Here is a 576,716-nt window from a genome sequence, read left to right as displayed (position 1 = left end):
CTTTCCTGTTTGCCACTACCATGTCTTACCTTTATAATTAAAAATTATAAGTAAAAGTAAGTAAAAGAAAAATGTAATCAAAAAGTGTTTTAAAAATAATTAAAAACAAATATTTCACCAGTGTGAGTGATTCTGGATTTGACCTTTCCCTTTCATGCTAAATTTCATTAAGAATTTTAAGCTACAGTTTTGTAGTTGATTCAAACCCCTTTCCATTCAGGGAAATCCCAGCTGTGAAGTAATGCATGGGGGGTGACGTCAGAGGTGCCTACAACATGCCTGTGTCCACTAAGGTCAAGCCTGCAGCATAACTGAATTTCAGTCCAGATTTGCTCCTTTAAGAAAGTTTGTAAGTTCTTTTTTTTTCCATATTCAAGAAAGGTGAAATTGTAGAAGTTTTAGGGCAGATTATTTAATGAGACTTGTGTAAGGTTTAAAGATAATGAGAAAAAGGGAGAACCACAGTAACTCTTCTGTGATAAAATATCATTTCACAGAAAATATCATTTTGGAGAAACTGCTTTATGTCTGATACATGCTGTGATGACAGACTGAAGCATTTTAAAGGAAAACTAATGAAATGTTTATAAAAATATAAAGCAGATTTTTAAAACAAAAGATATTATGTACTCAGTTGACTTACCTCATAATTATTGACATTGAAGCTATTAACATTTCTTTATTTTCTTCCTTTTTATTTATTTAATTCCTGTTTTATTTCTTCCTTTTTCATTTTTATCTTTATCTACATTTGTGCCTTCTGAAGACAAGTCATATTATATGGCACTAGCAGTTTTCTCTCATATTTGTTATTTTGGTGATGGGACATTGGGGCTGGCTGGTGGCATTTCCAACCACCTTCTGAGACTGTCAGTGTTAGAGAGCAGAGGAGGCAGCCACACCCTATAACCAGTAGGTCTGCACAGGATAGGGATGGGGAACACAGAAGGACATGTGCCAGTCATTTCGCCCATGCACATTATGAGTGTAGTCCTACCAGAATGAAGAGTGGGCAACAGATTTGATATCCTCCATTCTTCTGTAATTTAGTAGTTTTCTGTCAGCTTTTGAAAAGACCAGCACTGGCATCTCTAGACCCATCTAAATTAGAGAAGGAAATCAGCATACCAAAGAAGAAAGGAGGTAGCAAACTATCATTCAGTTTAGATGAACTTGAAATGCAATCTAAGACCAATCCAAAACCATCTATGAAAATAACAGCACATCAATTCTTCAAATGTCATTGTCGAATCAAGAGTGTGTAATTTTTTCTAACAAGAGTATGTAGAAGAAAGACGGTGGCATGAGAGGTAAGACAGAGACCTCCTTCTAAAACCACATATAATACAAAAATATAATTAATACAACTAATCCTGAAAAAGCAACAGGAAAGAAGGCTGCACCAGACTGCATACACCTGGAGGAGAGAACAGACCTCACGGAACAGGGTAACATACCAAAGCTGTGACCTGGTGGGACCAAAGCCCTTCCTGCACCCCAGCTCACCAGTGGGAGGAAGAGAAACAGAGCAGGGAGGGAGTGGATGCTTGGCACTGCTAAACATCTAGCCCTGGAGATCTGCTCTGGAAACACTAACCTACATTGCATGGTGCTCTGGTGATTAGTGGGGTTGGAAAGCTAAGACAGGCAGAATACCTGGAGAGACAGAGATTCCAGCTGCTTGTGAAAAGCAGGAATTCATATACAGCTGATACAGGTGGGCAGTCTGAGAGACTTCCTAACAGTGAGAGGGCTGCTAAAGGGGAAAGGATTGCACAGAGCTTACTGCTCAGGAGAAAGGACAGGTAGACAAAATTGTCCAGGTGCACTCTGCCCAGCAGGTTGGGAACTTAAATGATCTTCAGGCACTCGAACCGCCTAGCTGGCTATGCAGTTCCAAGGCCACCCACCATGATATGCAGCCTGCTGTGTCTTTCTCCCAGCTAGGCTGTAGCTGGCTCACAAACCAGCAGCCCCTGCCCTGGCATCAGGCAAGTCGGAGGGAAGACCCAGCTACAACAGTTACAAACACAAAGCATAGAGGCTTACACCTGTGTTTGGCCCACTGGTTCTGGCAGTGGAGACAGGCATAACAGCCAAGAAGCAGGAAATAGCTCTTTCCTCCCGCCAGGCACTAGCACCACTTCCCTGCGACCCTGACATTGCTTCAGCGGCTGAGCAGCTCCAGAGAGTTCTGGGCACTAGAGGGTGCCACATACAAATATGAAACATCAAAGGAACCTGGTTCAAAGTAAAATCTCAACACCGGAGAAAGGACCGAGTGAGACTGAATTAATAAATCTTCCTGAAAGAAATTTCAAAATGAAAATAATAAACATGCTCATGGAGGGACAGAAAAATATTCAAGAACTCAGGAACGAATTTAGGATGGAAATCCAATCATTGAAGAGCACAATGGAGGGTATTAAAAGCAGATTACATACAGTGGAGGAGAAGATAAATGAAATAAAACTAGGGAAGAGGAACACAAAAAAGGTGAGGCACAGAGAGAATAAAAGGATCTCAAAGAATGAAAGAATACTGAGAGAACTGTGTGACCAATCCAAATGGGACAATATTCATATTATAGGGGTACCAGAAGAAGAAGGGAGAGAAAGGGTGATATAAAGTGTCTTTGAGGGAGTAATTGCTGAACACTTCCCCAGTCTGGGAAAGGAGATGTCTCAGTCTCTCAGGCCATGGACCTGCACAGATCTCCCAACACAAGGGACTCAAGGAAGACAACACCAAGGCATATAATAATTAAAATGCAAAGATCAAGGATAAGAACAGACTGTTAAAAGAAACCAGAGAGACAAATAAGATCACATACAAAGGAAAACCCATCAGGCTATCATCAGACTTCTCAGCAGAAACCTTACAGGCCAGAAGGGAGTGGCATAATATATTTAATGCAATGAAACAGAAGGGCCTCAAACCAAGAATAATTTATCTGGGAAGATTATCATTTAAATTTGAAGGAGGGATTAAACAATTTCCAGGTAAGCAAACACTGAGAGAATTTAGCTCCCACAAACCATCTGTACAGTGTATTTTGGAGGGACTGCTATAGATGGAAGTGTTCCTAAAGTTAAGTAGCTGTCACCAGAGGTAATAAAAAGGGATAGACAAAAAAGTACAGAATATGATACTTACTGTATAAAGAATGGAGAAGGGAAAAAGGAGGGGGGGAAGAACCTTGAGATTGTGTTTGTAATAGAATACTAAGTGAATTAGGTTAGACTCTTAGATAGTAAGGAAGTTACCCTTGAACCTTTGGTAACCATGAATCTGATGCCTGCAATGGCAATAAGTACATACCTATTGATAATCACCCTAAATGTAAATGGTCTGAATGCACCAAACAAAAGACACAGAGTCACTGAATAGATTTTAAAAAAATACCCATTTATATGCTGCCTACAAGACATTTCAAACCCAAAGACATGCCCAGACTAAAACTGAAGGGATGGAAAAAGATATTTCATGTGACTAATAGGGAGAAAAAAGCAGGAGTTTCAGTACTTGTATGTGAAAATAGACTTCAAAACAAAGAAAGTCACAAGAGACAAAGAAGGACATTACATAATGATAAAAATGTCAATCCAAGAAGAGGATATAACCATTACAAATATCTATGCACTCAGCACAAGAGCACATACATATGTGAAACAAATACTAACAAAATTAAAAGGTGAAATAGAATGCAATGCATTCATTCTAGGAGACTTCAATACTCCAGTCACTCCAAAGGACAGATAACCATACAGAAAATAAGTAAGGAGACAAAGGCACTGAACAACAAATTAGAACACATGGACCTAACAAACATCTACAGAACTCTCCACCCAAAAGCAGCAGGATACACATTCTTCTCAAGTGCACATGGAACATTTTCAAGAATAGATCATATACTAGGCCACAAAAAGAGCCTCAGTAAATTCAAAAAGACTGAAATTGTACCAACTAGCTTCCCAGGCCACAAGGGTATGAAACTAGATATAAATTACTCAAAGAAAATGAAAAAGCCTACAAACACATGAAGACATAACAACATGCTCCTAAACAACCAATGGATCAATGACCAAATAAAAACAGAGATCAAGCAATATATGGAGGCAAATAACAACAATGATTCAACAATGCAAAATCTGTGGGATGCAGCAAAGGTGGTGCTAAGAGGGAAGTATATTGCTATATAGGCCTATCTCAGGAAAGAAGAACAATCCCATATGAACAGTCTAAACTCACAATTAACAAAACTAGAAAAAGAAGAACAAATGAGGCCTTAAGTCAGTAGAAGGAGGGACATAATAAAGATTAGAGCAGAAATAAATAAAATTGAGAAGAATAAAACAATAGAAAGAATCAATGAAAGCAGGAGCTGGTTCTTCAAGAAAATAAAATAGATAAACCCCTAGCCAGACTTATCAAGAAAAAAAGAGTCTACACACATAAGCAGAATCAGAAATAAGAAAGGAAAAGTCACTACAGACACCACAGAAATACAAAGAATTATTAGAGAATACTATGAAAAATTACATGCTAAGAAACTAGATAACCTAGAAGAAATGGACAACTTTCTAGAAATATACAACCTTCCAAGGCTGACCCAGAAAGAAACAAAATCTGAACAGACCAATTACTAGCAAAAAAATTGAATTGGTAATCAAAAACTACCTAAGAACAAAACACCTGGACCAGATGGTTTCACTGCTGAATTTTATCAAACATTTAGTGAAGACCTAATACCCATCCTCCTTAAAGTTTCCCAAAGAATAGAAGAGAAGGGAATACTTCCAAACTCATTCTATGAGGCCAGCATCACCCTAACACCAAAACCAGGCACAGACACCACAAAAAAAGAAAATTAAAGATCAATATCCCTGATGAACGTAGATGCAAATATACTAAACAAAATACTACAGTACATCAAAAAGATCACCCATCATGATCAAGTGGGATTTATTCCAGGGATGCAAGGATGGTACAACATTCAAAAATCCATCAACATGATCCATCACATCAACAGAAAGAAGGACAAAAACCACATGATCATCTCCATAGATGCTGAAAAAGCATTCAACAAAATTCAACATCCATTCACGATAAAAACTCTCAACAAAATGGGTATAGACGGCAAGTAGCTCAATATAATAAAGGCCATCTATGACAAACCCACAGCCAACATCATACTTAAGAGCAAGAAGATGAAAGCCTTTCCTTTATGATTGGGAACAAGTTTTCCCACTCTGTCCACTTTTATTCAACATAGTTCTGGAGGTCCTTGCCATGGCAATCACATCAACACAAAGAAATAAAAGGCATCCAGATTGGTAAAGAAGAAGTAAAACTGTCAGTGTTCGCAGATGTCATACTATTGTACAAAAAAACCCCTAAAGAATCCACCCCAAAACTGCTAGATCTAATATCTGAATTCAGCAATGTTGCAGGATATAAAATTAATACACAGAAATCTGTGGCACTCCCATACACTAATTATGGACTAACAGAAAAAGAAATCAGGAAAACAATTCCATTCACAACTGCATCAAAAAGAATAAAATACCTAGGAATAAACCTAACAAAGGAAGTGAAAGACCTATACACTGAAAACTACAAGACATTCAGGAAAGAAATTAAAGAAGATACCAATAAATGGAAACACACCCCATGCTCATAGATAGGAAGAATTAAATTGTCAAAATGGCCATCCTGCCTAAAGCAATCTACATATTCAGTGCAATCCCTAACAAAATACCAACAGCATTCTTCAATGAACTAGAGAAAATAATTCTAAAATTCATATGGAACCACAAGATAACCCAAATAGGCAAATCAATCCTGAGAAGGAAGAATAAAGCTGGGGGATTATGCTCCCTGACTTCGAGCTCTACTACAATGCCACAGTAATCAAGACAATTTGGTACTGGCACAAGAACAGACCTATAGAGCAATGGAACATACTATAGAGCCCAGATATAAACCCAACCATATATGGTCAATTAATATATGATAAAGGAGCCATGGACATACAATGGGGGAAATGACAGCCTCCTCAGCAGTTGATGTGGCAAAACTGGACAGCTACATGTAAGAGAATGAAACTGGGTTGTTGTTTAACCCCATACACAAAAGTAAACTCAAAATGGATCAAAGACATGAATAAGTCATGAAACCATATAACCTTAGAAGGTAACATAGGCAAAAATCTCCTGAATATAAACATGAGCAACTTTTTTCTGAATTCATCTCCTCAAGCAAGAGAAACAAAAGCAAAAATGTAAACTTGGGACTACATCAAATTTTAAAGCTTCTGTACAGCAAAGGACACCATCAACAGAACAAAAAGTCATCCTACAGTATGGGAGAATATATTTGTAGACAACATATCCGACAAAGGGTTAACATCCAAAATATATAAAGAACTCACATGTCTCAACAACCAAAAAGCAAATAACCCAATTAAAAAATGGGTGGAAGATATGAACAGACACTTTTCCGAAGAAGACATTCAGATAGCCAACAGACATATGAAAAGATCCCCCACATCAGTAATTATCAGGGAAATGCACATAAAAACCACAATGAGATATCACCCCACACCAGTAAGGATGGCCAGTATCAAAAAGACTAAGAACAACAAATGCTGGCGAGGATGCGGAGAAAGGGGAACCCTCCTACACCGCTCGTGAGAATGTAAGCTAATTCAACCATTGTGGAAAGCAATATGGAGGTTCCTCAAAAAACTAAAAATTGAAATACCATTTCACCCTGGAATTCCACTCCTAGGAATTTACCCAAAGAATATAATTTCTCTGATTCAAAAAGACATATGCACCCCTATGTTTATTGCAGCATTATTTACAATAGCCAAGAAATGGAAGCAACCTAAGTGTCCATCAATAGATGGACAAAGAATGGATAAAGAAGAGGTGGTACATATACACAATGGAATACTACTCAGCCATAAGAAAGAACCAATTTCTGCAATTTACAACAACATGGATGGAGCTGGAGGATATTATGCTCAGTGAAATAAGCCAGGCAACGAAAGACAAGTACCAAATGATTTCCCTCATTTGTGGAGTATAACAACAAAGCAGGACTGAAGGAACAAAACAGCCACAGATTCTCAGACTCAAAGAAGGGACTAGTGGTTACAAAAGGGAAGGGGAGGGAGGGAGGGTCGTGTTGGGGTGATTAAGGGAAAGGCAGTGTAGCACAGAGAAGGCAAATAGTGCTCTGAGGCATCTTACTACACTGATGGGCAGTGACTGCAATGGGGTATTGGGGGGGACATGACAACAGGAGTGAATGTAGTAACCATATTGTTTTTTCATGTGAAACCTTCATAAGAGTGTATATCAATAATACCTTAATAAAAATAAATAAATTACTCACCAGATAAAAAGAGTATGTAGAAGAAGGGCAAAAATAATTTTAGATAACTATGTGGTTTCATAGATCAAAATTAACCTCTATTTCACTAAAATTTTAAAAATATAACATAAACAAACACACTGGGAATGTGTATTACGAGTTTTAATCTTTTTGCTGTGGAGGGTTCTGCTTCCATGTTGATGGCTGCTGACTGACTGATCAGCATGGTGGTTGGTGGAGGCTGAGGCGACTGTGGCAGTTTCTTAAAATAAGACATCAGTGAAGTTTGCACATCAATTGATGCTTCCTTTCACATAGGGTTTCTCTGTAGCATGTGATGCCATTTGATAGCATTTTGCCCAAAATAGGATTTTTTTCAAAATTGGAGTCAATCTTCTCAAATCTTCCCTCTGCTTTATCAAGTAAGTTTATGTAATATTCTAAATTTGTTGTCATTTTCAACAGTCTTCACTGGTAGTAGATTCCACCTCAAGAAACCACTTTGTTTGTTCATCTGTTAGAAGCAATTCCTCATCCAGTTAAAGTTTTGTCATGAGATTGTAGCATTTCAGTGTCAACTTCAGGAACCACTCTTAATTCTAGTTGTTTTGCTATTTCCACTACATCTGCAGAGGCTTCCTCCACTAAAGTCTTGAACCCTTCAAAGTCATCCATGAAGGCTGGAATCAACTTCTTCCACATTCCTGTTCATTTTGAAATTTTACCTCTTCCCATGAATCACAAATATTCTTAATGGTGTCTAGAATGATGAGTCCTTTCCAGAACATTTTTGATTTAATTTGCCCAGATCCATTAGAGGAATCCCTGTCTATGGCAGCATAGCTTTATGAAATGTATTTCTTAAGTAATAAGACTTGGAAGTAAAAATTACTCCTTGATCCATGGGCTGCACAGTGGATGATGTATTAGCAGGCATGAGACCAACATTAATCTTCTACATCCATCAGAGCCCCTGGGTGACCAGGTGCATTTTTAATGAACAGCAATATTTTGAAAGGAATCTTTTTTCTGAACAGGTCTCAACAGTAGGGTTAAAATATTCAGTAAACCATGTTGTAAACAGATGTGCTATGTAGATTTAGCATAATTTTTAAGGGCCCTGGGATTTTTGAATGATCAATGAGCATTGGCTTCAACTTAAAGTCATCACCTGTGTTAGCCTCTAGCAAGACAGTCTGTCTGTCCTTTGAAACTTGGAAGCCAGGCTTTGAGTTCTCTTCTTTAACTATGAAAAGTCCTAGATGGCATCTTCTTCCAATAGAAGTCTGCTTCATCTATACTGAAAATCTGTCATTGAGTATAACCATCTTCATTAATAACCTTAGCTAGATCTTCTGTATAACTTGCAGCCTCTACATCAGCACTTACTGTTCACCTTGCACTTTTATGCCATGGAGATGACCTATTTCCTTAAACCTCTGCTAGCCTCAAACTTTTCTTAGAAGCTTCTTCTCCTCTCTCAGTCTTCATAGAACTGAAGAGAGTTAGGGCCTTGCTCTGGATTAGGCTTTGAATTCAGGGAATGCTGTGGTTGCTTTGATCTTCTATCCAGATCACTAAAACTTTCCCCATATCAGCAATATGGCTGTTTTTTCTCTTATCATTAGTGTGTTCACTGGAGTAACATTTCAAATTTCTTTTTTTTTTTTGAGAGGGCATCTCTCATATTTATTGGTCAAATGGTTGTTAACAATAAAATTCTGTATAGGGGAGTCAATGCTCAATGCACAATCATTAATCCATCTCAAGCCTAATTCTCATCAGTCTCCAATCTTCTGAAGCATAACGAACAAGTTCTTACATGGTGAACGAATTCTTACATAGTGAATAAGTTCTTACATGGTGAACAGTACAAGGGCATTCATCACAGAAACTTTCGGTTTTGATCACGCATTATGAACTATAAACAATCAGGTCAAATATGAATATTCGTTTGATTTTTAGACTTGATTTATATGTTGATCCCACATTTCTCCTATTATTATTATTATTTTTATTTTTAATAAAATGCTGAAGTGGTAGGTAGATGCAAGATAAAGGTAGAAAACATAGTTTAGTGCTGTAAGAGGCAAATTTAGATGATCAGATGATCAGGTGTGTGCCTATGGACTAAGTATTAATCCAGGCTAGACAAGGGCAGCAAGACATCCACGGATGCAGAAGATTTCTCTCAAAGCAGGGGGGGTGAGGTTCTGAGCCTCACCTCTGTTGATCCCCAAATTCTCACCTGATGGCCCCCCTGCAACTGTGCCTGTCTTAGGTTGTTCCTCCCTTGAGGAATCTTACCCGTCTCTGGCTAACCAGTCATCTTCCGGGGCCATACAGGGAAATGTAAAGTTGGTAAGTGAGAGAGAAGCCATATTGTTTGCAAAGGTTGGCTTTTTACTTCTTTGCAGATTTATGCCCTGTGGCTTCTATGCCCAGCACTTGTCTCGAGGTATCTTTACCACCTGGAGGAATTATGATACTCAGTAAATTCGATATGAGGCACGAATTCTATTTAAGGGTTGTAATTAGGAAGGAAGAAGAAAAGCTATAGATGTAGCATATGAAGGAAACATGGGAGGATTGATTATTTCTTTGACATATCTTCTTGTATAGTACCTTAAGTATGCATAGGTTTTAAACTACTAACTAATTTGCACACACATATTAACATAATAGGAATACGGTGACATAAACAAAGCAAATCTATAATTACCATCCATCTCCAGTGAAGCCAAGAAAACCATTTAGGCACCCTAGGCATTTGTGAAAATTTGTCTATGATATGATGGATATTGTCCAACTGTACTTGAACCATCAGACAAATTAAAGCAGCCCATTTCTGGGATCTGTTCACATCCCATATGTTCTTTTAACCATAGATAGTCTATAGTCATGAGATTTTGGAGTGCTACAACTTGTACCCCTCCCAACTCCTGGTTGAGTTCCAACAGTACAGATCCTGTCAAATTCGTTGTCTCACTGTATGCACATGCCAGCCTAGACACCTCCCTCCTCATTCCAATGGCAAGTCCAGGAGACGGTGGGCTGGATGCAGCCACAACCACAGAATCGTCCGGATACCTGTGGAGGCTTTTTGATGATCATCCCCCGGCACAAGTCCTCCAGAGAGTGCTGATGCCGGAAGCTCCTCCTCATATCGTATCTTAGTTCATTTTCTGGGTAGCCAAGCTAGGCCTTGATCTTCTGCATAGAAACAAACAGACCCTTTGCCCACACTTTGACATGCCCTCTATACCACTGTGCAGAACTCACTGGAGGTCAGCACACAGTAACTGCTTTTTTTTTTTTAATTAAGAGAAAGGAATATTATCAGAAAAGAGTACCTCCATAGCTGATCGTCTGACATCCTTTAAGTGATCAACATTAAGGATATTTAAAGCATGCGTTGATCTTTGATTTACCAATAGTTTTATCCTGTCAAGGAGTAATCCCCCTTTTCTTTTTTCTTTCTTTCTTTTTTTTTTTTTTAATTTTTAATCTAAACTTACATGAAGAATACTATGTTTACTATGCTCTCCCCTATATCAGGTCCCCCCTAACAACCACATTACGGTTACTGTCCATCAGCTTAGCAAAATGTTGTAGAGTCACTACTTGTCCTCTCTGTGTTGTGCAGCCCACCCTCCCCTTTCTCCCTCCCCCCATGCATGCTAATCTTAATACCCCCCTTCTTCTTCCCCCCATCCCTCCCTGCCCACCCATCCTCCCCAGTTCCTTTCCCTTTGGTACCTGTTAGTCCATTTTTGGGTTCTGTAATTCTGCTGCTGTTTTGTTCCTTCAGTTTTTCCTTTGTTCCTATACTCCTCAGATGAGTGAAATCATTTGGTATTTCTCTTTCTCCGCTTGGCTTATTTCACTGAGCATAATACTCTCCAGCTCCATCCATGTTGCTGCAAATGGTTGGATTTTTCCACTTCTTATGGCTGAGTAGTATTCCATTGTGTATATGTACCACATCTTCTTTATCCATTCATCTACCGATGGACATTTAGGTTGCTTCCAATTCTTGGCTATTGTAAATAGTGCTGCGATAAACATAGGGGTGCATCTGTCTTTCTCAAACTTGATTGCTGCGTTCTTAGGGTAAATTCTTAGGAGTGGAATTCCTGGGTCAAATGGCAAGTCTGTTTTGAGCATTTTGATGAACCTCCATACTGCTTTCCACAATGGTTGAACTAATTTACATTCCCACCAGCAGTGTAGGAGGGTTCCCCTTTCTCCACAGCCTCACCAGCATTTGTTGTTCTTTGTCTTTTGGATGGCAGCTATCCTTACTGGTGTGAGGTGATACCTCATTGTAGTTTTAATTTGCATTTCTCTGATAATTAGCGATGTGGAGCATCTTTTCATGTGTCTCTTGGCCATCTGTATTTCTTTTTTGGAGAACTGTCTGTTCAGTTCCTCTGCCTATTTTTTAATTGGGTTATTTGTTTTTTGTTTGTTGAGGCGTGTGAGCTCTTTATATATTCTGGACGTCAAGCCGTTATCGGATGTGTCATTTTCAAATATATTCTCCCATACTGTAGGGTTGCTTTTTGTTCTATTGATGGTGTCTTTCGCTGTACAGAAGCTTTTCAGCTTAATGTAGTCCCACTTGCTCATTTTTGCTGTTGTTTTCCTTGCCCGGGGAGATATGTTCAAGAAGAGTCACTCATGTTTATGTCTAAGAGGTTTTTGCCTATGTTTTTTTCCAAGAGTTTAATGGTTTCATGACTTACATTCAGGTCTTTGATCCATTTTGAGTTTACCTTTGTATATGGGGTTAGACAATGGTCCAGTTTCATTCTCCTACATGTAGCTGTCCAGTTTTGCCAGCACCATCTGTTGAAGGACTGTCATTTTGCCATTGTATGTCCATGGCTCCTTTATCAAATATTAATTGACCATATATGTTTGGGTTAATTTGTGGGGTGTCTAATCTGTTCCACTGGTCTGTGGCTCTGTTCTTGTGCCAGTACCAAATTGTCTTGATTACTATCGCTTTGTAGTAGAGCTTGAAGTAGGGCAGTGAGATCCCCCCTACTTTATTCTTCTTTTTCAGGATTGCTTTGGCTATTCGGGGTCTTTGGTGTTTCCATATGAATTTTTGAATTATTTGTTCCAATTCCTTGAAGAATGTTGCTGGTAATTTGAGAGGGATTGCATCAAATCTGTATATTGCTTTGGGCAGGATGGCCATTATGACGATATTAATTCTTCCTAGCCATGAGCATGGGATGAGTTTCCATTTATTAGTGTCCCCTTTAATTTCTCTTAAGAGTGACTTGTAGTTTTCAGAATATAAGTCTTTCACTTCTTTGGTTAGGTTTATTCCTAGGTATTTTATTCTTTTTGATGCAATGGTGAATGGAATTGTTTTCCTGATTTATCTTTCTATTGATTCGTTGTTAGTGTATAGGAAAGCTACAGATTTCTGTGTGTTAATTTTTATCCTGCAACTTTGCTGTATTCCGATATCAGTTCTAGTAGTTTTGGAGTGGAGTCTTTAGGGTTTTTTATGTACAGTATCATATCATCTGCAAATAGTGACAGTTTAACTTCTTCTTTACCAATCTGGATTCCTTGTATTTCTTTGTTTTGTCTGATTGCCGTGGCTAGGACCTCCAGTACTATGTTAAATAACAGTGGGGAGAGTGGGCATCCCTGTCTGGTTCCCGATCTCAGAGAAAATGCTTTCAGCTTCTCGCTGTTCAGTATAATGCTGGCTGTGGGTTTATCATATATGGCCTTTATTATGTTGAGGTACTTGCCCTCTATTCCCATTTTGCTGAGAGTTTTTATCATGAATGGATGTTGAATTTTGTCAAATGCTTTTTCAGCATCTATGGAGATGATCATGTGGTTTTTGTCTTTCTGTTTGTTGATGTGGTGGATGATGTTGATGGATTTTCGAATGTTGTACCATCCTTGCATCCCTGGGATGAACCCCACTTGGTCATGGTGTATGATCCTTTTGATATACTGTTGAATTCTGTTTGCTAATATTTTATTGAGTATTTTTGCATGTACATTCATCAGGGATATTGGTCTGTAATTTTCTTTTTTGGTGGGGTCTTTGCCTGGTTTTGGTATTAGGGTGATGTTGGCCTCATAGAATGAGTTTGGGAGTATTCCCTCTTCTTCTATTTTGTGGAACACTTTAAGGAGAATGGGTATTATGTCTTCTCTGTGTGTCTGATAAAATTCCGACGTAAATCCGTCCGGCCCCGGGGTTTTGTTCTTGGGTAGTTTTTTGATTACCGTTTCAATTTCTTTGCTCGTAATTGGTTTGTTTAACTTTTGTGTTTCTTCCTTGGTCAGTCTTGGGAGGTTGTATTTTTCTAGGAAGTTGTCCATTTCTTCTAGGTTTTCCAGCTTGTTGGCATATAGGTTTTCATAGTAGTCTTTAATAATTCTTTGTATTTCTGTGGAGTCTGTCGTGATTTTTCCATTCTCATTTCTGATTATGTTGATTTGTGTTGACTCTCTTTTTCTCTTAATAAGTTGAGCTAGAGGCTTATCTATTTTGTTTATTTTCTCGAAGAACCAGCTCTTGGTTTCGTTGATTTTTGCTATTGTTTTATTCTTCTCAATTTTGTTTATTTCTTCTCTGATCTTTATTATGTCCCTCCTTCTGCTGACTTTAGGCCTGCTTTGTTCTTCGTTTTCCAGTTTTAATAATTGTGATGTTAGACTATTCATTTGGGATTGTTCTTCCTTCTTCCAGTTTGCCTGGATTGCTATATACTTTCCTCTTAAGACTGCTTTCGCTGCATCCCACAGAACTTGGGGCTTAGTCTTGTTGTTATTTGTTTCTCTATATTCCTTGATCTCTATTTTGATTTGTTCTTTGATCCATTGATTATTTAGTAGCATGTTGTTAAGCCTCCATGTGTTTGTGAGCCTTTTTGTTTTCTTTGTAGAATTTATTTCTACTTTCATACATTTGTGGTCTGAAAAATTGGTTGGTAGAATTTCAATATTTTGGAATTTACTGAGGCCCTTTTTGTGAGCTAGTATGTGGTCTATTCTGGAGAATGTTCCATGTACACTTGAGAAGAATGTATATCCTGTTGCTTTTGGATGTAGAGTTCTATAGATGTCTATTAGGTCCATCTGTTCTAGTGTGTTGTTCAGTGCCTGTGTGCCTTTACTTATTTTCTGCCTGGTGGATCTATCCTTTGGGGTGAGTGGTGTGTTGAAGTCTCCTACAATGAATGCATTGCAGTCTATTCCTCTCTTTAGTTCTGTTAGTATTTGCTTCACATATGCTGGTGCTCCTGTATTGGGTGCATATATATTTAGAATGGTTATATCCTCTTGTTGGAGTGAGCCCTTTATCATTATGTAGTATCCTTCTTTATCTCTTGTTACTTTCTTTGTTTTGAAGTCTATTTTGTCTGATATTAGTACCGCAATCCCTGCTTTCTTCTCACTGTTGTTTGCCTGAAATATGTTTTTCCATCCCTTGACTTTTAGTCTATGCTTATCTTTGGGTTTAAGGTGAGTTTCTTGTAAGCAGCATATAGATGGGTCTTGCTTTTTTATCCATTCTATTACTCTATGTCTTTTGATTGGTGCATTAAGTCCATTTACATTTAGGGTGACTATTGAGAGATATGTACTTATTGCCATTGCAGGCTTTAGATTCGTGGTTACCAAAGGTTCAAGGTTAGCTTCTTTAGTATCTTACTGCCTAACTTAGCTCGCTTATTGAGCTGTTATATACACTGTCTGGAGATTCTTTTCTTCTCTCCCTTCTTATTCCTCCTCCTCCATTCTTCATATGTTGTGTGTTTTGTTTTGTGCTCTTTTTAGGGGTGCTCCCATCTAGAGCAGTCCCTGTAGGATGCCCTGTAGAGGTGGTTTGTGGAAGCAAATTCCCTCAGCTTTTGCTTGTCTGGGAATTGTTTAATCCCACCATCATATTTAAATGATAGTCGTGCTGGATACAGTATCCTTGGTTCAAGGCCCTTCTGTTTCATTGCATTAAGTATATCATGCCATTCTCTTCTGGCTTGTAGGGTTTCTGTCGAGAAGTCTGATGTTAGCCTGATGGGTTTTCCTTTATAGGTGACCTTTTTCTCCCTAGCTGCCTTTAAATCTCCTTCCTTGTCCTTGATCCTTGCCATTTTAATTACTATGTGTCTTGGTGTTGTCCTCCTTGGATCCTTTCTGTTGGGAGTTCTGTGTAATTCCATGGTCTGTTCGATTATTTCCTCCCCCAGTTTGGGAAAGTTTTCAGCAATTATTTCTTCAAAGAGACTTTCTATCCCTTTTCCTCTTTCTTCTTCTCTGGTATCCCTATAATACGAATATTATTCCTTTTGGCTTGATCACATAGTTCTCTTAGTGTTGTTTCATTCCTGGATATCCTTTTATCTCTCTCTATGTCAGCTTCTATACGTTCCTGTTCTCTGGCTTCTATTCCTTCAATGGCCTCTTGCATCTTATCCATTCTGCTTATAAACCCTTCCAGGGATTGTTTCACTTCTGTGATCTCCTTCCTGACATCTGTGATCTCCTTCCGGACTTCATCCCATTGCTCTTGCATTTTTCTCTGCATCTCATCCCACTGCTCTTGCATTTTTCTCTGCATCTCATCCCATTGCTCTTGCATTTTTCTCTGCATCTCTGTCCGCATGTTCATGATTTTTATTTTGAATTCTTTTTCAGGAGGACTGGTTAGGTCTGTCTCCTTCTCAGGTGTTGTCTCTGTGATCTTTGTCTGCCTGTAGTTTTGCCTTTTCATGGTGATAGAGATAGTTCGCAGAGCTGGTACAAGTGACCGCTGTAAGAGCTTCCCTTCTTGTTGGTTTGTGGCCTTCTCTGGGAGACTAGCGACCTCTAGTGGCTTGTGCTGGGCAGCTGTGCGCAGACAGGGCTTCTGCTTCCTTCCCAGTTGCTATGGGGTTTATCTCCGCTGTTTCTGTGGGCTTGGCCTGGCTGGGGCTGTTCCTCCAAAATGGTGGAGCCCCGTTGGAGGGGGAGCGGCCGGGAGGCTATTTATCTCCTTAAGTGGCCTCTGTGCCCCCTGCTGCCCAGGGGGTTAGAGTGCCCAGAGACCCCCAGATTCCCTGCCTCTGGTCTAAGTGACCTGTCCTGCCCCTTTAAGACTTCCAAAAAGCACTCTCCAAACCAAAACAACAACAGAAACAATGAGAGAGGGAACAGAAAGAAAGAAAAAAAAAGGAAAAAACACGCGATTTTTTTTTTTTGTCCTCAGGTGCCGGTCCCAGGCACCCGCTCACTGGTCCTGCTGCCCTGTCTCCCTAGCACCAGGATCCCTGTCCTTTCAAGGTTTCCAAAAAGCACCCAACCACCAGTCCCGCAGGGAAAGAATGCTCGATATTCTTTGTCCTCAGGCGCTGGTCCCAGGCACCCGCTCACCAGTCCCGCTGCCCTGCCTCCCTAGCACTGGGGTCCCCGTCCCTTTAAGGCTTCCAAAAAGCACTTGCCAAAAAGAGAGAAAAAAAGGGGAAAAACGTGCAATTTCCTCCGTCCTCAGGTGCCGGTCTCAGGCACCCGCCCACCGGTCCCACAGGGAAAAACGCCGGATATTCTTTGTCCTCAGGTGCCGGGCCCAGGCACCCGCTCACCAGTCCTGCCGCCCTGCCTCCCTAGCACCGGGGTCCCTGTCCCTTTTAGTCTTCCAAAAAGCACTCGCAAAAAAGAGAAAAAAAAAGGGGAAATACGCGCAATTTCCTCTGTCCTCAAGTGCCAGTCTCAGGCACCCGTCCAACGGTCCCGCAGGGAAAAACGTTGGATATTCTTTGTCCTCAGGTGCCGGTCCCAGGCACCTGCTCACCAGTCCCACCGCCCTGCCTCCCTAGCACCGGGGTCCCTGTCCCTTTAAGGCTTCCAAAAAGCGCTCGCCAAAAAGAGAAATAAAAAGGGGGAAAACGCGCGATTTCCTCCGTCTTCAGGCGCCGGTCTCAGGCACCCGCCCACCAGTCCCGCAGGGAGAAACGCGGGATAATCTTTGTCCTCAGGCGCCGGTCCCAGGCGCCTGCTCACCGGTCCCGCCACCCTGCCTCCTTAGCAACGGGGGCCCGTCCCTTTAAGGCTTCCAAAAAGCACTCGCCAAAAAAAAAAAACCGCTCTGGTTTCTTTCCACCCGCCGGGAGCCGGGGGTAGGGGCGCTCGGGTCCCGCCGGGCCAGGGCTTGTATCTTACCCCCTTCGCAAGGCGCTGGGTTCTTGCAGGTGTGGATGTGGTCTGGATGTTGTCCTGTGTCCTGTGGTCTCTATTTTAGGAAGATTTTTCTTTGTTATATTTTCATAGCTCTATGTGTTTTTGGGAGGAGATTTCCACTGCTCTACTCATGTCGCCATCCTGGCTCCGCCCCCTGATCTGTCTATTCTATTCATAGGTGTATAAATCTCTCCTTTTTTCAGTATCAGTACTGTTTTGATTACTGCAGCTTTGTGTAGTTAGTTTTGAAATCATGAATGTCAAGTCCTTCAGCTTTATTCTTATTTTTCAAGATTGTTTTGACTATTTAACATCCCTTCAGATTCCATATGTGTTTAGTATTCCATATGTGTTCTATTTCCACAAAATCATCCTTGGGATTTTAATAGGGATTGAATTGACTCTGTAGACTACTTTAGATACTATTAACACCTTAACAATATTAAGTTTCCAATCCATGAACATTAGATGTCATTTCATTTATTTATCTCTTCTGTAATTTCTTTCAGCCATAGGATAGTTTTGAGGATAGTTTTCATTGTACAAATCATTCACCTTCTTGGTTGTTTATTCCTAAGTATTTTATTCTTTTTGACACTAGAGTAATGGAATTGTTTCTTTATTTCCTTTTGAATTTTCCATTTTCAGTGCATAGAAATGCAATGGATTTTGTGTATTGATTTTGTAGCCTGCTACTTTGCTCAATTTGTTTCTTAGTTCTAACAAATTTTTATGCAATATTTAAGCTTTTGTACACAAAAGATCATGTCATCTGTGAACAGAGATAATTTTACCTCTTCCTTTTCAATTTGGGTACCTTTATTTTTCTTACTTAATTACTTTGGCTAGAATTTCCACTAGTGTGTTGAATAGAGGTGGTGAAAGGCCCTTGCCTTGTTCTTGATCTTAGAAAAAATGCTTTCAATCTTTTACCATTGAGTATGTTTGCTATGATATTTTCATATACTGCTTTTATTATATGGAGGTAGTTTCCTTCTGTTCCTTATTTGTTGAGTATTTTTACCATGAAAGGCTGCTGAATTTTGTCAAATGCTTTTTCTGCATCAATTGAGATGATTATGTATTTTTAATTCTTTATTCTGTTAATGTGGTGTACTACATTGATTGATTTTCTTCTGTTGAGCCATCCTTGTATTCCAGGGAAAAATCCTATTCAGTCATGGGGTAAGAGTCTTTTAGTATGCTGCTAAATTCTGTTTGCTGTTTTGTATTTTGTTGAGGATATTTGCTTCAATGTTCATAAGGGATATTGGTCCATAGTTTCTTTCCTTTTGGTGTCTTTTCTGGCTTTAGTTTCAGGATAATGCTGCTTTTGTAGAATGAGTTATAAAATGTTCTCTCCTCTCTAATTTTTTTGAAAAGTTAGAGAAAGACTGAAGTTAGTTTTTCTTTAAATATTTGATAGTGCCATTTGTCCCAGGAAATCCACTTCTAGGAATTTACCCTAACAATGCAGCAGCCAAGTTTGAAAAAGACAGATGCACCCCTATGTTTATTGCAGCACTATTTACAATAGCCAAGAAATTGAAGCAACCTAAGTGTCCATCAGTAGATGAATGGATAAAGAAGATGTGGTACATATACACAGTGGAATATAATTCAGCCATAAGAAGAAAACAAATCCTACCATTTGCAACAACATGGATGGAGCTAGAGGGTATTACACTCAGTGAAATAAGCCAGGTGGAGAAAGACAAGTATCAAATGATTTCACTCATCTGTGGAGTATAAGAACAAAGAAAAAAACTGAAGGAGCAAAACAGCAGCAGACTCACAAAACCCAAGAATGGACTAACAGTTACCAAAGGGAAAGGGACTGGTGAGTATGGGTGGGAAGGGCAGGATAAGGTGGGGGGAAAGAAAGGGGACATTATGATTAGCATGTATAATGCATGGGTGGGGGCTCAGGGAGGGCTGTACAACACAGAGAAGACACGTAGTGATTCTACAGCATCTTATTATGCTGATGGACAGTGACTGCAATGGGGCATGTGGGGGGAACTTGATGATGAGGGGGAGTCTAGTAAACATAATGTTCCTCATGTAATTGTACATTAATGATACCTATATATATATTTGATAGTGAAGACATTATGCCCAAGGATTATCTTGGATGGGAGATTTTTGATTAGTGATTCTGTCTCCTTACCAGTTATAGATCCATTTCTATTCAGATTTTTTTCTCTTTGTGGTTTTGTCTTGGTAGGTTTTGTGTTTCTAGGAATTTTGTCCATTTCATCATGTTATCCAATTTGATGGCATACAATTGTTCATAGTACTCTCTTATAATCCTATTTCTGTAGCATTGGTAATAATGCACCTACTTTTATTTCTGATGTTAGTGATTTGAGTCTTCTCTCTTCTTAGTCCATCCAAGTAAAGGTTTGTCAATTTTGTTATCTTTTTGAAGAACAAATTTTTGGTTTCACTGATTTTTCTCTGTTGTTTTTCTATTCTCAATTTTGTTTATCTCTACTTTAATCTGTAATATTTCCTTCTTTCTTCTGGTAGCTTTGGAATTAGTTGGCATTTTTTTTCTGTTACCTGAAGTTTTAAAGATACCTTGCTTATTTGAGATATTCCTTTTTTAAATATAAATATTTATAGCTATAAATTTCTTCTTAGCACTGCTTTCACTGTGTCTCTCAGTTTTGAGATATGTTTTTGTTTTCATTCACCTCTACTTACTTTCTAATTTCCCTTGTGATTTATTATTTGATCCATTGGTTATTGAAATGTATTGCTTAATTCACAGTTTTTTAATTTTCCAGTTTCCTTTCGGCTATTGATTTCTAAATTCATCTAGTATGGTTGAAAAGATACTTTGTATATTATCTATCTTTTTAAGTCTATTGAGACTTAATTTGTGGCCCAACATATGGTTTATCCTGGAAAATGTCTCACTGATACTCATGTATTGATGTTCCATGTGCCTTTGAGAGAGATATGTGTCCTATTGTTGTTGGGCAGCATGTTCTCTATAGGTCTGTTAGATCTAGTTGGTTTGCTATGCTGTTTAAGTCCTCTATTTCCTTTTGTGTGTGGTGGTTCTATCCATTGAGAATGGAATATTGAAAACTCCAATAGTTATTTTAGAGCAGTGTGTTTTTCCCTTCAATTCTATCCATTTTTGCTTCGTGTATTTTGATGGTCTGTCATTAAGTGTAGAACTTTATATTTGTTATATCTCTTTGCTCTTTTGAAATTTTATGAATATATATAAGACCTTTTCTTAGTCTCTTGCAAGCTTTTTTATTTAAAATCTATTTTGTCTTGATATTACCATATCCACCCTTGCTCTCTTGTGATTACTATTTGCTTGGAATACCTTTTTCCATCCTCACACTCTGTGTCTTTGGATCTAAAGTGTCTTCTGTAGACAGTATATAGTTGGATCTTGTTTTCTTTTAATCCATTCTGACAATTTGTGTCTTTTGATTTATACTTAAAATAATTCCTACTAAAGGGATTTACTTCCATTATTGTGCCATTTGTTTTCTATATGGCTTATAGCTTTCTGTATCTCATTTCCTGCATTACTGTCTTCTTTTGTGTTGAGTTTATTTATTTATTTATTTTTACTGAAGTATCATTGATACACAATCTTATATTGGTACAACATGGTGGTTCAACAGTTACTCATATTATTAAATCCTCACCCCTGTAGTACAGTCACTATCTATGAATGTAGAAAGATGTTACATAATCATTGACTACATTCTCCATTCTGTACTACCATCCCCATGACCAACTTATATTGTGATTGTGAGTTACTGTGCCCCTTTATCCCCTTCACCCTGCCCCCCAATCTGCCTCAACCTCTCCCCCTTGGTAACCACTAGTCATTTCTCAGTGTCTATGAGTCTACTGCTGTTTTGTTCCATTTTGCTTTGTTTTTATACTCCACAAATAAGTGAAATCATTTGGTACTTGTCTTTCTCTGCCTGGTTTATTTTACTGAGTATTAATATACACTAGATCCATCCATGTCATTACAAATGGCAGGATTTGTTTTCTTTTTATGGCTGAATAATATTCCATTGTGTATATGTACCATATCTTCTTTATCCATTCATCTATTAATGGGCATTCAGGTGGCTTCCATATTTTGGCTATTATAAATAGTGTGGCAATGACCACAGGGGTGTGCATATCTTTATGAATTTAGTGATTTTATTTTCTTTAGGTAAATTCCTAGAAGTGGAATTTCTGAATGGAATGGTATTTCTATTTTTATTTTCTTGAGGAACCTCCATATTGTTTTCCACAGCAGTTACACCAATTTACATTCCCACCAACAGTGTAGCAGGGTTTCCATTTCTCCACTTCCTCACCAACATTTGTTATTTCTTGTCTTTTGGATAGTGGTCATTCTAACTGGTGTGAGGTGCTCTCTTATTATGGTTTTGACTTGCAGTTCCCTAGTGATTAGTGATGTGGAGCATCTTTTCATGTGCCTGTTGGCCATTTCTATTTCTTCTTTGGAGAAATGTCTGTTCAGGCCCTCCACCCATTTTTTAATTAGATTATTTGTTTTCTGGGTTTTGAAGCATATGAGTTCTTTATATATTTTGGATGTTAGCTCCTTTTCAGATCAGTTGTTTACAAATATATTCTCCCATACTGTAGGATGCCTTTTTGTTCTACTGATGGTGTCCTTTGCTGTACAGAAGCTTTTTAGTTTGATGTAGTCCCACTTGTTCATTTCTTACTTTGTTTCCCTTGCCTGAGGAGATGTGTTTAGTTTATTTTTTGTAGAGGAATATTTTCATTCCCTTCTGTATATATACAATAGCTTTTTCCTTTGTGGTTACCTTTGTGGGACTATGTCCAACAACTTAAAGTTTTAATACTCTAATTTGAATTTGTATCATCTTAACTTCACAACATACAAAAAAAATTCTTTTCCTTTATAGCTTTGTCCCCATTCCTTTTGGTTGCTGATGTTACCAAATTGCTTCTTTACATATTGTGTGTCCAAAACTATAAACATATTTTTGTTAGTTACGTTTCATTTGTTTTATTTAATGTGTTAGTCTTTTAAACTATGTAGAAAACAAGACATGTATTTTTAAACCAAAATTACAATTCTCTTAGTTTTATAAATGTTCATGCATTTGTGTGATTTTTATTTGTTCTTAAAGCTGTGAGTTGTTTTCTAATATCCTTACATTTAGATCTGTAAGACTCTCTTTAATATTTACTTCAGGGAACGTCCAGTGGTAATTAAATCCCTCAGCTTTCGTTTATCTGGAAATGTCTTAATCTCTCCCTCACTTTTGAAGGATAGTTTTGCCAGAATAGGATTCTTTATTGGTGGTTTTTCCCTTGAGCACTTTGTGTATATAAATCTATAAATATAAATATATCAGTCGACTATCTTCTGGCTTCCAATGTTTCTGATGAAAAATCTGTTCAAAATCTTATTGAGGATCCTGTATATGTGGCAATTTGCTTCTCTGTTGCTACTTTCAAGATTCTCCCTTTGTCTTTCAATAGTTTAACTGTAATGTGTCTCATTATGTGTCATTTTGAGTTCATCTTACTTTGATTTTGACTTGCAGTTCCCTAGTGATTAGTGATGTGGAGCATCTTTTCATGTGCCTGTTGGCCATTTCTATTTCTTCTTTGGAGAAATGTCTGTTCAGGCCCTCCACCCATTTTTTAATTAGATTATTTATTTTCTGGGTTTTGAAGCATATGAGTTCTTTATATATTTTGGATGTTAGCTCCTTTTCAGATCAGTTGTTTACAAATATATTCTCCCATACTATAGGATGCCTTTTTGTTCTACTGATGGTGTCCTTTGCTGTACAGAAGCTTTTTAGTTTAATGTAGTCCCACTTGTTCATTTCTTACTTTGTTTCCCTTGCCTGAGGAGATGTGTTTAGTTTATTTTTGTAGAGGATCTGAACTGTTGTGACCACATTCAGTTTCCTGTTATGGCCTTGGGTATGGCTGCACAGAGCCGACTGAATTAAATTCAACTTCCCTGATAACCATGACAGAGATTTGATTGAATGAGATTCTACTTATTTAACAGCCAGCCAAACAGGCCATAATTTAGAATTTTAGAAGCAAGCAAAAATCCTTTACAGAATACTTCCAGAGAATAGTAACAGAAAATATAAGTGGCTTGAAAATACCATGTCTTATGTTAAACCGGTTTAATGAACAATTGCTCAAAGATTGAAAGCTGCTGTTGGACAGATGGAATGACAAAACCACATTCATCTTCCCTTGTTTACCTCCTGTAGCAGGAAGGAACGAAGTCTGGCCCATCAATTTAGAAGTTGTATACAATATCTCTACTTAATGGTTTATCCTTTTTTATTCAACAACAGGCATTTTTCTGAGGGTCTTTCATGTACATAGAGAGCAGTTGAGTCAAATCCTGAGGATATTGCCTGCCTCCAGGAGTTGGTCAGTTGCAGAGATAAACCATACATGTGGTTCAGCCATAACTGAGTAGCAATTCAAGGAGGCACTCGATGAAGTGCCTGAAGGTAGGGGATGGACGGCAAACCCCAGGGAGATCGGGGTCCATGAGCCCAGTGTGTGTGCTGCAGATGGTCTGAACACTTGGGGAGCGACCCAGCATTTTTATAGGCCACATCCACAGGTGGGAGCACATTCTGAGAGTCAAGAAACAAAAGCAATGGCTTGGAGGCTGGGAGGGCAGATGAGGGACAGTGGGGGTCCAGTCCTGAGTTTATGTAAACAGCCAATGCCAAATAGTGGGGAAGGGTGGGCTGGGAGCAAACAGGAAGGCTTGGGTGACACTGTTAGGGAAGCTTAGATATTTTTGAGCATGAAAGTGACAGAAAAAGGCAGTCTGGCAATGACGACTATATCCCCTACTAACCTAATTCTTTTTCCATAGTACTTGCCATCTTTCAACATGTTCTGCAGAATACATTTTCATTATACTTTTGTTGATTACCTTTCTGGAATATTCTGCAGAGTCTTTAGTGCTGAGAACAGTGCCTGGCACATACAGGGGCTCCATCAATATTTACTGAGTAATTAACACCTCCAAATTTGTCTCAAGTGTCAAATACAAAAAAGAGGTATTGAAAGGGAAGAGTCAATTTCTCTCTATGGATACTCACATGCCTGACTAAAAAACAAATACCCTGACAGAGGAAAGGATGGTTTGGTTGGGAAAGTGGAGGTCACAGCACTGTGAGAGGGATCATTTTACAGTGAAAGAAAAATGGGAAAACATACGGGGATGGGAATGGGAGGAACTGGAAGTGGCCACGGGTTGGCTTCTATTCAGGAACCACTAATTGTTTTCCCCCCAAATAAAAGTTCAGTGCGGAATGGCCACTCAGCATCTTTAATTTAGCTGCAAACCTCGGTCATTCAACACAGTATAAAATAGCCTTAAAACATGTCTAAATACTAAAAATAATTGTGTCTTCTTATGTTTATACTCTGTGTGTGCGCACACGCTCACATAAGAGCACGCATCACTCCCTCTGAATGAAAACAGTCTGCCCAAGTGCCCATGCTGGTGCTCATCGCCACCCGTGCGGCTGTGCCGTGTTCAGCACAGGCAGTGGACGTCACAAATACCAGCCAGGTTTCTCGGCAGGTCCCTTTGTGACCCACTAAGGATTTTAAGAGGGCTGCCTCCACTCATCCCCTTGTCATCACCAGTTCCAAGCCCACCTTTCCTCACCGACTTCTCCCCGCCTGGTGTCATATATAATTTACTTATATGTATTTAAACACCAGCAGAGTGGCCTGGAATGTTACTTTCTACCCAGCATCCTATCAACTGGAAAGAGGCTGTGTGCACCTCAAATGAATGGTACAATTTAAGTTTTATAAACAACTAATGCAATAAAAGTCTTCCCAGGGATGATACTGAGGAGTTCAGGGTATATCACCCCCAAATATGACACTTTGGCATATTTTGAACTAAAGGTACTTGAGAAACGGCTGGTGCAAGAAGGTCACTCTGAGCCTCCTTTGTCCCCTGAAGGCAGGAGATAAATCTTCCATGTGAAAGGTCCCCTTGTTGCAGAGACATCCTCACCCCTGGAGATGGAATTTGGGTCTGAGAAGGCTGTGTATACAAGCTCTGTTCCTTCTTCACCATTTACTACCTCTTTGTCTTGTCAGTCTTCACAAATTTATTGTTTTGTTGTCTAAAAGCTCCCTGCTTTGGTCATTTCTTTGAGTCCCATATCTTTGTGGGGCTCTCATATGTACGTTTGTTCAACTGTAATTAAAGATATTTATTTTTCTCTTGTTAAATCTTTTATAATGGGGAGAGGGTTCCTCAGCCAAGAACCTAAAAGGGTAGGAAGATGTTTCCCACCCACAGTACTTTGAAAATCCCACATGATGGGCCAAGCTATCCTCATCAAGTATGAGGTGCCTGGCCCAAAGGTCTCTTAGCCCCTGAGGGCCCCTGGCCACCTTTCTTGGCAGGTCTCTCTTGGGTGGGCTGCCCTGCCCACACCGTGTCTGCAGGCTCCATTGCCCACTCCTCTGGGAGGGGTGGGGGTTGGCCTTAAGGACCCCCAGTAGGGCACTGGAGAATCAGCAAAAAGAGAGAATTCTGGTGAGATGATAGTGGCTTGCACAGGGTGGCAGTGAAGACAAGGAGCTGAAGTCAGGATATGGAGTAGAGTACGCAGGATTTGCTGACAATATTTGCATCTGGGCAAGGCAAGAGCAAGGGCTTTGCCCAGGTGTTTGGCCCGAGCAACTGGAAGGAGAGAGTGACATTAGTCAGAGGAGACATAAGAGGGGGAAGGATCAGATTGGGAAGGATGGCAGGAATTTTCTTTTAAACATAGTAAAGCCAAGATACTCCTTAGATGTCCAAATCCAGGCGGTTAGATGTTTAAGTCTCAAGTTCAGCTGAGATAAAAATTTGAGAATCTTCAGCATGTAGATGGTATTTTAAGCCAAGAAAATGAAGATGTTAAATGTTACATTTTAAAAATCTCTATCATTTCAAATACATATTGATAAATAAATACTAACTATTCTAAACCCTATTCCTAATTCAAAGTATCTGAAATCATTTGTAAATAGAAACACACACAAAACATGCTCAGTTTGGTCTACCTATGGCCTTGTACTATCTTTCTGGAGTCATTTCACCAAAGATAGTAGTTAATTTATGGTTACATTACAACTTGTTTCCAGGGCAACCTCATTAAGTCCAGACTTTTTCCCTAAATTGTTAATTTAATTGAAATTGTCGTGACATTCTTTTGCAATATGAATTCTCTTAAACCAAATTTGAAACTTTTCCTGTTCTTTTGAATGTAAGGAGGACACTATGCCCTGGCCCAAGAAAGAAATATGGAAAGCACAAGTAATTCCTGCCACTTACTGAACCACACTGAAACAATGAGAACATCAAATTGATTTAAACAAACGGGACCTTTCAGAACCTGATGGCTAGGCTTTGTGACACCCCCTATGGTTTAGGCATTAAACCGCTCTAAGGTAAAGTGTTCGGAGATGTGTCTCTCCCCCCTATTTCAAAAGAGTAATATGTTAACCATAGAAAATTTAGACTTTGCAAGCAAACAGAGGAAAATAGAAAGTCACCCAGAAATAACTGCTGCTAATATTTTGTAAATAGCCCTATACTCCTATCTTGCTATTCACGTACACATTTTCCTTCCTTTCAAATTGAGATTCTATAATGAAGCATGCACTACCACTGTGAAGATATGCCTAGTTAGCTGGAGAGAGAAAAACAAATCAAAGGTCACACAGACAATTGTATAGGGATTAAAAATACAGTGTAGTCAACAGTAACAAATCCTAAGGTCAATATTGTCTATTTAAAAAGCCAAGTGAACCATATAATGCTCTTTGGAAAGATTTCTTTCCCGTGTTTAAAAATAAAAAATGTTGGCATTTGAATGAGAGACAGTTATTTGGGAAGTTCACATAACTGGGACACTTCATTGCCTTACCACACCATATGAGGGTATTTTAGTAAATATGCAAATCAACAGTATCTGAACAAAACCACTCCAGCATCCACACAATAAACTGAATATGCTGGTAAGTTTTGTCAGCTTCTCTTAAGAAACACTATGGGATTAAATATATATATATGTAATATGTAATATCTATAAATTTATATCTTAAATTGTATGTTACATATAATAAACTGTATGTCAAAAATGAAGAAATATATATATACATACAATCAACAAAATATTGTTGAAATACTCAGGCACTGAATTTATCATCTTAGAAAAAATATTTTCAAAACATCTAAATGTAAACAGTCTCTATTCAATAACTGTAACCTATTTAGAATTTTAAATGGAATTACTACCAAAGGAAATAAAAGTTTCATCTTCATCTCTTCATTTTATCTGATTTATCTTCCTCTCAGAAAAAAAGGTATATTTCTGGAAACAGCAAGGATTTTTTTCCTCACAAGTATACCCAGTAGCAAAAGCCTTTAAAAAGCCACATAATTTCAAGGTCAAAGGAAACAAAAACAAGCCAGAAAGAAAGTTAAAGGGAGGAAATCATATTAAAAATTTTTATTTAGAAACTAGTCAGTAAATTAACATATTTATAAATTGATATTCTATTCTGCACTGTGTAATTGATATCCAAGACACTTAGATTTTGTAAAGAAAAGAGTATTAACTTACAAAAAAAAGTTAAACAGTCCCCTGTACTGGATGTTTTGATAGAAAGCTAGACATACTGAATTCTTGCTTAATGGGAATTCCCAGAAAGGTCTGAGGGGATGGAGGACTTCGGGGAGAGGGGGGTGGCAGGAAAGGTAAGTTGAAGGAGCATTTTACATCTGTGTCCTTTGAATTTTTTATGGTGAGTGTGTTCATCACTTATGTAATTAAATAATGTTTAAAGACAACATATAAAATTATATGTAAAATACAATGTCAATTTTATTTCAAAGATATTTATACATTTATATATGTTGAAAAAAATATTTGGGTAGAATCACACCAAAAAATCAACAGTTTTTTAATTTGGCTATAAGGCTTATGAATGATACTTTTTTCTTCTTTATATTCTCTTGTATATTCTAAATGTCTTATAATAAGTATGTATTGATTTCATAATTAGGAAAATATTCTATTTATTAATAAAAAGTTTCAAAAGCCTAGTAAAAGTTAGGTATATAACACTGTTTTCTTTCAATGAAAAGGATCTTGTTTCAATTACTAGTAACTTAATGTCTGTGTTTAGCAGTTGTTTAGGTAAGACTTTATTCCCTAAGATATACTGCAAAATATGGGAATTTGATATTCAAAATCTACCAAGTTGTATAAATAAAATAATTCAAAAAGTCATGCATAGAAGTTCCAAACTTATTTGTGTTGTTTAGAACTTGGAGCACTTCACCACACACATTATGCTCTAACTGTACTTCTTAAGTTGGGCCACAAAAGTCTATTTTATCCAAAGCATAGTTAAACTAATGTATTAATTGCAATAAAAAGTGGTAAACAATATTTTCAGTGAAGAATAATAAACAAGATTTATTTAATAATGGCATAACCCAAATGAGAGCTGGGACTCTTCGCCTGTGAGCTAAAATAAAGTTCCTCAAACCTCAGTACACTGATGTGGGAAGTCCAAGTCTGCAAATTTCTGTGAATTCATAGAGACTTATTCTCTTTTGGTTAATGTATTGGTGAATAATGTGAGTCTGACTCAAGATTCTGTAGAGGAGAGGAAGGAGTGCTTTTATTACTCATTTTAAAGATCCATATTAAATGTATAATTTAAATCCATTTGAATATATCAAAGGACTCTAGCAAGAAAGTAAAGGGACAACCCAAAGAATGGGAGAAAATACTTATAAATCATGCATCTGATAGTCTATTATCCAGAATTTAAAAAGCATTGTTACAGCTTAACAATAAAAAGATAAATACCCCAAATAAAAATGTGCACAGAATCTGAGTAGACATTTCTCCAAGGAAGACACAAATGACCGATAACCAGAAGAAAAGGTGCTTATCGCCGTCAGTTATTAGGGAAATGAAAATCAAAGCCACAATGAGATATGACTTCATACCTGCTAGGATGGCTATGGCAAGGATGTGGAGAAATTGGACCCTGCGTGCATTGCTGGTAATCGTGTAAAATGTGCGGCCACTGTGGAAAACAGTTTGGCGGTTTTTTATTAAGTCAAACAAAGAGCTACTATATGATCCAGCAATTTCACTCTTGGTCTACATCTGTGATGACTGGTTTTATGTGTTGATTCAACTGGGCCAGGAGGTGCTCAGATATTTGGTTAAACACCATTCTGAGTGTGTCTCTGAAGGTGTGTTTGGATGAGATCAACATTTATATTGGTAGTTTGAGTAAAGTAGACCACCCACCCCAATGTGGGTGTGTCACATCCAATACTTTGAAGGCAAGAATAGAACAAACAAACTCAACAAGAGAGAATTCATTCTCTCTGCCTGTCTGTTGGTAGCTTAGGACATCACACTCAAATCAGAATGAAATTTATACCCTCTACTGTGCTGGCCTCCAGTTTGCAGATCTTAGATTTTTCAGCTTCTGTAACTGCATGAGCCAATTTCTTATATAGGAAGTCATATATACAGCCTACAAGTTCTGTTTTTCTGGAGAACCCAGTGTAGCACAGTATTTAAGACACTGAAAGCATATCTTCATACAAAAACTTGTACACAAATGTTCATTACTGCATTATTCATAATAGCCAAAAAGTAGAAACAACCCGAAAGTACATTAAATAATGAAGGAGAAAGGGATCATGGTATAGAGAAGGCGGAAACAGAGGGTAGAATAGGAAGACAAGGCAGAAACCTCCCCTGCCACACATACCAAGGAAGCAACTACAGCAAATACAACTAACCCTGAAAATGACCTGAACACTGCAGAACAGACTAGCATCTGGTGAAGAACAGAAGACCGCACAGAAAAGGGTAAAGTGGCAGAGCCCCAAATAAGCAGGATGCAAGCCCTCCCATACCAGACCACTGTGGGAGGAAGAAAAACAGAGTGGGGAGGAGATAGGCAGTCAGGAACTCTGCCCTGGAGATCTGCTCTGGGAGCATGAGTCCACATGCATTGGGTTCTGCTCATTAGTGAGGCTGGTCACCAGGGACAGATGGAACACTCCTGGAGGCTGAGACTCCAGCCACTTGTGGAAGACAGGTATGCTCCACCATTCCTGAGACCTGAATCAGAAGTGGCAGTTTGAAACATTTACCAGCAGTGGGAGGGGTGCCAGAGGGGAGAGGGTTGGACTGAGCTCTCTCCATAGGAGAAGGGGCAGTCAGATGATACCTCCCACCACTCCCTTGGCCCAACAGTTTGGGCATTCTTGGGAGCCACAAAGCACCCATCCCCTTATAGCACCTCACCCCCAAGGCACTTCCCTGTGCTCCACTAGCACACCAGACCACCTGGCACAGCAGAGCCAAACTTTGCTGCCTGGCAGGTGGAGGGAGGCTTTCCCAGCTTTCTTACACTGTCTCAGCCCAATTGGAGAGGCACCTACAGGAGCGAGCTTTGAGTGCTCCTTCCCAGGGGCAGCAAAGGCCAGTGCTGTGAACCTTGCTGCCACTAGGGGCACCTGCATGCCTTGCTGCCTCGGAACCTATCGACTCACAGCGCCTGGGCCCCTGCCACCACAAAACACCTGGCCCTGCTGGCCTGCCCCAGAGCTGCAGGACCAACCCACCCACCCTTTTAGTCCTTCAGCCCTGCCGTGGCTGCAGGGTAGCAGAGGGCAACCCAGTCCACAACAATCTAGCAGAAGGTCAGCTCCTCAGCTCACAAAGGGCCAGCTGAGGCAAACTGCACTCTGCAGCAGACTGAGATAAACCATTGCCTGAAGACAGACAGAAAGGCAGCCCTGCCCATAGCCCACAACAACAACTGGATCTCCACAGCAAAGGAGAACCAGGCACTGGAGAGTAAAGGGTCTTGTGCTTCTGGGCACCACAGGATGCCTTCTTCATAAAGCCATTACTCTCTAGACCAGGAGGCATAGAGATTCATCTGATACAAAGGAAGAAACAAAGAAACCCTGACAAAACAAAGAGGTAGAGGAATATGTTCCAAACAAAACTACACAATAAGACACCAGAAACAGGGCTAAATGAAACAGAGATCACCAATCTTCTTGATAAAGATTTCAAAGTAAAAGTTATAAATATGCCCACTGATCTGCAGAAAAGTACTGAAGATTCAGGAAAGACTTCAATAAAGAGATACAAGAGCTGAAAAAGAGCCACCCAGAACTGAAGAATACAGTGACTGAATGAAATATGGAATGGAGGGAATGTATAATATATTGCTGCAAATAGAGGAGACAGTCAATGAGATAGAAATTAAGAGAACAGGAAAAAGAATTGCTGGGAATGACAGAAAGATAAGAGAGCTGTATGACCAATACAAATGAAACAATATTTACATAATATGGATACCAGAAGAATAAGAGAGACACAAAGGTATAGAAATCCTCTTTGAGGAAATAATTGCTGAAAACTTCCCCAATCTGGGGAAGGAAACAGAGGCTCAGATCGTGGAAGTACAGAGAGCCCCTAACAAAAGGAACCCCAGGAAGACAACACCAAGACATATAATAATTAAAATGGCAAATATCAAGGATAAGGAGAGAGTATTGAAAGCAGAAAGAGGAAAAAGGTTACTTATAGGGGAAACCCCGTCAGGTTATCAGCAGACTTCGAAGCAGAAACTTCACAGGCCAGAAGGTAGTGGCATGAAATATTAATGTTTTGGAACAGAAGGACCTTCAACCAACAAGACTCCACCCAGCAGGATTATCATTCAAATTCAAAGGATGGATTGAATATTTCCCAGATAAATGAGGCTCAAGGAATTTATAACTATTAAAGTGGCATTACAAGACATGAGAAAGGGACTACTGTAGATGGAAATGCTCCTGAGGCTAAATAGCTTTCACCAGTGAAAATAAACCCTGCTGTTGAAGGCAATAAGGAATTCCCTCAAAACACTAAAAATAAAAATACCATACAACCCAGTAATTCCACTTTTAGGAATTTACCCAAAGAAAACAAAATCCCTGATTTGAAAAGATATATGCACCCCTATGTTTATCACAGCACTATTTACAGTAGCCAAAATATGGAAGAAGCCTAAGCATCCTTCAACAGAAGAATGGATAGAAGATGATGTGGTACACAAACACAATGGAATATTTTTCAGCCATAAAGAAAAAGAAATCTGCCATATGTAACAACATGGATAGATCTAGAGGGTTTTATGCTCAGGGAATTAAGCCAGGCAGAGGAAGATAAATAGCATATGATTTCACTAATTTATAAAATTAGTGTATAAAAAAATGACCAAAAAGAGCAGTAGACTCACTGACTCTGAGAAAGGACTGTTGGTTACCATGGTGTAGGAGTTGGGGTTTCATGTGTGAGGAGGGTGAAGGTGATGGAGGGCCATGAAAACTATCAAACATAATATTAGTTGGCCATGGGGATAGTAGTACAGTATGCAGAATATAGTCACTGATTGTGTAACATCTTTCTATGTTGACAGAGAGTAACTGTTCATGGATGAGGATTTAGTAATGTGGGTAACTGTTGAAACCTGTATTTGAAACCAGTATTAGATTGTATATCAGCAATACTTCAATTTTAAAATATGGATGAAATTTCAAAGAAATCATGGTTTGTGGTATAATCCACAAATAGAGTATTATTTGGCAATAAAAATAGTAGACTACTAATATGTACTAAAGCTTGGATGAGCCGTGAAACATTAAGCTATGTGAAAGCAGCTGGGCACGTGAGGCCACATATTATATGGGTCCACTTATATGAAATGTTCAGAATGGGTGAATCCATAAAAACAAAGTAGATTAGATTTATAGTTGCCAGCGGTTGGGGACAAGGAGAAATGTTATATATAATCCCATGCACATTATACATATTTTATACTCATTAAGCCTGAGTAAGGGGATTTAAAAAGTGTAAACTTGTTGACCGCACAACTCTATGAATACACTGAAAAATATTGAATTATATATTTTAGATGGTCAATTTTATGATTTCTTAATTATAAAGTTAAAAGAGAGAGACACACAGAGACAAGACAGACAGGACAGTGCAGGACCCCTAATCATGTCCTTTTTCTTGTTGAAGGAATATGTGGAAATTGATGTTGTAGGGTAAGTACAATAAAAGGCCAATTAGCTGACCTATTCAATGAATAAGCTATTTTGGTTAATGTTCTTATTCCTAAGAACTAATGAGATTGCTCTTGTTTTGAAGAATTTTCTAAAAGTATTCCTGCCTTAATTACATAGTGAATATAATAAAATTTTAGTTTTAAGATTTCAGTGTTCTCCTAACAGTTACCAAAGGGAAAGGGACCAGGGAGGATGGGTCGGAAGGGAGAGATAAGGGCAGGGAAAAAGAAAGGGGGCATTACTATTAGCATGTATAGTGTGGGGGGCACAGGGAGGGCTGTGCAGCACAGAGAAGACAAGGAGTGATTTTACAGCATCTTACTACACTGATGGACAGTGACTGAAGGGGTTTATGGGGGGGACTTGGTGAAGGGGGGAGCCTAGTAAACATAATGTCTTTCATGTAATTGTAGATTAATGATACCAAAAAAATAAAAAATACAGGAAAAAATTTTTAAAAAAAGAATTCAGTGTTATCCTATGAGAAGGCCATTGGTCTTAAGTTTCCTTTGCAGAGAAAACTAAGTAAATGTAGAAGGGCTGGAGCCTGAGCTATTCTTTTACAAACTCCAGGACAGATCCTGGACATTTTCTGTTTAACAACCCTCTACCAGAAGGTAGCTCTTGCTTTTGTCTTTCTCTTAAAAGAGGAATGTGAAGTTCTGTTTTGGTTAAATAAGGAACTCTGATTGTTTGAATCCAGGAGGTATATAAAACTGAAGTTTTAGTTGACACTGACCCCCAAAGAAACAGCTTGGTACTCTTTAACTTCATCCTCATGTCTGTCTATTGGACAGATAGTCACTTTTATTCTCTAAAATATGCACTCAGGAAAATTTAAATGAACTTATTTTTGAATAGGAATTAAAAAAAAATTTTTATAAGCACGGGCCAGAGAGAATGGTTTAAATTTCATTTCCTTATTTCTATTTGCTCACAGTCTATTCTTGTGTGTGTACAAATTTCTCTCCCAAGGTGGAATAGCTCAGAAAGGATGGAGTGGCTTCCTCTATGGGTTTACAATGTCTCTGCACCTGTACCCAGAGCTCTGCATATCCAAAGAGCCCTTGCCATGATTGGAGTTCATCATGGCCAGTAAGCATCATCTACTCTATTTTTCAGGCAAGCAGGGCAAGTCGCTCCAGTGGTTGGGTGCCTGACCTGGAGCTTTCACCAGATGACCAATGGTGACTCTGGAGTAGATGTTGAGGGGGGAGAATCATTGGGCCCCAATTCATTCCTAATAGCAACATCTCTGCATATTCATTCTATTTTCTTTGCATCATTAGTGTACAATTACATGAACAACATTATGCTTACTAGACTCCCCCTATTATCAACTCCCCACCACATACCCCATTAAAGTCACTGACCATCAGCATAGTAAGATGCTATAGATTCACTACTTGTCTTCTCTGTGTTATACTGATTTCCCGTGTCCATCACCTACATTATACATGCTAATCATAATGCTCCTATTTTCCCTTATCCCTCCCTTCCCACCCATCCTTCCCAATCCCTTTCCCTTTGGTAACTGTTAGCCCATTCTTGGGTTCTGTGAGTCTGCTGCTGTTTTCTTCCTTCAGTTTTTGGTGTGTTCTTATACTCCACATATGAGTGAAATCATTTGATACTTGTCTTTCTCCACCTGGCTTATTTCACTGAGCATAATACCCTCTAGCTCCATCCATGTTGTTACAAATGGTAGGATTTGTTCTCTTCTTATGGCTGAATAATAGTCCATTGTGTATTTGTACCATGACTTCTTTATCCATTCATCTACTGATGGATACTTAGGTTGCTTCCATTTTTTGGCTATTGTAAATAGTGCAGCGATAAACATAGGGGTGCATATGTCTTTTTCAAACTGGGCTGCTGCATTCTTAGGGTAAATTCCTAGGAGTGGAATTCCTGGGTAAAATGGTATGTCTATTTTGAGTTTTTTGAGGAACCTCCATACTGCTTTCCACAATGGTTGAACTATTTTACATTCCCACCAGCAGTGTAGGAGGGTTCCTCTTTCTCCACTTCCTCGCCAACACGTGTTGTTGTTTGTCTTTTGGGTTTTGGCCAGCCTAATTGGTATGAGGTGATAACTAATTGTGGTTTTAATTTGCATTTCTCTGATGCTTAGGGATGTGGAGCATCTTTTCATGTGTCTGTTAGCCATCTGAATTTCATCTTTGGAGAACTGTCTGGTCAGCTCCTCTGCCCATTTTTTAATTGGATTATTTGCTTTTTGTTTGTTGAGGTGTGTGAGCTCTTTATATAATTTGGATGTCAACCCCTTATCGGGTATGTCATTTATGAATAAATTCTTCCATACTGTAAGATGTCTTTTTCTTCTACTGATGGTGTCCTTTGCTGTACAGAAGCTTTTTAGTTTGATATAGTCCCACTTGTTCATTTTTGCTTTTGTTTCCCTTGCCTGGGGAGATATGTTCATGAAGAAGTTGCTTATGTTCATGTCCAAAAGATTTTTGCCTATGTTTTTGTTGAAGCATTTTCTGGTTTCATGACTTACATTCAGGTCTTTGATCCATTTTGAGTTAACTTTTGTGTATGGGGTTAGACAGTAATCCAGTTTCATTCTCTTACATATAGCTGTCCAGTTTTGCCAACACCAGCTGCTGAAGAGACTGTAATTTCCCCCATTGTATATCCATGGCTCCTTTATCATATATTAATTGACCATATATGCTTGAGTTTATATCTGGGCTCTCTAGTCTGTTCCATAGTATTTGGGTCTGTTCTTATGCCAGTACCAAATTGTCTTGATTACTGTGGCTTTGTAGTAGACCTTGAAGTCATGGGCATAATTCCCCCTGCTTTATTCTTCCTTCTCAGGATTGCTTTGGCTATTTGAGGTCTTTTGTGGATCCATATGAATTTTAGAACTATTTGCTCTAGTTCATTGAAGAATGCTGTTGGTATTTTGATAGGGATTGCATTGAATCTGTAGATTGCTTTAGGCAGGATGGCCATTTTGGCTATATTAATTCTTCCTATCCATTAGCATGGGATGTATTTGCAGTTATTGATATCTACTTTAATTTCTCTCATGAGTGTCCTGTAGTTTTCAGAATATAGGTCTTTCACTTCCTTGGTTAGGTTTATTCCCAGGTATTTTATTCTTTTTGATGGAATTGTGAATGGAATTATTTTCCTGATTTCTCTTCCTGCTAGTTCATCATTAGTGTATAGGAAGGTAACAGATTTCTTTGTATTAATTTTGTATCCCACAACTCTGCTGAATTCAGATATTAGATCTAGTAGTTTTGGAGTGGATTCTTTGGGGGTTTTTATGTACAATATAATGTCATCTGAAAACAGGGACAGTTTAACTTCGTACTTGCCAATCTGGATGCCTTTTATTTCTTTGTGTTCTCTGATTGCCATAGCTAGGACCTCCAGTACTATATTGAGTAGAAGTGGGGAGAGTGGACATCCTTGTTTTGTTTCCAATCTTAAGGGAATAGCTTTCAGCTTCTCGCCATTAAGTGTAATCTTGGCTGTGGGTTTGTCATAGATGGCCTTTATTATGTTGAGGAACTTGCCCTCTATATTGGGAGTTTTTATCATGTACATATGTTGGGAGTTTTTATCATGAATGGATGTTGAATTTTCTCAAATGCTTTTTCAGCATCTATGGAGATGATCATATGGTTTTTGTCCTTCTGTTTGTTGATGTGGTGGATGATGTTGATGGATTTTCGAATGTTGTACCATCCTTGCATCCCTGGGATGAATTCCACTTGATCATGATGGATGATCTTTTTTATGTATTTTTTAATTTGGTTTGCTAATATTTTGTTGAGTATGTTTGCATCTATCTTCATCATGGGTATTGGTCTGTAATTTTCTTTTTTTGTGGTGTCTTTGCCTGATTTGGTATTAGAGTGATGTTGGCCTCATAGAATTACTTTGGGAGTATTCCCTTCTTTCTACTTTTTGGAAAACTTTAGGGAGGATGGGTGTTAGGTCTTCACTAAATGTTTGATAAAATTCAGCAGTGAAACCATCTGGACTAGGGTCTTGTTCTCAGGTAGGTATTTTATTACCAAGTTAATTTCCTTGCTTGTAATAAGTCTATTCATATTTTCTGTTTCTTCTTGGGTCAGCCTTGGAGGGTTATATTAATCCAGAAAGTTGTCCTTTTCTTCTAGTTTATCCAGTTTGTTAGTATATAATTTTTCATACTATTCTCTCATAATTCTTTGTATTTCTGTGGTGTCCATAGTGATGTTTCCTTTCTCATTTTTGACTCTGTTTATGTGTGTAGACTCTTTTTTCTCAATAAGTCTGGCTAGGGGTTTATCAATTTTGTTTATTTTCTTGAAGAACCACCTCCTAATTTCATTGATTCTCCCTATTGTTTTATTCTTCTCGATTTTATTTATTTATGCTTTAATCTTTATAATGTCCCTAGTTCTACTGACCTTGGGCCTCATTTGCTTTTCCCTTTCTAGTTTTGTTTATTGTGAGTTTAAACTGTTAATTTGGGATTGTTCTTCTTTCCTGAGGTAGGCCTGTATTGCAATATACTTCCCTCTTATCATGGCCTTCACTGCGTCCCACAGATTTTGTGGTGTTGAATTACTGTTGTTATTTGTCTCCATGTATTGCTTGATCTCTGTTTTTATTTAGTCATTGATTCATTGATTATTTAGGAGCATGTTATTAAGCCTCCATGTGATTGTGGGCTTTTCTGGGGTTTTTTTGTGTAATTTATTTCTAGTTTCATACCTTTGTGATCTGAGAAGCTGGTTGGTATGATTTCAAACTTTTAGAATTTACTGAGTCTCTTTTCGTGGCCTAGTATATGATCTATTCTTGAAAATGTTCCATGTGCCTGTTCCATGTGTATCCTGTTGCTTTAGGATGAAGTGTTCTGTAGATGTCCATTAGGTCCATCTGTTCTAATACATTGTTCAGTGCCTCTGTGTCCTTACTTATTTTCTGTCTGGTTGATCTGTCCTTTAAAGTGAGTGGTGTATTGAAGTCTCCTAAAATGAATGCATTGCATTCTATTTCCCCCTTTAATTCCATTAGTATTTGTTTCACATGTGTAGGTGATCCTGTGTTGGGTACATAGATATTTATAATAGTTTTATCCTCTTGTTGGACTGACCCCTTTACCATTATGTAATATCCTTTGTCTCTTGTTACTTTTTTTCTTTTGAAGTCTAATTTGTCTGATACAAGTACTGCAACTCCTGCTTTTTTCTCCCTATTGTTGCATGAAATATCCTTTTCCATACCTTTACTTTCAGTCTGTGTATGTCTTTGGGTTTGAAGTGAGTCTCTTGTAGGCAGCATATAGATGGGTCTTGTTGTTTAATCAATTCAGTGACTCTATGTCTTTTGATTGGTGCTTTCAGACCATTTACATTTAGTGTGATTATCGATAGGTATGTACTTATTGCCATTGCGGGCTTTAGATTCATGGTTACCATAGGTTCAAGGTTAATTCCCTTGCTATCTAACAGTCTAATTTAACTCACTTTGTATGCTATTACAAACACAACCTAATGGTTCTTTTTTTCCCTTCTTTTGTTCCTCCTCCATTCTTTATATGTTAGGTATCATATTTTGTACTCTTTGTATATCCCTGATTGACTCTGGGGGTACTTTGCATCTGCTTAGTAATTAATTGTTCTGCTTTGCTGTGTGGTTTTATTTCCCCTGGTGACATCTATTTAGCCTTAGGAACACTTACATCTATAATAGTCCCTCCAGAATGCACTGTAGAGGTGTTTTGTGGGAGATAAATTTTCTCAGCTTTTGCTTATCTGAAAATTGTTTAATCCCTCCCTCAAATTTAAATGATAGTGTTTCCAGGTAGAGTATTCTTGGTTGAAGGCCCTTCTGCTTCATTGCATTAAATATATCATACCACTCCCTTCTGGCCTGCAAGGTTTCTGTTGAGAAATCTGATGATAGCCTGCTGGGTTTTCCTTTGTATGTAATCTTTTTTCTCTCTCTAGCTGCTTTTAAAAGTCTGTCTTTATCCTTGATCTTTGCCATTTTAATTATTATATCTCTTGATGTTGTCTTCCTTGGGTCCCTTGTGTTGGGAGATCTGTGTACCTCCATGGCTTGAGATACTATCTCCTTTCCCAGACTGGGGAAGTTTTCAGCAATTACCTCCTCAATAACACTTTCTATCCCTTTTTCTCTCTCTTCTTCTTCTGGCACCCCTATAATGTGGATATTGTTCTATTTGGATTGGTCACACTGTTCTCTCAATATTCTTTCATTCTTTGAGATCCTTTTTTCTCTCTGTGCCTCAGCTTCTTTGTATTCTTCTTCTCTAATTTGTATTCCATTTACTATCTCTTCTACTACATCTTATCTGCTTTTAAATCCCTCCATTGTATGTTTCATTTCAGATATGGAATTTCTTAATGATTGAATCTCCATCTTAAATTTGTCCCTGAGGTCTTGAATATTTTTCTATACCTCCATGGACATGTTTATGATTTTTATTTTAAACTCTCTCAGGAAAATTGGTGAGTTCTATTTCATTTGGCCCTTTTTCTGGGGTTTGTGAGATTTTGGTCTGAACCAGGTTCCTTTGATGTTTCATAATTCTATGTGGCACCCTCTAGTGCACAGAAGCTCTAGTCTTTGGAGCTGTTCAGCCCCTAGAGTGATGTTGGGGATAATAGAGGAGCAGCACTGGTGCCTAGGGGCAGGAAAGAGCTGTTTCCTGATTCCCGGCTGCAGTCCCTGTCTCCAGTATCAGAGCCAGTTGGCCTGACACCAGTGCAGTGACTTCCAGTTTGCAAGCAGGTGCCGGCAAGCCAGGAGGAATGCACAGCAGGCTGCGTGTCATAGTGGGTGACCTCGGAGCTGCATACGCAGCCAGTGGGATGGAGAGCCTGAAGCTTCTCAAAGTTCCCAACCTGCCGGGCAGAGTGCACCCAGACAACCTTGTCCACCTATACCTTCTCCCACATAGTAAGCTCATTGAAACCCACCCCCTCAGCAGCCCTCTTGCTGCTAGGAAGCCTCTCAGACTGCCTGCCTTTCCTTTGTCCCAGAGCAGCAGGATGTGGATCCTGTTCTCCACAAAGGACCAGAATCTCAGTCTCTCAAGCACTCTGCCTGTCCCAGCTCTCCAACCCCAGCAACCTTCAGAGCACCACACAATGTAGGTTTGTGGTCCAAAGCTGACATCCAGGGCTGAGTGTTCAGCAGTTCTAGGCTTCCACCCTCTCCCAGCTCTGTTTCTCCAGCCTGTGAGCTGGGGTGGGGGAAGGGCTTGGATACTGTCAGATCAAGTCTTTTATACGTTACCCTGTTTTGTGAGGTCTGCTCTGTTCATGAGGTCTGTATGCAGTCTGGTGCAGCCTTCTTTCCTGTTGCTGTTTTAGGGCTAGTTGTATTAACTATATGTTCATGCTATATGTGGTTTTTGAAGGAATTTTCTGTCTCACCTCTCACGCCACCATCTTGAATCCCAAACTGCACATTTATTCCTTACCTTCTAATCCTATGAAAATTTACACAGGCCTGGGAAATTTGTCAACATTGGTACCAAATCAAGACTTTTGAGATGTGTTTGGATTGTTTGAGAACCAAAGATCTGAATGTATCAAATGCAGCTACCACGTGGAACTGAAAAACAAAAGGCTACCAAGATTTGTTTGCAGAGCCATAAGGGCAGCCAGGAGACAGAGGAGTTAATAGATGTATATGTGTATAATGTACAAGCCTGGGAAAAAAAGATCCAATTTAGATATTTCAGTCCTACCCACTGTGTCAGTTTGTATTCCTGAGCAGCACCAGCCACACAGCTCATATGTGTCCTCCCTTTTTCCTTAGTTACCTGCTTCAAGTGGTTTTTCCTATAATATGCAGAGCAATTTAGCTACTTTCACTTCTATTCCTGTAACTACCATTATCAAAAGAGCACATACTTGTGGTGATGTTTCCCCCAAATGCCCAAGATAGCCTGCACATTGTGACTTTTCACTGGGATCTCCCAGATGAAAATTCCTGCATACAATTGTTTATTCATTCAACAAACACTGGATGAGCAGATACTAGGTATTAGATGTTGGGATGCAAAGATAAACAGAAGAGTGGCAAGTAGGTGGAGAGAGTCTGCACTAATATCAGTCCACTGGCTGTTTTTTGGCTCACTGCCTTTGTGCAAGGTCTTCCTCCTGCTGGCTGTCACTTCCCCTCCCTCTGTATGATCAATTTTCACTCAACTCCAGCAACACTTCCTCATACCAGCCCAGCCAAGCTGGTTTGATACATTTCTTCACTGTTCCTATGATACAGTGTGTATATTTTCATCTTTACATCTGCCACAGAGAACTGAAAATAACTCCTAAAGAAAGGGGAAAAGAAAGCTCAGAATAGGCCATATATTTTTGGCATACTTTGAGATTCAAAAATTTGATTTGTTCTGATTTATCTTCTAAAAAGGAACAAAGTGGATTTTGGGGCAAGCTTGGAGCATTGCCCACTAGATGTGACCTGGACAGGCTATGAAGCCCTCAAGGGCTTGCCAGTTACCCTGCCTGCACAAGTCACTATTTGTACACTTGTCACAGCACAGCTGATGGCCTGTGGGAAGGACCTGGGCCAGAGGCCTGGAAAGGATTTCAGGCTTGTACCAAGCTTCACAGCATCAACCTGGTCAGAGCTGCTTCTCTTAGGGTCTTGGCACCTGGGGCAATGGAAGGAGAGAGAATGTGAAGTGGAAGTAGGGGCCCATACCTAAGCAGGCAGTCAGCTGGAGAAACAGAGGCAAGCAGGCTGGGCATGGGCTGACTAAATTTTGCACATGGTGGGCTCTCCATAGTGAAATTTTGCACATGGTGGGCTCTCCATAGTGGTGGGCCTTGCAGGGTGCTGCAAGTTGTCCTGGGACTACAGGGAAAATGCAGATCTCAATTTGTGGTCCCCATGAAATCTGGTGGCATATTTTCTGAGTGTTCCTGTGCCTTTCAACTTCTGTAGGGAATCTCATAGAAACTCAGCAACAGAAACATCATCTGAATATCTAACAAGAGGTCAAAATAAAGATAAGAAAATTAATATGCTGGAAAGGGAAACGCTTAGGTAAAAAAGAAGGTTTTCAATTAGATTATCCTGTGGTTCTCCACTTTTTTGTATTCTTAATGTTTTCTTTCAAGAGTTTGAGTGTGCAAACAGACATTTTTTTATACTCTACACCTTTTTTGAATTTTATTTTATGTGGTAAAAAGCTCATAATGAGAATTTACTCTGTTAACAATATCTAAGTAGACAGTATAGTATTGTTAACTACATGCACATTGTTGTACAACAGAACATTCGAGTTCTTTCACCTTGCATGACCAAATATGTATTTCTTATAACTCATTATATTGCAGTTGAAGAGACTATTGGTATCCTCATAAAGGTCATTTGGTCATAAATGTGTGGGTTTATTTCTGGGTTCTTTGTTCTGTTCCATTGATTTTTTTTTTTGTCTGACTTTATACCAGCACCATACTGTTTTGGTTATTGTAACTTTGTAATATGCTTTGAAATCAGGAAGTGTGAGATCTCCCACTTTGTTCTTGTTAAGATGGTGTTGATTATTTGAGGTCCTTTGAGATTCCATATGAATTTTAAAGGATTTAAATCTTCTGCAAAAAATGCTAATGGGATTTTGATAGGGATTGTCTTGAATCTGAAAATTGGTTTGGGTAGTATGAACATTTTGGTAATATTGTTTCAATCCATGAATACAGGATGTTTTTCCATTTATCTATTATATCTTTTAAAATTTATTTCAGCAATGTTTTATAGTTTTCAATGAACAAGTATTTTGTCTCCTTGGTTAAGTTATTACTAAATGTTTTATTCACTTTGGCATAATTGTAAATAGAATTTTTTGTTAATTTACTTGTCAGATTGTTATTTTTTAGTGTATAGAAATACAACTCATTTTTGAGGCTTTGTATCCTGCAACATTGTCAAATTCATTTAGTAGTTCTAACAGTCTTTGTGTGGGATCTTTTGAATTTTTTATATGTAAGATCATATCATCTGCTACCAGATACTTTTACTTATTCATTTCCAATTTCAATGCCTTTTATTTATTTTTTCTTGCCAATTGTTCTGGCTAGTACTTCCAGGACTATGTTGAATAAAGTGGTGGGAATGGACATCCTTGCCTTGTTTCTGATCTTAAAAGATAAGTTTCCAGCTTTTCACCTTTGAGAATGATGTTAGCTGTGGGCTTTCTGTATATGGCATTAATTTTATTAGGTAATTTCCTTTTATTCCTAGTTTCTTGAGCATTTTTATCATGAAAATATTTGAATTTTTTCAAAAGCTTTGTCTGCATCAGTTAAAATGATCATGTGATTTTTTTGTCTTTGTTGTTCATGTTAATTAATTGATTTTCTTATGTTGAACTATCCTGGTTTTCCAGGGTTAAATCCCAATTGTTCATGGTGTATAATCCTTTTAAAGTGCTGTTGAAGTTGGTTTACTAGTATTTTGTTGAGGATTTTTGCATTGATATTCATTAGGAATATTGGTCTGTAATTTTCCTGTTGTGTCTTTGGCTTTGGTATCAGAATAGTGCTGGATTGAATAGTGCTGGATTCATAAATTGTGTTAGGAATTATTCCCTCCTACTCAACTTTTAGGAAGAGTTTGAGAAGGATTGGTATTAACTCTGTAAATATTTGATAAAATACTACAATGAAGCCATCTGGTCCTGAGAGATTTTTGGCTACTGATTTAATCATAGTAGTTATAGATCTGTTCAGATTTTCTATTTCCTCATGATTCAGTCTTACTAGACTGTATGCTTCTAGGAATTTATCCATTTCTTCTAGGTTATCCAATTTATTGACATATAATTGTTCATAGTAGTCTAATAATTTATTTCATTTCTGTGGTATCAGTTGTAATGTCTCTTTTATTTCTGATTTTAGTTATTTGAGTCTTCTCTTTTACTTGGTCTATCTAAGGCTTTATCAATTTTATTGGTCCTCTCAAAAACCCAACTGTTACTTTCATTGATTTTTCTCTATTTTTCTATTCTTTTTATCTATTCTCTAATCTTTACTGTTTTCTTCTTTCTGTTAACTTTAAGTTGTTCTTTTCATAGCTCCTTGTGGTGCAATTAGGTTGTTGATTTGAGGTGTTTATTGCTATCCTCTTCCTTAGTACTGCCTTGCTGCATTCCATAAGTTTCGGTATGCTGTGCTTCCATTTCATTTGTCAGAAGATATTTTCTATTTTCACTTGTGAATTGTTCTTTGATCATTGGTTTTTTAATAGTATTGTTGAATTTCCACTTATTTGTGAATTTTCCAGTTTTTTTAAAGTTATTGATTTCTAGCTTCATTCCACAAAGGTATAAAAGATACTTAGTATGATTTCAATGTCCTTAAATTTGTTAAGACTTTTTTTGTGGCCTAACATGTTCTATCCTGGATAATGTTCCATGTGTGTTTGAGAAAAAAGTGTATTCTGCTGCTACTGCATACAGTGTTCTGTGACGTCCAGATGCATCTGTTAGGTCCAATAGGTCTATAGTGTTGTTGAAGTTCTCTGTTTCCTTATTGATCTTCTATCTGGTTGCTCTACCCATTAGTCTGTTTGGACTGATATAATAACAATACCATAAAGAAATGGCTTATAAACAAAAACATTTATTTGTCACAGCTCTGGAAGCTAGGAAATCCAAGATCATGGAGTTGGCAGATGTGATGTCTGTTGAGAGCCCACTTCCTCACACATGGTACCTTTTTGCTGTGTACTGACATGCATAAGGGGTAAGTTGACTCTCTGAGATCTCTTCTGTAAAGGCACTAATCACATTCATGACAACTCCAATCTCATGACCTAAGCACTTCAACAAGGCCCCACCTCCTAATATCATTACTTTCAGCATAAGGATTTCAGCACATTAATTTTGGAGTGACACAAGTAGTCAGACCATAACATGTGTTATTGCCACCTAGTTAATTGTTTCCTGTTGGTCGTTTTTTTTTTTTTTGGTCTGTCTTTTCTTCTTTTTGCCTTCCTTTGTGTTTCATTTATTATTTTATATTGACATGCTTCCCACCCCTCCTCATTTTCTTTCACATATTTTCTATAGGTGTTTACTTTCTGGTTACTATGGGCCTAACATAAGACACCCTATAGTTAAAACAATATTTTATGCTGATAAGAACTGAACTTCATACACAAAAACTTTTTTACATATCACCAACCTCACTTTGTTATTGATGCAAAAGTTACATCTTTATATATTATTTATCTGTAACATAATTTTAAAGTTTTAGCTTTTGTTTTTTAAATTCTATATCAGAATAAAAAGTGCTTTATATACCACCATTACAAACAAAGACAAATGAATCTATTTACCTCTACGAGACAGTTTTATATTTTTATATGATTTCATGTTGCTGTCTTACATTTATATTTCAACTTGTAGGACTCCTATTAGCATTTCCTGTAAGACACCCCTAGTGGTGATGAACTCCCTAAACTTTTTTTTTTCTTATCATTAATCTGCAATTACATGCAGAACATTATGTTTACTAGGCTCCACCCTTCACCAAGTCCCCCACACAATCCCCATTACAGTCATTGTCCATCAGCGTAGTAAGATGTCGTAGAATTACTACTTCTCTTCTGTGTTGTACAGCCCTCCCAATAGCCCCCACCACCACATTATACATGCTAATCATAATGCCCGCTTGCTTTTCCCCTGCCTTTATCCATCCCTTCATACCCATCCTCCACAGTCCCTTTCCCTTTGGTAACTGGTAGTCCATTCTTGGGTTCTGTGAGCCTGCTGCTATTATGTTCCTTCAGTTTTTCCTTGTTCTTATACTCCACATGTGAGTGAAATCATTTGATACTTGTCTTTCTCCACCTGGCTTATTTCACTGAGCATAATACCCTCTAGCTCCATCCATGTTGTTGCAAATGGTAGGATTTGTTTTCTTCTTATGGATGAATAATATTTCATTGTATATATGTACCACATCATCTTTATCCATTCATCTACTGATGGACACTTAGGTTGCTTCCATTTCTTGGCTATTGTAAATAGTGCTGCAATAAACAATGAGGTGCATCTGTCTTTTTCAAACTGGTCGGCTGCATTCTTAGGGTAAATTCCTAGGAGTGGAATTCCTGGGTTTAATAGTATTCATATTTTGAGTTTTTTGAGGAACCTCCATACTGCTTTCTACAATGCTTGAACTAATCTACATTCCCACCAGCAGTGTAGGAGGGTTCCCCTTTCTCCACAACCTCGATAACATTTGTTGTTGTTTGTCTTTTGGATGGTGATGATCCCTACTGGTGTGAGGTGATATCTCATTGCGGTTTTAATTTGCATTTCTCTGATGACTAGTGATGTGGAGCATCTTTTCATGTGTCTGTTGGCCATCTGAATTTCTTCTTTGGAGAAGTGTCTGTTCAGCTCCTCTGTCCATTTTTAATTGGATTATTTGCTTTTTATTTGCTGAGGTGTGTGAACTCTTTATATATTTTGGGTGTCAAACCCTTTATCAGATCTGTCATTTATGAATATATTCTCCCATACTGTAGGGTACCTTTTTGTTCTATTGATGGTTTCCTTTGCTGTACAGAATCTTTTCAGCTTGATATAGTCCCACCTTGTTCATTTTTGCTTTTGTTTCCCTTGCCTGGGGAGATGAATACCACTTGGTCATGGTGTATGATCGTTTTGGTGTATTTTTGAATTCAGTTTGCTAATATTTTGTTGAGTATTTTTGCATATACATTCATCAGGGATATTAGTCTGTAGTTTTCTTTTTTGGTGGGGTCTTTGCCTGGTTTTGGTATTAAGGTAATGTTGGCATTACAGAATGAGTTTGGGAGTATTCCCTCCTCTTCTGTTTTTTGGAAAACTTTAAGGAGAATGGGTATTATATCTTCTCTGTATGTCTGAAAAAATTCTGAGGTAAATCCATCTGGCCCAGGGATTTTGGTCTTGGGTAGTTTTTTGATTACCGATTCAATTTCTTTGCTGGTAATTAGTTTGTTTAGATTTTCTGTATGTTCCTTGGTCAGTCTTGGAAGGTTGCATTTTTGTAGGAAGTTGTCCATTTCTTCAAGGTTTTCCAGCTTGGTAGCATATAGGTTTTCATAGTATTCTCTAATAATTCTTTGTATTTCTGTAGGGCCCATCGTGATTTTTCCTTTCTCGTTTCTGATTCTGTTGATGTGTGTTCATTCTCTTTTTCTCTAAATAAGTCTGGCTAGGGGCTTATTGTTTTATTTATTTTTTCAAAGAACCAGCTCTTGTTTTCATTGATTTTTTCTATTGTTCTAGTCTTCTCAATTTTATTTATTTCTTCTCTGATCTTTCTTATGTCCCTCCTTCTGCCAACTTTAGGCATCATTTGTTCTTCTTTTTCCAATTTCGATAATTGTGATGTTAGACTATTCATTTGGGATTGTTCCTCCTTCTTTAAATGTGCCTGAATTGCTATATACTTTCCTCTTAAGACTGTTTTCACTGCATCACACAGAAGTTGGGGCTTTGTGTTGTTGTTGTCATTTGTTTCCATATATTGCTTGATCTCTATTTTGATTTGGTCATTGATCCATTGATTATTTAGGAGCGTGTTGTTAAGCCTCCATGTGTTTGTGAGCCTTTTTACTTTCTTTGTACAATTTATCTCTTGTTTTATACCTTTGTGTTCTGAAAAGTTGGTTGATAGAGTTTCAATCTTTTTGAATTTACTGAGGCTCTTTTTGTGGCCTAGTATGTGGTCTATTCTGGAGAATGTGCCATGTGCACTTGAGAAGAATGTGTATCATGTTGCTTTTGGATGTAGAGTTCTATAAATGTCTATTAGGTCCATCTGTTCTAGTGTGTTCTTCAGTGCCTGTGTGTCCTTACTTATTTTCTATCTGGTGGATCTATCCTTTGGAGTGAGTGGTGTGTTGAAGTCTCCTAAAATGAATGCATTGCATTCTATTTCCTCCTTTAATTCTGTTAGTATTTGTTTCACATATGCTGGTGTTCCTGTGTTGACTGCATATATATTTATAATGGTTATATCCTCTCGTTGGACTGACCCCCTTATCATTATGTAATGTCCTTCTATATCTCTTGTTACTTTCTTTGTTTTGAAGTCTATTTTGTCTGATACTAGTGCTGCAACACGTGCTTTTTTCTCCTTGTTGTTTGCATGAAATATCTTTTTCCATCCCTTGACTTTTAGTCTGTGCATATCTTTGGGTTTGAGGTGAGTCTCTTGTAAGCAGCATATAGATGGGTCTTGCTTTCTCATCCATTCTATTGTGTATGTCTTTTGATTGCTGCATTCAGTCCATTTACATTTAGGGTGATTATTGAAAGAGAGGTATTTATTGCCATTGCAGGCTTTAGATTTGTGGTTAACAAAGTTTCAAGGTTAGCTTCTTTAGTATCTTTCTGCCTAACTTATCTCAATTATTGAGCTATTATAGGCACTGTCTGATGATTCTTTATTTCTCTTGGGATACTCCCAAACTCATTCTATGAAGCTAACATCACCCTAATACCAAAACCAGGCAAAGACCCCACCAAAAGAGAAAACTACAGACCAATATCCCTGATGAACGTAGATGCAAAAATACTCAACAAAATATTAGCAAACCAAATTAAAAAATACATCAAAAGGATCGTACACCATGACCAAGTGGGATTCATCCCAGGGATGCAAGGATGGTACAACATTCGAAAGTCCATCAACATCATCAACCACATCAACAAAAAGAAAGGCAAAAACCACATGATCATCTCCATAGATGCTGAAAAAGCATTTGACAAAGTTCAACATCCATTCATGATAAAAACTCTCAGCAAAATGGGAGGATGAGTGGGTAGGGAGGGATAACAGGGGGGGGGAGAAGAAGAGGGGTACTAAGATTAGCATGCATGGGGGGTTGGGAGAAAGGGGAGGGCTGTACAACACAGAGAAGACAAGTAGTGATTCTACAAATTTTGCTATGCTGATGGACAGTGACTGTAAAGGGGTTTATAAGGGGGACCTGGTATAGTGGAGAGCCTAGTAAACATAATATTCATCATGTAAGTATAGATTAATGATAACAAAAAAAAAAGCAGTTCCTGTGTGGTGACCTCCAATGAGTTCTACACAATGGTATAAAGGGCATATAAAAGTCTAGGCAAAGGGTCTGTTTGTGTTTATACAGAGGATCAAAGCCTAATTTGGTTACCCAGAAAATGAACTAAGATATGATATGAAAAAGAACTTCCAACATCAGCACTCTCTGGAAGACTCATACCAGAAGATGATCATCAAAAAACCCCAACAAAGATCCACACGCTGCTACAGCTGTAGATGCACTCATCCCACCGGTTCCTGGACTTGCCATGGGAATGAAGAAGGAGATATCTAAGCTGGCCTGTGCATACAGTAAAACAACAAATTTGACTGGATCTATACTGTTGGAACTCAACCAAGAATTAGGAGAAGTGCAAGTTGTAGCACTCTAAAATCATACAACTACAGACTATCTACTGTTAAAAGAACATATGGGATGTGAACAGTTCTCAGGAATGGGTTGTTTTAATTTGATTTCTTTCAGACTGTTCAAGTTCAGGTGGACAATATCCACCATATCATAGATAAGTTTTCACAAATGCCTAAGGTGCCTAACTGGTTTTCTTGGTTTCACTGGAGATGGCTGGTAATTATAGGTCTGCTTGGTTATGTAACTGTACTCCTATTATGTTAATGTGTGTGTGCAATTTAATTAGTAGTTTAAAACCTATACATGCTGAAGTTACTCTACAAGAAGATATGTCAAAGAAATAATCAACTTTCCCATGTTTTCTTCCACCTGCTACTTCTATAGCTTTTCTACTTCCTTCCTATTTACAACCCTTAAATTGAATTCATGCCTCATATCGAATTTACCAAATATCATAATTCTTCCAAGTGGTAAAGATACCTCAAGACAAATGCTGGGCATAGAAGCCACAGGGCATAAATATGCAAAGAAGTAAAAAGCTAACCTTTTCAAACAATAAGGCTTCTCTCTCACTTACCAACTTTACATTTCCCTGTATGGCCCCGGAAGATGACTGGTTAGCCAGAGATGGGTAAGATTCCTCAAGGGAGGAACAACCTAAGACAGGCACAGTCGAGGGGGGCCATCAGGTGAGAAATTGGGGATCAACAGAGGTAAGGCTTAGAACCTCACCCCCCACCCCCTGGTCCGAGAGAAATCTTCTGCATCCGTGGATGTTTTATTGCCCTTGTCTAGCTTGGATTAACACATAGTGTACAGGCACACACCTGATCATCTACATTTGCTCTCTTACAACACTAAACTATGTTTTCTACCTTTATCTTGCATCTACCTACCACTTCAGCATTTTATTAAAAATAATAATAATAAAGAGAGAAATGTGGTATCCACATATAAATCAAGTATAAAAATCAAACGAATATTCATATTTTAACTGATTGTTTATAGTTCATAACGCATGAGAAAAACCAAAAGTTTCTGTGATGACTGCCCTTGTACTGTTCACCATGTAATTTATTCACTATGTAAGAATTTGTTCACCATGTAAGAACTTGTTCGTTATGCTTCAGAAGATTGGAGACTGACGAAAATTAGGCTTGGGGTGGATTAATGATTGTGCATTGAGCATTGACTCCCCTATACAGAATTTTATTGTTGTTAACAATAATTTGATCAATAAATATGAGAGATGCCCTCTCAAAAAAAAAAGTACACACATCCAATTGTAAAATAAATAAGTAACCGGGATGTAATGTATAGCATAAGGAATATAGTCAAAATATTGTAACAACTTTGTATGGTGATAGCTGGTAGCTAGAATTATCATGTATATAAATGTTGAATCACTGTGTTGTACACCTCACCTGAAACTAATGTAATACTGTGTGTCAACTACCCTTCAATAAAAAATAATTATCTACAAAAAAAATTTAACAGAAATAAAAACATTTTTAAAAGTGAGGAGATGCTAGTAGATCTCTATGACAACTTCTAATGAAACATTTGCATAATAAGGGCCCAAAAAGCAAAGAGAGAAAAAGGGGCAGAAATCCTATTTGAAGAAATAGCTAAAAAATTCCCTAAAATGGGGATGGAAAACAGACATTGAATTCTAGGAAGCAGAGAGTCCAAACTAAGATGAAGCCAAGGAGATCCACACCAAGATTCACAGTAATTTAAATGGCAAAGATTAAAGATAGAGAATCTTAAAAGACATTTAGAAGGAAAATAACATAAGACTATCAGTTGATTTTGCAGCAGAAACACTGCGGGCCAGAAGGAAGTGGCATGAGATCTTCAAAGTGCTGAAGGGAAGAAACCTATATCCAAGACTGTCATGGTGTAACTTCAAGGGGAAAATATTTTTCCAGCATGGGGCAAAATACCTTTGAACCAAAGTCAGTCAAAGGGAGGAATAAAGTGGGAGAAACGCATTTATTGCTTATAAGCCATCCACTTCTGCTCACCCATATCTCTCACAGCCCAGCTGTAAAAAGGGACTCCCACCCAACCTCTCTGGTCCAGACATGCCTTCACTCCCCCTTGTAATTGTCTATTGATATGGACATGGACTACTTCTCTCTACCCTTTGGAAACACCTATTGATAATGGAGATGCACTAAGACCAGGCAAGAAATTCTGGAAGCATTGTAATTTTTCCAACAGCCCACCCCTCCAGAAATCTCACCTCACAATCTACTTGTTCCCCATCTTCTACAATGGCCTCTGTGTGAGAAAACTGGAACATTGTAACCAGACTAATAAAATAGCAACAGCAATAAAATCATGATAATCCTCAAGCCAGAGGATTCTGCTAGGTTCAAAGTCCTAGGCAGATTAAGTCCATAGTTCACCCATTCCACTGGCGGTCAATTGCTGAACAGGTGGGAAGTTCAAAGCAATCATCAGGTGGCAGCTGCAGCCAGGGGGCTTGTCCAGGCCATGGGGATTGTAGAAGAAAATAACCTTACAGGTGATAAGATACATGTTTTAATGACACCAGTATAGGCAAATATTTTCCATCAGGTAGGATGCATGCAAGAGAGTGGTCCTGTGATAGGACAGTAGCAGGAATGGGATCTTGTCCTGGTCTGGTATACCAGACTTTCATGCCCCTCCCTGTGGGAATTACGGATGGGTCAATATATAGGGCTATGGGAGGTACATGCACAGGCCATAAAGATAAAACTTCCCCATGAGATGCTCTTACTTCCCAGATGTTTTGGGTACACTACTGTGATCTTTGGGGGTCACTCTGCTGTTACTCCTGGAACACACAGGAGGCCAGCTTCCAGGCCTTTTCCCCAATGTGCCAGAAGGGCCAGCCATCACAGGTCCATGTGTCAAAATGTCCAGGGCCACATCCACTAAACAGTCTCCAGGGCTTAATGCTATAGGGGCTGGCAGCAGGATGTTGCTCTGCTTGGCCATATCCTGGCTCTTTGGTTTGCACATACAGTTGTACAGGAGAGGCAGCAATGTATATTAGCATGTCTACAGGGCTCAAGGCTCCTTTTGGGGGCTTCTCATTCAAATGCTATATCACTGTCCATAAGCCAACTCACCAGCCCCGAAGACTGCCATATTTCAACAAAACATTGTACCTCTCTATCATGCCTACCCTGGTAAGGTTATATGGTACATGAAAATTCCACTTTATTACTAATTGCTGCATCTGTTGTTGTAACACATGTCCAGTAAAGTCGGTGCCTTGATCGCTCTCAGTTACCTGTGGCCAGCCATAAGCTGCAAAGAGACACTCTTGGCCCCCTTTGGTCATTTGCTGATCTGCATTATGTGCAGGAAAAGCAACCAATAGGCTAGTAGCCATGTCCACACAAGTCATGGCATTCTGAAATCCTTCTGATATGGGCAGAGGCCCAGTATAGTCTATCTGCTACCTGACAAGTAGTATCAGCCTCTTTACTGTTGTCCCATGTTGCATGGAACTTGATGTAAGTCCCTTTTAGAGCATACAAGGCACTCCTTCCAGGCTCTGCTGACTTCTTCAAAGGTCAATGGCAAGACTCACCAATGGGCTACAGCCCATGTTGTCTTTAGCCCCGCATGCAATAAATGCTGATGTAACCATTGGGCTTCATCAGAGGCAAGCTTTCCTTCTAGCCAATGCACCTGGGCCAATGTGTCTGCTTCATCATTCCCTGGGGATGCCAAAGGCAAATGGCCAGTCACATGATATATGGTAACAGTCTTAGTCTGACCAGATGCCCATAGGTCTTGCCACAACTCTTGGCCCCAAAGGGGCCAGTGACCAACTATCCAGTTCACATGGTAGCCACAGTGTCAAGCCCCAATAGATAGCCCAGCTGTCAGTGCAGACAACTATAATAAATGGCCCCTGGGTGATCATAAGCCATACTGCTCGCAACTCAGCCCATTAGCTGCTCTTCCCCTCTCTATCCTCTGTCCATATTTTCTCAGTCTTAGGGTGAAAAGCCACAGCCCTCCATTTCGGGAGCTGCCCACAACTGGAGCCATCTGTATACAAAATATGTTCAGGTACAGGGGCTTTTCCTTGCTGATAAGGACTCTCGGTTACCAATGGCTCAAAAGTAAGTTCTTCCTGCTTTCTGCTGGTGTATATCACTGGCCCCAATAAGTGCTGGAGTTCTCCACTTCAGGGACTAGTAGGGCACTATGCTCCTCTAAGTATGCATCCCATTTGGCCAGTGTAAGTATCTGTGCCATGCCACTCTGTGGCATTTGGGTCCAGTCTCGTACCCACCCCACATTGGGATAGGTGCTTATTACCTTGGTCAGAGCTGTTCCAGTGATGAGCTCAGTAGCCAGCAAGGCGTGGTACACAGCAGCCAGTTGCATCTGTGTCAAGGTGAACCAGACCTCTGCTCCTTTCCATAGTTGTGACCAGAATCTGGTAGGGTGGCATGTCTGTTCAAGCCTCTGCCAAAGGCCCATCTGTAACCATCTTGGGTTACATGAACATCTATCCTACAGGCCCTGTATGGACTTGACTGCTCACTTAGCAGCAGTAAAAGCAGCTGCACATGTCTCATCCCAGTCCCACTTGATGCCCTTTCATACCTAGTAGAAAGGTTTCAGAATTTGTTCCAAGTGTGGGATAAACACTCTTCAGCAGCCCAAAAGACTAAAAACTCCTGTAATACTGCCACAGTGGTGGGGGTAGGGAAAGCCTGGACCTTGTCTATGACTGCTTCTGGGATAACAAGTTTTACATGACCAGATAACCCCCAAGAACTTTACACACAAACAAGGTCCTTGAACCTTGGTGCCATTCACAGACCATCCTTTCTCCTTCAGATGTTGCCACATCCTAGGAACTGCCCCTTCTAAATCTGCAAGAGAATTAGACGTGAGCATGATATCATCAATATAGTGATACAGCCACACCATTTGCAGTTTCCTCCATATGGCCAAGTCCTGGGGTACAAATCCATGACAGATGGTGGGACTGTAGAGGTATCCTTGTGGAAGGACAATGAGTGCCCACTGCCAGCTTTCCCATATGAAGGCAAACTGTTCCTGACTCTCCTATGCTATGTCAAAAGAGAAGAAACCATTAGCAAGGTCTACAACATAATGATATGTCCATAGTTCATAACTGAGTGTGTTAGTAAGGGCAGCTATAGAGGGGACAGCAGCATGCAAAGGGGGTGCAACTTTATTCAATTCCCTGTAATCCATGGTCATATGCCAAGAACTGTCCACCTTTGTCACTGGCCACACCAGGGAATTAAAAGGACTATGAGTGGGCTTTCTGATGTCCAACTTCTCCAACTCCTGTAGAGTTTCTCCAGTTTCCTTGTGCCCCCAGGCAATTTATACTGCTTAGTACTTGTCACCCATTGAGGTATGAACAGAGCTACAGATGGGTGTTGAGCATGTCCCCTCAGATGTGCCTTTACCACACATACCCTCAATCTGAACTCGTCTGCAGTGGTCTGTAACCACAGGCCCTGCAGGATATCTACCCCCAAAATATATTCAGGGATGGGAGAAATGTACACAGTATACTCCTTTGGCAGTAAATGCCCTATCCCCTATGGGATTTGGGCTTTCTTCATTCTAATTGCCTTAACCCCATAGCTATCTGTCACAGCAGAGGTCCTGGGAAAACGTTGCCATAAATCAGAGAACATTCAGCCCCTGCATCCACCAGTGCCAGGACACATTGTACATTGACAGGGGACCAATGAATTGCTAACTCTACATGTGGACTCTGGTCCTCACCCCAAGGTTGATCCTCCCCTCCCCAGTTGAACCTCAATGCCCAGTCATCCTCCTGTGGGGGTGAGGGCCTAGGTAGGGCCTGAATATTGTCTCCCAGGAAGTTTTGAAGGGACACAGGCCATACGTGGGTTTGTGCCTCTGGCTTCTGTGTCCTGGACCTCAGTGGCAGCTGGAACTGCTGCTCTGGCTATAACTGGTGACACAGTTCTAACAAGATTCTATTGGACTGCCCATCAAGTTTTTCTTTCACTGCCCTAGTCTTTATCAAATAAAACCACATCTGGTACATGAGACCTTCATGAGGCCCTTTGCACCTCTCCTCTCAGTCGTGGCCCAACCTTCCTTCTGCACCCTTATTTTTTCAACCTCCTCCAGATCTGCTAAAATATGAGTAACCTCACTTATGGGTTGCCCTATGTGGAAGACAAGAATAGTCACTAGGGAACCAAAAAGCTGTATGGAACACCAGATTTCTCATTCCTATGGTGCATAACTCATTGGGGTCCTGGGGGTCTATATTATAGGTGATATTTTTCATGCCCAGCTCCCATAACACCTGCTAGAGCTCTACATACGTTTTCCAACTAGTGGGTAAGTATGGTAAATCACCCTGATTAAGCCAAACTGCTGTCAGCCAATCCAGAAGTGCCCGATTCCCTGCGGTGTGATGGGCACTTTGCAACTGCTGCCAGAGGGAAGGGTGAGTCATTGGGGAAGCCAGTCTACCCAGTTGAGAACCCGAAATAATGTTTTCTACCCCCATATCCCAGAGACAGAAAAGCCATGCAGGCAGAGGTTCTGATGGCTTCTGCCAAAACCGGATGCTCATGCCAACCAGCTTATCCTGGATATAGGGGTGCAGCATGAAGTGCTCCACAATCTGGGGAGGGAGCAGCCTCTCCCCCTGAGGAGCCCACAGTTGCATTTTTATTTTCTTAATTACAAACAGGCTGGCCTTTAATAAGGGAGTGGCTGGTGCCTCGGGCAATGGCTGTCCTCATCCTGTCCCAACATCTCCTCTACCAGCTCTGGGGCTGAAGGCACCGCTCTTTCCTCTCTCTCCCCCATGGCCTCCTGCAACGCAGATTCTCCTGCTGTCTCCTCCCGCACTACTAACATATCTTCCAGGGGCACAACCTGTCTTCTCAATAACTCTCTTCCTTAAAGGTCATCACCCAGCCCTTACAGGCGACGCCGAAGTGTGTCTCTCTCCTGCCGAAGTCTCTCTATCTCCTAAATGACCCTCTTTCTCTTCTCAATAACCCTCTCTCTCTCCTCAATAACACTTTTCACTATCTCAAAAAACAGACGTTACACAATCCCAGTTGCTACATGGACACTCAGAGCCTATAAGCAGTCTTCCATCTCATGGAGGGCTAATTCCACAGCTTCTGGTGTCTCCACCCTTCTCCAATGGGGAAGGGCTGCTGGATGAAGCTGCACCCTCTACTGCTGTAGCCACTGTAGCCTCCCCACCATCCACGGGGGGTGTTCTGGGTATCTCCCCACCATCTGTAGGGGCATCCTGCCCAAGGGTCATACCCATGAAGACAGATTTCTGGTTTAGAGGTCTTGCTCACTACCAACAGTTGTAACTTCGGGAGAAAATCTGGGGCAAAATACCTTTGAAACTGAAGTCAGTCAAAGGGAGAAATAAAGTGGGAGAAACCCATTTACTGCCTACAAGCAGTCGGCCAGCTCTGCTCTCCCCATATCTCTCATGACCCAGCTGCAGAAGAAGGGGCCCCACCCAACCTCTCTGGTCTAGATATGCCCTTGCTCTCCCTTGTAATTACCTATTGATAATGGAAATGCATTAAGGCCAGGCAAGAGATTCTGGAAATGTTGCAGTTTTACTTACAGGCATCTAATAAATTTTGGAGATAGGGGCCATGTTTAATTTAATCCCAATTGGAGAGCAGGAAACCTCATTGCTTCCCTAAGTCATATGTCATAAGTCAATATTCCAAAGATGGCTTGAGGACACTGATCATTCCTACTTGATCAACTACCATATATATGTTGTGGTTTTACCCTTGGCTAAGATACAAGGTCAAGTAAGAGTGCATGACAGCCTGTTGGGCTGAAGTAGCCAAATGAGAGCTGCTGCCTCAGTGTCATTGGATTCACATATTTACCATGTTCAGCCTTTAAAGACCATCAGGAAACTATGACAAATTTGCATCGATTAGAGAAGTTTCCTGTAAATTGTCCCAGGGAATCAAAAGGTCATCTGTCAGTGTTCAGCAGTTTAGAAGGGTTTCATCTGGATCCAAATGCAGTCCTACTCAAATAAAATTCTCTAAGTATGGAACTGAGTTTGAGCAACTGCAGCTTTTCTTCAGAGACCTTGTCTTTTTAAGGCAGGTGCTGCCTTCAAGTGAAGGGGAACAGAGAAGCGAATCATCTAGGTATTGTAGCAAAGTAGAGCCTGAAGAAAACTTTACATTAACCAAACCCATTTTTAAGGTTTGTGAGAAGAAAGAAGGGCTCTTTGTGAAACCCTGGTGCATTTACTATCTTCCCCAGTAAACGCAAAAAGTTATTGGCCATCCTTATCAAATGGAATTCTAAAAATGCATTACATGGTTCAATTACAGCAAAAAAAAATTGATTTCAGTGGGAATGGATGTCAGCAGCTTACTGTGTTAGGAAGAACAGGGTGCTGAGGAATAACAAAGCTGTTTACTGCTCGGAGGTGCTTGTCATACCTCCATCCTTAGCCATTGGGTTTTCTCAGGAAAAATAGGGATACTACAGTGACATGAGGCCCTGAGCCTTCTGATCTTCTATTTTTGGCATGTGCCTTTTATGGGCTTGTGGGTAAAATTGAGACAGGGACCATGGGCTTAGAGTAGGGTGAGGGCTTCCAGAAAAAGCAAGGCAAGATATTTACAGTCAAAGCAATGTAACCATGTAAAATCCCTATTGAAACTCTGCATTCAGCATTATGCAAAGTCAAGGTCACACTAATTTTCTAGGGTAAAAATACTAGACTAGGAAAATAGACATCTTTAGTGAGATCAATTAAAGGTCAAAAGGCCAGAAGCATTTGGCCTGGAATGTTTGAGTGTTCTGCAATGGTATCTCAGCATAACCAGTAACTTCACTGTAAACAGCCATAGCAAACCAGACAACAACCCAGCCCACCTTGAGGGCAGGGCAGGTGGGAAAATCCACACCCTAAGCCTTGAATTCCTCAAAATCCTCAACTGCCTATAAATCCCCTAGACAATGCACCACCCTGGGCTCTCTTGTCCCTTCCTGGCATGAGCCAGGAGCTCTGTCTGTCCTCTCACTGTATCTCTCAATAAAAGTTTCCCTGGCTCTCCTACCTTGACTGTTTGCTAAGTTCATTCTTCGACTCCACAAACAAGAACCACAGCATCAAAATGAGAGTTGCTGTGGCCAGGCTTCTCACCTGGCCCTGGTTGAATAGCTCACTGCACACCTGTGGGCAATACATGGCTGTTGACTCTATATAAAGAGCTCCACCCAGTGCTCTGGGCACGACATGGTGGTACAGCTGTAAGGCTGCAGGAGAGCAGAGGCTGGAGTGGTGGCAGCACTGAGGACAGAGGCCCAGAGGATGGCTGTGTAGGCTGGTTGGGCAGGCAGAGAGGCCCAGAGGATGGCTATGTGGGATGGCTGTGCAGGCAGAGAGGCCCAGAGGATGGCTGTGCAGACAGAGGGGCCCAGACAACGGCTGTGCAGACAGAGGAGCCCAGAGGTAGAGACTGGCTTGCTGCATGCAGACTCCCTCTGAATGAATGGGATTTTAGTGACTGACCCACCACCTGGAAATAAAGCTGGGTATAACCCTTTCACTCCAAGAATGATTTGCTGTCAATTTCTTTGATCACCTTGAATCCATAGTGAACTTGCCTGGGGATGAAACCCATTGGCAATACAGGGCTTCTTATAGTATGTCAATTTTGGGGAGATATTTTGTGGCATCTGTTTGAATCTGGATGGGAGAAGCACTATGAATTCTGCCAGTATCAGTTGAAAATTTTGCCCATAAAGAGGATGGTAGCTGATCAAGTAAGAATGATCAGTGTCTTCAAACTCAGCTATGGTATTGCCTGAGACAAAGCAAGTAAGAGCTGTTGAGGAGTCATTTAATTTCCTTGATTGGTTGGCTATTTTGATTACTAGTGTCAAATTCTAGAATTATTTCCAGAATCTTGCCTTGCTTTTTCTGGAGGCCCTCACCTTGCAAATAATTATATTCTATATTTCCAGTAATTGTTTCCAATTATTTAGGAGAAGGAAATTCTGGCATATATTTTTAAAAAGAAACCTCAGCTCAGTAAATAGATAGGGATGAAGGAACTAAGGAGAAAAGGATGTATACCTCTGAAGGTCATAAACAAAAGGGGATAGGTTCAGAGACCAGAACCTGTTGAGGTTTATTAGAGACCCCATTATTTGAACTGTTTTAGTGCTCCAAGGCTGGGGCTGCCTTATAGCACTGGGGCTGAGCAGAGAAAGTATAGCTCCAGTGTCAGTAAAGACAGAGAATATTTGGCATGGTTTCTCCCAGGGAGGATTGGAGACTTGTAGTTCCTTGGAGCTCTGTCACTGTGAATTAGGAGGACATTGGAAAGGCTGGCTTAGAGGGCTGAAGGTACCCGAAGTATTCAAATTTATAACAATCCTTTTTCCAATATCTGGGCTCTTGGCAATAATAGCAAAAACTAGGAGGTTTTTGGTTTTATTTAGGGGCCATCATTGTCAAAAATTTTAGCAGTCTCTCATTCAGGTGACCCATCTGGGTGTGGGCAAACTGGTTTGCCAAATTAGCTAAACCTGGAGTGGACCATAGTTTCCCATTCCATCCTGATCCTTGTAACTAAAAGAGAAAGACCTGATTCATCTCATTAATTGAGTTAAATGTTACATGGGTGGAGTCAACATATAATGAAAGACCAGAATTTTCTTGAAAATGATTGGATGTTGATTGTTAATTGTTATGAACAGGTTCATCAGGCTTCGTGTGCGAGCCTAATTTTGTTCCAATCAACAGGCTTAGGAAAAGCTACTGAAATTGCTTGGCAGATGGTTCTAGGTGAGTGTTACAGCTTGCAGCATCTCATCAAAAGTCAGGAGTCTGTTTAGCAAATCCCTTTCAGGATGTTCCCATCCTACTAATTTCATCCAGTGTTTGGCCTGGACCTCCCCAATAACATGTGGACAGATTGATGCAAATCTGAGAAACCAGATTAGTAAGTCTGAGTAAAAATTTAATTCTTCAGTTAAACTATGGGGTCCTCAGTCACTTTAGGAAACTGTAACTATGGCCTGCAATTCAGCCTTAGTACAGAGAACATAAGAAACTCAGGGTTTATTTGGCGTCTTGAAGATTTAACTTTAAAAGAGGTAGGTTTTAATAGGTTCAGAAGAGGAGGGAGAGATTTGGAGAAAAAGGGAAGATTGGCAAAAGGATTAGAACAAGAGCAGGTGTGTAGAGTAGCTGAGGGAGGCACAGAGGGAAAAAGTGAAAGTGGCACCGGGGGCAGGGCCTGAGTAACGGGGCCTGCCATGTGTGTGAGCCACGAGCCACATGTTTGGGGTTTTTTTGTCTTTAGCAATATTTATTGTAAAAAGCAGCATTTCCCACGTTTTTGGAGCCATGTCTTACATAATTTTTTTGTTATAATTAATCTACAATTACATGAAAGACATTATGTTCACTAGGGTCCCCCTTCACCAAGTACCACCCACAAACCCCATTACAGTCACTGTCCATCAGTGTAGTAAGATGCTGAAGAATCACTACTTGTCTTCTCTGTGTTGCACAGCACTCCCCATTCCTTCCCCTCACATTATACATGCTAATCATAATGCCCCCTTTCTTCTTCCCCACTCTTATCCCTCCTTTCCTCCCATTCTTCACAGTTCCTTTCCCTTTGGTAACTGTTAGTCCATTCTTGGGTTCTGTGATTCTGCTACTGTTTTGTTCCTTCACTTTTTCTTTGTTTTTATACTCCACATATGAGTGAAATCATTTGGTATTTGTCATTCCCCACTTGGCTTATTTCACTGAGCATAAAGCCCTCTAGCTCCATCCATGTTGTTGCAAATGGTAGGGTTTGTTGCTTCTTATGGCTGAATAATATTCCATTGTATATATGTAACACATCTTCTTTATCCATTCATCTACTGATGGACACTTATGTGGCTTCCATTTCTTGGCTATTGTAAATAGTGCTGTGATAAGCATAGGGGTGCATCCATCTTTTTTAAACTGGGCTGCTGCATTCTTAGGGTAAATTCCTAGAAGTGGAATTCCTGAGTCAAATGGTATATCTATTTTGAGCATTTTGAGGGACCTCCATACTGCTTTCCACAATGGTTGAACTAACTTACATTCCCACCAGCAGTGTAGGAGGGTTCCCCTTTCTCCACAACCTCACCAACATTTGTTGTTGTTTGAATTTTGGATGGTAGCCATCCTTACAGGTGTGAGGTGATATCTCATTGTGGTTTTAATTTGCATTTCTCTGATAACTAGTGATGTGGAGCAACTTTTCATGTGTCTGTTGGTCATCTGAATTTCTTCTTTAGAGAACTGTCTATTCAGTTCCTCTGCCCATTTTTTAATTGAATTATTTGTTTTTTGTTTCTTGAGATGCATGAGCTCTTTATATATTTTGGATGTCAAGACTTTATCGGATCAGTCATTTACGAATATATTCTCCCATACTGTAGGGTACCTTTTTGTTCTATTGATGGTGTCCTTTGCTGCACAGAAGCTTTTCAGCATGATGTAGTCCCACTTGTTCATTTTGACTTTTGTTTTCCTTGCCTGGGAAGATATGTTCATGAAGAAGTTGCTCATGTTTATGTCCAAGAGATTTTTGCCTATGTTTTTTTCTAAGAGTTTTATGGTTTCATGACTTACATTCAAGTCTTTGATCCATTTCAAATTTACTCTTGTGTATGGGGTTAGACAGTGATCCAGTTTCATTCTCTTACATGTAGCTGTCCAGTTTTGCCAGCACCATCTGTTGAAGAGACTGTCATTTCCCCATTACATGTCCATGGCTCCTTTATCGTATATTAATTGACCATATATGTTTGGGTTAATGTCTGGACTCTCTATTCTGTTCCACTCTTATGTGGGTCTGTTCTTGTGCCAGTACCAAACTGTCTTGATTATTATGGCTTTGTAGTAGAGCTTGAAGTTGGGGAGTGAGATCTCCCCCACTTTATTCTTCCTTCTCAGGATTGCTTTGGCTATTTGGGGTCTTTGTTGTTTCCATATGAATTTTTGAACTGTTTGTTCCAGTTCGTAGAAGAATGTTGTTGGTAATTTGATAGGGATTGCATCAAATCTGTACATTCTTTGGGCATCATGGCCATTTTGATGATATTAATTCTTCCTAGCCAAGAGAATGGGATGACTTTCCATTTGTTAGTGTCCTCTTTAATTTCTCTTAAGAGTGTATTATAGTTTTCAGGGTATAGGTCTTTCACTTATTTGGTTAGGTTTATTTCTAGGTATTTTATTCTTTTTGATGCAATTGTGAATGGAATTGTTTTCCTGATTTCTCTTACTATTGGTTCATTGTTAGTGTATAGGAAAGCCACAGATTTCTGTGTGTTAATTTTGTATCCTGCAACCTTACTGTATTCCAATATCAGTTCTAGTAGTTTTGGAGTGGAGTCTTTAGGGTTTTTTGTGTACAATATCATGTCATCTGCAAATAGTGACAGTTTAACTTCTACTTTACCAATCTGGATTCCTTGTATTTCTTTGTTTTGTCTAATTGCCAGGGCTAGGACCTCCAGTACTATGTTGAATAACAGTGGGGAGAGTGGTCATCCCTGTCTTCTTACCGATCTCAGAGGAAAAGCTTTCAGCTTCTCGCTGTTCAGTATGATGTCAACTGTGGTTTTCTCATATATGACCTTTATTATGTTGAGGTACTTGCCCTCTATACCCATTTTGTTGAGAGTTGTTATCATGAATGGATGTTGAATTTTGTCGAATGCTTTTTCACCATCAGTGGAGATGATCATGTGGTTTTGTGTCCTTCTTTTTGTTGATGTGGTGGATGATGTTGATGGACTTTTGAATGTTGTGCCATCCTTGCATCCTTGGGATGAATCCCATTTGGTCATGGTGTATAATCCTTTTGATATATTTTTGAATTCAGTTTGCTAATATTTTGTTGAGTATTTTTGTATCTGCATTCATTGGGGATATTGGTCTGTACTTTTCTTTTTTGGTGGGGTCTTTGCCTGGTTTTGGTATTAGGGTGATGTTGACTTCATAGAATGAGGTTGGGAGTATTCCCTCTTCTTCTATTTTTTGGAAACCTTTAAGGAGCATGGGTTTTATGTCTTCTCTGTATGTCTGATAAAATTCCGAGGTGAATCCATCTGGCCTGGGGCTTTTGTTCTTGGGTAGTTTTTTGATTACCATGTCAATTTCATTGCTGGTAATTGGTCTGTTTAGATTTTCTGTTTCTTTCTGGGTCAGTCTTGGAAGGTTGTGTTTTTCTAGGAAGTTGTCCATTTCTCCTAGGTTTTCCAGCTTGTTAGCATATAGGTTTTCATAATAGTCTCTAATAATTCTTTGTATTTCTGTGAGGTCTATCGTGATTTTTTCCTTTCTCATTTCTGATTCTGTTGATGTGTGTGATTCTCTTTTTCTCTTAATAAGTTTGGCTAGAAGCTTATCTATTTTGTTTATTTTCTCAAAGAACCAGCTCTGGGTTTCATTGATTTTTTTCTATTGTTTTATTCTTCTCAATTTTGTATATTTCTTCTCTGATCTTTATTATGTCCCTCCTTCTGCTGACTTTAGGCCTCATTTGTTCTTCTTTTTCCAATATCAATAATTGTGACGTTAGACTATTCATTTGGGATTGTTCTTCCTTCTTTAAGTATGCCTGGTTTGCTATATACTTTCCTCTTAAGACTACTTTTGCTGCGTCCCACAGAAGTTGGGGCTTTGTGTTGTTGTCATTTGTTTCTATATATTCCTTGATCTTTATTTTAATTTGTTCGTTGGTCCATTGGTTATTTAGGAGCATGTTGTTAAGCCTCCATGTGTTTGTGAGCTTTTTTGTTTTCTTTGTCCAATTTATTTCTAGTTTTATAGATTTGTGGTCTGAGAAGTTGGTTAGTAGAATTTCAATCTTTTGGAATTTACTGCGGCTCTTTTTGTGGCCTGGTATGTGGTCTATTCTGGAGAATGTTCCATGTGCACTTGAGAAGAATGTTTACCCTGTTGCTTTTGGATGTAGAGTTCTGTAGATGTCTATTAGGTCCATCTGTTCTAGTGTGTTGTTCAGTGCCTCCATGTCCTTACTTATTTTCTGTCCGGTGGATCTGTCCTTTGGTGTGAGTGGAGTGTTAAAGTCTCCTAAAATGAATGCATTGCATTCTATTTCCCTCTTTAGTTCTGTTAGTATTTGTTTCACATATGCTGGTGTTCCTCTATTGGGTGCATATATAATTATAATGGTTATATCCTCTTGTTGGACAGGCCCCTTTATCATTATGTAATGTCCTTCTTTATCTCTTCTTACATTCTTTGTTTTGAAGTCTAGTTTGTCTGATACAAGTACTGGAACACCTTCTTTTTTCTCCCTGTTTGCATGAAATATCTTTTTCCATCCCTTGACTTTTAGTCTGTGCATGTCTTTGGGTTTGAGGTGAGTTTCTTCTTACCAGCATATAGATGGGTCTTACTTTTTTTATCCATTCTATTACTCTGTGTCTTTTGATTGGTGCATTTAGTCCATTTACATTTAGGGTGATTATTGAAAGATATGTACTTATTGCCATTGCAGGCTTTAGATTCGTGGTTACCAAAAGTTCAAGGTTATCTTCTTTAGTATCTTACTGTCTAACTTAACTTGCTTATTGAGCTGTTGTAAACACTGTCTGGTGATTCTTTGTTTCTCTCCCTTCTTATTCCTCCTTCTCCATTCTTATATGTTGATTGTTTTCTTCTGTGCTCTTTTGTGTTTCCTTTAACTGCTTTTGTTGGTAGTTGATTTTATTTTTTGCCTTTAGTTAGTATTTGGTTGGTCTGCTTTCTTTGCTGTGATTTTATTTTCTCTGGTGACATCTTTTTAGTCTTAGAAGTGCTCCCATCTAGAGCAGTCCCTCTAAAATACCCTGTAGAGGTGTTTTTATGGGAGGCAAATTCCCTCAACTTTTGCTTGTCTGGGAATTGTTTAATCCCTCCTTCATATTTAAATGATAATCGTGCTGGATACAGTATTCTTGGTTCAAGGCCCTTCTGTTTCATTGCATTAAATATATCATGCCATTCTCTTCTGGCCTGTAAGGTTTCTGTTGAGTAGTCTGATGATATCCTCATGGGTTTTCCTTTCTAGGTGACCTTTTTACTCTCTCTGGCTGCCTTGAAAACTCTGTCCTTTTCCTTGATCTTTGCCATTTTAATTATTATGTGTCTTTGTGTTGTCCTTCTTGGGTCATTTCTGTTGGGGGTTTTGTGTATTTCCATGGTCTGATCGATTATTTCCTCCCCTAGTTTGGGGATGTTTTCAGCCATTATTTCTTCAAAGACACTTTCTATCCCTTTTTCTCTCTTCTTCTTCTTCTGGTACCCCTATAATGTGGATATTGTTCCTTTTGGATTGGTCACACAGTTCTCTTTATATTGTTTCATTCCTTGAGATCCTTTTATCTCTCTCTGCATCAGTTCCTATGCATTCCCGTTCTCTGGTTTCTATTCCATCAATGGCCTCTTGCAACTTATCCATTCTGCTTATAAATCCTTCCAGAGATTGTTTCATTTCTGTAATCTCCCTCTGAACATCATCCCTTAGCTCTTGCATATTTCTCTAATACTCCGTCAGCATAGTTATGACCTTTTTCTTGAATTCTTTTTCAGGAAGATTGGTTAGGTCTATCTCCTTCTCAGGGTTGACTCTGTGATTTTGTTCTGTATGAAATTCTTCTGCCTTTTCATGGCAACAGAGGTAGTTGTGCAGGGCTGGACTGTGTGTCAGCTAGGAGAATGTCCATTCTTCCTGGTTTGTAGCCTTCCTCTCCTGGGAGAACAGCGACCTCTAGTGTCTTGTTGTGGGCAGCTGGGTGCTGACGGGGCCTCTTGATTCTTCCCTGGCCACTGTGGAGTTAAACTCAGCATTTGCTGTGGAGTTAAGCTCCATGGTTGCTATGGGTGTGGACAGCCTCTGTTCCTCCAATATGGCAGAGCCATGTCAAAGGGGAGACAGGCAGGAGGCTGTTTATTGCCATAAGGGGCCTCCGAGCTGCACTACCACCCAGGGGGTTTGGGTGTCCAGTGTTCCTTGGGATTCCCAGCTGCTGGGCTAAGTGTCCTGGTACACTTCTGTCCAGCTTTGGGGTCCCTGTCCCTTTAAGACTTTCAAAAAGCACTTGCTTTTCTTTGTCCCAGGGGTACCAGCTGCAAGGACCTGTTCACAGGTCTTACTCTCCTGTTCCTCTAGTATCCTGCACACCACACGCTGTGTGTCTGTGCTCTGGTGCGGATGGCTAGGACTGGCTATTTAGCAGTCCTGGGTTCCCTCTCCCTCCCCACTCCAACTCCTCTCCTCCTGCCGTGAGCTGGGTTGAGGGGCACTCGGTTCCCACTGGGCCATGGCTTGTATCTTTCCCCCTTTGTGAGGCACTGGGTTCTCACAGGTTTGGATGTATTCTGGCTGTTGTCCTGTGTCTTCTGGTCTCTCTTTTAGGAATAGTTGTATTTGTTGTATTTTCAAAAATATATATGGTTTTGGGAGGAGATTTCCACTGCTCCACTCAAGCTGCCATCTTTGCTCCCTCCCATGTCTTATTTAATTTTGAGATAAACAAGGTTGAGGTGATCCACGGTTTCTCATAATGGCCATTTTTGTTGTAAATTACTTAAGTTGATCCATTTAGTTAGAAATGTCCATGAGTATGGACCAGAGTTTTGTAAACATAAATCAGCTGGGTTATCAGACAGGGGAGGTACATTCAAAGCATTTGATATATGGAATTCCATTTCTTAGAAGTTTTCCCCTAGAGAAAAAAGAAAAAAATTCCTAGACAGCACAGTTTCAACAGAAACAGCCTTGGTTCCAAAGGAATCAGACCAAAGGCCAGCCCAAGTTCCACTAGGAAGAGTTAAGTTCTGGAAAGGAATCAGACCAAAGGCCAAATGAGTACTACAATGACAAGACCTTAGAAGAGATCCTGAATAAAGCCTGGGGAGGAGAGCTCAGACACACAAAGACAGTGGAGCTTGAAATCCAGGGGAAAACTTACACTCAAACTCCAGGGTCAGCAAGAAAGCAGTGGCTCTGCTTGGCTCTGTGGGTACCAGCACCTGTTTGCTCACCAGCCTCAGAGCTGTTGGAGGTTATCTCTGGATTCCATTTCTGATCACCAAGTAATGCTAACCTTGAAAGTAAAAACTGTCAGTTATTCTACCGGCAAAAATGGGTTTATTCAGGAATAGCAGAGAATTGCAACTTGGGGCAAGCAATCTATGTCAAAGCCATAGGCAAGTCCTGAGAATAGAGAAGAATGCTGTTTCATAGAGGACAGGGCAGAGCTGGGAGCACTGCTACAAGCAAAAAGTCCACTGGAGTAAACTGGGAATTCCAAATACTGTGGCTTTTCATTGGCTGAGTTGTGAGAGTTTCATGGGCTGGACTGTCACCAGGGGAGGAAACCCTTTCTCCCTCCTGCTCTGCGGTAAAGTGGTACTTAAAGCATTATTTCCTTGCAAGTTTTTTTTGGGTTGGGTGTGACAGCTCCCCCTGCTGGCTTTGAACTGTAAATGAGATTTCCTTTATTAATTTTCACATCAAGGCTATTACTCAGATAAACTTTATCATAGGATCCTCTCAGTGGAGGATGTTGAAGTTACAGTAATCATCTTGACCAGGGAGAATCTTTATTCAGCATGCCTGGGATAGTCTTGGCTTCTGCAGTTTTTTCCCCCAGGTGATTCAAATATGCAGCCAAATTTGAAAAACTGATTTAGACCAGTGTTTAGGCTATCTCAGATAATCATGACTTAGGCTAGGGCTGCCATTAAAATAACAATGGACATGTTCTTTTTTCATCCACGTCTTATTCTTCCTTCAGCAGACATTTTTTGAGTAGTTATTGCATGACAGCCATCACACTGGGGGTTCATATCAAATTAATTTTGAAATGTAGCCTTATTGCAAATCAGAGTATGATAGAAAAAATTATAAATGTGAATCTGAGGTTTTCAGGGATCAGACATGGTGGGAGGGAAAAAAATCTGAATTGCATATTGTTAGGTTGAGAAAAATATTAATTATCCAGTTTTTTCATTCTTGCTTATTTCCAATGATATTCTTATGCAGAGTCCAGTTTTAAATTTAAACATTTATTTTGAAGATGATGTATGCCCATGGGATGAGTTTAAAAAGCAAACTTTTTTTTTCTTTTTTGAGAGGGCATCTCTCATATTTATTGATCAAATGGTTGTTAACAACAATAAAATTCAGTATAGGGGGGTCAATGCTCAATGTACAATCATTAATCCATCTCAAGTCTAACTCTCGTCAGTCTCCAATCTTCTGAAGCATAACGAACAAGTTCTTACATGGTGAACAAATTCTTACATAGTGAATAAATTCTTACATGGTGAACAGTACAAGGGTATTCATCACAGAAACTTTCGGTTTTGATCACGCATTATGACCTATAAACAATCAGGTCAAATATGAATATTCGTTTGATTTTTTTACTTGATTTATATGTTGATCCCACATTTCTCCCTTTATTATTATTATTATTTTATTTTTAATAAAATGCTGAAGTAGTAGGTAGATGCAAGATAAAGGTAGAAAACATAGTTTAGTGTTGCAAGAGAGCAATTGTAGATGATCAGGTGTGTGCCTGTAGACTATGTGTTAATCCAAGCTAGACAAGGGCAATAAACCATCCACAGATGCAGAAGATTTCTCTCAAAGCAGGGGGGGTGAGGTTCTGAGCCTCACCTCTGTTGATCCCCAATTTCTCACCTGATGGCCCCCCTCGACTGTGCCTGTCTTAGGTTGTTCCTCCCTTGAGGAATCTTACCTGTCTCTGGCTAACCAGTCATCTTCCGGGGCCATACAGGGAAATGTAAAGTTGGTAAGTGAGAGAGAAGCCATATTGTTTGAAAAGGTTAGCTTTTTACTTCTTTGCAGATTTATGTCCTGTGGCTTCTATGCCCAGCACTTGTCTCAAGGTATCTTTACCACCTGGAGGAATTATGATACTCGGTAACTTCGATATGAGGCACGAATTCTATTTAAGGGTTGTAATTAGGAAGGAAGAAGAAAAGCTATAGAGGTAGCATATGGAAGAAAACATGGGAGGATTGATTATTTCTTTGACATATCTTCTTGTAGAGTACCTTAAGTAAGTATAGGTTTTAAACTACTAACTAATTTGCACACACATATTAACATAATAGGAATACGGTGACATAAACAAAGCAAGTCTATAATTACCATCCATCTCCAGTGAAGCCAAGAAAACCATTTAGGCACCCTAGGCATTTCTGAAAATTTGTCTATGATATGATGGATATTGTCCAACTGTACTTGAACAGTCTGAGAAAAATCAGACAAATTAAAGCAGCCCATTTCTGGGATCTGTTCACCTCCCATATGTTCTTTTAACCGTAGATAGTCTATAGTCATAAGATTTTGGAGTGCTACAACTTGCACCCCTCCCAACTCCTGGTTGAGTTCCAACAGTACAGATCCTGTCAAATTCGTTGTCTCACTGTATGCACATGCCAGCCTAGACATCTCCCTCCTCATTCCATTGGCAAGTCCAGAAAACGGTGGGGTGGACGCAGCCACAACCGCAGCATTGCCCGGATCCCTGTGGAGGCTTTTTGATGATCATCCCCCAGCACAAGTCCTCCAGAGAGTGCTGATGCCGGAAGCTCCTCCTCATATCATATCTTAGTTCATTTTCTGGGTATCCAAGCTAGGCCTTGATCTTCTGCATAGAAACAAACAGACCCTTTGCCCACACTTTGACATGCCCTCTATACCACTGTGCAGAACTCATTGTAGGTCAGCACACAGGGACTGCTTTTTTTTTTTTATTATTAAGAAAAAGGAATATTATCAGAAAAGAGTACCTCCATAGCTGATCATCTGACAACCTTTAAGTGATCAACATTAAGGATATTTAAACATGCGTTGATCTTTGATTTACCAATAGTTTTATACTATCAAGGAGTAATCCCCTTTTCTTTCTTTCTTTCGTTTTTTTTTAATCTTTAATCTACACTCACATGAAGAATACTATCTTTACTATGCTCTCCCCTATATCAGGTCCCCCCTAACAACCACATTACGGTTACTGTCCATCAGCTTAGCAAAATGTTATAGAATCCCTACTTGTCCTCTCTGTGTTGTGCAGCCCACCCTCCCCTTTCTCCCTCCCCCATGCATGCTAATTTTAATACCCCCCTTCTTCTTCCCTCCCCCTTATCCCTCCCTGCCCACCCATCCTCCCCAGTTCCTTTCCCTTTGGTACCTGTTAGTCCATTTTTGGGTTCTGTAATTCTGCTGCTTTGTTCCTTCAGTTTTTCCTTTGTTCTTATATTCCTCAGATGAGTGAAATCATTTGGTATTTCTCTTTCTCACTTGGCTTATTTCACTGAGCATAATACTCTCCAGCTCCATCCATGTTGCTGCAAATGGTTGGATTTTTCCACTTCTTATGGCTGAGTAGTATTCCATTGTGTATATGTACCACATCTTCTTTGTCCATTCATCTACCGATGGACATTTAGGTTGCTTCCAATTCTTGGCTATTGTAAATAGTGCTGCGATAAACATAGGGGTGCATCTGTCTTTCTCAAACTTGATTGCTGTGTTCTTAGGGTAAATTCCTAGGAGTGGAATTCCTGGGTCAAATGGCAGGTCTGTTTTGAGCATTTTGATGAACCTCCAAACAGCTTTCCACAATGGTTGAACTAATTTACATTCCCACCAGCAGTTTAGGAGGGTTCCCCTTTCTCCACAGCCTCGCCAACATTTGTTGTTGTTTGTCTTTTGGATGGCAGCTATCCTTACTGGTGTGAGGTGATACCTCATTGTAGTTTTAATTTGCATTTCTCTGATAATTAGCGATGTGGAGCATCTTTTCATGTGTCTCTTGGCCATCTGTATTTCTTTTTTAGAGAACTGTTCAGTTCCTCTGCCCATTTTTTAATTGGGTTATTTGTTTTTTGTTTGTTGAGGCATGTGAGCTCTTTATATATTCTGGACGTCAAGCCTTTATCGGATCTGTCATTTTCAAATATATTCTCCCATACTGTAGGGTTCCTCTTTGTTCTATTGATGGTGTCTTTTGCTGTACAGAAGCTTTTCAGCTTAATGTAGTCCCACTTGCTCATTTTTGCTGTTGTTTTCCTTGCCCGGGGAGATATGTTCAAGAAGAGGTCACTCATGTTTATGTCTAAGAGGTTTTTGCCTATGTTTTTTTCTAAGAGTTTAATGGTTTCATGACTTACATTCAGGTCTTTGATCCATTTTGAGTTTACCTTTGTATATGGGGTTAGACAATGGTCCAGTTTCATTCTCCTACATGTAGCTGTCCAGTTTTGCCAGCACCATCTCTTGAAGATACTGTCATTTTGCCATTGTATGTCAATGGCTCCTTTATCAAATATTAATTGACCATATTTGTTTGGATTAATGTCTGGAGTCTCTAATCTGTTCCATTGGTCTGTGGCTCTGTTCTTGTGCCAGTACCAAATTGTCTTGATTACTATGGCTTTGTAGTAGAGAAAAAGCAAACTTTTTGACAAGAGGTAAATTTGGTACAAATACAGTAAAATACTCAAATTTATTATATCTAAGAGGCAATTATGAGCTGTAACTAGTTTCAAGAGATAAGAATAGTTTATGAATTTATTCAACAAACATTCATTGAGCATGCTGGGTGCTGAGACTGGGACAGGGAGTAAAACACAGGAATCGTGAGTTTCTGCCCTTAGAGCTTATACTATAATGTGTGATGTAAAACAGAGTGGGCTACAATAGAAGTGACATGAAAGAGAAGTACTCTCAGAGTAAGTGGTAGAACTGGTACAATGAGATCTTCGGGAGGAGCCAGGCAGGCATAAAAGAACAAGAGCAGTTGAGACTTCACAGCAGAACCTCAAAGCCCATGGGGTAGGGACACCTGAGGTGTTACAGGAATGAGCTGCAAGCAGGGGAGGAAGGCAGTGCACACCAGGAAGCCACCAAAGGGTTTTTACTGCAGAGGATCAAAGAAATGGGAGGCATGACCCAATTTAATCAAGCAGAACCTGAGAAATGTTTTATTGGAGAGAAGTGAGATGATAAAAAGAGGGAGGCAGCAAACACCAAGTCAGGCAAGAAATGCCAATCAGCAAGACCCGGTGCAGATAGAAGTTTGTGGATCAGGACAAGAGAGGTCTAGCCCTAAAGAGGTGACTTCCATAGGTCAGGTGTCTCCAGTTTGCAACTTGCAGCTATGCCTGATTCCTAGCTTAGGAAATGGTAAATGTTAAGAAGGCAGGGAAGATACTGAAGTAGAACTTGATCTAAGATCTCTATTTCCTTGGAGAGAGCACAAGGTTTTTTTTAAGTCATGAAGTATCACAATCGCTTCCTTCAGCTGCTGTTGCCTTTCTTCAGATTGATGGACTTGATTCTCTATTTCTATAATAAGAATAAATAAAATGATTTCAGATCATGAAATAGTTTTATAAATAATATACTATTTCTAGCCTCTTTCACTTGCAAGTAAATAGTACACAATGCTGAGCTTCAAATGAAAAGAATCTAGGGTCTTGTGAGCAGAAACTGGTTCTTTTATGCCTTTCTTTCCTCCTCCTAATTCAGAATATAATTCTAGTATTTATCTACATAAAGCTGGTCAGTAAATATTTAAGATTTTGTATACATTTACAGCAGAAAAAGTCCCTTTTGAGTATCTTTAAGAACTTGAAATCAGGAATACGTAACCTTTGGCCTACACTATATCCATTTGCTGAGAGATGATAATTGGAGAGAGGATGTGGTTAGAATATTAAGGATAAGGGCAAATTTTTCATAAAAAGATATCCAATTTTTGTGTCACATAAAAGCTTTTGGTTTTGTTTAGAAACAGGAAAGCTTTTATTGTGGAAGCTTGGGAGGAAGATACTTTAGTTAGACATATAAATAATGGTATTATTAGTGGCAATGTCATTTTTGAAAACTTCAAGATTTAAGAATATTATAATACACACACAGAATCTTTCTTCAGGATACCTGTATACCTGCAGTTAACTTTCTGGAACATTATGCTAAATTAAGCAAGAGAGTCTCTATCACTTGGGTTGTCAAAAGTTAAGCCTTTGAAATTAAGTTGGTTCTCATGCAGTTCCAAATAGTGTCTCTTCCTGGTGACCCACATCCCCCAAATACTACACTGCAATGTGTATACTCCCTACTAACCTACCCAAGTAGTGGTGACATATTCCAAACATGTAACATATGTGAAAAGAAAAATATATATATGAAAGTTCCCTGCAAAATAAAGCTTTTTAGAAAAGGATTTTAAAGACTGGATAAAAAATACAGATGCTCCCACTAGCAGTAAAGACATTCTCAAAAGACTGTTAAAAGATACACTCTTTTTGGTAAATTAAAAAAATATTTTTCTGACTATAAATGTAATACAAAGTTCAAATAGAAATGTGCAATACAAAAATAAAAATGAGAAACTTCTATGTATTGAGACAGGGATATGCACTAATATTCTCTCCATAGGGAAAATTTATTGTCCTAATTCCATTTGCTGGACAGACAAATACATGCATGGAAAGTAATGAGTGTAGGGCACTGTGTTTGTACAACTGCAGGGGGAGCCATTCAGTCACATTCCATGTGAATGTGCACCTCCCACCCCAGTCAGATCAGATGCAGAAGTGGAAATTTAGCCTTTGTTGAAGCATGTTAAGCAGTGGTGAAAAGACCTACTCAATATATGTTCGGTATTTTATAGAAAGGTTAAGTCTCTGTCCCCTCCAGATGTTCTTCTTTTTCAAAAATTTCTTGACTATTCTTGCTCTTTTTTTTAGTGAACTTTAGAATCAATCAGTTACAACCCTCCTTTGTGGGATTAATATATACATCAAGTACAGAAATCAAATGTATAGTCATATGTGACTTGATTATTTTTCCTGTAATTCCTGATAAGTGATCAGGAACAGAACCAACAAGACCAAAGCAGTTTCTGTGACCTAATTGCCCTTGCTATTGTTTCAATACCTTGTAAGACGGTGTGCCCCAGGAGACTGGAGACTGCCAAGGATTAAGTTTACAGTTAGTTAATGGTTGTCTATAAAGTCCCCCACATAGAATTCTATTGTTGTTAACATGTATTTGCTCAATAAATACGAAGGGTGCCCTTTCAGCACCACTCTTGCGCTATTATGCCTTGAGTCCCCTGGCTGGCCCTTTCAGATCTTCGATATCTCATCACATCTCCTCCCTTGTCTGCCAGTCAGAAGCAGGGAGGGGAATGACCAGTGGCGCCTGAACAGGGACCCTTGAAGCTCAGAGCGGGGAAGCTCCAAAGATCGTTGATCCGGTAAGACTCCCTGGAAAGCATACATAGGGACAGGATCGAGACATCAGGGACACTATAATGGGCCAACATGAAACTAAAGCAGATAAACCATAGGATTACTTAAAATTACTCCATGCCCTCCTAAAAACCTAAGGGGTGAAAACTTCTAAAAAAGACTTTGTTCAACTTCACAAATACATTAAAAATCATTGTTACTGGTTGCTGCCACAAGGAACCCTCAGACAAGCTGATTGGAATAATATATTAAGAGATTTCAAAAAGGCTCACAGACTGGAGAACATTATCCCTGTACCTGTTTGGGTGTATCAATGACCCCTCAATGAAGAAAAACTGGCAGCTTTACACATATTAATTCAACAACAGCTTCAGTTAGACAGATTAGAATTTTCCACAAGCCCATGGAATTCCCCTGTATTTGTTATAAAACAGAGTCTGGAAAATGGAAACTCTTACATTACTTAAGACAAATTAATGCAGTCCTTAAACTTATGGGTCCTTTATAAGAAGGCCTCCCTTCTCCAGCTGTGATTCCGAATGACTGGGACATGGTTATCATTGATCTTAAAGATTGTTTTTTACAATTCCTTTAGCCATGGCAGATAGGGAAAAGTTTGCTTTTACTGTACCCTCCTTAAATTTACAAGCTCCTTCAGAAGGATTCCAATAGAAAGTACTTCCTCAAGGAATGTTAAACAGCCCTACAATTTGTCAAAATCATGTGCACAGTGCTCTCTTGTCCCGCCAGGAGCTGTCTGTCCTCTCATTGTATCTTTAAATAAAAGCCTCCCCTTAGCTCTCCTACCTTGACTGTTTGCTAAGTTCATTTATCAGTTCCACAAACAAGAACCCCAGCATCATCTTTGGGGGCTCATCCGGGATTACTTCAGAGGTGAGTATTGGCATCCAAGCCTGCTTTTTCTCTCACTGTCCTTATAGAAGGAAGCCATCTATGGCACACAACATTGGGTGCCCATCAGCCACTTAAATGGGACTAGCCCGGCTGCCATTCTCAAAGATTCAAGTGACAGGTTCCCCTGTGTCTCCCTCAGTGGATCCCCCATCTCCCTTGGGAGCCAGGAATGTCACCTGAGTGGAGGCCAGGATTCCCTTTCAGAGGCATCTTCTTGGATGTGAGGGACTGAGGAAAGCTGTGGGCAACTGCGAGAGTCTAGGCTGAGGCTACACTTCAGTGGCTTCTCAAAGGTCTGAATGTCTGGAATCACACCCCAACAGCCCAACTGGATATCCATGAGAAGTGTCTCTCTTTCTGTCTCTCTGACTTCCGGCCTGCTTCTTAGGTTGCCCTGGCCTCTGAGTGAGGTAGGGGGCATTCCTAACTATCTCCTAACTTCATCAGTTTCACAGAACCTAATGCAAGGTGAGATATTGCTCTTATTCCTGACTAAATACTGTACTCTTTATCTCATAAAATGTGTCTAAGCACCCATTAGCCACTTAAAAGATGATTAGCATTGGCCACCAATCTTAAGTCTCTGATTAGAAAGGCTTGGCCCCTGAGAGGTGTATACAATATTATAAGGTTATGCAGCTAAATGTATTTTGCCACAAAGAAGGAAAATAGTCAAAAGTCCCATAGACTACTACAATATGGTATTCATCCTCTAAATTTTTTTTGGCGAAAATCTATTCTTATTGGGTTCATTATTATCTTCAAAAATTGGGAGATTTTTAAACTAGACTCCCTGAGATTTATTTTCTGCAGTACAGACTGATTTTAAATAACTGGTGCTAGAATTGTATTTGCATTTTATTTCCAGTTCCCTGGACACACACAGACCCTATCAGTTCAGAACCTTCATCAGCCCTGTTTGTCTGGGGCCATCTAAACCTTAACCCAGTGATTTAAACTGCTCACCTTTAGAGTGTATTCTTGAAAACTGAGATACTTTTAGTCAATGAGCTAAAAGTAAAGAAGGCAATTGGATATTAGTAACTCAAATCTTTGTATCAGTTTATCTGTCTGTGTATATGTTCTTTTATAAAAAGTGTTGCTAACTGTAGTCATTATGTCTCAATCTGTATGTTTGTGTGTCTAAGTGTGTAAATGAAAAATATTTTTCTACCTCTGGATGGTATTAATAAAAATTGACTTAAAGACAAGCGGTTGTAAAAATTGGGCATTCTAAAACTTCCAGAAAATTCTAATAAAAGCTATTAAGCATTAATGCTAATTTAAGTTAAACTGAAATGGACAAGTCCTTATGGTTATCAGCTGCCTAAGTTTACCTAAAGTCACTAAGGTTTATGTTATCTGTTAAATCTTTCAAGAAAAAATGCTTAAAGAGAGGCTTGACTTTGTCTATTGTTTGGTAAGAGTTTTGTGAGCATACTTGTTAGGAATAAGTAAACTAAATAAGTGTAGCAAATAAACATCTTAATAATAGTTTGTTAATGTATTACAGTGTGTTGCAGTGTGTATACCTACAAACAGCCTGAGAATCTTTGTAGTAATCTAAAATCTTAAAAGTTTTGCTAAAGTTAAGTAGACATATTTTGTGCTTAGTGGGAGATTGTGTTATAAAGCACACGGTTCCAGGAATTATAAAATGTGTTCATAAATTTGTCAATCTAAGAATGTTAGTGTAACAGTTTACAATAGCCCACCTCTCAGTGTTCACTGAAAATTAGAGTTCCTAATGGTTTTAAGTTCTAAATAAAACTACTTAAAGTAAGAAAGAAAATATCTCTGCTTGCTAGAAAAAATGTGTGTTTTAATAAGAGAAAGTATAAAGAATGGAAATTTGTTTTGTTGAGGGTAAAAGAGGGTAATTGTTTTAAAGTACAGCTATTTATTTAAAGAGGGAGAACACTGAATGTAAAAGGAAAGTTGTAGAAAGCTTGTGGAAAAATTGATATAGTCATGCTATGTGAAATTAAAGCAAATGAGTCTCAATATCAAGTACACAACAAAATTTGAATTTTGTTCTCAGATAAAAGGATGAAGTTCTCTTAAACTGTTAGTCTGCTCTTAATATTGAAAGATTGCAAAAGGTTTTCTAATTGTTTTATCAAAATAGTTTCTCATGCTTAGAGTCTCAATGAATTGACTGAATATTTAAGAAAATGAGATCTTAATATTAAAGGACTAAAAGTTAAACTTTGCTAACAACTGTGTAAACTGCATCTGCCTTTGAAGTATTTTGTTGTCATTCTAGTTAAATGGATAAGTATTGCTTCATGGCAACCTATAATCTTATCTAAGCAAATACCAAAGAAACTTTCTTCTGACAACTTTCCAAAATCAAATTCAAAAAAGTGCTTTTACCTCTAGTTAACTCTGATATTTTCCAGAGGGCCCCTGGAACATGTCAGAGGAAATTTTTCTCCTCATCGGGGAAAATATTTGGCTAATTTGGCTTATTTATCTGATATATATTTACCTGGAAAGCACTGTCAAAGGGAATGATGCTAAACAAAATTACTGAATGTTTTGTTACAGAAATATCCAAATTTTTTTATGTCAACTGTCTTGTAGTAAGCTCTCATCAGATCTTTAACCATTGTCATCTGTAAATCTGTCATTTATAGTTACTTTTTTATTACTCCCAAACTAGTAAAGAACTAGATTTCAACAGAACAGGTATTGGTTACATAAGATTAAGTAAACTAAGAGATATGATTTTGTGCCATTTTGTTTCAAATGTTGCTGATAAAGTGTTTTAAGTTTTTTCTCTTAAGCTGACTGACAAGTTTAGTAAATGACTGACAAATGCAGAATTGAAACATTTATCTTTCTCTCTACCTGACCCCTCCACAATTTAAAAACTTTCAGTATTTTTATATTTTATGGCAGTATGTTTGTTTGCATAACCTCAGTAAGAATCTGCTTTCCTTATAACAGGACCAATTAAAAACACTGGTTATATTACCAAGGATTTGACTGTAATGTCATACCTGAGAGACATGCGCATAAACTCAGATATGAACAGACAGCTTTAAGGAACTAGGGTTGACTTTATAGTGCCAACAAAGCCCCTTTGAAGAACTGGCCTGGTACCTTGCTTACAGGTTCCCAGCAGCCTTATCAGGTGAGTAAGGAAGGTCACTTCCTGGCAGGTGCAGGAACCCCAGGATGTCTTGGGGACCTCGAGAAGAGAGGAATTCACCCAAATCTACAGGTACTGCAGGCACAACCTGATGGCAAGTCTGGCTTGGCTGTCTGGCCTCCAGAGGCCTTTAAATGTCCAATCTGAAATTCCTTATAAAATGTTCCAGCAAAGCACATTTAAAAGATCCTATGTAATCAATTGCTCTTCTTTCTGCACTTATGCAAATAATCAAGTCAAGTGTTAATTATTTTCTTAATCTAGTTACTTCTAGTAAAAATGAGGGTGATTTTAAAGAAAAGTATTGTTTCAATAATGCTATACTAAAACCTAATACAAGCATTGGGACATAGACTAGATCCAGAATTCTAGTTTCCCCAAAATATCTAGCTATGACTTTCCAGATGTTTTAGTTTACTCTCATCATTTCAATTAAAATTTTACTGTTTCTAGTCCTCATAGATGGCCATGCATTCTTAATCTTGTCTAGTTGCTCCAGAAAGGAAAATCCAACTCCAGTTGTTGCTACTTAATCTAATAACATGATTTGTTCTATCTTGCCTAGAAGCCATAAAACTGCAAATAGTAATAGAAATGGAACCTGGAATAGAAGTGCCAATCTTCCAAGACTCTCTCACTGACCACTGATGGAGACCTAACTGGACCCTTTACTGTGCTCCTTCTCAGCACAAAGCAGCCAGAGTGGTCATCGCCCCCTTTCCCTAGCAGCAGCTAGGGTCTCTATCTATAGAGGGGGGATGAGACAGGGACCTTGAGCTTAGACAGAATAGAGTGAGGGCCTCCAGAAACAGCAAGGCAGGATATTTTCAGTCAGAGCAATGTAACTACATGCAAGGAAATCCCCTACCAAAACTCTGTGTTAAACATTAAGCTCTAGAGTCATTCTTCAGTGAGATCAGTTAAAGTACAAAAGGCCAGGAGCAACTTGGCCCTGAATGTTTGAGTGTCTCAAATAAAGAAGGGTATCTCAACATAACCCGTGACTTCACTGTAAACAGCCCTAGCAAACAGACAACCACCCAGCCCACATTACAGGCAGGGCAGGTGGTACAATTCCACACCCTAAGCCCTCTCTTCACATTATCAAAATATATGTGGTGTGGGATGCATCCTTCCTGCTCTAATGACTTTCCCAGAAATAGTCATGAAATATTTCTCCAAGCTCTGCCATCTGATTGTGACGACAACTTGAAGTTTTTAGATCCCACCTCTGTTGCAGTTGCAGCTGCATTCATCCTGCCAGTTCCTGGACTTGTCGGTGGAATGCGAAAAAGAGATATCTAAGCTGCCCTGTGTATACAATAAGACAACGAATTTGACTGCTTCTGTATTATCTGAATTCAATCAAGAACTAGGAGAAGTGCGAGATGCAGTGCTTCAGAATCATGCTACTATAGACTGTCTGCTGTTAAAAGAACATATGGGGGGGTGGAGCCAAGATGGCGGCGTGAGTAGAGCAGTGGAAATCTCCTCCCAAAAACACATAGAGCTATGAAAATATAACAAAGAAAAATCTTCCTAAAATAGAGACCACAGGACACAGGACAACATCCAGACCACATCCACACCTGCAAGAACCCAGCGACTTGTGAAGGGGGTAAGATACAAGCCCCAGCCCGGCGGGACCTGAGCGCCCCTCCCCCCGGCTCCCGGCGGGTGGAGAGAAACCGGAGCGGTTTTTTTTTTTTTTTTTTTTGGCGAGCGCTTTTTGGAAGCCTTAGAGGGACGGGCCCCCGTTGCTGGGGAGGCAGGGTGGCGGAACCGGTGAGGAGGTGCCTGGGAACGGCGCCGGAGGACAAAGAATATCCCGCGTTTCTCCCAGCGAGACCTGGGGGCGGGTGCCTGAGACCGGTGCCTGAGGACGGAGGAGGTCGCGCGTTTTTCCCCTTTTTTTTTTTCTCTTTTTGGCGAGCGCTTTTTGGAAGCCTTGAAGGGACGGGGACCCCAGTGCTAGGGAGGCACGGTGGGGGGACTGGTGAGCGGGTGGCTGGGACCGGCGCCTGAGGACAAAGAATATCCCCCGTTTTTCCCTGCGGGACCGGTGGGCGGGTGCCTGAGACCTGCACTTGAGGACAGAGGAAATCGCGCGTTTTTCCCCTTTTTTTTTTCTCTTTTCTGCGAGTGCTTTTTGGAAGCCTAAAAGGGACAGGGACCCCGGTGCTAGGGAGGCAGGGCGGCGGGACTGGTGAGCGGGTGCCTGGGACCGGCACCTGAGGACAAAGAATATCCCGCATTTTTCCCTGTGGGACCGGTGGGTGGGTGCCTGAGACCAGCACCTGAGGACGGAAGAAATCGCGCGTTTTTCCCCTTTTTTTTCTCTCTTTTTGCCGAGTGCTTTTTGGAAGCCTTGAAGGGACAGGGACCACGGTGCTAGGGAGGCAGGGCGGCGGGACTGGTGAGCGGGTGCGTGGGACCAGTGCCTGAGGACAAAGAATATTGAGTGTTCCTTCCCTGCGGGACCGGTGGGTGGGTGCTTTTTGGAAGCCTTGAAAGGACAGGGACCCTGGTGCTAGGGACACAGGGCAGCAGGACCAGTGAGCGGGTGCCTGGGACCGGCACCTGAGGACAAAAAAAAAAAAAAAATCGCTTGTTTTTTCCTTTTTTTTCCTTTTTTTTTTCTCTTTCTTTCTGTTCCCTCTCTCATTGTTGCTGCTGTTGTTTTGGTTTGGAGAGTGCTTTTTGGAAATCTTAAAGGGGCAGGACAGGTCACTTAGACCAGAAGCAGGGAATCTGGGGATCTCTGGGCACTCTAACCCCCTGGGCAGCAGGGAGCACAGAGGCCCCTTACGGAGATAAATAGTCTCCTGGCTGCTCCCCCTCCAATGGGGCTCCACCATTTTGGAGGAACAGCCCCAGCCAGGCCAAGCCCACAGCAACAGCGGAGATAAACCCCAAAGCAACTGGGCAGGAAGCAGAAGCCCTGTCTGCGCACAGCTGCCCAGCACAAGCCACTAGAGGTCGCTATTCTCCCAGGAAAAGGCTACAAACCAACAAGAAGGGAAGCTCTTCCAGCGGTCACTTGTACCAGCTCTGCAAACTATCTCTATCACCATGAAAAGGGAAAACTACAGGCAGACAAAGATCACAGAGACAACACCTGAGAAGGAGACAGACCTAACTAGTCCTCCTGAAAAAGAATTCAAAATAAAAATCATGAACATGCTGACAGAGATGCAGAAAAAAATGCAAGAGCAATGGGATGAGATGCAGAGAAAAATGCAAGAGCAGTGGGATGAAGTCCGGAAGGAGATCACAGATGTCAGGAAAGAGATCACAGAAGTGAAACAATCCCTGGAAGGATTTATAAGCAGAATGGATAAGATGCAAGAGGCCATTGAAGGAATAGAAGCCAGAGAACAGGAACGTATAGAAGCTGACATAGAGAGAGATAAAAGGATCTCCAGGAATGAAACAACACTAAGAGAAATATGTGACCAATACAAAAGGAAAAACATTCGTATTATAGGGATACCAGAAGAGGAAGAAAGAGGAAAAGGGATAGAAAGTGTCTTTGAAGAAATAATTGCTGAAAACATCCCCAAACTGGGGGAGGAAATAATCAAACAGACCATGGAATTATACAGAACCCCCAACAGAAAGGATCCAAGGAGGACAACACCAAGACACATAATAATTAAAATGGCAAGGATCAAGGACAAGGAAAGAGTTTTAAAGGCAGCTGGAGAGAAAAAGGTCACCTATAAAGGAAAACCAATCAGGCTAACATCAGACTTCTCAACAGAAACCCTACAGGCCAGAAGAGAATGGCATGATATACTTAATGCAATGAAACAGAAGGGCCTTGAACCAAGGATACTGTATCCAGCACGACTATCATTTAAATATGATGGTGGGATCAAACAATTCCCAGACAAGCAAAAGCTGAGGGAATTTGCTTCCCACAAACCACCTCTACAGGGCATCCTACAGGGACTGCTCTAGATGGGAGCACCCCTAAAAAGAGCACAGAACAAAACACACAACATATGAAGAATGGAGGAGGAGGAATAAGAAGGGAGAGAAGAAAAGACTCTCCAGACAGTGTATATAACAGCTCAATAAGCGAGCTAAGTTAGGCAGTAAGATACTAAAGAAGCTAACCTTGAACCTTTGGTAACCACGAATCTAAAGCCTGCAATGGCAATAAGTACATATCTTTCAATAGTCACCCTAAATGTAAATGGACTTAATGCACCAATCAAAAGACATAGAGTAATAGAATGGATAAAAAAGCAAGACCCATCTATATGCTGCTTACAAGAAACTCACCTTAAACCCAAAGATAAGCATAGACTAACAGTCAAGGGATGGAAAAACATATTTCAGGCAAACAACAGTGAGAAGAAAGCAGGGGTTGCAGTACTAATATCAGACAAAATAGACTTCAAAACAAAGAAAGTAACAAGAGATAAAGAAGGCCACTACATAATGATAAAGGGCTTAGTCCAACAAGAGGATATAACCATTCTAAATATATATGCACCCAATACAGGAGCACCAGCATATGTGAAGCAAATACTAACAGAACTAAAGAGGGAAATAGACTGCAATGCATTCATTGTAGGAGACTTCAACACACCACTCACCCCAAAGGATAGATACACCGGGCAGAAAATAAGTAAAGACACACAGGCACTGAACAACACACTAGAACAGATGGACCTAATAGACATCTATAGAACTTTACATCCAAAAGCAACAGGATATACATTCTTCTCAAGTGCACATGGAACATTCTCCAGAATAGACCACATACTAGCTCACAAAAAGAGCCTCAGTAAATTCCACAATATTGAAATTCTACCAACCAATTTTTCAGACCACAAAGGTATGAAAGTAGAAATAAATTCTACAAAGAAAACAAAAAGGCTCACAAACACATGGAGGCTTAACAACATGCTACTAAATAATCAATGGATCAATGAACAAATCAAAATAGAGATCAAGGAATATATAGAAACAAATGACAACAACAACACTAAGCCCCAACTTCTGTGGGATGCAGCGAAAGCAGTCTTAAGAGGAAAGTATATAGCAATCCAGGCACACTTGAAGAAGGAAGAACAATCCCAAATGAATAGTCTAACATCACAATTATTAAAACTGGAAAAAGAAGAACAAATGAGGCCTAAAGTCAGCAGAAGGAGGGACATAATAAAGATCAGAGAAGAAATAAACAAAATTGAGAAGAATAAAACAATAGCAAAAATCAACGAAACCAAGAGCTGGTTCTTTGAGAAAATAAACAAAATAGATAAGCCTCTAGCCCAACTTATTAAGAGAAAAAGAGAATCAACACAAATCAACATAATCAAAAATGAGAATGGAAAAATCACGACAGACTCCACAGAAATACAAAGAATTATTAAAGACTACTATGAAAACCTATATGCCAACAAGCTGGAAAACCTAGAAGAAATGGACAACTTCCTAGAAAAATACAACCTCCCAAGACTGACCAAGGAAGAAACACAAAAGTTAAACAAACCAATTACAAGCAAAGAAATTGAAACAGTAATCAAAAAACTACCCAAGAACAAAACCCCGGGGCCGGACGGATTTACCTCGGAATTTTATCAGACACACAGAGAAGACATAATACCCATTCTCCTTAAAGTGTTCCACAAAATAGAAGAAGAGGGAATACTCCCAAACTCATTCTATGAAGCCAACATCACCCTAATACCAAAACCAGGCAAAGAGCCCACCAAAAAAGAAAATTACAGACCAATATCCCTGATGAATGTAGATGCAAAAATACTCAATAAAATATTAGCAAACAGAATTCAACAGTATATCAAAAGGATCATACACCATGACCAAGTGGGGTTCATCCCAGGGATGCAAGGATGGTACAACATTCGAAAATCCATCAACATCATCCACCACATCAACAAAAAGAAAGACAAAAACCACATGATCATCTCCATAGATGCTGAAAAAGCATTTGACAAAATTCAACATCCATTCATGATAAAAACTCTCAGCAAAATGGGAATAGAGGGCAAGTACCTCAACATAATAAAGGCCATATATGATAAACCCACAGCCAGCATTATACTGAACAGCGAGAAGCTGAAAGCATTTCCACTGAGATCGGGAACCAGACAGGGATGCCCACTCTCCCCACTGTTATTTAACATAGTACTGGAGGTCCTAGCCACGGCAATCAGACAAAACAAAGAAATACAAGGAATCCAGATTGGTAAAGAAGAAGTTAAACTGTCACTATTTGCAGATGATATGATACTGTACATAAAAAACCCTAAAGACTCCACTCCAAAACTACTAGAACTGATATCGGAATACAGCAAAGTTGCAGGATACAAAATCAACACACACAAATCTGTAGCTTTCCTATACACTAACAACGAATCAATAGAAAGAGAAATCAGGAAAACAATTCCATTCACCATTGCATCAAAAAGAATAAAATACCTAGGAATAAACCTAACCAAGGAAGTGAAAGACTTATACTCTGAAAACTACAAGTCACTCTTAAGAGAAATTAAAGGGGACACTAATAAATGGAAACTCATCCCATGCTCATGGCTAGGAAGAATTAATATCGTCAAAATGGCCATCCTGCCGAAAGCAATATACAAATTTGATGCAATCCCTCTCAAATTACCAGCAACATTCTTCAATGAATTGGAACAAATAATTCAAAAATTCATATGGAAACACCAAAGACCCCGAATAGCCAAAGCAATCCTGAAAAAGAAGAATAAAGTAGGGGGGATCTCACTCCCCAACTTCAAGCTCTACTACAAAGCCATAGTAATCAAGACAATTTGGTACTGGCACAAGAACAGAGCCACAGACCAGTGGAACATATTAGAGACCCCAGAAATTAACCCAAACATATATGGTCAATTAATATTTGATAAAGGAGCCATGGACATACAATGGCAAAATGACAGTCTCTTCAACAGATGGTGCTGGCAAAACTGGACAGCTACATGTAGGAGAATGAAACTGGACCATTGTCTAACCCCATATACAAAGGTAAACTCAAAATGGATCAAAGACCTGAATGTAAGTCACGAAACCATTAAACTCTTGGAAAAAAACATAGGCAAAAACCTGTTAGACATAAACATGAGTGATCTCTTCTTGAACATATCTCCCCGGGCAAGGAAAACAACAGCAAAAATGAGCAAGTGGGACTACATTAAGCTGAAAAGCTTCTGTACAGCGAAAGACACCATCAATAGAACAAAAAGGAACCCTACAGTATGGGAGAATATATTTGAAAATGACAGATCTGATAAAGGCTTGACGTCCAGAATATATAAAGAGCTCACACGCCTCAACAAACAAAAAACAAATAACTCAATTAAAAAATGGGCAGAGGAACTGAACAGACAGTTCTCCAAAAAAGAAATACAGATGGCCAAGAGACACATGAAAAGATGCTCCACATCGCTAATTATCAGAGAAATGCAAATTAAAACTACAATGAGGTATCACCTCACACCAGTAAGGATAGCTGCCATCCAAAAGACAAACAACAACAAATGTTGGCGAGGCTGTGGAGAAAGGGGAACCCTCCTACACTGCTGGTGGGAATGTAAATTAGTTCAACCATTGTGGAAAGCAGTATGGAGGTGCATCAAAATGCTCAAAACAGACCTACCATTTGACCCAGGAATTCCACTCCTAGGAATTTACCCTAAGAACGCAGCAATCAAGTTTGAGAAAGACAGATGCACTCCTATGTTTATCGCAGCACTATTTACAATAGCCAAGAATTGGAAGCAACCTAAATGTCCATCTGTAGATGAATGGATAAAGAAGATGTGGTACATATACACAATGGAATACTACTCAGCCATAAGAAGTGGAAAAATCCAACCATTTGCAGCAACATGGATGGAGCTGGAGAGTATTATGCTCAGTGAAATAAGCCAAGGGGAGAAAGAGAAATACCAAATGATTTCACTCATCTGAGGAGTATAGGAACAAAGGAAAAACTGAAGTAACAAAACAGCAGCAGAATTACAGAACCCAAAAATGGACTAACAGGTACCAAAGGGAAAGGAACTGGGGAGGATGGGTGGGCAGGGAGGGATAAGGGGGGGGAAGAAGAAGGGGGTATTAAGATTAGCATGCATGGGGGGGAGGGAGAAAGGGGAGGGTGGGCTGCACAACACAGAGAGGACAAGTAGTGACTCTACCACATTTTGCTAAGCTGATGGACAGTAACCGTAATGTGGTTGTTAGGGGGGACCTGATATAGGGGAGAGCATAGTAAACATAGTATTCTTCAGGTAAGTGTAGATTAAAAATTTAAAAAAAAAAAGAAAGAAAGAAAGAAAAGGGGGATTACTCCTTAACAGGATAAAACTATTGGTAAATCAAAGATCAATGCATGCTTTAAATATCCTTAATGTTGATCACTTAAAGGGTGTCAGATGATCAGCTATGGAGGTACTCTTTTCTGATAATATTCCTTTCTCTTAATTAAAAAAAAAAAAAAAAAAAGCAGTTACTGTGTGCTGACCTCCAAGGAGTTCTGCACAGTGGTATAGAGGGCATGTCAAAGTGTGGGCAAAGGGTCTGTTTGTTTCTACGCAGAAGATCAAGGCCTAGCTTGGATACCCAGAAAATGAACTAAGATACGATATGAGGAGGAGCTTCCGGCATCAGCACTCTCTGGAGGACTCGTGCCGGGGGATGATCATCAAAAAGCCTCCACAGGGACCCGGACGATGCTGCGGTTGTGGCTGCATCCAGCCCACCGTCTCCTGGACTTGCCATAAGAAGGAGGAGGGAGATGTCTAGGCTGGCATGTGCATACAGTGAGACAACGAATTTGACTGGATCTGTACTGTTGGAACTCAACCAGGAGTTGGGAGGGGTGCAAGTTGTAGCACCCCAAAATCTCATGACTATAGACTATCTATGGTTAAAAGAACATATGGGATGTGAACAGATCCCAGAAATGGGCTGCTTTAAATTGTCTGATGGTTCAAGTACAGTTGGAAAATATCCATCATATCATAGATAAATTTTCACAAATGCCTAGGGTGCCTAAATGGTTTTCTTGGCTTCACTGGAGATGGCTGGTAATTATAGATTTGCTTTGTTTATGTCACCGTATTCCTATTATGTTAATATGTGTGTGCAAATTAGTTAGTAGTTTAAAACCTATACATACTTAAGGTACTATACAAGAAGATATGTCAAAGAAATAATCAATCCTCCCAAGTTTCCTTCATATGCTACATCTATAGCTTTTCTTCTTCCTTCCTAATTACAAACCTTAAATAGAATTCGTGCCTCATATCGAATTTACCGAGTATCATAATTCCTCCAGGTGGTAAAGATACCTCGAGACAAGTGCTGGGCATAGAAGCCACAGGGCATAAATCTGCAAAGAAGTAAAAAGCTAACCTTTGCAAACAATATGGCTTCTCTCTCACTTACCAACTTTACATTTCCCTGTATGGCCCCGGAAGATGACTGGTTAGCCAGAGACGGGTAAGATTCCTCAAGGGAGGAACAACCTAAGACAGGCACAGTCGCAGGGGGGCCATCAGGTGAGAATTTGGGGATCAACAGAGGTGAGGCTCAGAACCTCACCCCCCCTGCTTTGAGAGAAATCTTCTGCATCCGTGGATGTCTTGCTGCCCTTGTCTAGCCTGGATTAATACTTAGTCCATAGGCACACACCTGATCATCTGATCATCTACATTTGCCTTCTTACAGCACTAAACTATGTTTTCTACCTTTATCTTGCATCTACCTACCACTTCAGCATTTTATTAAAAATAAAAATAATAATAATAATAGGAGAAATGTGGGATCAACATATAAATCAAGTACAAAAATCAAATGAATATTCATATTTGACCTGATGGTTTATAGGTCATATTGCATGATCAAAACCGAAAGTTTCTGTGATGAATGCCCTTGTACTGTTCACCATGTAAGAATTTATTCACTCTGTAAGAATTCGTTCACCATGTAAGAACTTGTTCGTTATGCTTCAGAAGATTGGAGACTGACGAGAATTAGGCTTGAGATGGATTAATGATTGTACATTGAGCATTGACCCCCCTATACTGAATTTTATTGTTGTTAACAACCATTTGATCAATAAATATGAGAGATGCCCTCTCAAAAAAAAAAAAAAAAAAAGAACATATGGGATGTGAACAGTTTCCAGGAATGTGTTGTTTCAGTTTGTCTGATTTTTCTCAAACTATTCAAAATCCATTAGATAATATTTATCATATTATTAATAAGTTTTCACAAATGCCTGGGTTACCTAACCGGTTTTCTTGGTTTCATTAGATACGGCCAGTAATTGCAGGTCTACTTTTGCTATGTATCTGTATTCCTGTTCTGTTAATGTGTGTACGTAATTTAATTAGTAGTTTGTTAAAACCTATACATGCTTACATTACTTTATGAGAAGTTGTGTTAAAGAAATAATCTCTTATTTTCTTCCTTTGCTACTTCTATAGCTTTTCTTTTTCCTTCCTAAATACAGCCCTTTACTAGAATACGTGCTTCATACTTAAAATTGCTGTGTATCATAATCCTTCCAGCTGGTAAAGATACCTCAAGACATGTTGTGCTGGACATAGAAGCCATGGGGCATAAATCTGCAAAGAAATAAAAAGCTAACCCTTTCAAAGAATATTGCTTCTCTCTCACTTACCAATTTTACATTTCCCTGTATGACCCCAGAAGATGGCTGGTTAGCCAAAGATAGGTAAGATTCCTCAAGGGAGGAACAATCTAAGACAGGTACAGTCACAGGGGAGCCATCAGGTGAGAAATTGGGGGTCAACTGAGGTGAGGCTTAGAACCTCACCCTCCCTAGTTTTGAGAGAAATCTGCACCCATGGCTATTTTGTTGCCCTTGTCTAGCACGGATCAATACCTACTCTATAGGTACCTAACTGCCTACACTTGCTTTCCTACTGCACTAAACTCTACTTTCCATCTTTAAATTACATCACGATTTAAAAAATAGATTATTTTTTATGAAAAAGTAAACTGTGTTAAAAAAGCTTTCTATTAGAAACTAATCTTTATTACATTTACCCACTACTTCAGCATTTTATTTAAAAAATAAGGGGGAAATGTGGAATATAGAAATCAAGTATAGAAATCAAATGTATAGTCATATGTGACTTGATTATTTTTCCTGTAATTCCTGATAAGTGATCGAGAACAGAACAAACAAGACCAAAGCAGTTTCTGTGATCTAATTGCCCTTGCTATTGTTTCAATACCTTGTAAGACGTTGTGCCCCAGGAGACTGGAGACTGCCGAGGATTAAGTTTACAGTTAGTTAATGGTTGTCTATAAAGTCCCCCACATAGAATTCTATTGTTGTTAACATGTATTTGCTCAATAAATACGAAGGGTGCCCTTTCAGCACCACTCTTGCGCTATTATGCCTTGAGTCCCCTGGCTGGCCCTTTCAGATCTTCAATATCTCATTACATCTCCTCCCTTGTCTGCCAGTCAGAAGAAGGGAGGGGACCGATACTCCTTTCCCCATTAGATTTGAAGATTAATGTTGGGAGACTTGAAATTTATAAAAATCACACCAAGTGAGAGGGTGACAGGCACAACATGGTTTACCACAACCTAGCTGCCCAAGAGCAGAGGCTGTAAGAAGCCCACCAGTTCTGCTGATTCCCAACAAGGGAATTAATAGTATTGTGTGAATGTGGAAAATACAGTGAGCACTAAGGACAAAAGAAATCACTCTAATCCAGTCACCTACAGATAACTACTGTTTTCATTGAGTACAGTTTTTCAGTGTGCTTTTGTGCCTCTGTATTTATATATTTTTCTTCTGTGTGCAAGGAGTCATACTGTTTGGTAGGGCTTTTTCATTTAATAAGATGATGAACATTCTTCTAAAATATTTTTATCACCTCAATAGATATTATTTAATATATCTGATAAATATTTATGAACTGTATTGCCCAGTTATAACTCATATACCTGTTGAAAATTTACAAATGTGTCTTCAAAGAATCCACAGTCAAAAAGTGAAGTATCAAATTCTTCATACTCGGGAAGGAGAAAAACATTTTCAGTTTCAATTTAAATAATTCATACACAGGCAAAAACATCTCACAGAATAACCCAAAATAAGGAAAGTAAACAGAGCACTCAAGACCTATAGAACTCTGGTTGTTAGCAGCAGCAGGGCCTGGGAACTTGTTAGAAATGCAAATTCTTGGCACCTCTACTGAATCAGAACATCAAGGAATAAAGTTCAGCTATCTGTGTTTAACAAACCTCCTGGATGATTCTGAGGGGTATGCTCAAGTCTGAGAAGTGTTCAGTCTAAAGAAAAGAAGAAAAGGATAAGAAATGAATACAGGAATATAATTCATGAGCTTTTAGAAATGTTTGCTCTTAATTTCACTTTTTGGCTTTGTTCTATAGAAAGTAATCCCTTTCAAATAGTCATTAATTTCACATTGTTGCGTATAGCATACAGACTGTGAAGCTTTGCCTTGTAAAATAACTGTAATTAAAATTGTAAGTTTAATTAATACACAGAAATCTGTTGCACTCCTGTACACTAATGATGAAATAACAGAAAGAGAAATCAGGAAAACAATTCCATTTACAATTGCATCAAACAAATAAAATACCTAGGAATAAACCTAATGAAGGAAGTGAAAGACCTATACATTGAAAACTACAAGAGACACTCATGAGAGAAATTAAAGAAGATACCAATAAATGGAAACACATCCCATGCTCATGAACAGGAAAAATTAATATTGTCAAAATGGCCATTGTGCCTAAAGCAATCTACAGATTCAATGCAATCCCTATCAAAATATCAACAGTATAATTCAACAGACTAGAGAAAATAATTCTAAACTTCATATGGAACCACAAAGACTGTGAATAGTCAAAGCAATCCAGAGAAGGAAGAAAAAAGCTGGTGGGATTACACTCCCCGACTTCAAGCCCTACTACAAAGTCACAGTAATCAAGACAATTTGGTACTGGCACAAGAACAGACTCATAGACCAATGGAACAGACTAGAGAGCCCAGATATTAACCCAAGTATATATGGTAAATTAATATATGATAAAGGAGCCATGGACATACAGTGGGGAAATGATAGCCTCTTCAACAACTGGTGTCACTAAAACTGGACAGCTACATGCAAGAGAATGAAACAGAATTATTGCCTATCTGCATGCACAAAAGTAAACTCAAAATGGATCAAAGACCTGAATGTAAGTCATGAAACCATAAAACTCTTAGAAGATAAGATAGGCAAAATCTCCTGAATATAAACATGAGCAAATTATTTCTGAATGTGTCTCCTCAAGCAAGGGAAACAAAAGCACAAATGAATACATGGAACTACATCAAACTTAAAAGCTTCTGTACAGCAAAGGACACCATCAAGAGAACAAAAAGGCATCCTACAGTATGGGAGAATATATTTGTAAATGACATACCTGACAAGGGGTTGGCATCCAAAATATATAAAGAACTCACATACCTCAAAACCCCAAAACCAAATAATCTGATTAAAAAATGGGTGGAGGATATGACCAGACACTTTTCCAAAGGAGAAATTCAGATGGCCAATAGGCACATGAAAAGATGCTCCACATCACTAATCATCAGGGAAATGTAATGGCCAGTATCAAAAAGACTAAGAACAGAGAGGAGCCAAGATGGCAGTGTGAGTAGGGCAGCAGAAATCTCCTCCCAAAACCATATATATTTTGGAAAATACAACAAATACAGCTATTCCTAAAAGAGAGACCAGTGGATACAGTACAGCAGCCAGGCTACATCTACATTTGCGAGAGCTCAGCACCTCATGAAGGGTGTAAGATACAAGCCGTGGCCCAGTGGAAACTGAATGCTCCCCACCCCCTGGCTCCCCAGCAGGAGGAAAGGAGTTGGAGTGGGGAGGGAGTGGAAGCCCAGGACGGCTAAAAAACCAGCTCTAGTAATCCGCACCAGGAATGCAGACACACATTGCATGGTGTGCTGGATATTAGAGAAATGGAAAAGTAAAATGCAAGTGGGTCCCTGCAGCCAGGTCCCCTGGGAAAAAAGAAAAGTGAGTGCTTTCTGAAAGTCTAAGGTACAGGGGCCCCAAAGCTGGACAGAAGCATCCAGGCACACTCAACCCAGAAGCCTGGGAATTCTGAGGAACTTCAGGTGCCCAGCCCCCTGGGTGGCAATGCACCCCTGAAGACCCTCATGGTGATAAGCAGCCTACCAGTAATTCCCCCAGCTGGCATAGCCATGACACAGTGGCAGAGCACCCTTAGAATGGCTGCACATGCCCATGGTGGTGGAGCAGCCAGAGAGAAGCCATGTCCACCCATAGAGATGGAGCAGCCAGAGAGCAGCTATGCCCACAGCAACTACACAGAATGTCCTCCCGGCACACAGCCACACAGACGAGATGCAGAGGCTGCCACTGGTGTGCAGCTGCCTGGTGCAGGCAGGGGAAACTGGGGTAAGGCATAAAGGGATGCCATTCTTACAAGAGAGCAAACCTGGTGTGCCTGCCACACACAGCAGGGCTCTGGGCTACACTGACAGCAACCCCGTCCAGACCAACTTAAGGGATTAATCCAGAGGCTGCTCCAGGTGTGTGGGTAACTAACCAGGAAGCAGTGAAAGGCAAGGTGACCAGCAAGCAGGAAGGACTTTCTTATCCCAGCTGAAACACACACTACCTGCCTACAGCTACCTCTATCACCATGAAAGGCAGAGGAATTTGGTCCAGTCCAGAATTACCCAGATAACTCCCGAGAGAGGGCCTGGGGGGAGAGATTTAACCAATCTTCCTTGAAAAGAATTCAAAATAAAGGTCATAACCATGCTAACGGACCTGCAGAGAAATATACGAGAGCTAAAGGATCAAGTTGGGAGGGAGAATACAGAAATAAAACAATCTCTGGAAGGACTTAAGAGAAGACTGGATGAGGTGCAAGAGGCCGTTAATGGAATAGAAACCAGAGAACAGGAACACAAAGAAGCTGAGGCATGGAGAGATAAAAGGATCTCCAGGAATGAAAAAAATATTAAGAGACCTGTGTGACCAAACCAAATGGAACAATATTTGCATTATAGGGGTACCAGAAGAAGAAGAAGAGAGAAAAGGGGATAAAAAGTGTATTTGAAAAAATAATTGCTGAAAACTTCCCCAAGCTGGGGGATGAAATAGTCTCTCAGACCATGCCAGCCCACAGAACAAGGGACCCAACGAGAACAACACCAAGACATATAATAATTAAAATGGCAAAGATCAAAAACAAGGACAGAGTATTAAAGGCAGCCAGAGAGGGAAAAAAGGTCACCTACAAAGGAAAACCCATCAGGCTTTCATCAGGCTTCTCAACAGAAACCTTACAGGCCAGACGAGAATGGCATGATATATTTAATGCAATGAAACAGAAGGGCCTTGAACCGAGAAGAGTACATCCAGCATGATTATCACTTAAATATGAAGGAGGGATTAAACAGTTCTCAGACAAGCAAAAGTTGAGGGAATTTGCCTCCCACAAACCACCTGTACAGGATATTTTTAAAAGACTTCTATAGATGGAAGCATTCCTAAGGATAAATAGATGTCAACAGAGAAAATAAGGTCACAACAAAGAAAGCAGACCAACCAAACACTAAATAAGGCAAAAAGTAAATCAACTACTCACAAAACCAGTCAAAGGAAACACAAAAGAGTACAGAATAAAACACCTGACATATAAAGAATGGAGGAGGAGGAATAAAAAGGGAGAGAAATAAAGAATCATCGGACGGTTTATAATAGCTTAATAAGAGAGGTAAGTTAGATGGTTAGATAGTAAAGAAGCTACCCTTGAACCTTTGGTAACCATGAATCTAAAGCCTCCAATGGCAATAAGTACATATCTTTCAATAATCACACCAAATGTAAATGGACTGAATGCACCAATCAAAAGACAGAGAGTAATAGAATGGATAAAAGAGCAGGACCCATCTATATGCTGCTTACAAGAGACCTCAAACCCAAAAACATAAACAGACTAAAAGTCAAGGGATGGAAAAAAAGATATTTCAATAGGGAGAAAAAAGCAAGTGTTGCTGGACTTGTTTCAGACAAAATAGACTTCAAAACAAAGAAATAAGAGACAAAGAAGGACGTTACATAATGGTAAAGGGCTCAGTCCAACAAGAGGATATAACCATTATAAATATATTTACACCCAATACATGAGCACCAACATATGTGAAACAAATACTAATGGAATTAAAAGAGGAAATAGAAGTCAATGCATTTGTTCTAGGAGACTTCAACACACCACTCACTCCAAAGGATAGATCCACCAGACAGAAAATAAGTAAGGACACAGAGGTACTGAACAGCACACTAAAATAGATGGACTTATCAGATATCTACAGAACTCTACACCCAAAAGCAGCAGGATCCACATTCTTCTCAAGTGCACATGGAACATTTTCCAGAATATACCACCTACTAGGCCACAAAAGGAGCCTCAGTAAATTCAAAAGATTGAAATTATACCAACCAACTTCTCAGACCACAAAGGCATAAAACTAGAAATAAATTGTACAAAGAAAAAAAAGGCTCACAAATGGAGGCTTAACAACATGCTCCTAAATAATCAATGGATCAATGACCAAATAAAAATAGAGATCAAGCAATATATTGGGACATATGACAAAAACAGCACAAAGCCCCAACTTCTGTGGGATGCAGTGAAGGCAGTCCTAAGAGGAAAGTATACAGCAATCCAGGTCTATTTAAAGAAGGAAGAAGAACAATCCCAAATTAATAGTCTAATGTCACAATTATTGAAATTGGAAAAATAAGAACAAATGAGGCCCAAAGTCAGCAGAAGGAGGGACATTATAAAGATCAGAGAAGAAATAAATAAAACTGATAATAATAAATCAATAGAAAAAATCAATGAAACGAAGAGCTGGTTCTTTGAGAAAATGAACAAAATAGATAAGTCCCTAGCCAGACTTATTAAGAGAAAAAGAGAATCTACACACATCAAAAGAATCAGAAATGAGAAAGGAAAAATCATGACGGAACCTACAGAAATACAAAAAGTTATTACAGAATAGTATGAAAATCTATATGCTGACAAACTTGAAAACCTACAAGAAATGGACAACTTCCTAGAAAAATACAACCTTCCAAGACTGACCAAGGAAGAAACAGAAAATCTAAACAGACCAATTAGCAGCAACAAAATTGAATCACTAATCAAAAAACTACCCAAGAACAAAACCTCTGGGCCAGAGGGATTTATCACTGAATTTTATCAGCTATATAGAAAAGACATAACACCCATTCTCCTAAAAGTTTTCCAAAAATTAGAAGAGGGGGGTGCACATCCAAACTCATTCTATGAAGCCAGCATCTCTCTAATATCAAAACCAGGCAAAGACCCTATGAAAAAAGAAAATTACAGACCAATATCCCTGATGAACATAGATGCAAAAACACTCATCAAAATATTAGCAAACAAAACTAAAAAATACAATACATCAAGAGGATCATACACCATGATCAAGTGCGATTCATCTCACATATGCAAGGATGGTACAACATTCGAAAATCCATCAACATCATCCAACACATCAAAAAAAGAACAAAAACCATATGATCATTTCCATAGATGTTGAAAAAGCATTCGACAAAATTCAACATCCATTCATGATAGACACTTAAAAAATGGGTGTAGAGGGCAAGTACCTCAACATAATAAAGCCCATATATGACAAACCCACATCCAACATCATACTTAACAGCGGGAAGCTAAAAGTATTTCCTCTGAGATCGGGAACAAAACAGGGATGCCCACTCTCCCCACTGTTATTCAACATAGTACTGGAGGTCCTGGCCACAGCACTCAGAAATAACAAAGAAATACAAGGCGTCCAGATTGGTAAAGAAGAAGTCAAACTGTCACTATTTGCAGATGACAGGATATTGTACATAAAAAACCCTAAAGACTCCACTCCAAAACTAGTAGAACTAATATCTGAATTCAGCAGAGCTGCAGGATACAAAATTAATACACAGAAATCTGTGACATTCCTATACACTAATGATGAACTAGCAGAAACAGAAATCAGGAAAACAATTCCATTCACTATTGCATAAAAAAAATAGAATATGTAGGAATGAACCTAACCAAGGAAGTGAAAGACCTATACCCTGAAAACTATAAGACACTCTTAAGAGAAATTAAAGAGGACACTAACGAATGGAAACTCATCCCATGCTCTTAGTTAGGAAGAATTAATATTGTTAAAAATAGCCATCCTGCTGAAAGCAATCTACAGATTCAATGCAATTCCTATCGAAATGCCAACAGCATTCTTCAACAAACTGGAACAAATAGTTTAAAAATTCATAGGGAACCACAAAAGACCCTGAATAACCAAAGCAATCCTGAGAAGGAAGAATAAAACAGGGAAGATCTTGCTACCCAACTTCAAGCCAGAGTAATCAAGACAATTTGGTACTGACACAAGAACACAGCCACAGACCAGTGGAACAGAATAGAGTCTCCAGACATTAACCCAAACATATACGGTCAATTAATATACAATAAAGGAGCCATGGACATACAATGGGGAAATGACAGCCTCTTCAAACAGCTGGTGTTGGCAAAACTGGACAGCTACATGTAAGAGAATGAAACCAGATCAATGTCTAACACCATACACAAAAGTAAACTTCAAATGGATCAAAGACCTGAATGTAAGTCATGAAACCATAAAACTCTTAGGAAAAAACATAGGCAAACATTTCTTGCACATAAACATGGTCAACTTCTTCATGACATATCTCCCCGGGCAAGGGAAACAAAAGCAAAAATGAACAAGTGGGACTAGATCAAGCTGAAAATCTTCTGTACAGCAAAGGGCATCACCAGGAGTACAAAAAGGCATCCTACAGTATGGGAGAATATATTCATAAATGACAGATCCAATAAAGGGTTGATATCCAAATTATATAAAGAGCTCATGCACCTCAACAAACAAAAAGGAAATAATCCAATCAAAAAATAGTCAGAGAAGCTAACACACAGTTCTCCAAAGAAGAAATTCAGATGGTCAACAGACACATGAAATGATGCACCACATGGCTAGTCATCAGAGAAATGCAAACTAAAACCACAATGAGATATCACCTCACAGCAGTAAGGTCACCACCATCCAAAAGGCAAACAGCAACAAATGTTGGTGAGGTTGTGGAGAAAGGGGAACCCTCCTACAGTGCTGTTGGGGATGTAAATTAGTTCAACCATTGTGGAGAGCAGTATGGAGATTTCTCAAAAACCTCAAAATAGAAATACCATTTGACCCAGGAATTCCACTCCTAGGAATTAACCCTAAGAATGTAGGAGTCCAGTATGAAAAAGATATATGCACCCCTATGTTTATCACAGCACTATTTACAGTAGCCAAGAAATGGAAGCAACCTAAGTGTCCATCAGTAGATGAATGGATAAAGAAAATGTGGTATATATACACAATGGAATATTATTCAGCCATAAGAAGAAAACAAATCCTACCACTTGCAGCAATATGGATGAAGCTAGAGGGTATTATGCTCAGTGAAATAAACCAGGCAGAGAAAGACAAGTATCAAATAATTCCACTCATCTGTGAAGTATAAGAACAAAGATAAAACTGAAGGAACAAAACAGCAGAAGACTCACAGAACCCAAGAATGGATTAACAGTTACCAAAGGGAAAGAGACTGAGGAGGATGGGTGGGGAAGGATAACTGGGGTGGAAAAGAAAGGGGGCATTATGATTAGCATGTATAATGTGGGGAGGGGCCACATGGACGGCTGTACAACACACAGAAGTCATGTAGTGATTCTACGTCTTATTACGCTGATGGACAGTGATTGTAATGGGGTATGTGGGAGGAGCTTGGTGATGAGGGGAGTCTAGTAAACATAATGTTCCTCATGTAATTGTAGATTAATGATACCAAAATTTAGAAAAAAGACTAAGAAAAACAAAAGCTGGTGAGGATGTGGAGTAAGGGGAAATCTCCTCCACTGCTGGTGGGAATGTAAGCTAATTCAAGCATTGTGGAAAGCAATATGGAGGTTCCTCAAAAAAACTAAAAATAGAAATATCATTTGACCTGGGAATTCCACTCCTATGAATTTACACAAAGAATATAATTTCTCAGATTCAGAAAGACATATGCACCCCTATGTTTATTGTAGCACTATTTACAATAGCTAAGATATGTAAGCAACCTAACTGTCCATCAGTAGATGAATGGATAAAGAAGATGTGGTATGTATACACAATGGAATACTATTCAGTCATAAGAAACAAATCCTACAATTTACATCATCACGGCTGGAGCTGGAGGATATTATGCTCAGTGAAATAAGCCAGGTGGAAAAAGACAAGTACCAAATGATTTCCCTCATTTATGGAGTATAACAATGAATCAAAAATGAAGGAACAAAACATCAACAGACTCACAGACTCCAAGAGGGGACTAGCAGTTACCAAAGGGTAGGGGTGGGGGAGAGAGAGAGAAGGGGATTGAGGGGGTATTATGATTGGCACACATGGTGTGGGGGATATCTGAGGGAAGAATGCAGCACAGAGAAGGCAAATAGGGACTCTGTGGCATCTTACTACACTGATGGGCAGTGACTGCAATGGGGCATGGGGGTGACACGATAACAGGGGTGAATGTAGTAACCATATTGTTTTTTCATGTGAAACCTTCATAAGAGTGTATATCAATAATACCTTAATAAAATAAATTAATAAAAAATGAAAATTGCAAGTTCATAGTATAGGTTATAATTAGGCTATGTAGCTATACATCTGCATCTACAAATGGCATTCGGCTTCCCAAAAAGCTCTATATCAGAGGTCACATTAATTAAACCAAAAATCAATACATAGTTACTTCCTTCTTCTATACTTTAAACTTTGAGTTAACATTATATAAAAAACATACTTGAGTTATTAAAGAATAGAATTTGAGCTAAAACAAAACTAACAAAATGCCATTTTCAGATCTTAGTAACAAATATGCCCAGCGGTGGCAGGGTAGATATGTGACTGAATATGGTTCTGAATGGGTCAATTATCTTGGTGGTCACTCTCAGTTAAGTATCCCTGGAAAGTACATCAAAACTAGGGCATCAGGGTACTTTGCACTAAATTACAGAGTTTTTGAATTACCTACGTCTTGTTGACTTTTAAAAGATGAGATCTGGAACAATAAATTTTACCAAAAGAAAGATAAAGAAGGAAAAGAAAAAAGAAATAGCATGGAAAGGGGGATTGATATAGTTTTACATGCAAGTCTGTGAGAAATTTCTACATGTAGAAATTTTACTATTTCAGTACCTGATTCTGAAGTAGTCTCATCCATAAGTCTTTCCCAAATCAAATGAAGTTTGTCTAATATTTCTTCAAATAAATCATTAAGAAGCCCTGCTTCCTCACATTTCTTAAGAAAAGCAACTTATGCAATTGCATCTAAGAATAAGGAACGTATTTCAGTCTGTCGTCGTCTGTCTTAGGTCAGCTATCATAAATCACCTTGTGGTCACTTCAGATCTTCCCACCTGGTAGATGAGCATAAGCTGTATGATAACATATACTGCACCTTTGGTTTTTCTATTAATTGTAATTTCATCATATCTTACTTCTCTAGCTGAAATAATGAAGAAATGTTTTGAAAAGTGAAATTAAAAACTTTGCTTAGAATAATAATTCAAGAGGATTTTCTAAAATTTAGCTTCAAATCTTTGAGAACAGCCTCCATCATTTTTTCTGTCACAGTTACTGTGTGACATATTGAAATGTCTATTTCCTAAAAAACCAAAAGATACAGACTGGCTTTAGCTCCCTGGGTGAGTAGGGGCCCACCGTGTAAGGGGTGGCATATCACTGGAATATGAACTCAGGCAACCTGACTCCTATATCAAGAATTGTATCCATTGTTAATACTGAATAGCAATAGACCATCCTGATCTAAGTTATTTGATCTGCTGTAATTATGACAGAGTAGTTAGTTATAATAAAATATTTCTATTCTTACAATTAATTACTTCAAGTCTAGAGGAATAAAGTGGGATACTAACTTTGAAATACATAGGTCATCATTTTTGTAAGTACTGTAGGTCACATTTGTTGGACAAAACTTATAGCAAACCTGTATGTCTGCCATCCTTTGCCTTCATTTGTTTTATTAATCTATTGAATGCCATTGCTTCAGGTGGCTAGGAGAGAAAAATCAAGATTACTTTACATTGATTTTACTATTCGTGTCTAATATTGCATAAAATGAGGACCAATCTTGTTTAATTCAAGGATAGGCCTATGGTGAAAATCATGCCCCACGTTCATCTGTAGTAAATATCAGATGTATTTTTGTGCCATATAACAAAACATCAAGAGGTGTAACAAGCACTTATATAAAAAGCAAGAGGTGAAGGCCTCTGGCTCATATGTAGGTTATGTGAATCATGTAGATAACTGTTTTAAATCCCTTATACATAATAATCCATGAAATAATGAGTTGCAAAATTAAGTGTGGTTCACAAGCTGGGAAATAGGTTAGGTAAGGATGCTCAACGGCACCTCTGCCCATTTAAAGTCCATGAACATCCTAAGGGCTCAGATCCTTTCACAATTTGGTACCCAGGGGATTAGGAGCCATGAAATTGTCACCTCCTGAATGTTATGTGCTTAGATACTTAAGACATGTCCAACTTCTCTTTAATGTTCATCTCTTTATGGTTCTATCATTTCACCTGAAATTCAGAATTGTTCATATAAGGACTTTGTATGAAGAACTTAAAACTACAATAAAGTCAAATTACCTGTATGGGAGTGCCTGTTGTGAGATATTTCTTCTTCCTCTTCTTCTTTTCACTCCTGAAAAATCAGTTGAAAATATAAATCTTGTAGAAACCAGAATCTATAAAGGAAAAGATTGAGGCTTGACTACATAAATTCTATGTCAAAAGTTGCTACCAAGTCAAAAGGTATGGCAAACTTAGACTAAATGTTTGCAACACAAATGGTAAAGGGCCAACTTTTTAAATATAGAAAGATTTTATAAGCCAATACAAAGAAAGGTAATTAAGTAGAAAAATTGTCAATCGGAGAACCCTTGGGAAAAAAGAAACAGATTGATTATCGAGAAAACAAATACAATTGATGAAAAGATAAGGGAATACACTCAATTTCACTCATAAGTTATACAAAGTACAATAGAGAATCTTTCACCTTCAGATTGGCAAAGATGAAGATGTTTAATAAAAAATGTTTTCAAGGACTTAGTAATTGTGTACTTCTACTGTATCCTCTTTGGAAGAGAGTCGATAGTCATCCAAAGTTTCATTGTTTAAACTATTTGACCCTGAAAGGTACTTATAAGTTATGTTTTCCTAATATTATAGTTGCATAAAGGCACAAAGATGGAGAAAATGTTAACTATACTATTAAACATGATAGGAAAAAAATGGAAATAACCTAAATGTCTATTATGCTGAGACCAGTTCACTTGTTCAGCTGTACAATTGAGTGATATGCACAATGGGATATTATGCAGTCTTTTTAAAATGAGGTAGGTCCACCCGTGCTAATATGGAAGGATATCTAAGATATTAAGTGAAAAACAAAATGTAATAGCTATATTTGTATGCATAGAATATTTTTGGAAGAAGTCAAAAGAAACTATCGTTTGCCCTGGGGAGAGGATTCAAGACAGTATTATAATATTTTTTAAACAAATAAATTATTGTCATCTTCCCATGTCAATGAACACTGATTGACAGTGATAATTATATAGCATTTCCTGTAAGTTAAAAGGCTAATGGATGAAAAAATGAGGGTGCTGATATTATTTAGAGAGTGTTGTTTACCACTACAAAATGCCATTGGGGGACATGGAAATAAGCTTTTTCCAAACAGGTCCTGACTTCAATCTGCACTGAGTATTCCTAATTTACTGCTGGTAAGACATTACTGTTCTGGCAGTATATGGAGGCCATTCGTGAATGAATGTACATCCCATTAACTCCAGTTACCCAGGATCCAATTTTCCTTAATTAAAACTGAAATGTTAATCATGCATTCTTAGCAAAATTTCATTCAGGGAACACAGAACTTGATCACTTTTTTTTTTGAGAGGGCATCTATCATATTTATTGATCAAATGGTTGTTAACAACAATAAAATTCTGTATAGGGGAGTCAATGCTCAATGCACAATCATTAACCCACCCCCAGCCTAATTCTCGTCAGTCTCCAATCTTCTGAAGCATAATGAAAAAGTTCTTACATGGTGAACAAATTTTTACATAGTGAATAAGTTCTTACATGGTGAACAGTACAAGGGCAGTCATCACAAAAAACTTTCGGTTTTGATCACTCATTATGAACTATAAACAATCAGGTCAAGTATGAATATTCGCTTGATATTTATACTTGATTTATATGTGAATCCCACATTTCTCTCTTTATTATTATTATTTTTTTTAAATAAAATGCTGAAGTGGTAGGTAGATGCAAGATAAAGGTAGAAAACATAGTTTAGTGTTGTAAGAGAGCAAATGTAGATGATCAGGTGTGTGCCTGTAGACTATGTGTTAATCCAAGCTAGACAAGGGCAATAATACATCCACGGATGAAGAAGATTTCTCTCAAAACAGGGGGGGGGGGTGAGAGAACTTTATCACTTTTATCTACTGAAACTTCTGGTATTCTTTTAGAAGAGGAGCAGTCACAAAAGTCAAAGCATTTTGTCTTCTGATTGTAGTAAGAATGAAAGACACCAGACAAACACTTTATTGAGAGTAGGTCTAATTAATAAAGAAGAAAAGTTAATCCATTATATTTGCACACTGTACAAAGAAACTGAAAAATTTATATGTAAAATTTTAACCAAAAAAATTTCTATTTTAATTCTGAGGCTAGTAAATCAAACTATTTTTCTTTAAACTCGCAATACTAAATTTTAGAGACTTACCATTTTGAGTGTCCCTCAGTGGAGCATGTTGGCAAAACACTCTGAAAATATACAATTTCAAAGTATTACTAAATTTTAATTTACTTTTCAAATATGATGCCTCTTTTCTTGTGATTTTAAAAAGGAACTAACCTAATCCGGAGTGGAGCCAATATGACGGCGTGAGAAAGGCAGTGGAAATCTCCTCCCAAAACCATTTATATTTTTGCAAATACAACAAATACAACTATTCCTAAAAAAGAGACCAGAAGATAGAGTACAACAGCCAGGCTACATCTACACCTGCAAGAACCTAGTGCCTCACAAAGGGGGTAAGATACAAGCCACTAACTGGTGGGATCCGAGCATGGCCCCCCACCCCAGCCCCCTGGCAGAAGGAGAGGAATCAGAGCAGGGAGGGAGTGTGAGCCCAGGACTGCTAAAGCCCTAGAGATCCTCACCAGGAGCACAGTGTGCGGTGTGCTGGATGTTAGGGAAATAGAACAGTAAAACCTGTGAGTGGGTCCCTGCAGCCGATGCCCCTGGGACAAAAGAAAAGTGAGCACTTTTTGAAAGTCTTAAAGGGACAGGAACATCACATCTGGACGGAAGCATCCTGACATACTCAGCCCAGCATCTGGGAATCCCAGGGATCTCCAGGTGCCCTAAACCCCTGGGCAGCAGCAGAGCACTGAGGCCCCTCACAGTGATAAACAGCCTCCCTCCCATTCCCTTTATGGCATGGCACTGCCATAGTGGAGCAGCAGCCTGAGACCAGCTACATGCACAGCAGAAATGCAGATTCTCTTCCGCAGCCACCCAGGCAAGACCTACACACCCTGTCAGCATGCAGCTGTCCAGCACAAGCCACTAGGGATTGCCATTCTCGCAGAAGAGGAAGGTGAAGAGCAAGCAGGAAGGGACTCAGTTCTCCCTGCTGAAACATGCACCAACTGCCCATGACTACCTCTATTGCCATGAAAAGGCATAAAAAGTTGATGCAGACCAGAATCACACAGATGTCCCCTGAGAGGGAACGTGGAGAGATAGATTTAACTAATCTTCTTGAAAATAATTCAAAATAAAGTTCATAACCATGCTGATGGAGCTGCAGAGAAAAATGCAAGAGCTAACAGATAAAGTTGGGAGGGAGAATACAGAAGTAAAACAATCTCTGGAAGGACTTAAGAGCAGAATGGATGAGATGCAAGAGGCTGTTAATGTAATAGAAATGAGACAACAGGAACGCAGAGAAGCTGATGCAGAGAGAGATAAAAGGACCTCCAGAAATGAAAGAATATTAAGAGAACTGTGTGACCAATCCAAAAGGAACAATATCTACATTATAGAGGTATCAGAAGAAAAAGAAGAGAGAAAAAGGGATAGAAAGTGTATTTGAAGAAATAATTGCTGAAAACTTCCCCAAACCATAGGAGGAAATAGTTGCTGAGACCACAGAAGCATGCAGAACTCCCAACAGAAAGGACCCAAGGAGGACAACACCAAGACATATAATAATTAAAATGGCCAAGATCAAAGACAAGGGCAGAATATTAAAGGCAGCCAGAGAGAGTAAAATGGTCATCTACAAAGGAAAACCCATTAGGCTTTGATCAGACTTCTCAACAGAAACCTTACAGGCCAGAAGAGAATGGCATGATATATTTAATGTAATGACACAGAAAGGCCTTGAACCAAGAATACCGTATCCAGCATGGTTATCATTTAAATATGAAGGAGGGATTAAACAATTCCCAGACAAGCAAAAGTTAAGGGAATTTGCCTCCCACAAACCACTTCTACAGGGTATTTTAGAGGGACTGCTCTAGATGGAAGCAATCCTAAGGCTAAATAGATGTCATCAGAGAAAATAAAATCACAGCAAAGAAAGCAGACCAACCAAACTAAAGGCAAAAAATAAAATCAACTACACAAAAAAGCAGTCAAAAGAATCACAAAAGAGCACAAAATAAAAAACACCTACCATATAAAGAATGGAGGAGGAGGAATAAGAAGGGACAGAAATAAATAATCATCAGACTGTGTTTATAATAGCTCAATAAGCAAGTTAAGTTAGATGGTAAGACAGTAAAGAAGCTAATCTTGAACCTTTGGTAACCACAAATCTAAACTCTGCAATGGCAATAAGTACATATCTTTCAATAATCACACCAAATGTAAATGGACTGAATACACCAATCAAAATACACAGAGTAAGAAAATGATTAAAAAAGCAAGAACCATCTATATGCTGCTTACAAGAGACTCACCTCAAACCCAAGGACATGCACAGACTAAAATTCAAGGGATGGAAAAAAATATTTCATGCAAACAACAAAGAGAAAAAAGCAGGTGTTGCAGTATTAGTATCAGACAAAGTAGACTTCAAAATAAAGAAAGTAAGAAGAGATAAAGAAGGACATTACATAATGATAAAGGGGTCAGTCCAACAAAAGGATATAACCATTATAAATATATATGCACCTAATACAGAAGCACCACCATATGTGAAACAAATACTAACAGAATTAAAGGAGAAAATAGAATGCAACGCATTCATTTTAGGAGACTTCAACACACCACTCCAAAGGACAGATCCACCAGACAGAAAATAAGCAAGGACACAGAGGTACTGAACAACACACTAGAACAGATGGACCTAATAGAAGTCTATAGAACTCTAAACCCAAAAGCAGCAGGATACACATTCTTCTCAAGTGCACATATAACATTCTCCAGAATAGACCACATACAAGGCTGCAAAAAGAGCCTCAGTAAATTCAGAGATTGAAATTCTACCAACCAACTTCTCAGACCACAAAGGTATACAACTAGAAATAAATTGTAGAAAGAAAGCAAAAAGGCTCACAAACACATGGAGGCTTAACAACATGCTCCTAAAGAATCAATGGATCAATGACCAAATTAAAATAGAGATCAAGCAATATATGGAAACAAATGACAACAACAAAAAGCCCCAACTTCTGTGGGACACAGTGAATGCAGTTTTAAGAGGAAAGTATATACCAATACAGGCATATTTAAGAAAGGAAAAACAATCCCAAATGAATACTCTAAAGTCACAATTACTGAAATTGGAAAAATAAGAACAAATGAGGCCTAAAGTCAGCAGAAGGGGGGACATAATAAATATTAGACTAGAAATAAATAAAACTGAGAATAAAACAATTGAAAAAATCAATGAAACCAAGAGCTGGTTCTTTGAGAAAATAAACAAAACATATAAGCCTCTAGCCAGACTTATTAAGAGAAAAAGAGAATCAACACACATCAACAGAATCAGAAGCAAGAAATGAAAAATCATGACAGACCCCACAGAAATACAAAAAATTATTAGAGAATACTATGAAAACCTATACGCCAACAAGCTGGAAAACTTAGAAGAAATGAACAACTTCCTAGAAAAATACAACCTTCCAAGACTGACCAAGGAAGAAACAGAAAATCTAAACAGAACAATTATCAGTAACGAAATTGAAGTAGTAATCAAAAAATCATCCAAGAGCAAAACCATAGACCAGGTGGATTTACTGTGGAATTTTATAAGACATACAGAGAAGAGATAATACCCATTCTCCTTAAAGTTTTCCAAAAAATAGAAGAGGATGGATTACTTCCAAACTCTATGAGGCCAGCATCACCCTAATGCCAAAATCAGGCAAAGACCCCACCAAAAAAGAAAATTATAGACCACTATCCCAGATGAACATAGATACAAAAATACTCAACAAAATATTAGCAAACCAAATTCAAAAATACATCAAGAGGATCATACACCATGACGAAGTGGGATTCATCTCAGGGATGCAATGATGGTACAACATTTGAAAATCCATCAACAACATCCACCACATCAACAAAAAGGACAAAAATCACATGATCATTTCCATAGATGCTGAAAAAACATTCAATGAAATTCAACATTTAGTCATGATTAAAAACTCTCAATAAAGTGGGTATAGAGGGCAAGTATCTCAACATAATAAAAGCCATATATGATAAACCCACAGCCAACATCATAATGAACAGTGAGAAACTGAAAGCTTTTCACCTAAAATTGGGAACAAGACAGGGATGCCCACTCTTCCCACTGTTATTCAATATAGTACTGGAGGTCCTAGCCATGGCAATTAGACAAAACAAATACAGGTAATCCAGATTGGTAAAGAAGAAGTTAGACTGTCACTATTTGCAGATGACATGATATTGTACATAAAAAAACCCTTAAGACTCCACTCCAAAACTACTAGAACTAATATCGGAATTCATCAAAGTTGCAGGATACAAAATTATCGCACAGGAATCTCTGGCTTTCCTATACACTAACAATGAATGAACAGAAAGAAATCAGGAAAACAATTCCATTCAGAATTACACCATAAAGAATAAAATACCTAGGAATAAACCTAACCAAGGAAGTAAAAGACCTATACCATGAAAACTACAAGACACTCTTAAGAGAAATTAAAGAGGACACTAACAAATGGAAACTCATCCCATCCTCTTGGGTAGGAAGAATTAATATCAAATGGCCATCATGCCCAAAGCAATATACAGATTCAATGCAATCCGTATCGAATTACCAATAACATTCTTCAACGAACTGGAACAAATACTTCAAAAACTCATATGGAGCCAGCAAAGACCCCAAATAGCCAAAGCAATCCTGAGAAGGAAGAATAAAGTGGGAGTGAGGGGGATCTCACTCCCCAACTTCAAGCTCTACTACAAAGCCAGAGTAATCAAGACAATTTGGTACTTGCACAGGAACAGACCCAGAGACCAGTGGAACAGAATAGAGACTCCAGACATTAACCCAAACATATATGGTCAATTAATATATGATAATGGAGTCATGGACATACAATGGGGAAATGGCAGCCTCTTCAACAGTTGGTGTTGGAAAAACTGGACAGCTACATGTAAGAGAATGAAACTGGATCATTGTCCAACCCCATACATAAAAGTAAAATCTAAATGGATCAAAGACGTGAATGTAAGTCATGAAACCATGAAACTTTTAGAAAAAAACATAGGCAAAAATCTCTTGGACATAAACATAAGCGACTTCTTCATGAACATATCTCCCCAGGCAAGGAAAACAAAAGCAAAAATGAACAAGTGGGACTGTATCAAGCTGAAGAGTTCTGTATAGCAAAGAACACCACCAATAGAACAAAAAGGCATCCTACAGTATGGAACAATATTTTCATAAATGACTGATCTGATAAAGGGTTGACCTCTAAAATATATAAAGAGCTCACACACCTCAACAAACAAAAAGCAAATAATCCAATTAAAAAATGAGCAGAGGAGCTGAACAGACAGTTCTCCAAAGAAGAAATGGCCAACAGACACATGAAAAGATGCTCCACATCGCTTGTCATCAGAGAAATGCAAATTAAAACCACAATGAGATATCACCTCACACCAGTAAGGATCGCCACCATCTGAAAGACAAACAACAAATGTTGGTGAGGTTGTGGAGAAAGGGGAACCCTCGTACCCTGCTGGTGGGAATGTAAATTAGTTCAACCATTGTGGAAAGCAGTATGGAGGTTCCTCTAAAAGCTCAAAATAGAAATACCATTTGACCCAGGAATTCCACTTCTAGGAATTTTCCCTAAGAATGCAGCAGCCCAGTTTGAAAAAGACATATGCACCCATATGTTTATCATAGCACTATTTACAATAGCCAAGAAATGGAAGCAACCTAAATGTCCATCAGGAGATGAATGGATAAAGAAGATGTGGTACATATACACAATGGAATATTATTCAGCCGTAAGAAGAAAACAAATCCTACCATTTGCAACAACATGGATGGAACTAGAGGGTATTATGCTCAGTGAAATAAGCCTGGTGGAGAAAGACAAGTACTAAATTATTTCACTCATGTGTGGAGTATAAGAACAAAGAAAAACTGAAGGAACCAAACAGCAGCAGGCTCACAGAACCCATGAATGGACTAACAGTTACCAAAGGGAAAGGGACTGGGGAGGATGGGTGCGAAGGGAGGGATAAGGTGGGGAAAAAAGGTGGCATTATGATTAGCATGTATAATGTGGGGGGAGGCACGGGCAGGGCTGTGCAATACAGAGAAGACAAGTAGTGATTCTACAGCATCTTATGCTGATGGACAGTGACTGTGATGGCATATGTGGGGGGGGGGACTTGGTGATGGGGAGAGTGTAGTATACATAATGTTCCTCATGTAATTGTAGATTAATGATGCCAAAATTTTAAAAAATGAAAAACAAGCAAACAAAAAATATCAATAGTGTGTATTTACCAAAAAAGGTCATTTAAAAAATGTATTAGGCAAAAGTATCAAACATCCCAAAACCAAAGTTCTAGACTTCTATAGCAAATAATTATTGAGCACTTTTGACATTCATAAAATCCCTGAATTATAGTGGAGGCAGACCCTTTTAATGGATAGAAAGACTCGTGTATAATGAGGGTGTCTGTTTTTACCCAAATTCATCTATAAAGTCAGTGGAATTCCAGGTAAAACTCCAGTAGGAATTTTTGTGAAACCTGATAAGCTGATCCCAAAATTCAAAGTACTGAAAAAATAACCAAGGCTTATAATTAAGACAGAATTGCACCAGCTCAGGGACATAGTTCCCAGTGGAACAGGACAGAGAACCAGAAACAGATCTGTGCATGTGTGATACAGGCACACTAGACAAGCATGAGGGTCCTAGTGCTACAGAAAATACTGGAAAATCCCGTACTGGATCACTGATGGAAGAACCAAGCAGCACTTGGATAGGTCTTGGAGTGTTGAGGCTTTATTTCACACTGGCGGGCCCAGAGGGGAGGAATCTTCCAAGATCTGAGCCCCAAACAAAGGCAAAGGGAGCAATATATATCTTTCTGCTTCTGTATCTGGAACATTCCTATGTGCACAGCAATCGAGCAAGCAAAGGGGAGTATAGGGAATAAGTGCCTGGCAGAGCGGGGAGTGAAGGGGAGGGGGAAGTTAACGGAGTTTTTGTTGTCTTTGCTAAGAAGTGCAGCAGAAGGGAGTCACCTGGACTAGACTGCTGTCCTTGTAAGTTTCTCCCTATCACTCCCCTTCTGATGCCCCTTTAAACACTGTATTTTAGGAGGCATCATCTCCTCGGTTTATGATAGGGTCATAACGGCTCTGCATATACATGAACTGTACGGAGGAAATGTGTTCCCTGATAAAGTTAATGAGCTAGTTAAAGATGCAGTGTTTCACTAATAATTCAAGGAATAACAGTACCACTGGCCCAACAAGGCCAGTTAAAAGAGTTGTTAGCCATGGATTCTATTTTAAAATTTGCAGCTCGGAAGGCGCAGATGTCAGACGGAGTGCTGTGCAATTGAAGGGGAAAAGGCACTTTTTTCAAGGGCCGATTAAAATTGGAAAGGAGCAGGAGGGGCACGTGCCCCCACCGCCCCAGTCCTCCTTGGCGTCCTTATTTAGCACAGCCTTCTACCAACTTTGTGCAGTGGGAGCTGAGGACACTCAAGGGACTGAAGGCAGACCCCATGGTAATACTAAACTGCTTGATCTGTTTTGGAAAAACTTGAGAGGTCAATATTTTGCAGTAAACTGGCTCTTTAGTTAGTTTCATTAGGGCCTGGTCGACCTTTCCATCCCTGTCCCTTCATGCTTTGTTCTGGACTCCCCCCATCAGACATTCCAATGTGCAATGTGTGTGAGGGAGGTCCAGCAGACAGTGGATCTTTTTCTTCCGCTAATTGCACAGTCTGAGTCTCATTTATTTATTGTTTTAGTTCAGTACATTTCCCAACGCAAAGGGTGGCGTTGTTCTTATAATAACATTTGGCAGGTATGTAGGTGTAGGCACTGAACCTGGTTCCCCATTTGTCTGACTTTATACAACTACACTGAGGTTCCCCGGGAGTGAGGGGGAGGAAGGGAAGGGAAAGAAGGTATAAAAATAACATTACAGAGTGGTAATGGGGACATGTAGGCTGAGGCTTGAGTATAGTTTAGGAGAAACAGGTAAGCACAGCAAAACAACCTACAATTACCCAATAGATAATAGAAAGGACTTTTTGAGGAATAGTGCAGTTCAGGTGTGGGGAGGAACAGCAGAGAGTTCAATGCCAAGGATGAAAGATACAACTCCAGCCAGGGCCAGGATCCACAACGTGCAGGTGTTTATTAGTCAGGGTAATTGTTGGATGCGGAGGCGGAGAGGATTCTGGAGGTCTGGCTGGTTCTTCCACTGATGTATTTTTCCATCTGGATTATAGGCCTTTTCCACTCTGGAATGATGGACCCACGGAGTGATGCCTGTAACTTTGAAGGCAGTAAGAGTGCTTAGAGCAACAATATGGGGGCCAGTTCACTGAGGTTTGAAGGGTTCCCTTTTATAAATCTTTGAACTGGAATGAGTCCCAAACCTGGAAGGAATGTACTGGGGTCCCTAAGGAGATCAAGGCTCTTTCTATCCTATACTGCTGCAGCTTATTTAGGTTGGCACCCAAGGCTTGGAGCTGTTCTCTTACTCCCTTATTTCCTGTGTGGTGTAGGTTCCCTGGGAGGCTTCCTAGACACAGGGGATGTTATCTATACACTAATTCAAAAGGGGAAAAGCCTTGAGTTCCAGGTGTGCAGTGAGCATGCAGGAGAGCTACCGGCAGTAGGTCTCGCCATGGGAGGCTAGTTTATTGGCAAAACTTAGCCAGGGTTCCTTTGAGGTTGTGACTCATTCGCTTGACTTTCCCTGAACTTTGTTGCCTGTATGCAGTGTGGAGTTTTTCAGGAAATGTCGAGAGTTACTGCATATGCTACAAAGGCAGGTCCATTGTCACTGTGAATTGTAGATGGTAGGCTAAACTGGGGCACAATTTTTCTCAGGAGGACTTAGGCTACCTCCTGGCTTCATTCTGTCCTGGTTGGGAAGGCTTTGACCCACCCCGAGAATGTACACACTATTACTAGGCAGTATATAAGCCTTCTGCTTGGCAAAACATCTGTGAAGTCTATCTCAAGGTCTCCAAAGGGGGCATCTCCTGCTCTTTGGACACTGGGAGGGCGTCGTGGTGCAGATCAAGCGTTATTTCTGGCACAAGTCATGCACTTACTGCTCAGCATAATGCTGGCAACTGGTTGATGTAGTATTGCTTTTTTCCCCCCCTTAGTTCCTGTGACTGCTTCAGCTATGGCTCAGTCATTTTCTTTTTTAGTGTGCTTGGGTGGAGGGGCCTCCACTGGGGATGTTAGGACCATAGTGAGGGAAGGAGCTTCATCTGTTTTATATTGGCTGCTGTTTTGGCTGCTTTATCTGCTAGCTGGTTCCCCTGCATTACAGGTTTTTTTTTTCCTTTTGATGTTCTTTGCAATGCAGAATTGCTACTTTTTCATATACCAAGAGATTGAAGGGCCTTTTTATATCTGGCAGGCATTGGGTTGGTGCCTGTTCTGAAGCAGCTTTTATTTCCAGGAAGGTGGCTCTTGCCTCTTTTGTCCAGACAGGGGCCTTTCAGTCTGGCCTCCCAAAGAAGGCTGAAGAGGGGTCTTGCCATTGCTGAGAATCTGGGAATCCAGATTCTGCAGAACCCAGCAGCCCCCAGGAATTCTTGTATGCCCTTCTTCATTTGGGACTGGGGTAAGGAATTAATGACCTTTTTCCTCTTTGGCCCTAGTGCCCTTTCTCCCTGGGTGAGGAGGAAGCCCAAGTACCAGACTCACTGTTGGTGGATTTGTGCTTTTTTTTCTATGAGGCCCAGTATCCAGAGTCTGACAGGAGTTTCAGGAGGGCCTTTGTGCCTTTTGCACAATTTTCCTAGGTGTCACTGACAAGGAGGAGGTCATCTACGTACTACAGGAGGGCTCAGCATGTGGCATCCCTCGGAAACCTGGCAAGGTCTGCAGCCAATGCCTCTCCAAAGACTCCAAAGAGAGTGGGTGGGTGGGTTCTTGAACTCTTGTGGAAGCTGCCTCCATGTTAAATGCATCTGCTGCCCTGCATCCAGTTCAGTCCATTCAAAGGCAAACAAGAGCTGGCTTTGGAGTCCAGCCAGAGGCAGAAAAAGGCATCTTTAAGTCTAGGCAAGTGAACCATTTAGTGGACTCTGGGATCTGGCTGAGGAGGGTGTATGGGTTTGGAACCACTGGGTATAAAGAAACAGTCACTTTGTTAATGACTCACAGGTCTTGAACAGGCCGGTACTCTCCTGGATTTTTGACTGTTAGAAGCAGGGTGTTCCAAGGTGACTGACACTCAGAATTCCTGCCTCTCTGAGCATGATCAGGTGTTCATGGATGCCTGCTCTTGCCTCTTGTGAGAGGGGATACTGCTGCTGTCTTTGCTGCTCTGAGAATAGTTGCAGCCTTTTTCATTGAAGGGACCTACAGGGAGCATGACCACATAGTGTTCTGCACCTGTGTCAACCATAAAAGTCATGTTTTGGGCCCCCACTTTCATTTTGACCATGGGCTCATGGGGACCAAGAGTGAGAGAGCCTGGTCCTTGTCAATCTGAGTCTTCTAGCCAGGCCAGTGAGCCTTTCCCTATGGGGCTCTTTCTGGTAACAACTGGGCTTCAGGGCTTTGCCTCAGTTTGGGCATTCATTATTCTAATGCCCCTTAACTTTACCGTAAGAACACTGGTACCTGACTAGGGGTGTGGCCCTAGGCCTCCCCCCTATTGGCAGTTGGCTTCTCTCTGCCTTTTGGTCATCTCTTTCTTTTAGGGTGGCTGCCAGGAGGCTGGCCTTTTTCTTCATTTCTCTTTCAGCCTCTCTGTCAGCCTGAAATTCTCTGTTTAGATATACTTGTGGGCAATTTTAATCAGCTGAGTGATATTCATCCTGGAAAAGCCTTTAAATTCTTGGACCTTTCTTCTGATGTCTGGGGTGGTGTGAGCTATGAATAATGTGTTGACCATTTATTGGCTCCCCAGTGACTCAGGATTGAAGGGTATGTAAATCTGATGAGCATCACACAGTCTTTCATAATGGTCCCTAGGAGACTCTCCTAGTTGTTGAGTGACTGAAGAAACTTTGGTCATGTTCATAGGCTTTTTGGACCTGGCTTTGATCACCTGGAGGAGGGCATCCTGATATAGATGGATCTGGTGCTGTTCCTCAGGAGTGGTGAAGTCCCATTTGGGGTGCTCCTCAGGGACAGTAATTTCAGCCCATGCACCCTGACCAAGGACCCTGGCTGTCTCCAATCTTCTGTTATGAACAGGGTGTGGAGAAGCTGTTGACAGTTATTTTTAGGTCATCTGATGGATTTGCAAGAGGGATTACATGAGATCAACCACGGCTTGTGACTTTTCTGACAGGGTGTCAGTTGTGGAGAAGGGTTGATAGTACAACATGGATTAGCTGGGCTGGATGGTCCCATATTTACTTTGTTTTTCAGGCTCCCACATCTCTTGCACTGGCATCTGAAGGACACCTGCTCCTAGCCAATGGTGTAGTCTGGCAGCTGGTCTGAGGAAGAGTGGGTTCACTCATTCTGGAGTCAACAGGGAGGCTGATGGTGGTGGGGTATCAGGGACCAGGGGCTGGGTGCTGACAGCCTTGGAGGCTCATAAGGTGGGGGCAATATTAGCTCTTCTTCTAGGCCACCAGCAATAATCTGGGGAGGCTCAGGCTTCTGTTGATTCTTTGTAGGCTTCTTTGTTGAGGCGACTAAGACCCTACCCTGTCCCTGCCTGTTGCAGGGGAATCACACCCAAGGGGGAAGACTCTGGGTGATTTCTAACCATTAATATAAGAACTGGTCAGGATAGCCTGGACCTCCAGTGATCACCCACCAGACCTGGCAGACGATTGGGACATCTAGGGCCCCTTCTGGAAGTCATCCTATACTAAAGGTAGGCTATTCAGATTCACACAGGGTTTTTAACTTCCTGGGAGTTAATTTTATTCCATAGTCTTTTGAAAATCCCTTCCTCAAATTTTTTATCATAGTGTCAAGAACTGTGGGCTTGAGGATGGCTCAAGATGGTGGCCTGAGTAGGGCGGTGGAAATCTCCCCAAACCGTATATATATTTGAAAATTCAATAAACACAACTATTACTAAAAGAGAGACCAGAAGATACAGTACAACAGCCAGGATACATTTACATCTGTGAGAACTCAGGATCTCACGAAAAGGGTAAGATACAAAGATGTGACCTGGTGGACCCAAGGACTCCCCACACTCCAGCTCACCAGTGGGAGGAAAAGAATCAGAATGGGGAGGGAGTGGAAGCAGAGGACTGCTAAATAACCAGCCCTCCTAATCTGCAGCAGGAGCACAGATACACATTGTATGGTGTACTTGATATTAGAGAAACAGGAAAGTAAAATTTGAGATGGAGACTATAAGTAGGTCTCCACAGGTGGCTCCCCTGGCGCAAAAGAAAAGTGGGCACTTTTAAAAGTCTTAAAGGCACAAGGGCTTAACAGCTGGACTAAATCATCTTGCACACCTAGCCCAGCAGGCTGGGAATCCTAAGGAATTGTGGGTGCCTTAACCCCCTGGTGGCAACGCAGTTCCAAAGGCCCTCATGATGATAAGCAGTCTGACATTCATTCCCTGCCCCCACCAGCGCTGCAAGCAAACTGGCTGATGGGCCACAGCTGCACACCAGACAGGGAGCAGCCCCACTCACAGCAACGACACAGTCTTCTCCCAGCATGCAGTTAACCAGGACAGATGCAGAGGCTGTTGCCAGCACACAGCTGCCTGGTACAGACAAAGGGAGCTGGAGCAAGGTCCAGAGGGCATGAAGGGGTGTCATTCTCACAGAAGAACACACTCAGCATGTCTCAAACACCCCCACAGTGCCCTGGGCACACGGGAGCTCAGGAGATTATCTGAGCAACTGCTCCCAGTGCGCAGGAAACTGGCACAGGCAGCAGAGAATGACAAGGCGACCAGCAAGCAGGAAGGTGCTTGATTCTCCCAAATGACACATGTGCCACCAGCCAGCAATCACTTCTATCACCATGAAAAGGCAGACGAACCTGGTCCAGTCAAAAATCAGTCAGGCAACCCCAGAGAGAGGGCCACGTGAGATAGATATAACCAATATTCCTGAAAAAGAATTCAAAGTAAAAGTCATAACCATGCTGATGGACCTGAAGAGAAATATGCAAGAGCTAAGGGATCAAGTCAGCAAGGAGACTACAGAAATGAAACAATCAATGGAAGGACTTAAGAGAAAACAGGATGAGGTGCAAGAGACTGTTAATGGAATAGAAATCAGAGAATAGGAATACAGAGAAGCTGAGGCAGAGAGAGATAAAAGTATCTCCAGGAATGAAAGAATATTAAGAGAACTGTGTGACCAATCCAAACAAAACTAAATTTACAAAATAAGGGTACCATAAGAGGAAGAGAGAGAAGAAGGGAGAGAAAGTGTCTTTGAAGAGATGATTGCTGAAAACTTCCCAAGCTGGGGAAGGAAATAGCCTCTCAGATCACGGAAATGCACAGATCTCCCAACACATGTCCCAAGAAGGACAACCAAGAAATATAATAATTAAAATGGTAAAGATCAAAGACAAGGACAGAGTATTAAAGGCAGTCAGAGAGAGAGAAAAGATCACCTACAAAAGAAAACCCATCAGGTTACCATCAGACTTCTTAACAGAAACATTACAGTCCAGAAGAGAATGGCATGATGTATTTAATGCAATGACACAGAAGGGCCTTGAACCAAGAATACTGTATCCAGCATGATTATCATTTAAATTTGAAGGAGGGATTAAACAATTTTCAAATAAGCTAAGGTTCACTGGATTTGCCTCCCACAAACCACCTCTACAGGATATTTTAAAGGGGCCACTCCAGATGGAAGTACTCCTAAGGCTAAATAGATACAAACAGAGAAAATAAAATCACAGCAAAGAAAGCAGATCAACCAAATACTAAGAGCAAAAAATAAAATCAACTATTCACAAAGCAGTCAAAGGATACAGAAAAGAGTAGAGACTAAAACATCTAACATATAAAGAATGGAGGAGGAAGAATAAGAAGGGAGTGAAATAAAGAATCATCAGACTGTGTTCATAATAGCATAATGAGAAAGATAAAGTTAGACAGTTAGATAGTAAAGAAGCCAACTTTGAACCTTTGGTAACCACAAATCCGAAGCCTGCAATGGCAATAAGTACATATCTATGAATAATCACTCTAAAAGCAAATGGACTGAAGGGACCAATCAAAAGACACAGAGTAATAGAATGGATAAAATATCAAGACCCATCTATATGCTGCTTACAAGAGACGCACCTCAAACCCAAGGACATACGTAGACTAAAAGTGAAGGGATGGGAAAAGTTATTTCATGCAAACAATAGGGAGAAAAAAGCAGGTGTTGCAGTACTTGTATCAGACAAAATGACTTCAAAACAACGAAAGTAAAAATAAATAAAGAAAGACATTACATAATGATAAAGGGGTCAGTCCAACAAGAGAATATAACCATTATAAATATCTGTGCACGCAACACAGGAGCAGGGACATATGTAAACTAAATACTAATGGAATTGAAGGAGGAAATACAATGCAATGCATTCATTTTAGGAGACTTCAACACACCACTCACTCCAAAGAACAGATCAGCCAGATGGAAAATAAGTAAGGACACAGAAGCATGGAACACCACACTAGAATAGATGGACCTAACAGACATATACAGAACTTTGCACTCAAAAGCAGCAGGATGCACATTCTTTTCAAGTGCACATGGAACATTCTCAAGAATAGACCACTTGCTAGGCCAAAAAAGAGCCTTAGTAAATTCAAAAAGATTGAAATACTGCCAACCAACTTCTCAGATCACAAAGGTATAAAACTAGAAATAAATTGTATAAAGAAAAAAAAAGGCTCACAAGTACATGGAGGCTTAATAACATGCTCCTAAATAATCAATGGATCTATGACCAAATTAAAACAGAAATCTACCCATATATATGGAGACAAATGACAACAACAGCACAATGTCCCAACTTCTGTGGGATGCAGTGAAGGCAGTTCTAAGAGGAAAGTATATAGTAATCTCGGCCTATTTAAAGAAGGAGAAGCAATCCCAAATGAATAGTTTATATTGAAATTGGAAAAAGAAGAACAAATGAGGCCAAAGTCAGCAGAAGGAGGGACATAATAGAAATCAGAGAAGATATAAATAAAATTGAGAAGAATAAAACAAAAGAAAAAAAATCAATGAAACCAAGAGCTGGAACTTTGAGAAAATAAACAAAATAGATAAACCCCTAGCCAGACATATTAAGAGAAAAAGAGAATCTACACAAATAAATGGAATCATAAATAAGAAAGGAAATATCATGATGGACACCACAGAAATACACAGAATTATAAGAGAATACTATAAAAACCTATATGCTAACAAGCTGGATAACTTAGAAGAAATGGACAACTTTCAAGAAAAATACAACCTTCCAAGACTGACCAAGGAAGAAACAGAAAATCTAAACAGACCAATTACCACCAAGGAAATTGAATTGGTAATCAAAAAATTACCCAAGAACAAAGCTCCCAGGGCAGATGGATTCACCACTGAATTTTATCAGACATATAGAGAAGACATAATACCCATTCTCCTTAAAGTTTTCCAAAAAATAGATGAGGAGGGAATACTTCCAAACATTATATGAAGCATCACTCTAACACCAAAACCAGGCAAAGACCCCACCAAAAAAGAAAATTACAGACCAATATCCCTGATGAACATAGATACAAAATTACTCAATAAAATATTAGCAAACTGAATACAAAAATACATCAAGAGGATCATACACCATGATCAAGTGGGATTCATTTCAGGGATGCAAGGATGGTACAACATTTGAAAATCCATCAACATAATGCAAAATATCAATAAGGTAGAAGGAAAAAAAGCACATAATCATCTCCATAGATGCTGAAAAAGCATTTGACAAAATTTAATATCCATTCATGATAAAAACTCTCCACAAAATGGGTGTAGACAGCAAGTACCTCAACATATTAAAGGCCATACATGGCAAACCCACAGCCAGCATCATAATTAATAGCAAGAAGCTGAAAAATTTTCACATAAAATTGGGACCAAGACAGGGATGCCCACTCTCCCCACTGTTATTCAACATAGTACTGGAGGTCCTAGCCACTGCAATCAGACAAAACAAAGAAATACATGGCACCTAGATTGGTAAAGAAGAAGTCAAGCTGTCACTATCTGCAGATGACATAATATTGTACATAAAAAACCCTAAAGACTCAACTCCAAAACTACTAGAACTAATATTTGAATTCAGCAAAGTTGTAGGATACAAAATTAATACACAGAAATCTGTTGCTTTCCTACACACTAATGATGATCTAGCAGAAAGAGAAATCAGGAAAACAATTCCATTCACAATTGCATCAGAAGTAATAAAATACCTAGGAATAAAACTAACCAAGGAAGTGAAAGACCTATACCATGAAAACTACAAGACACTCTGAAGAGAAATTAAGGTGGGCACTAATAAATGGAAACTCATCCAATGCTCTTGGCTAGGAAAAATTAATATTGTCAAAATAGCCATCCTGCCTCAAGCAGTCTACAGATTCAATGCAATTCCTATCAAAATACCAACAGCATTCTTCAACAAACTGGAACAAATAGCTTTAAAATTCATATGGAACCAGAAAAGACCCTGAAGAGCCAAAGCAATCCTAAGAAGGAAGAATAAAGTGGGGGGGGGGGATCTCACTTACCAACTTCAAGCACTACTACAAAGCCACAGTAATCAAGACAATTTGATACTGTCACAAGAACAGACCCACAGACAAGTGGAACAGAATAGACAGTCCAGATATTAACCCAAACATATATGGTCAATTAATATATGATAAAGGAGCCATGGATATACAATGGGGAAATGATAGCCTCTTCAACAGCTGGTGCTGGCAGAACTGGACAGCTACATGGAAGAGAATGAAACTGGATCTTTGTCTAACCCATACACAAAAGTAAATTTGAAATGGCATAAAGATCTGAATGTAAGTCATTAAACCATAAAACTCTTAGGAAAAAACATAGGCAAACATTTCTTGCACATAAACATGATCAACTTCTTCATGACATATCTCCCCAGGCAAGAGAAACAAAAGCAAAAATGAACAAGTGGGACTATATCAAGCTGAAAAGCTTCTGTACAGCAAAGGACACAATCAATAGAAAAAAAATGGCATCCTGCAGTATGGGAGAATATACTTATAAATGACATATCCAATAAATGGTTGACATCCAAAATACATAAAGAACTCATGTACCTCAACATACAAAAAGCAAATACTCCAATTAAAAAAAAGGGGAGAGGAGCTGAACAGACACTTCTCCAAAGAAGAAATTCAGATGGCCAACAGGCATATGAAAAGATGCTCCACATTGCTAATCATCAGAGAAATGCAAATTAAAGCCACAATGAGATATCACTTCACACTATTAGGATGTCCAACCTCCAAAAGACAAACAACAACAAATGTTGGTGAGGTTGTGGAGAAAGGGGAACCCTCTTACCTTGCTGGTGGGAGCATAAATTAGTTCAACCATTGTGGAAAGCAGTTTGGAGGTTCCTCCAAAACTAAATATAGAAATACCATTTGACCCAGGAATTCTACTCTTAGGAATTTACCCTAAGAATGAAGGAGCCCAGTTTGAAAAAGACATGTGCACCCCTATGTTTATCACAACACTATTTACAATAGCCAAGAAATGGAAGCAACCTAAGTGTGCAACAACAGATGAATGGGTAAAGAAGATGTGACACATATACACAATGGAATATTATTCAGTCATAAGAAGAAAATAAATCCTACCATTTGCAACAACATGGATGGAGTTAGAGGGTATTATGCATAGCAAAATAAACTAGACAAGTATCAAATGATTTTACTCATATGGCGAGTATAAGAACAAAGGAAAAACTGAAGGAACAAAACAGCAGCAGATTCCCAGAACCCAAGAATGGACTAACAGTTACTAGGGGGAAAGGGACTGGGGAGGATCAGTGGGAAGGGAGGCATAGGGGGAAAAGAGGCATTACAATTAGCATACATAATGTAGTTGGGGCTCGGGGAAGGCTGTACAACACAGAGAATACAAGTAGTGATTCTACAGCAACTTACTACACTGATGGACAGTGACTGTAATGGCGTATATGGTGGGAACTTGATCATGGGAGGAGTCTAGTAACCATAATGTTGTTCATGTAATTGTAGATTAATGATACCAAAATAAAAAACAAAAAACAAAAAAAAACCTGTGGGTTTGCTGTGCCCTGTCCCCTGACGTGTCCATGTAATGGTGCCACATCAACAGACAAGGGATGGTTGACTCCTCTAGAGGGAAGACCAATCAGATGTCTGTCTTTATGTGCTCCTCTCGGGTACTTTGATCAGCTTTGACAAAGTTGTACCCGTTTTAGTCCCAGGCCAGGTCCGCCGAAGCTGCGTTACCTTTATATCATGGTGGCTGACCGCGAATGTGCATGAGGTCCCACTCAGATTTCATAGTTCAGGTTGTGGAATCATGGATTCAGTGCAGACTTATTGGCTTCAGCTGCCCTGCACACTCACTCACACAGTAATGATGCTGGGGTTCTTGTTCACAAAGTTGAATAATGAGCTTCACAAACACCCAAGGTAGGAGAGTAAGATACAGGGTTTTATTTAGAAATAAAGTGAGAGAATAGAGCTCCTAGCTCATGCCAGGAGGAGACAAGAGAGCCCTAGTGGTGCATTGTCTAGAGGGTTTATAGGCAGTTTAGGATTTTTCAAGAACATGAAAAAAACTTAGGGGTGTGGACTTGCATCACCTGCCCTGTCCTCAAGGTGGGCTGGGTCATAGTCTGATTGCTAGGGCTGACAGCGGGGTCAGGGGATATGCTGATACCCTTGCAGAACACTCAAACATTCCAGGCCAAATTGCTCCTGGCCTTTTGACCTTTAACTGATCTCACTGAAGATGTCTATATTCTTAGGTATCTTTCCCTAGAGAATTAGTGTGACCTTACTTTGCATAATGCTTAACAGTTTCAATGGGGACTTCTTTGCCCATTCTTACATTGCTCTGACTGTAAATATTCCACCCTGCTTTTCCCAGAGGCCCTCACCCTACTCCAATTACACCCACAGCCCCTGTCTCAGTAAGACCAGAGTTTAAACATCCCCCCCCCTCCCCCCGGGAATGTCTACCTGTGAGACTTCTAAGTCTCTGGGAGGTGATCATGCTCCCCTTCCATCCCAATGGGTGGGAACTGGCTGGGTCAGGGGCCTCGGAACCTTACTGGATTCAACATTGGAACCAGGTCCTCACCTGCCAAGCCTCCGTGAGTTGGGCAGGAACAGTGGAACGGGGCTGGTCCAAGGCAACCTGGCAGGAGATTGCCAAAACATCAGGCAGTGTGTGCCTTCCCCACTGTGATCTCTCCTTCCATCACTGCTCCACTGTTGCCCCAAACCGATGGCAACAAAGGGCCAGCGCGGTTGGGTTTCCTGGTCAGGGAACCAAATGTTACAGAAAATACTGGAGAAACCTGGACTCTATCACTGATGGAAGAACCAAGCAGCACTCAGAAGTCTTAGAGTGTTGAGGGTTTATTTTACACTGTCGGGCTCAGAGGGGAGTAATCTCCCAAAGTCTGAGCCCTGAACAATGGCAAAGGGAGCAATATATATCTTTCTGCTTCTGTATCTGTAACATTCCTATGTGCACAGCAAAAGAGAAGTTTAGGGAATAAGTGCCTGGCAGACTGGGGAGTGAAGGGGAAGGGGAAGTTAAGAGAGTTTTTGTCATCTTTGCCAAGAAGAGCATCAGAAGGGAGCCATCTGGACTAGGCTGCTGTCCTTGTAAATTTTTTCCCTATAACTAGAACTAGACAGCATGGCTAAGAATCCTGGCTCAGTCACTTACAGCCCTGTGGCATTGGGTAAGTGCCTCTGTGCCTCTGTTTCATCTTTAGTTTGGGTATAATAATAATAATACCTATCTTAGGTTGTTGTGAGGACTAAATAGTTTAATATAAGTGAAGCTCCCAGAACATCTATAGAACATTAAGTATAGTGATTAAACACTGAATAATAATATTATCATTATTATCACTATAAATTGATGAAGAAATGATAGGTTTTTAATAAAGAGTGCTGGAAAAAGTGGTTAATATATATACTTATGTGTGTGTTAGGTGCCTACTTGGCAGCGTAGTCCAAATACACTTCAACAGTTTTAAGAAACTAAATGAGAAGAGCAAAATTTTAAAACTTTTGGGAAAAAATATAGAACCTTAGTGTGGAAAAGCACTTCTTAGGGAAAAAAAATCCCATAAATTATAAAGGAAAATAATGATGAACTTAGAAGCTTCTGTCTGACAGAAAACAAAATAACATTTAAAGTCAAACATTCAAATATATTTATATATACATATGAGGAAATAAAAAACATTTCAAAGATAAATATAGTCTCTGAATATGTTACAGAAGGGAAAAACAACTGTGTATAAGCACAGCAAATGAAGTGCAACTCCACTAGAAATCTCAGAACTGCAAATGAAAATGAGAGCCTATTTCACACCCATCAGAGGAAAAAATTAAAATTTCACAATATCGAGTGTTGACAAGGAAGAAGAGAAACAGACTCTAAAACAGGTGGAAGCCAAACTTAGTGCAATCCCTTCAGAGAAAAATTTGGCTTGTTTAGTGAGGTGCAAAACCTTTCCTGCCTGTGCCGAGCAGTTCTGCTTTTAGCTCTGTGCTCCTGACTGATAGGGAAATATTTACAAGGACAGCAATTTACAAGAACAGCAGTCTAGTCCAGGTAGCTCCCTTCTCTCTCTTTCTCCTCAACACAAACAAACAAAAACACTCCTTTGATTTCTATCTCTGTCAAGCACCCACTATAAGAAAATAGTAATTCATCCTCCATTTGCCCCATGGTCCCAAGCACTTAAGCCGGTGAATTATGCTGGGGCTTGCCTGGGCTTACCCCGCCTTATCTCTAAACTTCCCCCAAGGAAACAGGCCAAGCGGACCCACCACAATAAAAGGCACAACGCTCTGCACCATACTGCTGCCCTCTCTCTGTCTCACTGCTCTCTCTGTCTCTTTGTCCTCTCTGCTCTCTCTGCTGCTACCTCTCTTTCTCTCACTCTCTTCCCCCCTCCCTCTGGGGTAGCCACTTTCTCTTTCAGATAATAAAATCTCTTGCGTGGGGCCGTGTCTCCTGAGTCATTCTGTGTAAGGAGGGTCGTGGCGAGATACCCTTTCATTGGTGCCGTGACTTGGATGAGGCTCTCCCATTGACTTTGCTCTTCCTCTGGGAACCTGAGCTGCTCTGGGAACCCTCACTGTCAGATCCTCCTCCACAGGCTCACCGTCCATTTCCCCAGATGCTTGTCTTCTGATTCAACACCAGCCTTCTGTTTGGTGAGTCTCCCATTCATGGTAGACTTAAATGTCCCTTTGGAACCTGGGAAGTGACCGCTGAGTGTCTGGCACCCCCAAGGGATCCTCTGGGATGGGGCACCCCCAACCATGACTTTCAGAGTCACAGTTGATCCCCATAGTCAACCCTTCTCTGCCTCCCCATGGTGAGAATCTTCATTCACTGAGGACTGGTCTCTCTTTATCTACATATCTACTCTACTTGTAAACTCCTGGTACCAGGAACCGAGCCTCCCTGGTGATTTCACCTTGACCCCACAGTTAGAGGTGGTGATGACTCCCTAACTGCCTCCATGACCTTTTCAATCACTCAGGGATGCCTCAGCAACTTCTGAACGGACTCATTCTCACCATGGGATCTGGCCCCTCCATTTCTGAAGATTCACAACTAGGGTGCTTACTCAATAATATAAAGCCCCCTCCACCTCACTCCAGACCTCAAACATTTTCTGCTTGTTCACTTCTGTAATGAGATCTGGCCACAATATCCCCTGGACAATCAGTGTAAATGGACTCCCAATGGCTCCTTAGATCCTAAAATTCTCTGTGACTTATACAACTTCTGTGAGGATACAGGCAAATGGAAAGAGATCCCATATATCCAGGCTTTCTCCTACCTCTGAACCAAGCTCTCTCTCTCTGTCTCCCCTGCAATCCTAAACACCTTCTACTTGCCTTAAAGTCCTCATCCCTAAGCTTTTTTCACATTCCCAAAAATCATCAACTGCCTATAAAATCCCTAGGCAATGCATCACCATGGGCTCCTTGTCCCCTCCTAGCTCATGCAAAGAACTCTGTCTGTCCTCTCACTGTATCATTACATCTCAATCTGTATGTTTGTGTCTAAGTGTGTAAATGAAAAATATATTTCTACCTCCAGATGGTATTAATAAAAATTGATTTAAAGACAAGCGCTTGTAAAAACTGGGCATTCTAAAACTTCCAGAAAATTCTAATAGAAGATATTAACCATTAATGCTAATTTAAGTTGAACTGAATAGACATGTCCTTATAGTTATCAGCTGCCTAAGTTTACCTAAAGTCACTTAAGTTGATGGTATCTGTTAAATCTTTCAAAGAAAAATGCTTAAAGTGAAGTGTAGCTTTGTCTAATGTGAGTAACTATTTAAGCAAGTGCCTTAAAACTTTTAACAGCTTCCCAAAATCAAATTCAAAAAAGTGTTTTTTACCTCTAGTTCTCTCTGATATTTTCCAGAGGGCCCCTGGAACATGTCAGAGGAATTTTTTCTCACTGGAGAAAATATTTGGCTACTTTGGCTTATTTACCTGCTTAGTTACCTGGAAAGCACTATCAAAGGAAATGATGCTAAACTTTGTTACTGAATGTTTTGTGTTACAGAAATATCCGAATTTCCATATGTCAACTGTCTTACAGTAAGCTCCTATCGGATCTTTAACCATTGTCATTTGTAAGTCCTTTTGTCATCTATACTCACTGTTATATTACTTCCAAACCAGTAAAAAACTAGATTTCAGCAGTGCAGGTATTAGTTACATAGGATTAAGTAAACTAAGGAAGATAATTTTGTGGCTTTTTGTTTCAAATGTTGATAAAGTGTTTTAAGCTTTTTCTCTTAAGTTGACAACAGTGTAGTAAATGACTGCCTTTATAAGCAGAATTGAAACTTTATCTTTCCGCCTGATCCCGCCAGAATTTAAAAATTCTCAGTGACTATTTTTATATTTCATGGCAGCATGTTTATTTGCACAAGATCAGTAAGAATCTGCTTTCCTTGTAAGAGTACCAATTAAAAACACTGGTTATATTACCAAGGCTTTGACTGGAATGTCATACCTAAGAGACACGTATGTAAACTCAGATATGAACAGATAGCTTTAGGGAACTAAGGTTGACTTTATAAAGCCAACAAAGCCCCTTAGAAGAACTGGCCTGGTACCTTGCTTACAGAGTTTCCAACAGCCTTACCAGGTGAGTAAAGAAGGTCACTTCCTGACAAGTGCAGGAACCTCAGGAATGTCTTGGGAACCTCAAAAAGAGAGGAATTCACCCAAATCTACAGATACTGTAGGCACAACCTGATGGCAAGTCTGGCTTGGCTTTCTGGCCTCAAGAAGCCTTTAAAAGTCCAATCTGAAATTCCTTATAAAAAGTTCCGGCAAAGCTTATTTAAAAGAACCTATGTAATCAATTGCTCTTCTTGCTGCACTTATGCAAATAATCAAGCCAACTGTTAATTATTTTCTTAATCTGACTACTTCTAATAAAAATAAGGGTGATTTTAGAGAAAAGTATTGTTTCAATTGAAAGGAAAGGAGCGACACACAGCAGCAATTCACCGGAGAAATCCTCTTTATTAGGGAAAGGTGCTGGGTTATATAGGAAGGGGCATGGGGTGATTGTGGTGTTACTTCTATGGGGCTGGTGGCTATTGGCTAGGTGCTGGGATTGGGAGGGGGGCGAGAGGTGATTGGGCTTCAGGTGGCACCGGCGGGAACCGAGGACCCTGAAGAGAAGCCGGAAGTTTGCCATCTTACTGGTGGCGGCCCTTCATTCCCCCCTTTCTCCTCTATGGGGTTGTGGACGTTGCTGTTCTCTCTGACTGCTTCCTGCTGAACGGGGGTGGAGAAGGGAGTGAGGGCTTGAGGATTGGGAGGAAAGGGTTGATAGGACTCCCCACAGTAAGGATGAGTAGATGTGGACTTCTTCAGGTTGGAAATCAGTGAAGGTTCCCTGTAACCATAGGTCGAGGACCTGTTGATTCCAATGGTGCCAAGAGGATATGGGTGTCAGGAGCCAGGCATCTGCGGCCATTGTTTCCAGGAACAGTTTCCAGCAGAGAGAGGGGTCCATCTCAGCGTGTCGTGAGGAGGTTATGTGAGGGTGAGGGATCTTCTGTGGCCAGAAGCTGGTAGTTCCTGAGTAAAAGCTGGTTGAAAGCTTGATTAGAGATTTTTCCAACTTGGGATTTGATGAACTTTATTATACAGGGTGAGAAGAGACAGACGAGAAGAATGACTATTATGGGGCCTGCAATGGGCCAGACCCAGGTAAGGAGGGGGTTTGTTAGTATTGAAGAGAATGGGTTGGAATTGGAAGCAGAGTGGAGACTGGAGGCAAGGTCGGTGAGTTTGGTAATGTCAGTTTCTACAATGCCGGATTCGTTGATGTAATAGCAGCACTCTTCCCGGAGGAAGACGCAGGTGCTTCCCTTCTCGGCTGTAAGCAGATCTAAGGCCCGCCGGTTTTGAAGGGTGACCTTAGCTAGCAAAGTGACCTGTCTTTGGAGAGAGGCTAGGGAATCGGCAGTGGATGTCAGGGCTCCCTCAAGCTTGGTGTTGAGATCTCTAACTGCTCATAGAGAGTGACCCAAGGCTCCTCCCCAAAACCCTGCCCCAAAGGCTGAGGTGGTCAAAGAGATACCGACCATGATGGGAAGGAAAGCAGCCCTTTTTGTGTGGGAGGGCAAGGGAGATTGGAGCTCAAGAAATTCTGCCATGCTGTAAAGTGTAAACTGTGGGATTAGGGTGATGAGAATGCAGGGTGTATCAGAGTTGGGAGGCAGTGAGTTGAAAAGACTGCCATTACACCAAAAGAAGTGTCCCCGTTGCATAAAAGTCTTAGAGCCAGAGGTAGGGGTGTAGATAGAGAGGCAGTGAAGTGCGCTGGAGGGGGGTGGAGTTGGGCCTACACAGTGGTGGATGGTGAGATTATCTGCGTATTCTGGTTCCCATTGGGGTATGTCTGCCAGGGGGCGGAGGGGTTGTCCTTCTGCATGGAAGGAGTAGTTGGAAATATTAAGGGGCATGGCGGCCAGCAGTGGACGCTGTAATGATGTGCACAAGAAACAATTGGTGGTGTTGAGGGTGTGGTTGAGAAAGATGGTGGTGTCTTGAATGAGCTGTAACCAAGAGTAGGAGGAATAAGATGAAGAGGTGCCATCAAGAGTTTGGATAATGACTTTTTCGGAATGTCTGATATCTGATGCAACTTGAGAGATCTGGGAGTGAGAGGGAACATACTCTTGAGAGATATGAAGGGTACCGTGGGGGATTGAGGACCCCCCGTAGTACACTGAGGCTGTGACTCCGGCGGCCCACCGAGAGTCTCAGGGATCTGGGATTGATAAGGAGAATGAGCCATTGGGATATGTTATGAAACGATTGGAGGAGTAATACTGTGGGTACTGGAAGTTACCCATGTACTGAATGGCGCAAGACCAGTAGGGACATCCCCCCTAGGTGTCTTACCATCACCTGCAATAGGCTTGTCTTTGGTCATAGAGGAAGCAGAGGTAGGGAGAATAAAGGTAGCTGTTAGTGAACACTTCGGTGGAGGGAGGAAAGTGGAGGTATAAAGGCTCAGAGCAGCCTTTCAGAGGGCAATCTGATATGGCAATGAGGGCAGTAACTTTTGTTTGATGCTGTGTGTAAGTCTGTCTGACTTTGAATCGCCATACAAAGGAGGCTGGGGTGGCGGGGAAGACAATAGGAATGAGGAAAAAAAGCGAGAGAGCGGTAAAGGAGGAAAAAGTCATGATTCGGGTATGGATGGCAATGGAGGTGAATGGGAGATGCGGAGTTTCAAGGGATCAGAGGGATGAGGCGTGGTAGAGTAGACAGCATCTTGGGCTGTATCCGAAGGACTCTGGATTGTGACTGATGGGTCTTGGGTGTCCAGAGAAGGTGGGTCCTGGGTATTTGGTTTCAACCTGGAGATATGAATCCAAGGGGTGACAGAGTTATCAGGCAGTGAGAGCTTGGTGGCCAAGGGGTTGCAGAGAATAACTGGGTGCAGACCTTCCCATTTTGGGGTGAGAGAGGGCCGATCCTCTGGCAGCTTATAAAATACTAGTTGGCTGGGCTGTAAGACAGGAGGATTTTGGGAGGCGGATGGATCAGGAAGGAGCCAATCCTGATATTTCCACAATTCAGTGTGGAGGAGAGAGAGTAGTGGAAGGGCCATATTGGGAGGAATTGGTCCTTTGTGGGAAGGGAGCCCCGGGGGTAGAATTGGGCAGCTGTACATGATCTCAAAGGGCAACAAGAAGGAAGGTTTCTTTGGGAGGGCCCGAATGCGGAGTAGAGCTAAGGGAAGTAAGTGAACCCAGTCAAGGTGTAGTTCTAGAGATAGTTTGGTCAGGATGTCCTTTAAAGTCCTATTGGCTCTTTCTACTTTTCCTGAAGCTTGTGGTCGATAAGGACAATGTAAATGCCAGGGGAGTGAAAGCGACTTGGAGAGGTTCTGGATAATTTGGGCAGTGAACTCAGGGCCGTTATCTGATTGGAGGGAAGTGGGCATCCCGAACCTAGGAAAGATCTGGGTGAGGAGGATAGAGGCAACCGTGGACGCTCATTTGTTAGTGGTGGGGAAAACTTTGACCCATCCTGAAAATGTATCTACTAACACGAGTAGGTATCTGGTGCACCGTACAGGGGGCATGTTAGTGAAGTCTATTTGCCAATCTGCGGTGGGGACATTACCCCTTGCTTGATGAGCTGGGAAGGGTCGGGCCTTGAGGGGGGTATTAGGGTTAGTGCAATGGCAGATGGTGCACCTGCAGGTGATTTGGTTAAGTAGGGTTTTGTCTTCAGGAGAGAGAGAAAAAAGATTGTAAAAAATGGATCAAGGATTGGGGGCTGGGATGTAACAGATCATGTAAGAGGTGGAAGAGAGACTCTTTGTCCTGGAAACAGAGGGTGTCTTGTGATAAGGCTAAAACCGCAAGGGCAGATGGATTGTTGTCTGGTGTGTCTTCGATAGGGCAACTGACCGGGCTACTCTGTCGGCTTTGTTGTTACCTCTTGCAATGGGGGAGTCATCCTTTTGATATGATTTGCAGTGGACTATGCCTAGTCGGTGTGGGAGTTGTGAAGCCTCTAGAAGTTTAGTAATTAAGGCTGAATTGGTTATGGAATTTCCTTTTGTGGTGAGGAGGCCTCGTTCTTTCCATACTGCCGGGTGAGACAAGAGAATGTGGAATACGTACTTGGAGTCAGTGTACAATGTGAGAGACGTGTCCCGGGCCAGAGTGCAAGCTCTGGTGACTGCAATGAGTTCGGCCTGTTGATTGGTTGAACCAGGGGGTAGGGCTCGTGCCTCAATGACATCTTCGAGGGAGACTACTCCATATCCTGCATAGTGGGTGCCCTCATGCTTAAAGGAGGACCCATCAGTAAACCAGATGAGGTCAGAGTGTGAGAGGGCTCCTTCGGAGATCGTGGAGTGGCACGGAAGGAAGTTGTGAAGGGCTTCTAGGCAATCATGCAAGGGAGTATGAGGAGAGTAGGGTAGAGGAAGAAGAGTGGCCAGATTCAGGGGCTGGCAGGGGAGGAAAGAAATGTCTGGATTTTGGAGGAAAGAGGACAGTAAGGTCAGGAGTCTGGAGGGAGGGAGAGTCTGTAAACTTTTGTAGGTTAAGAGATCTTTTAGGTGATGTGGGGACAGAATGGTAAGGGGTGCCCCGAATGTTAGTTTATGAGCTTCTTTCTGCAAGAGCTGCCCAGCAGCTAATGCCCATAGGCAGGGGGCCCATCCCTGAACTGTGGGGTCCAATTGCTTGGAGAGATAAGCTACTGGGGCAAAGGATGGGCCATAATATTGGCCTAGCACTCCTAGAGCTTGACTGGACCTCTCATGAATGTATAATGAGAAGGGTTTCGACAAATCAGGGAGATGGCGAGCTGGAGCTTCCACAAAGGCTTGATGAAGCTTAATGAAGGAGTGTCCGGGTCAGGATGATAATGGTTCTTCAGGGGGGCCCTTGCTGAGGTCGTATAGGGATCTTGCCAATAGGGAGAAGTTAGGGATCCACACTCTAAAATACCCAGCCAGGCCTAGAAAGGAAAGGATTTCTGTCTTGGTTTTAGGAATGGACAGGTCAGAGAGGAGTCATTTTCTGTCTAAGGTAATGGACTTTTTTTGTTGAGACAGAAGGAATCCAAGGTAAGTGACAGAAGGGGAAGAGATTTGAGCTTTGACGGGGGATACCCAGTAACCTCTGGAAGCTAGAAGGCTTAATAGAGAGGCAGTGTCAAGTTGATACTGTTCCCATGAGGGACTGCAGAGTAGAAGATCGTCTACATATTGTAATCAAGTGGACTTGGAGTGATCATGATGAAACTGTTTGAGGTCCTGAGCTAGGACTTGTCCAAAAATATGGGGACTATATAGCAAAGCCTTGTGGCAAAACTGTCCAAGTGAGTTGTTCAGAATGTCTCATGCAGGGGTCCGACCAGGTGAAGGCAAAAAAATCTTGGGAGGAGGGGTCCAGAGGGATAGAGAAAAATGCGTCCTTGAGATCTAGGACTGAGAAGTGGGATGCCGAGGCAGGGATCTGCGATAAATGGGTGTACGGATTTGGAACTAAGGGATGGATAGGGACAATGGCCATGTTGATGAGGTGAAGGTCTTGGATGAGGCAGAAAAATCCATTGGTTTTTTTAACAGCTGATATGGGGGTATTAAATGGGGAGTGAGTGGATCTGAGGTAATTTTTGTTCAAGAGATCTTGGATGATGGGTTGGAGGCCTATGAGGGCTGAAGTGGTTAGGGGGTATTGGGCCTGACAGATATACTGAGAGAGGTCATGTAATTTGATAGAGGCAGGAGGACATAGAGCTATGGAGGGCCTTGTAATGTCCCAAACTTTGGGATTTACAGGGTGTATGAGGGTGAAACTGGAGCTTTCATTGGGTAGAGGGGAGTCGTCAGCTATGAGGGCCATCATAAAGGGAGTACTGGGAGCTGTGGGAGTGGATATAGTTATGGAAACGCGGAGGAGAGAAAGGATGTCCCATCCTAGTAAAGGAATGGGACACTGGGGCATAACCAGGAAGGAGTGGGAGAAAGGTATGGGATTGTCTTGGATTGTGCATAAAAGGGGGGGGGGTTTAATGGGAAAATCTGTTTACCTCCTACCCCGACTATAGGAGTAATGGCAGGTGTGGTAGGGCCCCGGTATTCTCACAAGACTGAGAAGGTGGCTCCTGTATCTAGGAGGAAGGAGATGGGGCGACTGTCTACTCTTAAAGTAACCCTGGGCTCCTGTTTGGTGATGGAAATGGTCGGGCGAGAAGCCCCTGGGCCCCATCAATCTTCTTCTGCTAGCCCCAATACTGCAGGCTTAGGATGGGGGTTGTTCATCCAGCCTCCTCTTCGGGTGGTTGGGCGATCAGAACCCCAGTGGCCCATTTTGTGGCATCTGGGGCATGGGGTGGTAGGAGATCTGGGGGAGGGGCATACCCTTGACCAATGTCCCTCTTTTCTGCACTTGAAACAAGCTCCTGGGGGGGGGGGCTTGTTTGTAGAGGGGTGCCCAGGTTGTGGTTTTATCACTTGGGCCAACATTTGGAAATTGGCCTGATCAGTCTTTTGTTTGCAGCATTCTTTCTCCTCCTCCCAGTTATGGAAAACTTTAAAGGCCACTGTTAGGATCTAAGTCTGTGGGGTAAGAGGGCCCTGTTCTAACTTTTTGAGTTTAGCTTTAATGTCAGGGTAGCTTTGAGCTAGGAAGTATGTCATAAGGACATGTCTTCCTTCAGGTGTTTCTGGGTCCAGGCTGATATACTGTAATAGGGTTTGAGTGAGTCTGTCTAGGAAGTCGGAGGGGGTTTCGTCTCTCTTTTGAATTATGTCTTGGAGCTTTTGAAAATTGACTACTTTACGAGCTGCCTTTTTCAGACCTGCTATTAAGCAGGAGGCAAAAGTATCTTGAGAGTGGAGACCCACGGCGGTGTTATAATCCCAGTGTGGGTCTTGTTCGGGGACAGCAGTGGGGCCAGGGGGATAGGTGGGGTCAGTCCTGTGGGTTTCGGTAGCATGCATTTGGGCGAAGTCCCAAACTCATCTACGCTCTTCAGGGAGGAGAGTATTGGCCAGGAGCATGAAAATGTCATGATGTGTGAGGCTGTAAGACTGGAGGGTCCATTGAAACTCCCTGATGTATGTCATGGGATCAGTAGAAAAGGAACCTAGGCATTTCTCTAGTTGGGCTAAATCTCCTAAGGAGAAAGGGACGTGAACACGCATGATGCCTTTGGATCTTGCTACCTCCCGGAGGGGAGCGATAATTTTGGGAGGCCCTCGGAACCAAGTCTGAGGGGGCAAAGATGGAGGAGGCTCCTGGAACTTAGAGGGGGGCTGAAAGGCTCAGGCTTGATCTGCGGGAGGGGGGGAGGTGAGGGGAATGGAGGAGGAGGCGGTGAGGTGGGGGAGGAGATGGTGGTGGAGGGAGGAGATGAGGGGGAAGGGAGAGGACGGGAGGCTTCTGCGGGGGAGGAGGCAGTGGCAACTGTGGTGGAGGGTGGAGTGGTTGTAGGAGGGGGAGGGGCCAAAGGGGGAAGCCTGTATGGCAGAGGCTGGTCAGCTGGGTCTAAGGTAATTGAAGAGGGACTGGGAGTGTGGGGAGGGGAGGGAGACGGCTTGCAGGCTAGGAGAACTTGGGGCAGGGAGCAGGTGGTTCAGAGGCTGGGATTTTGAGCTAGGAGGTGAAAAGCTTTGATATAGGGATCTCCTTCCATTTTTTCAGGCGCTGGCAGTAGTTAAAAAGATCGCGAGTGATGTTAGGATCAAGAGTCCCCCTGCGGGCCATTGATTGTTATTGTCTAGGGGGTATGTCGGCCAATCTTGGGAGCAATATTTATGGAGAAGTTTTGGTTTTATATCAGGCATCAGGGAGAGGGTAGCCAGATGCTTAAGCAGGCATGCAAGAGGTGAACTTTCAGGGAGGGATGAAGAGGCTCCCATGGCTAAAGGACAGAGAAGGAGAGAAACAGGGGAAGACGAACGGAGATCCTCGAACTGGAAGCAGACCGCAAGGAGACAAAGGGCATCCCCGATGATCCTTGGTGGTCTGCGGAAACTCGTATACGAGTAGGAATTTCTTAGGAAGTGTGGGTCATCACCCAGACTTCTCTAAGAAGGCAGAGTGCCGGAGTCACGAGGTACCTAGTACTAGGAATTTTCGGCAGACAGAACGGATTTCGGCGGACAGAACAGAAGGAGGAGGGGGGGAAAAGGGAGCGTTCTCATCTGCAAAGGAGTCACCTCGTTTATGGCTGTTGGAGGGGGGCCTGAGGGTCTGCCGAGCTGTGAAGGCCTGAGGCGGGGATTTATGGCTGTTGGAGGAGGGGCCTGAGTGTCCACCACAGCCGTGAAGGCCTGAGGTGGGGAGAGTTCCCTCCTTGTCCCCGAGCGTCAGGGCCTTGCCGGACGATCACGGTCAATGGCACTGCGATAGCTCAGGGGAGAGTGGCCCACTCCGGGGGAAAACTTACCTAAAGGCCAGAGAGGAGTGGTGAGTGTGATGAGCCAGCACTGGAAAAAGAGAACGAGGGCAAGCTGCTGCTGGTGTCGGGGGGAAGACGGTGCCCAGTTGGGGTGTCCCGTCTCCTGGGTTTTGGCACCAATGAAAGGAAAAGAGCAACACACAGCAGCAATTCACTGGAGAAATCCACTTTATTAGGGAAAGTTGCTGGGTTATATAGGAAGGGGCATGGGGTGATTGTGGTGTTACTTCTATGGGGCTGGTGGCTATTGGCTAAGTGCTGGGATTGGGAGGGGGGCGAGAGGTGATTGGGCTTCAGGTGGTGCCGGCGGGAACCGAGGATCCCGAAGAGAAGCCGGAAGTTCGCCATCTTACTGGTAGGGGCCCTTCATAAATAATGCAGTCTAGTCTTATCTATACTAAATGCTAATGCTAGTCATTGAGATGTAAACTCGATCCAGAATTCTAGTTTCCCCATGATACCTGGCTATAATTCTCAATTAGAGAACTTTTCATATTTCTAGTTCTCATATTCAGCCATGCATTCTTAATCTCATCAAGTTTGTCCTTCCAGAATGGAAAATCCAACTCCAGATGTTGCTGCTTAACCTAATAACAATTTGTTCTATCTTGCCTAGAAGCCACAAAACTGCAAATAGTAATAGAAATGAAGTCCAGAATAGAAGCGTCAACCTTCCAAGGCCCTCTCAACTGAACAGTGATGGAGACCTAGCTGCACCCTTTACTGCACCCCCTCTCAGCATGAAGCAGCCAGAGTGGTCATCACCCCCTTTCCCTAGTAGCAGGTAGGGTCTCCATCTGTAGAGGGGGAATGAACCAGGGACCATAGGCTTAGAATAAGATGAGAGCCTTTGGAGAAAGTAAGGTAGGATATTTGCAGTCAGAGCAATGTAAAACTACATGCTAAGAACCACCCCCCCACTAAAACTATGTTGAACATTAAGCTCTAGAATCATTCTTCAGTGAGATCAGTTAAAGTTCCCCAGATAAAGAAGAGTAGCACATGTTTTATTATGCTAATCATTTGTAATCGTGCATAAGATTCACTTTAGCATACTAAAAGGCCCAGGCTTATATGCTGTCTTTCCTCCTTCAGATCTGACTGAGGTAATTTTGCAAACTGAGCAACTAACTTGGCATGCAGACCCAGCTGTAGATGGCATAGTAAAAGGCAGGATTCTTTAGCAAATAGTCAATACCTCAGCCCACCTTGGGAGCTGAGCATGCAGCCTTTTGATATACTCCCAGACCAAGACACCAGTATCCCAGAGAAAAATCAAGGCAGGAAATTCCTTATGTTGTTAATTTTTAATATTCAGAGAACACAAGTCCTTCCCCAAGGCTTTAGGGACAGTCCCCTTCTTTTTGGATAGGCTGTAGCACAAGACCTTAAATCCCTTACTCTCTCGAGCTCCACCCTCCTTCAATATGTAGAATGATCCCCTCCTGTGTAGTCCCTTCCTACAAACCTGTCAACAGGATACTATTCTCCTTTTAAACTTTCTCTCAGAACACAGCTACCCGGTCTCACCCTCCAAAGTTCAGCTGTCTGCCACTCAAATCACGTACCTGGGAGTTCAGTTCTCCCTGCGCTACAAAGCCATTACCATAGACAGGAAAAACTTCTCCAAACCATGCCCATTACAAACACCAAGCAACACCATCCCTAACTCCCAAATGGCAAAGACCATACACAGTAATCCTTTCCACACCAACTGCAGTTAAACTTCAGGGTCTTCCCCAATGGATACACAACTCCCACCTTAAGCCATTTGTCTCACCTTATTCCCCTCCCACCAAATCTCCCACAGGTTCCTACTCCACCCTGATGAGACCTCTTACTCTCCACATTTCACGCTGCTCATTTCCACTTCCACTCATCACTGAAGTTTCTGTCAGCATGGAGTCCTAAGACCTCCCTTACAACCGCCATGTGTCATGCCTCAGGATTGTTAACGCTGGTCTCTGTAAGATAAATTTTAGCAGAAATAAGCAGGTGAAGAGAGGCAACAAAGGGCTAGGTAGTTTATTTGAGTGCAACTCCCAGGTGATGTTCCACAGTCTGGGTATTACAGGCCGGGGAAGTCACATCCAGTCAGGGAGGTGGGGCTTATAAGGGATTAGGAGGGGGAGAAGTGGACAAGCTATCCTAGTGGGGGTGGAGAGGTATGATTGCTAAAGGTGACAGAATAGACAACTAGAAACTTTTTTCCTTTCAAGAGGGAGGAGGCTGACATCTGGGTCTTAGTTGGCACATCAGAAGGATGGAATTCAGGAAGAGCTGTCCCCTTTCCATATAAGGAATGGACCTTGGTGTCTGGTCTGTTCTCCCCCTATGGCATCTCTCTGTTCTGTTTGCATGTCCTTGTTTTTCCTTCCTCCAGCCTAACATTCCAGCCTTTTGGTCATAATGGGTGACAACTCGATCTGGCTACTTCCGGCTGACAAGGGGCATCATGGGAGTTTGAGGCTGGTATTAGGCCGAAGGAGGGGGTTCAGTGGGAAGAGGTACATAATGGTGAAGTAACATCTGGTTGGTGTCGACCCGGGTCATCTGGGTTAGCCGCTGTTGGAGGAACCTGAGGACACAAGGAGCAACTAAGAGTAAATTACAAACTGTTATTAAGGGGCCCAGTAGGGGCATTAGCCAGGCCCTTATGGGGAACTGGAATTCTGGATCGTGTTTACATCTCAATGACTAGTATTAGAATTTAGTATAGATAAGACTGCATTATTGAAACAATACTTTTCTCTAAAATCACCCTTATTTTTATTAGAAGTAGTCAGATTAAGAAAATAATTAACAGTTGGCTTGATTATTTGCATAAGTGCAGCAAGAAGAGCAATTGATTACATAGGCTCTTTTAAATAAGCTTTGCCGGAACTTTTTATAAGGAATTTCAGATTGGACTTTTAAAGGCTGCTTGAGGCCAGAAAGCCAAGCCAGACTTGTCATCAGGTTGTGCCTGCAGTACCTGTAGATTTGAGTGAATTCCTCTCTTCTTGAGGTTCCCAAGACATTCCTGAGGTTCCTGCACTTGTCAGGAAGTGACCTTCTTTACTCACCTGGTAAGGCTGCTGGGAACTCTGTAAGCAAGGTACCAGGCCAGTTCATCTAAGGGTCTTTGTTGGCTTTATAAAGACAACCTGTTCCTTAAAGCTGTCTGTTCATATCTGAGTTTACACACGTGTCTCTCAGGTATGATGTTCCAGTCAAAGCCTTGGTAATATAACCAGTGTTTTTAATTGGTACTCTTACTAGGAAAGCAGATTCTTACTGAACTTGTGCAAATAAACATACTGCCATGAAGTATAAAAATAGTCACTGAGAGTTTTTAAATTCTGGAGGGAACAGGTAGAGAGAAAGACAAAGTTTCAATTCTGCTTATAAAGGCAGTCATTTACTAAACTGTTGTCAGCTTAAGAGAAAAAGCTTAAAACACTTTATCAGCAATATTTGAAACAAAAAGCTACAAAATCATCTTTAGTTTACTTAATCTTATGTAACTAATACTTGTTCTGCTGAAATCCAGTTCTTTTTAAGAGTAATAAAACAGTGACTATAAATAATAAAAGACTTACGAATGACAATGGTTAAATATCTGATGAGAGTTTACTGTGAAACAGTTGACATAAGGAAATTCTGATATTTCTTAACACAAAACATTCAGTAACAAAGTTTAGCATTGTTCTTTTTGACAGTGCTTTCTAGGTAATTGAGCAGGTATATATGTCAGATAAATAAGTTAAATTAGCCAAATACTTTCTCCAATGAGAAAAAGTTCTTCTGACATGTTCCAGGGGCTCTCTGGAAAATATCAGAGTTAATTAGAGGTAAAAGTACCTTTTTTAATTTGATTTTGGGAAGTTGTCAGAAGAAAGTTTATTTGGTACTTGCTTAAATAGTATTATAGGTTGATATGAAACAATACTTATCCATTTAACCAGAATGACAAAATACCTCAAAGGCAAAAAAAGAAAGTTACACAGTTGTTAGCAAACCTTAGCTTTTAGTCCTTTTAATATTAAGATCTCATTTTCTTAAATACTCCGACAACTCATTGAGACTTTAAGCATGAGAAACTGCTTTGATAAAACAATTAGAGAACTTTTTGCAATTTTTCAATATTAAAAGCAGAGTAACAGTTAAGAAAACTTTGTCTTTTTAACTGAAAACAAAATTCTAATTTTGCTGTGTACTTGATACCAAGACTCATTTGCTTTAATTTTATAAAGCATTATCATATTAAATTCTTCTACAAACTTTCTACAACTTTTTTATATTTAGAGTTCTTTCTCTAAACAGCTGTACTTTAGAACAAAGTTACTTTCTTTTATCAAGAGACATTCTTTAGTATGAAGAAATGTTTTCCTTATTACTTTAAGTAGTTTTAATTAGAACTTAAAACTATTAGGTACTTTAATTTTTAGTGAACACTGAGAGGCAGGCTATTGTAAACTGTTACACTAGCATTGTTTGGATTGACAAATTTGTGAACATTTTATAATTTCTGTTAACTATGAGCTTTACAACACAATCTCTCACTAAGCACAAAGTATATCTTTTTAACTTAGCAAAATTTTAAGGTTTTAGGTTACCACAAAGATTTCTAGGCTGTAGATAAGTATACACACTGTAACACACAATTAAAAGGTGTTCACTTGTCACACTTATTTAGTTCACTCATTCATAACAACTATGCTAGATTACTTACAAGACCTTCACTGAATATTAGACAAAGCCAAGACTTTAAGCATTTTATTCTTAAAAGATTTAGCAGATAACATCGACTTAAATGACCTTAGGTAAACTTAGGCAGCTGATAACCACAAGGACATGCCTGCCTCAGCCAAACCCAAATAAGCATTAATGCTTAACATTTTTTATCAGATTTTCTGGAAGTTTAGAATGCCCAATTTTTACAAGCGCTTGTTTTTTTTTATTATTATTCTATTTTCTTTATTTTAATTCTAATATTCTATTTTCTTTTCCAGAAAATAGACAAAGAGAGTACACCTTCCAATTCATTTTTTGAAGCTAGCATAACCTCAAAAACAAAACTCTAACAAGGATAATACAAAGAATGAAAAATCATTGATCATTCTCATTTATGAATATAGATGTAAAAAATCCCAAGCAAAACTTCAGAAACCAAATAATGCACCATCACCAAGTTGGTTTTATTCCAAGAATGGAAAATTAAATTAATATTGGAAAATCAAATCATATAATTCATCACATTTGAAAACTGAAAGACAATATAAACCATCTGACTATCTCAATAGATGTAGGAAAAACATAAAAACATCTATATTCACCTCTAGAAATTCTTTGCAATCTGAAAATGGAAATGAATCACTTAATCTGATAAAGAAAATCTATTAGATTGAGCTATATGCAATTACTATTTTTGTTCTATTCAAAATGGTAGAATATTAGCAATTTCAAATGGTTCATCCTAATTTTGAAACTATAGCAAATACCATACTCAATGGTGAAATACTGAAAGCTTTTGATCAGGACAATACAGTCTTGCTTGCATCACAACTACAACTCAATGTTTTATCAGAGATGATCAATCGCTTATTAAGTCACGAAGGGGATATAAAAGATATAAAGATTAGGAGAGCATACACTAAGCTGTTATTATTATTGTATTATATAATTATACATTAAGAAAGTCTAAAAGAATCTATACAAATTTTTTTTGAGAGGGTATCTCTCATATTTATTAATCAAATGGCTGTTAACAACAATAAAATTCTGTATAGGGGGGTCAATGCTCAGTGCACAATCATTAATCCATCTCAAGCCTAATTCTCATCAGTCTCCAATCTTCTGAAGCATAACGAACAAGTTCTTACATGGTGAACGAATTCTTACATAGTGAATAAGTTCTTACATGGTGAACAGTACAAGGGCATTCATCACAGAAACTTTCAGTTTTGATCACGCACTATGAACTATAAACAATCAGGTCAAATATGAATATTCGTTTGATTTTTTATACTTGATTTATATGTGGATCCCACATTTCTCCCTTTATTATTATTATTATTTTTATTTTTAATAGACTGCTGAAGTGGTAGGTAGATGCAAGATAAAGTTAGAAAACATAGTTTAGTGTTGTAAGAGAGCAATTGTAGATGATCAGGTGTGTGCCTGTAGACTATGTGCTAATCCGAGTTAGACAAGGGCAATAAAACATCCACGGATGCAGAAGCTTTCACTCAAACGCGAGCGTGGGGGGTAAGGTTCTAAGCTTCACCACTGTTGTTCCCCGATTTCTCACCTGATGGCCCCCCTGCGACTGTGCCTGTCTTAGGTTGTTCCTCCCTTGAGGAATCTTACCCGTCTCTGGCTAACCAGTCATCTTCCGGGGCCATACAGGGAAATGTAAAGTTGGTAAGTGAGAGAGAAGTCATATTGTTTGAAAAGGTTAGCTTTTTACTTCTTTGCAGATTTATGCCCTGTGGCTTCTATGTCCAGCACTTGTCTTGAGGTATCTTTATCACCTAGAGGAATTATGATACTCAGTAAATTCGATATGAGGCACAAATTCTATTTAAGGGTTGTAATTAGGAAGGAAGAAGAAAAGCTATAGAGGTAGCATATGGAAGAAAACATGGGAGGATTGATTATTTCTTTGACATATCTTCTTGTAGAGTACCTTAAGCATGTATAGGTTTTAAACTACTAACTAACTTGCGCACACATATTAACATAATAGGAATATGTTGACATAAACAAAGCAAATCTATAATTACCAGCCATCTCCAGGGAAGCCAAGAAAACCATTTAGGCACCCTAGGCATTTGTGAAAATTTGTCTATGATATGATGGATATTGTCCAACTGTACTTGAACAGTCTGAGAGAAATCAGACAAATTAAAGCAACCCATGTCTGGGATCTGTTCACATCCCAGATGTTCTTTTAACCGTAGATAGTCTATAGTCATAAGATTTTGGAGTGCTACAACTTGCACCCCTCCCAACTCCTGGTTGAGTTCCAACAGTACAGATCCTGTCAAATTCGTTGTCTCACTGTATGCACATGCCAGCCTAGGCATCTCCCTCCTCATTCCAATGACAAGTCCAGGAAACGGAGGGGTGGACGCAGCCACAACCACAGCATCGCCCGGATCCCTGTGGAGGCTTTTTGATGATCATCCCCCGGCACGAGTCCTCCAGAGAGTGCTGATGCCGGAAGCTCCTCCTCATATCGTATCTTAGTTCATTTTCTGGGTATCCAAGCTAGGCCTTGATCTTCTGCATAGAAACAAACAGACCCTTTGCCCACACTTTGACATGCCCTCTATACCACTGTGTAGAACTCATTGGAGGTCAGCACACAGGAGCTGCTTTTTTTTTTTTTATTAAGAGAAAGGCATATTATCAGAAAAGAGTACCTCCATAGCTGATCATCTGACACCCTTTAAGTGATCAACATCAAGGATATTTAAAGCATGTGTTAATCTTTGATTTATCAATAGTTTTATCCTATCAAGGAGTAATCCCCCTTTTCTTTCTTTTTTTTTTATCTTTAATCTACACTTACATGAAGAATACTATGTTTACTATGCTCTCCCTTATATCAGGTCACCCCTAAAAACCACATTACGGTTACTGTCCATCAGCATAGCAAAATGTTGTAGAATCACTACTTCTCATCTCTGTGTTGTATAGCCCTCCCTCCCCTTTCTCCCTCCCCACCATGCATACTAATCTTAATACCCCCCTTCTTCTTCCCCCCCCTTATCCCTCCCTGCCCACCCTTCCTCCCCAGCTCCTTTCCCTTTGGTACCTGTTAGTCCATTTTTGGGTTCTGTAATTCTGCTGCTGTTTTGTTCCTTCAGTTTTTCCTTTGTTCCTATACTCCTCAGATGCATGAAATCATTTGGTATTTCTCTTTCACTGCTTGGCTTATTTCACTGAGCATAATACTCTCCAGCTCCATCCATGTTGCTGTAAATGGTAGGATTTTTCCGCTTCTTATGGCTGAGTAGTATTCCATTGTGTATATGTACCACATCTTCTTTGTCCATTCATCTACCGATGGACATTTAGGTTGCTTCCAATTCTTGGCTATTGTAAATAGTGCTGCGATAAACATAGGGGTGCATCTGTCTTTCTCAAACTTGATTGTTGTGTTCTTAGGGTAAATTCTTAAGAGTGGAATTCCTGGGTCAAATGGTAGGTCTGTTTTGAGCATTTTGATGAACCTCCAAACTGCTTTCCACAATGGTTGAACTAATTTGCATTCCCACCAGCAGTGTAGAAGGGTTCCCCTTTCTCCATAGCCTTGCCAACATTTGTTGTTGTTTGTCTTTTGGATGGCAGCTATCCTTACTGGTGTGAGGTGATAACACATTGTAGTTTTAATTTGCATTTCTCTGATAATTAGCGATGTGGAACATGTTTTCGTGTATCTGTTGGCCATCTGTATTTCTTTTTTAGAGAACTGTTTGTTCAGTTCCTCTGCCCATTTTATAATTGGGTTATTTGTTTTTTGTTTGTTGAGGCGTGTGAGCTCTTTATATATTCTGGACGTCAAGCCTTTATCGGATCTGTCATTTTCAAATATATTCTCCCATACTGTAGGGTTCCTCTTTGTTCTATTGATGGTGTCTTTCACTGTACAGAAGCTTTTCAGCTTAATGTAGTCCCACTTGCTCATTTTTGCTGTTGTTTTCCTTGCCCGGGGAGATATGTTCAAGAAGAGGTCACTCATGTTTATGTCTAAGAGGTTTTTGCCTATGTTTTTTTCCAAGAGTTTAATGGTTTCATGACTTACATTCAGGTCTTTGATCCATTTTGAGTTTACCTTTGTATATGGGGTTAGACAATGGTCCAGTTTCATTCTCCTACATGTAGCTGTCCAGTTTTGCCAGCATCATATGTTGAAGAGACTGTCAATTTGCCATTGTATGTCCATGGTTCCTTTATCAAATATTAATTGACCACATATGTTTGGGTTAATTTCTGGAGTCTCTAATCTGTTCCACTGGTCTGTGGCTCTGTTCTTGTGCCAGTACCAAATTTTCTTGATTACTATGGCTTTGTAGTAGAGCTTGAAGTTGGAGAGTGAGATCCCCCCTACTTTATTCTTCTTTTTCAGGATTGCTTTGGCTATTCGGGGTCTTTGGTGTTTCCATATGAATTTTTGAATTATTTGTTCCAATTCATTGAAGAATGTTGCTGGTAATTTGAGAGGGATTACATCAAATCTGTATATTGCTTTGGGCAGGATGGCCATTTTGACCATATTGGCCATTTTGGCCATTTGGCCATATTAATTCTTCCTAGCCATGAGCATGGGATGAGTTTCCATTTATTAGTGTCCCCTTTAATTTATCTTAAGAGTGACTTGTAGTTTTCAGAGTATAAGTCTTTCACTTCTTTGGTTAGGTTTATTCCTAGGTATTTTATTCTTTTTGATGCAATGGTGAATGGAATTGTTTTCCTGATTTCTCTATTGGTTCATTGTTAGTGTATAGGAAAGCTACAGATTTCTGTGAGTTAATTTTGTATCCTGCAACTTTGCTGTATTCCAAAATCAGTTTTAGTAGTTTTGGAGTGGAGTCTTTAGGGTTTTTTATGTACAGTATCATATCATCTGCAAATAGTGACTGTTTAACTTCTTCTTTACCAATCTGGATTCCTTGTATTTCTTTGTTTTGTCTGATTGCCGTGGCTAGGACATCCAGTACTATGTTAAAAAGCAGTGGGGAGAGTGGGCATCCCTGTCTGGTTCCCGATCTCAAAGGAAATGCTTTCAGCTTCTCGCTGTTCAGTATAATGTTGGCTGTGGGTTTATCATGTATGGCATTTATTATGTTGAGGTACTTGTCCTCTATTCCCATTTTGCTGAGAGTTTTTATCATGAATGGATGTTGAATTTTGTCAAATGCTTTTTCAGCATCTATGGAGATGATCATGTGGTTTTGGCCTTTCTTTTTGTTGATGTGGAGGATGATGTTGATGGATTTTCGAATGTTGTACCATCCTTGCATCCCTGGGATGAATCCCACTTGGTCATGGTGTATGATCCTTTTGATATACTGTTGAATTCTGTTTGCTAATATTTTATTGAGTATTTTTGCATCTACATTCATCAGGGATATTGGTCTGTAATTTTCTTTTTTGGTGGGCTCTTTGCCTGGTTTTGGTATTAGGGTGATGTTGGCTTCATAGAATGAGTTTGGGAGTATTCCCTACTCTTCTATTTTTTGGAACACTTTAATGAGAATCGGTATTATGTCTTTTCTGTGTGTCTGATAAAATTCCGAGGTAAATACGTCCAGCCCCGGGGTTTTGTTCTTGGGTTCTTTTTTGATTACCATTTCAATTTCTTTGCTTGTAATTCGTTTGTTTAACTTTTGTGTTTCTTCCTTGGTCAGTCTTGGGAGGTTGTATTTTTCTAGGAAGTTCTCCATTTCTTCTAGGTCTTCCAGCTTGTTGGCATATAGGTTTTCATAGTAGTCTTTAATAATTCTTTGTATTTCTGTGGAGTCTGTCATGATTTTTCCATTCTCATTTCTGATTATGTTGATTTGTGTTGATTCTCTTTTTCTCTTAGTAAGTTTGGCTAGAAGCTTATCTATTTTGTTTATTTTCTCAAAGAACCAGCTCTTGGTTTCGTTGATTTTTGCTATTGTTTTATTCTTCTCAATTTTGTTTATTTCTTCTCTGATCTTTATTATGTCCCTCCTTCTGCTGACTTTAGGCCTCAATTGTTCTTCTTTTTCCAGTTTCAATAATTGTGATGTTAGACTATTCATTTGGGATTGTTCTTCCTTCTTCAAGTGTGCCTGGATTGCTATATACTTTCCTCTTAAGACTGCTTTCACTGCGTCCCACAGAAGTTGGGGCTTTGTGTTGTTGTCGTCATTTGTTTCTATATATTCCTTGATTTCTATTTTGATTTGTTCATTGATTCTTTGATTATTTAGAAGCATGTTGTTAAGCCTCCATGTGTCTGTGAGCCTTTTTGTTTTCTTTGTAGAATTTATTTCTACTTTTATTCCTTTGTGGTCTGAAAAATTGGTTGGTAGAATTTCAATATTTTGGAATTTACTGAGGCTCTTTTTGTGAGCTAGTATGTGGTCTATTCTGGAGAATATTCCATGTGCACTTGAGAAGAATGTATATCCTGTTGCTTTTGGATGTAGAGTTCTATAGATGTCTGTTAGGTCCATCTGTTCTAGTGTGTTGTTGAACGCCTGTGTGTCCTTACTTATTTTCTGCCCGGTGGATCTATCCTTTGGGGTGAGTGGTGTGTTGAAGTCTCCTAAAATTAATGCATTGCAGTCTATTTCCCTCTTTAGATCTGTTAGTATTTGTTTCACAAATGCTGGTGCTCCTGTGTTTGGTGCATATACATTTAGAATGGTTATATCCTCTTGTTGGACTGAGCCCTTTATCATTATGTAGTGGCCTTCTTTATCTCTTGTTACTTTCTTTGTTTTGAAGTTTATTTTGTCCGATATTAGTACTGCAACCCCTGCTTTCTTCTCACTGTTGTTTGCCTGAAATATGTTTTTCCATCCCTTGACTTTTAGTCTGTGCTTGTCTTTGGGTTTGAGTTGAGTTTCTTATAAGCAGCATATAGATGGGTCCTGCTTTTTTATCCATTCTATTACTCTGTGTCATTTGATTGGTGCATTAAGTCCGTTTACATTTAGGGTGACTATTGAGAGATATGTACTTATTGCCATTGCAGGCTTTAGATTCGTGGTTACCAAAGGTTCAAGGTTAGCTGCTTTAGTATCTTACTGTCTAACTTAGCTCACTTATTGAGCTATTATATACACTGTCTGGAGATTCCTTTCTTCTCTCCCTTCTTATTCCTCCTCCTCCATTCTTCATATGTTGTGTGTTTTGTTCTGTGCTCTTTTGAGTAGTGCTCCCATCTAGAGCAGTCCCTGTAAGATGCCCTGTAGAGGTGGTTTGTGGGAAGCAAATTCCCTCAGCTTTTGCTTCTCTGGGAATTGTTTAATCCCGCCATTATATTTAAATGATAGTTGTGCTGGATACAGTATCCTTGGTTCAAGGCCCTTCTGTTTCATTGCATTAAATATATCATGCCATTCTCTTCTGGCCTGTAGGGTTTCTGTCGAGAAGTCTGATGTTAGCCTGATGGATTTTCCTTTATAGGTGACCTTTTTCTCTCTAGCTGCCTTTAAAACTCTTTCCTTGTCCTTGATCCTTGCCATTTTAATTATTATGTGTCTTGGTGTTGTCTTCCTTGGATCCTTTCTGTTGGGGGTTCTGTGTATTTCTGTGGTCTGTTCGATTATTTACTCCCCCAGTTTGGAGAAGTTTTCAGCAATTATTTCTTCAAAGAGACTTTCTATCCCTTTTCCTCTTTCTTCTTCTTCTGGTACCCCTATAATACGAATATTATTCCTTTTGGATGGGTCACATAGTTCTCTTAGTGTTGTTTCATTCCTGGAGATCCTTTTATCTCTCTCTATGTCAGCTTCTATATGTTCCTGTTCTCTGGTTTCTATTCCTTCAATGGCCTCTTGCAGGTTATCCATTCTGTACAAGCACTAGTTTTTAAATCAATTTTTATTAATACCTTCCACAGGTAGGAAAATATTTTTCATCCATACATCTAGATGCACAAACATACAAACTGAGATACAACTACAGTTAACAACACTCCCCACACAAAAACATATACACAGACAGACAAACCGATATAAAGACTTGAGTAACTGATATCCAATTGCCTACCCTCTCTTCAGCTTCTTGTCCATGGTTTCTGGAACCAGAGTGCGGGAGGGGCATGTTCTGTTGTGGGAAGAGGGCAGTGAAGGTGGAAGGAGGGGGAAGGGGTGGTGCAGCCACTTGAAGAGGAGTGAAGCAGGGCAATGACATGATTGTGAATGTAGGACTTTAAGATGGTGGCAATATGTGTGAAGACAAAGGACTTAAAGATGGTGGTGGAGAGAGGGGAAGGGGATTGCAAGCTAAGGGAGGTGGGAGACTAATGTGGGATCTGAAAAGGAAGTACTGGGCAGAGTAAGAGGCTGACTATCTTTAACTGGAGATCAGGCCAGGAGAACCTGAGTCATTGAACACTTAACATAAAGGTCTGGGCGGGAGTGCAAAGTCCAAAAAGCCTGCACATATGGGATTTCACTCTACTTTCTGTTCCAGTGGCAATAATTAATCAAGCTGGTGAGCACGCTAAAATTGAAAGTTCCCTCAGGGGGCCAGTGAGATTGATTGTCCAAGGGATACTGAGGCCTGGCGTCAGAGCAAAGAAAGACTAGCTTCCATTTGTGAACTTCCTGGGACAAATATAGAGTAGCCGAATTAGAAATGAGACACCACAGTGGGGTCTGAGTCTCTGCTTTTGAGAGCTGGTTCCCCATGTCTGTGCCACATCCCAGCTAATCCCACTGAGAGGAGTGGCCAGTGTCCCAAGCGCACCAAGTCAGGCCAGATGTCCTGGGAGTTGGGGTGAGGGATGTCTCCCCCACCACAGGGCCAGGGGCAGGCCAGATGCCCACAGAGGGTGGGCCAAATGCCCTACCTGGATGTATGTATGATTTCGAGTGGACCAGGTGAAATGGGGAGGGAAACAGACCAGGGGAAACTGAGGGACTCACCAGAAAATAGTCTATTCAGCAGAGAGTAGGTGGAGGTCCTGGGTCAGGGAAGAAGGGGGTGGGGCCACTGGTGGCTGGTTGGGGCTCTGCGCTCATGCTTCTTCCCAGGATTTCAGCACCAAATGTAAGATAAAATTTAGCTGAAATAAGCAGGCAAAGAGAGGCAACAAAGGGCCAGGTAGTTTATTTGAGTGCAACTCCCAGGTGATGTTCCATGGTCTGGGTATTACAGGCTGGGGAAGTCACACCCAGTCAGGGAGGTGGGGCTTATAAGGGATTAGTAGGGGGAGGAGTGGGCAAGCTATCCTAGGGGGTGTGGAGAGGTATGATTGGCTAAAGGTGACAGAATAGACAACTAGAAACTTTTTTTCCTTCCAAGAGGGAGGAGGCTGACACCCGGGTCTTAGTTGGCACATCAGAAGGATGGAATTCAGGAAGAGCTGTCCCCTTTCCATATAAGGCATGGACCTTGGTGTCTGGTCTGTTCTCCCCCTATGGCATCTCTCTGTTCTGTTTGCATGTCCTTGTTTTTCCTTCCTCCAGCCTAACAGTCTCAACACTTATTCTCTCACCAGACCTATCTTCCTAACACCAGCCCTTTCTTCTCTTTCAGATTGTCCAAAAGATTGCACCATCAAGGATTCCCTTTGCCCTACAGGTCACTTTTCTGCCTGCATGTATGTCCCCCCAAAATGCTATTAATTCAGCCACCCTATCTAAACATAGCAATCGGCCCAAATGCAAAAAATTTCTACCCAAACCTTTAGCCAGCTTATATTACAGGATTACCAACCCCTCTCCAAAGACAATGATCCTTACTGAACCTGGAACATGCCATCACCACTGCAAACCAAGGGCTCATCTGAGGACCTCCCCCATCAATACAAAAATGAAATTCATTGCCCCTAATCAGCAGGAAGCAGTTACTGAAGACTAACTTTCACCGCTTCCCAAATCCTCTACCACTTATAAAACAGAAAATGGAGGAATATAAGAAAATAGTAATATATTCCATTTGCCCCATGGTCCCAAGCACATAAGCTGGTGAGAATTATGCTGGGACTTGCCTGGGCTTACCCCGCCTTATCTCAAAACACCCCAACCCTCCCCCAAGGCAACAGGTCTAGCGGATCTGCCACAATAAAAGGCACAATGCTCTGCACCACGCTGCTGCCCTCACTTTGTCTCTGTTTCTCTGTCCCCCTGCTCTCTCTCCCTCTCTCTCTCTCTCCTCCTCCCTCTGGGGCAGCCACTTTCTCTTTCAGATAATAAAATCTCTTGCATGGACCTATGTCTCCTGAGTCGTTCTGGGTAAGGAGGGTCGTGGCGAGATACCCTTTCACCAACTCCCTAAATTCACTCCTTAAACTCGATCCCCCTTGCCTGCTCACTTGCTGTGCACGTAGGAATGTTACAGATGCAGAAGCAGAAAGATATACATATCTCCCTTTGCCTTTGTTCAAGGCTCAGACCTTGAGAGATTACTCCCCTCTGAGCCCTCCAGTAGCAAATAAACCTCAAAACCACAAGACCTCTGAGTACTGCTTAGTTTTTCCATCAGTGATCCAGCCCAAGTTTTAGTATTTTATATAACAGGACCAGAGAAATTCTTGCATGATTTAGCAGACATCTATGTACGGATGTTCATGACAGCTGGTTAGCCACATAAAACTGTGGAATAAAGTTTCACATGAGAAGTTTAATAGTAAATTCTGTAACATTTAAAATTAAAAACTTAGCTACATTTACCAACATAGATAAATCTCAATAATTCACAAAGTTTGATAGAAATTCTATGAAGTCCAAGAACATTATCATATCTTATTTATAAATACTTAATATTGTAGTGGGAGCATAAAATTAAAATACAAGATAGTAATTGTGGGTAAAATTGTAACATTTCCAGAATATCTCACCTGGCTTTAGTACATCTACATATCAATAGGCATTCAGTGGTGGAAAGAAGTATGGCTTTAGTTCATTAGAGTCATTCCTCAGGGGTGGAGAGAAGTCATCTCCATATCAATGGGTAATTACCTGAGCAATGGAGGGCTTACCTGTACCTGAGAGGTGATGGGGAGGGCCAGTTTTGCTTCTGCTAGAGCAGGAAAGAGAGAAGGGCCTAGACTGCAGTTTGTGAGCAATAAATGGATTTTAAACCTTATTTCTCCCTTTGACTGATTTCAGTTTTTAGAGGTATTTTTGCCCCAGGATTTCCTCTCCCCAGACTTACAGTAATAAACACCAAATCTGTGATCGCGATTACCTCTTGGAAGGATGGAGAAAGGGGAACAGGGATAAATACAGAGTCCTTAACTGTTTTATTTCTTTAAAAAAAACAAGCTGAAGCAAATATCATATACAGCAATGATTTTACAAATCTGGGTGAAATGTTTATGGGTGTGTTAATATTGGAAAGATTTCACTAAAATATCTTTAGAGAACCTTCCTCATCATCATTCTTTGTGTCTTTGGTTAGTTACAAATAAAACTATAATTTTTATAAGGTAATCATATAAATTATATTAATCATATAAATCATATAAAGTAATCATAAGGTGGTAAGATCTGAAAAAGTTTAAAACATTTTAAAAATATGTTCACAAATCCCCACTTAAAAGTCCAAACCACGGCCAACTCATTGTTCTTTGTATCCACAGAACATTCATCTATTTTGGTATGTCCTTCCCTAAAGGAACTCGTGTTTTCAAGCAACTAACCAAACAGTTTTAATGAGCAGCTATATTCTCTCATCATGCAAAGTACATGACACTGCACTCAAGGCCTTTAGGGCAGAGTGCACATGTCCTTTTTTCCATCTTTTCTACAACCTGAAAGACACCTGTAAGTAACTTCCCTGAAATCGAAAAGCAGAATTTCTTGATCTCCAGAATTCCTCTATCAGTCTTAAAGTAGAATGCAGGGCACTTGTTTTTATGAATGATCCTCAACTCTCAGGGAGGAAAAAACCATCAGGACCCAAGTGGAAAAGCACCTTACTTTGTATTTTTCAAATGGCTTAATGAAAGAAAAGAGAAACTTAATGAATTCATTTAAGATTCCTTAACATGAGAAAACCTTTAGTCAAGAAATACAACCAAGAATTTAAATACAAGGCTATCCAAATATTAACTTGCCCTAGTAAGCTCTCAATAATAATTATTATTGTCATTACACATCAAGAAGAAAACAATGGTGTACTTAAGAAGCAGTGCTCTGGTTAACCACCTGAAAAAAAATTAGAACCCTATGTCATACTATATTCAGAAATAAATTTTGGGTGAGTTAAATGAGCAATGTACTTTATTTGTACCTTAATGTAGCACTTAAATAAGTTAAAAGAGAATCATATATAAAGGTGAGATTTTTTAAAAGAGGAATGGAAGAACATAAACAAATCTAAAAGGAGAGATAGAAAGAAAAGAGAAGATACAGAGTGACAGAAAAAAAGCCAGGTGTTCCCAGTATCCCACTGGGAGTGTCAATTAGAGGTAACCTCTAACCTCTAATTTCACCACATGCATCCACTTAGAATTTCTTTGCCCTTTCCAATGCTTACTGTAAGGCTGGAGGTACCAGAGGGAGGAAAGCAAGGACTTAACACTTATCCTCTTATATTCACTTGTTTTCCTATGTTAGAACACACTTTTATTTTTAATCTTCAAATTTTAGTTTTGAAACAAAGATTTATTTCACCACTTAATGGTCAAAGCTTTACATTTAGAGGAGGTTAAGTGCTTGAGCAGTACCTAAAAGTACTTTGTTGGGTGGGTGGAGCCAAGATGGCTGTGTGAGTAGGACAGTGGGAATCTCCTCCCAGAAACATATATATTTTTGAAAATACAACAAATACAACTATCCCTAAAAGAGAGACCAGAAGATACAGGACAACAGCCAGACCACATCCACACCCTGGAGAACCCAGCAACTGTCAAAGGGGATAAGATACAAGGCCCAGCCTGGCGGGACCCGAGCTCCCCTCACCCCAGCTCCCAGCGAGAGGAGAGGAGTCTGAGTGGGGAGGGACAGGGAGCCCAGGACTGCTAAATAGCCAGCCCTAGCCATCCACACCCAGGTGTGGGGTGCTGGATACTAGGGAAACAGGACAGTAAGACCTGTGCATGGGTCCCTGCAGGCAGCACCCTAGGGACAAAGAAAAGCAAGTGCTTTTTGAAAGTCTTAAAGGGAAGGGATCCCACAGCTGGACAGAAGTGTCCCAGGACACTTAGCCCAGCAGCTGGGAATCCCGGGGAACTCCAGGTACCCTGACCCCCTGGGCAGCAGCTCTGAGACCCCTGATGGCAATAAACAGCCTGTCCGTTCATCCTCCAGCAGCCCGCCATAGCAGAGCAGCAGCCTGAGGTTGGCCATGCCCACAGCAAGGGAGCTTCCTCCATAGAGGCTGGGCAAGAAACAGACCCAGTCTATGCACAATTTCCCAACACAAGCCACTAGGGGTCACCATTATCCCAGTAAAGAAAGGCCTGGAGCAAGTGAAAAGGTCTTGGCTCTCCCAGCTGACAGATGAGTCAATAGCATACCACTGCGTCTATCAACATGAAAAGGCAAAAAAATTTGATCCAGACCAGGCTAACCCAGACACTTTCTCATCCTCTCCTGAGAAGGAATCTGATGAGGTAGATTTAACCAATCTTCCTGAAAAAGAATTCAAAACAGAAGTCATAAACATGCTGATGGACTTGCAGAGAAATAAGAAAGAACTAAGGAGGGAGAATACAGAAATAAAACAATCTCTGGAAGGACTTCAAAGCAGAATGGACAAGATGAAAGAGACCATTAATGGACTAGAAATCAGAGAACAGGAACACAGAGAAGCTGATGCAGAGAGAGATAAGAGAATCTCCAGAAATGAAAGAATATTAAGAGAACTGTGTGACCAATCCAAAAGGAACAATATTCGCATCATAGGAGTACCAGAAAAAGAAGAGAGAGAAAAAGGGATAGAAAGTGTCTTCGACGAAATAATTGCTGAGAACTTCCCTAAACTCGGGGAGGAAATAGTTGCTAAGACTACAGAAGCACATAGAAATCCCAACAGAAGGCACCCAAGGAGGACAATACCAAGACACATAATAATTTAAATGGCAAAGATCAAGGACAAGGACAGAGTATTAAAGGCAACCAGAGAGAGAAAAAAGGTCACCCACAAAGGAAAACACATCAGGCTATCATCAGACTCCTCAACAGAAACCTTACAGGCCAGAAGAAAATGGCATGATATATTTAATGCAATGAAACAGAAGGGCCTTGACCCAAGAATACTGTATCCAGCACGATTATCATTTAAATACAAAGGAGGAATTAAACAATTCCCAGAAAAGCAAAAGTTGAGGGAATTTGCTTCCCACAAACCACCTCTACAGGGTAACTTAGAGGGACTCCTCTAGATGGGAACAATCCTAAAAAGAGCACAGAACAAAACACCCAACAAATGAAGAATGGAGGAGGAGGAATAAGAAGGGAGAGAAATAAAGAATCATCAGACAGTGTTTATAATAGCTCAATACGTGAGTTAAGTTAGACAGTAAAATAGTAAAGAAGCTAATCTTGAACCTTTGGTAACCACAAACTTAAAGGCTGCAATGGCAATAAGTATATATCTTTCAATAATCACCCTAAATGTAATGGACTGAATGCACCAATCAAAAGATACAGAGTAATAGAATGGATAAAAAAGCAAGACCGATCTATATGCTGCTTACAATAGACTCACCTCAAACCTAAAGACATGCACAGATTAAAAGTCAAGGGATGGAAAAAGATATTTCATGCAAACAACAGGGAAAAAAAAGCAAGTGTTGCAATACTAGTATCAGACAAAATAGACTTCAAAACAAAGAAAGTAACAAGAGATAAAGAAGGACATTACATAATGATAAAGGGCTCAGTACAACAAGAGGATATAACCATTATAAATACATATGCACCCAATATAGAAGCACCACCATATGTGAAACAAATACTAAAAGAATTAAAGGAGGAAATAGAATGCAATGCATTCATTCTGGAAGACTTCAACACACCACTCACTCCAAAGGACAGATCCACCAGGCAGAAAATCAGTAAGGACACAGAGGCACTGAACAACACACTAGAACACATGGACCTAATAGACATCTATAGAACTGTACATCCAAAAGCAACAGGATACACTTTCTTCTCAAGTGCACATGGAACATTCTCTAGAATAGACCACATACTAGGCCACAAAAAGAGCCTCAGTAAATTCCAAAAGATTGAAATCCTATCAACCAAATTTTCAGACCACAAAGGCATAAAACTAGAAATCAATTGTACAAAGAAAGCAAAAAGGCTTGCAAACACATGGAGGCTTAACAACATTCTCCTAAATAATCAATGGATCAATGACCAAATTAAAATGGAGATCCAGCAATATATGAAAATAAATGACAAGAACAACACAAAGCCCCAACTACTGTGGGAAGCAGCAAAATCAGTCTTAAGAGGAAAGTATATAGCAATCCAGGCATATTTAAAGAAGGAAGAACAATCCCAAATGAATAGTCTAATGTCACAATTATTGAAATTGGAAAAAGAAGAAGAAATGAGGCCTAACGTCAGCAGAAGGAGGGACATAATAAAGATCAGAGAAGAAATAAATAAAATTGAGAAGAATAAAACAATAGAAAAAATCAATGAAACCAAGAGCTAGTTCTTCGAGAGAATAAACAAAATAGATAAGCCTCTAGCCAGACTTATTGAGAGAAAAAGAGAATCAACACACACCAATAGAATCAGAAACGAGAAAAGAAAAATCACAACAGACCCCACAGAAACACAAATAATTATTAGAGAATACTATGAAAACCTATATGCTAACAAACTGGAAAACCTAGGAGAAATGGAAACTTCACTAGAAAAATAAAACCTTCCAAGACTGACCCAGAAAGAAACAGAAAATCTAAACAGACCAATTACCAGCAATAAAATTGAAGCAGTAATCAAAAACCACCCAAGAACAAAACCCCCAGGCCAGATGGATTTACCTCAGAATTTTATCAGACATACAGAAAAGACATAATACCCATTCTCCTGAAAGTTTTCCAAAAAACAGAGGAGGAGGGAATACTCCTAAACTCATTCTATGAAGCCAACATCAGCCTGATACCAAAACCAGGCAAAGACCCCACCAAAAAAGAAAACTACAGACCAATATCCCTGATGAACATAGATGAGAAAATACTCAACAAAATATTAGCAAAACGAATTCAAAAATACATCAAAAGGATCATACACCATGACTAAGTGGGATTCATCCCAGGGATGCAAGGATGGCACAACATTCGAAAATCCATCAACATCATCCACCACATCAACAAAAAGAAGGACAAAAACCACATGATCATATCCACAGATGCTGAAAAAGCATTTGACAAAATTCAACAGCCATTCATGATAAAAACTCTCAACAAAATGGGCATAGAGGGCAAGTACCTCAACGTAATAAATGCCATATATGACAAACCCACAGCCAACATTGTACTTAACAGGGAGAAGCTGAAAGCTTTTCCTTTAAGATCGGGAACAAGACAAGGATGCCCACTTTCCCCACTTCTATTCAACATAGTACTGGAGGTGCTACCCATGGCTAACAGACAACACAAAGAAATAAAAGGTATCCAGATTGGCAAGGAAGAAGTCAAACTGTCCCTCTTTGCAGATCACATGATATTGTACATATAAAATCCTAAAAATCCACTCCAAAACTACTAGATCTAATATCAGAATTCAGCAAAGTTGCAGGATACAAAACACACAGAAATCTGTGACTTTCCTATACACTAACAATGAACTAATAGAAAGAGAAATCATGAAAACAATTCCATTCACAATAGCATCAAAAAGAATAAAATACCTAAGAATAAACCTAACCAAGGAAGTGAAAGACCTATACCCTGAAAACTGTAAGACACTCTTAAGAGAAATTAAAGAGGTCACGAACAAATGGAAACCCATCCCATGCTCCTGGTTAGGAACAATTAATATCATCAAAACGGCCATCCTGCCCAAAACAATATACAAATTCAGTGCAATCCCTATCAAATTACCAACAGCATTCTTCAATGAACTGGAACAAATAGTTTAAAAATTCATATGGAAACAGCAAAGACCCCAAATAGTGAAAGCAATCTTGAGAAGGAAGAATAAAGCTCTACTACAAAGCCACAGTAATCAAGACAACTTGGTACTGGCACAAAAAAGAGCCACAGACCAATGGAACAGAATAGAGACTCCAAACATTAACCCAAACATATATGGTCAACTAATATTCGATAAAGGAGCCATGGACATACAATGGGGAAATGACAGTCTCTTCAACAGATTTTGCTGGCAAAACTGGACAGCTACATGTAAGAAAATGAAACTGGATCACTGTCTAACCCCATACACAAAAGTAAATTTGAAATGGATCAAAGACTTGAACATAAGTCATGAAACCATAAAACTCTTAGAAAAAAACATAGGCAAAAATCTCTTAGACATAAACATGAGTGACCTCTTCTTGAACATATCTCCCCGGGCAAGGGAAACCAAAGCAAAAATGAACAAGTGAGACTATATCAAGCTGAAAAGCTTCTGTACAGCAAAGGACACCATGAATAGAACAAAAAGGCATGGGAGAATATATTCATAAATGACAGATCCAATAAAGGGTTGACATCCAAAAAATATAAAGAGCTCACACACATCAACATACAAAAAGCAAATACTCCAATTAAAAAATGGGCAGAGGAGCTGAATAGACAGTTCTCTAAAGGAGAAATTCAGATGGCCAACAGACACATGCAAAGACGCTCCACATCGCTTGTCACCAGAGAAATGCAAATTAAAGCCACAATGAGATATCACCTCACACCAGTAAGGATGGCTGCCATCCAAAAGACAAACAACAACAAATGTTGGTGAGGTTGTGGAGAACGGGGAACACTCCTACACTGCTGGTGGGAATGTAAATTAGTTCAACCATTGTGGAAAGCAGTATGGAGGTTCCACAAAATGCTCAAAATAGAAATACCATTTGACCCAGGAATTCCACTTCTAGAAATTTACTCTAAGAATGCAGCACTCCAGGTTGAAAAATACATATGCACCCCTATGTTTATTGCTGCACTATTTACAATAGCTAAGATATGGATGTAACCTAAATGTCCATCAGTAGATGAATGGATAAAGAAGATGTGGTACATATATGCAATGGAATATTACTCAGCTATAAGAAAAAAACAGATCCTACCATTTGCAACAACATGGATGGAGCTAGAGGGTATTATGCTCAGTGAAATAAGCAGGCAGAGAAAGACAATTAACAAATGATTTCACTCATATGTGGAATATAAGAAAAAAGGGAAACTGAAGGAACAAAACAGCAGCAGAATCACAGAACCCAAGAATGGAATAACAGTTACCAAAGGGAAAGGAACTGGGGGGGGGGGGATGGGTGGGAAGGGAGGGATAAGGGTGGGGAAAAAGAAACGGAGCATTATGATTAGTATGTATAGTGTGGGGGCACAGGGAGGGCTGTGCAACACAGAGAAGACAAGTAGTGATTTTACAGCATCTTACTACGCTGATGGACAGTGACTATTAAGGCGTATGTGGGGGAGGGGGGACTTGGTAAAGGGGGGAGCCTAGTAAACATAATGTCTTTCATGTAATTGTAGATTAATGATACCAAAATAAAAAGTAAAAAATAAATATATATATTTTTAAAAAGTACTTTGTTATTCGAAAGTGTAAGATCGCTTGGTGCCTCTCAAATTCCATCTTGCATTTCAGTCAGAAGACTGGACTTCGAGTTAGCATTTATTTCACATTCAGATGAGTTCTTTAATTTCTGCTTCCTGGATTTGGATTCAGCCTAGTGAGGATACAAATTAGTAGTCTCCTTGTTCCCACCAACCATGAAGAAGTGGTAAGACTGAGAGAAAACCTCAGATGAAATGAAATGGGCTCAGCTATTTCTTTTCATTCATCTCAAACAATCACTGATTTGGGAGCATCTCTTGTAAGTGCTGGCTGTTCTAGACCAGCACTGTTCAATGGAAGCATAATGTGAGCCACAAAGGCGAACCACAGTTGAGGCTGAAAAAGTTCTATGCACCTCATGAAAAAAAAAGCAAGAAGAAACAAGTGAAATTAATTTTAATAATATACTTTATCCAACCAAATATATCTGAAATACTACGCTTTCAACATTTAATCAACATAAAAATTACCAGCTCATTCTTTTGTACTGTCTTTGCAACCCAGTGTCCTCTGCACTTACTGCACGTCTCAACTGAACCAGCCACGTTTTAGTGCTGCATAGCTGTATATGGTTAGTGGCTCTGTATGGAACAGCACAGCAGAAGATACAAAGGAACATGAGACAGACTTGGTGCCTGCAAGAAGCTTACAAAATAAACAAGGAAACTAAATAACACTTAGGAAAATAAAAAAATAAGTGCCACAAATTAATATAACTGCTGAGTGGGAAATACAATACCTAAGAGGAAGTGTTCCTTCTGGGATGGAGTGTTGTCAAGGATAGGGGCCTTGAGCTGGCACAACCTGCAGATGGAGAGAAAGGAGGTAGGGATGGAAAGGCCAAGTCTGACCAGGAGACAGAAAACCAGCCAGGCTGAAGAGGAGAGTTTGTGCCAAGGAAGCTGGTAGAGAAACTGAGAAAAAGATGGTGAAAGGCTGACAGGAAAGAATTCTGAGCAGGAGAATAACATAATGAAAGTGTTTTAAGTCAATCTCAACACATGGTGAGAAATACTATGCTCCTGAATAGGAATGCTGGAAGTTATAATGCTGTCAATTACTCCTCAAATAAATTTTAGGTTAATGTCATTAAAACTTCAATCCCAAGAAGGTTAAGGAACTTGAAAAAAATATTTGGAAGAATAAATGGGCATGGACAGTAAAGAAAACTTTGAAATGAAAATGACAGGATATCTGCCTACTCAATTTGTAAACATATTGTGAAGGTAGAGCTAGGAGAGAAGATGGCCACATCAAAAGAAAGAACACAAAGTGCGGAATGAAGTAGATCATGATCTATTCTGAGAAACACTCTCACTGGTCCAAATTCAATAAGTGGACATGCAGATAAAGAGAACAGAGGAGTGAGGCTTTAATGACAGTCTTGCAAGATTGGGGGTGTCTGGTGGGCAGGCAAACCTGGGGAGTTTAGCGCTGATAATTTATCTCCTAGTGCGTGAGTCCCTCCCCTAGTTCCTCATTGGCTGAGTACTACAGGGTTCACATTCTTTCCTGTATGTCACCTAAGCCAGTTATATATTTCCCTTACATTTGTCTTAATCTTATTGGTAGGTTTAAAAACTCAAACAGGTATAGCCAGGCCCTTATCAATTCCCACCCTGACTCTCAGCCTGAGCAGCTTCCACCATGTGGCCCTTTGTTAATACCTTCCTGTTAAAATGTTTTAAACCTCCTGGTGGGAATAAATCACATTTAGGTTTTATGCTGTTTTCTAACATCTATGATTACAAATTTAACATATCAGAAGGTAGCACTGGCATTTCTTCTCCAGCACTGATGTCGTTAGCTCGTTTTTCTATTGGGTTATTCCTTATTTGCTTACTGATTAAGCTTCTCAGGTATTCATGATAGTCATATATGTGGTCTTTTAACTTTGTTTATAAATTTTTTGATATACAGAATCTTTAGATGTTTTATTTGATGAAATATTAATCTTTCATTTTACAGTTTCTACTTTATTTTTTACATTAAAGTGTTAACATGAAATTAGTTTTATTGTAAAATATGAGATGGGGATCTAACTTATTTTCATAATGGTGACTCACTGATTTAAAATCTCCTTTTCATATGTTTGGGTTTGTTCCTGTACATTGTCTTGTTTCATTGACCTGTTACTTCTTCCACCAATATCACTTTGCAATTTTTGATGCTTTGGAATATGTTTTGAGGACACAAAGACCCTGTCCTAGAATGAAAATGGGGAAAAAATCCCAATATTTTAATTCACCCTGGCCCCCAAATCTATGTTCTTATTTAAAACAACAGTCAAACTGTATCTTAAAATTTGTAAAAAAAAAAAAAAAACAACAAAAAACAAAAAAAAAGGCTAAAAAAAGTGTCAGGCAATTAAATAACTAGTGCTAAAATTCCATAATAAAATTAGGGAATGTATGATTGTACATTCAAATGTATGATTAACATTTGATAGGCCATGCAGTACTTCTGATACAGGAGCTGGACATTTTGTACAGAGCCACCCTTTCCTGTGCAAAGTTGGACCCGCAGGCAGGTATGCTGCATCACACTGAGCTCTCAAGCTTCTGATACGTGAGTACAGCCCCGTACTTGTTCTGGTACAGCCTCTGTGCTTGTCTGAGTTACATTCACAAGTCCACAGCCTCCTAGGGTCTTGGCACTTGACAAAACAGTGGTGGTGGCAACATGGCTGAGATATGACTTTAGAGTTTGTTTCCTGTGCTGATGGACAGAAACCCAGGTTGGGCCACACAGACTCCCCCTAATGACTTTTTCCTGCTAAAACATCCCCTTACCAGTTTGCTTAAAAATCTTCTCTCCTCATTTTTCTTATTCTTCTAAAATGGTGGATACATGCAACTCTTGTTTGGGGAGTCACATTAGAGGCTTTTCCAGACAGGCATCCCTCATTATCTGATAATTTCAGATACATAATTATCTGAAACTCATGGACCAAATACATGTGGATAACTTGATGTTCCTCCCCACCTGAACTGAGGAGCTGTTTAGATTCAGTGAAGGACAGGAGCATGATGGGGGCTGGGCATTTCAGGAAACAGTCCACTGGTCAGCATCAATAGCTGGCACCACAAACACTGAGTGAAAGGGCAAGCTCCCAGATTCTATTTCAGCCAATCGGGACCCAGATCCTATTTCACCCAATCGGAGCTTGGTCTTTCCTCTCCAGTCAGCAAGGAGCTCACCCACCACCCTTAGATGCTGCCAATTGACCAGAGCCATGACCTACCACCCTACCAACTACCCCTAGATCCAGCCAATCAGCCAGAGCCATGACCATCACCCCACCAACTGCCCTAGAACCCCATAAAACCTTTGTGGCATTGAAACTCGCTCTCTTTCTCTGGCATCTTGCCACTGCGTTGGTGTAGATGAGAGATTGAGCTCGAGCTAGCTCGAATAAAGGCTCTTTGCTTTTGCATCGGTGTTGGCTCCTTGGTGGTCTTCTGGGATTAACGACTTTGGGCACAACACTGAGAATCACAGGGCTCCCCAGGGGCCTTATACCTCTAGCAGTCTTGAGGACTCACAGAGACTGACTGTCCCAACAAGAATTCTCAAAAATGAAATTGGTAGCTAATGAATGTTCTAAGAATGAAGTTTCAGAAAAACTACAAGCCAGGACCACATGAATTATAACTAACTTAAACCAATATAATGAATCTCCAGGCCCAGCTCCACTCAAGGGAAGGGACTGCTAAAGCCACTGCCTCCTCAGGGATGTTAGGAGGGTCTCCCCGGTGCTCCTCTCCCGAGAGATGGTGTTAAAGCCTATCAGACAAGGGCAATTCACCCAAGGAACAGAATCTGGCAAAGTCAGATAGAACATATTCTGTCACTAAAGGAATAAGTAAAACTAACAGAATGAGATTCATTAATCCTGTAATTCCATTTTGAAAGGGTATCTTGCTGTGACCCTCCTTACTCAGAACAACTCAGGAGACACAGGCCCATGCAAGAGATTTTGTTATCTGAAAAAGAAAGTGGCTGCCCCAGAAGGAGGGGGGAAGAGAGAGAGGAGGGAGCGAGAGCAGAGAGGACAGAGAGACAGAGAGAGGGAGAGGGAGCAGGGGGACAGAGAGAGCAGCGAGACAGAGAGACAGAGACAAAGAGATGGCAGCAGCGTGGTGCAGAGCATTGTGCCTTTTATTGTGGCAGATCTGCTCAGCCTGTTGCCTTGGGGGAGGGTTGGGATGTTTAGAGATAAGGCGGGGAAAGCCCACACAAGCCCCAGGCCTAATTCTCACTGGTTTATATGCTTGGGACCATGGGGTAAATGGAGGATAAATTACTATATTCTTACATTCCTCCCTTTTCTGTTTTATAAGTGGTAGAGGATTTGAGAAGGGGTGAAGGTCAGTCTTTAGTAACTACTTCCTGCTGATTAGGGGCAAGTTTGTAAGGCTGAAGGCACTGGAGGGAGGAAAGTGAGGACAGTGCAAACGGAGCAGAGACAACACCAAGTAGCTCTGTGCCATATAAGGAAGGAACGGACAGCTCTTCCTGGATTCCAGTCCCGTGACGTGCTGACAAACCCTGGATGCAGACCCCCTCCATGTGGAAGGAGGAGACCTCTGGCCATCCATCACCCCACCCTAAACCAGCAAAAGTTCCCCACATACCCCTGGTGCCGCCCACTTCCCCCTCCCTTCCCTGTGCTTGTAAAAACTCCCCACCTCCCCTCCTGGGCATGACTTCCCCAGCTTGCCTCCCTGCAGACTGGTGAACCTCCCCTGGGAATTGCACTCAAATAAACTGCCTGGCCCTTTGTTGCCTCTCGTCGCCTGCTTATTTTGGTTAGAATTTACCTTACAAAGTTCATTTTTGTATTGATGAGGGGGCGGTCCTCAGACGAGCCCTTGGTCAGCAGTGGCGATGGCATGTTCCAAGTTCAATAAGGATCATTGTCTTTGGAGAGGGGTTGGTAATCCTGTAATATAAGCTGGTTAAAGGTTTGGTTAGAAATTTTTTGCATTTGGGCTGATTGCTATGTTTAGATAGGGTGGCTGAATTAATAGCATTTTGGGGGGACATATGTGTAGGCAGCAAAGCAACCTGTAGGGCAAAGGGAATCCTTGATGGTGCAATCTTTTGGACAGTCTTTAAGAGAAGGGCTGGTGTTGGGAAGATAGGTCTGGTGAGAGGATAAGTGTTAAGACCAGGGTTAACAATCTTGAAGCATGATGCATGGCAGTTGTAAGGGAGGTCTTAGGATCTGTGCTGGCAGAAACTTCTTCAGTGATGAGTGGAAGCAGTGATGAGCAGCGTGAAATGTGGGGAGTAAGAGGTCCTGTCAGGGTGGAGGAGTAGTAACCTGTGGAAGATATGGTGGGAGGGAAATAAGGGGAGACAAACGGCTTAAAGTGGGCGTTGTGTATCTAATGGGGAAGACCCTGGAGTTTAACTGCAGTTGGCATGGAAAGGATTACTGTGTATGGTCCTTGCCATTTGGGAGTTAGGGATGGTGTTTTTGTTTGGAATGGGCATGGTTTGGAGAAGTTTTTTCCTGTCTATGGTAATGGCCTTGTAGTTCGGGGAGAGCTGAACTCCCAGGTATGTGACCTGAGCGGCAGGCAGCTTAAAGTTGGAGGGTGAAACCTGATAGCTGTGTTCTGAGAGAAAGTTTAAAAGGAGAATAGTATCCTGTTGAGAGGTTTGTAGGGAGGGACTGCATGGGAGGAGATCATCTACATATTGAAGGAGGGTGGAGCTAGAGAGTGTAAGGGATTTGGGGTCTAGTGCTAGAGCGTGTCCAAAAAGGTGGGGACTATCTCTAAAGCCTTAGGGAAGGACTTGTTAAGTGTTCTCTGAATATTAAAAATTAACTTAACATAAGGAATCTCCTGCCTCGATTTTTCTCTGTAATACTGGTGTTTTGGTCTGGGAGTGTATCAAAAGGCTGCCTGCTCAGCTTCCAAGGTGGGCTGAGGTATTGTCTATTTGCTAAAGAATCCCGCCTTTTACTATGCCATCTACAGCTGGGTCTGCAGTTAGTTGTTCAGTTTGTAAAATTACCTCAGTCAGATATGAAGGAGGAAAGACAGCACATAGACCTGGGCCTTTTAGCATACTAACGTGAATCTTATACACGATTACAAATGATTAGCATAATAAAACATGTATTACTCTTCTTTATCTGGGGAACATTGACTGATCTCACTAAAGAATGTTCAACAGTTTTAGTAGGGGGAGGTTTCCTAGCATGTACTTACATTGCTCTGACTGCAAATACCTTGCCTTGCTTTCTCCAGAGGCTCTCACTTTATTCTGCCTAAGCCTATGGTCCCTGTCTCATTCCCTCCTCTACAGATGGAGACCCTAGCTGCTGCTAGGGAAAGGGGGTGATGACCGCACTGGCTTCTTCATGCTGAGAGGGGGTGCAGTAAATAGTACAGCTAGGTCTCCATCACTGGTCAGTTGAGAGGGCCTTGGAAGGTTGGCACTTCTATTCCAGGTTTCATTTCTATTACTATTTGCAGTTTTGTGGCTTTTAGGCAAGAGAAAAAAAATTGTTATTAGGTTGAGCAGCAACATCTGGAGTTGGATTTTCCATTCTGGAAGGACAAACTTGATGAGATGAAGAATGCATGGCTGAATATGAGAACTAGAAATATGAAAAGTCTAATTGAGAATTATAGCCAGGTATCATGGGGAAACTAGAATTCTGGATCGCGTTTACATCTCAATGACTAGCATTAGCATTTAGTATAGATAAGACTGCATTATTGAAACAGTACTTTTCTCTAAAATCACACTAATTTTTATTAGAAGTAGCCAGATTAAGAAAATAATTAACAGTTGGCTTGATTATTTGCATAAGTGCAGCAGGAATAGTAATTGATTACATAGGATCTTATAATGTGCTTTGCTGGAACTTTTATAAGGAATTTCAGATTGGACTTTTAAAGGCTTCTTGAGGCCAGAAAGCCAAGCCAGACTTGCCTTCAGGTTTTGCCTGCAGTACCTGTAGATTTGAGTGAATTCCTCTCTTCTTGAGGTTCCCAAGACATTCCTGAGGTTCCTACACTTGCCAGGAAGTGACCTTCCTTACTCACCTGGTAAGGCTGCTGGGAACTCTGTAAGTAAGGTACCAGGCCAGTTCTTCTAAGGGGCTTTGTTGGCTTTATAAAGTCAATCTTAGTTCCTTAAAGCTGTCTGTTCATATCTGAGTTTGCACACGTGTCTTTCAGGTATGACATTCCAGTCAAAGCGTTGGTAATATAACCAGTGTTTTTAATTGGTCCTCTTACAAGGAAAGCAGATTCTTATTGAACTTATGCAAGTAAACATACTGCCATAAAATATAAAAATAGTCACTGAGAGTTTTTAAATTCTGGAGGGATCAGGCAGAGAGAAAGATAAAGTTTCAATTCTGCTTATAAAGGCAGTCATTTACTACACTGTTGTCAACTTAAGAGAAAAAGCTTAAAACACTTTATCAACATTTGAAACAAAAAGCCACAAAATTATCTTCCTTAGTTTACTTAATCCTATGTAACTAATACCTGCACTGCTGAAATCTAGTTTTTTACTGGTTTGGAAGTAATATAACAGTGAGTATAGATGACAAAAGGACTTACAAATGACAATGGTTAAAGATCCGATAGGAGCTTACTGTAAGACAGTTGACATATGGAAATTCGGATATTTCTGTAACACAAAACATTCAGTAACAAAGTTTAGCATCATTTCCTTTGATAGTGCTTTCCAGGTAACTAAGCAGGTAAATAAGCCAAAGTAGCCAAATATTTTCTCCAGTGAGAAAAAATTCCTCTGACATGTTCCAGGGGCCCTCTGGAAAATATCAGAGAGAACTAGAGGTAAAAAACACTTTTTTGAATTTGATTTTGGGAAGCTGTTAAAAGTTTTAAGGCACTTGCTTAAATAGTTACTCACATTAGACAAAGCTACACTTCACTTTAAGCATTTTTCTTTGAAAGATTTAACAGATACCATCAACTTAAGTGACTTTAGGTAAACTTAGGCAGCTGATAACTATAAGGACATGTCTATTCAGTTCAACTTAAATTAGCATTAATGGTTAATATCTTCTATTAGAATTTTCTGGAAGTTTTAGAATGCCCAGTTTTTACAAGCGCTTGTCTTTAAATCAATTTTTATTAATACCATCTGGAGGTAGAAATATATTTTTCATTTACACACTTAGACACAAACATACAGATTGAGATGTAATGATACAGTGAGAGGACAGACAGAGCTTCTGGCATGAGCCAGGAGGGTACAAGAGAGTCCATGGTGGTGCATTATCTAGGAGTTTCATAGGCAGTTGAGGATATTTGGAACGTGAAAAATGCTTAGGGGTGTGGACTTTAAGGCAAGTAGTAGGTGTTTAGGATTGCAGGGGAGACAGAGAGCTTGGTTCAGAGGTAGGAGAAAGTCTGGATATATGGGATCTCTTTCCATTTGCCCATACACTTACAGAAGTTGTATAAGTTGAGGAGAATTTTAGGATCTAAAGAGCCATTGGGGGCCATTTAGACTGATTGTCCAAGGGATATTGTGGCCAGATCTCATTACAGTGAACAAACAGAAAAATTTTGAGGTCTGGAGTGAGGTGGAGGGGCTTTAGATTATTGAGTAAGCACCCTAGCAGTGAATCTGCGGGAATGGAGGGGCCAGATCCAATGGTGAGAACGAGACTGAGGTGTCCCTGAGGTGTCGCTGAGGTGTCCCTGAGTGATTGAGGTCATGGGGAAGACCAGGCACAGTTAGGGGGTCGTCACCACCTCTAACTGCAGGGTCGAGGCTAAAACGCTGGGGAGGCTCGGTACCTGGTACCAGGAGTTTATGAGTAGAGTAGATACATAGATAAAGGGAGACTGGGCCTCAGTGGATGAGGATTCTCACCATGGGGAGGCAGAGAAGGGTCAACTATGTGGATCAACTGTGACCCTCAAAGTTGTGGTTGGGGGTGCCCCTGTCCCAGAGGAGCCCTTGGGGATGCCCCTGTCCCAGAGGGGCCCTTGGGGCTGCTGGACACTTAACGGTCACTTCCTAGGTTCCAAAGGGACATTTAAGTCAACCATGAATGGAAGACTCACCAAATCAGAGGCCGGTGTTAGGCGAGAAGACGAGTGACTGGGGAAATGGACGGTGAGCCCATGGAGGAGGATAGGGCAGTGAGGGTTCCCAAAGCAGCTCAGGTTCCCAGAGGAAGAGCAAAGTCCAAGGGAGAGTCTCATCCAAAGTCACAGCACCAATGAAAGGGTATCTCACCATGACCCTCCTTACCCAGAATGACTCAGGAGACATGGGCCCACGCAAGAGACTTTATTATCTGAGAGAGTGGCTGCCCCAGAGGGGGTTGGGGAGAGAGAGAGAGAGGGAGGGAGCAGCAGAGAGAGCAGCAGGACATAGAGAGCAGAGAGAGAGAGAGATAGAGAGAAAGAGAGAGAGAGAGAGAGGGAGGGAGAGAGAGCAGGGGGACAGAGAGACAAAGAAAGAGAGGGCAGCAGTGTGGTGTCTTTTATTGTGGTGGATCCGCTAGGCCTGTTACCTTGGGGGAGGGTTGGGATGTTTAGAGATAAGGTGGGGTAAGCCCAGTCAAGCCCCAGGCAAGCCCAGACATAATTCTCACCACCTATGTGCTTGGAACCATGGGGCAAATGGAGGATAAATTACTATATTCTAACAATAAACATACTGCCATGAAATATAAAAATAGTCACTGAGAGCTTTTAAATTCTGGAGGGATCAGGTAGAGAGAAAGATAAAGTTTCAATTCTGCTTATAAAGGCAGTCATTTACTAAACTGTTGTTGTTAGGGTCCGGAGTCGACCACCTCTCAAATAGACAGAAGACACTCATGATAATGCAAGTCACACAGCGAGGTTTATTTCCAGCTCACTGGGGTCCAAGTATCTGCCCAATGCAGCGGGTTTCAACAAGTACCCCGAGCACTCAAAACTAAGGGTTTATATAGCATTTTCAAAGCACTTAACTCAGTAATTTTCCACAGTTACGTGTTATTTTTAGCAAGAGCAAGATAAGACCACTCCTCAATTAGACAGAGTGGTGTTGCAAGACAAGAGCAAGATAAGACCACTCCTCAATTAGACAGAGTGGCATTAAAAGATAAGCTGACCAGGGCCGCAACTGCCCACAACCTGGTGTACTTGATTAATTTGTTCTTCAAAACTTGTTTATCAAGCCTTACCCAGTCCCTCCTCCCTCAGAGTCCCGTACTCAAGAAATGGCTTTTCGGCCCTTAAGATGGCTGTTCACCTGCTACCTCATTCTTACATTCCCCCCTTTTTGTTGTTACAATGAGGAATCTTGCTCATTTGTAGGGTAGTCATAGGGGCCCTCAGGAGGGGGCAACTTTTCATATTGTCTCAAGAACAGGAGTTAGACAGTATTAACACGATCTTTTACAAAATTAATAAGTTTGTTTAGGATGCAGGGGCCAAAAGTTAAAATAAATATAAGTAAAATTAATGGGCCAACTAGGGTAGAAACTAGGGTGGTGAGCCAGGAAGACTTATTAAACCAAGCTTCAAACCAGTTCTCTTGTGCTTCTCTTTCTTTCTCTTGGCTAATCCTTCTCTTACTTTAGCCATGGATTCTTTTACTACTCCTGAATAATCAGTGTAAAAACAGCACTCTTCTCCTAGAGCAGCACATAGTCCCCCTTGTTGGAGGAACAATAGATCAAGCCCTCTCCTATTTTGGAGTACGACTTCAGATAGGGAGGTGAGAGTTTTTCTAAATGACTGATGGAGGTCTCTATTCTTTCTATATCTTCATCTATGGCCGCTCTTAGGGATGTCATACCTGCTTGTTGACTGGCCAGGGAGGCTATGCCGGTTCCTGCCCCAGCTACTCCTAACGTGAATAGGGTGGCAGTGGTTAGGGCAATGATGGGCTCTCTTATTTCTTTGGCTTGTGCCTTTACTCCAGTGAGAATACATGCTTTCCTTGGGGTGGTAGAGGATGCAGGGTATCACAGTCGCTAGGATACAGAACTCTTTAGAGGCATTAAAGATGGAGGTTGAGAGGCACGGGGTAAGGCCAGTCTTGGAACATATCCACCATCCATCACTTCCTGGGGTTAGCCACTTTAAGTCATTTCAACTAAGGGTGGCATTTATGGAAGTGCATAAACTTTGTTTATGCTGTGGCACTTTCCCTAGGCAAGTCCCTTTACCGCTTACATGTTGTAGTGTTAGGCCTATTTTGCGGTCCCCCCATGAACACTGAGAGGGATTTTTCACTAGTTGATATGTTATAAGTAGCATTCAGGCCTATGGCTTCATAAAATGGAGGCTTTATATCATGACATAGCCAGCATGAGGCCATGAGGCCAGGGCTGGTAGCATTAAGGGTCTCATACATAGCGTGTATCAGTTTCCATAGGGGATCCTCGGTGGCCTGCACAGCAGGTACCGGGGGTGGGGTTACAGAGGTATTAATCTGGGGTTCTGTTATTTCTTTTGAGGTGCTCTTGTTATCTGGGTTCTTAGTAGGGGTGGGAGGAGCTAATACTTGATTTGGACCCATAGGCGCTGTTTTTGTATGAGACTTATGGATAACTAGTTTAATGGTTAAAAGTCCACTTGGGTAAGGGCCGACCCAGGCAAACTGGCCCATATCAAGCTGAAAGCCCCAAGTTATTCCGGATATCCAGGACTTTTCAATTTTAGCTCATTCTTGGTTAAATTGTACACGCACTTGGGGTACCCTGTTGTTGGGGTCTCTGAGGGTGAATTTAACTAAATCTCTATTCCTGACTGCCCACTTCCAGGGCCCATCATTAGAGGTTACACAACTCCAGCTTTTGCAGTAGACACTTTCTAGGCCACCACAGGTCTTCCAGTTATTTCTTAGATTGCCAGGGCAGGCCCAGAACCCTTGTGCTCATCCTTGAGCTGTGTCAATAAGTGACCGTTTTTGTAGGACATGATAATTGTACTCTGTCCCCCGCATGAGTCCGAAAAGCTCTCTGAGGTCGAAATATAAATCTGGCCACCATGTGTTTAGTGGGGCTGTGTGTGATGTTTCATTGAGGGTTTTACCAGTTTGTCCATTCGTCAAGATCCATGTCTGCTTATAGGGTTGATGAGGGTTGGTCTCTGCGTAGTCTTCTTCCCAGTTGTTCAGCAGGGTCAGGACTAATAGCCATTTCATCATCAGGCCAGGTGGGAAGTTTTGGGTGTTCTCAAGGTCTTGAGATCTGTAGTCTCAGGGGGTTATCAGGGTGCTGCCGTACAGTCCACTCTCTGGCTTGTCATTGCTCAGGCTGGGTGGCTTGGCGCACATGGGAGTGGTGAACCCAAGGTCCAATGCCGTCAACTTTTAAAGCAGTTGGGGTAACCAGAACAACTATGTAAGGACCTTTCCATCTTTTTTCTAAGGTCTGGGTCCTGTGCCTCTTTACCCATACCCAATCCCCTGGGGCGAGGCCATGTTCCGGGTTCAGCGTGTCTCTTGTTTTATAGAAAGAGTGCACCAAAGGCCAAATCTCATGTTGGACTTCCTGCAGGGCCTTCAAACTGGCTAAATAATTTGGGGTTACATTAGGGTCTTGATTCGGCAAGGCATGGACAATAATGGGGGGTGATCTCCCATATAGTATTTTGAAGGGAATCAATCCATGCACATAAGAGGAGTTCCGATAGCATAGGGTAGGGGGGTCACCCAGTCCCCGCCAGTCTCGATGGCCAATTTAGATAAGGTCTCCTTCAGGGTCTGATTCATTCTTTCTACTTGCCCTGAGCCCTGGGGATTATATTCACAATGTAACTTCCAATTGGTCCCCACCGCTTGGGCCAGTCCCTGTAGGACTTTACTGATGAAAGCCAGACTGTTATCAGACCCTAAAACCTCAGGGACTCCATATTGGGGGAAGATTTCTTCTAGTAATGCCTTAGCAACAACTTAGGCAGTCTCATTTCATGGGGAAGGCTTCTACCCAGCCTGAAAAAGTATCAACAAATACTAGCAAGTACTTATACCAATACTTCCCAGGTTTTACTTCAGTAAAATCCACCTCCCAGCGACGTCCCGGCTCCCTCCCCCTTACCCTTGTACCTGTGTGTAGGGGTCCCTTCCTACTGGGTCTCATAGCCTGGCACCCGATGCATTGGTCCACGACTTCCTGGATCTGGACGGCTTGTCGGGGGAACTTAAGGTGGACAGACTCAAGAACTGTTAGCAACTTCTTCTTTCCTAAATGGGTGGCTTGGTGCAGGTTGGAAGGAAGGAACAGTCCTAGTTTCACTGGCAGTATTAGTCTTCCCTCTGAGTCTCGATGCCACCCATGTTGATCAGGCTCTGGGCAATGGTGGTTTTGGATCCACTGTAGATCTTCTGGAGTGTAATCAGGTCACGGGGCAGGCATGGAAGCTCGGGTGCCGGCAGGGCAAGTGCCAAAGCTGGTGAAGCTATTGCCGCCATTTTAGCGGCCTCATCTGCTCGCCAGTTTCCCTCAGCTTCTGTGGTTTGGGCAGACTGGTGTCCAGGGATATGAACCACTGCAACTGTCCGGGGCTTTTGCACAGCTGCCAGCAACTTCTGTACCTCTGGGAGATTGCGTAGTTCTTTTCCTTCTGCTGTAACAAAGCCCCTTTCCCGGTAGATGGGACCATACACATGGACAGTACCAAAAGCATAGTGGCTATCGGTGTAGACAGTCACCCGTCTCCCTTCAGCTTGTTCCAGTGCCTCCGCCAGAGCAATTAGTTCGGCTTTTTGGGCTGAGGTCCCCGGGGGAAGTGAGGCATTCCAGATGACATTCCCGTCTTGGTCTACTACTGCCGCACCTGCCCTTCGCATCCCGTCCGTGATGAAGCTGCTTCCATCTGTGTACCATAACAACTCACTGTTGGGGAGGGCAACATCCTGGAGGTTGGGGCGCACCTGGGTGATCTCTGCCAGGATTTCTTGGCATTCGTGCAGGGAGACCTCTAGATTTGGGGTTGGCAGAAGGGTGGCTGGATTTAGAACAGCAGGTTCATCAAAGATGATCCAGGGTGCGTCCAACAGGAGCCCCTGGTAATGGGTCAGACGGGTATTTGTCATCCACTTACCAGGGGGGTGTTTCAGGACTCCCTAGATCGCAGGAGGAGTTACCACCTTTAGATGCTGCCTGAAGGTGAGTTTATCTACATCTTTTACCATTAGGGCCATTGCCGCGATGATCCTCAGACATGGGGCCATCCTGCTGCAACTGGATTGAGTCTTTTGGATAAATAGGCAACCAGACACTTCCATGGCTCAAGGTGCTGTATTAGCACTCCTTTTGCTATCCCATTCCTCTCATCGACAAAGAGGGTGAAGGATTTTAGGGGGTCTGGCAACGCCAGGGCTGGCGCCTTCAAGAGGGCAGCTTTGAGTTTGTCAAAGGCCTTTTGTTGTTTTGGCCCCCAGGCCCAGGGGGCCTTCTCTTTGATTGCTTCATACAGGGGTCTCGCTATCTCAGCATACCCAAAAATCCATAATCGGCAGTAGCCTGTCATCCCTAGAAACTCACGGACCTTTCGAACTGAGGTCAGGACTGGAAGCCTAAGAATAGTCTCTTTCATAGCCTTTGTTAGCCATCTGGTTCCTTTGCTTAACTCATATCCTAGGTAAGTGGCTGTCTGCCTGCATATTTGAGCCTGCACTGGCTTGATAGCCCAATTGTCCTAGTTCTTGGAGGAGGTCTCCAGTGGCCTGTCAGCATTTGGCCTCAGTGGGGGCTGCCAGAAGCAAGTCATCTACGTATTGCAGGAGTGTAACTGAATTATGGCTCTGGTGAAACGAGTCCAGGTACTGATTTAAGGCTTCATTAAACAGGGTTGGAGAGTTTTTGAAGGCTTGTGGCAGTCTAGTCCAGGTCAACTGTCCAGGGGTTCCCGTGTTGTCATCATGCCATTCAAAGGCAAAAATGTTTTGGCTGCTGGGTGCCAGGGTTATGCTAAAGAAAGCATCCTTTAGGTCTAGGGTGGTGTGCCAAACATGTGAAGGGGGCAAGTGACTTAGTAAGGTGTAAGGGTTGTGGACCGTGGGGTGGATGTCCTCGATCCTCTTATTTACTTCCCTCAAGTCCTGGACTGGCCTGTAATCCTTTCCCCCTGGTTTCTTAATGGGAAGAAGTGGGGGTGTTCCAGGCGGAGTGGCAGGGTTTCAGTACCCCAGCTTCTAAGACACGGTTAATGTGTGGGGCAATCCCCTTTTGTGCCTCAGTGGACATGGGGTATTGTCGGACCTGGATAGGCTGGGCCGAGGCTTTGACTTCGACCACTACTCGGGCTCGGTGGGCCACCAGACCCACACCCGCTATTTCTGCCCATGCCTGAGGGTATGTTCTAAGCCAGTAATTCAACTCATGGGGCCACTCTGTAGGGGGAGAGGTGCCATGCAGGGAAAACAGGTGATGCTCATCCACGAGGGAGAAGGTCAGGACATGAAGGGGCTGTCCTTGGCCGTCCATCACTCTGATGCCGTCCGACTCAAAGTGGATACAGGCCTGGACCTTGGTTAGGAGATCATGCCCTAGTAAGGGGGCTGGGCATTCAGGAATAACTAGGAAGGAGTGGGTCACCTGATTGCGGTCCAAGTCCATCTGGCACTTACTGGTCCATCGATAAACTTTGGACCCAGTTGCCCCCTGCACCAGGCTGGTCTTCTGGGACAGGGGCTCTGTAGGCTTGTTTAAAACTGAGTACAGGGCTCCTGTATCTACCATGAATTCCATTGGTTTCCTCTCTACATGTGCTGTTACCCAAGACTTGGGGAGGCGACCCGAGTCCTGTCTCCCCTAGTCACTGTCCATTCCCACCACCAAAACCTGAGTGTCCTGTCCGGTCTGGCCCTGGCGCTTGGGGCATTCCCTCTTCCAATGTCCATATTCTTTGCAGATCACACACTGATCTCTATCTGGCCTGGGCCACTATCTCTGAGGTCAGGCCAGTCCAGTTGGACCCAGTCCTCCCCGGGCTGTGCCTTGCACCTCCACCAGCAGGATTATAGCCATCTCCTTCTGCTGCCTTCTGTTTTCCCTACTCAGGTGCTCTCTGTCTTCTTTCCTAATTCTTTCCTGTATTTCCTGATTTTCTTTCCTGATCCGATCCTCTCTTTCTTCTGGGGTCTCTCGAGTGTTGAAAACTCTCTCTGCCACCTTCATCAGATCTCGAATGGTCATTTCCCCTAATCCTTCCTGCTTATATAATTTCTTCCTAATATCTGGGGCAGGTTGGTTTATAAAGGACGTAATTACAGCTGACTGATTCTCCTCTTCCAGGGGATCTAGAGGGGTGTACTGTCTACAAGCCTCATAGAGGCATTCTAAAAATATGGCCAGGCTTTCACTTTCCCCTTGCATTACAGCTTTTACCTTAGCCAAATTGGTGGGGTGGCACGCCGCCACTTGGAGACCTGCCATAAGAGTCTGACAGTAGACTTGGAGACGCTCCCTACCTTCTGTGTTCCCAAAGTCCCAATCCAGTCTATTCAAGGGAAAGTGCCCATCAATCAGGTTCGGCAAGGTTGTTGGCTGTCCGTTGTCGCCAGGAACATTCTTTCTGGCCTCAGTGAGGATCTGCTCGTGCTCTTCAGTAGTGAACAAGGTCTTAAGGAGCTGCTGACAATCGTCCCAGGTGGGGTTATGTGTATGCATGAAAGACTTAAATAAGTCCGTTAGACCCTTTGGATCTTTAGAAAAAGGGGGGTTATGAGCCTTCCAGTTATATAGATCACTACTTGAAAAGGGCCAATACTGGTAAGATCATTCCCCACCTGGGCCAGTACCTCCTAGGGCCCATACGGGGAGAATGGGTGCCCCAGGTGAGGTGGAGGAGGATGGTTCCTCTTCTGGGGTTTCTTCCTGGTGCCTGCGGGGACTTAATCCTTTCGCTGGTTCCTGGGTTGGGGCTGGGGAGGCTGACGGGGAGGCAGACGACTGAGGGAGCTCGGGAGGGGCGGCCTCCTCAGGTTGGAGTGGAGCCACAGGCGCGTATGGAGGGGGTCTCTGGGTTTCTTCAAGATCTAGGTCTATCAGGGAGGGGCACAGGTCTGACCCTTCCTGTAAGATGGGTTTCTTGGATGGGTCCCCTGGGAGTTCTGAACGGGCCATAAGAGAGGGCGCAGTTGGGTGGTGCGGAGACTGAGATGGCCAATACTCGGGGGGGATCCTCCGGCTTCTCTGGGACAAATGGTTTCAGCCAGGAGGGAGGACTTTCTACCAAAGCCTGCCTCATCAAAATATAGGGATATTGGTCCGGGTGGCCCTGTAATTCAGGTCGGCTGATCACATCTTGGAGTCTCTTAATAATGTCCAGGGAAAAGGTCCCCTGGGGTGGCCAGCCCACCTTAAAAGTAGGCCATTCTGCAGAGCAGACAGTATCAAACTTACCTTTCTGTACTTCTACACCATAATGGTGAACTTTGGTGTGGATCTCAGGGAAGTGGTTCAGGAGCAGGGTCTTAGGTGTTACTTGAGCCTGTCCCATTATTATTATAAAAAGAAGCCAGAAAAAGACAAGGGACATAAAGCAAGCAAACATACAAATTCGAACTGAGTTTTCAAACACCCACTGGCTGGTAAGCCACACCACATCCACAGGTGCCATCTCACTCACGCAATGCTCAGGATCCTTACCTAGCTGTCCAAACAGCATCCACTGTGGACGTCGTTCAGGCACCATCTCGTCGGGGACATCTCCCATGATTTCCAATAATGGAGCCTCCAGGGTCATAACCCGCTCTTTCCTTTCCACAAAAATTCTCAATTGGGACTGGGAAGAGACCTGTTTCAGTCTCTGCGGTTGAGGACCTGTTTCAGTCCTCCCCTCTTGGAGGTGACCAAACCTCCTTCCGTGGCTTCTGAGCAAACCTCGGTATTGGGGGGGTCATCTGTCTCCCTGAGGAGGGGTCTGGCTATCCCACATGAGCCGCCAAATGTTAGGGTCCGAGCCAACCACCTCTCAAATAGACAGAAGACACTCATGATAATGCAAGTCACACAGCGAGGTTTAGTTCCAGCTAGCTGGGGTCCAAGTATTTGCCTGACACAGCGGGTTTCAACAAGGATCCCGAGCACTCAAAGCTTAGGGTTTATATAGCATTTTCAAAGCACTTAACTCACAGTAATTTTCCACAGTTATATGTTATTTCTGGCAAGAACAAGATAAGATCACTCCTCAATTAGACAGAGTGGTGTTGCAATACAAGAGCAAGATAAGACCACTCCTCAATTAGTGACAGGTAAGATCCCCAGAGGGGGACAACCTAAGATAGGGGCCTTGCCTGCCAGGACATCCCAGAGCATTTATAAAACAAAAAGGGGGAATTGTTGGGACCTTTTGCCTCTTTTAGGCCTGTGATGGCAACAGACTGGAGGTTTCCATCCTCCCTCGTTACTTCCGCGTTCGTGGCCTAACTAGCTTCCCACATGCACGCTCTTGGCCCTAACTCCGCCTCCCTACCTAACCCAAAACCTGCCTAAAGACCCTAGTGACAGATGAGATAATCAATTCCCATTGGTTTCTGTTACTTCCTTATCTTCCCCTACATAACTAAGCCTCTGATGGAATAAAGCTGAGTTTTGCTGCGCCCTTGAGGCTGACACATCTCCCGGCTTGGTGTGGTTTTGTTTTTCCCCGGATCTCAGGGGAGGGTGTCCAAGCCGCTGACACTTGCCCTCTCACTCAGCCCCGGGGATAACAGGCTGGTCCTGCTTGTCCCCCTGCCTTCCTGTTGCTGAAGAGTAACACCAAGTCTCCCTTTATTAGGGCCGCTGTGCCTACTGCAGCTGATCTGGCTACACTGAGCCCAAATAGAGCAGGGATCAGCAAGGGGGCAGCCTGTTTGGACAGGGAAATCTTGCCAGGGGAAAGGAGGTAGCTCTTTTCAGGCCCACTATAAGTAAATATTTGGGGCAGCACTTGAGTAAGGATGTACAGTCCAGGCCGGGCAGCACTATAGATGCAGCAAGCCAGTCCAGTTACACAGGCCCACCAGGTGCCTTTTGGGGCCAGGTAAATTAGAAATTCATTAACAGTGATGTTATTAGCAGATATCAGAAAATTATATTTTCTGTGGTTCAGGGGGGCTCTTAAAGGGCCAGATGCAGGTGGCATTTCCTGTTATGTTGCCCATAATTAGTTGGGGCCCTGGGTGTAGATAAAGGGAATGGTTATGTGTAGTGATCAGAGGCAAAGTAAGCCCTATTCCAATATAGTAAGGAGGTCTGGCTCTAAGGCACATCTAGCAGTCTCTAGCCAGCTCAGGAAGTGTTATATTTAGGAGCTGGTGCATGTTTTGCAACATAGGGAACAAGCTAGAATTTTGTCGAGATTTCCTTTTTGGGAGGGATGAAGCTTCTGCTGAGGACAGTCTAGGGCCCTCAGGGAGAACTTTATGGGGACTTTATGGGGATCGGAGTATGGGTCTCCTAAGCCAGGCAAGGGTCCATGTGGCCTTAGGGCAAATCTCGGCTCCTTTTGCTGAATGGTTATTAGAGCTCCTGGACATAACCAGACTTGTACAGCCAGACTCCCCAAGTGTACTCAGTTCCCCACTGGTAAGTTGGCCCTCCTGAAGAGGTGGCTGCAGTAACACATATCCAATATGGGCAATAAAATTGTACAGGGTTGTTGCAAGGTTTCATTTTTTGGGTTTCAGGGGGTTATCAGGGCACATGTACATGGGAGGGTTTTCTATTATTCTCTGGGCTCAGCCCGACTATGTGGGTATGTTTGTTTCAGGAAACAGGTGAGGTAGGTAGAGGGTCAGCATGGGACCAGGTGTGATAGATGGCTTATAATCATACTTCCAATTATTCCAAGCTGAGATTTTTCACACTGAAGACAATGTAAAATTACATAGCTTAGAGTTTCTCCATTCTAACATGGTTTGGGTAATTAAGCACAGTCCAAATAGGTATAGAGATAACATTAGGGTGTGTGGTACTGGGGAGATGCAGGTTGAGGCTCAAGTATAGGTAAAGGAAATAGGCAAGCACAGCAAAACAACCCATGATTACTCAACAGACAATAGAAAGAGCAACTTTTTGAGGAATAGCCCAGTCCTGGGGAACAGCAACAGAGAATCCAATGCCCAGGATGAAAGACACCACTCCAACGAGGGCCAGGATCCATGGCGTGCAGGTGTCCATTAGCCAGAGGGCAATCATCAGATGCAGAGGTGGAGAGGATTCTGGAGGTCTGGCTAGGCCCTCCACTGATGTACTTCTTCGTGAGGATGATGGGCCCTTTTTGCTCTGGAATGTTGGATGCACGGAGCGATGCTGCAACTTTGAGGGCAGTAGGATTAGTTAGAACAACAATGTGGGGGCCAATCCACTGAGGGTTGAGGAGATCCTTTTTCCAATCTTTGACCCAGACTGAGTCCCCAGCCTGGAAGGAATGCAGTGGGGTTCCAAGAGAGATTGGGGGCTCTTTCTATGGTGTATTGTTGTAGTTTATTTAGGGTAGTTCCCAAGGCTTGGAGCTGTTCTCTTTTTGAAATTTTTTTAAAATTTTGCTATCATCAATGTACAATTACATGAACAACATTATGGCTACTAGACTCCCCCTATTATCAAGTCCCCAACATATACTCCATTACAGTCACTGTCCATCAGTGTACTAAGACACTGTATAGAGTCACTACTTGTCTTCTCTGGGTTATATTGCCTACCTCCTATATAATACATGCTGATCGTAATGCACCCTTTTCACCCTTATGCCTCCCTTCCCACCCATCCTCCCCAATCCCTTTCCAATTGGTAACTGAGAGACCATTCTTGGGTTCTCTGAATCTGCTGCTCTTTAGTTCCTTCAGTTTTTCATTTGTTCTTATACTCCACAGATGAGTGAAATTATTTGACACTTGTCTTTCTCTGCCTCCTGGCTTATTTCACTGAGCATAATACCCTCTAGCTCCATCCAAGTTGTTGCAAATGGTAGGATGTTTTCTTCTTATGGCTGAATAATATTCCATTCTGTATATACCACATCTACTTTATCCTTTCATCTACTGATGAACACCCCAGGTTGTTTCCATTGCTTGGCTATTGTAAATACTGCAGCAATAAACATAGGAGTGCTGTGCCTTTTTCAAACTGGATACCTGCATTCATGGGGTGAATTCCTATGAGTAAAATTCCTGGGTCAGTGGTATTTCTATTTTTAGTTTTCTTGAGGACTCTCCATAATGCTTTCCACAATGGTTGGACTAATTTACATTCCCACCAGCAGTGTAAGAGGGTTCCCCTTTCTCCACATCCTTACCAACATTCGTTGTTGTATGTCTTTTGGATGGTGGCCATCCTAACTGGTGTGAGGAGATATCTCATTGTGGTTTTAATTTGCATTTCTCTGATGATTAGCAATGTGGAGCATCTTTTCATGTGCCAGTTGACCATCTGAATTTCCTCTTTGGAGAAGTGCCTGTTCAGCTTCTCTGCCCATTTTTTAATTGGATTATTTTCTTTTTGTTTGTTGAAGTGTGTGAGCTATTTATATAATTTGCGTGTCAACCCCTTATCAGATATGTCATTTATGAATATATTCTCCCATACTGTAGGGAGTCTTTTTCTTCTACTGATGGTGTCCTTTGCTGTACAGGTTTTAGTTGGATATAGTCTCACTTGTTCATTCTTGCTTTTGTTTCCTTTGCCTGGGGAGATATGTTCATGAAGTTGCTCGTGTTTATGTCCAAGAGATTTTTGCCTATGCTTTTTTGTAAGAGTTTTATGGTTTCATGACTTACATTCAGGTGTTTGATCCATTTTGTTTACTTTTGTGTATGGGGTTAGACAATAATCCAGTTTTATTCGCTTACATGTAGCTGTCCAGTTTTGCCAGCACCAGCTGTTGAAGAGGCTGTCATTTCCCCATTGTATATCCATGGCTCCTTTATAGTATATAAATTGACCATATATGCTTGGGATTATATCTGAGCTGTCTAGTCTATTCCATAGGTCTATGGGTCTGTTCTTGTACAGTACCAAATTGTGCTGATTACTGTGGCTTTGCAGTAGAGCTTGAAGTCAGGGAGTGTAATTCACCCTACTTTATTCTTCCTTCTCAGGATTGATTTGGCTACTCAGGGTCTTTTGTGATTCCATATGAATTTTAGAACAATTTGCTCTAGTTCGTTGAATGCTGTTGGTGTTTTGATAGGGATTGCATTGAATCTATAGATTGCTTTAGGCAGGACGGCCATTTTGACGGTATTAATTCCTGTGATTCATGAGCACGGGATGTTTCCATTTATTGGTATCTTTAATTTCTCTCATGAGTGTCTTGTACTTTTCAGAGTATAGGACTTTAACTTCCTTAGTTAGGTTTATTCCTAGGTATTTTCTTTTTTGGAGTGATTACATTAATTTATTGGATATTTTGAGGGTTAACATTGCTGACTTTAAAACACATAGTAACTGAGACAATGTTTACAAATTTTCTTCAAATACTATTTCCCTCTGGTTCCATAGCTAGCTTCAGCTATTTATTATCTTGCTCTAACCATCTATGTTTTTTTTGGTATCATTCATCTACAATTACATGAAGAACATTATACTTACTAGGCTTCCCCCTTCACCAAGTCCCCCCAAAATACCCCTTCAGAGTCACTGTCCATCAGCACAGTAAGATGCTATAAAATCACTACTTGTCTTCTCTGTGTTACACAACCCTCACTGTGCCCATCACCCCACACTACACATGCTAATCATAATGCCCCCTTTCATTTTCCCCACCCTTGTCCCACCCTTCCCACCCATCCTCCCCAGTTCCTTTCCCTTTGATAAATATTAGTCCATTCTTGGGTTCTGTGATTCTGCTGCTTCAGAATTGTTCCTTCAGTTTTCCATTGTTCTTATACTCCACATATGAGTGAAATCATTTGGTACTTGTCTTTCTCCACCTGGCTTATTTCACTGAGCATAATACCCTCTAGCTCCATCCATGTTGTTGCAAATGGTAGGATCTATTTTTTTCTTATGGCTGAGTAATATTCCATTGTGTATATGTACCACATTTTCTTTATCCATTCATCTACTGATGGACATTTAGGTTGCTTCCATTTCTTGGCTATTGCAAACAGTGCAGCGATAAACATGGGGGTGCAGTTTTCTTTTTCAACCTGGAGTGCTGCATTCTTAGGGTAAATTCCTGGAAGTGGAATTTTGGGGTCAAATGGTATTTCTACTTTGAGCATTTTGAGGAACCTCCATACTGCTTTCCACAATGGTTGAACTAATTTATATTCCCACCAGCAGTTTAGGAGGGTTCCCCTTTCTCCACAACCTCACCAACATTTGTGGTTTGTCTTTTGGATGGTAGCCATTCTTACTGGTGTGAGGTGATATCTCATTGTGGTTTTAATTTGCATTTCTCTGATGACAAGTGATGTGGAGCATCTTTTCATGTGTCTGTTGGCCATCTGAATTTCTTCTTTAGAGAACTGTCTATTCAGCTCCTCTGCCCATTTTTTAATTGGATTATTTGCTTTTTGTTTGTTGAGGTGTGTGAGCTCTTTATATATTTTGGATGTCAACCCTTTTTAGGATCTGTCATTTATGAACATATTCTCCCATACTGTAGGATACATTTTTGTTCTATTGATGGTGTCCTTTGCTGTACAAAAGCTTTTTAGCTTGATATAGTCCCACTTGTTCATTTTTGCTTTTATTTCCCTTGCGCAGGGAGATATGTTCAGGAAGAAGTCACTCACGTTTATGTCCATGAGATTTTTGCCTATGTTTTTTCCTAAGTGTTTTGTGGTTTCATGACTTACATTCAGGTCTTTGATTGATTTTGAATTTACATTTGAGTATGGGGTTAGACAGTGATCCAGTTTCATTTTCTTACATGTAGTTGTCCAGTTTTGCCAGCACCATCTTTTGAAGAGACTGTCATTTCCCTATTGTATGTCCATGGCTCCTTTATCATATCTTAATTGACCATATATGTTTGGGTTAATGTTTGGAGTCTCTATTCTGTTCCACTGGTCTGTGGCTCTGTTTTTGTGCCAGTAACAAATTGTCTCGATTACTGTGGCTTTGTAGTAGAGTGTGAAGTTGGGGAGCGAAAGAAACAAGAAAAACAAGTGAAAGAAAGTAACAAGAGATAAAGGACATTACATAATGATAAGGGGCTCAGTCGAAGAAGAGGATATAACCAATATAAACATACATGCACGCAATACAGGACCACCAACATATGTGAAATAGTAACAGAATTAAAGGAGGAAATAGAATGCAATGCATTCGTTCTGGGAGACATCAACACACCACTCACTCCAAAGGACAGATCCACCAGACAGAAAATCAGTAAGGACACAGAGGCACTGAACAACACACTAGAACACATGGACCTAATAGACATCTATAGAACTCTACATCCAAAAGCAACAGGATACACCTTCTCAAGTGCACATGGAATGTTCTCCTGAATAGGCCACATATTAGGCCACAAAAAGCCTCACTCAAGACAAATGCTGGGCATAGAAGCCACAGGGCATAAACCTGCAAAGAAGTAAAAAGCTAACCTTTTCAAACAATATGGCTTCTCTCTCACTTACCAACTTTACATTTCCCTGTATGGCCCTGGAAGATGACTTGTTAGCTAGAGACGGGTAAGATTCCTCAAGGGAAGAACAACCTAAGACAGGCACAGTCGCACGGGGGGCCATCAGGTGAGAAATTGGGGATCAACAGAGGTGAGGCTTAGAACCTTACCTGCCCTGTTTTGAGAGAAATCTTCGGAATCTGTGGATGTATTATTGCCCTTGTCTAGCTTGGATTAACACATAGTCTACAGGCACACACCTGATCATCTACATTTGCTCTCTTACAACACTAAACTATGTTTTCTACCTTTATCTTGCATCTACCTACCACTTCAGCATTTTATTTAAAAATAATAATAATAATAATAAAGGGAGAAATGTGGGATCCACATATAAATCAAGTAAAAAAATCAAATGAATATTCATACTTGATCTGATTGTTTATAGTTCATAATGAGTGATCAAAACTGAAAGTTTTTGTGATGACTGCCCTTGTACTGTTCACCATGTAAGAACTTATTCACTGTGTAAGAATTTGTTCACCATGTAAGAACTTGTTTGTTATGCTTCAGAAGATTGGAGACTGATGAGAATTAGGCTGGGGGTGGATTAATGATTGTGCATTTAGCATTGACTCCCCTATACAGAATTTTATTGTTGCTAACAACCATTTGATCAATAAATATGAGACATGCCCTCTCCAAAAAAAAAAAAAAAAAGAGCCTCAGTAAATTCCAAAAGATTGAAATCCTACCAACTTTTCAGACCACAAAGGTATAAAACTAGAAATAAATTGTACAAAGAAAGCAAAAAGGCTCGCAAACACATGGAGGCTTAACAACATGCTCCTAAATAATCAATGGATCAACGACCAAATTAAAATGGAGATCCAGCAATATATGGAAACAAATCACAACAACAACAGGAAGCCCCAACTTCTGTGCGACGCAGCAAGATCAGCTTAAGAGGAAAGTATATAGCAATCCAGGCATATTTAAAGAAGGAAGAACAATCCCAAATGAATAGTCTAATGTTACAATTATAGAAATTGGAAAAAGAAGAACAAATGAGGCCTAAGATCAGCAGACAGAGTACATAATAAAGATCAGAGAAGAAATAAATAAAATTGAGAAGAATAAAACAATAGAAAAAATCAATGAAAACAAGAGTTGGTTCTTTGAGAAAATAAACAATATAGATAAGCCTCTATCCAGACTTATTAAGAGAAAAAGAGTATCAACACACATCAACAGAATCAGAAATGAGAAAGGAAAAATCACCACGGACCCCACAGAAACACAAAGAATTATTAGAGAGTACTATGAAAACCTATATGCTAACAAGCTGGAAAACCTAGGAGAAATGGACAACTTCCTAGAAAAATACAACCTTCCAAGATGGACCCAGAAAGAAACAGAAAATCTAAACAGACCAATTACCAGCAATGAAATTGAAGCAGTAATCAGAAAACTACCCAGGAACAAAACCCCCGGGCCAGATGGATTCACCTCGGAATTTTATCAGACATGCAGAGAAGACATAATACCCATTCTCCTTAAAGTTTTCCAAAAAATAGAAGAGGAAGGAATACTCCTAAACTCATTCTATGAAGCCAACATCACCCTAATACCCAAACCAGGCAAAGACCCCACCAAAAAGAAAACTACAGACCAATATCCCTGATGAATGTACATGCAAAAATACTCAATAAAACATTAGCAAACCGAATTCAAAAATACGTCAAAAGGATCATACACCATGACTAAGTGGGATTCCTCCTAGGGATGCATGGATGGTACATTAAAAAATCCATCAACATCACCCACCACATCAACAAAAAGGACAAAAACCACATGATCATCTCCATAGATGCTGAAAAAGCATTTGACAAAATTCAACATTCATTCATGAGAAAAACTCTCAACAAAATGGGCATAGAGGGCATGTATCTCAACATAATAAAGGCCATATATGACAAACCCACAGCCAACATTGTACTTAACAGCGAGAAGCTGAAAGCTTTTCCTTTAAGATCAGGAACAAGACCAGGATGCCCACTTCCCCCACTTCTATTCAACATAGTACTGGAGGTGCTACCCATGGCTATCAGACAACACAAAGAAATAAAAGGCATCCAGATTGGCAAGCAAGAAGTCAAACTATCCCTGTCTGCATATCACATGACATTGTACATATAAAACCCTAAAAAATCCACTCCAAAACTACTAGATCTAATATCTGATTTCAGCAAAGTTGCAGGATACAAAATTAATACACAGAAATCTGTGGCATTCCTATACACTAACAATGAACTAGCAGAGAGAGAAATCAGGAAAACAATTCCATTCAGAATTGCATCAAAAAGAACAAAATACCTAGGACTAAACCTAATGAAGGAACTGAAAGACCTACACTCTGAAAACTACAAGACACTCATGAGAGAAATTAAAGAAGATATTAATAAATGGAAACACATCCCGTGCTCATGGATACAAAGAATTAATATTGTCAAAATGGCCATCCTGCCTAAAGCCATCTATAGATTCTATGTAATTCTATCAAAATACCAACAGCATTCTTCAACAAACTAGTGAAAATTGTCCTAAAATTCATATGGAACCACAAAAGACCTCAAATAGTCAATGCAATCCTGAGAAGGAAGGATAAAGCAGGGGAAATTATGCTCCCCAACTTCAAGCTCTACTACAAAGCCACAGTAATCAAGACAATTTGGTACTGGCATAAGAATAGACCCATAAACCAATGGAACAGATTAGAGAGCCCAGATACAAACCCAACCATATATGGTCAACTAATACATCATAAAGGAGCTATGGACATGAAATGGGGATATGAAAGCCTCTTCAACAGCTGGTGTTGGCAAAACTGGACAGGTACATGTAAGAGAATGAAACTGGATTATTGTTTAACACCATACACAAAAGTAAACTCGAAATAGATTAAAGACTTGAATGTAAGTCATGAAACCATAAAACTCTGAGAAGACAACATAGGAAAACATCTTCTGAATATAAGCATGAGCAACTTCTTCCTGAACACATCTCCTCAAGCAAGGGAAACAAAAGCAAACATGAATTCATGGGACTACATCAAACTAAAAAGTTTCTGTATGGCAAAGGACATCATCAACAGAACAAAAAGGCATCCTGAGTGTGGGAGAATATATTTGTAAGTGACATATCCGACAAGGGTTAACATCCAAAATATACAAAGAACTTACATGCCTCAACACCCAAAAAGAAAATAACCTGATTAAAAAATGGGCAGAGAATATGAAGAGACAGCTCTCCAAAGAAGAAATTCAGATGGCCAACAGACACATGAAAAGATGCTCTGCATCACTAATCATCAGGGAAATGCAAATTAAAACCACAATGAGATATCACCTCACACCAGTAAGGATGGCCAGCATCAAAAATACTAAGAACAACAAATGCTGGCAAGGATGCAGAGAACGGGGAACCCTCCTACACTGCTGGGAATGTAAGGTAGTTCAACCACTATGGAAAGCAATATGGAGATTCCTAAAACACCTAAAGATAGAAATGCCATTTGACCCGGAAATCCCACTCCTAGGAATTTACCCAAAGAATACAACTTCTCATATTCAAAAAGACATATGCACCCCTATATTTATTGCAGCACTTTTTATAATAGCGATGATATGGGAGCAACCTAAGTGTCCATCAGTAGATGACTGGATAAAGAAGAGGTAGTACATATACACAATGGAATACTATTCAGCCATAAGAAAGAAACAAATCCTACCATTTGCAACAACATGGATGGAGCTGGAGGACATTATGCTCAGGGAAATAAGCCAGGCAGAGAAAGACAAGTGCCAAATGATTTCCCTCATTTTGGAGTATAACAATGAAACAAAACTGAAGGAACAAAATGGCAGCTGACTCAGAGACTCCAAGAATGAACTAGTGGTTACTAAAGGGGAGAGGTGTGGGAAGGCAGGTGGGGAGGGAGGGAGAAGGGGATTGAGGGGTAGTATGTTTAGTACACCTGGTGTGGTGGATCACGGGGAGAAGAGTGTAGCACAGAGAAGGTACACAGTGAATCTGTGGCATCTTGCTGCACTTATGGACAGTGACTGCACTAGGGTGCGGGTGGGGACTTGATAATATGGGTAAATATAGTAACCACATTGTTTTTTCATGTGAAACCTTCATAAGAGTGTATATCAATCATACCTTAATAAAAATGTAAAAATAAATAAATAAATAAAATTGAAGTGGGGAGCATGGGCATCCTTGTCTTGCTCCTGATCTTAAAGGAAAAGCTTTCATCTTCTCACTGTTAAGTAAATGTTGGCTGTGGGTTTGTCATATATGGCCTTTATTATGTTGAGGTACTTGTCCTCTATACCCATTTTGTTGAGAGATTTTATCATGAATGGATGTTGAATTTTGTTGAATGCTTTTTCTGCATCTGTGGAGATGATCATGTGGTTTTTGTCCTTTTTGTAGATGTGGTGTATGATGTTGATGCATTTTTGGATATTGTTCCCTCCTTGCATCCGTAGGATGAATCCAAGTTGATCATGGTGGATAATTCTTTGAATGTATTTTTTAATTCAGTTTGCTAATATTTTGTTGAGTATTTTTGCATCTATGTTCATCAGGGATATTGGTCTGTAATTTTCTTTCTTTGTGGTGTCTTTGCCTAGTTTTGGTATTAGAGTGATATTGGCCTCATAGAATGAGTTTGGGAGTATTCCCTTTTCTACTTTCTGGAAAACTTTAAGGAGGATGGGTATTAGGTCTTCACTAAATGTTTGATAAAATTCAGCAGTGAAGCTATTTGGACCAGGAGTTTTGTTCTCATGTAGGTTTTTGATTACCAGTTCAATTTCGTTGCTGGTAATTGGTCTGTTCAGATTTTCTGTTTCTTTGTTGGTCAGCCTTGGAAAGTTGTATTTTTCTAGAAAGTTGTGCATTTCTTCTAGGTTATCCAGTTTGTTAGCATATAATTTTCCGTAGTATTCTCTCATCATTCTTTTTATTTCTGTGGTGTCTGTCGTGATTTTTCCTTTCTCATTTCTGATTCTGTTTATGCATGTAGACTCTCTTTTTTTCTTGATCAGTCTGCCTAGAGGTTTATCTATTTTGTTTATTTTCTCAAAAACCAGGTCCTGCTTTCATTGATTCTTTCTATTGTTTTATTCTTCTCAATTTTTTAAATTTCTGCTCTAATCTTTATTCTGTTCCTCCTTTTACTGTTTTTGGGCCTCATTTGTTCTTCCTCTTCTACTTTCATTAATTGTGAGTTTAGACTGTTCATTTGGGATTGTTCTTCTTTCCTGAGGTAGGCCTGTATTGCAATATACTTCCTTCCTGGCAGGGCCTTCACTTTTTCCCATAGATTTTGCGGTGTTTTTTTATTGTTGTCATTTGTCTCCATATATTGCTTGATCTCTGTTTATATTTGGTCATTGATCCATTGATTTTTTTAAAAATTCATTTATTTTTATTTTTTTGAAGAACATTATGTTTACTAGGCTCTCCCCTACCCCAAGTCCCCCCCACAAACTCCATTACAGTCACTGTCCATCAGCATAGCAAGGCACTGTAGAATCACTACTTGTCTTCTCTGTGTTACGAAGCCCTCCCCTTTCCCCCACCCCCCAAATTATACATGCTAATTATAATACCCCCTTTCTCCTTCCCTGCCCTTATCCCTCCCTACCCTCCCATTCTCCCCAGTCTCTTTCCCTTTGGTAACTGTTAGTCCATTCTTGGGTTCTGTTATTCTGCTGCTGTTTTGTTCCTTCAGTTTTTCTTTTGTTCTTATACTCCATAGATGAGTGAAATCATTTGGTATTTGTCTTTATCCACTTGGCTTATTTCACTGAGCATAATACCCTCTAGCTCCACCCATATTGTTGCAAATGGTAGGATTTGTTTTCTTCTTATGGCTGAATAATATTCCATTGTGTATATATACCACATCTTCTTTATCCATTCGTCTCCTGATGGACACTTAGGTTGCTTCCTGATCCATTGATTTTTTAGGAGCCAGTTTTTAAGCCTTCATGTGTTTTTGTGCTTTTTCATTTTTTGTGTGTAGTTTATTTCTAGTTACATACCTGTGTGTTCTGAGAAGCTGATTGGTATAGTTTCAATCTTTTTTAATTTAGTGAGGCTCTTTTTGTGGCCTAGTATATAATCTATAATCTATTCTTGGAAATGTTCCATGTGCCTTTGAGAAGAATGTATATCCTGTTGCTTTTGGGTGAAGTGTTCTGTAGATGTCCGTTAAGTCCATCTGTTCTCATATGTTGTTCAGTGCCTCTGTCTTTCTACTTATTTTCTGTCTTGTTGATCACTTTGGAGTGAGTGGTGTGTTGAAGTCTCCTAAAATGAATGCATTGCATTCTATTTCCCCCTTTAATTCTGTTAGTATTTGCTTCACATATGTAGGTGATCCTGTGTTGGTTGCATAGATATTTATTGGAGCTGTTCTCTTGTTCCTTTATCTCCTATCTGGTGTACATTCCCTGAGATGCTCCTAGACATGGGATTTTTGTCCTTTTTGTTGATGTGGTGGATGATGTTGGTCCATACACTAATTCAATATGGGAAAACCTTGAGTTCCAGGTATGCAGCGAGCACACAGGAGAGCCAGGCGCAGTAAGTCTGGCCATGGGAGGCCAGTTTCTTGGCAAAATTTAGCGAGGGTTCCCTTGAGGGTGTGATTCATTTGCTCTACTTTCCCTGAACTGTGTGGTCTGTATGCAGTATTGAGTTTCCAAGTAATGTTGAGAGATTTAGTTAACATTTGTACTACATCTGCTACAAAGGCACGCCCATTGTCACTGTGGATTGTAGATGGTAGGCCAAACTGGGGCATAATTTCTCTCAGGAGGACAGTGGCTATCTCCCAGCTTTGTTCTGTCCTGGTTTTGAAGGCTTCAACCCAGCCAGAGTATGTGCATACTATTACTAGGAGGTATCTGAGCCCTCTGCTTGGCTGGACATCCATGAAGTCTATCTCAAGGTCTTCAAAGGGGGAACTCCCACTCTTTGGACACCAGGTGGGAGTTGTGGCATAGATTGAGCATTATTTCTGGCACAAGTTACACACTGTTCACTTACTGCTTGGCATAATGCTGGCAACTGGCTGATGTAGTATTGTTTTTTGAGGAGGGCTTCCAATGCAGTTTTTCCTAGGTGGATGAGCTGATGGTATTCGCTGACTAGTTGCCTCCCAGTTGCAGTTGGTGCAGATACATCTGTCTGGCAGCACCCACCATCCATTTTCAGTTAAGTTGGCTCTTTCAGTTATGGCCCAGTCTTTCTCATTTTCAGTGTACTTGGGTGGAGGGGCCTCCACTGGGGGTGTTAGGGCCATAGTGAGGGAAGGAGCTCTATTTGCCTTCTTACTGGCTGTTGCTTTGGCAGTTTCATCTGCCATCCAATTCCCCTGTGCTATAGGGTTGTTTCCTTTTTTGTGTTCTTTGCAGTGAAGAATTTCTACTTCCTTTGGCAGCCAGACAGCACTGTGGAGTTTTAGTATTTCTTCCTTATTTTTGATTGCTTTTCCTGCTGAGACCTCTTTCCTTGTAGATTGCCCCATTTATGTGTACAGTGGCAAAGGCCTATTGAGAGTCTGTGTAGATGTTCGCTTGCTTGATCTTATTGATGGTGAGGGCTCAGATTAAGGCATGCAATTTAGCTTGTTTTGCTGACCATCCAGCAGGCAGGGCTTCCACCTCTAAGACCTTAGTGGCAATAGTTACTGCATAACCTGCTCTTTGGATACCCTCTTGTAGGTAACCGCTGCAATCACTGAACAGTGTGAGTTCTGGATTTTGTATTGCTTGATCTCGCAAATCTGGACGACTTGCATATACTTCATCAGTTACTTCAGCACAGTCCTGATCCGGTTTCCCCTCTTCGGTGGGGAGGAAAGTTGTTGGATTCAGTTTCCGCACTGTTTTTAAAGTGACTCATGGATTTTCACAGAGCAGTCTTTGATATTGTGCCAGCCAGGAGTTGGAGAGGAAGTGGTGTGCCTGCATACTCACAAAGGACATGACAGCATGTGGGACCTTAACATTCAGTTCTTGCCCCAGAGTGAGTTTATCTGCTTCCTTAATGAGTAGAACTGTGGCTACCAGCATCCTGAGGCAGGGTAGCCATCCTGTTGCTTCCGGGTCCAGTATCCTTGACAAGTATGCAACTGGCCACTGCCAAGACCCAAAAGTCTGTGTGAGAACCCCGAGAGCTACTTTTTCTTTTTCATGTACAAAGAGGTTAAAGGGTTTTTCTATATCTGGCAAGCCTATGGCTGGTGCCTGTCCTAAGGCAGCTTTTATCTCCAGGAAGGCGGCCCTTGCCTCTTCTGTCCAGACAGGGGACTCTCGGTCTGGCCCCCCAGGAGGCTGTAGAGGGGTTTTGCCATTGCTGAAAGCCAGGAATACAGATTCTGCAGAATCTGGCAACTTCCAAGAACTCTTGCGTGCCTTTCTTTGTCTCGGGCTGGGGTAAGGAGATAATGACCTTTTTCCTCTCTGGCCCTAGTGCCCTCTTTCCCTGGGTGAGGAGGAAGCCCAAGTACCAGACTTGCTGTTGGCAGGTTTGTGCCTTTTTCCATGAGGCTCAGTATCCTGAGTAAGACAGGAGTTGCAGGGGGGCCTTTGTGCATTTCACACAGTTTTTCTGGCTGTCACTGGCAAGGAGGAGGTCATCTACATACTGGTGGAGGGCGCACCATGTAGCTTCCCTTGAAAAGCTGGCAAGGTCTGCAGCCAATGCCTCTCCAAAGAGAGTGGGTGAGTTCTTGAACCCTTGTGGAAGCTGTGTTTAAGTTAACTGCGTCTGCTGCCCCTTTATCTGGTTCAGTCCATTCAAAGGCAAAGAAGAGCTGGGTTTGAGGGGCAAGCCAGAGGCAGAAAAAGGCATCCTTCAAGCCTAGGCAAGTGAACCATTTGGCAGACCCAGGGATCTGGCTGAGGAGGGTGTATGGCTTTGGGACCTCTGGGTGTAAAGAAACAGCCACTTTGTTAATGTCTCACAGGTCTTGAACAGGCCGGTACCCTCCTCCTCCTGGCTTCTTGACTGGTAGAAGTGGGGTGTTTCAGGGTGACTGACACTCAGTTATAATACCTGCCTCTCTGAATCTGATCAAGTGTTCCTGGATGCCTGCTCTCACCTCTTGTGAGAAAGGGTACTGCCACTGTTTTTGTGCCTGGGCCCCTGGAGTCAATTCTACAATGACAGGGGCTCGGTTATGAGCAAGTCCAGGTGGGTTGTCTTCAGCCCATACTGAAGGGAAGGCACCTCTGAATTCAGGTGGGCTACTTGAGAGGTTCTGGGCACAGAATAGCCTCCACTCCTCTTCCCTGGGTGTGGTTATTACCAGTACGAGGGACCCAGGCTCTTCTTGGCCTTGGTTTAGTTTGAGGCTGGTGTGTCCAGTTGGTTCAAAAGGTATTTGGGTGCCAAGCTTTGAGAGCATGTCTCGGCCAAGGAGGGGAAAGGGGCACTCAGGCAGGTAGAGAAACTCATGTCGGACCTTGTGGCCTCCAAGTTCACATTGGTGGGCTTGGCAAAAGTGTTGATGGACTGCTTTTGTCCCAGGGGCTCTGAGAATAGTTGCAGTTTTTTTTGCTTTAAGGGGCTACAGAGAGGATGACTACAGAGTGTTCTGCCCCTGTGTCAACCATAAAAGTTACGTTTTGGCCACCCACTTTCATTTTGACCATGGGCTCATGGGGGCCAAGTGCTTGAGAGCCCATCCTTGTCAGTCTGAGTCTGCTCCTGCCAGGCCAGTGAGCCTTTCCCCATGGGGCTCTTTTTGGTAGCGACTGGGCTTCAGGGCTTTGCCTCAGTTGGGGCATTCATTCTTCCAGTGCCCCTTTTCTTTACAGTAAGCATACTGGTCCGTGGCTAGAGGGCTCCTGGGCTTCCCCCCTCTTGGTGGCTGGCTTCTCTCTGCCTTTTGCTCATGCCTTTCTTTCAGGGCAGCTGCCAGGAGGCTGGCTTTTTTCTTCATTTTTCTATCAGCATACCTGTCAGCTTGAATTTCTCTGTTCATGTATACTTTGTTGGCAATTTCAATGAGCTGAGTGATACTCATCCCAGCAAAGCCCTCAAGTTTTTGGAGCTTTCGTCTGATGTCTGGGGCAGCTTGGGCCACGAATGAGGTGTTTACCATCTGTTGTCTCCATGGTGACTCAGAGTCAAAAGGGGAGTAGATGCGATAAGCTTCACACAATCTTTCATAATAGTCCCCAGGAGACTCTCCTGGTTTTTGGGTGATTGAAGAAACTTTGGTCATGTTCATAGGCTTTTTGGATCCAGCTTTGATTCCCTGGAAGAGGCCATCTTAATATCGGGGAATCTGGTGCTGTCCCTCAAGGGGGGTGAAGTCCCACTTGGGATGCTCCTCAGGGGCAGCAATTTCAGCCCATGACCCTTGATCAAGGACCCGGGCTGGTGCATCCTCTTGTAGGTATTGGTGGGCCCCTTTTATAATCCACCTCCTCTCCTCCGTGTTGAACAGGGTGCAGAGAAGCTGTTGGCAGTCTTCCCAGGTCAGTTGATGGATTTGGAAGAGAGGCTCCATTAGATCAACTAGGGCTTGGGCTTCTCCGAGTATGATGGGTGTTATGTTTCCAACTGAGGAGGTCAGTTGTGGAGAAGGGTTGGTAGTAAAGCATGGATTAGCCTGGCTGGGTGGTTCCATCCCCTCATCACACCTCTTAGGCTCCCGCATCTCTTGCAATGATATCTGAAAAGTGCCTGCTTCTGGCTGAGGGCAGTCTGGCTACTGGTCCAGGAAAGAGTGGGTCCGCTGGTTCTGGAGGTGGCAGGGAGGCCAACAGCAGCGGGGTGTCTGGGGCCTGGGGGCTGGGTGCTGATGGCCTTGGAGGCACATAATGTGGGGGCAATATTAGTTCTACCTTCGAGTCACTAGCAAGAATTTGCAGAGGCTTAGGCTTCTGCTGATTCTTTACAGGTTTCTTGGTTGAGGCAACTAAAACCCTACCCTGTCCCTGCCTGTTGCAAGTGAATTGCACCCAAGGGGGAAGAGTCTGGGCAACTCCTACCGAGGAGTCAATGTTTGTGAACTGGTCAGGATGACCTGGATCTCCACTGATGACCTGTCAGACCTGGTGGACTGTTGGGACATCTAGAGACTGTTCCAGAGGCCATCCTACACTAAAGGTGGGCCATTCAGATTCACACAGGGCTTTCAACCTGCCATGAGTTAATTTCACTCTGTAGTCTTCTGAAAAATCCCTTCTTGAAATTCTTGATCATAGTGCCAAGGACTGTGGGTTTACTGTGCCCTGACCCCCTAACGTGTCCATGGACAGTGCTGCGACAACAGACAAGGGAGGGGTGCCTCCTCTAGAGAGGAGACCAGTCAGATGCCCGTCCATTCACGCTCCTCTTGGAAACTTTGGTCAGCCTTGACTAAGGTGCACCCATATAAATCCTAGGCCATGTCAGCCAAAGCTGAATCACCGATATGTTGTGACAACTGCCAGCGAATGCAGTGAAGGGCCCACTCAGATTCCATAGCACAGGCCATGGAATCATGGATTCAGTGCAGACTTTATGACTTCAGCCGCCCTGTACACTCACTCACACTCAGACCAGAGTTTAAACACTCCCCCCCTGGGAATGTCTACCTGTGAGATTTCTAAGTCTCCGGGAGATGATCAGGCTCCCCTTCCACCCCAACAGGTGGGAACTGGCTGGGTCAGGGGCCCCAGGGCCCTACCGGATTCAAGGTCGGAACCAGGTCCTCACCTGCCAAGCCTCCTTGAGTCCAGTGGGAACAGTGGAACAGGGCTGGCCCAGGGTGACCTAGCAGGAGACTGCCTAAAGATCAGGCAGGGCGTGCCTTCTCCATTGCCCCCAAACCAGTGGCAACAAAGGACCAGGTTGGGTTTCCTGGTCAGGGAACCAAATGTTACGGAAAATACTGGAGAAACCTGGACTGGATCACTGATGGAAGAACCAAGCAGCACTCAGAGGTCTTGGAGTGTTGAGGTTTATTTCACACTGGCGGGCCCAGAGGGGAGTAATTTCCTAAGGTCTGAGCCCTGAACAAAGGCAAAGGGAGCAACATATATCTTTCTGCTTCTGTATCTGTAACACTCCTACATGCACAGCAAGCAAGGAGGAGTGAGTTTAGGGAGTGGATGCTCGGCAGAATGGAAAATTAAGGGAGTATTTTTGTTTGTGTTAAGGAGAGAGGGACAGAAAAAAGGAGCCACCTGGAATAGACTGCTGTCCTTGTAAATTTTTCCCTATTAGTCAAAGATGTATACATGTGTTTAAGAGAGTTTTGACAACACTGTGGAAGGCAGACTGCCCTCCTGCCCATCCCGATGATCTCCTCTCCCCTCTTCTGCTTCCCCTTCGAGGCTCCCTTCCATTCATCACACTGCCACCAGAAGTGATCTACTTAAAATTTACAACTGCCCACATTTCTGTCCTGCTAAAAGATTCTTCTCATAACCTACAGAATAGAAGCCCATCTCCTCTGTGGTACATACAAGCTCATTCATTCCTTCAACAATACTTGATGAGGAGCTATGTACTGTTCTTGGCTCTAGAAATAAAGAAGAGAATGAGTTTTAACTCTCATGGAGCTTAACTTTGTAGTAGTAGAGACAGGCATCAAAGTTTTAGTTTTTTTTCAGGTAGTGGTAAGTACTACGAAGAAAAATAGAGCAAGGGAGGGAGGCAGAGAGTAATGAGGGTAGGGAGTGCTCTTTTAAATAGGATGGGCAGGCAAAGCTATGAAGGACACACAAGGGCTGACTTGAGAATGGTGGGTGAGAAATGGGATGCAAATGTAAAACAGGCAGGGGCAGGTTTGGGGACTTAAGAGTGAGGAAGATGCAGTGAAGGGTGTCAGTCATCAAGATGGGTAGGAACTGGTCAGATCAGGACATGGAGTTAACTATAGGCCTCAGTAAGAGATTATGCTGAAAATAATGAGAGACTATTGGAGGGCTTTGAGTAAAAGAATCACATTTGCTTTGCTTTTAATTATTATTTTGGCTGCTGTGCACCTGTATGAGAGGTTTGAGTAGAAGCCAGGAGACCCACAGTCCCGACAGGAGATGGTGGCTTGGGCTTGGATGATAGTGACAAGGTGGTGAGAAGTGGTCAGGCTTGGGATATATTCTCATGACAGAAACGACTGGTCTGACTAATGCATTAAGTGGGAAGTGAGGAGGCGAAAGGCGCTAAGGGTGCTGCTGAGGTTTTTGGCCTGAGCAACTGGGTGAATAGAACGGGGAATGCTGGTGGTTGAGGAGGGCTGGTGTGTATCTGGATATGCATAGGAAAATGAGAATTTTCATTGGGAGTATTCATTCTGAGGTCATTCCATGCATTTAGTTATATGAGTCTTTGAAGTTTGGGGGAAAGGTGAGGATGGTACCTCATCTCCAGTAACTCATCCTGCATTGCATATATATATATACTAACTGAATGAAATGTTTAACTGCTTGGCTTGTAGTTGACACCTCCAGTATTTTGTGGCTGGTACCTTTACCCTTGTCATCACTACTACCTGGAATACCCTTTCAAACTTCCTGCCTCTGGTTGACCCTTGCCCTTTAAAACTGAGATTGGGCATCCTGGCCTCCAAAGAGCTTTCTCTGAATATCGGTGAGTTAGGGGCTCCTCATTTGTGTCTGTGGTTCTTATGCAAGTCGCCCATTAGACACCTCTAGGGCAGGGTGTGCCTAACCCCCCTCTGTGTCCCCAGGACTTAGCCCTAAGCCTATCGGGAAGTGGGGAGCTGGACACCTGTTTAAGAGAAGGGAAGGAGCCAACTCAAGAGAGGGTCACTAAGGACTTGTTTTAAACTACTAAATGGAGAGGAGAGGATGGTCCCAAAAAGTCACATTCTCCGTGAAAACATTCCAGACTGCTACCTGAGACCCAGCTGACCACTTCTCTCCAAGGGGTCCTTCCTCCTGTCTACCTCTCCACGGCACTTCTCCAACTGCAGTTTTCCGGCAGGTGCAGTGGCACTTGGACAGCAAACCCACCTGTTTATGTTGGATTTCCTTGATATCTTATTTCTAATTGGGTAGGACGGCAACAATGGGCTATCCCATCGGTAGTGGGAGAGGTAAATGATAATCACATATCGCCTCATGCCGAGGTAATGGTCAGCAGCCTGGGCGCAGGGCCTCTGGAGGTGAACCCGAGGTGTTGCGCAAGCTGCTGAGTGTCAGCCCAGCTCCGGCTGCTCGGGGAGAGGGCCCAGTGACCCCAGGCGGTACAACCGGGGAGCAGGCCCGGCCAGATCATTATTCTTCGGGAAGCCGCCGCCCCGCCCGGAGCCCCCTACGGGTACTTACCGGTGGGAGGATGGCGTCCTGGGTGTGGGACTGGGGAGGGCCGCAGGCCGACTCCAGGAAGCAGGCGGGGCTCTGGGTCCATATTTGCGCTGCTGGAGGCGGCCACCCAGCAGCTGCGCGCTGCCGGCTTGTGTCCGGAAGTTCAAGGCAGCCGCCAAGTTTCGTTCTCGTTGATTTCCTGCAGCGGGGCTTCAATTTATAAAGGAGCTCCAATCTCCAGATCCTTGTCTAAATTTGAATAGCTTCTCTCTCTCTCTCTCACACACACACACACCTAACCACCCTGCCCCCACTTTCCCTCCTGATGGTCTGAGAGACTTATCCCTCCTGATAAGTCAAAGCCCCTGGATTCAACGGGAGAAATGATAGTTCTGAGGGTCTACACGTTTCTTCTGAAATTGTATCACACTGCGTTTAGCCTAAATAGGTGTATCATAAACGACACAGAATTAACCAATGCTAATCCCAGTTGCCAGTCTCAAGCCTTTATTTAGCACCCATGGGGTACACACCACCATACAAGATGAGGTTCTCAGTTCAGGTAACAAATACACATGAACAAATGCATATAATTAAATACAGTTAAAAAATAAGTCGCTCTGGAAAAGAAGCATATTAATAGTTGGTGGTCTGCTGAGGAATAAATCAAAGGAAAACCGGAGGTCTTGAGTTTTGAGGTTTAAAGAGGAAAGGAAACTAATTGGGGACAGCAAAAAGTATTTAAAGAGGTACCTTGGGGCAAGTACCAATCGATTTCCCTCATTCGTGGAGTGTAACAATGATGCAAAACCGAAGGAACAAAACAGCAACAGATTCACAGACTCCAAGAAGGGACTAGTGGTTACTAAAGGGGAGGGATTGGGTAGGGTGTGTGGGGAGGGAGGGAGAAGGTGATCGACGGGTATTATGATTGGCACATACGGTATTGGGATGGGGAAGACAGTGTAGCACAGAGAAGGCAAATAGTGACTCTGTGGCATCTACTACACTGATGGGCAATGACTGCAATGGGGGGGAACCTTCATAAGAGTGTGTATCAATAATATCTTAATAATAATAATAATATAAAAAAGAGGTACCTTGGATAGTCTTGACAAATATAGAAAGATTACAAAAGCAAGGGTGTGGGGCTGCAAAATCAGAGAAAAGGGTAGATTCTGAGGCAGCCAAGTTTTTTTTTCTGATATTCAAGCAAGAAGATGGAAGAGTATTCCTTGCCAGGCCAAAAAAGAAATCCTGAAGTGACTGAATAGTTCAGCTAGACCATGGTGGTGCAGTTGAAGGGCCCCTTCCCTACTCTGTTAATAATCTCAGCTTTTTAGTGTTCTACTCTTAAGTATGAGTAGACTGCAGAGATCACTAACTGAGGAATGCCAATAACATGACATAGTCCAAAGGAAACATACAGAGAAAACAAAGAAATAAACCTTCGAGGTGACAGAATATGCAGGAAAAGGAAAATACAGATAAGATTGCATGTATGTGTTAATATATCCACATATTATATACATATTCATACATACATACATAGTATTTTCAAAGAGATAAGGTAGTCATGAACAAAAAGATGGTATTAAAGAACATTCAGAGAAGAGGACTCTAGAAATTAAAAATATGAGATCAGAAACATAAAACACAATAGACAAATTAGAAGATTAAGTTGAAAAATCTCCTAGAAAATACAGCAACATGACAGAGTCAGAAATTAAGAGAAATAAGAAAATTAGAGAACCAATCCTGGAAGTCTAACATCTGGTTAACAGGAATTCTGTAAAGAGAGACAAATGAGGAATCATTAAAGAGGAAAGGTAGCAAACTGGGGACAGCAAAAAGAGTATTTACAGAGTATTTAAAGAGGTACCTTGGGACAAGTACCAAACGATTTCCCTCATTTGTGGAGTGTAACAACGATGTAAAACTGAAAGAACAAAACAGCAATAGACTCACAGACTCCAAGAAGGGACCAGCAGTTACCAAAGGGGAGGGGTTGGGTTGGGTGAGTGAGGAGGGAGGGAGGGAGAAGGGGATTGAGGGGTATTACGATTGGCACATATGGTATTGGGGGGATGATGGCGAAGACAGTGTAGCACAGAGAAGGCCTCAAGAAAATTTCCCTGAAATGAAGGCCAAAGTTTTTCAGACTGAAAGATTCCACCAAGTTCCTGGTACAAAGGATGAAAATGGACCCTTACCAGGAACAGAACACTGGGACAAAGATAATGCTATAAGCTTCCAGACATATAAAAAATGGTCACATTATGTGTATGAGGAACAGAATGGCCTGACTTTCAAAAGTCACCCAGGAAGCCAGAATCTTTTCAGACTTAAAAGCAGCAAGGAAACTAGCAGATACCTTCAAAACTGGGCATGGAGGCTACTTAAGAATTCTATACCCTGCCAAAATCACAATCAAATATAATGGTAAAATGGCATTTTCAGATTATTGTCTAACCCTGTCACAGAAGTAAACTCAAAATGGATCGAAGACCTGAATTAAGTCATGAAACCATAAAACTCTTCAAAAAAAACATAGGCAAAAATCTCTTGGACATAAAAATGAGCAAACTTCTTCATGAACATATTTCCCCAGGCAAGGGAAACAAAAGCAAAAATGAACAAGTGGGACTATATCAAACTGAAAAGCTGTATAGCAAAGGATACCATCAGTAGAACAAAAAGACATCCTACAGTATGGGAGAATATATTCATAAATGACAGATCCGATAAAGGGTTGACATCCAAAATATATAAAGAGCTCACATACCTCAACAAACAAAAAGCAAATAATCCAGTAAAAAACTGGGCACAGGATCTGAACAGACACTTCTCCAAAGAAGAAATTCAGATGGCCAACAGACACATGAAAAGATGCTCCACATTGCTAATGATCAGAGACATGCAAATTAAAACCACAATGAGATATCACTTCACACCAGGTAGGATGGCCAACATCCAAAACACAAACAACAACAAATGTTGGCAAGGATGTGGAGAAAGGGAAACCCTCCTACACTGCTGGTGGGAATGTAAATTAGTTCAACCATTGTGGAAAGCAGGATGGAGGTTCCTCAAAATGCTCAAAATAGAAATACCATTTGACCCAGGAATTCCACTCCTAGGAATTTACCCTAAGAATGCAGCAGCCCAGTTTGAAAAAGACGTATGTACCCCTATGTTTATTGCAGCACTGTTTACAATAGCCAAGAAATGGAAGCAACCTAAATGTCCATCAGGAGATGAATGGATAAAGAAGATGTGGTACATATACACAATGGAATATTATTCAGCCATAGGAAGAAAACAAATCCTACCATTTGCAATGACATGGATGGAGCTAGAAGGTATTAGCCTCAGTAAAATTAGCCAGGCAGAGAAAGACAAGTATCAAATGATTTCACTCATCTGTGGAGTATAGCAACAAAGAAAAAACTGAAGGAACAAAACAGTGCCAGATTCACAGAACCCAAGAATGGACTAACAGGTACCAAAGGGAAAGGGACTGGGGAGGATGGGTGGGAAGGGAGGGATAAGGGGGAAAATGGGGCATTATGATTAGCACATATAATGTGCTAATCATAATGGCTGGGGACATGGGGAAAGCAGTATATATAGAGAAGACAAGTAATGATTCTATAGCATCTTACTTCACTGATGGACATTGACTGTAATGGGGTATGTAGGGGAGAACTTCATAATAGGAGGAGTCTAGTAACCATAATGTTGTTCAATTGTACATTAACGATATTTAAGAAAAGGCATTTTCAAACATGCATGGCCTCTAAATATTTACCTATCACTTTTCCTTCTCTAAAGCTACTTGAGAACATGCTTCACCAATGTGTGGGAGTAAACCAAGGAAAAGGGAAATGACAGGATTTAACTGGAAACAGATCTGACATGAGAGACAAAGGAATCTTCAGGTCACATGGAATATAATAGCTGTGAAGCAGTATAGACTGAAGTAGATCAAAATTTCTGCACAGAATTATTTCTATACAAATCAAGTGTCTTCACTTTTAGCGCATTGCCTAAAATTCCATCTTTACTGTGAATAAGTGGATTTCTAAATTTTCCTCATCTGTGTATCTTGGCTGTTGGGCTATACAGTTTTGCTAACTAAATTTCTCAAACAATTTCAAGTTAAATTTTCACCTATTTTAATATTTTTAAGAAATTAAATTGGGTCCAAACTTAGATTTTTGTTTGAAAGGTAACTAAACTAAGCCCAGAATCAAGTTCACGGAAAAGGAAAAAGAAACAAAACCATATAAACTCTCAAAAACCAGAACTACTTTTAATTTGCTTTACTAATTACTCCTTTTTGAGCTAGTCTTTCCATCCTGGTTCCAAGAATGAGGTTCCCGATAGCCAAACATGAACCTTTGTTATGGAGAAAATCAGTTTCGACTCTTGGAGAGTCCCAGTCCTCTTTCCACTGGATAATCAAGGCTAGAAAACACTTAGCAAAGTATAGGTTTTTCCTTTTCCCCTTTTCTCTAGAAAAAAATCGCACATCATGCTATGGAGAGTCCAAGGATCTGTTTCAGACTTTGCAGCTTGGTAGAATGTTTTGTTTTTTTTTAAATGAAATTCGTGCCCAGCACAATCGCTTCTGGCCTAAATAAGCTAAGTCTAATTAGTTTCTAAGTTTCCTTTTCTTATGGCTCTATCTAGAATAAAACTATTCTTACTCCTCCAGGTTCCTATTCCCTCTTTTCACGTCTGTGTGTACTGAAGGACTTGTAGAAATGTTTCATCTCATGGTTTGCAAAGTTTCTTCCTTCCTCTTCTCACTCAATGGCTTGAAGTGACAGTGTTTCAAGAAGGCAGATACAGCTTCTCCAACTAGTGTTAAAATACTTGTAATATAAATGAAGTTAGTTTTTATATATTCCTCAGGCTTTGTTGCCCACCTTATGGCTCATAAGGGTAAGTTATTTGCCAGGAATTAAATATAAGTAAATTCTGTAAACATACAAAATTTGGCCCTTTGAGGGCATGAACAGAAGGATAATCAAAAAGCATAAGAACAGCAGAGTTCTATTGTGACAACATGTTTCTTTTAATATATAATTTACAAATAAGTTACAAATTGCTTAGTGGCATTTCATATAACATATACAATTCCATCCTATTCATGTAAAGTTGAACATCAGTAAGAATAAAGAGATACCCTGTATGTACAAAAATGCCCTTATTTTGTTCCTAGTATGTCTAAGTCACACAAATGAACCCCTGACAAGGATAAACTGAGGAATTCTCTTGATGGGTCACAACCTGAATAAACTCCACTGATGACTGACAGTTCTTACGCATGGCTCTAATTTCAGCTTGATAAGCTCATTTTATCAACAGGCATTAGCTACAGATTTATAATATTTTCTTTCTACACTTATTAACCCCACACTGGCAGAGGATTTCTTTCTCAGGCATAGTCCCAGCTTCATAGCCATAATCCCATGTTAGTTCTGTTCTTGCTTTCACATACCTAGAAAGTAGGAATTAAAAATTAATCATAAATTACTCTGAATAACTACCAAAGGAACCAAACTTGATTTTATCAATTTTCATATTAACATCATTAACCATCCTAAAAAATATGCTTTATTCTCTCTCTCCAACACCCAATTAGAAACACTTTTTTATTAAGGATAACCACTTAAGTTTTATTTCAAATCTACTAAAATCCTAAGAAAGAGAAACCTGGCAGTACCCATGAGGAAGGAAGTGTATTTTGCAAACAGTGGAAACCCAGTGATGTGATGAGGTCTGTGGTGTGGTAGTTAGGGATAGTTCATCTTAAAGAAGATAGAGCACTCTATGTCACTTATCCTCTAAATTGAACTGAGTGAGACCTACCATCCTTAGCCCTTTCAGGTATTAATTCTAAGTAGAAATAAGAATTGAAATTTCAGCTTTTCAAAATTATATTGACCAGACACAGTTTGGGTTAATTGAACATTCTAGGGTACCAGATATATTAAGGGATAGAGCACATAGCTTCTTTTCATATTTTTTACTGTTATTTTTAAAGTCACAATTTCAAAATTAAATCATGTAAAAAATATTTCCAACCTGTTGGTGAAGAATGCCACCAATGGAAAATTCCTGTCACGTGTTTCTACAAAAACATTCTGTACCAAAAGATTTGGGCAACAACTATGCTGTTAAAAAAAAAAAATTAAACACAGATGTTAGATATAGCACAAAGTTTAATGCTTTGTTCACTGACGCATTAGAATCCCATTGTTTCCAATACCTCTCACTTGTTTTTGTTTCTTTCCTTTTTTTCTGCAAATATGTAAAATATCATAGCTCATTACGATTCTGTTAATAGTAGGAACCCATTCAGAAAAGCCTTTTCTGACATTTGTAACTTGCTGGTAGAAATGCAAAGTAATACAAACCCCAATAGAAGGTAATTTGTCAATATTTATCATTATCATAAATGCATTTATCCTTTGATTCAGCAATTTCTTATCAGGGAATGTATTTTACAGATGCTTCTGCACATCTATCTGTGTGTAGCATTGTTAAATGCTTAAAAACGTTAAGCATTGTTTTTAACAGTAAAAATTTGGAAAACAACCTAAATGTCTATCTATCTAAAAAGGGCCAATTAAGTAAATATTGGTATATGCACATACTTCTATACAGCTATAAACAAAAACAAAAAGAATGAGGAGTTCTGTTTACTGACACGGAAAGATCTCCAGGGTATATTATTGTTAACTGGGAAAAAAAAGGTGCAGGGTAGTGAACATGCTATCTTTTATATAGGAGAGGGGAAGAAATAAGAACATATGTCTACATTTACTTGTATTTACATAAACACGAAAAGAATAACACGATAGTAAAAATGAGAGTGGGGCGGAGGCATGGTGAATGGGGCACAGTACTTCTCAAGGTTTTTTTAAAAATAAAACTAAGAAATTTTAAATGAAGAATATATAAAACTTGAGTTTTTACATCATAGTCAAATTGGCCCTTAGAGTGAAAGGGGACATACGTAAGCAACTGATTTCTCTGCTAAATACCTTTATTTATCCTTGTTCCAAGGCTTCTAACATACTATTTCTTCCTATTGCTACCACTCCAGTATTGTTCTGTTGCCCATTAGCTGCCATTTCCACACATTCATCTATCACCAGATCCATAAAGGGATAAAATCCCCACAATATCTCTTGGACACGTCTGTCACCATGTAATTTCAGTAACTTCCTGTCCATACAATTTTCCGGTGAGCTGTACTCATGGTGCCTACTTGGCAAGCTTAGAGCTACCCTGAAATAAAATCCCATTTGGCTGTATATACATGTGTATTCAGTATTGCTTTTTGTTTTATTTCAATTTTTAAATCATATGAATGTATTACACCTATGTAGAAAAATAGTGAAAAAAAGAAAAGCCCTGTTTTTACATTTTTCTCCACAAATAAGGCAGGGGCCCAGCTGGTGTGCTGATTGGGAGGGCTGAAATCAACCATATCCTTCTGGTGCAGCCACCATTCAAGCTAACTGACGGAAAAAGATCCCCAATCCTTCTTTAATGGCTCTTTTGACATATTTATGGCTCCTGAAATGTTTGGCAACAGTGTAAAAGTAGTCAGAGTGGAATAGAGAAAACAGTAGTTGGGTGATAGAACAAGGGAGGAGACAATTTTATTCCCTGTTAACCAAGTATTCTCCTAAGTGGGAGAAAGAAAAAAAGAGTCAATTAAGAAGATTCAACTTGCAAGGAAAAGTTCTTTAAAGATTTTCTGACTTAAGAGTATTTTCTGGTGGCAGTCAAATTAAATGTAAAATTATCACTGCATATACGTCTTAAACCATTTAAAGGTTTGAAAGAGGTTTAAGCTTACCTTAAAGGTATTAAATGGAATGCCTATAAGAATCACAAGCCATGTATGCTTTCTTTCCTTCACCTTTACTGTAAGGGAAAAGTCAAGGCTGCCCATCCCACTAATTCCACCCCTCAGATTAAGAAGAAAAAACTAAGGCTGTATACAGGGTTCAGTGTGCTGGAGCAGACTTTCCAAAGGAAGTGTGGAGGGGATCAAAGTTCTCCTCCTTCCATGACACTTCTTCACTCTTCCAGATGTGATAAGCAGGACAGAGTGGAGCCCAAAAAATAGGGGTATATACCAGGGCCTCACTCAGTTCTCTTTCAGGCGGTTCAGGCTTCCATATGGTCCAGTTTGCTGAAGACAGGAGAGAGACTACACAGGCCCTGGGACTAGCAGTTGAAAGGGAATTTTCTTCCTCCCCTGTAGGATTCATAGGACTATATATATTTTGGAAACCACTTGGGGTATTAAGAGGCAGAATAGGATAGGAGTCTAATGGGAAAGCCACAATGTAACTCCAATTCCACCCTACAAAGGAGATATGACCAATAATACAAATTACCCCTCTCTTATGAAGATGACAGGAGTCGTGTCAATTAACCTTAAAATGAGAGGAAACAAAAATACTTGTCTCTATAAATGAAAATAACTCTCATTATAAAAATCCTGAACATACACACAAACAGAAAATGACTATGGTTTGGGAATACAAAGAGAGAAAGTAAAATGCAATATTCTGATAAATGTACTGGTTTTCTGCACTAAATTACTCAAAACATACAGTAAGTAAAACATAAATACCTCCAACTGATTTTTTTGAATAGTCAGGTACATTTCTGAATAAGACCTAATGAATTATATAAGACTCAAAAGAGAAACTTATTCTATGTGTCCTATTGTTATTTTTTCGTAAATAACAAATCTTGAAAATTTTCAATAAACATAGATGATTTTCCTACTAACATTTCTTAACAGTTTTCTTAAGCAAATGTTTACTTTGTGCTAGATACTTTATATATACAATTCATTAATCCTCACAACATCCTATGAGATAGTTATTATGACCTCCATATTATAGAGATGGGAAATAAGCCATAGAGAGGTCAAGTAACATACTTAAGGTCATATAACTGATATTCTGATCCAGGTAGTCAGGCATTAAAAGTCTGTTAATCATATTTCCTCATGATTTTGTTGAGAGGCGTAGAAAAAAAATTGTTTAGAAATGTGAATCTCAGCCCATATACTCACATTAAGGAAGCGGCCCACATTTCCTTCTTTTGTGGCATCCAATAAATACACATTCCCTTTATTGAGCTTCTTTAGAGAATCAGACGAAGTATTCACAGTTTCACTTGCCAACTCTTTATCACAACAGACCCGCTGGTTTTGACATGCTGGAGATTTTTCCTCCTGGGGCTTTTGTATTTGAATTTTAAACTCCTTTACAGTATTGTGATTATCCAATGTGGTTGCTTGATTACCTCTGCCCTCTGATGGAGCTTCTCTACATTTAGTTATATTTATCACATTTGATTCAATCAGCAGATTGTCTTCAGAATCTTCAACTTCGTTTGAGCTTGCATCCTCTAATAAACATGTCGGAAGGAATTGTCAGGAAATACACTTGGCTGAGCAATAGTGCTGAGATTAATAATACAAATTAAATGCTAATTGCTTTATTCATTGTTAATCCTTACAATGGTTAAGGTATATACTACTCCAATTTTACAGATGGAAACTTTGAGACTCTGAGGACTTAAGGGATTCACCTGCCCCACAACAATGAAAAATGGGGTAACAAATCCAAGTATGTCCAGCTCCAAAGCCTGCCTTTAATGAATCTACATGTCGCTTCCTGTTACTAAATTTAATCTCTACTCCTCATAAACTAACTTACCTTTTTTTCAGCTTTGGAAACTGTATGTAGGTATATTCTAAACAGCTGTAACAGAGCAATGTTTAGGGAACCTAGACCTTTAAGACACCAAAGAAAGGCTTGAGAAGACCCGTCAGTCACCTTCTACAAGTCCCCACAGCAATAACTGTATTGCTGTGGGTTTTGTACACATTAGTGTTTAATGTTTTTGTTAGATGTCCATTCAATAATTACACTTTCACAAACAATAATACTTTAGAAGATGAACTGCTTAGGCACTTTTCTTATTCAATAATGGAAATATTCTTTTGAGAATATTCACAAGTATCAATGCATGCCAAATAGAAAAAAATAAAATCATTTATTTTTAAAGTCACTCATGCCACTTAATTCTCAGTGTTGCAGAGAAATTATATTTCTCTAAAATTAATATTCCTGATTTATTCATTATTGTTACTGGCTGGTTGTTCCTACATGTACTATTTTAATCCTGGATAAGCTGTAAGCCATAACTGTACATAACTGATTTTTGTAGTGCCTGTTCTACATGTACAAGGTAGTGGTCAATGAAAATTACAAAGGAACCAAAAGCAATAGTACTCATATGGCTCACATGGAGTAAATGGAGAAGGAATCAGAATATGTCATCACAAAATATGCCTTTCTGACATAGAATTATTTTGAGCTAAGGGCAATTAAACAGCAAATGCATGAAAAGCCATGAAAAGCTCTCTGCCCTCTCCCTACCTGTCTAGAAGCAGGACATAAATTTACAAGATATCATTCATCCCACCAGGAAGGACCAAAGTTAGCCACTGGAGACAATTTTAGACCTTTTATCAGCCTGGAGGCTGAACCAGAGGAATCTACATAATGAACTTCACCAACTAGCCTTTAACTACCATTGAATTCCCACAGATGTGCCTCCCCAGAATTTGCCACCCCTAGTGACTCAAGGTCCTTTTCCTCTATCTTGTTGCTAAGAATTTATTGTTCTTTGGATGAGATGCTAAGTTTGAGTTCCAAGGCACCTCTCTGAGTTTCTCATCTCAGTACTCCCAGGTGGTTACATGTATGATGTAATATGTGATAATAAACTACATGTATGATGTAATATGTGATAATAAACTTCATTTCTCTCTTGTCAATCTGTCTTTTGTCACTTTCATTTACAGAGCCCAGGCTGGACAACCTAACATGAATAGAAGAAATTTTCCTTCCCTATGATGGTGAAATAATTAAAACACATCCCTTTTGTGACAAACTTTTTTTGTCAAAGAGCTGCCTTGCCTTCCCCAATCTCCATCCTTTAAGACCAGGAGGGGAGTTGGGGATGCAGATGCAAATGAGCTGAAAGGGAGAAAGGCAATGGCTGGTCAGTTCTTCAAAAAGAGTCCTCTCTCAGTAATGTCTCCCCATTGAAATGCAAAAGTACCAAAGCCCAGGTTTGTCAGACTGTAATATTAACTATGGCAGGTCTGGTAACACTGAAAGAGACAAACACTCAGGATAGCAACAGTTTCACTTCCTGTTGAGTATCCCTGCAGCAGCATGGGCTGGAACACTGCAGGAGAATGGTGTGTCTTTATTTTTAAAGGAGCCCCAAATAAAGAGTAATAAAGAGTTAGGAAGTAGTTGTTTTGGACAATGCTTCCAAAGCCATAGATGACTATGTGGACTCACTCCACTCCGCTACTTCCTTCCAGGCATCAGGTCACTGTTGGCATCTAGACCAGGGGTCGGCAAACTTCTCTAAGAGGCCTAAGTATAAATATTTTAAGCTTTATGGGCTATATGATCTCTGACTACTCAGCTCTGCTGGTGTAGTATGAAAATAGAGTCAACATATAAATGAGTTTGGCTATGTTCCAATAAAAGTTTATTTATGGACACTGAAATTACAATTCATACAATTTTCAAGTATCATTAATACTATTAAACTTTTCATTTTTTTCCAGTTATTTAAAAAGGTAAAAATCACCTTAGCTCATCATCCATAGATAGTGGACCAGATTTGGCCCACAAACCCATAGTCTGTCAACCTCGGATCTACAGACTATAACTTATAAAGAATGCAGCATGTGTGTTATGATGGAGTCTGAGAAAATAAGTTATAGGTATTGAGCAAGGAAGACAAAAAGGCAGAAATGGCAGGCAATCACAGAGTGAAAGAGAGCTTACGTTTCATTTCCTTGGCTTTACGGTTCAGATATACTTGGATTGGTTTAAATCCATCATCATCTTCTGAGGTGACAGACTCTGAGGAAGCAAACTCCTTAAAAGAAAACAAATAAGATGCCTTTATTTTCTAGGTCAGTAAAAAGGGAACAGTTAATCCTCTTTCCAGTGTCAATCTTCAGAGGTTGTAGCTTTAGATTAGTTTTGAAAGCCTCAAAGCTAGTATCATGAGTCTTTGGCATGCTGGAGCCTTTTTGGTTATGTTTCACTTCTAGGCACTTTAGTAAGCCACAGCTATAAAGACTATAATGACTGTCAAGACATTCTTTAAACACTGAAATTCAAAATAATATTCAAATATATCTGCCTGTATCCCTTAATTCTGATATTAGATCATAAATTTGGTTTCAACTACAAGATGTGCAAAGATAAAAACACTCTGGCTAGTTTCCAGTTCAAAAAAAAAAAAGGTTAAAGGAGTTGCCCTGATGCATTGTAGACACTGCAGCCATTTTATTTTATTTTTCATTTTACTTATTAAGGTATCATTGATATATAATCTTATGAAGGTTTCACATGAGCACCATTGTGGCTACTACATTCAATAAGTATATTATTGAGTCCCTCACAACCCCACTGCAGTCACTGTCCATCAACATAGTAAGAACTACAGTCATTTTAAATAGTAATGAGAACTTTTAATGCTTAGTACAATGCTTGGCACTCAACTAACTGTTCAATAAATGTTGATCATTGTTATTCACGTAAATGGTCAGAATTTTTTGAGCACTTAGTTGGGTGTCAAGCATTGTATTACACAAAATTTCTGATGTTTATCTCGTATACTCCTCTTAATTTTGAGACAGATACTATTATCCTCATTTTACAGATAAATGTAGACATGGAGATGTCACCCAGGTAGTAAGCAACTAAGCTGGATATCAAACAAAGACCTATGTGACCACACGGCCCAGTCTTTTCATAATTATGTAATGCCAAGGAGGTGTCTAAGATATGTTACTAGGCAGAGGGCAAATATTTGCATACCACCTAAGGTGGTTTTTATTTTTCATCAACAAGCCTACTGTGAATTACCATTATACCTCCCTCTGTTCTTTTCCCTTCACATTCCTCTGCTTCTAAGTTACAGTCTCTGATTAGTAATACTCAGCATAATTCAGACTGAAAAATATGCCTTCGTTAGGTAAAATGTTGCTTTCTGGATGATCCTTTCATTAGGCTGCATCTCTTCTTTCTCCTGTATCTCAGAACCTTTCTCTTACTATGTACCACCGTAAGTGTTCGAACTTCTACAAATTCCCAGAACTGGACAGTTCTCGGGTCTCAGTGGAGCACACTCGTCAGATCATGATGAACATTCTCCTTATATATCTAAGTTGGGAACATGCCAACCACCATGGAGGATACTAAATAAATAAAACATGGTCCTAATACTTCAATGGTATGCCTATTATAAAACAACAAAGAAATCTTACACATTATTAATTAAAACAAACAATGTGAACTACTAAGTAAAAGAAAGATGAGATAATGTTCTCAGAGGGGCCCCATCTACATTTTGCACTTACCATCTTTTTCCCATTGTGCTGAATAATGGCAGTCTTGGCTTTATGACTTTTAATGACTGAGTGAGGCTGAATTCTTGAAATACTGTTACATTTCATTTCTCTGAAAAGCATGAAAAGCTATTCTTAGATCACTAAAAATTATCTTTATTGGACCTTTAAATAAAGAAGCATCATTATTACTTAAATATTCATTAGATATTAATACAATAACATCTATGCCCATCTTGCCCTAGATGAAGTAAATATAACCATATTTTAAAGTCATTTTTGAAGTATGTTGAGAAAAATGAAGACAACTTATGAAAAATAAAACCTGAAAATAAAACTGTTTTAGAAAATAAAAAGAATTGCAAAAGTTACAACATCCACAAAGAACCTGACTGAAGTCATAAGGTTTTTAAAGAAAAAATTCCAGAAATGGAACACTAAGGAAATAAATTATGTGGGCTAGATTTTAAAATCTAAGTATCCTAGATTTCTCAGTGTTAAATTTCCAACTGTGAAGCAAGTTGCTATATATATATATATATAAATGGGAGAGACACAGGAGTAGAGGGAAAAGTAAGAAAGAGAAAGACTGGGTTCTTAAGATCTTACTCACAGGACAGGTTTGTTAGTATAATTACTGAACTCTGGAGGATGTTCTTTATTCTCAGCACTTCTAGGAGGTGTTTCCAATTCTAATGAGATTATTTCAACCTCACAATCTGCAACTTCTATTTTTCTCTTTTTTGAAATAATATTTTTCATAGTCTCTTCTTTTCCATTTTCATAAACAGCATCAGGTTTCTTAGTGTTAGATCTGCTTAGTAATCTTCCTGCAAGAAAAAAGTAAACAAGTTTAATAAGACAAAAGGGAACATAACTGCTAAGCAACCAACAGGACTCTCTATTACTAAAGAACCCTGTAAAGTATACCTTTATTACTAGGATGAAGATAAACACACGAAGTCATCCAGAAAATTACTACAAGGAATAATAAATAAAACACCAATAAGATTTTCATATCTTCCAGTATATGAAAAAATGTAGGGAATCTAAAGACTTGGGAGAAAAAGATGGCAGACTATGGGAGGAGGACAAAAATGGCAGCATGAGAGGTGAGACAGAGGCTTCCATCTAAAACCACATATAATATGAAAATGCAATTAATACAAGGAAAGAGGAAAGAGGAAAGAGGGCTGCACCAGACTCTGTGAGAATAAACCTCACAGAACATGGTAACATATCAAAGCCATGGCCCGAAGGACCCAAGCCCTTCCCCCACCCCAGCTCACCAGAGAGAGGAAGAGAAACAGAGCTGGAAGGGAGTGGAGGCCTGGGACTGCTGAGCACCTAGCTCTGGAGATCTGCTCTAGGAGCACACACCTACATTACATGGTGCTCTCATGATCAGTGGAGTTAGAAAGCTAAGACAGGCAGAATACCTTGAGAGACTGAGATTCTAGGCGCTTGAGGAAAACAGGGATCCAAATCTGGCTGCTCTGGGACAAAAGAAAGGTGAGCAGTCTGAGAGACTTCCTAAAAGTGAGAAGACAGCTAAAGGGGCAAGGATTGCACAAAGCTTACTGCTTAGGAGAAAGGACAGGTAGACAAAATTGTCCGGGTGCACTATGCAGAGCAGGTTGGGAACTTTCACGATCTTAGGCGCTCCAGCCCCTGGCTGGCTATGCAGCTCCAAGGCCCACTCTCCATGATATGCAGCCTGCTGTGCCTTCCTCCCGCACAGCCCGCACCTGGCTCGCAAACTGGCAAACCCTTCCTCAGTGTTAGGCCAGCCAGAAGGAAGTGCCGACGAGAGTAGCTACAAACACAAAGCACAGAGGCTTATACCTGTGTTCTTTGCCCAATGGTTCTGGCAGTGGGCACAGGCATGGCAGCCAGAAAGCAGAAAACAGCTCCTTCCTCCCCTGAGGTATGAACACCACTCCCCTGCAACCCCCAACATTGCTCCAGGGGCTGAGCAACACAAGAGAGTAGAGCTTTTGGGCACTAGAGGGCGCCACATACAAATATGAAACATCAAAGGAATCTGGTTCAAAACAAATTATAAATACACCAAAGAAAGATTCAAATGAAATCAACCTCATGAATCTTCCTGAAAGAGATTCCAAAATAAAAATCATAATCATGCTCATGGAAGTAGAGAAAAATATTCAAGAACTCAGGAATGAATTCTGGTCGGCGATCCAATCATCACAGAATACAGTATCAGAAATGAAACATACAATGGAAGGATTTAATAGCAGATTAGATACAGTGAAGGAGATGATAAATGAAACAAAAATTAGAGAAGATGAATACAAAGGAACAGAGGCACAGAGAGAAACCTGTAAGGTTACAGGTCAGAAGGGAGGGCATGATATATTTAATGCAATGAAGCAGAAGGGCCTCAAACCAAGAATACTTTATCCAGCAAGATTATCATTTAAATTTGAAGGAGGGATTAAACAATTTCCAGATAAGCTAAAGCTGAGAGAATTCACCTCCCACATACCGACTCTACAGTGTATTTTGGAGGGACTGCTATAGATGGAAGTGTTCCTAAGGTTTAATAGTTATCACCAGAGGTAATAAAACCACACTAAAGGAAGCAGAACAGTTAATTACTAAACAAATGAAAACTTAAATCAACAACCCCCAAAGTCAGTCAAGGGATAGATAAAGAGTACAGAACATTGTAACTAATATATGAAGAATGGAGAAGGAAGAAAAAGGAGGACAAAAAAAGAACCTTTATACTGTGTTTGTAATGGCATACTAAGTGAGTTAAGTTAGACTCTTAGACAGTAAGGAAGTTAACCTTGAACCTTTGGTAAATGAAACTAAAGCCTGCAATGGCAATAAATACATACCTATCGATAAACACCAGAAATGTAAAGGGTCTTAATGCATCAATCAAAAGACATAGAGTCACTGAATGGAAAAAAAACAAGACCCATCTATTAAGGATACCAAAAAAAAAAAAATCCCCTGGACACACACAAAAAAACAAGACCTGTCTATATGCTGCCTACAAGAGACTCACTGCAAACCCAAAGACATACTGGGTTGTGAAGGGATGGGAAAAGATATTTCATGCAACTAATAGGGAGCAAACAGCAGGAGCTGTAGTACTTATATCAGACAAAAAAGACTTCAAAACAAAAAGACAGTCACAAGAGACAAAGGACATTACATAATGATAAAGGGGTCAATCTAACAAGATATAAAACCATTATAAATATCTATGCACCCAACACAGGAGCACCTATGTATGTGAAACAAATACTAACAGAATTAAACGTGGAAATACAATGCAATGCATTCATTCTAAGAGACTTCAACACATCAGACACTCCAAAGGACAGATCAACCAGACAGAAAATAAGTAAAGATATAGAGGCACTGAACAACACATTAGAACAGCTGGACCTAACAGACATCTATAGAACACTTCACCCAAAAGCAGCAGAATACACATTCTTCTCAAGTGCACATGGAACATTCTCAAGAACAGATCATATAAATCCTTGGTAAATTAAAAAAGATTGAAATTGTACCAATCAGTTTCTCAGACTACAAAGATATGAACCTAGAAATAAATTACGCAAAGAAAATGAAAAATCCCACAAACACATGGAGGCTTCACAACATGCTCCTAAATAACCAATGGATCAATGACCAAATAAAAACAGAGATCAAGCAATATATGGAGACAAATGACAACAATAATTCAACACTACAAAATCTGTGGGATGCAGTGAAGGCCGTGCTAAGAGGAAAGTATATTGCAATACAGGTCTACCTCAGGAAAGAAGAACATTCCCATATGAACAGTCTAAACTCACGATTAACGAAACTAGAAAAAGAACAAATGAGGCCCAAAGTCAGTAGAAGGACAGACAATTAGAGCATAAATAAATAAAATTAAGAAGAATAAAAGAATCAATGAAAGCAGGAGCTGGGTTTTGAGAAAATAAACAAAATAGATAAAATTGATTGGCAGACTTATCAAGAAAAAAGGAAAGTCTACATAATAAACAGAATCAGAAATGAGAGAGGAAAAATTGCTACAAACAACACAGAAATACAGAATTATTAGAGAATACTACGCAAAACTGTATGGTAACAAACTGAATAACCTAGAAGAAATGGACAACCTTCTAGAAAAATATAACCTTCCAAGGCTGACCCAGAAAGAAACAGAAAATCTGAACAGCCCAATTACCAGCAACGAAATTGAACTGGTAATCAAAAAACTACCTAAGAATCAAACTCCTGGAAAAGATGGCTTCACTGCTGGATTTTATCAAACATTTAGTGAAGACCTAACACCCATTCTCCTTAAAGTTTTCCAAAATGTAGAAGAGGGGGGAATACTTCCAAACTCATTCTACGAGGCCAACACCACAGTAATACCAAAACCAGGCAAAGACACCACAAAAAAAGAAAATTAGAGACCAATATCCCTGACGAACATAGATGCAAAAAACCTCAACAAAATATTAGCAAACCGAATTCAAAAATATATAAAAAAAATCATCCACCATGATCAAGTAGGATTTATTACAGGGATGGAAGGACAGCACAATATTAGAAAATCCACCAACATCATACACATGAAGAAAAAGGAGAACCACATAATCATTTCCATCAATGCTGAAAAAGCATTTGACAAAATTCAACATATTCATGATAAGAAATCTCAACAAAATGGGTATAGAGGGCAAGTACCTCAACATAACAAAGGCGATATATGACAAACCCATAGCCAACACCATTATTAACAGCAAGAAGTTGAAAACCTTTCCTTTAAGATTGGGGATGCCCACTCTCTCCACTTTCATTCAACATAGTTCTGGAGGTCCTCGCCACAGCAATTAGACAACACAAAGAAATAAAGGGCATCCAGATTGGTAAGTAAGAAGTTAAACCATCACTGTTTGCAGATGACATGATATTGTACATGGAAAAACCCTAAAGACTTCACTCCAAAACTACTAGATCTAATGTTTGAATTCAGCAAACTTGCAGGATACAAGATTAATACACAGAAATCTGTTGCATTCCTATACACTAATGATGAACTAGGAGAAGGAGAAATCAGAAAAAGTTCCATTCACAATTGCATCAAAAGAATAAAATACCAAGGAATAAATCTAACCAAGGAAGTGAAAGACCTATACTCTAAAAACTACAAGACACTCATGAGAGAAATTAAAGAAGATACCAATAAATGGAAACACATCCCATGCTCATGGATAGGAAGAATTAATATTGTTAAAATGGCCATGCTACCTAAAGCAATCTACACATTCAATGCAATTCCTATCAAAATACCAAAAGCATTCTTCAATGATCTAGAGCAAATCATTTAAAAATTCATATGGAACCATAAAAGATCCCAAATAGCCAAAGCAATCCTGAGAAGGAAGAATAAAGCTGGGGGGATTTTGCTCCCCAATTTCAAGCTCTATTACAAAGCCACAGTAATCAAGACAATTTGGTACTGGCACAAGAACAGAACAACAGACCAATGGAACAGACTAGAGAGCCCAGATATAACCCAAGAATTTATGGTTAATTAATATATGATAAAGGAGCCATGGACATACAATAGGGAAATGACAGCTACTTCAACAACTGATGTTGGCAAAACTGGACAGCTATATGTAAGAGAATGAAATTGGACTATTTTTTAACCTCATACACAAAAGTGAACTCGAAATGGATCAAAGACCTGAATGTAATTTATGAAACCATAAAACTCTTAGAAGACAACATAGGCAAAAATTTCCTGAATATATACATGAGTAACTTCTTCCTGAACAAATCTTGAGCAAGGAAAACAAAAGCAAAAATGAACACATGGGACTACATCAAACTAAAAAGCTTCTGAACGACAAAGCACACCATCAACAGAACAAAAAGGCATCCTACAATATGGGAGAATATATTTGTAAATGACATATCCGACAAGGGGTTAACATCCAAAATATATAAAGAACTCACATGCCTCAACATCCAAAAACCAAATAACCTGATTAAAAAATGAGAAGAGGATGTGAAAAGACCATTCTCCAAAGAACAAATTCAGATAGCCAACAGGCACATGAAAAGATGCTCTATATAACTAATCATCAGGGAAATGCAAATTAAAACCACAAGGAGATATCACCTCACACCAGTAAGGATTGCCAGCATCAAAAACACTAAGAACAACAAATGCTGGTGAGGATGCAGAGAAAGGGGAATTGTCCTATACTGATGGTGGGAATGTAAGCTACCATTGTGGAAAGCAATATGGAGGTTCCTCAAAAAAATACCATTTGACCCAGGAATCCCACTTCTCGGAATTTACCCCAAGTATACAAGTTCTCAGATTCAAAAAGATATGCACCCCTATGTTTATTGCAGCACTATTTACAATACCCAAGATATGGAAGCAACCTAAGTGTCCATCAAGTAGATAAATGGATAAAGAAGATGTGGTACTTATACACAATGGAATACTATTCAGCTATAGGAAAGAAACAAATCCTACCATTTGCAACAACATGGATGGAGCTGGAGGATATTATGCTCAGTGAAATAAACCAGGCAGAGAAAGACAAGGGCCAAAGGATTTCCCTCATTTTGGAGTATAACAACAAAGCAAAACTGAAGGAACAAAACAGCAGCAGACTCACAGACTCCAAGAAGGGACTAGTGGTTATCAAAGGAGAGGGTGGGTGGGGATGGAGGGTGAAGGGGAGTGAGGGGTTTTATGTTTAGTACACATGGTGTGAGGGGTCATGGGGAATATAGTGTAGCACAGAGAAAGTAAATAGTGAATCTGTGGCTTATTACTACACTGATGGACAGTGACTGCAATGGGGTATGGTTGGGGACTTGATAATATGGGTAAATGTAGTAACTACATGTGAAACTTTCATAAGAGTGTAAATCAATAATACTTTAAAAAATCAAAAAGATGCCAGAGTAGGAAAGCAAGGTGAAAACCTCCTCCCTAAAACACATAAAGGATGAAAGTACTGCAAAATAACTAACCCAGAAAACAACCTGAAGACTGCAGAACAGAGCATCTACACCTGGGGAGAAGAGAGGACCACATAGAAAAGACAGATTGGCAGAGCTCCCATGGAGCAGGACCCAAGCCCTCCTTCCCCTATCCCAGCCCACAGGCAGGAAGAAGAGGAACAGAATGGAGATGGGATAGGAGCCCAGGAACTCAGCACATCTGCCCCTGAAGACCTCCTCTGGGAATGCAAGTCCACATTACATTGGGTCCTGGTGATTAGTGGGGCTAAACACCAGGGACAGGTGGGCCACTCTTGGAGGTTGAGACCCCAGCAACCTGTGGAGTATAGGCATGTTCCACTGCTCCTGAGACCCAAAGCAGAGGCAGCAATCTGCAAGACTTGCCAGTAGCGGGAGAGGTACCAGAGGGGTGAGGGTTGGACAGAGCTCAGGAGATACCTCCCCAGAACCCTTTTGGCCCAACAGGTCAGGAACTCATAGAAGCCTCAGATGTTCCATCCCCCTTGCTGGCAACTCAGCTATAAGGCACCTCCCTGTGCACACTGCTTGCAAGCCAACCCACTCAGTCGTCCAGAAGCAATATCAGACTTTGCTGCCTGGTAGGCAGAGGGAGATTCTCCCAGCTTTCTATGCCCCGTTTCTGCCCAATTGAGTAGATGCCTACAGGAGGCAGCCCAGAGAGCTCATTCCTTTCTGCGGGTGTCCAAGCCCCATGCTTTGCATCACACTCTGCCTCAGAGCTGCAAAACAGCCCAGCCCACCCCATTAAACCTGCAACTCCACCATTGCTGAAGGGCAGGCAGAAGGCAGACCGTCTACAGTGATCCCAGCAGAGGCCTCTGCTCTTGGCTGAAGCAAACCGCTGGTGCTGCAGAGTCAGATCACTACCAGCAGGCAGACAAACAGGAGGCCCACCCATTGCAAACCAACAGCAACAGGGGCTCCTGCAAAGTACAACCAGGTACTGGAGAGTAAAGAGTCTTGGGCTCCTGGGCATTATAGGATGCCTCCTTCATAAAGCTCTTACTCTACAGGACAAGAAGCACAGTAGAGTCATCTAATACAAAGGAAGAAACACAGAAACTCTGACAAAATGAGAAAGCAGAGGAATATGTTTCAAACACAACTACAGGACAGAACCCCAGTAAGAGGCTAAATGAAATGGAGATCACCAATGTTGTTGAAAAAGATTTCAAAGTAAAAGTCATTAGCATGCTCACTGAGTTACAGAAGAGTATTCAAGATCTCAGGAAGGACTTCAATAAAGGTATAGAACAGCTGAAAAACAGTCAGTCAGAGGTGAAGAATACAGTAAGTGAAATTAAATATACAATGGAGGGAATGAATAACAGATTACTGCAAACAGAGGAGACAGCCAATGAGATGGAAATTAGAGAACAGGAATACAAGGAAGCTGAAGAACTGAGAGAAAAAAGGATCTCTAGGAATGAAAGAATGATGAGAGATGTGTGACCAATTCAAACGGAACAATATTAGCACAACAGGGGTACGAGAAGGAGAAGAGAGAGACAAAGGGATAGAAAGTCTCTGAAGAAATTAACTGTGGACAACTTCCCCAATCTGGGGAATGAAAAAGACACTCAAGGCATGGAAGCACAAAGAGCCCCTGACAAAAGGAACCCCAGGAAGACACCACCAAGACATAATAATTAAAATGGCAAAGATCAAGGATAAAGAGAAAGTATTAAAGCAGCCAGAGAGAAAAAAAAATTACTTATAAGGGAAACCCCATCAGGCTATCAGTAGACTTCTCAGCAGAAACTCTACAAGCCAGAGGGAATGGCATGAAATATTTAATGTACTGAAACAGAAGAAATTTCAACCAAGATTCCTCTAGGCAACAAGATTATCATTTGAAGCAGGGATTAACCAATTTCCAGATAAGCAAAGGCTCAAAGAATTTATAATAACAACTAAATCAACATTATAGGATATGTTAAAGAGACTGCTATAGATGGGTATGTTCCTAAGGTTCCAATAGCTTTCACCAATGAAAATAAACCCACACTAAAGGTAGCAGACCAATTAATTACCATGCAAGTATGAAATGAAAACAAATCAAAAGAAGCAAAATCAACTATACACAAAACAAATCAAGAGAAACACAAAAAGTGCATATTATAACACCTAATACATAAAGTGTGGAGGAGGAAGAAGAAAAAAAAGTACCTTAGACTGCGAAGTAGAGTAATTAGCAACTTAATAAAGACTATTACATATAGTAAGGAAGCTATCCTTAAACCTTCGGTAACCACAAAACTAAAGCCTACAACAGATACACAAAAAAATTAAAAAAGAGAAATCCAATCACAACACTGAAGAAAACCATTAAATAACAAGAGTATACAAGAGGAAGAAAGGAACAGAGAGGAGCTATAAAAATAACCAGAAAACAATTAATAAAATAGCAATAAGTACATTCCTATCAATAATTACCTTAAATGTAAATGGACTGAATGTACTAATCAAAAGACACAGAGCAGCAGAATGCATAAAGAAACAAGACCCATCTATATGCTGCCTACAAGAGACTCATTTCGACCCAAAGACATACACAGACTGAAAGTGAAGGAATGGGAAGATATTTCATGAAAATTACAGGGAGAAAAAAGCAGGAGTAAGCAGTACTTTTATCAGATAAAACAGATTTCAAAACAAAGAAACAAACAAGAGACAAAGAAGCACATTACATAATGATAAAAGTATCACTCCAACAAGAGGACAACCATTATAAATACCTATGTACTCAACATAGGAGCACCTGAATATGTAAAACAAATACTAACAGAATAAAAGGGGAAATAAATTGCAACACATTTGTTTTAGATTTTAACATACCACTCACATCAATAGACAGATCAACCAGATAAAAAATAAATAAGGAAGAGAGGCATTGAACAATGCATTAGATCAAATGGACTTAACAGATATCTACAGAACATTCCACCCAGGATAGGATAGACATTTTTCTCAAGTGTACATGGAAAATTCTCTAGAAGAGCACATAATAGGCTACAAAAAGAGCCTTAATAAACTTGAAAAGATTGAAATTTTATCAAGAAGCTTCTCACACCACAGTTGGTAAGAAACAAGAAATAAATCACACAAAGAAAACAAAAAAGCCTACAAATACATGAAGGCTAAATAACTTCTAAATAATGCTTCTAACTAATCAGTAGACCAATGAAAAAATTAAGAGATCAAGCAATACATGGAGACAAACGAAAACAAAAGCTCAACAGCCCAAAATCTGTGGGACACTACAAAGGTGGTTCTAAGAGGGAGGTACACAGCAATACAGGCCTACCTCAAGAAATAAGAACAATTCCAAATAAACTGTCTAAACTCACAATTAAAGAAACTAGAAAAGAATAAATGAAATCCAAAGTTAGTAGAAGAAGGGACATAATAAAGATCAGAGCAGAAATAGAGAAGAGTAAAACAAAAGATTAATGAAATCAGGAGTTTGTTCTTTGAGAAAACAAACAAAATAGATAAATTCCTAGCCAGACTTACCCAGAAACTAAGAATACACACATAAACAAAAATCAGAAAAAAGCAGGAAAAGTCACAATGGATATCAGAGGAATACAAAGAATTATTAGAGAATACTATGAAATTATATGCCAATAAATTGGACAACCTAGAAGAAATGGACAACTTCCTAGAGAGACACAACCTTCCAAAATTGACCCAGGAAGAAACAGAAAATCTGAACAGACCAATTACCAGCAGTGAAATTGAAGTGGTAATCAAAAACCTCCCAAAAAGCAAAATATCAGAACGAGATGGCTCCACAACTGAATTCGACCAAACATTTAAATAAGAGCTCATACCCATCCTTCTTAAAAGTATTCCTAAGAGAAAAAGAGGATGGAATACTTCCAAATTCATTCTATAAGGCCAGAATCACTCTAATACCAAAGCCAGGCAAAGACACCACAAAAAAAGAAAATTATAGACCAATATCACTGATGAACATAGATGCAAAAATTCTCAATAAAATAGTAGCCAACAAAATTAAAAAATAAATCAAAAGGATCATCTATCACCATCAAGTGGCATTTATTCGAGGGATGCAAGGATGGTACAACATTTCTAAATCAATCCATATCATACACATTAACAAAAGGGATAAAAAGGTACATGATCATATCAATATAGGCTGAAAAAGCATTTGATAATATATAACAGCCATTCATGATAAAAACTCTCAACAAAATAGGTATAGAGGGAAAGTACCTCAACATAATAATGTACAACAGTGGTTCAACAGTTACCCATATTATTAAATCTTCAACCCTTCTAGTGCAGTTATTATCTAGCAACACAGAAAGATGTTACAGAATCTTGACTATATTCTCCATGATGTACTACCGTCCCCCATAAGCAACTTGTATTGTGATGGTGAGTAATTGTGCCTCACACACCCAGCCACCCACCCCATCCCCTCCCCCTTGGTAGCCACTAGTCACTTTTCAGTGTCTATGAATCTACTGCTATTTTGTTCATTCTGTTTTGCTTTGTTTTCCACAAATAAGTGAAATCATATGGTATTTGTCTTTCTCCACCTGATTACTTCACTGAGCATAATACCCTCCAGATATATCCATGTTGTACATTTGAAACCAATATGATTGTATTTCAATGATACTTCAGTAAGATTGCATTTCCCTGATTATTAGCAATGTGGAGCATCTTTTCATATTTCTTCTCTGGAGAAATGTCATATATGTCCTTTATTATGTTGAGGTATGTACCCTCTTTACCCATTCTGATGAGGGTTTTTATTATGAATGGCTTTTGAATTGTGTCAAATGCTTTTTCAGCATCTATTGAGATGATCATGTGGTTCACTCATTAATGAACTAGAAAAGATAGTACTAAAATTCATGTGGAATCAAAAAAGACCCTGAATAGTCAAGCAATGCTGTGAAAGAAGAGGAAAATTGGAGTTATTAGGCTCCCTGACTTCAAGGTCTACTACAAAGCTACAGTAATGAAAACAATTTGGTACAAGTACAAGAACAGACCTATACCAATGGAACAGAAGAGAGGGCCTATACATGAAACCATGCATATATGGTCAATTAATATTATGATAAAGGAGCCATGAATATACAATAGGGAAAAGACAGCCTCTTCAACAATTGGGTGTTGGGAAATCTGGAGAGCTACATGGAAGAGAAACTGGATTACTGTCTAAGTTCATATGCAAAAGTAAACTTAAAAGTATCAGAGATCTGAATGTAAGTCATGAAACCATAAAACTCTCAGAAGAAAACATGCAAAAATCTCTTGAACATATTTATGAGCAAGTTTTTACTTGGACACATCTCAGACAAGGGAAACAAATAAAAAATGAACAAGTGGGACTACATCAAACTAAAAATTGCTTCTGTACAGCAAAGGACACCATAAGCAGAACAAAAAGGCATCCTACAGTATGGAGAATATACTTGTAAATGACTCATCTGATAAGGGGTTAACATCCAAAATGTATAAAGAATTTATACTTCTCAACACCCAAAAAACAAATAACCCAATTCAAAAATGGGTGGAGGGCCCGAACAGAAACTTCTCCAAAGAAATACAAATGGCTAATGTACTGCCACTGAAATACAGGCACATGAAAAGATGCTCCACATCACTAATAGTCAGGGAAATGCAAATCAGAAAACCGCAATGAGATATCACCTCACACCAGTTAGAATGGCCATTATCCAAAAGACAAGAAATAACCAATGTTGCCAAGGATATGCAGAATGTGAACCCTTCTACACTGTTGGTTAGAATGTAAATTGCTGCAACTGCTGTGGAAAGCAGTATGGAGGTTCATCAAAAACCTAAAAACAGAAATACTATTTGATCCTGTAATTCCACTTCTAGGAATTTACCAGAAGAAAACAAAATCCTCGATTTGAATACCCCTATGGTTTTTGGCACATTATTTACAACAACCAAGGTATGGAAGCAACCAAAGTGCCCATCAGCAGATGAATGGATGAAGAAGAGGAGGTACATATACACAATGGAATATTATTCACCCATAAAAAGAAAAGAAATCCTGCTATTTGCAACAACATGGATGTATCTACAGGGTATTATGCTTAGTGAAGTAATCAGGTGGAAAAAGACAAATACTGTACGATTTCACTTATTTGTGGAATATAAAAACAAAGCAAAACAATGAACAAAATAGCAGTAGATTCATAGACACTGAAAAGTGACTAGTGGCTACCAAGGAGGAGGGGTTGGGGTGGGTGAGTGGGGAGTGTGAGGGGGATAAAGGGGCACAATTATTAACCATCACAATATAAGCTTGTCATGGGGGATGGTAGTACATCATGGAGAATATAGTCAATGATTCTGTAACATCTTTCTATGTTGCTAGATGGTAACTGCACTAGAAGGGATGAAGATTTAATCATATGGGTAACTGTTGAAACACTGCTATACATTTGAAGCCAATATAAGATTGTATATCAATGATATTTCAATAAAAAAACAAAGAGGGATTAGATTTAAAAAAAATTTGTTTCAGATAAAAGAGATTTAGCTACAATAATATAAAACAAAAACAGATCAGAAAACATTCTAGAAAATGAGAGGTGAACTCTAGTCTTTAAATTGCAGCTTTGTGTTTAAAGTAAAAAATGCTTTATCATTTAAAACCTATACTTTTTGTAAACTGATCTGTTTAATATGTGCCTATTGTTCTCATATTAAGTCCTAGTTTAACATTAAAATCTTAGACTATCAAGCCACAGTTAACAGCTGGATCAGAGAGATACCTCACGAGAAACACGGAAAAGCCAATGATATTTCCTGGCCACCATTTAGCATTTAATAGCAACTGACTTTCATCAGTGTTATTTTGAGAGAGATAACGAGGCAAGTTTTGTAGTAGTATGTGCGTCTGCAAGTGGTAGGTGGGTAGGGATCCAAGGGTGACTATTCTGAATTCTGACCATTAGTGCCCTCACTAAACTAAACCTGGAATTTCAGATGAGGAGGGTTACTCTGGTCCCTGCTGTCTTGCTGCCAAGGCTCAGTCCAGCACACTTCCCTTAGACTGGCACTGGATTCATGATTTCCTAACCTTTCTCATTTCAAAGTATACACACCAAGTACGGATTTTTGCCTGACACTCTGAGGTAAGCGGTTGAGACTACTGAAGACCAACATGTCTGGCCTGAGAACTGTGGCCCCAAAGAACCAGTAATTGCACAATTGTAACATAGTGGTCAGGAAGTTTTGCTCAGTGGGCAACTCTCTTGAGTCTCCAAAATGCACTAAGTTGCCTTGAATCACTGCCTGAATCATCACATGCAGGTATTTATTACAAACTTAACTTGTTAGATTTTAATAGCTCAAAACACTGAACAAGATAGTCTCTGATTGATAATCTTTACCATAGCAAGTCATTTACTTATCCTATTTAGTTTTCTCACCTTACTGCAAACACTGGTAGTTATGGAGACAAAAAAATGTGTCTCATCCAAAAGCCCAAGTTTTATCTCTGCATTTTTCTTTTCTGGAACATTTCGTACCTCCTAAGACATCTCATCCCTTCAGAGCTCAATTGCCTAGGCACTTGCCATCCTCTGATGCTCCTCCTGTATGTGTTGCTCTTGGCCTTGCTGAAAGATCTCTACAGCCTAGCTAGTAAAATGGAGATTCAGAAATGTAATACTTAATATAGAGCAATTTAGAAATAAACCTTTGTTTTACCTGAATAAATGCAAACAAATGTCCCTCTGTCAATGTCATCTAGGCAGCGTACTCCCCATCCCTTCTTCTCAGTTTTGAACACCTGCAACCTCACTTGAGGTCCATGCTGGACAAGTCGGTTTTGACACATTTGTCGATTACACTTGCATAACAGGCCGCATTCATAAATGCTGTCAGTAAAATATGCCAAGAGAAAATCAATCCGACATCCTAAAAGCAAAAGCAGTTTCTACTGCTATCTCACTAATAATTACCAAAGGAGGCAGACTAAGCATGAAGCCTCCTGGTGACAGCATGCCTGAGTTCCCATCATAGCCCCCGCATTCACCAGCTGTGCAAGCTTGGATGAGTTATTTAACCTTAAAGTGCTTCAATTTTCCATTTCTAAAGTAAAGATTATATGTACCTACCTCACAAGTTGTTTCATGGAGACTAAATGAGTCAGTATTTACAAGGTGCCTGAGACCTACCTGGTACATAGCAAAAGTTAGCTTTTAAAAATGTCTAGGAATTTCTAAGAAGGAAATGTCTGGGAAGGGAAAATCTAAGAAGAAAAATTTTGTTTCTGTGAATTTTTTTTTATATATACCATTACATAATTTCAGACAGCTTTCAATACATTTCTTATTTGGTATTATTAATGTACAATTAATTACATGAGCAACATTATGGTTACTAGACTCCCCCTATTATCAAGTCCCCACCATGTACCCCATTACAGTCACTGTCCATCAGCATAGTAAGATGCTATAGAGTCACTACTTGTCTTCTCTGAGCTATACTGTCTTACCCCCTACATTATGTGGGTGAATAGTAATGCCCCTATCTCCCCCTTATCCCTCCCTTCCCACCCATCCTCCTCACTCCCTTTCCCTTTGGTAACTGTTAGTCTACTCTTGGGTTCTATGAGTCGGTTGCTGTTTCGTTCCTTCAGTTTTTTCTGCTCTTATACTCCACAGATGAGTGAAATCATTTGATATTTGTCTTTCTCCACCTGACTTATTTCACTGAGCAGAATACCCTCTGGCTCCATTAATGTTGCAAATGGCAGGAGATTTGTTTTCTCCTTATGGCTGAATAATATTGCATTGCATATATGTATCGTATCTTCTTTATCTGATTGACATAGGTTGCTTCCATTTCTTGGCTATTGTGAATAGTACTCTGATAAACATAGGGGTGCATACGTCTTTTTCAAACTGGGCTTCTGCATTCTTAGGGTAAATTCCTAGGAGTGGAATGCCTGGGTCAAATGGTATTTCTATATTGAGTTTTTTGAGGAACCTCCATATTGCTTTCCACAATGATTGAACTAATTTACATTCCGACCAACAGTGCAAGAGGGTTCCCCTTTCTCCACATCCTTGCCATTTGTTGTTGTCTGTCTTTTGGATGTTGGCCATCCTAACTGGTGTGAGGTGATATCTCATTGTGGTTTTAATTTGCATTTCTCTGATGATTAGCGATGTGAAGCACCTTTTCATGTGTCTGTTGGCCATCTGAATTTCTACTTTGGAGAAGTGTTTGTTCAGCTCCTTATTTTCTTTTTGTTTGTTGAGGTACATGCATGAACTCCTTATATAATTTGGATGTCAACCCCTTATCAGATACGTCATTAATGAATATATTCTCCCATACTGTAGGATGTCTTTTGGTTCTACTGATGGTGTTCTTTGCTGTACAGAAGCTTTTCAGTTTCATATAGTCCCACTTGTTCATTTTTGCTTTTGTTTCCTTTGCCTGGCGAGATATGTTCATGAAGAAGTCGCACATGTTTATGTCCAAGAGATTTTTGCATATGTTTTTTTCTAAGAGTTTTATGGTTTCATGACTTACATTCAGGTCTTTGATCCATTTTGAGTATACTTTCATGTATGGGGTTAGACAATAATCCAGTTTCATTCTCTTACATGTAGCTGTCCAGTTTTGCCAACAACAGCTGTTGAAGAGGATGTCATTTCCCTGTTGTATATCCATGGCTCCTTTATAGTATATTAATTGACCATACATGGTTGGGTTTATATCTGGGCTGTCTATCTGTTCCATTGGTCTGTTGTTCTGTTCTTGTGTCAGTACCAAATTGTCTTGATTACTGTGGCTTTGTAGTAGAGTTTGAAGTCAGGGAGTGTACTTCCCCCTGCTTTATTCTTCCTTCTCAGGACTGCTTTGGCTCTTTGGGGTTTTTTGTGGTTCCATATGAATTTTAGAACAATTTGCTCTAATTCATAGAAGAATGCTGTTAGTATTTTGATAGGGATTGCACTGAATCTATAGACTGCTTTAGGCAGGATGGCCATTTTGATGATATTAATTCTTCCTATCCATGAGCACGGGATGTGTTTCCATTTATTGGTATCTTCTTTAATTTCTCTCATGAGTGTCTTGTAGTTTTCAGAGTAGAGGTCTTACACTTCCTTGGTGAGGTTTATTCCTTGGTATTTTATTCTTTTTGATGCATTTGTGAATGGAATCGTTTTCCTGAATTCTCTTTTGGCTAGTTCATCGTTAGTGTATAGGAATGCAAAAGATTTCTGTGTATTAATTTTGTACCATGCAACTTTGCTGAATTCAGATATGAGATCTAATAGTTTTGGAGTGGATTCTTTAGGGTTTTTTATGTGCAACATCTGCAAACAGAGAGACTTTGACTTTTTCCTTGCCTATCTGGATGCCTTTTATTTCTGTATTTGTCTGATTGTTGTGTCTAGGACCTCCAGAACTCTGTTGAATAAAAGTGGGGAGAGTGGGCATCCTTGTCTTGTTCCCAATCTTAAAGGAAAAGCTTGAAGCCTCGCACTGTTAAGTATAACATTGGCTGTGGGTTTGTCATATCTGGCCATTACATGTTGAGGTACTTGCCGTCTATACCAGTTTTGTTGAGTTTTAATCATGAATTCATGTTAAATTTTGTTGCATGCTTTTTCAGCTTCTATGGAGATGATCATGTGGTTTTTGTGCTTCTTTTTGTTGATGTGGTGGATGATGTTGATGGATTTTCGGATGTTGTACCATCCTTGGATCCCTGGGATGAACCCCACTTGATCATGATGGATGAACTTTTTGATGTACTTTTGAATTTGGTTTGCTAATATTGTGTTGAGGATTTTCTGCATCTATGTTGTTCATCAGGGATATTGCTGTGATTTTGTTTTTTTGTGGTGTCTTTGCCTGGTTTTGGTATTAGAATGATATTGGTCTCATAGAATGAGTTTGGGAGTATTCACTCCTCTTCTACTTTCTGGAAAATGTGAAGGAGGATGGGTATTAGGTCTTCACTAAAGGTTTGATAAAATTCAGCAATGAAACCATCTGGTCTAGGCATTTTGTTCTTACATAGGTTTCTGATTACCAGTTCAATTTCCTTGCTGGTAATTGGTCTGCTCAGATTTTGTTTCTTCGTTGGTCAGCCTTGAAAGGTTGTATTTTTCTAGAAAGTTGTCCATTTCTTCTAGGCTATCCAGTTTGTTAGCATATAATTTTTCATAGTATTCTCTAATTATTCTTTGTATTTCTGTGGTGTCTATCGTGATTTTTCCTTTCTCATTTCTGATTCTGTTTATGTGTGTAGACTCTCTTTTTTTCTTGATCAGCCTGGCCAGTGGTTTATCTATTTTGTTTATTTTCTCAAAAACCAGCTCCAGCTTTCATTGATTCTTTCTATTGTTTTATTCTTCTTGGTTTTATTTATTTCTGCTTTAATCTTTATTATGTCCCTCCTTCTACTGACTTTGGGCCTTATTTGTTCTTCCTTTTCTAGTTTCGTTAATTGTAAGGTTTGACTGTTCATTTAGGATTGCTCTTTACTGAGGTAGGCCTGTATTGCAATATCCTTCTCTCTTAGCACAATCTTCACTCTGTCCCACAGATTTTGCAGTGTTGAACTATTGTTGTCATTTGTCTCCATATATTGCTTGATCTCTGTTTTTATTTGGTCATTGATTCATTGATTATTTAGGAGCATGTTATTAAGCCTCCATGAATTTTGGGCGTTTTCATTTTCTTTAATTTATTTCTAGTTTCATATCTTTGTGATCTGAGAAGCTGGTTCATACAATTTCAATCTTTTTGATTTAGTCAGGCTCTTTTTGTGGCCTAGTATATGATCCATTCTTGAAAGTGTTCCATGTGCAGTTGAGAAGAATGTGTATCCTGTTGCTTTGGATGGAGTGTTCTATAGATGTCCATTAGGTACATCTGTTCTAATATTTTTTTCGTGCCTCTGTCTCTTTGCACATTTTTTGTCTCGTTGTTCTGTTCTTTGGAGTGAGTGGTGCGTTGAAGTCCCCTAAAATTGAATGGATTTCATTCTATTTCCCCCTTTTATTCTGTTCTTATTTGTTTCACACATGTAGGTGATTGTGTGTTGGGTACATAGTTATAATAGTTATATCCTGTTGTTGGACTGATCCCTTTATAATCATGTAATGTCCTTGTCTCTTGTTACTTTCTTTGTTTTGAAGTCTATTTTGTCTGATACAAGTAGTACGAGTCCTGCTTTTTTCTCCCTATTAGTTGCATGAAGTATCTTTTTCCATCCCTTTATTTTCAGTCTGTGTATGTTGTTGGGTTTGAAGTGAGTCTCTTGTAGGCAGCACATAGATGGGTCTTTTTATTTTTGTCCATTCAGTGACTCTATACCTTTTGATTGGTACATTTAGACCATTTACATTTCAGGTGATTATCGAAAGGTATGTACTTATTGCCACTGCAGGCTTTAGATTCGTGGTTACCAAAGGTTCAAGGGTAATTCCCTTACTATCTAAGTCTAATTTAACTCACATCACACACATGCTATTACAAACATAACCTAAAGGTTTTTTTTTTCCTCCCTTTTCTTCCTCCTCCATTTTTTATATGTTAGGTATCATTCTGTACTCTTTGTTATCACTTGATTTACTTTTTGGGTAGTTGATTTAAGTTTGCATCTGCTTAGTAATTAATTGTTCTACTTTGCTGTGGTTTTATTTCCCCTGGTGAATTCTACTTAGCCTTAGGAAGACTTCTATCTACAGCAGTCCCTCCAAAATGCACTGTAGAGGTAGTTTGTGGGAGGTAAATTCTCTCAGCTTTTGCTTATCTGAAAGTTGTTTAATCCCTCCTTCAAATTTAAATGATAACCTTGCTAGGTAGAGTATTCTTGGTTCGAGGCCCTTCTGCTGCTTTATTGCATTAAATATATCATTCCACTCCCTTCTCCCCTGTAACGTTTCTGAGAAATGTGATGTTAGCCTGAAGGGTTTTCCTTTGTATGTGATCTTTTTTCTCTCTCTACCTGCTTTTAACAATCTGTCTTTATCCTTAGTCTTTGCCATTTTAATTATTATATGTCTTGATGCTGTCTTCCTTGGGTCCCTTGTGTTGGGAAATCTGTGCACCTCCATGGCCTGAGAGACTATCTCCTTACCCAGATTGGAGAATTTTCAGCAATTACCTCCTCAATGACCACTTTCTATCCCTTTTTCTCTCTCTTCTTCTAGTACCCCTACTGTGCGAATATTGGTCTGTTTGGACTGGTCACACAGTTCTCTCATTATTCTTTCATTCTTAGAGATCTTTTTATCTCTCTGTGCCTCAGCTTCCTTGTATTCTTCTTCTCTAATTTCTATTCCATTTACTCCCCTGTCTACTACATCTAATCTGTTTTAAAATCCCTCCTTTGTATGTGTCATTTCACATATGGAATTTCCTAATGACTGAATCTCCGCCTTAAATTCGTTCCTGAGTTCTTGAATATTTTTCTGTACCTCCATGAGCATGTTTACAATTTTGATTTTGAACTCTCTTTCAGGAAGATTGGTTGAGTTCAGTTTCATTTTGCCCTTTTTCTGTGGTTTGTGAGATTTTGGTCTGAACCAGGTTCTTTTGATGTTTCGTATTTGTATGTGGCACCCTCTAGTGCCCAGAAGCTCTAGTCTCTGGAGCTCCTCAGTCCCTAGACTGAGGTTGAGGGTCGTAGGAGAGTGGTGCCAAATGCCTTGGGGGAGGAAAGAACTGTTTCTTGATTCCAGGCTGAAGTGCCTGTCTCCAATATTACAGCCAGTCGACCGAGCACACAGATGTAAGCCTTTGTGCTTTGCATCTTTAGCTGTTGTAGTTGGGGCCTCCCTTTGGCTTGTCTGATGCCTGCGCAGTGCCTGCCGGTTTGCGAACTGGTGCTGGTAGGCCCGGAGGGAGGCGCAACAGGCTGTGTATCACAGTCAGGCGCCTTGGAACTAAGTAGCCAGCCAGGGGGTGAAGTACCTCAAGCTCCTCAAAGTTTCCAACCTTCTGGGCAGAGCATACCTGGACAACCTTGTCCACCTATCCCTTCTCCCACACAGCAAGCTCTGTGCAAACCCGGTCCCTTCAGCAGCCCTCTAGCTGTCAGAAGCCTCTCAGACTGCTTGCCTTTCCTTTGTCCCAGTGCGGCCAGACTTGGATCCCGTCCTCCACAAACATCCGGAATCTCAGTCTCTCTAGCACTCTGCCTGTTTCAGCTCCCCAACTTCACCAACCTCCAGGACACCACGCAATGTAGGTTTGTGTTCCAAAGCAGGACTCCAGAGCTGGCTGTTCAGCAGTTCTAGGCTTTCAGCACCCTCCCTACTCTGTTTCTCTTCCTCCCGCTGGTGAGGTTGGGTGGGGAAAGGGCTTGGGTCCCGCTGAATGAAGGCTTTAGTACGTTACCCTGTTTCATGAGGTCCGCTCTGTTTGCGAGGTCTGTATGTAGTCTGGTGCAGCCTTCTCTCCTGTTGCTGTTTTAGGATTAGTTTTATTAACTATATTTTTGTACTTTATGTGGTTTTGGGGGGAGTTCTCTGTCTCACCTCTCATGCTGCCATCTTGAATCCTCTCCTTCTGCTTTTTTCTTTTTAATAACAATCTTGAAAGGCTGAAAATTCCCAATTGTGAGCTTTGCAGGTATATTTCTTAATGGGGCAATGGTACCTAAAGCAGACTAACCCTAAGGTGCTATAAGCCAGACTCAAAGCAGATGAGAGTTAAGTATACTCTGGCGCAATACATGTGTGCTCTCTGGCTTCCATTTTCAGGAACGGAATTCAGGTTTGTTTTTTTTATTTTGTAATTTTGATCTTTGGTATAAGAAATCAAGATTTAACAACATCTACAGGCTACAGTGACAAAGTTATCTACCTTCAAGGATACACGCCCCCCACAAAAAATCCCCAAGGTATCTTACCCAGTAGGTATTTGTCTCTGTAGTCTTTTATATTTATATCCAGTGGTTATTGTATTACTTGATAAGGAGCAAGTCTTGGCATTCCTTGCTGTCAGTTGAAGACATGCACATTTTGTTCTAAAAGAAAGGCAATGGATTGAGAAGTTACAGTAAGAAAGCAACAAGTGAAGAGACTATTTTGGTAAAACTAAAAGATATAGGAAAGGATGTTAACTGTATTTAGAACAGTCATTTGACTCAAGGACAGTTGGACTTCTTCTCTAAAGAGAACAGACCTCTTTGAAAGACATCTACCAAAAGTTTTTTTTCTGTATCATTAATATACAATCACATGAGCAACATTATGGTTACTAGACTCTCCTCATTATCAAGTCCCCACCATATACCCCATTACAGTCACTGTCCCTCAGCTTAGTAAGATGCTATAGAGTCACTACTTGTCTTTTCTGCTATTAAACCTTTTTAAGTAATCATAAACTGCCCTTTTTCTCTATTTGTTCATGAAAGAAACAATTAATGAGTTTTCTTTAACTTTTCAAAATGAATTCCTTGCATCTCGTAATTAGAAGAAGCTTGTTTGTGAAAATTCTCCTACGATGGATAAACTCTGTCAAACTTGAAAAGGCATACTGAGTTTTGCTAATGTCTTAAACTCTCTCTCCCTCTAATGACACAAAAACAGATCAGAGAGATTGATACTGGGTAGCTGGCTACTACAATGTGTTTTTCATAGTGTCCCTAAACAGAACACATGTAACCATACAAATTTCCCCCTCTATTTAGATGACTGTCTAATATGACAGGGACTTGTATAACTTGATTGTAAGTAAGGTGGGTATCTTAGCGATAAAATCTAGGTATGTGACTACAATCTTTGGGTCTGTCTCCTTTGTTAAATAAACAAATGACTTTTAGGTCTTTTACTCCTAAGATCCTCTTGTGTATTTTTCTGCATATACATATCATATATGTCATAGAGTGGTGAGTATTGTTTGCAACAGAAAAAACAAATTCATTAATTTGGACTCTATTTACAGAAGTAGGTATCTACAGTTGTTTTGGTAAGGTTTTGTTTGCAAAGTTTAAAAAGTACAGAAAAATACAAATGATGTAATATACACTTGTATTTCCACATGGAATTAGCTGTCATCATTTTGTCTAGTACTTCCTTTCCCTAGTTATATAATTGAAGACACATATAGTGTACAAGTGATCTTTAAAAAAATATTACAGATAGAACTCTCAAGAGGTGTGATGCAGTATCCTTTATATTTTCACATCCTACAAAATCTCTACAAACAATATACTACACTGATTCAAAAATTTATTAAAATTATCCTACTTTATATTGCACTGATTCAAAAATTTATTAAAATTATCCTACAACTTGATTTTTTAATTCAATATAATATTTGTGAGACCCATGTTATATACAAATCTAGTTAATTTCTTTAACTTTCCTGAGGCATTTAGGTCTACGATTAAGTTACATTGCTTCTAGTTTTCAATATAACAATTCTACAATGAACAGTTAATGGTGCATATTTTTATGCACATTGTAAGCAACTCTAGAATAGTAGCTTTCAAATATTTCTGACTATGTCTCACAGTAAGAAAGATATTTTCTTGATATTTATCTAGAAAGGCACACATATTAATATATGTGTATAAACTGAAACAAAAGTTGGCATGAACTTACTCTTATGTGTGAAATGGCTGGATGTTTTCTATACTATTTACAACATACTATTACAACCTCTTAAATGATTTTACATCTCACTAAACCTGTAGCTTGGAAAAAAATGTTTTAGATATACTTCTATAGTGTGTGAGATGCACTCTTTATCCTAGATACTAAATACTTTCTAAGTTGCATCAGGATATATTTAGGTGTACGTTTATCTTATTTTCTCTTCTTAGCACACAGGAGGCTTTTTCATTCTAAGGGCTCCTGTCATCAATTCTGGAAAATCCTCTGCTATTATCTTTTAATGTTGCTCTTTTCTTCTCAAATGTATATTGGAGTGTCTTGTTTTATCCCCATATTTTCAACCTGTAAATTATTCTCCCAATACCTTTACCTCTTTGCATTCTGGGAGATCTCTAGTTTTGTCTTGCAGTTCCAGAATTCTTTCTACCAACCCTACCATTTAGTTCATCTATTACCATTTAGTTCATCTATTTAGTTTATTTCAATAACCACATATTTTACTTCCCGTATTTCCAAATGATTCTTTTCATATATACCTTTAAAAAAAATATCCTTTTCTTGTTTCATGGATGATACTGTTTTATGTCTTTGGACATTTTAAACATACCTATTTTGGTCTCTTTCAATCAAATTCTATGTTTATCTTGTCATCTTCAGTGTGAGTTCTTCCATTTGTTGGGAATCATGCAGCCTTCATGGTCTTAAACATCTCTGTGTGCTTTGAGACTCTGAAATCATACCTTCTGTGGGATATACTCCTATGTGCATCTCTATTGGCTGCTTTCCCTACTGGTCTGGCTCTGCCCTATGCATTTCATGGCTCCAAACCCAGTTGCTGTTAATATAATTCTAAACCCTGGGAGATATTAGCTTACTTCCCAGTCTTGTGCAGGTCTGTTTCTATCCCCCTGAAGAGCTCAGTGCCCACTCTCTACCATGCATGGGACATCTTCAATTCTTATTACTGTAAGAATCAGAATCCCTGGCTACAGTGCTCATGTCCATTTTCAGATCCCCATGGGTTCAGCCTTTGCTTACTTTTGTGATTACCCTTGTAATTTCTGATCAATAGATGAAAATATGTACACTGGTGGTGCATGAAGGTTAGTTTCTACAGTCTAAAGGCAAACATCACATGCAGTCAAATTGTTCTTTAAAAAATCCTATAAACTGACCATAAAGTAAACACTGTCTAACAGTCTTTTTCTCCAGCACTTTAAGAGATTGGGGTTGGCCAGATGTCATTGGGTTATAGTTAGAGGCAATGTTTAAAAAGACAACTTGCTTTTAAACAGAATAAAACTTGGCAGAGAGGTTCCTGTATGACAAATCTAAAAGAAACTGAGCCAAACTGAGGTAACAGAAAATTTTTATATATCTCATCTCATACTCCGAGAAGATGGTGAAAACTATACCATTTAAATTATTTCTCTCTCGTTCTTTCCTTTTCCCTATTAAAGGTAGCTAAATTTGCATTAAATTAAATGTACGCATAATGCAACATTACTCTATAAATGCATATCTACAAATGCATGTGTATTATATACCCTTAAAATGAAATGGTTTTCAAAGTCTTAATATATTAGAACATGTTTTCATTTTATGGACTATCAATGTTATGCAAGTAGTAGTTATAGGACCATTAACTTTCTAAAGAACAGCAAGAAAATGATTTGTACAAGTAAAATACATAACACAGTGGTTAAGAGCATAAGTTCAAACCCTGACTCTTCCATTTGCTTGCTCTATGACCTTACAATTGGCTTTTATTAATCTTCCTCATTTGTAATACAGAAATATTACGTATCTTACAGGGTTTTGTGAGACTTAAGAGAAAATGTAAAGCACTTGTAAAATGTCTGGCATTGTTACATGGTATTAACTGTAATTGCTACTACTGTGAATATGGTACTGGATTAAAATAAATACTCATCCATTGAAGAAATCATTTTCAAATTACTATATTATTATTTGGCAAACAGTTTTCTATTGCTAGTGAGAGATTGCATCTTTCCATTTCAGACTCTTGGTAAACAGGTTTTAGACAGAGAGACAACAGGACTTCTTGACAAGTACCTCTACATTCAGAAGATTTTTTGAAATGCTGTATTTTTCTACTCACATGTCTATGCAGCCCTCAGAACAGTCACATGAATCAGTAAACATGTTGGAAAAGCTGTTCAGATAATATGCTCGTGGCCACATAGTCTTTCTGTACTTAAACAGAGGAAGCTTTCTATTGTCAATTTCATTACTGAAAGAAATGGGCACCAATTCCACTCCATTGCTAATATCCACATCAGAAACAATTTCTTCTTGCTTTGGGTAATTCCGAGTCAACTGAACATAGGTATTGAAAGAAAAATTATCCGTAAATAAAAAGTTACAATCCGTCTCAAGCAGGTAACGAAAAACTTCCTCCACGTTTCGTAGACTCCTTCCACAAGGGGTTTTATAACTCACATGGAGTGCTGAAGAATGAGAGTTTGTCTTCGCATGTCGTCTTTGGAAGTGGCATTTGATTGGTAGCTGCAAAGGGTTTTCTCCCTTGAAGGTTAGTGGCATTTTCATCAGACAGGCACCAGAGCAATCATGACTTTGGTAAGTTAAATTCAAAGATGATGATTCTTCTCTAAAGTATGCAGCTTTACTTTCCAGAGAGTTGATTTCCTTACTTTTTGTAGATCTGTTTAAAATTAATTATTTATTAGTATCTCAAATTATAGTACAATTCCCCATTTTTATAAAACACTGCCCACTAAGTGGTAATTAGTTCCTGTTCTTCTTTGATACCACTAAAATAAGCCAGACTCTGAAAAAATATTTTATTATGTACTGTAGCCACATAAAGGTTATATACCTTAAGGAGTTTTTTCCTCCAGATACCAAATGTGTGGTGGTTTTTCCAGCCACTTCTTCAACTGGGTGTTCAATTATTCAATTCAGTTCTGACACTATTAGCCTGGAGTCAGTGTCAGACCCCACAAGTTAAAGGGCTAGTCCCACAAGATTGCCCCTATTTCACATGCCAAACAAAAGTCCCAGGCCGACATGGGGTTTCCACAATTACCTCCTCAGGTTTGATAATTTGCTAGAAAGATTCACTTTAACTACTATTACAGTAATATTACTAGTTATACTTTAAATTATGATTACCAGTTTATAATAAAAGAAATGACTCAAAAACAGCCAAATGGAAGAGATGCAAAGGGCAAAGTAAGTGGGAAGGGACACAGAGCTTCCATGCCTCCCCATTCCTGCCACCCTTCCAGCACCTCAAAGTATTCATCAACTAGGAAGCTCCCAGAGCCCTGTAATTTAGAGGTTTTTATGGAGGTTTCATTATCTAAGCATGATTGATTAAGTCACCAGTCACTCACTATTATTCAATGTCCAATCCTTCTCTCTTCTCTGGAGGTTGGGCAGTAGGACTGAAAGTTTCAAGTTTCTAATCAAGGTTTGGTCCTTCTGGTGATCAGCTCTCATCCTGAAGCTAACTAATTGCCCTTCAACAAGAGTCATCTCATTAGCATGCCGACGGTATTCTAACCACTCAGGAGATTCCAAAGGTTTTAGATGCTATGTGCCAGGGACCAAGACAAAAACCAGGTATTTTTCTTATTATACCACAACCTAATTTCAGAATATTCAGAAAGCTGTGATTATAGCTCTAACTTTTTGTGGCACTACCTAGCAAAATTAGATGTCATTTGGCACATACACTCAATAAAGAGCTGAGGAAGGTTATATCCTCAGGCATGGCTGGTTCAGGCTTTCTGCCTACAAAAAAACTGTAAAGACTAGCCAGAAAATAATTAATTCATCAAGAATGCTTTATGCTGTTTGCTTTCAACAATTGTGCCAACTGAATTTTTTCCATAACATGTAATCTGCCTGGCATCACACCAACACATCCATGTGTTTACAACTTGGGTTTTCAACTTCCACCAAGAACCTTTTGTTTTACATATTTTCTATATCTAGGTTTCTGTTATTCATTATGAAAGTATTTTAGAGGTATTTTTTACTCACTACATAAAGCAATACTGTCCAACAGATTTTTTGCATTGATGGAAATGTTCTATACACTGAATGCACAAATATAAGATTTCCTTCCTTTTTCTAACTGTAATCGTCTGCTTAAATTCCACAATTTAACAAGTGCTTAACTGTTTCCAATATTTTGCTACTATAAATAATGATGAAATGAATAACCTTACATATAACAATGTCATGCATGTAAACATCACTACAGGATACATTCCTAGCAGTGGGAATACTTGATCACATGGTGAATGGATTTTGTTAAGACTTCCAAATTGCTCTCCATGGGATCAGCACCTCCAGCAATTTGTGAGTGCTTGCTTTCATAGATCCTGATCAATCAATGGTCCTTGATACTTCAGGTTTTCTGACAGTATAAATGAAAGGATGCACTATAACTGATTTATAAAATTTTTAATATTGGAAATAATTTTTCCCAATTTCTCTTGACTTTGATGAACACATTCACACACAAATCTTTGACCAAATTCCTGATTATTACCTTATGATACAATCCCTTAAGAGGAATTACTAGGTCAACAGGAATATATATTAAAAAGTAAATAAAATTTTCAAACATAAACATAAAAGTGCACTTTTCTCTACTTCTGTAAAATGTTTCCTAATATTAAGTCATTCCTCCTTGACTATTATAAATCCTACATCCTACACGATCATCTCAATCTTTTATTATTTCTCTGTATTAGAATTGCTAAAATTTTATTTAGAATCTGTATCCGCAGTAGTGATATTTAAACTTTTTAGGGCCATGAATTCTTCTGACAATCTGATGAAAGCTATGAACTTACTCCCTAGAAATATACTACTAACATAAAATTTTGCATACCATGAAGGGTGTCCATAGCTCCTAATTTAAGGACTCATATTTATTATAATTAACTCAATAGATAGATGGTTCCCATGCCCGTTATTTTCTTCCCCAATCCTAAATTTTACATTCTGACTCATCTTTTGGTTAGCAAGAGGCTGTCTGAGAAAGTTTCCAGAAGAGCACATGGATGCTGTTTCCTGAGCTTTTGCAGAGGTTAAATCTGGTGGTAGCCTGATTTTTGTTCATTTTGTTGTTTTTATTTTTGTCTTGATACTTATACTTGAAGACTGATACTAAAACTTTTTTTACATTTAACCATTAAAAATGAAAAGGAAAATGAGGTAAGGTTATTTTTTTAAAATAATGTTGGGTAAACATTCCATAGAAATACATGCTTATAACGTTCCTCCTATTTAACATGTACCTTCTTTAGCCTACTCCACTTTAGTAATTGTTTTTATTCATTTATTTATTTATTTTGGTATGCAATATTTCCTAGTTTCTTTTAAAACCTGTGCTTGGAATTGCTTTTTCCCCTATTGTTAAGTGCAAGTTCCCTGCTACTACCTTTTCTTTTTATTGAGTATCATTGATACACAATCTTATGAAGGTTTCACATGAGAAACAAGGTGGTTACTACATTCCCCCCATTATCAAGTCCCCACCACATACTCCACTGCAATCACTGTCCATTAGTGTAGTAAGATGCTGCAGAGTCACTACTTATCTTCTCCATGCTAGACTGCCTTCCCCATGACCCTCCTGCAGTATGGCTACCACCTTTTCTTATAAAGCATTACAATATACTCTGAACCCTGAGCACTTTTATTTGTCTAAGATATACCCTCGTTTGTTTTGTTTCATTCAATACATTCACTATAATAAATTCTTAGGCTCTCATGGCTTTGTTCTTTGTTTTGATACAGGCTAATCACTCTCAAGTGATTTATACACCTGTATCTTTCAGCAGTGGCACAAGCCCACTTTCAACCATGCATAATAGCCAAAATTACATACCTGATGCATCTCTAATAAATTCTCCTACCCAGCTGGCTTGAGTTAGGTGTGTGTTCCTGACAAACCAAAGTACTTTCTTTACTAAGAAAAAGAATTAAGTCATATTTCCTAACATCACAAAAGTGGCTCTTTGTGAAAGGATTATGATTGGAAAGAAATTTTTGTTTTTACATTTACCTATGTCATAGCTCATTAATATGGAGTGGAAATTCAATTCAACTCAAGAATAAAATACAGAATGCCAGTTTCCTATCAGACCTAAGATTTTTCACTTTGATTTTGCCATGAACATATGACTGTGAGCAATTCAGCAGAAGTTGAGAACTCGTGGCTTGAGTTATTCATCATTTAGTTTGCCAGTCTGCCTATGTGACTACTGGTCAGCTAAGGGTTTAACTACTGAAAGCAAAACAAGTAATAAACTCAAGATCCACAGAGGAAATACAAAAGGAATTATTTAAACACAATTCTGGTCAAGAATGAAATGTGGCTTTAGAATTCTTAATGGCAAAGGAAGAAAATCCTAAACCTCATTAGACACATCCCTTCATCTGAAAAGATTCCAGAAAAAGTTAGAAATGATCATGGACAAAGCCTCTGAGTGGGAATACAGCACAAGAATTGTTCTAAGGAAATGAAATTCAGATTATGCAATCACAAATAATCCTAATGAGATGGTAATTAGAGAAACCAATTTAATTTTTCTGTGAAGCTCTGATTTTTAGAAGAATATGTACAAAAAAAAAAGACCAATTATGAATACAACATAGTTGTGTGAACCTACAAGAAAAATGTCAAAAAGGCTCAAGCCTACTAAGAACTGAGGTTTCCAAAAATGCTAATAAAATAGCAAGAAACATTTTAAAGCTATCTTTAGAAAATGAAGACAATCTGTTAGGGGAAAGAGGGCATAAGGTTAACTGATAACAGAGAGAAGGAGGAGCTCAAATCAACTTTTTTTTCATGTACAAGTATTGCCAGACAAAACGTGCAAAAACCAGACAAAAATGAAAGAAACTGAAGTTTGTTAAGTTAAAAAGAGGCCCTAGAAAGCTAGTTTACTTAGACATATTTAAGAGTCTAGGCCTTAACAATTAAATCTCAAGGTCTTGAAAAAATATTCACCTATCAATGAAAAATAGGAAAATGTGTCCCAAATTTTTTTTAAAAAGGGCACATTCCAGAAAATACAGAATGGTTAGCTTAATATTGATCTCCAAACAATTGCTAGAATAGAGAATCAAGTACTTAAGATCTGAAAGCCAACATGAATTAGGTAATAAAAGTACAAACTGATGTAGTTTTCCTTTTTAATGAGGTTTGATAAAGTTTAGTAATTATATACAATGCTATAGCAATGAATCCTGATTTCTCACAGTAGCCCTGTGAGTTAAGATACAGAAATGTAGGTGGGATAATGGTAGAGGTTAAGTAAGTTCAGTGGTTGAAATTCTTTTTGAACAGTAATGGAAAGAGGTCTCCCCATTAATGAGCCTGCCAGGTTTTGTCTTTGGTTCTGTCCTATCCAATATTGTTCTCTGTGACTATATTAAAGACTAGAAAGCTCATTTTAATATATCTGAACAAGAAGAAAAGCTACAAAGGAAAGAAAATACAACAGATAAGATATTCAAAATTCAAAAGAATTCTGACAAGCTAGGATAATGAATTTAAAACCAAAAAAGGGACACTTAAGAACATACCAACTCCTATATTCAGTTTTAAAATATAATTATCTAAACTAAATGTTCCAATTACCTTCTAATTTTCTAATAAATATAGTTATTTATAAAATTTACAACTTTTAAAGCTTTCAATGGGAATATTTTATATATTCTATCTACTCTTATGTCCAATGTTTAAAAAAAGTAAATCTCCAGGAACAAAAGCATTAACAACATAAACAAATTTAACTTTTATACATACAGAAATGTACAGCCTTCAGGAAAGGAATCTTCATATGATGTAGAGGGCAATGAACTTGCTTTATTTTCCTGTTCATTCTGGGTCACAGATATATGATCTACATTAAAAAAATACTAACATGAATACCAAGTATACCAAGTTAAAAATCTTTCAACTGTAATATCTAAATGTCTTTAATGATTAGTAAATACATGGAGCCCTTAAATCTGCAAACATGTTAAGATTTTAAGATTGAGCTAAAAAATAAGGTGTCAGTATTTTCAAAACACTAAGAGACTTAGAAGAGATTTCTACTGCAGAAATTTGTTTAGCCTGAACTTTTATCTGAATTCTAATCAATCTTTAAGGTGAACATCAAGTACCCCTACTTTTGTTTGTATTTTATAGAAAAATAACATAACTCTTAAAAGCTCTATAATAGGTTACAAAATGGAAAGTTTATGTAGCTTTTATTTTTTCATTGTTTTGCTACTGCTTTTTTTGGGTGGAGTTGGATATTTTGGTACCTCACACTTTGCTTTTTCCATTTGTCTTTTCATATTTCTTTTAGTCTCTCATATTATTTGTGCATTTAATTTCATCTCATTTCTTGTCTCTTCTTTTTCTACTTCACCCACTCTTACTCTCTGACTATAGTATAGAAATGAGCTGTGTAGTTTAATCAAGCAAGTTAGACTTTCTGTTCTTATTTTTTTTAATGGGTATGTGAAATATTCAATGTTTGGTTTAAAGATTTTTTTTCTAATGTGCTTTTTCTTATGCACAAAGAAAAAAGGTATTCTCATTGTAAGATTAATTTGCATTGATTCTTTAGTACAGACAAGTCCTATTTAAAAAAGAGATTAATAAAAAGTTTAAGCAAGTGAAGAAAGGTTTAAAATCTGATAATTGAATAAAGCTGTAACAGATTAAAAATTAAGTTTTACAAGTTGAGAATATTTTATTTTTCCCAGCTAATTTCTTTGTATGAGTCATAAACCCATATGAACAAATGTGAATAAAACAAATCAATGTAAGCATAGTTAGAAATAAGATTTACTGAAAAAACAGAGATTTAAAAGTAATCATTGGATGGGAGGTGATAATTCCTCTCTTTTTAAGAAAAGAGTATCCAGTCCTTTGTACAACACTGTGGCAAATATTTACACTTATACAGAAGCAAAGAAAATAAACACAGTTATTGGAGTGGGGACTCCAGGCTGGATCTGGGATGGGTTATTTTGACTTCAATACCAAGTCCTTTGGTTTCTTCCAACCTCAATATTCTTTTTAAAATAAATAGTAACACGAAACTTCATTACTATAAAGTTCTTAATCCTTTCATTGCCAGTAGTGTCAATTACATAACTCCTCAATTACTTACTACAAACATTGTTCTACCACTGGCAAACACAGTACTTTTTTTCTTTTCACTAGAAATATAATTTTATTCTCAGTTACTACAGCTCAATTCTCTTGACAGAGGAAATAAGGACAGAAAGGCTCTAAACTGAATCTCAAAGCAGACCATGTGGCTCAGGACAGGAGAGTCCCTGGAACACAGTTGGAAGCCACCTGAAACTGAAGTGTAACAGTAAACTTCAGGGAAGCGTGTGCCTATGCCCAGGTGCATGAGCTCACCTCAGCCTCTGCCACACTCCTGTGGCAGGGGTTGGTGGGGAAGCTGGCCGCTGACTTCCTTTGGCTGGGCAGGTGCAGCATCACCGCACCCTCCCCTGGGAGAGCCGCCTCATCACCCTCATGTGTCCTCTTACCACCGCTACCTGACTACATAGTGTTTTGTCTGTTCTCCACCATGGCCATGGGCCTCTGTCCTTACTTCTGTTAGTTAATATTAGTTATTACTTGGACATACATGTAATTATCTGTTCATTAAAGCAATGTGTTTAAACCAAGACTGATTTTCCCGAGACCTCTTTAATCTCTTATCAAATTTTCACCAAAACCTATATTTTTAGGGAAGAGAGTTCAGTCTGGAAATACTTCTAAACATGTTTTCCTTTGCGCTATTTACCGAGTAGCCAGACTGCAGGAGTGGAGGGTGCCCATGTGCTCAGAGACATCAATTAGCATATCCAAGCTGGGAAGGACGGGCTTAAGATGCAGAGAATCTTTGCTGCAAGCTGTACAAGGGCTGGAAGCTTCATTTATAGTGTAACTGCAGCCTGAACGTCTAACTCAGCTCGGTTATTGAGCTATTATAAACACAGTGTGATGATTCTTTATTTCTCTCCCTTCTTATTCCTCCTCCTCCATTCGTTATATGTTAGGCGTTTTATTTTGTGCTTTTTTGTGTTTCCTTTGACTGCTTTTCTGGGTAGTTGATTTTATTTTTTGCCTTTAGTTAGTATTTGGTTGGGCTGCTTTCTTTGCTGTGATTTTATTTTCTCTGGTGACATCTATTTAGCCTTAGGAGTGCTTCCATCTAGAGCGTCCCTCTAGAATACCCTGTAGAGGTGGTTTGTGGGAGACAAATTCCCTCAACTTTTGCATGTCTGGGAATTATTTAATCCCTCCTTCATATTTAAATGATAATTGTGCTGGATACAGTATTCTTGGTTCAAGGCCCTTCTGTTTCATTGCATTAAATATATCATGCCATTCTCTTCTGGCCTGTAAGGCTTCTGTTGAGAAGTCTGATGATAGCCTGATGGGTTTTCCTTTGTAGGTGACCTTTTTTCTCTCTCTGGCTGCCTTTAATACTATGTCCTTGTCCTTGATTTTTGCCATTTTAATTATTATGTGTCTTGGTGTTGTCCTTGGGTCCCTTCTGTTGGGAGTTCTGTGTGCTCCCGGGGTCTGAGCAACTATTTCTGCCCCCAGTTTGGGGAAGTTTTCAGCAATTATTTCTTCAAAGACACTTTCTATTCCTTTTACTCTCTCTTCTTCTTCTGCTACCCCTATAATGTGGATAGTGTTCCATTTGGATTGGTCACACAGTTCTCTTAATATTCTTTCATTCCTGGAGATCCTTTTATCTCTCTCTGCCTCAGCTTCTCTGCGTTTCTGTTCTCTGATTTCTATTCCATTAACGGCCTCTTGCATCTCGTCCATTCTGCTTTTAAGTGCTTCCAGAGATTGTTTTATTTCTGTATTCTCCCTCCCAACTTTATCTGTTAGCTCTTGCATTTTTCTCTGCATCTCCATTAGCATGGTTATGACCTTTATTTTGAATTCTTTTTCAGAAAGATTGGTTAAATCTATCTCCCCAGGTTCCCTCTCAGAGGATGTCTGGGTTATTCTGGTCTGTATCAAATTCTTCTGCCTTTTCATGGCGATAGAGGTAGTCGTGGGCAGTTGGCGCATGTGTCAACCGGGAGAACAAAGTCCCTTCCCGCTTGCTCGTCGCCTGATGGGGCCTCTGATTCTGGCCTAGGTGGCTGCGGAGGTTCCACACGGCTGCTGTGAGTGTGGCTGGTCTCAGGCTGCTGCTCCACTATGGCGGGACCGCACCAGATGGGGAACAGGCGGGAGGCTGTTTATCACTGTGAGAGACCTCAGAGCTGCACTACTGTGCCGGTGGTTAGGGCGTCAGGAATTCCCCAGGATTCCCAGCTGCTGGGTTGAGTGTGCCAGGATGCTTCTGTCCAGCTGTGAGGCTCCTGTCCCTTTAAAACTTTCAAAAGGCACTCGCTTTTTTTTGTCCCAGGGGCCCTGGCTGTGGGGACCTGCTTGCAGGTTTTACTGTTCCATTTCCCTAATATCCAGCACACCACGCACTGTGTGTCTGCGCTCCCAGTGCGGATGACTGGGGCTGGGTATTTAGCAGTCCTGGGCTCCGACTCCCCTCCTCCCACTGGGGAGCTGGGGTGGGGGGCGCGCTCGTGTCCCACTGGGCCGCAGCTTATATCTTACCCCCTTCGTGAGGTGCTGGGTTCTTGCAGGTGTAGATGTAGCCTGGCTGTTGTACTGTATCTTCTGGTCTCTCTTTTAGGGATAGTTGTAGTTGTTCTATTTTCAAAAATATATATGGTTTTGGGAGATTTCCGCTGCCCTACTCACACTGCCATCTTGACTCCTCCCCTTCCTAGTACTTTTACTTCGATGAATTCATTACATTTTAGATGAACTGTATAAAACTGAGAAATTACAATATTCAGCATTTCTATTGATGAAATTATTACTTTAAAAGAATGCAAACAAAAACCCAACATACTTTCTGTTAGTGGGAAATAGATCATTTCAGAAAAAAAATAACATTGCTTAGAACTAGTTCTTCTTACCACCTTCTTCATTTAAAAGCCTTTTTCTGGCAAAACTAATGTAATCTCTAAAGGTGTGTTGATTCCAAGTGGTATTGAGAGATGCTGGGAAACGCTGTTTTTTTAAATAATCTACTCTTCTGAAATTATACATCAGCTACTGAAATTGAGAACACTTTTGAATAACAAAAGGTTCCTTTTAAAATAGACTGATGATGCTAGGCTATATTCTTAGAGGTTTAAAACCTTACTCTATTTATGACAGCTAACATCATTGAAATTTGTTGACAATATTTTGTAGTATTTATTAAAATCTAGTAAATGCACTTCTTCAACAGTTTAGCATATTAGTCACACACTAAGAGTTATAGGATAGTGATTCTAATAAAATAACCTTTCAAATTGTCCTTTTCTAGTCCGGGTACATTATCTTTGCCTAATTCCTTGTAAAATGGATTTGTTTAGAGTTTGGAAGACTGATAATCTAATAATTATCTAGAAATTAAAATAATCTAAAACTTTAACTATACCAGAATATACCTTTCTAGTATTGTCCTTCACATAAAGCATGTTAATAGTGTTTTGGAATTTTAGAGTTCTATTTGCCCTTCTTGTAAGAGAAGTTTTTTTTGAAGAAATACTGTTGTTCATTTGTTCCCTAAGAGGCTTAGTAGAGTGTGCATCTCCTAATCTCTGGACAGGTAGGATTTATCATTTAATAGGGGAATTTACCAATATAGACCTTACATTTTATTTTAAATTGTCATTAGTTAACCTGACATATAATTCATATAATTAAGTCAATTAAGCCTGCTTCAAGAAAATACCAGAGAATATTTGAAATTGTCATTAGTTACCCTGACAAATAATTAAGTGATTAGAAATGTACATACCTTTTATTATTGTGGAATTGTTACTTATAGTTGCTTCATTCACTAGAATCATTGCCTGGATGTATTCTGTTAAGGAAAAATGGAAACAATCAGGGGCACTAACTTTATTCATTGTGCCAGGTACCATGCAAACAACTTATATAACTTTGTCTCATTTAAGCTTCATAACTCCTCTGAGAGGTTCTTATGATTATCTGTATTAGAGACAAAGAAACTGAAGCTTAGAATAAATTACTTATTCCAGACCATCCAGTTAAGTACTGGTAGAACTGGATTCAAACCTAGATATATCTGACTCATGATGGAATGAGAAAAAATAATTTTAAAATGAAAAATAGTACGAATTTTTTGGATAAGCACACATAATAATGTAAGTAGAAAATCCAAAAAGTACAGCAAAGTCTGGGGAAAGAAACAATTTGGGGAAAAATTTGCTTGAAAATCATATTTCCTGATGGAATAAAGATGTCCAAACAAAAGTTTTACGTTCTATAACCAAACAGGGTTGAACCAAAGAAATAAAAAAATAAAAACTTGGGTGACCGAAATGACTGCCTATGTAGAAAACAAGTTTTGCTTTCAGAAGATCAGTAGGGAAAGTTGTGTTTATAACAGGCAAAATACAGTTATATGTACTTTCATATTAAAAAAAAAACCAGTCTCTGGATGATGGAGTAATGTTATTTTTTTGTTAATTTTTCTCTATGTACTAAATGTTGCACATACTACTTTTGCAATACCCCGTCCCCTCAAATAGAAGTTAAAAAGGATAAAAAAGATAAAATGGGGGAGAAGTAGCCTGAGATAAAAAGAGATAAATTCAGTAGGAATTGTTCAAATCACCTTCACCCACTTTTTACAATATGTCCATGGTATGGGAAAAGCAAGATACTACAGAAGCAGAGAGCACACACACAAAAAGCGAACAGAACTGATGTTAGGTTCCTAGAAAACAAAATAAATTATTTGACTTTTAAAACAAACAATAATACTGGAAACTGATTATACTGTATTGCCAGTGGATAACATTTAGCATTAAATATGTCGAACATTTTTGTTCTTTCATACCTTTATTTGTGGCAGACCCATCTTTGATCTTTTGTTTTAAGGACTGCAGCACATTTTGCACTTGTTCAAATATGAAGTCCACTTTTCCAGCATCTTCCAGCTCCATCCAGAAAGTTTTTGCATTACCTAATAAAAAAAGGGGAATAGCCTAAGAGCCCAAAACAAATAGGCTATAATTTTCCCAAGGCATATGTTATAGAAAATCCACTCGGTTTCTAAACAAAATCAAGATTTAAGTGGTCTGTCACTCTCCTTAAGGAAAAAGATTTTGGTCATTATTTTTTTTAAATAACTAGCAACAAAAAATATGATCTAAGTATCTCACTTATTTCTGCTTATTTAAAAAATGTTAAAAATTTTAGTGACTTGATTGAAAAACAAAGAATGACCTCATTCTAGGGTGGTAGTGGGCATATGTATGGACATGTACACACATATCTTCTAAGTTTCAGGGATATAACCTCCACCTAGTATGGAAGTAGATGGTTTCAGAATGAAACAACTCACACTTGTTGAAATAATTAAATGTCCAATGGTGTTTTAAAATGACTTTTATATTAACTTTGTAATAATTTCATAAAGGAAAATATTTAATGTTTTCATAGTTATGTAGGTAAACCAACACATCAGATGCCCAGCTAACACCTTAGTAAAAAATTTCCTAGAGAAAAATAATCTTTCATAGGTGAAAACAGAACTATAAGTAAGGCAATTACATCAGTAAAAGCTGAATCTCAAACTTACACTATATTTAAAAGTAACAAAAATACCTAAAATGTTAAATACTACTTATATAAAAGTGTAAAAATGTTAAAAAGAAATAGGGTCTTAAGCAAAAGAGGGACATAATAATTGCATTTTAGAAAGGTTACGGGAAGCCATTAGGAGGATTAATGAGCAAAGAGCCCACTACATTTAAAAAAACTACATTTTCCTTAATAAAAATTAAACCTAGAGCCTACAATTTGGCAACAGAGTGAGATTCACTGGATGCTTAGGCCTCAGAGCCTCAACTCTCCCTGGCAAAGTCACCTTATCCACATGGGATCTCTGGCTAATTAGGGCTGCTGTCACCATAGCAGTCTCAGGAGGGGTGTTGTTTTCCTGCTAAAACTCTGGGCCAATGTGTACTACACAAGACTAAGCCTACATTTAATTTCCCATAGCACAGCTCAGACAAGGTTTCAACATTTGAATGTTAAGAGACAAAAGGGATCAGAAATGATACTTTAGAAGCAGGCAGGGGCTATGGTTATGGAGAGCCTTGTGTGCTATGCTAAGCAACTTCATTTTTACATAAAGGCTATGGGTGCCATTCCAGAGGTTTAAGCATCTTATGGTGTGGTTAGATTGTTTCTCAGATCATTCAGGTGGCAGTGGGAAGAGGGAAGAGTCAATTAAATTTCTGACTCAGGGAACCATATGTATCATAGTGGTATTCATTGAGATACAGAATAAATGTAGATAAATAAAAATAAAACAGTAGAAAAATTATGGTAGAATAAAGGTAGAAATTCAAGTGGGGTAATTAAACTGGATATATGGGCTCCAAAGTAAGATCTGGTCCAATTACACAAATTTTGGAGTAAACAGTACACAAAAGCCAGAGTAGATGTGATTAGAGAGAAAACACAGAATGAGAAGAGGGTCTTTTATAGATCAACATGTGAGGGACAAGTACAAGAAAATGGAATCATGGAGACCAAGAAGGAACAGCGGGAGGAAGGAAAACCCAGGAGTCAGTGGAAGAACAGGAGTGGTGATTAAGAATCTGGGCTTTGGAGTTCAGATATATTTAGGTTTGAATCTCAGCATTACCACTTACTAGTTGTGTGACCCTGTCTATAAAGTGGGAATAATAGCACTATCTCACAGAATTAATGGGTGGAAAAGCACATGGCAATTAGCAAGAAGTTACTGTGCATAATTTAACAGGGAATATTATCTTAAGCTAAAGGAATTCATCTTTAATTTGGAATTTTAGAGACAACTCAGGGAAGAGGGGAAAGTATTTTGTGAAGAAAGACTTTCCCAGAATCCTTAAAATCATCAAGTTTTTCCCTAACTGATGACAGAATCATTGCTTTTAGTCAGAACTACTTTTGGAAGCACTTATTTATTGTTACCTTATTTCTTTTCAGGGACATGAGTCAACACACCATACTAGAGATTTATCTTTATTTGAGGTGGATATCTAGATGGGAAGGGTTTTGAAAGGTACTTAGAAATAGCTTTTGGTAGCATAACCTTCTGCAATCATATACAACTCTCATGTGGCCTGAGAAAATATCAGTGATACTGAAAGATAGGACTTCATTGAATTTTTGTTTTTCAGTGACAAGGACTGAAAACCATTAGAAATGTCAGTACATGATCTAAATTATTCTGATAGGAAATACATACAATGAATTAATAAAAAACAGTATAAATGCTTAGTCTTGGAATAGAATAATTCCTATATATATATATATATATATATAATTGCTAGGATACTAGCAATATAATTTAAGAAAATCTAACCAATCAAAAAATACTATAACTATCTGCTTATACAATAAATGAATGTAACTAAATAATTCATATTTATTTTGTTCTGGGTCTTTAATATATTATTCCTTCTGACATCCTTATTATTTCATACTGTTACATTTAATTGTCCTATTTAAATGGTTCTTGTTCCTGTCTTCCCTCTTGCTGATTTTTGTCTTCTTGCTATGAAAACTTTAAACCACAGTAATAATGAGATAACTAATCTATCTGATAAATGAGGTTATGGATCCAATTAATAACTTTTTTGAATAAGACGTAAATGAATATCTTAAGGAGAAACATTTGGGTGACTCATTTCAACTGCAGGCTGTTACCACAATGTAAACAACTTTAGTTTTTTGCTCTTTTTCTTTATTAATTTGTGCATTGTATGTATGCTCAATGTTATAATCTAAAACTGTAAATATTTCAGTATATTTTACTAGAAGACATCTACAAAGAATACAGAAGCAGGTACTTCAATTGAAAATCAAATCAGTATATTGGTATTGCTGGTATTTGCACCCAGAAATGAAGAATGCCATCTGATAACTCTACTGTTGTCCAAGCTTGCTTCCTTGCTTTGCTAGGTATAATGAATTATTTCAAGAACATAATCATGAAGCAAGAAGCCTAGCAGCTTTATAAGAGGAAGACAATTATATAGTTACACTATGTTTCCCAATCTCTCTTGAGATAGACAGTCTTTGTAAATAGGTAACGCTCATCAATCACATTGATCTGAATTCACTTACTAGATGAGTATTTATGGAGCACCTACCAAAACACTGATGATGACCTAGGTACACAAAAATTTATCTCTCTCCCTTGAGGAGCTTCAGGGCATTGGTATAGAGGATCTCTATGGTATCTATGAGCCTGTGATCAGCCAAGTGTGGTCTATGAGTCCTTGAGGGTTCCCAAATACCTTCAGAGAGTATACTAGGTTAAACTGTTTTAATAGTAATACTAAGAAAATATTTGCTTTTTTTTACATTGACACAAACTCTTGGTACAAAAATACTGCTGAGTTAAGTGTTGGTGTCTTAGCATGAACCAAGGAGGTGGCACCAACTACTAGTTAGGTCTGTATTCTTTACCACCAATTTCACTCAAGAGTGTCCTTGGTAGACAACATAAATAATTACCACAGTACAATGGCTGCCTCAAGGAAAAGCACTAGTGTGATTATTTGAGCTGTAAGCTAAACTATTTATTTTTACCCCATGGAAAACCATTTGTACTTAAAGGAACCACTAGCAAAAATTACAGTTTCTTAGTTTGGGACACATTTCCTCAAAAAAAAAGCAAAGTGAACTTATCACTCAAAGGACAAAACTGACAGCATATGCTGCTAATGATAAAATTCAAGCTACCAAGTTAAAATTAGAAATTTGGAAACCCTGCATCTGCCATGGTAGGCTTGACAGTTTTTCAATAATTAATTAACCACTTTTTGATGAGACTGGTAAAAATATTAACAAATGTGATTTTTTAATATTGTATGATGAAATCTGTCAACATTGGGAAAATCTGCTGAACCAATACATTCAAGCGGCCAATGCATGTTATAAAATCATACATGTAAAAGACCCATTCAAAGTGTAAGATAGACCAATGTTAATAGAGTATAAAGAAATTCATTGATATGAGTTCAGATTTCACACATAACCTTGAAGGAATGATTACTTGAGTTTTGTAGTTGTATAAAAAAAATATCCACCATTATTTGAAAGGCTATTAAAATATTTTTCCTTTTTCTAACTTCTTATCTGTGTGAAGCTTCATTTTCTTTATACATTTCAACCAAAGCAACATACCAGAGATCGAATGCAGAAGTAAATATGAGAATCTCTCTTCTATTAAGCCAAATATTAAAAAGATTTCTAGAAATGTAAAACAATGATCTTCTAATTTTTTTGTTTTACAGAATAGTTATTTCTCACAAAATTTAATTTATGTTAACATGCTGGATTTATTATTTTTTTAAAAATGAGCCAATTAACATTTTTTAAGTTTCTCATTTTCAATTCTTAATACGTAATGTATTACGTATTATATAATCAAAGTAAATATGATATACACATAAACAAAAGCTGTGAGGGGTTTTAAATACTTTCAAGAGTATAAAGTAGTCCTGAGACCAAAAAAAGTTTGAGAACCACTGGCTTAGATTATGGTCCAGTGAAATAAGGACTATGATCTATAAAACAATCCATATATTTGCAAGTATGTTAAGGGGCCTTGAAACTATTCTGTACAATACTGTAATAGTGGATACATGAATTATGCATTTGTCAGAACCCACAGAACTTTAAAGCATATAGAGCGAACATAATGTATGCAAATTAAAAAACATCATGTAAGAGTTTCAGGATCCCAGAAAGTAATGCAGACTGTAACAAGAAAATCTAAATGTATTAAAAATGTATACACCACCTCACTGAAGAGCTGGGTGGAAAATGTGCTGACCTAAATAACTGGAAATAAGTGGTATTTTTAATACTAAAAGCAATACTGTGTGTACAAGCACCATAGTTTTCCATCTGGGAATAAGTTTATATTTCTGATACTGCTATGTATATACATTAGAACTGAGCAATTAAAGCAAATGGGTAACAAATGGTGGGAGCCACAGTTTCTCATGGTTAGAGTAGAGTTTACAGGAAAGCAAAGACAGTACGCTAGAATGATCCATATGGTAATAGATTAGAGTTGGAAACATCAGTATAAATTCATGTTTAGCTTAATATATAAATGGCTACATAAAGAAATATTTATAGACATGTATATACACAGGTTACTATACACCTATTTTTCCTTGCTCTGTTAGCTGAGAGGGCCTATAAGCAAGGACTCCCCGCCCACCAGCAGTAATAAGCACACCTACTGCCTGGATCTTGGTTTCTAGTATTATTCTCCAATAAAAGGAACCAATGCTCATTCAAGAAATGGCTGATTCTAGGACTGGTGCAGAAAATATACAAGATGATCCTGGAGCATCTTCTAGTACCAGAAAATAAGGACATGCTAAAAAACAAAAACAAACAAAACAAAACCATCTGCACTGATAAGGGTATGTCAAGGGACAGAGCCAACTGAAAGAGCTCCATGGCCAATCCTGGGACAACTTGAGTAACAAAATAAAACAGTACTGGTTTATAACCCAAAGTATAAAATAAGTATTCAAGAGTCCATAAAGATATAATATGTGATTGAATAAGTACACAAATGGGTGAAAGGAGAAATCTCCCTTGCAGAAGAATTCTAAATAATGAAAATACTCCATTCTCAAAGAGGGGGAGCATAAATCCACACTCTGTAAGTGTTATCTGTACACCGTGATCTCCTATCAAACAGTACAGAAGGTAAAGGGAGAAAAAAAATAATAATTTACAATGGAGAAAGTAGGCAACACTGTGTCAATCAGGTTATCAAGCTCAATATCAGCAAGTGAGAAATTATGCTGATAACATGTATCTTTGATATGCTGTGGTAAAAATGGCACTTTACCTCTGTGGTCTTTATCCCCAAAACCCATAATCCTAGTCTGATCATGAGAAAAAAAATCAGTCCATAATTCCAATAGAAAGGCATCCTACAAAATAGTTGGGTACAAATCCTACAAAATCACAAACAAGGAAAGCCTTAGAAACTATCACATCCAAGAGGACCCTAAGAAGACCTGACAAATAAAGGCAATATGGTATACTAGATGGGATCCTGGAACAGAAAGACAACAGGTAGAAACTAAGGAAATATGAATAAACTATAGACTTTAGTTAATAATAACATGTCAATAATGGTTCATTAATTGTAATAAACATACCAAGACAAATATAAGATGTTAATCATAACTAACACTGGGAGCAGGAGATATGGAACTCTGTGCTATCTTCTCAATTTTTCTGTAAATCTGTAGGTTTTCTAAAAAAAAAAATTTTTTTAAGGTACACTAAAATACTGAGTTAGCATTATACATACATAGTTAATTTTAAAGACTGTCAAAATGATCAGCTATGTGAAAATAAACCCTTAATTCCTTCTAATTCAGAAAAGTCAATTGCAATAAAAAACCTTGAAAATTCCACAATTCAGCTTCATTAAATATTCTATACACTTTTTTTAAACATAATGCTTAACAATGGTGTTTCAACCTACCATTTTTTTCTCCCATCTTTTGGTGTTGTTCATAAACATAAAACTCTTCAGAATTAACTTTATCAAAGGATTGAAACACTTTGGAGAATATAACTGGAATCCAACTGTGGTCTCTACAAAATCTGTAGTCCTCAGAGAAAATACATCATTACACCACTCTAAACCCAATATTCTTTGATACTTGAATTTTCAAATAGAAATTGTGGTTGAAGAAACTTTCAGAAATGACCATTAGTTCAACCTAATGACAAGTCCATATATCTTCATCAGTGAATATTTATAGTCGGATCAGATCATTGACAGATTAAAAATAAAGACCAAGTCCATCTTTTTGTCCGCAATGCATGGAACATTCTGTAAGAAAGACAATAAAAAATGGTGTATATATTTATAAAGAATAAGATATATAAGAAAAAACATTGTTATAACAACAGCTCTATCTTTTAAAATAGCATGAACTATTATGAAAAAAGAATACTTATTAAGTGGAAAAATGTGTAAAATATCAAAATTAGGAAAATTACACAGAACTTAAAAATCATCCACATATATTTGTTAACATAAACCATCCCCATTTAACAGAGACTATTAAAATAAAAAAAATTGGGGAGAATAATGCTAACTACCTCAAAGGGTTTTTGTTATGGAGACTTAGCCACATAGAATAGCGCCTGCCACACATGAAGGACTCAACAAATGCTAGTAATAATTATTATTATTTCAGTATGTATACTTTTGAAACCTGGATTTCAGTATGTATAACTTTTAATAATCTCTCATTGATAATATATCCTTCACTTTCACCTGTCATTTTTTTTTAATAAGACTTTAAAGTTACTATGTAATTCACTTTGGTCAATAATCCACTAAATGTATTAAATATTACAGAATTTTAATAAATTATAATAAATTACTAATCATAATTTATTACTAAATAAACCTCTGTATTAGACATTGAGATTATTTCTACTTTTTTCAGTAAATAAAGCTGGAATACACTTGATGCCTATCTCTGATTACTTCCTTAAGATATACACCTACAGGTGGAATAGGTCAAAAAGAGATGGTCAATCTCTCTCTCTCTCTCACACACACACACACATACAATGTTGCTGACAAAAAAGAACAACAGAGTATCTTAAGCATGCCTGATGAGAAAGCAACTTAGCACATCAAACAAAACTGGAAATATTCATACTCTGAAATTCTGATCTTTCTATTTCTTGTTACAGCATTGCTGTAAGAGCAAAATATCCATTAAGAGATGAATGAATATGAATGAATAAATAAATCATGAAAGAACATGTTGAGCTCATCAACTGTTTCAACCATGTTTCCTTTCTTCAGCTGGATACTGTTTGTATGGGTGTTAATTATATGTCCTGTAACCCCTTCTAAAATACATATACTCATTAAAAAAAATAAAAACAGGTGTTAATGTAAGATAAAAATGAACAGAAGTTTTGAATTTGAATCCCTACCTCATGTTCACAGCTCATATAAGCTTAAGGAAAATCACCTAACTTCTGTACACTTGTCTCTTCCAACTGTATACCTTTATAATAATCACATCTGTTCTACCTATTCACAGAATTTTCAAGATCAATGCAATAACGCATGTAAAAGTGCTCTGTAAGTTAAAAAAGTCAAATATTAGTTTTCTTATAACTATATTGTTGCTTTTATAATTGCAATAAAAATAATTTTTATTATAACTTGAAAAAAAAAAGATAAACAATTTTCACTCTGAAGATCAACATATGATAAATTGGACCCCCCCACTCCCAAACCAACAGAAATGTTAGAACACTTTTTTTTACTAAAAAAATATATAAGCCAGGATTAAAGATGGCGGTGTGAGAGGAGAGACAGAGACTTCCTCCTAAAACTGGATACAATTAGAAAATTTAATTGGCGCAACTAATCCTGAGAGAGCAACAGGAAAGAAGACGGCGTCAGACTGCATACACCTGGAGAAAAGAGCAGACCTCACCAAATGGGGTAACGGACCAGAGCTGTGGCTCCATGGGACCCGAGTCCCTCCCCAACCCAAGCTCACCAGCAGGAGGAAGAAAAACGGAGAAGGGGGAGTGGAAGGCTTGCGACTGCTGAATACCTAGCTCCAGAGATCTGCTTTGGGAGCACAAACCTACATTTCATGGTGCTTTCAAGAGACTAGCATGACTACCAGGTTGGAAAGTTAATACAGGCAGAGTTCCTGGGGAGACTGGGATTCTGGCTGCTTGTGGAAAGCAGGGCCCCATATCCAGCTGCTCTGGGACAAAAACATACCTGTGTGACTGGCCCACTGGCTGAGGCAGTGGAGACAGGCACAGCAGCCAGGAGGTGGGGAACAGCTCTTTCCTACACCCAGGTACCAGTACCACTCACCTGCGACCCCTGACATTGCTTCAGGGGTTGAGCAGCTCCAGAATAGAGCTTCTGGACACTAGAGGGCACCATAAACAAACATGAAACACCAAAGGAACCTTGTCTAGAGTAAAACTAATACAATTCCCAAGAAAGATTTAAATGATATGGACCTCATGACTCTTCCTGAAAGGGAGTTAAAAAAAATCATCAACATTCTAATGGAGGTATGGAAAGGCATCCAAGAACTCAGCAATGAATTCAGGTCAGAGATTCAATCATTGAAGAGCACGATGGAGGGTATTAAAAGCAGGTTGGATATGGTGGAGAAGATAATAAATGAAATAGAAACTAGAGAAGAGGAATACAAAGAAGCAGAGGCACAGAGAGAAAAAAGGATCTCTAAGAATGAAAGACTATTGAGAGAACAGTGTGACCAATCCAAGCGGAACAATGTTCGCATTATAGGGATACCAGAAGATGAAGAGAGAAAGGGACAGAAAGTGTCTTTGAGGAGGTAGTTGCGGAAAACTTCCCCTATCTGGGGAAAGAGATACTCTCTCAGGCCGTAGAGATCCATAGATCTTCCAACACAACACAACACTTCCCAAGGAAGACAATACCAAGACACATAGTAATTAACATGGGAAAGATCAAGGATAAGGACAGACTGTTAAAAGCAACCAGAGGCAGAAATAAGATCACATACAAAGGAAAGCCCATCAGGCTAACATCAGATTTCTCAGCAGAAACATTACAGGACAGAAGGGAATGGCATGATGTATTTAATGCCATGAAGCAGAAGGGCCCGGAGTCGAGATTACTTTGTCCAGCAAGATTATCATTTAAATTTGAAGGAGGGATTAAACAATTTCCAGATAAGCAAAAGCTGGGAGACTTTACCTTCCACAAATCATCTCTGCAATCTATTTTGGACGGACTGCTATAGACGGAAGTGTTCCTAGGGTTGATAGCTGTCACCAGAGGTAGTAAAACCAGGGTAGGGAGGGTGGTGCAGCTGACTGCGAGGCAAATGCAAAATTAAATTGACTATCCCCAACGTCAATCAAGGGAGAGACAAAAAGTACAGAATTTGATGCCTAATATATAAAGAATGAAGGAGGAAGAAAAAGGAGGACAAATAGAAAAGAACCTTTAGATTGTGTTTGTAACAGCATACTAAGTGAGTTAAGTTAGACTCTTAGATAGCAAGGAAAGTAACCTGGAACCTTTGGTAACCACAAATCTAAAGCCTGAAATGGAAATAAGTACATACCTATCGATAATCACCCTAAATATAAATGGACTGAATGCACCAATCAAAAGACCTAGAGTCACTCAGTGGATAAAATACAAGACCCACCTATATGCTGCTTACAAGAGACTCACCTCAAACCCAAAGACATGCACAGACTAAAAGTCAAGGGATGGAAAAAGATATTTCATGCAAACAATAGGGAGAAAAAAGTAGGTGGTGCAGTACTAGTATCAGACAAAATAGACTTCAAAACAAAGAAAGTAACAAGAGATAAAGAAGGACACTACATAATGATAAAGGGGTCAGTACAACAAGAGGATATAACCATTATAAATATATACGCACCCAACACAGGAGCACCAGCATATGTGAAACAAATACTAACAGAACTAAAGGGGGAAATAGAATGCAATGCATTCATTTTAGGAGACTTCAACACACCATTCACTCCAAAGGACAGATCCACCAGACAGAAAATAAGGACACAGAGGCACTGAACAACACACTAGAACAGATGGACCTAATAGAAATCTATAGAACTCTAAACCCAAAAGCAAAAGCATATACATTCTTCTCAAGTGCACATGGAACATTCTCCAGAATAGATCACATACTAGGCCACAAAAAGAGCATCAGTAAATTCAAAGGGACTGAAATCCTACCAACCAACTTTTCAGACCACGAAGGTATAAAACTAGAAATAAATTGTACAAAGAAAGCAAAAAATCTCACAAACACATGGAGGCTTAACAACACGCACCTAAGTAGTCAATGGATCAATCACCAAATTAAAATGGAGATACAGCAATGTATGGAAATAAATGACAACAACAACACAAAGCCCCAACTTCTGTGGGACGCAGCGAAAGCAGTCTTAAGAGGAAAATATATAGCAATCCAGGCATATTTAACAAAGGAAGAACAAACCCAAATGAATAGTCTAACGTCACAATTATCAAACTCAGAAAAAGAACAAATGAGGCCTAAGTCAGCAGAAGGAGGGACATAATAAAGATCAGAGAAGAAATAAACAAAATTGAGAAGAATAAAACAATAGAAAAAAATCAATGAAACCAAGAGTTGGTTCTTTGAGAAAATAAACAAAATAGATAAGCCTCTAGCCAGACTTATTAAGAGAAAAAGAGAATCAACACATATCAACAGAACCAAAAACGAGAGAGGAAACATCACGACGGACCCAACAGAAATATAAAGAATTATTAGAGAGTACTATGAAAACCTATATGCTAAAAAGCTGGAAAACCTAGAAGAAATGGACAATATCCTAGAAAAATACAACCTTCTAAGACTGACCAAAGAAGAAACACAAAATCTAAACAAACCAATTACCAGCAAAGAAACTGAAGCGGTAATCAGAAAACTACCCATGAAAAAAAAAACCCGGGCCAGATGGATTTACCTCGGAATTTTAACAGACATACAGAGAAGATATAATACCCATTCTCCTTAAAGTTTTTCCAAAAAATAGAAGAGGAGGGAATACTCCTAAACTCATTCTATGAAGCCAACATCACCCTAATACCAAAACCAGGCAAAGACCCCAACAAAAAAGAAAATTACAGACCAATATCCCTGATGAATGTAGATGCAAAAATACTCAATAAAATATTAGCAAACTGAATTCAAAAATATATCAAAAGGATCAAAGACCACAACCAAGTGCGATTAATCCCAGGGATGCAAGGATGGTACATTTGACAATCCATCAACACCATCCACCTCATCAACAAAAAGAAAGACAAAAACCACCTGATCATCTCTGTAGATGCTGAAAAAGCATTCGACAAAATTCAACATCTATTCATGATAAAAACTCTCCGCAAAATGAGTATAGAGGGCAAGTACCTCAACATAATAAAGGCCATATATGATAAACCCACAGCCAACATCATACTGAACAGCGAGAAGCTGAAAGCATTTCCTCTGAGATTGGGCAGAAGACAGGGATGCCCACGCACCCCACTGTTATTTAACATAGTCCTGGAGGTCCTAGCGATGGCAGTTAGGCAAAACAAAGAAATACAAGGAATCCAGATTGGTAAAGAAGAAGTTAAACTGTCACTATTTGCAGATGATATGATACTGTACATAAAAAACCCTAAAGACTCCACTCCAAAACTACTAGAACTGATATAGGAATACAGCAAAGCTGCAGGACACAAAATTAACACACAGAAATCTGTGGCTTTCCTATACACTAACAATGAACCAATAGAAAGAGAAATCAGGAAAACAACTCCATTCACAATTGTATCAAAAAGAATAAAATACCTAGGAAGAAACCTAACCAAAGAAGTGAAAGACCTATACACTGAAAACTACAAGTCACTGTTAAGAGAAATTAAAGAGGACACTGACAAATGGAAACTCATCATATGCTCTTGGCTAGGAAGAATTAATATAGTCAAAATGGCTATCCTGCCCAAAGCAATATACAGATTTGATGCAATCCCTATCAAATTACCAACAACATTCTTCAATGAACTGGAACAAAGAGTTCAAAAATTCATATGGAAACACCAAAGACCCTGAATAGCCAAAGCAATCCTAGAAAGAAGAATAAAGTGGGGTGGATCTCACTCCCCAACTTCAAGCTCTACTACAAAGCCATAGTAATCAAGAAAATTTGTTACTGGCACAAGAACAGAGCCACAGACCAGTGGAACAGATTAGAGACTCCAGACATTAACTCAAACATATATGGTCAATTAATATTCAATAATGGAGCCATGGACATACAATGGGGAAATGACAGTCTCTTCAACAGATGGTGCTGGCAAATCTGGACAGCTACATGTAAGAGAATGAAACTGGATCACTGTCTAACCCCATACACAAAGGTCAATTCAAAATGGATCAAAGACCTGAATGTAAGTCATGAAACCATAAAACTCTCAGAAAAAAACACAGGCAAAAATCTCTTGGACATAAACATTAGCAACTTCTTCATGAACATATCTCCCCAGGCAAGGAAAACCAAAGCAAAAAAGAACAAGTGGGACTATATCAAGCTAAAAAGCTTCTGTACAGCAAAGGACACCATCAATAGAACAAAAAGGTACCCTACAGTATGGGAGAATATATTCATAAATGACAGATCCGATAAAGGCTTGACATCCAAAATATATAAAGAGCTCATGCACCTGAACAAAATAAAAGCAAATAATCCAATTAAAAAATGGGCAGAGGTGAACAGACAGTTCTCCAAAGAAGAAATACAGATGGCCAACAGACACATGAAAAGATGCTCCACATCGCTTGTCATCAGAGAAATGCAAATTAAAACCACAATGGGATATCACCTCACACTAGTAAGGATGGCTACCATCCAAAAGACAAATAACAAATGTTGGCGAGGTTGTGGAGAAAGGGGAACCCTCCTACACTGCTGGTGGTAATGTAAATTAGTTCAACCATTGTGGAAAGCAGTATGGAGGTTCCTCAAAATGCTCAAACTAGACTTACCATTTGACCCAAGAATTCCACTTTTAGGAACTTACCCCAAGAATGCTGCACTCCAGTTTGAAAAAGACAGATGCACCCCTATGTTTATCGCAGCACTATTTACAATAGTGAAGAAATGGAAGCAACCTACGTGTCCATCAGTAGATGAATGGATAAAGAAGAAGTGGTACATATACACAATGGAATATTTTTCAGCCATAAGAAGAAAACAAATCCTACAATTTGCAACAACATGGATGGAGCTAGAGGGTATTATGCTCAGTGAAATAAGCCAAGCGGAGAAAGACAAATACCAAATGATTTCATTCAGCTGTGGAGTATAACACAGGAAAAACTGAAGGAACAAAACTGAAGCAGAATCACAGAACCCAAGAATGGACTAATAGTTACCAAAGGGAAAGAGACTGGGGAGAATGGGAGAGTAGGGAGGGATAAGGGCTGGGAAGAAGAAAGGGGTATTATGATTAGCATGTATAATGTGTGGGATGGGGGAAAGGGGAGGGCTGTGCAACACAGAGAAGACAAGTAGTGATTCTATAACATCTTACTATGCTGATGGACAGTGACTGTAATGGGGTTTGTGGGGGGGACCTGGGGTAGGGGAGAGCCTAGTAAACATAATGTTCTTCATGTAATTATAGATTAATGATAACAAAATAAAAAATTAACAAAAAATAATGTAGCCAATAGTATGCCCAAGGGCAACAACTAATGTTAGACTATAACATGCAGCTAGAGGTCAATTTTGCTTTGTAAATATTTGCTAGATGAGAAATTAAACTTAATCTCTATATCTCATATATATACACACACACATATATATATGTAGTCTGAAATCTCTGACACGTCAAAATTCTGGCAAAAGCCAGATACAGCAGTTAAGAAAAGTTCTTAAAGATACATATTTCAAATATCTGCTAACTAGAGTAGCACTAAAAGAGAAAGACTGAAGGTTAATCTCCTGAAAGTATATGAAGAATTTTTACTTTTCTCTGAGTTCTGTATGAAAAATGCATCTTTGTGTAACTCTAAGCTGGTTAATTTTATTAAATTATTTTGAAAAAAGAAAAAAATATATATAGTTGCTGAAAACAAAAGTGGAATTCTCTGTGGACAAAGTCTATGATCTCTCTGGGAAAAGGACACAGATGGGAAGCTACGGAGATAATGCTAACCACCATCACAGCACAACAAAAGGAAAAAGCAAACCCTCTCCATGAAGATGAGTGCACAATTGAGAGACATCAAACATCTGAGTAAAGCTACATTATGAAAGAGACTTAACAAGCCCATCAAACTGATGGACTTAGCATTCAAGAGGAGAGTTAACAGAGCACCCTGAAATAATATTAAAACAAATGTTGTATTTAATATCCTCAAAGAACTAAGGAAGAAAACCTCATAAATGAAATAACATTCAATTTTGAAAAATAACCAAAATATAACCTTGGATATAAAAACAGCTGCTGAATAAACTCAACAGATGATTGAATAATAGCATCAACTCAGATGAAGGGCCAGTTAGTATGCTGAAAGACTGAGCTGAGTAATTCATTCAGAACACAGAACAAATGAATAATAAGAGGAGGGATAAAATAGAATGACCGAGGCAATAAGAACCAAGAATTCCTCAGAACTGCAAAACACATAAACCCACTAAGGGTCCACTGAGTATCTAGCAGGATAAAATTCTTAATAGATACCACTAGACAAACAGTGGATAAGTTTCAAAACATGAAGAATTCAAATAAAGTCTTAGAACTTATAGAAAATCTAGATTATCTAAAAGGAATTCTGATCATACTGGTAATCAAACTTCTCATCAGAAATGCCAGACACAAAATGTTATGTTTGATATTAGAATACTATTTTAGTCAAGCTATCTTTCAATAGTAAGGGTTAAAAATAAAAGACTTCTATAGGCATTCAAAAAGCCACTCAGAAACTCTAATGAAGAAATAAAGAAGTGTCAAGAATAAAAACTATCCTGGAGGGAAGTACTGAGGTAAAGAAGCAATAGTGAACAAATAAATGAGTAAAACACAGTAATATGGAATAAACACAGATGAAAAAGTGTTTTAATAACAAATGAAACAAATAAATTGCGCAAAGAAGATAAAAAGGTCCACAAACTCATGGAGGATTAACAATATGCTCCTAAATAATCAATGGATCAATGACCAAATAAAAACAGAGATCAAGCAATATATAGAGACAAATGAAAAAAGCAGCTCCACGCCCCACCTTCTGTGGGATGCAGTGACGGTAGTTCTAAGAGGTAAGTATATAGAAATTCAGCCCTATTTAAAGAAGGAAGAAAAATCCCAAATGAAGAGTCTGAACTCACAATTAATGAAACTGGAAAAAGAACAAATGAGGCTCAAAATCAGTAGAAGGAGGGACATAATCAAGATCAGAAAAGAAAGAAATAAAATGGAGAAGAATAAAACAACAGAAAGAATTAATGAAACCAAGAGCTGGTTCTCTGAGAAAATAAAATAGATAAACCCCTAGCCAGACTAATCAGGAAAAAAAGAGAATCTACTCAGAATCAGAAATGAGAAAGAAAAATTACTAGGGACACCATAGAACTACAAAGAATTATTAGAGAATACTATGAAAAATTATATGCCAACAAAGTGATAATCCAGAAGAAACAGACAACTTTCTAGAAAAACACAACCTTCCAAGATGGACCCAAGAAGAAAGAGAAAATCTGAACAGACCAATTCACAGCAATGACACTGAATTGGTAATCAAAAAACTACTAAAGAACAAAACTCTGGGCCAGAAGGATTCACCACTAAATTTCATCAGACATTTAGAGAAGGCTTAATACCCATCCTCCTTAAAGTTTTCCAAAAAGGAGAAGAGGAGGGAATACTTTCAAACTCATTCTGAGGCCAGCATCACTCGAACACCAAAACCGGGGAAAGACAGCACAAAAAAAGAAAACTGCAGACCAATATCCCTGATGAACATAGATGCAAAAATCCTCAACAATAGTTAGCAAATAAAATTTAAAAATACATAGAAAAGATGATCCATCATGATCAAGTAGGATTTATTCCAGGGATGCAAGGATGGTCCACTATTAGAAAATCCATTAACATTATACACCACATCAACAAAAAGGAGAAAAACCACATGATCATCTCCATAGATGCTGAAAAAGCATTTGACAAAATTCAACATCCATTCATGATAAAAACTCTCAACAAAATAGGTATAGAGGGCAAGTACCACAATATAATAAAGGCCATATATGACAAACCCACACCCAACATCATACCTAACAGCCAAAAGCTGACAGCCTTTTCTCTAAGAACAGGAACAAAACCAGGACGACCACTCTATCCACGTTAATTCAACGTAGTACTGGAGGGTCTAGCCACAGCAATCAGACAACACAAAGAAACAAAAGGCATCCAGATTGGTAAGGAAGAAGTCAAGCAATCACTGTTTGCAGATTACATGATATTGTACATAAAGAACCCTAAAGAATCCACTCCAAAACTACTAGATCTAATATCTGAATTCAGCAAAGTTGCATGATACAAAATTAATACACAGAAATCTGTTGCATTCCTATATGCAACTGGCAAAAAGAGAAACCAGGAAAACAATTCTATTCACAATTGCCTCAAAAAGAATAAAATACCTAGGAATAAACCTAAGCAAGGAAGTGAAAGACCTATACTCTGAAAACTACAAGACACTCATAAGAGAAATTAAAGAAGATACCAATAAATGGAAACACATCCCGTGCTCTTGGATATGAAGAATTAATATTGTCAAAATGGCCATCCTGCCTAAAGCAGTCTATAGACTCAGTGCAATCCCTATAAAAATACCAACAGCAGTCTTTAATGAATTAGAGCAAATTGTTCTAAAATTCATACAGAACCACAAAAGACCCCAAATAGCCAAAGCAATCCTGAGAAGGAAGAATAAAGCAGGGGGAAGTACGCTCCCTGACTTCAAGCTCTACTACAAAGCCACAGTAATCAAGACAATTTGGTACTGGCACAAGAACAAACCCACAGACCAATGAAACAGACTAGAGAGACCAGATATAAACCCAAGCATATATGGTCAAATAATATACGATAAAGGAGGAATGGATATACAATGGGGAAATGACAGCCTCTTCAACAGCTGGTCTTGGCAAAACTGGACAGCTACATGTAAGAAAATGAAACTGGATTACGGCCTTACTCCATACACAAAAGTAGACTCGAAATGGATCAAAGACCCGAATGTAAGTCATTAAACCATAAAACTCTTAGAAAAAAACATAGGCAAAACTCTCTTTGAGATAAACATGAGCAACTTATTCATGAACATATATCCCCAGGCAAAGGAAAGAAAAGCAAAAATGAACAAGTGGGACTATATCAAACTAAAAAGCTTCTGTACAGCAAAGGACACCATCAGTAGAAAAGGCATCCTACAGTATGGGAGAATATATTCATAAATGACATATCCGATAGGGGGCTGACACCCAAAATACACAAAGAGCTCATGTGCTTCAAGAAACAAAAGGCAAATAATCTGATTAAAAAATGGGCAGAGGATCTGAACAGTCACTTCTCCAAAGAAGAAATTCATATGGCCAACAAACAGGCACATGAAAAGGTGCTCCACATGGCTAATCATCAGAGAAATGCAAATTAAAACCACAATGAGATATCACCTTACACCAGTTAGGATGGCCAACATCCAAAAGACAAACAACAACAAATGTTGGCAAGGATGTGGAGAAAGGGGAACTCTCCTACACTGCTGGTGGGAATGTAAATTAGTTCAGCCATGTGGAAAGCGGCATGGACATTCCTCATAAAACTCAAAGTAGAAATACCATTTGACCCAGGAATTCCACTCCTAGGAATTACCCTAAGAATGCAGGAGCCCAGTCTCAAAAAGACATATGCACCCCCATGTTTATAGCAGCACTATTTACAATAGCAAAGAAATGGAAGCAACCTAAGTGTTCATCAGTAGATGAATAGATAAAGAAGATGTGGCACATACACACAATGGAATATTATTCAGCCATATGAAGAAAACAAATCCTACCATTGTAACAACATGGATGGAGCTCAGTGAATAAGCCAGGAAGAGCAAGACAAGTACCAAATGATTTCACAAATCTGTGGAGTATAACAACAAAGCAATAATGAAGGAACAAAACAACAGCAGACTCACAGAACCCGAGAATGAACTAGGGGTCACCAAAGGGAAAGGGGTTACAGAGGATGAGGGAGAAGGGGAATAAGGGGTATTATAATTAGCACCCATAATATAGGGGGTGCACAGGGAAGGCAGTATAGCACTGAGAACACAAATAGTGACTCTACAGCATCTTACTATGCTGATGGACAGTGACTGTAATGGGGTATGTGGTGGGGACTTGATAATAGGAGGGAATGTAGTAACCACAAAGTTTCTCATGTGAAACCTTCATAATATATCAATGATACCTTAATAAAAAAGAAAACAAAACAAAACAAGTGAAACAAAAATGCTGGAAGATACAGCCAAGAGAGGTTATGTTCTTTTTAGAGGGGAGGTGGAAGGGGACTTTTTTGTAAGATCAAGATCAGACAGAGTAACATGGAAGCACATCAAGTTCTTTGTAGGGAGAATGTCAATACTTAGATTTTGTTAAGAAAATATAGATTTAAGAACTGTAGAAAATGTAAAGGTAATCTATTTAAAGAAAACAAGTAGAACAAATAAAACTTGGGGCTAACCTCAACAAAAAGGACAAATGGAAAAATAAGATTATAAAAGATACAAAGGGAAGTATGGTCAATAAGATGACAAGAAATAGGTCAAATATATTAATAATCACAATACAGGTGAACTTGTTAAACTTACTTTTAAAGGAGAGACTCAGACTGGATTGCAAGCTAAGCCTAGGTATATTTTAAAATAAGAACCCACTTAAATCACACAAAATGTCACTGAAACATTAAAATGAAGAGATGAAGAAAGGCATGCCAGTAAATACAACAATCATCAAACAAAATACAATTTAATATGAAAACCAATGAGACAAAGAAATATTTTACACTGACATTTTACACATGAATATCTGATTGAAATTATTAACAATACCAAACAGGCTTAAGAAGTGAAAATCACAATTAGAGGGATAAGTTAAAAAACAAAACAAAACAGTTCCTTAAAGTTTTACAGATGAGTTCCACAACACTCTCAAGGAACAGATATTTTCTATAGCATATAAACTATTCCAGAGAAGGAAATACATGAGAAGCTAATTCAACTCTTTTTCTGAGTTAGTATAACCTTGACAAGAAAAGAAACTCAAGGCCAAAAGCATTTTTGGGTATGGAAACAAAAATTAAAACTATGCAGCAGTGGAGTAAAAGTATTTTCAAAGTAGGCTTTATCCCAGGAATACCCAAAACATTTAATATTGGAAAGTTTATAAGTGTATTAGATTCCTGTATTAGGAAATACATGGAGGAAACTATCATATCAGATGTAGAAAACAAACCAAAAAATTTCAATTAAAATCAACCATTTCTCTAGGGTTGGGTAGAGAGGGGACCCTTAGCAAACTTGTAATAAAAGAGAATTTCTTTTACCTATTCAAGACTATCTACTAAAACCTAGCAGCAAACATCTTACTAACTGATGAAACACTGGAACATTTTCATCAAAGTTAGGCACTGGATGAGAACATTTGCCACCATTGCTTTTATTAAAAATTGTATGGAAGTCTTAGAGAAATGCAGTAAAATAGACCTGAAGATTGTAAAGAGGAGAAAAATCTATCTGTAAGATGAATAAAAACAAAAGTTAAAAGCTGATCAAATATGTTTGTAACATATTTTAATATTAACAAAAAGGGAGATGGCTGTAGATATTGAAGACATTTAAAAAATTATACAGAACATACAGTATCCAAGACACACATACAGTATCCCTCCTTAAATCATCAAAGGATGACTCCATAGAAAAATGGGTAATTTTTCTAAATTATAGAAATTGACATAAATTTTAGGTTAATAAACATATGAATACATACTGAAACCTTACTAGTAATCAGAGAATAAAAGTTTTAAAAAAATGAGTATCATTTTCATCCACCAGATGAGCAAAAAATAAGAAGGTAGTATTTTGTGTTGGTCTCTACTGTAGAGAAATTGAACTCAAACTACCTTTGGGACATGGAAATTAGTAGAGGTATTTTGGAGGCAAATTTGACATCTTTTAAAATTAAAAATGCTCACAACTGAAACCAAGCAATTCCACTTTTAGGTATATGTCCTTTGGGAACACCACAAGAAAAATACAAGGATATCCGTGCAGCATTGTCTGCAAGGTTTGAAAAACTGGAAACAAGCAATGACCGTGAAAAGGAAAATACAAACATGCTATGTAAATACAATGTGCTGTATAGTAAGCACATAGCAAACAAAACTTTATATGAAAACCAATAGATACAAAAATAGTTTACATTAACAGAACAATTCAGTCTTACATTGGAACACTATCAGGCAGGTAAAAGAAATGAGCCATATATTATTATCACACAATGTAGGGGAGTCATGGGGAAGGCATTAGAGCACAGACAAGTAGAGACTCTTATAGCATCTCACTACACCGACGGACAGTGACTGCAATGGGGAATGTGGGGGAACTTGATAATATGGATGAATGTTGTAACCACAGTGTTGCTCATGTGAAACCTTCATAAGATTGTATATCAACGATACCTTAATAAAAAAAAAGTAAGCCATAAATAAGGAACTATAAATAACATGTATACACTGCAAAAACTGTCAAGTGAATAAAATTACAAAATTATATAGTATGATACAATGTTTTTAAAATTATGTGTGTGTGTGTGTATGTCCATACATACCTACAAAGAATACATAAGTATAAAAAAAGACTTGAAGACTATATAACAAAGTCCTTAGTGTAGAATAGGGGAACAAAGGGAAGATTCAAGATTGTGGACTGCACTCTTCATAATTTTGAAGAAGAAAATTTATAAACATAAATTTTAGGTTTATAAACATATGAATACATACTGAAACCTTACTAGTAATCAGAGAGTAAAAATTTTTAAAAAATGAGTATCATTTTCATCCATCAGATGGGCAAAAAATAAGGTAGTATCTCGTGTTGGTCTCTACTGTAGAGAAATTGAACTCAAACTACCTTTGGAATGTGGAAGTTAGTAGAGGTATTTTGGAGGCAAATTTGGCAACATCTTTTAAAATTAAAAATGTTCACAACTGAAACCAAGTTAAAAAAATAAGTATATAATTTTCAAAAAGGGATTGTCCATTTTAAAGCCTTCTGCACCAATTGCCAAACTGCTTTCCAGAAAGTTCTACCAATGCATACTTCTATCTACAGCATATAATAAGCACTCAGTAATAGCTTCTTTTTAAAGAAAGTTCACCAGTGCTGTTCATACCTTGTAAAAATTAAAAATAATTGAACTTACAAAAGGAAAATGCTTACTCTAGAAAAATTTGCAAAATATAGTAAGGCATAAAAAACAACATTTAAATCACTCATAATCTCAGCATAAGAAACAAGCAGTGTTGGAGTGTAGCAAGGATTTTTTAATTTGCTCCTATATTTCCCCCTCTCACCTTTTCATTTTGGTAGAAAAGCAGTCAGTCTGTTTCAATTTGTGGTTCCTTTCCGTTTTTAAAAATAGGCTCTTATGAAACTGTGACCATTTCCACTGTTCCTTTATGCTTTAATTACGATGACAGTAATGAACACTGAGTATAAGCCATGTGTGAGGCACATTTTTAAATACTTAACTTGATTTTACTAATCTACATAACAATCATGTGGGATAAATGAGCAAACCTGTTTTTCTAATGAGGAGGCTAAGGTTGTCACACTGTAAGTGGCAGTGACAAAAAAATGAAGCAGATGGTTTCGGAGCCCATGTTTTTTAAAATTATTCCACTCTATAGCCTTCAAGTTACCTTTTGGCCTCGTTCATTAATACATATAGAACTCACTGCAGGTTTCCACATGCTGAAAAGCAGTTAACTACAACTGTTCCTTATTTTAATTACTTCTTGGGTAATTACTTATTGGGTTGCGGTTAATAAGAATCAAGTGCCATTAGGATCTGACCCCCCCCCCCCCCAACTCCGTTATCTTGGACAAATGACTCTTCTTATTTAGGGCTTATGTAAGTCTTACCTGTGAAATGGGTCAGTGGTTAAACCTTCAAGTTCTGCTTGTTTTTTACCCTGCAGTCCATTTTCTGCAGCCCCTTTACAACCTCAGGTTTCCAGCTGCTTAGGAATCACCTTACATTTAAGGTATGCACCGGGAGACAGAAACTGAAACGGGGGCTGAGAACTCAGTGCGCCCGCTATCCCTTCACCAGCCCGGGACCGCACTTCGGTGAAAAGAGGAGAGGTTGCTAGGGCTGGTGTCCACGCAGCCAGGGGCTCCGTAGCGTCCCCAGGTTCGGGGTGGGGAGGAGCCGTCGTGGGGCCAACACAAGGCCGTGCCTCGGCTACACTTGCTCCACTGCCGTTTTTCACGCCGCCCGCCAGACCTGAGGACTTGCGCTCCACCCTGTCCCGTTGACGAGGCTGGGCTTCCTTGCGGATAGGGTTCCTCTCCGACTCCAAGCCACAGAGACCCCACGGCCGGGAGGTACTCCACCATTTACTAGACCTCACCTGAACAACAAATAACCAGCCTCACTTCAGCCGGGAAGGGAGTGCAGCCCACTGATTAACGACTAGGCCTATCTCAACGCTAAACCTAAATGGAAGGAGTCGGACACCTACGGCTCCCACCACTTGGCACGGAGGCCATTGGCTGCACACCTGACTGGGCCCACGCCTCAGAAGCTCCGCGCGTACCGCCGGCAGAACCGCGGCGCCGGATCGCGCCGTCCCCCGATTGGCTGTCAGCGCTCTCGGGTTGTCTCACGCTCTCTGGATGGGCCAATGGAGATACCAGAGGCCGGCATCGCTAGAGTGGTGGCGCTACCGTTTCCTTCGGTAGGTCTTCGGCTGCCATCTTGTGTGTGGCTGGGACTGGACCTCGGCTGCTGAAAGCTTACTTAGCGGCCCCAGGTGTAGAGGGGTCCTGAGGGAGCGGTGGAGGAGAGGTGGGCCCTGAAGGAACAGACCCGGCGCCTTCCCACTTGCCGGAAAGGGGTTTTTCCTGGCTGAGGCTCACGCTGGCTAAGTAGCGGAGGGGCTCCCAAGCTTGGTTTGTTCGTCATGGTTGGGTTTGGCGGCGGCTCAGATGCGGGAACCCTGCTGCCTTGGGTTCCAGCGAGCTATTCTGAAAACAGATGTCACGGAAAGATGCCGTCAACCTCTGTTACGGATGAAGTTGGCTGGTGAACTGCCTCATTGGGGAAGTTGACAAGGCTGAGAATTAATGGAGGGAGAGGGAGTCACCACTCTCAAGTTCGAAGGAGACGTCTTCGTTTTATACCTTTTGTGAGAAACTGGATGCTAAAGTTAACTTTTCTCGGTAATTAACCTCTGACCAAGGCCATTCTTCGGTAGTAGTTTTATTTATTAGTGTGCAGCCAGAATCCTGCAATGGTCGTTTTTCAAAGCTGGAAAGTCGTGGTGTTTGCAGAAACAGTTGAAGTGAAGGAAGAATTTGTCAAATCTTGATTTCCCTCGTTGCGACCCAGATTCGTCGAAGATGTAGGAGACTTTGGGCCTGCCTTACACGGTTTGTTGCTTGTGGGGCGGTGGAAGGCGCTTGTAATGGGAAGCGTCTTAACCTCTGAGCTCTTTTGGGGGTGGGAGGGAAGAAGTGTATTTTAGCTCTTTTTCCTCTTGCTCATTGTTTTGTAAAAGTGGAAGTAGAAAGCACCAGTTATCTTTCACTTGGCGGGGGGGTGGGGGGGGTGTAATTTATCCGATCCGAAAACCTACCGGATAAAAATTACAATCTTTTGTAGTTAATTTTAGCAGTTTTGACATTCAGGAGAAGAGAGCAAAGATACTTATAAGAAAATAGTAATATATCCTCCATTTGCCCCATGGTCCCTAGCACATAAGGCGGTGAGAATCATGCCGGGGCTTCCCCCGCCTTCTCTCTAAACATCCCGACCCTCCCGCAGGGCCACAGGCCGGGCGGATCCACCACAATAAAAGGCACCACGCGCGCGGCACCGCTTTGTCTCTCTGTCTCTGTCTCTGTCTCCCTGCTCTCACTGCTCCCTCTCCCTCCTTCCCACTCTCTCCCGCTCTCTCCCTCTCCCCTCCCTCCCTCTCTCTCTCTCTCCCTCTCTCCCTCTTTCTGTCTTCCTCTCCCTCCCTCTTCCTCTCCCTCTCCCCCTCCTTTTCTCCTCCCCCCTCCCAACCCCCTTCTGGGGCAGCCACTCTCTCCTTCAGATAATAAAATCTCTTGCGTGGGCCCGTGTCTCCTGAGTCGTTCTGGGTAAGGAGGGTCGTGGCGAGATACCCTTTCACTTATCTTATTGCCTTGAGTTTAGTTTTAAGTTATTCAAGACCAACTGTTGACCCAACGGAGTCAAGAGTACCATTATTTTGTGGCAGGAAAAGCCCAAGAAAACAACAGTAACATAATTGAATAATTTAAAATGTTGTAGTTTTCTTCTTATGCTTTTTAACCTATGAATCTTACAAAACCTAACTTGGAAGATTTCAAATATCAACAATTTAGGGTTGAGTTGATAGCTAACGTGTATGTTAGTACAGACTATCCCAAGGTAAAGAGATTGGTGGCTAAGAAACGCTAAAAAGAGGTAATACTTAACTCAGTAAATATTTGCTAAATTTTTTATAGCGTGCTCATATGATAGTGCCTGGCATAGATTCAAAAGTATAGTTGTTGAATAAATCAAAATAATGGAGTAATTGGGAAGTGTGGATATACACTTTTTTTTTTTAGCCTAACAAAAATAACCTTTCCTGGAAAACTTACATTTTGTTTGAACTAAATGTGTTTGCTTCCAATTTATACATACAAATAATATTTTAAGGGTAGGTTCATAATCCTTTTGTGTGGTCTTTTATGAGATCTACTCTATGGAGAAAACTAGAATGGTTCTATTTCCCAGTTTTTCTTGAAAGCATACAATCTCAGTAAATGAATACCAAATTTATCAGTGCCTTTGATCTTTTCTGTCAAAGGAAATTTATTGCTTTACTGGTTTCTCCTTAACACAAAGTAAAAAATCCTGCAACTTTTAATTACTTTATTGCATGAATATGCTCTATAATTGTAAAGGGATAAGTAGTTTTTAAATAATAAAATAGATGTCTTCAGATTTTTCTTTGAGAAATACAATTCTCTAAAGTTCATAATATGTAATCTGAAGATCCTTAAAGAATTTTTAAATTACATTTTTGCAGAAACTATGTTGTGTTTGTAAGTAAAAATGATTTTAACTTAGATTGGTAGGTTATTGGTTTACAGATTGTTTTTCATTCTGATTTCAAAATATACTCTAATTTAGATTTTTTTTCTCATTAGAAAGTAATGGACACTAATTAGAAAAAAAATTTGATAACACCTTTTAAATAAGTGGGTTTTGTGACAGAATATAGATTAAAATTTGAGCATTAAAAAATCAATAGAAACTGCTCTCAGAACTGCTTAGAATTCTTGCATATGGTACTGTAAAAATAAATGATTTTTGAGTAAAGATTGTAGAGTGATAATAAGTACTTCCTATAAAAAACATGGTTAAAATGTGTTTTTCCCCTTTGGTACACTGAAAAACTAAATTGCATGTAATAATTATTTCTCTTTTAAAATTATTTTTGAAGTACACACTGTGCTTTGCAAAAATTTTTATCGTACAAATGTCACTTTGGGGAAACATTTTGAAATTAATTTTCAGAAATATTTCAGTTTCCTCAGTAATTTAGTGTGTTCCACCATCACTTTTCCACTCTAACCAATATTGTCCATTAAGGGATAAATTAAACAGTGTGACTAAAGATAGAAAAATGATCTAAAACTCTATGAAGATCAAAATGACTGCTGTAGTTTGTGGTGTTCAGATAATCAGTGAAATTGATTGAATGCCTGAATCATGAGGCTGTCCATTAACTACTGAAAATGCTTGTGAGATAAGCATGTGGGGCATTCAGATTATTTAAAAGAAAAAACATTTAAAGTGTCATACCTTTGACTTTTTTAAAGAAATGGAGACTTGAAACACTACAATTCTGCCTTCACTATAACTCCTCCCTTTATAATCTTGTTTGTTCCTGCTGCTTATTTTTGTGCAAATGAGCCCTAATTCTGTCAAGTTCTACTGTCTTGAGCACTTAATACAGATTTCTCACAGCCTTTTGTAAAGTTCCAATTATTCAATTTTGTATACAGTTCTTTCTCTTACGTTTCCTATGTTGATTAATGATATAAGTATCTTCTGAGTGGCTCAGATTTAAAACTTCAAATTATTACCTCTCCCTTTTGCCCAACTGTATAATCTGTAGCTTCAGCTTCCAAAACTGGCTTTCTTCTTCATTTTTCTATTTCAGCTGCTACTGCCATAACTTAGGTCCTCCTTTTCTGTTTCCTAACAACACTATATGCCATTATATTAACGACAAAGCCCGCACCCCTCAACTTGCAATTTGAATCCATTAAATTATGGGTTTGGCTACTGTGAAAAAGAAACTGAAAAATAAGAGTGGCCTAAAAATTTTTTTAAGTAAAATTAAAAGTTTATTTCTTTCCTATTACTAACTGATCAGGTAGCTTTGCTACAAAAAATTGTCAGGGGCCCAAGCTCCTTCTAATGCCACGCTCTGTGATCCTTATCATGCAGCTTGATCTTGTGGACCAAGATGGGCTTCTTCAGTGCCTGCCATGTATGTCAGATTCCTAAAGTAAAGGCTGAAATGTACTGTGGTGGGGGGCACAGAATATTACAAGTGGTAATAGGAGTAGGATTTTATTCCCAACCTTATTTTTTTTTTATTTTGTTATCATTAACCAACAATTACATGAAGAACATTATGTTTACTAGACTCTCCCCTTCACCAAGACCTCCCACAAACCCCATTACAGCCACTGTCCATCAGCGTAGTAAGATGTTGTAGAATCACTACTTGTCTTCTCAGTGCTGCACAGCCCTCCCCTTTCCCCCACCCCCCACATTATACATGCTAATCATAATACCCCCTTTCATCCCCGCCCTTATCCCTCACTACCCTCCCATTCTCCCCAGTCCCTTTCCCTTTGGTAACTGTTAGTCACTTCTTGGGTTCTGTGATTCTGGTGCTGTTTTGTTCCCTCAATTTTTCATTGTTCTTATACTCCACATGTGAGTGAAATCATTTGGTATTTGTCTTTCTCCGCTTGGCTTATTTCACTGAGCATAATACCCTCTAGCTCCATCCAAGTTGTTGCAAATTGTAGGATTTGTTTCCTTCTTATGGCTGAAAAATATTCCATTGTGTATATGTACCACATCTTAATCCATTCATCTACTGATGGACACTAGGTTGCTTCCATTTCTTGGTTATTGTAAATAGTGCTGCGATAAACATAGGGGTGCATCTGTCTTTTTCAAACTGGGCTGCTGCATTCTTAGGGTAAATTCCTAGAAGTCGAATTCCTGGGTCAAATGGTATGTCTATTTTGAGCATTTTGAGGAACCTCCATACTGCTTTCCACAATGGTTGAACTAATTTACATCCCCACCAGCAGTGTAGGAGGGTTCCCCTTTCTCCACAACCTTGCCAACATTTGTTGTTTGTCTTTTGGATGGTAGCCATCCTTACTAGTGTGAGGTGATATCTCATTGTAGTTTTAATTTGCATTTCTCTGATGACAAGTGATGTGGAGCATCTTTTCATGTGTCTGTTGGCCATCTGAATTTCTTCTTTGGAGAACTGTCTGTTCACCTCTGCCCATTTTTTAATTGGATTATTTGCTTTTATTTTGTTCAGGTGCATGAGCTCTTTATATATTTTGGATGTCAAGCCTTTATCGGATCTGTCATTTATGAATATATTCTCCCATACTGTAGGGTACCTTTTTGTTCTATTGATGGTGTCCTTTGCTGTACAGAAGCTTTTCAGCGTGATTTAGTCCCACTTGTTCATTTTTGTTTTTGTTTTCCTTGCCTGGGGAGATACGTTCATGAAGAAGTTGCTAATGTTTATGTCCAAGAGATTTTTGCCTGTGTTTTTTTCTGAGAGTTTTATGGTTTCATGACTTACATTCAGGTCTTTGATCCATTTGGAGTTTACTTTTGTGTATTGGGTTAGACAGTGATCCAGATTCATTCTCTTACATGTAGCTGTCCAGATTTGCCAGCACCATCTGTTGAAGAGACTGTCATTTCCCCATTGTATATCCATGACTCCTTTATCATGTATTAATTGACCATATATGTTTGGCTTAATGTCTGGAGTCTCTAATCTGTTCCACTAGTCTGTGGCTCTGTTCTTGTGCCAGTACCAAATTGTATTGATTACTGTGGCTTTGTAGTAGAGCTTGAAGTTGGGGAGTGAAATTCCCCCCACCCACTTTATTCTTCCTTCTCAGGATTGCTTTGGCTATTCAGGGTCTCTGGTGGTTCCGTAAGAATTTTTGAACTATTTATTCCAGTTTGTTGAAGAATGTTATTGGTAATTTGATAGGGATTGCATCAAATCTGTATATTGCTTTGGGCAGGATGGCCATTTTGACTATATTAATTATTCCTAGCCAAGAGCATGGGATGAGTTTCCATTTGTTAGTGTCCTCTTTAATTTCTCTTAAGAGTGTCTTGTGGTTTTCAGGGTATAGGTCTTTCACTTCTTTGGTTAGGTTCATTTCTAGGTATTTTATTCTTTTTGACACAATTGTGAATGGAATTGTTTTCCTCATTTCTCTTTCTATTGGCTCATTGTTAGTGTATAGGAAAGCCACAGATTTCTGTGTGTTAATTTTGTATTCTGCAACCTTGCTGTATTCTGATATCAGTTCTAGTAGTTTTGGAGTGGAGTCTTTAAGGTTTTTTTATGTACAATATCTTGTCATCTGCAAATAGTGACAGTTTAACTTCTTCTTTACCAATCTGGATTCCTTGTATTTCTTTGTTTTGTCTAATTGCTGTGACCAAGACCTCCAGTAGTATGTTAAATAACCCTGGGGAGAGTGGGGATCCCTGTCTTGTTCCTGATCTCAGAGGAAAAGCTTTCAGCTTCTCACTGTTCAGTATGATGTTGGCTGTGGGTTTATCATATATGGCCTTTACATTCTGAGGTAAGTCCATCTGGCCCGGGGGTTTTGTTCTTGGGTAGTTTTTTGATTACTGCTTCAATTTCTTTGCTCGTAATTGGTTTGTTTCACTTTTGTGTTTCTTCCTTGGTCAGTCTTGGAAGATTGTATTTTTCTAGGAAGTTGTCCATTTCTTGTAGGTTTTCTAGCTTGTTAGACTATAGGTTTTCATAGTAGTCTTTAATAATTCTTTGTATTTCTGTGGACTCTGTCGTGATTTTTCCATTCTCATTTCTGATTCTGTTGATGTGTGTTGATTCTCTTTTTCTCTTAATAAGTTTAGCTAGAGGCTTATCTATTTTGTTTATTTTCTCATAGAAACAGCTCTTGGTTTCATTCATGTTTTCTATTGTTTTATTCTTCTCAATTTTGTTTATTTCTTCTCTGATCTTTATTATGTCCCTCCTTCTGCTGACTTTAGGCCTCATTTGCTCTTTTTTTTCCAGTTTCGATAATTGTGATATTAGACTATTCATTTGGGATTGTTCTTCCTTCTTTGAGTATGCCTGGATTGCTATTTACATTCCTCTTAAGACTGCTTTTGCTGCATCCCACAGAAGTTGGGGCTTTGTGTTGTTGTTGTCATTTGTTTCTATATATTCCTTCATCTCTATTTTGATTTGTTCGTTGATCCATTGATTATTTAGAAGCATGTTCTTAAGCCTCCATGTGTTATGTGAGCTTTTTTGTTTTCTTTGTAGAATTTATTTCTAGTTTTATACCTTTGTGGTCTGAAAAATTGGTTGGTAGAATTTCAATCTTTTGGAATTTACTGAGGCTCTTTTTGTGGGCTAGTATGTGGTCTATTCTGGAGAATGTTCTATGTGCACTTCAGAAGAATGTATATCCTGTTGCTTTTGGATGTAGAGTTCTATAGATGTCTATTAGGTCCATCTGTTCTAGTGTGTTGTTCAGTGCCTGTGTGTCCTTACTTATTTTCTGCCTGGTGGATCTATCCTTTGGGGTGAGTGGTGTGTTGAAGTCTCCTACAATGAATGCATTGCAGTCTATTTCCCTCTTTAGATCTGTTAGTATTTGTTTCACATATGCTGGTGCTCCTGTGTTGGGTGCATATATATTTATAATGGTTATATCCGCTTGTTGGACTGAGCCCTTTATCATTATGTAGTGGCCTTCTTTATCTCTTGTTACTTTCTTTGTTATGAAGTTTATTTTGTCTGATATTAGTACTGCAACCCCTGCTTTCTTCTCACTGTTGTTTGCCTGAAATATGTTTTTCTATCCCTTGACTTTTAGTCTGTGCTTGTCTTTGGGTTTGAGGTGAGTTTCTTGTAAGCAGCATATAGATGGGTCTTGCTTTTTTATCCATTCTATTACTCTGTGTCTTTTGATTGGTGCATTAAGTCCATTTGCATTTAGGGTGACTATTGAGAGATATGTACTTATTGCCATTGCAGGCTTTAGATTCGTGGTTACCAAAAGTTCAAGGTTAGCCTCTTGAGTATCTTACTGCCTAACTTAGCTTGCTTATTGAGCTGTTATATACACTGTCTGGAGATTCTTTTCTTCTCTCCCTTCTTATTCCTCCTCCTCCATTCTTCATATGTTGTGTGTTTTGTTCTGTGCTCTTTTGAGTAGTGCTCCCATCTAGAGCAGTCCCTGTAAGATGCCCTGTAGAGGTGGTTTGTGGGAAGCAAATTCCCTCAGCTTTTGCTTCTCTGGGAATTGTTTAATCCCGCCATCATATTTAAATGATAGTCGTGCTGGATACAGTATCCTTGGTTCAAGGCCCTTCTGTTTCATTGGATTAAATATATCATGCCATTCTCTTCTGGCTTGTAGGGTTTCTGTCGAGAAGTCTGATGATAGCCTGATGGGTTTTCCTTTATAGGTGACCTTTTTCTCTCTAGCTGCCTTTAAAACTCTTTCCTTGTCCTTGATCTTTGCCATTTTAATTATTATGTGTCTTGGTGTTGTCCTCCTTGGATCCTATCTGTTGGGGCTTCTGTGTATTTCCGTGGTCTGTTCGATTATTTCCTCCCCCAGTTTGGGGAAGTTTTCAGCACTTATTTCTTCTAAGATACTTTCTGTCCCTTTTTCTCTTTCTTCTTCTTTTGGTACCCCTATAATACAGATATTGTTCCTTTTGGATTGGTCACACAGTTCTCTTAATATTGTTTCATTCCTGGAGACCCTTTAATCTCTCTCTATGTCAGGTTCCATGCGTTCCTGTTCTCTGGGTTCAATTCCATCAATGGCCTCTTGCATCTTATCCATTCTGCTTATAAATTCTTCCAGAGTTTGTTTCATTTCTGTGATCTCCTTTCTGGCATCTGTGATCTCCCTTCGGACTTCATCCAATTTCTCTTGCATATTTCTCTGCATATCTGTCAGCATGTTTATGATTTTTATTTTGACTTCTTTGTCATTAAGACTGGTTAGGTCTGTCTCCTTCTCTGGTGTCTCTGTGATCTTGGTTTGCCTGTAATTTTGTCTTTTCATGGTGATAGGAATAGTTTGCAGAGCTGGGACTAGTGACGGCTGGAAGAACTTCCCTTCTTGTTGGTTTGTGGCCTTCCTCGCCTGGGAAGACAGCGTCCACTAGTGGCTTGTGCTGGGTAGCTGCGTGCAGACCGGGCTTCTGCTTCCTGCCTGGCTGCTATGGAGTTTATCTCCACTGTTACTGTGGGTGTGGCCTGGCTCGGGCTGCTGCTCCAAAGTGCTGGAGTTGCGTTGGAGGGGGAGCAGCCAGGAGGCTATTTATGTCCGTAAGGGGGCCTCCGTGCTCCCTGCTGCCCAGGGGTTTAGTGTGCCCAGAGATCCCGGGATTCCCTACCTCTGGACTAAATGTCCTGCCCTGCCCCTTTAAAACTTCCAAAATCACCCGCTGAAACAAAACAACGTCCACACAGAAAAAAAGAAAGAAAAAAGGTTCGCTCGTTTTCTTTGTTCTCCGGCGCCATCCACGGGCATCCGCTCACCTGACTTGCTGTCCTGTTTCCCTAGTATTGGGGTCCCTATCCCTTTAAGACTTCCAAAAAGCGCTTGCCAAAACAAAAGAACAACAAAAAAAAAAAAAGAAAAGAAAAAAAGGTGACCGCTCGCGTTTCTTTTGTTCTCTGGCGCCGGTCTCCGATACCCGCTCGCCAGTCTTGCTGCCCTGTTTCCCTAGTATTGGGGTCTGTGTCCCTTTAAGACTTCCAAAAAACACTCACAACAACAAAACAACAACAACAAAAAAAGATGGCCACTCGCTTTTCTTTTGTCCTCCCGCACTGGCCTCTGGTACCTGCTCACCGTTCTTGCTGCCCTGTTTCCCTAGTATCCAGGGCCCCGCGCATGCACTGTCTGCACTCTGGTTTGGATGGCTGGGTCTGGGTGTTCAGCAGTCCTGGGTTGCTTCTCCCTCCCGCTCAGACCTCTCTCCTCCCGCTGGGAGCTGGGTGGAGGGGTGCTCGGGACCCGCTCTGGAGCTTGTATCTTACTCCCTTCACTAGGCGCTGGGTTTTCGCAGGTGTGGATGTGGTCTGGATGTTTTCCTGTGTCCTCTGGTCTCTATTTTAGGAAGTGTTGTCTTTGTTATATTTTCATAGATAAATGTGGTTTTGGGAGGAGATTTCCGCTGCTCTACTCACACTGCCATCCTGGCTCCGCCCCTTCATTTATTTTTTTAAGTATTATTGATGCACAGTCTTATGTTGGTTTCAGATGAACAATACAGTGGTTCAGCAGTTCCCCAAATTATCAAAACCTTACCTTCTCTAGTTGTGGCAGAATTCTTTTAGTGGAATTATTTTGGTCTGGTTGGTATATGAGATAAATTACAAAGTCCTTGAACATATCAACATAACTTAATGGTTTATTGGTGTGTGGGTATAAATGGAGTACCCCGTGTAGCACTTTGCATCTACTAAGTGTTTACCAAATGAAGTTGATTATACACTCCTTGTGATTCCTTCAGTGGATCTGCCCCATTCCATAGTAGTGACAGGGTAACCACACAAGTGGACTGACATACTTTTAACATATGCTAGAATTATTTGCTAGTGGAGCAATGTCTAACACTTAGCACTTAACTAAGTGCCACACATGTATGCATATTATTTCACTTGATCCTCACAACCAGTCCTGGTACTTTACATTATTAGCTCAAATTAATCAGAGTCTGCCTAATTCCAAAGTCTCTGTGGCCAGTGAAACTAGCCACTTTATATCTGAAGACTTTTCAGAATAGCTTATCACATAAAGGCCTTCAGAGGCTACATATATGTGTATTTATACATATCTATACATACACATACACATCTGTAAATAGTTGTAGCAATAAATTTGTACTATCTTGGCATTAGGGGAGCAACGCAGTGATTCCTTGCACTGGCATGGTAGGTATTATTGCTGGGGTCGAATATTACAGTTGCCATTTCAGCTTAGTACCAGCAGGGGGCCAGAGCCGTGCTGAAAAGTGAGAAAAAGATGAGGTTCTTGGCTTTAAGAGACTGCTCTGGTGTTTTTGAAAATACAACCAATGCGAGTAATTGTGTTGCCTAGTTTTTGTTATTCAGCTTCCTCCTTTCCAAAAAAGAAAGAAAGAAAACAGAAGGAGATGGTAAGCAGAGTTCCATAAGAAAGAAACAGAATAATTAAGATTTTTATCTTCTTGAGATTACAGTCCTTTTTAAACATTTCCATATCTGGCCAGAATTAACAATTAATGGACAGTTGGAAATGTGTTTTTCATTCTATCAATCAACATCCATTTCTGTGCAACTCGCATGGCTCTATAGCATTTCTCCTACAGCATGTCTTTTGTATTCTGCCTTTATGAAAGCCATTTGAATATCTCTAGGCATCTTCCATGGCCACAATGTTAATTCTGTCTGAAGTGAAAATTATGAGAAGGAAGAACTAAAGATATCTATGATACATGGGTAGCATGACAAGCTTCTAAGACAGTAAACAGGTTATTTGCTTTGTGACTCTCTTATTGGCATAAGGCTATTCAAAAATAAGTCAGATGTTATTGCCAGGGTACCTGAAGGTATAGTTAGGATATTTTGTATTTACAATGTGGACTTCAGGAATAGAGAAAAACAGGGAAATAAAAGCGTGAATGAGAAGTCAAGAGAAAGACAGTGGAAATGAGAGAGGTAAATAACAGTTAAAGAGAAAAGACCCATAGTAACCCAAGTTAGCAGAATTGCAGCAGTAGGTCCACACCACCCTTTGTATACTCTTATGTATATATATCCATATATATGTATATACATGTATTTTATGATGGCAACAGTAATAGTCATTTCTGCTATAATGCTTCTTTTGAAAACACAAATTAGTTCTGATATGATTAATATCTTAAGGAACAATTTGAGCATAATGGGCATTTCTCACTTGCTTTTATGTAGTTTCATTTGTAAGAAACACCACATGAATGCAGAAAGTTACCCAGATAACCAAGGCCATGGAGGAATACACAAAATCTACACATGCTCACACCTGAAACACCACCAACCATCTCAGCATACCACATACTGAGTCACATCCATCCACAATTTTGGTGTTAAAAATTTCCAGCTGATTTCAGATCACCCTATTTCCACTATTTCAGAATAATTTACAAGCTACAACTCTTCTAACTCCCATTTCCACAAGCACATGTCAGGTCTTTTTCAAGGTAAAGTGCCAGATTTATTGTAGTATTTATGTACTTTTTAACCATTTAACATGTGTAAAACTGTGCTACTATTTTAATTAGGTCTCTACCTTAAAGAAAAAAAATATCTGTGACAAAGTTTTTGAGTATTTGAGCTCCAACCCTATGTTCCCCATAAATTCTGTGGTTCTTGCATTATTTTGTGTAGTTTGATGGTTTTTAGGAAGTTATCTCATGTAGCAAAACTAACTGTACATATTAATTATAGAACATTTGGAAGGCATACAAGAATACAAGAAGAAAATAATCACCAGTGATCCAACTGATATTAACATTTTGGTATTCTTTCATCTTCAATTGGAAGGAAATGTTTATGTGAAAAACAAGGTAAAATTCAGACTCTTATTATTTAATAAGCTTAGCATCTTAGTTTTTTTTCATTTTTTAAATCAAGATATAATTGATATACAATCTTATAAAGGTTTCACATGAGTAACATTGTGGTTATTACATTCACCCATATTATCACGTCCCCCCACACAGACCCCATTGCAGTCACCGTCCATCAGCATAGTAAGATAGCATCTTAGATTTTTAAAATGTGATATGTAATAAATATGTCTCATGGAGGCATAACCTTACACGGCTTCATTTCTCACCATTCTGCAAGTCCCTTGGTTTCTGCAGTGTCCACAGGGAAAACCCACACATGTGCAACCTGGAAGTACAGGGGAGTTAACGCCCATTTCAGAAAGCCTCGATCAGTGGAGGATGAGAGCCAATAGATAAATTTTTCCTATCCCTTTTCCTCTCCACACTCTGGGGTAGTCCTGAAATGCAGTTTTATGGCTCCTAAGAGGTTTAGTCTGACATTAAACAGGTGGCCAGGCAGATAATGCATTGTCATATTGGCTCTCCCTCCTTCTTTGCTTTATTCCCATTGTCTCTTACTTCTGCTCATTATGATTAGATTTCTTTTTTAATATAATATTACATAAGCCTTTTGCTTCAGACCCTGCTTTTGGGGGAACCCAGGCTTCAAGGCTAATGAGAATAATGCCTGTAATCATTGAAACATTAAATATATAAAGACTTATGTACCTATAATATTCAAAAAAAAAAAAGAAGTAAAAGACTTCCCCCATCAAAAAACAAAAACTTCCATTTGCCAGTATTGGAAGTAAATGCTACCAGCTTCTTACTCTCAAAATTGGTAATTAAAGGAAGGAGAAGTTGCCACTATCATGCCTTTTCCATTAGAAGTATATTTGAGGAGAAACTCTTCCCTACAGAAAAATGCCAGTCAATATAAGCAGGAAGAAAAGTGGAATTTAAAAAACCATCAGTTTGCAACCTCTGGTGAAATGATTGGTTTAGGCACGGATCATCAGTGAAAACTAAAATCATTGGAGGAAGCGTTGATAGAGAACCAAGTATTTGCATGTTGACAAGATATCACTCTGTAACTTATTAGTTAGTCAAAAAGGAAAACAAGTCTTTAGTAACAATGTCATTACCTTAGCTCAGTCATAAGATGGATTACTAATAGTGGACAGTGGGGACATTATTGCCTCCTAAATGTGATGGAGATGTTATTCTACTACCTTCTGTCTTGCATTGTTTTTGATGAGAAATCTGCTCTCATTTCTTTTTTTTTCTTGGTATGTAATGTGTCTTTTTTTATCAAATTGCTTTTAAGATATTTCTCTTACCACTGATTTTAAGCAATTTATTTATGTTCTGCTTTCATACAGTTTTCTTTGTTTCTTTTGTTTGGGGCTTTTTGCTCTTCTTTGATCTGTGGGTTTATAATTTTCATTAAATTTGAAAATTTTTCAGTCATTATTTCTTCAAACACTGTTTTCTCCTCTCCCTTCTCCTCTCCTTGTGGGACTTAAATGATACCTATACTAGCTTGAAGTTTTCCCATTCAGGGATGCTCTGTTCATTTTGGGTGAGCATCTGTTTTTCTCCGTGTTTCATTTTGATTTTATTTTGATAACTTCTATAACATCTTTAAGCTTATTAATCATTTTTTCTGCGGTGTCCAGTCTGTTTATCCTATTTGATGTAACTTTCATCTCAGAAATTGTACTTTAATCTATAGAAATTTGATTTGGGCCTTTTTAAAAATATATTCTGTCTCTCCTTAACATACTTATACTTTTTTGAACTCATGGGGTGTATTTGTCATAGTTGTTTTAATCAAATTGTGTACTAGTTCTGTTATTTGTGTCATTTCTGAGTTAGTTTCTACTGATTTTTCTCCTTATTATGTATCATATTCTCATGCTTTTTTGCATACTTGGTAATTTTTGACTGGGTGCCAGACATTGTAATTTTTGTTATATGCTAGTTTTCTAGAAATTCCTTTAAACCTTTTAAATTCTACTGTACAATGCATTTAATTTATTGGGAAAGAATCTGATCCTTTCACAGCTTACTTGTAAGCTATATTAGGAGGGACTAAAATGACTTTGATCTAGAGCTAATTTGGTTCCCATCCTGAAGTCAATATCCTTTTGAGTACTCACCCTATTTCCCATATTTTATGAATTTCTTTACTCAGGCTATTGAGAACATAAACTATTCACAGCCCTGTGTGAGTATTGGAAATACGTAAGCCTTTCCAGTGATTCTTCCCTTGGTTTTAGAGAGTTTTTAACAGACAAAGCCGATCAGTTCTTGAACAAGCGGGAAATCCTCTGCAGACCTCTGAGGCTCTCTTTGCAGCTCTCTCTTCTCTGGTATTCTGCCCTGTGAATTTTAGTCACATTGACCTTGAATTCTCAACTCTTTCTTTTCCACTCAGGGAGCCTGTCACACTCTGTTTGGGTTCCCCTTCCAGCTCTGCTACCTGGGGCAGTTGTATGGCTTAATTGTTTGTTTCCCATCTCCCAGGGATTACAGGGCTGAGCTGCCTGGTGACCTGTTTCTGAACACCTTTGTTTTATATTTTTTGACCAGTTTTTTAGTTATGTAAGACAGAAGAGTAAATTCAGTCTCTGTTACTCTATCATATCCTGAAACATAAGTAACTGTAGTTATAATTTTAGTTCTCTGTCCAAATAATTTTTAGAACAATGTTCTTTTTAAATTTTCAAGTACTAATAGGGTTTTTTAAAAAGTTAAAAAAAAGCTTCTGTTTATCTGTTGAAAAGTATTTAAATAATTTCCCATTTTATCATCTTTTGTTCAGAAAATGAAGCTTGTACCATTTCTATTTTGGAAATTATTTCATTTATTGTGGCTTAATGTAAAGTCACTTTTTGTGATTGCTTTGTGTAGCTTAAAAAATGGTGTTTCATAAGAATCAAATATAAACATACAATCATATATAGTCAGTCTTTTTTATATACTATAAATACCTGGTCTTTATTTTGTGCCTTAAGATCATAGATTGGTGTCTCCAAACATAAAAGTGACTTTGGAAAGTTAACTTGTAGTTATTCTACACAGCACCCTTACAAATTCTGAATTTCTTCAGTATTGAAGGGCCCCCACCAGTAAGATGGCAAACTTCCTGCTTCTCTTCTGGGTCCTTGGTTCCCGCCGGCGCCACCTGAAGCCCAATCACCTCTCACCCCCCTCCCAATCCCAGCACCTAGCCAACAGCCACCAGCCCCGTAGAAGTGACACCTCAATCAATTCATGCCCTTTCCTATATAACCCAGCACCTTTCCCTAATAAAGCAGAATTCTCCGGTGAATTGCTGCTGTGTGTCGCTCCTTTCCTTTCATTGGTGCCGAAACCCGGGAGACAGGACACCCCAACTGGGCCCCGTCTTCCTCCCGACACCAGCAGCAGCTTGCCCTCGTCCTCTTTTTCTGGCGCTGGCTCATCACACTGACCACTCCTCTCTGGCCTTTAGGTAAGTTTTCTCCCCCGGAGTGGGCCACTCTTCCCCGAGCTATCGTAGTGCCATTGATCGTGATCGTCCGGCAAGGCCCTGACACTTGGGGATGAGGAGGGAACTCTCCCCACCTCAGGCCTTCATGGCTGCGGTGGACCCTTAGGCCCCTCCTCCGACAGCCATAAATCCCCGCCTCAGGCCTTCACGGCTGCGGCAGACCCTGAGGACCCCCCTCCAACAGCCATAAACGAGGTGACACCTTTGTGGATGAGAACGCTCCCCTTTCCCCCCCTCCTCCTTCTGTTCCGTCCGCCGAAATCTGTTCTTTCTGCCGAAATTCCTAGTGCTAGGTACCTCGTGACTCCGGCAAACTGCCTTCTTAGGGAATTCTGGGTGATGACCCACACTTCCTAAGAAATTCTGACTCGTATACGAGTTTCCGCAGACCACCAAGGATCATCGGGGATGCCCTTTGTCTCCTTGCGGTCTGCTTCCAGTCCGAGGATCTCCGTTCATCTTCCCCTGTTTCTCTCCTACTCTGTCCTTTAGCCATGGGAGCCTCCTCATCCCTCCCTGAAAGTTCACCTCTTGAATGCCTGCTTAAGCATCTGGCTACCCTCTCCCTGACGCCTGATATAAAACTAAAACTTCTCCGTAAATATTGCTCCCAAGATTGGCCGACATACCCCTAGACAATAACAACCAATGGCCCGAAGGGAGAACTCTTGATCCTAACATCACTCGTGATCTTCTTAACTACTGCCAGTGCCTGAAAAAATGGAAGGAGATTACCTATATCGAAGCTTTCCGCCTCCTCCCCCCCACCCCCCCCAAGTTCTCCTAGCCTGCAAGCCGTCTCCCTCCCCTCCCCACACTCCCAGTCCCTCTTCGATTACCTTTGACCCGGCCGACGAGCCTCCAACATACAGGCTTCCCCGTTCAGCCCCTCCCCCTCCTACAACCCCTCTACCCTCCACTGCCGGGGCTGCCTCTTTCCCCGCGGAAGCCTCCCGTCCTCTCCCTTCCCCTTCTTCTCCTACAACAGCCCCTCCCCCTTCCTCTACCACCGCCGCCGCTGCCTCCACCCCCGCAGAAGCCTCCCGTCCTCTCCCCCCTGCTCCCCTCCCTCCACCACCATCTCCTCCCCCCCTCCTCCCCCATCCCCCCTCACCTCCCCCCCTCCCGCACATTGAGCCTGAGCCTTTCAGCCCCCCTCTAACTAAGTTCCAGGAGCCTCCTCCGTCTTTGCCCCATCAGACTCGGTCCCGAGGGCCTCCCAAAATTATTGCCCCCCCTCCAGGAAGTAGCAGGATCTGAAGGCATCGTGCGCGTTCACGTCCCTTTCCCTTAGGAGATTTAGCCCAACTAGAGAAACGCCTAGGTTCCTTTTCCACTGATCCCACGACATACATCAGGGAGTTTCAATGGACCCTCCAGTCTTACAGCCTCACGCATCATGACATTTTCAAGATCCTGGCCAATACTCAACTCCCTGAAGAGCGTAGACGAGTTTGGGACTTCGCCCAAATGCATGCTACCAAAACCCACGGGACTGACCCCACCTATTCCCCTGGCCCCACTGCTGTCCCCGAACAAGACCCACACTGAGATTATAACACCACCATGGGTCTCTGCTCTCGAGATATTTTTGCCTCCTGCTTAATAGCAGGTCTGAAAAAGGCAGCTCGTAAAGTAGTCAATTTTCAAAAGCTCCAAGACATAATTCAAAAGAGAGACGAAACCCCCTCTGAGTTCCTAGACAGACTCACTCAAGCCCTATGACAGTATACCAGCCTGGACCCAGAAACACCTGAAAGAAGACATGTCCTTATGACATACTTCCTAGCTCAAAGCTACCCTGACATTAAAGCTAAACTCAAAAAGTTAGAACAGGGCCCCGCTACCCCACAGACTGAGATCCTAACAGTGGCCTTTAAAGTCTTCCATAACCGGGAGGAGGAGAAAGAATGCCGTAAACAAAATGCTGATCAGGTCAGTTTCCAAATGTTGGCCCAGCTGATAAAACCACAACCTGGGTGCCCCTCTACAAACAAGCACCCCCCAGGAGCTTGTTTCAAGTGTGGAAAAGAGGGACATTGGTCAAGGGCATGCCCCTCCCCCAGATCTCCTACCACCCATGCCCCAGATGCCACAAAAAGGGCCACTAGGGGTCTGATTGCCCAACCACCCAAAGGGGAGGCTGGACAAACAACCCCCATCCTAAGCCCGCCATAGTGGGGCTGGCAGAAAAAGATTGATGGGGCCCGGGGGCTTCTCACCCGTCCATTTCCATCACCAAACAGGAGCCCAGGGTTACTTTAACAGTAGACGATCGCCCCATCTCCTTCCTCCTAGACACAGGAGCCACCTTCTCAGTCTTGCGAGAATACCAGGGCCCTACCACGCCTGCCGTTACTCCTATAGTCGGGGTAGGAGGTAAACAGATTTTCCCATTAAACTCCGCCCCCCCCTTTTATGTACAATCCAAGACAATCCCATACCCTTCTCCCACTCCTTCCTGGTTATGCCCCAGTGTCCCATCCCTTTACTAGGACGAGACATCCTTTCTCTCCTCCACGTTTCCATAACTGTATCCACTCCCACAGCCCCCAGTACTCCCTTTCTGGTGGCCCTCATAGCCCATGACCCCCCTCTACCCAATGAAAGCTCTGGTTCCACCCTCATACACCCTGTAAATCCCAAAGTTTGGGACATTACAAGCCCCTCCGTGGCTCTATGTCCTCCTGCCTCTATCAAATTACATTACCCTCTCAGTATATCTGTCAGGCCCAATACCCCCTAACCACTTCAGCCCTCATAGGCCTCCAACACATCATTCAAGATCTCTTAAACAAAAATTACCTCAGACCCACTCACTCCCCGTTTAATACCCCCATATTAGCTGTTAAAAAACCAACGGATCTTTCCACCTCGTCCAAGACCTTCGCCTCATCAACATAGCCATTGTCCCTATCCATCCCTTAGTTCCAAATCCATACAGCCTTTTATCACAGATCCCTGCCTCAGCATCCCACTTCTCAGTCCTAGATCTCAAGGACCCATTTTTCTATCCCTCTAGACCCCTGCTCCCAAGATTTTTTCATCTTCACCTGGACGGACCCATACACAAGACATTCTGAACAACTCACCTGGACAGTTTTGCCACAAAGCTTCCGAGATAGTCCCCATATTTTTAGACAGGTCCTAGCTCAGGACCTCACTTTCATCATGATCACTCCAAGTCCACCTTATTACAAATACATGGACAATCTTCTACTCTGCAGTCCCTCATGAGAACACTCTCAACTTGACACTGCCTCCCTACTTAACCTTCTACCTTCCAGAGGTTACCGAGTATCCCCCATCAAAGCTCAAATCTCTTCCCCTCCTGTCACTTCAGATTCCTTCTATCTCAACAAAGAAAGTCCATTACCTTAGACAGAAAACGGCTCCTCTCTGACCTGCCCGTTCCCAAAACCAAGACAGAAATCCTTTCCTTTCTAAGCCTGGCTAGGTATTTTAGAGCATAGATCCCTAACTTCTCCCTGTTGGCAAGACCCCTATACGACCTCAGCAAGGGCCCCCCTAAAGAACCATTATCGTCCTCACCCCGACACTCCTTCATTAAGCTCCATCAAGCCCTTGTGGAAGCCCCAGCTCTCCATCTTCCTGATTTGTCGAAGCCCTTCTCATTATACATTCATGAGAGGTACAGTCAAGCTCTAGGAGTCCTAGGCCAATATTATGGCCCATCCTTTGCCCCAGTAGCTTATCTCTCCAAGCAGTTAGACCCCACAGTTCGGAGATGGGGCCCCTGCCTACGAGCATTAGCCGCTAGAAAGCTCTTGCAGAAGGAAGCTCATAAACTGACATTCAAGGTACCCCTTACCATTCTGTCCCCACATCACCTAAAAGATCTCTTAACCTACAAAAGTTTACAGACTCTCCCTCCCTCCAGACTCCTGACCTTACTGTCCTCTTTTCTCCAAAATCCCATTCACCCCCTTTGCCATCCATACCCGAATCATGACTTTTTCCTCCTTTACTGCTCTCTCGCTTTTTTTCCTCATTCCTATTGTCTTCCCCGCCACCTCAGCCTCCTTTGTATGGCGATTCAAAGTCAGACAGACTTACACACAGCATCAAACAAAAGTTACTGCCCTCATTGCCACACCAGACTGCCCTCTGAAAAGCTACTCTGAGCCTTTATACCTCCACTTTCCTCCCTCCACCGAAGTGTTCACTAGCAGCTACCCTTATTCTTCCTACCTCTGCTTCCTCTATGACCAAAGACAAGCCTATTGCAGGCAATGGCCAGACACCTACAGGAGATGCCCCTACTGGTCTTGCACCATTCACTACTTGGGTAACTTCCAGTACCCACAGTATTACTCCTCCAACCGTTTCATGAAATATCCCAGCAGCTCATTCTCCTTATCAATCCCAGATCCCTGGGACTCTTGATGGGCTGCCAGAGTCACAGCCTCAGTTTACTACAGGGGGTCCTCAACCCCCCACGGTACCCTTCATATCTCTCGAAACTATGTTCCCTCTCATTCCCAAATCTCTCAAGTTGCATCAGATATCAGACATTCTGAAAAAGTCATTATCCAAACTCTTGACAGCGCCTCTTCATCTTCTTATCCCCGCCCCTCTTCCCATTTCTCCTACTCTTCATTATAGCTCATTCAGGACACCACCATCTTTCTCAACCACACCCTTAACACCGCCAATTGTTTCTTGTGTGCATCACTATAGCACCCACTGCTTGCCGCCATGCCTCTTAATATTTCCAACTACTCCTTCCATGCAGAAAGACAACTCCTCTGCCCCCTGGCAGACATATCCTTATGAGAACCAGAATACGCAGATAATCTCACCATCCACCACTGTGTAGGCCCGACTCCACCCCACTCCAGTGCACTTCACTGCCTCCCAACTCCAGCACACCCTGCATTCTCATCACCCTAATCCCACAGCTTACACTTTACAGCATGGCAGAATTCCTTGAGCTCCAACCTCCCTTGCCCTCGCGCACAAAAAGGGCTGCTTTCCTTCCCATCATGGTCGGTATCTCTTTAATCACCTCAGCCATTGGGGCAGGGTTTTCAGGAGAAGCCTTGGGTCACTCTCTATGAGCAGTTAGAGATCTCAACGCCAAACTTGAGGGAGCCCTGACATCCACTGCCGATTCCCTAGCCTCTCTCCAAAGACAGGTCACTTCGCTAGCTAAAGTCACCCTTCAAAACTGGCGGGCTTTAGATCTGCTTACAGCCGAGAAGGGCGGCACCTGTGTCTTCCTCCGGGAAGAGTGCTGCTATTACATCAACGAATCCGGCATTGTAGAAACTGACATCACCAAACTCACCGACCTTGCCTCCAGCCTCCACTCTGCTTCCAATTCCAACCCATTCTCTTCAATACTAACAAACCCCCTCCTCACCTGGCTCTGGCCCATTGCAGGCCCCATAATAATCATTCTTCTCGCCTGTCTCTTCTTACCCTGTATAATAAAGTTCATCAAATCCCAAGTCGGAAAAATCTCTAATCAAGCTTTCAACCAGCTTTTACTCAGGAACTACCAGCTTCTGGCCACAGAAGATCCCTCACCCTCACGTGACCTCCTCACCACACGCTGAGATGTACCCCTCTCTCCGCTGGAAACTGTTCCTGGAAACAATGGCTGCAGACGCCTGGCTCCTGACACCCATATCCTCTTGGCACCATTGGAATCAACAGGTCCTGGACCTATGGTTACAGGGAACCTTCATTGATTTCCAACCTGAACAAGTCCACATCTACTCATCCTTACCGTGGGGAGTCCTATCAACCCTTTCCTCCCAATCCTCAAGCCCTCACTCCCTTCTCCGCCCCTGTTCAGCAGGAAGCAGCCAGAGAGAAAGCAACGTCCACAACCCCATAGAGGAGAAAGGGGGGAATGAAGGGCCCCCACCAGTAAGATGGCGAACTTCCTGCTACTCTTCTGGGTCCTCGGTTCCTGCCGGCGCCACCTGAAGCTCAATCACCTCTCGCCCCCCTCCCAATCCCAGCACCTAGCCAACAGCCACCAGCCCCGTAGAAGTGACACCTCAATCACCCCATGCCCCTTCCTATATAACCCAGCACCTTTCCCTAATAAAGTGGAATTCTCCCGGTGAATTGCTGCTGTGTGTCGCTCCTTTCCTTTCAAGTATACCTCAATTGTTTGAGTATAATCTGAGACTCAGGAATATACTAGGTACTTAATACCCCTTAGTGATTTGGGATAACTTCCATTTAGCATTTCTTTTAACATAAGAAATAAAACTCTAAATTTTATAAGGCTACTAATTATTCAATCAGCAGATGAACCTAGTCTTCTTCAATGCCTATTTCTTAGGTGTTAAGAACCAAATCACCTTATATTTAAATTTTAAAAGTCTACTGTAAATGAGGCAGATTAAGAAATATAAATTTGAAAAATACATGTATATTTTGAAATATATATTAAATATGTATCACTAAAATATAGAGCCAAGTTTTATTTTCTTATTTTTCTTAAGGATTATAAATAACTATAGTTATTTACCTTTTCCTTTATTTAAGCTCATATTCTTAGAGATATCTTAGTTCTGCAGAGAGTAAGATAAAAATAATAATAGGTCTAATAACTACTTGTCAGCTTTGGAATCAGGAGATCTCGAAGAGCTGAAGAATTTTAGTTGGAAACACATATTAGGAGGAGACAGGGAACCTAAAAGTCTTGAGGCTGAGGAACTGGAACAGAAAACTCCATGGCAGGATCTGATGACTAGCATTCCGAAAGAGCCAGCATGTATTCCAAGCTGAGTACATTGCCTCCTCATCCCAAAGAATCCTACAAATGCCACTGTAAGTCCGGGGAAAGGAAATCCCGGAGCAAAATGCCTCTAAAAACCAAAATCAGTCAAAGGGAGAAATAAAGTTTAAAACTCGTTTATTGCTCACAAACTGCAGTCCCAGGCTGTCTTTCTTCTCTGCTCAAGCAGCCACCACACCGGCCCTCCCCCTCACCTCTCAGGTACAGATAAGCCCTCTGTTGCCCAGGTAATTACCCATTGATATGGAGATGAACTTCTCCACCCTTGAGGAAAGATGCAAATACACTGAAGCCATACTTCTCTCCACCTCTGAACACCTGTTGATATGCAGATGTACCAAAGCCAGGCAAGAAATTCTGGAAATGTTTCAATTTTATGCACAGCCATGTAAGCCTGTCACCAATCAATCGCACTACTCAGCTTTCTACCTACTACCTCAGTCCCAAACCTTGCAAAGATATCCATCATTTTAAGATATTTTACTCTATAATTATACATGTATAATAATGAAAAAATGTTTTATGGCAGTTAACCTTTTGAATTCTCATTGAAGAGGTATTATGTATGATGATCAATAAGGCATATATGTTTATGGGGGGTGAGAGTGTTCTAAAAAAATAATTACATTTGGTTTGTACATAAATGGTGTAAGCTGCTCTATTAAATATTTTTGGTATCAATATTTTTCTATGTTCTTTATAATTTTCCCTTTTATAACTGCAAATGTTGGTTCTAAGTTTCAAAGTACTCCATATTTTCAAATACACCACATTTTTATAAAATTATACTTTAAATGAGGAGTACTCAAATTATAAAGTCTTTTTTGCTTTTTAAATCTCAAGATGAAATTATTAATATTTAAGTATTTACTTGCTGTGCTTCCTTCTTATGATTAGGAATAGCATCTTCCCTGAGGAACTAACATTAGCAGATGAATCTGTTATCATTATAAACAGACCTTTGTTAGAAAATATTATTTACATTTTTAAACAAGAGGGACAGGCCAGTTTAATCTGTTGACAAAACCCCATTCACGAACAAGTTTACAGAACTTAAAGGGGAAAAACACGAGATAATATTTTATCCCTAGACTCCTTTTCTTGGGTAGATTGGAAGGCAAGATTTAAGTTTGCCTTAGCTTGATTGCTTTACACACACATTCTTGGGCCCTTGCCTGATTGGGAGGGAGGAAGAAAAAGAGGTAGCTGTGACTGTGGTATGTAACTAACTGAGTGCGTTAGAGAGGGGGAGGAGAACGCATAAGCAAGCTGGTTTGGCCAGAAACAGAACTGCCTGTGACAGATTAAGAGACAAGCAAGGCTTGGAATTTGAGAGCAAGCAAAGAGAGTGGAAATTTACAGCTGCCCTGTGTGACTGACTGTTCAAGTGATCATTTTCTGCTACCATTTCCCGGTGGTAAGTGTTACTCTTCAAAGAGAGGGACAGAAAGTCAGGACGGGATTGTGGAAACTCTTCTCTGCAATGCTTTGGTAATAGGAGGCACCCTCTGTTAAATGGAAGATAAAGGTTCCTTTTAAAGTACTTTGAGGGCAAGAGAGAACTGTCTTCAGCACCTCACCATGTGTCTACTTTTTGTCGCTTAGAGCCTGGACATTTCTATAACATTTGGTAAGTATCAACCAAGTTACCTATACTGGCTCATAGGAATGGAATTAATATGGTAAACTTTAGTTTTAGTTGAGGTTGTACAGTTATTGCTTATATATTCATTTTAAACTATGTTACCTTTTTCTTTGTGCATGGTGAACTGCTGTTACTAGGATACTAGGAGAGATTTAAAAAACAACCACAAAACAGTACTTCTCTGTTGCCTAAGGCACTTGAACCATTACCAACTATTCTGTGTCCATGGAATATCTTACTTGGGAAAAGGTTTATTATTTACAAAGTTTCTAAAAAAATAGTGGCAGTGTACCATTTTCTTGTTTCTCTTTCAATTGCATGAAAATTCAAAACTTACCTCCTGTCTATTGTGAGTAAATTTAAAATTATCATTTTGTTGTTAGTTTTATCAATTATTATAAATTACAGCATTCCCTCATAATTAAAATATTAATGTTATTGATACCATTAATTAAAGGATATATAATTTAAATGTTGAATGTTTCTGTTAGATCCAATAATTGACTCATGATTTTTTTCAAACATCTGTAATGAAAAAAATAGACAATTTATATTTCAGATTTACCATTTGATGCAAAATGAATGCATATGGATTTCAAATTAAGGAATAAAGCAGTTATTTTGTTCTAATAGTTTATACTAAGCTTTCATGTAACATCATTCTGCTGAAGAACTATTATAACGATGGATATATATAAGTCATCAATGTATGTAAGCAAGGAAAGTAAAGTCTTAAAATATATATTTGTATTCCAATAAAAATTTCGTTTGTACAATCTTAAGACAGAAGGCTGTATGCTAATTTTATGTGTCTTTTTAAAGTCTTAGATAGAAGACCTAATCGTTCTTCTGTGAGAGAAAGAAGTATATATTGTTAGCTGCTACACTGAGTCATTGCATAAAGATGCACCATTCTAAGCAAAGTTTCTAATCTACCCTCTGCCAGCTTTAAAAGATATGTGCCTAATTGTTGATCTAAGGGAGTCCTTTAAGGTAGAACAACTTAGCTGAAATAAAAGCTTCAGCAGAGTATCAGTAAACACATTGAAAGGATTTTACCCTAGGCATAATATAAAATGGCTGCACTTCTTTCTACCATTTCCTCTATGTTTGCAGAAGCCTGTAAACCAGGTTTTGTTTTGTGAGCTTTTGTGGGGTTTTTTTAGCCTGTCAACTTATGTATAAGAAGAATCACAATTGGTCTGTGGGAATCTTTTCTGGACCAGTATCTTGGACTTAGTCAAAAGTAAATACAGTAGAGATATCACAAACCAACTTTTGCTTCTTTTCGGAATCTTCCACACTCAGTCCTTCTTGGACTGATTGAAGATTTGTACACAGCTTCACAAATGTCAGAATAATTTTGTATTTTGAACTAGTAATTTATTGGTATTACCTTAGTAGTGGCACCATTTTTTAAGCCCACTGAAATATAAGTCATCACCAATTTACAGATGTTTTTTTACTTCACATGTTCATCTGTGACTAGGTTGTTGGGAATTCGGGACCCATCTTCCCTGGGAAACAATTTAGCAAATGATTGTTTGGCTTTTATTATAGCCTAAGAATATATTTTACTCACACTCTAGAAAAAATACTGCCACCCTGAAAAATATTATAAAGACAATTCTAGTGATGAAACTAAGTGTAAAAATAATTATGTTGAATAAGGCATTATTTTTATTTATCCTAAATACTAATACTTGAAGAAAAGCAAATTTAATGAGCAGAGTGGGTATTTGGAAGGATGCTTATAAGTGGGATTTCTAGGTACTTTCAAGAGCTTCCCCGGTTCATTGCACTGTTTATGAGATTTAATGTAAAGTTAAAATCAGTGATTTTTTTTTTTCTTGATGAAGGAATATTTCTAGCCATGGATTTTATACTTATCTGCCATTTCTGAGATCTAGCCCAGTGCCTGGCACATAAGTAGGTACCTAATAGTTACTAAATGAGAACTAAACTCTTCCTTCAGTTGAAAAAAATGGAACTGAGTAATTTTCCAAGATACCCAAACAAGGAAACGGGCTTAGGGGTACACAGTTTTCATTATGAGAAAGAGATGGCCTGACAAGAGTTGATTGAATTTTGAGAAGCAAACAGCAATAGTAGTATAGAATAGGCCTAATTTAGAGGAAAAGACGCATAACTTGGTAGCAGCCCTGAATGAGTAAGGATGATGATAAGGGAAGGCAGTATACAAGCTCCATTTCTTGAGAACATGAGACATTCTGAAGTAAGATGTCAACTTCTTGTATTTGCACCCATGTGCTGGGACCCTTACGAAGAAATGCGGCCTATTTGAAGAAGTCAGATTACGTCTATTCAAATTAAGTACAGTTACTTAATTGGCCCTAAAGTTACTCTAAAATGCCCAGACACAAAATTTTAAAGTTGCAGTGTAATAAACATATCTATCAAAGTAATTAGCTGTGAAATATGCAATACAATGAGTGCAGATTATACTTTTCTTGGATGATTTTTGATGGCAGAAAAACCTTTCCATTTGATCAAGAAAAACTTCTTTCTTCTATTAAAAAAAAAAGATAAACCTTCCACCACATAAAAAATTATCAGAAAAGTTCAGAAATTACCTTTCTTTGGCAAATCATATTTAAAAAGTAATGATTTTGAGTAGTCCTAGTGGGATATAATAGCTGCTTAATAAATATTTTTGTTGAGTGATTGAATGAAATAAGGTAGAATAGTTTGGACAAGTTTTCCTTTCTGAGATACGGATGTCTGTGCTTACACCAGCATGTACATATGTATTTATAATACATCTTTATAAACAATTTTTTAAGGTATCATTGATAAACAGTTATCAAGTCTTCACATAAAAAACATCACTGTGCTTACTACATTCACCCATATTATCAAGTCCCCCCCCATACCCTGATGAAATCACTGTCCATCAGTGTAGTAAGATGCCACAGAGTCACTACTTCTCTGTGCTACACTGTCTTCCCTGTGACCCACCCCCTACACCATGTGTACTAATCATAATACCCTTCAATCCCCTTATCCCTCCTTTCCCATCCACCCTTCCCCAGCCCTCCCCTTTGGTAACCTCTAGTCCCTTCCTGGAGTCTGTGAGTCTGCTACTGTTTTGTTCCTTCAGTTTTGCTTCGTTGTTATATTCCAAAAATGAGGGAAATCATTTGGTACTTGTCTTTCTCTGCCTTGCTTATTTCACTGAGCATAATACCCACTAGCTCCTTCCATGTTGCTGCAAATGGTCGGATTTGTTTTCTTCTTATGGCTGAATAGTATATTCCATTGTGTATATGTATCACCTCTTCTTTATCCATTCATCTACTGATGGGCACTTAGGTTGTTTCCATATATTGGCAATTGTAAATAGTGCTGCAGTAAACAGGGGTGCATATGTCTTTTTGAATCTGAGAACTTGTTTTCTTTGGGTAAATTCCTAAGAGTGGAAATCTTGGATCAAATGTTATTTCTATTTTTAGTTTTTTGAGGAACCTCCATATTGCTTTCCACAATGATTAAACTAGTTTACATTCTCACCAACAGTGTAGAAGGGTTCCCCTTTCTCTGCATCCTTGCCAGCATTTGTTGTTCCTAGTGTTTGAGATTTGGGCTATCCTAACTATGTTAGGTGATATCTTGTTGTAGTTTTAATTAGCATTTCCCTGATAATTACCTATGTGGAGTATCTTTTCATATGCCTGTTGGCCAGCTGAATTTCTTCTTTGAAGAATTGTCTGTTCATATACTCCACTCATTTTTCAATGGGGTATTTTGCTTTTTGGGTGTTGAGGCATGTGAGTTCTTTATATATTTTGGATATTAACCGCTTGTCAGTTATGTCTTTAACAAATATATCCTCCCATACTATAGGATACCTTTTTATTCTGTCTATAGGATACCTTTGATGGTGTTCTTTGCTGTACAGAATTTTTAGCTTGATGTAGTCCCATTTGTTCATTTTTGCTTTTGTTTCTCTTGACCGAGGAGATATGTTCAGGACAACTACTCATGTTTATATTTAAGAGATTTTTGCCTATGTTGTCTTCTAAGAGTTTTATGGTTTCGTGACTTAAATTCAGTTCTTTGATCCATTTCGAGTTTACTTATGTGTATAGAGTTAGGCAATAATCCAGTTTCATTCTCTTGCATGTACCTATCCAGTTTTGCCAACACCAGTTGTTGAAGAGGCTGTCTTTTCCCCATTGTATGTCTATGGCTCCTTTATCATGTATTAATTGACCATAAATGCTTGAGTTTATATCTGGGCTCTCTATTCTGTTCCATTGATCTATGAGTCTGTTCTTGTGCCAGTACCAAATTGTCTTGATTACTGTGTCTTTGTAATAGAGCTTGAAGTCAGGGAGCATAATCCCATCAGCTTTATTCTTCCTTCTCATGATTGCTTTGGCTATTTGGGATCTTTTGTGGTTCCATATGAATTTTAGAACAATTTGCTTTAGTTCATTGAAGAATGTTGTCAGTATATTGATAGGGATTGCATTGAATCTGTAGATTGCTTTAGGCAGGATGGCCATTTTGACAATATTAATTCTTCCTATCCATGAGCATGGGATGTATTTTCATTTATTGGTATCTTCTTTAATTTCTCTCATGAGTGTCTTATAGTTTTCTGGGTATAAGTCTTTCACTTCCCTGGTTAGGTTTATTGCTAGGTATTTTATTCTTTTTGATGCCATAGTGAATGGGATTGTTTTTCTGATTTCTCTGTCTGCTAGTTCATCGTTAGTGTATAGGAATGCAACTGATTTCTGTGTCTTGATTTTGTATCCTGCAACTCTACTGAATTCAGTTATTAGTTCTAGTAGTTTTGGGGTAGGTTCTTTAGGGTTTTTGATGTACAAGATTATGTGATCTGCAAAGAGTGACCCTTTAAATTCTTCCTTACCAATGTGGATGCCTGTTATTACTTTGTGCTGTCAGATTGCCATGGTAGGATATCCAGAACTATGTTGAATCAAAGTGGTGAGAGTAGGCATCCTTGTGTTGTTACTGATCTGAAAGGAAAAGCTTTCAGCTTCTCACTCTTAAGTATGATATTGGCTGTGGGTTTGTCATATATGGCCTTTATTATGTTGAGGTTCTTGCCCTCTATACCCATTTTGTTGAAAGTTTTTATCATGAGTGAATGTTGAATTTTTTTGAATGCTTTTTCAGCGTCTATGGATATGATCACGAGGTTTTTGTTCTTTTTTTTGATGTGGTGGATGATGTTGATTAATTTTCTAATATGGTACCATCCTTGCATCCCTGGTATAAATCCTACTTGATCATGATGGATGATGTTTTTGATGTATTTTTTATTTGATTTGCTAATATCTGTTGGGTATTTTGCGTTTATGTTCATCAGGGATATTGGTCTGCAATTTTCTTTTTTTTCTGGGGTCTTTGCCTGGCTTTGGTATTAGAGTGATGCTGGCCTTGTAACATGAATATGGGAGTATTCCCTCCTCTTCTACATTTTGGAAAACTTTAAGGAGGATGCGTATTAGGTCTTCACTTAATTCTTGATAAAATTCCACAGTGAAACCATCTAGTCCAGGAATTTTGTTCTTAGGTAGTTTTTGATTACCAATTCAATTTTGTTGCTGGTAATTGGTCTGTTCAGATTTTCTATTTCTTCTTAGATGAATCTTGGAAGGTTGTATTTTTCTAGAAAGTTGTCCATTTCTTCTAGGTTGTCCAGTTTGTTAGTGTGTAATTTTTCATAGTATTCTCTAACAATTCTTTGTATTTCTCTGATGTCTGTAGTGATTTTTCCTTTCTCATTTCTGATTCTGTTTACATGTGTAGACTCTCTTTTTTTCTTGATAAGGCTAGATAGCAGTTTATCTATTTTGTTAATTTTCTCAAGGAACTAGCTCCTGCTTTCATTGATTCTTTCTTTTGTTTTATTCTTCTTGATTTTGTTTATTTCTGCTCTAATCTTTATGTCCCTCCTACTGACTGTGGGCCTCATGTGTTCTTTTTCTAGTTTCCCTAATTGTGAGTTTAGACTGTTCATATGAGATTGCTCTTTCCTGAGATAGGCCTGTATTGCAATATACTTACCTCTAAGTATGGCCTTTGCTGCGTCCCATAGATTTTGCGGTGTTGAATTATTGCAGTCATTTGTCTCCATGTGTTGCTTGATCTATGTTTTTATTTGGTCATTGATCCAATGATTATTTAGGAGCATGTTACTAAGCCTCCATGTGTTTGTGGGCTTCATTTTCTTTGTGTAATTCATGTCTAGTTTCATACCTTTGTGGTCTGAGTAACTGGTTGGTACAATTTCAATCTTTTTGAATTTACTGAGCCTCTTTTTGTCGCCTTGTATATGATCTATTCTTGAAACTGTTCCATGTGCACTTGAGAAGAATGTATATCCTGCTGCTTTTGAATGGAGTTTTCTGTAGAAGTCCGTTAGGTCCATCTGTTCTAATACATTGTTCAGTGCCTCTGACTCCTTATTTTCACTCTGCCTGATCTGTCCTTTGGAGTGAGTGGTGTATTGATGTCTCATAGAATGAATGCATTGCATTCTATTTCCCCTTTTAATTCGGTTAGTATTTATTTCACGTATCTAGATGATCCTGTGTTGGGTGCATAGATATTAATAATAGTTATATCCTCTTGTTGGACTGACCCCTTTATCTTTATGTAATGTCCTTCATTGTCTCTTGTTACTTTCTTTGTTTTGAAGTCTATTTTGTCTAATACAAGTACTGCAACTCTTGCTTTTTTCTCCTTATTAGTTGCATGAAATATCTTTTTCCACCCCTTTACTTTTAGTCTGTGTATGTCTTTGGGTTGGAAGTGAGTCTCTTGTAGGCAGCATATAGACAGGTTTTGTTTATTTATTTGTTTGTTTGTTTATTTTTATTTTATCATTAATCTACAGTTACATCAAGAACATTATGTTTACTAGATTCTCCCCTTCACCAAGTACCCCCCGCAAGCCCCATTACAGTCACTGTCCATCAGCGTAGTAAGATCTTGTAGAATCACTACTTGTCTTCTCTGTGTTGCACAGCCCTCCCCTTTCTCCCATCCCCCACATTATACATGCTAATCATAATACCCCCTTTCTTCCCCGTCCTTATCCCTCACTACCCTCCCATTCTCCCCAGTCCCTTTCCCTTTGGTAACTATTAGTCCCTTCTTGGATTCTGTGATTCCGCTGCTGTTTTATTCCTTCAGTTTTTCTTTGTTCTTATACTCCACATATGAGTGAAATCATTTGGTATTTTTCTTTCTCTGCTTGGCTTATTTCACTGAGCATAATACTCTCTAGCTCCATCCATGTTGTTGCAAATGGTAGGATTTGTTTTCTTCTTATGGCTGAATAATATTCCATTGTGTATATGTACCACATCTTCTTTATCCATTCATCTACTGATGGACACTTACGTTGCTTCCATTTCTTGGCTATAAATAGTGCTGCGATAAACATAGGGGTGCATCTGTCTTTTTCAAACTGGGCTGCGGCATTCTTAGGGTAAATTCCTAGAAGTGGAATTCCTGGGTCAAATGGTAAGTCTATTTTGAGCATTTTGAGGAACCTCCATACTGCTTTCCACAATGGTTGAACTAATTTACATTCCCACCAGCAGTGTAGGAGGCTTCCCCCTTTCTCCACATCCTTGCCAACATTTGTTGTTCTTAGTCTTTTCAATGCTGGCCATCCTTACTGGTGTGAGGTGATATCTCATTGTGGTTTTAATTTGCATGTCTCTGATAATTAGCAATGTGGAGCATCTTTTCATGTGTCTGTTTGCCATCTGAATTTCTTCCTTGGAGAAGTGCCTATTCAGATCCTCTGCCCATATTTTAATTAGATTATTTGCTTTTTGGTTGTTGAGGCACATGGGCTCTTTATATATTTTGGATGTCAACCCCTCATAGGATATGTCATTTATGAATATATTCTCCATAGTGTAGGATGCCTTTTTGTTCTACTGATGGTATCGTTTGCCATACAGAAGCTTTTTAGTTTGATGTAGTCCCACTAGTTCATTTTTTCTTTGGTTTCCCTTGCCCAAGGAGATATGTTCATGAAAAAGAGTTTTGCCTGTGTTTCCTTCTAAGAGTTTAATGGTTTCATGAATTATATTCAGGTGTGCGATCCATTTCAAGTTTACTTTTGTGTATGGAGTTACAAAGTAATACAGTTTCATTCTCCTACATGTAGCTGTCCAGTTTTGCCAACATTAGCTGTTGAAGAGACTGTCATTTACCCATTGTATATCCATGGCTCCTTTATCATATATTAATTGACCATATATGCTTGGGTTAATATCTGGACTCTCTAGTCTGTTTCATTGATCTGTGGGTGTGTTCTTGTGCCAGTACCAATTGTCTTGATTACTGTGGCTTTGTAGTAGAACTTGAAATCAGGAGCAGAATTCCCCCCACTTTATTCTTCCTTCTCAGGATTGTTTTGGCTATTTAGAGTCTTTTGTGGTTCTGTATGAATTTTAGAACTATTTGTTCCAGTTCATTGAAGAATGCTGTTGATATTTTGATAGGGATTGCATTGAATCTGTAGACTGCTTTAGGCAGGATGGCCATTTTGACAATATTAATTCTTCTTAGCCAAGCGCATGGGATGAGTTTCCATTTGTTAGTGTCCTCTTTAATTTCTCTTAAGAGTGTCTTGTATTTTTCAGGGTATAGGTCTTTCACTTCCTTGATTAGGTTTATTCCTAGGTATTTTATTCTTTTTGAAGGAATTGTTTTCCTGATTTCTCTTTCTGCTAGTTCATCATTAGTGTATAGGAAAGCAACAGATTTCGGTGTATTAATTTTGTATCCTGCCAACTTTGCTGTATTTTGATATTAGTTCTAGTAGTTTTGGAGTGGAGTCTTTAGGGATTTTTATGTACAATATCATGTCATCTGCTAACAGTGACAGTTTGACTTCTTCCTTACTAATCTGGATGCCTTTCATTTCTGTGTTGTCTGATTGCCATGGCTAAGACCTCCAGTACTATGTTGAATAAAAGCAGGCAGAGTGGGCATCCTTGTCTTGTTCCTGATCTTAGAAGAAAAGCTTTCAGTTTTTCACTCTTAAGTATGATTTAGGCTGTGGGTTTGTCATATATGGCCTTTATTATGTTGAGGTATTTGTCCTCTATACGTATTTTTTTGACAGTTTTTATTATGGTTGGGTGTTGAATTTTGTCAAATGCTTTTTCAGCATCTATGGGGATGATCATGTGATTTTTGTCCTTCTTTTTATTGATATAGTGGATGGTGTTGATGGATTTTTGAATGCTGAACCATCCTTGCATCCATGAGATGAGTTCCCCTTGATCATGGTGTATGATCCTCTTGATGGATTTTTGAATTCATTTTACTCACATTTTGTTGAGGATTTTTTTCATCTATTTTCATGAGGAATATTGGTCTGTAGTTTTGTTTTTTTTGTTGTGTCTTTACCTGGTTTTTGTATTAGAGTGATGCTGGCTTCATAGAATGCTTTTTGAAATATTCCCTCCTCTTCTATTTTTTGGAAAACTTTAAGGAGAATGGGTATTATGTCTTCTCTAGATGTCTGATAGAATTTAGTGATGAATCCTTCTGGTCCGGGGGTTTTGTTCTTGGGTAATTTTTTCATTACCAATCAATTTCATTGTTGGAAATTTTTCTGTTCAGATTTTCTGTTTCTTCCTGTGTCAGCCTTGGAAGGTTGTATTTTTCTAGAAAATTGTCCATTTCATCTAGGTTATCTGGTTTATTTTCATATAATTTTTCATAGTATTCTCTAATAATTCTTTGTATTTCTATGGTGTCCATAGTGGTTTTTCCTTTCTCATTTCTGATTATATTTAAATCTCTTTTTTTCTTAATAAGTCTGGCTAGGAGTTTACCTGTTTTGTTTATTTTCTCCCAGGACCAGCTCTTGGTTTCAGTAATTTTTTCTGTTGTTTTAGTCTTCTGAATTTTATTTATTTCCTCTCTGATCTTTATTATGTCCCTCCTTCTTCTAAGTTTGGGCCTCATTTGTTCTTCTTTTTCCAGCTTCAATAATTGTGAATTTAGACTATTCATTTGGTATTGTTCTTCCTTCTTTAAATAAGTCTGTATTGCTATATGCTTTTCTCTTAGAAGTGCCTTCACTGCGTCCCACAGAAGTTGGCTCATGGAGCTGTTGTTTTCATTTGTCTCCATATATTGCTTGAACTCATGTTTTAATTTGGTCATTGATCCATTGATTATTTAGGACCATGTTGTTAAGCCTGCATGTTTGAGAGGCTTTTTGTTTTCTTTGTACAATTTATTTCTGGTTTTGTAGATTTGTGATTGAGACGTTGGTTGGTACAATTTCAGTCTTTTTGAATTTGCTGAGGCTCTTTTTTTTGGCCTAGTATGTGGTCTATTCTGGAACTTGAATGAAGTTGCACTTGAGAAGAATGTATATCCTGCTGCTTTTGGGTTGAGTGTTCTATAGGTGTCTGTTAGTAGTATTCTATTTTTGTTTTAAAGTATATTTACTTCTATATGTGTAGAAAATGTTCAGGAGGAATATAACCAAACTAATAGAGTTATCATCTCTGGGCATTTGGTTAATGAAAGTCTTTGATTTATTACATCAGATTTCTGTAATGTTTGAAATGTTATATTTATAAATATAAAGTAAGTAAATATGCCTCTACGAATTGGAGCCTTCAATTATGTTTTTTTCCCTAATACTTATATTTTTAGTACACAATGACAGCTGTATTTGGCTTTCTCTGCTCTGTGTAAATTGGTATTCTCAAAAACAAGAATTAGAATTCCTTTTTCCTTCTCCTCCCCTCCCACCATGGTAACCCTCATTTCCAGTGATTATGGCTAGCAGAATATCTGAAGAGTAAATAAAAAACAGTTTCTCAAAACTTTTACATTTCAGCTTTGTGATTGCCATGGAGTAGCATGCTTTTAAATATTGCTTTTCCACAACATATAGATCATAGTTCCACTTTTGGTTTACATGTTTTATTTTGTCTATAATTATAATCATCGTAATCATCACACTGTTTAGTCAAAATATGTAGTTTTAAATCAGCTTATTCTCTAAAAGTACTACTTTTCCCATTTCTGTATAATCCTTTTGTGTATGTTGTTAAAAAATGTTAAACTTTGAGTAAAAAGTTTCCAGGCAAAGTTTTGTAAATGTCTTTCTTAATGTGGAATGGGGGGGAGTTGATACTATGGGTGAATGTAGTAACCACATTGTTTTTCATGTGAAACCTCTGTAAGAGTGTATATCGATAATACCTTAATAAAAAAATCTATCTTAAAATATCTTATATATGTTTAAGTTTGGCATGCAACTTGATGAAACTCATTTTAGTTTGGCCAATTTTAATGTTTCAAATTACTAATTAACCAAATTAAGGTTATTGAAAATTTGTAAGACACTTTTTTTATAACAATTTAATCATGTTAAGAGTTAAATTCATAGTTTTTGTTTGTTTGTTTGTAGCATTCCATATTGGAAGAGGAGATTTCTGTAGATGAAAAAAATGCCTTTCTTTAGTAAATCACACAAAAATCCCACAGAAATCGTGAAAGCTCTGAAAGACAACATGGCCATCTTGGAAAAGCAAGAAAAAAAACCAGACAAGGTATGAGCTAAAGCAAAAATGTTATTAGAAAGCATATATATTCCAAGACCAAAATCCAACATAAAAGCTTGATGAGGAATTCCAAAATGGTCTGTGATGTGCACATAGGGTCTCTATACATTCATTTAAATTGACTTCAGGTTTTATGCAACTGATAATTGTTGATTCTGTTGTCTTATATTCTTGGATTACAATCTCCAGCCTCTGACCAACTTTGGATCCCTCAGACTACAGAACTTAAAAATCTAAGGAGTTATACTGGTATATAATGTTAGACTGGCATCAAAGGTAAAAAGCTTTTGTTTAAAGATCAACTGATTGAAATCCTCTACTATGGTGCAATCTCATTTTTAACATTGTTTTAATGTCCTAATAAGAAGGGTTTCATCACAGGGAGAACTTTTTTGTATTTTTGTTATTCTTTCTAAGGGGTGTTAAATCATACATATTTGATTTCTTAAGTGACTAGTTTATGATAAGATTCGAGATATGTATACACTAAACTTGAGTTCATAGTATTTTTCTGTACCAGTGTATGATACATCCTCTTTACTTGTAAGGATATAGAAATATTTTTTTTATTGTGTACCCTGTAAGGGATGTAAAAATGTATTTGTAGTTCTAGTGTACCATGTAATATTGAGTGAGATATTGGCCCAAACAGAAGGAAGGAATGACCTTCATAAAACGGTAGATCTAAATGGCAAAAGAAACAAAAAAACATGAAAAGATACCCATTTTCATTAAGAATCAGAAAGAGTCCAATTAAAACTATAATACATTCATATTATACACCTACTATCTTGGCAAAATGAAAAGCTTTTACAATTCAGTGGTTTTTAGTATATTCACAGGTTGTACAACCATCACCACTGTGAAGTTCTAGAACATCTTACCACCCCAGAAAAGGGTTGTAGTACTGTACTAATTAGCATTCATTCCTCATTCTTCTCTCCCCAGGCAGTAGCACCTACTACTCTACTTTCTACTTCTATAGATTTTTCTCTTAGGTTTAAAATATAGGGAGGTGTTTTTTTTTTTAAGTTTCATAGGTACCAAAAAGGTAATGATTATGTGTAAGGGACAGGTGGATTGACAAAGATTATGGGTTTTGACAAGTTATAATTAACTTAAAAAAAGTTTGTTTCAATTTATGTTGGCTAAGTAGAAATCAGTGGAAATAATTTTATATAAATAAATTTTAATAATCTTTTCCAAAATAAGAAAAGCAATGTCTACAAAATGGTATTTTGTTTGTTTGTAATGGTATAGTGTTCATTGATCATAAGTAAAGAGGGCCTAACAAGTGGTTTTTTTGTTTGTTTATAGCCCAAATGTTTTAATTTCTCTTAACTCTTAGCATCATTTTCGTCACCAGGCTTCAGAAGAAGTGGCAAAATCACTGCAAGCAATGAAAGAACTTCTGTGTGGGACAAGTGACAAGGAACTCCCAACAGAAGCTGTGGCTCAGCTAGCACAAGAGCTCTATAATAGTGGACTACTGGTGACACTGATAGCTGACCTACAGCTGATAGACTTTGAGGTAAGCTGTCATAAAAGGTACAACTGTAAATATTTGACTTTATTTTTTGTTATTGTTAATATATTATTTTAAAATTCAGTGTTTTCCTACCTCTACTCTTATTTATTCAGTTTGCAGTACTTTTCATCACCATGCCTTATTTATTGTAAAATTTGAAGGTTACAAATATATATTTTTAAAAAGTAAAAAGGTAGGAGGAAACTCAAGATGGTGGCATGAGAGGTGAGACAGAGAATTCCTCCCAAAACCATATATAGTGTGAAAATATAGTGAATACAACTAGCCCTAAAACAGCAACAGGAAAGAATTCTGCCCCAGACTGCATACAGACCTCATGAACAGAGCAGACCTCACAAAACAGGGTAGTGTAGGAAAGCCTTGATCCAGCAGGACCCAAGCCCTTCCCCCAGCTCAGCTCACCAGCAGGAGGAAGAGAAACAGCATGGAAGGGGAGGAAGCCTAAGACTGCTGAACACCCAGCCCTGGAGGTCTGCTTTGGAGCACAAACCTACATTGAGTGGTGCTTTGGAGGTTGGTGGTGTTGGGGAGCTGGGATAGGAGGAGTGCTTGAGAGACTGAGATTCCGGCCATTTGTGGAGGATGGGGATCCACATCCGGCTGCTCTGGGATGAAGGAAAGGCAGGTGGTATGAGAGGCTGCCTAGCAGTGAGAGGACTGCTGAAGGGGCAGGGTTTACACGGAGGTTGCTATGTGGGAGAAGGAATAGGTGGACAAGGATGTCTGTGCACACTCTGTTCAGCAGGTTGGGTACTTTGATGAGCCTCAGGCGTTCCATACTCCTGGATGGCTACTCAGCTCTGAGGCCCCCAACTGTGACACACAGCCTGCAGTGCCTTCCTCCTGGCCTGCTGGAACCTGCTCGCAAACCAGCAGTCACTAGCTGAAGTCATGCCAGCAAGAGGGAGGCCCTGCCTACAACAGCTAGAGACGCCAAGCACAGAGGCTCACTCCCTGTGCTCCGCCCACTGGCTCTGAGACAGGAACTGCAGCCAGGAATCAGGAAAGAGCTCTTTCTTCCTCTCAGGCACCAGCACTGCTCCCCTACGACTCCAAAACTCACTCGAAGGGCAGATCAGCTCCGGACACAGGAGCTTCTGGGCACCAGAGGACACCACATAGAATTATGAAACATCAAAGGAACCTGGTTCAGACAAAAATCTCACAAACTAAATGGGCCAAATGAAACTGAACTCACTAATCCTCCTGAAAGAAAGTTCAAAATCAAAATCATAAACATGCTCATGGACGTTCAGAAAAATATTCAAGAACTCATGGATGAATTTAAGACATAGATGCAATCATTAAGAAATTCCATATCTGAAATGAAACATACAATGGAGGAATTTAAAAGAAGATTAGATGTAGTAGAAGAGAAGGTACATGGAATAGAAATTAGAGAAGAGGAATACAAATGAAATTCCATATCTGAAATGAAACATACAATGGAGGAATTTAAAAGAAGATTAGATGTAGTAGAAGAGAAGGTACATGGAATAGAAATTAGAGAAGAGGAATACAAAGAAGCTGAGGCACAGAGAGAAAAAGGGATCTCTAAGAATGAAAGAATATTGAGAGAACTGTGTGACCAATCTGAACAGCAATATCCGCATTATAGGGGTACCAGAAGAAGAAGAGAGAGAAAAAGGGATAGAAAGTGTTATTGAGATAATTGCTGAAAACTTCCCCAATCTGGGGAAGGAGATAGTCTCTCAAGCCATGGAGGTGGACAGATCTCTCAACAACACAAGGGACCCAAGGAAGACCACATCAAGAAATATAATAATTTAAATGGCAGAGATCAAGGATAAAGACAGACTTTTAAAAGCAGCTACAGAGAGAAATAAGATCACATACAAAGGAAAACCCATCAGGCTATCATGAGATTTATCAACAGAAACCTTAAAGGCCAGAAGGGAGTGGCACAATATATTTAATACAAAGAAGCAGAAGGGCCTCAAATCAAGAATACTCTACCCGCCAAGGTTATCATTTAAATTTGGAGGACGGAATAAACAATTTTCAGATAAGCAAAAGCTGAGAGAATTTACCTCCCACAAACTACCCCTACAGTGCATTTTGGAGGAAGTGCTATAGATGGAAGTATTCCTAAGGCTAAATAGATGTCACCCAAGGGAAAGACAAGAGTACAGAATAAGATACCTAACATATAAAGAATGGAGGATGAAGAAAAGGAGGGAAAAAAAAGAACCTTTAGGTTGTGTTTGTAATAGCATACCAAGGGAGTTAAATTAGATTGTTAGATAGTGCAGGAATTACCCTTGAACCTTTGGTAACCATGAAGCTAAATCCTGCAATGACAGTAAGTACATACCTATCGATAATCACCCTAAATGTAAATGGTGTGAATGCACCAATAAAAAGACACACAGTCACAGAATGGACAAAAAAACAAAACCCAACTATATGCTGCCTACAAGAGACTCACTTTAAACTGAAAGACATACACAGACTGAAAGTGAAGGGATGGAAAAAGATATTTCATGGAAGTAATAGGGAGAAAAAAGCAGGAGTTGCATTACTTGTATCAGACAAAATAGACTTCAAAACAAAGAAAGCAACAAGAGACAAAGAAGAACATTATGTAATGATAAAGGGGTCAGACCAACAAGAGCATAAAACTATTATAAATATCTATGCACCCAACACAGGATCACCTACATATGTGAAACAAATACTAACAGAATTAAAAGGGGAAATAGAATGCAATGCATTTATTTTAGGAGACTTCAACACACCACTCACTCCAAAGGACAGATCAACCAGACAGACAAAAGGAAAGAGACAGAGGCACTGAACAACAATGAATTAGAACAGATGGACCTAACAGACATCTACAGAACACTTCATCCAAATGCAACAGGATACACATTCTTCTCAAGTGCATATGGAACATTTCCAATAATAGATCATATACTAGGCCACAAAAAGAGCCTCAGTAGATTCAAAAAGATTGAAACAGTACCAACCAGCTTCTCAGATCACAAAGGTATAAAACTAGAAATAAAGTGTACAAAGAAAATGAAAAAGCTAACAAACACATGCAGGCTAAACAACATGCTACCAAATAATCAATGGATCAATGACCGAATAAAAAAGGAGATCAAACAATATATGGAGTCAAATGACAACAATAATTCTACACTGCAAAATCTGTGAGACATAGCGAAGGCTGTGCTACGAGGGAAGTATACTGCAATACAGGCCTACCTCAGGAAAGAAGAACAATCCCATACGAACATGCAAACTCACAATTAACAAAACTAATTTTGTTAGTTTTAGTTAGTCAACCAAAAAAAAGGATGAAAGTATAGAAAAGGAAGAACAAATGAGGCCCAAAGTCAGTAGAAGGAGGGACATAATAAAGATTAGAGCAAAAATAAATAAAATCAAGAAGAATAAAATAGAAAGACTCAATAAAAGCAGGATTTGGTTCTTTGAGAAAATAAACAAAATAGATAAACCCCTAGCCAGACTTATCAAGAAAAAAACAGTCTACACACATAAACAGAATCAGAACTGAGAAAGGAAAAATCACTGTGGACACTACAGAAATACAAAGAATTATGAGAGAAGAGTATAAAGAATTATATGGTAACATACTGGATAACCTAGAAGAAATGGACAACTTTCTAGAAAAATACAACCTTCCAAGGCTGGCCCAAGAAGAAACAGAAAATCTGAATAGATAGATTACCAGCAAAGAAATTGAATTGGAAATCAAAAAACTACCTAAGAAGGAAATTCCTGGACCAGATGGTTTCACTGCTGAATTTTATCAAATATTTAGTGAAGACCTAATACCCATCCTCCTTAAAGTCTTCCAAAAAGTAGAAGAGAAGGGAATACTCCCAAACTCATTCTATGAGGCCAATATTACTCTAATACCAAAACCAGGCAAAGACACCACAAAAAAAGAAAATTCCACAGCAGTATCCCTGATGAACATAGATGCAAAAATACTCAACAAAACATTAGAAAACCGAATACAAAAATACATGAAAAAGATCATCCACCATGATCAAGTGGGATTCATCCCAGGGATGGTACAACATCTGAAAATCCATCAAGTTCATGCACCACATTAACAAAAAGAAGAACAAAAACCACATGATCATCTCCATAGATGCTGAAAAATCATTTGACAATATTCAACATTAAATTCATGATATAAACTCTCAACAAAATGGGTACAGAGGGAAAGTACCTCAACATAATAAAGGCCATATATGACAAACCCACAGCCAACATCATACTTAATAGTGAGAAGCTGAAAGATTTTCCTATTAGATCGAGAACAAGACAAGGATGCCCACTCTCCCCATTTTTATTCAATGTAGTCCTGGAGGTCCTAGTCATGGCAATCAGATAACACAAAGAAATAAAAGGCATCCAGATTGGTAAGGAAGAAGTCAAACTGTTCCTGTTTGCAGATTACATGATATTGTATTTAAAAAACCCTAAAGAATCCACTCCAAAACCACTAGAACTAATACCTGAATTCACAAAGTTGCAGGATACAAAATTAATACACAGAAATCTGTTGCATTCCTGTACACTAATGATGAAATAGCAGAAAGAGAAATCAGGAAAGCAATTCCATTCACAACTGCATCAAAAAGAATAAAATACCAAGGAATTAAACTAACCAAGCATATGAAAGACCTATACTCTGAAAACTACTAGACACTCATGAGAGAAATTAAAAAGTATGCCACTTAAATGAAAACACACCCATGCTCATAGATAGGAAGGATTAATATTGTCAAAATGGCCATCCTGCCTAAAGCAATCTACAGATTCAATGCAATCCCTATCAAAATACCAACAGCATTCTGCAATGAACTAGAGCAAATAGTTCTAAAATTCATATGGAACCACAAAAGACCCTGAATAGCCAAAGCAATCCTGAGAGAGAAGAATAAAGCGGGGTGAATTATGCTCCCTGACTTCCAGCTCTATTACAAAGCCACAGTAATCAAGACAATTTGTTACTGGCACAAGAACACACCCATAGATCAATGGAACAGACTAGAAGGCCCAGATGTAAACCCATGCATATATGGTCAATTAATATATGGTAAAGGAGCCATGGATATATACAATGGAGAAATGACTGCCTCTTCAACAGCTCGTGTTGGCAAAACTGGACAGCTGCATGTAAGAGGATGAAACTGCATCATTGTCTAACCCCAAACACAAAAGTAAACTCAAAATGGATCAAAGACCTCAATGTAACTAATGAAACCATACAACTCTTAGAAGAAAACATAGGCAAACATCTCTTGAACATAAACATGAGCAGCCTCTTCATGAACATATCTCTCTGGGCAAGGGAGACTAGCAAAAATGAATAAGTGGGACTATATCAAATTAAAAAGCTTCTGTACTGCAAAGGACACCATCAGTAGAACAAAAAGACATCCTACATATGGGAGAATATATTCATAAATAATATATCTAATAAGGGGTTGACATCCAAATTATATAAAGAGCTCATGCACCTCAACAAACAAAAAGCAAATAATCCAAATAAAAAATGGGCAGAGGAGCTGAACAGACACTTCTCCAATGAAGAAATTCAGATTGCCAACAGGCACATGAATAGATGCTCCACATCCCTAATCCTAAGAGAAATGCAAATTAAAACCACAATGAGTTGTCACCTCACCCCAGTTAGGATGGCCACCATTCAAAAGACAAACATCAACAAATGTTGACAGGTATGTGGAGAAAGGGGAACCCTCCTACACTGCTGTTGGGAATGTAAACTAGTTCAACCATTGTGGAGAACAGTATGGAGGTTCCTCAAAAAACTCAAAATAGAAATACCTTTTACCCAGGGATTCCTCTCAGGAATTTACCCTAAAAATGCAGGAGCCCAGTTTGAAAAAGACATATGCACCCCTATGTTAATCGCAGCACTATTCACAACAGCCAAGAAATGGAAACAACCTAAGTGTCCATCAGTAGATGAATCAATAAAGAAGATGTGGTGCATATACACAATGGAATATTACTCAGCCATAAGAAGAAAACAAATCCTACCATTTGCAACAACATGGATGGAGCTAGAGGCTATTATTTTCAGTGAAGTAAGCCAGGTGGAGAAAGACAAGTATCAAATTATTTCACTCATCTGTGGAGTATAACAACAAAGAAAAAACTGAAGGAACAAAACAGCAGCAGACTCACAGAACCCAAGAATGGACTAACAGTTACCAAAGGGATAGGGATTAGGGAGGATGGGAGGGAAGGGAGGGATAAGGTGGAAAAAGTGGCATTATGATTAGCACACATAATGTAGCATTGGGGGTCACGGGAAAGGCAGCATATACAGAGAAGACAAGTAGTGATCCTATAGCATCTTAGTATGCTGATGGACAGTGACTGTAATGGGATATGTGGGGGGGGACTTGATAATAGGGGGAGTCTATTAACCATAATGTTCAAGTAATTGTTCATTAATGATATCAAAAAACAACAACAAAAAACGCACCTCTACTCTTTGATGTTTCAAAACACAATATGATAAGAAATCAGAGGATGAAAGTGTATTGCATGTTAAGAGTTGATGCGTTCATTCATAGGCCTGTGTACCTTGCAAAACTGGGTGGATTCAAAGTCAACTGTTGAGGCTGAATTAGAAAGCAGCTCAAAGAAATAGAAAACTTTCTAGTGTGATAATTTAATTTGTTATGATTATTTCTTGCTCTGTTTAAAACAATCAGCAAAAAAAGGCTCCAGTATAAGCTTCCCGTCAACCCATTTCATGATCCTGAGTTTTTGAAAATTTCTGACCCTTTTTAAAAACAATTTTCTGTTCCCTTGTCCTGATTAAAGTGGTCCTTCATCTTTAGTTTTATTCCTGTAAAAGGAAAAATCATAAAGCCTTAAGGTACAAGCTTTGACTATACCTCATGCATTTAGCAATTCAAAATGCTTACCATGTGTGTAGAGAATTGATCTATTTGGTTGTTTATGTATTTTGCACCTGTCATTAGACAAATTAAGGTAGAGAATTTATAATGACAGGTTTTAATACTGTATCATATTGAATGAAATTTTATGTTATTGTTACCCTATTGTCCTCTTTAAACTAATGAACAGAAACTTTAGAAACATTTATCTTATAAGGGGACATAATTTGTGGGTCATTAAAAATGGCACTTGATATCAGGCCTTTAATCAGAAGGGTGACCTGTTGTTTATATTCTCCCTTTAAAAATTAAGACAATGACCATTTATTTTGATCTTACCATCCTTTTTGAGGAATGTAATCTGTCATAGGATAAAGACTGCTAATGCCATGTGTAAAAATGTTTTGTCTGCCCAGCTGCTCTGCTTTCAGGGAATTCTCCCTCCCTCCCCACCCATGTGACAGTGGAACCAACAATTTTGTGCAGCATGACATCCTGCCCAGCACACACTGATTGGCCTAGTATTGACACCTGACCAAAGCAGGCCTGAGTATTTTTGCATGATTCTAGACCTAGAACTGAGATAGAACCCCAGTCTTTACCCAGGAGCTAAAGATGTTATATGTAGTTTCTGCATCACTGTCCAAGTTTCCTACCATGTAGGCTAAAGATGTAGAGGAAGCCAGCCTACAGAGAAAGACTGAAAGAAGAATGAAGAAGATAGGTAAAGAGATGGAGTGGTCAGGGTGTGGGGGAGCTCCCCAGTGGAATACATGTAATATGTAAACTTAATTATACACGTACACCTCATTTTATTGCTCTTCACTTTGTTTCATAGATACTAGGTTTTTTACAAATTGAAGGTTGTGGCAACCCCGTGTTAAATAAGTCTGTTAGTGTTATTTTTCTAATAATACTTGTCTACTTTGTGTCTCTATGTCATATTTTAGTAATTCTTGCAATATATCAAACTTTATTATTATTATTATTATTATTATTACATTTGTTATAGTGATCTATTATCAGTGATTACAACTTGCTGACTTGCTTTATTACATTATATATTAGCATAACATAACATAATATATCATTTACATAATATACCTGTTTTGTTATATTTATTCATTTGACTTGCTTTACTGCAATATTCACTTTATTGCAGTGGCCTGGAACTGAACCTGCAATATCTCTGAGGTATGCCTGTTACTTAAAAATATTTGAGAGCGGCTAATTTTGAGCTAGCCTGTGCTCAAGTTCTCTGAAACTTTCTCAATATCTATACATTAGCTTAGTTTGAATGTTAGTCCCCTGCAAAAGAGTCCTTTTTTTTTTTCAAAAGAGTCCTTTTAAGCCATGTAGTGAACAGCTCCCTGCTCCTGAGACTGCTCTGCCCATCTAGTTCTGCTACTGAAATTCAGCACAGTCGTTTGCCCTACCTACCTTATCTCTCCCCACCTCACAGCCCCAAGCCAACACATACAGAGCAGAATAGAAGAGTCTGTGACTTCAGTGGATGTAATTATGTTTCTTTTTTTAATTAAATAATTTATAAGCAGCAACAGTCTCCCTCTTTGATACACAGTTTTATGATATAGAACAACTCCATCACCCCCCAAAATTCTCCCATACGCCTTTGTAAACATCTCCTTTTCCCATCCCCAACCTCTGGCAATCACCAATCTATCTTCTGTGTCTGTATTTTTGCCTTTGCAAGTCTGTCTTCTTTCACTTACTATAGTGCATTTGAGATTCAGCCCTATTGTTACCAAGTATCAGGAGTTTGTTCCTTTTTATTGCTGAGTGTTGTTCCATTGCGTAGTGTACCACAGATCATTTGTCCATTCCACAGTTGAGAAATATTTGGAGAATTTCCAGCTTTCAGCAATTGCATATGAAAAGAAAGCTCTATGACCATTTTATGTAGTTTTTTTGGTGTGTGAATTTAGATTTTTAGTTCATTTGAATAAATACCTAGGAGGATTGTTATGTAGTTTCAGGGTTTTTTTGTTTGCTTTTGGCTTTCATTTTTTAATTTTAGCCATTCCAGTAAGTGTTGATGGTTTATCACTGTGTATCATTTGCTTTTCCCCTAATGACTGATGATTTGAGCATCTTTTCATGTGTTTATTTGCTGCCATATTACTTCTTCTGAGAATGTCTATCCAGATCTCTAGCCCTCCTTTTATTTGGTTGTTAAATTTGGGGAATTCTTTATCTTTTGCTTACAAGTCAGTGATGCAGTTTTAAAGTTCAGTGTCTTCTTTTCCAATCCCTTCCCTCTTTTACTCTCTCATTTGCCTTTTCCCACTTCTGTTGTCAGTGAAGGGTCCTCTTTATCAGCAGTTACTTCCTTTTTTAAAAATAATATACAGTCTTATTTTAGTTTCAAGTATACAACACAGTCGTTCAGCAGTTACCCGTATTATTAAATCCTCACTCCCACTAAGGACAGCTACTATCTGTCAACATAGGAAGATGTTACAGATCCATTGTCTTCTCCACGCTGTACTGCTATCCCTGTGATTAACCTACACTGTGATTGAGAATTTTGTGCCCCTTGATACCCCTCACCCTTCCCACCTACCCGCCCTAACTCTCCACCTTGGTAACCACCAGTCATTTCTCAATGTCTATGAGTCTAATGTTGTTTTGTTCCTTCTGTTTTGCTTTGTTTTTATATTCCACAAATAAGTGAAATCATATGGTTATCTGTCTTTGCCTGGCTTATTTCACTGAGCATAATTCTAGATCCATCCATGTTGTTGCAAATGGCAGTATTTCGTTTCTTTTATGGCTGAATAATATTCCATTGTGTATATGTAACACATCTTCTTTATCCATTCATCTACTGATAGACACTTAGGTTCCTTCTTGTCTATTGTGAATAATGCAGCAGTCATATAAGGGTGCATATATCTTTTCAGATCAGAGATCTTTTTTTTTCTTCAGGTAAATTCCTAGGAGTGGAATTGCTGGGTTAAATGGTATTTCTATCTTTCTGTTAGTTTTTTGAGGAATTTCCATACTGCTTTTCACAGTGGCTACACCAATGTACATTCCCATCACCAACAGTGTAGGAGGTTTGTCTTTTTTCTACATCCTTGTCAAACTTGTTATTTCTTATCTTTTGTATAGTGGCCATTCTGACTGGTGTGAGGTGATATCTCATTCTGGCTTTGATTTGCATTTCCCTGATGATTAACAATGTGGAACATCTTTTCCTGTGCCTATTGGCCATCTGTATTTCTTCTCTGGAGAAATGTTTGTCCAGGTTCTTCTCCTGGTTATTTGTTAATCAGGTTATTTGATTTTTGGGTGTTGAGTCATATGAGTTCTTTATATATTTTAGGTGTTAACCCCTTATCAGATGAGTCATTTACAAATATATTCTCCCATACTGTAGGATACCTTTTTGTTCTATTGATGGTGTTCTTTGCTGTACAGAAGCTTTTTAGTTTGATATAGTCCCACCTGTTCATTTTTTATTTTGTTCCCCATGCCCAAGGAGATGTGTCTAAGAAAAAATTGCTCATGTTTATGTCTAAGAGATGTCTGCTTATGTTTTTTTTTCTCCTAAGAGTTTTATGGTTTTATGTCTTACATTCAGCTCTTTGATCCATTTCAAATTTACTTTTGTGTATGGAGTTAGGCAGTAATCCAGTTTCATTCTCTTATGAAGCTGTCCAGTTTTCCTAACATCAGTTATTGATGATGCTGTCTTTTCCCCATCGAATATTCATGGCTCTTTTATCATATACTAATTGACCATAGATGCATGGGTTTATTTCTGGGGTCCCTCTTCTGTTCCATTGATCTATGGGTCTGTTCTTGTGCCAGTACCATATTGCTTGGATTACTGTAGCTTTGTGGTATAGCTTGAAGTCAGAGAGCATAATGCCCTCAGTTTTTCTCTTCTTTCTCAGGATTGCTTTGGTTATTCCGGGTCCTTTGTGGTTCCATGTAAATTTTAGAACTATTTGTTCTAGTTCATTGAAAAATGCTGTTGGAATTCTGATAGAGATTACATTGAAATCTGTAAATATCTTTGGGCAGGATAGTCATTTTGATGATATTAATTCTTCCTATCCATGAGCATGGGATAGATTTCCACTTATTGGTGTCTTCTTTAATTTCTCTCATGAGCATATTATAGTTTTCAGAGTATAGGTCTTTCACCCCCTTGGTTAGGTTTATTTCTAAGTATTTTAATCTTTTTTTTGCAATTATAAATAGAATTGTTTTCTTGATTTCTCTTTCTGCTAGTTCATTGTTAGTATATAGGAATGCAACAGATTTCTGTGTATTAATTTTGTATCCTGCAACTTTGCTGAATTCAGTCATTAGTTCTAAAAGTTTTTTGGTGGAGTCTTTAGTGTTGTGTATGTATAACATCATGTCATCTGTGAATAGTGACAGTTTAACTTCTTCCTTACCAATTTGGATGCCTTTTATTTCTTTGCATTATCTAATTGCTGTGGCTGTGATCTCTAGCACTATGGTGAGTAAAAGTGCTGAGAGTGGACATCCTTGTTTTGTTCCTGATTTTAGAGGAAAAGTTTCAGCTTTTCACCATTAAGCATGATGTTAGCTGTGGGCTTGTCATATATGGCCTTTATTACATTGAGGTATGTACCCTCTATGCCCATTTTGTTGAGAGTTTTTATCATGAATGGATGTTGAATTTTGTCAAATGTTTTTTCAGCATCTGTTGAGATAATCATCTGGCTTTTATCCTTTTTGTTAATATAGTATTTGCTATTGATTGATTTATGAATATTATACCATTGTTTCATCCCTGGAATAAATCCCGCTTGGTCGTGATGGATGATCCTTTTGATGTATATTTTCATTCAGTTTGCTAATATTTTGTTGAGAAGTTTCACATCTATGTTTATCAGGGATATTCGTCTGTAATTTTCTTTTTTTGTGGTGTCTTTGCCTGATCTTTATATTATAGTGATGCTGGCCTCATAGAATGAGTTTGGAAGTATTCCCTCCTCTTCTAATTTTTGAAATACTTAAGATGGATAGGCATTAGCTACTCTTCAAATGTTTGGTAGAATTCAGCTGTGAAGAATAGGTCCTGGGATTTTTTTATTGGAGTTTTTTGATTGCCAGTTCAATTTCATTCCTGGTAATTTGGTCTGTTGAGATTTTCTATTTCTTACTGGGTCAATCTTGGAAGGTTGTATTTTTCTAGGAAGCTGTTTTCTTCTAGTTGTCCAGTTTGTTGGCATACAATTTGTCATAGTATTTTCTAATAATTCTTTGTATTTCTGTGGTATCTATTGTGACTACTACTTCTTTGTTCCTGATTTTATTTATTTGTGTACTCTCTCTTTTGTTCTTGATAACTCTGGGTAGGAATTTATCGATTTTATTTATTTTCTCAAAGAACCAGTTCTTAGTTTCATTAATTTTTTCTATTGTTTTATTCTTCTGTATTTTATTTATTTCTGCTGTGATCTTTATTATGTTGTTCCTTCTATAACTTCGGTTTTCTTTTCTTCTTTTTCTAGTTTCTTTAATTGTGAGTTTAGACTGTTTATTTGGGATTGTTCTTGTTTCTTGAGGTCGGCCTGTATTGCTAGGTACTTCACTCTTAGGTTGGCTTTTGTGGCATTCCATAAATAATTGGACTGTTGTATTTTTGTTTTCATTTATCTTCATGTATTGCTTTATTCTGTTTTAATTTGGTCATTGATACATTGATTATTTAGAAGCACATTGTTTAGTCTCCACGTGTTTGTAGGCTTTTTTTTCTTTCTCTAATTTATTGGAAGTTTCATATTGTGGTCTGAGAAGTCAGCAGTTACGCTTAATTTTTGTGACTGCTGTTCATTGCTTCTTTCTTCCCTCTTTTTCTCCTGTTTGATTCTGGATAATACTTCATACATTCATTCTGCAAGTAACTGTGGAGCATCTCATGTCAGGGCTGACCTCTTTGAATTTGCCAGCTAACACAAGTACCTCTTCAGTTTTGATATCTGATCAAGTTATATTATATGCCCTCACATTTAATTGCTAATTTATAATACTTTTGGTCATTTCTAGATGTTCCTTCATTATCATCAAGATGTTTTTAGAGGTTTTTTTTTCTTTTCTGGCCACTTGTAATTCAGAGTTTGAGACCTGGCTGTCTGAGGGTTGCTGAAGACTGTTTTTGAAATAGTTAAGATTTTACTCCTTACACATTAGATATACTGTGATGAATGAATATCTACAAATGTTACATATTTTATAGAAACCATCATTTATCATCTTGTATCTGTTTAAATTTTCTCTAATTCTTTAAATTCTGATCCTTTTCTCTGTTTCGGGAAGCTATCTCTGGTGGCAGAACTTGCTTTTGTTATCCACAGGGGGCTTCCTTTGCCTTTGCACTTATTTGCTAATGAACTAGAAGAATGTTTTCCTCTGTGTAAAAGTTGGTAGAGTTCTGTGGTACTTCATTTCTACTGTTCACTGGAATGCCATATGGAAATGTTCTGTGGCATTTTACTGGGAAGTATGAAAAACACCCACTTACAACATTTCAGAGAAGATTGATATTCTGCAGTATTACTGTAGAGTCTAGAAATGTTTGAATAAAACAGATGACTTCTTTCATTTTAAATTTCATTTATTTTTAAAGCTATACCACTTTTATACCACAAATATGTTCTTTATCATGGGCATAAGTGAAATACAGGTACTAGGAATATTTCTTAGTATTTTAAACTTATGAGTGCAACTGATTGTAAAGTCCTTTCAAATTGAAGGCTCACCTCCTAATTTTCTATTAAGATTTGGATTTTGCATAGTGTTTTTTCTATCCCCCACACCATGTGTACTAAACATAATACCCCTCAATCCCCTTCTCCCTCCCTCTCCACCCACCCTCCCACACCCCTCCCCTTTGGTAACGATTAGTTCATTCTTAGAGTCTCTGAGTCTGCTGCTCTTTTGTTCCTTCAGTTTTGCTTCATTGTTATACTCCACAAATGAGGGAAATCATTTGGCATTTGTCTTTCTCCACCTGGATTATTTCACTGAGCATAATGTCCTCCAGCTCCATCCATGTTGTTGCAAATCGTAGGATTTGTGTCTTTCTTATGGCCGTGTAGTATTCCATTGTGTATATGTACCACATCTCCTTTATGCATTCATCTACTGATGGACACTTAGGTTGCTTCCATATCTTGGCTATTGTAAAAAGTGCTGTGATAAACATAGGGGTGCATATGTCTTTTTTAATCTGAGAACTTGTATTCTTTGGGTAAATTCCAAAGAGTGGGATTCCTGGGTCAAATGGTATTTCTATTTTTAGTTTTTTGAGGAACCTCCATATTGGTTTCTACAATGGTTGAACTAGCTTACATTCCCACCAGCAGTGTAGGAGGGTTCCCCTTTCTCTGCATCCTCACCAGGATGTTCTTAGTCTTTTCAATGCTGGCCATTCTTTCTGGTGTGAGGGGATATCTCATTGTGGTTTTAATTTGCATTTCCCTGATGATTAGTGATGTAGAGCATCTTTTCATGTGTCTGTTGGCCATCTGAATTTCTTCTTTGGAGAACTGTCTCTTAATATCCTCTTTCCATTTGTTAATCAGGTTATTTGCTTTTTGGGTGTTGAGGCATGTGAGTTCTTTATATATCTTGAATGTTAACTCCTTGTTGGATATGTCATTTACAAATATATTCTCCCATACTGTAGGATGCCTTTTTGTTGTGTTGATGGTGTCCTTTGCTGTACATAAACTTTTTAGTTTGATGTACTCCCATGAGTTAATTTTTGCTTTTGTTTCCTTGCTTGAGGAAATGCGTTCAGAAAGAAGTTGCTCATGTTTATATTCAGGAGATGTTTGCCTATGTTGTCTTCTAAGAGTTTTATGGTTTCATGACTTACATTCAAGTCTTTAATCCATTTCTTGTTTACTTTTATGTATGGGATTAAACAATAATCCAGTTTCTTTCTCTTGCATGTAGCTGTCCAATTTTGTCAACACCAGCTGTTGAAGAGGCTGTCATTTCCCCATTGTATGTCCATGGCTCCTTTATCATATGTTAATTGACCATATATGGTTAGGTTTATATCAGGGCTCTCTAGTCTGTTCCATTGGTCTATGGGTCTGTTCTTGTGCCAGTACCAAATTGTCTCGATTACTGTGGCTTTGTAGTAGAGCCAGCATTGAATTTTATCATTTAAAAAATTACTGTCATTTTGGACCAAGATGGCAGTGAAGTTCCTGAATTTCCTTCTTCCCTTGGACACACAGAGTGCAGTTACGTATGCACTTTTCCAGCTTAGCTGTGACATGGAAAGCATAACTGGAGAACACTCTTTAATAGTTTAGGTGAAAGATGAAGGCCAAAACCAGGGCCATAGTAACTGATAATGGCATTCCATTCTTGTCCTTATTTTCTGTGTAAACAACTCCAGTTCAGTCCAGGGCTTCAACTGGAGAAGCAGGCTAGAAGCAGACTTGAGTATGTGAGAGTGAAAGTCTTATAAAGATTCTAAGAAGCTCTATCCAAGATTTACTATAGTTTGTCTGCTTCAGGCTACTGGAACTGAGTGGTCCTATTTGCCTAGGGTAGATATGATTTCTTACTATCACATAAGTCAAATATATCCACCTAATAGAAAATTTATTTTAAAATGCATCAGGGTGGATGGGGAATGGATAAATGGACAAAAAAACAAAAAGGAATTTGATTCTAACCTACATATGCTAAAATCCGTATTTTCTTCATCTATATTCCTCTCCTTATTTGTAAAGATTTAAAAATGTTAATCATAATTTGCTTCTCATATAAAGCTAAAAGGTAAAAGAAACATAAGGGATTCAATTATGTCATATTCACTACTATTTTTTATTATTCTGTGCCATTTCATCTACTATTGTGGGAAATAGTCTTTAATTGTTCATATTTCCCAGAGTGCAAATCCTGTGGGAAGGAGATGCAACCATTTTGTAGACTCTGTGTTTGAGTGTTTGAAAGCACAGCTGACTAAAAATACATGAAACGCGGGAGCCAAGATGGCGGCGTGAGTAGAGCAGTGGAAATCTCCTCCCAAAAACACATAGAGCTATGAAAATATAACAAAGAAAAATCTTCCTAAAATAGAAACCACAGGACACAGGACAACATCCAGACCACATCCACACCTGCAAGAACCCAGCGCCTTGTGAAGGGGGTAAGATACAAGCCCCAGCCCGGCGGGACCCGAGCGCCCCTCCCCCCGGCTCCCGGCGGGTGGAGAGAAACCGGAGCAGTTTTTTTTTTGGCGAGCGCTTTTTGGAAGCCTTAGAGGGACGGGCCCCCGTTGCTGGGGAGGCAGGGTGGCGGGACCGGTGAGGAGGTGCCTGGGAACAGCGCCGGAGGACAAAGAATATCCCGCGTTTCTCCCTGCGAGACCTGGGGGCGGGTGCCTGAGACCGGTGCCTGAGGACGGAGGAGGTCACGCGTTTTTCCCCTTTTTTTTTTTTTCTCTTTTTGGCAAGCGCTTTTTGGAAGCCTTGAAGGGACGGGGACCCCAGTGCTAGGGAGGCACGGTGGCGGGACTGGTGAGCGGGTGGCTGGGACCGGCGCCTGAGGACAAAGAATATCCCCCATTTTTCCCTGCGGGACCGGTGGGCGGGTGCCTGAGACCGGCACTTGAGGACAGAGGAAATCGCGCGTTTTTCCCCCTTTTTTTTTTCTCTTTTCTGCGAGTGCTTTTTGGAAGCCTAAAAGGGACAGGGACCCCGGTGCTAGGGAGGCAGGGCGGCGGGACTGGTGAGCGGGTGCCTGGGACCGGCACCTGAGGACAAAGAATATCCTGCATTTTTCCCTGTGGGACCGGTGGGTGGGTGCCTGAGACCAGCACCTGAGGACGGAAGAAATCGCGCGTTTTTCCCCTTTTTTTTCTCTCTTTTTGCCAAGTGCTTTTTGGAAGCCTTGAAGGGACAGGGACCCCGGTGCTAGGGAGGCAGGGCGGCAGGACTGGTGAGCGGGTGCGTGGGACCAGTGCCTGAGGACAAAGAATATTGAGCGTTCCTTCCCTGCGGGACCGGTGGGTGGGTGCTTTTTGGAAGCCTTGAAAGCTAGGGAGACAGGGCAGCAGGACCAGTGCGCGGGTGCCTGGGACCGGCACCTGAGGAAAAAAAAAAAAATCGCGTGTTTTTTCTTTTTTTTTTTTCCTTTCTGTTCCCTCTCTCATTGTTGCTGTTGTTGTTTTGGTTTGGAGAGTGCTTTTTGGAAATCTTAAAGGGGCAGGACAGGTCACTTAGACCAGAAGCAGGGAATCTGGGGATCTCTGGGCACTCTAACCCCCTGGGCAGCAGGGAGCACAGAGGCCCCTTACGGAGATAAATAGTCTCCTGGCTGCTCCCCCTCTAACGGGGCTCCACCATTTTGGAGGAACAGCCCCAGCCAGGCCAAGCCCACAGCAACAGTGGAGATAAACCCCAAAGCAACTGGGCAGGAAGCAGAAGCCCTGTCTGCGCACAGCTGCCCAGCACAAGCCACTAGAGGTCGCTATTCTCCCAGGAAAAGGCTACAAACCAACAAGAAGGGAAGCTCTTCCAGCGGTCACTTGTACCAGCTCTGCAGACTATCTCTATCACCATGAAAAGGCAAAACTACAGGCAGACAAAGATCACAGAGACAACACCTGAGAAGGAGACAGACCTAACTAGTCCTCCTGAAAAAGAATTCAAAATAAAAATCATGAACATGCTGACAGAGATGCAGAAAAAAATGCAAGAGCAATGGGATGAGATGCAGAGAAAAATGCAAGAGCAGTGGGATGAGATGCAGAGAAAAATGCAAGAGCAGTGGGATGAAGTCCGGAAGGAGATCACAGATGTCAGGAAAGAGATCACAGAAGTGAAACAATCCCTGGAAGGATTTATAAGCAGAATGGATAAGATGCAAGAGGCCATTGAAGGAATAGAAGCCAGAGAACAGGAACGTATAGAAGCTGACATAGAGAGAGATAAAAGGATCTCCAGGAATGAAACAACACTAAGAGAAATATGTGACCAATACAAAAGGAAAAACATTCGTATTATAGGGATACCAGAAGAGGAAGAAAGAGGAAAAGGGATAGAAAGTGTCTTTGAAGAAATAATTGCTGAAAACTTCCCCAAACTGGGGGAGGAAATAATCGAACAGACCATGGAATTATACAGAACCCCCAACAGAAAGGATCCAAGGAGGACAACACCAAGACACATAATAATTAAAATGGCAAGGATCAAGGACAAGGAAAGAGTTTTAAAGGCAGCTAGAGAGAAAAAGGTCACCTATAAAGGAAAACCAATCAGGCTAACATCAGACTTCTCAACAGAAACCCTACAGGCCAGAAGAGAATGGCATGATATACTTAATGCAATGAAACAGAAGGGCCTTGAACCAAGGATACTGTATCCAGCACGACTATCATTTAAATATGATGGTGGGATCAAACAATTCCCAGACAAGCAAAAGCTGAGGGAATTTGCTTCCCACAAACCACCTCTACAGGGCATCCTACAGGGACTGCTCTAGATGGGAGCACCCCTAAAAAGAGCACAGAACAAAACACACAACATATGAAGAAGGGAGGAGGAGGAATAAGAAGGGAGAGAAGAAAAGACTCTCCAGACAGTGTATATAACAGCTCAATAAGCAAGCTAAGTTAGGCAGTAAGATACTAAAGAAGCTAACCTTGAACCTTTGGTAACCACGAATCTAAAGCCTGCAATGGCAATAAGTACATATCTTTCAATAGTCACCCTAAATGTAAATGGACTTAATGCACCAATCAAAAGACATAGAGTAATAGAATGGATAAAAAAGCAAGACCCATCTATATGCTGCTTACAAGAAACTCACCTTAAACCCAAAGATAAGCATAGACTAAAAGTCAAGGGATGGAAAAACATATTTCAGGCAAACAACAGTGAGAAGAAAGCAGGGGTTGCAGTACTAATATCAGACAAAATAGACTTCAAAACAAAGAAAGTAACAAGAGATAAAGAAGGCCACTACATAATGATAAAGGGCTTAGTCCAACAAGAGGATATAACCATTCTAAATATATATGCACCCAATACAGGAGCACCAGCATATGTGAAGCAAATACTAACAGAACTAAAGAGGGAAATAGACTGCAATGCATTCATTGTAGGAGACTTCAACACACCACTCACCCCAAAGGATAGATCCACCGGGCAGAAAATAAGTAAAGACACACAGGCACTGAACAACACACTAGAACAGATGGACCTAATAGACATCTATAGAACTTTACATCCAAAAGCAACAGGATATACATTCTTCTCAAGTGCACATGGAACATTCTCTAGAATAGACCACATACTAGCTCACAAAAAGAGCCTCAGTAAATTCCACAATATTGAAATTCTACCAACCAATTTTTCAGACCACAAAGGTATGAAAGTAGAAATAAATTCTACAAAGAAAACAAAAAGGCTCACAAACACATGGAGGCTTAACAACATGCTACTAAATAATCAATGGATCAATGAACAAATCAAAATAGAGATCAAGGAATATATAGAAACAAATGACAACAACAACACTAAGCCCCAACTTCTGTGGGATGCAGCGAAAGCAGTCTTAAGAGGAAAGTATATAGCAATCCAGGCACACTTGAAGAAGGAAGAACAATCCCAAATGAATAGTCTAACATCACAATTATTAAAACTGGAAAAAGAAGAACAAATGAGGCCTAAAGTCAGCAGAAGGAGGGACATAATAAAGATCAGAGAAGAAATAAACAAAATTGAGAAGAATAAAACAATAGCAAAAATCAACGAAACCAAGAGCTGGTTCTTTGAGAAAATAAACAAAATAGATAAGCCTCTAGCCCAACTTATTAAGAGAAAAAGAGAGTCAACACAAATCAACATAATCAGAAATGAGAATGGAAAAATCACGACAGACTCCACAGAAATACAAAGAATTATTAAAGACTACTATGAAAACCTATATGCCAACAAGCTGGAAAACCTAGAAGAAATGGACAACTTCCTAGAAAAATACAACCTCCCAAGACTGACCAAGGAAGAAACACAAAAGTTAAACAAACCAATTACAAGCAAAGAAATTGAAACAGTAATCAAAAAACTACCCAAGAACAAAACCCCGGGGCCGGACGGATTTACCTCGGAATTTTATCAGACACACAGAGAAGACATAATACCCATTCTCCTTAAAGTGTTCCACAAAATAGAAGAAGAGGGAATACTCCCAAACTCATTCTATGAAGCCAACATCACCCTAATACCAAAACCAGGCAAAGACCCCACCAAAAAAGAAAATTACAGACCAATATCCCTGATGAACGTAGATGCAAAAATACTCAATAAAATATTAGCAAACAGAATTCAACAGTATATCAAAAGGATCATACACCATGACCAAGTGGGGTTCATCCCAGGGATGCAAGGATGGTACAACATTCGAAAATCCATCAACATCATCCACCACATCAACAAAAAGAAAGACAAAAACCACATGATCATCTCCATAGATGCTGAAAAAGCATTTGACAAAATTCAACATCCATTCATGATAAAAACTCTCAGCAAAATGGGAATAGAGCGCAAGTACCTCAACATAATAAAGGCCATATATGATAAACCCACAGCCAGCATTATACTGAACAGCGAGAAGCTGAAAGCATTTCCACTGAGATCGGGAACCAGACAGGGATGCCCACTCTCCCCACTGTTATTTAACATAGTACTGGAGGTCCTAGCCACGGCAATCAGACAAAACAAAGAAATACAAGGAATCCAGATTGGTAAAGAAGAAGTTAAACTGTCACTATTTGCAGATGATATGATACTGTACATAAAAAACCCTAAAGACTCCACTCCAAAACTACTAGAACTGATATCGGAATACAGCAAAGTTGCAGGATACAAAATCAACACACAGAAATCTGTAGCTTTCCTATACACTAACAACGAATCAATAGAAAGAGAAATCAGGAAAACAATTCCATTCACCATTGCATCAAAAAGAATAAAATACCTAGGAATAAACCTAACCAAGGAAGTGAAAGACTTATACTCTGAAAACTACAAGTCACTCTTAAGAGAAATTAAAGGGGACACTAATAAATGGAAACTCATCCCATGCTCATGGCTAGGAAGAATTAATATCGTCAAAATGGCCATCCTGCCGAAAGCAATATACAAATTTGATGCAATCCCTCTCAAATTACCAGCAACATTCTTCAATGAATTGGAACAAATAATTCAAAAATTCATATGGAAACACCAAAGACCCCGAATAGCCAAAGCAATCCTGAAAAAGAAGAATAAAGTAGGGGGGATCTCACTCCCCAACTTCAAGCTCTACTACAAAGCCATAGTAATCAAGACAATTTGGTACTGGCACAAGAACAGAGCCACAGACCAGTGGAACAGATTAGAGACCCCAGAAATTAACCCAAACATATATGGTCAATTAATATTTGATAAAGGAGCCATGGACATACAATGGCAAAATGACAGTCTCTTCAACAGATGGTGCTGGCAAAACTGGACAGCTACATGTAGGAGAATGAAACTGGACCATTGTCTAACCCCATATACAAAGGTAAACTCAAAATGGATCAAAGACCTGAATGTAAGTCACGAAACCATTAAACTCTTGGAAAAAAACATAGGCAAAAACCTCTTAGACATAAACATGAGTGATCTCTTCTTGAACATATCTCCCCGGGCAAGGAAAACAACAGCAAAAATGAGCAAGTGGGACTACATTAAGCTGAAAAGCTTCTGTACAGCGAAAGACACCATCAATAGAACAAAAAGGAACCCTACAGTATGGGAGAATATATTTGAAAATGACAGATCTGATAAAGGCTTGACGTCCAGAATATATAAAGAGCTCACACGCCTCAACAAACAAAAAACAAATAACCCAATTAAAAAATGGGCAGAGGAACTGAACAGACAGTTCTCCAAAAAAGAAATACAGATGGCCAAGAGACACATGAAAAGATGCTCCACATCGCTAATTATCAGAGAAATGCAAATTAAAACTACAATGAGGTATCACCTCACACCAGTAAGGATAGCTGCCATCCAAAAGACAAACAACAACAAATGTTGGCGAGGCTGTGGAGAAAAGGGAACCCTCCTACACTGCTGGTGGGAATGTAAATTAGTTCAACCATTGTGGAAAGCAGTATGGAGGTGCATCAAAATGCTCAAAACAGACCTACCATTTGACCCAGGAATTCCACTCCTAGGAATTTACCCTAAGAACGCAGCAATCAAGTTTGAGAAAGACAGATGCACTCCTATGTTTATCGCAGCACTATTTACAATAGCCAAGAATTGGAAGCAACCTAAATGTCCATCTGTAGATGAATGGATAAAGAAGATGTGGTACATATACACAATGGAATACTACTCAGCCATAAGAAGTGGAAAAATCCAACCATTTGCAGCAACATGGATGGAGCTGGAGAGTATTATGCTCAGTGAAATAAGCCAAGCAGAGAAAGAGAAATACCAAATGATTTCACTCATCTGAGGAGTATAGGAACAAAGGAAAAACTGAAGGAACAAAACAGCAGCAGAATTACAGAACCCAAAAATGGACTAACAGGTACCAAAGGGAAAGGAACTGGGGAGGATGGGTGGGCAGGGAGGGATAAGGGGGGGGAAGAAGAAGGGGGGTATTAAGATTAGCATGCATGGGGGGGAGGGAGAAAGGGGAGGGTGGGCTGCACAACACAGAGAGGACAAGTAGTGACTCTACAACATTTTGCTAAGCTGATGGACAGTAACCGTAATGTGGTTGTTAGGGGGGACCTGATATAGGGGAGAGCATAGTAAACATAGTATTCTTCAGGTAAGTGTAGATTAAAAATTTAAAAAAAAAAAAAGAAAGAAAGAAAGAAAAGGGGGATTACTCCTTAACAGGATAAAACTATTGGTAAATCAAAGATCAACGCATGCTTTAAATATCCTTAATGTTGATCACTTAAAGGGTGTCAGATGATCAGCTATGGAGGTACTCTTTTCTGATAATATTCCTTTCTCTTAATTAAAAAAAAAAAAAAAAGCAGTTCCTGTGTGCTGACCTCCAATGAGTTCTGCACAGTGGTATAGAGGGCATGTCAAAGTGTGGGCAAAGGGTCTGTTTGTTTCTACGCAGAAGATCAAGGCCTAGCTTGGATACCCAGAAAATGAACTAAGATACGATATGAGGAGGAGCTTCCGGCATCAGCACTCTCTGGAGGACTCGTGCCGGGGGATGATCATCAAAAAGCCTCCACAGGGATCCGGACGATGCTGCGGTTGTGGCTGCATCCAGCCCACCATCTCCTGGACTTGCCATGAGAAGGAGGAGGGAGATGTCTAGGCTGGCATGTGCATACAGTGAGACAACGAATTTGACTGGATCTGTACTGTTGGAACTCAACCAGGAGTTGGGAGGGGTGCAAGTTGTAGCACCCCAAAATCTCATGACTATAGACTATCTATGGTTAAAAGAACATATGGGATGTGAACAGATCCCAGAAATGGGCTGCTTTAATTTGTCTGATGGTTCAAGTACAGTTGGAAAATATCCATCATATCATAGATAAATTTTCACAAATGCCTAGGGTGCCTAAATGGTTTTCTTGGCTTCACTGGAGATGGCTGGTAATTATAGATTTGCTTTGTTTATGTCACCGTATTCCTATTATGTCAATATGTGTGTGCAAATTAGTTAGTAGTTTAAAACCTATACATACTTAAGGTACTATACAAGAAGATATGTCAAAGAAATAATCAATCCTCCCAAGTTTCCTTCATATGCTACATCTATAGCTTTTCTTCTTCCTTCCTAATTACAAACTTTAAATAGAATTCGTGCCTCATATCGAATTTACCGAGTATCATAATTCCTCCAGGTGGTAAAGATACCTCGAGACAAGTGCTGGGCATAGAAGCCACAGGGCATAAATCTGCAAAGAAGTAAAAAGCTAACCTTTGCAAACAATATGGCTTCTCTCTCACTTACCAACTTTACATTTCCCTGTATGGCCCCGGTAGATGACTGGTTAGCCAGAGACGGGTAAGATTCCTCAAGGGAGGAACAACCTAAGACAGGCACAGTCGCAGGGGGGCCATCAGGTGAGAATTTGGGGATCAACAGAGGTGAGGCTCAGAACCTCACCCCCCCTGCTTTGAGAGAAATCTTCTGCATCCGTGGATGTCTTGCTGCCCTTGTCTAGCCTGGATTAATACTTAGTCCATAGGCACACACCTGATCATCTGATCATCTACATTTGCCTTCTTACAGCACTAAACTATGTTTTCTACCTTTATCTTGCATCTACCTACCACTTCAGCATTTTATTAAAAATAAAAATAATAATAATAATAGGAGAAATGTGGGATCAACATATAAATCAAGTACAAAAATCAAATGAATATTCATATTTGACCTGATGGTTTATAGGTCATATTGCATGATCAAAACCGAAAGTTTCTGTGATGACTGCCCTTGTACTGTTCACCATGTAAGAATTTATTCACTCTGTAAGAATTCGTTCACCATGTAAGAACTTGTTCGTTATGCTTCAGAAGATTGGAGACTGACGAGAATTAGGCTTGAGATGGATTAATGATTGTACATTGAGCATTGACCCCCCTATACTGAATTTTATTGTTGTTAACAACCATTTGATCAATAAATATGAGAGATGCCCTCTCAAAAAAAAAAAAAAAAAAAAAAAAAAAAAATTATGTTGTAGCTTTTTAAAATTACGTAAGACTTGAAAGAGAATGTATAAAATACTCTGGCGCTCAATCATTAATGCGTTTTGGTGCAGATTCAATATTAATACTGTTAACTCAATACTGTTAAATACAGAACTTCTGGATGTGGTTAACACCAGAAATGAATAAATGCTATTCTGCATTTAAAAAAAAAAAAAAAAAAAAAAAAAATTATGGGATTTGAATAAGATTGCATTACATTTATAGATAAATTTGAGGAGAACTTACATCTTTACAACAATTTAGATATGGTATCTCAGCTCATGTATTCATATCTTCTTAGAGTCCTTCAGAAGAGTTTATGTATTTTTTGCTGATGTTGTAAATGGGATCTTTCTTCCATTTTAAAAGTCATAATTACCCATGGTATATAGGGAAGCTTTTGAGGTTTATATGTTGATTTCTTGATTTTGTATCTTGGTGAATTCTCATATTATCTTCAATAAAATTTTACTTGATCCTCTTAAAAAAAAAAAAAAAAAAAAAAAAAAATACATGAAAAGAGTAAATTAATGTTTTCACATACATTAAAGGACAATGTTATTTCTGTTTGTATGTATGTATATAAACAGGTTTTGAGATGTATTTCACATGCCATACAATTCACCCATTTCAAGTGTACAATTTAATAGTTGCTTGTTTCTTTAACAGGGAAAAAAAGATGTGACCCAGATATTTAACAACATCCTGAGAAGACAGATAGGCACTTGCAGTCCTACTGTGGAGTACATTAGTGCTCATCCTCATATCCTGTTTATGCTCCTCAAAGGGTAGGTACATGGTTTCCTTTAAAGTAGGTTTGAGTTCAGTAATTAAAAAATGCATAGCATTGGCCTCATTTGAGATATGATGGGTTCTATTCTGAAACCACACTAGTTGACCCTTGAACAACACATGGCTTAGAGACACCAATTCCCTATGCAGTCAAAAATCTGAGAATAACTTTTGACTCCTTCCAAACTGAACTACTGATAGCCTACTGTTGACTGGAAGCCTTACCAATAACATAATAACATAGTCTAATAACATATTTTGTATGCTATCTGTATTATATGCTGTATTATTTCTGTATATATGTGCTGCATATTATTGTATTCTTACAATAAAGAAGCTAGGGGAAAAATGTTTTTCAAATAGTTGCAAATCTCCAAAAGATTTTCCAATGTATTTATTAAAAATCTGCATATAAGTGGACCCATGCATTTTAAACCCATGTGCTCAAGGGTCAACTGTAAAGGTATTTGCCATGATTAAGGCCAGCCCTCCAAATGTACATCTCCATGATTACTTAGGCCACAGCACTGTCCTTTCTTTGCATCTTTATGTTTCTAAGTAAAGTTCCTTCCATCTATTGCTTCTCTTCCTCCACTTTTCTGTAATGTTTGTCTCTTCCTATTAAGTTACTGCTGTGCTTCCCAAACTGCCCTTTCCTTAGCTGCCCAGTTACCCTGTTCCCGTTTGCATGAGACTGAAATCTGTAACCCCTAACACTCATCGCACACACACAAACACAAACACTTCTTCCAAAGGCTAGCGTCTGCCAAGGTGACATGCTTCCATGTGGGACAGAGTGTTACAGTGTGTATAGAGGACCTTAGCAGAGCCAGGAAACTAATATCTTGTCAAATAACAGAATCCCTGACTTTTTTATCTATCTATCTATCTATCTATCTATCTATCTATCTATCTATCTATCTATCTATCTATCTATCTATCTATCTATCTGTCTATCTATCTATCTATCTATCTACACTTACAAACGTTTCTGGGCATTATGAGATTACTGTAAGGCTGAAAACTGGAGATCTGGCCGGGGGACAGCAGACTATTTTCTTCCTTTTTCCCTATCTTTCTACTCCACCACCTCAAACCTAGCATACTGTTTCATTTCTTATCCATCTCATCTGTATTCAATTCCCAATTACTCTCAGACATTTTTAAACATTTAATTATATCAAAGTAATTCATAACACATAATTTAAATATTAGATATCTACAAACAGCAGCTCTTGCTTTCTCTTTCTCCATTTCCCAGTCCCATTGCCCAAAGACTGGTATTCACTTTTATATTTCAAATAATGAGTTTATTCCAATTTTTTTTATTTATCAATTTTTAAAACTATCTTTTGACTTTCTCATAGGCTAGATAATAATTTAGTATTTTTCACCACCACCATTACTCCATTTTGCTTCCCCTTATCCTCCCAATATACTTTATCACAATTTTAAATTTTATTAAAAATCACACTTAAATTATTGTCACTATGTAATTATTATTCATTATTCATTGTTGAACAAAGTAGTGTACAGTAATTATTTTGTTTTTTAGTATGAAATATTGTTTTTACTGGAGAATTATGTCTTTCAATTCTGGAAGGGAAATACATATGTATCGTGTTAGAGTAGGCTAAACTTTTAACAAACTTTAAACTTTATAACAAATAGACCCCAAAATGGAGTGGCTCCACCATAATATAAGTTTATTTTTCATGTAATTGTGCAGAGCAGATGTTCTAGGGCAGCAAGAGGGTTCTGCCTCTTTATCATGTGATTCCTAAGATCATTTTGTTCATTGCCATTTCACTCCACAGGAAAGTGAAAACACGTGGGAGAATTTATAAGCCAGGCCTGGAAATGGCTCCTATTACTCTCATTTACATTCAATTTGAGAGCACTTAGTCACTTAAGGGAATCTGAGAAATGTAATCTAGCACCCAGGAAGAAGAGGGAAATGGATTTTGGTGGACTGCTTACATTCTGTGTCATATATTATTTCTTTGAAAATTTCCTCCCTTCCCTTTTCTCTGTTCCCATATTCTAAATCTCCTTAGTCGAAATTGAATCTCTAGGATTGATTTCTGATCTCTTCTATTTTCTATTTCTCATCTTTTTGTTTTACTTGTTGGAAGATATTCTTAATTTTTCCTTCCATTGAAGATAAACTAATTGAATTTTCATTTAGCTACCCTATTTTTAATTTATAAGAACTCTTTTTTTGCTTTCTGATTATTCCCTTTTTTTGATCTCTTGTACTTCCTGACTCTGTGACCTTGGGCAAGCTACTGTACCTTTCCAAGCCTCAGTTTCCCTAAAATAAGAATAAAATTTGTAGTATTACTTTCACACTAAAATTGTGTTGCATTATATGCCATTGACTATGTTACGCACTAGCAGAATGACCTGTGTTTTCAGTCTGGGTTCTGTGCTTACTTGCTACAAGGCCTTGGGCAAGTTATTTAACTTCCTTAAGTCTTGCTATCCTCACTGCAGTATGGAGACAGTAATAATAATCTGCTTAAGTAGGTTGTTATAAGTTTTCAGTGACATGATGCTTATAAAGCACAGCACCTAGCACATGATACTCAGTAACTATTAATCTAAAAACTTCTTATCTCTACCCCTCTTATGTGCTACAGTTCACACTGAAATCTATATACAGTTTGAAACAAATATAGTTAAGGCAATAATAAGTGCCAGAATAGCAGTATAAAGTAAAGCGCTCATTTCTAGCTCAGGTGGATCTGCAAGATTTAATGGAACTACCAGGACATAATCTGCGCAGCTGGGCATTGATTGATAAGGCCAAAATTATCAATTTCTACCCACTACTGGAGATGCAAAAATGTTAAGCTAAAGTATTTGAAATTGTCCTTTAGGAAATGAGAGCCATAGAAGACTTTTGGAGAGAGGAAGAATATCAGATTTATATTTTAGGAAATGAAGATAAATTAATAGCAGTTTAACATAGGCTTGTAAATAAATGATCCCTTGAGAATGCTGAAATTTGTTCTAGGAATGAGCTGGAGATGATGTTGGCTGATGGAGAAGAGTAGTGGTGTGGCTGGCCTAACATAGCACCTGCCATAATGGGGTCATTGTGCAAAGGAGATGCAAGGAACTCCATGAGCTTCATTTCTTCAGTGGGAACTATTTGTTTGAAGGATCTCCTGTAGCTGCTGTCACTGAATAGCAGTCAGGTGATGAATAAACAAATTCTGTTTATTTTGTGCAAATGGCCACACCAGATTCTGTGGTGTGCCAAAAACATGGATTTGGTGTCTTCTTATCAAGGAACTTATAAATAATGGAAAACTAAAACTGCTGAGCTTTAAGAATTCAAATTAATAAAGAGGAAAGAGAATCCAGTAAGTTACAAAGTTAAAGTTAATTTCATTTCTTTTGTATATGGCATAACATATAGTTTATACATCTATGCATTATATGTATACATGATGCATATATCTTTGTAGACAATGTAATAATTCAGCATAATTGGGTATTTATTTTGAAAATTAAGTTGGTGAAGAATTACAACTTACATTGAAAAAAACAAAACTTTATTTTCCCTTTCCAGAAATAGTGAGACAGAACATAAACAACAAATTGTTCTTTATTAATAATTTAACTGCCAGAACATATTACAGATATGGTGACAAGCACAGGATTCGTAAATGTGTAGTTGTACCCACCAAGCTCCTGCCCTTTCCTCCTTTTAGTAGAGAGTTGAGAAAAGAGTTGGTGACAGGAAGCCACTCAGGGTACTAGTTAAGTCAGATGGTATGTCCACTTGCACAAATAAGCCTTGGAGATGAGGAGGAAGGAATCAGAATATATGGGACCTTGGCTTTTTAAAAATTAATATTATGTATAAGGTTTACTGAATATGAATAATTGGTATATTTTTATACTATCTTTAATTATTTGAAAATGTGTCTGTGTCCTATTTGATGGTGAATTTTCTGATGAACTCAAAGACTACTATTCTTTATACAAATTACTTGATGCAACAGGTCATTCAGTTGCTAAACAAATTATTAAGTTAATGTAAGTAGAAATTTTCCTTATATTTGAAGTATGAACCTTTTACTTATTAATCACCTATATTTGTCAGTGATCCTATTTTAATGAACAAATTGTAATCGATAATTATGTCTTTTTTTCTATATTAAAGAAAAAAACTAACATTTATTCATTTTTCTAATATGTGGGAAATAATTTTAAATTGTTTAATTAAAAAACCACTTCATTAATATACAGATTTCTAAGTTCTAAGACTCTATTTCTGTGGGTTACAGCATACTATAGATAAATAGCAACTGTTTATTTTAAGCATAACTCCCTAAAATCTGATTCATTAGGAAAGTTTTATAAACTCTCTTTCCATTTCTTCTGAAAAGTTAATATTCAGGTTAGTTTGTGAAGCTAAAACTGCTAGTTCGTTTAATAAGGGCCTACCTACAAAAATAGTAATAATAATAACACAATTAATAATAAGTAATAGTAATAGTAGTACTTAACATATTACTTACTGCATGTCAGGCCCTGCTTTTTATTTGTATAATAATCCTGTGGGTAGTTATTCTTACTATTATTGTACCTAGTTTATTAGCTGAGGACACTGTAGCCCAGAGAGGTTAACTAACTTGTATGAGGTCACATAGCTAGTGTGCTTTAAACCCAAGTAATCTGGCTGCAGAGATAGTGCTCTCAGACCATTGTCCAGCTTTCCAGTCCAAAGTGTGGAGTGGGGGCATGAGGAAGGCAGTATAGCACAGAGAAGACAACTAGTGATTCTATAGCATCTTACTATGCTGATGGACAGTGACTATAATGGGGTATGTGGTGGGAACTTGATAATGGGAGGAATCTAGTAATGACAATGTTGTTCATGTAAGTGTATATTAATGATACCAAAAGCAAATTAAATAAATAAATAAGCTAAAAAGTGAAACAACAAAAAACCATTCCTTCACATCTTGTTTTGTAGACACCATTTATTGAGTGGTTGCTATGTGCCAGGTATTGTATGCCATATATAGATGGTTCTCCTTCATGAAAAAGTGTCTATTTATTTCTTACACATTCTTTATGGTTACACCTAGGTTCAATGCAGCATATTATGGTCATATCCCTAAATAACATTGTTTGATGTATAAATGTACCAATCAAGTTATTTCCTAAGTTTTTAAGCAACTTTACCAGAGATAAGTCAGTAAAAATGCTCACCTTTAGTGGCCACTGTCCAAAAGATAAGAAATAACAAATGTTGGTGAGGATGAAGATATATGCGAACCCTCCTATATATACTGTTGGTGGGAATGTAAATTGGTGCAACCGTTGTTGAAAGCAATATGGAGGTTCCTCAAAAAACTGAAAATAGAAATGTCATTTGACCCAGGAATTCCACTCCTAGGAATTTACCTGAAGAAAACAAGGTCCCTGATTCAAAAAAACATGCACCCCTATGTTTATTGCTGCACTATTTGCAATAGCCAAGATATGGAAGCAACCTAACTGTCCATCAATAGATGAATGGATAAAGATGTGGTACATATACACAATGGAATATTATTCAGCCATAAAATAAAAGAAATCCTGTCATTTCCAATAACATGGATGGATCTAGAGGGTATTATGCTCTGTGAAATAAGTCAGGCAGAGAAAGACAAATACCAAAGATTTCACTCATTTGTGGGGTATAAAAACAGAAGAAACAAAATAGCAGTAGACTCATAGACACCAAGAAGGGACTGGTGGTTACCAAAGGGGAGGCATTTGGGGAGGGAGGGGAGAGGAAGGAATTTAGGTGCACAGTAATTCACAATCACAATACATGTTGGTTATGGGGATGGTAGTACAGCACGGAAAATGCAGTTAATGATTCTGTAACATCTTATTATGTTGATGGACAGTGACCGCACTGGAGGGGGTGAGGAATTGATCATATGGATAAATGTTGAACCACTGTGTTGTGTATTTGAAACCAACATAAGATTGTGTACCAGTGATACTTTAATAAAAAAAAAAAGCACAACCCCTTTTTATACACAAAAATGCTCACTTTTAGCAGAGGGCTAAATTTCTAGCTTTCCAAGCTAAGCTAGAAAATGGTGATAGATAAAGTTCATTCTCTTAAATCTCATGTAATATCATCATATCAACCCTAAACACTTCATTATGCATCTCAAAAATTTATTTTTTACATAACCATAGTATAATTGTTGCACTTAAAATTAATAATAATTCTTTAATAATTACTACCCAGTCCATACTCAAATTTCCTTGATTGTCCCCACAAAAAGTGTTTCCACAGTTAGTTTGTTCAAAGAATGATCCTAAAAATGTCCACTTATTGTGCTTAGTTATAATGTCACTTAAGTCATTTTAAAGTTCCTTTCCATTTAGAGTACATTCTCCCCTTTTTTATGCCATTGACTTGTTGAAAAATGGCAGATTTGCTTCCATTCTGCACTTGTAAGATTGCTTTCTAATGGTGCCACTTAACTTTTTCTATTGTCTTGTTTTTCTAGACTGGAGGTTATATTTATAAAGTCTTGATTCAATTCAGATCCAGTTTTATTTTGCAAATCATATTTGAAGGTGGTCCTGTGTAGTTCATCTCATCTGAAGACATACATTTAGTAATGCTTAGATTGAGCAGTGGGTTCAGATTGTGACAACCTTATCCATTATAAAGTTCCTCCTCAACCTTTACTATCCATTGATGAATTTTGCCTCATTCAGTCATTTCATTAGGGACTACCAAAAGGTGATTTTCTACTTCTGTCATTCTTTGTGTATTTATTGACTAGAATACTTTTATAGAAATAACTTTCCCTCATCTACCACGATTTATTTCTCTGAAGTGTCATTCATACCAAAATGCAGAATAAATGCCTAATTCTTTTCCTTCAGTTATCAATTTAAAGAGTAATAAGTTGTTACCCTAGGAACTTCTATTGGTGTCTAATGAGTTTTTATACCCCTATCCCTCTCTCTCTTTCCCCCTCTCCTCCTTTTCTCCCCACCTCCATTCTCTCTCTGTGTCCCTCTAGTATCATTATGAACTAGTGGGTTTAATCTTTTCCATGCATCTTACATACTTGCACATATTTTTCATTTTGGTGCTCAGTTATCTATGTGTGGTCCCGACTCATTGACCCATGTCCTTTTGATATCATCTTCATTAGTTGATAAAGAGTTTCCTTTCTCTCTAACACAAGATATACCAGACCCCATCTCCTACATTTCTAAACACAGACCTGGAAAAAGCCATTTCTTCTAAGAACCCTTGTTCCTTTTAGTGAGGAATGGTTCTTAGAGACTATAATCTGGATGTTAGGGGTATTCATTGACCTTGGATTGATACTGCTTCTACATCTTTTTTATCTCATTATTTTTTTTTATTTTGTATTTTATTTTGGTATCATTAATATACAATCACATGAACAACATTGTGGTTATGAGAATCCCACCATTATCAAGTAGTCATCACATACCCAATTACAGTCACTGTCCATCAGCATACTAAGATGCTATAGAGACATTACTTGTCTTCTCTGTGCTATACTGCCTACCCCGTGCCCCCCCTACATTATGTGTGCTAATCATAATGCCCCTCAATCCCCTTATCCCTCCCTTCCCACCCACCCTCCCCAGTCCCTTTCCCTTTGGTAACTGTTGGTCCATTCTTGGGTTCTGTGAGTCTGCTGCTGTTTTGTTCCTTCAATTTTTGCCTTGCTCTGAAGCTCTATAGATGAGTGAAACAATTTGGTACTTGTCCTTAACTGCCTGACTTATTTCACGGGGCATAATACCCTCTAACTCCATCCATGTTGTTGCAAATGGTAGGATTTGTTTTCTTCATATGGCTGAATAATGTTCCATTGTGTATATGCACCACATCTTCTTTATCCATTCATCTACTGATGGACACTTAGGTTACTTCCATTTCTTGGCTATTGTAAATAGTGCTGCAATTAACATAGGGGTGCATATGTCTTTTTGAAACCAGACTCCTGCATTCTTAGGGTAAATTCCTATGAGTGGAATTCCTGGGTCAAATGGTATTTCTATTTTGAGTTTTTTGAGAAACCTCCATACGGCTTTCCACAATGGTTGAACTATTTTACATTCACACCAGCAGTGTAGGAGGGTTCCCCTTTCTCTGCATCCTCACCAGCATTTGTTATTCCTAGTCTGTTATATGTTGGCCATCCTAACTGGTGTGAGGTGATATCCCATTGTGGGTTTAATTTGCATTTCCCTGATAATTGGCAATGTGGAGCATCTTTTCATGTGCCTCTTGGCCATCTGAATTTCTTCTTTGCAGAAGTTCATTTCCTCCACCCATTTTTTAATATGGGTGTTTGCTTTTTGGGTGTTGAGGCATGTGAGTTCTTTATATATTTTGGATGTTAACCCCTTGTTAGTTATGTCATTACAAATATATTCTCCCATACTGTAGGATGCCTTTTTATTCTGCTGGTGTCCTTTGGTGTACAAAAGCATTTTAGCATGATGTAGTCGCATTTACTCAGTTTTTATTTTGTTTCACTTGCCTGAGAAGATGTGTTCAGGAAAAAGTTGCTCATGTTTTTATTCAAGAGATTTTTTCCTGTGTTTTCCTCTAAAAGTTTTATGGTTTCATGACTTACGTTCAGGTGTTTGATCTCTTCTGAGTTTACTTTTGTTTGTAGAGTTAGACAGTAATCCAGTTTCATTCTCTTGCATGTAGCTGTCCAGTTTTGGCAACACCAGTTGTTGAAGAGATTGTCATTTCCCTATTGTGTATCCATGGCCATATATGCTTGGGTTTATATCTGGGCTCTCTATTTTGTTCTATTGGTCAATGGGTCCGTTCTTTTTTTCTTTTAATATTTTTTTAAATTTTGGTATCATTAATACATAATTACATGAGCAACACTGTGGTTACTAGATTCCCCCCATAATCAAGTCCCCACCACATACCCCTCCCTTTACAGTCACTGTCCATCAGTGTAGTAAGATGCTATAGAGTCACTACTTGTCTTCTCTGTACTATACTGTCTTTCCCACCCCCCATGTTATGTGTGCTAATCACAATGCCCCTTACTCCCTTTCACCCTCCCTTCCCAGCCACCCTCCCCAAACCCTTTCCCTTTGGCAACTGTTAGTCCATTCTTTGGTTCTATGAGTCTGCTGCTGTTTTGTTCCTTCAGTTTTTGCTTTGTTTTTATGCTTCATAGATGAGTGAAATCATTTTGTACTTGTCTTTCTCCACCTGGCTTATTTCACTGAGCATAATATCCTCTAGCTCCATTATGGGTCTCTTCTTGTGCCAGTACTAAGTAGTCTTGAGTACTGTGTGTTTGTAGTAGAGGTTGAAGTCAGAGAGCATAATTCCCTCTACTTTATTCTTCCTTCTCAGGATTGCCTTGGGTATTCCGGGTCTTTTGTGGTTCCATATGAATTTTAAACCTATTTGCTCTACTTCGTTGAAGAATGCTGTTGCTATTTTCATAGGAATTCATTGAATCTGTAGATTCCTTTAGGCAGGATGCCATTTTGACAATATTAACTCTTCCCATTCATGAGGAAAGGATATGTTTCCATTTATTGGTATGTTCTTTAATTTCTCTCATGAGTGCTTTGTGGTTTTCAGAGTATCGGTCTTTCACTTCCTTGGTTAGGTTTATTCCTGGGTATTTTATCCTTTTTGATGTAATTGTGAATAGAATTGTTTTTCTGATTTCTCTGTCTGCTAGTTCATCATTAGTGTATATGAATGCAACATGTTTCTGTGCATTAATTTTGTATCCTGCAACTTTGATGAATTCAGATATTAGATCTAATAATTTTAGAGTGGATTCTTTAGGGATTTTTATGTACAATATTAAGTCATCTGCAAAAAGGGACAGTTTAACTTCTTCCTTACTAATCTCAATGCCTTTATTTCTTTGTGTTGTCTGATTGCCATGACTAAGACTTCCAGTATGATGTTGAATAAAAGTGGGGAGAGTGGCATCCTTTTCTTATTTCTGATCTTAAAGGAAAAGCTTTCAGCTTTTCACCATTAAGTATGATGTTAGCTATGGGCTTGTCATATATGACCTTTATTATATTGAGGTACGTACCCTCTATGCCTATTTTGTTGAGAGTTCTTATCATGAGTGGATATTGAATTTTGCAAATTATTTTTCAGCATCTATGGAGATGATCATGTGTTTATTTTCCTTCTTTTTGTTGATGTGGTAGATGATGTTGATGTTAATAGTGAGTTTAGGGGGGCGGAGCCAAGATGGCAGCATGAGTAGGACAGTGGGAATCTCCTCCCAAAAACATGTATATTTTTGAAAATACAAAAAATACAACTAATCCTAAAAGTGAGACCAGAAGACACAGGACAACAGCCAGACTACATCCACACCTGCAACAACCCAGCACCTGGTGAAAGGGGTAAGACACAAGCCCCGGCCTGGCGGGACCCAAGCGCCCCTCACCACAGCTCCTGGCGTGAGAAGAGGAGTCAGAGTGGGGAGGGAGAGGGAGCCCAGGACTGTTAAACACCCAGCCCCAGCCATCCGCACCAGAGTGCAGACACAGTCCATGCGTGGAGTGCTGGAAACTAGGAAAACAGGACAGGAAAACCTTTGAGTGGTTCCTGAAGCTGGCGCCCCTGTGATAAAGAAAAGCGAGTGCTTTTTGAAAGTCTTAAGGGACAGGGACGCCACAGCTAGACGTAAGCATCCCAGGTCACAGTTCAGCAGCTGGAAATTCAAGGAAACTCCAGGCACACTAACCCCCTGGTCAACAGCTCTGAGACACCTCACAGAGGTAAACAGCCAAACAGCCCCCAGTCAATTACATCTCCAGGGCCCCCACATAGCAGAGCAGTAGCCTGAGGCTGGCCATGCCCACAGCAAGGGAGCTTCCTCCATACTGGCTGGGCAAGATACAGAGAACCAGTCTACACGCAATTGCCCAACACAAGCCACTAGGTGTCGCAGTTGTCCCAGTAAAGAAAGCCCAGGAGCAAATGGAAAGCCTTGGCTCATCCAGCTGACAGATGAGTCAATAGCTCACCATTGCACCTATCAACATGAAAAGGCAAAAAAATGTAATCCAGACAAGACTAACCCAGACAGCTTCGATATCTTCTACATCTTCCCCTGAGAAGGAACCTGGGGTGATAGATTTAATCATTCTTCCCGAAAAAGAATTCAAAACAAAAGTCATAACCATGCTGATGGACTTGCAGAGAAATATGCAAGAACTAAGGAGGGAGAATACAGAAATAAAACAGTCTCTGGAAGGACTTCAAAACAGAATGGACGAAATGCAGGAGACCATTAATGGACTAGAAAACAGAGAACAGGAATGCAGAGAAGCTGATGCACAGAGAGATAAAAGGATCTCCAGGAATGAAAGCATTTTAAGAGAGCTGAGTGACCAATCAAAATGGAACAATATCCACATTATAGGGGTACCAGAAGACGAAGAGAGAAAAAAAGGGATAGAAAGTGACTTTGAAGAAATAATTGCTGAAAACTTCCCCAAACTAGGGGAGGAAATGGCCTCTCAGACCACAGAGGTACACAGAACTCCCATGACAAGGGATCCAAGGAGGGCAACACCAAGACACATAATGATTAAAATGGCAAAGCTCAAAGACAAGGACTAAGTATTAAACGCAGCCAGAGAGAAAAAAAAGGTCACCTACAAAGAAAAACCCATCAGGCTATCATCAGACTTCTCAACAGAAACCCTACAGGCCAGAAGAGAATGGCATGATATACTTAATGCAATGAAACAGAAGGGCCTTGACCCAAGACTACTGTATCCAGCATGATTATCATTTACATATGAAGGAGGGATTAAACAGTTCCCAGACAAGCAAAAGTTGAGGGAACTTGCCTCCCACAAACCACCTCTATAGGGCATCTTACAGGGACTGCTCTAGATGGGAGCACTCCTAAAAAGAGCACAGAACAAAACACCCAACATATGAAGAACAGAGGAGGAGGAATAAGAAGGGAAAGAAATAAAGAATCATCAGACCGTGTTTATAATAGCTCAATAAGCGAGATAAGTTACACAGTAAGATAGTAAGGGAGCGAAACTTGAAACTTTGGTAACCACAAACTTACAGCCTGCAATGGCAATAAGTACATACCTTTCAAAAATCACCCTAAATCCCCCCCTGCTTTGAGAGAAATCTTCTGCATCCGTGGATGTCTTGCTGCCCTTGTCTAGCCTGGATTAATACTTAATCCATAGGCACACACCTGATCATCTGATCATCTACATTTGCCCTCTTACAGCACTAAACTATGTTTTCTACCTTTATCTTGCATCTACCTACCACTTCAGCATTTTATTAAAAATAAAAAAAATAATAATAATAGAGGGGCTCCCAGCGGGTGGAAAGAAACCGGAGCGGTTTTTTTTTTTTGGCGAGCGCTTTTTGGAAGCCTTAAAGGGACGGGCCCCCGTTGCTAGGGAGGCAGGGTGGCGGGACCAGTGAGCAGGTGCCTGGGACCGGCGGCTGAGGACAAAGAATATCCCGCGTTTCTCCCTGCGGGACCAGCGAGCGGGTGCCTGAGACCGGTGCCTGAGGACAGAGGAAATCGCGCGTTTTTCCCCTTTTCTTTTTCTCTTTTTGACAAGCGATTTTTGGAAGACTTAAAGGGACAGGGACCCCAGTGCTAGGGAGGCAGGGTGACGGGACTGGTGAGCGGGTGCCTGGGACCGGCGCCTGAGGACAAAGAATGTCCCACGTTTTTCCCTGCGGGACCGGTGGGCGGGTGCCTGAGACCGGCACCTGAGGACAGAGGAAATCGCGCGTTTTTCCTCTTTTTTTTTCTCTCTTTTCTGCGAGTGCTTTTTGGAAGCCTAAAAGGGACAGGGACCCCGGTGCTAGGGAGGCAGGGCGGTGGGACTGGTGAGCAGGTGCCTGGGACCAGTGCCTGAGGACAAAGAATATCGAGTGTTCCTTCCCTGCGGGACCGGTGGGTGGGTGCTTTTTGGAAGCCTTGAAAGGACAGGGACCCTGGTGCTAGGGAAACAGGGCAGCAGGACCAGTGAGCGGGTGCCTGGGACCGGCACCTGAGGACAAAAAAAAGAAAAAAAAATCGCTTGTTTTTTCCTTTTTTTTTTTTCTTTCTTTCTGTTCCCTCTCTCATTGTTGCTGTTGTTGTTTTGGTTTGGAGAGTGCTTTTTGGAAGTCTTAAAGGGGCAGGACAGGTCACTTAGACCAGAGGCAGGGAATCTGGGGATCTCTGGGCACCCTAACCCCCTGGGCAGCAGGGAGCACAGAGACCCCTTACGGAGATAAATAGCCTCCTGGCCGCTCCCCCTCCAAACGGGGCTCCACCATTTTGAAGGAACAGCCCCAGCCAGACCAAGCCCACAGCAACAGCGGAGATAAACCCCAAAGCAACTGGGCAGGAACCAGAAGCCCTGTCTGCGCACAGCTGCCCAGCACAAGCCACTAGAGGTCGCTATTCTCCCAGGAAAACGCTACAAACCAACAAGAAGGGAAGCTCTTTCAGCGGTCACTTGTACCAGCTCTGCAAACTATCTCTATCACCATGAAAAGGCAAAACTACAGGCAGACAAAGATCACAGAGACAACACCTGAGAAGGAGACAGACCTAACCAGTCCTCCTGAAAAAGAATTCAAAATAAAAATCATGAACATGCGGACAGAGATGCAGAGAAAAATGCAAGAGCAATGGGATGAGATGCAGAGAAAAATGCAAGAGCAGTGGGATGAGATGCAGAGAAAAATGCAAGAGCAGTGGGATGAAGTCTGGAAGGAGATCACAGATGTCAGGAAGGAGATCACAGAAGTGAAACAATCCCTGGAAGGGTTTATAAGCAGAATGGATAAGATGCAAGAGGCCATTGAAGGAATAGAAGCCAGAGAACAGGAACGTATAGAAGCTGACATAGAGAGAGATAAAAGGATATCCAGGAATGAAACAACACTAAGAGAACTATGTGATCAAGCCAAAAGGAATAATATTCGTATTATAGGGATACCAGAAGAAGAAGAAAGAGGAAAAGGGATAGAAAGTCTCTTTGAAGAAATAATTGCTGAAAACTTTCCCAAACTGGGGGAGGAAATAATCGAACAGACCATGGAATTACACAGAACTCCCAACAGAAAGGATCCAAGGAGGACAACACCAAGACACATAGTAATTAAAATGGCAAGGATCAAGGACAAGGAAAGAGTTTTAAAGGCAGCTAGAGAGAAAAAGGTCACCTATAAAGGATAACCAATCAGGCTAACATCAGACTTCTCAACAGAAACCCTACAGGCCAGAAGAGAATGGCATGATATACTTAATGCAATGAAACAGAAGGGCCTTGAACCAAGGATACTGTATCCAGCACAACTATCATTTAAATATGATGGCAGGATTAAACAATTCCCAGACAAGCAAAAGCTGAGGGAATTTGCTTCCCACAAACCACCTCTACAGAGCATCCTACAGGGACTGCTCTAGATGGGAGCACCCCTAAAAAGAGCACAGAACAAAACACACAACATATGAAGAATGGAGGAGGAGGAATAAGAAGGGAGAGAAGAAAAGAATCTCCAGACAGTGTATATAACAGCTCAATAAGCGAGCTAAGTTAGGCAGTAAGATACTAAAGAAGCTAACCTTGAACCTTTGGTAACCACGAATCTAAAGCCTGAAATGGCAATAAGTACATATCTCTCAATAGTCACCCTAAATGTAAATGGACTTAATGCACCAATTAAAAGACATAGACTAATAGAATGGATAAAAAAGCAAGACCCATCTATATGCTGCTTACAAGAAACTCACCTTAAACCCAAAGATAAGCATAGACTAAAAGTCAAGGGATGGAAAAACATATTTCAGGCAAACAACAGTGAGAAGAAAGCTGGGGTTGCAGTACTAATATCAGACAAAATAGACTTGAAAACAAAGAAAGTAACAAGAGATAAAGAAGGCCACTACATAATGATAAAGGGCTCAGTCCAACAAGAGGATATAACCATTCTAAATATATATGAACCCAATACAGGAGCACCAGCATATGTGAAGCAAATACTAACAGAACTAAAGAGGGAAATAGACTGCAATGTATTCATTGTAGGAGACTTCAACACACCACTCACCCCAAAGGATAGATCCACCGGGCAGAAAATAAGTAAAGACACACAGGCACTGAACAACACACTAGAACAGGTGGACATAATAGACATCTATAGAACTCTACATCCAAAAGCAACAGGATATACATTCTTCTCAAGTGCACATGGAACATTCTCCAGAATAGACCACATACTAGCTCACAAAAAGAGCCTCAGTAAATTCCAAAATATTGAAATTCTACCAACCAATTTTTCAGACCACAAAGGTATGAAAGTAGAAATAAATTCTACAAAGAAAACAAAAAGGCTCACAAACACATGGAGGCTTAACAACATGCTACTAAATAATCAATGGATCAATGAACAAATCAAAATAGAGATCAAGGAATATATAGAAACAAATGACAACAACAACACTAAGCCCCAAGTTCTGTGGGATGCAGCGAAAGCAGTCTTAAGAGGAAAGTATATAGCAATCCAGGCACACTTGAAGAAGGAAGAACAATCCCAAATGAATAGTCTAACATCACAATTATTAAAACTGGAAAAAGAAGAACAAAGGAGGCCTAAAGTCAGCAGAAGGAGGGACATAATAAAGATCAGAGAAGAAATAAACAAAATTGAGAAGAATAAAACAATAGCAAAAATCAACGAAACGAAGAGCTGGTTCTTTGAGAAAATAAACAAAATAGATAAGCCTCTAGCCCAACTTATTAAGAGAAAAAGAGAGTCAACGCAAATCAACAGAATCAGAAATGAGAATGGAAAAATCACGACAGACTCCACAGAAATACAAAGAATTATTAAAGACTACTATGAAAACCTATATGCCAACAAGCTGGAAAACCTAGAAGAAATGGACAACTTCCTAGAAAAATACAACCTCCCAAGACTGACCAAGGAAGAAACACAAAAGTTAAACAAACCAATTACAAGCAAAGAAATTGAAACAGTAATCAAAAAACTACCCAAGACCAAAACCCTGGGGCCGGACGGATTTACCTCGGAATTTTATCAGACACACAGAGAAGACATAATACCCATTCTCCTTAAAGTGTTCCACAAAATAGAAGAAAAGGGAATACTCCCAAACTCATTCTATGAGGCCAACATCACCCTAATACCAAAACCAGGCAAAGACCCCACCAAAAAAGAAAATTACAGACCAATATCCCTGATGAATGTAGATGCAAAAATACTCAATAAAATATTAGCAAACAGAATTCAACAGTATATCAAAAGGATCATACACCATGACCAAGTGGGGTTCATCCCAGGGATGCAAGGATGGTACAACATTCGAAAATCCATCAACATCATCCACCACATCAACAAAAAGAAAGGCCAAAACCACATGATCATCTCCATAGATGCTGAAAAAGCATTTGACAAAATTCAACATCCATTCATGATAAAAACTCTCAGCAAAATGGGAATAGAGGACAAGTACCTCAACATAATAAATGCCATACATGATAAACCCACAGCCAACATTATACTGAACAGCGAGAAGCTGAAAGCATTTCCTTTGAGATCGGGAACCAGACAGGGATGCCCACTCTCCCCACTGCTTTTTAACATAGTACTGGATGTCCTAGCCACGGCAATCAGACAAAACAAAGAAATACAAGGAATCCAGATTGGTAAAGAAGAAGTTAAACTGTCACTATTTGCAGATGATATGATACTATACATAAAAAACCCTGAAGACTCCACTCCAAAACTACTAGAACTGATATCGGAATACAGCAAAGTTGCAGGATACAAAGTTAACACACAGAAATCTGTAGCTTTCCTATACACTAACAACGAATCAATAGAAAGAGAAATCAGGAAAACAATTCCATTCACCATTGCATCAAAAAGAATAAAATACCTAGGAATAAACCTAACCAAAGAAGTGAAAGACTTATACTCTGAAAACTACAAGTCACTCTTAAGAGAAATTAAAGGGGACACTAATAAATGGAAACTCATCCCATGCTCATGGCTAGGAAGAATTAATATCGTCAAAATGGCCATCCTGCCCAAAGCAATATACAGATTTGATGCAATCCCTCTCAAATTACCAGCAACATTCTTCAATGAATTGGAACAAATAATTCAAAAATTCATATGGAAACACCAAAGACCCCGAATAGCCACAGCAATCCTGAAAAAGAAGAATAAAGTAGGGGGGATCTCACTCCCCAACTTCAAGCTCTACTACAAAGCCATAGTAATCAAGACAATTTGGTACTGGCACAAGAACAGAGCCACAGACCAGTGGAACAGATTAGACACCCCAGAAATTAACCCAAACATATATGGTCAATTAATATTTGATAAAGGAGCCATGGACATACAATGGCAAAATGACAGTCTCTTCAACAGATGGTGCTGGCAAAACTGGACAGCTACATGTAGGAGAATGAATCTGGACCATTGTCTAACCCCATATACAAAGGTAAACTCAAAATGGATCAAAGACCTGAATGTAAGTCATGAAACCATTAAACTCTTGGAAAAAAACATAGGCAAAAACCTGTTAGACATAAACATGAGTGACTTCTTCTTGAATATATCTCCCCGGGCAAGGAAAACAACAGCAAAAATGAGCAAGTGGGACTACATTAAGCTGAAAAGCTTCTGTACAGCGAAAGACACCATCAATAGAACAAAAAGGAACCCTACAGTATGGGAGAGTATATTTGAAAATGACACATCCAATAACGGCTTGCTGTCCAGAATATATAAAGAGCTCACACGCCTCAACAAACAAAAAACAAATAACCCAATTAAAAAATAGGCAGAGGAACAGAACAGACAGTTCTCCAAAAAAGAAATACAGATGGCCAAGAGACACATGAAAAGATGCTCCACATCGCTAATTATCAGAGAAATGCAAATTAAAACTACAATGTTTTATCACCTCACACCAGTAAGGATAGCTGCGATCCAAAAGACAAACAACAACAAATGTTGGCAAGGCTATGGAGAAAGGGGAACCCTCCTACACTGCTGGTGGGAATGCAAATTAGTTCAACCATTGTGGAAAGCAGTATGGAGGTGCATCAAAATGCTCAAAACAGACCTACCATTTGACCCAGGAATTCCACTCCTAGGAATTTACCCTAAGAACACAGCAATCAAGTTTGATAAAGACAGATGCACTCCTATGTTTATCGCAGCACTATTTACAATAGCCAAGAATTGGAAGCAACCTAAATGTCCATCGGTAGATGAATGGACAAAGAAGATGTGGTACATATACACAATGGAATACTACTCAGCCATAAGAAGTGGAAAAATCCAACCATTTGCAGCAACATGGACGGAGCTGGAGAGTATTATGCTCAGTGAAATAAGCCAAGCGGAGAAAGAGAAATACCAAATGATTTCACTCATCTGAGGAGTATAGGAACAAAGGAAAAACTGAAGGAACAAAACAGCAGCAGAATTACAGAACCCAAAAATGGACTAACAGGTACCAAAGGGAAAGGAACTGGGGAGGATGGGTGGGCAGGGAGGGATAAGGGGGAGGGAAGAAGAAGGGGGGTATTAAGATCAGCATGCATGGGGGGAGGGAGAAAGGGGAGGGTGGGCTGCACAACACAGAGAGGACAAGTAGTGACTCTACAACATTTTGCTAAGCTGATGGACAGTAACCGTAATGTGGTTGTTAGGGGGGACCTGATATAGGGGAGAGCATAGTAAACATAGTATTCTTCATGTAAGTGTAGATTAAAAATTAAAAAGAAAAAAAAAGAAAGAAAGAAAGAAAAGGGGGATTACTCCTTAACAGGATAAAACTATTGGTAAATCAAAGATCAACGCATGCTTTAAATATCCTTAATGTTGATCACTTAAAGGGTGTCAGATGATCAGCTATGGAGGTACTCTTTTCTGATAATATTCCTTTCTCTTAATTAAAAAAAAAAAAAAAGCAGTTACTGTGTGCTGACCTCCAATGAGTTCTACACAGTGGTATAGAGGGCATGTCAAAGTGTGGGCAAAGGGTCTGTTTGTTTCTATGCAGAAGATCAAGGCCTAGCTTGGATACCCAGAAAATGAACTAAGATACGATATGAGGAGGAGCTTCCGGCATCAGCACTCTCTGGAGGACTTGTGCTGGGGGATGTTCATCAAAAAGCCTCCACAGCGATCCGGACGATGCTGCGGTTGTGGCTGCATCCAGCCCACCGTCTCCTGGACTTGCCATAGGAATGAGGAGGGAGATGTCTAGGCTGGCATGTGCATACAGTGAGACAATGAATTTGACCGGATCTGTACTGTTGGAACTCACCCAGGAGTTGGGAGGGGTGCAAGTTATAGCACTCCAAAATCTCATGACTATAGACTATCTATGGTTAAAAGAACATATGGGATGTGAACAGATCCCAGAAATGGGCTGCTTTAATTTGTCTGATTTCTCTCAGACGGTTCAGGTACAGTTGGACAATATCCATCATATCATAGACAAATTTTCACAAATGACTAGGGTGCATAAATGGTTTTCTTGGCTTCACTGGAGATGGATGGTAATTATAGATTTGCTTTGTTTATGTCACTGTATTCCTATTATGTTAATATGTGTGTGCAAATTAGTAGTTTAAAACCTATACATACTTAAGGTACTATACAAGAAGATATGTCAAAGAAATAATCAATCCTCCCATGTTTCCTTCATATGCTACATCTATAGCTTTTCTTCTTCCTTCCTAATTACAACCCTTAAATAGAATTCGTGCCTCATATCGAATTTACCGAGTATCATAATTCCTCCAGGTGGTAAAGATACCTCGAGACAAGTGCTGGGCAGAGAAGCCACAGGGCATGAATCTGCAAAGAAGTAAGAAGCTAACCTTTGCAAACAATATGGCTTCTCTCTCACTTACCAACTTTACATTTCCCTGTATGGCCCCGGAAGATGACTGGTTAGCCAGAGACGGGTAAGATTCCTCAAGGGAGGAACAACCTAAGACAGGCACAGTCGCAGGGTGGCCATCAGGTGAGAATTTGGGGATCAACAGAGGTGAGGCTCAGAACCTCACCCCCCCTGCTTTGAGAGAAATCTTCTGCATCCGTGGATGTCTTGCTGCCCTTGTCTAGCCTGGATTAATACTTAGTCCATAGGCACACACCTGATCATCTGATCATCTACATTTGCCCTCTTACAGCACTAAACTATGTTTTCTACCTTTATCTTGCATCTACCTACCACTTCAGCATTTTATTAAAAATAAAAAAAATAATAATAATAATAAAGGGAGAAATGTGGGATCCACATATAAATCAAGTACAAAAATCAAACAAATATTCATATTTGACCTGATTGTTTATAGGTCATAATGCCTGATCAAAACCGAAAGTTTCTGTGATGAATGCCCTTGTACTGTTCAGCATGTAAGAATTTATTCGCTATGTAAGAATTCGTTCACCATGTAAGAACTTCTTCATTAAGCTTCAGAAGATTGGAGACTGATGAGAATTAGACTTGAGATGGATTAATGATTGTACATTGATCATTGACCCCCCTATACTGAATTTTATTGTTGTTAACAACCATTTGATCAATAAATGTGACAGATGCACTCTCAAAAAAAAAAAAATCACCCTAAATGTAAATGGACTGAATGCACCAATCAAAAGGGTCAGAGTAATAGAATGGATAAAAAAGCAAGACCCATCCATATGCTGCTTACAAGAGACTCACCTCAAACACAAAGACATGCCCAGACTTAAAGTCAAGGGATGGAAAAAGATATTTCATGCAAACAACAAGGAGAAAAAAGAAGGTGTTGCAATACTAGTATCAGACAAAATAGACTTCAAAATAAAGAAAGTAAGAAAAGATAAAGAAGGACATTACATAATGATAAAGGGCTCAGTCCAACCGGAGGATATAACCATTATAAATATATATGCACCCAGTACAGGAGCACCAACATATGTGAAACAAATACTAACAGAATTAAAGGAGGAAATATAATGCAATGCATTCATTCTGGGAGACTTCAACACACCACTCACTCCAAAGGACGGATCCACCAGGCAGAAAATAAGTAAGGACACAGAGGCACTGAACAACAAACTAGAACAGATGGACCTAATAGACATCTGTAGAACTCTACATACAAAAGCAACAGGATACACATTCTTCTCAAGTGCACATGGAACATTCTCCAAAATAGACCACATACTAGGCCACAAAAAGAGCCTCAGTAAATTCCAAAAGATTGAAATCCTACCAACCAACTTTTCAGACCACAAAGGCATAAAACTAGAAATAAATTGTACAAAGACAGCAAAAAGGCTCACAAACACATGGAGGCTTAACAACATGCTCCTAAATAATCAATGGATCAATGACCAAATCAAAATGGAGATCCAGCAATATATGGAAACAAATGACAACAACAACACAAAGCCCCAACTACTGTGTGATACTGCAAAAGCAGTCTTAAGAGGAAAGTATATAGCAATCCAGGCATATTTAAAGAAGGAAGAACAATCCCAAATGAATGGTCTAATGTCACAATTATCAAAATTGGAAAAAGAAGAACAAATGAGGCCTAAGGTCAGCAGAGGGAAAAACATAATAAAGATCAGAGTAGAAATAAATAAAATTGAGAAGAATAAAACAATACCAAAAATCAATGAAACCAAGAGCTGGTTCTTTGAGAGAATAAACAAAATAGGTATGCCTCTAGCCAGACTTATTAAGAGGAAAAGACAGTCAACACAGATCAACAGAATCAGAAATGAGAAAGGAAAAATCATGACAGACCCCACAGAAATAAAAAGAATTATTAGAGAGTACTATGAAAACCTATATGCTAACAACCTGGGAAACCTAGGAGAAATGTACATCTTCCTAGAAAAATACAACCTTCCAATACTGACCCAGAAAGAGACAGAAAATCTAAACAGACCAATTACCAGCAATGAAATTGAAGCGGTAATGAAAAAACTACCAAAGAACAAAACCCCCGGGCCAGATGGATTTACCTTGTAATTTTATCAGACATACAGAGAAGACATAATACCCATTCTCCTTAAAGCTTTCCAAAAAACAGAAGAGGAGAGAACACTCCCAAACTCATTCTCTGAAGCCTACATCACCCTAATATCAAAACCAGGCAAAGACCCCACCCAAAAAGAAAACTACAGACCGATATCCCTGATGAAGGTAGATGCCACAATACTCAACAAAATATTAGCAAACCGAATTCAAAATACATCAAAAGGGTCGTACACCATAACCAAGTGGGATTCATCCCAGGGATGCAAGGATGGTAGAACATTTGAAAATCCATCAACATCATCCACCACATCAACAAAAAGTAAGACAAAAAGCACATGATCATCTCCATAGATGCTGAAAAAGTATTCGGTACTATTCAACATCCATTCATGATAATATCTCTCAACAAAATGGGTATAGAGGGCAAGTACCTCAACATAGTATAGGCCATATATGATAAACCCACAGCCAACATCATACTGAACAGCGAGAAGCTGAAAGCTTTTCCTCTGTGATTGGGAACAAGACAGGGATGCCCACTCTCCCCGCTGTTATTCAACATAGTACTGGAGGTCCTAGCCAGGGCAATCAGACAAAACAAGGAAATACAAGGAGTCCAGATTGGTAAAGAAGTTAAACTGTCACTATTTGCCGATGACATGATATCATACACAAAAACCCTAAAGACTCCACTCTGAAACTACTAGAGCTAATATCGGAATTCATCAAAGTTGCAGGATACAAAATTAACACCCAGAAATCTGTGGCTTTCCTATATAGTGATAATAAACTTATAGAGAGAGAAATCAGGAAGACAATTCCATTCACAATAGCATCAAAAAGAATAAAATAGCTAGAAATAAACCTAACCAAGGAAGTGAAAGACCTATACCCTGAAAACTATAAGACACTCTTAAGAGAAAGTAAAGAGGTCACTCACAAATAGAAACTCATCCCATGCTCTTGGCTATGAAGAATTAATATCGTCAAAATGGCCATCCTGCCCAAAGCAATATACAGATTCGATGCAATCCCTATCAAATTACCAACAGCTTTCTTCAATGATCTGGAACAAATAGTTCAAAAATTCATATGGAAACACCAAAGACTCCGAATAGCTAAAGCAATCCTGAGAAGGAAGAATAAAGTGGGGGGATCTCACTCCCCAACTTCAAGCTCTACTACAAAGCCACAGTAATCAAGACAATTTGGTACTGGCACAAGAACAGAGCCACGGACCAATGGAACAGAATAGAGACTCCAAACATTAACCCAAACATATATGGTCAACTAATATTCAATAAAGGGGCCAAGGACATACAATGGGGAAATGACAGTCTCTTCAACAGATGGTGCTGGCAAAACTGACAGCTACATGTAAGGAATGAAACTGGATCACTGTCTAACCCTATACACAAAAGTAAATTCGAAATGGATCAAAGACTTGAATGTAAGTCATGAAACCATAAAACTCTTAGAAAAAAATAAGCAAATATCTCTTAGACATAAACATGTGTGACCTCTTCTTTAACATATCTCCCCGGGCAAGGGAAACAAACACAAAAATGAACAAGTGGGACTATATCAAGCTGGAAAGGTTCTGTACAGCAAAAGACAGCATCAATAGAACAAAAGGTATCCTACAGTATGGGAGAGTATATTCATAAATGACAGATCCGATAAAGGGTTGACATCCAAAATATATAAAAAGCTCATACACCTCAACAAACAAAAAGCAAATAATCCAATTAAAAAATGGGCAGAGGAGCTGAATAGACAGTTCTCTATAGAAGAAATTCAGATGGCCAACAGACACATGAAAAGATGCTCCACATCGCTTGTCATCAGAGAAATGCAAATTAAAACCACAATGAGATATCACCTCACACCAGTAAGGATGGCTACCATCCAAAAGACAAACAACAACAAATGTTGGCGAGGTTGTGGAGAAAGGGGAACCCTCCTACACTGCTGGTGGTAATGTAAACTAGTTCAACCATTGTGGAAGCAGTATGGAGGTTCCTCAAAATGCTCAAAATAGAAGTACCATTTGACCCAGGAATTCCACTCCTAGGAATTTACCCTAAGAATGCAGCACTCCAGTTTGAAAAAGACAGATGCACCCCTATGTTTATCGCTGCACTATTTACAATAGCCAAGATATGGAATCAACCTAAATGTCCATCAGAAGATGAATGGATAAAGAAGGTGTGGTACATATACACAATGGAATATTATTCAGCCATAAGAAAAAAACAAATTCTACCATTCACAACAACATGGGTGGAGCTAGAGGGTATTATGCTCAGTGAAATAAGCCAGGCAGAGGAAGACAAGTACCAAATGATTTCACTCATATGTGGAGTATAACAACAAAAGAAAACTGAAGGAACAAAACAGCAGCAGAAGCTCAGACCCCAAGAATGGACTAATAGTTACCAAATGGAAACAGACTGAGGAGGACGGGTGGGATGGAAGGGATAAGGGCAGGAAGAAAAGAAAGGAGGCATTACGATTAGCATGTATAGTGTTGGGGGGGCACGGGGAGGGCTGTGCAACACAGACAAGTAGTGATTTTACAGCATCTTACTATGTTGATGGACAGTGACTGTGAATGGGGATGTGGGGGGAACTTGGTGAAGGGGGGAGCCTAGTAAACATAATGTCCTTCATGTAATTGTAGATTAATGATACCAAAATAAAAAATAATAATGATAAAAATAAAAATACTAAAAAAAATAATTATCACCCCTGATTGAAAAAAAATAGTGAGTTTAGACCATTAATATGGGATTGTTATTCTTTTCTGAGGTAGGCCTGTATTGCAATATATGTCCCTCTTTGCATTGCCCTTGCTTCATCCCACAGATCTTGGGGTGTTGAATTATTTTTGTCATTTGTCTCCATGTATTGCTTTTTGTCTGTTTTTATTTGGTCATTGATCCTTTGATTATTTACGAGTATGTTATTAAGCCTCCATGTGTTTGTGGGCTTTTTTGTTTTCTTTGTGTAATTTATTTCTAGTTTCATACCTTTGTGATCTCAGAAGCTAGCTGTTACAATTTCAATCTTTTTTAATATACTGAGGCTCTTTTTATGACCTAGTATATGATCTATTTTTGGAAATGTTTCATGTGCACTTGGGAAGAATGTGTATGCTGTTGTTTTTGGATGGAGTGTTCTGTAGATGTCCATTAGGTCCATCTGTTCTAATATGTTGTTCAGTGCCTCTGTCTCCTTACTTATTTTCTGTATGGTAGATCTGTCCTTTGGAATGAGTGCTGTGTTGAAGTCTCCTAAAATGAATGCATTACATTCTATTTTTCCCTTTAATTCTGTTAGTTTTTGTTTCACATGTATAGGTGATCCTGTGTTGTGTGCATATTTATAATAGTTATATCCTCTTGTTGGAGTGACCCTTCATCATTATTTAATGTCCCTTTTGTCTCTTGTTACTTTCTTTGTTTTGAAGTCTATTTTGTCTGATGTAATTACTGCAACTCCTGCTTTTTTCTCTCTATTAGTTGCTTGAAATATCTTTTACCATCCCTTCACTTTTAATCTGTGTATGTCTTTGGGTTTGAAGTGAGTCTCTTGTAGGCAGCATATAGATGGGTCTTGTTTTTTTATCCATCCAGTGTCTCTATGTCTTTTGATTTGTACATTCTGTCCATTTACATTTAGGATGATTATTGATAGGTATGTACTTATTGCCATTGCTGGCTTGAGATTCATGGTTACCAAAGGTTCAAGGGTAATTCCCTTACTATCTAAGAGTCTAATTTGACTCACTTAATATGCTATTACAGGTACTACCTAAAGGTTCTTTCTTTTCGTCTCCTTTTTCTTCCTCCTTCATTCTTTATATTTTATGTATCATATTCTGTACTCTTAGTCAATCCATTGATTGATTTTGGGGGTTGTTGATTTGATATTGCATATGCTTTGTAATTAAATGTTTTACTTGCTATGGTTTTATTTCCCCTGCTGACAGCTATTTAGCCTTAGGAACACTTCCTTCTATACTGGTCCCTCCAAAAATCACTGTAGAGGTGGTTTGTGGGAGCCAAGTTCTCTCAGCTTTTGCTTATCTGAAAATTGTTTAATCCCTCCTTCACATTTAAATGATAACCTTGCCAGGTAGAGTATTCTTGGCTCGAGGCCCTTCTGTTTCATTGCATTAAATACATCATGTGACTCCTCTCTGGCATGTAAGTTTGCCGTGGAGAAGTCTGATGATAACCTGATGAACTTTCCTTTGTATATGATCTTTTTTCTCTCTCTAGCTGCTTTTAACAGTCTGTCCTCATCCTTGATCTTTGCCATTTTAATTATTATATGTCTTGATGTTGTCTTCCTTGGGTCCCTTGTGTTGGGAGATCTGTGCACCTCCATGGCTTGAGAGACTATCTCCTTCCCCAGATAGGGGACGTTTTCAGTGATTAACTCCTAAAAGACAGTTTATATCCCCTTTTCTCTCTTCTCTTTCTTCTGGTACCCCTATAAAGTGAATATTGTTATGTTTGGATTGGTCACACAGTTCTCTCAATATTCTTTCATTCTTAGAGATCCTTTTTTCTCTCTGTGCCTCAGCTTCTTTGTATTCTTCTTCTCTACTTTCTATTTCATTTATCATCTCCACCATATCTAATCTGCTTTTAATACCCTCCATTGTGCTCTTCAACAATTGGACCTCTGACCAGAATTCATTCCTGAGTTCTTGAATATCTTTCCGTACCCCCATGAGCATGTTAATGATTTTTATTTTTACCTCCCTTTCAGGAAGATGCATGCAGTCAATATCATCTTTCTCACGAGTTGTATTAATTTCACTTTGAACCAGGTTCCTTTGGCATTTCATATTTGTATATGGCGCTGTTTAGTGCCCAGAAGCTCTACTCTCTGGAGCTGCTTAGCCTCTGAAACAATGTCAGAGGGTAGTGGTATTGGTGCCTGGGGGAAGGGAAGAGCTGTTTCCTGCTTCCTGGCCGCTATGCCTGTCTCCACTGCCTGAACCAGTGGGCCAAGCACACAGGTATAAGTGTCTATGCTTTGAGTTTGTAGTTGCCATAGACAGATCTTTCCTCTGGCTGGCCTAACGCCAGGGTAGTGTTTGCCAGTTTGCGAGCCAGGTGGGGCTGGCTGGGAGAAAGGCACAGTAGGCTGCGTATCACTGATGGGGTCCTTGTAGGTGTGTAGACAGCCAGGGAGCTGGAGCACCTGAAGACTGAAAGCTAGGCAGAGTGCCCCTGACAATTTTGTCCACCTGTCCTTTTTCCTGAGCAATAAGTTCTGTGTAATCCTTGCCCCTTTAGCAGCCCTCTTGGTAAGGGCTTCCTTGTTAGGAAGCCTCTCAGATTGCCCACCTTTCTTTTGTCCCAGAGCAGCCAGATATGTATGCCTGCTTTCCACAAGTGACTGTAATCTCAGTCTCTCCAGGAAGTCTGCCTGTCCTGTCTTAGCTTTCCAATCCCCTAAACATGAGAGTATCAAGAAAGCACCATGAAATGTAGGTTTCTTCTCCCAGAGCAGATCTCTCCGGTTAGGTATTCAGCAATCCCTGGCCTACACCCCCTCCCCACTCCGTTTCTCTTCCTCCCAACCGTGACCTGGGGTGGGGGAAAGGCTTGGGTCCTGCGGAGCCACAGCTTTAGTACATTACCCTGTTCTGTGAGGTCTGCTCTTTTCTCCAAGTGTATGCAGTCTAGCACAGTCCTCTTTCCTGTTGCTCTTTCAGGGTTAGTTGTATTAATTATATTTTTGTATTATGTGTAGTTTTAGGAGGAAGCCTCTGTCTCAGCTCTCACACTGCCCTCTTTAATCCTCTCTCAACATTTCATATTTGTATGTGGTGCCCTCTGTTGCCCAGAACCTCTAGTCTCTGGAGCTGCCCAGCCCCTGGAGTGATGTCATGGGTCACAATGGAGTGGCGCTGGTGCCTGGGGGGAGGAAAGAGCTCTTTCCTGCTTCTCGGCTCCAGTGCCTGTCTCCACTCTCAGTACCAGTGGGCCAGTGCACAGATGTAAGGCTCTGTGCTTTGCGTCTGGAGCTGTCATAGGTGGGGCCTCCCTCTGGCTGGCCTGACGCCAGGTCAGGGACTGCCAGTTTGCGAGTTGGTGCCGAAGGCCAGGAGGAAGTCTCAGCAGGCTGCATATCACAGTGGGGGTTCAGTCCTGAGTAGCCAGCCAGGGGGATGGAGCTCCTGAAGCTCCTGAAAGTTCCCAACCTGCTGGGCAGAGCACGCCCAGACAGCATAGTCCACCTACCCCCTCTCCTGCACAGGAAGCTCTGTGCAAACCCCGCACCTTCAGCAGCCCTCTCGCTGCTAGGAAGCCTCTCAGAACCACCCACCTTTCCTTTGTCTCAGAGCTACTGGATGTGGAACCCTGTCCGCTACTAACAGCTGGAATCTCAGTCTTTCCCAGTATTCTGCCTGTCTTAGCTTTCCAACCCCACTAATCTCCAGAGCATTATGCAATGTAGGTTTCTGCTCCCAATGCAGAATTCCAGGGCTGGGTGTTCAGCAGTCCTAATCTTTCACACCCTCTCCACTCTATTTCTCTTCCTCTTGCTGGTGAGCCAGGGTGGGTAAGGACTTGGGTCCCGCCAGATCAAATCTTTGGTATGTTACCCTGTTTCATGAGGTTTGCTCTGTTCTCTAGGTATATGCAGTCTGGTGCAGCCTTCTTTCCTGTTGCTTTTTTAGGATTAGTTGTATTAACTATATTTCTTAATATATGTGGTACATATGAGTTCTCTGTCTCACCTCTCATGGAGGTATGAAAGCAGTATGGAGGTTCCTCAAAAAACTCAATGTAGAAATAACATTTGACCCAGGAATTCCAATCCTAGGAATTTACCCTAAGAATGCAGCAGCCCAGTTTGAAAAAGACATATGCACCCCTATGTTTATTGCAACACTATTTACAGTAGCCAAGAAATGGAAGCAACCTATGTGTCCATCAGTAGATGAATGGATAAAGAAGATGTGGTACATATACACAATGGAATATTATTCACCCATAAGAAGAAAACAAATCCTACCCTTTGCAACAACATGGATGGAGCTAGAGGGTATTATGCTCAGTGAAATAAGCCAGGCAGAGAAAGATAAGTACCAAATGATTTCACTCATTTGTGGAGTCTGACAACAAAGAAATAACTGAAGGAACAAAACAGCAGCAGACTCACAGAACCCAAGAATGGACTAACAGTTACCAAAGGGAAAGGGACTGGTGAGGATGGGTGGAAAGGGAGGGATGAGGGGGCAGGGAAAAAGGGGCCATTATGATTAGCGTGTATAATGTGGGGGGGAATGGGAGGGCTGTGCAGCACAGATAAGACAAGTAGTGATTCTATAGCATCTTACTACGCAGATGGACAGTGACTGTAATTGGGTATGTGGTGGGGACTTGATAATGGTGGTAATATAGTTACCACAATGTTGCTCATGTGATTTTATATTAATGATACCAAAATTAAAAAGAAAATTTAGTGGTCCCTGAAATTTAAAAAATGCATAAATAAAATGAGGCTTCTGTTGACAAAAAAAAAAGCCAGTATCCTAGAGGGTAGTGGGTTGAAATTATATATGTGAATTACAAATCCATAAAGGGTACTGAGGGAAGTTAGGAATTTACCCATATATCCCAGTGTATTTCTAACTTTAAGAAGTTGTCATCTCAGAGAAGGACATTTCCTCTCTTGTGCACAGATTTTTGGGATGGAATAACAAGTTTTCTGAACCAAAGGAGTATTTTTTAAAATTCTCTTGATTCTGTTTTTTTTTTTTTTTTAGTTTTCTTGGTTCTCAAAAATAAATAGTGTAGCACAAATGGTTCCAATAAACTTCAACAAATGTAACAAAAAAGGGAAGTAATTATACACAAAAGTTGGAGTCCAAACTTTTTATAGATAGTTTCAGTTTGGAAATTTAATTATGAAATGAGAGAGTGGTGGCTAGAGATCATGCAGTTTTCTTTGTGTAAGCCAGATTGGGTCTCATTAAGGTCCTCTAGTATTAAGAATTTTAGGTAGCATTTGAAATTCATTAAATTCGTTATATGTCTACTTTGTGAGAAGCATTTTGCTAGGCACTCTTTGGAAAATGGGGTGGGAGTGAGGAAAGACAACAAGATATAGAACCAAATGGAGGTGGGGGTAGAGAAAAGGGGAAAACAATAAGATAAGTAAAACCTAGCCCCAATAATGTTGTTTGAAATAAAGGAAAGAAAACAGATAAAACAACTTTTTGCAATGTAACATAATATAGAATGAAGAAAATGCCAAAGTGTAATTACAGACAAGCTGTTGTAAGAATATGAAGGAGGGAGAGAATATTTCTGAATGTTAGGTAGTTACAAAAAGACTTCAAAGAGCAGGTGGCATTTGAACTCAGCCTGAAAGATGAGAGAGGATCTTAGAGATGGAAATATAAGGACAAAGGTACTCTAGGTTAAGAGAATGGCATACTCTAAAGAATTAGGTAATGTGATGGGAGATGAAATTTAAAAAGTTAAGTTTAAGGCCAAATTATAAAAGTCCATAATATCTTACTAATGATTGTGGATTTTATTGTCTGTCCCTTAAGTTCCTTCTCTAAGCAGTCTTTATTTTATATTCTCTAAGGTACTCTATTAATAAATGACAGTGTTTTTATACTTCCCATTTCAGAAAATATACCCCTTTCTATAACATCGTGAATATTTCCCCTTCTATATACCTCTTCCGTGTGTAACAGAGGGCCAATTTTCAAATTCTTTTGATAGGAGAAATTGTTAACACTATAATTGGTATTTTTCAGTGTTTTGCAAATAACCATGCCTATCTGAATATATTACCATTTAATGTTCAAATGAGTTATTCAGGGAATACTCAAATGATATTCATAAATATTATTCAGCATGTAACAGGACAGAAATGAATAAATACAAATTTGGCTTAATGAATTCTTTCAAAAATCCTTGTTTGCCATTTCCCCTACTGTATTTACAAATTTGATATTGCAAAATAGCATATTTCCTAAAGTAGCACATTCTGGGAAAGAGATTTTTTTCTTGAATCTGAATTTCCTGTAGATATTATAAAGATTAGTGCATTCTTCACTGTTCAACAGAATGTTAACATTTGTATTTGGTGAGTAATATCTTGAAGTTTCATGTAAGGGTGGTTTGGTTTGGGTTTTCAGATGTTTGATTTTTCTCATCTGTTTAGTTTTCTCACCTGTTCAGTTCAATTCTCATCTATTCAGTGTTCTTTTTACCCTTCAAAAATATTTTTATTGGAATTTTTTTAACTTCCAGAATTCATGGTAAATTTGAAAGATTACATAGGCCTTTTGTGGATGTCATTTTTCTCCTATTCTTGATATAGGAAAACACTCTTTCAAGAATTGAGATAATTGAAGCTTTTTTCCCAACAGCGAACTTTGTACTTAGAACCATAAAATCTAGTAATTAATTGGAATGTTAAATGATATAAGGTTTTTTTTAACCTTATACTCTACTCTCTTCCCATTCTTTTACAACTCTATGTTCCTTTGTTGTATTCTTCCAGTATTTACCACACAGTTGTCAACTGTATCATTTCAGTGCTGGACTTGTTTTGCTTCGGCTAAGTTTTGTTCATTTTCTTGAAACTTTATCATACACTACAATGTACCTGAAACCTAGATTTATTTCAGTGTTGAGTTTGATACTTGAGACATTGTTATTAAGTAAGAAATGGAACAGATCTACTGTGCCAGTCCTGAGTTGTATTCTATAGTAGATACTACGTTTTTCTAGTGTAGTTTCTGCTGTGAGCTGTATTTCTACTTCATGATTTCAGTGGGTCAGTCAATCCAATCCATAGCTATTTATTATTTGTCATCTATTATATGTAGATCATATATATGTATGTATGTATCTTTTTCCTGAACTCCAGATGGTTTTTATTTTTACAGCCAAGAAGATATCTACTTAGATATCAGGCATCTCAAAGTGAACTTGGTCAAAAGCAAATTTTAATTTTTTCACTGACCTATTCTTCTACTGGTTTATTCATCTTCATAAACAGCATTACCAACTACCCAATTATTCAAGCCAAAAATACAGGAATCATTCTTGAATCCTCAGTTTCTCTCATCCCGAATTTACTCCTCACCCTGCCCTGGCTACCATGTCAGCAAGTCCTGTTGACTTTCCCTCTAAACCCTGCGCACAGTGTGCGCACAGCCTCCTGCCCTTGGTCCAAGCCACCATCATCTCTAGCTGGGTTTTTGCTCCTCCTCCTGCCTAGTCCCCCTGCTTCCACTCTAGCTCCCCAACTCACTCTTCTCTGTTTTATAAAATATTCTGCACAGGTAGCCAGAGTGATCTTTTTAAAACATACATTGTGCCATGTTAATTTTTTGCTTTAAAACTCTCTAAAGATTTCTTACCGCACTTAAAAACCAAGCTCCTTACCTTGGCTTGTGTAGCTGTATATGATCTGGTTCCTACCCCTCTGCCCACCTGGGCCTCATTTCACACCATTCACTACTCTTCCCCCTGCATTCCAACCACTCTTGCCTTACTTCCCTAACCTATCAAGCTGGTTCTTGACTTGGGGTCATCTCACAGTTTGTTCCCTTTGCTTTGAACACTTTGCCCCTTCCCTCACTACTCAATCTAAAGTAAAGTACATTAGCAGTCATACTCTATAGTATCCCTATTTTATTGGCTTTAGTTTCAGAACAGTTCTCAGAATATGAAATTATCTTTTCATTTTTAATAGTCTGCCTCTTCCCCTATGACACATACTCTTACTACAACATGAAGTCTAGGAGGGTAGTGACCCTGTTGTGCATACTGTCGTATCCCTAGCATTTGGAATAGTGCCAGGCACATCATAAATATCCAGTGGGTGTTGAATGAATAACATATGAATGAACTGTGACAAATGCTATCTCTGCTTCCATTAACAGCTGTTTGAAATGATTCTTTTGATACCATTAATATAATTTTATTAATAAGATAACAGTTTTCTATTTCTCTCTTGTTTATGCTTTAGATATGAAGCTCCACAGATTGCCTTACGTTGTGGGATTATGCTGAGAGAATGTATTCGACATGAACCACTTGCCAAAATAGTCCTCTTTTCTAGTCAATTCAGAGATTTCTTTAAGTATGTGGAGTTGTCAACATTTGATATTGCTTCAGACGCCTTTGCTACTTTTAAGGTAAAATTTTTTTTCTGAATCAGCTAAGTCATTTAGTTTTAGCATGTAATTAAAGTCAATTGGCCTCAGAAGAGGCAGTTTAATTTTAACAAGCAGAAAATTCTATTCCTTATGTGTGATCATAGCCAACTGTGTATGACGTGAATTATTAGAGGCATCAGTAAATAAAATGCAGTCTATTAGGCCAGTCTGTCATATTGTGGAATAAACAACTCAAAATATTTCTCACAGTTCATACAGAATGAATTCCAATATATAAGTGAAAAAAGGAACATGGAGTTCTCTGTGCTTTTCTTTATGTTAGAAACAAAGGATAAAAGTTGCTACTTAAGGTGCATATACACCTAGTACCTCTGGCCAGGGTATCTGGGAAGCACTAACAGTGTTTACCTCCAGAAAAGGGAACTGGGTGGTGAAGGAAGATGAGAATTACATCTTGAATTTGAAGGACATCACATTATTTCATCTGTGTAACTATAATTCCCACATGGCGAAACAAAATACTAATAACTGATGTATTTTTTCATAACCATTTATGTTCTTACAAACTTATTATCTACTTTGTTATTATATAGGAAATAAATTTAATCTAACCTAATTTTTAAATTTAAAAAAATTAATTGTGATAAAATACACATGACGTAAAATAACCATCCTAACCATATTTTAGTGCACAGTTCAGTAGTGTTAGCTATATTCGTATTGTTGTGCAGCCAATCTCCATTAAACAACAACTCTCCATTTCCCTTCCCTCCACCCCTAGCAGCCACTAGTCTATTTTCTGTTTCTGAGTTTGACCATCAGAAAGATGTTCAGGAAGCATATTAGAAAATAACGTATCTAATTTGCAAAGCAAAATACTGCCACTTATCCATCCAATGGATGATGTTGTCTTCAAGGTTTTTATTTTAGAAAACCATCTAACCTTGTGATTCTGCTAATATTTAATGTATTTTGAAACTGGCATCAGTGTCTGTGGCATGTTCCTTTTTCAATAATGGCAAATCTTTATCCTTCAAGGGCAAATAGCAGTTACAGAAACAATAAAAAGCTATTTGACATTCAAGTTAGTGGATAAAGTGGGTGCTCAACTTAGAAAGACCTGTTTTTGTTTTGGTTAGTAATAATTATAATAATAAAAACAAAATTTCAAAAATAAAATAAAATTTAAACTGACTAGAGTCTGATTTTCTTCAAAATTTACCAAATGGGCTCTGAAGACCATTTTACAAGAGAAATTCCAAAAAATATATTAAGCTAGTGATGTAACAACATCTTTGAAAAAAATAGATCTTAAAGTCAATTATAAAATAGACAAGATTCATTTAAATGTATGTATTTAGATTAATTTCTTTAGGAATATTTCAACAATGTTCCATTTACATAATTCCATTCCAAATTTACTTCTACTTTTTAAAAAATATAAATATGTATTTTTACTTAATTGTAATTCATGTATGACTTCTATTTTTTTATATATTATCTCAAATACATATTTCAACAATACTTTTTCATAGTTCATATTACTAATATAATATGTACTTTAATCTTATTACACCATGTAAATGATTTGAAAGTTGCATGTGACCTGAAGCTAAATAGTTTTTTTTTTTGAATTTTGGTATCATTAATCTACAATTACATGAGGAACATTATGTTTACTAGACTCTCCCCTTCACCAAGTCCCCCCCATAAACCCCACTACAGTCACTATCCATCAGTGTAGTAACATGCTGTACAATCACTACTTGTCTTCTCTGTGTTGCACAGCTCCCCATGCTCCCCCCCACATTATACATGCTAATCTTAATGCCCTCTTTCCTCACCCACCCCGCGTTATACCTCCCTTCCCACCCACCCTCCCCAGTCCCTTTCCCTTTGGTAACTGTTAGTCCATTCTTGGGTTCTGTGATTCTGCTGCTGTTTTGTTCCTTCAGTTTTTTCTTTGTTCTTATACTCCACAGATGAGTAAAATCATTTGGTACTTGTCTTTCTCTGCCTGGCTTATTTCACTGAGCATAATACCCTCTAGCTCCATCCATGTTGTTGCAAATGGTAGGATTTCTTTTGTTCTTATGTCTGAATAATATTCCATTTTGTGTATGTACACATCTTCTTTATCCATTCATCTACTGATGGACACTTAGGTTGCTTCCATTTCTTGGCTATTGTAAATAGTGCTGCAATAAACATAGGGGTGCATCTGTCTTTTCAAACTTGGCTGCTGTATTCTTAGGGTAAATTCCTAGGAGTGGAATTCCTGGGTCAAATGGTATTTCTCTTTTGAACTTTTAGAGGAACCTCCATACTGCTTTCCACAGTGGTTGAACTAATTTACATTCCCACGAGCAATGTAGGAGGGTTCCCTGTTCTCCACAACCTTGCCAACATTTGTTGTTGTTTGTCTTTTGGATGTTGGCCATCCATACTGGTGTGAGGTGATATCTCATTGTGGTTTTAATTTGCATTTCTCCGATAACTAGCGATGTGGAGCATCTTTTCATGTGTCTCTTGGCCATCTGAATTTCTTCTTTGGAGAACTGTCTGTTCAGATCCTCTGACCATTTTTTAAGTGGATTATTTGCTTTTTTTTTTGTTGACGTGCATGAGCTCCTTATATAGTTTGGATGTCAACCCTTTATCGGATCTGTAGTTTATGAATATATTCTCCCATACTGTAGGATGCCTTTTTGTTCTATTGATAGTGTCCTTTGCTGTACAGAAGCTTTTCAGCTTGATATAGTCCCACTTGTTCATTTTTGCTTTTGTTTCCCTTGCCCAGGGACATACGTTCATAAAGTAGTCACTCATGTTTATGTCCAAGAGATTTTTGCCAATTTTTTTTCCAAGAGTTTTATGGTTTCATGACTTACATTCAGGTCTTTGATCCATTTCGAATTTACTTTTGAGTATGGGGTTAGACAATGATCCAGTTTCATTCTCTTACATGTAGCTGTCCAGTTTTGCCAACACCAACTGTTGAAGAAGCTGTCATTTCCCCATTGTATGTCCATGGCTCCTTTATCATAATCTAATTAACCATATATGTTTGGGTTAATGTCTAGAGTCTCTGTTCTGTTCCACTGGTCTGTGGGTCTGTTCTTGTGCCAGTACCAAATTGTCTGGATTACTGTGGCTTTGTAGTAGAGCTTGAAGTTGGGGAGTGAGATCCCCCCCACTTTATTCTTCCTTCTTAGGATTGCTTTGGCTCTTGGGGGTCTTTGCTACTTCCATATGAATTTTTGAACTGTTTGTCCCAGTTCATTGAAGAATGCTGTTGGTAATTTGATAGGGATTGCACTGAATCTGTAGATTGCTTTGGGCAGGATGGCCATTTTGACGATATTAATTCTTCCTAGCCAAGAGCATGGGATGAGTTTCCATTTGTTAGTGTACTCTTTAATTTCTCCTAAGAGTGTCTTGTAGTTTTCAGGGTATAGGTCTTTCACTTCCTTTGTTAGGTTTATTCCTAGGTATTTTATTCTTTTTGATGCACTTGTGAATGGAATTGTTTCCCTGATTTCTCTTTCTGTTAGTTCATTGTTAGTGTATAGGAAAGCCACTGATTTCTATGTATTAATTTTGTGTCCTGCAACTTTGCTGAATTCCGATATTAGTTTTAGTAGTTTTGGAGTGGAGTCTTTAGGGTTTTTTATGTACAATATCATGTCATCTGCAAATAGTGACTGTTTGACTTCTTCTTTACCAATCTGGATGCCTTATCTTTCTTTGTTTTGTCTAATTGCCATGCCTAAGACCCCCAGTACTATGTTGAATAACAGTGGGGACAGTGGGCATCCTTGCCTTGTTCCCAATCTTAGAGGAAATGCTTTCAGCTTCTCGCTGTTCAGTATGATGCTGGTTGTGGATTTGTCATATATGGCCTTTATTATGTTGAGGCACTTGCCCTCTATTCCCATTTTGTTGAGAGTTTTTTTCATGAATGTATGTTGAATTTTATTGAATGCTTTTTCAGCATCTATGGAGATGATCATGTGGTTTTTGCCCTTCTTTTTATTTGTGGTGGATGATATTGATGGATTTTTGAATGTTGTACCATCCTTGCATCCCTGAGATGAATCCAAGTTGGTCATGGTGTATGATCATCGTGTTGTATTTTTTAATTCCCTTTGCTAATATTTTGTTGAGTATTTTTGCATCTATGATCATCAGGGTTATTGGTCTGTAATTTTGTTTTTTGGTGGGCTTTTGCCTGGTTTTGGTATTATGCTGATGCTGGCTTCATAGAATGAGTTTGGGAGTATTCCCTCCTCTCCTATTTTGTGGAAAACTTTAAGGAGAATGGGTATTATGTCTTCTCTGTATGTCTGATAAAATTCCATGGTAAATCCATCTGGCCCAGATTTTTGATTACTGCCTCAATTTCGTTGCTGGTAATTGGTCTTTTTAGATTTTGTGTTTCTTCCTTGGTCAGTCTTGGAAGGTTATATTTTTCTAGGAAGTTGTCCATTTCTCCTAGGTTTTCCAGCTTGTTAGCATATAGGTTAGGTTTTCATACTATTCTCTAATAATGCTTTGTATGTCTGTGGAGTTTGTCGTGATTTTTCCTTTCTCGTTTCTGATTCTGTTGATGTGTTGATTCTCTTTTTCTCTTAATAAGTCTGGCTAGGGGTTTATCTATTTTGCTTATTTTCTCAAAGAACCAGCTCTTGGTTTCATTGATTTTTTCTATTGTTTTATTCTTCTCAATTTTATTTATATCTTCTCTGATCTTTATTATATCCATTCTTCTGCTAACTTTAGACCTCTATTGTTGTTCTTTTTCCAATTTCGATAATTGTGACTATAGACTATTCATTTGGTTTTGTTCTTCCTTTTTTAAATATGCCTGGATTGCTATATACTTTCCTCTTAGAACTGCTTTTGTTGCATCCCACAGAAGTTGGGACTTTGTGTTGTTGTTGTCATTTGTTTCCATATATTACTTGATCTCTATTTTAACTTAGTCATTGATCCATTGATTATTAAGGAGCATTTTTTTAAGCCTACATGTGTTGTGAGTTGTGAGTGTTTTTGCTTTCTTTGTGCAATTTATTTCTAGTTTTATCCCTTTGTGGTCCGAGAAGTTGGTTGGTAGAATTTCAATCTTTTGGAATTTACTGAGGCTCTTTTTATGGCCCAGTATGTGGTCTGTTCTGGAAAATGTTCCATGTACACTTGAGAAGAATGAATGTCCTGCTGTTTTGGGTGTAGAGTTCTGTAGATGTCTATTAGTTCCATCTGTTGTAGTGTGTTGTTCAGTGCCTCTGTGTCCTTACTTATTTTCTGCCTGGTGGATCTGTCCTTTGGAGTGAGTGATGTGTTGAAGTCTCCTAAAATGAATGCATTGCATTCTATTTACCCCTTTAATTCTGTTAGTATTTGTTTCACATATGTTGGTGCTCCTGTTATTGGGGCATATATATTTATAATGGTTATATCCTCTTGTTGAACTGACCCCTTTATCATTATGTAATGTCCTTCTTTATCTCTTGTTACTTTCTTTGTTTTGAAGTCTCTTTTGTCTGATACTAGTATTGCAACACCTTCTTTTTTCTCTTTGTTGTTTGCATGAAATATCTTTTTCCTTCCCTTGACTTTTAGTCTGTGTATGTCTTTGGGTTTGAGGTGTGTCTCTTGTAAGCAGCATATAGATGGGCCTTGCTTTTTTATCCATTCTATTACTCTGTGCCTTTTGATTGGTCCATTCAGTCCATTTGCATTTAGAGTGATTATTGAAAGATATGTACTTATTCCCATTGCAGGCTTTAGATTTGTGGTTACCAAAGGTTCAAGGTTAGCTTCTTTACTATCTAACTGTCTAACTTAATTCACTTATTGAGCTATAATAAATACAATCTGATGATTCTTTATTTCTCTCCCTTCTTATTCCTCCTCGTCTATTCTTTATATGTTAGGTGTTTTATTCTGTGCTCTTTTGTGTTTCTTTTGACTGCTTTTGTGAGTAGTTGATTTTATTTTTTGCCTTTAGTTAATATTTGGTTGTTCCGCTTTCTTTGCTGTGATTTTATTTTCTCTGGTAACATCTATTTAGCCTTAGGAGTGCTTTGATCTAGAGCATTTCCTTTGAAATATCCTGTAGATTTCATTTGTGGGAGGCAATTTCCCTCAACTTTTGCCTGTCTGGGAATTGTTTAATCCCTCCTTCATATTTAAATAATAATTGTGCTGGATTCAGTATTCTTGGTTCAAGGCCCTTCTGTTTCATTGCATTAAATATATCCTGCCATTCTCTTCTGGCCTATAAGTTTTCTGTTGAGAAGTCTGATGATAGCCTGATGGGTTTTCCTTTGTAGGTGACCTTTTTCTTTCTCTGGCTGCCTTTAAAACTGTTTCCTTGTCCTTGATCTTTGCCATTTTAATTATTATGTGTCTTGGTGTTGTCCTCCTTGGGTCCCTTCTGTTGGGAGTTCTGTGGTCTGAGTGACTATTCCCCCCTCCCCCCCCCCCCCAGTTTGGGGAAGTTTTCAGCAATTATTTCTTCAAATACACTTGATCTATCCCTTTTTCTCTCTCTTCTTCTGGTACCCCTATAATGCGGATATTGTTCTGTTTGTTTTGGTCACACAGTTCTCTTAATATTCTTTCATTCCTGGAGATCCTTTTTATCTCTGTCTGCCTCAGCTTCTCTGTGTTTCTGTTGTCTGATTTCCTGTTCTCTGTGTTCCTGTTCACCTCATCAAGTCTGCTCTTAAGTCCTTCCAGAGATTGTTTTATTTCTGTATTCTCCCTCCCAACTTTATCCGTTCACTCTTGCATATTTCTCTGCAGCTCCATCAGGATGATTTTGACCTTTATTTTGAATTATTTTTCAGGAAGATTGTTTAAATGTATCCCCCCTGGCTCCTTCTTGGGGGTTGTCTGGGTTTTTCTTGTCTGGATCAAATTCTTCTGCCTTTTCATAGTGATAGAGGTAGTTATGGGCAGTTGGCCTGTGTGTCAGCTAGGAGAACAAGGTCCATTCTTGTTTACTGGTCATCTTCCTCTCCTGTGAGAATGGCAACTCCTAGTGGCTTGTAGTGGCAGCTGCGCACTGATGGGGCCTCTGAGTCTGTCCTGCGCAGTTGCGAAGGAGGTTCTGGGTGGTTTCTGTGGGCATGGCTGCTCCGAGGCTGCTCCCCTACTATGGCGGGGCCGCGCCAGTTGGGGAATGAACAGGAGGCTGTTTATCGCCATGAGGGGCCTCAGAGCTGCCCTGCATCCCAGAGGGTTAGGGTGCCAAGTGTTCCCCGGGATTCCCCACTGCTGAGCTGAGTGTGCTGGGATGCTTCGGTCCAGCTATGGGGTCCCTGTCCCTTTAAGAGTTTCAAAAAGCACTTGCTTTCCTTTTGTCCCAGGTGTGCCAGATTCTGGGACCCGCTCACAGGTTTTCCTGTTCCATTTCCCTAATATCCAGCACACCACGTTCTGTGTGCCTGTGCTTCCGGTGTAGATGACTAGGGCTGGGTGTTTAGCAGTCCTGGGCTCCCTCTCCATCCCCGCTCCAGCTCCTCTCCTCCCATCGGGAGCTGGGGTAGGGGTGGCACTCAGGTCCCGCCAGGCCACGGCTTGTATCTTATCCCCTTTGTGAGGTGCTGGGTTCCTGCAGGTGTGGATGTAGTCTGGCTGTTGTACTGTCTTCTGGTCCCTCTTTTAGGATTAGTTGTATTTGTTATATTTTCAAAAATATATATGGTTTTGGGAGGAGATTTCTGCTCTCCTACTCATGCCACCATCTTGGCTCCTCCCCCAATAGTTTTTTTAATGGCTCTCCAGAGGTGGAGAGATATGAAAGCAGTTGTTTGCTGTACTGTGAACCACATAGTATTTATAGGTATTTGCTCAGCCTATTCTGAGAAGGTTCCTTAAATTTACTAAAAGATGTTGGCAGGGAGTGTGAAAAAGTGTCAGGGAGCAGAAAGAGTCAGGAAAGGGCAGAGATTAGAGTGGAGCAGGAGGAAGGGGGTACCTCAGAGGAAGAAAGCCTGGTAAAGTGACAGGGATGTGATGGGGTTCATGTAGAGGGGGTGCTGTAGGCTGGGCAGCAAGAGGGCCTTCCTGTGACCAACAGAAGGAAGCACCACTGAGTGGACTCTGCCCTGAGAGTCTACTTATGGAACAGGCAAGGTTGGGCAGGTGCCTGGCCACAATCTGTAAGGGACCAAATACATCTCCAGAAATATAACGAGGGCAATTGAATCAGTAAGAATTCCCATTAGGGAGAATCCTATTTGAGGATGAGTTTATTGTGTCATGTTTGTTTTAACAAACAGGGTGTGCAGGTTTGGGAAAGGGCTGAATTGCCTGAGACAGGAGAGGGAAGGGGCTGCAGTACCATCAGTCCCTAAAACTCCAGGCAGGCTTGAAATAAATGTGGAACCAATCCAGGATCTCAGCTTGCAGGAAGAGTGATCACCAGCCTGCTCAGGTTTCCCACACATCCCAATCCATTCCTGCCTGTTCCTGAGAAGACAGGGGAGAGAGGAAGAGCCCATGTCTGGAAGTCTGGGGAAGATGGAGAAGGGCTAGGGAAGGAAAGAGAAGGGAAGAAGTGGGAGTCAGGGAGTATGAAGAAGACAAAGGCTAGAAAGAGGAAGAACACTGGCTACAACAGCAAAGAGATGGGAGGAAGGAAAGGAGAGGAGGAAAGGGCCTAGGAAAGACTCTCAGGGGAATTGTCTGGTGGGCAGAGGGAAGGGGACCAGGGCAACAGACAGGGACACAAGCTCAGTGCCAATGCCACAGGCCACTCAGTGTCACCTGGCAAAACAGAAACTGTGCAGTGGGTACAAGGGAACCTCCTGGAGAGCATACCTAGAGCACAGTGAGAGAGGCCTCAGTGCATCAACTCTGAAGAATGACATTTAACACAAAGGGATGATTCAGTTTCTTTCTAGCAAAATGTCTGTGCCTAAACAACTAAGGAAATGTTTTCTATTAAAAGACACTGAAGCCCCATTATTGCCCCTTTTCTGACTGACTCTTTGTGTCATGGAACTAAGTTAGTTCCTTTTATTAAAAATCCATAAGTAAGACATCACAAATAATTATAAACACAAGACAAACTCTGAGAGAGGGAAAAAGCAGATATGAATGAATATGTATTTTTGAAAATTTCCCCACAAATCTTTCAACATTTAATAGAATAAACTATACTTGATAATAAGGTCTTATATACATTCAGCCCAATTTAATTTTCAGCACAATATTGAATCATAAAAATAAATTATGTTTTGATTTGTACTCCATGTATTTTCCATTGAACTGAAGTCTAGTCCTTGAAAATATAAATAACCATAAAAAGTTTTCTAATATGCTAACAATATTGTCAATGCCAATTTTATTTATTTTTCCAAAATGTTATAGTTACTATAATGTAACAATGACCGTAGTCACTTTTTTTTTAAAGTAGCTGGTTTCAAGGGGTTTTCTTTGAATTTGGTTTTAGTTTGGTTTTTATTTCTAACATCTTAGACTTACCTGTTTTGTTTTGAGCTCCAGGATGACTGTTGCCCAGTTTAATCATCAATCTTTAACATTGCTTATGTTTTGGTCATGGTACTGTCTCCAAATTGTCCTGTCCCAAAAAAGATTCCTTACAACCACAGTTTCTTTCATCTTTAAGAATGGATATGATAGAAGTGTTTGAACTCCATCTCTCTGCTGCCTGACTTAGCTGTATGTCCTTGAGCAACTACTTAGCTTTTGAGTTTCATTTTCTCATCTGTGAGATGAAGAAAATAACCCCAGCTTTGCAGAGTTGTGAAGAAAAGAAATAGCATGTGTTAAGTGCTCAGATGTTCCCTGGCACACAGTGGACCCTCAATAAATGGCAGCGGCTGCAGCTGCCCAATCTATTATCAGGTCCCTGCCACTGAGTGTGTCCCTCCACCCTGGGTTTCTCCCAACCTGTGCAGAAGTCACTAAAATGCCAGTGTCAGATTTTCTTTTTAGCATAAAACTTCAACTCTGCAAAACTTTGTCATGTCAAAACAGAGTTGTTAGAAGATGAAAGAGTGTACAAATTCAAATATTTTTTCTATTTTTCTGTTCTTTCAATTCTAAATTTTATTTCTCTTTGCAGTTTCTGCTTTTTTCCTTCTTGGGTAGCATCCTAGCTAGTTGTTTTTTTTTTTCCACTCAGTTACACAGTATGTAATGATACAACAATTATATTTGTATATTATGTTGGTGTGTGTATATATACGTATACATATACGTATATATACACACACACACACATATACGAAAGTGGTGGGGAGGGTGCCGGGGAATGAATCATTTATTGGCTGTATCCATCATATACGTGTGCTGGAGGAATTCTACCCTACTATATTTTATTTTTCTGTTATTGGAATTTTAAGTTATTTTAAGTTTTTTCCTTGGAATTTGAAGGAGCTGCTACTAACAGAACTCCTTCCTGATATCTCTTTCTTTGGTGTAGTACTAATATGTAGTGAGTGGAAAACCTTTCCAGGCAGCTCTCACCTGCAGAGGGCCCTTCCCATTGCCGACCTTGCTGCACATGCGCTCTGAGGCTGGGGGAGAGTGCGGTTCTCAGAGCAAGCCTGGTTGTAACAAGTGGAAAGTTCCCACAAGTGCAGCATTCCCCAATGTCTGTTACAGATCTTGGATAAAACAGCTTACTAACCTGGTTCACCTCAGAAAATCACTGGTACTGCTCAGGAGATGAGGCAAGGCGCAGTGTCTGAAAACTGTGCATCCCAGACATCCCCTCAAAAAAAGGTTAGGGGCCCTAAAGAAGGCCATGGACCAACCTTACTCTCTCAGGGACCTCCAGATAGAGTTTGTCTTTTGACTTCCAACAGGCCAGGAATGAATTCCTGTAGAGGGTTTCCTTTTTTGAAATTATAGTTCCAGAACAGTATTGAATGTTCGACTAGAAAAAAAGGTGCCACATTTCCACTGATAGGCCCAGTGGTCAATCAAGTTGTGATGATAAGTAATATGAAATGAACATATACTTATACTTTACTGGCCTCATTCCTTTTGAACTTAAAAATTATAGTGCTGAGTGCTTTCAATATTATTCATTTTATTTTATTTATTTTATTATTATTATTTTTGTTATCATTAATCTACAATTACATGCAGAACATTATGTTTACTAGGCTCCCCCTTCACCAAGTCCCCCCCACAATCCCCATTACAGTCACTGTCCATCACTGTAGTAAGATGCTGTAGAATCACTACTTGTCTTCTCTGTGTTGTACAGCCCTCCCCATGCCCCCTTCCACATTATATTCATTTTATTTTAAAACAGAAATAAGTAGGTTTTACCATTGCTGCTACTTCCTTTTTCTCTCTGTTTATGTTATGTATCTTCTATATGCTTTTAGGAAGTTTCAATTAAATATGTATTGAAGTATAAGAATTTATTTTGGAAAATTTTAACATTCTTGGTATGTTTTTAATTAAATTCTGCATCTATCTTGACACAGTAGCCTCTAAGCACATAAAAGGGATTAGGTGAGTCTTGTTTTCTTTCAACATTAAGATGAATTAAGGATATAATTTAGGCATGAGCTGAAGATAGTCAAATGTTATTTAATGCTTTTGTTCATTTTTCTGAGTTATGTCTGTAACAAGGTCAGGCTACTTGTCCTAACTCTGAAAGTGTGCACTGTGTGATTTAGTAACTGCACATACCTCACAGCCATTAACTTGGGAGCAGGATGATATTGAGATGACACTGTTAAAACACATTCTTGTGAGGCGGAGTCAAGATGGTGGCGTGAGTAGGACAGTGGGAATCTCCTCCCAAAAACATATGTATTTTTGAAAATACAACAAATACAAGTAATCCTAAAATAGAGACCAGAAGACACACGACAACAGCCAGACTACATCCACACCTGTGAGAACCCAGCGCCTGGTGAAAGGGGTAAGATACAAGCCACAGCCCGGTGGGAAACGAGGCCCCTCACTCCAGCTCCCGGCAGGAGGAGAGGAGTCGGAGCGGGGAGGGAGAGGGAGCCCAGGACTGCGAAACACCCAGCCACAGCCATCCGCACCAGAGTGCAGACACAGTGCATGCATGGGGTGCTGGAAAGTAGGGAAGCAGGACAGTAAGACCTGTGAGCGGGTCCCGAAGCCGGCGTCACTGTGACAAAGAAAAGCAAGTACTTTTTGAAAGTCTTAAAGGGACAGGGACCCCACAGCTGGACAGAAGCATCCCAGGTCACAGTCCAGCACCTGGAAATTCCAGGCAACTCCAGGCGCACTAACCCCCTGGGCAACAGCTCTGAGACCCCTCACGGAGGTAAACAACCAAACAGCACCCAGTCCATTAACCCCCTGGGGCCCCGCCATAGCAGAGCAGTAGCCTGAGGCTGGCCATGACCACAGCAAGGGAGCTTCCTCCATACCGGCCAGGCAAGATACAGAGACCCAGTCTACATGCAATTGCCCAACACAAACCACTAGGTGTCGCAGTTGTCCCAGTAAAGAAAGGCCAGGAGCAAATGGAAAGCCTTGGCTCTCCCAGCGACAGATGAGTCAATAGCTCACCATTGCACCTATCAACATGAAAGGGCAAAAAAATGTAATCCAGACAAGACTAACCAAGACAGCTTCGACATCTTCTACATCTTCCCCTGAGAAGGAACCTGGGGAGATAGATTTAATCATTCTTCCCGAAAAAGAATTCAAAACAAAAGTCATAACCATGCTGATGGACTTGCAGAGAAATATGCAAGAACTAAGGAAGGAGAATACAGAAATAAAACAATCTCTGGAACGACTTCAAAACAGAATGGACGAGATGCAAGAGAACATTAATGGACGAGAAAACAGAGAACAGGAACGCAGAGAAGCTGATGCAGAGAGATAAGAGGATCTCCAGGAATGAAAGAATTTTAAGAGAACTGAGTGACCAATGGAAATGGAACAATATCTGCATTATAGGGGTACCAGAAGAAGAAGAGAGAGAAAAAGGGATAGAAAGTGACTTTGAAGAAATAATTGCTGAAAACTTCCCCAAACTAGGGGAGGAAATGGCCTCTCAGACCACAGAGGTACACAGAACTCCCATGACAAGGGATCCAAGAAGGGCAACACCAAGACACATAACGATTAAAATAGCAAAGATCAAAGACAAGGACTAAGTATTAAACGCAGCCAGAGAGAAAAAAAAGGTCACCTACAAAGAAAAACCCATCAGGCTATCATCAGACTTCTCAACAGAAACCCTACAGGCCAGAAGAGAATGGCATGATATACTTAATGCAATGAAACAGAAGGGCCTTGAACCAAGAATACTGTATCCAGCACGATTATCATTTAAATATGAAGGAGGGATTAAACAGTTCCCAGACAAGCAAAAGTTGAGGGAATTTGCCTCCCACAAACCACCTCTACAGGGCATCTTACAGGGACTGCTCTAGATGGGAGCACTCCTAAAAAGAGCACAGAACAAAACACCCAACATATGAAGAAGGGAGAAGGAGGAATAAGAAGGGAAAGAAATAAAGAATCATCAGACCGTGTTTATAATAGCTCAATAAGCGAGATAAGTTAGACAGTAACATAGTAAAGAAGCTAAACTTGAACCTTTGGTAACCACAAACTTACAGCCTGCAATGGCAATAAGTACATACCTTTCAAAAATCACCCTAAATGTAAATGGACTGAATGCACCAATCAAAAGGCACAGAGTAATAGAATGGATAAAAAAGCAAGACCCATCCATATGCTGCTTACAAGAGACTCACCTCAAACCCAAAGACATGCCCAGACTTAAAGTCAAGGGATGGAAAAAGATATTTCATGCAAACAACAAGGAGAAAAAAGAACGTGTTGCAATACTAGTATCAGACAAAATAGACTTCAAAATAAAGAAAGTAAGAAAAGATAAAGAAGGACATTACATAATGATAAAGGGCTCAGTCCAACAGGAGGATATAACCATTATAAATATATATGCACCCAATACAGGAGCACCAACATATGTGAAACAAATACTAACAGAATTAAAGGAGGAAATAGAATTCAATGCATTCATTTTAGGAGACTTCAACACACCACTCACTCCAAAGGACAGATCCACCAGGCAGAAAATAAGTAAGGACACAGAGGCACTGAACAACACACTAGAACAGATGGACCTAATAGACATCTGTAGAACTCTACATATAAAAGCAACAGGATACACTTTCTTCTCAAGTGCACATGGAACATTCTCCAGAATAGACCACATACTAGGCCACAAAAAGAGCCTCAGTAAATTCCAAAAGATTGAAATCCTACCAACCAACTTTTCAGACCACAAAGGCATAAAACTAGAAATAAACTGTACAAAGAAAGCAAAAAGGCTAACAAACACATGGAGGCTTAACAACACGCTCCTAAATAATCAATGGATCAATGACCAAATCAAAATGGAGATCCAGCAATATATGGAAACAAATGACAACAGCAATACAAAGCCTCAACTTCTGTGGGATAGAGCAAAAGCAGTCTTAAGAGGAAAGTATATAGCAATCCAGGCATATTTAAAGAAGGAAGAACAATCCCAAATGAATAGTCTAATGTCACAATTATAGAAATTGGAAAAAGAAGAACAAATGAGGCCTAAGGTAAACAGAAGGAGGGACATAATAAAAATCAGAGAAGAAATAAATAAAATTGAGAAGAATAAAATAATAACAAAAATCAATGAAACCAAGAGCTAGTTCTTTGAGAAAATAAACAAAATAGATAAGCCTCTAGCCAGACTTATTAAAAGGAAAAGAGAGTCAACACACATCAATAGAATCAGAAACGAGAAAGGAAAAATCATGACGGCCCCCACAGAAATACAAAGAATTATTAGAGAGTACTATGAAAACCTATATGCTAACAAGCTGGGAAACCTAGGAGAAATGGACAACTTCCTAGAAAAATACAACCTTCCAAGACTGACCCAGAAAGAAACAGAAAATCTAAACAAATTACCAGCAATGAAATTGAAGCGGTAAAGAAAAAAATACTAAAGAACAAAACCTCCGGGCCAGTTGGATTTACCTCAGAATTTTATCAGCCATACAGAGAAGACATAATACCCATTCTCCTTAAAGTTTTCCAAAAAAAAGAAGAGTAGGGAATACTCCCAAAGTCGTTCTATGAAGCCAACATCACCCTAATATGAAAACCAGGCAAAGACCCCACCATAAAGGAAAACTACAGACCAATATCCCTGATGAACGTAGATGCAAAAATACTCAACAAAATATTAGCAAACTGAATTCAAAAATACATCAATACGATCATTACACCATGACCAAGTGGGATTCATCCCAGGGATGCAAGAATGGTACGACATTCGAAAATCCATCAACATCATCCACCACATCAACAAAAAGAAAGACAAAAACCACATGGTCATCTCCATAGATACTGAAAAAGCATTCAATAAAATTCAACATCCATTCATAATAAAAACTCTCAACAAAATGGGTGTAGAGGGCAAGTACCTCAACATAGTATAGGCCATATATGATAAACCTACACCAACACCATACGGAACAGCGAGAAGCTGAAAGCTTTTCCTCTGCAATCGGGAACAAGACAGGGATGCCCACTATTCCCACTGTTATTCAACATAGTACTGGAGGTCCTAGCCACAGCAATTAGACAAAACAAAGAAATACAAGGAATCCAGATTGGTAAAGAAGAATTTAAACTGTCACTATTTGCCGATGACATGATATCATACACAAAAAACCCTAAAGACTCCACTCTGAAACTACTAGAGCTAATATCGGAATTCATCAAAGTTGCAGGATACAAAATTAACACCCAGAAATCTGTGGCTTTCCTATACAGTGATAATAAACTTATAGAGAGAGAAATCAGGAAGACAATTCCATTCACAATAGCATCAAAAAGAATAAAATAGCTAGAAATAAACCTAACCAAGGAAGTGAAAGACCTATACCCTGAAAACTATAAGACACTCTTAAGAGAAAGTAAAGAGGTCACTCACAAATAGAAACTCATCCCATGCTCTTGGCTATGAAGAATTAATATCGTCAAAATGGCCATCCTGCCCAAAGCAATATACAGATTCGATGCAATCCCTATCAAATTACCAACAGCTTTCTTCAATGATCTGGAACAAATAGTTCAAAAATTCATATGGAAACACCAAAGACTCCGAATAGCTAAAGCAATCCTGAGAAGGAAGAATAAAGTAGGGGGGGGATCTCACTCCCCAACTTCAAGCTCTACTACAAAGCCACAGTAATCAAGACAATTTGGTACTAGCAGAAGATCAGAGCCACGGACCAATGGAACAGAATAGAGACTCCAAACATTAACCCAAACATATATGGTCAACTAATATTCAATAAAGGGGCCAAGGACATACAATGGAGAAATGACAGTCTCTTCAACAGATGGTGCTGGCAAAACTGGACAGCTACATGTAAGAGAATGAAACTGGATCATTGTCTAACCCCATACACAAAAGTAAATTCGAAATGGATCAAAGACTTGAATGTAAGTCATGAAACAATAAAACTCTTGGAAAGGAGCATAGGCAAAAATCTCTTAGACATAAACGTGAGTGACCTCTTCTTGAACGTATCTCCTTGGGCAAGGGAAACAAATGCAAAAATGAACAAATGGGACTATATCAAGCTGAAAAGCTTCTGTAAAGCAAAGGACACCATCAATAGAACAAAAAGGTATCCAACAGAATGGGAGAATATATTTGTAAATGACAGATCCAATGAAGGGTTGACATCTAAAATATATAAAGAGCTCACACACCTCAACAATCAAAAAGCAAATAATCCAATTAAAAAATGGGCAGCAGAGCTGAATAGACAGTTCTCTATAGAAGAAATTCAGATGGCCAACAGACACATGAAAAGATGCTCCACAACGCTTGTCATCAGAGAAATGCATATTAAAACCACAATGGGATATCATCTCACACCAGTAAGGATTGCTACCATCCCAAAGACAAACAACAACAAATGTTGGCGAGGTTTTGGAGAAAGGGGAACCCTCCTACACTGCTGGTGGGAATGTGGAAAGCAGTATGGACGTTCCTCAAAATTCTCAAAATAGAAATTCCATTTGACCCAGGTATTCCACTTCTAGGAATTTACCCCAAGAATGCAGCACTCCAGTTTGAAAAAGACAGATGCACCCCTATGTTTATCGCTGCACTATTTACAATAGCCAAGATATGGAAGCAACCCAAATGTCCATCAGTAGATGAATGGATAAAGAAGGTGTGGTACATATACACGGTGGAATATTACTAAGCTATAAGAAAAAAATAGATCCTACCATTTGCAACAATATGGATGGAGCTAGTGGGTATTATGCTCAGTGAAATAAGCCAGGCAGAGAAAGACAAGTACCAAATTATTTCACTCATATGTGGAGTATAAGAACAAAGGAAAACTGAAGGAACAAAACAGCAGCGGAAGCACAGAACCCAAGAATGGACTAATAGTTACCAAAGGGAAAGGGACTGGGAAGTATGGGTGGGAAGGGAGGGATAAGGGTGGGAAAAAAAGAAAGGGGGCATTACAATTAGCATGTATAGTTTTTGGGGGCCACGGGGAGGGCTGTGCAACACAGAGAAGAGAAGTAGTGATTTTACAGCATCTTACTATGTTGATGGACAGTGACTGTGAACGGGGATGTGGGGAGGACTTGGTGAACTGGGGAGCCTAGTAAACATAATGTCCATCATGTAATTGTAGATTAATGATACCAAAATAAAATTAAAAAAAAAACTCATTCTTGTGCTTCTCATCATCCTAGGCACCTCATTTTAGAAGTGGTTAAGAAAAAAAAAATAGAGGTTAATTCCTCGAAAATCTGCTCAGTCTACTCATGAGACATGGTTTTAGACCATTCACAATCTTTTTTAAAGAAACGATTAGTTATTAGTGACACTTTAAAAAGATCATCATAAACTTTATTGTACTATTTATTATATCATTATCACAATGTAGAGTCATGACTTGAGAAAATATATGGTGAACTTGTCTCCTAGGTGCCATTTGTCTCACCAATTCAATTACTTCTATCATTAACCTAACAATGATAGGAATTTAAAATGCTGTTGTTTTTAATATGAAACAAACTTGTATTTCACATCTTAAGCTAAGAGTGGAAATAATATTGTGATGTAAATGAAAATATTCTTATGGAATTTTTATATTTCAGATTAATGGACATCTAAAATCTTAGAAGGAAAAGACAGACTTGTAAAATTTATTAGCTGTAATAATTTTGTTTCCCTTGATTGTTCTTTTTCTAGGATTTGCTAACCAGACATAAAGTGTTGGTAGCTGACTTCTTAGAACAAAATTATGATACTGTAAGTAGAAGTTGTTTTTAAGATTTACCTTATTCTCTCTTTCTCCTTTTCTTGCTCTGTATCTCTCTGTTAGATCCAAGGGCACTGACTCCTATTTATGATCCACAATAGAAACCAGCATAGCCAACCATGTACTCAGTATAACCGTTTGCCCAGAAGTCAGGTCATCAGGAAACTTCATGGGAAATTGATGCCAGGTGGTCAGGGCTTTTGCATTCTTCCCATCACTTCCTGTTATGTCTGCATCTCCAAGAAATGACTGGCACCTGCTTGCTTTGATCTTCATTGAAGAGCACCCATGTTGCTTTTAAGAGACAATAGGTAACCCCAAATGGAAAATCACCTCTTACTTTTTCTTGGTGGATAATTAGTTTTACTTACTATTAGAAATACCAGTTTATTTTTGTCATCCAGCTGTCTTCTCTAATGGTGAATTATTCTTTTGAGATTTGACTGAAATGTGACTCTCTAGGTAGCTTTCCCTAATCCCACCCCTACATACACACACACACACACACACACACACACACACACACACACACACACACATTCTCTCTCTTTCTCTCATTTTTCACATTGTATTATGGTCTGTCTGTACCTTCCTGGCTCATTCCTGAGCTCCCTGAGAAGCAGGAAACTTATGTGTCAAACGCAGAGGTTCAGAGCACAGTACAGTCTTTAGAGTCTGCTTGTTTGGGCTTCAGGACCTGGTTCTGCCTCTTACCAATTGTGTTACCCTGGGCAAGTTACTATACCTACTGCAAAATGAAGGTATTATAATTCCTACCTCATAGGGTTGTTATAGGAATTTGACAAGACTTAATGTTTTTAGAATAGTATCAGTATTAATTTTTATTGTTACTACTTATATCACTAATACCTAACTCAATGCCATACATTTGGTGGTGTTCAATGAATGTTGAGCAAATAGAGCAGCTATACTTTTGCTCACTCTATAAGCTATAGAAACCACATGATTAAAATGGAAGGTGGTGTAAATCTAGAAGCAAAACTTTACAAGTTTTGCTCCATTGGTTCATTGCTCTAGACCAGTTTTGTCCAGTTGAAATATAATGTAAATCACTATGTAATTTAAAATTTTCTAGTTAGCCACACAAAAAGATAAAAGGAAAAAGATAAAAGGAAAAAGGAAAACATGGAGTACCCTTCCTATCAGTATCCTCTATCTTCACACATCCAAATCACATAAATTGAACTATGTCTCTTTTATTCTTTTTTTAGTTTTCTTTTTTTAAATTAAGGTGTCATTGATGTATAATTTTATGAAGGTTTCACATGAATAACATTGTGGTTTCATTCATCCATATTATCAAATCCTCCCACCCCCATTGCAGTCACTGTCTCATTTATTCTTAAATTGTTTGCTGGTCTTCCTTTGATTCACAATTAAGGATTAGCAATATAATCATGAACAAACATGATTTCAATATCCTAAAATTATCAGTATAATATCCATGGGATCAATTAGAATACTTTAATCAAGTGAAAATAAGAAGGGGGACTTTATTTTTATTTATATGCATAAGGTATCAAAAACTTTAAAACTAAAAGAAAATATTTTTGAATTTAAGAAATAAAATGTTGTTATAGCTTGCTTGTTTGGTTATAGATGCTAGATGGAATGTTAAAGACTCATTAGATGTTACATTTATAACAGATGAAAATAAAAGAGCTAAGATAGCTTATGACAAAACCTATAGTATCAACTACTAATCTTTTCGATAGAATGAATGAGGTAAATATGTTGTGCAATAATGCTTTGCAATCAGGGATAGTGCACAACAATTTGAGAGATTATAAACTCATTCTCTTTGACCCCTTATTTGCCTTTTGCCTTTTTTGTGTTTGTACCTATAGTCATTTCTTGTGTAACTTAGTAGTTTCATAGACACTGTACCTGCAGCACTGAATGCTGGCTCTAAGAACTCATGCTTCCTCAAACAGTTCACACTTCTTAAGTTTCATATTTCTTTAGCAGGAACCTGTGAAACTGGAACAGATGATATATGACTCTAAAATAATGAAACTGGTAGCTTGGGGAGTCAGTCATACCTTATACATGTATTTGTGTTTTCTGGTTACAATAAAAACTTAACCACAATGTTTGTCTGATAAATTAAATGGCCCAGAAAATCTTCCCCCTGTTCCATGACAATTAAAATAGCTACAGTGTAAGTCCTTCATGTGAAAAAGTATATTACATGACTTTAATATGAGCTACACATTTGTTTCTACATTTCAGCTTCTTAATTCTCTGTTAATAATTATCGTCAGTGTGCTTGCCCTCATCACACACATTAACTCATACCTTACACTTGACCCTCTGAGGACCCAGGACTGTTTTCTACCCTCCTTAGTCCCTGAACTCTGTTGCCTTTAGTTCTCTGCTTGGCTTGCTCCTACCACCTTAGTGGTCTCTGGGGTGTGTCTACACATTGGTGGGAGGTTGACGCTGAGCTTCCCTAGCTTATGGCACTCTGTGTTAAACTAAAGGATCTAGGTAATGGCTGGTGACCACATTGGAGAACAGGGGCTTCAAGCACCAGTGTCCCTCAGCTTCTGAATAGAGTGGGAATGTTCCAGAGAAGCCAGTGGGAATTAGAATGGCCATTGTGTGGCAGAAGTTGCCCCATGCCTCTGCCTGTTTGCACCATGAATTTAAAACTTTGATTCTTTATGGGTTGCCAAGTGAATCCCTAAGTGCGTTTAATCTTTTCCCCAATTATTCATGTACTAATAGTTACCAGCAATGCTACATAAACAGGTTTCTTTAAAATGGCATAAAATGAGTTATTTTGCAACTCATTTAATAAATGATTTAATAGATGTTTTATTCAAAATGATTTATTGGGAGGGCTCAAACACTCCATGTTTCTACTCAGTTCTTAATTTGCAGAACTAAAATAAAAGAGATGTCTCTTCTATCACCTGACCCCCCTGACCCCGGTGTCTTTATGAGTGAATGAGGAAGGGAATGGGGAAACCAGCTGGTGAACAGTGTGATCAACCCAGGGTCAAGCACATGGAGATAGAAAGCACAGCAGCTGGGCTGAGCTGGCCTAGCAGGCCAAGTATTTACTTCTGAAGCAAGAGAGCAAGCAAACTAATGTATAGAAATCACTGTTGGTTTTACACTCTAATATTTATTTTCTTTTAATTAGACTTTTGAAGACTATGAGAAATTACTTCAGTCTGAGAATTATGTAACTAAGAGACAATCTTTAAAGGTAACGTCAAATTTTTTTAAATTAGAATCTGTTAGTTGAAATCTTGGTAGTAAATGATTGATCTATGAGTGGACAAGTAATTGCAGAAAAATTAAAGTATCCTTTTTTCATACCTTGAAAACTATGTATAATGTTAAGATTATACTTTGAAACAGTGTAAGTATTCTCTCAAATACTTTTTGGAAATAATAAAAATAATAAGTACATGGTAAAGTAGAATTTAGTGTATTTCTGCTTAGAAAATCAAGCTTAAGTTAATTTAAATCACACTTCTCTGCAATGGAATATTTTCTGAAGATGAAAAAAATTACTCTTAGTTTGAAATTAAGATGTGAATTACTATTTATAAGGAAGAGTCAGAGAGAGTCTCTTGTAATTCTTTCAGTATATCTTGAAACAAAACTGGCAGGAAGAAATGGTCATATGTCTCTCATACATCTCTCTGTAAACTAGAATTAGTGGGGTATTTTGCAGAGAAGGGAGAGGAAAACATGACAATGACAAAATATGACACATAAAAGCAAAAATTAAACTTTACCTCTAAGTTTAAGACAATAATTGAGAAATTTTTAAGAGGGAAAACATCTTTCTACTATGAAATGGTGTTTATAGAGTTGAAGTGCTTTAGGGGTTCTGGGAATTACTTACTCCAAAGATTTGTAACATATTTTTCTGAAGAGTATTTTTTTTACCATATTGCATTGCTGGGTTCCATTCTCTGAGCATTCCGGTTAGTCAGTATTTACTGTAGGTCATTTTTAAACCTCCACAATTTAACATGACATATTTGAATTATATTCACAGCAAAGATTGTGAAGTATTAAACATGGTCATTCCTTAAGAGTTAAAAGAATAATCTTTTAAAAAGCAACTCTAACAAACAGATATGTGAGAAGACTACATGAGCATATACACAAGACTGCTTTTCTAAAAATTGCCAGTATTACACTGAAACAGAATCTGGAAAGAGATTAGAAAATGGCATCAGTAGCTGGAAAAGAAAAGAAAATCAACTCTTAATGATATAAATAGCTTAGTTAGGAGACATGAAGAGGGAAGTAATAGGACCACTCACTCAACAGATTTTTATGTGCTTGTATTCCTGACATTACTATGACAGCCAATAGCAAAATAAAGTCCCAGTTTATGGACCTTACATTCTGTTGGAGGAGTACAGATAATAGCTAAATAAATATATAATTTTCAAGTGGCTTTAGTGCTAAAAAAAAAGGTTAAGCAATGCAGGGGGTAAGGGGCCAGAAAGTGACAACTGTGTGTGTGTGTGTGTGTGTGTGTGTAGCCAAGTAGCATTTGCTACAGAGATTGTATCTCCCATGAAATGCCTGTGGAAGTGCCGCTGTCTCTCATCAGCTGGAAAGCCTGGCAGAGTAGGGTCACATCTGTCTGTGACTGGCCTTCCCTCCCTCAGTGAAAGGTGCCTGGAAGCAGCCATTAGGCGAACCGGAGGTGGGGCTGCTCCTAAGGGAGTGCAACGACAGCTAGAGCTGTACCTTTACCCTTCAGATCCCACTCCTGGATGCAAAAGAATGCTCATGGCCAAGAGTGATTGACTGGTTTTTGTCAAGCAATTTGCATGATGTTTGAGCTTACTAAATATCACTCTTGTATTATTTTTATACATTGGGATTCATAAAAATACATTCATAGGAAAATGTGTTTGTTTCTAAATATTCGATACAGTTTTAAGCTAAAATAATAAATTCAATCTATTTTGGACCACATTTTTGTTGATTGACTCTACCCATGATTTTGTGTTAGCTGTGACCCGCTTTGCCCTGTATTTGTGCCCTCACTCTTCCAGCTTTTCTTACTGATGGACTATGTTCAGCCAATCATTCAGCACTCTTTATTGAGTTTTTCTCTTGTGTGGAAACCCATACAAGTTGATTAATGTAGAAAAAAAATGCCACAAGTACGCTGTTCTCCTTGCTGGAGCCTGGAATGATGAGACCAAGCTCCAGGCAAGGCAGTGACATCAATGGGACCATGCTCTCCCATGTCCAGTAAACTTGTTAAAAGCAGTTGAAGATAAGGATACATCTTGTTGCTACAGCCATGTACCCCTAAAGAATAGAATTCCTTATTTGTAAAGGGCTCCCCAGGGTTAACCAAAATAGGTGGAGCTTGTCCATGTTATAAGAGATAGTTGCCCTGGGAGGGAAGTAGGAATTGAAACAGTAAGCAGAAATGACAGTGCTCTGAAGGACCAGCATCTAGAAAGTCACTCACGCATTTTCCAAATCCTTTCTCTTTGCAGTGTGAATCTGTCAGATACTGAATCAAAGTAGAGACGTTAATGTGAACTAAGGTGACTGAACTAAATTGGAATCAAGAAAGCTGATGGTTATAGTCTTTAGAATTTATCCTTGTACCATTTTCAGCAGTGACAAAAACTTGTCAGAAATGTTTCTGTGCTTGACTGTCTCTAGGTCTTTAGGCAAAATTCTAAAAATCTGACAGTTTTTTACCCAAACATCTCCCTCCTGGGTCTTTCTTTCCTAGTATCCTATCATCCCTTCCTTCCCATGTGCCCATTACCTTCACTGTCCTCTCAAGAAGTCTTCAGCCCTACCTTGTTCTCTTCACTCCTTAATATTTGTAAAGTGGTTAGAGCAGAGCCTAGCTCAGTAAGAAATAGATATGTTTCTTAAATAAAAATAAATTTTATAAAAAAATATTCCTCATATCTCCAGAGTTTAATTTCTAAAAGGTGTTGATCTATTCTAAATAAATAATTGGGACTAGGATAAGAAATAAACTTGTTCCTACTGGAGTGCATTCATATTTAAAAATAGAAGCCTGTTAATCCAGTGGATGTGTGATTGGAACAATATGTAATACAGACTCAGTAGGTAGTGAAGGCTGATGAGGGGATTCATCCCTCGCTGCTGTCTGCTGCCCGCAGCTCTCCACTCTGCAGCCTGCCTTCTCACATGTTCTCTGGCTAGAGACCTCTGCACTGTTCCCAGTGACACAGCAAGGAGCAACCGAGTTTGTATCTGGTATTAAAACTCTCTGATTTCAAACCAATTGTGTTTCCTAGTTATTTACAGATGCCCCAGCCCACTCATAGGCTTTTTTTCCTATAAATCCACCCAGACGTACTACATTGGCCACTATTCCTGCCTAAATTCGTTACAGTTGAGTGTCTCCAAACATTTTATTTATAATATGATAAAACCAAGCACTAGTTGGACAGTGAAAAAAATAGTAAAAGGCAGATAAAGTGTAGCTAAGAATGCAGAAATTCTTCAAATGCTTACTGAAGAGTTGGCTTTTTGTGAATGGTGGAAGCATTGCTAAAATTGTAACACTTATTCAAGGAAAGGGCTCATTAAATATTGCTTATTCTTTTTTTCAGTAGAAAAACATTGTTTTGGAGAGCACTGCTGCTGCAGTGTTGGCTTTTCCCTTTGAGAACTCAGGGTGGTAGCAGTATGTTCTATTCTGACATAACCATGTTTATATGTCCGGATTCTGTAATATTTCATTCATAAACATTTCATAACTTTGGGAAATGAGAGGCTAGTTTATTATAACAGCATATTTCCTTACAGTATTCTGTAAGTAATAAACAATATTAAACTAGACTATTTTCTGATTCCAAAGTAGTTGCTACCTGCTGTGTTTTGTTAAACATATTTTGAATTTTCCTGAACTATCTTGAGGTGCTTATATTCCTGTGTCAATAAAAAATAATTAACATTTGTTGTTGTTTGTCTTTTGGATGTTTGCCATCCTAACTGGTTTGAGGTGATATCTCATTGTGGTTTTAATTTGCATTTCTCTGATGATTAGCTATGTGGAGTATCTTTTCATGTGTCTGTTGGCCATCTGAATTTCTTCTTTGGAGAAGTGTCTGCTCAGCTCCTCTGCCCATTTTTTAATTGGATTATTTGCTTTTTGTTTGTTGAGGTGTGTGAGCTCTTTATATAATTTGGATGTCAACCCCTTATCAGATATGTCATTTATGAATATATTCCCCCGTACTGTAGGATGTCTTTTTGTTCTACTGATGTTGTCCTTTGCTGTACAGAAGCTTTTCAGTTTGATATAGTCCCACTTGTTCATTTTTGCTATTGTTTCCCTTGCCTGGGGAGACACATTCATGAAGAAGTTGCTCATGTTTATGTCCAAGAGATTTTTGCCTAATTTTTTTAAAGAGTTTTATGGTTTTTACATTCAGGTCTTTGATCCATTTTGAGTTTACTTTTTTGTGTGTGGGGTTAGACAATAATCCAGTTTCGTTCTCTTACACGTAGCTGTCCAGTTTTGCCAACACCAGCTGTTGAAGATGCTGACATTTCTGCATTGTATATCCATGGCTCCTTTATCATATATTAATTGACCAGGAACCCTCCTACACTGCTGATGGGAATATAAACGAGTTCAACCATTGTGGAAAGCAGTATGGAGGTTCCTCAAAAAACTAAGAATAGAAATACCATTTGACCCAGGAATTCCACTCCTAGCAATTTACCCTAAGAATGCAGCAGCCCAGTTTGTAAAAGACATGCACCCCTATGTTTATCGCAGCACTATTTACAATAGCCAAGAAATGGATGCAACCTATGTGTCCATCAGTAGATGAATGGATAAAGAAGATGAATGGATAAAGAAGATATACACAATGGAGTATTATTCACCCATAAGAAGAAAACAAATCCTACCATTTGTAACAACATGGATGGAGCTAAAGGGTATTATGCTCAGTGAAATAAGCCAGGCAGAGAAAGACAAGTATCAAATGATTTCACTCATGTGTGGAGTATAAGAATGAAGAAAAAACTGAAGGAACAAAACAGCTGCAGACTCACAGAACCCAAGAATGGACTAACAGTTACTAAAGGGAAAGGAACTGGGGAGGATGGGTGGGAAGGGAGGGATAAGGGGGAAAGGGGGCATTATGATTAGCACACATAATGTAGTGGGGACACAGTAATGATTCTATAGCATCTTACTATGCTGATGGACAGTGACTGTAATGGGGTATGTCAGGGGGACTTGATAATAGGGGGAGTCTAGTAACTGTAATGTTGTTCAAGTAATTGTACATTAACAATATCAAAATTAAAAAATAATTATTATTATTACAGAGAAATTCCTTTTCCTCATGTGACAAAGCTTAAGAATTTATTTTTTTATCTTCCTCAGAGGCCTGGCATTTAATTACTTGGTGGAAAGACTACAATTCAAAAGAAGCTTGGTCAGATTTGGGGGATTTTTGTGGTGCTGTTCAGTTTCATTAAAATACTAATAAAACTGATGATACAATGAGTTTTTTAAAAAACATTATTTCTATTTGCTGTGCATGGTTTTACATGTAGCATGAAGCCTGTAAAGTGAAATTTTTAAAAACTTTATTTTTACTGAAGTATCATTGATACACAATCTTATATTGGTTTCAAATATATAACACAATGTTTCAACAGTTACCCATATTACTAAATCCTTACCCCCACTAGTGTAGTTACTATCTGTCTATATAGAATGATATTACAGAATCATTGACTATATTCTCCATGCTGTGCTACTATCCCCGTGACCAACTTACATTATGATTGAGAATTTTTGTGCCCTTTTATCTCCCTCACCCTCCTTACCCACCCATCCCAACCCCTCCCCCATGGTAACCAACAGTCACGTCTCAATTTCTATGAATCTGATGCTGTTTTGTTCCTTCTGTTCTGCTTTGTCTTTATATTCCACAAATAAGTGAGACCATATGGTATTTGTCTTTCTCCACCTGGCTTATTTCACAGAGCATAATACCCTCTAGATCCATCCATGTTGTTGCAAATAGCAGGATTTCTTTTCTTATGGCTGAATAATACTCCATTGTGTATATGTACCACATCTTCTTTATCCTTTCATCTATTGACGGGCACTTAGGTTGTTTCCATATCTTAGCTATTGCAAACAGTGCGGCGATAAACATAGGGGCACATATATCATTTTGAATCAGGGATTTTGTTTTCTTCAGGTAAATTCCTATAAGTGCAATTACTGGGTCAAACGGTATTTCTATTTTTAGTTTTTTGAGGAACCTCCATACTACTTTCCACAGCAGTTGCACCAATTTGCCGTCCCACTAACAGTGTAGGAGGATTCCTATTTCTCTGCACCATCACCAGGATTTGTTATTTCTTTCTTTTGGATAGTGGCCACTCAACTGGTATGAGGTGATATCTCACTGTGGTTTTAATTTGCATTTCCTTGATGATTAGCTGTGTGAAGCATCTTTTCATGAGCTTATAGGCCCTTTGTATTTCTTCTTTGGAGAAGTGTCTGTTCAGCTTCTCTGCCCATTTTTATTTGGGTTATTTGGTTTTTGAGTGTGGAGCTATATGTGTTCTTTATATATTTTGGATGTTAACCCTTTATTGGATAAATCATTTATGTACATATTCTCCCATACCATAGGTTGCCTTTTTGTTCTACTGATGGTGTCCTTTGCTGTACAGAAACTTTTTAATTCGATGTAGTCCCACTTATTCATCTTTGATTGTGTTTCCCTTGCCCAAGAAGATGTGTCCAGGAAAAAATTGCTCATATTTATTTTCAAGAGCTTTTTGCCTATGTTTTTAAGAGTTTTATGGGTTCATGTCTTACATTCAGGTCTTTGATCCATTTCAATTTATTTTTGTGTATGGAGTTAGGCAGTAATCCAGTTTTATTCTCTTGTGTCCAGTTTTCCCAGCACCAGTTATTGAAGACACTGTCTTTTCCCCCATTTATTTTCATGGCTCCTTTATCACATATTAATTGACCATACATGCATAGGTTTATTTCTGTGCTCTCTATTCTGTTCCATTGATCTATGGGTCTGTTCTTGTGCCGGTACCATACTGTTTTGATTACTGTAGCATTGTAGTATAGCCTGAAGTCAGGGAGCATAATCCCCTCAGTTCTCTTGTTCTTTCTCAGGATTGCTTTGGCTATTTGGAGTCCTTTGTGGTTTCCACATAAATTTTAGAACTATTGTTCTAATTCATTGAAAAGTACTTTGGGTATTTTGCATTGAATATTTGAATTCCTTTGGACAGAATTGCCATGTAGACAATATTTCAACAGTTACCCAAAATACTAAATCCTTACCTTTACTATTTGTCAATATAGAATGATGTTACAAAATCATTGACTATATTCTCCATGGCTGTATTCTTCCTATCTGTGAGCATGGGATAGATTTCCATTTATTTGTGTCTTCTTTAATTTCTCTTATGAGTGTCTTATAGTTTTCAGAGTATAGGTCTTTCAACTCCTTGGGTAGGTTTCTTTCTATGTATTTTATTCTTTTTGATGAAATTGTAAATGGAGTTGTTTTCCTGATTTCTCTTTCTGCTAATTTGTTGTTAGTATAAAAGAATGAAATAGGTTTCTGTATATTAATTTTGTATTCTGCAACTTTGCTGAATTCAATTATTCTAATATTTTTTGGTGGAGTCTTTAGGGTTTTCTATACATAATATCATGTTGTCTGCAAATAGTGACAGTTTAACTTCTTCCTTACCAATTTGGATGCCTTTTATCTCTTTGTGTTGTCTGATTGCTGTGCTTAAGACCTCTAGTAGTATGTTGAATTAAAATGGTAAGAGTGGATATCCTTGTCTTTTTCCTGATCTTAGAGGAAAAGCTTTCAGCTTTTCACCATTAAGTATGTTGTTGGCTGTGGGTTTGTCATATGTGGCCTTTATTATGTTGAGGTATGTACCCTCTATGCCCATTTTGTTGAGAATTTTTATGCATGGATGTTGAATTTTGTCAGATACTTTTACAGCATCTATTGAGATGATCATGTGGTTTTATTCTTTTTGTTAATGTGGAAAATTAAATGTAAAGAAGTAAAATTTGAATTTCTTTCCATTTCCTCAGTATAATACTGCTTTATAATACTTTTTTCATAATGAAGTACAGCATTTTATGATTGGCTGTATTAATTAAAATAGATTAATATTTAATGGCTCTAAGAGTCAGTGTTGTTCACCACATGATTTAACACAATTGGTTGTTTCAGAAAAGCTGTAAAATTATGTTAGCAGTGGATAGATTAATTAGAATTTCTATATAGGCATCCCCACGTAATAAAAATTGAAATGACTTAATCTAAATTTTACTCATAAATGCCACATCAACAAATGTTTATTGAATGTGTGTGCATGTGAAAAATTTAAGGATAAATTTTTTAATGAAATTTCTTTGATGCTGAAAGACCTTTTGATATGTGTATGTATGTACTATATATATATATTTGTATATATAGCAATGTATATATTTGATTACATATTTTTATATAAATATATATCTTCAGATGTATATCTATAGAGAAGCTATAACTACATATAGATAGATTTCTCAATAAAGAAGTTTTATACATACACACACACACACACACACACCTATATATATCTTTGGAAGCTTTTTGTCAGTTTTACAACGCAGAAATGGTTTTTTGTTGTTGTTGTTGTTCTTAAATTTTAACTTCCTTCCTTCCTTCTAACCTTCCTTTCAGGTATTTCTGAAATACAGATGTCAAGGAAGACAGCACACCTATCTCCCTCTCACTAAGGGAGCTTAACCTTGGTGCTTCTCTCAAGCTGTAACCATTTCCTTGTCAGATTATCTCTTTATTAGTTAGACAAAGACAATTAGGTAAAACAAATAACTACCTCAGTGACTGGGTGAATTCAGGGTAAACCGTGAAAGGGGGGGTGCACAGTGAATGGCACTGTCAGGGCCTCTTATGGGGGCTGGTTACCTTTCATGTTGAGAACATATGTATGAAATGGATTGTAGTTTCTTGGCTGTGTGAATAAAGTGGAATTTTATCTGTCTTTGTAATGTCTTCTTCACAGATTACCTTCTGTGTTGGTTTATTCAATAATAAAACTACTTTTTTTCTTTTCTACATTTTGTGGACAGGATTCTGTGTTGGTAGGACTTTATTTCCCCAATGGTATCCACACATATCACAGTTAGGTTGTAAAGGGTACAAACACAAACAAGATCTGATAGATGCCGTTAAGGAGCCTACCTTCTAAAGAGGTCCACAAGTACCTCTAGACAACAAGGCAAAGGGAGTACAACTAGGAAAAAACAAAGACAGAGGGGATAGAGGTGAGTCAGCCTACGAGAAAAGCTAAATTCATAGAAACAACAAGAGAATTGTGGCTGCCGAGGGTGGGGGGTGGGAGAAATGGGAGGTGTTGGTCAATGGGTACCAACTATCAATTTTAAGATGAGTAAGTTCCAGACTCTAAGTTATAGCAATGACTACAATTAATAATGCATCATATAGTTAAACTTTGCTGAGAAGATCTTAAGCATTCTCACCACACACCAAAAGAAAAAGTTAACTGTGAGATGATGAATGTGCTAACTAACTTGGTTGTGGTAAATATTTCACAATATATACATATATCAAATCACTGTGATACACACTTTAAGTATATATGGTTTTGTCAGTTATATTTAAATAATACTACTAGGGAAAAAATTTGGAGCAAGGGTGGTAAAGCCAGAGAAGCAAAAGAATGAGGAAGACTGAGTAAGGGAGCAGTAGAAATGATTCCTGATCACAGAGGGCTTTGAATGCCATCCTAAACCCATAGGAATCCGGGGATTGTTTGTTTATCCATTCTCTTTATAAGCGGAGTTAGTAACATGAATAGGACTGATGCTCAGGAAGATTCTGTTCACATAGTGTGCAGAATGGATTGGGTGAAGGCAGAAGAGACCAGTTTGTGTGCTGTTTCAAGTCCAGAGGAGAAGTAGTGAAGGTTTAATGAGGATACTGGCAACAAAAGTGGAATGGAGGCTGTTTAAGACACTTAAAAACAGATGTTTGGTAGATCTTGGATATAGATTTGGTATGAGGAGCAAGAGAAAGACAGGAGCTGAAGAAGATTTCAGCTGTTTCCCCTATGGCTGGTAGATCATGAGGGAATAGCAATCATTGAATTGATAACTCTCTGGGATCCTGTTAGGAGAGCACTGATCCCATTCAGGAGGGCTCCACCCACGTATCCTAACCTCCCATGGCCCTTCCTCCTAATACCATCACACTGAGGGTTAGGATTTCAGTGTATAGATTTGGGGGTAGGGGTGGGGCCCCCCATAAACACTCAATTAATAACATGGAGTAATGCTGCATTTTTGAAACTATTAATTTGTCACCAGAAAATGTCATGCTTTACTTTCTTTAATAAAAACTTACTGCAGTAAACTTCATCTAGATTCAGAGTCAGTGATTTTTTTTTCTTGGCTATATTTCAGGTTTTGTCATAAAAATTAGGGGGGCAGTAAGAGTCACTTAACATGTTTTTCCAGTAAGATCCCTGAGTACATTTATTCAGGTAAAGGAGGTAACTGTGGAGTCCATTTTGTTACTCTTACGCTACCTCAGTGCCTAAGGAGCAGCACATCATTAGGAAGCAAGTTAATTTAAGTAAGTGGTGAAAAAATAATAAATTCATTTCTAGCTAGCCCTTGATGAGAGCTGCAGAAAGAGCTTTCTTAAGCTGCTACAATGACTGACTTTTAAAAAAAAGATTCAGAAATGCATTCAGCACTCACTTTAGCAAACCTGTTTGAAAAGATTAATAACTACTGCTTTCATGCCTGTGCTTTAAGATGCACTTAAGGATTCTTGCTTTTTTTCATGTCAACATTCTTAACCACATTTACATATTACATATTTTTTCACTGAGAAGAGTTCTGAGAAGAATATTTTGAATACGATTACTACCAGGTAGATTATAGCTTTGATTCTTTCTTTCTCTGTAGCTGCTAGGTGAACTGATCCTGGACCGACACAACTTTGCCATTATGACAAAGTATATCAGCAAGCCAGAGAACCTGAAGCTGATGATGAACCTCCTTCGAGATAAAAGCCCCAACATTCAGTTTGAAGCCTTTCATGTCTTTAAGGTAAAATGGAGGCTACAGAAATAATGTGGGCATTTGTTTGCAGTTTCAAAGGGCAAAACTCTCCATCCTTATTCTCTATGCTTGAGAGAAAATTCAAATAGGCAGTCTTTCTGTTGTGGATGACTTAGGTAAAATTTTAGAGTTACTTTAATGAAGACTTATTTGTTTGGAAAAGGTTTGCTGACTAATCCATGTGACTAAATTTTTTCATTTTTTTAACTGACAGAATAGACTGATACTTTCCCAAAAGTTACTGAAATAATCAGTGAATGAGCCAGAACCCAAACCCAGAGTGTCAGAATTTGAATGCTTTGCTTTCTGCCTTTTCTTTCTTTGAACCTTAAATGAAGCACCAAAGTACTGCTTACTTTTATTACTTATTTAGAAATGTTTCTAAAATTAATTTTTTATGAAAGAAAACTCACCCCAATAACACCTGCTTTTCCTTTTTAATATTTTTTCTTCAATACAAATACAATGAAATCACCTCCTAGAAACTGTACACAATAGATTTCTTTTTTTCTAAGTAGGTTAGGTGGGAGAAATCTAACCTGCAATTCCATACTCCTAACCCAACTATTGTAAAGATTTTAGTAAATTTTATTTCCTGTCCACATGTTTGAAAATGTTATTTTCTGCAGCTGTATTCACATTATACACAAAACTGGTAACTAATTTTATCATTTAATGCTCTAAGTGAACACTATTTCATTGTTGTATATACAGATTTTAGGGCCAGTAGTTTAATTGGCATCATAGTTTATCATTTGGTGTATTTATTCTAGTTTATTTGACTGTCCCTGTGTCACTAATATTTAGGTTATTTCCATTTTTTCTTACTGTAAGTAATGTGCAATGAGCATCTTTTTTTGTATCCAGCTAGTTTTTCCCATATTTTGGATTACTTTAAGATAGATATCTAGAGTAGAACTAAGGGTTCAGGAAGTTACAGGCTTTTTCCTTTATTGGCTTTATAATATATATTTCATGATTGAATTTATGTCTATAAACAGGAGGCATAGCAGTTTATAAGGCATGTAATTATTGCTTTGAGAAGAAAAAAAATGTTAGTCCGACTTTCAGCCAACAGATCTTTATCATCCAAAAAGCAGTTGAAATCCCAAATTAATTTATAAAATTCCATTCAGGTACATGCAAAATACCAACAGGACTGTTCCTGGAACTTGACAAGCTGATTCCAAAATGTGTGTGGTAGGACTACAGTTTTGAGGAAGAATGAGGTAGGGGAATCCACCCTCCCAGATGTTAAGATTTACTGTGAATTTACAGTAAATGAATACAGTATTGTGTTGGCACAGAGACAGATAAATAGAACAAAAAAAACCAGAGTAGAGGACCCAGAAACAAACCTGCGCAGATATAAAACTTGATATTTGACAGTGGAGAGATTACAAGTCAGTGAAGAAAAGGTTAACTGTTCAGTAAGTTGTTCTAGGGTAATGGATTATCCATAGAGAAAAACTTATCCACTGTACTCAAAAATAAGTTATAGGTAAAGATTTACACTTGAAAAGAAAAATGTTTTAACTTTTAGAAGACAAAATAGGAAACTTTATGATGCTGGGGAGGGAGGAATTCCTTTAAAAAGAATTTAAAATAGTGAAACATAAAGGGAAAAATAAATGTTTGACTACACTAAAATTTAAAACTTCTGATAAAAAGGACATCCTAAATAAAATGTAAAGATAGACTAGAATGTGATAAATATAACTGACAAATCATTTAGAAAAGACAAACAATTCATTAGAAGAATGGGAAAAGGATGCAAGTTGCTAATTTATAGATGAGGAAACTTGATTGGGCAATAAATAGGTGAAAATGCTCATCTAGTAATCATGAAAATGGCCATTAAAATATCAATCATTCTTCATATTGCCAAAAATAAATGTTTAAGTCTGACAATATCAAATTTTGGTAAGGTTGGTGGGCAGTAGGGGCTGTCACACACTGTAAATTGAAACAACCACTTTAGGGAGCAGTTTAGCAAAATAAATAATTGAAAGTGTGCCTAACCGTCAATCCTGAAATATCATTACTTGGTAGTTTCCTAAGACCCTTGCACATATGCATAAAGAATCATGTACAAAAATGTTTATTGCAACATTGTTTAGAAGGCGTAAAATGAGAAAAAAACAAATGGGCATCAATAGGAGAATAGGAAAATTAATTGTGCTATATTCAGACAATAGCATACAGTAATGGGTTAAAATTAATAGTTACATGGATCAGTGTGGATAAACCTCAGAAGCACTGAGTGGGATAAGCAAATGTTAAAAGGGTGTTATTTACTTAAAGTTGGAAAAGCATGCAAAACAGCATGTGTGGATTTTAAAAACCTTCATGGGAATGATAAATACCAAATTCAGGATAGCAGTCATTTCAGGGAGGGAGTAGGAAAAGAATTGTATTATGAAGAAGTAACCAACAGCCTTTAATCATATCTGTAATGTTTTACTTTATTAAAAAATCTGAAGACAAGTATGGCAAAAATTTTAGATTTTGGTAGTGTTGATAGTGGGAACACGAAGTCCAGTATGTTACTGCTCTGCTCTTCTCTGTTAGAACTACTTCATAAAAAATAAACACAAATTAGAGGAAAGAAAAATGGACTGCTATAGGACTGGAAAAGGTCTATACAGTCTAAATCTTAGACTTTCTCAAGATCCTTATAACTAGGGAAATTGTAGAAGGCTGTATGTCATGTCATTAAGCTCCCACAGAATTTTAATGTATCATCCTAGTTGCAAATAAGCTTCATATAATTTTGTTTGAAATGCAGTATTATAGAAGTAATCAGTGGGTGGCAAAAGAGAAATAACCTACTTCCATCCTTTGAGAAGCTCAGAATTTGGATCATCTAGTCATGGGAATGGGTAGGTGCATTTAAAAATAGCTGACTACTTGTTCACTTTTATGTGTATAAACTGGGCCTACCCTGTACCCTAACTATGTTCCTTCCACTGAAGTATAAGCTGAATTTTTTACCTGCCAAAAATAATATTTTGTTATTTAGAAAGAGTATCAGCTGAGTCTTAGAGTTCCTTCATAGTTCTTTACTAATAATTTTTCCAAAAACACTTTCCGTAAGGTGCAGAAAGTGTGAAACACATTGCTAAAAATGTCTTTGCCAGATGATTAGTGGCTGATTTTCCTTAGCCTGCTGATAAGTTCAAGGACTTAAATGACATGCTATTTCTTTTTTTTTTTTTCTGCTAGTGACATGGTGTGGTGGGAAAGCTCTGGGTGGAAGTCAAGAGACCTGGGCCTTTGTGTTGGTTAAATTGCCACCAGTGATTGAGCAAATCCGTCTGGATCTATTTCCTTACTTGTAAAATGAAGGAGTTAAAAGTCAAAAGTCTAGTTCAAAGATATTAAGTTCAGGAGATCTTTGTTTCTATGCTCTTGGATCTCCCAAAGATCTGTTAACCTCCTTAGTAGCAAAGGGAAGTTGCCACTTCACACCAGATGGTGTAGGGGAGGAGGGGGCTGTGCCTTTTGGTTCACCTCTCAGAGCTGCTGGTACTCCGCATGGCCACTGCCAAGTAGGTCCTGAGTGTGCCGTTCTGTCACTCAGATCCTAGCAGTTGGCCACAATAGCTATTTTCATGAAAACAAGAAGCTCCACCCTAGCTTATTCCAGAATTCAAAGGCCAGCTTGACAATTCACCTTAAAAAAGTATACAGGGCAAAAAACATCCTAGTTGAGAACAATTTCCATGTGGTCTTACTGAAAAGTATGGAGAATTGCAGATTAATTTGGTGACAGGCTAACCATGAATTACCCACTTTCTTAGGAACCCATTTTTTACCAGGCCAACAACTCTAGGCACAGTGTTCCAAATCTAAGTCTGCTGATGGGGAAAGAGATTGAGACCAAATGAATTTAGGAATTGACCATTTAATAATAATGATTATTCTAACAATTTGAACAGTAAACTGAAAAAGTTTAACACTAAAGTGAAAAAAGAAAATATCAGCTTAATGTTTTATCAACTATGTTTAGTGTAGAATGTTCAACTTTATCATGTCCTCATTTGAAGTTATTGTGCCCCTTTTGTTTATTTAACAGAGACAAAGGAAAAAAGTGAAAACCTGTAATTAAAACTTTCCTTCTCCTTTCTACTCTTTAAAAGTTCATAAACAATACTCAAATAACATGTTAATAGAGGTTTGCAATAGGTATTTGTGACCAACTTTAGCAATATCACCAAACAAGTATATAAATAAATTACTTCTAACTCAGTTTCATAATACTGGTGCTGAATATTTATAATAGTATTACTTACTTTAAAAAATATGTCTTTAGTAGTATGTGAGGAAAGTGAAGACTCTATTTAAAGTTTCTGAACATTATTAGAAGAAATATTTTAAAAGTTATTTTCAAGGCAGAGGCAAGATGGTGATGTGAGTAGGACAGTGGGAATCTCCTCCCAAAAACATATATATTTTTGAAAATACACCAAATACAACTAATCCTAAAAGAGAGACCAGAAGAGACAGGACAACAGCCAGACTACATCCACACCTGCAAAAACCCAGCACCTGGTGAAAGGGGTAAGATACAAGCCCCAGCCCGGCAGAAGCCAAGTGCCCCTCCCCCAGCTCCCGGTGGGAGGAGAGGAGTTGGATCTGGGAGGGAGAGGGAGCCCAGGACTGCTAAACACCCAGCCCTAGACATCCACACCAGAGCACAGACACAGTGCATGCGTACAGTGCTGGAAACTAAGGAAACAGAACAGCAAGACCTGTGAGCGGGTCCCGAAGCCAGTGCCCCTGTGACAAAGAAAAGTGAGTGCTTTTTGAAAGTCTTAAAGGGACAGGGACCCCACAGCTGGATAGAAGCATCCCAGGTCACAGTCCAGCACCTGGAAATTCCAGGCAACTCCAGGCGCACTAACCCCCTGGGCAACAGCTCTGAGACCCCCAACGGAGGTAAACAGCCAAACAGCCCCCTGTCCATTACCCCTCTGGGGCTCCGCCATAGCAGAGCAGCAGCCTGAGGCTGGCCATGACCACAGCAAGGGAGCTTCCTCCATACCGGCCGGGCAAGCCACTAGGTGTCGCAGTTGTCCCATTAAAGAAAGACCAGAAGCAAATGGAAAGCCTTGGCTCTCCCAGCTGACAGATGAGTCAATAGCTCACCATTGCACCTATCAACATGAAAAGGCAAAAAAATGTAATCCAGACAAGACTAACCCAGAGAGCTTCGACATCTTCTACATCTTCCCCTGAGAAGGAACCTGGGGAGATAGATTTAATCAGTCTTCCTGAAAAAGAATTCAAAACAAAAGTCATAACCATGCTGATGGACTTGCAGAGAAATATGCAAGAACTAAGGAGGGAGAATACAGAAATAAAACAATCTCTGGAAGGACTTCAAAACAGAATGGACGAGATGCAAGAGAACATTAATGGACTAGAAAACAGAGAACAGGAACGCAGAGAAGCTGATGCACAGAGAGATAAAAGGATCTCCAGGAATGAAAGAATTTTAAGAGAACTGTGTGACCAATGGAAATGGAACAATATACACATTATAGGGATACCAGAAGAAGAAGAGAGAAAAAAGGGATAGAAAGTGACTTTGAAGAAATAATTGCTGAAAACTTCCCCAAACTAGGGGAGGAAATAGCCTCTCAGACCACAGAGGTACACAGAACTCCCATGACAAGGGATCCAAGGAGGGCAACACCAAGACACATAATGATTAAAATGGCAAAGATCAAAGACAAGGACTAAGTATTAAATGCAGCCAGAGAGAAAAAAAAGGTCACCTACAAAGAAAAACCCATCAGGCTATCATCAGACTTCTCAACAGAAACCCTACAGGCCAGAAGAGAATGGCATGATATACTTAATGCAATGAAACAGAAGGGCCTTGAACCAAGAATACTGTATCCAGCACGATTATCATTTAAATATGAAGGAGGGATTAAACAGTTCCCAGACAAGCAAAAGTTGAGGGAATTTGCCTCCCACAAACCACCTCTACAGGGCATCTTACAGGGACTGCTCTAGATGGGAGCACTCCTAAAAAGAGCACAGAACAAAACACCCAACATATGAAGAAGGGAGGAGGAGGAATAAGAAGGGAAAGAAATAAAGAATCATCAGACTGTGTTTATAATAGCTCAATAAGTGAGATAAGTGAGACAGTAAGATAGTGAAGAAGCTAAACTTGAACCTTTGATAACCACAAACTTACAGCCTGAAATGGCAATAAGTACATACCTTTCAAAAATCACCCTAAATGTAAATGGACTGAATGCACCAATCAAAAGGCACAGAGTAATAGAATGGATAAAAAAGCAAGACCCATCCATATGCTGCTTACAAGAGACTCACCTCAAACCCAAAGACATGCCCAGACTTAAAGTCAAGGGATGGAAAAAGATATTTCATGCAAACAACAACGAGAAAAAAGAAGGTGTTGCAATACTAGTATCAGACAAAATAGACTTCAAAATAAAGTAAGAAAAGATAAAGAAGGACATTACATAATGATAAAGGGCTCAGTCCAACAGGAGGATATAACCATTATAAATATATATGCACCCAATACAGGAGCACCAACATATGTGAAACAAATACTAACAGAATTAAAGGAGGAAATAGAATGCAATGCATTCATTCTGGGAGACTTCAACACACCACTCACTCCAAAGGACAGATCCACCAGGCAGAAAATAAGTAAGGACACAGAGGCACTGAACAACACACTAGAACAGATGGACCTAATAGACATCTGTAGAACTCTACATACAAAAGCAACAGGATACACTTTCTTCTCAAGTGCACATGGAACATTCTCCAGAATAGACCACATACTAGGCCACAAAAAGAGCCTCAGTAAATTCCAAAAGATTGAAATCCTACCAACCAACTTTTCAGACCACAAAGGCATAAAACTAGAAATAAACTGTACAAAGAAAGCAAAAAGGCTAACAAACACATGGAGGCTTAACAACACGCTCCTAAATAATCAATGGATCAATGACCAAATCAAAATGGAGATCCAGCAATATATGGAAACAAATGACAACAGCAACACAAAGCCTCAACTTCTGTGGGATAGAGCAAAGGCAGTCTTAAGAGGAAAGTATATAGCAATCCAGGCATATTTAAAGAAGGAAGAACAATCCCAAATGAATGGTCTAATGTCACAATTATTGAAATTGGAAAAAGAAGAACAAATGAGGCCTAAGGTCAGCAGAAGGAAAGACATAATAAAGATTAGAGTAGAAATAAATAAAATTGAGAAGAATAAAACAATAGCAAAGATCAATGAAACCAAGAGCTGGTTCTTTGAGAAAATAAACAAAATAGATAACCCTCTAGCCAGACTTAATTAAGAGGAAAAGAGAGTCAACACAAATCGACAGAATCAGAAACGAGAAAGGAATAATCATGACAGACCCCACAGAAATACAAAGATTTATTAGAGAGTACTATGAAAACCTATATGCTAACAAGCTGGGAAACCTAGGAGAATTGGACAACTTCCTAGAAGAATACAACCTTCCAAGACTGACCCAGAAAGGAACAGAAAATCTAAACAAATTACCAGCAACGAAATTGAAGCGGTAATGAAAAAACTACCAAGGAACAAAACCCCCAGGCCAGATGGATTTACCTCGGAATTCTATCACACTGACAGAGAAGACATAATACCCATTCTCCTTGAAGTTTTCCAAAAAAAAGAAGAGGATGGAATACTCCCAAACTCATTCTATGAAGCCAACATCACCCTATTACCAAAACCAGGCAAAGACTCCACCAAAAAAGAAAACTACAGACCAATATCCCTGATGAACATAGATGCAAAAATACTCAACAAAATATTAGCAAGTACCTCAACATAATAAAGGCCATATATGATAAACCTACAGCCAACATCATACTGAACAGCGAGAAGCTGAAAGCTTTTCCTCTGCAATCGGGAACAAGACAGGGATGCCCACTATTCCCATTGTTATTCAGCATAGTACTGGAGGTCCTAGCCACAGCAATTAGACAAAACAAAGAAATACAAGGAATCCAGATTGGTAAAGAAGAATTTAAACTGTCACTATTTGCCGATGACATGATATCATACACAAAAAACCCTAAAGACTCCACTCCGAAACTACTAGAGCTTATATCGGAATTCAGCAATGTTGCAGGATACAAAATTAACACACAGAAATCTGTGGCTTTCCTATACACTAACAATAAACTAATAGAGAAATCAGGAAGACAATTCCATTCACAATAGCATCAAAAAGAATAAAATACCTAGGAATAAATGTAACCAAGGAAGTGAAAGACCTATACCCTGAAAACTACAAGTCACTCTTAAGAGAAAGTAAAGAGGTCATTAACAAATGGAAACTCATCCCATACTCTTGGCTAGGAAGAATCAATATCGTCAAAATGGCCATCCTGCCCAAAGCAATATACAGATTTGATGCAATCCCTATGAAATTACCAACAGCTTTCTTCAATGATCTGGAACAAATAGTTCAAAAATTCATATGGAAACACCAAAGACCCCGAATAGCTAAAGCAATCCTGAGAAGGAAGAATAAAGTGGGGGGGGATCTCGCTCCCCAACTTCAAGCTCTACTACAAAGCCACAGTAATCAAGACAATTTGGTACTGGCACAAGAACAGAGCCGCAGACCAATGGAACAGAATAGAGACTCCAAACATTAACCCAAACATATATGGTCAACTAATATTCGATAAAGGGGCCAAGAACATACAATGGGGAAATGACAGTCTCTTCAACAGATGGTGCTGGCAAAACTGGACAGCTACATGTAAGAGAATGAAACTGGATCACTGTCTAACCCCATACACAAAAGTAAATTCGAAATGGATCAAAGACTTGAATGTAAGTCATGAAACAATAAAACTCTTAGAAAAGAGCATAAGCAAAAATCTCTTAGACATAAACATGAGTGACCTCTTCTTGAACATATCTCCCTGGGCAAGGGAAACAAATGCGAAAATGAACAAATGGGACTATATCAAGCTGAAAAGCTTCTGTACAGCAAAGGACACCATCAATAGAACAAAAAGGTATCCAACAGTATGGGAGAATATATTCGAAAATGACAGATCTGATAAAGGGTTGACATGCAAAATATATAAAGAGCTCACACACCTCAACAATCAAAAAGCAAATAATCCAATTAAAAAATGGGCAGCAGAGCTGAATAGACAGTTCTCTAAAGAAGAAACTCAGTTGGCCAACAGACACATGAAAAGATGCTCCACATCGCTTCTCATCAGAGAAATGCATATTAAAACCACAATGAGATATCATCTCACACCAGTAAGGATGGCTACCATCGAAAAGACAGACAACAACAAATGTTGGCGAGGTTGTGGAGAAAGGGGAACCCTCCTACACTGCTGGTGGGATTGTAAAATAGTTCAACCATTGTGGAAAGCAGTATGGAGGTTCCTCAAAATGCTCAAAATATAAATACCATTTGACCCAGGAATTCCACTTCTAGGAATTTATCCTAAGAATGGAGCACTCCAGTTTGAAAAATACAGATGCACCCCTATGTTTATCGCTTCACTGTTTACAATAGCCAAGATATGGAATCAACCTAAATGTCCATCAGTTGATGAATGGATAAGGAAATGTGGTACATATACACAATGGCATATTACTCAGTCATAAGAAAAAAAACAAATCCTACCATTCGCAACAACATGGATGGAGCTAGAGGGTATTATGCTTAGTGAAATAAGCCAGGTGGAGAAAGACAAGTACCAAATGATTTCACTCATATGTGGAGTATAAAAACAAAAGAAAACTGAAGGAACAAAACAGCAGGAGAAGCATAGAACCCAAGAATGGACTAATAGTTACCAAAGGGAAAGGGACTGGGGAGGATGGGTGGGAAGGGAGGGCTAAGGTTGGGAAGAAAAGAAAGGGGGCATTACAATTAGCATGTATAGTGTTGGGAGGGCTGTGCAATGCAGAGAAGACAAGTAGTGATTTTATAGCATCTTACTATGCTGAAGGACAGTGACTGTGAATGAAGATGTGGGGTGGGCTTGGTGAAGGGTGGTGCCTAGTAAACATAATGTCCTTCATGTAATTGTAGTTTAAGGATACCAAAATAAAAAATAAAAAAATAAAAATTTATTTTCCCATATAATTTTGAGTAAATATATAGTTTCCTACATAGTTTCCACAATTAGGTATACTAGGTAGACCCCGAAGAGTTGAATTGCAAAACACCAAAGCAGTTGTAATAACAGTAATGTCTATTAATGATCCTGACTATATCTTAAATTGTGATTGGCTCATCTAATGTAAGAAAAAGCTACAAATGTTAAAAACCTATTATTCAGTGAAAAAGTACTTTGAAAACTAGTGTGCAAAGAATGCAAGCCCAGTTTTGTCTAAAATATATGTACATATAGCTATATGCACACACAAAAAAAGTTAGAAGGATGTGCACCAAATATTCACAGTGGTTATCTTTGTGTGGAGGAATTACTAAAGTGAGTTTTATTTTTATTTTCTTCTTTGTGTCTTCTCTTTTTCCCTAGTTTACCACTGGTATCACTTTTATAATCAGAATAATGGTAAGGATGGAGGATTTCAGGAGGTTCTAGAGATTTCTAGAGCACCCTGAAATTCCTGTCTGCTCCCTCATCCATCCTCCCTCCCTGCACAGGCAGCAGGGCCTGGGCTGGCCAGTTGCGTGCCCCTTAGACTCCAACGAGCTGTCAGAGGCAGGGTCGGGCCCTTCTTTCTTAAACAGGAAAACGCTACCTGTCTCTGGTCAGTACAAACAAATATTGTGTCAAAATATTCTAAACATTGTGCTGTTCAAATTTGTATTTGTTTGGGATAGTGAACATTAGGAAAGGAAAGGTCTTATTTCTACTTCCACAGATGGAATTTTTATTTGGGGAACCTCCATGTAACTGTAACAGGAGCCGCAATTTCAAATCCCATTGTACAAAGCATTCCAGACTTACAGCATGCCTCATCAGCAGTAAGGTTAACAAAGCAGAAGACTAGCGTTCCAATACCTTGTCCAGCACAAATCCCTCTTGACAAAATAGAATTTGAAATGAAATGAATGAATACATGTGTAAAGCATGCTTCTTTGTTTCTCATAAAAAGCATTCAGGTTTAAAGTAGAGAGCAAAGTATTCTTAGTTTTCTGAGCTAAAAAATATTTGATTTGTGGTCATGGTATTTGCCTTCCTCTAACCATGCTTGAGAAGTCTCTAAGTCACAGTTCTGAGACATGTGTAAATAAAGGGATACAGCCAATAAGACCATTCTAAAAAGAGAAGACACTGGTAGTTTCATTTGTTTAACTTGCTTGGGGGTGGTTTGAAAATAGCATTAAAAAAAATATGTACAGCAGAGAGAACTCCATGATGGACATAATATTCAAAGATTTGATTCCTCATACCTGCATTCAGAAGTGTGTTCCTTATGATAAATGGTTCATCTCAAGCCTTTAATAGGGCCTTTCAGGGTCCCAGCTGCCCAGAGGGACTCATCAACTATTGCATTAGTTGCCTCTAATCAGCAACTACCTTTAGAGGCAGAAGAATTCAAGAGTCATAAAAATAAAAATAGAGAAAATTTTAAAACCTGAAAATGAATTTAACATTTTTTGGGTGTACAGTGTGTGAATTCAGTAGAGTTGATCCAGTAATGCCTATCTGCAAATTTCACCACATTTTACATTTATTTTGAATTGAAACTTAGAAGCTTAGTTTCTCCAATATATTTAACCTTTTTTTAAAGGAAAGATTTGTTTATGGGTTATTTATGTAGTTACCACAAAATGCCAGAGAATTTCTCACTAAAACTTCACAGCAACTTCCTTGTAAACAAATGGCAACCAGAGGAGTCACACATTTGGCTCCAGCATATAATTTCCTAACACACTGATAGGCATTATATAAACATCAGGCATTCATGTAAGAATGTAAACCAGCTGGGGTACCTCTTTTTATAAGTAATAATTGTAGTTTATTGTAGTAAAAATCACATAACATAAAATTATGTATTTTTTGTATGAACATAAAATTCACAATTGTAACCATTTTTAAATGTACAATTCAGCAACACTTAGTATATTTACAGTGTTGGGTAACTGTCACCACTACCTAGTTCCAGAACTTTTCATCACCCCAAAGGAAACCCTGTACCTATTAAACAATTTTTCCTCATTTTCCCTTATCCCCTGGTAACCACAACTACTAAACTACTTTTGGTGTCTAGATTTGCCTATTCTGGACATTTCATATAAATGGAATTACACAATATGTGGCCGTTTTTGTCTGATTTCCTTCACCAGCATAATGTTTTCAAGGTTTATCCATGTCATAGCATGATGGGTGTTTCATTACTTTATGTGGCTGAATAATATTCCATTGTATGGATATGCCACAATTTGTTTATCCATTCATCAGCTGATGGACTTTTCACTACTGTGAATAGTGCTTCTATGAACATTCATGTACAAGTTTTTATTTGTCAGTTCTTTTGGTCCATACCTAGGAATGGAATTGCTCAGTAATTCAGTGTGTATCTTAACTGAGGTACTGCCAAACTGTTCCACAGAAGCTACTCCATTTTACATTCCCACTAGCAATTGTACAGGGTTACTGTTACTCCCTTTCCTCACCAATACTTGTATTGTCAGTTTTATTTTATTGTAGCCATCCTAGTGGGAATAAAGTGCTATCTCATTGTGATTTTGGTTTGCATTTCCCTGATGACTAAGGATGTTGAACATTTTTTCATATCCTCTTTGGCCATTCATGTCTTTTTTGGAAAAATATCTGTTCGGGTCCTTTGCCCCTTTTTTAAAAAGGGTTGCTTGTCTTTTTGTTCTTGAGTTATTTTCATATATTCTGGATACTAATCACTGATCATATATATAATTTGCAAATATTTTCTCCCTTCTGTGTGTCTTCTCACTCTCTTGATAGTGTCCTTTGATACATAAAATTTAAATTTTAATGAAATTCAATTTATTGATTTTGTCCTTTGTTATTCATGGTGTCACAGCTAAGAAACCATCACCGAACCCAAGGTCATGAAGACTTACCAATATATTTTTCCTCTAACAGTTGTATTAGCACTTATATTTAGATCTTTAATTAATTTGAATTCATTTTTGTTTATAAATGTAAGATAAATGCCTAACTTCATTATTTTGCATGTGGATATTCCATTTTGAAGCTGTCCCATGTTGAGTGCCTTTTTATCATGAAAAAGAACGGGGTTTTTGTCAATACTTTCTCTGCATCAGTTGAAATGAATGTGTTGTTTTTCTTCATTGTATTAGGATGGTATATTAGTTTCCTAGAGCTGCCATAACAAAGTACCATAGACTGAGTGGCTTAAAACAACAGCAAGTTACTGACTCCCGGACCTGAGACTAGAAGCCCAGAATCAAGGTGTCAGCAGGATTGGTTCCTTTTGGAGGCTCTCAGGGAGAACCTATACTGTGCATCTCTCCTCGCTCCTAGTGGTTGCCAGCAATCCTTGGCATTCCTTGACTTATAGATGTGTAATTCCAATCTCTGTCTTCATCTCCATATGATGTTTTCCTCTGTGTGTCCCTATGTGCCTCTTTGTCCAAAGTTCCCTCTTCTCATTAGAATGCTAGTTACTGGATTAGTGCCCACGCTAAACCAGTATGAGCTTGGCTTAATTTGATTACATCTGTGAAGCCCCTGTATCCAAATAGTCATATTTACTGGGACTGAGGGCTAGGACTTGAACAGTCATCTTTTAAGGGGACACAATTCAACCCAGTATGTTTGGTGAAGTACATTAATTGATTTTAGTATGTTGAACCACCCTTGGATTTCTGGAATCAATCCTATTTGATCATAGCATATAACCCTTTTAATGTGATGCTGCACTTGGTTGTTCACCTTTTGTTGAAGACTTTTGTTGAAATCTTTATTCATAAAGGGTATTGGTCTGTCATTTTCTTGTGATATCTTTGTCTGGCTTTGGTATCAGAGTAATTCTGGTCTCTTAGAATGCATTAAAAAGTGTTTCCTTCTTTCATTTTTGGAAAAATTTGAGATGTATTGGCGTTAATTCTTTAAAAGTTTGTAGAAGCAAAATGGGATTAGAAATGGTGGCATGAGAGGTGAAACAGAGACCTCCTCCTAAAACCACATATAATACAAAAACATAATTTAATACAACTCATCCTGAAAGAGCAACAGGAAAGAACGCTGCACCAGACTGCATACACCTGGAGAAAAGAGCAGACCTAACAGAAGAGAGTAACGTACCTAAGCTATGACCCAACAGGGCCCAAGCCCTTCCCCCACCCCAGCTCACCAGAGGGAGAAAGACAAACAGAGTGGGGAGGGAGTGGAGGCCTGGAATTGCTGAACACATAGCCATGGAGATCTGCTTTGGGAGCATGAACCTACAATGCATGGTGCTCTGGTGATTTAGTGCAGTTGGAAAGCTAAGACAGGTGGAATACCTGGAGAGATAGAGATTCCAACTGCTTGTGGAAAACAGGGATTCATATCTGGCTAATCTGGGTGGGCAGTCTGAGAGACTTCCTAATAGCAAGAGGGCGGCTAAAGGGGCAAGGATTGCACAGAGCTTCCTGCACAGGAGAAAGGACAGGTAGACAAAATTGTTCAGGTGCACTCTGCCCAGCAGGTTGGGAACTTAAATGATCTTCAGGTGCTCCATCCCCCTGGCTGGCTACACAGCTCCAAGGCTCACCCCACTGTGATACGCAGCCTGTTGTGTCTTCCACCTGGCTAGCCTGCACATGGCTTAGGCTTGCAAATTGGCAACCCCTGCCCTGGTGTCAGGCCATAAGAAGGAAGTCCCGCCTATGGCAGCTACAAACTCAAAGCATAGAGGCTTACACCTGTGTTTTCGGCCCACTGGTTCAGGCAGTGGAGACAGGCATAGTAGCCAGGAAGCAGGAAAAAGATCTTTCCTCCCTCCAAGCTCTAACACTGCACCCCTGAGACCCAAGACATTACTCCAGGGGCTGAGCAGCTCCAGAGAGTAGAGCTTCTCGTCATTAGATGGCACCACAGATAAATTATGAAACGTCAAAGGAACCTGGTTCAAAGCAAAATTATGAATACACCTGAGAAAGATTCAAATGAGAATGACCTCATGGATCTTTCTGAAAGGGATCTCAAAATAAAAATCATTTAACATCCTCATGGAGGTACAGAAAAATATTCAAGAACTCAGGAACGAATTTAGGACAGAGATCCAATCATTGAAGAACACAATGAAGGGTATTAGAAGCAGATTAGATACGGTGGAGGAGATGATAAATGAAATAGAAATTAAGGAAGAAGAATACAAAGAAGCTGAGGCACAGAGAGAAAAAGGATCTCTAAGAATGAAAGAATACTGAAAGAAATGTGTGACCAATCCAAACAGAACAATATTTGTATTATAGGGGTACCAGAAGAAGAGAGTGAAAAAGAGATAGAAAGTGTGTTTGAGGAAGTAATTTATTAAAACTTCCCCAATATGGGGAAGGAGATAGTCTCTCAAGCCATGGAGGTACACAGATCTCCCAACACAAGGGACCCAAGGAGGACAACACCAGGACATATAGTGATTAAGATGGCAAAGATCAAGGATAAGGACAGACTATTAAAAGCAGCCAGAGAGAGAAATAAGATCACATACAAAGGAAAACCATCAGGCTATCATCAGACTTCTCAGCAGAAACCTTACAGGCCAGAAGGGAGTGGCAAGATATATTTAATACAATGAAGCAGAAGGGCCTCGAACCAAGAATACTTTGTCCGGCAAGATTATCATTTAAATTTGAAGGAGGGATTAAACAATTTCCAGATAAACAAAAGCTGAGAGAATTTACCTCTGACAAACCATCTCTATGGTGTATTTTGGAGGGGCTTCTATAGATGGAAGCATTCCTAAGGTTAAATAGCTGTCACTCACCACAGGTAATAAAAATGGATAAACAAAGAGTACAGAATATGGTACCTAATATATAAAGAATGGAGGATGAAGAAAAGGAACCTTTAGATTGTATTTGTAATAGCATACTAAGTGAGTTAAGTTAGACCGTTAGATAGTAAGGAAGTTACCCTTGAACCTTCGTTAACCACGAATCCAAAGCCTGCAATGGCAATGAATACATACCTATTGATAATCATCCTAAATATAAATGGGCTGAATGCACCAATCAAAAGACACAGAGTCACTGAATGGATAAAAAATAAGACCCACCTATATGCCACCTACAAGAGACTCACTTTAAACCCAAAGACATACACAGACTAATAATGAAGGGATGGAGAAAGATATTTCATGCAACTAATAGGGAGAAAAAAGCAGGAGCTGCAGTACTTGTTACAGACAAAATAGACTTCCAAACAATGTCACAGAGACAAAGAAGGACTTTACATAATGATAAAGGAGTCAGTCCAACAAGACGGTGAACCATGATAAATATCTATGCACCCAACACAGGAGCACTGACATGTGAAACAAATGCTAACAGAATTAAAAGAGGTAATAGAATGTAGTGCATTCATTCTAGGAGACTTCAGCACTCCATTCACTCCAAAGGACAGATCAATCAGACAGAAAATAAGGAAGGAGACATGGACATTGAACAACACATTAGAAAAGATGGACCTAACAGACATCTACAGAACTCTCCACCCAAAAGAAGCAGAATACACATTCTTTTCAAGTGCATATAGAACACTTTCAAGAATAGACAACATACTAGGCCACAAAAAGAGCCTCAGTAAATTCAAAAAGATTGAAATTGTGCCAACCAACTTCTCAGATCACAAGGGTATAAAACTAGAAATAAATTGTACAAAGAAAACAAAAAGACTTACAAACACATGGAAGCTTAACATGCTCCTAAATAATCAATGGAACAATGATCAAATTAAAACAGAGATCAAGCAATATATTGAGGCAGTTCTAAGAGGAAAGTATATAGCAATCCAGGCCTATTTAAAGAAGGAAGAACAACCCCAAATGAATAGTCTAAATTTACAATTATTGTAACTGGAAAAAGAAGAACAAATGAAGCCCAAAGTCAGCAGAAGGGGGGACATAATAAAGATCAGAGAAGAAATAAGTAAAATTGAGAAAAATACAACAATACAGAAAAGTTAATGAAAACAAGAGCTGGTTCTTGAGAAAATAAACAAAATAGATAAATCCGTAGCCAAACTTATTAAGAAAAAAGAGAATCTACACACATAAACAGAATAAGAAATGAGAACGGAAAAATCACGACGATGGATACAAAGAATCATTAGAGAATACTATGAAAATCTGTATGTTAACAAAGGGGATAACTTAGAAGAAATGGACAACTTTCCAGAAAAATAAAACCTTCCAAGACTGACCAAGGAAGAAACAGAAAGTCTAAACAGACCAATCACCAGCAATGAAATTGAATCGGCAATCAAAAACTACCCAAGTGTGGGGGGCGGGGCATGGGGAGGGCTGGACAATACAGAGAAGACAGGTAGTGATTCTACAGCATCTTATTATGCTAATGGACAGTGACTGTAATGGGGATTGTGGGGGGAACTTGTTGAAGGGGAGAACCTAGTAAAGATAATGTTCTGCATGTAATAGTAGATTAATGATAACAAAAAAACAAAAACTACCTAAGAACAAAACTCCCAGGCCAGATGGATTCACCGCTAAATTTTATCAAACTTACAGAGAAGACCCAATACCCATCCTCCTTAATGTTTTCCAAAAAATAGAAGAGGAAAGAATACTTCCAAACTCATTCTATGAAGCCAGCATCACTCTAATACCAAAACCAGGCAAAGACACCACAAAAAAAAGAAAACTACATCCCTGATGAACATAGATGCAGAAATACTCAACAAAATATTAGCAAACCGAATTCAAAAATACATCAAGAGGATCATACACCATGACCAAGTGGGATTCATCTCAGGGATGGTACAACATTCAAAAATCCATCAGCATCATCCAGCACATCAACAAAAAGAAGGATAAAAACCTCACAATCATCTCCATAGATGCTAAAAAAGCATTCAACAGAATTCAACATCCATTTATGATAAAAACTCTCAACAAAATGGGTACAGAGGGCAAGTACCTCAACATAATAAAGGCCATATATGACAAACCCACAGCCACCATCATACTTAACAGTGAGAAGCTGAAATCTTTTCCTTTAAAGTTGGGAACAAAACAAGGAAGCCCACTCTCCCTGCTTTTATTCAACATAGTACTGGAGGTCCTAGCTATGGCAATCAGACAACACAAAGAAATAAAAGGCATCCAGATTGGTAAGGAAGAAGTCAAACTGTCCCTCTTTGTGGATGACATGATATTATGTACATAAAAAACCCTAAATAATCCACTCCAAAAGTACCAGAACTAATATCTGAATTCAGCAAAGTTGCAGGATACAATACACAGAAATCTGTTGCATTCCTATATACTAATGATGATCTAGAAGAAAGAGAAATCAGGAAACAATTCCATTCACAATTGCATCAAAAAGAATAAAATACCTAGGAATAAACCTAACCAAGGAAGTGAAAGACCTATACCTTGAAAATTATAAGACACTTCTAAGAGAAATTAAAGAGGATACTAAAAATGGAAATCCATCCCATGCTCTTGGGTAGGAAGAATTAATATTGTTAAAATGGCCATCCTGCCTAAAGCAATCTAAAGATTCAATGCAATCCCTATCAAAATCCTGACAGCATTCTTCAACAAACTGGAACAAATAGTTCTAAAATTCATATGGAACCACACAAAAGACACCAAACAACCAAAGCAATCCTGAAAAGGAAGAATAAAGCAGAGGGGATCTCACTTCCCAACTTCAAGCTCTACTACAAAGCCACAGTAATCAAGACAATTTGGTACTGGCACAAGAACAGACCCACAGACCAATGGAACAGAGTAGAGAGTCCAGATATTAACCCAAGCATATATAGTCAATTAGTACACGATAAAGGAGACATGGACATACAATGGGGAAATGACACCTCTTCAACAGCTGGTGTTGGCAAAACTGGACAGCTACATGTAAGAGAATGAAACAGGATTACTGTCTAACCCCATACACAAAAGTAAACTCAAAATGGATTAAAGACCTGACTGTAAATAATGAAACCATAAAACTCTTAGAAGAAAATATAGGCAAAACTCTCTTGAATATAAACATGAGCAACTTCTTCATGAACATATCTCCCTGGGAAAGTGAAACAAAAGCAAAAATGAACAAGTGGGACTATATCAAACTAAAAAGCTTCTGTACAGCAAAGAACACCATCAGTAGAACAAAGAAGCATCCTACAGTTTGGCAGCATATATTCATAAATGACGTATCCGATAAGGGGTTGACATCCATAATATACAAAGAGCTCATGCACCTCAACAAACAAAAAGCAGTTAACCCAATTAAAAAATAGGCAGAGGATCTGAACAGACACTTCTCCAAAGAAGAAATTTAGATGGCCAAGATGTGAAAAGATGCTCCACATCACTAATCATCAGAGAAATGCAAAGTAAAACCACAGTGAGATGTCACCTCACACCAGTTAGGATGGCCAACATCCGAAGGACAAACAACAACAAATGTTGGCGAGGATGTGGAGAGAGGGGAGCCTTCCTACACTGCTGGTGGGAAAGTAAATTAGTTCTCCCATTTGTGGAAAGCAGTATGGAGGTTCCTTGAAAAACTAAAAATAGAAATACCATTTGACCCAGGAATTCTACTCCTAGCAATTTATCCTAAGAATGCAGGAGCCCAGCTTGAAAAAGACATATGCTCCCCTATGTTTATTGCAGCACTTTTTATAATAGCCAAGAAATGGAAGCAACGTAAGTGTCCTTCAGTAGATGAACTGATAAAGAAGAAGTGGTACATACACACAATGGAATTTTATTCAGCCATAAGAAGAAAACAATTCCTACCATTTGCAACAACATGAATGGAGCCCGAGGGTATTGTGCTCAGTGAAATAAGCCAGGTGGAGAAACACAAGTATCAAATGATTTCGCTCATCTATGAAGTATAAGAACAAAGAAAAAACTGAAGGAACAAAACAGCAGCAGAATCACAGAACCCAAGAATGGACTAACAGTTACCAAAGGGAAAGGGACTGGGGAGGATGGGTGGGAAGGAAGGGATAAGGGGTAAAAAGGACATTATGATTGGCACACATATGTGAGGGGGAGGCATGGGAAGCAGTATAGCAACCAAAATGTTGTTCATGTAAGTGCATATTAATGATGCCAACAATAAATAAATAAATTTATTAATTAATGAGAAATAAGAAATAGCTTGTAGAAGGTACCAGTAATGGCATCTGGTCCTGGGATTTTCTTTGTTGGGAGGTTTTTGATGGCCAGTTTAATCACCTTATAGAAATAAAAAAAAGTTTATAATAGCATACTTCAAATAACTGTGCTCCAACAAACTAGATAACATAGATAAAAGTGAACAAATTCCTAAGAACATACAAATTACCAAACTGATTCAAGAAGAAATAGAAAATAAGACTGAGGGACTAGTTCATGCCACCTGCAACATGGGCCCTTCCTGTTCAAGACCCAGAAGTATGACAATATGCCTGCCTCTTCTGACCCTCCCTAGCTTTTCATTCCCCTCTCTTAGATCCTTAACATCCTGTGTATTTTCTCTTTTCTCACACTTTCTGCACTGGAGGAAACCTGAGGGTTCAACCTCGTAGCCCCCCCGATTCCATAACTGGTCCTTGTCCTTAGTGTGTCCCGAGTAGAGTGTGCGCTGCTAGCAGTATGGAATAGGAGGGAAGCATTGGGCTGAGGTGAAGCACTCAGCCCTCTGTGAGGAGTCAGGAGGCCGAACATGGAAGCAGAGTTGCGTAGGGATCAGGTACTTGTATGGGTGCTCTGGCCATGTCATCCTCTAGATAACATCTGACTTGGAAACGTGTTCATCGAGAAATTTACCAATCAGTATTATAGCTTTGAGTTATTGTGTCCTATTATTATAGTCACTGCTGTCTTTTATAGTTAGTATAGCTGAGTTAATAGTCTGTGATTGCAGCTTTAATCAGAAGCGCACATAAGAATTTTTGTGGAACTTTGTAAAAATGCAGAATGCCAGACCTCCATCCCAGATCTGCTGAGCTGGACTCTGCAATGTGAGGCTTGGGCACTTGTACATTTTAAAACTCCACATATACAGAAAATAGTAACATTGGTGACCTCCAGTGGGGGAAGGTACTCTGGGGCTTTTCACCTTTGTTCTTTTTGAATTTTGAGCCAGATAAATATATTACCTGTTCAAAAAATAGATTATTAAAAAGGCACACCCAAACACTGTATGTTGTTTATTTTTAAATATGCATGCAATAGAAGGACAAGGATGAAGTTGTGCCTGGAGATGGTCGCATGCTGCTCAGGCGGTAGAGAGAGGTGAATGGGGAGAGTTTGGCTCCACTTGTAATGTTTTATTTCTTTAAAAGAGAGATTTGAAGTAAAATGGCAAAATCTGTTCAATTTGTGTGGCAATTGGTGTCTGCTATGGTATTATTCTCTGAAAGATCGTGTAGTTGAAAACACATAAATATTTAAAATTAAAACAAAGTACAAGGATGGGGGAAGGGAGGGATAAGGGGGGACAAAGAAAGGGAGCCTTACGAATAGCATGTGTAATGGGGGGCACGGGGAGGGCTGTGCAGCACAGAGAAGACAAGTAGTGACTCTATAGCATCTTACTATGCTGATGGACAGTGACTGTAATGGGGTTTGTGGGAGTGACTTGGTGATGGGGGGAGCCTAGTAAACATAATGCTCCTCATGTAACTGTAGATTAATGATACCACAATTTTAAAAAAAAGTACAAGTAAAAAATATTCACACATAGCTCTGATGTGCTGGCAAGCTACCAAGTAAATGGGTATGTATGGGGAATGACTCATTTTCCTCAAAGAGGAGTGTAACCAGGGCTTCCTATCCTAACACAGCAGTGTGTGGAGCACAGGCGGGTCCGAGCCATCCCTCACTTGCTCACAGGTCCTAGGGGTTTATTTCTTTATATTTCAGGTGTTTGTGGCCAGTCCTCACAAAGCACAGCCTATTGTGGAGATTCTATTAAAAAATCAACCCAAACTCATTGAGTTTCTGAGCAGTTTCCATAAAGAAAGGATGGATGATGAGCAGTTCACTGATGAGAAGAACTACTTGATTAAACAGATTCGAGACTTGAAGAAAGCAGTCCCCTGAAGGTCCCACCAGTTTCCTGCTGCTGTCACCATCTCATTTATTCAGTTTCTATAAAAAGTGTCATTTCAAAAAGTCATTGTTCTTGGGAAGGCTTTTCAGATGCTTATTTTTTTCTCAATTCATTGTTCAAGGTAGATGGAATATAAACATCAGAATGAAAAAAATAATTAGCCTAGAATAATCATTTTAATCAAATCTGTGATTATTTATATGAAATGAGAGCCATCCTATTAGACATTGAGAAAAGCAATTTTAACTCTTTGTTGAGGAAGGGCAGCAGAGCCCTGGGGTTGCAGACCTGATGCCTCAGTCACCACAAGCCACTCAGTAGGAGCCCAAGTGAGGGGCTCACTGAGTCCTCAAGAAGGATGAAGTTCTCAGAGGAGGGTTGGGTCCAAGGATAAGAGGCACAAAACAGTTTTGCCTGCCTGCATTTAGACAGATTTCTTAAAGCCCTGAAAGATGTGAGAAAATAAGATTCATGTTTTCAGTTATCACATGTGCTTGTTCTCTACCCACCTCTTTTGACTGTAACTAACTCCCTAGGGAATCAGTGCCCCCTCCCAACTCAGCTCTCTTTACTACTCACAGTCCCGCATTCCATCCCAGCAGATCTCCTCAGCATGCCTGACTCCTGGTGCCCTCCACCCCCCAACCTATAGTTGGGTTAGCATGGAACCCACTATGTAAAAATAGGATGGATTAGCAAGGGTCATAGGGCAGAGAGGGCCTATGGGGTATGACCTGCCCATCGAGAACCTGGGACGGATGGTTAAGAACCACAGCTCCACATAGAGTCACTGCTGCTTCACACTGATTTCTGTAGGCTTAGTGACTGGAATATTTCATTCATAATTGTCATTATGGGAAAAGTTGTTTATGGCTAAAGTGTGTTTTAGAGTAGGAATCATTGCACAGGGATGCCTCATGTGTACAAAACCATGGGTCCAGAGGGTTGCACAGGTCTTCAGATCACTTTTATACATAAGGAAACATTGCCATTGGGAAGGATAATGATTAAATGCATTAAAAAATTCTCAAATGATTAAAAATTATTTTTTCAGTTTATTTTCTAATTAACCATCACTCTAATGTCCCATCAAAGTCTTCAGTGAAAAGGTAGAAAACCTACAAAATTTTTTCCCAAATATTGTCTTCCACATAGAATGATTAAGGAGTTAATTTGTGTTCTTTTAAAAAGTCATGAAACAACAAAAAATCAGGCTTGTTTTCATACATCAAGTGTATAAAGTGGAATTTTAAAGCTGTATTTACAAAACATTAAAGGTACACTTATTTATTTTTTTCATAATTTTGTGGCAAATCATGAGCTGACACCTTCCATGTGAACTCTCACTTTTTACAATACTGGGTGCTGTATTCTTTGGTCAGTTACTTCTGCACCCAAATGGGAAAGATCCCTCTCCAGGATCAGTGCCTTCTGTAGAGTTACCTGGCAAGGTGTCACCCTTCCTGGCTGAGGCACAAGTTCGTGTTCTTCTGTGCCCAGCATGGAGCCCTGAGGCAGGTAGTGTGGGACCTGCAAGATTTCTCATGGCACTGGGGCCAATGCTCACAGGACGGTCGGCCAGCTGCCCATCTGATGACCTTCATTCATTAGTCACTGAAGCCAGATTATTTTTCTAACATTCCCTGACAGTCCAGAGACTCTTAGAATTTTATTTTCCTGGTTTTGCCTATTTGGTTAGAAGAGAGGAGTGTAAATGTAAAAAAAGAAGGCACAATAATCATTGAAAATTTATTTGGTTGCTTAATACTGTTGCACAACATCAGGAGACACATCTTTTCAGTTGGAAAGCAAGGCCTTGTTACAATTCTTTTTGGATAAATAAAACACATTTCCTCTGGGCTTGAATTAGCTGTTCCCTAGCAACCCCTTATCCTAGCTTAGTACATGTCAAACAGAAACCTAGAGCCTAAGAGGAAATAAATGAAGTAGCTGGGGTTTTCTCTAATACAAATTTGTAACTTATTAATGGAAATGAGGAATTAAGAAGCTCACAGTCAAAATATGTTTGCACAGAATTCACTGTAAACATTGTGAGAATCGAATTTTGAAAAGGTCATATTTAATAAGCTATTTCAAAAGTACACATTTAAATAAAGACTGACTAAAGAAAAACATGCCACATACTCAGTGGTCAGTTTCATTCCTCTTCATGCCTCACATCTATGTTCCTGTCATTGCCCAAATCAGGAACTATGCCAGGCAGAGGGACACTGCCTGGCCTCTCGGCAGTGTTCAGGCACCTCTTCCCCATGCACTGTGCTAACTGCATGACCTTGTCACGGCCCCCTGCCAAGTGATGCTAACTGCCACTGACCACCCACAAAGGCCTGAGGCCCAATTCCTGTTCTTCCTCCCTCTTTCATTTGGGGAAGGTCCAGGATGCGAGGAACTACTTTGTGCCTCCCTCTCCCCCCTGTGGCCTGGGAGGCTCCTGGGGGTGTTAAGATCCTAAAGTGAGCTAGCAGGGATTGAGATCATAATGTTCTTGGACAAGGCGCGACTAAAGCCAGGCGGCTGCCCAAATGTTGGAATTGCCCTTGGAGAAAAGGCTCTGCGGCACACAGCCCTTGTGCAAATGGACTTGACTGCCAGCCTCCGTGTGCTCCATCCCTGGGGGTCCCTGGGGGAGCAGTGTACGCCGGGAGGGGTGGGTGAGCTTCCAAAGCCCGTGTCCCTAGCCAAACTGGCCTGCCTGTATGAGAGCTCCAAGCCATAGCACTGTCTGGAAATCACACAAGACCTGAGAGTGATTTCATAATGGGAAGGAAAATAAAACTGAAAAATCACTAGGATTTGTTTAATATGAAAAGATGGTGTTTCAAAATAGATTTGCAGATCTTTCTAGTCTCCTATATTAGAGGAAATTAAGGTTTTATATCTTGTTTCTCTTTTATCCTAAAGACTACTGTACCTATGACACCATCTTTTTGTTGTGCTCTCTCGGGAAGGTTTTGAATATCGTGGTGAGGACCTTTTGCTGGATAAAGGTCTGAAACATGTAAAGAGACCTTGAAAAGCTAGACTGGGTCTTCCTAAGAGAATCGAAAAGATTGAAGGTGGATGTGAACAGGATGTAATTTTGTTTTCAAATATTAACAGTGCTGTTATGTAACCACCATAATAAAAGTAAAGTAAAACACACTGATATGCCTGGCCTGCATGGGGCCTCTCCAGACACCTCATCCGACTGTATGTCTCCACAGAGGAGACCAGTGAATCACAGAAAGGGCCAGTAGCTTGCTCCAGACCAAACAGGTGGCAGCAGAACCAGGATGTAGGGACAGTCCAACCTCAAAGTCCATGTCTTTGGAAACCAGGCTGCCTGTCCCAGCCACCTCCCACCAGGCCTGTGCTTCAGCTCTGCCTGGAGCAGACATGTCATTCATCATGGCCCCCAAGAAAGAGGGACCCCTGGCTTCCAGTGCTGAAAGATACGTCAGTGGAAAGACTTCAAAACTTAGATTCATTTGAGAAGGATGACTTTGTTCCACTTGGTTGTCTGGTGTTTCCAAAATCAAATTAGCCCTATGTGTAGGATATGGAATTCAGTGTTGAATTTCTCCTTCATTTTGAGCAATCCCTTGGCCCTACCTACACAAGTAGTAATTTCAGACTGCAATTCTGCACCCGCCTTTGTTTTCTTGGCTTGCTTTTTCACTGAGACAGAATGTTAGCTTAGATCTCCTGATAGGAGTAGTTGCTGCCCAGCCAGCCGTTCCTCCATTTCACACTCAGTGGCCCAGCATCACGGGGCTGCCACGAGGCAGCCATTCTGATGGATGAACATCCAATTCCTGTCGATCACCTTCATCACTGCCCCCAACAGAGGAGGGTATACAATCACCAAAACCCCAAAATAAAGTCACAAAACAACGTAAAAAGTCACAACCCTGTCGACTCAAAATCCACTATAATTTAAGCACTGCACTGTGAGCCATCTATGTTATTTTTAAAAGCTGGGAAAATGTGGTAATATACATTAATTTATCCTTTAGGGAAAAAATGAGTTCTCCTGGTTTTAAGTTCTTTGGAAATTTAAAGCCTAAAGCAACCAAAATACTTATTTTATTCAACCACTTGTTTATTCATTTGATCGAACAACCATTGACTCAGTCTCTGTTCCTGTGAGGGGCTGACCCAGGCCGATCCCGCAGAGGGCGCACCGGGCTCCCCATGGGGTCAGGCCTTGCACACCAGGGCGCAGGGATGGGCTGCTGTGGTGAGTCCGCCCCGCAGCAGGCACTGGGCTGAGAGCAGGGAAGGAGGGGAAGACGGTCTTGAACGGAGGAGCCTGTGAGGAGGAGCTGGAATCTGTGGAGATGATCTGCCTCCCGCACAGCCCGCTCTGCCTCCCAAGATGTGGCTGACTGCCTGATGGCACAGCTCACCTCAGAGCCCCCCAAGAGAAGTTGAAGGAGGCTGCGTGGGGGGGGGGGGGCAGCAGCAAGGTGAGCCAGCAAGGTGAGCCAGCATCTGCAGCAGCCCTCATGCCCACCGTCCCGTGTAACTGCGGCGGACACTTCACTTCCCTTGCAACTCTGACAGCTTTCTCTTGAGACCAACCCAAATTCAAGAATTCTGGAAACATGTTCCAGCTTAGCTAAATGAATACATCACAAAACCATAATTATGTTCTGCAGTGAGGGAATTATTTCCACATCCTGTAAATGTCCTTCCCCTGTTTTTGACTCTTAAATGACATGAGAGGTTTGTGCGAAGCCAGTGGAGCCACGTGGACTTTGGGGACTTCCTCACCTGAGCTTAATCCCAGCTCCACTACTTGCTGTTTGAGCTTGAAAATCACTGAGCTTCAGTTTCCTACCTGTAAAATGAGGCAAAAAGCAGCTCTGCCTCCCAGGGTGGTTATGGAAATCAGTGAGATAACGTGGTACGCTGACTCAGGAGCTGCTCCTCAGCTGCTCCCTCAGCCACCCCAAGGGGCTCCTGTCAGTGGGAGAGGGATTTCGCCACAGTGTGAAGCCAGCACAAGCCACAGGGACACGAAGCACAGTGTGGACAGAGGATGACAAGGTGTGGGCCCTCATCAGGCATTTGGGCATGTGGAGGGGGCAGGAGGGAGCCTTGAATGCCATCCAAGGCTCTGGAGGAGAGCAGCCTGCAGTGGGGAGCACTGCAAGGGCCCTCTGAGAACAGCTCTTGCTCTGGCAGGCCCTGTTCTAGATGCTTCACAAGTACTGAATTCAGTCCTCAGAGCCACCTTATGAGGCATGTGCTCTTATCCTGATCCTACAGATGTAGAAATGAAGCACAGTGAGGGTCACTCACCCAACTGCACGAGCACATAGTGGCAGGATTCAAACCCAGAGCCCATGGGAAGGAGCTGTAGAACTTGTGAGGTACTGGGGACTTAATCTTGACCAGGCTTAGGTCTGTACATTTCTAGAAGGTGTGGGCCAGCAAGAGAGTTCTTCAGCAGTGCTGCGGTGATGTGCTCAGCCGGGACATGAGAGGACAAGGGGCAGAGTCCCTTGAGAGATGGTATGTTTGGCTCTGGAGACTTGTGTGGAGATATCCAGGCTGCAGTTGGACAAATGAGTCAAGCTCAAGAAAGGCGTGGGCCAGAGGCACTGACTCAGGGCCACTGAGATTGAGGAGCAACTGAAGTCTAGGCAAGAAGGCAATCCATTCCTCACTGAAATCTGAGTCTCAGAACTCACCACCCCTTCATCTGTTTTGTCTGTTTACTGTATCCCTTACTGTCTCCTACTTGAAGACTTTCTCTTCACTTGCCAGTGGTGGCTCAGGAGGAAACCACCATGCTCCTCCCCTGCAGCCTCCTCCTGTTCAGCTGGGGAGAGGGCTGCTGGCCCAATGGGAGACCCAGCCAGCCCCTCACTTCCAGGGATGCGGTGCCCATGCACTCTTCCTCTCCGATGGCCATCTAGTTCTAGGTCTCCACCAGGCCAGGACATGGCAACATTGATCTGAGTCCATGTCTGACCCAGTCAGCTAGGTTGTCCAGAGCTTGGTGAGTAAGAGACTTGGTATTCCCATTATCCCCAAAGACCAGGCTACTCACCTTTTTAAAAAGGACAGTTGACCTTCCAACCAGGGCCTCACTTTCCCCAGGCCAGGCCTGTGGGAGGCCCTGACCAGGACCCCAGCTTTAAGAGCAGAGGTGGGTAGGAAAAGCACTGAGTGCAACATTCAAACAGCCACAACTGGCCTGTGTGAGACTCTGTGCTGCCCAGGGTTGAGGAAGGAGCAGAGCACACCCACAGACACCCAGCCCTGTCTGGGGATTAGGGGCTATTTCCAAGCAGTGCTGCTTTCCTCAGCTGTCAGCTTGCTGTGCCTGTGTCCAGGCATAGCATACAGCTGGGCAGCCAGGAAACAGACACACTGAGGAGGGTAGGATGAGGAGGAGATGTGAGATCCCTCACACCACCATGAGCGAAGGCTCAGAATCTGGCCTGGCCTCATGGTGTAGAGGTCGGCTCTCAGCCAAGCCGCTCGTGGAAAGGCACTGATGATCCTGTGGCCACCTCACAGGACAGAGTCGCTGCTTTCCCCGCAGTCCCAGCCCCTCCTCAGGCTGGATGCTGTCCCTCCCTCAGAGCTCCTTTCCGGGGCCCCCTGCAGCCCCAGGAGGTGCATCTGTGAGTCACCATGGAATGTGGCATCCAAGGATGTTCCGAGGCTGCTGGCCCTGGGGTCCTGAGCAGGCTAAGTGCCTGCTCCAGCCACCGACACCCTCTTCACTGTCAGCCCTTTCTCCCTACAGTCCAGGAAACAGGATTAGGGACAGGAGAGACTGACCACCGCCCAGAAAGCCTCGCCCCACCCTATCGAGGGGGCAGTGCTGAGGTGGGATCTGAGCCCCTTCAAAAGACTGCAGCCCACCAGTTACCCCAGACTCACCACCTCTCCTTCCAGTCTGCAAGCAATCCCTCTGGTCCATTCTGAAGAGACTGACTGTAAGTCCAGGGAGAGGAAATCCTGGGGCAAAATACCTCTAAAAACCAAAATCAGTCAAAGGGAGAAATAAAGTTGAAAACCTGTTTGTTGCTTACAAACTCCAGTGCTGAGCAGGTTCTCTCTCCTACTCCAGCAGAAGCAAAAACCGGCCATCCCCTCACCTCTCAGGTACATATAAGCCCTCCTTGCCCAGGTAATTACCCATTGATATGGAGATGAACTTCTCTCCACCCCTGAGGATATGCAAATGAACTGAAGTCTGGTGAGATATTCTGGAAATGTTACAATTTTACCCACAGGCCACCCCTCCAGAAATCTCGCCTTACAGTCTACCCATTCCCCTTCTTCCGTAATGGTCCCTGTGCAAGAAAACTGGGGCATTGTGGCCAGACTAATGACATAACAATAGCAACAGCAATAAAATTATGTCAGTCCTCAAGCCAGAGGATTCAGCTAGGTTCAAAGTCCCATGCAGATTAAGTCCATAGCTCGTCCATTCCGCAGGCAGTGGCTGAGAGTTCAGAGCAATCATTACGTGGCAGCTGCAGCCAGGGGGTGCATTCAGGCCACTAGGACTGTAGGAGAAAACCTTAAAGACAATAAGATACATGTTTTAATGACACCAGCATAGACAAATCTTGTCCATCAGGTAGGATGCATGCAATAGAGTGGCCTTGTGATAAAACAGTGGCAGGAATGGGATCTCATCCTGGTCTAGTAGACCAGGCTTTCACCCCCTCCCTCTGGGAGTTACAGATGGGTCAGTATATAGGGCTATGGGAGGTACATGCACTGGCCATAAAGATAAAACAAAACTTCCCCATGAGATGCTCTTACCTCCTGGAAGATTTGGGTACACTACCATGACCTTTGGGGGCCATTCAGCTGTTATTCCAGGAATACACTTGAGGCCAGGTTCCAGGCCTTTCCCCCAAGGTGCCAGAGGGCCAGCCATCGCTGGTCCATGTGTCGAAATGTCCAGCGCCAGGCCCATTCAACAGTGTCTCCAGGGCTTATTGCACTAGGGGCTGGCAGCAGGATCTTGCTCTGCTGTCCATATCCTGGTTTTAATAACTCTTCTTTGGTTTGGATGTACAGTTGTACAGGAGAGGCAGAGAGGTGTGTGAGCATGTCCACAGGGCTCAAGGCTCCTTTACGTGGCTTCTTATTCAAATGCTACAGCACTGTCCACAGGCGAACTGACCAACCCCATAGAGATGAATCTGGGGCTCCATCCCTCTGCTGCCTCCAGCTCAGCTGTTTTTTCCCTCACGGTCATATGTGGCTCTAGGATCCTGTTAACACACTTTCACTCAAAAGCCTAATCCTCTTCATCTTTCAGGATTATGGTACATACTGTATTAGGTCAGGCTGCCATGTCAGAACATAGACTGGGTGGCTCAAACAACAAATTTCTTACAGTACAAGAGGAGGGTCAAACCAAGAGGCTCCTGCTGAGAGCCTGTTCCTGGCTTCTCCCTGTGTTTTCACATGGCCTCCAGGTCAGGGCCCTGCCCTTAGGACCTCACTGAACCTTTCTTATTTTTCAGCAGCTAGGCCTTCCTTGTATAAACCTTAGAGGGACAAAAAAATTCCTCCAGAACAGATACAGAGGTAGATGCTGTATCCCCATCACTGTGACTTGTAGACCTGCTTTTCTGACGACCAAGCTCGCTGCGCGCCCCTGCCAGTCGGGTCACGGGCTCACCAGCATCCAAGAGCCCACGGCCAATGGCCGGATTTCCCACCTGCGTCTGGGTGCTCCTTGTCGCAACTCAGGTCCGGCCCGGACTCCCCTGCCGCATGCTGTCCAAGCGCTTCCCGGGACCGCCAGAGCCAGACCCGAGGCCCTCACCACTGGCACCGCCAAGGGGGCAGTGAGTCCACCGTAGCTGCCATGTGCTCTCAGCCTCCACCCGCTCCAGCCTCCCTGCCAGGGGCCTCCCAGCCCTGCAGCGCAAACCTCCAGGGGCGGGGCGAGGTCTGTTTCTGCACGAACGCTCCCCAACGGCATCTCGCCCAGGGTCTGGGCCACAGTCAAATGCTCGGACGGTTTTATTGGGTGATTCACTCTTCACTTCAGTATTTCCCTTATCACTGCCCTGGGCAGTGCCGCTGGGTATATCCTGCTCCACTCAGTCACATTCATTCCTCCCATACTTGCTCAGACCCTCATCACCTCTCAGTCTGAACCAACCACCAGCCATCCAATACCCCCTCTTACTCCCTCACTCCACTGATGGATTTAAGGATACAAATATGATGCGTCACTCCTCTGCCTAAAACCCTCTATGGCTCCCTACTGCACCTCAGAATAGTCCCCAAGGTCCTTCTTGGTTTTGCCCTGCCCTGCCAACCTCCTGCTCCTTGCCAGCTGTTGCTATAACCGTATGAAGTTTCCCAATGGGCCATACTCTCCTTCCATGCCCCTGCCCCCTGCTACCCCACACCCCAATTCCAATCCCATAGAACCCAACAGTTCTCAAACTCTAGTGCTACTTCTAAGCTGCCTCCATTTCTGGGACACACAGCCATCTGGTGGCTAAAGCAAAGAGCCTTTTTACTCATGCTTCCTGCCAGGCCCTTGCTGTTTTGTGTTATCTGTGACTTGGGTGGGACAGAAGTAACACATTAGGCAAATAACTGAGTGATACAATTCTGGGTGGGGTGCCTCATTAGTGGGTATAACAAAAATAACAAGGAGTGTGACAGTTTGCAGTACTGGTCTAAATTCCAACCATTACTAAATTTAATGAGGATAAATGTGAAGAAGGCCTAACCCAAGTCCAAAAACAAAACTCCAAGTAGAAGCACGGCACTCAACAATGATTTCTGGTGCCCCTGACTTGTCTGGCCACATCATCCCTGGCATAGATGCTTGCAGCACCTTCCTGTCTGGAGCCCTGGCCACTAGTCTCTCCCATGCTGCTCCTTCCTCCATTCAGCCTCCAGTTGTTCCCTGTGGAAAACCATCGGGACCACCTGGGGGGACTGTCAAGCGGACATGTACACACAACTGGAACTTTGAAGAGACATGTGGTTGGAAACAGCTGTCAACACCTTCGTGTTCCTCAAGGTCATGGATCCCTGGAAAGAGGGCACAAAACAAGACCCCTGGGAGGAGAGGAGGGAGGAACACGGGAAGCACCATGACAGCCAAGGAAGGAGTCTCAGATGTGCAGGACGATGCAAGGCCCTGAGGCCTGAGGGACTGACTAGCATTTGGCCATTAGGAGGGTGGCAGTAGTTTGTGGAATAAACCAAAGATAAAGATGTTAAGAAAGCTAGTACAAGCATTTAGGTAACAAAGAGGAAAACAATGAGTAAAGGGAAACCTTTATTTCCTGAAGGTTGGAGAAATGTATCCATTGGGAACTGCTGCATAACAAGCCCCCCAAAATGCAGTAAGTTGGATAAAAACAAATATTTTTTCTTACAAGTCCATGAATTGGCTGGGGGTCACCTAATCTAGGCAAGGCTGGCTGAGGTGGCTCTGCTCCTTGTGTCTGGTGCCGGCAGAGATGCAAAAGAGCCAGTGGGAACACACCAGCCTTCTTGAGGACAGTTTCAGAACTGGCATGATGACATTTCATTGCATTCTACTGCACCCAAAAGCAAAGGCAGGGAAATAACACTCCACCATTGATGAGAGGAACTTGCAAAGCCACAGGATAAAGGATGTGCATACAGGAAAAGGGTGGAAAAACTGGGGCCACTGATGCCTTCTACCATAGAAGACAAGAAGAGCTGGTGATGGAAAGAAAGAAGACGTTGGTGAGAGACTGGACAAAATTTGGTGAATATTGTTAAAATTGTGACAGGCACTGCATTTGAAGAACTAGGCTCATATTCTGGCTCTGGGTATGCAAGTTGTTGAAGCTGAGACTCCTATTTCATTACCTGTACAGTGGAGCTGATCATCCCTACGTCATGTTGTGTAAAGTACATGAGGAAACATAGAAAGTGTGCTACTGTGAAATGCAAACCTATGTACAACACACAAAGTTTCTGGGAGAGGTGGGGTGCTGTCAAGGGATGACAGGAACACAATGGCCTCTTTCAAGTACTGGAAGGCATTCACAGAATGAGGCGCAAAGAAGTCTTATATAAAGACCAAGGACTGATGATTAAGAGGAGGTGGTGAGGGGGAGGGAGTCACGCCATAAAAATAACATTTCAGTAATGAGTAGAGTTCAAATGTGGCTTTAGGAGGTGGTGACTTCTTCGTCACTGGGGATGTGAGAGTGGAGCCATTGTCTCACTATCCTTAGAGGACAGTGGAAAGGGAAAATGCAAGCATTCACTGGGGCAGGGGTGGGGGATGTTGGATTGGTCAGATGTTCTCAGCCAAGGGCACTCCTGCACCTCAACACTCCAGGGGACATTTTTTGGTCCAGATTTCTGGGTGACTCAAATGTCATTTGATGGGTGGGGGCCAGGTGCTCTAAATATCTGACAGGGCCAGTCCTCAGCAATGGAAAATGCCACCAGTGCCCCTGATGAGAAACACCGGACACAGTGATTTCAGAGTTCAAATCTTGTGAATACAAATAAATGCATGTCCCATCTCTAGCAAATGTGACCCAGCAAGCCCCCCGGTTCTACCACAACACATCACTGCTGTAACTGAAAAAGTATGACTTCAGAAGAATCTTAGACAATAGGCAGAGTGAACAGCAAAGCATAATCCATTTCAATAGTAAAATTACTCAGTTTTGTAAAAGCCATAAATACACATGATCAGGTAAAGAGTTATGGAAAGGCTGTCAGGTACAGAAATGATTGAGTATTCTAACATGTAAGGAGAGCAAATTACCCTGCTTGGAGACACTACATGAACTGAAACATCAACATGCTAGCTGAAATAAACAACACATATCTAAGCTATTATTTTGCTTGCCACTTAGAACACAAAAAGGCTCTTTGTATATGTGTTTTCTTAAAAAAAAAAAGCTGTCAATTTAGTAATAAAATAGAAAAACAAGCCAAATCACAAAAAGTGAATAATGTGCAACCAACACAGAACTTTGACAATATCAGGAGGATGGAAAGACGGAAGCACGTGATGGGAGGAGAGTGTAATGGAAGCAACAAGCATGATGGAGATTCAAGACAAAGCCTAAAACTGGAAAAGGGTTAAGGGACAGTGCAGGCATGCTCTTTGGAGACTTGGAGAAAAATGCCACAGTAAAAGCTAAAAGAGCCTGGTTGCCTCTAGAGAGGGCTGGTATCTAAAGTAGGGGAAGAACTATTGTTTCAAAGGAAGGTTTATAGAGCTATTTAATCATCTAAAATATGTAGGTGTATTTTCACTAAAAAATTGACCGAATTTACAATAATGGAAGCCTTGAATTTATTACTGCAATACACATACCAAAATCAGCCAACATGTCATCCTTAATAGGACAAATGTGTACTTACATTAGAAACAAACTGAAAATGGGAAAAATCTATCCTATTACTGCTTGATTAGGCCCTTGTAACATTCTGAACTAATATTTAAGAAATCATTTCACCTTCTGGGCTCTCCAGTTTCCAGATATGTAAAATGAGTGTGCTAAACAGATTACAACTAAGTTCTCCTGAAATCTATATCTATTTCAATGCAGTTCACTGTACAAAGTAAATACATTTTTATGGACCAGCTTGTAAAGTGAAGTATACATAGGGTGTTCCACTTTAAATGGGCCTCATTTTCACCTGGTATTTATTAATGGGGCTTGTTTCACTTAGGGGCAGGTTATTCAATTAATCAGCCTAAGTGATAGAAAAGTCCTGTACAGTATTATATACGCCCACTGGGTTTTGAATGATCAAAAGTAATTACATTAAAAACATTAATGACTTTAAGATACATGTCAAATGCTGACATAAGAAATTAAAGGCGAGAGAGGATTAAAGATGGAGGCATGAGAGGTGAGACAGAGGCTTCCTGCTAAAACCGCATATAAAATGAAAAAATAATTAATACAAGTAATCTTGAAAGAGCAACAGGAAAGACAACTGTGCCAGACTGCATACACCAGGAGAAAAGAGCAGACCTCATGGAACAGGATAACGAACCAAAGCTGTGGCCCTGTGGGAACCAAGCCCTTCCCCACAGCAGCTCACTGGCAGAAGGAAGAGAAATGGAGTGGGGAGGGAGTGGAGGCCTGGGACTGCTGAATACCTAACTCCAGAGATCTGCTCTGAGAGCACAAACCTACATTTCATGCTGCTTGCATGGTATTCTTGTGATTAGGGGGTTGGTAAGCTAAGACAGAAGTTCTGGAGAGACTGAGATTCCAGCTGCTTGTGGAAAGCAGGGATCCATATCCAGCTGCTCTGGGACAAAAGAAAGGCAGGCAGTCTGAAAGAATTCCTGACAAGGAAGCTGTTAGCAAGATGGCTGCTAAAGGGGCAAGGACTGCACAGAGCTTACTGCTCAGGAGAAAGGACAGGTAGACAAAATTGTCTGGGGGCACTCTGCCCAGCAGGCTGGAAGCTTTCACGATCTTCAGGCGCTACAGATCCCTGGCTGGCTACACAGCTCCAAGGATCCCCTCCGTGACATGTAGCCTCCTGCACCTTTCTCCCAGCCAGCCCCACTTGGCTCGCAAACCAGCAAACCCTACCCTGGCATTAGGCCAGCCAGAGGGAAGGTCTGTCTACCACAACTACAAATGCAAAGCATAGAAACTTATACCTGTGTGTTCGGCCCACTGGTTCAGGTAGTAAAGACAGGCATAGCAGCCGGGAAGCAGGAAACAGCTCTTTCCTCCCCCCAGGCACCAATACCACTCCCCTGAAAACCCTGACATTGCTTCAGGGGCTGAGAAACTCCAGAGAGTACAGCTTCTGGACACTATAGAGGATGCCATATACAAATATGAAATATCAAAAGAACCTGGTTCAAAGTAAAATTATTAATACAACTCCTGAGAAAGATTTAAATGACATCGACCTCATGAATCTTCCTGAAAGGGAGTTCAAAATAAAAATCATTAACATGCTCACGGAGGTATGGAAAAATATTTAAGAACTCAGGAATGAATTCTGGTCAGAGATCCAATTGTTGAAGAGCACAGTGGAGGATACTGAAAGCAGCTTAGATATGGTAGAAGAGATGATAAATGAAATAGAAACTAGAAAAGAGGAATACAAAGAAGCTGAGGCACAGAGAGAAAAAAGGATCTCTAAGAATTTAAGCATATTGAGAGAACTGTGTAACCAATCCAAACAGAACAATATTTGCATTATAGGGATATCAGAAGAAGAAGAAGAGAGAGAGAAAGGGATAGAAAGTGTCTTTGAGGAAGATATTGCTGAAATCTACCCCAATCTGGGGAAGGAGATAGTCTCTCAGGCCATGGAGATGCACAGGCCTCTCAACACAAGGGACCCAAGGAAGACAACACCAAGACATATAGTGATTAAAATGGCAAAGATCAAGGATAAGGACACACTATTAAAAGCAGCCAGAGAGAGAAATAAGATCACATACAAAGGAAAATCCATCAGGCTATCGTCAGACTTCTCAGCAGAAACCTTACAGGCCAGAAGGAAGAGGCAAGATGTATGTAATGCAATGAAGCAGAAGGGCCTCGAACCAAGATTACTTTATCTGGCAAGATTATCATTTAAATTTGAAGGAGGGATAAAACAATTTCCAGATAAACAAAAGCTGAGAGAATTTACCTCCCACAAATCATCTCTATAGTGTATTTTGGAGGGACTGCTATAAATGGAAGTGTTCCTAAGGTATAATAGCTGTCACCAGAGGTAATAAAACCACAGTAAAGAAAATAGAACAGCTAATTACTAAGCAAATGCAAGATTAAATTAACTATCCCCAAAGTCAATCAAGGGATAGACAAAGAATACAGAATATGATGCCTAATATGTAAAGGATGGAGGAGGAAGAGAAAGGAGAAGAAAAAAAAAAGAACATTTAGATTGTGTTTATAATAGCATATTAAGTGAATTAAGTTAGACTCTTAGATGGTAAGGAAGTTAACCTGGAACCTTTGGTAACCACGAATCTAAAGCCTGCAATGGCAATAAGTACATACCTATTGATAATCACCCTAAATGTAAATGGACTCAATGCACCAATCAAAAGACACAGAGTCACTGAATGGATTAAAAAACAAGACCCATCTATATGCTGCCTACAAGAGACTCATTTAACCCAAAGACATACACAGACTAAAAGTGAAAGGATGGAAAAAGATATTTCATGCAACTAATAGGGAGAAAAAAGCAAGAGTTGCAGTACTTGTAAAAGACAAAATAGACTTCCAAACAAAGAAAGTAACAAGAGACAAAAAAGGACATTACATAATGATAAAAGGGTCTGACCAACAAGAAGATATAACCATTGTAAATCTCTATGCACCCAACACAGGAGTAACTACATATATGGAACAAATACTAACAGAATTAAAAGGGGTAATAAAATGCAATGCATTCATTCTAGGAGACTTCAACACTCCACTCACTCCAATAGACAGATCAACCAGACAGAAAATAAGAAGACAGAGGCACTGAACAACACACTAGAACAGATGGACCCAATAGACATCTACAGAACTGTACAGCCAAAAGCAGCAGAATACACATTCTTCTCTACTGCACATGGAACATTTTCAAGAATGGATCATATACTAGGCCACAAAAAGACCTCAGTAAATTCAAAAAGATTGAAATTGTAGGAACCAGCTTCTCAGACCACAAAGTTATGAAACTAGAAATAAATTATGCAAAGAAAATGAAAAATCCCACAAACACATGGAGCCTTCACAACATGGTCCTAAATAACCAATGGATCAATGACCAAATAAAAACAGTGATCAAGCAATATATGGAGACAAATGACAACAAAAATTCAACACCGCAAAATCTGTGGGACACAGCGAATGCCATGCTTAGAGGAAAGTATATTGCAATACAGGCCTACCTCAGGAAAGAAGAATCCCATGTAAGCAGTCTAAACTCACAATTAACGAAACTAGAAAAAGAAGAACAAATGAGGTCCAAAGTCACTAGAAGGAAGGAAATAAAAATTAGAGCATAAATAAATAAAATCGAGAAGAATAAAACAATAGTAAGAACCAATGAAAGCAAGAGCAGGTTCTTCGAGAAAATAAACAAAATAGATAAACCCCTAGCCAAACTTATCAAGAAAAATAGTCTACTCACATAAACTGAATCAGAAATGAGAAAAGAAAAATCACTACAGACACCACAGAAATACAAGAATTATTAGAGATTACTATGAAAAATTATATGCTAACAAACTGGATAACCTAGAAGAAATGGACAACTTTCCAGAAAAATACAACTTTCCAAGGTTCACCAAGGAAGAAACAGAAAATCTGAACAGACCAATTACCAGCAATGAAATTGAACTGGTAATCAAAACCTACCTAAGAACAAAACGCCTGGACCAGATGGCTTCACTGCTGAATTTTATCAGACATTTAGTGAAGACCTAATGCCCATCCTCCTTAAAGTTTTCCAAAGAGTAGAAGAAGAGGGAATACTTCCAAACTCATTCTGAGGCCAACATCACTCTAATGCCAAAACCAGGCAAAGACACCACAGAAAAAGAAAATTACAGACCAATAGCCCTGATGAACATAGATGCAAAAATACTCAACAAAATATTAGCAAACCAAATCCAGAAATACATCAAAAAGATCATCTATCATGATCAAGTAGGATTTATTCGAAATCCATCAACATCATCCACCACATCAAAAAAAAGGACAAAAAACACATGATCATCTCCATAGATGCTGAATAAGCATTTGACAAAAATCAACATCCATTCATGATAAAAACTCTCAACAAAATGGGTATACAGGGCAAGTACCTCAACATAATAAAAGCCATATATGACAAACCCACAGCCAAAATTATACCAAGCAGCAAGAAGCTGAAAGCTTTTCCTTTAAGATTGGGAACACGACAAGGATGCCCACTCTCCCGACTTCTATTCAACATAGTACTGGAGGTCCTAGCCATGGCAATGAGACAACAGAAAGAAATAAAAGGCATCCAGATTGGCTAGGAAGTTAAACTGTCCCTGTTTGCAGATGATATGATATTGTACATAAAGAACCCTAAAAAATCCACTCCAAAACTACTGAATTCAGCAAAGTTGCAGGATACAAAATTAATACACAGAAATCTGTGATACTCCTATACATTAACAATGAACTAGCAGAGAGAGAAATCAGGAAAACAATTCCATTTACAGTTGCATCCAAAAGAATAAAATACCTAGGAATAAACCTAACCAAGGAAGTTAAAGACCTATACTCTGAAAACTACAAGACACTCATGAGAGAAATTAATGAAGATAAATGGAAACTTCCAATAAATGGAAACTTATCCCATGCTCATGGATAGGAAGAATTAATATTGTCCAAATGGCCATCCTGCCCAAAGCAATCTGCAGATTCAATGCAATTCCTACCAATATACCAACAGCATTCTTCAACAAACTAGAGAAAATCATTCTAAAATTCACATGAAACCACAAAAGACCCCAAACAACCAAAGCAATCTTGAAAAGGAAGAATAAAGCTGGGGGATTATGCTCCCCAACTTCAAGCTCTACTACAAAGCCACAATAATCAAGACAATTTGGTTCTGGCACAAGAACAGACCCATAGACCAATGGAAGAGACTAGAGAGCCCAGATATAAACCCAAGCATATGTGGTCAATTAATATATGATAAAGGAGCCATGGACATACCATAGGGAAATGACAGCCTCTTCAACAGCTGGTGTTGGCAAAATGCGACAGCTACATACAAGAGAATGAAACTGGATTATTGTTTAACCCCATACACAAAAGTAAACATGAAATGGATCAAAGACCTGAATGTAAGTCAGGAAACCGTAAAACTCTTAGAAGATAATATAGGCAAAAATCTTCTGAATATAAGCATAAGCTACATCTTCCTCAATGCATCTCCTCAAGCAAGGGAAACAAAAGTAAAAATGAACCCATGGGAGTTCATTGAACTAAAAAGTTTATGTACGGCAAAGGACACCATCAACAGAACAAAAAGGCATCCTACAGTATGGGAGAATATATTTGTAAGTGACATATCCAACAAGGGGTTAACATTCAAAATATATAAAGAACTCACATGCCTCAACACCCAAAAAGAAAATAATCCAATTAACAAATGGGCAGAGGATATGAAGAGACAGTTCTCCAAAGAAGAAATTCAGATGGCCAACAGGCATATGAAAAGATGCTCTACATCACTAATCATCAGGGAAATGCAAATTAAAACCACAATGAGATATCACCTCATACCAGTAAGGATGGCCAGCATCGAAAAGACTAAGAACAACAAATGCTGGCCAGGATGCTGAGAAAGGGGAATCCTCCTACACTGCTGGTGGGAATGTAAGCTAGTTCAACCATTGTGGAAAGCAATATGGAGGTTCCTCAAAAAACTAAAAATAGAAATACCGTTTGACCTGGGAATCCCACTCCTTGGAATTTACCCAAAGAATACAAGTTCTCAGATTCAAAAAGACATATGCACCCCTACGTTTATCGCAGCACTTTTTACAATAGCCAAGGTATGGAAGCAACCTAAGTGTCCTTCAGTAGATGAATGGATAAAGAAGAGGTGGTACATATACATAATGGGATAATATTCAGCCATAAGAAAGAAACAAATCCTACGATTTGCAACAACATGGATGGAGCTGGAGGACATTATGTTCAGTGAAATAAGTCAGGAGGAGAAAGGCAAGTGCCAAATGATTTCCCTCATTTGTGGAGCATAATAATGAAGCAAAACTGAAGGAACAAAACAGCAGCAGACTCAGAGACTCCAGAGGGAGGGATGTGGGTGTGTGGGTGGGGCGGGAGGGAGAAGGGGACTGGGGGGTATTATGTTTAGTACACATGGTGCGGGGGATCACGGGGAGAAGAGTGTAGCACAGAGAAGGCAAATAGTGAATTTGTGGCATCTTACTACACTGATGGACAGTGTAGTTACACTTGATAATATGGGTAAATGTAGTAACCACATTGTTTATTCATGTGAAACCTTCATTAAGAGTGTATATTAATAATACCTTAATAAAAAATTTTAAAAAAAATTAAAGGCTTTTCTGATCAAATAATAATAGCTGATCATGCCAAACAGTGTACTCTATCCTTACAAAATGAGCCATAGCGTGTATGCCAACTAAGTCCATGTGGCAGGCATGTCACTTTTCTCTACTGGGAGGCAAATGTTATAGATTCAATTCCCTGCTCCAGAGAGACTCAAGTCAGGTTGGTTCTATATGACGTCCATCTGTGACCAAACCCATCCCACAAATGAACTTTTGATTGATTGATGTGTGCCCCAGGGCAGTGTAGCTACTCCGTAGAGCTTCCATTGCCCTTTGGAAAAAGGTAGAAAAAATTATTGCAGGTTGAGGGTGTGTACAAAATCTGATTGATTCATATTTATCGGTGACCTAAAAAACAAAACCAAGTAAAAGCTATAGATTATAATCTTCTCCCTTCTAAATTAAACTGGAGAAGAGATTACAAACTGCTTTTGACTCATCACCTTAAACCTGGTTTCCTTGACATTTGAAGATGATACAGTGGAATTTGTTTACCTCAAATTTTGGTACCTGACCATAAAAAAACCCTTGGGTGTCATAATTACACTAGCTGAAATGGCCCTTAGGTCTGATAACAACTAGGCATGTGTAGTGAACACACAGTCACTTGATGGTTTATGTCTGTGGCGTTCAGCAGGGGGATGACTTTGACTCCGAGGGACCTTGTTGGTTATTATCCCAGGGGGCAGTTGCTTCTGGCATACAGAAGGTGGAGACTAGGGCCACAGCTACAGACCCTATAATGCTCAGAACTGCCATCAAGAGCCAAGGATGAACAGGCCCAAAATGTCAGTAGTGTCGAAGTCTGAGAAACCTTCATCTATGCTGATTTTCTTGTGTTATAAAAACAAAAGACAAAACTCTAGCAAAGCTAGACAAAGGCAGAAGGCCATGTGACAATGGGGGCAAAGAGTGGAGTGATGCAGCTGCAAGCCAAGAAATGTCAAGGACTGCCAGAAATCACCAAAAGCTAGAAGAGGCAAGGAGGGATCCTTCCCCACAGCCTTCAGAGAGAACATGGGCCTGCTGACACCTTTGTTTGGGACTTCTAGCCTCCAGAATTGTGTGGGAATAGGTTTCTGTGGTTGTAAGCCACCCCGTTTGTTGGACCTGATTTCAGGAGCCCCAGGAAGCTGATACAGGAAGTGAGCAGGGCAGGGACAAGCACAGTGCTTGACAAGTGCTCTATGGCTTCTACATGCCCTACAGCAGCTACACGTCCCAATGAGAGATATCAATCCTGTGGGATTATGTAAGTGGTAAAGTGTCTGGCACTGGCCTTCCGAAATAGTTCTCCCCTTCCTTTCAAACACATGACAAATGGAAACCACTGACTCGTTCCATGAGGACATCTTGAGGGTATCCATTGTCTCGAATAAGATAACACACATAAGGAGCTTTAGAACTAGAGAATGTCTCATAAACTGAGAATTGACTATAATACTTCTAGTGTGAAGAATTTTCTATATTCTGAAACATCAGAATAGCTGCTTTGGGATGCAAAACCAGCTAACTTTTGAGAAACCTTTCCCTTCACGAGAAGAATTACCATTGAGCAACAGGTACAAGAAGCTACTGATCTACTTCTTGCCTGGAATCCCACTTGTATGGGATTGGTAGAAGGTGTTATTAGGAAAATTCAACTTCATTCAGATCTTCCACAGTGGCTTATTTTAATTCGGCAGAAAGCATTGGTAGGCAAACTTCTGGGGGACCATGAGGTCTGTAAAATTACCAAAATTGCTGTGCTATCACTTTCTGAAATGGAATCTCAGGATCTTGAGCTGGAGGAGGAAACCAAGCCCACAATAGAGTAGTTTAAGGCCAAAATACTGAGCTTGCCCAGGGCCAGTGTTTTTCACCTCACCGTATTGCTGCTGCCTGGTGAACGCAACCCACGAAAGCATTTGTAGTATGTCTGCTGTCTGCGTGGGGATGTGGCATCAGTGATGTAATCACTCTGCCATGGTCTTAGCCTGTTTGGATCACTGTGTGGTGTGCCAGGCAGTTCCTAAGGGTTACATGGATTGTTACATTTAATCCTTCAGGCCACTCTAGAAGCTCCTTAAGAAGCATCATTTTGGAATCAACAAAACAGAGAGGATTATACCATCTCTTGAAGACTCGTTTCTACTGAAGACCTTTATGCATATTAAATCCAACGTGTTTGCTCCTAATAAAAAAAAGTCAAGGAAAGTAAAGAAAAGAAGAAATTGGAGAGAAGATTACTTGAGGAGTTGCTGAAGATGTTCATGGACTCAGAATCCTTTTACTACAGCCTGACATATGACCTGACCAATTCAGTGCACTCGGGGGAAAAGGACCCGTGGCCCCTCTGGCAGAAGGTTGATGACCAATCTTTTGGGGAATAAATATATGATACAAGATCTTACCAAGTTTGGTACACCATATGTGGGCTTTTGGATTACCCCCATTATCCAAGGTTTTGTGCAGATTGAAGAACTTGTGGTTAATTATAATGAATCATCTAATGATGAGAAAAGCAGCCCAGAGACTCCCCTTCAGGAGTACACCTGCGTAGATGACATTTACCCACAATTTCTAGTGGCTCTCATTTCACACCGAAGTAGGCACAGAGCAGGAATGTGTTATAAATGAAGAGGAGTAGATAAAAATGGAAATGTTGCAAATTATGTGGAGACTGAGCAGTTAATTCATGTTCATAATCATACCTTGTCATTTATTCAAACATGAGGCTCTGGGCCCGTCTTTTGGAGCCAGGTTGGGTATCGATATAATCCAAGACCTCGGCTGGACAAAAGTGAAAGGACACTGTTGCCTATTTCTGTGCCCATTTTGAAGAACAACTGAAAATTTACAAAAAAACAGGTTATTATTAACTTGGTAGACCAGGCAGGAAGAGAGATTATCGGTGATGCATTCCTGCAGCAGGTGTTGCTCTTTAACCACTGACACCTCACCTATGTCTCATTTGACTTCCATGAACACTGCCAAGAAATGAAGTTTGAGAATGTTCAAACACTAATAGATGCCATTTATGACATTACTCTTGACATGTAGTGGTGTTGGGTTGATCAAGCTGGAATAATATGTAAACGAGAAGGGATTTTTCATGTTAATTGCATGGACTGCCTGGATTGCACCAAAGTGATTCAAGCTGCCATTGCACGAGTGGTCACGGAACAGCAGCTGAAGAAATTAGGTGTGGCCCCCAGGACAGCCACTACCAGTGAAATGCAATCAGATGTATCAGATAATGTGGGCCAACAACGGTGACTCCATTAGCAGGCAGAACGCTGGGTAGCAGCTCTGAAGGGTGATTTTACAAGGACAGAAGAAAGGAAGTTAGCAAGAGTTATGAAAGATGGAGTTAACTCAGCAAATAGGTATTACCTGAATCAATTTAAGAATGCTTACAGGCAGGCTGTTATAGATTTGATGCAAGGCATCCCAGTGACAGAAGATCTGTATTCCAACAAGGAGAACAAGCATGAAGCTCTGCATAAGGAAAATCAGAGAAGTCACCAGGAACTAATTATTGAGCTTTTACAAAGTTACATGAAGTTACTGCTGCCTGACAATGAAAAGTTCCATGGGGGCTGGGGCCTCATTGACTGTGACCCCAGCCTCATTGATGCTACTCAGAGAGATGTGGATGTGCTCTTAGTGCTTTCTCACTCTACCTACTACATGGCCTATCATGATGATGAAGTTGATAAACTAAACCAGGATCAACGACTAAGTCTAAACGACCTGGAAAAAATAGAAATAGGTCCTGAACCCACTCTTTTTGGTAAGCCAAAGTTCTCACTGCACTATAGATACAAAGAAGCAAGTGGCTGTTTCCATACATTGAGAGCTGTAATGCACAATCCATAAGAGGATGGAAAATATACCCTTCAGTGCATTGCAGAGATGCTACAGATCACCAAGCAAGCCATGGGATTAGATGTACCAATAATCAAGAAAAAACTTGAGAGGAAGAGCAGTAAACCTCACAAAGACATCATTGGCATCATATCTCAAAACCAAGGCTCTTTGGCCCAGGGAAAAAGATTTTTAATGAGCAAATTTTCATCTCTAAATAAAAAAATGTAACAGACCAAATCTAATGTAAATATTGGCAATCTACAAAAGCTAGGAAACTTTACAAAACCCAAAAGGAAAGTTAACTTTCTAAAACCAAACTTTAAATCTCTGGAAATCAGATAGTAGTCTTGAAACCATGGGAAACACAGGTGTGATGGATAATAAAATCCAGAGAGTCTAATGGGGAAATGTCTTCAGATAATGACTCTTACCATTCTGATGAATTCCTTACAAATTCCAAGTCTGATGAAGACAAGCAGCTAGCTAATTCTTTAGAGAACTTAGGGCCAGAGGACTATGTTCTTCCTAGTTGTGGTATTATTGCTTCAGCACCTCGATAGGCAGTCAATCCCAGTCCATTAGCAGCACTGGCATCAGCATTCATGCTCCTTCAGAGGTTACTATTGCTCACGGAAGTGGCCTTGTAAAAGACCATGAGTCTCCTTTTAAGAAAGTCCTTCTGCTGACAACATATTGACTGGCTTTGCCAAGCCCATGGATATTTACTGCCACAGATTTGTGCAAGATACACAAAACAAAATGACCCAGCTATCAGAAACCAGGTCTGTTTCTCAGCAGGCTAGTGAGAAAGGACATCAAATGACCAATCAAGTTTCTAATAAAGAAAGCCAGTCTGAGTTAACAAAACAGAGACCTTCTCGGCCATCTCAGATGTGTCTTTTTCTGTAACAGGCCCACAGTTTTTGTCTGTTGAACCAGTGCATTCAGTCTTATCTCAAAAGACCCCAGGCTCCACATTTAGCATGCTTGAACCTGAGACAGGGCTTTGTGTTAACTCCTTCTCCTCCAGAGCGCGCCAGCAGCAGAGCAGCCTCTCCCTTTGCAAAGATTCGAAGTTCCATGGTCCAGGTTGCCAGTATTACCCAAGCTGGGTTAACGCAGGGGATAAACTTTGCAGTGGCAAAGGTTCAGAAGAGTCCTGCTGAACCTGAAGTGGTTAATGCAGTCCAGCAAAATGAACTTAAAAATATATTTACACAATGCCAGACACAAATAACTCAGATTAAGGTTTTAGCCACAAAGAATCCTTCTGTGGCTTTTATTTAATCCAAGAAAATGTTTCATATATTAGGCTATTTTAACCTATACTGTCTTTTGAACCTAGGTTCAAAAACCTCTGTTTATTGGGGAAAGGTTTTAAAAGGAGTTTGAACTTATTCAGATTTCCAGAATTGGGAGCCAGATAATAGAAGTGCTTCATCTTAGAATGTGTGAACCCACGTAAGTTATACACTGTGGAGCAATTTGTTTCTTTGAAAGTAATAGAAATAGATTACTTTGGTTTGTAATAACCTGAACCTTTTTTGGAGTGGGGTGGGTGAGTGGAGTGTATGAAATTTGATGCATAACAGATGAACATGTGTACATTTAGAGGATTAGCATTTTTCATAATTTTTGTCCTATTTGTCAGTTTGTTTCTGGGTATTACCCTCTACAAGGTACATTTAGTTTTTAGTGACTTTCAAGTGTTACTAATACAGAGAAGCATTTGAGTATAAAAACTTGGTTTAGTTTTGCTGGCTTAATCATTCCCTACGAAGAGTTAATGGAGGATTATTGGCATTACATTCAAGAAAGTATGCCCATTTGACCCTAACTTTCCCTATATTGTTTACATAGTTCTAAAATGTCCTGCCATCTTGTATATCCCAAAGTCTAAGACCATTAAGACTTATTAGTCATAAAACCTGAGGTATCAGATGTGAATATTTAATTTTGCTCTTTTCAGGAATGTACACTTATTAGAATACTGGTAAATCTTTAAAGATGTCTTCAGGCTGTTAATATTTTACAGGGAGCATTCCTTAACATCTTATATAGACTGTCACACAATTACTGAAAATACAGTCTGGTGTACAGTTGTGCTAAAACTGATTTTATTACTGTAACCCTGACCACACTGACCAGGACCTCACCTATAATCCATACAAGAAGAAAAAGTTGCACATTTTATTCCAAGTAAGTATTTGGTTTGTCTAGTATCTTTACAGCCTTACTCTGTTGAAGTGATTCTCAGTAAAACATGTCTATTGTAAATTTGATAAGTATTTCCACTTGTGTTATTTATTAGTGGTATCTTTTTCTTTTTGAGGTGTCAAATCTTGTGACTATTTAAAATAAAGTAATTGTAATTAAAAAAAAACTAGCAAAGCTAGTACAGCTACTCTAGAAATTCTGATCAGTAAAGGTTTTTCTGGTATATCATTCAGGTAGGATTTTGAATAACTCAGTTTTAAATGTGTGCTAGGAGGTAAAGGTACACTGTCAACTCTGGAAAATAAAGATTATTTTTTCAGTCTGCTACTGGAAAAATTTATTAAACTTCTCAAAATTCAATTTTATGATTTTTGACAGTGAAAACTTAATATCTTCTATTTTAAAAAGAGTCCAAAGCAAATTAGTAAATCACATCATTCCCATTTTGAGCAGAAAGCCCAGCACAGCGTTTGGCATGAATGTGCCCAGGAGTTGAATAAGTGGTACCATGTTGGCCTGAATTGTAGAGGCCTCAGTTCCAGAGTCAGTAGGTTATAAAGGTGGCCTGAGCCATAACTCAGTCACCCTTCAGAGTGGCTGAGGCAGTCCTCCATAAACCAAGTTAGGACACTTCTTTCACTACGTTGCACAGCAGGCCATAGTACAGCTGGCAGGAGACCTGTCTGCTTAGCTACGAACAAGTTAGAAAATTGCAAAGACTCTAGAATAAATCTACCTGCTAACCAGAACTAGAACACCCACGTCACAACAGCTAGTTATCTTTTCCTGTTAGGAAAAGTATCAAAGGCTAAGGAGAATAAAGAAATTTGGCAAACAAAAAGTAATAAATGAATGAAACTTACTGGCTATAAAGCCTCTCTTAGAAGGCAGCATATTCATAGCCCTCCTGGTAATGGTTGGCCTCTGAAACCCTATGGTCCTGTACTCAGCATGGACATTCTTTCAGAATCCAGAAGGTACCACTGAAAGCAAGTGTAGAAAAGATGTGTAGGGTAAGAAAATGTTTCCTTTCTAGGTTCTTTGGCTGACCTAATAATTAAGTTGACATAAGACAGGTTAATGGGAGAAAACAAATTTAATTCATACATGCAGGAACCCACAGAAATGACAGAAATGAGACTGAAAGAAGTATAAAAGCAGGGAGCTTTTATACATTGTAAACAAAGAATAATCATTTATAAAGAACTGACAAAGAGGTTTGGGCTTGGGGTAGCAAACTGAAGAGGTAACAGTGTTTGCTGATACAGCCTTCTCTCCTGAGCTCCCCCCTCTGTTGATAAGGATGCCCTCCACCCTCCAGGTGCAGAGGAACCCTTCATGCAGGGAATGTATTTCCTGCTTTCAGGGGCACAGAGGAGGGTCAGAGTGTCCTGTTCACACTGGTTATTTCTTAAGAAACTTTAATTCAAAATAATCAGTATGGCAAAATGGCATATTTTGGGGTGGCATATTTTGCTCCCCTTCAGTCCTGCCTTTGAAACTTCAAGAAGTTTCTTAATCCAGAAGGTGAGTTGGTAGATTGTTTTATGATTACACTGAATTAATCTGTGTTGACAAATAGACCAGTTCAGGAATTAATCTCTGTGTTGAAATATAGACCAGTTCAGTTGAACAGCAGTGTCTCATTTTAGGAGCTGGTGATCCAGCTGGGCCCCCAAAATTAAGCCTACATTTAACAAGGCATTTCCATGAAAAAACAACAAAACATGTCAATACTTGCAGCAAATTATAGACCAGTTTTTGAGTCCAGGGGACAGCCAGTAAAGATGATTGCTAAATGCTTGAAGCATCATGTGCAATTTCAACATCTCTGATGACGCAGGTAAACTTTCCGAGTGGCACACATAGCAAATAGCATGAAGATTGTTTAAATATGGGTTATTGTGGTGATTTCTCTGAAGTTTATGTCATTTGCATTCAGTTTGCAGGGCACTGGAGAAAAGGACAGTTTTTACTCTTAATGCTTCTAAGTCAAAGTGGGAGAAAATTGGGAATGTTAGTTTGAAGAATTATAGCCAAATATTGGAGGAAACTAGAATTCAGGACCAAGTTAGTTGACAGGTAGGAAACAAAACCTCAAATATAATTAACAGCACTAGAATCTGAAATTTATAAAAGTGTATCACCGAAACATAAATTTCTCTACAATAACCCTCATTTCTATCAAAGATAATTATAGTAAGACTGATTTGTGTGCAAATTAAGTCCAGTTTCAATAAATTTGGCCCAGTTATTCATGTAATGTACATAAGTGTAGCAAAAACTGCAATTGATCACACAGGCTTTTCTTTAAAATCTGCTTTGCTGAAACTTCACATAAGAAATCTCATTTTGAACTCTTAATAGCCTCTTGAAGCTAGGAGGCCAAGCCACAGACTTGCCATAGTACTTGTAAGTGCCAGCAACACTTATAAGTCGGGGTTAATTCCTCTCTTCTCAATTCCTGAAGATATCCTGTGGCTCCTGAGCCTGCCAGGAAGTGACCTCCTTACTCCCTGGTAAGGCTGCTGGGAGCCCTGTAAACAAAGCATGAGGCTCATTTTCAAGGTGCTTAATTGTCTCTATAAAGTCAACGTGAGTTTCTTAAAGTTGTCTGGTATATGGGAGTCTATGATCTCTCTTGAATATGACATTCCAGTCAGAGCCTTAGTAATGTAACCACTGTTTCCAATTATGCACATTACAAGAAGAATAGACCCTTATTTAACTTGTGCAAAAAACTACTGTCATGAAAATAGGAATACTACGGGTTATTAAATTCTGGAGGCATGGGGAAGGTAGAAACTGATTGTTTTAATTCTGTTTACAAAGGTCTGATTTACCAAGTTGTAAATCATAGGTAGCTTAAGAGAAAAAAGTTTCCTTAAATCTTGAAAAGCAAAACTTAAAAAAAAAAGCAATGTTTCAAACAAAAATTTCATAAAAAATAATAATCCTTCTCAGTTCATTCAAGACACATGTAATTAATATTTGATTTGTGTGAATCCAATTTTTTCATTATTTCTTGAAATACTTACCTAGTTCATTTGAATGACTTCAAGTCACCAGAAACCTGTATTCTAGAGGACTTGTTCTTTTCATGAATCTCTGAAGATGAAGCACTTTTGCAGGGACATTTTTGCAAAAGCATCAGAGTAAATAAAACAATAACTGTCTGTAAATCATAGATTAAAAATGGCATGGTTAAAGATCTGATTAGAGTTCATTACAATGCAATTGACAAGGAAATTTGTTAATTCTGTGACACAACATTGCATGATAATAACTAGATTACAAGTGATAACATTAGATTAGAACATTTGATTTCTAAGAATTTCTGTAACAGTTATAACACATACCTATGCAAATATAACATTAAAGCTCAGTATTCTTATTTGGCAACGCTTCCTGTGTAATTTAAAGTATCACATAAACCTGATGGTTTAGCATCTTTCTTTTATAAGGAGAGAAACCAAATCTTTTGAGACATTCTAGGGACCCTCTCAAAAATTCCAGTTACTTCCAAGTCAAAAACTTTATTTAGAATTTGCTTTTGGGGAGATTGTCAGAAATATCAAAAGGTTTGAACACTTGATTTAAATGGATCACAGATAATTCTAAAACAATACTTAATTTAGCTATTTAATCAAAGTGACAGAAGATTTTAATGGCAAGTACAGAAGGTTACATAGTTTTTAGTAAAACTTTGCTCTTAATATTGAGACTCAGTTAAGGAATCAAAGACCTGATAAAGACAACATGAAGCACAGGAAAGTATTTTAGCAAAACATAAAATCTTGGCTTTCTAGGAAGATTAGTTAAAAGGTAAAGAAAAACCTATCATAATATTTTACCAAAAGTAGACCAAGAGCCCAAGAAAACTTTGTCCTTTTAGCAGATGAAAGAAAACTACATAAGCAAACTATTGATAGTAAAGCTTATTTCTTAAAAAACCCTTATAAAAATCCAATTTTAAGCCAACTTGACTAAATGAGGTAAAATTTTTTCTTTCTCTTTTCCCAATTTTCTATGTCCATTGTTTGTCCTTTATTTTCCTCTTTCCCAATCTGAAATAACCAGCTTTACTTTAGGACAAAATTTATTTTCTTCTCTCTTAATAAACATACATCTCCATACCTTTTCTTAGCCAGGAACACATCTACTTTCCTTGCATATGGAGTAGTTTTTCTTATTATTTCTAGTAGCTTTAATTATATATATTAGAATCTTCCTATAGTTACATCCACAGGCTGTTTGTCAACTTTGAAGGTCATCAGAAGCTCCTGAAGGGCCTGGGAAAACACAGATTGCTGGGCCCCAACCCCAGAGTTTCTGATTCAGGAGGTCTGGGTGGGCCCTAAGAATCTGCATTCCCAACGAGTCCCCATGATGCTAATGCTGCCTGCTGGCCCAGGAACCCCACTCTGAGTATCAGTCTCTATTATTTGCATACATGCTTATATCGTCCACTAGACTGTGAGAATCTTGAGATCAGGGAGCATTTCTTACACATGTCATCTATAGGGTCAAGCCAGTGTCTGGCAGTCATTCAATCAATTCACAAGTATTTATTGAATGCCTATTATGTGCCAGGCATTGCTGTAGGTACTGGATTCAGCAGTTAAAATATATATAGAGAGAGAGAGCTTTCTTTATGGGACTACATATTAAACTGTCAAGAAATGTTGAAATCTGATGAGTTGTACAAAATGAAATATGGCATTATCTTGACCATTTTAATAGTGCTTTTGGAAATGTCATTTTTCCATTTCCTAAATATAGCTTTCTTGATTTGTATGTTTCTCCCTTCTGATATTCACCAATGCCCAACACATAAATCCACAAGCCTTGCAGTATACCAGGCTTTTAGGTCTTAACAAAATATTTGCTGACTGATTTATAAAATACTTGATATAGTTGACATATTAATAAAAAACAACAAATCTAACATGAACTTAACTATGTATAATTTTTTTAAAGCAGTTGAGGGAATGTAAGCAAATCTCAGTATTTTCATACTGATAAATGCTAAAGAATAGCTGAGCTACTAGTTTTCAAATTAGCCCTAGTTAAGCTAAGGGCATCTTTCTTCCCCTGCCTCCCTCTCTATTCCCTGCCCTACATCTTGTGTGAAAATGTTTACGGCAGTTCTCAACTGCCTGGTATGATGACTTTGAACTCCCTATGGACCCAAGCAGGTTGCTCTACAAGCAGGGGCATCAGTCAACGTTTGAACTGTCCTGTGTACGATTCCGAGAAACTGGAAGGAGGCTTCATGAGGACATACAGTACCAAGGAGAGGAGAGGGATGGTACCAGAGGCAAAAGTGATCATCTCTGCATCAGCAAGTTGTTCTTCAGGACGTCATGCTCCAGGCCTGTGGTCCACAGGCCATGCAACTCCCTCCCTAACTCTAGGGAACTACAAAACGTACTTTATCTTTGGACTAATTTTCTGGAAGTTTTTTAGCAAATAAAAATGAGAGGATTCATGAAAAACAATTTAGAATGTAACTGACCTGATCATAATGTTCAGTTTCAAGACTTTCAGTATTCTTAAGGTTTGCAAATGTTTTTAAAAGGCCTTCCATTCGAAGCCTATGTTAATTATGTGGAGGGAAAAATGGGCAGCATTTATGAATGGAATTCAGAAAAGGCTAGTTTCAATAGCCTTTGGTTAAATTATTTCTTTTCTGTTAACATCATAACCAAATTTGAGGTTCTTAGTGATTTCAAGAGGCAATGATACCAAATAGTAATATCTCAGAATAATATTCTCTTCCTACTGCTACCCAAATTCAGTGATATAACACCCTAGGTCCAACAAACTGCTGTGATTTCTACATATCAAGAAACTTAAGAAAATTAGTAATCTTGTTAAGAATATACTTTTCTAATGGAGACCAGGTCCACCAACTTCATTTTTATGATTCAATCCTAATTAAGTAGATTCTAATTATTAGAAAGTTTCAGGTATAAATATGAATTTTTGGTGAGCCATAAATTGACCTAAAAATGACCATGTTGTCTTTTATTTCCCTGGAGCAGTTTACTAATTATTACCTTCATAATCCAAAGGAACTTTTGAGAATATTTCTTAAAAGGTGTGTAATTCTCTGCTGAGAAGTCACTGCCAGAGAACCAGCCCCTTTCACCCTGGCTAACATAAAGCTAAGACAAGGAGAGATCAATCCCCATGGACAATTAAACTAGTCCCATTAATTTATTGCTACCTCATTTAGTGTAATAAAAGAATACATCACTACATTCTGGAAAACACACAAATCCAAAATAAAAATGTTCTCATTAACATCATTCATATGTAATAAATTAGCTTCCTTAAAAAGTTTTTCAATTATTCACAAAATCCATCCTTATTTTCTTAGTTAACATTAACAAGGCTAGATTTTAAAAGTGCAAAAAGAATTCTTGAGTTCTTCTCTCAGTCCAGTTCAGACAGGCCTTCTCAGTGGTTTCCCAGGCGCAGCTTCTTACTCTGCTGCTGCTCGTCATCAGGAGGCACGGGTCTTGACATGCCATCTAGCATTCAGGAATAAGTTAACATCAGGAAATGTTCAAGACATGAGTTATTTGTTGAAGTCATATAGGTTGTAAGATCAAAATAATGCTTAAGTTAAAATGGAACATTCATTTTATCTTAAAATTCTTCCTGTTAAAGAATAGATTCCAGATAACTCACTCAAGTTATATAGTATGTGACATTTTAAAAATAGGTTCACTCAACACTAAATTCTATACTTTAAAAGGCAAATTTATGATATATGAATATATCACAATAAAGTTGTTATAAAACTGAAAAAAGGGGTATTATTTCTTGATATAAAACACTTTGTTAAAAAAATGTACAAAAGATAAATTTGCAGTTCAATGAACAGTCAACAAGCAAACCAACCACCACCTAGGCCAATCAAACATTGCGGCAAAGCAGAAGACCTTCTCTGTCTTCCAACCACCACCCTTCCTTCCCAATCTCAGGACTTCTAACAACAGCTTGTCTTCCTTTTCTTTAGTGATCTGGGAACAATAAGTCCTGGATACAAGCCCTTTGTTGATTATAAATGGCAAATACTTTCTATTTCCTGGCTTCCCTTTGTACTCTTTAATGGTATCTTTGATGAACAGATGTTCTTAATTTTAACATAGATATATCAATTCACCTTTTTATGGTTAGTGTTTATTGTGTCCTTTTCCTAACAACATGGAATTACTAACTGACTCCCTCAAACATTGTTACTGAATATGCATTCTTTAATCAGATGCATATATATTTTTTCTTTCCATTCTTCCTGATAAATTTTTGAAAGGAAAGATGAAGTAGATATGTATTTTTTCCAGACTGCAAATAAAACATTTTCTACTTTAATCAAATAAAGCTAATTCAGAACATAAACATCAAGATATTTGCATATAAATAATTTTCATAAAGATCTTCATATTTCCTGATTTTCTCAGGGTAAACAAATCATTGTTATCAAGATAACTTTACTTATTATATTAACCTTTCACTTAACCAGAATCTAAGCAGAAAGATAACACAGCTAATATTTTAAAATAATATTGTATAGAAATAACTAATGTTCAAAATTACATGCCTAAGGAATTTCAAGATATTATTATATTACATTAAAAATATCTTTGTTAATATGCAAATAATAAAGCTTTCAAGACTAGTAATTCCTTTATGGTAGCTGTGATGATTCTTAGTTACTCAGATTATTCAAATGACCAGAACATTTTCATTCTCTGACCAATCTCAGCAAATGTGGCTTTAGTAAGAATACATATATCCTCATAATTGGGACCTAGATCCACCTTTATTAATTATATATATACTTTTTTCCTTTCCAACTGCCCAAGAAGCCTTTGTTTTGGTATAGAAGAGCATTGCTTACTATTTCAAATAAACTGAACTTATAAATTCCACTTGTACATGATTATTTGAATTAAACTGCAGGTTCTATAGGACTAATTTTTGTAGTTGACTCATCATTGACATACAATCTTATATGGGTTTCAAATATACAACACAGTTCTTCAACAGTTATCCATATTATTATTAAATCTTCACCCCTACCAGTGAGGTTATTATCTGCTATGGACTAACTATTAACCAGCACTTTTACACCTAGCATATAGTAGCTATGCAAATGTTTGTGAACAACGTGAATAGCCAAAACCTAACCTGCAAAAAGAATATGTTCAATCTATGACCATAACAAATTCCAATACCTGATCATTAAAATTTACTATGTATCCTTTCTTTTTAACAACAAACTTAATCTAAATAAAGGACTTATAAATACTTACTCTCTCTGCTTTCAGGTTCATTTTGTTCAAGAACACAAGTTCCTGATGGATTCAGCTGCCACTGTAAATGGCACAAACATTTTATTTGTATGTTTAAGAAGGACTTTTAATAGAGTTTCAGTACTCTGTTTTGAAATATTACAACAGCTTTAAAAAATGTAAGAAAAAAAGAATTAACAAGTCCATCCATACCAACCAAGCCGTAATAATGACCTTGAGTGATATATGGCTTCTGGGAATCAGCATCAATATTCTTAGAGAAGGAGGAACTTTAAAGATCCTTTACCTTCATTTTACAGGCAAGGAAGTGGAAGACCAGAGAAGTGCAGTGACTTACTCAAGGTTATACACTAACTAAATGCAGCAACACAATTAGAACCTGGATCTGCTTCCATGCCCCAGACTATACAATTTCTACTACATCTTGTTCTAGCTCTAGGTCCTAGAGAATCTTAATGGCTACAGAAGGCCTAGATATTAATGAAAAATATAACCAATATTACCTTGCCTTTTAATATAGTTACATCATAACATATATTGTATCCCATCTCCCTAATTATAGTTTTCCATCTCAACCACTCAGAAAGAAATAGGGAAGCCTGAAGACTGTCAGATATTACAGAGAAGACTGGAGCAACAAAGAAGAAAAACTGAGTATAATCAGTATCTCATAGCACAGCCCTTCTTTCCCACTTGGCTAGAAATTCCCACCAATGACTTAGCAAAAGGGCACTATTTCCAGAAAGACATAATTAAGTGCACAGTATCTGGGAGCCTCTTCTATAACCATGAATTAATTAATCAGAAGGACTAATTTATACAATGGGCCTTGTGGGGGATGAGATACAAGACAAACACTTTACTATGTGTAACAAAGCCCTTGGAAAGGGAGGACAGGTACAATTGGTTGGTCACATCTAGAAAAGGGATTGTTAGGATTAGCATCAGGAAAAAGAGGACTTAGAAGGGCTGGGAAGTTATTTATGATTTTTTTTTAAGGCATGTTTCAAAACATGTTAAACCACTGAAATCTATTCATTTGAGAAAAGTAAAAACTAATGACCCTAACTTTAAGGATAATCATAAAAAGACTATTTCTAGCTGCAAAAACTAAGCAGCAGCAATAGGAGAAAGGTTAAATAAGTTATGTCTGTAAGTTGGGATATTGTATAATTATTAAAAATTATTTTTAAAGAATTTTCAATGACATTGACAATACAGCAACATGTTAACAGTGGTACTGATGAGTTGTGGGATAATCTGTTCTTTTTTATTTTATCAGGCCTCTAGAAGAAGCATATATTATTTTCATAACCGAAAAAAAATAGTATGATGTAATAGAGAAAAATATACATATATTAAAGAGAAAAAAAAGCGTTTCTGAGTAAACGGACATGAGTTTACACTGAAATCTATTGTTGGAAATAGTGTTACTTGGCCCTAGCCTAATATGCAACAGAACAGAACCGTGGATCTCAAGGGACATGGTAACACCTCAGAGAAAAGAAGAAATCTTTCAAACAAAATTAATTTCAATTTGCTTTAATTTATTAAAAAATCAAATTTATTGACACTCTTCTGACAGTTATACTACTGTCACAAAAATTGTCACAGTAGTCACAAAAATTATACTACTTCTGACACTCTAAAAGTAAGCTTAATCATTGCTGAAATTGAAATTTAGAACAAATTAATTTAGTTTATGTCAATTCCTGGTATTTGTAAAAGTAGGCATTTAGCTAACCAGGTAATTTAAGTTATTCACGTAATATTGCACGCAAATCCAGATGAGGAAAAAGATGAGAGGATGGAGCGCCCCTAGTTATGGGAGGGAGTGCAAAGCAAATGCATGTGCACCTGAATAAGGGTTCTCCTGGGCAAGTCTTGGCCCAATAGGGGTTTCTGTCTCCCATCGCTGCCATAGGGGCCTTCACTCCCCTTTCTGCTTCTCTTGCCCTGTCTTACATACTTCCAATTTCTTCATTCTCTCCAGAATTGGAAAGCTACTAAAATCCACCAGTAAGCAAGATATTTCAGAATTTACTGAACCCATCACTTACAACCCTGAACAGCTGCTGGTCCCTTAGTCTTTATGAAGAGAATTTGAAAAACCTATTTCTTCACCCTCTTCAGGAGGAATGAAGAGACAAAACAAAACCACAAAACTGGAGACTTCTCTTTGACTAGTTGGATATAAGCTCTCATTTAGCATTACAAAAGACACATCTTCCCATCTCCCTTCTTTCAGAGTGCTCTTTCCTTTACAAAATCATGATAAACTTTAAATAAACCAATTGGAAATAAAAAGCAAAAATAGATGACAAAAACAAATAGGGTAAAAATGTATAATACTTCAGACACACAAACGAGGTTATATTTTTTAAATTCTAAATATATATAATATAATATAATATATTTTTAAATAAATATAGTTTAAGTGCCTTATATGTTCCAGGCACCCTGGCCTCAAACAGGAATGTAAAATTGAAATATATTACCAGTTCTATTACATGTCTTTTGTACCCACTGCAAATTCTAGCATTAAATTGTTATATAAAATGCCAGAATTATCATTAAAAAGCAACATATGCCACTATGTAAAGCAATACGGAGGTTCTCAAGAAACTAAAAATAGAAATACTGTATGGCACAGCAATTCCACTTCTGGGAATTTACCCAAAGAAAACAAAATCATTAATCCAAAAAAATAGACACACTATGTTTATTGCAGCATTATTTACAAGAGCCAAGATGTAGAAACAACCTAAATATCCATAGATAGATGAATGGATAAAAAGATTGTTAGCCATAAAAAAAGAATGAACTCTTGGCATTTGTGACAACATGGGTGGACCTAGAGGGTATCATGCTAGGTGAAATAAGTCAGAGAAAGACAAGTGCCATATGATATCATTTGCATGTGGAATTTAAAAAAACAAAACAAATGAACAAACAAACAAAACTGAAATAGACTCAAAAACAGAGAACAGACTGGTGGTTATCACAGGGAGCTGGGGAAGGAGGGTGGCTGAAAAAGGTGATGAGGAAAAAAATTAGTTAAAAAAAAACAACATATGATTCTGGACAGGATCTTTTGCTATATAGAACATTATTTGGACAACTGGTGAACTCTGATGGGAATCTGTGGATGAAATTACAGTACTATATCAGTGATAATTTCCTTTGGTTGTATTATGGATACATAGAAGAAGATACTGTTTGAGGAAATACACAATCAAGTATCTGAGAGTGATCTAGGATCAGGTAACCACCTTACTCTCAAATGTTGCTGGAAAAAAAAGTTCGTTACAGTGTTTTTGGAACTTTTCTGTATGTTTGAGATTCTCTCAAAGAAGAAAAAGTTAAAGAAGCCTAAGTAGTAAAAAACAAAAAACTATAAAGAGTTAAAAGTTCAAAGCTTTCCATGAACTACCTTAGTAATTTGTTTTGAAATATCAAATACTAAATCCTTTCTAAGTTAAAAAAATTTTATCATGAGAAATGTGTACAGAGTGTGAGTTTATATATTTGTGTATGTATGTGGGTTTCCCCATCTTTTGGGTAATCTTGGACTTTTTCATCTGTATTTACCATTCCAAGCCAGAGGAAAGGTGAAGAAAGTAGTAGGACAGGAATTTCCTTTGTTAGCCACAAGATGGCACCAAAAGCAGCCCACTAATTCAAGACCTGTAAGGTCAATGTACAATTCTCTATATACAATGTAAATTCATAAAGCAAAGATCCTAAGCTGAACATTTGTAATTAGGTAAGTGCTTGCACAAAAAATAAACACAATAGTAATAGTTTATTGAAACTCTTGAAAAAAGATGGAAATTACCAATTTAAAACATACAGCAGGGTACCAACCAAATAGAAAGTATGCTTGAAAAAAATGTGTATGTACTTACTGTAAATTTGCTAACACCCTCAAGCTCACCAAACCTCATGTAAGAGATGTCTGCTTTCTTTTTTCCAACATCTACATCTCCTGCATAGATCTGTTTGATGCCTGCACCTTTAATTAAAGGTACACATTCATCACATGGGCACTTCGTCACAAAAATCATACTTCTTTCTTCTGGTTTTATTTCTTGACACCTAGAAAAAATTTATAAAATATTAGGAAGATGGGGGGCAGAAAAAGATGGCAGTGCAAGAGGTGAAGCAAAAATCTCCCCCCCAAAACTATACATAATAGGACAATACAGCAAATACGACTAATCCATTAAGTGTGACCAGAAAGAAGATTGCACCAGCCGGCCTACATCTGGAGAAATAGAGAGAAGACCTCATGGAAAAGGGTAAAGTACCAAAGCCACGACCCAGCAGGAGCACTCCCCCAACCCCAGCTCACCAGCAGGAGGAAGAGAAACAGCAGGGAAGGAGCAGAAGCCCAGGACTGCTAAATACCCAGCCCTGGAGATCTATGCCAGGAGTGCAAACCCACACTGCATGGTGCTCTGGAGATAAGAGGGATTTGAAAGCAATGACAGGCAGAACACTCAGAGAGACTGAGATTCAAGCTGCTTGTGGAAAACAGGTATCCACAACTAACTGCTCTGTGACCAAAGAAAGGCGGGCGATTTGAGAGGGTTCCCAACAGTGAAAGGGCTGCTAAAGGGGCAAGGATTACACAGAGATTGGAGCTCAGGAGAAAGGACAGGTGGACAAAATTGTCCCAGCACACTCACCCAGCAGGTTGGGAACTTTCAGGTGCTTCAGGTGCTCCATCCACCTGGATGGCAATGTGGCCCTGATGCCCCCCACCATGATACACAGCGTGCCGCTCTTTACTCCTGGCAGGCACCACATGGCTCACCTGCTACCCTTGCCACTGCTCCAGGCCAGCTGGAGGGCAGCCCCACCCTTGGCAACTACAGGGGCATATCACAGAAGCTGCTCCATGTGTGATAGGCTCACTGACCCTAACAGTGGAGACAGGCACTGTGGCTGAGAAACAGGAAAGACCTCTTTCCTCCCAGCACGCACTGGCGTTGTTCCCTTCAACCCACACCATCGCTCCAGGCACTAGGCACCTCCAAAGAGTAGAACTTCTGGGCACTAGGGGGTGCCGCCTACACAAAGCTAGTATTCCACATTATCCAGTAGGATTATGAGAAGGCAGAAGAAACTTGTTCAATCCAAAATCACTCAAACACCAGAAAGAGGGCTCAATGAAATGGAAATCACCAATCTTCTGAAAAGATTTCAAAATAAGTATCATAAACATGCTAATAGAGCTACAGAAAAACATTCAAGATTAAGAGAAATAGACACTTTGAAAAATACAGTATCTGAAATGAAACATAAAATGGAAGGATTTAAAGTAGACTAGAAGAGGTAGAGGAGGCAGTAAATGGGATAGAAATTAGAGAACAAGAATACAAAGAAGGTGAGGCAGAGAGAGAAAACAGGATCTCTAGGAATGAAAGAATAATCAGACAACTCTCTGATCAGTCCAGAATGAACAATATTTGCATAAAGGGGTACCAGAAGAAGAAGAGAGAGAAAAAGGGGTAAAAAGTGTCTTTGAAGAAATAATTGCTGAAAACGTCCCCAATCTAGGGAAGGAAATAGACTCTCAGGCCATTAAGTGCATAGATGTCCCAACACAAGGGACCCAAGGAGGACAACACCAAGACATATAATAATTTAAATGGCAAAGATCAAAGACAAGGACAGACTATTAAAAGCAGCCAGAGAGAGAAAAAACTTCACATAAAAAAGGAAAACCCATCAGGCTATCATCAGACTTCTCAGCAGAAACCTTACTGGCCAGAAGGGAGTGGCATGATATATTTAATGCAATGAAACAGAAGGTCCTTGAACCAAGAATATCCAGTAATATTATCATTTAAATTTGAAGCAGGGATTAAACAATTTCTAGATAAGCAAAAGTTAGGGGAATTCACCTCCCACAAACTACAGTGAATTTTAAAGGGACTGCTATAGATTGAAGTGTTCCTAAGGGTAAATAGGTACCAACAGAGAAAAGAAAACTACAGTAAAGGAAGCAGACCAATTAATTACTAAGCAAATGCAAAATTAAATCAACTTCCAATAGACAGAGTACAGAATATGACACCTAAAATATAAAGAGTGGAGGAAGAAGAAAAAGAAGAAAAAAACCAAATCTTTAGATTGTGCTTATAACTGGGTAATAAGCAAGATTAGTTAGACTGTTAGATAGTAAAGAAGCTGCCCTTGAACCTTTGGTAACCACGAATCCAAAGCCTGCAATGGCAATAAGTACATATCTATTGATAGTCACCCTAAATGTAAATGGACTAACTGCACCAATCAAAAGACATAGAGTCACTGAATGGATAAAAAAGCAAGACCCATCTATATGCTTCCAACAAGAGACTCACTTCAGACCCAAAGACATACACAGACTGAAAGAGAAGGGATGGAAAAAGATATTTCCAACAAACAATAGGGAGAAAAAAGCAGGAGTTGCAATACTTGTATGAGATAAAATAGACTTCAAAACAAAGAAAGTAACAAGAGACAAACAACGATATTACATAATGATAAAGGAGTCCAACAAGAGGATATCACCATTATAAATATGTAAGCACCCATCATAGGAGCACCCAAATATGTGAAACAAATACTAACAGATTTAAAGGGGTAAATACAATGCAATGTATTCATTTTAGAAGACTTCAACACTCCAGTCACTCCAAAAGACAGATCAACCACCAAGAAAATAAGTAAGGAAACAGGCACTGAACAACACATTTAGAACAGATGGACCTAACAGACATCTACAGAACACTCCACCCAAAAGCAGCAGGATACACATTCTTCTAAAGTGTACATGGAACATTTTGAAGAATAGATCATACTCTAGACCACAAAAAGACTTCAGTAAATACAGAAAGACTGAAATTGTACCAACCAGCTTCTCAAACCACAAAGGTATGAAACTAGAAATAAATTATTCAAAGACAACAAAAAAGCCCACAAACACATGAAGGCTTAACAACATGCTCCGAAATGATCAATGGATGAATGACCAAATTAAAACAGAGATCAAGCAATATATGGACACAAATGACAGCAATAATTCAACACCACAAAAAAAAAATCTGTGGGACACAGTGAAGGCCATGCTAAGAGAAAAGTATATTGCAATACAGGCTTACCTCACGAAAGAAGAACAATCCCATGTGAACAGTCTAAACTCACAATTAATGAAACTAGATAAAGAAGAGCAAATGAGGCCCAAAGTTGGTAGTAGGAGGGACATAATAAAGACCTCAGCAGAGAAGGGGGATTAATGATGGCAGCATGAGAGGTGAGACAGGTTTCCTCCTAAAACCACATATAATATAAAAATATAATTAATATAAGTAATCCTGAAAGAGCAACAGGAAAGACAACTTCTCCAGACTACACACATCTGGAGAAAAGAGCAGACCTCACAGAAGAGGTTAATGTACCAAAGCTGTGGCCTGGTGGGACCCAAGCCCTTCCTTCACCCCAGCTCACAGGCGGGAGGAAGAGAAACAGAGCAGGGAGGGAGTGGAGGCCTGGGACTGCTGAATACCTAACTCCGGAGACCTACTTTGGGAGGACAAACCTACATTTCATGCTGCTTGCATGGTACTCTTGTGATTAGGGGATTGGAAAGCTAAGACAGACAGAAGTCCTGGAGAGACTGAGATTCCAGCCACTTGTGTAAAGCAGGGATCCATATCCAGCTGTTCTGGGACAAAGAGAAAGGTGGGAAGTCTTGCTAACAAGGAAGCCCTTAGCAAGACAGCTGCTAAAGGGGCAAGGACTGCACAGAGCTTACAGCTTAGGAGAAAGGACAGATAGACAAAATTGTCCAGGGGCATTCTGCCCAGCAAGTTGGGAGCTTTCACAATCTTCAGGTGCTCCAGCTCCCTGGCTGGCTACACAGCTCCAAGGACCCCCTCCATGATACGCAGACTCCTGTACCTTTCTCCCAGCCAGCCCCATGTGGCTTGCAAACCAGCAAACCCTACCCTGGCATTAGGCCAGCCAGAGGGAAGGTCTGTCTACCACAACTACAAATGCAAAGCATAGAAGCTTATACCTGTGTGCTTGGCCCACTGGTTTAGGCAGTGGAGACAGGCATAGCAGCCAGGAAGCAGGAAACAGCTCTTTCCTCCCCCCAGGCACCAATACCACTCCCCTGAGACCCCAACATTGCTTCAGGGGCTGAGAAGCTCCAGAGAGTACAGCTTCTGGACACTAGAGGGTGCCATATACAAATATGAAACATCAAAGGAACCTGGTTCAAAGTAAAATTATTAATACAACTCCTGAGAAAGATTTAAATGACATCGACCTCATGAATCTTTCTGAAAGGCAGTTCAAAATAAAAATCATTACCATGATCATGGAGGTATGGAAAGATACTCAGGAACTCAGGAATGAATTCTGGTCAGAGATCCAATTGTTGAAGAGCACAATGGAGGATATTAAAAGCAGACTGGATACAGTGGAGGAGACAATAAATGAAATAGAAGCTAGAGAAGATGAACACAAAGAAGCTGAGGCACAGAGAGAAAAAAAGGATCTCTAAGAATGAAAGAATGTTGAGAGAACTGTGTGACCAATCCAAACGGGACAATATTTGTATTATAGGGGTACCAGAAGAAGAAGAGAGAGAAAAAGGGATAGAAAATGCCTTTGAGGAGGATATTGCTGAAATCTACCCCAATCTGGGGAAGGAGATAGTCTCTCAGGCCATGGAGATGCACAGGCCTCTCAACACAAGGGACTCAAGGAAGACAACACCAAGACCAAGACATATAGTGATTAAAATGGTAAAGATCAAAGCATAAATAAATAAAATCTAGAAGAATAAAAGAATAGAAAGAATCAATGAAAGCAGGAGCTGGTTCTTCAAGAAAATAAACAAAATAGATAAACCCCTTGCCAGATTTATCAAGAAAAAAAGAGTCTACACACATAAACAGAATCAGAAAAGAGACAGGAAAAATCAGTACAGACACCACTGAAATACAAAGAATTATTAGAGAATACTATGTAAAATTATATGCTAACAAACTGGGTAATCTAGAAGAAATGGACAACTTTCTAGAAAAATACAACCTTCCAAGGCTGACCCAGGAAGAAACAGAAAATCTCAACAGACCAATTACAAGCAATGAAATTGAATTGGTAATCAAAAAACTACCTAGGAACAAAACTACTGGAACAGAAGACTTCACCACTGCATTTTATCAAACATTTAGTGAAGACCTAATACCTATTCTCCTTAAAGTTTTCCAAAAAGCATAAGAGGAGAGAATACTTCCAAACTCATTCTATGAAGCCAGCATTACTGTAATACCAAAACCAGACAAAGGCACCCCAAAAAGTAAAATTACAGACCAATATCCCTGATGAACATAGATGCAAAAATACTCAACAAAATATTAGCAAACTGAATTCAAAAATACATCAAAAAGATCACCCATTGTGATCAAGTAGGATATATTCCAGAGATGCAAGGATGGTACAATATTCAAAAATCCATCATCATACACCACATCAACAAAAAAATGGACAAAAACCACATGATCATCTCCATAGATGCTGAAAAAGCATTCAACAAAATTCAACATCCAATCATGATAAAAACTATCAATAAAATGGGTATAGAGGGCAAGTACCTCAACATAATAAAGGCCATATATGACAAACCCACAGCCAACACCATACTTAACAGTGAAAAAGCTGAAAGCGTTTCCTCTAAAATGGGGAACAAGGATGCCCACTCTCCCAACTTTTATTCAAATAGTTCTGAAGGTCGTAGCCATGGCAATCAAACACAAAGAAATAAAGGGCATCCAAATTGGTAAGGAAGAAGCTAAACTGTCACTGTTTGCAGATGATGTGATATTATACATAAAAAAACCCTAAAGAATCCACTCCAAAACTACTAGAACTAATAACTGAATTCAGCAAAGTTGCAGAATACAAATTCAGTACATAGAAATCTGCTACATTCCCATATACTAACAATGAAGTAGAGAAAGAGAAATAAGGAAAACTAATTCCATTCACAACTGCATCAAAAAGAATAGGATACCTAGGCATAAACCTAACTGAGGAAGTGAAAGACCTATACCCTGAAAACTATAAGATACTCATGAGAGAAATTAAACAAGATACCAATAAAGAGAAATACATCCTGTGCTCAAAGATAGGAAGAATTAATATGGTCAAAATGGCCATCCTGCCTAAAGCAAACTACACATTCAATACAGTCCCTATCAAAATACTGACAGCATTCTTTAACGAACTGGAACAAATAGTTCTAAAATTCATATGGAACCACAAAAGACTCCAAATAGTCAAAGCAATCCTGAGAAGGAAGAATAAAGCTGGAGGGATTATGTTCTCTGACTTAAAGCTGTACTACAAAGCCACAGTAATCAAGACAATTTTTACTGGCACAAGAACAGACCCATGGATCAATGGAATAGGATAGCCCAGATATAAACCCAATCATGTATGGTCAAGTAATAAAAGATAAAGGATACATGGATATACAATGGGGAAATGACAGCCTCTTCAACAACTGGTGTTGGCAAAACTGAACAGCTACATGAAAGAGAATGAAACTGGAGTATTGTGTAACTCCACACACAAAAGTAAACTCAAAATGGATCAAAGACTTGAATGTAAGTTATGAAATCATAAAACTCTTAGAAGAAAACATAGGCAAAAACCTCTTGAATATAAACATGAGCAACTTTCCTGAATGCATCTCCTAGGGCAAGGGAAACAAAAGCAAAAATGAACAAATGGAACACACTAAAAAGCAAAGGACACCATCAGCAGAATAAAAATGCATCTTACAGTGTGGGAGAATATATTTGTAAATGACATATCCGACAAGGGGTAACATCTAAAATATATAAAGAACTCACACGTATGAACACCCAAAAAGCAAATAACCCTATTAAAAAATGGGTGGAAGATAAGAACAGACACTTCTCCAAAGAAGAAATTCAGATGGCCAACAGGCACATGAATAGATGCTCCACATCACTAATAATCAGGGAAGTGCAAATTAAAACCACAATGAGATATCGCCTCACATCAGTTAGGGTGGCCAACATCGAAGAGACTAGGAACAACAAATGCTGGTGAGTATGTGGAGAAAGGGGAACCCTCCTACACTGCTGGTGGGGATGTAAATTAGTTCAACCATTGTGGAAAACAATGTGGAGTTTCCTCAAAATACTAAAAATAGAAATACCATTTGACCCAGGAATTCCACTACTAGGAATGTATCCAAAGACAACAAGATCACTGATTCAAAAAGACATGCAGCCCTACGTTTATTGTAGCACTATTTACAATAGCCAAGATATTGAAGCAACCTAAGTGTCTATCAGTAGATGAATGGATAAAGATGTGGTACATATACACAATGGGATACTATTCAGCCATAAAAAGGAAACAAATCCTATGATTTGCAACAACATGGATGGAGCTGAAGGATATTATGCTCAGTGAAATAAGCCAGGTGGAGAAGGACAAGCACCATATGATTTACCTCATTTGTGGAGTATAACAACAAAGCAAAAACTGAAGGAACAAAACAGCAGCAGACTCACAGACCCCAAGAAGGGACTAGCAGTTACCAAAGGAAAAGTGGTTGAGGAGGGTGGGTGGGAAGGGAGGGAGAAGGGCATGAAGGGATATTATGCTTAGCACACATAATGTAGGGGGGGCTCAGGGAAGGCAGTATAGCACAGAAAAGATGGGACTCTGTGACATCTTACTACACTGATGGACAGTAACTGTAATGGGGTATGTGGGGGGGATTTGATAACAGGGGTGAATGTAGTAACCACAATGTTGCTCATGTGAAACCTTCTATCAATGACACCTTAATATAAAAAAATATTACGAAGATAGTTTCTGATAGGATAAGTTCTATTTTACAAAAATCTTTAAACACTAAAATTAAGCTGCTTTAAAAACAGATTTACAAGCTCACACACCTCAACAAACAAAAAGCAAACAATCCAATTAAAAAATGGGCAGAGGAGCTGAACAGAGAGTTCTCCAAAGAAGAAATTCAGATGGCCAACAGACACATGAATAGATGCTCCACATCATTAGTCATCAGAGAAATGCAAATTAAAACCACAATGAGGTTATCACCTCACACCAGTAAGGATCGCCACCATCCAAAAGACAAACAACAAATGTTGGTGAGGTTGTGGAGAAAGGGAAAGCCTCCTACACTGCTGGTGGGAATGTAAATTAGTTCAACCATTGTGGAAAGCAGTATGGAGGTTCCTCAGAAAGCTCAAAATGGAAATACCATTTGACCCAGGAATCCCACTTCTAGGAATTTACCCTAAGAATGCAGCAGCCCAATTTGAAAAAGACAGATGCACCCCTATGTGTATCGCAGCACTATTTATAATAGCCAAGAAATGGAAGCAATCTAAGTGTCCATCAGTAGATGAATGGATAAAGAAGATGTGGTACATACACACAATGGAATATTATTCAGCCATAAGAAGAAAACAAATCCTACCATATTTGCAACAACACAGATGGAGCTAGAGGGTATTATGCTCAGTGAAATAAGCCAAACGGAGAAAGACAAATACCAAATGATTTCACTCATGTGTGGAGTGTAGGAACAAAGAAAAAAACTGAAGGAACAAAACAGCAGCAGAATCACAGAACCCAAGAATGGATTAACAGTTACCAAAGGGAAAGGGACTGGGGAGGATGGCTGGGAAGGCAGGGAGAAGGGAGGTGAGAAGAAAGGGAGCCTTATGATTAGCATGTATAATGGGGGGTAAGGGGGGACATGGGGAGGACCGCAACACAGATTAAGACAAGTAGTGATTTTACAGCATCTTACTACGCTGATGGACAGTGACTAATGGAGTATGTGGGGGGGACTTGGTGAAGGGGGAGTCTAGAAAACATAATGTTCTTCTGTAATTGTAGATTAATGATACCAAAATAAATAATTAAATTAAATTAAATTTAAAAAACAGATTTACATTATAAATAATAATCAAACCTTATTCTTGCTGAATTAATGTTCAAAATATATAAACTCATAAAATGTAAAAATACAACCTGAACATTATGATTGTTACAATGAAAATTTATGTATTTATTTTATACAATTTGGCAAGATATTCAGTATTAGATTACAAAGTAAATGAAACAGAATGAGACACTGAAGTAGAGAGGGAGGGCGCAATGGAAGGGGAGTTAGTGAGGGAGACAGAACAATCCTTTCTAAGTAAGAAAGAACCTCTTTATAATCCCTATAATTAGAGGCTAGAACCAAGACCCTCTTTAAGAGTTTACCATATATGATCAGACCCTGACTCACCATGGTACCAAAACATTTACCACTTACCTGGTACCTAAGGGGTATTTAATCAGTTCTTACTAAATTGTTAAGTTAATATTAAAGTTGTGTTTTGAGTTACAGTTCCCTTACCCACCCCCACCCAAGAAAGGATAATTTAACAAATATTTGGATGTAACAGAATTTAACAGAATCCTACCTCCATATAAAATGAAGCAAGTGAGTCTGGAACAAAGAATACAGGAAAAGAACAGAGGAGTTGTTGGCCAGGGTAGTTTAGGACTAAGGAATGCTCCTATCTAAGGCTGCAGGGATTGTATTTCCCAGTTCCATGGTTTGTACCATTCTGACAGGTATCTTACACCACTGCCACCTTCCATATCCATCTTCCTAGTTCAGACTCTCATTCTGCTTGTCTGGACTATGGCAACAGAACCCAATCTATTCAAACAGTATACCTGCAACCTAAGTAATCACTAGTGTGCCTAAGTAAATGCCACTCTATTTCTCCACGGCCTACCAATTAGAGTCAAAACTCAAAGCCCTCCCTTGTCCAGTCCCAACCTATTCACATGTGCTCCAAGGTCCAAACTAATTGGAACATTAATGTTGCTAAACACACAGCATTTCCCTACTTCTAGACTGCTGCTATGCCTGAAGCAAGAATGACTTCCCCTCAAGTAAGCATCTCCAGTTGCCACAATCCTACCAAACCTTTAAAGCTCAGCTCAAATGCAAGTTCCTCTGAACATTTTCCCCTCTGACTCCCTGTCCCTATTCAATAGCAGCCCCGAATTTCCACTTTTGGTTGGCCTTTCCCATCGAACTGGTCACTTTAGGTTGAATTCAGTCTTATACCCCTCTGTATTATAAGCTCCTCAAAGACAAGAGCTATGTCTTACTCAGTTTTGAATCCCATAAGATCATCCCCTTAGGGGTAAATGTTGAGAAATGTTTGTGGAAATTACCTAAATTAACTTTAGTAGGAAGTAATGCCAGTTATAATCTCTAAGGAAAACTATATCAAATCAATTTGGTTCAAAACAAAAGTTATATATTCACAAATATAAGTGCTTTAATTTAAATTTAGAAAACAATGATTTTACAATCCAGAAATATGCAAGACTCTAAGGACAAACTCTCAGCAGTTTATAATGGAGAGAAAGGGAAGAAAGGGAAAAAAAAGACTTGCTCAGTAAGTTTGAAGGCCTGGAGGATCTCTGGCAATGGCCTTGGGTCAGACAGCAAGGACCACTTATAACTGGTTATACTTCTGAAATGATGTTTCTTGGAATTAAAAAAAAGGAAATAAATTACAGCAGCTAAAAGAAAACTAATTTCAGCTAACTCCTGCTACATTTTGAGGAAAATAATGCAAATGAATGTCATACCTAAATGTCAAGGCATTCTGTTCCGCATGTACAATGTATCTGAATTTCCTTATTTCTCTGTCTTTCTGTTTGTCATCCATGTGCGGGAAGTCAGCATATTCAGATCCAACAGGAAAAGCATTATAACCACATCCGATGAAGTATAAGGCACCTGTTCCATCACAGTTTTTCTGTGAAGATGAGCAAACCAAGAAAGCTTAGTTTTCAACATTCTGAAAATGTACCTTTCAGTACATACTTAAAGCCTAGTATCATACTTCCTACAACTAATTCAATTTTTTATGACAAACTAAGCCATCAAACAAATACAGTATTAGATCCTCCTACTGCAGTGTGGTCTTGTCAAAGGTAAATTTCAAGAAGGCTAATCAGCTCTAATATATAATCTTAAGGCATTCATTGGTTTTAGTGGTTAATTAAATACAGGTATTTTCTGCTTTTTGGAAATTCACATTATGCCACTTCACCTTTACCAAACACCTACATTAGTACCAAAAGAGGAATTTCACTTTTATGAAAAAAGGCAAAAACTAGAAGTAGTGTTCAGCGTTTTTTCTGCAGCAACCAAGCAGGAGGCAGCACACACCCGGAGCAGTGATAGGGTCCCTGCCAAGCTCCTCCCCGGGCAGCTGACTCAGCATCTCAGCATCAAGCTGCGATACTGTGTCTATGAGTGTCTGTGCCTTATCGCAATTTATTTTGTGTATCCATTAGCAAGATGTGCTCCTAAGGTATCAGAAAAGCCTTAAGAGTTATTTCTGGGGTCTGGAATGCCCAAAAATTTTTCCACATATATTAATGGTAATTGTTTCTTTGCTTTACATCATTTTTGCTTACAGAAGGTTTCATAGGAATGCTCTACCTTCAGACAGCAGAGGAAACCTGTACTATCCTGTTTAACTCACAAATTGTATGACTTCATTCAGACATCTCTCCCTAAACAGGTTATAAGACCCATAGAACAGAAACCGCATTGTATACCTCTTTTCTACCCCTTAAAGTAGATCTATTAGAGTGCTCCATTCATAGAAAGTACTAACTGACTGTTAATTTCTTACACACTCAGTGCTGTACAACTGGTTAGCAAGCCAGAAGTTTTAAAAATATTTTGAACAGATAATTTTGGTTGTTGGGAAAAAAATATAATACTGCGATACAGTTAGAAAATAAAAAATATACTTTCCTTTAATCTTCATATTTATTGAATATTGAACATACATACCTAAAATAGAAATTTTTAAATGACTCCTTTATTTTTTCTCCTCCTGGTCAATGGCATATTAGGTGTTAATATGAATGCTTTATCAATTATTAAAGTGAAATATTTTATAACTCATAAGTGTTTATAATAGTTTGGAATATGCTACAAACGTCACTAAATTTCAATGTTATAATAACTCATATGATAGTATCAATAGACTCATTACTATAGCAGTTTGTGTTACATGGGCTAACAAAAGCTTACAAATAATATATTATCTCAACAATAAATTATTCTTGGGCATTTACTAAATATCAAACATCATGCTATTAATTCATTTAATCAATCCTTACAACAACCCAGACAGTAGGTACTATTATTATTCCCATTCACAGATAAAGCAACTGAGGCCGAGAGAGATTAAACTAGTTGTCCAGTATCACAAAACTAATAACAAAGCCAGAATTTAAGCCCAGTTTGATTGTCTCCAAAACCATGTCCTCCCACTTTACCATGCTGTCTAGCACTATAGATAACTGGAAACTTAAATTTTCCAGAAAGTAGTTGAAAACCAGATGCTAGGCCAAAAGGCTGCTGAGCATTCATATAATCACAAATGAGAGTTCCAACCATAGGCCAGGCACTGTGCTAGGTGCTGGGAATGCAGTTATAAACAAGAGAGAAAATCCCTGCCCTCATGAAACTCATAATCTGGAGATGATATGAAACTGGACATGTAATTTAAACTATGATGAGTGTCACAAATGAGTTATATATAATGCTGTGGGAGTTTTTGGCAGAGAACCTATTCTAGTGAGTGTTTATAGTTGAGGTAGAGGTAAGTACAATCAAGAGAGATTTTGTAGGTGGAATTCGTAGTACCTGGTGATTGTACATATGGAGTAACAGGGAATGGGATGGTGACCACTGATGAAGGAATAAGTTAGAAGGGAAGATACTGGGTATGCTGGCTAGGTTGAACTTGACGGCCTTATGACACATTCAGGCAAACAGTCAAATTACTTGCTGTAAAGTCTATTGAAGCTAAACTTAGGCTCCTTACTCTCTTTCAATCAGCTCATAGTTACTAAGTATATCTTGATTCCATGCTCATACTTCCTAGTCCTCATCATCTCTTTTTTATCAGTTTCCCTCTTTCCTGTCTAGTCTCCCTTCATTCTTACAATAAAAGAAATCTGATCGAGTTGTTTTCCCACTTAAAATATTCTTGGGTTGCACTGTCTAGTACAGTAGCTAGTTCAAATTGAGAGGTGCTATACACACACAGGATTGTGGAGACTGAATACTCCCTCAAAATGCAGAATATTTTTTATTTATATTTATATTAATTACATGTTGAAATGATATTTCTGGATGCTGATAAGTGAAATATATTCCTAAAATTAATTCACCTGTTTCTTTTTACTTTTTTTAATGTGGTTCCTAGAAAATTTTAAAGTTTGTATGTGGCTCGCCTTTTATTTCTACTGACAGTTAGAAAGCTATGCTAGCGTATCCCACTGTCTAAAGGATGAAGTCCACATTATACATGCCATACAAAGTTCTTCATAGGCCAGTCCAAGTTTTTGCTACTGTACTACACACAGAACTCCAGATTCCAACATGCCAAAGCACTTGCCTTTTCCCACATTCTCTCTATATGTCCTACCTCTGTGTTATCCTCCTAGTCCCACTAACCTGCTCTGCCTGATGAGCTCCTACTCATTCTTCAAGGCTAATAGTGTTTTACCTCCTCCAAGAATAGTTTACTTGTTTAACCAAGCAAAGGTTCCTCTACACTCTCACGGTATCATGTCATAATTACAGTTCTATATCAGACTGATTTTCACTGCTCCCGCTCCATTTCTAGACTATAAAATGCCATGAAGGACAGAAAACATGGTCTTTAATTCCCCACTGTTCACTGTGGCACAGTGCCTACTCCGTAGAAACTTTTAAATAAGTGTTTGCTAAATGAATGAACCTATCTAGAAAATGGTTAAGGGAATGAGAAAATGGTTATAGAACTGAACTGAACTGAAGAGCCAATACAAAATATTAACTCCAATGGGTCAATAAAATGTAATGCACTTAAGATTAAAGTAAGTTTAAACAAAATTAAGGTTAAATGTTTAAAGAATTATTTTCATACTTACAGACTTTCCTTCTGCCCAAATGACTGCTCCAACTCCTGTTTTATGATCCTCTGAAAGACAAATGATATTCAACTTAGTAAAAAGCAGTGATTTGTTAGTTTTAGAAATATATTTTTCTAAAAGTAAAAACATTTACTAAAACATACTTCATAAATGCAGCAACAAACTTTGGCATCTTCACTACTACAGAAAAACACTAAAACAAATACTTAAGCCTGGGATATGGGGACTAGGTACTAAACAACGTGACAGTGCCGCTACCAACCTAGGCACACATGACCTACAATGCAGAGCTCATTCAAACAGCAGTCCCTGCAGCCAGGTCACTGCAGAGTTGTGACCGAGGTAACTACTGGCTCTCCAGCAACAAGTTGGCTTCTAATGACATTTCTAGCAGATGATGAAACTGATCAAAAAAGGGTTTCTGAACTGATGGATTTAATGTAATAACCATTCACAACAATCAAATCTGTCTTCTAGCATTTTTACACTCTTAATTATGGAAAATACATTTTATGGAAATGCTCTTGCTAAGATAAAGTTCAAACTTATAAACAAATCTTTATGGATTTTCACACATATAAATTGCTAGAAAGTGCATGAAAGGGATTTTGATTTAAACAAAATGCTGTCCTTTCCCTGACCTCCAGTTTACCTTGAGGGGAAAAACAATGCCAAGTCAGTGTGACATGATGCTCATTTTTAAATCAAGTGACAGAAGTTATAAAATTACAATTTCCTTGCAGAACCAAAACCTCTGCCACAGTAAAACTGTACTTCTTAAAACCATTAACCTGAAAGAGAAAATTAAAAAACTGACATTCTACATATTTAGGACATTTTCCTTCTATTAATACAAGGCTGAATTTCATTTTTCTAAGACAATTATACAGTAATTATGAAAACCACACTATTTATCAAAATCTTAACAAGGGACTAATATAGTTAAGTAGGTACATTTAGACAGAGAAAGTAACAATTATCTGTGAACTTACTCCAGGGCATTTTCATATTGGTGAGGATTAAACAAAACTGTGGCTTCACCCTACAATTTCCTAAAAGTTAATCCTTCCTATAAGATAACAACATATTTATAAATATTGTAACATATTATAAATATAATAACATATTATAAAATATTTAAATACTTTTCTAGTAAAAGTACAAAGAAACTATTCCATCTATGCATTAAAAACCAGCAGGCCTTATAAATAAGTTAATTTTTAAAAGTTATGATACTATAATGAAATTCCCCATCTTCAGTTCAAGCTCAGGTTCTAAAATCATATCACAAAGCATTTGTATGAGTCATTTTAAGCACTTTTTACCCATTATTTCATTTTTACCCTAACGGCAAAGCACATAACATTTTGTTTATCTTGATGGGAAGACAGGCAAAGAAATTAAGGGCCTCCAACTTAGCCCTGCAGACCCAACCTTGCCTTGCCTCTAGCTCCCCCCCTTTCACATTGAGAATTTTGTACCAAAGATTTCCCTCTATTGAGTCCTGAGTATACAATGGTGAGGGAAGCAGAAGGTCCTGTATTCATGAAACTTAAAAGTCTGAAGCAGGAGAAAGAAGGAACAAGGACTTGCCTAAGCACCCCTGCACTGTGCAGAAATGAACACGGTGTTGAGGAATAGAGGGTGCAGGCCTACTCTACAGATTAGAGACTGTCATGGAAGGGATTTTGGTGTTAACAAAACTCTGTTTCTTCCAAGACCTTCTGAATATAACATGAGGGGAAAAGAATATAATTTTGGCTTTATGCTCATTTCTAAGGCAAGTGGCAGAAATTATAAACTTGAGATTTGCCTGCAAAACCTAAACCTTTAAGTACCACTCTACTTAGTACTTATATGAATCTGAAACAGAAAACTGAAGATGAAAGACAGATTCTTCATAGTCAGTGTCTACTTATCCTACCATTGACACTAAGTAGTTTTCATGTTTTTTTCAGTCTCAGGAGCCACTTTTTCTGTTTCAGTCTGGGAACAGACTAAACCATGCCAGGAGAGGGAAAACCCGATTGTCTGTCAATGTGCAGCACTATTGCCTAAAGTTAGCTACCCCAAGAGAATATTCCTTGCTACATGTATCTTTTAGAATCAGAATAAAACCTCATTCATGTTAGATGGAATAGATTTCACCCAGTCCAAAGGTTGAAATGAGAGATGAGCTTTCTCAAAAATCTTTCCATGTCTATAATTTTTACAGAAATTGCTTCCCATGAACTGGTCATTCCCAGGGTTTTCTCTGTACACCTTTGAAAGTAAGGTCAGTTCATAATCACTGAGCCAAATTCCTAAGACTCTAATCACTGAAGGTCAGAGAACTCTATCCTATCACTTTGGAAACACAGGACTGATTATTGTAGCTCCCATTTCTGTGATCAGGTCAGAGTTTGTCCAAGTGTGGTCTGCACACCACTTGCATCAGAATTACTAAATGCTTGTTAAAATGGCAGACTCCTGGCTCCCATGGACATCCCTTAAATTAACCTCTCCTTGGGAAGCACGCAGGGCTCAGGAGTCTGCATTTCTCATGAGCATTCCCTGCTTCATAGGTATACTAACAGTTGAGAACCACTGAGTTACTATTTGAAACAATTTTTTTGGCTATTCCAACTTATTTTCATCATAACATTGTGGCACAGGAGGAAGGCATAATCCTCAGCTTTGGAAGTCACTTAGTCTAATAAGAAAACAGGACCCCAAAAGACTGAATATCACACTTAAACCAGGTAGATAAGTTGTGATGCCCACTTTTGTTTCCCTCAGTCTAAACAAATTTTGTCACTTTTTTATTATGTCAAAGTATCCTGGAAACACACTGTGGATCCTATTTATTCACCATTCAAAAAGCAATTAAGCACTTACTCGCCATTACTTTTAGAACTCTGTTGCCAGAGGTTTTGGAATTCATTTTAATCAGATGTATATTTTTAAACAAAATGGTTTAACGGAATGATTTCTTCACCTACAGAGTGAAATACAAAGTCATCAAAGCAAACTGAATAGTGTGAAATTAAGTCTGAATTTTCAGAAGCACATGGGAATATCTATTTTACCCAATTGTCCTAATTGTTAAATTAGATTTATATATAAATTGCCTAGCTCTGTGCTAGACACATAGTAAGTGTTCAATAAATTATTGTCATCAGTGAAAAATACCGGTCCAGAATTCCTTATCTGAAATCCCTTTATCAAGTTTTTTTTTTTCTGGAGAGCTTGATGTATTTATTTTGTGGCCATACTTAACCAAATACTTGGTGCTGTATTTATACATTTTACTCCATCTATACAAATGTGTCTGAGTACAATTTACTGCCCCACATCGCCCAGGGAGTGCTATGTAATAAACAGCATATGCACCGTATTACCTTTCTGAAATCTGACAAATTCTGAATTCCTTTTCCTCTGGCTCCAACGGTTTTGGAATAAGGGATTTGGACCATTTACTTTTGAATGTAAAAAGATTTCCTTTATCCATTCAATACACTGTGGTTAGTACTAAGAAAAAAATTGTGATAATGACATGGTTCTCTTCCCTAGAAGAGCTCACAGTGGAGTGGAGTGCATGACAGAGTTGCAATTTTTTCAGGATTTGAGTTCCAGGCAGAGTCATACCAGTCAAAAAATTAACCTTGAAATATCTTTTAAATTGCCCATCAAGTGCAGAAGCATGGCTTTCTGTACAAAACTCTGCACAGAAATAGTGGATAAATGTATAATTAGAGTATCTAATAGAGAATATATGGAAATTTGTATCTATACATTATTGCATCTCGAAGCACTAGAATCATACATGGTATAATGGGTTTTCCTGTGAGAAGCAAGAGGTACTGAGATTAAGTAAAAGAACAGCAAGTAGATCACTCTCAACTTACACTCACTCTGAAATTTGAATTCTAATTAGCAAAGGGGGTTAGTAAATTACAGCTGTAACAGCTGTTCCCATTTATGTTTCAATCCTTCCAGAATGGGTTAGAGAAAAATTCTTTATAAAACTGGTTTTGGCAAAGATATTAACGCATGACCCATGATACAAGATAACTAGATTAAATCAGATTTTTACACATTACAGTTGTTTGGTGTCATATAGCTCACATCTGTAAGTAGAATCAAATTCTTTAATAAGAATTGAGTGATTATTAACCCTGCTGACTGAACATCAGAATCCCTGGCAGAACTTAAAAAGTTCATAAACTTAAACCACACCCTTAGGGACTTGGTTCAGTAAGTCTAGGTTGGAATTTGAGCATTTATACTTTTAGTATAGGTTTCAATAGTGATCCTGATAAGCTGCCAGTTGAGAACCTCTATATTCTACTGAAATTACTCTGACTTGTGATCTTCATTTAGAATATATCGCAGGCCAGTGGCAATTGTATAGACCTTTTCTGAAGATTTTCTCTTCTCTTTTCTTGGGATAAGTTTAAAAATATGCTACTACAGTCCACTTGCCAAATCTTACTTTACTGCTCCACTGGCCTGCTTCTTTTCATTCCAAAGTTGCATTTTTAAAAGTGATCATGATTCTACTTTGAAAAATCTTCATCTGGAAGATGTAAAAATACTGTTCTATAATTGGTAATATGGATGCCATCTTTTATCACAATAAAGAAAATTCACAAGTAACATTTTCCTTTTCCATATACATGCTCATGCACAACCTAATAAAGTAAAATGTTTCACAACTTGCTGGTCGAATATATACCAGAAATGGGAAGAATCTGCCAATATTCCTTTACTTGACTCTGTTATATTGAATTCTTATTTTTATTGTAAAGGTTTTTAAAGTTTTTATTAAATATTGCATACAAAATATTGAAGTTAACAAAAACGATTTTTTTTTTGTCCCATCTCTATGAACAATGAAATGACAAAAGCAAGAAGCAGAAAGAATGGCCTAGGTTATCAGATCCTGATTTATAAATGTAGCACCAAATCTAAGGCCACAAAAAATCCTAAAACTCTTCTAAGAGTTGTCTACTCAAGGATCTCACTAACTTCTCTATATTGTATGACCAGCAAAACTTCAGTATCTATGAGTATGAACTTTACCACAGATAAGATTAACATTTATTTCTGAAACAAATACAACCCAACCCATCAGCCCCAATTTGCGAACCAAGCATGTAACTCACCAGTTCGATATGCCAGTAACCTGGCCTGAACCATGCAGTGCCTTGCAATTTCTTGTGGCAAACTTTGATTGTGAATTTCATTAATCTGTTCTGTATTGCCACAATAAAATCCGTAGTGTTTAAAGTTGGGCACACTGGAAGCTACTGTGGCCAAAAGTAGGATAAGATCTTTCATGTTTTGCCTTAGATTGCTAAAGTATGGATTTTCACATAGGTTCTCCAAACCTATAGTCATCAGTATTTGCTTATGCATTTCTTCATTAGAAACCAAAAATAACATTTCATATTCTTTTATTCTTTCTTGTTTACATTCAGAATAAAAGTCAATGTTAGCATCCGGCAATGTTTTTGTAATTTTCTGAATAAAGTCACATTTGTAGGAGGTCTCCTCTACAAACTGCACCATATAACACACCAAAGGCTGAAGTAAGACACACACATGGGCCCGACTATTTGACTTTAGTCTTTCCACTGCTTTAGCATCTAACTTTGCATCTTCAGAACTAGAAGCCTCAGTAAGCAAACTTATTTCTGGATCAGCAGGCCAGTATGAAATTCGGTTAACTCCAGCTGAAATACAAAATATGAAAAGTAGTTATTAGGTACATGATGAAATTAAGGGTTTTCTTGATAACTACCATATCATTGCAGTACATCTAGAGGTTTCAATACAGAAATCTATTACCAGGTCATCTATAACAGAGGCTGAGGGTTGGCAAACTATGGCTCATGTGTCAAATCTGTTGCCCATTTTTGTACAGCTTGAAGGTTAAGAATGGATTTTATAGTTTTAAATAGTTGGGAAGATGAAAAGAATATTTTGTGACACATGAAAATTATATGAAGTTCAGATTTCAGCATCCATAAATAAAGTTTTATTGGAACACAGACTCACCCATTAATTGGCATGGTCTCTGGCTATTTTTGCACTACAATGGAGTAGCTGAGTTGAGAGTTGAGGAACTGTACAGACAACATATGGCCTGCAAAGGCTAAAATATTTATTATCTAGCCCCTTACAGGAAATTTGCTGATTCCTAACAAAGCCATGGAAGATACATACAGAATCACTAACTCTGTTAAGTGTGGTCCCAAAACTCATTACTGGGACTATATACCAGAGCCCTACAAGTAATCAAATGCCTGCTTTTAGAAATACCACAGCTGACAACTGACACTATCTAGATTTTGTATTTGAATAAATAATTCACATATGCATTAAAAATTTGTGTGTACTCTAAATTCTTCCTCTGGGAAGCTTTTCTAAGAAAATATTCTAAATAGAGATAAAAATTCACATATGCATATATTTAGTGAAGCATTGTTTCCAATACAAAAACAAAGAAAAAACCTAAATGGCCAAAATAAGGGAATGGTTAAACAAATTACAGTCCTCCTTATAATAAAATATTATATAGCTATCTAAAATGTCCATAAAGTATTTATAATGTGAAGATGGCAGTGGGAGTGAGATAAGCAACAGTACTTTTTTTAAGTCCACAAAGTTAGATACATAACAATAAACTAGAAGAAACATTTTTCAAGCAGTGTGACAGAGGAAAGATTAGTAATCTTTAATATACAGAGAATATTTTAATTCATTAACAGAACATATGAATTGACAAAAAAAGTAAGCCCTCACGGGAGACAAAAATACATGAGCAGACAATTTACAAAAGAGAAAATAAAACTGGATAACAGAGGAAAAAATATTTTAATTTTATTTCAGATTAAACAAAGAGATACCTTATACAGAATTAATCACCAAATGTTCATCAATTAATTAGTATTATACAACAAAGAGACCCCTTTGCTTAGTATTTCATGCAATTTCAGTAAGGAGAGATGTTTTTTATTATTGTTCCCAGAAGTGAATAGACAGATTGCCCACAGGGTGTTCTGCATTCATAGTAGATGAGCTAAAAAGTCTTAGTTGAACAATGCACATTTCTATTTGCTCCCTGCTATTCCTGATTCACTGTGGCTTGAGCTGTAAAACAATTGTGAAGGTCTCAAAGCTAGTATCAGAGTGTTTTCTGCAGCTGCATTTCACCTTCACAGTGTTGGAATTCTCATAATCCATTTCTAACCAGCAGTTAGGGTCAATCTTTCATCTAAGCATCCGGGTAGTTTCTAGTAATCCTGATTCCAGGAGAAGAGTGGATGACTAATCTTTGAACAGATGTTCATGTACCAGTGGTAAATACTACAGCAAAGGTTTTCTAATTTTTTTGTTTCAGACCCATTACACTTTAAAAAATTAATGAGGACCCCAAAGAGCTTGTTTTGGATTATATCTACTCATATTTACTGTATTCGAAAATTAAAATGTAGATTTCTAAAATATTTAATAATTCATTAAAAAGTAACAGTGAAGAACTTTATTATTATACATTTATAAAAATAACAAAGTATTATGAAAAATAACTATACTTTTCAAAACAACAAAAATAGTTGAGAAGAGAAGAATGTCATTGTTTTATGTTTTTACACATCTACTGTCAAGCTTAATACAGGACAGCGGTATTCTCAAATCTGCTGTGGCTTTCAATCTTTTGTGATCAGTTGTTTTCACTGAAGTATATGAAAAGTATCCAGCCTCACACAGATATTAGTTGAAAAAGGAGTATTTTAAAAGCCATTTCAGATCATTGTGAACAACCCTCTGACACTACATAAAAATTTGATAAGGGATGGTTTCCTAAAGGTTATTTACAATGTGCAATCTGAAATCATACCAACAAACTTTTTGTACTTTTAAGTTAAAGTCCATTGGTCTATTTTGTGCTTAGAATGGTTCTTCTACTCATGCATGATTTTGTAGCAGCATGCATTGGTTATTTGGAAAACAATGGCTCACTGATTTTATAGTATTAAAAAAATCCTATTAATTAATATCACCACCAATTTCATCAGAAGAGACCTTAAGTATTGGAAAACTGTAAGCTCATGATGGTGGATACCAGTCTTTCAAAATTCTAATTTTCACTCGAAGACTCAAATTTTTATCACTAGCAACAAATACTGTCAGTTGTTTTCCTGGAAGTAACAGGTTCACTTCATTCATTTTTGAGAAAATGTTTGCCGAATAACCATGTCTAAACAATTTTTTGTCAGTTTATGGTATTCCATGAAAAAAGTGTACAACTCAATTCACAACTCAAAATAATTGCATACGTAAGTGGTTTTCCTTAAGGCAACTTTCATACTTAGGTTTGCAGCAAAAGTGCTTTTGTTCACCTCCTATTTTATCACACTGAATTTTAAAAAGGTGCATACTCAAGGGTTGGGATTTTACAAAATTAATAATGTTTACTGTTTCACTAAGGACATATGCACATGAAACTTTCTTTTTAAGTCTAAGTATGTGGCCATGAGGAGTACAATGACTACTACCACCCTGATTCAAACTATGACAATAACAGTCTTACATTTCTTTGGTACTATTAACATAAATGTAGTGTTAGTATGAAAATAGTTTTGACTTTAGGCACACTTTAAGAACCCCTGTATTTTAGAACCATTTGCTTTGTATTTTAACTAAAGTACCTTAGCTATAGCATGTGGTTAAGTCATACTTCTTCCTAAAATATATAAACCCAATCTAACACAGTGATTTTATTTATATATGGGTCTAACACAAACTTTTAGCACTTCCATTGCAGGTCTTTCCTGATTTTCCATATTATCTCTCTTGCCAGGTTTAAATATCTTAACTCAAAGACATTCAGCAGTGGTGAGTTACTTGTATTCCCTTATTTTTCTAATTTTTTGCTCTGAGGCTATTAAGAGTGCCTCCAGCATAGTCTATGCAAGGCAAAATTCAACTCTTTTTTATTTATTTTTCTCTCTCGACTCTAGAAGAGATCAGTCAACATGTTTTGGCTCTTTCATATTCTTTCCTCTCTATACCAATGCCACCATCGGAACCCAATTTTATTCATAACTTGCCTAATACAACAGTCAATCAAGCTTTCAACCTCTCATCTTTCCATGCTCCAACAAGTCAATCAACACTAGTGATAAAATGAATATCCATCTGCCCAGTTAGTGGGCAAAGGGATAAAAAAAATGCCACCACCACTATCATACCCTCTTCTCTATACATAACTGCAGAGGGAAAATTACAGAATCTAATAGCTAACAGAAATACCTGTCTACTTGAAATTCCTGTGGCAGGTCAGCAGGTTCTGGCCACAGAACCCCTTCTTCCAGAAGAGCTCCATTTATCACTGCCATCACCGCCTATCTGCTCACTACTCTGAAGACTCTGATTAAATAAAAATAGCTCTTCCTCAAAACAAGTTTAAGAACTATGAGATAAAGCTGAAAGACCACACAATTTTTCAAAGTTCTCCACTCCCCAACCTTTCTTTACAATCCATCTGCTACTATTCTCACCAACAATAATTATTTCAAACATCAACAACCAAAAACTTGCTTCTCACAACGATGACCCTACATGTGCTGTCCCCTGACCAGAAACGTGTCCTTCCTCCTTTAAGTCTGATCCATCAAGATCCAGCTTAAGCCCCAGCCTTTTAAGACATGCCGATCTGCATGGGGTCACTGTTTCTCCTCTGAGTTCATGTATCACTTAAGAGCCTGTATCACTGATTTGGGACTAGATGACATGTTCAATTGTTATTTTTCATCCCCAAGTTACAACTTTAGGGAAAGGACTGGCACTATACTAACCTTTATTTCCACCCCCCCTAGAATCTCTCTGAACCCATCCTTTTGGGTTTTTATGGATGCTTCATTACAAAGGGATTGGATTTAAAACAACTCAAACTTCAGCCCCACTCTCCAGAGGTCTAAGGGGCAAGACTGAACGTTCCAAACCTCTAATAATCTGTTTGGTTCTTATAGCAACCAGGACCCATCCACAGGGGTTTTTCCAAAAGTCATTGCATTAACATAAACTCAGGTGGGATTGAAAGGGGCTTGTAACGAATAATGAAAGACATCTTTATCACCCTTATCACTCAGGAAATTCCATGGGTTTTAGTTCCTCTGTGCAGGAATGGGATGAAAACCAAATATATAATTCACATTATAAATCACTATATAATAGTGCCTATGTAAAAGATGTATATTTTAAGTGGGAGAATGGTTTGCATACTAACCTGGATACAAAATAGAATTACAAGCACAGAGAGTTTTAGGATTAGCCTGGGATGTCAGAGATGGATATCTAATATAATAACTTATGCTTCTCCCTCCAGACGTAGAGTAGTTATTGGGAGACAGCTATCCAGTCAGAAACTAAAGTTCCCACAAGGAATGTGAACAGAAATGTTTCAAGCCGGGGTTTTATTAATAGGTTTGCCTTCTCTATTCTCTTCCTCAGTCTGCCTCTGGATACAAAGGACTCAAGGCCCTAGGGGATGACAGCAGCAATGTGACAGAAGATGCCTATGCTGATGAATCAACCATCTGGAGAAAAGCTGCCGGCTGTTCAGCAACACCTGCATTGGACCACCACATGAGTGATCAATGTCTGGTATATTAAGCCACTTAAATTTTGGTGTTTATTTGTTATAGCAGCTAACACTGGTCTACTGATACACAAAGGGTTACCTAACTAGTTAATGACCCAGCTGAGACTGGAATCCATGTTTTCTAAGTCTTCTTACAGTGTTTCAGTCTTCAGATATATGTTTATATTTCTAAATTATCTCTGTGGTATTTGGGCATTTTGTTCCCACTGATTATTCTCAGAGAAATGCTATAAATCCCCAAAAAAGCCTTATCTGCACTTACCATTTACAATCATTTTCAAACAAGCAGAACATGGTTTTCTGGAAAAATAAAGATCACAGTTTTTCAGCTTTGACCCATGCTTTATAAGAGCAATTTTCCCAGCATGTAAATCTTCACTAGAACAGTGGAGACCAACGATTTTCATGCTTTTCACGACCACAAGACCAGTTCTCTTCACCTACATTAAAGTACAAAATAATAATTTGTAAAATATGTTAAAAAACAGAAAACAAGTTCCAAATGGAGTCACTTGTACAAAGCCAAACTGAGGCTTAATATGTGACCGAATTGCAGTTTCAGCCTCTCTAAGGAATAAGATCTTAACTAGTCAGCCTGGAATTTTCAGGTCAGCACTAGTGAAGAAATCTTCCTGATAGACCCCTGCCATACCTGTAGTGTGCCACACGTTTTCTTTTGGGTGAAATGAGAGAACAAAAAACACAGGCAACACAGACAGACAGACAATGGCTGTAGCCCTGATGTAGCGCAGCACCTTTATTTTTATCCTGCCTTTCTCGGACCTCAGCCAAGTGCTATACTCATCTTTCCCTTCTTAGGGGGGACAGGCCAGAGCACCTTGTTGATTTTCTTAAAGTCTGCCCAGTAAACAGGGGCGGTGTATTCACACATCCTCAAGGTCTCCCTGTTTTCAGAGTGAGGCTTCTTGGATCGTTTTCGAAGACAAGATATGCTTCAGTGGGCAGATAACGTCCAAGGACTGCACCAGTTGTTCTCAAGCTGGCGCTTCCCCATGCTGAATTCAGACGTGGGGGAAGGTGCTTTCCCATTCTGCGTTCAGACATGTGAGAAGACAAAGGCCGTCCCCATCAATACCCAAAGGGAAGGTGAGCTTGCCTGAAACAATCCACTCTTTGCTGGTAACTCCCTCTTTCTGACCCCTTATGCCTATAGAAATCTCGCATTTTTACAGCTCTTTGGGACTCCTTTCTATTTACTAGATGAGATGCTGCCTAATTCATGAATCACTGAATACAGTCAATCAGATCTTTAAATTTACTGAGTTGAATTTTTATAACATATCTAATAATCATTATCATGGATTATACTTGATTTAAATAATAAAATGAAAGTTTTTAGTTCTTTATCTGAACAGTTTGAAAAGCACATTTCTCATTAGGCCCAAAAGACTTTCTCAAAGTTTAACATTGACATTATACCAGAAATGTTCTAAATCTCGGCTTTCTTAACCAAACAATGAAGCATTAATTATCATTGATTTGTCCTTGTGAAAACTGAATATATTTTAACCCAGTAAAGGCCAAGAACCAAGTTGATTTGACTTGTTACTTATACATCTAGAATAGGACTAGATAATTTCCTAAAAAGGAAAAATTAGGAAAACAAACTCGAAAGAAAGGAAGGCATACCCACAGGTGCTGGGAAGGTAAGAGACCTCAAAAGACAGAGCATAAGCTTGAGCCACCTCAGCAGGATCCCACTTACAGGCAAGGGATTGGGCAGACTCTGCTTTTAAACCCTAGAGGCTAGGGACTGGCTGGGTTTCTAAAGAGTTGTACTTTAAACCTAGTGTCCTAACTTACACAGACATTAATCAAAAATGCTGGTATAACAATATTAGTATCAGATAAAACAAACTAAGGTAAAATCATTTCTACAAAAGGCGCATAATGGTCTATGGTTTTCATAGCAAAAGACTCTGAAGGGAAGAATGTAAAACTGATCTTTGGGTTTGAGACTGATTGCTACAATTTGAAGGAACTTGGGCTGAGAATAGGGTATTCGTTTTTCTGTACTTCCCCTTTAGAGGGATTTTACTCTATATTATCCCTAATAGGACACATTTGAAATCAGTTAAATATCAGACCAAACCTACATTAACAAAAAGTCAAGTTTCAGTTTCAGTTACGAGTATAAGTGAAGATGGATATTTGGTGAAACAGAAACAAAGATTTTATAGAACTCTCTTTTTTGAGTTAACCATCTCCTAAACTATAAAGACATTTAAAAGGAATATAAAAATCTTTCCTTTACAAAATAGGCATCAAAAAAAAAAACCTAAAATAGAATGATCATGACTTTTAAATAAGCTTTACTTTAGGTGAACTAGGTGAAGAAGATGAAGAGGCACAAATTCTCAAAAAAAATAAATTTAATTAATTAAATAAGCTATACATTTACCTTGAATTTGTGAACCCTGTCCCCTCCCATCGCGAAAGTTCTTGAGAGTTTTATGACCTTCAAATATGAAGTATATATTAGTATCTACTTCGGAATACTTCCAGTAAGTTTTTTTAAAACCCGTAGATCTCAGCACACTAGAGCTCATTAAATGGAGGCAGTCTTTCATGGATGCTGGCGGCAGACATGAAACTCCCAGGTCAGAGACAAAGGACTTTATCACAGCAAAGCAAGTAACATAAACATCATGTTTGTGATGGTTCCTGGCCCACAAGTCCCACAGGGGTCATGCAGATAGGCCTAAATGGATTCCTAGACACGAAGTGGGTTGTGTTATAGGAGAGGAACACCAAGCTAAAGGATTCTGTTTTCTTACTGCAAACAGTAAGTAAACCTGCTCTTTGTCACAGAGGGAAATATTACGTCAACCCGTAAGGTTGCTTGCTGCAAACATATCTGAGAAATAGCCCAGGTAAAGAGCAGTTAGGGTCTGACAGTCTTTAAACCAGGAAGATATGTTAGAGTTCAAGAGAAACATGTAAGAGTGCTTCTCTATACACTTGTATGAACTAACATGAGAATAAATGTGTCAAGAGTTAAATTTGAAAATTTTTTATAAAGCAAGATGGAGCATATTATACAATAATCTTTTTAACAGAATAGGCATGTATAGTCTTGTAAATGCACAATTTTTAGAAGCATATATAGGAAACTCCCTTTGAAGTGGAAATGGAGAACTTGAATATAAGAGGGATTTTTATTCTACTTCATACCATTCTTTTTATTGTTATTATGAGAATACATGTCTTTTTTTTTAAATCATAAAAATTCACCTATTTTTGTCAGAAGATACCCTGGCCACCTCTTCATGATCTCCTAAGGGCCCATGCTTTTCCTAATTAAAAGCAAATGAAAGGGAGAAAAGATTAGTATGTAAGACATATAATTTATTCATTATTTCCTTTTTCAAGGCCAGTTTCCTTGGCTTTGGAACACTCATTATTTTTTCTTCAGGAAAAAGTTGCTCATGTTTATATTCAAGAGATTTTTGCCTATGTTTTCTTCTAAGAGTTTTATAGTCTAATGACTTATATTCAGGTTTTTGATTCATTTTTAGTTTACTTTTGTATATGGGGTTAGACAATGATCCAGTTTCATTCTCTTACATGTAGCTGTCCAGTTTTGCCAACACCAGCTGTTGAAGAGGCTGTCATTTCCCCATTGTATATCCATGGCCCCTTATCATATATTAATTTTGACCATATATGCTTGGGTTTATATCTGGGCTCTCTAGTCTCTTCCATTGGTCTATGGGTCTGTTCATCATTATTTTTTTCTTGATTTAACTCTGCATTAACTTCTGGTTTTGTTCAGGTTCAAGTTCAGACTACTTAACCTAATAAATAAGGCCTTAGTGATGTGGCCCCTTCATACTTTTCCAAAATACAGAAAGATTACAAATTGTGGTCAGAAAATAAAACTCCATAGTTTAAGATTTCAGAGTTAGGGTGGGTACGGCTAAGAAGTACTAAAGGGTAATAGAGGTAAATTAACTGGAATTGGGAAGATAGGAGCAAGATATATAGCAAAGGTATTAGCTATGGCTTGTGGTGGGCAGAATAATGGTCCCCCAAACATCCTCATCCCAATCCCTGGAGCCTGTGGCTATGTTATATAACCATGGCAAGACTCCAGATGGAATTAAGGCTGTTACTCATCTGACCATGACATGGGGAAATTATCCTGGATTATCTGTGTCAACCCAATATAGTCACAAGGCTCCTTGTAAGTGAAAGGGGGAGGCAGGCTAGTCAGTACCGAAGTGCTGCGACGTGACAAAGACTTGCTGTCACTGCTGGCTTTGAAGGAGTCAGGTGATCATAATTGAAGGAATGTGGGCAGCCTCTAGATGCTGGAGAAGGCAAGGAAAAAGACTTTCTCCAGAAAGAATGCAGCACTGCTGACACTGAGATTTTAGCCCCATGAGACCTATTTTTAGTTTCTGACCCCCAGAACTGTTAAGATAATATGTGTTGCTTTAAGCCACCAACTTTGTGGTAATTTTTACAGCAACAGGACACTAATATAGGGATGTCCATAAGTCTCCTTTAAAAGTAAAACCTGAAGTAGAAAGTTTTGAGCTGGGGGCCAAACTCCTTTTCTATTAATTCAACAAATATTTCTTGAACCCTTGCTATATGCTAGCTATGTCTATAGCTGCTCAGGATACAGTCCTTATAGAGCTTATGATTTATGAACACAGGCAACTATGAAGTGAGTGGATGATTAAGACAGGGTGATAAGAGCAGAATTCTATGAACCCCAAAGTAGGTGAAATGTGTAATAAATTGGAGAAAGTTTGAAAGTGGGAATGACAAACTTTGTGAATGTTGATCTTTTAGTCTTATGAAACAAATGCTGGATGCTAGAAAGGAATAACCTCTAGGAAGTTTCCAAGAAAAGTCATGTCTGTGAATGAGGTTTCTGTTCAAGCAGAAAAGGAAGTGGAGGAAGTGATGATATTGGTAGTGAAATGGGGGTGTGGATGGTAGCAATGCTCCACTCTATTCCAATTTTAATGAATTGTGTTTTTCTTTTCCCCCAGAAGTCTCATAAACAATTTCTCTCCCCCTTATTTACCTACTTTTGGACTAGATTCTTAAAAATTATTAGTCATTCACACTTCATGTTATATTTTACCACAACTTAAAAAATGGTTAAGAAGAGAGAGAACAAGTCACAGGAACTATTACAATTCTCTGTAACTCTCCTTTCCTAATACTAATAGGAAACAAAAATGAGCTAACAGATTTTTCTTGTGTGCTTGTTACTGAAGTAATTTTTAGATTAAAAAATACTACTAGTACTGGTTGTGTTCATCAGGAAAGAGTTTGGGAAAACTACTGAAACATAAGTAATGGTATTCAAATTTCTTGGAAGAAAAAACATTTGAGTAAGAATGTTACTTTAGACTGACATTATCCAGTATGGTAGCCACTAGGCACTTATGGCTATTGAGCACTTGAAATGTGGCTGGTTCTCATTGAAATATGCTATAAGTAAAATTCCCATCAGCTTTCAAAGAGAAATTACCAAAAATTTCTATATGATTAGGTAAAGTGATAATATTTTACCTATTATTGGATTAAATAAAATATATTATTAAAATTTAAAAAAATTATTAGTCATTACAAGTAGTGGCTCTATAGCATCATACTATGCTGATGGACAATGACCAATGGGGAGGGGACTTGATAATAGGGGTGAATGTTGTAACCACAATGTTACACATGTAAAACCTTCATAAGATTGTATATCAATACTTCAATACAAAAAATTATTAGTCATTATACTTATTGTACACCTTGCTGAAGAATCCTCAAGAAGCACCCATACAGTATAAATATTTAACAACAAAAAAATATCAGCTATCAATTATACTTGGAAATGGCTGCAAGTTAGTAATATAATAAAGTTGATAAAAATTACAATTTAAATGTCCGGTAATAAGGGAATAGATACAATGGACTGTCATGCAATCATTAAAATGATAATAACAAACACTTACATATAGTACTGCAGGCATTACCTAAGAGCTTTACAAATACGAACTCAATTCATTTTTCATAAAAAGCCTGTGTAGTATGTAGCAGGAACATTCCATCTTACAGATGAAGAAGTTGACACAGAGAGGTAAAGTAACTTACCCAAGGTTACACAACTAGTAAGAGGAGGGAGCAGGGAATTGAACCCAAGCAGGCTAACTACAAAAACACTGGCTACTCTTATCTAAGTTGCTGCTCCCATTTTTACAATAGCATTATAGCATAAAGAATTTTCCTATTTTAAGCAAAAAAAACACAATCCAGACTTTAACAATCTCAAACGAGTAAAGGAAATAGAGAAAAAGATTGGAAAATAGCACAGAAATGTCAATCTCTAGATGGTGGAATTATGAGGAATTTTTTTTCTTCTGCCCATTTCATAAATAATAAATATACATTACTCTAGTAACACATAAAAATATTTCATCCTGAAAAGACAAAAGGGTGGTAAAGTGTCAAAAGAAATGTTTCCAATACAAATTGCATCTTAAGAGTTTGTGACTTTTTAAGTGAAACTAACTTATGTTAGCCTAAAGAACATTTGTCTTTTCTTAAAAGAAAAAATATCTTACTCTACCCTATGAACATCATCTGCAATTAATACTGGAATTTTTTACTTAATCTGTCTATTGAAAAGGAACTTAACTTCAGCACAGATGTGTTTTTGATATATATAGATATAGGTATAGATGACAAATCAAAAACTCTAGAAACCAATAGATCTCTGAAATAAATGGGTCCATTGAGCCTTTATAGATTCTAGCAAGATAAAGGGCTGAGCCCTGGGACAGGAAGTTCTGCTTCCTCAGTAGCCAGGCTGGTTCACAGAAACTATTTTTCAGGGCCCATTTCTGAGGGGTCTCAAAAAAAGAAAGTTCTTTACATTCACATTGGCTGTAGATAAGGAAGGTGGACTAACGTGAAGTGGGGAAAGTCTGGGGATAGGTGGTTAGTCCACAAAGAAGGCTCGTGGATTGGTTGTTGATGATGGTCAGACACTGGTCATGCTCAAAGAGGATGCAGTGGTTCTGGGGACCTTCTAGATGATTGCTGAAATGACTCAGTCAGGAACAAGGAGCTTCTGGTTAGCTATGTCCCATGGCTATTGACAAATGACCTTCCTTTGTGTTTCTCATTCCCAGCCTTTATGTCACTTAATTTAGGATATGTCAGAATTATTCCTTATCATATAGAGATAAAAAAACTATATATCAAATCTTGATTTTAAAAAAAACTTCATAAAAATTACTACTCAACCTCTAACAAGCCCAGCTTTTAAAATACGTTTTTTATTTGTTTATTTTTTTTATTTTGGTATCATTAATCTACAATTACAGAAAGAACATGATGTTTACTAGGTACCCCCTTCACCAAGTCCCTCCCACATACCCCTTCACAGTCACTGTCCATCAGCGTAGTAAGATGCTGTAAAATCACTACTTGTCTTCTCTGTGTTGCACAGCCCTCCCTGTGCCCCCCCCCAACACTATACATGCTAATCATAATGCCCTCTTTCTTTTTCCCCGACCTTATCCCTCCCTTTCCATCCATCATCCCCAGTCACTTTCCCTTTGGTAACTATTAGTCCATTCTTGGGTTCTGTGATTCTGCTGCTGTTCTGTTCCTTCAGTTTTCCTTTGTTCTTATACTCCACATATGAGTGAAATCATTTGGTACTTGTCCTTCTCCGCTTGGATTATTTCACTGAGCATAATACCCTCTAGCTCCATCCATGTTGTTGCGAATGGTAGGATCTGTTTTTTTCTTATAGCTGCGTAATATGCCATTGTGTATATGTACCACACCTTCTTTATCCAGTCATCTACTGATGGACATTTAGGTTGCTTCCATATCTTGGCTATTGTAAATAATGCAGCAATAAACATAGGGGTGCATCTGTATTTTTCAAACTGGAGTGCTGCATTCTTAGGGTAAATTCCTACAAGTGGAATTCCTGGGTCAAATGGTATTTCTATTTTGAGCATTCTGAGGAACCTCCATACTGCTTTCCACAATGGTTGAACTAGTTTACATTCCCACCAGCAGTGTAGGAGGGTTCCGCTTTCTCCACAACCTCACCAACATTTGTTGTTGTTTGTGTTTTCGATGATGGCAACCCTTACTGGTGTAAGGTGATATCTCATTGTGGTTTTAATTTGCATTTCTCTGATGATTAGCGATGTGAAGCATCTTTTCATGTGCCTCTTGACCATCTGGATTTCTTCTTTAGAGAACTGTCTATTCAGCACCTCTGCCCATTTTTTTAATTGGATTATTTGCTTTTTGTTTGTTGAGGTGCGGGAGCTCTTTATATATTTTGGATGTCAATCCTTTATCGGATCTGTCATTTATGAATATGTTCTCCCATACTGTAGGATACCTTTTTGTTCTATTGATGGTCTCCTTTGCTGTACAGAAGCTTTTTAGCTTGATATAGTCCCACTTGTTCATTTTTGCCTTTGTTTCCCTTGCCTGGGAGATATGTTCATGAAGAAGTCACTCATATATATGTCCATGAGACTTTTGCCTATGTTTTTTTCTAAGAGTTTCATAGTTTCATGACTTAACATTCAGGTCTTTGATCCATTTGGAGTTTACTTTTGTGTGTTGGGTTAAACAGTGATACAGTTTCATTCTCTTACATGTAGCTGTCCAGTTTTGCCAGCACCATCTGTTGAAGAGACTTTCATTTCCCCCTTGTATGTCCATGGCTCCTTTAGCAAATATTAATTGGCCATATATGTTTGGGTTAATGACTGGAATTCTCTATTCTGTTCCACTGGTCTGTGGCTCTGTTCTTGTGCCAGTACCAAATTGTCCTGATTACTGTGGCTTTGTAGTAGAGTGAAGATGTGGAGCGAGATACCCCCCACTTTATTCTTCCTTCTCAGGATTGCTTTGGCTATTGGGGGTCTTTGGTACTTCCATATGAATTTTTGAACTGTTTCTTCCACTTCATTGAAGAATGCTGTTGGTAATTTGATAGGATTGCATCAAATCTGTATATTCCTTTGGGCAGGATGGCCATTTTGACGATATTAATTCTTCCTAGCCAGGAGCATGGGATAAGTTTCCATTTGTTAGTGACCTCTTTACTTTCTCTTAAGAGTGTCTTGTAGTTTTCAGGGTATAGGTCTTTCACTTCCTTGGTTAGGCTTGTTCCTAGGTATTTTATTCTTTTTGATGCTATTGCGAATGGACTTGTCTTCCTGATTTCTCTCTCTATTAGTTTATTGTTAGTGTACAGGAAAGCCACAGATTTCTGTGTGTTAATTTTGTATCCTGCAACTTTGCTGAATTCTGATATTAGCTCTAGTAGTTTCAGAGTGGAGTCTTTAGGGCTTTTTATGTACAATATCATGTCATCTGCAAATAGTGACACTTTAACTTCTTCTCTACCAATCTGGATTCCTTGTATTTCTTTGTTTTTTCTGATTGCTCTGGCTAAGACCCCCAGTACCACATTGAATAACAGTGGGGAGAGTGGGCATCCCTGTCTTGTTCCCGATCTCAGAGGAAAAGATTTCAGCCTCTCGCTGTTCAGTATGATGTTGGCTGTGGGTTTATCATATATGGGCTTTATTATGTTGAGGTACTTGCCCTCTATGCCCATTCTGTTGAGAGTTTTTATCATGAATGGATGTTGAATTTTTTTTTTACTTGTTTCTTTGTTTATTATCATTTTTGGTATCCAACCTCTTCCTTTTAATTTTCCTCTACATCCCTAGTAATTCATTCAGGGAAGGTCTGTGGGTGAAAATGTATTTTTTTTTTAGAGGGCATCTCTCATATTTATTGATCAAATGGTTGTTAACAATAGAATTCTGTATAGGGGAGTCAATGCTCAATGTACAATCATTAATCCACCCCAAGCCTAATTCTCATCAGTCTTCAATCTTCTGAAGCATAACGAACAAGTTCTTACATGGTGAACAAGTTCTTACAGAGTGAATAAGTTCTTACATGGTGAACAGTACAAGGGCAGTCATCACAGAAACTTTCAGTTTTGATCACGCATTATGAACTATAAACAATCAGGTCAAATATGAATATTTGTTTGATTTTTTTTTTCACTGGAATTTTATTTCACCAAAAGATCAGTTTAAGGGAAACTGAAGTCTTTATAGTATTGAGTCATCCATTCCATGAATATTCTGAGTCTCATCATTTCTTCCATCAGGGATATTTTTAGTTTTAGCATAACAATGCCACACATTTTGCCATATTGATACTTAAAGATTTCATATTTTTGGAGCTATTAGAATAGAAGGGAATTTTTTTTGAGAGGGTATCTCTCATATTTATTGATCAAATGGTTGTTGACAACAATAAAATTCTGTATAGGGGAGTCAATGCTCAATGCACAATCACTAATCCATCTCAACCCTAATTCTCGTCAGTCTCCAATCTTCTGAAGCATAACAAACAAGTTCTTACATGGTGAACAAATTCTTACATAGTGAATAAGTTCTTACATGGTGAACAGTACAAAGGCAGTCATCACAGAAACTTTGGGTTTTGATCACGCATTGTGAACTGTAAACAATCAGGTCAAATATGAATATTCGTTTGATTTTTATACTTGATTTATATGTGGATTCCACATTTCTCCCTTTATTATTATTATTATTATTTTTATTTTTAATAAAATGCTGAAGTGGTAGGTAGATGCAAGATAAAGGTAGAAAACATAGTTTAGTGTTGTAAGAGAGCAATTGTAGATGATCAGGTGTGTGCCTGTAGACTATGTGTTAATCCAAGCTAGACAAGGGCATTAAAACAACCACAGATGCAGAAGATTTCTCTCAAAACGGGGGGGGAGGGGGGGGGAGGTTCTAACCTTCACCACTGTTGATCCCCAATTTCTCACCTGATGGCCCTCCTGCGACTGTGCCTGTCTTAGGTTGTTCCTCCCTTGAGGAATCTTACCCATCTCTGCCTAACCAGTCATCTTCTGGGGCCATACAGGGAGATGTAAAGTTGGTAAGTGAGAGAGAAGCCATATTGTTTGAAAAGGTTAGCTTTTTACTTCTTTGCAGATTTATGCCCTGTGGCTTCTATGCCCAGCATTTGTCTTGAGGTATCTTTACCACCTGGAGGAATTATGATACTCGGTAAATTCGATATGAGGCACAAATTCTATTTAAGGGTTGTAATTAGGAAGGAAGAAGAAAAGCTATAGAGGTAGCAGATGGAAGAAAACATGGGAGGATTGATTATTTATTTGACATATCTTCTTGTAGAGTAACTTAAGCATGTATAGGTTTTAAACTACTAACTAAATTGCACACACACATTAACATAATAGGAATACAGTTACATAACCAAAGCACATCTATAATTACCAGCCATCTCCAGTGAAGCCAAGAAAACCAGTTAGGCACCCTAGGCATTTAGCAAAATTTGTCTATGATATGATGGATATTGTCCAAGTGTACTTGAACAGTCTGAGAGAAATAAGACGAATTAAAACAACCCATTCCTGGGAACTGTTCACATCCCATATGCTCTTTTAACCGTAGATAGTCTGTAGTTGTAAGATTTTTGGAGCGCTACAACTTGCACTTCCCCTAATTCTTGGTTGAGTTCCAACAGTATAGATCCAGTCAAATTTGTTTTACTGTATGCACAGGCCAGCTTAGATATCTCCTTCTTCATTCCAATGGCAAGTCCAGGAACCGGTGGGATGAATGCAGATATAACTGCAGCATCACCTGGATCTTTGTTGGGGTTTTTTGATGATCATCTTCTGGAATGACTCTTTCAGAGAGTGCTGATGTTGGAAGTTCTTCTTCATATCGTATCTCAGTTCATTTTTCTGGGTAGCCAAATTAGGCTTTGGTCCTCTGTATAAACACAAACAGACCCTTTCTTTGACCACACTTTGATCTGCGCTTTATACCACTGTGTAGAACTCATTGGATGTCACCACACAGGAACTAAATTTTTTTTTTTTTAACAGAAAGGAATATTATCAGAAAAGTGTACCTCCATAGCCAATAATCTGACACCCTTTAAGTGATCAAAATTAAGGATATTTAAAGCATGCATTAATCATTGATTTATAGTTAGTTTTATCCTATCATGGAATAATCCCCCTTTTCTTTCTTTCTTACTTATTTTTTTTTTGTTATCTTTAGTCTACACTTACATGAAGAATATTATGTTTACTGGGCTCTCCCCTATACCAAGTTCCCGCTATAAACCACTTTACAGTCACTGTCCATCAGCATACCTAATGTTGTAGAATCACTACTTGTCTTCTCTGTGTTGTACAGGCCTCTCCTTTCTGCCAACCCCCATGCATGCTAATGTTAATACCCACCTTCTTCCTCCTCCCGCTTATCCCTCCCTACCCAACCATCCTCCCAAGTCCCTTTCCCTTTGGTACCTCTTAGTCCATTCTTGGGTTCTGTGATTGCACTGCTGTTTTGTTCCTTCAGTTTTTCCTTTGTTCTTATACTCCACAGATGTGTGAAATCATTGTGAGAGAAATCATGAGAGAAATCTTTCTCTGCTTGGCTTATTTCACTGACCATAATACCCTCCAGCTCCATCCATGTTGCTGCAAATGGTAGGATTTGCCCACTTCTTATGGCTGAGTAGTATTCCATTGTGTATATTTACCACATCTTCTTTATCGATTCATCTACCGATGGACTTTTAGGTTGTTTCCAATTCTCGGCTATAGTAAATAGTGCTGTAATAAACATAGGGGTGCATCTGTCTTTCTCAAACTTGATTGCTGAGTTCTTAGGGTAAATTCCTAGAAGTGGAATTCCTGGATCAAATGGTAAGTCTGTTTTGAGCATTTTGATGAACCTCCATACTGCTTTCCACAATGGTTGAACTAGTTTACATTCCCACCAGCAGTGTAGGAAGGTTCCCCTTTCTCCACAGCCTCGCCAACATCTGTTGTTGTTTGTCTTTTGGATGGCAGCCATCCTTACTGGTGTGAGGTGATACCTCATTGTAGTTTTAATTTGCATTTCTCTGATAATTAGTGATGTGGAGCATCTTTTCATGTGTCTGTTGGCCATCTGTATTTCTTTTTTAGAGAACTGGCTGTTCAGTTCCTCTGCCCATTTTTTAACTGGATTATTTGATTTTTGTTTGTTGAGGCGTGTGAGCTCTTTATATATTTTGGACATCAAGCCTTTATCGGATGTGTCATTTTCAAATATATTCTCCCATACTGTAGGGTTCCTTTTTGTTCTATTGATGGTGTCTTTTGCAGTACAGATGCTTTTCAGCTTAATATAGTCCCACTTGTTCATTTTTGCTGTTGTTTTCCTTGCCCGGGGAGATATGTTCAAGAAGAGGTCACTCATGCTTATATCTAAAGGTTTCTGCCTATGTTTTTTTCCACGAGTTTAATGGTTTTATGGCTTACATTCAGGTCTTCGATCCATTTTGAATTTACTTTTGTATATGGGGTTAGACAATGGTCCAGTTTCATTCTCCCACATGTAGCTGTCCAGTTTTGCCAGCACCATCTGTTGAAGAGAGTGTCATTTCACCATTGTATGTCCATGCCTCCTTTATCAAATGTTAATTTACCATATATGTTTAGGTTAATGTCAGGAGACTCTAGTCTGTTCCACTGGTCTGTGGCTCTGTTCTTGTGACAGTACCAAATTGTCTTGATTACTATGGCTTTGTAGTAGAGCTTGAAGTTGGGGAGTGAGATCCCCCCTACTTTATTCTTCTTTCTCAGGATTGCTTTGGCTATTTGGGGTCTTTGGTGTTTCCATATGAATTTTTGAATTATTTGTTCCAATTCATTGAAGAATGTTGCTGGTAATTTGAGAGGGATTGCATCAAATCTGTATATTGCTTTAGGCAGGATGGCCATTTTGACGATATTAATTCTTCCTAGCCACGAGCAAGGGATGAATTTCCATTTGTTAGTGTCCCCTTTAATTTCTCTTAAGAGTAACTTGTAGTTTTCAGAGTATAGGTCATTCACTTCTTTGGTTAGATTCATTCCTAGGTATTTTATTCTTTTTGATGCAATTGTGAATGGAATTGTTTTCCTGATTTCTCTTTCTATTGGTTCATTGTTAGTGTATAGGAAAGCTACAGGTTTCTGTGTGTTGATTTTGTATCCTGCACCTTTGCTGTATTCCAATATCAGTTATAGTCGTTTTGGGGTGGAGTCTTTAGGGTTTTTATGTACAATATCATGTCATCTGCAAATAGTGACAGCTTAACTTCTTCTTTACCAATCTGGATTCCTCGTATTTCTTTGTTTTGTCTGATTGCTGTGGCTAGGACCCCCAGTACCACGCTGAATAACAGTGGGGATAGTGGGCATCCCAGTCTAGTTCCCGATCTCAGAGGAAAAGCTTTCAGCTTCTCGCTGTTCAATATAATGTTGGCTGTGGGTTTATGATATATGGCCTTTATTATGTTGAGGTACTTGCCCTCTATTCCCATTTTGCTGAGTTTTTATCATGAATGCATGTTGAATTTTGTCAAATGCTTTTTCAGCATCTATGGAGATGATCATGTGGTTTTTGTCTTTCTTTTTGTTGATGTGGTGGATGATGTTGACGGATTTTCAAATGTTGTACCATCCTTGCATCCCTGGGATGAATCACACTTGGTCCTGGTGTATGATCCTTTTGATATACTTTTGAATTCGGTTTGCTAATATTTTATTAAGAATTTTTGCATCTACATTCATCAGGGACATTGGTCTGTAATTTTCTTTTTTCGCGGGGTCTTTGCGTGGTTTTGGTATTAGGGTGATGTTGGCTTCATAGAACGAGTTTGGGAGTATTCCCTCCTCTTCTATTTTTTGGAAAACTTTAAGGAGAATGGGTATTATGTCTTCTCTGTGTGTCTGATGAAATCCTGAGGTAAATCCGTCCGGCCTGGGTGTTTTGTTCTTGGGTAGTTTTTTGATTACCATTTCAATTTCTTTGCTTGTAATTGGTTTGTTTAACTTTTGTGATTCTTCCTTGGTCAGTCTTGGAAGGTTGTATTTTTCTAGGAAATTGTCCATTTCTTCTAGGTTTTCCAGCTTGTTGGCATATAGGTTTTCATAGTAGTCTTTAATAATTCTTTGTATTTCTGTGGAGTCTGTCGTGATTTTTCCGTTCTCATTTCTGAATCTGTTGATTTGTGTTGATTCTCTTTTTCTCTTAATAAGTTTGGCTAGAGGCTTATCTATTTTATTTTCTCAAAGAACTAGCTCTTGGCTTCATTGATTTTTGCTATTGTTTTATTCTTCTCAATTTTGTTTATTTCTTCTCTGATCTTTACTATGTCCCTCTTTCTGCTGACTTTATGCCTCATTTGCTCTTCTTTTTCCAATTTCGATAATTGTGATGTTAGACTATTCATTTGGGATTGTTCTTCCTTCTTCAAGTGTGCCTGGATCGCTATATACTTTCCTCTTAAGACTGCTTTCGCTGCGTCCCACAGAAGTTGGGGCTTTGTGTTATTGTTGTCATTTGTTTCTATATATTCCTTGATCTCTATTTTAATTTGTTCATTGATACACTGATTATTTGGAAGCATGTTGTTAAGCCTCCATGTGTCTGTGAGCCTTTTTGTTTCCTTTGTAGAATTTATTTCTAGTTTTATACCTTTGTGGTGTGAAAAATTGGTTGGTAGAATTTCAATATTTTGGATTTTGCTCAGGCTCTTTTTGTGGGCTAGTATGTGGTCTATTCTGGAGAATGTTCCATGTGCACTTGAGAAGAATGTATATCCTGTTGCTTTTGGATGTAGAGTTCTATAGATGTCTATTAGGTCCATCTGTTCTAGTGTGTTGTTCACTGCTTGCATGTCCTTTTTCTGCCCAGTGGATCTATCCTTTGGGGTGAGTGGTGTGTTGAAGTTTCCTAGAATGAATGCACTGCAGTCTGTTTCCCCCTTTAGTTCTGTTAGTATTTGTTTCACATATGCTGGTGCTCCTGTGTTGGGTGCATATATATTTAGAATGGTTATATCCTCTTGTTGGACTGAGCCCTTTATCATTATGTAGTGTCCTTCTTTATCTCTTGTTACTTTCTTTGTTTTGAAGTCTATTTTGTCTGATATTAGTACTGCAACCCCTGCTTTCTTCTTGCTGTTTGCTTGAAATATGTTTTTCCATCCCTTGACTTTTAGTCTGTACATGTCTTTGGGTTTGAGGTGAGTTTCTTGTAAGCAGCATATAGATGGGTCTTGCTTTTTTATGCATTCTGTTACTCTGTGCCTTTTGATTGGTGCATTCAGTCCATTTACATTTAGGGTGACTATTGAAAGATATGTACTTATTGCCATTGCAGGCTTTAAATTCGTGGTTACCAAAGGTTCAAGGTTAGCTTGTTTACTACCTTACTGACTGACCTCACTTGCTTATTGACCTGTTATAAACACAATCTGATGATTATTTCTTTACCTTCTTTTTCCTCCTCCTCCATTCTTCGTATGTTGGGTGTTTTTGTTCTGTGCTCTTTCTAGGAGTGCTCCTATCTAGAGCAGAATCCCTGTAAGATGTCCTGTAGAGGTGGTTTGTGGGAAGCAAATTCCCTCAGCTTTTGCTTGTCTGGGAATTGTTTAATCCCTCCTTCATATTTAAATGATAGTCGTGCTGGATACAGTATCCTTGGTTCAAGGCCCTTCTGTTTCATTGCATTAAATATATCATGCCATGCTCTTCTGGCCTGTAAGGTTTCTGTTGAGAAGTCTGATGACAGCCTGATGGGTTTTCCTTTGTAGGTGACCTTTTTTCTCTCTCTGGCTGCCTTTAATACTGTCCTGGTCCTTGATCTTTACCATTTTCATTATTATGTGTCTTGGTATTGTCCTCCTTGGTTCCTGTCTCTCAGGAGTTCTGTGTGCCTCTGTAGTCTGAGCAACTATTTCCTCCCCATGTTTGGGGAAGTTCTCAGCAATTATTTCTTCAAAGACACTTTATCTCTTTTTCTTTCTTCTTCCTCTGGTACCCCTATAATGTGGATATTGTTCCTTTTGGATTGGTCACACAGTTCTCTTAATATTGTTTCATTCCTGAAGATCCTTCTATCTCTCTCTGCATTAGCTTCTATGCGTTCCTGTTCTCTGGTTTCTATTCCATCAATGGCCTCTTGCATCTTATCCATTCTGCTTATAAATTCTTCCAGAGTTTGTTTCACTTCTGTAATCTCCCTGTGGACGTCTGTAATCTCCCTCCGGACGTCTGTAATCTCCCTCCGGAAGTCTGTAATCTCCCTCCGGACTTCATCCCTTAGCTCTTGCATATTTCTCTGCAGCTTTCAGCATGTTTATGATTTTTATTTTGAATTCTTTTTCAGGGAGACTGGTTAGGTCTGCCTCTGCAGATCCTTTCTCAGGTCTTGTTTGAAGTATCTTGGACTGGACCAGATTTTTTTGTCTTTTCATGGTGATAGCAGTGGCTGTAGGCAGGTTGAGGGTGTGTCAGCTGGGAGAAGAAAGTCCTTCCCTGCTTCCTGGATGCCTTGCCCTTCTCTGCTGCCTGTGATGGTTACCCGCACTCCTGGAGCAACCACTGGATTATTCCCCTAAGCTGCTGTGGGCGGGGTCTCTGTCAGAGCAGCATGGAGCCCTGCGGGGAGTGGCAGGCATGCCAGGTATGCTCCTCCATGCTAGCGGTACCCCTGCCGGGCAGCTGTGTGGCAGCAGCGGCCTTTGCATCTGGCCCGGGCAGCTGTGCGTTGGACTGGGATTCCGGTCGCTTGCTGGGAGCATGCCTGCCCCCTCTGGCTCCGCTGCAGGTGCGCGCAGGGCTCTGCCATGCAGGCCTCTACCGGGCTCCTCTGGCTTCACTGCCGCCAGTGCACGTGAGCCACGCCCGGGCTGTTCAGTTGCACCACTGCGGGCTAGCACAAGCCTCTCCTGTGGCGCACGGATCTGCTCCACGTCCCTTCCAGCACTGCCATCCTCGGTACGCGCTGCCACTCTCCCACCACTGGGCCAGTGTGTCGGGGTCCACGCCAGTTGGAGGAACGACTGGCAGGCTGCTTAGTGCAGTGAGGGGCTTCAGAGCTACACTGCCTCCCTGGGGTTTAGGGCGCCTGTTTCCCCGGTATTCCCAGCTGCCAAGACAACTTCGTCCAGCCATGGGGTCCCTGTCTCTTTTAAGACTTGCAGAAAGCACTCACTTTTCTTTTGTCTCAGGGGCACTGGTTGCGGGGAGCTGCCCACAGGTTTTGCTTTTCTGTTTCTCTAATATCCAGCACCCCGTGCACCTTGTGTCTGTGTTCTGGGTGCAGATTTCTAGAGCTGTTTGTTTAACATTCCTGGGCTTTCACTCCCTCCCCGTTCCGAACCCTTTCTTCCCACCAGGTTTTGGGGGTGGGGGAGCGTTCAGGTCCCGCCTGACCACGGCTTGTATCTTACCCCCTTCATGTGATGTTGAGTTCTCACAGATGTAGATGTATCCTGGCTATTATACTGCATCCACTGGTGTCTCTTTTAGGAATAGTTGTATTTTTGTATTTTCATAAATATATATGTTTTGGGGAGATTTCCTCTGAACTACTCAGGCCACCATCTTCCCGTGATCTGCCTAAAATACATTTTTAAAAAGTCTTAAAGCCCTACATATTTGCTTCTGTTTCTTCAAGACAAATTTTATCAGCAAAGAAAAGAAACAAAAAACCCTTAAACCTAGAAAATATACTTTCATAAAATAATACTAAGCTATCAACAAGTAGAATAAGGGACTTCAAAACAACAAAGGAAATGAAGTGCTTTCTTAAAGCCATTAATAATAGGTGGAGCCAGGGTGGGGGTTGGGGGAATAACTGAGAAATAGAGAATAAAAATGCATGACGTTTTTAATATGTTTTACTATTTATAAAACATTTCACATAGAAATTAGAGGGAAAAGAACACCCCAAAAGATATCATTTTACTATGAAAAGTGTATTCCCTATGTACACACAGACCTGACACCCTTCACAAAAATTAACTCAAAATGGATCACAGTCGTAAATGTTAAACACCAAACTATAAAACTCTAGAAGGTAACAGGAGAGAAACTTGATGACCTTAGGTATGGCAGTGACTTTTTAGATCTATACCAAAGGTGTGATCCATGAACAAAATCAATAAGCTGGACTTTATTAAAATTAAAAACTGCTCTATGAAACACAATGTCAAGAGAATAGACAATCCACAGATTGGGAGAAAATATCTGCAGAAGACACATCTGATAAAACACTATTATCCAAAATATAAAAAGAACTATTAAAACTCAGTAAGAAAACAAGCAGTCTAACTAAAATATGGGCCAAAGACCTTAATAGCCACCCACCAAATAAGATAAGACAGATGACAAATACATATATATGAAAGGGGTCTCACATCATATGTCATCAGGGAAATGCAAATTAAAACAACAAGATACCACTACATGCCTATTAGAATGGTGAAATTTCAGAATACTGACACTACCAAATGCTGACAAAGGATGTAGAGCAACAGGAATTCTCATTCATCACTGGGGGGGAACAAAAAATAGTACAGCCACTTTAGAAGACAGTTTGGTGGTTTCTTACAAAACTAAGCATAACTCCTATCATAAATCCAGCAATTAAACTCCTTGGTATTACAAAGGAGAAGAAAAATCATGTCATACAAAAATCTGCACAAAGAGGTTTATAGCAGCTTCATTCATTATTGCCATAACTTGGAATCAACAAAGATAGCCTTTAGTACATGAATGGTAAAACTGTGGCACATTCAAACAATGGAATCTTATTCACCACTAAAAAAAAGTGTGCTGTCAAGCCACGAAAAGACATGTAGGAACTTTGAGTGAATATGGCTACATGCAGCCAGTCAGAAAAGGCTACTTACTGACTAATTATATGAACGTTCTGGGAATGGCAAAACTATGGAGACAGTGGAAAAAATATTAGTGGTTGCTGAGGGTTGGGAGATAGGGGTGGGATATAAACAGCCTGAGCATAGAGAGTTTTTAGGGCAATGAAAATATTTTGTGTGATACCATAATGATAGACACATGTCATTTGCTGAAACCCATATAATGTACAATATCAAGAGTGAGCCCTAATGTAAACCACAGGCTTTGAGTGATCACAATATGTCAGTGTAACTTCATCAATTGTTAACAAATGTACCACTCTGGGGAGGTAGGATGTAATCATGAGGAGGCTATTCATGTGTAGAAGCAGGGGGCATTTGGGAAATCTGTGTATTTCCTCAGTTCTGAACCTAAAAGTGTTCTAAAAAATAAAGACTTAATTTTAAAAAAAGTAAATGCCCAAACTCCCAGTTAAAATTATTCAGTGCAATCCTATTTATAGGATAAAATCTAAAATCCCTTGCAAGGCATATCATGTTTTTTATAATGATTCTTATACACATTTCCAAGCTCTTCCCTCCACCAAACTTCACCCTCCAACATGAGGACTCCAAGTTCTCCCAGTCTTTCAAACTTCCACATGGAGTACCCTAGCTTGGCAAGAACCTACTCATTCTTCATGCCCAGATATAAATGCAGCCTTCCTGTGAATCCTCACATCCCATGTAGAGACTGGCCCGCAGCCTTTAATCTTGGTAGCATCTCTATTTATTCTTTGTACTTAATTCCACCAATTGAATCTTAATTGTTTAGTTGCATAGTTTTTGTCTCCATCAGAAGGACTACATCTTGTCTTTTCGTATTTCCAGTACCAAAAACACCACCTCATCCTCAGCAAAGCAAACATCAAAAATGAAAAAGAGGATGATCATGAATAACCTCATAAGAATACATGGGAATTTAAAGACTTTATTTACAAAAGCTCTTTCTATAGGGGAGGAGCCAAGATGGTGGTGTGGGTAGGGCAGCAGAAATCTCCTCCCAAAACCATATATATTTTTGAAAATACAACAAATACAACTATTCTTAAAAGAGAGACCAGTGGATACAGTACAACAGCCAGGCTACATCTACATCTGCGAGAACTCAGCATCTCACGAAGGGAGTAAGATATAAGCCTCAGCCAAGTGGGACCTGAAAGGAAAGGAGCGACACATAGCAGCAATTCACCGGAGAGTTCCGCTTTATTAGGGAAAGGTGCTGGGTTATATAGGAAGGGGCATGAATTGATTGAGGTGTCACTTCTACGGGGCTGTTGGCTGTTGGCTAGGTGCTGGGATTGGGAGGGGGGCGAAAGGTGATTGGGCTTCAGGTGGCGCCGGCGGGAACTGAGGACCCCAAAGAGAAGTCGGAAGTTTGCCATCTTACTGGTGGGGACAATTCATTCCCCCCTTTCTCCTCTATGGGGTTGTGGACGTTGCTTTCTCTCTGGCTGCTTCCTGCTGAACAGGGGCGGAGAAGGGAGTGAGGGCTTGAGGATCGGGAGGAAAGGGGTGATAGGACTCCCTACAGTAAGGATGAGTAGATGTGGACTTCTTCAGGTTTGGAAATCAATGCAGGTTCCCTGTAACCACAGGTTGGCCAAGAGGATATGGGTGTCAGGAGCAAGGCATCTGCGGCCATTGTTTCCAGGAACAGTTTCCAGTGGAGAGAGGGGTCTATCTCAGCATGTGGTGAGGAGGTCACGTGAGGGTGAGGGATCTTCTGTGGCCAGAAGCTGGTAGTTCCTGAGTAAAAGCTGGTTGAAAGCTTGATTAGAGATTTTTCTGACTTGGGATTTTATGAACTTTATTATACAGGGTAAGAAGAAACAGGCGAGAAGAATGATTATTATGGGGCCTGCGATGGGCCAGAGCCAGGTGAGGAGGGGGTTTGTTAGTATTGAAGAGAATGGGTTGGAATTGGAAGCAGAGTGGAGACTGGAGGCAAGGTCAGTGAGTTTGGTAATGTCAGTTTCTACAATGCCGGATTCGTTGATGTAATAGCAGCACTCTTACCGGAGGAAGACGCAGGTGCCGCCCTTCTTGGCTGGAAGCAGATCTAGGGCTCGCTGGTTTTGAAGGGTGACTTTAGCTAGCGAAGTGACCTGTCTTTGGAGAGAGGCTAGGGAATCGGCAGTGGATGTCAGGGCTCCCTCAAGTTTGGCGTTGAGATCTCTAACTGCCTATAGAGAGTGACCAAAGGCTTCTCCCGAAAACCCTGCCCCAATGGCTGAGGTGGTTAAAGAGATACCGACCATGATGGGAAGGAAAGCAGCCCTTTTTGTGCACAACAGCAAGGGAGGTTGGAGCTTAAGAAATTCTGCTATGCTGTAAAGTGTAAACTGTGGGATTAGGGTGACGAGAATGCAGGGTGTATCGGAGTTGAGAGGCACTGAGTTGAAAAGACTGCCATTACACCGAAAGAAGTGTCCCAGTTGCGTAAAAGTCTTAGAGCCGGAGGTAGAGGTGTAGATAGAGAGGCAGCGAAGTGCGCTGGAGGGGGGTGGAGTTGGGCCTACACAGTGGTGGATGGTGAGATTATCTGCGTATTCTGGTTCTCATAGGAGTATGTCTGCCAGGGGGCAGAGGGGTTGTCTTTCTGCATGTAAGGGGTAGTTGGAAATATTAAGGGGCACGGCGGCCAGCAGTGGGTGCTGTAGTGATGCGCACAAGAAACAATTGGCTGTGTTAAGGGTGTGGTTGAGAAAGATGGTGGTGTCCTGAATGAGCTGTAACAAAGAATAGGAGAAATGAGAAGAGGGGCGGGGATAAGAAGATGAAGAGGCACCGTCAAGAGTTTGGATAATGACTATTTCGGAATGTCTGATATCTGATGCAACTTGAGAGATCTGGGAATGAGAGGGAACATACTTTTGAGAGATATGAAGGGTACTGTGGGGGTTGAGGACCCCCCCCCATAGTAAACTGAGGCTGTGACTCTGGCAGCTCATCAAGAGTCCCAGGGATCTGGGATTGATAAGGAGAATGAGCCGTTGGGATATTTCATGAAACGGTTGAAGGAGTAATACTGTGGGTACCGGGAGTTACTCATGTAGTGAATGGCACAAGACCAGTAGGGACATCTCCTGTAGGTGTCTGGCTATCGCCTGCAATAGGCTTGTTTTTGGTCATAGAGGAAGCAGAGGTAGGGAGAATAAGGGTAGCTGCTAGTGAACACTTCGGTGGAGGGAGGAAAGTGGAGGTATAAAGGCTCAGAGCAGCTTTTCAGAGGGCAGTCTGGTGTGGCAATGAGGGCAGTAACTTTTGTTTGATGCTGTGTGTAAGTCTCTCTGACTTTGAGTCGCCATACAAAGGAGGCTGGGGTGGTGGGGAAGACAATAGGAATGAGGAAAAAAAGCGAGAGAGCAGTAAAGGAGGAAAAAGTCATGATTCGGGTATGGATGGCAAAGGGGGTGAACGGGATTTTTGAGGAAAGAGGACAGTAAGGTGAGGAGTCTGGAGGGAGGGAGAGTCTGTAAACTTTTGTAGGTTAAGAGATCTTTTAGGTGATGTGGGGACAGAATGGTAAGGGGCGCCCTGAATGTCAGTTTATGAGCTTCTTTCTGCAAGAGCTGTCTAGCGGCTAATGCTTGTAGGCAGGAGGGTCATCCCCAAACTGTGGGGTCTAATTGCTTGGAGAGATAAGCTACTGGGGCAAAGGATGGGCCATAATATTGGCCTAGGACTCTTAGAGCTTGACTGGACCTCTCATGAATGTATAATGAGAAGGGCTTCGACAAATCAGGAAGATGGAGAGCTGGGGCTTCCACAAGGGCTTGACAGAGCTTAATGAAGGAGTGTTGGGGTGAGGAGGATAATGGTTTTTTAGGGGGGGCTCTTGCTGAGGTCGTATAGGGGTCTTGCCAACAGGGAGCAGGGAGAAGTTAGGGATCTACACTCTAAAATATCTAGCTAGACTTAGAAAGGAAAGGATTTCTGTCTTGGTTTTGGAAATGGGCAGGTCAGAGAGGAGCCATTTTCTGTCTAAGGTAATGGACTTTCTTTGTTGAGATAGAAGGAATCTGAGGTAAGTGACAGGAGGGGAAGAGATTTGAGCTTTGACGGGGGATACTCGGTAACTTCTGGACGCTAGAAGGTTAAGTAGGGAGGCAGTGTCAAGTTGAGACTGTTCCCACGAGAGACTGCAGAGTAGAAGATTGTCCATGTATTATAATAAGGTGGACTTGGAGTGATCATGATGAAAATGTTTGAGGTCCTGAGCTAGGACCTGTCTAAAAATATGGGGACTATCTCGGAAGCTTTGTGGCAAAACTTTCCAAGTGAGTTGTTCAGAATGTCTTGTGTATGGGTCCGTCTAGGTGAAGATGAAAAAATCTTGGGAGCAGGGGCTTAGAGGGATAGAAAAATGGGTCCTTGAGATCTAGGACTGAGAAGTGGGAAGCCGAGGCAGGGATCTGCTATAAAAGGCTGTATGGATTTGGAACTAAGGGATGGATAGGGACAACGGCTATGTTGATGAGGCGAAGGTCTTGGACAAGGCGGAAAGATCTGTTGGTTTTTTTAACAGCTACTATGGGGGTATTAAATGGGGAGTGAGTGGGTCTGAGGTAATTTTTGTTTAAGAGATCTTGAATGATGGGTTGGAGGCCTATGAGGGCTGAAGTGGTTAGGGGGTATTGGGCCTGACAGATATACTGAGAGGGGTCACATAATTTGATAGAGGCAGGGGAACATAGGGCCACGGAGGGGCTTGTAATGTCCTAAACTTGGGGATTTACAGGGTGTATGAGGGCAGAACCGGAGCTTTCATTTGGTAGAGGGGGGTCGTTGGCTATGACGGCCATCAGAAAGGGTGTACTGGGGTTGTGGGAGTGGATATAGTTATGGAAACGTGGAGGAGGGAAAGGATGTCCCATCTTAGTAAAGGGATGGGACACTGGGGCATAACCAGGAAGGAGTGGGAGAAAGGTATGGGATTGTCTTGGATTGTGCATAAAGGGGGGGGGGGGATTTAATGGGAAAATCCGTTTACCTCTTACCCTGACTATAGGAGTAATGGCAGGCATGGTAGGGCCCCGGTATTCTCGCAAGACTGAGAAGGTGGCTCCTGTGTCTAGGAGGAAGGAGATGGGGCGACCGTGTACTGTTAAAGTAACCCTGGGCTCCTGTTTGGTGATGGAAATGTCGGGCAAGAAGCCCCCGGGCCCCATCAATCTTCTTCTGCCAGCCCCACTATGGCGGGCTTAGGATGGGGGTTGTTCGTCCAGCCTCCCCTTTGGGTGGTTGGGCAATCAGACCCCCAGTGGCCCTTTTTGTGGCATCTGGGGCATGGGGTGGTAGGAGATCTGGGGGAGGAGCATGCCCTTGACCAATGTCCCTCTTTTCCACACTTGAAACAAGCTCCTGGGGGGGGCTTGTTTGTAGAGGGGCGCCCAGGTTGTGGTTTTATCAGCTGGGCCAACATTTGGAAATTGGCCTGATCAGCCTTTTGTTTATGGCGTTCTTTCTCCTCCTCCCGCTTATGGAAGACTTTAAAGGCCACTGTTAGGATCTCAGGCTGTGGGGTAGTGGGGCCCTGTTCTAACTTTTTGAGTTTAGCTTTAATGTCAGGGTAGCTTTGAGCTAGGAAGTATGTCATAAGGACATGTCTTCCTTCAGGTGTTTCTGGGTCCAGGCTGGTGTACGGTAATAGGGCTTGAGTGAGTCTGTCTAAGAACTCGGAGGGGATTTCATCTCTCTTTTAAATTATGTCTTGGAGCTTTTGAAAATTGACTACTTTACAAGCTGCCCTTTTTCAGACCTGCTATTAAGCAGGAGGCAAAATTATCTCGAGAGTGGAGACTCATGGCGGTGTTATAATCTGTGTGGGTCTTGTTCGGGGACAGCAGTGGGGCCAGGGGGATAGGTGGGGTCAGTCCTGTGGGTTTCGGTAGCCTGCGTTTGGGCGAAGTCTCAAACTCATCTACGCTCTTCAGGGAGGAGAGTATTGGCCAGGAGCATGAAAATGTCATGATGTGTGAGGCTGTAAGACTGGAGGGTCTATTGAAACTCCCTGATGTATGTCATGGGATCAGTGGAAAAGGAACTTAGACGTTTCTCTAGTTGGGCTAAATCTCTTAAGGAGAAAGGGACGTGAACGTGCACGATGCCTTCGGATCTTGCTACCTCCCGGAGGGGGGCGATAATTTTGGGAGGCTCTCGCGACTGAGTCTGAGGGGGACTGAAGGGTTCTGGCTCAGTCTGTGGGGGAGTGACGCGGTCTAGCCGTGCCTAGTCGAGCAGGTCCTGAAGTGCAGAAGGGGGGCAAAGAAAATAAAGAAAGATAGAATCGGACCCACATGTCGCCAGCTAGCAGCTCAGCTGCTTACTTCTGCCGCTCTAGTTGGGCTTGAACTCATGACTCTGAATTAAGAGTCCCATGCTCTACTAACTGAGCTGCAGCAGGGCTCTAGTTAATTGCTTATGGAATGCGTAGACAGAATGTTCTTTGTTCTCCATTCCTGCCACATCCGCAAGTGGGGGAAGGGGAAGGGCATATTTAGAAGTAGGGGCGGTGTTTCTACACATCTTCAAGGTCTCCCTATTTTCAGAGTGAGGAGTCTTGGCAAGATATGTTTTTGTGGACAGATAACTTCTAAGGACTGCACCGGTTGTTCTCTAGCTTATGCTTTCCCATGCTGCGTTCAGACATGGGGGAAGGTGCTTTCCCATTCTCCCTACAAACATGTGCGAAGACAAAGGCGGTCCCTAACAGGGGAGAAACAGGTGATGAGGGCAAAGACGGAGGAGGCCCCTGGGACCTAGTTAAATGGGGGCTGAAAGTCTCAGGCTTAATCTGCAGGGAATGAAGGTGGAGGAGGTGAGATGGGGGAGGAGATGGTTGGGGAGGAAGGGAGAAGGGCTGTTGTAGGAGAAGAAGGGGAAGGGAGTGAACAGGAGGCTTCTGCGGGGGCGGCGGCTTGCAGGCTAGGAGAACTTGGGAGGGGGCGGGGAGAGGAGGAGGCGGAAAGCTTCGATATAGGGAATCTCCTTCCATTTTTTCAGGCACTGGCAGTAGTTAAAAAGATCGCGAGTGATGTTAGGATCAAGAGTTCCCCCTGCGGGCCATTGGTTGTTATTGTCTAGGGGGTATGTCGGCCAATCTTGGGAGCAATATTTATGGAGAAGTTTTGGTTTTATATCAGGCGTCAGGGAGGGGATAGCCAGATGCTTAAGCAGGCATTCAAGAGGTGAACTTCCAAGGAGGGATGAGGAGGCTCCCATGGCTAAAGGACAGAGAAGGAGACAAACAGGGGAAGACGAACAGAGATCCTTGGACTGGAGGCAGACGGCAAGGAGACAAAGGGCGTCCCCGATGATCCTTGGTGGTTTGCGGAAACTCGTATACGAGTCGGAATTTCTTGGGAAGTGTGGGTTGTCACACAGACTTCCCTAAGAAGGCAGAGTGCCGGAGTCACGAGGTACCTAGCGCTAGGCGTTTTTGGCGGACGGAAAAGAAGGAGGAGGGTGGGAAAAGGGAGCGTTCTCATCCACGAAGGAGTCACCTCATTTATGGCTGTTGGAGGGGGGTGCCTGAGAGTCGGCCGCAGCCGTGAAGGCCTGAGGCGGGGATTTATGACTGTCAGAGGAGGGGCCTGAGCGTCCGCTGCAGCCGTAAAGGCTTGAGGCGGGGATTTATGGCTGTTGGAGGGGCCTGAGGGTCCGCCGCAGCCATGAAGGCCTGAGGCGGGGAGAGTTCCCTCCTCATCCCCGAGGTTCAGGGCCTTGCCGGACGATCATGGTCAATGGCACTGCGAAAGCTCGGGGAAGAGTGGCCCACCCCGGGGAAATTTTGTTTAAAAACTTTCAGCACTGATGGAAGGGACGGTGAATGCGTTTATGACTGTCGGAGGAGGGGCCTGAGCATCCGCCACAGCCGTAAAGGCTTGAGGCGGGGATTTATGGCTTTTGGAGGAGGGGCCTAAGGGTCCGCTGCAGCCGTGAAGGCCTGAGGTGGGGAGCGTTCCCTCCTCATCCCCGAGAGTCAGGGCCTTGCCAGACGATCATGGTCAATGGCACTGCGATAGCTCGGGGAAGAGTGGCCCACTCCAGGGGGAAAACTTACCTAAAGGCCAGAGAGGAGTGGTGAGTGTTATGAGCCAGCGCCGGAAAAAGAGGACGAGGGCAAGCTGCTGCTGGTGTTGGGGGGAAGACGGGGCCCAGTTCGGGTGTCCCGTCTCCCGGGTTTCAGCACCAATGAAAGGAAAGGAGCGACACATAGCAGCAATTCACCGGAGAGTTCCGCTTTATTAGGGAAAGGTGCTGGGTTATATAGGAAGGGGCATGAATTGATTGAGGTGTCACTTCTACGGAGCTGGTGGCTGTTGGCTACGTGCTGGGATTGGGAGGGGGGCGTGAGGTGATTGGGCTTCAGGTGGCGCCGGCGGGAACTGAGGACCCCGAAGAGAAGCCGGAAGTTTGCCATCTTACTGGTGGGGACCCTTCAGGATGCACTCCCCCTACCCCAGCACCACGAGGGGAGGATAGGAGTTGGAGTGGGGAGGGAGTGAAAGCCCAGGACTGCTAAACAACCAGCTCTAGTAATTCGCACCAGGAGCACAGACATACACTGCATGGTGTGCTGGATATTAAGAAACGGAAAAGCAAAATCTGTGAGCATGACCCTAGGACAAAAGAAAAGTGAGTGCTTTTTGAAAGTCTTAAAGGGACACAGACCTCACAGCTGGACGGAAGCATCCCCGCACACTCAGCCCAGCAGCTGGGAATCCTGGTGAACTCCAGGCGTCCTAACTCACTGGGCAGCAACACAGCTCTGAAGCCTCTCACAGCGACAAGCAGCTTGCCAGTCATTCCCCCGGCTGGCGCAGCCCCCAACAGAGTCACCCAGTAGATGGAGAGCGGTCATGCAAGCCAGTGGCGATGGCAGAGCGGCCGGGAGCAGCCGCACGAGCCTAGGGTCATGGTGGAGCAACCCGGGAGTAGCTATGTGTGCCAGCGGCAGCAAGTGAGCAGCCGGGTAATAGCCACGCATGTCCGCGGTGGTGACAGAGAAGCCCGGGAGCGGCTGCGCCCCCAGCAGCCACCCAGAACCTCCTCTGGGTGGTATGTAGCCGCCTGGGTCAGAACTAAAGGCTGACACCAGTGTGCAGCTGCCTGGCACAGGCAGAAGACACCGGGGCAAGGCACGAAGGGGTGCCACTCTCATAGGAGAGCACACCCAGTGCACCTGACCCTCCCCGCAGGGTTCTGTGTTAACCTGACGGAGACCCTGTCCACGGCAGCTTAGGGGATTAATCCAGAGGCTGCTCCAGGAGTGCGGGTAACTAACACAGGCAGTGGAGAAGGGCAAAGCAATCAGCAAGCAGGAAAGGACTTTTTTCTCCCAGCTGACACATGCAATACCTGCCTACAGCTACCTCTATCACCATAAAAAGGCAGAAGAATTTGGTCCAGTCCAGAATTACCAAGACAATCCCAGAGAGAGGGCCTGGGGAGATAGATTTAACCCATTTTCCTGAAAAATAATTCAAAATAAAGATCATAACCATGCTGATGGACCTGCAGAGATATATGCAAGAGCTAAAGGAGCAAGTAGGGAGGGAGAATACAGAAATAAAACAATCTCTGGAAGGGCTTCAGAGTAGACTGGATGACGTGCAAGAGGCAGTTAATGATATAGAAATCAGAGAACAGGAATACAGAGAAACTGACACACAGAGAGATAAAAGGATCTCCAGGAATGAAAGAATATTAACAAAACTGTGTGATCAATCCAAAAAGAACAATATTCACATTATAGGAGTAGGAGAAGAAGAGAGAGAAAAATGGAAAGTGTCTTTGAAGAAATAATTGCTGAAAACTTCCCCAAACTGGGGGAGAAAATAGTCTCTCAGACCATGGAGGCCCACAGAACTTCAAGGGACCCAAGGAGGACAACAACAAGACATATAATAATTAAAATGGTAAAGATCAAAGACAAGGACAGAGTATTAAAGGCAGCCAGAGAGAAAAAAAAAAAAAAAAGGTCACCTACAAAGGAAAATCCATTAGGCTATCACCAGACTTCTCAACAGAAACCTTACAGGCCAGAGGAGAATGGCATGATATACTTAATGAAATGAAACAGAAGGGACTTGAACCAAGGATACTGTGCCCAGCATGATTATCATTTAAATATAAAGGAGGGAATAAACAATTCCCAGATAAGAAAAGCTGAGGGAATTTGCCTCCCACAAACCATCTCTACAGGATATCTTAAAGGGACTGCTCTACATGAAAGCACTCCTAAGGCAAAATAGATGTCAACAGAGAAAATAAAATCAAACCAAAGAAAGCAGACCAACCAAATACTAACTAAAGGCAAAAAATAAACTCAACTACTCACAAAAGCAGTCAAAGGAAACACAAAAGAGTACAGAATAAAACACCTAACACATAAAGAATGGAGGAGGAGGAATAAGAAGGGACAGAAACAAAGAATGACCAGACTGTGTTTATAATAGCTTAATGAGAGATGGCTAGATAGTAAAGAAGCTACTCTTGAACCTTTGGTAACCACGAATCTAAAGCCTGCAATGGCAATAAGTACATAAATGAACTGAATGCACAAATCAAAACACACAGAGTAACAGAATGGATAAAAAAGCAAGACCCATCTATATGCTGCTTACAACAGACTCACCTCAAACCCAAAGACATAGACATACTAAAAGTCAAGGGATGGAAAAAGATATTTCATGCAAACAATAGGGAGAAAGAAGCTGGTGTTGTAGTAACTGTATCAGACAAAATAGACTTCAAAACAAAGAAAGTAACAAGAGACAAAGAAGGACATTGCATAATGATAATGATAAAGGGGTCAGTCCAACAAGAGGATATAACCATTATATATATATATATATACACATATATGCACCCAATACAGGTGCACCAACATATGTGAAACGAATACTAACAGAATTAAAGGAGGAAATAGAATGCAATGCATTCGTTCTGGGAGACATCAACACACCACTCACTCCAAAGGACAGATCCACCAGACAGAAAATAAGTAAGGACACAGAGGCACTGAACAACACACTAGAACAGATGGACTTAACAGACATCTACAGAACTCTACACCCAAAAGCAGCAGGATACACAATCTTCTCAAGTGCACATGGAACATTTTCCAGAATAGACCACACACTAGGCCACAAAAAGAGCCTCAATAAATTCAAAAAGATTGAAATTATACCAAGCAACTTTTCAGATCACAAATGCATAAAACTAGAAATAAATTGTACAAGGAAAACAAAAAGGCTCACAAACACATGGAGGCTTAACAACATGCTCCTAAATAATCAATGGAACAATGACCAAATAAAAACAGAGATCAAGCAATATATGGAGACAAATGACAATGACAGCATAAAGCCCCAACTTCTGTGGGATGCAGTGAAGGTAGTTCAAAGAGGAAAGTATATAGCAATCCAGGCCTATCTAAAGAAGGAAGAACAATCCAAAATGAATAGTCTAAAGTCACACTTATTGAAACTGGAAAAAGAAGAACAAATGAGGCCCAAAGTCAGCAGAAAGGAAGGACATAATAAAGATCAGAGAAGAAATAAATAAAATTGAGAACAATAAAACAATAGGAAAAAAATGAATGAAACCAAGACCTGGTTCTTGAAAAAATAAACAAAATAGATAAGCCCCTAGCCAGACTTATTAAGAGAAAAAGAGAATCAACACACATCAACAGAATCAGAAATGAGAAGGGAAAAATCACAATGGGCCCCACAGAAATACAAAAAAATATTAGAGAACAGTATGAAAATCTATATGCTAACAAGCTGGAAAACCTAGAAGAAACAGACAACTTCCTAGAAAAATACAACCTTCCAAGACTGACCAAGGAAGAAATAGAAAATCTAAACAGACCAATTACCAGCAAAGAAATTGAATCAGTAATCAAAAACTATCCAAGAACAAAACCCCTGAGCCAGATGGATTCAACACTAAATTTTATGAGACATATAGAGAAGACATAATTCCCATTCTCCTTAGTTTTCCAAAAAATAGAAGAGGAAAGAATACTTCCAAACTTATTCTATGATGCCAGCATCACTCTAATACCAAAACCAGGTAAAGACCCCACCAAAAATGAAAATTACAGAACAATATCCCTGGTGAACATAGATGCAAAAATACTCAACAAAATATTAGCAAACCAAATTCAAAAATACCTCAAGAGGATCATACACTATGATCAAGTGGGATTCATCTCAAGGATACAAGGATGGTACAACATTCGAAAATCCATTAATGTCATCCACCATATCAACAAAAAGAAGGACAAGAACCACATGATCATCTCCATAGATGCTGAAAAAGCATTAGACAAAATTCAACATCCATTAGTGATAAAAACTCTGAACAAAATGGACACAGAGGGCAAGTACCTCAACATAATAAAGGCCATATATGATAAACCCACAGCTATTTTCATACTGAACAGTGAAAGGCTGAAAGCTTTTCCTCTGAGATCAGGAACAAGACAGGGATGCCACTCTCCCCATTGTTATTTAATATAATATTGGAGGTCCTAGCCACGACAATTAGACAAAACAAAGAAAGACAAGGCATCCAGATTGGTAAAGAAGAAGTTAAAATGTCACTATCTACAGATGACATGATATTGTACATAAAAATCCCTAAAGATCCACTCCAAATCTACTAGAACTAATATCTGACTTCAGCAAAGTTGCACGATACAAAATTAATACACAGAAATCTGTTGCTTTCCTATACAGTAATGATGAATTAACAGAAAGAGAAGTCAGGAAAACAATTCCATTCACAATTGCATCAAAAAGAATAAAATACCTAGGAATAAACCTAACCAACAAAGTGAAACACATATACCCTGAAAACTACAAGACACTCTTAAGAGAAATTAGGAGGACACTAAAAAAGGGAAACCCATTCCATGCTCTTGGCTAAGAAGAATTAATATTGTCAAAATGGCCATCCTGCCTAAAGCAATCTACAGATTCAATGCAATCCCTATCAAAATACCAACAACATTCTTCAATGAACTGTAACAAATAGTTTTAATATTCATGTGGAACCACCAAAGACCCGGAATAGCCAAAGCAATCCTGAGAAGGAAGAATAAAGCAGGGGGCATCTCGCTTCCCAGCTTCAAGCTCTACTAGAAAGCCACAGTAAGCAAGACAATTTGGTCCAGGCACAAGAACAGAGCCCCAGACCAGTGGAACAGAATAGAGAGTCCAGCTATTAACCCAAACACATATGGTCAATTAATATATGATAAAGGAGCCATGGACATACAATGGGGAAATGACAGCCTCTTCAACAGCTGGTGTTGGCAAAACTGGACAGCTACATGTAAGAGAATGAAACTGGATCATTGTCTAACCCCATACACAAAAGTAAATTCGAAATGGATCAAAGACCTGAATGTAAGCCATGAAACCATAAAACTCTCAGAAAAAGACATAGGCAAAATTCTCTTGGACATAAACATGAGTGGCTTCTTCATGAACATATCTTCCCAGGCAAGGGAAACAAATGCAAAAATGAACAACTGGGACTACACCAAACTGAAAAGCTTCTGTACAGCAAAGGACACCACCAATAGAACAAAAAGGCATCCTACAGTATGGGAGAATATATTCATAAATGACAGATCCAATAAATGGTTGAAATCCAACATATATAAGAGCTCACGCACCTCAACAAACAAAAAGCAAATAATCCAATTAAAAAAATGGGCAGAGGAGCCGAACAGACAGTTCTCCAAAGAAGAAATTCAGATGGCCAACAGACACATGAAAAGATGCTCCACATGGCTAGTCATCAGAGAAATGCAAATAAAAACCACAATGATATATCACCTCACACCAGTAAGGATCACCACCATTCAAAAGACAAACAACAAATGTTGGCGAGGTTGTGGAGAATGGGGAACCTTTCTACACTGCTGGTGGGAATGTAAGCTAGTTCAACCATTGTGGAAAGCAATATGGAGGTTCCTCAAAAAACTAGAAATAGAAATACCATTTGACCCCAGAATCCCACTCCTTGGAATATACCCAAATACACCTTCTCAGATTCAAAAAGACATATCCACCCCTATGTTTATGGCAGCACTTATTACAATAGCCAAGATATGGAAGCAACCTAAGTGTCCATCTGTAGATGAATGGATAAAGAAGATGTGGTACATATATACAATGGAATACTATTCAGCCACAAGAAAGAAACAAATGCTACCATTTACAACAACATGGATGGAACTGGAGGACATTATGCTCAGTAAAAAAAAGCCAGGCAGAGAAAGACAAATGCCAAATTATTTCTCTCATTTGTGGAGTATAACAATGAAGCAAAACTGAAGGAACAAAATGGCAGCAGACTCACAGACTCCAAGAATGAACTAGTGTTTACCAAAGGGGAGGGGAGTGGGAGGGCAGGTGGGGAGGGAGGGAGAAGGGGACTGAGGGGTATTATGTTTAGCACACATGGTGTGGGGGATCATGGGGAGAACAGTGTATCACAGAGAAAGGACCTAGTGGATCTCTGGCAACTTGCTGCACTGATGGACAGTGACTGCATTGGGGTATGGGTGGGGACTTGATAATATGGGTAAATGTAGTAACCACATTGCTTTTTCATGTGAAACCTTCATAAGAATGTATAACAATCATACCTTAATAAAAAAAATTTTTTTAAATGATCAGAGGAACTGAACAGACAGTTCTCCAAAGAAGAAATTCAGATGGCCAACAGACACAGGAATACATGCTCCACATCACTAGTCAGCAGAGAAATGCAAATTAAAACCACAATGAGATACCACCTCATACCAGTAATGATCGCCACTATCCAAAAGACAAACAACAACAAATGTTGGCAAGGTTGTGGAGAAAGGGGAACCCTCCTACACTGCTGGTGGGAATGTGAATTAGTTCAACCATTGAGGAAAGCAGTATGGAGATTCCTCAAAAAACTCAAAATAGAAATACCATTTGACCCAGGAATTCCACTCCTAGGAATTTACCCTAAGAATGCAGCAGCCCATTTTGAAAAACACATATGCACCCCTATGTTTATTGCAGCACTATTTACAATAGCCAAGAGTTGGAAGCAGCCTAAGTGTCCATCAGCAGAGGAATGGATAAAGAAGAGGTGGTACATATACACAATGGAATATTATTCAGCCATAAGATGAAAACAAATTCTACCATTTGCAACAACATGAATGGAGCTAGAGGGTATGATGCTCAGTGAAATAAGCCAGGTGGAGAAAGACAAGTATCAAATGATTTCACTCATCTGTGGAGTATCAGAATAAAGAAAAAAACTGAAGGAGCAAAACAGCAGCAGACTCACAGAACCCAAGAATGGAGTAACAGTTACCAAAGGGAACGGGACAGGGGAGGATGGGTAGGAAGGAAGAGATAAGGGGGGGGGGGGGGCAGAAAGAAAGGGGGCCTTATGATTAGCATGCATAATGTGGGGGGGGGCACGGGGAGGGCTGTACAGCACAGAGAGGACAGGTAGTAATTCTACAGCATCTTACTAAGCTGATGGACAGTGACTGCAATGGGGTATGTGGAGGGAACTTGGTGATGGGGGTCTCTAGTAAACATAATGTTCCTCGTGTAACTGTAGATTAATGATATCAAAATAAATAAAAATAAAAATAAAAGTCTTCATATGAATAATCTGAAGCAACCTTTCAGCAGTTACTGGCAAGTTAGAAATTTCAATAAACATATGCAGATTATAATTTTGTAAGAGAAACAAACAAAACACCTTGTGCTTTAAAAAAAATAAAGTACCAAGATGTTAAGTGATGTTGTTAGAATGGTGAGAAACCATGGGTAATTTCCCCCCTTTTCCTCTACTTTCAAAAATGTATAAATGCTTAACCTAATAGTTTTCCATAATATGACCTTGGCCCCCTAAAACTTAATGACAATGCTCTAAACTTTCAAGCTACCAAATCAGAATGGTGAGAACCTAGTCCCATGCCACTCCAAGCATCGAAGAAAATGAGAGAATGTAGCACCTTGCTGCCCCAAGAGTTGGAGAAAGATGTTAAGATGCACATTCTTCCAATGCACTGGCTTTTATGATTATTATTCTTATTATACATTCTTAGCCTGTTTTGATCATATCTTTTGAGATCCCAAAATAGACTACTTACATGGAACAAGAAACCAGTCAGTTAGTATTCATAGATTACCTATTACAATAGGAGAGCTAAGGAGAATACCAAGTGAAATAAGACATGATCTCTATCTTTAAGTCATTTACAGTTTGGTTGGGGGTGGGGGGGAATTACCCAGATGAAACACCGACAGTATACAATTGGGTGGTATGGTCAATAATCTAAATTGGCCAAACCAAACATATCAGATATCATTAATATCTGATAACCTGGCATAGGCTGAGAGGGTGACTATTCTATTTTTAGATTGGAAAGATGAGCTATTACAGTTATGAGTTACAAATGTCACACTAAACTATAAATATATTATTACAAATTTTAAGGGTTTTGAGTGGTTTTAAGTGTGACAGAAACTCAAGCAATAAAATCAAGTTTTAGACCATGGTTTTTCTAAGTGGGAAAAAGTACCTAAGGAAACAAAATATACCTGAGATTTTTCTCTTTGGGCTTCTACTGATGGGAAGAGCTCCATCCAGAGACTGAGCAGAGTGAAAAGGTTGACTTTAGAGAGCCTTGGTATTTGACCTACGAAAGAGAGGGCAGACACTTTAAAAGTTTACTAATGATGAAAATAGGAACTAAGCTCAATACCACTTAGGTGTATAGCCTTAGCTCAGCTGTTTTTGAGAGAAAAATGATACCAGGACAAGAGAATCAACGTGCTTTCTTAGCAGGAGACTGTCTACAACCAACTGGCACCGATCTCCTCCCACACTTTCCAAATTTGGGCCCTCTTTCTCCAGCCCTCACACGTCAGAAAAAAATGAAACAACTGACATATGTAGCTACGGGAGCAATCCAAAGGAAGTTATTAAAAGTCTTCGCATCTTATGAAGGAAGGTTTTTTTTTTTGAACTGTGGTGTTGCATCAAGGGCAGTGCGATGACCTATGAGGATCAAGTCGTTGAAATACAGGAACGCGTGGCGTACGGTTAATTTGGAAATCAAGTCAAAAGCACGGTTTGGGCAATTTTCAAGCTCATCAATCACCAAGATCCTAGCTCTAGAAAAAGGAAAAAGGGAGTGGGCAGTGAGCACGACCTCAAAAGCAGGTGGAGCGGAGCCAGGGAGTCCAGGTGACCAAGGCGGGGACGCGCCCAGGCCAGGGATGAGACATTCAGAGGCAGAAGCGCAGGCGAAGAGTGGGGAGAACCCAGGCAGAGAACCCGAAGCTAAACGGCGGCAAAAGTCCCGGCAGAGCGAAAGTCTGCGGCTGCGGGAGCTGGGTCCGCGGCACTCACCGGTCATGCTGCCAGTCTGGGTGCTGATTGACCGCACAGCCCCCGCACTCTCCAGATTTTGCATCTGCCCTTCTTCTTTCATCCCAAACCTAGAGGCCTCTGCTGCCCAGAATACCTCTCACTGTAAGGCATGATCTTGGCCCCAGCAACTCCACCTCTCGCCTCCTCCCAGAACTGTGCAACAACGGCCAACTCGGCGCAGCCAACTGACGTACAACCGGACAGCCTCTTCCGGGCGCCTTGGGTGACGTCATATCCAGGTGTGGAAGCGGTGGTTCCCGGCTACCTCTTCGGCGAGACCGCGAGGGAGAAAAGCGGTTCGCAGTGAATTTTATGTGCCTGTGTTTGACTGTATTCCTTGGTTTTTGGCGAAGTCAGGTCCTTGGAGAGTGCTTGACTCGCAGCCCCAGATTGCAGGGGACTTTGAGAGAGGGATGGGCCTATGCAGCCTTGACAGATTTGGTCAGTGAGCCGAAGGAAACTAGCCCCATCTGTCATGGCCAAGGTCCTATAGAAACGGGGTCAGAGGAGGTGGGAGCTGAGCGATCCAGGTGGTTGTTACTACCAGAGATGTGCCGGTTTTGAGGAACTTAGTGCGGGCAACCACCATAGGGACATTCCGCTTCTCATCAGACACATGAAGATAGCAACAGGTGGAACTGTGATTATGAGAAAGGTAAAAGTAGGAAGAAGTAGCAAGTGGCCCCTGTAAAAATCTGAGTTCCTGACATTGTAGATTTGTGGCAATGCATTTTACTGTTTTATTTTAATTAAGTGTTCCCAGGCAGACTCAAAATGAAGCCCTTTCCTGTCCAGCGTCTGTTGGCCAGTTTTCATCACCAACAGTTCTGTTACCGCAACTGACAAATATAAATAACAAGTCATAAAAACTTTCTGAAAGCAGAAGCTGAACATTATTGAGGTATCATTTTGTAAAGGACTGAAGTGGGAATCCTCAGTGTTGATGGATATGGCTGTGGTTCATTAATTTTCACTACTATTATAGCATTTAATTGTAGCTATGTATCACTATTCATCCATATTTGAGCCCAGATACATTTGGACCACTTCAGCTTTTTGCTGTTGCAAACAAGACTACTATAAAGATTTTTGTTGTTCTCCTTACGTCAATTTGAAAGACTTCCTTTAAGGACTATACTTAGGAGTAGAATTCCTGGGTTGTTGCAATATAATGGGTCTTCTAAGAAATACAAATTTGGCCACTCATGGCCAAATACATAGTTCCCTTGTATATGTGTTCTCTATCCGCAGTTCCTGATAACACAGTCTTAAAGGTGAAATGGGTGTCTTGTCGTGTTAATGAGAGACTTTTGGACCCCACCCAAGGGCACGGAGCTGAATCAGCCAATTGCCAATAATTTAGTTAAGCATGAATATGCAATAAAGCCCTCACAAAAACTCCTGAGGAGGGTGTATCTCTCACTGCTTCTTGGGTCCTGCTGATGGGGAAAAACTTAAGGACAGCAATCTAGTCTAGGTGGCTCCCTTCTGCTGCTCTTCTTAGCAAAGACAACAAAAACTCCCATAACTTCCCTCTCCCCTTCATTCCCCACTCTGCCTAGCACCCACTTCCTAGGTTCACTCCCTAAACTCACTAACCCTTGCCTGCTCGCTTGCTGTGCATGTAGTAAAATGTTCAGATACAGAAGCAGAAAGATATGTATTGCTCCAAACTTTGCCTTTGACCAGGGCTCAGACTTTTGGAAGATTATTCCCTTCTGGTCCCACTGGTGTGAAATAAAGCCTCAATGCTCCAAGACTTCTGAGTGCTGCTTGGTTCTTCCGTCAGTGATCCAGACCTCTTGAGTGCTGCTTGGTTCATCCATCAGTGATCCAGTCCAGGTTTTTTCAGTATTTTCTTCTCAGTGAGAGAGAGGTTCTGTGCTTGGCAACCAGGATGTTCCCATGTGCCACCAAGCCAGACCCCAAGCTTCACGAGAAAAGAAGCTCATGTATTTGGGACATTGCCCTATTTATCTCCATTTGGCTGTTGACTTGTAACCTTTACAGTATTGTTTATTAAACTGATTAATGAGGTGATTTCCTAAGTTCTGTGAGAAGCTCTAGTAAATTAATCAAACCTAAGGGGGAGGTCATTGGAACCTCCAAACCTGTAGCTGGTAGGTCAGAAGCACAGGGAACTGCCTGGGGCGTGCAACCAGAATCTGGAGGTGGGTGAAGGGCAGTCTTATAGGACAGAGCCCTTAACTTGGGGAATCTGGTGTTGTCTCGGTGCAGACAGTGTCAGAAGTGAGTTGAGTTCTCAGACACCCTGCTGGTATTCAAGAATTGCTTGGTGTTGTGTGTGGGAAGATACACACACACACATACACACAAGAGAAACGAGTTGTATTATTACTGCTGTATAGTATTATTGTGTAGGAAGAAGAAAACATTGTTATTGTCAAGTTTGCCAGATAGTGCTGAAAAGATTCCCAAAGGTTGAATAATTTACATAGCTCTTTATGCCCACTAATTCTTGGAATTGTCAAACTTTTAATATTTGCCCATATGGTTGGCATACAATTGTATCTTGTGGTTTTGATTTTCCCTGATTTCTACTTTGGTTGACTATCTTGTCATATGAAGTTAGCCATACACGTGTCCTCTCTATGAAGAACCTGTTAACCGTTTTTCTATTTAATTGTCTCATTTCTTTTTCATTTGTAAACATTCTGTATATATTCTGGATAATCGTTCTCAGTGTGTGTGTGTGTGTATGTGTGTGATAAATATCCAAACCCCATTTGCCATTTGCTTTTTCACTTCATTATCTCTTTCAGTGCATAATTCTTTGTTTTAACGTGCAAAACATAGTGATAATTTTCTTTAATGGGTTTTGAGTCTTTCTCTCTTTTTAAAAAGTCTTTCCCACCCAAGAAAAAGAATATCTATATAGATATCCTTTTATGTTTCCTCTAAAAGTCATAAATTTTTCATTTCATATTTATATCCTTGTGCATGTAGATCTCCCTCTTGTTTATGGTGTGAGGTAGGGATCTCATTTTATTTTCCACTTGGATAATCAATTATCCCAGCACTATTTCCTCATAGATCTACAGTGCCATCTTTGTCATGTATGAAATTTCCATATAGAGATGAGTTCTGTTTCTGGGCTTTGTACTGTATATGACTGGTATATTACTTTCCTCTCACTGCCCTCCAAAAACCTTATTTTCTTAAGTAATATCTTGGCTATTCTTGGCCCTTTCATATTCCATTATAAGTTTCAGAATCATATTGTCACATTCATCAAAGAATCTCACTGGAATATTGATTGGAAGTAGACTGAATTTACAGATCAATTTGAGATGTATAGATTTCCTATCCTTGAACATAATCTATCTGTATGAACATGCTGGGTTTTTGAGAGGTTTTGTCATTGTTTTCCAGAAAGATTTTACATGTATTTTATGATTTAATCCTAATTTGTTTGTTTTTTTTTGTGATTGTAAATGACATCTTCTTAAAACATATTTGTAAGTATTTATGGCTAATATATAGAAATGCAAGTGATTTTTACATGTTTAACTTATATTGAGCAATCTTGCTAAACATTCTTATCAATTCTAATGCTATTTATTTTTAGTTTCTTTTGTTTTCTAGATGGAAACTATATCATCTACAAATAATGACAATTTTACCTTTATCTGTCTAATATTCAGACCTTTTACATCATTTTATTGTCTTACTGCACTCTAGGATCTTCAGGGATATACTGAATATAGGTAATGGTAACAGGCATCCTTTTTTTGTTGCTGATTTTAAAGGAAATGATTATAATGTTAAAGTTTAAAGTATGGTTTTTGCTGTAGGCTTCTGATAGCTGTCCTTTATCAAATTATGCAAATTCCTTTCTATTTCTATTTTATTTTTTTAAATCAGGTGTTGAGCTTTATTAAATGCTCTTGTTAGATACATCTTATCAATTTAAGAAAGGTCCTTTCTCTAGTGTCTTGATGAGAATTATTATGAGTAGATGTTGAGTTTTATCAAATACATTCTGTGTGTCTGTTAAGAAGTGTCTATAGTTTTTCTCCCTTAATCAGTTAGTGTGATGAATTATACTAAAATGTTGTTTAATATTAAATCAGCCTTGTGTTCCTTTGATAGACCCATCTTGGTCATTATGTGCTATTTTTTTAATTCATTGATTTGTTATATTTGCTAATATTTTATTTAAGACTTTTGAATCTGTGTTCTTGAGTGAGCTTAGTGTATAATTGATCACAGTCTCTTTGGTTCTGATGTCTTCATTAGGCCACCTCATAAATGAGTTAAGTAGTGTTTCCTGTTTTTCTTTTCTCAGGAAAAGTTTGTATAAGATTGTAATTACTTGTTCCTTGAATGTTTATTAAAACTTCCATGGAAAAGCCATCTGAGCCTGATGCTTTCTAAAGTGGAAAAGTATTTCACTACTAATTCAGTTCCTTTACTAGTTAAGAGACTACTCAGATGTCTGTTCTCTTTTTTGGTGAGTCATATTTTTCTTGAAATTTGTTAATTTCATAAAACTTTGTAAATTAATGGGCATAAATTTGTTCAAAATGTCCTCTCACTGTCTTTTAATTTCAAGAACTCACTAAACCCAAGAGTAAGTAAACTAGGAGTCCAATTATAAATAGGCAAAGGACTTGAGTAGTCACATCACCGAAAAGGGTATACAGATGGCAAATAAGCACAAGATGTTCCTTATCATTGCCATTAGGAGAATGCAAATTAAAGCCATCATAAGATACCATTGCATACCTGTTAGATGGCTAAGATAAAAAGCACTAACAGAACCAAATTCTGGCAAGGATGTATGGATCTTTTATACATTGTTGGTGGAAATATAAAATGGCACAGCCACTCTGGAAACAGTTTGACAATTTTTTCTAAAGTTAAACATATGCTCATCATATTACCCAGCAATTTACACCTCTGGGTATTTATCCTAGAAGAATGAAAACTATGTTCACACAAAACTCTGCACATGAATATTCATAGGTGCTTTTTTTGTAATAGTCAAAAGCTGGCTACAAGTTAAACAACCTCAATGAATGAATAGAAAACAAACTAAGGAATATCCATGCAATGGAATACTACTCAGCAATACATAGGAAGAAACTATTGATACATGCATCAACTTGGATGACCCTCCAGGGCATGTGCTGAATGGAAAAAAACTTTTTTAAGGTCACATACTGTATGATTCTATTTATATACCATTCTGAAAGTATAGCTACAGTGATAGGGAACACATCAGTGGTTGCCAACTATTATGGTTGGGAGATGGATGTGACTCTTACAATGTAACACAGGGAATTTCTTTGTGTTGATAGTTACTCATATCTACACATGTGATAGAATTTTATAGAACTATACAACTAAAACCAAAATTAGTGAATTAAAAACCAGTGAAATCTAAATAAGGTCTATTCCTGAATTAATAGTATTGTACCAATGTCAGTTTTCCTGGTTTTCCCAATATACTATAATTATGTGAGATATTATCAGAAGTTGAGAGAAAGGTACATAGGAACTCTATGATTTTTGCAACTTGTTTTAACTCTTAAACTCTTCCAAAATAAAAAGATGCAGGAATCAGTATATCTACATCTTGTGTGTGTGTGTGTGTGTGTGTGTGTGTGTGTGTGTGTGTGTGTGTGTAATCTTTAATCTCTAGGAATAAGAGCTACCCTTAGAAAAACCATTAGCTAGCTTTACTGCTCAGTAAACTGTTTTTGAATTCCTGTTTTCATTCCATTTTCAGTCCTTTACTGTTTGATACTTGGACTGTTCACTTTCTTGCAAGCTCAGCCATATTTTATATAAAACTTTTAGGTGCTTTGTATCAAAAATGTTTTTTGGACTATCTTATCTACAATGTTACTGGAAATAATAGTTCTGCTACAGAGAATAAGGACTAACAAGGATTATAAGACATATTGCTACCTAAGTGCTAAAAATGGACAAACTCAGTTCAGCTGAATACTACAAGAGCAGGTTAAGCAATAAAATTATTTTAATATCAATAAATATTTCTCTATGCCAAGTGGAAAAAGCATGGGCTTTGGTGTGAAATAGACAAACTATATTCACATTCTAATCGCACAAGTTACCTATTAGTTAACAGTATGAATCAGCTGAGACTAAGTTTGCTGTAGATAGCAAATGACCACCATGACTTCCACAACAAAGGTTCCCTTGTGGCTCACTTGACACGCTGCAGCTCTGCTCCTGTGGACTGGCTCTGGGATCCAGGCTAAAGGAGCAGCCTAGATATTTTTTTCTCCTGGCAGGAGGAAGAGTTGGCAGAACTAAGTGATAACTCAGAGCAAGTCACATGGCAAGCCAGATACCAATAAGATGGGATGTAGAATCCTGTTTCAGAGATGCTGGAAAGGCAGATACAGCAAGTATCCTAACAATAATGCAATAGTAGTAAGTTAGCCTTAATAACTCATGGATCTTTGCCTGTTACTTAATGTCTTCTCAATGCAAAGAGCTCCCATATCCCCTTCTCCCAGAATCTGCATTTTTCAACATTTCACCACATTTGCTCCATCTCTTATTCTCTCTCACATTTGTACACCTTGTTATCCTATTTCAATTTCTGATTTCCATTATTCCTCATTCTATAATAAGGAAAAGCTTTTCCCTCTTTCTCTTTAATTAATTCATTTATATCAGTATGGACTTGAGTATTCAAGGAGTTGTAATGTTTTATTTATTTCAGTGTTCAAATTGTCACATATTTGGCCGAATTCCCCTTTGAGTTGTCTCCTTTATTTTGACATGGCCCCATCATTCTTTGAGCACTTCCTTACATTCTAGTGCAGCAAGATGCTCCAGACTCATCTTGGAACACTTCCTGCCCTAGAATGAGCCATTTCCTAAGGAGCCCAATTCTTCTTCATATATAAAAGTTAAGATCTAGGCAGTATATGTGCTCAGTGCTATGCTATGGCATTACTACTAGACCCTCTGAGAAAATAGATCTAGAAAATATATTTAAATCTATGTATGTGTGTGAACGTGTATATATAACACACACACACACACAAATTCATATTACTTTATCTCGTTAAATAGCTAGGTACCTGTCTAAAAAAGTTCATACTGATACCTTCAATTCCAGTTCAGTACATCCAGGCCACTTCTCTTTTCTTAACTTTTTCCCCCTTCACATATTTGTAAATCTCTTCTCCAACAGCAGGAAACATGGCTCCCATTATTCTCAGTGTAGTTTTTTCTTCTCTCTTGTCTTTCTCCCTCCACAGTGAGTCCCCCTGCATGTGGTTCATCTCCATGGCACACGTGCTCTCTCCTAGGCTTCCCAGTCCCTCTGTGGCACCTCCACAGGCCCTTTTGCTCCCAGGGAAGGAAAGAGAGAAGAGGCTGTCATATGGTTTTTGACTGAATTGCTCAGAGAACGAGGAAAGGAGGGAGGAAGGCAATATGTTCCTCACAAATTTTCGTGAAGACTAAATAACATGGTGCCTGGCAAAAAATAGGTGTTTAGTATTGTTATTGTCCTTCCCTTCCCCATCTTGTCTTTTCTCTATAGATAACCCAAATCTTCTCCTTTTATTCTAGGCCCCATTGGTTGGGAATATTAGTTCTAGCAATGTGTTTGTTTGGACAGAATCTTCTCACCTCACAACAAATCAAGCTGAGGCCCTGTGGAGCTGAGCATGAAGGCCTGATATCTATACTGGATTTGTTAATGCTGGTGGTATTTGGCAGAGACCAAATACCTGGCTTGTAGAAGAAAATATACCTCACACTCCATCTTGCTCTCCAACATGAAGACACCATGTGATCAGTGACCGTGTCTTCTGCATGTTCAGAGATGTGGTAGCCACAGGGCCAGCAGGGGCTGTTGGGTGGCTGGTACACTATTGTAGACAGGATTGTCGCTGATTTGGTCATTTCAGGCAAAGATGTAACCATAAACACCGCTCTGAATCCAGAAACTAGTTTACTAAACTGTTCTCAAGATGGGCTGGGTTGTTGTCTGTTTGCTAAGGCTGTTTACAGTGAAGTCAAGGGTTATGCTGAGATACCCTTGTGGAACACTCAAACATTCCAGGCCAAGTTGCTCCTGGTCTTTTGACCTTTAACTGATCTCACTGAAGATGTCTATATTCCTAGTCTAGTATCTTTACCCTAGAGAATTAGTGTGAACTTGATTTTGCATAATGCTGAACACAGAGTTTCAATAGTGACTATACATTGTTACATTGCTTTGACTGTAAATATCCTGCCTTGCTTTTTTCAGAGGCCCTCACCCTACTCTGACTAAGTCCATGGTCCCTGTCTCAGTCTGAGCCCAGAATAAGGGCAAGGGGAGCAATATATATATTTCTGCTTCCGTATCTGCAACATGTCTATGTTCACAGCAAACAAGCAAGCAAGGGAGAGTAAGTTTAGGGAGTAAGTGCCTGGCAGAGTAGGGAGTGAAGAGGAGGGGGAAAACGGAAATTTCTGCTGTCTTTGCTAACTAGAGAAGAGAAGGGAGCCACCTGGACTAAATTGCTGTCCTTGTAAATATTTCCCTATAACGTCAAAGGAAGAAATAAAGATTAAAACCCATTTATTGCTCAGAAACTGCAGTAGTGGGCCGTCTTTCTCCTCTGCTCTGGAAAAAGCCAACAAGCAAACAAGCCAGCCCACTCCCTGTCACCTCTCAGGTTCAGAAACACCCTCAGTTGCCCATTGATATGGAGATGAACTCTTCAATCCTGAGGATATGCAAATGAACTAAAGCCAGGCGAGATATTCTGGAAATGTTACAATTTTACCCACAGGCCAGCCCTCCAGAAATCTTGCCTTACAATATACTTGGTCCCCTTCTTCTGCAATGGTCCCTGGGTGAGAAAATGAGCATTGTGGCCAGACTAATGACATAACAATAGTGACAGCAATAAAATTATGACAATCCTCAAGCCCGGGGATTCAGCTAGGTTCAAAATCCCATGCAGGAAAAGGATTTAAAATGTCGACATGAGAGGAGAGACAGAGGCTTCCTCTAAAACTGGATACAATTAGAAAATATAGTTGGCACAACTAATCCTGAGAGAGCAACAGGAAAGAGGACAGCGTCAGACTGCACAAACCTGTAGAAAAGAGCAGACCTCACTGAACGGAGTAACGTACCAGAGCTGTGGCTCTGCGGGACCTGAGCCCTTCCCCCACCCCAGCGTACTTGCAGGAGGAAGAGAAATGGAGCAGGGAGGGAGTCGAAGGCTTGGGACCACTGAATACCTAGCTCCGGAGATCTGCACTGGGAAAGCAAACCTACATTTCATGGTGTTTTCATGAGACTCTCATGACTACCAGGTTCGAAAGTTAATACAGGCAGAGTACCTGGAAGACTAGGATTCCGACCACTTGTGGAAACCAGGGATCCATATCCAGCTGCTCTGGGACAAAAACTTATACCTGTGTGCCCAGTCCATTGGCTCAGGCAGTAGAGACAGGCACAGCAGCCAGGAGGTAGGGAATACCTCTTTCCTCCTCCCAGGCACCAGTACTGCTCCCCTGTGACACCCGACATTGCTTCAGGGGCTGAGAAGCTCCAGAGACTACAGCTTCTGGACACTAGAGGGTGCCATACACAGACATGAAATGCCAAAGGAACCTTGCCCAGAGTAAAATTATTAATACAACTCCTGAGAAAGATTTAAATGATATGGACCTCATGACTCTTCCTGAAAGGGAGTTCAAAATAAAAATCATCAACATTCTAATGGAGGTACAGAAAGACATCCAAGAACTCAGAAATGAATTCAGGTCGGAGATCCAATCGTTGAAGAGCACCATGGAGGGTATTAAAAGCAGGTTGGATACAGTGGAGGAGACTATAAATGACATAGAAACTAGAGAAGAGGAATACAAAAAAGCTGGGGCACAGAGAGAAAAAAGGATCTCTAAGAATGAAAAATATTGAGAGAACTGAGTTACCAATCCAAACGAAACAATATTTGCATTATAGGGATACCAGAAGAAGAAGAGAGAGAGAAAGGGATAGAAAGTGACTTTGAGGAGGTAGTTGCTGAAAACTTCACAATCTGGGGAAGGAGATAGTCTCTCAGGCCATGGAGATCCACAGATCTCCCAAGACAAGGGACCCAAGGAAGACAACAGCAAAACACATAGTAATTAAACTAGGAAAAATCAAGGATAAGGACAGACTCCTAAAAGCAGCCAGAGAGAGAAATAAGATCACATACAAAGGAAAGCCCATCAGGCTAACATCTGACTTCTCAGCAGAAACCTTACGGGCCAGAACGGAGTGGCATGATGTATTTAATGCCATGAAGCAGAAGGGCCTAGAACCAAGATTACTTTATCCAGCAAGATTATCATTTAAATTTGAAGGAGGGAATAAACAATTTCCAGATAAGCAAAAGCTGAGAGAATTTACCTCCCACAAACCATCTCTACAGTAAATTTTGGAGGGACTGCTATAGATGGAAGTGTTCCTAGGGTTGGATAGCTGTCACCAGAGGTAATAAAACCACAGTAAAGAAAGTAGAACAGCTAATTATGAAGCAAAAGCAAAATTAAATTAACTATCCTCAAAGTCAATCAAGGGATAGACAAAAAGTACAGAATTTGATATCTAATATATAAAGAATGAAGGAGGAAGAAAAAGGAGGAGAAATAGAAAAGAACCTTTAGATTCTGTTTGTAACAACATAATAAGTTAGTTAAGTTAGACTCTTAGATAGTACAGAAAGTAACCTGGAAGCTTTGGGAACCACGAATCTGAACCCTGAAATGGCAATAAGTACATATCTATCAATAATCACCCTAAATGTAAATGGACTGAATGCACCAATCAAATGACATAGAGTCACTGAATGGATAAAAAAAACAAGGGCCATCTATATGCTGCTTACAAGAGACTCACCTCAAACCCAAAGACATGCAGAGACTAAAAGTCAAGGGATGGAAAAAGATATTTCGTGCAGACAAAAGGGAGAAAAAATCAGGTGTTCCAGTACTAGTATCAGACAAATTAGACTTCAAAACAAAGAAAGTAATAAGAGAAAAAGAAGGACATTACATAATGATAAAGGGCTCAGTCCAACAAGAGGATATAACCATTATAAATATATATGCACCCAACACAGGAGCACCAGCATATGTGAAACAAATAGTAACAGAACTAAAGGAGGAAATAGAATGCAATGCATTCATTTTGGGAAACTTCAACACACCACTCACTCCAAAGGACAGATCCACCAGACAGAAAATAAGTAAGGACACAGAGGCACTGAACAACACACTAGAACAGATGGACCTAATAGACATCTATAGAACTCTACACTCAAAAGCAACAGGATACACATTCTTCTCAAGTACACATGGAACATACTCCAGAATAGATCACATACTAGGCCACAAAAAGAGCCTCAGTAAATTCAAAAACATTGAAGTTCTACCAAACAACTTTTCAGACCAAAAAGGTATAAAACTAGAAATAAATTGTACAAAGAAAGCAAAAAGGCTCACAAACAAATGAAGGCTTAACAACACACTCCTAAATAGTCAATGAACCAATGACCAAATTAAAATGGAGATCCAGCAGTATATGGAAATTAATGACAACAACAACACAGAGCCCAACTTCTGTGGGATGCAGCAAAAGCAGTCTTAAGAGGAAAGTATATAGAAATCCAGGCATATTTAAAGAAGGAAGAACAAACCCAAATGAATACGGTAACATCACAATTATCAAAATTGGAAAAAGAAGATCAAATGAGGCCTAAAGTCAACAGGAGGGACATAATAAAGATCAGAGAAGAAATAAATAAAATTGAGAAGAATAAAACAATAGGAAAAGTCAATGAAACCAAGAATGGTTATTTGAGAAAATAAACAAAATAGATAAGTCTCTAGCCAGACTTATTAAGAGAAAAAGAGAATCAACACACATCAACAAAATCAGAAACAAGAAAGGAAACATCACGATGCACCCAACAGAAATACAAAGAACTATTAGAGACTACTATGAAAACATATATGCTAAGAAGCAGGTAAACCTAGAAGTGGACAACTTCCTAGAAAAATACAACTTTCAAAGGCTGACCAAGGAAGAAACACAAAATCTAAACAAACCAATTACCAACAAAGAAATTCAAGCAGTAATCAAAAAACTACCCAAGAAAAAAACATCCAGGTCAGATGGATTTACCTCGGAATTTTATCAGACATACAGAGAAGATATAATACCCATTCTCCTTAAAGTTTTCCAAAAAATAGAAGAGGAGGGAATACTCTCAAACTCATTCTATGAAGCCAACAGCACCCTAATACCAAAACCAGGCAAAGACCCCACCAAAAAAGAAAATTACAGACCAATATCCCTGATGAATGTAGATGCAAAAATACTCAATAAAATATTAGCAAACCGAACTCAAAAATACATCAAAAAGATCATACACCATGACCAAGTGGGATTCATGCCAGGGATGCAACGATGGTAAAACATCTGAAAATCCATCCACATCATCCACCACATCAACAAAAAGAATGACAAAAAACCACATGAACATCTCCATAGATGCTGAAAAAGCATTTGACAAAATTCAACATCCATTCATGATAAAAACTCTCAACAAAATGGGTATAGAGGGCAAGTACCTCAACATAATAAAGGCCATATATGATAAACCCACAGCCAACATCATACTGAACAGCGAGAAGCTGAAATCTTTTCCTCTGAGATCGGGAACAAGACAGGGATGCCCAATCTCCCCACTGTTATTTAACATAGTACTGGAGGTCCTAGCCACGGCAATTAGACAGAACAAACAAATACAAGGAATCCAGATTGGTAAAGAAGAAGTTAAACTGTCACTATTTGCAGATGACATGATATTGTACATAAAAAACCCTAAAGACTCCACTCCAAAACTACTAGAACTGATATTGCAATATAGCAAAGTTGACGGACACAAAATTAACACACAGAAATCTGTGGCTTTCCCATACACTGACAATGAACCAATAGAAAGAGAAATCAGGAAAACAACTCCATTCACAATTGCATCAAAAATCATAAAATACCTAGGAATAAACCTAACCAAAGAAGTGAAAGACCTATACTTTGAAAACTACAAGACACTCTTAAGAGAAATTAAAGAGAACACTAACAAATGGCAACTCATCCCATGCTCTTGGCTAGGAAGAATTAATATAGTCAAAATGGCCATCCTGCCCAAAGCAATATACAGATTTGATGCAATCCCTATCAAATTACCAGCAACAGTCTTCAACCAACTGGAACAAATAGTTCAAAAATTCATATGGAAACACCAAAGACCCCGAATAGCCAAAGCAATCCTGAGAAAGAAGACTAGAGTGGGGCGGATCTCACTCCCCAACTTCAAGCTCTACTATAAAGCCATAGTAATCAAGACAATTTGGTACTGGCACAAGAACAGAGCCACAGACCAGTAAATGATAGTCTCTTCAACAGATGGTGCTGGCAAAACTGGACAGCTACATGAAAGAGAACGAAACTGGAACACTGCCTAACCCCATACACAAAAGTAAACTCCAAATGGATCAAAGACTTGAATGTAAGTCATGAAACCATAAAACTCATAGAAAAAAACATAGGCAAAAATCTCTTAGACATGAACATTAGTGACCTCTTCTTGAACAAATCTGCCCGGGCAAGGAAAACAAAAGCAAAAATGAACAAGTGGGACTACAGCAAGCTGAAAAGCTTCTGTACAGCAAAAGACACTATAAATAGAACAAAACGTACCCTACAGTATGGCAGAATATATTTGTAAATGACAGATCTGATAAAAGCTTGACATCCAAAATATATAAAGAACTCACCCACCTCAACAAACAAAAAGGAAATAATCCAATTAAAAAACGGGCAGAGGATGCATACAGTAAAACAACAAATTTGACTGGATCTATACTGTTGGAACTCAACCAAGAATTAGGAGAAATGCAAGTTGCAGTGCTCCAAAATCGTGCGACTATAGACTATCTACTGTTAAAAGAACATATCGGATATAAACAGTTACCAGGAATGTGTTGTTTTAATTTGTTTGATTTTTCTCAAACTATTCAAATTCAGTTAGACAATATCCATCATATCATTGATAAGTTTTCACAAATGACTAGGGTACCTAACTGGTTTTCTTGGTTTCACTGGATATGGCTGGTAATTGTAGGTCTGCTTTTGTTATGTAGCTGTATTCCTATTATGTTAATGTGTGTACAGAATTTAATTAGTAGTTTAAAACTATTCATGCTTATGTGACTCTACAAAAAGATATGTCAAAGAAATAATCAATCTTCCCACGTCTATAGCTTTTCTTCTTCCTTCCTAATTACAACCCTTTAGTAGAATTCGTGCCTCATATAAAAAATTACCAAGTATCATAATTCTTCCAAGTGGTAAAGATACCTCAAGACAAGTACTGGGCATAGAAACCACAGGGCATACATCTGCAAAAAAGTAAAAAGCTAACCTTTTCAAAGAATATTGCTTCTCTCTCACTTACCAACTTTACATTTCCCTGTATGGCCCCGGAATATGACTGGTTAGCCAGAGATGAGTAAGATTCCTCAAGGGAGGGACAACCTAAGACAGGCACAGTCACAGGAGGGCCATCAGGTGAGAAATTGGGAATCAACAGAAGTGAGGCTTAGAACCTGACCACCCTGTTTTGAGAGAAATCTTCTGCATCCGTGGGTGTTTTGTTGCCCTTGTCTAGCTTGGATTAATACTTAGTCTATAGGCGCAGACCTGATCATCTACATTTGCCCTCTTACAGCACTAAATTATGTTTTCTACCTTTATCATGCATCTACCTACCACTTCAGCATTTTATTAAAAATAATAATAATAATAATAATAAGGAAGAAATGTGTGATTCACACATAAATCAAGTATAAAAATCAAACAAATAATCATATCTGACTTGATTGTTTATAATTCATGATGCGTGATCAAAATCGAAAGTTTCTGTGATATGACTGCCCTTGCACTCTTCACCATGTAAGAACTTATTCACTATGTAAGAACTTGTTCACCATGTAAGAACTTGTTCATTATGCATCAGAAGATTGGAGACTGTTGAGAATTAGACTTGGGGTTGATTAATAATTGTGCATTGCGTCCTCTATACAGAATTTTATTGTTGTTAATAACCATTTGATCAATAAAAATGAGAGATGCCCTCTCAAAAAAAAAAAAAACCCTAAAGACCGCACTCCAAAACTACTTGAACTGATACTGGAATACAGCAAAGTGGCAAGATACAAAATTAACACACAGAAATCTGTGGCTTTCCTATACACTAACAATGAACCAATAGAAGGAGAAATCAAGAAAACAATTCCATTCACAATTGTATCAAAAAGAATAAAATACTTAGGAATAAACCTACCAAGGAAGTGAAAGACCTATACCCTGAAAACTATAAGACACTCTTAAGAGAAATTAAAGAGGACACTAACAAATGGAAACTCATCCCATGCTCTTGGCTAGGAAGAATTAATAATAGTCAAAATGGCCATCCTGCCCAAAGCAATATGCAAATTTGATGCAATCCCTATCAAATTACCAATGACATTCTTCAACCAACTGGAACAAATAGTTCAAAAATTTATATGAAAGCACCAAAGACCCCGAATAGCCAAAGCAATCCTGAGAAAGAAGAATAAAGTAGGGGAGGATCTCACTCCCCAACTTCAAGCTCTGCTACAAAGCCACAGTAATCAGGACAGTTTGGTACTGTCACAAGAACAGGCCCACAAAAGAGTGGAACAGAATAGAGACTCAGATATTAACCCAAACATGTATTGTCAATTAATATATGATAAAGGAGCCATGGACATACAATGGGGAAATGACAATCTCTTCAAAAGATGGTGCTGGCAAAACTGGACAGCTACATGTAAGAGAATGAAACTGGATCACTGTCTAACCCCATACACAAAAGTAAATTTGAAATGGATCAAAGACCTGAATGTAAGTCATGAAACCATAAAACTCTTAGAAAAATACCTAGGCAAAAATATCTTGGACATAAACATAAGCGACTTCTTCATAAACATATCTCCCCGGGCAAATGAAAAAAAAAAGCACAAATGAACGAGTGGGACTATATCAAGCTGAAAAGCTTCTGTACAACAAAGGACACTACCAATAGAACAAAAAGGAACCCTACAGTATGGGAAAATATATTGATAAATGACAGATCCGGTAAAGGGTTGACATCCAAAATATATCAAGAGCTCACCCACCTCAACAAACAAAAAGCAAATAATCCAATTAAAAAATGGGCAGAAGAACTGAACAGATGGTTCTCCAAAGAAGAAATTCAGATGGCCAACAGATACATGAAAAGATGCTCCACATCGCTTGTCATCAGAGAAATGCAAATTAACACCACAATGAGATATCACCTCACACCAGTAAGGATCGCCACCATCCAAAAGACAAACAACAACATATGTTGGTGAGGTTGTGGAGAAAGGGGAACCTTCCTACACTGCTGGTGGGAATGCAAATTAGTTCAACCATTGTGGAAGCAGTATGGAGATTCCTCAAAAAGCTCAAAATAGAAATACCTTTTGACCCAGGAATTCCACTTCTAGGAATTTACCATAAGAATGCAGCACTCCAGTTTGAAAAAGACAGGTGCACCCCTATGTTTATCACAGCACTATTTACAATATCCAGGAAATGGAAGCAACCTAAATGTCCATCAGTATATGAATGGATAAAGAAGAAGTTGTACATATACACAATGGAGTGTTACTCACCCATAAGAAAAAAACAGATCCTGCCATTTGCAACAACATGGATGGAGCTAGAGGGTATTATGCTCAGTGAAATAAGCCAGGTGGAGAAAGACAAGTATCAAATGATTTCACTCATGTGTGGGGTGTAGGAACAAAGAAAAAACTGAAGGAAAAAAGCAGCAGCAGACTCAGAAAACCCAAGAATGGACTAACGGTTACCAAAGGGAAAGGGACTGGGCAGGAGGGGTGAGAAGGGAGCGATAAGGGCAGGGAAAAAGAAACGGGGCCTTATGATTAGCATGTATAATATGGGTGGGGGGGCACGGGGAGGGCTGTCCAACACAGAGAAGACAAGTAGTGAGTCTACAGCATCTTAATATGCTGTTGGACAGTGACTGTAATGGGGTTTGTTGGGGGTGTACTTGGTGAAGGGGGGAGTCTAGTAACCATAATGTTCTTCATGTAATTGTAGATTAATGATAATAAAATGAATTAAAAAAAAACAAAATCACATGCAGATTAAATCCATAGCTGATCCATTCCATAGGCAGGCAGTAGCTAAGGATTCAGAGCAATCATCATGTGGCAGCTGCAGCCAGGAGTTTTATTCAGGCCATGCAGACTGTAGAAGAATATAACCTTAAGGGTGATAAGATACCTGTTTTAATGGCATAAGCATAGGCAAATCTTGTCTATCAGGTAGGATACATGCAAGAGAGTGGTCCTGTGATAAAACAGTGGCAGGAATGGGGTCTCATCCTGGTCTAGTATATCAGGCTTTCACCCCCCTCCCTGTGGGAGTTACAGATGGGTCGATATATAGGGCTATGGGAGGCACATGCACTGGCCATAAAGATCAAGCAAAACTTCCTCACGAGATGCTCTTACCTCCTGGATGTTTTGGGTACACTACCATGACCTTTGGGGCCTTTCAGCTGTTACTCCAGGCAGACACACAAGGCCAGATTCCAGGCCTTTCCCCCAAGGTGCCAGAAGGGCCAGCCATTGCTGTTCCATGTGTCAAAATGTCCAGTACCACGCCCATTCAACAGTGTATCCAGGGCTTAATGCAGTAGGGGCTGGCAGTAGGATGTTGCTCTACTGGCCATATCCTGGCTTCAATAGCTCTTCTTTGGTTTGTATGTACAATTGTATAGGAGAGGCAGCAGGAGTGTGAGCATGTCCACAGGGCTCAAAGCTCCTTTACATGGCTTCTCATTCACATCCATAGGCAAACTGACCAACCCCATAGATTATTGGTGTCCGACTTCAGGCCAGATTTCAACAAACCATTGTACCTCTCTATCATGCCTGCCCCAGTAGGATTATATAGTATATGAAATTTCCACTTTATTCCTAATTGCTACACCCATTGTTGTAAAGCATGCCCAGTAAAGTGGGTGCCTTGATTGCTTTCAATCCCATAGGCTGCAAAGAGATGCCCCAGGCCCCTCTTGGTGGTTTGCTGATCTGCACGACGTGCAGGAAAAGGAACCAATAGTCCAGTAGCCATGTCCACACAAGTCATGGCATACCAATATCCTTCTGATATGGGCAGAGGCCCAATATAGTCTATTTGCCGCCTGACAAGGGATATTGGCCCCTTTACTATTGTCCCATGTTGCTGTGGGACTCAGTGTAAGTCCCTATTAGATCACACAAGGCACTCCTCCCAGGCTCTGCTGACTTCTTCAGAGGTCATTGGCAAGCCCCACTGATGGGTTACAGCCCACATTGTCTTTTGCCCTGCATGCAATAAATGCTAGTGTAGCCATTGGGCCACATCAGAGGCAGGCTTTCCTTCTAGCCAGTGCACCTGGGCCAGTGTGTCTGCTTTGTCATTCCCTAGGGATGCCAAAGGCAAATGGCCAGTCACATGACATACAGTAGTTGTCTGTGCCACACCATTCTGTGGCCTTTGGGTCCAGTCTTGCACCCACCCCGCGATGGGATAGGTCGTTATTACCTTGGTCAGAGCTGTTCCAGCAATGGGGTCTGTAGCCAGCAAGGCATGGTATAAAGCACCAGTTGCTTCTCTATCAAGGTATACTTGACCTCTGCTCCTTTCCATAGTTTTGACCAGAATCCAAGAGGTTGGCGTGTCCGTTCAAGCTGCTGCTAAAGACCACATCCTTAACCATCTTCAGTTACATCTACATCTAGTTCACAGGGACTTGATGAATCCATTACATTCAAGGTCTGTATGACCTTGACTGCCCACTTGGCAGCAGTAAAAGCAGCTGCACATGTCTCATCCCAGTCGCACCCGATGCCCTTTTGTACCAACCGGTATAAGGGCTTCAGAATTTGTACCAAGTGTGGGATAAACACTCTCCAGTAGCCTAGAAGACCCAGAAACTCTTGTAATACTGCCACAGTGGTGGGGCGGGGAAAGCCTGGACCTTGTCTATAACTGTTTCAGAACAACTTTTAGTTTTACCAGCCAGACAACCCCCAAGAATTTCACAGACAAACCATGTCCCTGAACCTTGGTGCTGTTCACAGCCCATCCTTTTTCCTGTAGATGTTGTAACAGTCTAGGAACTACCCCTTCTAAATCTGAAAGAGAATCAGATGTGAGCTCAATATCATCAATGTAGTGATACAACCACACTGTTTGTGGTTTCCTCCATGTGGCCAAGTCCTGGGCTACAAGTCCATGACAGATGGTGGGACTGTGGAGATATACCTGTGGAAGAACAGTGAATGTCCACTGCCGGCCTTCCCACTTGAAAGCAAACGGTTCCTGGCTTTCCTGTGCTATGTCAATAGAGAAGAAAGCATTAGCAAGGTCTGCTATATAATAATACATTCCCAGTTTGGGGCTGAGGGTGTCCAGAATGTCTGCTATCAAGGGGACAGCAGCATGCAAATGGGGTGTGACTTTTTTCAATTCCCTGTAGTCTACAATCATATGCCAGGAGCTGTCTGGCTTTCTCACTGGCCACACTGGGGAATTAAAAGGACTGTGAGTGGGCTTTATGATGTCTACCCTCTCCAACTGTATAGCATTTTCCACTATCTCGAAGAAAAGAGACCCTACAATGCCAGTCACTACATGGTTCCCTAAGTCTCCAAGCAGTCTTCCAACTCACGGAGGGCTAATTCTGCAGCTTCTGGTGTTTTCACCCTTCCCCAGTCTGGGGAAAGTCCCACCTCTCTAGGGGGTACTTTACTTAATACCAATTCCCCACTAGGGGTTCACAAGTTGGAAGTGCCACAGCTGGGGGGATAATAACAGGTGAAGCGGCACCCTCTGTCACTGCATCCACTGGGGCCTCCCCACCATCCACAGGAGCAACCCTCCCAAAGGTCGTACCCATTATGACAGATTTCAGGTTTAGAGGCACCCTGCCGACTGTGCCAGGTTAAGTCCGGGGAGAGGAAATCCTGGCAGAAAATACCTCTAAAAACTGAAATCAGTCAAAGGGAGAAATAAAGTTTAAAACCCGTTTATTGCTCACAAACTGTGGTCCCAGGCTATCTTTCTCCTCTGCTCTGGAAAAAGCCAGCAAGCAAGCAAACCAGCCCCCTCCCCTTAACCTCTCAGGTTCAGACATGCTCTCAGTTGCACAGGTAATTATCCATTGATATAGAGATGAAATTCTCTCCACCCCTGAGGATATGCAAATGAACTAAAGCCAGGTGAGATATTCTGGAAATGTTACAATTTTACCCACAGGGGCTTGGCAATGGGAGGTGCTGACCCTGGTCACATTGCTGCTCCAGTTTTGTTAGGGGGACATTGTTTATTTTTCTTAGTTCTTGTCCCTGCTGCAAAAAAATAATTGTTAAGGGCAGAGACACAGTAGTGAAGCAGAGTAAAAGTTTTACTTAAAGTTATGCACTTAAAGAGAGAAATAAGTGTGGGCACCTGTTGGGGGAAGTCAGTTTGGAAACACAGTGAAGTCAGAGCACAAGTTGAGGAAGGAATTGATTAAAGATTTGAATGTCAGGGAACTGCTACTTAGCATGGAGCACATCCCCTGCCAACTCCTTAAGCCAGTGTCACCTGGCATCCAGTGTCTACTTGGATCTGCATAGTGTGAGAAGTGAGCCCTTACCACCCCCAGGATTTGGGGGAGCCACAGAGCACTGAAAGGAGTGAGATTATGTTCTGCAAATTTCCTAGAGGCAAAGAAAGGAGACTCTCAGGCAGGCTACCAAAAAGCATGACTATAAGCTGCAGTTCCATCCAGGTCATCCAGGCAACAATAATTTGCAAGCCTAGACCTGAGCTCTCAGCAGCCCCTCCCCCTCCCTACTTATCTGAAATAGGAGAGAGAGAGTGTGAAGATCTGAGCTGAAATCTAGAGGATTAGAATGAAGCAAAGTAACAGCCTGAAGGGGCTGGATGGGCAAATTGGCCATGATGTCTAGAGCTTGGGCGCCCGAGGTGATTGAAGTGAGCGGCCACAGCCCCTGATGAAACTGTTTGTGGGCTGGCTGTGCCTGAGCCTGGCATCTGTGCGGGTGGCATGGAGGACGTGGATGCTGTGGAGACTGCTTACCTGCTCCCTGTACATGAACATGAGGAGTGGTCCCGGCAGGCCAGCTGCTGCTGCAGGTGGCAGGAAGGAGAATCACTAGTGGTATGTGTGCAACAGAGATAAATTAATGTGAATCACTCCAGGCTCTTTGTTCAGTTACCTTGATCAAGGAACACAGATCTTCTTAAACATCATCATTGAGAAATAGGGCTGGCTATTCATACAATTATATCACTCTTTTGTGTCATTTGTTTTTAGCCTGTTTATGTCTAGAACTTCTATCAATTGGTTGCTAGGAAGAGGTTCAATGTTTGTGTTTTCACCAGATCAATTCCAGAGACTGCTTAAAATTAATTCAGGCTGGAAAACTCATAGACTTCTTGATTTAGGTGCTGGAGATGGAGAAGTCACAAAAATCATGAGCCTTCATTTTGAAGAAATTAATGCCACTGAAACTATGATATGGAAGCTTCAAAAGAAGAAATACAGAGTGCTTGGTATAAATGAATGACAGAATACACAGTTCCAATACGATATTATCAGCTGCTTGAATTTGCTGGACTGCTGTAATCAGCCCCTGACTTTGTTAAAAGATATCAGAAGCATATTGAAGCCAACTAGAGCCAGGGTCATCCTTGCCCTGGTCTTACTCTTTCATCCCTTTGTGGAAAACATAGGTGGGTGTCAAGTGGAAGAAACCATCAGAAATTTTGGAAATCAAGGGACCGAATTGGGAAGAACAACTGAATAGTCTGCCTGAAGTTTTCAGAAAAGCTGGTTTTGTAATTGAAGCTTTCATCAGATTGCCGTACCTGTGTGAAGGCAATATTTGTAATGACTACTATGTGCTGGATGATGCTTTGTTCTCAAACCAGTTTAAAGACATGGGGGATGGAATCTGCGGAGTCCTCCCCAGGAATGTAAACTCTAGAAGAGGGTCTGCATCTGCGATTATGGGAAGGGAGGAACTTTGTGGATTGCTGTACTAAATATCATGTAGAAATTTAAAAAGCCAAAATATGAATTACTTCTTTGCAGGATGTAAAAGGAATGTTTTCAAAAAACAAAAACCCAACTCTCTAACGATTTTTTTGTACCATTCATCTAGAATGACATGAGGAACATTATGTTTACTAGATTCCCCCCATCACCAAGTCCCCCCTACAAACCCCATTACAGTCACTGTCCATCAGTGTAGTAAGATGCTATAGAATCATTACTTGTCTTCTCTGTGTTGCACAGCCCTCCCCATGCCCCCCTCACATTAAACATGCTAATCATAATGCCCCCTTTCTTACCCCCTCCCTTATCCCTTGCTTCCCACCCATCCTCCCCAATCCCTTTCCCTCTGGTAACTGTTACTCCATTCTTGGGTTCTGTGGGTCTGCAGCTGTTTTGTTCCTTCAGTTTTTTCTTTGTACCTACACTCCACACATGAGTGAAATCATTTGATACTTGTCTTTCTCCACCTGGCTTATTTCACTGAGCATAATACCCTTTAACTCCATTCATGTTGTTGCAAATGGTAGGATTTGTTTCCTTCTTATGGCTGAATAATATTCCATTGTGTATATGTACCACATCTTCTTTATCCATTCCTCTACTGATGAACACTTAGGCTGCTTCCAATTCTTGGCCATTGTAAATAGCGCTGCGATAAACATAAGGGTGCATATGTCTTTTTCAAACTGGGCTGCTGCATTCTTAGGGTTAATTTCTAGGAGTGGAATTCCTGGGTCAAATGGTATTTCTATTTTGAGTTTTTTGAGGAACCTCCATACTGCTTTCCTCAATGGTTGAACTAATTTAAATTCCCACCAGCATTGTAGGAGGGTTCCCCTTTCTCCACAACCTCGCCAACATATGTTGTTGTTTGTCTTTTGGATGGTGGCGATCCTTACTGGTGTGAGGTGATATCTCATTCTGGTTTTAATTTGCATTTCTCTGATGACTAGCAATATGGAAGCATCTTTTCATGTGTCTGTTGGCCATCTGAATTTTGTCTTTGGAGAACTGTCTGTTCAGTTTCTCTGCCCATTATTTAATTGGATTATTTGCTTCTTGTTTGTTGAGGTGTGTGAGCTCTTTATATATTTGGATGAAACCGTATATCAGATCTGTCATTTATGAATATATTCTCCCATACTGTACAATGCCTTTTTGTTCTCTTGGTGGTGTCCTTTGCTGTATAGAAGCTTTTCAGTTTGACATAGTCCCACTTGTTCATTTTTGCTTTTGTTTCCCTTGCCTGGGGAGATATGTTCATTAAGAAGTCAATCATGTTTATGTCCAAGAGATTTTTTCCTATATTTTTTCTAAGACTTATGGTTTCATGGCTTAAATTCAGGTCTTTGATCCATTTCAAATTTATTTTTGTGTATGGGGTTAGACAGTGATCCAGTTTCATTCTCTTACATGTACCTGTCCAGTTTTGCCAACACCATCTGTTGAAGAGACTGTCATTTCCCCATTGTATGTCCATGGCTCCTTTATTGTATATTAATTGACCATTTATGTTTGGGTTAATACCTGGACTTTCTATTATGTTCCACTGGTCTGTGGATCTGTTCTTGTGCCAGTACCAAATTGTCTTGATTACTGTAGATTTGTAGTAGAGCTTAAAGTTGGGAAGTGAGATGCCCTGTGCTTTATTCTTCCTTCTCAGGATTGCTTTGGCTATTCGGGGTCTTTGATGGTTCCATATGAATTTTAAAACTATTTGTTATAGTTCATCGAAGAATGTTGTTGGTATTTTGATAGGCATTGCCTTGAATCTGTAGATTGCTTTAGGCAGGGTAGCCATTTTGACAATATTAATTCTTCCTAGCCAAGAGCATGGAATGAGTTTCCATTTGTTTTTGTTCTCTTTAATTTCTCTTAAGAGTTTCTTGTAGTTTTCAGGGTATAGGTGTTTCACTTCGTTGGTTAGGTTTATTCCTAGGTATTTTATTCTTTTTGATGCAATTGTGAATGGAATTGTTTTCCTGATTTCTCTTTCTGTTAATTCATCATTAATGTATAGGAAAGCAACAAATTTCTGTGTATTAATTTTGTATCGTGCAACTTTGCTGAATTCAGATATTAGTTGTAGTAGTTTTGGAATGGAGTCTTTAGGGATTTTTATGTACAATATCATGTCATCTGCAAATAGTGAAAGTTTGACTTCCTCTTTACCAATCTGGATGCCTTTTATTTCTTTGTTTTGCCCGATTGTTGTGGCTAGGACCTCCAGTACTATGTTGAATAACAGTGGGGAGAGTGGGCATCCCTGCCTTGTTTCTGATCTTAGAGGAAAATCTTTCAGTTTCTCGCTGTTAAATGATGTTGGCTGTGGGTTTGTCATATAATGCCTTTACTATGTTGAGGTAATTACCCTGTATACCCATTTTGTTGAGAATTTTTATCATGAATAAATGTTGAATTTTGTCGAATGCTTTTTCAGCATGTATGGAGATGATCATGTGGTTTTGTCCTTCTTTTTCTTGTTGTGGTGGATGACATTAATAGATTTTCGAATGTAGTACCATCCTTGCATGAATCCCTGAGATGAATCCCACTTGATCATGGTGTATGATCCTCGAGGTATTTTTGAACTTGGTTTTTGTTGAGTGTTTTTGCATCTATGTTCATCAGGGATATTGGTCTGTAATTTTCTTTTTTGGTTGGGTCTTTGCCTCGCTTTGGTATTGCAGTGATGCTGGCTTCATAGAATGAGTTTGGAAGTATTCTTTCCTCTTCTGTTTTTTGGAAAACTTTAAGGAGAATGGGCATTATGTCCTCTCCCTATGTCTGATAAAATTCAGTGGTGAATCCATCTGTCACAGGCATTTTTTCCAGGTAGCTTTTTGATTAGTGATTCAATTTCTTTGCTGGTAATTGTTCTGTTTAAATTTTATGTTTCTTCCTTGGTCAGTCTTGGAAGGTTGTATTTTTCTAGGAAGTTGTCCATTTCTTCTAGGTTTTCTAGCTTGTTAGTATATATATTTTCATAGTATTCTCTAATAATTTTTGTATTTCTTTGAGGTCCATAGTGATTTTTCCCTTCTCATTTCTGATTCTGTTGATGTGTGTAGATTCTCTTTTTCTCTTACTAAGTCTGGCTAGGGGCTTATCAATTTTGTTTATCTTTTCAAAGAACTAGCTTTTGGTTTCATTGACTTTTCCTATTGTGTTATTGTTCTCAATTTTATTTATTTCTTCTCTGATCTTTATTATGTCCCTCCTTCTGCTGACTTTGGGCCTCATCTGTTCTTTTTCCAGTTTCAGTAATTGTGACTTCAGATTATTTATTTGAGAATGTTCTTCCTTCTTTAGATAGGCCTGGATTACTATATATTTTCCTCTTAGAACTTCCTTTGCTATGTCCCACAGAAGTTGGGGCTTTATGCTGTCATTGTCATTTGTCTCCATATATTGGTTGTTCTCTGTTTTAATTTGTTCATTCATCCAATCCATTGATTATTTAGAGTATGTTCTTAAGCCTCCATGTGTTTGTGAGCCTTTTTTTTTTTTTTGTATGGTTTATTACTAGTTTTATGCCTTGGTGTTCTGAGAACTTGGTTGGTATAATGTCAATCTTTTTTAATTCACTGAGGCTCTTTTTGTGGCCTAGTATTTGGTCTATTCTGGAGAGTGTTCCATGTGCACTTGAGAAGAATGTGCATCCTGCTGCTTTTGTGTAGAGTTCTGTAGATGTCTGTTAAGTCCATCTGTTCTAGTGTGTTGTTCAGTGCCTCTGTGTCCTTACTTATTTTCTGTCTGGTGGATCTGTCCTTTGGAGTGAGTGGTGTGTTGAAGTCTCCTAGAATGAATGCATTGCATTCTATTTCCTCCTTTAATTCTGTTAGTATTTGTTTCACATATATTGGTGCTCCTGTATTGGGTGCGTATATATTTATAATGGTTGTATCCTCTTGTTGGACTGAGCCCTTTATTGTTATGTAATGTCCTTCTATATCTCATTACTTTCTTTGTTTTGAAGTCTATTTTGTCTGATACCAGTACTGCTACACCTACTTCTTTCTCCCTATTATTTGCATGAAATATGTTTTTCCATTCCTTGACTTTTATGTCTTTGGGTTTGAGGTGAGTCCCTTGTAAGCAGCATATTAATGGGTTTTGCTTTTTCTTCCATTCTGTTTCTCTTTGTCTTTTGGTTGGTGCATTCAGTCCGTTTACATTTAGGATGATTATTGAAAGATACATACTTATTGGCATTGCAGGCTTTAGATTTGTGGTTACCAAAGGTTCAAGGTTAGCTTCTTTACTATCTGTCTAAAATAACTTGCTTATTAAGGTTTTATAAGCACAGCCTGATCATTTTTTATTTCTCTCCCTTCTTATTCCTCCTCCTCCATTCTTTATATGCTAGGTATTTTATTCTGTGTTTTTTTATGTTTCCTTTGACTGCTTTCATGAGTAGTTCATTTTATTTTTTGCTTTAGTTAGTATTTTGTTGGTCTGCTTTCTTTGCTGTGATTTCATTTTCTCTGGTGAAATCTATTTAGCCTTAGGAGTGCTTCCACCTAGAGCAGTCCCTTCAAAACACCCTGAAGAGGTGGTTTGTGGGAGGCTAATTCCCTCAACTTTTGCTTGTCTGGGTATTGCTTAATCCCTCCTTCCTCTTTAAATGATAATCATGCTGGATACAGTATTCTTGGTTCAAGGCCCTTCTGTTTCATTGCATTAAATATATCATGCAATTCTCTTGACATAGAGATACATGTAGGCCTGTAAAATTTCTGTTGAGAAGTCTGATGATAGCCTGATGGGTTTTCCTTTGTAGATAATCCTTTTTCTCTCTCTGGCTTCCTTTGCTACTCTGTCTTTGTCTTTTATCTTTGCCATTTTAATTATTATATGTCTTGGTGTTGTCCTCTTTGGTCCCTTGGACTTCTGTGGGCCTCCATGTTCTGAGAGACTATTTCTTCCCCCAGTTTGGGGAAGTTTTCAGCAATTATTTCTTCAAAGACACTTTCTATCCCTTTTTCTCTCTTCTTCTTCTTCTGGTACCCCTATAATGTGAATATTGTTCTGTTTGGATTGGTCACACATTTCTCTTAATATTCTTTCATTCCTGGAGATCCTTTTATCTCTCTCTGCATCAGCTTCTCTGTGTTCCTGTTCTCTGATTTCTCTTCCATTAACAGCCTCTTGCACTTATCAATTCTGCTCTTAAGTCCTTCCAGAGATTGTTTTATTTCTGTATTCTCCCTCCCAACTTTATCCTTTAACTCTTGCATATTTCTCTGCAAGTCCACCAGCATGGTTATGACCTTTATTTTGAATTCTTTTTATGGGGTATTGTTCAAGTCTATCTCCCCAGGCCCTCTCTCAAGGGTTGTCTGGGTAATTCTGGACTGGACCAAATTCTTCTGCCTTTTCATCTTGATAGAGGTAGCTGTAGGCAGGTAGCGCATGTGTCAGCTGGGAGGACAAGGTCCTTTCCTGCTTGCTGGTCATCTTGCCATTCTCCACTGCCTGTGTTGGTTACCCGCACTCCTAGAGCAGCCTTTGGATTAATCCCCTAATCTGCTGTGGACGGGGTCTCTGTCAGGTTAGCACAGAGCCCTGCAGGGAGTGGCAGTTGTGCCAGGTGTGCTTTCCTGTGAGAACAGTGTCTCTGCCAGGCAATTGTGCACTGGCTGTGGCCTTTGCATCCAGCCTGGTTGGCTGTGTGCCAGGCGGAGATTCTTTGTGGGTGCTGGGGGCGCAGCTGCTCCTGGGCTGCTCTGTCGCTGCTTCCGCGGGTATGCACGGCACGCTCCTGGGCTCTCTGGTGCTGCTGCCACCTGTGTGTGCTGGGTGCTCCTAGGACCCCCTGGCGCCCTGCTGCCGGGGTGTGCAGGCTGCTCCTGGGCCACTGGGCCATCACTACTGCTGGTGTGCATGACTGCTCTCCCGCTACTAGGCCGGTGTGCCAGTTGTGGGGAATAACTGGCAGGCTGCTTATCACCGTGAGGGGCCTCACAGCTGCACTGCCACCCAGGGGTTTAGGTTGCCTGGAGTTCCCCAGGATTCCCAGCTGCTGGGCTGAGTGTGCCAGGACAATTTTGTCCAGCTGTGAGGTCCCTGTCCCATTAAGACTTTCAAAAAGCACTTGCTTTTCTTTTGTCCCAGGGGAGCCACCTCCTGGGATCCACTCATGGATATTGCTTTTCTGTTTCTCTAATATCCAGCACACCATACATCTTGTGTCTGCACTCCCAGTGCAGATTACTAGAGCTGGTTGTTTATCAGTCCTGGGCTTTCACTCCCTCCTGGCTCCAACTCCTTTCTTCCTGCAGGGGATCTGGGGTGGCGGTGGGGCACTCAGGTCCCACCCAGCTGCAGCTTGTTTCTTACCTCCTTCGTCTGACTCTGAGTTCTCACAGATGTAGATATCACCTGGCTGTTGTACTGAATTCACTGGTCTCTCTTTTAGGAATAGTTGTATTTGTTGTATTTTCATAAATGTATTTGTCTTTGGGAGGAGATTTCTGCCGAACTACTCATGCTGTCATCTTGGATCCTCCCTATTCTAAGGATTTTTTATCAACTCTTTGCTCAGTAATCCAGGTCACACTTCGATTATGGAAGATATTTTTTATAGTTAATTGCAGTAGGGACTCATTCCGAGTCAAACCAATAGTGATGATTTCACATGGAACCAATAAATGGATTGTTTTTAATAAAATGAATACTGTCAATAAATCTGTCCATTGATTCACAAATATTGGTTAAGCTATATAGTTGCTGATATACTCTTTCATGTTTAGAAATTCTTTGTCATTATTCAAGAAAATGTTCTTAATCATGCTAATAAAGTTTTTTGAAGATGAACAAAAGGGAAAGAAAAAGAAAAGTAACAAAGACACTTACCAATGGAAAAACAGAGAGACAAAATGTTGAGCAGTGAGAAGTATATTGAAAGCAAAAAGGTGCACACTCAGAGAAAGTGGGGTGTGGGCTACCTCAGAGAAGAGGTGTCCTTAAGGGTTTAGGGTGTGGTTTTATAGGCAGGTGAGGATTCTCAAAGGGCTAGGGGTGTGGACTTGTTAAAGTGGTCCCAGAATGTTCATCACTGATGTATCATTAAGTCTCTTTACTTATTAGTACTCAGGTAATTCTGCACAATTAACATAAGAAATTTACTGCTAATTTCTTCCCAGAATAGCATCTTCCTGGTCTGGGGGCATATCATTTAAGATCACCTGCCTTGCCTCCAGGGTGGACTGAGTTACTGTTTGTTTGCTAAAGAGTATGTTGAGATTCTTACTTCTTAACTTTCTGGATTTAAAAAAAAATGTAACTTTAGCCTTAAGATGGAATCTTCCTGTCTTTATTATGCTGTTTATAGTTGGGCCTGTTAGTAGGCTAAAGTAAATTTTACTATATCGTGATCTAATTGACAAAATTAAGACATGGGTTATGCTGAGATACTTCTCTTTATCTGGGGAATATTCAACATTCAAAGCCAAGTTGCTCCTGACCTTTTGAGCCTTAACTGATCAACACATTAACTCTGAGTCTTTTCTGGCTTTCTAGTTTTAACTGTTTAACTCTGAGTCCTTTCTAGTGTGCTTTACTGATCTTACTCTCTTTCCACCCATGACATATCTATTTTCCTGCCTAACACAACCTCAGGGAGGAGATGAGTCCTGAAAGGTTTAAGTTTCATTTAAGGCAAAAAGGTGCACACTCTGAGAAAGGAGGGTGTGGGCTACCTCAGAGAAGAGGTGTGCTGAAAGATTGGGGGTTCCTCCTTTTAAGGATTTTTCAGGAATGTGACAAAGGGCTAGAGGGTGTAGACTTGTTAAGTGGCCTCAAGATGTTTATCTTTGATGACCAACATTGTGTCTCTTATCACTGCTCTAGGTAATTCTGCAAAATTAACCCAAGAAATTTACTGATCTGGCTCCTCCCCATGGTAGCTGCTTCCCTCTGGGAACATATCATTTAAGACGGCTTGCCCTGCCCCCAAGGTGAGCTGAGCTTCGTCTACTAAAGAATATGTTAAGAATCTTACTTCTTAACTTCCTGGGTTTTAAAATGCAATCTTAGCTTTAACATGGAATCTTTCCTGTTTTTACTTATGCTCTTTATAGCTGGGCTTGTTTGCTAAATTAATCATGACCCACGTTTCCTGCCCAGGTTGCAGATTACTTGATTAGGGGCTGGAGGAGGAAAAAACATCATGTAAGTTGAGTTAAAGAATAAGCTGGGCCTTTTAGCAGGCTAAAGTAAATCTTACAATGGCATGATGTAATTGACACAAAGAGGACATGAGCTATGTGTTCGGATACTTTTATCTGGGGAATATCTGGATATTCCAAGTTACTCCTGGCCTTTGGAGCTTCAAGTCATTAACTCTTTAACTCTGTCTTTTCTGACTCTCTAGTTTCATCTGGTTAACTCTTTGAGTGCCATTTAGTGGCCTTGTCTCTTCACCCTGCTCGTATCTATTTTCCTGCCTAGCAGTTTCACTCTAGCCCATCCGTGTCCTATGCCTGGGCTGCAGTAAATAATGCTACAGCTATGCTACAGCTATCTGTGGCATCTTGCTGCACTGATGGACAGTGACTACATTGGGGTATGGGTGGTGACTTGATAATATGGGTAAATGTAGTAACTTCATTGTTTTTTCACATGAAACCTTCATAAGAGTGTATATCAATAATACCTTCATAAAGAAATAATAATTCCACAACTGACATCCCTGGCTCAGCCTCCCTAACCCACTCCATGTTTTGTAGGCTCCAGCTCCTGCTTTCATTAGTGCACACTCCTGTCCCCTTTCCTCTTCCTCGGAGACCTGTCCTTCCCCTGCTCCCTTCAGCTCTCACTCTGCATGTGCCATTTTGGCCCCTGTCCTGTGCTGGCAAGTGACTCAGAACAGAAGTCCCATCATCTGCTTACTTGCCCTTCATCTCCATCCATTCAATGGGGGTGAACGTCCCTGACCCCTCCCTTGCATCCAGTTGAGTTCAACACATGTTGTCTACCTGGGCAAGAAATGCCAATGGGAATAAAATATGAGTTGTCCTTAGAGAGCAAGTGACAGACCCTGGGAACCAGTCACAGTGATGGAGCAAGCTATGTGCTGCGAAAGAGATTCAGCCAGAGCATCACCTGGCCGTCTGCCCATGTACAGTTCTCCTGGTTGCCTGGCATGTTTTTTTAGCTTATTAATAACACAGGCATCTGTTATTCTTTAAAAAGTGTGTGTTGTTTTCCTAAGAAGGCACCAAGTAGAACTCGTGTAACTCTGGGGGGAAAATCCCAGGGCAAAATACCTTTGAAACCAGAATCGGTCAAAGGGAGAAAAAAAGTGGGGCAGAAACCTGTTTATTCCTTACAAGCAGTTGTTTACTTCTCCTTTCCCCATGTCTCTCATGACCCTGCTGCAGAAGGGACCCCCACCTAACCTCTCCCATCCAGATATGCCCTTACTTGCCCCTGTAATTATCTATTGATATGGAGATGGACTACTTCTCTCCACCCCTTGAAAACACCTATTGATATGGAGATGCACTAAGGCCAGGCAAGAGATTCTGGAAATATTGCAATTTTACCCACAACCTGCCTTTGTTATTGTACATGAGCAAGGGCCATGCTGGTTGAGTGGCCACAAAGCATGTCTGTTGCACGCGCTGCTTAGTGGCACGTTCCCAGGAAATGCTGATTTCTGAAGGCTGCTTAGAGCTGACCAGGCTCTATGTAATATTTAGAGTTGGGAATCTTTACAAAGTTGGCTCACAAGTAAAAACTGCTTCAAATATCTGTTGAAGAAAAGTCTTTTTAAAGCTCCACTTAAAACACTTGACCTGTACAATCACTAAGATTTACATATGGAAAGCCTCTGCATACTGGCCATGTTGCTATCATATGAGCAGAAGTGGTCAGGAGAGGCCATGTTCAAACATTTAAGCATCTTTATTGACATGTTGCTCTTGTGCCTCTTTGAGGATCTGGTGCAGGGGACTCTTGCTTCCTGGAGGTTCTGTGCAACAGCCTCTGTAAACATTCCCTTTACAGCCAGTTGCCACTGCATTACTCTCTCTGCTTGGGAAGAGAACGATTTTAGATCTGAGGACATTTTCAAATAGTTTGACAATGCCCCACAGTACAAATACATTTTATTTTTTATAAACAAAGAAACCAGTAAAGACACCAGTCAATATATAATTGAAACAAAAGTTGCACAACAGTTACTCATACTACACATGACACCCTGATGTCTCTATTCTAGTCATGCCCCCACTCCCTCCCATTAAAGAAAAACACGACATATCCCTAATTTCACAACCTATTAATGAGTGAGGCCAGCATTTTGGAAACAACCCCCAGTGATAGGCGGGAGGGATGGGCTTCCCATGCTCCATCTCAATGACACAGAGCACAGGAAGGGTGGTGCTCCCCATTTCCATGCTTGGTTCCACTTTGGTCACAAGCAAGTGTAAGTCCGTCTTTTCCAGAATTTGAACAAGAAAGCTCAAAGGAGAAGTAATTGCCTCTATATTTAAAATATAGTATAAATAAAATGGTTCCTAACCATGACCTTCCCAAGGCTAGAGGCCATTTCTGACTGCCCCAGAGAACTCCCATGAGCAGAAAGACTGTGTGGCTCCAGCATATAGGTTACCACTTAGTGCACAGGAGTGGCAGTGGTGCAGGCTGGCCCCTCCACTGGGATAGCCCTCCATCAGGGTCCCACAGTGTCCCTCAGCCCACAAGGTTTAACAAGGGCTCTTGGGAGAGTGGATGTGAAGTTGGATCTGTGAAAATAAGTCAAGGGAATGCTGGGTAAAACAACTCAGAGCCTCTGACGTGATATGTGGTGCTGTGACTCTTGGGAAGGGGGATAGTATGAAGTGTTTTCCTACTATATTTTACCACAGAATCCTTTATTTGAATAATCTCCAAAAACCTGCAGAACAGTTTAGGGACTGCCACCTGAGTGACCACTATCTGATTCTTCCATGAGCTGGAGAAACGCAATATGGTTGGGAGGTTTCTCACAGCTGCACCAGTGGAGGGAAGGGCCAGGCAATAGGACACTTCCAGGGGACTTGTTGGCATTGCCGAACTGGTTGATCAAATGCAAAAGCAACAGAACTTTGTCAGCATGTTGTTTGTGGACCTGCCATTTGCAGCTTACAATTGAGCAAGTTGTGCCCTCCCTACATCCAGGGGGCACCATTCATACAGAAGGTGAGATGAATGGGGCCCTTTGGGTTGGGAAGGGGCATCAGCAGCCTCTGAAACAGGGCGGCCTCTGAAAACAGGTTTATGTTGTAAACTGTAGAAAAGAGATCAAAGTCACAGAGTTGTTGGTCAGAATGTCCACACACTCTCTTTCATCCTAGACCACATCCGTTGACTCTAGTGTTTTTCAGTAGTGGGAGCTTCCTGGGGTAAGGGTCTTAAAGACTGGGGTTCAGACTCTGATCCCATTTCTGTTTGAGAAATTGAAGACTCAGTTCTATAAATGGCATGATTGCCGCAGTCCAGCTCCAGCGAGTCCAGGAGTCCCTGAAGGATGGATGGCATCGGTGACTAACCAAAATAAATGAGGACACAGACAGTAGCCAAAGCTGAGCCTGGCCTTTAATGAAAAGTAACAGCTTAATTATATACTCTTTGATTACATAAAGTAAAGTACAGATATCAATCATTTAATTGACACATAGCATGGTTACATGAGTTTGGAGAAAGAGATTAAGTCTTTGGCAGGTCTTAGCAGTTAACTTGTTTCTAAGTAAGCTTTGTTCTTAGTTACTGTGGCCAGAAAATCTTACAAAGGTTAGGTAGGTGCCAGACTTGGTTTCTTTACAGATGATTATCTAAAGTTCACTATTCTATTGTTTTTAGGTAAGACCCTCATTCTTTCATAGCTATGCTCCTGTTCTTCATCTCCGGTAAGAAAGGAGGAGGCTCTCTCTTAAAGGACATGATGACTTTTTGGCAGGCAGGGATAAATTTTATGGACTGTGCCTCGGACCCATTTTCAGTAAGACTGACAATGGAGACCTTTCTGATCTGGGGTTAGCTAATGCCCTGTTCTCATTTGCTTTATAGTTTGCCAGGTTGTTGTCTGGCTGGCTAACCACAGAATAGCATTTGTTCTCTGTACCCACCTGTTGCCATTAATCATTGGATATGTTATTTGGAGGCCACGTAGGGGCGGGAGAAGGAACCTTGACCCAGGTAAATTTCCCATATCTTTTTCCAATAAACTTGGGTCCAGTACTCATGGGGTCTCACTTTCCCATCATCGGGGATAGTCACAAGGGCAGTAGTGGTTTTTTCCAATTTCCTTTAGGGCCAGTACCTAAAATTTTCAGGGAAAATTCAATATGGCCTCTTCCCTGAAGGGGCAGCTTGAATTGAAACCAAAATAAGCAAATTTATTAGGAGATGTCGCGTGCCCTGTCCTCGCCGGCAAGAACAGCATGCAACAACAGCAGGATTCTTCTGCAGAAAGCTTTATTCTTCAGCTCTTTGTGAAACAAATGAGTTGGGCAGGACCCAGAGGGGAAGGAGAGGCTTGCTTATATAGTTCTCATGCTCTGACCTGGTTGGTGCGGCTCCATATGCCTTATTAGCATAACCATTTGGTGGGTCTCATTGGTCCTTATGCCAAGGCGCAATTAGCATGTAGTTTAGTGGTGTGGGATGATTTGTCATTAGGAAGTTCGGGGCCTTTCGGCTGCCCTGCATTGGGCGCTATTTTCTGAGCGCGGCTGCCAACATCTCCCCCTTTTTTGTCTAACAGAAGCTCAAGGCGGAACTTGCCAGCAGAGGCGGAGACAGAGGCCTGACCTCCATCATACTTCCTGATGCCCCCTTTTTGGAGAGGGGTTCTGGGCATCTACCCCTATGCAGTCAGGCATGCCTCTCAGAGGGGTCCAAGACCTCTTGCAGTGCTTTGCCTCGCATCCTCTGGCTGGCGTTGGGACCGCTTGGTACAAAGGGTTTGGACCCTTTTTCTCAACCCTCTTGCACCATGAGCTTCTTAAAGAAAGCTGTGATTAAGCATTGAGGTACTCGGGCCTGGTGCAGTGCCACATGGGCTCAGGGTGCAAGAGCTACCTCAAGCTAAAGCCGAGCTTCCTTCTTAAGCATGTTGAGCCACACTTGGGGAGAGGCGCCAACGTCTATCGCCATTAGGGCTTGAGCAAGGATCACCTTGTCCTGCTTATGTTGGTTGCGGAGTCTGCATAACAACCAGAGTAAGAGCATGAGACCTCCAAGCAGGAACACGCCCATCCCAGCCATGCCTGCCCACTCCTTGACGTGGGAGAGAGCTCTGAGGAACCAGGAAGAGAGTCCTTCCGCTACGGAGATATCTAGACGGGTGGAGTTGATGTGGATAATTTCTCGCTGCAGCTCTTCTAGTGTCCCATCGAAGTCTTGGGACCAGTTTCCTGAAAGATACTGGGACAGGTCTCGTGACAGATTAGCTGCCCGTGTAAAATTTTTATATTGAATGCTAGTGATGCAGAGGGCACGATATTTCCGCTCACATCCCAATTGGGCCATTTGCCAGAGCACCTCTATTTGTTCCTCCACGAGATCTATGCGTTGATTGAGGATCATTATTCCTCCTTTCAGTTTGCCATCAAGTGTGGACTGTTGGTCCAGGGCAGAAGCTACTGAGGCTGCAAGGTTATTGAGCTCTGTAGCCGATTTGATGGAGGTGTCTAAAGCTATACCAGCGGCGGTGGCTGCGACCGCGGTCGCGGAGTTCAGGAGCACTATGGCGGCTGTAACACCGAAATCGCGCCTTTCTCGAAACAGAGTCATGGTGTTAGGGGCATCTACGGGAACAGGGACCCAACGGGGGATGCGGACTACCAAAGCATTGGTAAAGTTACGCGCATCCCAACACTGAGACAGAAAGCAGGTTTCATTGGAGCAGGAGTCAAAGCTACTATTGGATAAGATAAACAGAAATGGGGGGTATACGCATACTGGAGAAGGTGGAAAAAGGGAATTAGGTGACTCTGGACCTGATTTTGCTGAACACGTGTAGTTCTCGTTGTTATGGGTCATGATCATGTTCCAGTGTGCGCGCGTGTGGTTATTCTCGCACCAAAAGGTGATATTTTTTACACCGATTCCCCCACCCTGGAGGGCGGAAAAGGGGGAGAGGTCGGTACACGAGCCATTGACTCCACACAGCATCCATTTATGGAAGGGGTTCATGCTCAGCTGCTGACGAAACTCGCCTTCGAGCACCTTTACTGGCCACCAAGCCTCATTGGCTGGCCGTCCCTCCATATCTGGGGAGATGGTAAACTCCTGCCTCTCAGTTGCCCACGTTACTACAGTTGACTGACAGTCAGTCCAGGGCCACAGCTCTCCCTCATAGTCGCCCACACAATGGGAGGCATATTTGGGTTGACGAGGCCTGTCGGTGGAATTGTTCCTGGGAGAGTGTACAAATGTGCCATTGATCCAGAGAACCATCTGGTGGATAGTCATGTTCTTATAGGGCAGGCTCCCTTCCTTATTAGGCCCTTCAAATTTAGCTGACATAACGGGGAGGCTACTGGCCTCTAGAATTATGTCACTGAACCATCCGTATTTCCTCCGTTTCAGGGAGATACAGCCAGCTAGATTCTGAGTGGTGAAGCATAATGACCCATTAGTTACGAAGGATCGGTTTTCTCCCAGGGGAGCTACTAGGGTGTCTTTAACTAAGTAGGGCAAGTTCATACTAGCATTGGTAGTGAAAAAGCGCGGAAAAACGGCTGCATTGAAACGGACAGGCATAGGCTTAGGAAAGGCAGACAGGATTCCCCATCTCAATACTCCCTGAGTCGGGGTCTCCAGTGTCAGGAGCAGGGTCAGGAGGTATAGCGAAGTCATCTCCTTTGTTTAGGACTTTCCTCGTTAGGCGCTCCGGGATCCAGAAGGGATTTTCTTCACCCTGGGAGAAAACACACACAGCTCCCCTGGATCTGATTATGATTGGATCCGGGCCCTTCCATTGGTTAGATAACACGTCCTTCCATTTTACTAGTTCTTGTGGGTCTTTTGGCCACTGATTATGGCGATCCGCTGCTGTATGGCCTTGAGCATCCAGATTCAAAAAATTTATAGTGAAAAGTGCTAGGGCTATGGCAGTTTTTGGTGTGGGGGGTATATCTTCAATTCCCCCTTTTTGTTTAAGTAAATAGGATTTGAGCGTGCGGTTCGCGCGTTCCACAATCCCTTGACCCTGTGGGTTGTAGGGAAGGCCAGTGATATGTTTTATCCCCATGTGATGACAAAATTGAGCAAATTTTGTAGAGGTATAGGCTGGGCCATTGTCTGTTTTCAGAATCTGTGGTAACCCCCATGCGCTCCAAGCCTCAAGGCAGTGCTGGATGACATGGGAAGCTTTCTCTTCTGACAATGGGGAGGCAAAGATGACTCCTGAACAAGTATCCACGGATACATGTACATATTTCAGTTTCCCAAAAGACGAAATATGCGTCACATCCATTTGCCAAACTTGTAAAGGCCTAATACCTCTGGGGTTGATCCCAACATGAGGTGTGGGAAGGAAGCTGCAGCAATGTTGGCAGCTAAGGACAATGTTCCTAGCTTCGGCCCTGGTTATGCTAAACCGCTTGCGCAGTGTTTCGGCAGTGACATGAAATTGTGTATGGAATTTTGAAGCTGCGGTGATAGGGTCTAGCAGGGGAAAAGCTATATTTCTGGTTGCGAGGTCTGCCAGGTGGTTGCCTTGGGTCATAGGCCCGGGAAGGCCTGAATGTGCTCTGATATGAGTTATATACAAAGGAGATTGCCTATGAAGTAGTGCTGATTGTATCTGTTTGAACAAAGTGGCTACTGGGCTGGACGCTTTGATTAGCCCGGCCACTTCTAGAGATTTGACTGCATTAACTACATAACAGGAGTCAGACACAATATTTAAAGGTTCAGGAAAGATTTGTAGGACCTCTAAGACTATGCGACATTCCACTATTTGTGGAGTGTCAGGCGTGTAGCCTTTTGTCACAACTTTGCCATCATGGACATAGGCACCTGTGCCTGTCTTAGACCCGTCCGTGTAAACTGTTTTTCCATGAGGCAGCGGGGTTAGGCTAGTGACCCGAGGAAATACTAGGAGATGATTTTTGGCGAAGTTGATGAGGGGATGTTTAGGGAAATGATTATCAAAGGTTCCTGAGAAACTGTAAGCAAGTATGGCCCAATCATCGTTCATAGCACATAATACTTGTATCTGTTCTACGCTGTAAGGGGTTATAATTTTAGCTGGAGCCTCTCCGAAATGTGTCATGGAGGTTTTTACTCCTCTCAAAGCAAGTTTGGCCACGGCTGCCGGATAGTACTCTATTGTCCTAGCCTGAGAGGCTTGGGGATGGATCCAGATCAGTGGGCCGTGCTGCCATAAAACTGCTGTTGGCAGCTCCGGGGTGGGAAGCACACACAACTCAAAGGGTTCATTCGATTGCACTCTATTTAATTGTGCTGTCATCAAAGCCTGTTCTACTTTGCGAATGGCTTGTAATGCCTCAGGTGTGAGGGAGCGCGGTGACGTTAGTTGTGGGTCTCCTTCTAGGGTTTTAAATAGTGGAGTTAATTCAGTGGTGGGTATCTTTAAGTATGGGCGCAACCAATTAATATCCCCTAGGAGTTTTTGGAAGTCATTCAAATTTCGCAATTGATTATGTCTTATCTCAAGCTTTTGGGGGCAAATTACATCTGTGTAAATGGTTGCTCCTAGGAATTTGCTAACACTAGATTTTTGGACCTTCTCGCTTGCTATATTCAGTCTCCAATTTTCTAGGGATCTAGTGAGATCTATATATGCTTCTTCTATTTCCGCTGGTTGTGGGGCGCAAAGAAGGATGTCATCCATGTAATGGATGATCTTTAGCGTGGGATAGGTCTTACGAATTGGGTCTAGCGCTCGCTGAACGTACAGTTGACATATGGTGGGACTATTTGCCATTCCTTGAGGGAGGACCTTCCACTGAAATCTGGCATCGGGTTGTTCATGGTTAATAGCTGGCAAAGTAAAAGCAAATCTTTCCCTGTCCTTGGAGCTTAGAGGTATAGAAAAGAAACAATCTTTAATATCTATTATGAGCACTTTCCATTCTTTGGGTAAGGCAGAGAGGAGTGGCAGTCCCCGTTGTACGGGTCCAAGCATTCTCATTTGAGCATTTACTGCTCTCAGATCATGAAGCAACCTCCATGATCCTGACTTTTTCCTGATTACAAATATGGGTGTGTTCCATGGGGACACAGAGGGTTCTAGGTGTCCCACTTGGAGCTGCTCTTGCACTAAGCAATGAGCTGCTTCTAATTTTTCAGAGGATAGGGGCCACTGAGGAACCCATACGGCCTCCTCTGTGAGCCAAGGTATGGGCATGGCATCTTCAATGGCCCCTATGAAAAACCCAGGCCGTGACGGTCATTCTTTACTTTGGGCAGGATGGGCTCTATGTGTCCCTGTTGGTGTTTCCCCAGCCCCTTGCCAGGGATGTATCCCATGTCCATCATCATGCCTTGGGCGGGGGTGGAGTATTCATTAATGAGTTTGAGGCCTAAGTCTCTCATGACATCCCTCCCCCATAAATTGACCGGTAGAGGGAGTACATAAGGGGTGACTGTACCCTCTTGTCCTTCAGGGGCTCGCCATTTCAATGGTTTGGCACTAATTGAAGGGCTTGACTCATATCCTAAACCTTGTAATGAATGTGAGGATTGGGTCACAGGCCACTTGGAGGGCCACCAGGTTGCAGAGATAATACTTTTATCTGCTCCAGTGTCTAGGATTCCCTCAAAGCTCTTTCCCTCTATTTGAAGAGTTAATTTTGGTCTGTCTGCTAAATCTAATACTATGAAGGCTGAATCCCAGTCAGAGGAGCCGAAGCCCCTTTCTCCCCTCTCCGTGTTGGTAGCAGGATAATTGGCGTGGAGACTAGGTAAAACTAAGAGCTGGGCTATGCGGTCTCCCGGGGATATAGGATAGATTCCTCTGGGAGCCGAACACATGATTTTTACTTGTCCTTCATAATCTTGATCTATAACTCCTGGATGAACTACCAGGCCTTTCAATGCAGCAGAAGAGCGCCCTAGGAGTAACCCAATGGTATTTGGTGGTAGGGGGCCTTTAAAGTCTGAAGGGATAGGCTGAACTCCCATCTGTGGAGTCAACACTATTCTGGTGGTGGCACGGATGTCCAATCCCGCGGAACCTGAAGTGGCTCTCCTTGGGGGGCCTGGTTGTTCCCGAATGACACTTGCGTGCTGGTTGCCCCATATATTTGCGGGCCCTGGTGACGGGGGCCCCTCTGGGCGTTTTTTGGCAGTTCTAAGGGTTTCCCTTCTATATCTTTAATAGACCAGCACTCATTAGCCCAATGCCTGCCTTTCTTACACTTAGGGCACAACCCAGGGGTCTTTTGGGTTGTTTGTTCTGAAGCTGGGCTCCTACACTCTCTCTTTATATGTCCTAATTTCCCGCATTGAAAGCATTTGATACTTCTGTTAGTGATCCTGGCTTGTTTGTGGCTCTGTAATATGGCCGCGGCTAGGCCCGCATTGGTGAGTGGCCCTCCTATTTCTCTACAGGCTTTCAACCAGGCATGTATCCCTTTTTGTTTCCAGGGTGTTATCGCCTGTCTGCATTCCTTGGTACATTGTTCAAATACTAATTGCTCCACTAGGGGCATTGCTTGTTCCTGATCTCCAAATATTCTGCCTGCGGCCTCCATCATACGAGCGACAAAGTCAGAAAATGGCTCGCTCAGCCCCTGAATAATTTTTGTCAAATTGCCTGATACTTCTCCTTTGTTGGTGAGGGCTTTCCATGCCTTGGCGGCGCACGTGTTTATTTGTGCGTATACCTGTAAGGGGAAGGCGGTCTGGTTGGCTACCCACTGTCCTTGGCCCGTCAGCATATCATATGACCACGCAGGCTGTCCTTCGGCCGCGTTTGCGCGTGCCTGGGTCATGCTGATATCATGCCACAATGCCTTCCATTCTATGTATTGCCCCATACTAGAAAGGCATGCCTTAGTTACATATTGCCAGTCTGCGGGTGTCATGGCTGTCTCTGTTAATCTCTCAACTTGTGCTATGGTATAGTTGGCACTGACCCCATACGCTCGGACGGATTCCGCTAAGTCTTTAACTTGTTTATGGCTCAGGGGCTGGTGAGAGCGTACACCGTTATCCTCAAATACAGGAAACATTTGTCTAATTGCCTGAAGAGTATCTGGGTGGCAAAAGGAGAGTGCGCCACTCACGTAAGGTGGCGGGGCAACGGGCGTCGGGGGACACCCTGCTTTCATTTTTTCCTTGGTCCGCTTTTCAACTTTGCTGGTTCCCTTACTTCTACACTCTGCGGTTCTATTTCCTTCCCCTTCCTCTGCGGACGCTAATTCCTCCTCAGATTCCCTGTTGGAGAGTTGGAGGTCCCTCAACTCTTTCCAGGGGTATTTACTATTTTCTCCGAGGCGATCGTCACTCGCTTCTCGGGGCTCTTTCGCTTTTGCCCTAGGCGGGCTTTCTCCCTCACTCTGAGGTTTCTTTACCTTCGTTTTTGTGGCCTTTTTTCGGCCGCGCGCACTCTCTGTTTCCCGTTCCGTTTCTGACATGCTCTCTTGGATATCTGTCAATGCTCTCTGACCTTCTTTTATTACCTTTTCACATCTCTCATCTTGCAGACAAGCTCTAATCAGTTTCCAGAGGGGCCTGGTGCCTCCCCTCAGGCTACCCTCCTCCTCCTCTCTATCAAGATCTTTCCCCAGTTTGTCCCAGCTCGGGATTGAGAGGGACCCTGAACAAATGAACCAGGGGGCCACACGGTCTATCTCCTTCACAAAAGATCCTAAGACTTTGCTGGAGACCTTCAAGTTTCGCTCTTTGAGAGCTGTCTGCAGCGCCGTGACTAATGACGGTGCATTCCCCATGGTGCCTCCTTATTTACAGAGAACCATCAACCATCATCCTAAAAAGCAGGGGCCTCTCGGAACTTACCCCTCTGGGCTTTCTTCTGACCTGCAGTTCTGAATCCTCTCCAGATGTCTGAAGGGTCCTCCCTGTGCCGGTGATGTTCTGGTTCCCGGGATTCGGCACCACTTGTCGCGTGCCCTGTCCTCGCCGGCAAGAACAGCATGCAACAACAGCAGGATTCTTCTGCAGAAAGCTTTATTCTTCAGCTCTTTGTGAAACAAATGAGTTGGGCAGGACCCAGAGGGGAAGGAGAGGCTTGCTTATATAGTTCTCATGCTCTGACCTGGTTGGTGCGGCTCCATATGCCTTATTAGCATAACCATTTGGTGGGTCTCATTGGTCCTTATGCCAAGGCGCAATTAGCATGTAGTTTAGTGGTGTGGGATGATTTGTCATTAGGAAGTTCGGGGCCTTCCGGCTGCCCTGCATTGGGCGCTATTTTCTGAGCGCGGCTGCCAACAAGGAGAGACATTTTGAGCAGGAGGGACATTGGGGTTGGTCCTCTGGGAAGGCCGCTGTGCAGTCCCTGCCATCTGACTGCCTGGCCTGTGTCATCAGGCTGGCGGTTCGGACCGGCTCCCAACACATGATGACAACACATCACACCAAACTGAGGTGAATGAGGCATATTAAGTCTCTACACTGAAATCATAAACATCATTAGCAGCCACTTTGTCTGGAAGCCAGGTCCTCCTGCAGCTCCCTGCCTTTGGGGTCCAGGTGTGCTCTCATGACCAATGGCACTGGTTAAGCCCCCTGGATGGTCTCTGGGACAAGTGGGTTGCAACACCCTTATTTATGCACAGTAGTTTTGTGCCTAAACTTTATGATTCACTCTGGCCCAGAAGAGAGGTGGGACCCTGAACATTGGGGCTCTGTCCAGAATTCCTTCCATTTCCAGAAAATTTTGCTGCCTTATATAGGTATTAAATAATTCCTAATCAAAACTCTCATTATCTGGGGTTCCTTGTATATGCACTATTACATTTACATCCAAAACGTAAAAACAAAGTACATGCCTGCTTTCTGAGGTGACAAATTTTATGGCAGTATCTCTCTGTATCTCTTATTCACTTGAAAAAAGAGCAATCATATTTCCAAAGGCTAGGAGAATGAAGGCTGACAAAATCTCCCCAGAGCACATTCTGCGTTCATGAGACTAAAATGAACATTCCTGAGGCCGAACAGGAAAGGAAAACTAGAAGCATGGGCACAGTTATATTTCATACCTGGTTTAAGAAAAAGACATCTAGCTGCCAAAGTGCCCACCAACTCACAAAATGTGGGCCACTCCTCCAGCCCTTTCTCACAGTAGCAGTCTTCCCCACCTTCAGGCTTTATTTCCCTACAGATGGCAGGGACTGCACAGGGACTGTTTTCCCTGAAGTCCCAGAAGTGTGGGAGCAGGAGACCTGCTTCCCTGCTGTTTGTCTGTTATTGCTGTTCCCGGTGTAGCTGGCTGTGCCTCCTCCTGGGTCCCCCTCAATGCCCCCACTTCTGTAGAAGTCTCTCTGTCTGGGCCGTTGGCCCAGCAGCAGTTTCCAGGCAGCTGCTCTGTACTTCTTTGAAATGAGGTTGTAGAGGATTGGGTTGATGGACGCACTCAGATAGAAAAGTTGTAAAGCAACAATGTTAAAGTACTGAGAGAAGTGCATCATCCGGGAATCTTCGGTATTTATGTAAATGATCCTGCCAACGTGGAAAGGCAACCAGCAAACTATCAACACCAGAACGACCACCACTGCAAAACAAGGCACAGACACCAGAATTAGCTAACATCCGAAAACAACAAGGGCCCCCACCAAACCATCTGAAATAATAACAGCAAAACAAATTAGACAAAACCTAGCCTAACCCCCAGGCAGAAAGAACTACCAGACGGCAGGTAGCATTAATATTAGCTTTAATACTGCATATCAAGCTCACATATGTGCTATCCAGGCTGGACATAAACTAGAAAGAACAATTTCTACTGACAAGCTGTTCTGGCAGGCTTCCTTCCACAAACCCACTTGCAGAGACAGGCCTGTTTTCTGTGGAAAGCGACAGTTCTGCACAATCTTTTATTTTTAGATACAGCACATAGTTCACTTTAGTCTTTGGGATAACTACGTCAAGTTAAACAATTTTTGTTAGCTTAACGTGATCTACCCCATTTTTCAAGGTGAGCAAGACACACTTGCGGTACCTCCCCGGAGACAGGCGATCGAGTTTTAAGTGCTTCCAAAATACCCATCCTGGATCAGCCAGGCACCAACCACCACAGCTTTGGAAAATCACTGCGGTTTACCCGACCAAGGTCTCCCTCAGGGACGGCACCCAGACCTCTTTGGAGGAGGGGAGGTGGTTTTGTCTGAAGACCGGAAGGACCGGCAGGTGGAGGCTGGAGTGAAAGCACAAAAGGAAACGTAGCTAGGAGAGGCGCCTAGGGTTGGGAAAGCAAGGGAAGGGGACGCAGCCTGGACCACTGGTTGGTGTCTTTGGAACAGAGGCGGTCCCACTTACGCAGGACACGGGACAGTCGGCCGGTGGCCCTTCTCCCGCCCCGAGGCGGCCGGGCCTCGCAGCGGCCCCCGGCTACTCCACAGCTCCCGCCGGATGAGCCCGTAGAGGACGCTGAGGCACAGGAGGGGCAGGAAGAAGTAGGCGGTGGTGACCCACGGCATGATGCGCAGCGCGCCCAGCTGTGCCGGGCTTGGCCGACACTCGCGGCTGAACAGCACCGCCTCGGGTCCCAACTGCGGGGACAGCAGTGGTGCCGGCGAGGCGAGGGGTGGGGGAGGGCGAGCTGCGCGGTGCCGTTAGGGTCCAGGACCGCACCGACGTCGGGGTCCTGCTCGACGCCCACCAGAAAGAAGATGGGCCTGGCGGAGAGCAACGCCACAGCCCAGAGCCCGGTGATGCGCGCGCGGACGCGGCGTCGGGTGACGAGCACGCGGGCACGCAGCGGATGGCAGACGGCGAGGTAGCGCTTGACGCCGAGAGCCGGCACGTGCAGCAGCGTGGCGTACGTGCAGCCCTCTCCCGCGTATAGCGACAGGCGGCAGAGCAGCTGCCCGAGCACCCAGGGCTGCGAGCGCCAGAGGCGGTACAGGTCGAGGGGGAGCCCGAGCAGGATGAGCAGGTCGGACACGGCCGTGCTGCCCAGGTACAAGTTGGTGGTGGTCCGCATGTCCCGGTAGCGCCCGATCAGCAGCACCGTCACCACGTTGCCGCTCACCCCGACAGCGAACAGGCCCAGGCAAACGGCGGCCACGGGCACCAGAGCCCCCAGGGGGAAGGGCGAGCAGCGGCGCTCGTCACACGGCAGCAGCGCGCCGTCCGCGCCTTCGCTGCGGTTCCAGGGGCTGCCCAATCCCGCGCGGGGAATGTGCGCCGCCGTAGCGCTGGGCGCGCCGCGAGGCTCGCTCATGGCCCTGCGGGCCGGGCGCTTCCTTCGGCAGCCCGCCCAGCAGGCGCGCCCAGCCCGTCCCAGCCCATCCCGAGGCGACAACGGCCGACCTCGGCCGCGCCGCGCCCCGGAACGCGGGTCCGCGGCCTCGGCTGGAGTCCCTCCCAGAGCGGGCGGCGCGCACTCTGCGGCCCCGCCCGCGCGTTCTCCTGGGCGCGTCGCTGTCCCGGGCTTCGCCCTCCCAGGAGCCGCAGCGCTCGAGTCCTGCCCGGTTCCGGGAAGAGATTTCTGGACCCGAGTGACCTTGGTTCCCGGACCCCGTGTCACGGGGCGCTGTTGTCGGTCGGGTACAGGGGGGGGGAACTTCCGAGGGACCTGAGCTGGTGGCTGCGTCCTGAGGGGTAGGGAAGGCTGTCGCAGTGCTAATAATAGGACAGGAGTTTGCACCAGAATCTAGAGTCCCTCCAGTTCTAGTCATGGCTGTAAAACCGAGTGATTTCGGTCAGTCCCAGCCTCGCCCAGCTCAGTTCTCCTCTTGTGTGAATTTGCGAGTGGTGGTGGGGAGAGCCGACCGGATAATTCCAGTGATCTCTCATTGGAATAACTCTGAAATCTGTGGGCATTACTATGCCTGCGCATTTTAATGAACAGGGTATTTACTTGTACATTTAAGTACTTAAACATGTGCTATATTGTTCCTATGTACAAAATATTTTATAAATTTAAAAAAGCAGAGTCTTTGCCAACACTAGAACTAAAAATTCTGGGGGAAAAGATGAACAATGATTTATGAGTCAGTTCGTTGTGGTCTTAATGACAATAGCTGACAGGGTTTAAAATGCATTTGGCCTTCTACTTTCCATTTAATCTTCTTTCCTCGGGAGCTCATTTTACCTCTGAGCAAAGTGGAATTTGCCTGAGATCATAGGGGCAGCAAGAGGCAGGGCGGGAATTTAGACTCTGGTCAGCCTGGTTTCCAGAGCCTGCATGCAGGCCTGACATGCCACCACACTGCCCAGCTCTGCCCCTGGTCACTGTGGCCTTCCAGTTCCCAAAGCATCAGAGATTGCCTTGAAGCTTTTGTGCTGAGCTCCGTATTTTTGTGCAGTTGGACAGATCTAACAGTTCTTCTCCACGTCTTGCTGTGATTTAAATCTTCAGCTTCTTCTCCCAAGGCTCTTGTCTCCATCTGGAAGTGACAACTGACTTTGCCCTCAGGCTACATTTCCCAGCTGTCCTCACACCAAGGTGCCATGGGCTAGGAGGAGGGGTACTTGTCACCTTCCTCAGCATTACTGTTCCCTTCCATCTTAAAACCTAGCTCTGAATCTGACTTTCTCAGACCCTGCCCTCCAGCTTTTTCCCCCATCGCTCACCTTCATTCTCAGTGCCTGAGCTGAGAGCTCGCAAGCACTCCTCCTGATAAAATTCACACCCACGCACAGCAGGTCTTGCAATGCCTCCCTCTCTGTCTTCACCCCATGTTATTAGGGGGTCCTTGTGGACATCCTCCCACTGCATCATTACCAGAGCCCACAGCCCCCCACTGGCTCAGCTGCAGTCGCCCCAGTTTCTGACCTCCACCGTAACTCTCTAAGCTCACTTTCTCTAGTACGTCCACTCCTGCAATCCTGGACCACACTGGGACCTCCACCTTTTCCTTGTCCCTCACCTGTCTCAAATCTTCAGTTCCCTCCTTGAACCAGCTTTAAGTCTATGACCATGCTTGTGTCCTTGACCAGAACACCAGCACACCTCTGGTGAAGCTGAATCCCTCCGTGCTCCATGCATGCTCCCAAAGGGTTGTTGAGTGGTTTCACTTGAAATTCACAGCATCTGACATGGCACTTAGTCTTCCCAGCCATTCTCATGTTCATCTTCCATTCACCTCCCACCCTGCAGACCACTTTTTGTTGATTCTTCCCTCTCCGTGATCCCCAATGCCGCCCCCCCCACCTCCTTTCCCTTCCTCACTCTCAGCTGGGGACCTTGCACTCCCGATTCTCGAAAAGAATACACGCAACTACAACACCCCCCCACGCCCTTGCACCTCTCCTCGTCTGCCCCGGGCACAGGTAAAGGAGTGGGTCAAGCCTACACCTGCAGTCAGCTCCGTCCGACAGTGTCTCCTCAAGGACATCACTAGCCAGTTGTCTCTGCTGCCTTATCAAGTTTTCTCCCTCTTTTGAATCATTTCCTTGTTTTCAGCAAAACTTCTCAAAAGAGTTTCTTTATTCGCTGTCTCCACCTTGACCTTCCTTCTTCCCTATAAGCAGAGAAAATGCAATTTCTTCATCTGTAGTTGATTGTATTTCCCTTGAGCTCTCACCAGCAGGGTAGCACGAGAAAAAGAATTACCTAGCCTGAGTGAAGAAACAGCAGTTCTGGACACACACTTACCCTCTCCCAAGCCTCCTCTCCCCTTCCTTTTCCTCAGGGGGCCCAGGTACGCAGGTCAGGGAGCTTAAAGGTCCTTAGAAATAGAATGTAGTGGGCACCTAGCCCTGGGGTGCCTGGGCTGACATCTGCAAGATTCCAGCTCAGTGTTCCCATTCTGCCTGGCCCAAGGTGCTCTGCTCACCACGGAGCCAGAGGTCTGTAGCTGGTGGATTTGCACTCCCTTTCTTTGACTCAGGTGATGCCTGGGGAGCATCTGACACCTTCCCCTGGGCTTTCGTGGGCTGTGTCCCAGGCCTGCTTCCTTTCTCCCAGGCTTCTCCACGGCCTGGTCTACCCAGCCTCCTCTGCAGCCTCCCTAACACGTGGCTCTGAGAAGGGCTAAATGGGTCTCAGTAGTGGCCGTGGCATGCAGGTTCCCCAGTGCTGGCTGCTCCTCTACAACCATTCTGCTCTACTCATTCTCGATTCAGACCCTCCCTTTCCCTGTCATATTCTCTCTGTCACTTAGTGCTAATGGACCTATTTAATTTACTTATCTATTTGCTGTCTGTCCCCCTCCATCTCCCGACATCATGTGGTGCAGAAGGCAGGGCTTTAGTTTGCTGTATTCTGTGCTCTTCCCTTGTGCTCTGATCAGTACCTGACACAAAGTGAGAATTCAATAAATATTTGTTAACTCAGGGAGTGAATAAACTGCAGAACCAGGTACCATTATTTTCTTTACAATTCCCAGCAGTCGAAAACAGTGTTCTGATTATAGTGGATGCTTAGGAAGTGTTTGCTGATAATTTAGTTTGAGATAGAATGCTGGTATGAAGAGATGGATTCATGCAAGCTTTTTCTCCAACGTTACATTTCAGCTCAAGCATAACTTGGCCCTCTGGGCAGGTCTGTCTCGTTATTATTATGGTGTGGCCTTCCTTGGCTTAGGAAGTAATGGAACCAGATCTTTGAGAATAACCAAATCTGCTTTCTATTTTATATTTCTAAGGTCACCCACCAACGTACTGACTTCATGCTTCATGTGATGAGAGGATGAGGAACTTCTCAGTACACCAGATATGTGAACACCCCTCTCCTCTGTTTTTGAGTACCTCTCCACCTGGTACTTGTGTGGGGCAAGAGTGAGTATAGGTCTGACCTGGCTATGCCTCTGTGCCCCTGGAAGCAGGAGGTTGGTATCATCAGTAGGTGCCTGACTCCTGACTGGAGGTCTCACATTGGCCTTTGGTAGGTTGGGACGTCCTGGATAAGAATAATACTGACACCTGCTATGTGCAAGGCACTGTTCCAAGTGCTGGCATATGTTAACTCATTTAATCTCTAACAACATCATTATGAGGTGGGAGCTTTCAGTATGTCCATTTTATAGATGAAAAAACCAAAGCACAGAGAAGCTATCTCTGGTCACACAGCTATTAAGTGGAAGTGCTACCTGCTTCCTGAGTCTGTGGGCATAACCACTGTGCTGTGAGGCCTCTTGCTATATAGATCATAGTGCTGCCAACCTTAGGAGTGGATGGTATGATCTACATTCTGCTAGGAAAGTGTCTTTCAGCTTGTATTGCAGAAACCAGATTTTGTGGACAAGTGGAAGGATATGGAATGTCTTAGGGACCATTAGGATATATCCATAACTTTTAGTTTTCCTATCAAAAAACTCCATAGGTTTTATACTCTTTTCTCCACAGAATAGTAGGACTATGAGGCAGAGGCTGAAAAGTGAATGCTTACAGCAACTGACACATATTTAATAACATTTTGAGCCAGGCTTACAGAATTCCAGGTTTTCTTGCTTGTCTTGCAAAATGGGAAGATGTGGCACCTCTGAGCCCACATTCCCTAGGCAGTGGCAGTCCAGGCTGAGTAGGGGCTGCTGCCTTTAGGGAGGGACCCACTCACTGTGTATGTACTCCACAGCCATCACTTAACCTGGTGGCTGTGTGGGCATCATGCCTAGCCCCTTCTTCATGTGCAAGACTGATACCTAGACTCCAGGTGCCAGGAAATGGCATTTAATAAAATAAATGTGAAGATGACAAAGCTGGGACTGAAAGGGGAGCCCCTGGCAGAGAAGACCATGAGCCAGCTCTGGCCAGACCTCATTTTGAGGATCTGACTGCCTCATTGACTTGGGCCTCAGGCTCTCCCAGGTTTCTCTTTGCACAGTAGGGACACGGCAGGCAAATTCAGGCAACACTTTGTGCGCTGCACAGATTCCTGTTACTCTGCAGCTGTTGCTTTAGCAATTTGCTCTTGGTTCCAGTTTCTCCTGAGAGAGAGGCCAGGTTCACCATGGCAATGATTATCAATCACATCATTGATAGTGGACAGGGAGCAAGTCCCTGTGAGGCCGGCTGGGAAGAGGGCGCAGGAATTGGAAAAAACCTTCTTGGAGGTTCCAACTGGCCTTCCAAGGCCCCAGTTGACATTGTCTGCCTGGCTCCCCACACAGAGCTCACCCTGGGCCCAGCTTCTGCCCCCCTTGCTGCACACCCTCTCCTGTGTCCGGTCAGTGGCATCTTCTGCATGCATCAGCCACAGGAAGACACTTAGCTGTCTGGATGCTGCCCATATACATTTAGAGAACTGAGCTGCCACTTCTTGAAATGTGGTACTGCCCTCAAAGTTCATGAGGTGAAGAGGTGTAGTCATGAGTCTATGGGCTCTGTAATGCAAAAAAAAAAAAAAAACTCAACTTGTTCATAAAGATGAAAATAAACATAAAACTATCAACATTGTTTATGATGCAACTGACTTGACTTGCAACATATGAAAGGCCTATAAGCACCACCTCTGAGTAACCTCCCACCTTTTCTCCTGATTCTTAAAATAACACCATCTGCCCTTCAGACCACAGCAGAGCCCAGTCAGACTGCCCCACAGTGGCCATCTACACACTGTTTCATCCTTTAGGTGGACAGACCTTTGACTGTTGCCTATTTTTACCTCCTAAGAGGGCTGCATAGGTGTACCTTTCTGTTGCAGGAACTAGGAATATGAATGATCTCACTCCATTTCTCAGGAGTGGAATGCAGACAGAAGATAGTTTTCCTTGGGGAACCCCTCCATCTTCCAAGGTGGGGTCAGTGTGGGGACTCTCCTCAGGGAAGCCTGAACAGTGATGAGAGTGTGGCTGCGGAAGTCCTCGCAGGGGCAGAGGCCACCACTTAGCATGTGGACTCAGGCAAAATCCTTCATGTCTCTGAGCCTCCTACTGGTTATCTGTAATAGGGGTGCTGATACCAAGACCCTTTTCACAGAGTTGTTCCAATGAGTAAACACAAAGGTATTTAGCTTGGTGCTTAGCACATAGTGAGCACTCTGTAACTATTAGTTCTTACTAATCATAATAATAACAAAAGAAGGAAGCTATCCTTGGTCCAGACTAGCCTTCATCTAGTTTTTCCTTTGGCCAGATATTATGCTTCCTGGCCCCTATGCCTTGCCCCAGCCGTTAGCTCTCCTTCCATCTCTGTCAACTGCCCAACCGTTTGCCCTTCAAGTGTCACTTGTCTAGTTCAAGTTTCCCAGGCCCTTTGGTGCAATGCGAGTGTCGTCTCCAGTGCTCTCAGACACCTTGCCACGATCGGACACCCCTGGCATCCATAGTTGAGGAGCCTCTCGCCACTCACCTTCACCTGACTGGAGAGCTGCCCCCAGGCTGCAGCCTCTCATGCCTGTGAAGTGGCTGGGGTGGGGGCCATCTAACCCACCAGATGTGCAGGGGATCATGCGGGGGGTGTGGAAGAGGGTGAAGTTGTGCTGCCCCAGCCTACAGCCTCTGCAGGCCAGGGGCCTCACAGCTCCTTTGCTTATTTCATGCTCCCCAAGAGTCTGCCTTGAGTCTGGGGATGGTCCAGAGGGGCTGTCTCCATTTGGTGGCTCACTGTTCTCCGCTACTTTGATTGTATGGCACCTCTGTAGGAGCAGATTCTCCCATAGTCTTGGCAGGGTAAGAGAGAAAATGGAGACCAGCCCTTAAATGTTTCCACCTGAAAGTGACTGTGTAAGCTTTAAGCTCTGGTGTCTGGGCTCCAAACCCCTCTTCTGGGATTCTGCAAACTGCCCATCTCCTTTGCCCACTGGCTCTGTGTCAGGCTTGTCAGCAAGGGAGCTGGAAGGCAGGGGAGCCAAGAAGGTAATTCCTTCTTCCTGTTACTTGTATTCCTTTTTGTGTCATCATCCCCCATGGCCTTTGCCCACTGGGCAGCACTGGCCCCAGTCTGCAGGCAGGCTGCACTCCGCAGAGGTCTGGCTCCCAGTCCTGTGGGCCTCCTCTAAGCTTCTAGGTTCTGACACCCTCAACATCAGCCCTTTGCTCCCAACCCA

At 39.8% G+C, this 576,716-nt stretch overlaps 4 protein-coding genes and 3 pseudogenes across 24 annotated transcripts; 3 read left to right on the top strand and 4 right to left on the bottom strand.

The window, feature by feature from the left end:
• Positions 1–199,293: 199,293 nt before the first annotated feature.
• SETDB2 (SET domain bifurcated histone lysine methyltransferase 2) lies at positions 199,294–273,662 on the bottom strand. Of its 3 annotated transcripts, XM_017670763.3 has the most exons (15): positions 272,992–273,658; positions 256,662–257,015; positions 249,972–250,097; positions 248,904–248,969; positions 243,809–243,905; positions 238,453–238,675; positions 238,112–238,329; positions 234,279–234,395; positions 227,099–227,268; positions 212,922–213,138; positions 212,321–212,420; positions 210,735–210,828; positions 207,926–208,263; positions 204,904–204,992; positions 199,294–204,316 (listed from the first exon to the last, which is right to left on the bottom strand). In XM_017670763.3, exons 2-15 carry the CDS (start codon positions 256,675–256,677, stop codon positions 204,199–204,201), a joined length of 1,989 nt encoding a protein of 662 aa, XP_017526252.2. In that variant the 5' UTR covers positions 256,678–257,015; positions 272,992–273,658; the 3' UTR covers positions 199,294–204,198. The 3 variants fall into 3 exon arrangements, with proteins under 3 accessions (XP_017526252.2, XP_017526251.2, XP_073068769.1); XM_017670762.3 differs by having other exon boundaries at positions 238,112–238,675; XM_073212668.1 differs by lacking the exon at positions 204,904–204,992 and having other exon boundaries at positions 238,112–238,675; positions 272,992–273,662.
• Positions 205,000–207,919, bottom strand: LOC108403561 (small nuclear ribonucleoprotein G pseudogene; annotated as a pseudogene).
• Positions 273,663–273,836: 174 nt separating the features above from the next.
• Positions 273,837–489,421, top strand: CAB39L (calcium binding protein 39 like). 14 transcript variants are annotated; one of them, XM_073212675.1, is made up of 11 exons: positions 273,838–274,293; positions 285,909–286,027; positions 309,441–309,582; positions 310,961–311,125; positions 336,504–336,622; positions 369,785–369,953; positions 388,240–388,299; positions 391,482–391,547; positions 402,354–402,497; positions 486,890–487,042; positions 487,956–489,421. In XM_073212675.1, the coding sequence occupies exons 3-11, from the start codon at positions 309,472–309,474 to the stop codon at positions 488,058–488,060; spliced, it is 1,092 nt and encodes a 363-aa protein (XP_073068776.1). In that variant the 5' UTR covers positions 273,838–274,293; positions 285,909–286,027; positions 309,441–309,471; the 3' UTR covers positions 488,061–489,421. The 14 variants fall into 14 exon arrangements, with proteins under 14 accessions (XP_073068778.1, XP_073068776.1, XP_073068773.1 ...); XM_073212672.1 differs by having other exon boundaries at positions 273,838–274,503; XM_073212676.1 differs by lacking the exon at positions 273,838–274,293 and adding an exon at positions 274,521–275,217.
• LOC118973235 (phosphatidylinositide phosphatase SAC2 pseudogene) lies at positions 445,722–451,867 on the top strand (annotated as a pseudogene).
• CDADC1 (cytidine and dCMP deaminase domain containing 1) lies at positions 453,480–524,547 on the bottom strand. 6 transcript variants are annotated; one of them, XM_037025778.2, is made up of 9 exons: positions 524,343–524,546; positions 523,529–523,626; positions 487,303–487,480; positions 481,537–482,106; positions 476,387–476,436; positions 473,030–473,199; positions 462,199–462,388; positions 458,291–458,351; positions 453,480–456,502 (listed from the first exon to the last, which is right to left on the bottom strand). In XM_037025778.2, the coding sequence occupies exons 1-9, from the start codon at positions 524,422–524,424 to the stop codon at positions 456,429–456,431; spliced, it is 1,473 nt and encodes a 490-aa protein (XP_036881673.1). In that variant the 5' UTR covers positions 524,425–524,546; the 3' UTR covers positions 453,480–456,428. The 6 variants fall into 6 exon arrangements, with proteins under 6 accessions (XP_036881673.1, XP_073068771.1, XP_036881691.1 ...); XM_073212670.1 differs by lacking the exon at positions 523,529–523,626 and adding an exon at positions 490,296–490,357 and having other exon boundaries at positions 524,343–524,438; XM_037025796.2 differs by lacking the exon at positions 524,343–524,546 and adding an exon at positions 490,296–490,357 and having other exon boundaries at positions 523,529–523,546.
• A 20,915-nt stretch (positions 524,548–545,462) lies between these two features.
• LOC108392099 (protein-L-histidine N-pros-methyltransferase pseudogene) lies at positions 545,463–546,618 on the top strand (annotated as a pseudogene).
• A 20,152-nt stretch (positions 546,619–566,770) lies between these two features.
• Positions 566,771–571,505, bottom strand: MLNR (motilin receptor). Its single transcript, XM_073213281.1, has 3 exons — positions 571,361–571,505; positions 569,099–570,406; positions 566,771–568,334 (listed from the first exon to the last, which is right to left on the bottom strand). The coding sequence occupies exons 1-3, from the start codon at positions 571,503–571,505 to the stop codon at positions 567,931–567,933; spliced, it is 1,857 nt and encodes a 618-aa protein (XP_073069382.1). The 3' UTR covers positions 566,771–567,930.
• Between the last annotated feature and the right edge of the window lie 5,211 nt (positions 571,506–576,716).

The sequence above is a fragment of the Manis javanica genome, chromosome 9, assembly GCF_040802235.1.
Source record: "Manis javanica isolate MJ-LG chromosome 9, MJ_LKY, whole genome shotgun sequence".
In the NCBI taxonomy this organism is placed as follows: Eukaryota; Metazoa; Chordata; class Mammalia; order Pholidota; family Manidae; genus Manis; species Manis javanica.
This window is presented reverse-complemented; position numbering and strand designations above follow the sequence as displayed.

What these genes read in the sequence shown, in the direction of transcription:
- SETDB2 (XM_017670762.3), bottom strand. An exon ending in CCTGAAGGCTGTACATTTCT is followed by an intron (nt 238,676 to 243,808) that starts GTATGTATAAAA and finishes AATTTTAAACAG; the next exon opens with ATCTACAAAAAGTAAGGAAA. An exon ending in CAGAGACAAATACCTACTGG is followed by an intron (nt 227,269 to 234,278) that starts GTAAGATACCTT and finishes TTTTACTGACAG; the next exon opens with CATTTATGAATGCGGCCTGT.
- CAB39L (XM_073212677.1), top strand. Translation starts at nt 309,472, where the DNA reads ATGAAAAAAATGCCTTTCTTTAGTAAATCACACAAAAATCCCACAGAA. An exon ending in CTGTTTATGCTCCTCAAAGG is followed by an intron (nt 336,623 to 369,784) that starts GTAGGTACATGG and finishes TTTATGCTTTAG; the next exon opens with ATATGAAGCTCCACAGATTG. An exon ending in AAGCCTTTCATGTCTTTAAG is followed by an intron (nt 402,498 to 486,889) that starts GTAAAATGGAGG and finishes TCTCTTCCTCAG; the next exon opens with TCTGCCTCTGGATACAAAGG.
- CDADC1 (XM_037025778.2), bottom strand. Translation starts at nt 524,424, where the DNA reads ATGAAAGAAGAAGGGCAGATGCAAAATCTGGAGAGTGCGGGGGCTGTG. An exon ending in TTTGAAAATGATTGTAAATG is followed by an intron (nt 482,107 to 487,302) that starts GTAAGTGCAGAT and finishes TTTGTATTTCAG; the next exon opens with CTGGAGTTAACCGAATTTCA. An exon ending in GTTACTGGCATATCGAACTG is followed by an intron (nt 476,437 to 481,536) that starts GTGAGTTACATG and finishes TTTGTCTTTCAG; the next exon opens with AGGATCATAAAACAGGAGTT.
- MLNR (XM_073213281.1), bottom strand. Translation starts at nt 571,505, where the DNA reads ATGCAGTGGGAGGATGTCCACAAGGACCCCCTAATAACATGGGGTGAA. An exon ending in CTCAGGCACTGAGAATGAAG is followed by an intron (nt 570,407 to 571,360) that starts GTGAGCGATGGG and finishes TCCTATTATTAG; the next exon opens with CACTGCGACAGCCTTCCCTA. An exon ending in CCGACTGTCCCGTGTCCTGC is followed by an intron (nt 568,335 to 569,098) that starts GTAAGTGGGACC and finishes CTTGTTTTGCAG; the next exon opens with TGGTGGTCGTTCTGGTGTTG.